This window comes from Heterodontus francisci, chromosome 3 (assembly GCF_036365525.1).
Source record: "Heterodontus francisci isolate sHetFra1 chromosome 3, sHetFra1.hap1, whole genome shotgun sequence".
Taxonomy (NCBI): domain Eukaryota; kingdom Metazoa; phylum Chordata; class Chondrichthyes; order Heterodontiformes; family Heterodontidae; genus Heterodontus; species Heterodontus francisci.
Window position 1 is genome coordinate 51,862,420 of NC_090373.1, and position 576,716 is coordinate 52,439,135.

Below are 576,716 nucleotides of genomic sequence, written 5' to 3' on the forward strand. Positions count from 1 at the left end.
CGACCCGACTCAACCCAAACCCGACACATGTAGTTGGGTCCAGTCAGGTTTGGGTCGGGTAGCCAGGCTTTACACTCCACACTAGCCTGTGTGACTCCTCCAAAAGCCACGCTGCATCTATCTTCGAGTCTCTCTCACATGTGATCTCTTACATCATGATGGTAGGAGGTATTCTTTACACTCTCTCACGCTTAACCCCTTCAGATCCTTATAATACAAAGACTTTATAGATGGGACCTTGAAATCAGGCAACCAGGACTGAGGGGAAAAAAAGTCTGGAGAACTTAGCAATCATCTTACAAGAGATATAGGACTTGATTTTATACTTCGTGATGCAGATAACACTAATCTTCATTTGTGCCTTGTAAAATCTATATTATATTACCTAGTTTTGTTGTGATCTTGCTCGTCCTTTGAATATTACTCAACCTTCAGAGAGAAAGGAATAGCTCAGCAATAAAATGGCAAGATCATAAAAGCTCCTCATGTAAGCTACTCTGATGCTCCAGACTCCCAATGGATGAGTCTTGTGCAGCCGATGGCAATCCCAAACCTAATCTTATTGGTTTTGTTCAGACTGGCAACCAGGAAGATGTGTGCTTGCTTTTAATGGGTTTTCCTGTCCACCTATTCCAATAAATGTACTGCTTTGGCTGCAGTATGAATCACTTGTAGTTTCCAGTGCCATAATGTTATTTCTTTGCATACGAGCACTGGCCAAGCAGTTAAAGCCAGTGTGTATATGCATTACACGTGGAACCTTGTTTGCAGTTAGCTTACCTGGACACCAGCTGTGCTATTCAACCATAAATGCGGGAGAGTGGTGCATTTAGGTCGTTTATTTAGTCAGCAATATGAAACAGCCTGAGTTTTCTGCTTTGTAGCAATCACACAAGCACATAGGAGTCTTCCATGTCTAACTGCATAGAAAACCTTGCTCTGGTGTTTAACTTCTGATTCCTGAGAAAAAAGCAGCAACAGAGAAACAAAGTTAATGAGATGACACAGAAAATGCAAACAAAAAGTAAAATGCTTCAAGAACTCCAGATTAAAGAGATAATTGATCTGTAGATGGGAAAATGTTTTGTAGTTGGACTACATTCAAAGAACGAGAAGGATCACACCAAATTGGAGTAACTGAACATTACATTTTCCTGCATTTGTTCAACCTACAAATACAAAGAACAAAGAACAGAACAGCACAGGAACAGGCCATTCAGCCCTCCAAGCCTGCGCCGATCTTGATGCCTGCCTAAACTAAAACCTTCTGCACATCCGGGAACTGTATCCCTCTATTCCCATCCTATTCATGTATTTGTCAAGATACCTCTTAAACGTCGCTATCATTCTTGCTTCCACCACCTCCCCCGGCAGCAAGTTCCAGGCACTCACCACCCTCTGTGTAAAGAACTTGCCTCGCACATCCCCTCTAAACTTTGCCCCTCGCAGCTTAAACCTATGTCCCCTAGTAACTGACTCTTCGACCCTGGGAAAAAGCTTCTGACTATCCACTCTGTCCATGCCACTCATAACTTTGTAAACCTCTATCATGTCACCCCTCCACCTCCGTCGTTCCAGTGAAAACAATCTGAGTTTATCCAACCTCTCTTCATAGCTCATACCCTCCACACCAGGCAACATCCTGGTAACCCTCTTCTGTACCCTCTCCAAAGCCTCCACATCCTTCTGGTAGTGTGGCGACCAGAATTGCACGCAATATTCTCAGTGTGGCCTAACTAAAGTTCTGTACAGCTGCAGCATGACTTGCCAATTTTTATACTCTCTGCCCCGACCGATGAAGGCAAGCATGCCGTATGCCTTCTTGACTACCTTATCCACCTGCGTTGCCACTTTCAGTGACCTGTGGACCTGGACACCCAGATCTCTCTGCCTGCCAATACTCCTAAGGGTTCTGTCATTTACTGTATACTTCCCACCTGTATTAGATCTTCCAAAATGCATTACCTCACATTAGTCTGGATTAAACTCCATCTGCCATTTCTCCGCCCAAGTCTCCAACCGATCTATATCCTGCTGTATCCTCTGACAATCCTCATCACTATCCACAACTCCAACAACTTTTGTCATCCGCAAACTTACTAATCAGACCAGCTACATTTTCCTCCAAATCATTTATATATACTACAAACAGCAAAGATCCCAGCACTGATCCCTGCGGAACACCACTAGTCACAGCCCTCCATTCAGAAAAGCACCCTTCCACTGCTACCCTCTGTCTTCTATGACCGAGCCAGTTCTCTATCCATCTTGCCTGATCACCACTGATCCCGTGTGACTTCATCTTTTGTACCAGTCTGCCGTGAGAGACCTTGTCAAAGGCTTTACTGAAGTCCATATAGACAACATCCACTGCCCTTCCTTCTTCAATCATCTTTGTCACTTCCTCAAAAAACTCAATCAAGTTAGTGAGACACGACCTCCCCTTCACAAAACCATGCTGCCATTTGCTAATAAGTTCATTTGTTTCCAAATGGGAGTAAATCCTGTCCCGAAGAATCCTCTCTAATAATTTCCCTACCACTGACGTAATGCTCACCGGCCTATAATTTCCTGGATTATCCTTGCTACCCTTCTTAAACAAAGGAACAACATTGGCTATTCTCCAGTCCTCTGGGACCTCATCTGTAGCCTATGAGGATACAAAGATTTCTGTCAAGGCCCCAGCAATTTCTCCCTTGCCTCCCTCAGGATTCTGCGGTAGATCCCATCAGGCCCTGGGGACTTAGCTACTTTAATGCTTTGCAAGATGCCCAACACCTCCTCCCTTTTGATAACAACATGACCCAGACTATCTGCACTCCCTTCCCTAGAGTCATCATCCACCAAGTCCTTCTCTTTGGTGAATACTGATGCAAAGTACTCATTTAGTACCTCGCTCATTTCCTCTGGCTCCATGCATAGATTCCCTCCTCTGTCCTTGAATGGGCCAACCCTTTCCCTAGTTACCCTCTTGCTCTTTATATATGGATAAAAAGACTTGGGATTCTCATTAATCCTGTTTGCCAATGACTTTTCATGACCCCTTTTAGCCCTCCTGACTCCTTGCTTAAGTTCCTTCCTACTTTCTTTATACTCCTCAAGGGCTTCGTCTGTTCCCAGCCTTCCAGCCCTTACAAATGCTTCATTTTCCTTTTTGACTAGGCTCACAATATCTCTCGTTATCCAAGGTTCCCGAAACTTGCCAAACTTATCCTTCTTCCTCACAGGAACATGCTGGTCCTGGATTCTAATCAAGTGACGTTTGACGTACTCCCACATGTCAGATGTTGATTTACCCTCAAACAGCTGCCCCCAATCTAAATTCTTCAGTTCCTGCCTAATATTGTTATAATTAACCTTCCCCCAATTTAGCACCTTCACCCGAGGACTACTCTTATCCTTATCCATAAGTACCTTAAATCTTACGGAATTATGGTCACTGTTCCCAAAATGCTCCCCTACTGATACTTCGACCACCTGGCCAGGCTCATTCCCCAATGCCAGGTCCAGTACAGCCCCTTCCCTAGTTGGACTATCTACATATTGTTTCAACAAGCCCTCCTGGATGCTCCTTACAAATTCTGCCCCATCCAAGCCCCTAGCACTAAGTGAGTCCCAGTCAATCTCGGGGAAGTTAAAATCACCCACCACTACAACCTTGTTGCTTTTACATCTTTCCAAAATCTGTCTACATATCTGCTCCTCTACCTCCTGCTGGCTGTTGGGAGGCCTGTAGTAAACTCCCAACATCGTGACTGCACCCTTCCTATTCCTGAGTTCTACCCATATTGCCTCACTGCATGACCCCTCCGAGGTGTCCTCCCGCAGTATAGCTGTGATATTCTCCTTAATCAGTAATGCAACTCCCCCACCCCTTTTATATCCCCCTCTATCCCGCCTGAAGCTTCTAAATCCCGGAACATTTAGCTGCCAGTCCTGCCCTTCCCTCAACCAAGTCTCTGTAACAGCAACAACATCATAGTTCCAAGTACTAATCCAAGCTCTAAGTTCATCTGCCTTACCTGTTATACTTCTCGCATTGAAACAAGTGCACTTCAGACCACCAGTTCCGCTGTGCTCAGCAGCAGCTCCCTGCCTGCTCTTCCTCTTAGTCTTACTGGCCTTATTTACTAGTTCCTGCTCAGTTATTTCACCTGCTGTCCTACTACTCTGGTTCCCACCCCCCTGCCACATGAGTTTAAATCCTCCCGAGTGACGCTAGCAAACCTTGCAGCCAGGATATTTGTGCCCCTCCCGTTTAGATGCAACCCGTCCTTCTTGTACAGGTCCCATCTGTCCCTGAAGAGATCCCAATGATCCAGATATCTGAAACCCTCCCTCCTACACCAGCTGTTCAGCCACGTGTTTAGCTGCACTATCTTCCTATTTCTAGCCTCACTGACACGTGGCACAGGGAGTAATCCCGAGATTACAACCCAAGAGGTCCTGTCTTTTAAGTTTATACCTAACTCCTTGAACACCCCCTGCAGGACCTCGTCACTCTTCCTGCCTATGTCGTTGGTACCGATATGTACCACAACCTCTGGCTGTTCACCCTCCCCCTTCAGAATGCCCCCTGTCTGTTCAGAGACATCCTTGACCCTGGCACCAGGGAGGCAACATACCATCCTGGAGTCTCTTTCACGTCCACAGAAGCGCCTATCTGTGCCCTTGATTATAGAGTCCCCTACAACTATTGCTCTTCTGCACTTTGCCCCTCCCTGCTGAACAACAGAGCCAGCCGTGGTGCCACTGCTCTGGCTGCTGCTGTTTTTCCCTGATAGGCCATCCCCCCTAACAGTATCCAAAACGGTATACTTGTTAGAGAGGGGGATAGCCACAGGAGATTCCTGCACTGACTACCTGCCCCTACTAGCGGTCGCCCATCTATCTGCCTGCACTTTGGGTGTAACCACGTCCCGAAAACTCCTGTCTATGATGCTTTCTGCCACCTGGATGCTCCTAAGTGCCTCCAATTGCTGCTCCAACCGATCCATGCGGTCTGTGAGGAGCTGCAACTGGGTACACTTCCTGCAGATGTAGTCTTCCGGAACGCTGGAAGCATCACGGACCTCCCACATCTCACAGGTGAAGCACTTTACCCCTCTAACTGACATTTCGAGCATTAATTAATAAATTAATTTAAAATAAATACTTAAATACTTATTAAATCCTTACTAAATTAAGTTACAATTAACTATATGGTCCCTAGCGCTAGATTTCTGCTATAAATATTAAATGCTAAATACAGTAATCTCCTCCCTCCGGTTTAGCTACTCCTCCACTTATTAATTAATTAGTTAATTAGAGTTTTAATCAATTTTAATCAATGTTTTATTTTCAAATTCAGTACAGATTCCCTACCAGCCAATCAGGTCACAGCTTTCCTGTGACGCCACTTTCAGTATTTTTTAAAGTTTTTTTTCCAGTTTTTTTTCACCCTAGGTAACTTACCAGTCCGGAACTCCGCCCTCCGAGTCTTCTCCCTGGATGTAGGCCGCGAATCCCCGAGGTAAGGTTTTTGTACTTACCAGTCTGGAACTCCGCCCTCCGAGTCTTCTCCCTGGATGTAGGCTGCAAATCCCCAAGGTAAGGTTTTTATACTTACCGGTCCGGAACGCCGCCCACAAATATGTTATTTCAAACTCTTGCAGGAAATAAGTAGGAAACTATTAATATAAGATAAGAGCAAAATACTGCAGATGTTGGAACTCTGAAATGAAAACAGAAAGTGGCGGAAATACTCAGGAGGTCTGGCAGCATCTGTGTAGAGAGAAACACGGATAACATTTCATGTCTATGACCCTTCATCAGATATGGCAAAAGTTAGAAATGTAACAGTCTTTGAGCAAGTAAAAGGGGAACTCATTATGTGAAGTCCCCTCCTCTAGCCGACTCTCTTAAGTACTTGTGGGTCTAGTCTCTGAACCGGTGCTTGAATGCAAGTTGCACAAAACTTTCTATTGCCAGAAAGAAGTGTATTAACGACAGACATGTGCAGTACTTGGAGAATTGCCTGCCATGGTCCCAGTATTTCATATATAGTGTTTAAGATGTGAGGTGTGATCAAGCTAAGGCTGAGTGGTGAGTGTGTGAGTTTGAGGAGAAAGAGGTGGAATGAAGTGTAGTGCAGTGAATATAGGAAAAAGAAGGGAAACGGGGAAGGGAAACATTATGAGTGGTGAGGCAGAAGGTGTTATACATGTGATCAGAGAGTAAATTCTTACCTTGACAGCTCTGGTGAGGTCATTGAACTTTTTCTGAATTGCACCCATGTCATGGGAGCTGCGTTCCTAGCAATAACCTCTTCTCACTGGTGTTGCCTGGAGGGCTTTCTGCCTCATTGAGGGAACAGGATCTCACTTCTCCAGTCCACTGCCTGGACTAGAAACGACAATATGGCATCAGAAAACCTGGGCACCCTCTCTGGACCTTGCAGCTATTTCTTCAGTTTCTCTAAAGTTTTCCTGCTTTCTGAAGCCAGAGTGCACCTCCTTTTCAAGTGGTGCTGGCTTTCTTTAAGTGGCATCAGTGAAGCCTGATTTCCCAGATCCCAAAACAGGCATGTAGCCAACGAATAACTGGCTGCACACCTGACACATTATAACGAGGTCAAGTGGCCTCTTTCTGTGCCATAAACTTTCTATGATTCACTGAGCTGTTTGCATCAATTTCACACTTTCCCTGACACCACATGAACAGGCATGGGAAGCACCCCAGCGCACTCCACATTCTGTTGGCATGTTTTTGGGCACAATCAAATTTCTAGACCAGGAAGTCCTCAACAGTTTACCTGAAATGAAAATATATGCACATGGAAATTTCTGTTTGTGGGTTAATGTCATACAAATGTGTTAAGTACCTGTGTGCTAATATCTGACACAGCAATTTCTAGGCCATAGTTAACTGGATTAGGGAAGAAATTAACCAACCAGTTTTAGCAGAAAAGCAGGTAACAACAGCTTCAGACCCACTAACTACAATTTTAAAAATGTGTATTGTTGGAATACCAGCCTAAGACAATGCACAACTCTGAAGATTTAGTTCTTCAACTATTTTTTTTTATGGCTGGAAATTTATAGCCATGCACAGTTCCATGAATGAAGAACATGCGACATTGGAACTTTTAAAACAAATGTCAGACACAAAACAAATGAAAGATTCAATCACTGGTCATGCAGACTCTTTACTCTTCACATTTCACTTAATGGCAAAAAACTGGTTTGTTGAAATCTTAGATTTGATGCTTGGCACTTAAATATAAATGGAAAATGTATACCTTATTTACAAGTTCAGCACTACTCGAGATATTACATTAATTTTAAAGTTGTTATTTTTATTTTTACAACTTAAAATTCTTCTAATTCACAGAAGAAAGAAATAAGTGCCCAGTGACCATTAAAAGACAGAGTAATGAGTAATGCTTCTGTTAAATGTTTTCTATCAATGGGAAAAGATTTACTCATTGTCACAGGTGTGAGAAAATTGTACAACAGTAATAGAAAGAACAAATGTATTCCATTTAATGCAGAGGGAAACTCCTTCCTTAAAGTTTTTAATGATATTGTTGTATCTTTGTTCATTTTACCTAGACATTATTGGCATCTATGTTCAGACTGCTCTCACTGGTGAGTCTCTGTTCCCTACTTTCTTGAGAATGGTTACACTTTCCTTGAGATCTAAGTAAGTTTCATAGCATGTCCAGATTAACAAACTGTAAATCTTTTCTTCAACTGTTTTAACTACTTGTTCTATCCCATACCTCCACAGGATCCTTCTAATCTTTAAGAATCAGAAGAACACCACTGGACCTTGTTTTAGATTTGAACTTCCAAAAAACAAGGCTGAAACATTTGCAACCACCTTCAACCAGAAGTGCCGGGTGGATGATCCAACTCGGCCTCTTCCTAAGGTCCCTAGCAGCACAGATGCCAGTCTTCAGCCAATTCAATTCACTCCATGTGATATCAAGAAATGGCTGAAGGCACTGGATATTGCAAAGGCTATAGGCCCTGACAAAGTATATTGAAGACTTGTAGTCCAGAAGTAGCTGTATCCCTAGGCAAGCTATTCCAGTACAGCTATAACACTGGCATCTACTCGACAATATGGAAATTTGCCAAGGTATGTTCTGTCCACAAAAAGCAGGACAAATAAAATCAGCCAATTACCACCCTATCATCAACAAAGCAATGGAAATTGTCAGTGACACTGCTATGAAGCGGCACTTACTCAGCAATAACCTGCTCACCAATGTTCAGTTTGGGTTCTGTCAGGGCCATTCAGCTCCTGACCTCATTACAGCTTTGGTCCAATCATGCACAAAAGACCTGAATTCCAGTCATGAGGTGAGAGTGATTGCCTTGACATCAAGGCAGCATTTGACCAATTGTGGCATCAAGGAGCCTTAGCAAAATTGAGATCAATGGAAATCAGTGGAAAACTATCCATGGTTGGAGTCATACCTAGCACAAATGAAGATGGTTGTGGTTGTTAAAGGCCAAGCATCTCAGTCCGAGGACATCACTGCAGGAGTACCTCAGGGTAGTTTCCTAGGCCCAACCATCTTCAGCTGCTTCATCAATGATGGTCCCTCCATCATAAGGTCAGAAGTGGGGATGTTCACTGTGGACAGTGTTCATACCATTCTTACCTCCTCAGATACTGAAGTAGTCCCATGTCTATTTGCAGCAAGATCTGGACAACATTCAGGCTCATAGTGCTGAGGTAATATATTAGCATGGATAGAGGATTAGCTTACTAACAGGAAACAGAGTCAGGAAAAATATGTCATTTTCAAGTTGGCAAACTGTAACTAATGGGGTGCGACAGGGATCAGTTCTGGTGTCTCAACTATTTACAATCTATATTAATCATTTGGATGAAGGGACAGCGTTTACTGTAGCCATATTTGCTGACGATACAAAGATAGGTGGGAAAGCAAGTTGTGAGGAGGTCACAACATTTCTGCAAAGGGATATAGATAGGTTAAGTGTGTGGACAAAAATTTGGCAGATGAAGTATAATGTGGGAAAATGTGAGTTTATCCACTTTCGTAGAAATAATAGAAAAGCAGAATATTATTTAAATGGAGAGAGATTACAGAATGCTGCAGTATAGAGGGATCTGGGTGTCCTCGTACATGAATCATGAAAAGTTAGCATACAGGTACAGCAAGTAATTAGGAAAGTAAATGGAATGTTGGCCTTTATTGCAAAGGGGATGGAATATAAAAGTAAGGAAGTCTTGCTACGAATGTACAGGACATTGGTGAGACCTATACCGAGAGCACTGTGTAGAGTTTTGGTCTCCCTATTTAGGGAGGATATATTTGCATTGGAGGCAGTTCAAAGAAGGTTCACTAGATTGATTCCTGGGATGAAGGTGTTGTCTTATGAGGAAAGGTTGAGCAAGTTAGGCCTATACTCATTAGAGTTTAGAAGAATGAGAGGTGATCTTATTGAAAAATATAGGATTTTAAGGGGGCTTGACAGGGTAGATGCTGAGAGGATGTTTCCCCTTCTGGGGGGAATCTAGAACTAGGGGGCACAGTTTCAGAATAAGGGGCCACCCATTAAAGCTTGAGATGTAGAAGGAATTTCTTCTCTCAGAGGGTCATTTATCTTTGGAATTTTCTACCCCAGAGAGCAGTGGAGGATGGGTCATTGATTATATTCAGGGTTAAATTAGACAGATTTTTGATCTAGAAGGGAGTAAAGGGTTATGGGGGACAAGCAGGAAAGTGGAGTTGAGGCGACGATACAATCAGCCATGATCTTACTGAATGGCGGAGCAGTCTCGAGGGGCTGAAGGACCCACTCCTGCTCCTGTTTCTTGTGTTCTTATGCTTGAGTCGATAAATGGCAAGTAAAATGTACGCCACCCAAATGACCATCTCCAACAAGAGAGAATCTAACCATCTCCCCTTGACGTTCAAAGGCATTACTTTTGCTGAATCTCCCACCATCAACATTCTAAGGGTTACCATTGACCAAAAACTTAATTGGACCAGACATATAAATACTATGGCTACAAGAGCAGGTCAGAGACTTGGAATTCTGCAGTGAATAATTCACCTCCTGACTGCCCAAAGTTTGTCCACCATCTACAAGGTACACGTCAGGAGTGTGATGGAATTTTCTCCACTTGCCTGGATGGGTGCAGCTCCAACAACACTCAAGAAGCTCAACACCATCCAGGACAAAGCAGCCCGCTTCATCGGCACCCCATCCACCATCTTTAACATTCAGTCCCTCCACCACCGGCGTACAGTGGCAGCAGTGTGTGTCAACAACAGGATGCACTGCAGCAACTTATCGACAGCACCTTCCAAACCTGTGATCTCTACCACCTAGAAGGACCGGGCAGCAGCTGTTTGGAAACACCACCATCTGCAAGTTCCTCTCCAAGCCACACACCATCCTGACTTGGAACTATATTGCCATTCCTTCACTGTTGCTGGATCAAAATCCTGGAACTTCCTTCCTAACAGGACGGTGGTTGTACCTACACCACATGGACTGCAGCAGTTCAAGAAGGCAGCTCACCACCATCTTCTCAAGGGCAATTAGGGATCGGCAATACTTGCTGGACTCGCTAGGGATGTTCAAATCCTGTGAACTATTAAAAAAAATTAATGAATCATAAAAGAACAAGCAAATTTAGCAGAAACGTAACATATATTTTCTCAAGAGTAGTTCAAGTTTGCTGTTTGTTCTTATGATATCAAATAAATGGTTCACAACTGCATGCTAAACTAATTGTAATCAATTTTTCTCCAAAGTGAAACTTCCTCTCCTTTTCCCATCAACTATCAAACTTAGCTACTTAACTAATAATGTTCAGAAGTTCCACATAGACTGTATTTAAAGACTCCAGATGGAAATCATTGATTGAATAATAAATATGTTTAGAACAGTTACTGGACCTTTGTTGAATTTAAATTGTTGCTTGTTAAATTCAAAAGGCGCTGTCATGGAGAACTGTATCTCAGCAAATCATAGATTGATCTGTGTTGAATTATATGGCTTGGTTGTTTCCTCAAGCAAGCTGCCTGGAGATAACTGGCTAGTTGTCAAAACATATTGAGTTAAGCTGGGACATGATGTCTGTGCCTGAAGCTGGTGTTTAACTCCTTATGCATCATGATTGAATTAAGGAAGCAAATAACCATGTTAAACTGTAGAAAAATGCTTCATTTCTTTTTGGTCTTAATTATATTCCCCACTTCTGAGTGCAGCCATCCTGGTTGTTATCCATGTTTTTCTTCTCTCTGGTTTCCCTTCGTAATTGTTGAAATCAAGATTCAGAAACCACCTCCCACTCTACACTGACTCACTATGACTGCAAAACTGTGGAATTCCTCAGCAACTGCCGTCCTTTTCTCCTTCAATCTAAAGGGTTTAAAAGCTTAAGTCTGTTGTTGTGGTGTTACCTGTGCTTCGGTAGGTAGCACTCTTGCCTTTGACCCACAAAGGTCATGGGTTCCAAGTCCCATTCAACAGATTTGAGCACAAAATCTAGTGTTATACTGAGAAACTGCTGGAGATACTGTATTTTAGATTAGCCGTTAAACTAAGGCTCCATCCGCCCTCTCAGGTGGATGTAAAAGGTTCCATTGCGCTATTTCGAATAAGATCAGGGGTGTTCTCTCTGATTCCCTGGCCAATACTTCACCCTGAACCAACATCGTTAAAATAGATTATCTGGGCATTGTCAAATTGCTCTTTGTGGAACCTTGCTGTGCATAAATTGGCTGCTGTATTTTCTACATTACGACTTCAAAATTAGTTTGTTGGCTGTAAAGCACTTTGGGACATTCTGCGGCTGTGAAAGATGCTCTGTGAATGCAAATCTTTCTTTTGGTAATGTAGTGAGAGCCATTTCTACTGTGAATGCTGTTTCTATTGTGAATACCACTGCAATGAGTTCTTTTATGTTGTCTGATGCAACATAAATGAGATGCGTGGAATCCAGTTGGTTGAAGATCTCAAACTGGTTTATGTACAGTCCAGAGCAAACTATTTACAGAGCCTTCCTTTAGGTGTTACAGTTGCAGAGTGACTCTGGCTCCGAGTCACATGACTGCATCCTGTTACTTGGCTCATTCGATACTAAGATCTTAAAGGGACATCTCTCTTAAAGGCAATCATACAACAGCCACTTCCTGCTGTGAGTGCCACTTCTTGCTGTCAGTGTCATTTCCTGCTGTGAAAATATGCAAGTTTGTTATTCAAAGCTTTAGATGTAAACATAAAAAGTCACTTTGTAATATGCATGTCCAAGGTTTTGGGAGTCAATATACACACATACTTAGAACATCCTGCATTGTCTAAGCTGCCTAGAACTACTAATAACATAATGGTTTTGCATCACTGTTTCTGGACTCTTATTTCCATGGTTTGGTGCTGCACCGTGACAGTTCTCATTTGTGAGAATTCTGTTTTCCTGATTCTTTCCAACTGTTTCAGTTTTATTGGTGTGTGGCTCACAATAGCTGTGCTTTGATCCTGGACATTTAAATTAAATTTTCAGACATGCTCTCAATGATATAATGCTTCCTTTTGCTTTGATATAGGAATATCTTGGTTTGCCTGCCTTCCAGTAATATCTGCAGGCTTGCACAACTTATTCCTCTGGGCTCTTTTCTCCTGTAACATTTTCTCTGTGAGGCCTGATTTTCCTGACACAATGTGCATGACTGTATAATGGGCTAGATGACACTGGCCATGGTTTACTAAATCTGATTATTTCTGTATTTAACTTCATTTAATATTTAATTGGCATGCACAAAAACCATCAGTGACATCATTGAACTCTTTGGAGGGAATTTTATGCTTTTTTCCCCAACGGGTTTGGAAGTGGGGAGAGCATGTAATTGAGTGGGATGGTGACAGGGGGGTACCCCAAAACCTTCCTGCCTCCACCAAAATTAAGTGCGGGGCAATAATGCCTAATTAAGGTCCCCATCCTGCTACTGCGGCCACCATTAGCAAGCGGCAGGCGGACCTGTCACCACACGGGGAGCATGGCAAGCAAAGCCCTGCCCTTGATGCCTCCTTACACCCCCGTCCTTCGCGGCCCACACCCCGCGTGACCCCTCCCTTCCTGACCTACCTGTGGCCTGGGTCCAGCGCCATTTCTGGGCCTCAGGTACATGCTCCACCTGCAGCAGCCACCACCTCCATGGTGGTGCTGCTCAGTCAAAGAGCTGCTAGCCTCTGATTGGCCGGAAGCTCTCAGAGGGCAGGACTTCCGTCCCTGGGGTCCTTGATCCTGTGGAAGGCCTGCCGCTGTCCAGTTAAGTGCTTAATTGACACATGATACGGTGGGCCTCCCACAGAAGAGGCGATGCGAGGTTCTTTTGCCAAAGGTTGAGACCACCATTGCCTGGATAAAATCCTGGTGAGTATGCTTTATAGGAAGCATTCAGACATATCCTTTACTTGAATAGCATAAATATGAAATGTCCATTTTGCCCAGACTTGTGGCCTCTATCCTGTATAGCTAGGCAATACTCCCAACTGTATGGTGGATAATCACTTCTCTATTACACTTGCTTAACTCATGACAGCTCTTGTCCTTGAAATTATATATATTCTTGGCTAAATGCTTGATGACATCTACAGATGCTACTGCTTACTGTGCATCAGGTGAAGTATCTTCTTTAAAAAGATATTTGCTGCTTTCTATTCCTTTTCATAAATCACATTTTTCTTCATGGTGAAAAGTCTTATCAAAATTTCTCAGCAGTGGATTTCTTTTAATTCCACTATTTATCAACTTCCAATTCGGGCATCTTGCACAACCCTGATTTTAATCACTCCAACACTGGCAGCCTTGCCTTCAGCTGCCTAGGCCCAAAGCTCTGGAATTCCCTCCCTAAGCATCTCTACCATGCTGTCCTCCTTTAAGGTATACCTTAAAGCCTGCCTCTTTGTTCAAGCTTTTGGTCAACTGTCTTCATATCTTCTTATGTGCCCCAGTGTCAAATTTTATTTGAATACCCTCCTCAGAAGCATCTTAGGAGGCTTTGCAAGGTTAAAGGCACTATATAAATGCAAAGTGTTGTTGCTATTGAGTGGTGCAAGAGTCTTGTATATGCCATAAATTAGTCTGTTTACTTTCCAAACTAATCCTGATGTGACGCAGTAGCATTTCCAATGCCTTTCCTACTTGGCCATTTCTTTGGCCTGCAAACATTTAATTTCACTAGAGGGGCGATCGCAATAGCCGCTTCTGTGACATTTACTTTTGCTTGGTATTTCACTCACATTTTGGAATGTCCTAACAGTGTTTTGCCCACAGCCAACCCTGCTTTGATTTTCCTGTGTTATGTGCGCATTGGCATCTGTTTTTTCTCCATTTCTCTTTCCTGCTTACTGAGGAGACTTCTTAGATTAACCTTTTCCTATTGTTTTCTGAATTCTGATGCCATGAAGGGGTTTGCAGTGATTACATTGCAACAGGAAAAGCCAAGCTTTATTTACATATGTGACGAATTGATCAAGAGACAGGGAGAATTAATTGAATACAAATAGTACAGATTCATACAGGTAGTTTGATTGCATGGTGCTTCTTGACAGCAAGTATTGATCAGATATTTAGTAACAGCCATGCCCACAATTGTCTTCTCCTAACAAGCACACAAGTGCATTTTCAAGTGGAGATACTAGACATTAACCAGGAGGAGGAACAATGTCTGCTTTTCCTCTATCTAGTTCAGGGCTTCTGAGGCCAATTGTAGGACTTCTGTTGCTACCCTAGCTGAGCTCAGTTAACTCAACACTGCTGGGAGTCAAATCGAGGTAGGTATGCATCAGCTACATACCTTATCAACTGGAAATTCAGGAGAAATTAACACATTATTGTAGACAATTCCAATATTCATGAAGCACAGAATTATAGAATCATAGAGTGTTTACGGCACAGAAAGAGGCCACTTGGCCCATCGTGTCTGTGCCAGCCGCAAAAACGGGTCACTCAGCCTGATTCCACTTTCCAGTATGTTTGGTCCATCGCCCTGCGGGTTACAGCACTTGAGATGCATATCCAGATACCTTTTAAATGAATTGAGGGTTTCTGCCTCTACTATCCTTTTAGGCAGTGAGTTCCAGACTTCTACCACCCTCTGGGTGAAAAAATGTTTCCTCATCTCCCCTCTAATCTTTCTACCAATCACTTTAAATCTATGCCCCCTAGTCACTGACCTCTCTGCTGAGGTAAATAGGCCCTTCACATCCACTCTATCCAGGCCCCTCACAATTTTGTACATCTTGATCAAATCTCCCCTCAGCCTCCACTGTTCCAAGGAGAACAACTGCAGCCTATCCAATCTTTCCTCATAGCTGCATTTTTTCAGGCCAGGCAACATCCTCGTAAATCTCCTCTGTACCCTCTTGACTGCAATTACATCCTTTCTGTAATGAGGTGTCCAGAACTATACACAGTACTCAAGATGTGGCCGAACCATGTTCAGGCGTACAGGTACAGTTCCAGCATAACCTCCCTGCTCTTGTATTCTATACCTTGGTTAATAAGGGAAAAGATTTGTAAGATGTTTTTAAATTCATTCTTGGAATATGGGTCACTGGCTAGCATCCCTAGTATTGTTGGGAAAGTGGTGATGAGCTGCCTTCTTGAACTGCTGCAGTCTGTATGGTGAAGGTGCTCCCACAGTGCTGTTAGGTAGGGAGTTCCAGGATTTTGACCCAAAATATTGAGCCTGTCTTACGCTGCCATCCTTTAACTACATTGACTTTGGTAATCGAATTACACAATTCCAAATGATCAAAAATGATACACCAATTCCAAGGTATAGAACATGCATATATTTGATAGATATCAAAGAGATGATTCCCTGATTGAGTGCTCGAGGTCAGGGACAATCCTCATTGGATACACTGATTGGAAACCATAGACCGGTAGACCTTGATTTCTCATCTACTAATTTCACCAACGGACAGCAAGGGGATGTAGGCTTGTGATTTCCCAACCAGCGCTCCCTGTGAACACTGTTGCTCATGTGGATTGGTCAATCAGGGAATCAGCTCTCAAACATATATGCACGATGCCTAAAATTCAGAAATTAATTTTGAGATTGATCTCACAAATTGCATTTTATGTCCTGATGCACAACTGGAGCAATCATAAGTGATTCCTAGTAACCATTGCTGTGTACTTTAATCAAATAATGGCAAGAGACAGCAGCACTGCGCCTTCATTTGCTATTGTTGCATCTGCAAATCAAAGCAGATGCTATCAATCTATGTGCAGTCGACTGAACTTCAACACCAAATTTTTCAAGCATTGTTCGTTTCCATTTCTCCCATTTTTCAGTCTTTGCCAGCCATGGAACAGCTGCATCTGTAATGGTAGGAGGGCACTGTGGCATCAACACTGCTCTGACAATGCAGCTGTCCCTCAGTACTGCACTGGAGTGTCAGCTTTGATTTTTGTCCTCAACCTTCCAGACTCAGAAGCGAGAATGTTACCAATTGAGTCACAGCTGTGTCTGTGAAAGTGGCGTCCACATCGGATGTCACACAGGCAGCAAAGTCTTCAATTTGAGGAGACTACAAGTCAAAACCAAAGTACATAAAGCTGTGGTATGTGACTTTCTTTTTGCTGATGACGGTGCCCTATATGCCTGTTCAGAACAAGAAAAGCAATGTGGCATGGACCACTTCTCATCTGCATGTGACAACTTCGGTCTCACCAACAGAACCAAAAAGGCTGAATTCATGTGCCAACCTGCCCCACAAAAGCCATAATTGTGAAGCCAACTATTACAGTCAAGGCTTGAAGCAGTCAACAAATTTACCGACCTCGGCAGCACCCTCTCCATAGTAGTTTACATTGATGACAAAGTCAAAGCCAGAATAGTTTAAGGCCAGCGTTGCCTTTGGTAAGCTACGAAAAACTGTCTGGGAGCAAAGAGGACTAAGTCTCTCAACAAAAGTGAAGGTATACAGAGCAATTATCCTTCCCACTATGTATACTTGTGAGATGTGGACAGTTTAATCCAGGCGCACAAACAAGCTACATCATTTATACATGACCTGCTTACAGAGACTACTCACGATCAGATGGCAAGACTGGGTTCCAAATACTGAGATTCTTTTCCTGATTGATATGCCTAGCATCCACACTCTGCTGAAGAGAGTCCATATAAGATGGGCAGGACATATTGCCAGAATGCCTAATGAGCGTTTGCCAAAAAAGCTCTTCTAAAGTGAGCTAATTGAAGGGGAACATTCACAAGGAGGCCAGGAAAAGTGCTTCAAGGACACCGTGAAGGTCTCACTGAAGATTTTCAACATTGCCCCTGACACCTGGGAGAACCCTCCACAGGATGCTCTATATGGTGCAATTTCATCAGGAAAGACACCACCTCCTATAAAAAATACAGAATCGCACTGACCAACAGGAAATGTGAACTTCACAAGTCCAGAGCCACAAGCACCTCTTCTGCACCAACAATACGTGTGTATCCAAAATGCAGCAGATCAATTTGTGATCAAAAAGCACTGATTAGTCATCTTCAAACACATCGCACCTGAACCATAACTCAACGAATTCTACTTGATGTCATGGTCATCTTCGACTACAAAGGATGAACGAGAGTGAGAGACTGCTCTGAATCACTCACATAGGCGCAGCACAAGGGTGATGCTCTGAATGACTATTGCTACCCATTAGTTGTGGAACCACCTGGCCTCTGCTTAACGCAGTGCCTGCAGTTGCTAACTCTGGTTGGGTGTATTCCTGCAGGTTTCATCACATGACCACCCATCACGAGACACTCTGTCTCCACATTCCCGCCATTCGTCCATCCTCAAGTCTGCTACCTTCTCATGCCAATTGGAAAGAGAACAGGCTTGGTGGCCCCGATATTAATCTGTGAGGCGGATATTATTGAAGGCAATTTCCGAGCAGCGGGTTTGGAATTGTGTGGGAGAAACCCGGAAGGTAAGTCAGCAGTTTGGAATCTGCGATAAGAACATACAAAAATATGAATTAGGAGAAGGAGTAGGCCACTCGGCCCCTTGAGTGTGCTCCGCCATTCAATAATATCATGGCTAACCTCAACTCCACATTCCCGCCTACCCCCAATAACCTTTCACCCCCTTGCTTATCAAGAATCTATCTACTCCTGCCATAAAAATATTCAAAGACTCTGCTTCCACCGCCTTTTGAGGAAGAGAGTTCCAAAGACTCATGACACCTCTGAGAGAAAAAATTTCTCCTCATCTCTGTCTTAAATGGACGACAACTTATTTTTAAACAGTGACCCCTAGTTCTAGATTCTCCCACAAGAGGAAACATCCTTTCCACATCCATATCAAGACCCCTCAGGTACTGATATGTTTCAGTGAAGTCGCCTCTTACTCTTCGAAACTCCAATGGATACAAGCCTAACCTGTTCAACCTTCCCTCATTAGACAACCCGCTCATTCTAGGTATTAGTACATTAATCCTTCTCTGAACTGCTTCCAACACATTTCTTAAATAAGGAGACCAATACTGTACACAGTATTCCAGATATGGTCTCACCAATGCCCTGCATAACTGAAGCACAACCTCCTTACTTTTGTATTCAATTCCCCTAACAATAAATGATAACATTCTATTAGCTTTCCTAATTACTTGCTGTACCTGCATACTAAACTTTAGCGACTCATGAACTAAGACACCCAGATCCTTCTGCAACTCAGAGCTCTGCAATCTCTCACCATTTAGATAATATGCTTCTTTTTTATTCTTCCTGCCAAACTAGACAATTTCACATTTTCCCACATTATATGCCATTTGTCAGATCTTTGTCCTACCTTTCTGATAAGCGCCCATTATTTTTTCCTTTATACCACATCCTATTGTGTGGTCACTGTTAGGGGGCCTGTACACCCCTCCCACAAGTGACTTCTTGCCTTTATCATTTCTCATGTCAACCCAAACCACTTCCACATCCTGGCTTCCTGAATTTAGGTCATCCCTCTCCATTGTGCTAATACCGTCATTAAATAACGGAGCTATCCCTCCACCTTTTCCTAGCTTCATGTCCTTCTTAAGTGTCATGTACCCTTCAATCTTCATGTCCCAATCTATGTCATCCTGCAGCCATGTCTCTGTAATGGCTATCAGATCATATTTATTTATTTCTATTTGCGCTATCAGTTCATCTGTTTTGTTTTGAATGCTACGTGCATTCAGATACAGAGCCTTCAGTTTGTCCTTTTATTATTTTTGTAACCTCTAGCCTTGTCTACGAATTTACTCTTAGATTTGTACTCACTGTCCCTTCCTGTTACCGTCTGTTTATCTTTTCCCATGTTAATAACTTTCTCTCTTGCCTTGTCTTTACTCTTTGATTTACCACATCTTCCCAAATTTGATCCCTTGCCCCCAATATATATTTTAAAACCCTCTCTTCTTCCCTAGTTATGCGGCTCACTAGAAAACTGGTCCCAGCAAGGTTCAGATGTAGACTGTCCCAACGGTACAGCCCTCAATTTCCCCAGTACTGGTGCCAGTGCTCCACGAACTGGAACCCACACCTACCCCACCAATCTTTGAGCCACGCACTAATTTCTCTAACCTTACTTGCCCTACTCAAATTTCCAAGTGGCTCAGGTAATTTGAAAGACATTATCACCTTTGAGGTCAGCTTCTTAATTTGGTGCCTAGCTCCTCATACTGACTGTGTAGAACCTCTTTCCTTGTCCTACCTATGTTGTTGGTACCTACATGGACCACGACAATGGGATCCTCCCCCTCCTCCCTTAAGTTCCTCTGCAGCCTTAAGCAGATGTCCTGATCCCTGACATCAGGCAGGCAACACAAAACACAACTCTTGCTCTTTGCTGCAGAGAACAGTGTCAATCCCCCTCACTATATTCTCCTTTACTACTGCCTATTTCTGTGGCGGGACGATAGAATCCAGCCCAATGTGTCAGCTTTGCTCGAGCTCAGAAACCAGTTTAAGCTAGCTACCTAATTAACTAGCTACAGCTACTTTCAGAGAGCTTGTATATGTCTATTTAAAACTGTAAGGAAGTTAACTTGCCTCTTAACTTAAACAGTAATTACAGTTAATTGTAAAATGTAAACAAAACAAAACAAAAACTGGACATGAGAGATAAACTGTTAAAATTCCCTCACTTACCAAACTCCTTTCTTCACACTCTGTGCCCTCCAGCAGCACTCAGTGCAGACCGCAACTGAATTGAAGCCATGAATGGTAACTTCCAGGTCCCACATCTCCAAGCTGCACAGCAGGCATGACTCACATCCGCATGATACAATTACAGCTTTATTTAATGGGACAATGTACAAATGGAAATTGGTGGAGGCAGGAGGTGGATGCACAGAGAGCAAGAGCAAATTTAATGGCACCTCGCTGGAATTACTGCTGGGTGCACTCAGGAACAGGAAGAACTTAATTTTCCCCAGCAAATGAGGACAGTGTGGAGGAAGAAACCTGTGGCTGTCACCAAGTAGGCAAGGTTGGCGGCAGCTGAGGAGGTGAGTAGCAGCAGCAGGAAATAATTTAATGATCTAACCAGGTGAGGAAAAGTGAGTACATCTGTTGATGTGGTTTAAGCCCTCTTTCACTGAGTCTTGTTGATTTTATGCCAGCACATCACTCCGTACAGCACACAATTTTAAGCAGCACCCAGTCTTCACTTGGTGAGTAGTCTCCAGTCCTATCTAGGCTCCTGAAATGTACTTCAACATGCCAACAGCTTGCTTGATGTCATGTGGCTCTCGTACTAGGCTCTTGGCCCTCGTTGGTGGGTTTCTCACAGGTGGCATGAGCCAAGTTTGAAGGGGGTGTCTCGTCTCCTTACAGCCAGTCCTTTGGTCTGCTTCCAGGAATGACCTGCCTCACGACAAAAGCATCATGACAGCTGCCAGGGAATCTGGTGCACACCTGGATGAACCTCTTCTTGTGGTTGCTCACCTGCTGTGCGTTGATGGACAAATATTCCTTGTGGTTCATAAAGACTCCTGGTTGCTGTGGTAGTGCTTGGATTGCCGGGTGTGTGCAATTGAGGGCACCCTGTACATGTGGGAATCAAGCCAGAGAGGCAAATCTGACTGCCTTCTCATTCTGGTTGTCATCGCAGTGAAAGTTTGGGAAACTCCCAGCCCTGACAAATAATCCATCCATCACCTGCCTTATGCATTTATGTGCAACAGACTGCAAGAACCTGAATATATTTCCGGTCACTCCCTGGATCAGCGGCAAAAAATATTGAGGGCGGAGGTCACTTTTACAGCCACAGGTAACGTGTGGCCATGAGGTCCAGCAGACTTCTTCTAGGAGGCTGCAGAGGTCTGCCACCACCTGATTGTGACATCAATCTGGGGAAGCACTGCTCTTCTGAGAGGTCAAAGAAGCTGAGCTTCTGTCCGTCAACCCTTTGCTGTGGATAGTGCCTCCTAGACTTGGCCCCTCTCATCTGCACCTCCTTCCTGTGCTTTCACCTCCTGTACAACTTTCTCCTCTGCATCTCCTTTCCGTGCACCTCTGTCCTCTACCTCTCTCTCTTGTGCACCTCTGTCCAGTCCACGTGCTGATCCCACCACAGCATTTTGTTGCTGCCATAGACGGTGATGGTCTTCCTCCTCAGCTGTGCTATCAAACACATCCAATGCACCTCTCATTCAGATCTTGCCACTTTGAAGGCCACCAAAATTTAGAGAAAAGGCGTATTAACACAAGAACTGTCTGCCAAACGGAAATGAGACACCAGCTGTAATTTTTTTTATTTGTTTAGGGGATGTGCGCATCATTGGTTATGCCAACATTTATTGCCCAAGCCTAATTGCCCTTGAGAAGATGGTGGTGAGCTGCCTTCTTGAACCGCTGCGGTTCTTGGAGTGTAGGTACACCAACAATGCTGCTAGGAAGGGAGTTCCAGGATTTTGACCCAGCAACAGTGAAGGAATGGCGATATAGTTCCAAGTCAGGATGGTGTGTTACTTGGAGGGGAACTTGCAGGTGGTGGTGTCCCCAACCATTTGCTGCCGTTGTCCTTCTAGTTGGTAGAGGTTGCGGGTTTGGAAGGTGCAGTTGAAGGAGCCTTGGTGAGTTGCTGCAGTGCATCTTGTAGATGGTACACACTGCTGCCACTGTGTGTCGGTAGTGCAGGGAGTGAATGTTGAAGGTGGTGGATGGGGTGATCTCTGTTAAACAAAAGGTTATTTACCTGTCGTGTGACAATCTGTCAGATATGAGGTCATCATGGGTGCGATTGCTTTCAGTAAACTTTTCAAATGTTTTAGCTGTATGACAAACTTAATTGGTTTAGGTGATTGATATGGAACTACAATGGATGGAAAATGTCCACCTGCAATCAGATCAAATTCTTTACCGTAACTCTTTATGAGCGCATCTAATCTTACTGGTAAATTATCTTTGAAAAGATCAAATCCTAATCCTCTATTAAGTTGCCAATTTCCTGTAAAACTTCCAGTAAAATATAGGCAGTCTCCTACAACAGAATCACATTAGCCTTAAAATTATTCTGTTTGATAACAGTCTACAAACAACTTACATGTGGGTCTGAAATGCCTCTCACTGCTAATTTAGTGTGAAGCATAATTTTTCCTAAGCAGTTTCACTCTCATTTTTCTTTATGATCCAGCTGAATATATTAAAAAAACATTTGTTAGATATCAAGCCCATAAAAAAAATGTTCATAATCTATATTAAATTCTGTATGTGCGTTGCACACTCCTTATTTGGATATCATCAATTCCATCATGCTTCCAGGTGGCACCTCGATTGGATTTCCCATTCTTAAACCAGCAGCTACTAGGTGCTGCAGTCGCACTTGCAGCTGTGCATTTCTACACTAGATGGCGCTCCAAAAGCTCCAGTTCCTCAGGTTTCTGGAAATGTTCAGACTTTGCTATATATTATTTCTCCAGATAAGTCATCACTTTAACACAAAATTCTTTTAAAAGGAGTTAACTTTTTTTTTCCTCTCTAGGGTTTTGTCGCTTTATTGCCTCCTATCTGCCCTCTAAAATTTTGAACTTGGTCGGGCTCCTATTTGCTCCTGTGGGTCTTCTCGTCACTGATTCCTGGGAGTCAACAAAGTGCTGTCCCTGAAAAAAGATGCATTTTCCAAATGCCTTTTTAACTTGAATAACCAATGCTATTTGTCAAAATGCTGTTTTCCCTTTAACAGCTTCGCTAGGCCCAATATTGGCTTCCTCATTGGCTGCCAGTGCAATCATCATGTCAGGCCACTCTCTCCCTGATGTCCTAGGTCCTGGCAGTATGTCTGCTTGCCTATCCAAAAGCTGCATCGCTCTGGCTGTGCCTAATGTGATGTATTCCATGCAACGCCTCAAGCTCCCCATGCAATTGGTATCTTGACTTCCTTTACTGTTGTGGTGACAGCCCACAGTCCTGTTCTTTGCAAAAAAAGCTATGAAAAATAAATATATCAAACATTCAAAAAAATACTGCAAGCACCTTAGCTTTCCGTTGTGCACTGCTAATAACTTTATACATTCATCAAAATTAAAAACCTTTGCAACCAACTAAAAAAAAATTATTTGTCCCTTTAGGTTCTTGTCAACAGCTTTTTATTTTGATATCCTGTGCTGCTCCACCCACCCCCTCCTTTTTGATCTTTCTCAGAGTTTTTTCCTAATCTATTTTCCTTTTTGCCTTTCTAAGGAGATTGAGTGGTTAAATGGTGCATAAATGGTGTACATGGTTATATTTTGTCTAGATGGGTCAGGTTTGATGGACTTAATGACCTTTATCTTCATTTGTATGTTCATACATCTTACAATCTCAAGTGCAATAATACCCCCAACATTTATGCCTTTGTGTATAATTAACACTGAATAGAACTATAATATCTCATCTACATGGATATTATAGGTGACTTGATGAACACAAATTAAATCTTCACATACATAGCAATGAAACAATTTAAAATAGCGAGGCCTAACTGACAGCATCCATTTAGCATCTGGCTTGATTATCATAGCAACAGGCTTCCAATTGGTCTGGAATTTGCCCATTTTATACTTTCCATCAACGCAGTTGATATATTAAGCCCATCATTTCTTTACCTGAATAATTAAGCACATTATTTTATATATGAGCATATTTTACGTGACAAGCTGGCACAATATGGAAAGTACTTTTTACTTAAAACACTTTTTTTCATTCACTGTGGGTTTGTCCCTCTTTTAGTAAAACGGAAGATTCACAGAGAAATGACAGAATCTCACAGCCAGACTATGATACAAGGCAATCAGAGACATCCAGGGCATTGTAACCACCTGCTGTGCCAGCAGGAGAGTGATTCTCATTTAGAGATTTATTTTAATTTAATTTGACTTCCCACTGAGAAGGCTGCCCTCAGGTCAAGTCTGGTTTTCCATTATCCTGTTTTCATTACAATTTAAAAAAAGCTATGGCCTTTAACTAATTTCAGTGTCCTCATGTCTAACTCCTGGAGCTTTTTTAGAGGTAATATCAAGGACGTAACTCCCTGGAAGGCCAGGGAGCCCCAAGACTACACGATTGCATGCATAAGCGAGGTCCATGCCTGATAAGGCCTGGCATGCAAAAGTATGACAATAAGAGGGCAGAATTCATGGAATACTTATTATATTAGCTGAATATTTATTTGCCACAGCTGCCAGTACATACAATAAAGTTAAAATGTTAACACTGATCAGAGAACCACTGTGCTACAAATGTGGCAACACAATTTTATTTATAGTAAGATGTGTCAACATCCAGCATGACAAAATTGTACAAAGTTCACAATTTAAAAATGAATCATCACAGCAACTTGTGATTTCACACATTTATAGCAAAATTAAAATGTCAACAAATCCATGCTGTGTTGTACAAAAATAAATCAAACTTCAGTTCCACAGAGAGCACAATAAATAGTTTATACAAAATCCTGTCTTAATAAATGAATATCACTTAAATTAACTTAGAAATGAATATGAACAATAAGTTATTATAAATAAACTCTGACGAATCTGCAATAATCCTTATGAAATGTTAGCATTCTAATATGTGACACGTCTGTGTTCACTATGTCGGAGTCACAGGTACGTTTTGATTCGATATTATGTACCAACATTAGATGAGCAGCAGATTTGTGCTTAAAATCCCTTTTCCATTTACATAGGTGAGAACAGTAATAATCCAAAAGTCAAACTAGCTCTTACTCTATTAAAAGCATTACTATATTGGCATAGAAGCTGCAGACACAATGCAGTGGAAAAAAAAGGCATATGCAGTCAATGAAGAACAAAGCCCTAAAAGAGGCGAGGGCAAGTATATATGTATATATATATGGCATAAGGTGAAAGACAAGCACCTTGCTTCAGCTCTCAAAAAGGCAATTCTGAACATGGCAGCTACAACTAATAGCACAACAGAAAGTGGGCACCATGCAGGCTCAATGCCGCACAGACCCAGAGTAATTACAGAATCTTTTCCCAGCTAGTTAAGAATTTGTCCATTGGGAAAACTTTGCAAGTTTTGCACAACGACTATGAATAAAGTGCTGCTGGGATTATGTATTCACATTGAACATTGTATCATATTTCCTGTTATGACAGCATTGTACCCAGTAGTTTCCATTATGGCTAACGCCGCAACGGTGGCCACGCAGGCTTCTGTGTTTCGTTTGTTCAGACTCATGCGACTTGTGTCACGTGACTGATGACATCAGCAATTGCACACCTTATTACACTGGATATAGGACAAGGTAAGTGCAAAGTAGAACTGGCAGGTTTCTGGGGACAGTGACCCTGTAAGTTCCAGTCAGATGAAATTATTAATAAGGTATAAAACCCATACTTCCTTCTACAAAGACCCATAGTACAGATAAACATGTACTGTAAACCTCAAGACAAATTAACTTCACAGAAAGTGTGCTGTGGCATTCAGTGGCTGTCCTATGTTCATTGAAGTGCATTGCTGTAAGCATCTTATGGTCTAGAAGGCTGCTGAAGTCACAACACCAATCAGTGCAGTGTGTAAGTAATCCTTCTGTCAAGTTACCTTGTCTTGAAGTTTAGCCCTGGGCCCTCACTGGGCTACTTTGTTTTTACCACTAACCCCACTGCTCTTTTTTTAACTAGAAGTAATGCAGGATAGTGAGGACATAGGGCTAATTCGCCAAACCTTAACTAAAACAATCTTAAAGCTACTCATTATTTCATTCACTGTTCTAAAATCCCAAAACAATAATTTCATTTGAGTGTCCCCACCTAATTGTAATCCTTTTAAAACTAAAGCGCATAATATTTTTAAAGCGTTGTTCAAAACTAGAGCATTTTCGCTACCAATCCTTGTCTATTAAACAATATGCACATAAATTCTTTTTTTTTAATTCTGTAAAACACAATCTCCCATATGAGACACAAAATCAGAGTATCCAAGTGATAGTGATACATAGTCAGATCATAGCTCACATGCTCCCAAGCTTTCTGTTATCTGTCAAATTCAATTTGTAATATTAAATTCTTCCCTTTTTGTAAAGCATTTGAAAGAACTCATATCCTATTCATTTTTGTTCCGTCAACCATTCAAGGGTATACACTCAAAAAAGTGCATACATTGGCAGCTATAAACATTACATGGCATATTACACTATGTCATCTCATATGAAAACGTACAAAATGTGAATGTTTTTAAAAACTATATATTAAATGCAATTACTATTTTCAAAGCAGGACATAAAATCATTATGAAGTCTCCTATGCATAACACCTTTTGTAACAGAAATAAAGTTTTGATATTCAACACTGTCTGGTAAATTAGAGCAGCAAAAACGTGAGGCATCCTAGCAAGATCTTTCTTAAAACTAGAAAGAGGTCCTTAGACCTGAATTCCTTTTACAGCTTGCTTTATGTTTTCCAGCAGAGCCTTGTTTTCCGGGCTCTGATAGCGATCTTGATTCGTATACATGTCCGTTAAAGTTGTCACATAGGCATCAAAATTCTGTTCATTTATTGGATCCTGCACAATTAAAGAAATAACTGTCAGGCACCCTTCAAAGAAATCCCTTTCATGCAACAATTAAGAATAGTTTATACTAATGTATCACATGCCCTGGTGTGTGCACAACAAAACAACTTGCATTTATATGACACTTTTAATAGATAACATACTCGATAAACAATTTCTAATAAACAATGTAATGTAGACTCTGGGAGGTAAGAATTGTTTTAATCCTTTGCCAATTAGTCAATTTTTCAATTACTCTAATGCTTTCCAACAGTAAAGTATCATACAAAGTTATGCTTCATCCCTATTTGTTCAATTTTTATGCCACAAGTATACCTGTATAGATAATGTGTGTCACCAAACTGCGAGGAATACAAAGTAAGCATTTCATAGTAATAGATAGTGACAACTCTAACACATAATAAAGCAGGAGACAATAAAAGTTGCTGATTACTGATTATTACATCATTACTGATTATTTGGATCTATTATTTTGTATTCATCATGGTGAGTGATACCAGTGCTGGGGAGTAATACCTTTTAATTTCCTTGATTATGTCAAGTTAATTACAGGTTAAAATTATCTCTAACCTACCCTGGAAATGTGCCTTGACTTTGACCTCGGAAGAACACACCATGGCATCAATGTGACATTTACATTTCCACTTCCAAATTCCTTGATGATTGCCAATGTTCGCAAAATAGTGCCAAATGATTGAAAAATTTTGTGCTGTGCACCCAATAGAGTCAAGGTTTACACTGCTCAAACTAATTTCATTTAGCACCCAAACTACCATCAGAGAAATGACTTTTATCATATTAATCTGAGTTAGATTGAAACTCAGGTACCAGAGGTAAGAGGACATTGATCCATTGTAACCACTCCATATGCTGTGGCACATAGATGATATACCATTTGGCAAGGATGAAACAGGCTCCATAGTGGGTAGATAAGCTATTTAGACCTGGAAGGCCCATGTCTATACTGAGTTAACTATGCTTTATCATTTGAAGGTGGAGTAACTATAACTGACCTTACTGAGTTGAGTACACTGAAGCCCATGCAAAATTGACTTTGAAAGATTGAATTCTGCCTAAGATCAAAAACATTTGATAAGCACAACTATTTCCATTTGCACTCTAAATGGGGTAATCTTCCAGCTTTTATCTGTGATTTTAACTTGTTTAAGCTATTTATTTTTAAAGAGCTTAACGTATCCATTAAGATAGTAGACTTGCAATAATGGGAGACAGATTCAGATATTAATAACGCACAGCGTAATTTGTAGGCTTAATGCTTTAACATCAGTATAAAGCTAGTTTTAGAAAACCAGGCTTTTAATGTGCAGCCATCAGCCCCCTATTCAAATAATTTAACTTTTCAAAGTAAATGGGTAAAACTATGGTAGATGTAAGTTCATCCACTTTGGATTGAGAAAGACAAATCAGAATATTTTCTTAATGATGAGAGAAGCTGTGGAGGAGCAGAGGTATTTAGCTTTCAATGTACACACATCACTAAAAGCCAGCACACAGGTATAAAAAGTAATCAAAAAGGCTAATGGAATTTTGTTTTTTATGTCAAAGGGGTTGGAATACAGAAGTGAGGAAGTAATGCTCAGTTGTACAGAACCTTGGTCAGACTCCATCTGGAGTACAAAGAACAAAGAACAGTACAGCACAGGAACAGGCCATTTGGCCCTCCAAGCCTGCGCCGATCTTGATGCCTGCCTAAACTAAAACCTTCTGCACTTCCGGGGTCCGTATCCCTCTATTCCCATCCTATTCATGTATTTGTCAAGATGCCTCTTAAACGTCTCTATGGTATCTGCTTCCACCACCTCCCCCGGCAACAAGTTCCAGGCACTCACCACCCTCTGTGTAAAGAACTTGCCTCTGTTCACGTTTGAGCACCCAACTTCAGGAAGGATATATTGGCCTGGGAAGGGGTACAGCACAAATTCACCAGAATTATACCCGAGATTGAATGGTTAAATTTTGAGGACAGGTTGGATAAGCTTGGCTGATGTAATCAAGATTTTTAAAATCAATAAGGGACTCAATAAGGTAGGTACAGAGGAAATATTCCCTCTGGCAGTGAAATCCAGAAAAATCTGAAGAGAAAGCAATATCTTAAAAGTACAGCTAGGCCATTTTGGAGTGAAATCAAGAAGCACTTTTCCACACAGAGGGTAATGGAGATCTCAAACTCATTGTCCAACAAAGCTGTGGATGCTGGGACAATTGAAATTTTAAACACTGAGATTGATATGCTTTTGTGAGGTGAGGTTATCAAAGGATATGGAACAAAGGCAGGTAAATGGAGTTGAGGTACAAATCTGTCATGTTGTAATTGCATGGCAGGACTAGCTTGAGGGGCTGAATTGCCTACTCTTATTCTTAAGTTCATGGTTGTCACTAATTTGCTGTAATCTTTGTAAACTATATCTAAATATCTTTAGTATACAATTTACTAAATATATTGTGATATAGTTTTTATCAATGCTGGAGGTTCACACCATGAATTGTACAGGAATCAGCACAGGACAAATTTGAGCCTGGGATTTGTGTTCAAACACGCTTCAAAGCAAGCTCAGTTTTGTCCTGTTATTATTAGTGTCATGCCCACGTAATCTGAATTTAGGAACTATAAAATCAACTCATGATGTAAACCCGAAATGGACACTTTTTCTGTAAACAAAATGAAGAGGTCAGGTGACCTTTCCTTTTCTGCCAATACACACAGAACAACAAAAACCCTGAGTTAATTTTCATGTCTGGTCAAGTCTTGGAGAAGTCATTAAAATACAAATCTTTCTGTGGTAATTGCTGCTTCTCTCCAACTGATTGGGTTAACAATACTGTCACAGACTTATGGACTCCAAACTCAAATTCCAAAGAATGGGTGTGAAAAGCCCTACTTTATCAAGGTGAGGTGAGGATGAATGACAGCCAGACTCCATTGTCTAACAATGGCCTCACCATCAGAAACTATTTATGAGGATAATGGAAAGAGAAACTATGGTCACATGACAGAAACTAGGTCTCTGATAAGGAGCTTTAATAAAGGTATATTGATTTTATAGTTCATAAGTTCAGATTGCATGGGCATGACGCTTCCCTGCAAAAAGGGAAAAAAATGAAATTTCTTGATATTTCATTTTTTTTTGTTTTTGATAGAAAGACAAGTAAAGCACACAATAGTAAACATTCACATGCATTCCTTAGTCACTGTCACTAGGCCTTCCACAGTTTCTGCTGGCATATGGTGTGTTTAAATTCTGGACAAAGAGTCCACAATGACATTATTTCCAGCAATGTGCATGATTTTTAAGTTAAATGGCTGTGGGAGTAAACTCTATCTAAACAGCCTGACATTGGTGACTTTGAATTTCTCTAGGAAAGTTAGTGTATTGTGGTCAGTGTGTATTAATATTTCCCTGTGTCCATTCTTGACAGAAACCTCAAAATGTTGAAGGGCTAACAGAAGTCCCTGAGTCTCCTTTTCTATGGTGGAATATTTCTGCTGATATTTGTTTAATTTTTTGGAAAAATAGCCAATTGGTCTCTCAATATCGGACTCATCTTCTTTGTCTGGTCTTGACAATTAAAACCCTCAGGGGTTAAAAAACACCTTAAAAAAAATGCTGTCTTTGGTCAGTCAAGTGGTGGAAAAGGGGAAATCATCCCTATCATCTCTCATCTGTCTGTAATATCAGTTAAATCTAAAATGCATTACAGACTTTGTATGTTAAAATGATTTCAAAATGTAAAAATCTGTGGCACTTTTAAAATACAGAAGAATGTAAGAACAGAAGTCTGGAATGAAATATACCATTTGCCACATCAAGTCTACATCTTTCTACAGACTATGTACAACCTGCTCTATCATGGCCTCTACCTAGCCCATTTAATTTCCTGATGAAAATGATCCTCCTGTTTCTTTTCTACTTTTAAAAGGTAGATCAAGCTAAAGTCCAGAATAGCTATCCAATCTCACATCTGATCTCACATCCTACATTATTTATTCTGGTCATTAAATTCACCAACAGTGCTGTTAGGAAGAGAGTTCCAGGAATTTGACCCAGTGACAGTGAATGAACGGTGATATAGTTCCAAGTCATGCTGGTGTGTGGTTTGGAGGGCAACTTGCAGGTGGTGGTGTTGCATGCATCTGCTAACCTTGTCTTTCTAGGTGGTAGAGGTCATGGGTTTGGAAGGTGCTGTCGAAGGAGCCTTGGTGCGTTTTTGCAGTGCATCTTGTAGATGATACACACTGCTGCCACTGTTTAATAGTCCACCACCATGCACGACTGGATGTGGCTGGACTGCAGAGCTTAGATCTGATCCGTTGGCTGTGGGCTCACTTAGCCCTGTTGCATGCTGCTTTCGCTGTTTGACATGCAAGTAGTCCTGTGTTTTAGCTTCACTAGGCTGACACCTCATTTTTAGGTATGCCTGGTGCTGCTCCTGGCATGCCCTCCTGCACTTTTCATTGAACCAGGGTTGGACCCCCCGCTTGACAGTAATGGTAGAGTGGGGGATATGCTGGGCCATGAGGTTACAGATTGTGGTTGAGTACAATTCTACTGCTGATGGCCCACATGGATGCCCAGATTTGCATTGCTAGATCTGTTCAAAATCTATCCCATTTAACATGATTGAGGATATCCTCAATGTGAAGACAGGACTTAGGCTCCACAAGGACTGTGCATTCACTCTTACCAATACTGTCATGGACAGATGCATCTGCCGCAGGTAGATTGGTGTAGACGAGGTCAAGTGAATTTTTCCCTCTTGTTGGTTCCCTCACCACCTGACGCAGACCCAGTCGAGCAGCTGTGTCCTTTAGGATTCGGCCAACACGGTCAGTAGTGGTGCTACCGAGCCATCATTGGTGAAGGACATTGAAGTCCGCCACCCAGAGTACATTCTGTGCCCTTGCTACCCTCAGTGCTTCTTCCAATTGGTGTTCGACATGGAGAGGCACTGATTCATTAGCCGAGGGGGGTGGAGGGGGAGGGGGGGGAGGGGGCAGGTGGTCGGTGGTAATCAGCAGGAGGTTTCCTTGTCTATATTTGACTTGATGCCATGAGACCTCATGGGGTCTGGAGTCAATGCTGAGGACTCCCAGGGAACTCTGACTGTATAACACTGTGCTGCCACCTCTGGTGCGTCTGTCCTGTTGGTGGGACAGGACACACCCAGAGATGGTGATGGTGGCATCTGGGACATTGTCTTTAAGGTATGGTTCCATGAGTATGACTATGTCAGGCTGTTGCTTGACTAGTCTATGGGACAGCTCTCCCAATTTTGGCACAAGCCCCCAGATGTTAGCAAGGAGGAATTTGTTGGATCGACAGGACTGGGTTTGCTGTTGTCATTTCCAGTGCTAAGGTTGATGCCAGGTGGTCTGTCCAGTTTCATTCCTTTTCTTAGACTTCATAGCAGTTTGATACAACTGAGTGGCTTGCTAAGCCATTTAAGAGGGCATTTAAGGGTCAACCACATTACTGTGGGTCTGGAGTCACCTAGGCCAGACCAGGCAAGGAAAGCAGATTTCCTTCCCTCAAGGACAGTATGGAACTAAATGGGTTTTTAAAACAATCGACAATATGTTCATAGTCACCATTAGACTAGCTTTTTAATTCCAGATTTATTAATTGAATTCAAATTTCACAATTTCCCATGGTGGGATTCCCATGCTCCCAGAGCATTAGCCTGGGCCTCTAGATTACTAGTCCAGTGACATTCCCACTATGCCACCACCTCTCCTGAGTTATACCAAAGAACTTTACTTTTGCTTCTTGCTCCATTTTATCCCCATGCATTCATTGATTTTGTTGTGATCTTTGCTATTTTTGGACTTTGTGTTTTTTTTCCTTTTTCTGCTAATGATTTTCTTCAGTATTCGTGCTTGCTCTGGACATTTACATGGCACTACACAAAGTGGTACTCCTGTGCATGCCTTGCTGGTTTTCAAATGTGCTTAATGCTTCAATTGAGGAAGAGCAGTTCTACTGCAGAACTGCAACATTTTGCTCCAATATATTTCCGTCTGCCCACCCCTGCACGCTTAAAAGTCCAGGGGGGCGGTTTTAGTTTTAAGTACCTGACAGGCAGTTGGCGGGCAGAGCGTATGTGCATGTTGTTACGATGGTGATGCTGAGCTATTTTGGGACTGCAGTCTCATTTGTGTACTGCTGGCACAAAACTGAGGGAGGGTGAGAAATTGGTTGGCTCCTATGCAGAGCTGCCAGCAGTTGTAGCTGGATGAGAGAGGCAGTTCCACGGGAAGCCTCATCTTGGGTGGCAGCAGAGCAGTGACTTTTTTTGAGCTCAGAAGGAGCACTCTACCCAAGATGGCAGCAGCCAAGGTGCCACTGTAAATGGGGCTGTAAGTGAGCCCACACCATGTTCAGGTTTTAATGACCCCGTTTATGTCTCGGCGGAGACACCCATAATCAGTCCGTGAGAATAATCCAGCCGGTCCTCCGTTAGTCTTTAGTCTTACATTTGGTGGCTATTTTGTAAACCCATGCTTTGTCGGGGAACTAGCGCCTGGCAGAAGTGCATATTGACTACTCAGTCGTGCACTGCCCATGAGTTGCTGGGCATTCCAATATGTGCTACCTGTCGGCCAGGTTCTCAGTCAAGACGGCAGGCTCAGAAGATTTTACCATTATGGCCATGATGGTTGGAAAGACGTGTGCAATGCACAACTGAATTTGAATATGTACTCCATGAGTCTGGCTCACTACTGGCACAGACTCATAATATTATCCCTTAAAAACTTGAATACAGAATAAATAAGCTTATCAGAATTCAGTGACAGAAAGTAGATTCTGTACCAACTTTTCCCCTTATTTTAGTTATCTAATACTTTGAACAATAGCATTTAGATGCACTTACAGAAAGTTAAAAATGGAATTTAAGTTTTGAAATATTTTCATACGAATATATGTTCCTACATGTGCAGGGTCTCAAAAACCATTTTTGGTTTGACCAAGTCAGTTCCGAAGAAGGGTCACTGACCCGAAACGTTAACGCTGCTTCTCTCTCCACAGATGCTGCCAGACCTGCTGAGTGGTTCCAGCATTTCTTGTTTTTATTTCAGATTTCCAGCATCCGCAGTATTTTGCTTTTATCTCATAAACCATTGTCTTCTTTGAAGTTTTTTGTGACTTATGTGACCTTTTCTATTTAGGTAGGGCAGGATCACCCCTAGTATGAAAAACATGGAGACAAATGAGGTGCAAGCCTCTGCACCTGAAATAACATAGCAGTAACTGAGAAGGTATCCCTAGCCACAGAAAGAAGGGCATGAATGGTGCATTAGAATAATTACAATCAGTTGTTTTACTACTTACAGAGAAATTTGGGCAGATCAGTTATGAAACCAGGTGTGTGGGCCATTACTCATGAGGAGGTTACTTACCTGTGGATAACTTGACCCTTCTGTGCCATTTTCAATTTTAAGCTGGTGTTTGGTGGGCAAATAAGGCACCACCTAAAGCAGGTGGGGGCCTCATGAATTCATGGAGATCCAGCTCCTATTACATTAAAATAGCCCCGATTGCATTTCAACTGTGGCCTGAGTGCAGAAACCTGGTGACTTTCCCATCAGATGAAGCAGGTCTGCAGACAGAACCTCCAGGGTAAGTGTGAAACTTCCATTTTGGTGCCAGGAGGAGCAGAAGTCCTCCCATGGGCCCCACAAGGAAAGTTGTGGCCTCACCTGCCTGGATACTCCACTCCATCCCTTGAAACCTTCCCAAAACTCCCTGCCTGCTATTTACCTTGTCTGCCAGATATTTCGATTCAGCAGTTGGTCTTGCCCACTTCTTGCCCAAAGGCAGCAAGTGGACTGAAGGTATTTAAAGGAGGCACGAGGGCTAAAATACCCTGACCCAGCATTTCGCATTTGCCTCAACCAAAATCTCTTTGGGGCTAAAATCACGCCCATTATTTTGAGAAAGACTTTTTTCCTGACAAATAAGAATTCATATCACTGTATTTGCTTTGTATATTTTAATAGATTGAACAAGATATTGCTGCAAGACACATTTGTGTAATTTACTAGCTAAATTTGTAAAATTATTGCAGTTCTGTCATGCCATAGTTTTGATAAATGTATAATATAAATATTTTTATTTTAGACCTTACCATGTGTGGCAGTTGGATGTTGGCCAAGCTATGGATCAGAGACTGACTGAGATTGGCCAACTCATGCAGAAGGGACTCGTTCTGTTGTTCAATTGCTTTGTTTTCTTCTTCTATCGTTTTTAGGTTATTCTCCATTGTTGTGATCTGCAAAGCAAAGCATACAACACAAATCTGTAACCTTAAAGTTAAACCATACAAAACAATTACTCATCTTAAAGGTAACGCATACATTATCATTTAGGAATCTTAAAGGTAAAGCATACACAACCAATTACTAATCCTAAATTTAAAAAAGCATATAACACCAATTACTAATCCCCAAAAGTACAATTAATCATTAAAAAACTAAAATGTGCAATGCTAATTAGTAATCTGAAAAGTAACATATACATTACCAATTAAAATACAAGGTTAATTCTGAACAGTCAAAAATTAGGAAAAAGTTCCAAATCAAAATCAGAAGCCAAAGGCCTTGAAATTCTGCTGTGTGAAGATTAGTGTATGAATGCTTAGCATTCTCCTTTACAATTACTTTGTGAACAATTTAACACCTTCATCAGAATTGTGAATACAGGAATTATACGTAAATATATTAAATGTTGGTATGCTAATCTTTGAACAGTGTAATCTCAAGGCCAATATTAATTAAATAGGGTAATCTTGGGCTATTTCATAAATTCTTGACTTTTGCCTGTTTTTTTGTGTTTGGGTGGCCTGTCATTTAAAAACTGCTCCTCCATAGCCTGGAAATAAGTGTTGGCAATATTCGTGGATGAATACTTAACCCTGCTCTATGATATTCCTCCATCCGCTATTCCATCAGCTGCATTAATCCACTTGGAATAAACAGATTAATACCTGTGCCAGGTAATAGATAAAGGAATATCATACCTACATGTTAAATGTTGATCTGCTAATATCACCAACAGTAATTTCAAAGCTTGTGTCTATGCCAGCTTTGTGAAAATCAGGCCATCAGCTTCCCAACATAAGAGTACTTAAAAAGAAAAGTGTGTGCCTGTGCCTGGAGCCTAGAAATTGATTAGTAGTCCAATAGAAGGGATTTAATTTCAGACAGTTTAGTACTGGAATTTAATCAATGGCAATTTGGAAGTCAGAGTGTCCCATTTGTGGTTATCTAATGTGGTGATATATCCACTTTGTCTGGCAATGCTGATGGGCTGATAATGCTGCATCCAGTCCCAGGTTGTACAAAAATAGTTACGCATGTGTTCTATGAATTATAGTAAGGGAGAGGATGATTGGGGGAATTGTGAATGTACATCCTTGTTCATTGGTGGCCTACGAGCTTCATACACTGAAGATTATCCTAACTACTTAGAAGTTCTTTATTTCTTGTAAATTCAAAAAACCCACCTTTCCTTCTTTTTAGCAGATTTTCTAAATATTGATAAGAATATGCATTTGGTACTGGTTTAGTAATTCACTAAACTGCTGAGTGGTAGTAAGTGGGTTCACATCTGGTGATCTCAGCCAGACTAACTGTGGGAATCGCAGAGCAAAGGCCAGCAGATGCTTCCCCACCGGCTCAGACTTAAAACGCCATCATGCAAGTCAACCTGGGACACTCCGGAAGAGCTCTGAGTAGCCTGTTACAAAGTGGCAAAGACAGCAGATCACCTACCCCCCTCTCAGCCAGGGATTGATGCATGGTGTGGGGGACCTAAAGAAGGGAAAATATGAATGAATAAATGCTTTCTATTATATAATATTCAAGTAATTTACTATAGTGAATTTCAGCTGAAGAGCACTTTGAGACTCTTGTTTTGGCTACAACACTTCATACATTACTTCCACAGTATGCAATATGAACAGTACAATGTGATCGTGAGTTTTACAGTGACTGGGGTACCAAATGTGCTTGGAGATCATTTCATGGGAGCAGTAGTATAGTTCACATGTGCTGATCCACTTGGCCACTGGGGGTGCAGTTATGTTGTCTCTTTTATGTCACTGTGAAGCAGCTTCCCCTTTTCAGCAACACTAAAGTGACAATATAAGTCTCAGGTCAGGCCCTGATCTGATTCTGGGTCACAGCAGTGCAATCACTTCAGTGGCACTAACTCTCACTACTTGAATTTGATGTTACGATAGGTTAGCTCCAGTGTGGAGTCGCACTGGGTTTAAAAAGGGCACAGTTGCTCTTTCTGAATCCTTTTGAGCATTTCAAAAAAAAATAAACTTACACACTATTTTAAGAAAGCTAATGATCCTAATCACACTGGCAAAACACTGAAAGGTTTACTGGCCAGGAGCAGAGCTCCGCCCTGGATACCTGGTGTTGTTAATTGCAAATTACATTTTTAAGTGATCATTTCAGACCACTGGCCCGTATAATCACAGCACAAGTCTGATAGATTGTTAAAGCTTTGTGAGCTTCTCCATTTGTGATGGTTGGAGCATGTCACATGCTTTTGGTGTTAGAGTAATACAGACAGTATTGTCGACCAACCAGTGGCAGTAGGCAGCAACAAAGACCAGATTTTTAACCGGATTCTTGGTTCTGCCTTTGGTTTGTGCACAATTTTTTCATCTTGTTTCAATCCACATTGGTGTAGTGGCAGGGGCTGGCTAATGCACTGATGGGCTGTGGTTAGGAGGAAGTCCAAGAATTTGCACACGTTTGGGGAGTGGGGGATTAGTGGGGAGGAATGGGTTCATGATGGAGAGACCCAGGAAGCCGGATCTGATTTGATTCTGTGGTAGAGGATTTTTATATTGTTGATAATACACAGCACCATTTGCCAGAAGGGCTGGACTTTTTGGGCATGCATAGAACATAGACACTTTTAAAGACAAGCTACCTGGGTTCTAAGCTTGATCATGTCTGCTTCCACCTGGGAATTAGATTCATTTAATTCCTTAATTTCTTCATCCAGCTGCTTGATTTCTTCATCGTTCTCTATCCCTAGGGAATAAAATTATAAGTTAAAAATTGTTGAACTGTTCAAACACAGTTCAGAATTTAAATTTTACTCACTGAGATATGAAGTGCAGATATAATCCATCATTATGATGTTTTCTGTTTTATTTTGTTTTAAACAAAATAAAAACACCAACCTTAGATTTCTCCTTGAAGCTTAATACTATATTGTTGCTCATCTATGTTAATGAAAGTACTAATATTGACTGAAACGTTTACAATCTTAAATTGTTAGGGGGAAATCACTGATGGATCCTCTTAAAACCATCACTTGATTTGTGAATTCGTATTCACTGGTGGTGTTAAATTGTGGCAGTCTGATCCAAGTATAATCAAAAATAAATTACAAAACAGAAAGTATGCAAATTAGAACTTGCTGCATATTTATCACTGCTGGTTTTCCTTTATCTTTTTTCAACTTAATTTTCTCTCGGAGCAGCATCCACTGTAACTATGCCTATGTTTTAATCAACACCAACTTGGAGTCTTGTTAATGCCACACAAGCCTAGTTTTTTCAATCTAACTGCCAGAAAGAATTGTAAATACTTTCTAATTGCCTCTTTCCTTACCACCCTGCACGTCTTCCTCAACAATAACAAATGAAGGTTTCAGCAGCAACACATTTTCCTATGTTCCTTTTGATCAGAGTATTACACAATGCATTAACAGGCTGATGTCTGGGGTGGGGGAACAACAGCACAACTTGCATCTAACATGAAGCAGACCCGATGGTCCCAACAATAGTAAGCAACAGACATGGCCCGGATTTGTGTGCAGAATTACAGTGAGGCAAACAACACTCACCATTATAACAGAGTAAATCAGTCTGCACATGCACAGTTATATCCAGAAATCCAGATGTTCCTTTCAGACATACACTGTTCCTGGACTCGACACTGAAATCAATGCAATGGTGTGAAGTTGGGGTACTTGCCCACTAGCTCCCCACTGAACACACCAGAATAAAAGTTAGGGCTGGTGCATTCAGGAGTAAGTGAAATTTAGCAGCGTGATAAGTGACGATGAGTGAAAAACAACCTCTACGGACTTGAAAATTAAATTTTACGATCATGGAGTCTCATTCCTTCAGAAGTTAATTAGTGTTCGAGACTTGAAAAAAATCATTTTTTTCACTTCTTCTGCCTCTCTTCTATCTATCTCTCTCTTATTCCCATCTGTCTTTCCTAATATTTTTTGCTTTCTGTACATTATTTAAACCTAATTTATACTTCCTGCTTTATACTTCCTGGTTTAGACTGTGGGCCAGTTTTAACTCATTCAAAAAACACTCACTTGCACAGAGTTAAAACTGGGGCCTGTGCATCTCAGTGAGGATTCTTCAATCTGATGGGTCTTGTCCAGTTCACAGATGCCCCAGATGCCCTGCAGAGGATGTCGTGCTGGATCAGATGCCAGATTTAGAGCAAGTCCCTGCTCCAAAGCCGACAAAAGCTTTATGCGCAGCTGTCAGCGAGGTGAACGACAAGTGCCGTTCCTTTGCCTCAGACTGCAAAATCCAGGCCATACTTCTAAAAAAAAAATCTGAATTATTTACTGAACTTGGCAACTCAAAGTTGTAATTGTTGTATTAATATGATGAGCAATGGTGATTCACCAGGATAATTCATCTCAGGACTTGGACTTACTCATCTATAAAACTGATAAATTAGAAACATTACCCTAAAAACTGGATAACATTCACACTTGGGTTTGATCCCAGTGCAGCACACGCTACCTGTGCCTAATGGGGCCAGTGGCAGGACCACACAGAATTAGCTTGCCTAAATTATTTACTACTGGTGAGCCATGGGCACTATTCACGGCCTCATAGGCAGCATGTCACAAGAACTTGATCAGATGCCGGCTGATGCGGTAAGCAGGGTTGCGGGAGGCAATCGGGAAGGATGAGTGGTCCAGTTTCTTCTGACTCCACAGTAAGATAACTGAAAAATAAACACTTACCTTTGGGGAGGCAGCTTCCAGTGGTCCCTTTAAGGATGTCTGGTTTGGCTGCTAAGTGCCTGAGCATACTGATCGCATCATGCATAGCTCATGTTGCAGTCAGTCGTTAAAAAAATTCTGGAAAGAGTATCAAACAGGCGACAGACTTCTGTCTGCATACGTAAAGGACCTAACGCCTGTGCGCCTATACATGAGCCATTACCAATATGGTAGTGGTGCATTACCGGTCGAAAAATCACATACTGTTATACCCAATATGGGCATAGTTCTAGTCTCTATATTATAAAAGCATTGGACAAGATACAAAAAGGATTTACAAGGATGTTTCCAGAACTGAGAGGTTACAACTATCAGGAAAGACTGAGCAGGAGTCTTGGAGTCTTTTCTCTAGAAGAGAGAAGACTGAAAGGTGACCTGATAGTGGTGTTTAAAATAATGAAGGGTTTTGATGGCGTAGATGCAGGGAAGTTGTTTCCACATGTGGTGGAATCAAAAACTAGGGGCCATAGATAGTCATCAATAATTCCAATAAGGAATTCAACAACAGCAACAGCTTATATTTTTATAGTGGCTTTAACATGATAAAACATCCCAGGGCACTTCACAGGAACGTTATAAAGCAAAATTTGACACTGAGCCACATAAGTTGATATTAGGGCTGACAGTCAAAAGCTTGGTCAAAGAAGTAGGTTTTAAGGAGCGTCTTAACGAAGAGAGGTAGAGAGGCAGATAAGTGTAGGGAGGGAATTCCAGAGATTAGGGCCTAGGCAGTTGAAGGCACGGCCACCAATGGTGAAGCAATTAAAATTGGGGCTGCTCAAGAGACCAGAATTAGATAAGTACAGATATCTTGGAGGGTTGTGGGGCTGGAGGAGCTCACAGGGATAGGAAGGGGCGAGGCAATAGAGGAAGTTGAAAATAAGGATGAGAATTTTTAAATCGAGGCGTTGCTTGACCAGAAGCCAATGTAGGGCAGTGAGCACTGGGGTAATAGGGGAACAGGACCTGGTGTGAGTAAGACACAGGCAGCAGAATTTTGGGTAACTTCAAGCTTACAGAGGTTAGAGTTTGGGAGACCAGCCAGGAATGCTTTGCAACCGTTAAGTCCAGAGGTAACAAAGGTATGAATGAAGGTGTTTCATCAGCCGATGAGCTGAAACAGGGGCAAAGTCGGACGATGTTAGGGAGGTGGAAATAGATGGTCCTAGTGATGGCGCAGATAAGTGGTCAAATTCTCAGGGTCAAATATGACACCAAGGTTACAAACAATCTGGTTTAGTTTCATACAGTTGCCAGGGATAGAGTTGTAGGGGTAGCTAGAGAGTGGAATTTGGAGCGGGGACTTGAAAGAAATGGCTTCAGTTTTCCCAATATTGGAGGAAATTTCTGCTCATCCAGTCCTGAACATCAGATAAGCAGTCTGGTAACTTAGCAAGAGTGGAGGGGCGAGAGAGAAGGTGGTGAGGTCGAGCTGGGTGTCATCAGTGTACATGTGAAAACTAATACTGTGCTTTCCGATGATGTCACCGAGAGGGCAGCATGTAGATGAGAAATAGGAGGGAGCCAAGGATAGATCCCTGGAGGACACCAGAGGTAACAGTGCAGGAGCAGGAGGAGAGCCATTGCAAGTGATACCTTGGTTACGATTAGATAAATAAGAATGGAGCCAGGTGAGTGCAGTCTGAGCTAGCTGGACAAATGTGGCGAGAAGGACGAGAAGGGACAGTTTCACTAGAAACGTTGTTAGTCAGAGAGGGCTAAGAATGCTTAACTCACTATCACATGGAGTGGTTGAGGCAAATAGCATAGATGCATTTAAGGGGAAGCCAGTTAAACACATGAGGGAGAAAGGAATCGAAGGTTATGTTGATGGGCGAGATTAAATAAGGTGGGACGGAGCTTGTGTGGAACATTAATACTTAGATAGGCTTATTGGGCTGAATGGCCTATTTGTGTGCTGCAAATACTATGAGTACATTTGCAATTTTCTGCTATGCATTCCCAGGGGAGCAAATCCATTCAGACTATCATCCCTATTGACTCAAGGTGGGGAATTCACAGTCTGGGGCATCGGAGTTGGGCCTGAGCTTGTCTTCACCCAATTCATCCGATAGTGATTGGGAGCAGAAACCTTGGTTGATTTTTTTCCTTGCCTAGCCAAGAGTGTAGAGGATAACTGTAGTGCCCCTACGGTACTGAAATATCAGTTTGAGTATGATAATGTAAAGATGTTCACTCAACAGCAGTAAATGCCGTATTGATGTTGCATATCATATAATCATAACAATTTACATGACGGAAGGAAGCCATTCGGCTCATTGTGTCCACCCCAGTCGACAAGTAGGCATCCAGCCTAATCCCACTTTCCAGCTCTTGGTCCGTAGCCTTGTAGGTTACAGCACGTCAAGTGCATATCCAAGTACTTTTTAAACGTTATGAGGGTTTCTGCCTCTACCACCCTTTCAGGCACTAAGTTCCAGCTCGTTCCCACCCTCTGGGTGAAAACAAATTCCCCTTGAATCCTTTCTAAACCTTCCACCTCTTGCCCTAAATCTATGACCCCTGGTTAAGAACCCCTCAAGACTTAACAAAGATTTTGTAAGCTAACAGTGAACTGCTGAATGTGAAATTCTTTAAAATCATTATAGATCAAATTGTTTTTCCTTTATCATTGTTAGATTATTAGGAACTTTAGGAACACCGTAGACTGTCTGTCCATTCAAGGACGACGTCTACTCAAGGTCACGAGTTTCTGCCATAGGTGACTGAGCAGGCTGATTTTTTACCTGCAGATCTTTGGGTACATGGGGCAGGACGTCCCACAAGGTGGTGGGATCTGGGCTGCAGGATTTGCTTCCTTTTCTTTCCTTCTCTGCCATTGCTCTGCCTCATTATTAAGTCGTTTGGACTCAAAACATGATGCAGCTTGGTGGACAAGTGGTCGCCATTCTGAGCAGTTGGTAGAAAATTACATTCGTGCCACACAAGTGTCAGGCAATGACAATCTACAACAAGAGAGATTCTAGCCATCTACCCTTGACATTTGACCGCATTGCCATCGCTGAAATCCCACTAAATACATCCTGGGGTTACCATTGACCAGAAACTGGACAGGAGCAATCACATTAATGCTGTGGCTACAAGAGCAGGTGAGAAACTGGGAATTCTGCAGTGAGTAACCCACCTCCTGACTCCCCAAAGCCTGTCCACCATCTACAAGGCACAAGTCAGGAAGGTGATGGAATATTCTCCACTTGCCTGGATGGGTGCAGCTCCAACAACACTCAAGTAGCTTGACACCATCCAAGATAAAGCAGTCCGCTTGATCGGCACCCCATCCACCACCTTCAACATTCACTCCCTCCACCACTGACCCACATGGCAGCACTGTGTACCATCTACAAGATGCACTGCAGGAACTCATCAAGCCTCCTTCGACAGCTCCTTCCAAATCCGAAATTCTCTCACCTAGAAGGACAAGGGCAGCAGACTCGTAGGAACACCACCATCTGCAAGTTCCCCTCCAAGCCAAGCACCATCCTGACTTGGAACTATATTGCCGTTCCTTCACTGCCACTGGGTCAAAATCCTGGGCTGGCACGGACACAATGGGCTGAATGGCCTCCTTCTGTGCCATAATTTTTCTATGGTCCTATGGTTCCCTTCCTAACAGCACTCTGGGTGTACCCGCACCAGATGGACTGCAGGGGTTCAAGAATGCAGCTCATCACCACCTTCTCAAGGGCAATTCGGGATCGGCAACAATGGTGGCCTTGCCAGTGATGCCCACATCACATGAAACAAATAAAAAACGAATTAAAAAATAATAAAAGAGTGTCCTTGAACCGCTTTCTTCGTCCTCCCGTGGAATGTTGGTCATTTGAGAGTTGTGAGACCAGGACCTGGTGGGGTAGATTTTCAGCCATGCGGACACAGTGGCCAATCCATCGCAGTTGATTTTGCAGGGGTTTTGCCTGAATGGTTGTGCATCTGGCTTCAAGAAGGAAACTAGCATTTGTTCGATGGTTCTGCCTTAGAATCCGGAGGTTGCGACGAATTTGCGAAGGTCTTTGTTGTCAAACACCCATCGGCGTAATATGTAGAAGGCTGAACAGGCACAGCTGATCCCGTGTTGGATCTCCTCGTCAATGAGAATCTTTTGACAGAGGTAATTGCTAACGTATGAGAAGTGCTCAACATATTCCAGAGTCTCTCCTTAACATATATGGGAGGTGGAATATTTGTAAGAACAGCATACTGATACCCTAACTGAGATCAGCTAACTCACAACTGATTCAGTATTTTTTTATGGTTTCATCTATACTGGGGACAATACCAACTGAGCTATAAGGGAAACTAATACGGAGGTCATATTTAGTATAGTTTACAGGTTCATAAGCTTTTGTTGCTGCTGCTTATGATGAGCATCTTGTCAAATATGAACAAATCTTTTCCCATTTTAGTCCTTTTATGAAGTTTCTTTCCATAAACTTTCAAATTTAATATCATTTTATATGTGCTGGCATATTGTGAGAAGTGGCGTAGACATTTAAAATAGGGAAATTTCACTATATTTGTATATATATGGTCAATTTGTTTTGCAGTTTTTCAGAAGATTATGGACTGCAATCTTCCCATTGACTGTGCCAACACAAAGAGCACTATGAGAATACATTTGTTGTTTCTTCCCACCCTTCCAATCATCTCAAACCCTTTCATTTAATTCCCATTTCCAGCATATCTGCTCTCATATAGCTGAATTTCCTGGGTGGATGCTGATCAGGGGCAATGTGCCTGGGGAAGGAATGGAACACTGAGATTTCCTGCTGGCTCTCATTATAATGAAGCGGGCTGACTTCTGGTGCTACTGGAGGCACTCTTATTGACTGCAACCAGTGAAGACAATAAGATTGCAAGCAGCCTGGGCTTTACAGGCAGCAACAGCATTTCAAGGTCCCAGGTGAGACCCAGAAAATCTGTTTTATTTTTACAAAAAAGTAATAGCAGGATTTTTATGGTGCCAGTTTCTGATAACTGTGGTAAGTTTTTAAATTTATGTGTGTCAGGTCTGGGTGTCAGTGGCCCACATATTCATTTAAAGGGTCTATCGTGCACGAATGAGTTTGTGCTGCGGTGGGCTACAACATCAGCAACACCCCCCACACATTTGGGCACTCTGCAGTTTTCCTTAGAAAGAACTGTTGAAAGGGTGATAATGTGGTGTCAAGTGGTCAGCAGCCGGCATGTTCAAGTGCAGACACAAGAATACTTCACGCAGGAACAGGAAGAGGGAGATGGTTTTCTTGTGAGGCTTCTCTTTATATTACAGTTGGCATGGAAAAAGTATATGGTCAGCAGCTGGCGCATTCCTATCTATTCAAAAAGCCAAAAATAAAGAACATTCTTGCCAATATCAACCTGTCCTTTGGAACAGATAGCTCTGAAAAGGCAGCCCTGGAAGCTGTTGTGACAGTTATTTCTGGAAGCTGTATGCCCCTGAACCATAAGAAATAGGAGCAGGAGTAGGCCATTCGGCCCCTCAAGCCTGCTCCACCATTCAATAATTCAATAAGATCAGGGTTGATCTGCCCCAGACCTCAACTCCTCTTTCATGCCAGCTCCTCATAGCCCTCAACTCCTCGATATTTCACACTCAGCTGTAGAGCAGGAAATCTGACAGCAAAGGTCTCTGACATTTATTTGCATGCAAGTTACATTGCTACACCCTCTTCAGCCACAGTGAGCTCAACTACCTGGAAAGCCACACAAGAAATTTTACTGCAGTGCTATTCAGATGCAGAAGAGAGGTAAAGATTCATCTCCAATTTTTCTACAAAACAGGTGCTACATAGATGCTAAACCCAGGATAAATCACCTCTCATGACTTAATTTTCCTTTTCTCTCTGCCTCATTTCCTGTCCCTGAATGACATTTTTATTCACTCATCCATCACCCTATGACAGGCTACTCTTCCCCAGGTGATTTTCCCCGTAACCACAGCAAATATACCACCTATCCATTTGTATTTTTCCACATAACAGCTCCCAAACCTTCAGGATTGTCCTGGAATCTCCCAGAATTAAAGATTAATCTCCAGAATGCAGCTGTGAGCAATATAGAAGAAAAACTATAGGGGCATTTAAAACTTTTTTTTTAATATTCTTGGAACACTTTAATTTATTGGTCATAAAAATATCGGAGACTGGGGAAAAGGCGGTTTGATACAGTTGAGAATCATCCAATCGTATAATGAAGTCTGTTTGCCTTCCAGTTGGTTGGGGAAGGCAGTAAACTGCGAGGATGGACATCTTAGGCAATCAATGATGGAAATGTGAGGACAGGATGGCTGTTTTACTTCCAGAATTCACCAAATAGTAATGGTAAGGTCCAGTCAGTTCTCCACAGGGAGAAAGGCAACGCTGCAAGATGTTGTTCTGTGTAACTCTTATGCATCTCCTAGAGGTTAGATTGAAAATGACTCCGTCAGAAGCCTGGAAAAAATTACCTCATGGTGAGTAGTGGAAATCTGAGAAGGAAGACTAAATGGGAATGAAGTTGTTATCTAACCCTGGATTTTCATAAAGCTGTCATAACTAGAGTAAAAGTGATTCATTTCATTCATTAATAGGGACTTTAATAGTTCTTACAGCCAGAATGTTTACTTGCGTCTACTGTGTAAATCCTGTCTAGCACAGCTGCATAATGTATTTACTTGAATATTTGTACATAGCACTGACAAATGTATATTCGAATATAATACCATTAGCATTCCTTTATAAATTGTCCACTACAATTACTATAAAAAGTAATTGAGCTATTATTGGCATTCTTGCTACATATATTACATGGAATTACAACATGGAAAAATGCCATTCTGCCCAGCCAATGCTGGTGTTTATCCTCCACATGAATATTGACTACAATCCCATGTGCCTGCTTCGTGCACATATTCTTTACTCCCCTCAACCATCAACTTAATCTATTCTTAAAAGGTGGCCTGGACCTCAAAAGATTTGCCCTAACATTATTTTTTTAATGGTTTAAAATTGTATTATTTCCAGGGGGAAGGGGAAAGGCACCCCAGTAGCATACCATACCATGAACCCTGGGAACTCCTCCGACCCCGTGAACTTTGGTGGTGGAGAACAGGGCAGGTGCAACTTGACACTTAAGTCAAGATACTTCGCCCTGCTGATTTTCGGGGTCCTAATGTGTTATTACAAAACTATTTACTTTCTAATTGAGCAAAAGCATTTATAATTTGTTGGGTGAGGTTGTAAAGCTCAACCAAATTGATGCTGCATCAGTTCCATCGGCTGCAGTGAATGCTGACCACATTGTGCAGGAGAAAACACCTTCTGCCTCCAAATGGGGATGAGAGGTAATGGTACCTGGGGGAGTATCTTGTTGTAGTTCACCCAGAATATTTTGGAATGATATAGAGAGATAAAGAATCCCCTGCACAACATCACTCAGGGTACATTGGTCTAAGAAAACCTTTGGAGGTTTGAACCAAATGGATGTGGTTGAGGTTCATTATGGCTGTGTGAGGTCAGGCAATGTGAGCTGACCAGCTCAATCTAGCAGATTCAGGAGTATGTTCAGATATGAGAAAAGTTCATCGGGTCAACAACGGAATATCAATACCATCTCTTGGTAAGAACCTTAAAGCTTTCCAGCACAAAGTGGTACCGGCAGATAAATCCACTGAATTTATCTAGTCAGAAACTACAGGGGAGAGGGAATTTTAACTCTCTCCACTGGGTGGGAACAGAGCAGGTGAGCAGTTAAAATGGAGCTGTTCTAGTTCCCACTCCATTTTGGCTGACTTCTGATTTTGGCACTGCTGAATATGGAAGAGGATGAGACAACTGCCAGGCAGTGTCTGATCTCAGCCTACACTGCTGGATGGAAAACCTTGTTCTGCTCACTGTAAAGTTTTGAGCAGTCTCAAATGAGTTGAAAGGGTCCCTACTTTACAACTATTGATAAATTGACAGCCTCCCTGACAGAAGTTATAGATTGGCTACAAGTGGACATAGATATTACAATGTGACAGACTAAAGGGAGATTTAGGCTCTGTCCAGCTGTCCTAGAACTGAGGCTGAATTTTCGCGTCAGGAGTAGAAAATGCAAGTTGGGATGATTTCTGGGTCACAAACCTGCCCCTGGTGGAAAACAAAATTAATGCATGATATTCACGGGGACGATCCCTTAATTGATAGGGAGATGGATTCACCACTCAATTAGTGGCTACGGGGACAGGAATGGAGGCAGAACTGTTCAAGTGTGGGTCTGATTTAAACAGACCATGGCAGCCATTACTGTGCTGCTGTTTAATTGAATCTGCTTTTGTCTCCAAGATGTCCCAGGAGAGATGGAGGCCTGGAACCCAGGGCAGGCCTGCCTCTTGTTTCTCTGATGCAGACATAGAGGCTAAGTTGGAGGCCGTGAGGGAGAGAAGGGAGGTCCCTTTCCTAGAGGCTGGCAAGAGGAGGCTACCCACACAGACAAATTAGGCCTGGCACAACATAGCTGCCATTGTGAGCAGCAGAAGTAACATCCGAAAATCCTGAATCCAGTACCAGAAATGGTCCAATGACCTCATGTATTCTGGCAAGGTGAGTGCCATGCCCAACCCTCAGGTAAGGGCTCTGGATATTCATCCTCCAGCAGACACACCAGCTGAGGAGTGTCAGGGTGCATGCTGCCCCTGAACATGAAAGGAGTGCATGCCCAGGGTACTTACTGACCCCTCAGAAAGGCACACAGCCATAGTGCTGCTGAGGACCTGTCACCACTGAGACTTGCAGCTGCTAATCAATTGGAGCAGATGGCATTTGCCATATAGGACAGCAATAGCTTATCTTGCTCTCTTTTGTCAATGCAGGAGAAATGGGCACACAATGCCTGGGAGAGGGTTCACATGGGAGGAGGTGTCCCCTACATTCAGGTGACAACTATGGAGGAGGCAGTGATGGAAATAGCCAGGGGTGCAGACCTGAAGTCGGGGGCCCTGGCGAAAATGGGCACTTATGGCGGAGATGGTGATTACAGAGGGCAATGGACTCATTAAGGGGATGCATTGCAATCCGCTGGTTCCAACAGCATGCCGAACATTGAGTTCTATTGGAAAGTCTCAACACTGCAGAGGCTTCTGTTCTCCAAGACTAGCTCTAATGGTCTTTTCTTGTGTCTCCGACAGGTACAAACGTTCATCCAAGGGGACCCTCTCGCTCCCAAGCAGTGGCCCAAGAGCAACAGTAAGAAACAGAAGAAGCACCTCACACCTTATAAGCACATCATCCATCAGCACAGATACTCTCACCTTGGGGCTGGGTCCTTGTGCGTGGTTAGAGAGTGTGTCACTGGGTGAGGAGCACAGCATTCGTGGGCAGGAGGAGGTGCCGAAGGCAAAAGGAGCTGTGGTTCCAGGGCATCACCATCCTCAAGGTTCACACCTCTCTGGAAGGCCATGTTATGGAAGGCACAGCAGACCATCACAATGACTGAGACCCTTGCAGGAGTACATTGGAGGGTGCCACCCCAACGGTCCAGGCACCGGAATCGCATTTTGAAAAGCCCGACGACCTGCTTAATGGCTGTTCTAGTGAGAAGGTGGCATTGGTTGTATAGCCTCTGTGCCTCTGTCTGGGTCTATTATAGAGGGGTGAGTAGCCATCTCTTCAAGGGATATCCTTTGTCCCCAGGATCCATCCAAAGCTTTTGGAGGGGTGAAAGGGGGGGGGGGGCAGGGAGGTGGTGAGATGGGTGGAGTGGAGATCTGCAGCATTCTGCACTGTTGGAGGGTAAAAGAGTCATGGCAGCTGCCAGGAAAGCGAGTGCACACATGGAGCAAGCTATTGTTGCGGTAGCAGACCAACTGAACGTGGAAGAATTAGAAGCCCTTCCAGTTGAAGAATCTCACTGGCCTGTCACTAAGTGCCCTGATGGCCACATGGGTACATTCAGTGACGCCCTGCTCCTGGGGGAATCCAGCGATGGTGGCAAAACCCAATGCCCTCTGTGCCTGCGAGACTTTATCTGTCAAGAAATGAATGTATTGTCCAGTTCTGGCAAAGAGGGTTTCCGTGGCCTATGAAATGCAGTGGTGTGCAGCTGCTTGCAAGATGCCACCAAGGTCCACAGCTGATCCTTGGAAGCAGCCAGAATTGCAGAAGTTCAAGGCCACAGTGACTTTGATGGCTACTGGAAGGGCATGGCGGCCAGTGCTGCAAGGTGCGAGGTCTTCGGTGACGAGGACACAGAAATCTCTGATCATCTGCCTGGAGAGTCACAGTCTCCTGCAGCACTGGATCTTGGTCATCTCCAGGTAGCTCCATTTTTGGTGGTTGATCCTGTGCTGAGGGTATGGCTTCTGTGTCCTTCCTGCCCCTCGTTCCTCTCCTGTGCCCTCCTGATGCCCAGGACTCTGCCCTTCCTGCAGAGCGTGTTGCACCTCATCATCACTAGGCTCAAAATTTGACAGTCATGTCCACATTGCCAGCTGCTGCCTTTCTTGTGCTCAGCTAGTTTCCCAATTCTCCTTGGCAGCCTTGCCCCCTGTGCTTCTGCACCCACGATGCCAGAAGGGTGACAACCCCCTGCCCTGCCTGAGTGCCTGCTGCCCACTCTCCCTGGCAGCTGTGTAGTGCCAAGGGCACCTGTTTGTCAATCGTCTTTTAATCGCCTTTTAACCTTTTAATCCTATCGGGCGGCCGTGACTGGCTCTCCACTTTGTACCCGCCTCCCTGAACTTGGTCTGCCCAGAGTGCGCAGCTCGTGCCACCCCCATGAAAACCTAAACACCCCCCATTAACGAGCTCTTAAAGAGCTCTTCAAGCACCTTAATTGGCCTTAATTAGGGATTAGGAGGGATCGCAATCCGACCTTCGCCCCGCCCTGGTGAACATAGCGGCCCGAGGAATGGTGTTAGGAAACCAGCACACCAGCCGGCGCCAGTATTTGTGGGTCACATCCGTCTCCATTCCCACCCCCACCGGGGCCCGAAAATTCAACCCCTGATGTTGGACTGCTTAGTGCTGACACTGGGTAGTAGTGGACCATTTCGCACCACTGTTGTAGAAAGTTGATGTTCCCAGAAAAAAATCTCAATTCCATGCTAAGAATGTTGTAATTGACAAAATATATTCAAGAAGAGTTAAATCTAAGGTTAAAGACATGTAAGTTAGGGACCAAAAGGGGATTTATGCATGGATGTAGGGGGCATAGCTGAGGTATTAAATGAATACTTTGAAGAAGATGCAATCCAGGCAATGGTGAAAGAGGAGGTAATTCTGACACTAGAAGGGTTTAAAATTGATAAGGAGGATGTATTAGCTGGGCTGTCTGTATTTAAAGTCGATAAAGCATCAAGACCGGATGAAATGCGTACAAGGATACTGAAGGAAGTGGGGGTGGAAATTGCGGAGGTTCTGGCCATAATTTTTCAGTCTTTCTTAGATTCAGGGGTGGTGTCACAGGACTGGAGAATTGCAAACGTTATACCCTTGTTCAAAAAAGTGTGTAAAGATAGGCCCAGCAACTACAGGCCAGACAGTTTAACTTTGGTGGTGGGGAAACTTTCAGAAAGAATAATTTGGGACAAAATTAATCGTCACGTGGACAAATGTGAGTTAATTAAAGAAAGCCAGTATGGATTTCTTAAAAGAAAATCATGTTTAACTATCTTGCTGAAGTTTTTTGAGGAGGTAACAGAGAGGGTTGATGAGGGCAAAGCAGTTGATATGGTGTACATGGACTTTCAAAAGGCATTTGATACTGTGCCACACAACAGACTTGTAAGCAAAGTTATAGCTCATGGAATAAAAGAAACAGTAGCAACATGGGTATGGAATTAGCTAAGTGACAGGAAACAATGAGTAGTGGTTAATGGATGCTTTTCGGGCTGGAGGAAGATTTGTAGTAGAGTTCCCCAGGGGTCAGTGTTGGGACCCTTGCTTTTCCTCATATATATTAATGACCTAGACATTGGTGTACAGGGCACAATTTCAAAGTTTGTGGGTGATACGAAGCTTGAAAGCGTGAACTGTGAAGAGGGTAGTGTAGAATTTCAAAAGGACATTGACAAGTTGGTGGTATGGGCAGACAGGTGGCAGATCAAGTTCAATGCGGAGAAATATGAAGTGATTCATTTTGGTTGGAAGAACATGGAGAGCAGGAGCAGAGGGACCTGGGTGTATATGTGCATAAGTCATTGAAGGACAGGTTGAGGAGAGTGGTTAATAAAGCATACAGTATCCTGGGCTTTATAAATAGGGGCATAGAATACAATAGCAAGGAAGTTATGTTGAACTTATATAAGACACTAGTTTGGCCTCAGCTGGAGTATTGCATCCAGTTCTGGATGGCGCACTTTAGGAAAGACGTGAGGGCATTAGAGGGAGTGCAGAAAAGAATCACAAGAATGGTTCCAAGGATGAGGAACTTCAGTTATGAAGATAGATTGGAGAAGTTGGAGAAGAGAAGACTGAGAGTTGATTTGATAGAGGTATTCAAAATCATGAGGGGTCTGGACAGAGTAGATATTGAAAAACTGTTCCCACTCTTGAAAGGCTCGAGAACGAGAGGGCACAGATTTAAAGTAATTGGTAAGAGAAGCAAAAGTGACATGTGGAAAAACTTTTTTACTCAGCGAGTGGGTAAGGTCTGGAATGCATTACCTGAGAGTGTGATAGAAGCAGGTTCAAATGAAGCATTCAAAAGGGAACTAGACCGTTAGATGAGAAGGAAGAATGTGCAGGGTTACAGGGAGAAGGCGGGGGAATGGCACTAAGTTAATTGCTCTTTCAGAGAGCCAGTGCGGACACAATGGGCTGAATGACCTACTTCTGCGCTGTAACACTTCTGTGATTCTTCTGTGAAGTCAAAATAAGACGGTAAATTTTGAGAAACTTTGCATTGTGAGCAGGACATCAAAGGCAGCCAGCTTTAACAAAAATCATAGAGGTGCTACCCCATGATTTTCCATTCATTGATCTTATTTTCTCTTAATTGTTGGCTGCCAAAAAACTTGACCCAGCAACAAGGGGTCTCAGTAAAGTTTTCGCGAGGTGTTTACAGGCAACAAAATGTTATACTATTTCCCATGTGGGCTGGTATATGCCATCTAACCCACAGTTTACAGAACACTGGTACGAGCCAGCTTTTCTTCCCTACACTAGTTACTGTATGTAATACTGCTCAGTTGTTAGACAGATGGGAAATGATAGGGGTGGTTTTCCTTTTTCACCTCTCAACTGACCGAAGGTAGAGGCCAGAATTTTAAGTTGGGTGGGAGGCTAGCCATAAAGTAGGTGGCAATCCCGCTAGGTGTAGGGAGCCAGGCCAGGGCTTTTGCACTCCGCAGGCACTTAATTGGCCTTGGTCTGGACTTCCACCTCCTTGAAGTAGGAAGTCCCGCCTAATGAAGCTGCCAGCTAATCAGTGGGCCGGCAGCTTAGTACCGGGAGCGGTGGCCACTGCTTGGACTTCACCCAGCCATCGGAGGCAACAGGAGGGATAGCCCCGGAAAAAGGTAGGTTTTTAGAGCCTCGCTGGGGATAATCGGCCAGGCCCCAGCGAGGCAAGGTGGGGTCTGTTGGGAGGGGGGAGAGTGTTGTGCATTGGGGGTGGTTGGGGGTTCAGGGATGGCCCTCCATCGGATGCAAGGTGCCCTAACAGGAGGCCCCCCCCTCAGCCCGCAAGAAGGCCATCTGGTTTTACCAGGCGGAGTTCTTGAGGCCTTTGCTATCCGGCTGCCAAGGGTAAAATACCCATGGTAGCGGGAGGAAGCCCTTAACTGCCAGTTAATTGGCCACTTATGGGCCTTGGTTTGCCTGGTGTGGGCGGGCCGTTTCTTGCCACCGTCGCCCTGCGTAAAATTGCAGCCGGGGCTGGAGGGGGTTGGGAACGCCCCCACTCCCCCACTCAATTTTACGCCCCCCCCACTTCCACCACCAGCCACTCGTTGGGGGGGCCATAAAATTCCTGCCAGTGTTTTTATTAGAAATGTGTTTTCACCCTTGGGGATTTTAATGCTCAATGAACAGACAAATGACAGGTTTTCTCAGAGGTTTAAAGATAAATGTTTATTAAACGGTATCCAAAAATATTCGCAATGTCACACAAGAGAAGACAGAGATTAAAAGACAACATGCATTTAGGTCTGATGGTTTAAAGGAAGTTCATTGTGAAACCTTGCTTGTTTCGCCAGGAGGAAGATTTTAAAACGATGCAGTCCTGTTTTTCCTTCTGATGAAAGGTCACAGACCTGAAACATTAACTCTGCTTTTCTCTCCATAGATGCTGCCAGATCTGCTGAGTATTTCCAGCATTTTCTGTTCTTATTTCTGTTATCTTTCATTTTATAGTTCATAATTTCTCCTTGTGTGAGCATGTCACAGTATTTCAAATATTTTTCAGTGGTAAAAGCAGAAACTGCCAGAAATACAGAGCAGGTTAATCAGCAACTGAAAGACAGATGGGTTTCCATTTCAGCTTTGAGGTCCCTCTTGAAACATTAACCTTTCTTCTTCAGATCCTGATTCAACTCGTGTGCATTTCCAGTTTTTATTTTAGATTTCCAGCATTTGTGGTTTTTATTTCTATGTCTACTATTGGTTTTATTGGTAATTACATATACAATACCATCAATAACTCACTGATTCCTTTCAGACAGAACATGGAATAAATGTCATTTGATGGGTAGTCATTATTTTAACTATTACAGAACATCAGGTGAATATCCATGGACACGTTTTGTAGCACTACACAGTAATTGGTTATGCAATGGTGAAAACAAACACTTCCCATTAAATAACCGATAATAAGGCACAGCAACAGAATCTACAAAATTGTTGACTATTACCTCAAAGTTAATTAAGTTGTTTGGATTTAGCTATAAATGGAGTCAGCAATCTAATGTTCCTTATTCAAATAGTTTGAGGTTCTACTTTTCTCTGATACAGTTTACCTCCAGTCCTAGCTGTGGTCCATTTCGAACATACCCAAAGCCCATCCAACAACAACTGGTTTTTATATAGCGCCTTTAACGTAATAAAACATCCCAAGACACTTCACAGGAGCATTATAAAACCAAGTATGACACTGAGCCACAAAAGGAGATATTAAGTCAGATGACCAAAAGCTTGGTCAAAGAGGTAGGTTTTCTTCTTCTTCTTCTTTGGCCTCCTTGTCTCGGGAGACAATGGGTAAGCGCCTGGAGGTGGTCAGTGGTTTGTGGAGCAGCGCCTGGAGTGGCTATAAAGGCCAATACTAGAGTGACAGACTCTTCCACAGGTGCTGCAGAAAAAATTGTTTGTCAGGGCTGTTACACAGTTGGCTCTCCCCTTGCGCTTCTGTCTTTTTTCCTGCCAACTGCTAAGTCTCTTCGACTCGCCACACTTTAGCCCCGCCTTTATGGCTGCCCGCCAGCTCTGGCAATCGCTGGCAACTGACTCCCACGACTTGTGATCAATGTTACAGGACTTCATGTCACATTTACAGACGTCTTTAAAGCGGAGACATGGATGGCCGGTAGGTCTGATACCAGTGGCAAGCTCGCTGTACAATGTGTCTTTGGGGATCCTGCCATCTTCCATGCGGCTCACATGGCCAAGCCATCTCAAGCGCCGCTGATTCAGTAGTGTGTATAAGCTGGGGATGTTGGCCGCCTCGAGGACTACTGTGTTGGAGATGCGGTCCTGCCACCTGATGCCAAGGATTCTCCGGAGGCAGCGAAAATGGAATGAATTGAGACGTCGCTCTTGGCTGACATACATTGTCCAGGCCTCGCTGCCATAGAGCAAGGTACTGAGGACACAGGCTTGATACACTCGGACTTTTGTGTTGTCAGTGCGCCATTTTCCCACACTCTCTTGGCCAGTCTGGACATAGCAGTGGAAGTCTTTCCCATGCGCTTGTTGATTTCTGCATCGAGAGACAGGTTACTGGTGATAGTTGCGCCTAGGTAGGTGAACTCTTGAACCACTTCCAGAGCGTGGTCGCCGATATTGATGGGTGGAGTTTTCTGACGTCCTGTCCCATGATGTTCGTTTTCTTGAGGCTGATGGTTAGGCCAAATTTGTTGCAGGCAGCCGCAAACCTGTCGATGAGACTCTGCAGACACTCTTCAGTGTGAGATGTTAAAGCAGCATCGTCAGCAAAGAGTAGTTCCCTGATGAGGGTTTTCCGTACTTTGGTCTTCGCTCTTAGGCGGGCGAGGTTGAACAACCTGCCACCTGATCTTGTGTGGAGGAAAATTCCTTCTTCTGAAGACTTGAACGCATGTGAGAGCAGCAGGGAGAAGAAAATCCCAAACAGTGTAGGTGCGAGAACACAGCCCTGTTTCACGCCACCCCGGACAGGAAAGGGGTCTGATGAGGCGTCGCTCTGCTGAGTTGTGCCTTTCATATTGTCATGGAATGAGGTGATGATACTTAGTAGCTTTGGTGGACATCCGATCTTTTCTAATCGTCTGAAGAGACCACGTCTGCTGACGAGGTCAAAGGCTTTGGTGAGATCAATGAAAGCAATGTAGAGGGGCATCTGTTGTTCGCGGCATTTCTCCTGTATCTGACGAAGGGAGAACAGCATGTCAATGGTCGATCTCTCTGCTCGAAAGCCACACTGTGCCTCAGGGTAGATACGCTCAGCCAGCTTCTGGAGCCTGTTTAAAGCGACTCGAGCAAAGACTTTCCCCATTATGCCGAGCAGGGAGATTCCACGTTAGTTGTTGCAGTCACCGCGGTCACCTTTGTTTTTCTAGAGGGTGATGATATTGGCATCGCGCATGTCCTGTGGTACTGCTCCCTCGTCCCAGCACAGGCAAAGCAGTTCGTAGAGTGCTGAGTGTATAGCAGGCTTAGCACTCTTGATTATTTCATGGGGTAATGCCGTCCTTCCCAGGGGCTTTTCCGCTGGCTAGAGAATCAATGGCATCACTGAGTTCCGATTTTGTTGGCTGTACGTCCAGCTCATCCATGACTGGCAGAGACTGGGCTGCATTGAGGGCAGTCTCAATGACAACATTCTCCCTGGAGTACAGTTCTAGGTAGTGCTCAACACAGCGGTCCATTTGCTTGCGTTGGTCAGTGATTGTGTCCCCTGATTTAGATTTGAGGGGGGGCGATCTTCTTGATGGTTGGCCCAAAAGCTCTCTTAATGCCATCATACATTCCTCTGATGTTTCTGGTGTCTGAGGCCAGCTGAATATGACTGCATAGGTGTTGCCAGTAGTCATTTGCGCAGCGCCTGGCTGTTCTTTGTGCAGTGCTTCTGGCTGCTTTAAGTGCTACGGATGTTAACTCGCTGGGGGCTTTTTTGTAGTTCAGCAGTGCAATGCGCTTAGCGGCTATGACAGGTTCCAGCTCTTCAAAATGAAACTGAAATCAGTCTGCATTCCGCTTCACACGTTTGCTATAGGTGGTCATGGCTGACTCATAGATGGCGTCTCTGATGTGGGCCCACTTGGTCTCTGCATCCCTTGTGGGAGTGTTTTGAAGGGGTTTATCGAGTGAATTTAGAAATTTTTGTAACAGCTGTGGATAAGAAATTCTGCTAGTGTTGATGCGCGGGTGGCCCTTCTGCTTGGAGTGATGCAGCTTCTTTGGTCTGAGTCTAACCTTGCTGCACACCAGGGAGTGGACGGTGTCGCAGTCCGCACTGTGGAAGCTGCGTGTGATTTGAACACAGTTTAAGGAGGCTTTAAACAGCAAAAGAGAGGATTTAGGGGAGAGAAAGAGCAACGAATGGCAGCAGATGGCCATGGATAGATGTGCACAGTGAGGCGCTCTCTAGGGAGTCAACTGCTCAGGAGCCACTTGAAGGCATGGCATCCTAAACGACTGGCTGGCATTATCTGACATTAATGTCATCCAGTGCCAATTCACCAATGATATAACCATGACACCCGATGCTATGCATAAATAAAGCCACTAAGTGAGATGAGTTTTGACAAAAAAATCAAATGTACATTTGTCTAAATTCAGTTATTTTTACAAATTGAAATTCGATCTCATGGTAAGATTAAAGTTAAATTATGAACACAAGGGGTTGGAGGCTGGAACAGTATTTATCAAACCAAGTAGTGAATGAATAATAGCCAAAGATGCACCAATATCCTAGCTTCTCGTCCCAACAAATCCTGTCGCAATATTCTTTTCTAGAGGCCATTTAATACAATATTATTCAGCCGGGTGATTTTGCATTAAAAATGTCATTTAGGTTAAAAAAAAAAGAAGCGTCATTAATCAGGAATAGCAACTATTGCCTACTTGGTGATGAGACTCTGCGGCAATCACAGGAGGGTGATATAGAGGGACAGGCAGTGGGTGGAAAGATTTTTGTGGGGCCAGGAGCAGCATTCATTCTCTTCCCTGTCCCACGAACATCTTTTTAAAAAATTTAACTTTGCCATTTTTATAAGTAACTGGCAGAGGTCCCTTTAAGTGCGGTTGGTTTGTCACTCTACACCAAACTACAGAGCATGGGCTGCCCATTGGTATTTCAAAATTGCATTGGGATCCTACGAAAGTCATAGAACCCCGATATACATTTTACAAGTCGGCTCCCACCTGGAACAGGTAAGCACCATGGTCACCTTTCACAAAACATAGACAAAATGGTAGCAAGCAGTCGGGAGAGAGAACAGGGTGATTAAGTTCAGCACTGCAATTTTCAGAGCATGACTGTCATGTTCCCTTCCAGTGGGGTTGGTGAAAATCAACCTCATAGCATTGTGCAGTAAATTATTTGGGTTACTGCTGGTAGATAATGGTAGGTTCGGACATGTTCATCGCTTCCCTCAGCCTGTGTAAAATAAATCTACACATGGGGCTAATCTGATTTTTGTTCCATTGCAAAATCAGAAGAGTCACCCAGATTCTCTTGTGCATTTCCTTATGGCTAGTTATTGGGTAGCACTAACAGAAGTGTGGGAGCAGGTCTCCAAGAAGTCCTCAACACCAGGAAAAATGCACAGGAAAATTATGGGGGAAAATAACAGGAAGAATATATTAAACGGAACAAAAAATTAAATTACACATTTTCCTCACCAACACAAATCATAAAAAGCCTTTAAAATAATTGATATTGCCCCCATGATTAGTTTGTACTCCAAAATGCTCACTTTACTATCATATAAAAAGGGCAAAACATAGAACATTTAAAGATATGATTTTGTCTCTTAACAGATGATGAAAGCTACTAGACAGTTGCTGCACTGCTGCAACTTGGATGCTAAAAAAAATAATTTGCTGAAGCTCAGTTTAAACGGAAGTGTGCAGCATTTTGTTTTAGCGTCATAGAGTTATACAGCACAGAAACAGGACCTTCGGCCCATCATGTCCATGCCGGCCATCAAGCACAAATCTATTCTAATCCCATTTTCCAGCACTTGGCCCGTAGCCTTGTATGCTACGGTGTTCCAAGTGCTCATCTAAATACTTCTTCAATGTTGTGAGGGTTCCTTCCTCTACCACCCCTTCAGGCAGTGTGTTCCAGATTTCAACCACACTCTGGGTGAAACCATTTTTCCTCAAATCCCCTCAAATCACCTGGTCCAGGTGCTTAACAATAATGAAATGGTATCATTGGGAAAAACATGATTTGTGACTTAAATATGGGATAAAGATAAATAGTGCTACGACTGGGTGGGGAAGGGGTCTCAGGCTCCCCTCTGGCCCCTTTCCTGGTTTGGCCATTAACTTTTAACGGTTTAACTTTTAAGGGTTTAAGGGTTTTAAAACACAGTGTTTTTAGCATAACATCTCAGTGAATCCTAGCTCACTGCACTCTAATTGTAATTGTAAATGAAACAACCCGACAGGTTTTCTCAGGTTTAACCAAGAAAGATGTAAGTTTATTAACTTTATCACTCTAACTTGGTTAAAATTGTTAAACTACATGACACAACCACCCCAGCATGCATACGAGATAAACACACACACAAATAGATACAGAGGGGGAGAAAGAATTAAAAGGGGAGGTTTAAGTGGGGTTGGCAATAAATAGAATTCAGTTACTGTCTTTTGGTTTGGATGTAAAGTCTTTCGTTGGAGTTGAGGTCTTGCAGTTCTTGCTGGGGCCCACTGCACACTTTAAACTTCCTTTTCTGTACCAGAAGGCTGAAGAGGGCCTCTGTCTTGAGGCTTAAGCTGCTTCCGTGAGTCCCTGTGACTTTGCTTGAGGGAGAGAGAGACAGGGAGACACCTTCCTTCCCTTCTGTCTTCAAATTGCAGTCTGTTAAAACTTTTCGGTGAGGCACAATTCAAACAGTTCCCAGTCTGGCCAGCAGGTAAGTCATGTGACCAGCTCTTTGTTTGAAACAGCATTGTCTGTAAGGGTTGTTGATTCTCAAAGTTCTCCAGTCACACTCGGTGGGATGTGGAGCTCTGGCTCTTACATAATCAAAGAAGGTTGATTATTATGATTGCCCAGACCAATCTTGTTAATTGAATCAGTGAGCACGCCTATTGTGTCTCTATTCAACTGTCTCTCAGAATACAAATGTGCAGCTGTCCAACTCTGTTGTCTTTTTTTAAACAAGTTCTGTGCAATGTCCAGTAAAAGGGTTCAAGTAGTGTTCCATTTGACTAAATTAATATGTTTCCATTTGTCAGGTGTGGTTTCCGTCACAATAGCTCAAAATGTGCTGAAATCGTCTGCGGGTTCTAACATTATTAAAGTTCAATAAGATCAATGGATTATGCATGCAGAGCTACAGCTGGCTGAAATAGTCTTGGTTTCCATCAAGATTACTCACTAACATTTTGTGAGGGCCAACACCCCTCCCTCTCTGTACTGCTGAGCTGTAATTGGAAGCCTACACAGAATAGCAGACCTCCTGAACATAAGAACATAAGAAATAGGAGCAGGAGTAGGCCATTCAGCCCTTCGAGGCTGCTCTGCCATTCATTGAGATCATGACTGATCTTCGACTTCAACACCATTTTCCTGCACTATCCCTGTATCCCATGATGTTTTTAATATGTAGAAATCTATCGATCTCAGTCTTGAACATACTCAACGACTGAGTCTCCACAGCTCTCTGGGGCAGAGAAATCCAAAGATTCACCACCCTCTGAGGACTACAGATGAGGGAGAGATAGACCACAAGTGGCCTCATGGCAGAAACATGAGTTCCTCTCTTTTATACATTTGGTTTTGTTTCATCTGATCCAACAATGCTCAGCACAATTCATGACTCCTCAGATACTGAAGCAGTCCATGTAGAAATGCAGCAAGACCTGGACAATATCCAGGCTTGGGCTGATAAGTGGCAAGTAACAGCCGCACCACAGAAGTGCCAGGCAATGACTATCTCAAACAAAACAGAATGTAACCATCTTCCCTTGACAATCAATGGCATTGCCATCGCTGAATCCCCCACTATCACCATCCTGGGGGTTACCATTGACCAGAAACTGAACTGGAGTAGCCATATAAACACTGTGGCTACAAGAGCAGGTTAGAGGCTAGGAATCCTGCGGCGAGTCACTCATCTCCTGACTTCCTAAAGCCTGTCCACCATCTACAAGGCACAAGTCAGGAGTGTGATGGAATAATCTCCACTTGCCTGGATGGGTGCAGCTTCAACAACACAACAACACTCAAGAAGCTCAACACCATCCAGGACAAAACAGCCCGCTTCATTGTCACCCCATCTACAAAAATTCACTTGCTCCACCACCGACACACAGTGGCAGCAGTGTGTACCATCTACAAGATGCACTGCAACAATGCACCATGGCTCCTTAGACAGCATCTTCCAAACCCATGACCAGTACCACCTAGAAGGATAAGGGCAGCAGTTGCATGGGAATACCACCACCTGGAAATTCCTCTCCAAGCCACACACCATCCTGACTTGGAATTATATCATCGTTCCTTTAGTGTCGCTGGGTCACAATCCTGGAACTCCCTTCTTAACAGCACTGTGGATATGCCTACCCCACATGGACTGCAGCAGTTCAAGAAGGCGGCTCACCACCACCTTCTCAAGGGAAATTAGGGACGGGCAATAAATGCTGACATGGCCAGCGATGCTCACATCCCATGAATGAATTAAAAAAACAGAAGTCTGCTGAAACTGAGTGTCATGCAGACCCCCACCTGCCAAGAATGAGGCATATTAATTTTGTCATATGGACATTGATTTTAAACTGTTGCTGGAGTGAAGAAAGGACTTGTTAAAAAAATCACCAGACACTCGGCTGGAAAAACATTTGCATACTAACAGACAGTGCTTGGAGAGATAAAGGGCTATTCCCTGGTCCACTTAACCTAAAATGGACTGTGATCACCAGACATTGATGATGAGGAAGCTCACATTCCAGGATGGCTGCTAAGACTGCAGAATCCACAAACAGAACAGGTCAAACCAACTAGTCACATAACTAACCTGGTGGGCAAACTGGGGCTTTTTGAATTGTGCCACAAAGACTCAGAAGGCAGTTTTTTGAACTGGAACCTGGCACAAGGAAGCCTCTCTCTCTCTCTGGCTTTCTCCCCAAGCCACCAGACCCACGGAAGACACGTAAACCTCAAGAGAGAAAAGACTCCGACATCAAAACAAGTTGAAGCGTGAACTGGGCCTCAATGAACAGCAGGACTGACCAGCAACCAAAGACTTCACATTGAACTTAAGGGAACTACCAAATATTGCCTCAAACATTTCCCCTTTTATTCCTTCTACTTTTTCTGTCTCTATCTGCGTGTGTATCGCATATGCATGCTAACGTGGTCGCATCGCATATTCGTAGTCAGTAACTGGATTAGAGTTTAAGATTAATAAACTTCTACCTTTCTTGTTTAAAAATCTAAGAAAACCTGTCTGAATTGATTTCTTTGCCTTACCATTGGAAAGCTGTGAACAAGGATTCACTATGGGGGAATGAAAACACAATGTTTTTAAAAAAATTAAACCCTGTTACGATTATACCTGGCAAAGGCGGAGAGGGAACCCCTAGACCCCTCTCACCTGGTCATGACACTGAGCCAGACTGGACTTATAAAATCTTTCTTTTTCTCCCTTGTCTTTCACCCAAGTTTCTCTATTGTCCTCATTTGAAGTCATCAGCCGAGATTTAACGTGGAGGCGGTGGCCCCACTCACTGGCTGAAAAGCCACGATGCAGTTTTATGTGGCTCAGATAATCAGTTGCCTGAGGTCGTAGCTTCGGCCCCAATGAGGCAGGATGTCCCATCTCCAAGAGCTGCTAATCACTGCCGGGAGCAGTCGCCACTACTGGAACTGCACCCAACCCCAGACCCAGCTAGTGATGGAGGCCCGGAGTTCAGGTAAGGGGGGGTAAGGTTGCCGGGGCCAGTCAGGCAGGTTGGGGGAAGGCAGCGCTTGGGAGGCCAGTGGAGGGGGATCAAGCCGGGGTGGCCCTTTCTGCTAGAGGGTCTTCCGTGGGGCACAGAGTGCACGAGCAGGAGGGACCCCCTCCCCGAGCCAGCAGGTGTAGGCAACTGACATAAAATACCAGTGGTGGTGGCAAAAGGCCCTTAAGTGGCCATTAATTAGCCACTTAAGTGCTTCAATTGGCCCAAGGGCAGACAAGCCACACAAATCCCACCCCGCCGCTGGTAAAATACCAGTGGAGGTGGGTAGATGATAGGCATGGCAATCCCACCTGATTTTATGCCTCCCCTCCGCCTGCCAGCCCACTCCCGGGGTGGGGACAGGTGGGTGAGCGGGGGGGCGGGGTGGTAAAATTACGGTCATTGATTCAAATACAATCCCATTTGTCTGATGAGCTCAGAGGCACTTTATGTAGATGAACAATTGAAAACTGTTAAATAATTTAAGTGTGCTTTAAATCTCAAGGTTTAGATGCTTAATCAAATAAAGAAAGCTAGACTAATTAAGAAATTAATTTTCAATACAAATTACACAAGCAATACACATGATTTTAAACTTGGAAGTCAGTCAAACACATTAAGACCATTCACTTCAGTTCTAATGCCGAGTTTCTATGAGTCAGACTTCCAAAATCAATGAAACAGGCTATGCAGATTTTCTGATCTGTTTAATTTACTACAGTTTCCCACTCTCCATAGCTCCATAACATCCTTGGCCATTACTTAGCTAGTTAAGTGCCTGTAAAGTCACATGACAGGCAGGAAATTAATGTGATCGCAGGTAAGCCTTGGTTGGTTAGTCTTCTGCCAGTAAGGCTAACAGGATCTTGCAGAACAAACTCACCAGCAGAAAACTGAAGTGGTTAGCATTTCTGTTTGCTAATAAAGCACAGTGGTGCTGCATTTGGTCTTTGCCAGTGATGCAAAATAGGTTCATAGCAAATCGACGGCCTCTTTTACACCGTATCCAGTTTTCTTTTCCATGGCCTACGTAACAGTCAATGGACTTCAAAAATAATTATTAGTGTGAAGCACTTTGAGATGTCTCAATGTAACCAGGGACTATATATTTGTTTATTTATTTAGTATAATAGATGGTTAGCAATAAGTTTCAAGACCATAATGAGTTATGGGTTGATATCATGACCCATTAGAGCAAAACTTGAGCTGTTTATCATTGCAATCTGATCTGAGGTGAGATTATAGTCTTAAAACCAATGAGTATATCTATTTATTTTTATATTGTATATTGTGATGTTCACGGGGGTCATTTTGTTCAGAATTGGGATCATTTTCTATGGGCATTATAGCATTGTGCTCCACATCATTGATACACATTGTGACTGTAGAATTGATAATCGTGCTGCATCAGCTGCAAAGGATTACATTACATTGGGAAAACTGATTATTAAGATGATTACCAGAAAGTAATAGCAGCCAAGACCATTCCACCCCAATGTAAGAGGCTTGGTTGCCATACCAGCACATATTTTTGTTATCTTATTAGAATTATTAACTTACCACACTATATAAGCACTAATTTCTTACATAAATGCCATTTAATGATATGTTTTTATTCCACTGTAAGTGAGAACCTCCTCTCTTTTTGATGCACAAAGTACAATTTTGAAGCTATACAGGCAGGCAGACAGGCCTTTGACAAACCATTTGGATTTGTATGAGAGTAGCCTGCAGCAAGTGACTTGGTTTCTGATTTCCCTCCTCCACCACCCTTGCAGAGAAAAAAAATTCTCCTCATCACCCACTTCAGCTGCTCAATTCCAGCTCAGAACTTGGCATAGTGGGGATGGAGGAAACAAGTGAAAATCTATATCTTACTTATAAATCACAGTTCACTGAAATGGCAACAGTTGTAGTAACATTGTTATTTCATTATTTAATACATTAGTTATGCAGATTTTTCAGTTTTCAAAAGTGCATAGGTCATACTTGAGATTTATGAAAGCTGTAAAGTCTGTTTTACCCCTTTTTCCAATATGTAGCTGGTCTTTTTATACCCTGCAATACTTTATTGCTTTATTTATTTATCCTTTTCTCATTTTATTTTCGGTTTTACCATTCAATTCACATTTGATCCAGCGCACCGGATAGCTTTAGAGATCCTTTTACATATTATATTGCTTAATCTATTGTAACTAACTACTCTTACTACCTTCCTGATGTTATACAATCATCCCATTCATTTACCAAATGTGCTACATATGTTCAAAACACCAATAAGGTCTTCCTACAATCTTTTTTTTAAAATAAAATCTTTGGCAGCACACATGGCACAAAATAAATCCTTCTAGCCTATTTTATAGAACATAATATTCAACAAAAGATTTTTGTAATCCCATACATTCCCTTTTTACAATATCCATTATAAGACTTCCCCATAACCCGTTTTAAAACTTCTCACAAAAGTACTTTCTGTTATGTTGTCCAACTGATCAGAAGAGTTAATGTATTCTACTTTCCTTTTCAGGACCACTGTATCTATAAAGAATTGTCCTAGTACTTTATATCATCACTGCTTTATAGCATAAAATCATTTTCCAAGTGTTATTTTGAATGAACTTTTGAGTTTTAATAACCTTTGTGTCTAATTATATAAAATCAACATATTACTTCATGCCTGTTTTTCTTCCACTTTTGAAAAAAAAGTAATGAGTCGCAATTTTATTGATTAATTGAGTTATGTTAGATGGGAAACCATTTAATTCTAATATATTTTATGTGGCCAGCTGCCAAAGGAGCACAAGCCTATCTTTAGTATCTCTACAGGTTGTATGAGCAAATGTGTGGCAAATTTACTTGAGAAAATCTGCTTTACATCATACATTGGGTTATTCTGCAAGATAGGTGAAGTCTGTTTACCATTACTGGCTCGTTGCTTTATCGTCAACATCTCCTCTCCCGACAACCTTGCTTTCTTCATTGCAGAAGTAGCTCTTGGACATCCTGACAGACTGGATCCATGGAAATGCAGGAAAGCGAAACAAATTAAATTAACAAAATCATAAAAATGGGACTGATACAATTACTGAAATGATCATTTTCATTCAGCATCTATTAATTAAGTTGGGATGTTCATGGTTTATCATATCACTGATATATAAATTTTGCCACAAAGCCCAGCAGGAAATTCTTTGTTTTGAAAACTGTATGTGGAATATTTAAAATAATTATGATAGACTGACATCGGAATGGGACCCTTTGGGCGGAATCTTAGCTGCACGGAGACGGCCTTGGAGGCGGGAGGAAATTTTAGAGAATACCAGGTTGAGGATGCTCCCTGATGCATTCCTGCCTCCAAGAAATCTTGCTGGAGTTGGGATGAGACCAGCATCAGCTACCTGCCTGGCATTGGTGGGTAGCTAATTAGGAGCAATTAAGTGCCCACAGGCACAAATTGGTGATGCCGCTGGGATCGTACTGGCAGGAGACGGGCCCCCCACTGAGGGTGAAGCCTGGCAAATGGCTGGTGGTGGTTCCCCGACGGCGGGTCAGTGGGGCCAGTGAGGCCTCCTTTAATTGCCCTCCCAATTCCTGGAGCTGTGGGTACCACAGGGCCACAGCTGTGGCTGCAGACCATTCTGTGGCCGCAGCTTATTTTAAGTTGTTTTTTCACTCTTCAGATGGCGCCTCCATTTTGAGGCACCCTCACAGTCTCCCTCCTACATTGGCAGCGCCCATCTTTCCCTGCTGGGGCTGCCAGACAGAGCCTCAGGCACTCCCATTAGCCCTCCTCCCTGTGCAACCTCTTAACTGGCTGCCTCCAGTAACATCGCTCAGGTGGTTGGACCTCAGACACCATTGGGGTTGGGACCTGGAAATGGTCCCGACTGCTGATGAAAATTAGCTAAGGCGGTAGAATTCTGCCCTTTGTTTTCTAAAATCCAAAATTATCGTTAATTATTTTTGTCTTCTGCTGATCAGATATTTATCACGCTGGAGTTCCAAAAGGTGAAAACATTTTACTGACTGAATCTTAGCATAGTACAATTTGCTTTAAAAATTTACTCTCTTTTAAAACTCATCATATAAATATGTGCAAAGGTAGAAATAATGAAAAATGTACATTTACTGAATGTTTCATACATCTCACCACTTTTTAACCCCTTCATCATCCAGATCTAGATTTGAACAAACAAATTACATTCTGGAGGTTGTTCTAACTTGGCCATACACTTATCTACTTATCTGAATGCTCTTTCTATACAATATCAATGCAAATGGGCTGATGTGCAAAGTAGAAGCAGAAACCTATCAGGCTAGCAAATGGTTTATAGTTATCATTATGGTTAATGATTATCTTACCAATACTAAAGCTACATTGTCACATCCCTGAACATACCTCATTCAAAATAATACTTTAGAAATGCTCAAAGCATCATGTTAAATAAATCTTTTAGCAGATTGGTCAAGTATTTTGTAAAGAAATAACAGTGGGCTGAATTTAATGAGCCTGTTGCTGGTCCCAGTGGCGCGCCTGGAAATGGAAGGTGTTCCCATGCATCACATGTGCATCCGCGTTGCCACAATTATGTGGTGGGCAGCCATTTAGCAGCATGGAGGCGCCAGTCACCCCCTAGCATGCGGCAGGGGTGGGAGGTGAGACGCCGATTACGGTGTCAGCTGACAGTGAATTAGGTGCTGGTGCTATCTTTAAAAACCTGCCAGCCCTGCAATCACTCCTGCTTTGCAGTCAATAGAAGCTCTGTGTACTGTGAGGCATAAAAATTTACAGCACTGTTTCCTACATCAAGCCACCTGCACCACTCCCCCCCGCAACCCCACTCAGGAAGAGTGCACAGGACGGCCGAGGGTAGACAAAAGGTTGCCCCACGCTTCAGTGATGTCTCCTTACAGATTCTTCTCTAGACTGCAAAGGAAAGGCAGGAGTTTCTCTTCCCCAGTGATGGCAAGAAGAGGTTCTCCCGCCTGACCAAGCAAACCTGGATGGAGATCACAGAGGAGGTCAGCAGCTGTAGTGACACTCGACTCAACTGTGTTCAGTGCAGGAAGAGGGTCAACGACCTCTTGCACTCAGCCAAGGTAAGTGCTCTGTTCCAATGCTATTTTTGGGGTTTGCATGTGACTACAGGGTGTGCGGCATGGGGAGGGTGCCACTGCCAGGGCAATGACAGAGAGGTTACAACCTCATTATGACAGATGCATGGCTGCATCTGGGCCACACGCCACCTTCACTCATAGCTCACCCCCAGTAAATCCCATGTGTCATCATAAGATATATTAGATTCCCCAGTTGGGGATGAGGGGTCCATAGTAGCAGAACTGTCATGGTGTTACTTATGCCAATTTATAATCCCTCCATCCTTCCTCTTGCAGGAAAAGCAGGTTGTAATGGCCAGGTGAGAAAGGTGTCTGGGGGTTCCTCTCAGCCTTCACCTGGTCTTACTGTAACAGGGTTTAATTTTAAACACACCATGTTTTGAGCTCCCCCTTGGTGAATCCTTGTTTACTGCTTTCCAATTATAAGGCAAAGAAATGAGCACAAACAGGCTTTCTTAGGTTTAAAGAAGAAAAGTGAAATTTATTAAAACTTAAACTTAAACTCTAATTCGGTTAATGCCTACAGATACATGACGCGCCCATGCTACCATACATATGCGATATAGACATGCAGATAGGGACAGAAAAAGGCAGAAGAAAAATAAAGTGGAGAGGTTTGAGGCAATATCAGAAAAGTTTCTTGTTACTGTGCTTCAACCTCACTGTAGAGTCCGTTTGTAAGTAGTTCTCGCTTGTTGGTAATTCTTGATTTTCGTTGGGGCCCAGTATTCTTCTTAAACCTTGTTCACTGTCGGAGACTTTTCTCTCTTAGGGTTCCTGTGTCTTCAATGGACTCCAAAGCTGGTGAGAAAGTGATGAGAGACAGGAGAGGCTGCGGTGAGCCAACCACGAGAGGTCTTTTCAGTCCAGGAACAAACAGCTTTCTGAGTTCAAATTCTCCATGGCATGTTCAAAAAAAACCTGCAACAGCCAGTTAGTCGTGCGTCTTCTGTGTATTAGGAGCAGGGACTGGTCCCTATGTTCCAAGACTGTCTGCTAGTATGCAAAAATGTCTTTCCGGCTAGGGGTCTGGCAATTCCCTGTAATCGGCCTTCTTTTCTTCCCAGCAATAATTTGAAATTTAATGTCCATGTGGCAAAATTAATGTGCCTCATTCTTGGCAGGTGGGCCCTGCATGACAGGGTCCATAACAGAGGGGGGGCGACCAGGACTGGTGGAGGGGTCCCTGACATTCAGGCTCTAAGTCATGCCAAGGAAGGGGCTTTAGAACTGACGTGGAGCCAAGGCGGATGCGTTATATCTGATGGAGAGACTAAAGTCCCTGTGCAAGACAGTGATTATTACCATTCACTGAAATATTCATGAATGATGAAGAACCACATCAGGCATGTTTGGCATTATGGGATATGTGCAGCCTAACCCACACATGTTTGTGTTCTCTCATGCAGGTCAGTGTTCGCAGGTGACTGCAGACCCAGAGGGACACCTGTCAACCTCTGAGGAGGAGGACCACTTGGAGGATGCACCGTCTCCATGACTCTCTTGGACCTTCCACCAGAGCAGATACTTTCATCTCAGTGGGTTGGGGTAACTAGCTGGTGAGGGCACTGCACAAGCCCCAGAGGAGCTGTCTGAGGTTGAAACAGCCGAGGCCTCTGACAGTCGGAGGACTATGGGTGGCCAGGTCCATGCTGAGCCCCAGGCTAATGATGAGCCTTTGCTGTCACCAGCACAGGCCATGCTGGAGTTGTAGGGAAAGGTAAGGCAACATCTGGCGGAGATGCCAGAGGCCATGCGCAGGCATGAGTGGACGCTGGAGGAATCCAGCCACTCCAGACATACAAGCGCATGGTTTCCTCCATCGAGAGGAAACGATCATGGAGAGCCAGATTCCACAGATGCATCAGGACCTGCACACTATCGCCTTGGCCATGAGCTTAACTCAGCAGTGGCAATGTGAGAGAAGGATCAGGAGCCTGGAGACTTCTCCCGCTCCTCATCCTTCTCTGGTGAGCAGGGAGGCAAGCCTTGAAAGGAGAAGAGGCTGCCCTCCACATCTGGGGCTCCCCTCAGGGCGCTCTGAGTGTGGACAAAGGCTCCTCAGCCCTTCCGCCAGCAAGCCCAGCTCTAGTAGCCGCGATGCCTGAGGAGAGTCCTGCACCAGTGCAGGAAACCCTCAGGCAGCTGGGGCCTTCCAGGCCTCAGGCACCCAGAGGACAGCCGTCAAAATCATCTCAGTCCAAGGGGTCTCCTGATCAGCCGCCTGCCTCCAGCCCAGCTGATAGCACAGGGGTGATACCATGTAGGATCACTTGCAAACGTATTATTAAAGGCACCTAGCCACACTTGGGTATTCACAGATATTGCAAATATGTTCTTTGGAATTTAAATAAATGCTATTTTGTGCCAATCACTAGCCATCATTGTGTGAAACCTATGTTCCATCATGCCTGAATTGTGAGCCTCTGACTTCCACCCTACCCATTAGTGCACTTCTAATGTCACAGCCCTCATTATCATGGCAATGTGACTGCGGATCTCATTAACATCTGCTCTCCCACTGGCGCACATTGCAGCTGATCGGCACTCAGGGAACACAGATGGAAAGGAGGCAGATTACAAGCGTGAAGGTCAGTCTTTATTGGATTCTCAGTGAGTGGACATTATGAGGTTGTCACTTGCCTCCTTTGTGTGTTGCTTAACATGTCTGGCCTCTATCGCCGTATTATCATCATCCATTGCTGCTTGCACCTGTCTCTCCTCTGCATCGTGATTGGAGGATGATTGTCGCTCAGGCATATCTTCCTCATGTAAGGCCTCCACCCACTGTAGTGCTAGATTGTGCAGAGCACAGCAGACCACAATGATCAGCAAGACCCTCGACGGGGCATACTACAGAGCTCCATCAGATCAGCTGAGGCAACGGAACCTCATCTTCAGCAACGCAATGGCCTGCTCGATAGTCGCTCAGGTAGAGCCGTGCCAGGTGTTGTACCTCTCCCCCACTGCATTGCAAGGGTTCCTCACAGGCCTTAGAAGCCAAGTCTTGAATGGGTAGCCCTTATTGCTGAGAATCGACCCCTAAAGACGAGCAGGGGGACCGAAAAGCTGTGGCATCTGGGACTGTTGAAGTATGTAGGCATCATGCCTGCTTCCCAGGAAGTGGGCACACACCTGCAGGAAACGCTTTCAGTGGTCACAAACCAGTTGAACTTTGATTGAACGGAAGCACTTCCTGTTGATGAAGGTGGTTGGTTGGTCTGTGGGAGCCTTGATGGCCAAATGCGTGCAATCCATTACACCTTGCACCTGGGGAAATCCAGCCATAGCCCCGAAACTGCTGGCCCTCTTGGCCTGACTGTCAGGGTCGGTCTGATAGCACACATAGTTGCCGGCCCTCTCGAACAGTGCATTGGTCACCTCCTTGCTGCAGTAGTAGGCTGTGGCCTGAGAGACCCCACACATGTCCCCAGTGGATCCTTGGAATGATCCAGATGCGTAGAAGTTTACTGCCACGGTAATCTTCAGGGCCACTGGCATAAGGTGACCCCCAAATCCCAGAGATTGCAAGTCGTCCTGTAGAAGACCACATAAGAACCTCCCTGGAGAGCTGTAAACTTCGCTGACAGTGTCGCTCGGACATTTGGAGGTCGGTGATGCGAGTCCTGTAGACTCGCTGGCATACATGGGCCCTTCTTGGCCTGGCCAGCTGCTGCTGCTCTCGTCGTGGAGCTTCAGGGTCACCTGTCTCTGTCGGAAATGCTTCAACATGCCAAAGGGATCAAAAATCATAGGATGTTTGAGACCCATGCCAGGTGATCTGGTACCTTCAGATCGCTTCAGATGCAGAGACGACCCTGCCTCGGCAACTATGCTTATCACTCAGAAATCAAACTTACTGATTGCTCACCATCTTTTCCAGCAGTGTGAACCAGCACACACTTTAACACAGCAGTTATGAAACCCTATAACGTCCACCCACACCCACCCTAAACTCTCGCAGAGTCCCCAATAGACACAAACCCCTTGCAGAGCCCCCGATACAAACAACCCCCTTGCAGAGCCCCTGGTACACACAATCCCCTTGCAGAGCCTACATCAACAGAGCGACAATGGCTGCAGAACCCCCCCACCCCACTTCCCCTATGCTGCAATGGTCAGGATACCTCCCTCTCGCCTCGGTGCCGCTTTTAATAATTGCAAACCTGAAGGCATTTGAGTGCTGCACACCATTTGCAAAATCAGGGTCCAGGCATTGCAAATAATTACATTTAAATTCATGTTAAACAGCATATCAGCAGTTTAAAATAGGTTCCCGTCCCATCATGGTGTTAATACCACCATGGTACTTCCCCGCCTCTGACAAAATGGCACAAAATGCACCCTGATGTGTGAGCAATGCATGTCATTATTAATGTGCAAATGACTTTTGGTGAGGAAGAGATACTGCCAGTTTTGCCAATCGAACTCTCTTGCCCGAAAGTGAACAATTAAAAGTGTGAAGTCTCATTCCTCCAGGCAGTGAATTGCTGTTGGGAGATTTTTAAAATATCAAATGTTAAAATATTACATTTTTTTTCTTACTTTTCATTTCTGTCTCGTGGAATAGAAGGAGGCCATTCGGCCCATCATGCCTGCGCTGGTTCTTTTGAAGAGCAATCCAGTTAGTCCCACTCGCCCCTATTTTCCTCATATAATTCACTGGTAGCCTGTTAGCTATATGTGTAACATATAAAATCTTTCATCCCTACTTCTTTTGAATACAATTTCCTTCTCACTTCAGATAGGAGACTTCAATTGCTTTCTTGGACTCATGATGCGCATTATTGTCCTGTACTGATGGCTTAATTTATGTAGTTAGTTCCAGTTAAAAGAAAGCATAATTTGCCAAAGAAATTCTTGCTCTTATCAATAATTTTCCTTTCCAATTATACTTTCATAATGGCCACAGGTTAGATGAGAAACAACAAGATGGTACAAGAGGCCTCTTTGCATGGTGCAATTTCTATGTAATTCTCTGGAGAATGTTGCATTCTCAAGTATTGTTGGCTATTTTCAGAATCCATGCACATGATTGCTCAGCTGAAAAAAGTCTCTTTTCTCTCTCTCTTAATCCAATCTTTCTTTCCCTCACTTTATTTCTCTTTCAACACTTGATTTGACATTGAATTCACCCCCTCCAATTCATCTTTTTCAGTCCTTCCACTGTTTACTTCTCAATTATCTCATTGGTTAATGAGATACACTGTTTGTCCTGTTATTCACTCAGGTCTCAGTTACCCTGTTGCCCTCGCTGCAGCATTATCAGCTCGCAATTCCAGCAACTTTGTGGGCAAAACACTTTTGAGCTGGAGAGTGCTGGAACAAGTCTAACAGGACTTATCGTAAGTTGCCCTGCTCCGGCAAACTAAGGTCCACTATGTTTCCAATTATACTCAGGGTCCTTAGAATTCTGTGGCATCTCAATTACTGTGGCAAACATCACCAAATTCCATGGCACGAGAATGTCGATTCCGTGAAAGCTTTCTCCAATGTTGGACATCTCAATATAATAAATCTTTTCGAAATACCACCTCAATCTATTGCAAATATATATTTTTTTAAAACTTTAATTTGTGGGAAACTCCAATCTACAAAATCTTACTTGCTGTTGTCAAGTTTTTCTGTCATAAATTTCTACGTCTACAGTTAACAATAGAAACTGCCTATGTGAATTTGTCACACTGTAGTCACATTCTCTCGCCAGTCGTGGTGCTAAGCATCCCAGTTTTGTGTCTTTCAGCTCCTCATCCTGTACTGTACTGAATCTCCTCTGCTCAAACCAATTCTACTTCAGCCCTTTCCAAACTACAATCAGTTTTGCTATTTAACAAAAAAAAATCAAAGTATTACATAAAAATAAGGAAATGAAGTATAAAATGGAAACTGAATTAATGCTGTCCACCCAATTCAATTAAACACACACCCTCCAACCCCACTTTATCTGAAGACAATTCACTGGTGTAATAAATATTCACAAAAATATTGTATACCACAATTTTTTTAGCAAAATTAAACATTCAAAATTGTTCAAATGCATTATAAAGTGCTTGCTGCTGCCAATTTGTTTATGGTAAGTGACAGGGGAAACATTTTACAGTAAGAGAGAAATTCCACTGAATTCCTTCACAATTAAATTTGGTAACTCTGGTCAGATGTATTTTTGGAAATTTCTTCACATGATCTACTGCCTCCAGTCATCCTTGCCCAGTCAAACGGCCTTTTCCCCCCCTATTTCCAATGTCTTTATAATGAGTAAACAAAGGCATTCAAAGAAAATGAAAATCTAAAACAATTTTTTTTGATGTCCTTTTGATTTTTCTTCTGGGTTTTCGCTGCAGTGTCCAGAAGATTAAGCTTTCATTTCTGAAGCCTCCAGGACAAACCTGGAGAGTTGGCAACACTACGCCCAATGGACTAGCCATGAGTATTTTATGATTGATTCCAGAAATGTAAAAACTATTGCAGCCTTAACTTTGAGAGAGACAGTGTTAACAGTGTCAGTGTCAGAAATGTCACAGACCTGAAACGTTAACTCTATTTTTCTCTCCAGCGGTGCTGCCAGATCTGCTGAGTATTTCCAGCATTTTCTGAGTTTTTTTCAGATTTCCCGCATCTGCAGTATTTTGCTTTTGTGTTCGAGAAACTGTTACCTGATTTCTCACCTGCGATGGGTAAGAAAGCTGCCGCTTACGTGACCCGATCCATCACATCCTGGAGTTGGACAAGACATGCCTTCTGTTTTCCCGGACTTCCATGAAAATTGTGAACCGTTAAGGTAGCCGTCCTTTTGTCTCTTGGCAGCTAGTGGACAGCCTGATGCACTACGATGAGATGCATACTTCCCAGTTACGTGTCCTTGACCATCACACCCAGGAACAGGGCATCTGCAGAAACAATGTAACAAGCGGCATCCTTGATTCACTGTGCATTTTTTGAACCCAAAGAGCATGAACAAGAGAAAAAATTGTTCCAAATACAATCAAACAATTATAAGATACATTCTAAATATGTGGTTTTATATATATTAGCGACCAGTTGTATTTTCCCTTTATTTGTGTTCCCAGCTGCAAGGGACCGATGTGAACTAACTTAGGCAGTCTTAACTCAGGACCTATTAGGTATAGTTCCACAGACTAAAACTGTCTGCAAATTGGCACAAAGTTGCAATCTCATCAGGTGGCTTGTGTGAGAAATGAAAGAAATCCTACTGAGGGAGTATGAGGGTGGTCTTCTCAGGTGCTGAGGCAGGTAGTTGAGGCAGATTAAATGCCACCTTGTTTGGCATGTGGCCAGGGTATACCTAATCTGGCTGATGCTGGCTCTACCACAGAAGTGGCAAAAAGTGATTAATTCCCCAATACGCATATCTCTCAGCTCAACTTTCTCCCACTGTAGTGAAGATGACAAAAATGTGAAACATCCCAAAATTTCTGAAGATTTGGCCCATACCTCTCCTTTTGTAATTTTTTCTCCAAGTATTGTTTTATAAGTAAACACTAACAGGTATATTTTGCAGATTTACACTCGTGGAAGTAAGCTTCATCCACCAGGAGCACATGCTGGGGATTCCGGTGCGGAAGTTAGACAACCCTGCAGGGGAGTGCAGGTTTGTAAAATTACCCTTTCGGATTGTGATATGAATACACAGTTGAAAGTAGTACAGTATGGCATTCACTGAAGAGTAGTGAACCTGTCTGAAGCATCAATACTGTAAATTAATCAAAACCCTTTTACAGTTGAAAACAAGACATTCAAAGACTGGGTCAGTCACCTCTATATCGGTGCAGATGGAAAGCACCCCAGGGATTGTGCAAATAACTGACCTTTATATGTGTGTATCTAAAGTATTGTTGATATTGCCATGCCTTGCTCTTTCTAAACAAATGATTAAGCATTATTATCAACTGATTAAGCAGAAAGAGATCAGTATTTGTGTCATGTTGATCTGTGTGATATTTCTTGTACTTACTTCATTTTCTCCACTCTGTTGTGTTTGTCAGCCCTTGTCGTGGACAGGAATCCACTGAAAACCAATTCTGACACTTAACTTGGATCTCTGGTACCAATATCTTTACAATTAATAGTGATCGTTGCGGCCATTGCACATCAAATACCAGGTTGAGCTTTTATTGCAGTTGTTATAATTACTGGAAATATTCTTTCCTGCAGTATTTTACTATTCAACATGGCCCTTTATACTCCAGGTTATCTTTTAATTCCTTTCTGCTAGTTCCTTAAAGGCAAATTTGCACTCTCAGTGCCAAATGGTCTGAAATGTTGCTAATATGATAAAAATGAAAAATGAAGGGTGTGCTCAGAGCTTTTAAAAAAATTCTTTACATCAGTTGCAGTTAGATTACAATTGATGTGAAGCCAAAGTGGTGTGAGATTACCCGCTCCAGGTGGCCTTCCATCTGGGTCTAAATTTGATTATGGATGACTTTATATTCTAGTTATACTTTGTGCTTGTGTTGATGTGCACCTGAAATTGTTTTAAATTGACAGAAAAAGTGTAGTTTAATTGGGCCATCACTAATACATTTTTATCCATTGTTTTGATGCTGAGTGGCAAACCATTGCTGTTAAGTAAAGCTGCACTCACTTGATGGGCTCCTGATCTTCTTTGTCATCTTTGCTTTGAGCAATTTTGATTCCACTTTTCTTTGCTCGGGGACAGCCTGAAAGACTACAGAAATATATGTATCATAAACTACTTAATTCAAAATGCAATTGCTCTTTATAGCTCACAGCATATGTCAGTAATATTAAAGTTAATGGTGTAAAAATAGTATTTGTGCAAGTGTGGCAACAATCACAATTTTCTTTTGGCAATTTTATCGTTCTCCACTTCTTTTCCGAAGTTGGCATTTCACTGGAGTATAGTTCCACAAGCTGTCATCACCCTCTGATCCATTGCCCAAGTGTCCATTATTCATGTGTGAGTCTTGACAGTGAGTGCTGGAGGCATCAGTGAACCTGCTCTCACCCGACATCCATACTTGCACTTCTAGCAGCAGTTTGTCTCTCACCCAGAGCACAGTCATGAGCTAGAGCATGCCAACCAGCTGAGATCAGCAAACTTACCAGAGACTGAGGATTCAACCTGGAACCTCTTGCATACTGAGGTTTTAAATTACATTGAGTCAGTTGCCATGATTCTATGTTGCATTATGCAGCATGTAGCATATGCAAAGATGATTGTTACTCTTCAAAAAAAAAAGAAATAAATTATTATGCTTTGATTGTCTGTGTTGACTGGATTAGTTTTGACTAAGGTACTTGGTGAGGATGGTGCAAAGCAGTAAGACCATATGACCTACAGGTGGTGCTCAAGTAAAGTGAAACTGAAAAATGTGCTGCTAAACACAATTTCCTTGGAGGGAAATCAGATTCGATTCTGTCGCAGTGATTCTGTGGAAATGAAACATTCTGAATTCCATCAGCATTCCCAGATATTTTTCTGTCAAAATGTGCACAAGTACTTTGAGCATATCATTTAATTATTTCAATTCTTTCTGAGCATAGAAATAATTTATTGAATTGTTCTGTATAATTGGTAAATCCATTTCATTGGAAAAACTCAAAGCTCCAGCTTTCTTCTTTTTCCATTAAATATTTATCCATTTTCTCCCCTCCAGACTATTTCCCATCTGAGATGGTAGGCTGACAACAAACTCCCAAATGTCTGCAGTGTCATTTGCGATTTGTCTGGGAACTGGTGCAGAAGAGCAGATCAGCTAATTTCACCCTCTGATCTTCTCTCCCTCGAGTGAGTAAATCACTGATTTCTGTTCAACGCCTACCCAGCATCACAAATGTGGTATGCGTTCAACAATAGGTGCAAACTGCTTCCTGCCACTTCAGAACTGAGCATTTTGCAACACTGACATGCTGCACTATCAGAGCTGTTGAGCTGGTCACATTATCAGTTCAGCATCAATAAATCAGTGATCTCTATCTTATTTTTTTTTAATTTAGAGATACAGCACTGAAACAGGCCCTTCGGCCCACCGAGTCTGTGCCGACCAACAACCACCCATTTATACTAACCCTACAGTAATCCCATATTCCCTATCACCTCCCTACACTAGGGGCAATTTACAACGGCCAATTTACCTATCACCTGCAAGTCTTTGGATGTGGGAGGAAACCGGAGCACCTGGCGAAAACCCACGCAGACACAGGGAGAACTTGCAAACTCCACACAGGCAGTACCCAGAATCGAACCCGGGTCCCTGGAGCTGTGAGGCTGCGGTGCTAACCACTGCGCCGCCAGAAATTCCACTGGGTTCAGTCAGTGGCCTGCATAATGCCAGTGGAAGACTGGCACAACCCTCCCCTCCACCACCCCCCACCCATCCCCTGGAAGAGATCCACTTGTCATTTGGCAGAAACACAGTTCACCATGCAAATGTTGTTGGGGTGTGTGTGGTGGGGCTGGGGTTGCCAGAAGGAGAGCCAGGGGCAGGAGTCCATCTGTTGGGAATGCCTGATGAATTGGCTCAGTCCAGACCCAGTGCATTTCTGAGGGGTGGGAAGGCTAAATCAGGGGTCCAAGGGGATATGCCCAGTCTTGGGTATGGATATCATCCCATCTGCTCCCTAATGGCGTGTGGGGCAGCACAGGGAGTTGGGAGGAAACTCTATAGATATGCTCACAGTAGCACTTGCACCCACCCGTCCTTTCAAATGAGGTGCTTTCCCATTGATTCTGCGAACTCTGGTGGAGTCATTATCAAATTTTTTTAAAAAGGCCTGAACAACATGACTTGAAGGCTTGGCAGTGAATGCATTCCAGGTGATCCTATTGGCTGATATCACCATTAAATGTTCTCTTGACTTCTTTCAGGTGCAGATGACTCTGAACTGTACGCAGGAGCCTTTGATTAGAATTTTCTAATCTACATTAGATAAATAATGCAACACATGGAACACATATAGAGGAGGTGCTTTACTTTCAGAGCACTTACCCATAGAACTTTCTCCCATTATAATATAAATGTATTCAAGCTGAGCGGTTGACATATATTCAAAAGAAATTGCTGCATAAATGGCATTTTATTTTCCTATATTAATTTAAAGCCAGAAAAGTCCAATTATAAAAAAAAAGTACTTCAGAATTGCACATATTGGGCTGAATTTTACCAGCCCCCCAACATCGGGGGTCGTGGCAGGGGTGGGGGGGGCCCGGAAAATAGTTCCGGGAGAAGCCTGTCACGGGCCTTGACAGCGGGAAGGCTCCACCCCATTTTACCGGCAGTGGCAAGACCTCGGGGCGGCCCCACCCCCCGCCGCTTGGCGGCGGAGCCTTAATTTAAATATTTAAATAAATGTTAATGCATGCACAAACACTTAACTTGTCCTGACACCCGTCCCACCCCAATATTCCGGCCAGTGGCCGGAACTCCCACGTTTTCAGATCTCCATTTGGAGATCCGAGGCATGACACTGGTGGGGAGGGGGAGGAGTGAATTTTTCAGGGCGGGGGGTGGGGGAGCGAGGAAAAATGTTCCTATTGGTTGCAGTGATTGTGGGAAGGGGTTGAGGGTCAAAGGTAATGAAGTTCGGGGGGAAAGTTTGGGATCGCAAAGTTTTGTTTTGCAGGGTTGGAGAAAGTTAAATTGAATACTCAGTGGAGGGGGGGAGGGGGTGGGAGAGGGGATTCAAAGTGACATTAACATTTCATTTAAATTTTTAGAGTAACAGGACCTTAAAAATTTTTAATTACACTGAAGGGCTTTAAGCCCTTTAAAAATGGCATCTGCACAGTGGCACTGGATGCTGTTGCTGGGGATGGAGCGCCCACCCCCTTTACATCATCGGGGCGTGCACCCCACCCTCTCCATGCTAATGAATCGCTGCATGAAATACTGCAGCAGTTCCACAGTGCATGTCTCGCGAACAGTGGCAAGCTATGAAAATTCAGCCCAATAAGTTCCTGACAAACAAAAAGCACAAAATATTTTATTTTGTATTGAAGGGTGTTCTATTATTCTATAATCACATAGCTTTATTGAGAGTTCAATATTTTTATAAAATCCAAAAACGCAAGCAATGAATTGCTTCAGTTTTAGTTGTTATTATTTCTCCTGTTCCTATCTTTTAGTATCTACATGACATGTTTCTTGTCAAGGTGAATGTACAGTGTGAAAGTCACTGCTAAGCCTTTGCAATGCCAGCTAATAAGAGGTACACAACAGTGGCCTGGCTGGCTATCTGAGTTTTCCTCTTTCTCATCTCCCCTCCTTCTAGAGACACATCTAACCTTTGCTAGGCCTCCTTATAGTAGCATGGTTGAGATCAGAATTCACCCATTCCGTGTGATGAAATATTAAAGAAACCATGTGGAAAAATCCTTGGCCATTATACTGGGCAGTACATGGAGCTCCAGTATGTCGCACTCGCATGCCATCCTGTCTATTTTAGCTTTCAAATTTTGCTTTAAATCATTAATGCACAAATTGCTTTGAACAGATATTATAATTCTGTTTTATTATTCAGTTCTTGTGCAACACAAACACATGTAGAATAACGTTTTTATAGATATCTGCAGTGGTATAAAAACAGCCTGTAGTGATGCACCACAATTGATGGTAAAGTCTATGATTATTTCAAATCCAGGAAAACTATTTTGACTATGGAAGAGGTAAGGATACAACAGATTAGTCTATAAAAGGCAGTAAAATTGAATTCATGCAATTAAGCTACAAAAGAGGTAAGATCAAAGATAGAGCTGCATTACTATGGCATAATTTCCTCAACCTGCCCTCCCTTCAAGCAGTATCTGCTGGGACTGTGGAATTGGTGAATTTAATGTAAAATATATCTTACTGAGTACCTGAGTCTCTGAATACTGTTTGAAGGAATCAAAATGGCAGGGAAATCAATGAGCAAAAGAAAGAGAAACCTAATGTATTATTTAACCTGCCACAGCGAACAAAATGGCATTGAGCATGTTTGCAACACAGAAAAGAAAACCATAATTAAATATATGATTGGGCAATAACACTGTAAAAACTGGATGATATTTCTGCCCCAACACAAAATACAAATCAGCAATTTTACAGTCCATTGATGAGTGAGTGCAACTGATAAAAAAAGAAAACAACCAAACAGAACATTAAGGACCAGGATGCAACTCAAGGGCATCTGATTATAAGTCAAAGCAAGCTATTCTAAATTTGTATAGATCAGTTTTAGGATGTCTGTGGGTCAGACAAGAATCAGGATTATTCTTCACCAAGGGTCTAAGTTAAGGGGGCAGACCTACAGAGCTAAAATTATTTTCAGTGCAGAAAATAATATTAAAAGGGGACGACGCAGATCATCAAAATGCTGATGGACTTGAATAATGTAAATGTAAATAGGTTATTTGAATTGGATGGTAAATCTAAAATGAATAAGTCTTAAGGGAGTCCTGATATGAGAAGAAATTGGAGCTGAAAATTTGCAGCCATTCCAGTGAACTCCCATATTAACTCTGCAGGGCTTTTAAAAACAATGCATTCACAAGACGCGAGCATGACTGGCTAGACCAGCATTTATTGCCCATCCCTAATTTCCCTTGAGAAGGTGGTGGTGTGCTGCCTTCTTGCACCGCTGCAGTCCATGTGCAGCTGGTACAGTTTAGGTAAAACATTCCAGGATTTTGATCCAGCAAAATTGAAGGACTGCTCCACAAGGGCTGAAAATTGGGAAAAATTCGATAACATCCAAGCTCCCAGGAACCTTGCTGGGAACAAAGCCTCCAATGACTTTTAACAAGTGTTTTCCCGTATCCTCAGCTTGTAGTGAGACCCAAAGGTGGTACAACTGGTTAAGACCAGGTGCATCAGGCCAGTTAACAGGAGGATCAAGACTACGATAATGACCTAAGATTGAAGGTCAGACTTTGTCATTAAATGTATGGCAGCCTCTGCACAAAAGGGACCATGGTAACACAACTTTGCATTATCTTGGGTTCAAAGGCATGGCAACCCTCACCCCTAGTGCAGGAGCCCATCAATGTCATGTAAAACAGGAAATGTCCACCGACCTTGAAAAATCTGCCCATGTCAGCTGTGGAGGTTCCTGGCAGATGTATCCAGACACTGAGTATGGAATGTGATCCACCCTGTAAATGTTATTTCATAACCACAGAGTACTGGATAACTGGAACAAGTTCCCAGCAAAACAGTGAATACAATTTTGATTAATTCCCTCAAAAAAGCCAAAAAGCTGGTGAGGAATGGTATTGAAAGATGCTTGAAGGTAATTGTTGCAGACAGAGGTATTAAATGCTGCATAGAATACCACAGCTCCAGCACTGATGATGGAAAACAAATCAGCCAGGATTAAATGGTGGAAATATAGGAAGAGACAAGTTTCAGCTGATTAACTTCAAGGATTAAAGAAAGTTCAAGCAAAGTTTTACCACAAGAGAACAAACTGGAGTAGAGTCCATGATAGGCAAACTTATACACAGAAGGAATGAGCTAAATGGCTTGAAGGGCTTCAATTCCACTTTCTTGCCCACTCTCCATATCCCTTGATTCCCTGTGAGTCCAAAAATCTATCTATCCCAGCCTTAAATGTATTCAATGATGGAGCATCCACCAAACTCTGGAGTAGAGAATTCCAAAGATTCACAACCATTTGAGTGTCGTAATTTCTCCTCATCTCAGCCCTGAATGATCGACCCCTTATCCTGAGACCGTGCCCCAACCAGTGGAAACAATCTCTCAGCCTCTACCCTATCAAACCCCTGCAGAATCTGTATGTCTCAATTAGATCACCTCTCATTCTTCTAAACTCCAGAGAATATAGGCCCAATTTACTCAGCCTCTCATCAGAGGACAATCCCCTCATCCCAGGGACCAATTTAGTAAATCTTGGCTGCACTGCCTCCAGTGCAAGTATATCCTTTCTTAAATGTGGAGACCAACACTGCACACAATATTCCAGTTGCGGTCTCATCAAAGCCCTCTACAATTTCAGTAAGACTTCTTTATTCCTGAAATAAAGGCCAACATGTCATTTGCCTTCTTAATAGCCTGCTGCACCTGCAGGTTAACTTTGTGCGTTCCTTGTACGAGTGCCTCCAAGACTCTCTGAACATCAACACTTACCAGCTTCACATCTTTTAAAAAATGCTGCTTTTCTATTTTTACGACCAAAGTGAACAACTTCACATTTCCCTACATTATATTCCATTTGCCATCTTGTTGCCCACGCACTTAACCTATCTATATTTCTTTGCAGCCTCTCTATGTCCTCCCTGCAGCTTACCTTTCCACTGAGCGTTGTATCATCAGCAAACTTAGATACATTACTCTCTGTCTCTTCATCCAAGTTATTAATATAGAGTGTAAATAGCTGAGGTCCCAGCACAGACCCTTGCGGCACCCCACTATTCACTGCCTGCCAACTTGAAAATGCCGCATTTATGCCCACTCTCTGCTTTCCATCTGTTAACCAATCCTCTATCCATGCTAATATATTACCCCCAACACCATGAGCTCTTGTCTTGTCTATTAATCTTCTATGTGGCACCTTATCGAACGCGTTTTGGAAATTCTAATAAATTTGTCAAACAGGATTTCCCTTTAGTAAAACCATGCTGACTTGTTCTAAACATACTATGCGTTTCCAAGTGAATTGTTAAGACTTCTTTAATAATAGTTTCCAGCATCTTCCCAATGACTGATGTTAAGCTAACTGGCCTGTAGTTCCCTGTTTTCTCTCTACCTCCTTTCTTGAAAAGTGATGTAACATTTGCCAACTTCCAATCTGACAGGACTATTCCTGAACCTAAGGAATTCTGGAAAATCATAGCCAGCGCATTCATTATCTCTGCAGCTATCTCCTTTAGAACCCTAGGATGTAGGCCATCTAGTCCTGGGGACTTGTAAGATTTTAGTCTCTCAAGCTACTCCAATACTTTTTCTCAGCTGACATCAATTTGCATAATTTCCTCGCTCTTCTTAGCTCTTAGGTTACTGTCTACTTCTGGTATGGAACTTGTGTCTTCTATTGTGAAGCCAGACACAAAATATTTGTTCATGCCTCTGCCATTTCCTCATTCCCCAAGATGATTTCTTCTGTCTCTGCCTCTAAGGGACCAACGTTTACTTTAGCTACTCTCTTCCTTTTTATGCACTTATAAAAGTTCTTACAATCTGTTTTTATATTGCTGGCTAGTTTACTCTCATTCTATTTTTTCCCTTTTTATCAACTTTTTGGTGGCCCTTTGCTGGTATCTAAAAACTCCTAATCCTCTGATTTGCTACTATTTTTCTTGCAACGTTGTAAGCCTCTTCTTTTAGTCGAATATTCTTCTTAACTTCCTGAGTGAGCCACGGATGGATCTTTCTTGAGGAGTTTTTGTTTTTGAACGGAATGTACTTTTGTTGAACCCTTTGAATTGTTTCTTTAAATAGGTCCCACTGTTCATCTACCACTATTACTTCCAGTCTATTTACCCAATTAACTCTAGCCAGTTCTCCCCTCATACCTCCGTAATTTTAAGTTTAAGATTCTTGTTTGTGATTGAAATGTGTCACTTTCAAACTTAATGATATTATGATCACTATTTCCCAATGGATCTTTCACTACGACATTGCTTATTAACCCTGTTTCATTACACAATATGAGGTCTAAGATAGCTTTATCCCTAGTCAGTTCTACAACGTATTGCTCCAAGAAAGTGTCACAAAAACATTCTACAAATTCATCTTCTAGACCACTGTTGCCAATTTAATTGTCCAAGTCTATCTGCAGATTAAAGTCCCCCACAGTTAATACATAACCTTTGTTACAAGTTCCAATAATTTCCCATTTAATATTCTGTCCAATAATATAACTGCTGTTCGGGGGCCTGTAAACGACACCCACCAGTGTTTTCCGACTCCTGCAATTACTAATTTCCCCCCAAACTGATTCTATTTCCTGATCTTCTGGGCCCAGGTCCCTTCTAATTAATGTCCTTGTGTCGTCCTTTACTATCAGGGCTACCCCCACCCCTCCCGCCACCCTTTGCCATTCTGTCTGTCTCTTCGAAATATTGTGTACCCTGGGATATTCATTTCCCAACCTTGATCTTCTTGTAACCATGTCTCACTAATGGCAATTAGATCTAGATCATTTACCTCCATTCATGCCACTAGTTCATCTATCTGATTACAGATGCTTCGTGCATTCAGGTCAAGGAACTTTAATTTTTACCTCTACCCCCTGCAATGACCTTATTTGCCGATGTACAATTTTTTGTTAAGCTCTCTGTCCCTTCCTGTCCCATTCTGTTGACATTTACCCACATTACTATCCTGCTCCGATGTCCTGACCTCTCTCTTTGGATTCCTAAATTTCCCTTTACCCAAACCCACCAGTCCCTCTGTTAGTTTAAAACTCTGTCCACAACCCTGGTTATGCGATTGGCCAGGTCACTGGTCCCACCCCGGCTCTAGTGAAGCCCATCCCAATGGAATAGCTCCCTCTTCCCTGAGTACTGATGCCAGTGCCCCAAGAATTGAAACCCTTTCTGCCCACACCACTCTTTGAAAAGATCATAATGTTTTGCAGAGTAAACTTAGGGCAGAAAACACTAAAAAGAGTAAGTAGCCATTGTAAAATACTTCACTCTTCTCCTTTATACAACCTCAGCTTTGAAAAGAAAGCTCCCTATGACATGCTCTTTAGTTGCTGATTTCTTCATTGATTGTCTGTATCAATACAAGAAAATGGAGGATGGTGCCATTTTTATGTCCTGCAAATCTATTTGTAAATACTAAGCAGCTAAGGTTTAATGCTGAGTATGAGAGAATGCAGCAATTCTCAGCCTGTATATATTTACACAAAGTAGCCCAGCTGCTGAAGACCCTAGAGACATGGAAGTGATGCCTATACCATGCTTCCAGACAGGAATGCTACACTATGATCACCATCATTGCCAAAGGGAGATCAATGCTTGACAGATTTCAAGCCAAGTTACATATAATTCAGCAATTTTCCCCTCACATCCATGACTTGTGTTATGCTATTAATTAGTTATTGTTTTAAAGATTTTGTCACTTTTGGTTGCCCAAGATTGATATTTAATGGGAGCTGATAAAGTCTGCTAGCAGTGCTGAAGGATGATTGGTGACACTGGAAGAGTCCTGATCAGCATTTAAAATACCATTTGGAAGGCGTGCTTCAGTTTGTGCGGTGGTTGTCACTTGTCCCTGAAGATCCCAAAATTCTTTTTGAAAGGTGGTTGATAGGCCATAGTGACCTCCCCCAGTAGCTTGGATAAAGGCATGAATTTGCAACCAGTGCAACCACATAATTGGAATGGTCAACACCCCTGTTGCCCAAGTCTTTTATATTTATCTCCAAGAATTGTTCAAATAAAAATTGCAACCCAAGCAGATGACCAACTGTTTGCATTGCATCTTAAAACTGTGCACCCCAAATGAAAAAATGCTCATTTTAAGTGACACTATAACTATTTGCCTGGACTTGTAAACACTTATCCTCCCTACACCTGCCTGCTCGCCTTGATTCTTGGAAGAAAGTCAAGAGGCCCTAATATTGCCTCCTTCACCAAAACCTTCTAATGCACTAGAAACTTGTTCTTCACTGGGGCTTCTGGTCTAATTCTGCATGTTCATTTTAAGGAGGTATCACTCCATAGGTTTTTAGGGTAGGAAATGGACCTGAAGAAGTGTCAGGCCCAGTTGATAGAATCTGTGAACAAGAACAGGAAACCATTATGATATAGTCTAATTAATTGCCATGTTTATTAGGCAGCTGGAGTAAGTGATAAATGAGCTTCAAGGGATAAGCGTCAGGTTCTGGCCAACTAGCTAAAGATTGAAATTGGTTATAATTTTGATAAATAATTTTACTCCTGTGGTTGAAAAGAAAGTACTTTTATTTTATACGCTATAACAAAATATGTCCAGACAAATTAAATTAATTGCAGTTGGATATATTCCTGTAATAGTTTGAATGACTGTAATTTGGCTTCTGAGTTAAATAACTTATGCAAATGCTGCGGAAAAAAAGTACAAAAAGCATGTTTAATAGTGGAGTCGCTTTGCTCAGTGAGAATACTAAGTTACAAAGGAGAACTGCAAAGAGCAGAAGGCAGACTTACCCGCTTAAAGAAAGTCAGCTAGCTTTTGCCTCCCAGGCCAGTTACAACTGCTGGCAAAATGAGCTGGCAGGATATGTTGTGTGACAGAGTTTTCTATCTTATATCTGGTGCACCATTGAATGTTGTTTACACTACTTCTGGTTGCTCCTTTCTCTTCTTGTTGATTTCAAGGGTTATATTGCATTTCTAGGCCATCCCTTGACCTGCCTACTGAGGCTCTTATGGTTTAGGATGAAGTTAATCTCTTGTGCCAAATCGTTTTTTGTTCAAATTACTGCCTTCATGATTAATTCAATGTTGTGATTCAATGTTGTGACTGATGCAAAGCCTCTTCCTCAAGCTACTCCTTTAGCATAGGTGCCTACATAACATTATGTATATTTACTACAACGGAAGCCTCATTTACCTCTTGGAGCTGAGCATAGTTTTGATTCATATATTCACTATTTTTCAGGGCAAACTGCACCCAAAAACACACAGTTTTGCACATACTATGGTATGGACACCATGGTGTAAAATGGAGACAAATGAGTGCTGGAAGCAGACTAGTCAAGCAAGAAGTTCATAGAAAGGCTCAGGCATCGTGTTTTTTTTTATCTCACTCAGTTTTGGTAGGAAACAATGCTCACAAATATGAAGATTTAGATTCACATGTGAGTTGCTTCTGAAGATGTCCAGAGGTCCACACACTTACTATATCTGTAACAGCTTCCAGTAGAGCTTAGCACCATTTTAAGTAACTGTAGAAATAATATAACATTTATCATAGAATTTCAAATGGATCAGCTTTGACATAGCATTTAAAATTATATTAATCACTCTCTAGATATATTAATCTAAGGATCTTAAATTTATATCCATACAGACAATTCCGTATTTTAGCTGATTTGGTAATGCTCACATTTCACTCCGAGGGTGGGTGGATCTTGGAACATTCTGGATCCAACCAAAATGGATCTGCAAATCATCAATTATTGTAGGTATGACAGGCTAGGGCAGTCTGTAATAAAAACAGAAAATGCTGGAAATACTCAGCAAGTCTGGCAGCAACTGTGGAGAGAGAAGCCGAGTTAACGTTTCAGGTTGACGATATTTCATTCTGAAAGGTTACAGACCTGAAACGCTAACTCCATTTCTCTCTGCACAGATGCTGCCTGACCTGCTGAGTATTTCCAGCATTTTCTGTTTTTATTTCAGATATCCAGCATCTGCAGTATTTTGCTTTTGTACCAGGGCAGTCTGTGTTGTTTATACTATTAATTCTAAAACAAACTGCTTCAGAAATTGGAAGTGGTTTTGTCTTGAACTGTCACTTTAAACAAGATGCATTTTTGGTGTCAGTAGTTAAGTAGAACAGTGCTGTCTAAACTGACATGGGCAGGAAATGGGCTCGTGTTTAGATCAGACAATCAGTTACTTAGCAACAAACAGGTCTCTGCTGTGTTGATATTAATAAATCTACATGACTAAAATAGTCAGCAGGTGTTTGAAAGGTTTCTTTAGCAATTTAACATTCATCTTTGATTGCAGAATTAATAGTGTGAAGTTCTGAAGATATTTTTATTTTGTAGAGCATTTGTAGAAAAAAAATTCTAAATGGCAGATCTGGAGGACTATTCATGGTCACAGAACCAACACTTTTAAAGTGCAATAGTATTGCTACTCCCATGGTTAATCATAAAATCGTATAGCACAAAAGGAGGCCATTCAGCCATAGTGTCTGTGTTGGCTCTCTGAAAGAGCTATCCATTTAACCCTACTTCTCTGCTCTTACCCCATAGAACTGCAAATCTCCCTTTTTTGAGTAGTGATCCAATTCCCTTTTCAAAGTTACTATTGAATTTCTTCCACCACCCTTTCAGGTACTAGTTTCCAAATCATAACAATTCGTTGAGTTAATATGTACAGCTGCCCAAGAATAAAACCAATAAAGAAATTCAAAACATGGAGAGGAATTATGGAAAGCAGGTAACTTATAAGCCTGCATTTTTTGCTGGGGAAGATATTAATAAACGTACGTGTTGTTAACAAGTAAAAATGAATGCAACCTTCATTTTTGTTTGCTTATGTTGCCTGGAGGCGGTTTGGACAAGTGTGCTGTGCTGGGAACATGACTTGAACAACTGTAGGATCTAATTTATATAACACAGGTGTGGATGTGATGTGTACTATTGGGTACAGGCCCACAGCACAGAGGAAATCTGAGCACTTTCGGGATCTTACAGGTGTCAACAACATTAACGGGGCTGTTGCAGGAAGAGCCCCAGGACTATTCCTAATCCTAAAATCATGTACAAAGACTTTGGAATATGGAGCAGAAAGGTTACCACGTGCGTATTTTTCTTTGAATGTTATTATTAATGTGCTTTTTCTTTAAAAAGGACGAGTTTATGGTTAAACTCTAAATATTATCTTTCTCAGAAGAACTTCATGGATATGTGACATTCTGATACTATAGTAACCGAAATGCCTAAAAAGCAGCTCAGAAAGATTTTTTACAGCACCAGTCTGCCCTGATCTACACCTTGGGAGTCTGTGTCCAGAGCCATCGGAAGTCAAGGGAAGGATTTTGGCCCTGATATAAGGGCAGGAACTGAGGCGTGCGGGCACGTAATTTCATGTTACCAGCCAGCGTGCCGGTTTGCCGGCACCATCCCACCCCCAAGCCATCTTCGGGAAGGCAGATTGGGGGAGGAATGACTACCTGTTAGCAAGCAGCAGGTAGTTTGTTGGTAATTAGAAGGTCAATTAAGGCCATTGATCAAAGGCTGACAGGAATTTTACAGTTAGCCTGTGGGCCCCCCACCCCACGACATCGGGAGCACTGTAGCTTCCTGGAGGCAGTATCCTGGCAGCAGACTGGTGCTCCAGGATGACTCTGAGGCCCTCTGTCACCTACCAGCACACAACTACAGCCACAGGCTGCCCTATGAAGGGATTTGCCCTCCACAAAGGTGGTCTGGCAGCTGTGGCCATTTTTTCGCACCAATCTTCTAAAAATGCTGAGAGTCTGCCTCAAGATGGAGGTACCCTCTCTCTCCCTTACCTGCAACGGCAACCTGCAGCTCCTTCCCTGCTGGAGGACCTGCTATTGGCCCTCCAGCTTCAAGAGCTGACTCACCATCCTTAATTGGATGGCAAACATGCCTCTGACCACTAATTAGCCAATCCAGGCAAAATCAATGTCGGGTGCCTGCTCCCAACACGGTGCAGGCTTGGGATGCACATTTGATCCTGATGACGGGGTCCTGACCCAAAATGGAAAATCCTGCCCCTATTTTCACATAATTTAAATTCTTGTTTCCTCTTCAAGTGCAGACAATTGCAGATGCCAGGAAAATATTAGATGTTTCAATGCCGTGCTCTTCAGGTGCAGGAAAGACAAAAGAATGCCCATGTTTCCTGCATTGTATCCATTTTTAAGATACCATTTGGGAGTACAGCAGAGGAAAATCTACTGTTATAAGTTCTCCCGTGGTTTATCTGGTAAAGGTAATGTTTAGCTGATTCATAAAGACCAGGAAGGTTACTGGTTTGATCCCCGCTTGAGCTCATTTAACTGATCTCATCCAGTGTAGCAGCAGTGCCTCTATAATTATCACAGCACTCCTGAGTTAGGAGAAGAAAATCAGCCAGGGTTCTTATTCCCGACTGACACCCTGCTGGAAATGTGAGTGTGTGGATGTTTGGCGAAGGACAGGAACTGGATTGGTTAGGTTACCCCTGGTGTAATAGCCGGCCACCACTCACTGTCCAAGTTCACACATGAAGAATGACAAATTAGGAATGGTACTTGTACAGCTATACCCCAGCAAGGAGTTAATTCCTTCATGCAAGGAGGAGGGAAAGGGGGAAAATTGGAGGTATAAAAGGAGGGGAAAAAATAAGTTATTACACAATTGAAAGGTCTATCACCTACCTCCTATGAGAAGCATAGTTTCCAGTGATATGCCCAGATCCATCACATCCAGGGGTTGGACATCTACCAACGAAAATGTAAGAACCGCGTATTAATCAGATGTGCCTTGTCTCAGCTATAAAATTTACAGATGGGGCACAGAGAGGACTAGAACTGCCAGTTTGGTGGCTGAATGATTTATATAGCCTTCCCAAGTTATATTCAAATATATACAACAATAATAAATAAATAAATTGTACAACGTACAATATTAAATTTTGACACTTTAGCTATATCCATGACAAAATACACTGGGTGTTTTCTGTTTTGCATATCTGGGTGGTAAAATTTTTTAGTTTAATTGAAAATGGATTAACATTAAAAGATTTTAACTAAAATAAAAGCTTCATAACTAGCTTATCTGTCCTTTGTGGAGCTTCCAATAGAACATATCGACCTAATTTGCCTAATAATCATCAACAATGGCTGTCAGTTAATTAAGTGTGTGCATGGCTTTAAAAGTTGTAATGAAGCAGCTTTGTAGGATTCTCCGTCCCCCCTGCACAGGATTTCCCTTTCTCTCTTTGCCAGCCACTCCCATGACGCTTTCTCTTTCCAGTCAGTTGTGTGAGTAGGTCAGCTATATACATATTTATGAAACCCAACTCTGCAGGTGACCAGAAGAGAACCTTTGTAAAATTTTCAAATGTCAAGCCATCGCAACAAAAGAGAAAGACATGTGGGTGTTGAAGTTGTTGTGTTGCTGGAGTATGATACATGAAACCAGGTTGGATAATATAAGTGCAACAAATTCACCCCTTGTGGGAAATCCAATGAACCTACCATCCCAGAATTATAGTACTCATATACAGAGACAACTAACACAGTGCAACACACAAATATTTAGTCAGGTTGCTACAAAATCTACTTGAAAGAAAACCAAAGTTACTCGGGTAGAAACGTGTAGAGGTCATCTCCAGAAGAAGCAACCAGGAATGGATCGACACAGAAATGAGCAAAACCAATACAGCATATTTATATGTGTGAGTCTGTACACACGTGCGTGTGAAAACAGTTTCTTTAACTGCAGGTTTCATATAAGCTATGCCACTTATTACTTAAAGTAAAATCCAACTTTAACAAAATAATAATGGTAATGACAAAATGAAGATCTCAATCATGCATTAATGCAACTTAAGTCTTACTTGAGTTCTTGTGAGCTGGTGGCCATCATACTTCGAATACTTTTGTCAGCCAAAGGACAGCCGGATAGACTGTAAAATACGCAAGGCAGCAAAGTCAACTCATGTCAATTCCATCCAAACTTTCATACACATATATCACACAACCTGACAAATGCAGAGAAGCAATGTTTATACTGCTGAACTGCTGATTGATTCATGCCAATTGTTAACCCTCTGAATATTTAAGTAATATTTCATTTATCACAACTCATATAGTTATGGAATTTAATTGTTAAAGCACTGCACTTGCTTCTTTGATTGCACGCATTTTACAATAAATAGCTTTTAAAAATATATTTATAGCCATCAAATTTCTATGATGCAATGGCAGCACATTAAAAACAACTATTCTGTGTAACTTAACATTTCCGTCATATTTCCAAATACAATACAAAGGGAAATGTTTACAATTTATGCATGAAGTACTGATAATAAAGAAATATTATTTCTGCTTATATAGTATTCTTACTCTTCATGGCATTCAGGCCCAAAATCTTACTGATTATTGTACAGATTTCTGTGACAAACATGCTGCAAACTGTCAAGGAAATCCAATTGTCAAAGGGTTAACATAAAAAGTATTTTTTGCAATTCACTTGACAGCATTGTTCAGGTAAGCTGAAAACAATAAATTGAAAAGACAGTATCCACCATGAAAAAGGAAGTCACACCTTCTATGTGAGGCGTAATTACCCGTGACATGACCACTCCCATCACACCCTGGTGTTGGACATCTGTCACCAAACAAGAAAACAGCCAAAAATAGTAATTATGTTTTTAGAAAACTTTTTTTTTTGATATTTCATTGTTTCCAGTTTAGCTTCACTGTCTGCAATGGCTTGCTAAGCATCCTAAAGAAAATGAAGCAATTACATAAATGATGTTTTACTTAATCTTAATACAATGTAATTAAAATAAGAAACTTTATCTGGCAAGAAAGTTTTGGGAAATGAATATTAAAAAGAACATGTTGCATATTGCTTCGCATGCTACCGAAATACAGCGGTAAAGAGTTTATTCAATCGAGAAATTTAGCAAACAAAGTCAAGAAATAGCTGACACTATTCTGCCTGCTTACGTTATGAGATCTTTTTTGCTGATGTCCTTGCATTGTCCATATTTAGGTTTGGGACTTGGTATTGTGACCTCACCGGGATATCTCCGTTCTTCCAGGCTTTCCTGAAATGGATCCATGTCTTCTGGCTATAGGAAAATGAGTTATTTGTTTTTATGATTGTATTGTTGCTTATGAACATACAAAAATGACAAGCAGGAAAAGCTCTGTTCCATCAAGCCTGCCTCATACTCATGACAGCTGGAGCATCATGTCTAGACACTTCGACTGACTCCACCCCTTCCCTCTCCTATGACCGCTGCCATGCAAACTCTAGGGAGAGGGTGTTCTTTAGGAGTAAGTCGAAGTGTCTAGTCATGATGCTCCAGCTGTCATGAGCTGTCAACATATTGGGCACAATCCTGCCGGAAAAATAATGGCGTGTTAATGATGCAAACGGTTAGAAATGTGCGAATCACACAGCGAGATCAAGGATTGAAAGACACACCAGGAGTTGCAATTTTTCAGAATTCGCTAGTCGATTTATGTCGTTCCACTGTATGCTTTGCACAAATGCCATCTCACCCTTAGCCTCCCCATTATTTAAAAAAAATTGCCGGATTTGCACATTAATTGCCATGAAACATGCCACAGAAAGTTAATTTTGGTAATTAAGAGTGTAGTACTTTTTTAATGACATGATAATCATTAATGCCAATCACCCTCTCTGGCCCAGAAAGGGAACAATTTAAAGTGTTGCATTTTAATCCTGCTCGTAATCAATTGTAGATCCAATAATAGGCAAGACTTCTTTATTGGCAGTTTGAAGAAATTTGGCGGGTTCATATTGATGTGGAGGCCGGTAGGGAGACCCGAATTATGGGAGCCTGTAGACAAATGCAATATGAAAGTAGCTCTTATGCACAGTCAGCAGAAAGTACACCTTGGTCTGCTGATGAGCAATTACAGAAACATACAAGATGATTAGTTTTTTGACTTCAATAACAATAAAAGGCACTGGGCAGGATTCTACGTAAAAGTCGGTGGCGAACCCGCTTCCGCGGCCCGGGGATCCGTCCTGCATTTCACGGGTCCCTGGGCTTTAATTGTTCCAAGGCAGGACTTCCACCCGCCTGCCAATCATCGGGGCAGCAGCTCTTAGTCCCAGCAGCGCCACCAGGAGTGGTGGCCAGTGCTGGTACTGCAGCCCAACCGAGGACACGAAGCCAGGAGCCCAGGTAAGTTAGGGTTGCCTCACCGGGCTAATCGGTCGCACCCCAGTGAGGCAAGAATGGTTGTTTGGGGGGAAGGGGGGCCGTCTTGGGTTCTTGGGGGTGGTTGGGGAAGCAGGGGGCGGCCCTCAATCTGGCACCCTGTGCCCGTTTATCTGCCCCCCCCCCCCCCAGTTTCATTGGGCGGACTTTCACGTCCACCGGACGCCCACGCCAGGGGAAAAATCCTCGTGGAGGTGGGCAAAGGCCCTGAAGTGGCCGTTAAGTGGCCACATAAAGTGGGGCAGAGTCGGAAGCGGGTTGAGAAGGCCTCCTGGAGCCGCCCGCTCAATTTTACGCCACCCCCTACACCATTTGGCTTACTGGGGTAAAATTCCAGCCATTGTATTTCCTTGGAATTTGTCCAGTCAATCCGAAAATACTCTGTATGAATTTCATGTATGCAAATACCATTTCCGTGCATAGTTTGTGTGACATCTTCTGCCAGGCTGAGGTAGGTGCAAAAATAACATTACTCAAAGTCATGTGTCCAAGCAAAATACCAAACACTCAAGTGAAGCCTCATACAGAAAACTATCTGTCATATAAAATAACAAGATATCTTTAGAAATCATAGTCCCAATATATTCCTACTTGTGACTCTTGTAAATACAATGGCAGCTTGGAAACCAAATGTCAAGAAATTGCTACAGGATTTTTGTTGTATTATTGGTAATTGTGGAAATCTCACTGAAACTCTGTGAGGCTGGGGGATAGAACTGCATCCCTATGTAAATGTAGGGATACATTTTCCCAGTAATCCTCCATTTGCTCTGCCAAATTCTGTACATTGTGACAGGTCCCTTAACTAAACACACGCCAATGTTGGACATCTGTACCACTCGGATCACATCTGGGTCTTCATCATTGGCAGGGTGGAAGCAGAGTGGGGGGGAGGGGTGCGGGCGGCAGGCCTAATACCTGATGGGTTGTATAGATGAATGCGTCCCGATTTTCCTTAGTGCCATCCTATGCTGCTGCTTCTCCTACTCTGTAATAATGGCACAGAGTTGTATGCCCATAGGGAAACACCTTACCTGCTGCTGTGATGCTTTGACTGTGGTGGGGTGGTGGGGGGGAGGGGAAATACAGACAATAGTCCTTTGAACTGACTCTGTGAGAGGCAGTCAGAGTGAAGTGTTGGCTTTTGTAGAGAAAAAAGGTAAAAAGCCACAGAAATCACTCCATATGTTTCCTAGACTCTTCAAGCTCAGAAATTCCACACATCCACCTTGATCACTTAAAACTGGCAGCTGCTGCACCTCATCAATCTCAGTCTCCCAGAGTGCAACAGCAGTGCAAACCCAGGAAACACACAGCTGCTTTGCTGGTGGTTTTTCCTCTGACCTCTGCAAATGTAGTCGGGACAAACAAGGTGAGTAGATTGTGGGAAGGCTCAAAAATTGCAAGGAAACCCACGGGAAACAGTTTAAAGATACACAAACAACAGAAACAAATACCTGATTAATTTCGTTGTTTCAAAAATTTCCTGTCGCTTTTATACACCGTGGGCTGGATTTTGTGTTGGAGCCAGGGCTCCTGGTTTTTGCCCTCCTCTGCCTTTTTGTGCTCCCCACCCGCCCCATCGGAGCGATCCTTTGGTCTTTTTAAATCAAAGCTTCAGGAGCCGGGATCCCTGTCCCTTTAAAGATCGGGATCTCATCTCCAAGAGCTGCCAGCCAATCAGAGGCAGGAGCGGTGACCACTGCCGGTACTGCAGAGACCTCGGACCCGGGCCCAGCACTGGAACCCCGGTCCCAAGGTGAGTGAGGCAGGGTCGCCGGGGCCATTCCAGAAGGCCCCGGTGAGGGGGAAGGTGGGAGGTGGTTGTGCAGTCCAGGGGGAGGGGATCCCGAGGGGTAAACTGGTTCCCGGTGGGGGTCTTCCATGGGCCACAGATTGCCCATGGAGGGATCCCCCCCACAAGCCCAAAGGGAGGGCACCTCCAGTTACAAGTCATCTTCCCCGCCTGGCAGAGGTAATGTTGCTGCTGGTAAGATCCCAGCGGCGGCGGGAAGAGGCCCTTAATTGGTCATTAATAGGCCACTTAAAGACCTCAAATAGCCTCTGGGTGGGAAGGTCATAGTTAAGAACATAGGAAGATAGGAACAGGAGTAGGCCATTCAGCCCCTTGAGCCTGTCCCGCCATGGCTGATCCGCAGCCTAACTCCACATACCTGCCTTTGGCCCATATCCCTTCATATCTTTGCTTAACAAAAATCTATCTATCTCAGAGTTAAAATTAACAACTGTTCGAGCTTCAACTGCTGTTTGTGGGAGAGAGTTCCAAACCTCTCCCACCCTTTGCGTGAAGAAGTGCTTCCTAACATCTCTCCTGAACGGTCTGGTCCTAATTTTTAGGCTATGCCCCCTAGTTTTAGAATCTCCAACCAGTGGAAATAGTTTATCTTCATCTAGCCTGTCTTTTCCTGTTAATATCTTGAAGACTTCAATCAGATCTAAATTCTAAATTCTAGCAAAAACAGGCCGAATTTGTGTAATCTTTCCTCGTAACTTAACCCCTGTAGTCCAGCTATCATTCTTGTAAACCTACGTTGCACTCCCTCCAAGGCCAAAATATCCTTCCGAAGGTGTGGTGCCCAGAACTGCTCACAGTACTCCAAGTGGGGTCTAACCAGGGTTTTGTACGGCTGCAGCATAACCTCTGTGTCTTTATACTCCAATCCTCTGGATATAAAGGCTAGCATTCCATTAGCCTTTTTCAGTATTTTCTGCACTTGCTCGTGGCATTTTAAAGATCTATGCATCTAAGTTGGGCTATCCAGCCCTGGGAAGAGCACTTGCCGATGGGGAGGTGATGGGCCCTCTGACCCAACCCCTCCCCCGCCCCCCCAGCCACGTTGCAATACTCCATGCCCCCCACCTCCAACCCCACCTCAGGGGGCCACATAAAATCCCGGCCCATGTATGCGCTGAAAATGGTGAGCGAATTCATCAGTCATTTCAATTGAATTTAGAGTCATAGAGTCATTTATGGAACAGAAGGAGACCATTTGGCCCATCAAGTTCATGCCGGCTATCCACGGATCGATGCATTCAGTCCCATTTCCCAGTTCAATCCCTGGAGCCTGCAAGTCTATTTCTCTCAGGTGAACATCCAATCTCCCCCTGAAGTCATTGATTGTCTCTGCTTCCACCACCCTTGTGGGCAGCGAGTTCCAGTTCATTACCACCCACTGCATAAAAAAGTGCTTTTTCATATTCTCCTTGCACCTTTTGCCCAAAACTTTCAATCTGTGTTCCCTAGTCCTTGTACCATTTGTTAATGGGAAAAGTTTTTCCTTGTCTAACTTATCTAAATTTATCATAATCTTGTACACTTATATTAAATCTCCCCTCAATCTCCTTTGTTCTAAGGAGAACAAATCCAGCTTTTCCAACTAACCTTGTAACTAAAATCCCCCAACCCTGGAATCCTTCCTGGTGACTGGAACTGCACGCAATACTCCAGTTGGGGCCGAACCAGAGCTCTATAAAGGTTAACCATAACTTTCCTGCTTTTATCAATGCCTCTATTTATGAAGTCCAAGATCCCATATGCTTTACTAACCACTCTCTCAATATGTCCTGCCACCTTCAAAGATCGATGCACATGCACCCCCAGGTCTCTCTGTTATGCACCACTCTTTAGAACTGTGCCATTAAGTGGATATTACCTCTCCTTATTCCTTCAGACAAAATGCATCATCTCACACTTGTCAGTATTAAATTCCATCTGCCACTTGTCTGTCCATTCTGCTAGCCAATATCCTGTTGCAGGTGGTTCATATCATCCTCACGGTTTGCCACACCTCCAAGTTTGGTGTCATCGGCAAATTTTGAGATTCTACTCTGTATTCTAATATCCAAGTCATTTATATATAGCAAAACAAGCAGTGGTCCCAGCACTGACCCTTGGGGAACACCACTGTCTACCATCCTCCAGTCTGAAAAGCAACCATTTACTGCGACTCACTGTTTTCTGTCATTAAGCCAATTTTATACCCAATTGAACACTGGCCCTCCTATTCCATAAGCCTCAATTTTGTTAACTTGCTTTTATGTGGTACCTAACCAAATGCTTTCTTAAAATCCATATAAACAAAATCCACCACATTCCCTTCATTAATCTTCTCTGTTACCTCATCAAAAAATTCCACTAGCTTAGTCATGCATGATCTGCCTTTTACAATTCCATGCTGGCTATCCTTAATTAACTTGAACCTCTCTAAGTGTCCATTGATATTTTCTCTGATTATTGTTTCTAAAACCTTACCCTCCACTGATGTTAAACTAACTGGCTTGTAGTTGCTCGGACTGTACTTACACCCTTTCTTGAATAAGGGTGTCACATTTGCCACTCTCCAATCCTCTGGCACCTCCCTCATATCAAGGGAAGATTGGAAGATTATGGAAAGCCCTTCCGCTATCTCCATCCCCACTTCCTTCAGCAACCTGGGATGCAAACCATCTGGACCAAGTGACTTATCTACCCTAATCATTGCCAGCCTTTTTAGTACCTCCCCCCTCTCAATTTTTATCCTTTCCATTGCCTCTACTCTTTTTGCTTCTACTGATATTTTGTCAACCTCCATTTCCTTAATGAATACTGTTACAAAGTATTCAATCAGTATTTTAGCCTTTTCCTGTGCCTCTAAACATATATCACCCTCTCTGTTCCTAATCAGCCCCACTCCACCTCTTAATAGCCGCTTATTATTTACATGCTGGTAGAAGATTTTTGGGTTCCCTTTTATGTTGACTGTCGGTCTGTGCCAGTCTTATTTTCCTCTTCAGCTCCCCTCTCACCTTCGGAACATAGGAGCAGGAGTAGGCCATTCAGTCCATCAAGCCTGCCCCACCATTCAATATGATCATGGCTGATCATCCACTTCAATGCCTTTTTCCCACACTATCCTCATATCCATTTATGTCATTTGTATTTAGAAATCTGTCAATCTCTGCTTTAAACATGCTCAATGACTGAGCTTCCACAGCCCTCTGGGGTAGAGAATTCCAAAGATTCACAATTCCCTGAGTAAAGAAATTTCTCCTCATCTCTGTTTGATATAGCTTCCCCCTTATTTTGAAATTCTGTCCCCTGATTCTAGACTCCCCAAGCAGGAGAAGCATCTTACCTCCATCTACCCTGTCTATCCCTTTAAATATTTTGTAGGTTTCTATGAGATCATCTCTCATTCTTCGAAACTCTAGTGAATACAGGCCCAGTTTCCCCAATCTCTCTTCATAGGACAGTCCCGCCATCCCGTGAACAAGTCTGGTGAACCTTCGTTGCACTGCCTCTATGGCAATAATATCCTTCCTAAGGTAAGGGGACCAAAACTGCACACAATACTCCAGGTGTGGTCTAACCAAGATTCTATACAATTGAAGCAGGACTTCACAACTCTTCTACTCAAATCCTCTTGTGATAAAGGTTAACATACCATTAGCCTTCCAAATTGCTTGCTGTACCTGCATGTTAGCTTTCAGTGATTCCTTGCCAAGGATAACCAGGTCAAGATATACAACTTGTTGTATATGGCCTGGTTCTCACTTGATGATTTCACTTGAAATGCATCATACATCCTCTTTTATTGTTTCATCATCATCTCTATTTCCCTCATCAACCAAGGAGCCCTGTTCTTGGTTCCTCTACCTTTTGTCTTTGTTGGAATGTTCCTATCCTGTACCTGAAGCATCTCTTCCTTAAAGATAACCCATTGTTTCGATAAAGCTCTTCCTGTCAGTCGTTGCTTCCATTGTACCTTTGCTAGATCCCTTCTCATCACATTGCAATTAGCCCTCTTCCAATCCAGACATTCCACATTTTTTTGTTCTTGCTTTTCTGTATTACTAGTCTAAACCTTATGATGCAATGATCACTGTTACCCAAGTGCTCCCCCACAGACACTTGGTCCACCTCATTTCCCAGCACTGGATCCAGCAATGCCTCTTTTCTAGTTGAGTTGAGAACGTACTGATCAAGGAAGTTCTCCTGAACATATTTTAGAAATTCCTGCCCCTCCTTACCGTTTACTCTAAAATTATCCCAATCCATATTTGGGTCCCCTAATTAAAGTCCCCTAATATCACTACTCTATAGTTCTTGCACATCTCTGATTTCCCTGCAGATTTACTCCTCTATCTCTCTCACTATTTGGAGGCCTGTAGAATATCCCTAGGAGCGTGATCATACCTTCTTACTCCTCAACTCTAACCAAATGGATTCTGTCCTTGCTCCTTCAAGACATCCTTCCTTTCCAGCACTGTAATGTCTTCCCGAATCAGGGCTGCCACCTCACCTCCCTTTTATCCTTCTCTATTTATTGTGAACACTTTATATCCTTGTATATTAAACACCCAGTCCTCACAATTTTTAAGCCATGTTTCCGTTATTGCCACTACATCATCCTGCCAGAGTGCTATTTGTGCTTGTAGCTCACCAACTTTATTCACCACATTTGGTGCATTTAGACAAATGAATTGTAATCCTGTCTTTGCATTCCTCGTAGTCCTTCTCAGTCCACTCCCATCTAATATGGAACTACTTCCTCATCTTGTACTGTCTAACACTCTCACTCTGACTCCACCTAATACTTTATTATTTCCTACTCCAGTGTTATCTGTCTCCGCCAATTCTCTGTGCACCTCTCGTATTATCTCCTGATTCCCACACCCCTGCCAAGTTAGTTTAAACCCTCGCCAATAGCACTAGCAAATCACCATGCAATGAAATTTGTCGCAGCTCTATTCAGGTGCAACCCGTCCAGCCTGTAGAAGTCCCACCTTCTACAGAACTGGTCCCAGTGCTCCAGGAATCTAAAGCCCTCCCCTCCTGCACCATCTTTCCAGCCACACATTCATCTGAATTATCCTCCTATTTCTATACTCACTTGCACGTGATACTGGTAATAATCCGGAGATTACTACGTTTGAGGTCCTGCTTGCTAATTTCTTACCTAGCTCACTAAACTCTTCCTGTAGGACCACATCCGTCTTTCTACCTATGTCATGGTACCAATGTGGACTGCGACTGTTGGATGTTCACCCTCCCCCCACAGGGTGCCCTGCAGTCATTCAGTGACGTCCTTGATCCTGGCACCAGGGAGGCAACACAGCATCCTGGATTCACATCTGTGGCCACAGAAATGCCTGTCTGTTGCCCTGACTATTAAATCTCCAATCACAATGTCCCAGATAGCACAGGATGTGCACTCCAGAGGTTGCAGCAGCCCTGCCATTCCTCTATCTATTAGATAATAAACCTTGGTACTGCAACTGAATCTTTCTAATAATAAATCCTGCTACCACTAATACAAATAACCCTACAAATCGTCATAAACCATACCTAGTAAAAATAACCTTACTACAGCTAATAATGAACTTTACCAATACTAATCTACCTCACCACTATTAATGCACCCTACCAATGCTAAAACGTTACTAATAGATCATAAGATCATTAGAAGTAGGAGCAGGAGTAGGCCGTCCGGCCCCTCGAGCCTGCTCTGCCATTCAATAAGATCATGGCTGATCTTTTCGTGGACTCAGATCCACTTACCCGTGTTCTCACCGTATCCCTTAATTCCTTTATTATTCAAAAAGATATCTACCTTAGCTTTAAAAACGTTTACTGAAGAAGCGTCAGCTACTTCACTGGGCAAGGAATTCCATAGATTAACAACCCTCTGGGTGAAGAAGTTCCTTCTTAATTCAGTCCTAAATCTGCTCCCTCTAATCTTGAGGCTATGCCCTCTTGTCCTAGCTTCACCTGCCAGTGGAAACATACTCTCCACTTGTATCTTATCTATTCCCTTCATGATTTTATATGTTTCTATAAGATCCCCCCTCATTCTTCTGAATTCCAATGAATATAATCCCAATCTACTCAGTCTCTCCTCATAAGCCAACCCCCTCAACTCCGGAATCAACCTAGTGAACCTCCTCTGCACCCTCTCCAGTGCCAGTACATCCTTTCTCAAGTAAGGAGACCAAAACTGCACACAGTACTCCAGGTGCGGCCTCACCACTACCTTATACAGCTGCAACATAACCTCTCTGCTTTTAAACTCAATCCCTTTAGCAATGAAGTACTAATAGTACTAATAATCTCACCAATAGTAATAAACCTCACCAAAAGTAATAGTAATAAATAGGAAATACTCACCAGCCAATCTAATAATCTTCACTACTTTTAGTTAACCTTACTACTACTAATAAAACCTTACAATTACTAAAATTACTCGTGTTTTGAAAGATAAATGAGAAAACTACTCACCAACCAATCAACGACGTGTTTTCCTGTGACGTCACACTTTGATTTTTCTCAGCATGTGGCTAGCCCACTGGAGCTGCAGACTCTTAAACTCCCCTCTGTTCTCTCTCTCTCTCTGCCACCACTGTGTTAAACCCCCCTCCCCCCGTTCTTTCTCGCTGCCACCGCTCTGTTAAACTCCCCTCTGTTCTCTCTCTCTCTCTGCCACCACTCTGTTAAACCCCCCTCCCCCCGTTCTTTCTCTCTGCCACCGCTCTGTTAAACTCCCCTCTGTTCTCTCTCTCTCTCTCTGCCACCACTCTGTTAAACCCCCCTCCCCCCGTTCTTTCTCTCTCTGCCACCGCTCTGTTAAACTCCCCTCTGTTCTCTCTCTCTCTCTCTGCCACCACTCTGTTAAACCCCCTCCCCCTGTTCTTTCTCTCTCTGCCACCTCTCTGTTAAACTCCCCTCTGTTCTCTCTCTCTCTGCCACCACTCTGTTAAACCCCCCTCCCCCCATTCTTTCTCTCTCTGCCACCGCTCTGTTAAACTCCCCTCTGTTCTCTCTCTCTCTCTGCCACCACTCTGTTAAACTCCCCTCTGTTCTTTCTCTCTTTCTCTGTGCCGCTGCTCTGTTAAACTTCCCGCTGTTCTCTCTCTGTGTGCTGCCGCTCTGTTAAACTCCTCATTTACGTATACAAATTATTTTGCATTAATAACAGGATGTGCCTGGAGATAACTTACATGGGCAAATGTATCAGGAGCTTGATTTTGGTTTTGCTGGACCTTTGTCCATGCTTTTGTTAGGTCAAGGCTTGACTGCTCTGCTGGCAGGCCTTCCATCTTCCACAGTGGTAAACTTGAGTTACTCTGCTGCCTGTATCCTAACTCAGACCAAGACCCTTTTACCCATCAGCCCTGTGTTCATTGATCTACATTGGCTGCAGCAGATTTTAAATTCTCATCCTCATGTTCAAACCCTCCATGGCCTTGTCCCTTGCTATCTCTCTAACCTTCTCCAGCCCTAAAACCTTCTTAAAACACTGCATTCCTCCAACTCTGACCTGGTGCTCATCCCTCACTTCCTTTGCCCCAACAACAGGGCTGTGCCTTCAGCTGTCCAGGCCCCAAGCTCTGGAATTCCCTCTTCTTCTTTAAGACACTTAAAACCAAGCTTTCTGACCAAGCTTTTAGTTACCCGTCCTAATATCTCCTTTTTTGGCTCAAAGTCAACCTTTGTTTGATCATGCTCCTGTGATGTGCCTTGGGATATTTTTTACTATGTTAAAAGGTGCTATGTAAATATGAGTTGTTGTTGGTTTAGGCTTCGGCTGAGTGGTGAACCTGGCTCAGATCAATCATTATCCAGAATGAAGTAGCATGAAGTTTAGCAACACTTGTTACCGTGCAGGCAGCACTGACACCGAGATTAGGATTAAACTTGCTTCACTGTGGCAGAGTGACATTAGCAGTGACTTCTGGGAATATTAGGGGATGTGCACTAGAGTGCAAGGTGACTTAAAAGCAGGAAGTCAGCTGATCGGATAGGAAGTGGAATTGCATTGCAAGGAAGATGATGTAGTGTCGGAGCCAATTCTAAAAGATAAACGTGTTTTTTTTTGTGTTTCCTATGTTCTAAATGTTATTTTTAGGGGTATACCCTGGGGTGTGTGATTATCTGCCATGGTAGCTGTATTTGGAGGAATATACTGGGGTTAAAATGAAATTGGAAAGGATGTTTTAGCATAATATGAATGATAAATAATTGAAAGGAGAAAATGACAGACTGAACCAATGAGGAAGAAAAATATTTAGACAGCTTGACATTCATAAAGCAGACAATAGATTTAATCTACAGGACAGATACAAAAAAAAGTAACAATAGAATTAAAAGTACACTTGAAGTAATATAACATAGAAGAAAATAATGAGGAAAACAGTGACTAAAAGTGTATGAAATTATTATTTCAGCAAGAAAGCCACTCCTGACATTTGCATAGCTTTCTTACTGTAATATTACTGTATTAATGTTTGACTTAATGTCAGTGTATGAAGTGAAAACAAATACTGGCTGGCCCATGGAGTCACACATTCCTAGGATCAGCCTCTGAGCTAAAATTAGTCAGTATTTATAGACTAAATTATAATAGTTTCAGACAGATTATTAAATTACGGTTGATCATCTATATTTCAAATGCATTGATAGCATTTACTTCCCCATGGAAGCTGTAGACATTTTGTAAATTTCTACATGTATTTCGTGAGATTGGTTTACATTGTGTTTACAGCACAGAAACAGACCATTCAGCCCAACTGTTATATTTGGCGTTTATGCTACACATGAGCTTCCGCTCATTCATCTTCGTCTAACTCTATCAGCACATCCTTCATTTATTATTTATTACTTAAGCACTAAAGGACAACCTCTTTCCTGGCATCACATGCTGTACTTCATGCACAAATACAGGTAGGCAGATGGAAGGACAAAATGAGACAATAGTTGTCCTCTCCTTTGCACCTTTTTTCACTCAGTATCCAATTTGTAACTAGAAATTTGCATTTGGTTATTTTACATATTCTGCATGAAATTTAAACTTATATCTCTTTAGTGTAATAAAATATCTTGTAACAGTCTTCAGTTGTGGCAGTGTTTAAAACATGCACGGTGAACTCAGGCTACTTAAACATTGACCCCTGCAACACTTATAATTGTGTCACATTTGAAAATATAGCATACGGATTGACTGGGCTTTGAAACTTGTTTGAGAGCAGTTCAACTTCATGGATTATAAAATGCTCCAATATATGAAGGGCAATTAATTAAGCCTCTTTAGTGTGTCATCGCTAGCAACTGTCAGCAGTTAAACCAGATGATTTAGGTAATAGAGAAGACCCAAGTTATACATTTTTCAGTGCACCTATTATTCTAATGCAGCTCAGCTCTATTTTTGCAGGTCCCATTCAGCCTGGCACATATTAATACATCCACTGACCTGGTCATTGATAGAGCTCACAGACTATTAACATACAGAATGTTCACACATCTGCCTAAGTAAAAGTGACAGAACACCCAACACACTATGTAAAACTAATTGGATAGCTCTTCCATCATGGGTCGAATGTCCCCCTTCTGTGCTGTAAGATTCAATGGCGGGTGTGGGGTTGAAAATACTGGCACCAGCTGGTGTGCTGGTTTCCTGGCACTGTTTCCAGTGCCGGACAGTGCAGAGGGAGGGCCCTGTGATCCTGCCTGATCCATAACAAAGAAAGAATCAAGGGGCTGCCCTGCCCTGGGTTCCAGGCATCTGGCATTCCTAAGGCATTGTGGAATTCAGTTCTTCCATGTTCTCCCAGTCTGCAGTAGCAGCATTCAAATGGCAGTCTCACAGTAATGGCTGCCATAGTGGGTTCTAAATCAGGCCCGCAGTTGCGTAGTACCTCTTCCGTTCCCACCCTTGTGGCTGCAAATTGGCTGCCAAACATGGCTCCATGGCAATTAATTGCGCGCCCCCGTGAAACTTGGGGCCGATGACAGTTTCTTCCCAGGGGCGGGTTCAAGACCCGGAAATTGTCCCGACTTCCATTTCCCGCCCTTGCATCAGAAATCCAGCCCTATGAGCCCATTAGTTTAATGCTATACACCTGTTTGCTCTCTTTTTCAACGAACTATCTTATTCCCTTTTAAAATAGTTTAAGCTTCCATAACGATACATGGCAGAAAATTCCACATTGGAGATAGTGACAAAGAGGGCACAAATTCAAGAGAATCACAGAAAGCATTGAAGGTGAGTTTGGAAACAAAATATTTTTTAGGCAAACCGTATTTCATCTAATGTCTATCATCAAGGGCAGTAAGACTTAGCACTTCCTAATGACTAACTGAAAAAATTCTGTTGCATGAGATAAGCAATAAAATTGTTATGGTTTATATGGTTAGGGACTAAGGTCATAGAGGTTGCATATCAGGACATACCATTTACCAATGACTAAGAATTTCCTTGGAACTGCTCCTGTGTCTGAAATCTCATTTTTTCCGCACCTCTCCCAATGTTACCCTGATGGAGAAACTCCAGGATATAGATCAACTGGGAAAGTGGGCAAGGGAGTGGGAAATAGAATTTAACGCAGACAAGTGTGAAGTGATGCATTTTGGGAAGTTAAACCAGGGCAGGACATATACAGTGAATGGCAGGGCCCTGGGGAGTGTTGTTGAGCAGAGAGACCTTGGGGTGCAAGTACATAGTTTCCTGCAAAGTGGCAACACAGGTAAACAAGGTGGTGAAGAAGGCCTATGGCATGCTTGCCTTCCTCGGCCGAGGTATTGAGTACAAGAGTTGGGACGTCATGTTACAGTTGGACAGAACGTTGGTTAGGCCGCATTTGGAGTACTGGGTGCAGTTCTGGTCGCCGCACTACAGGAAAGATGTGATTAAGCTAGAGAGGGTGCAGAAAAGATTCACAATGATGTTGCCTGGTTTGGAGGGCTTGAGTTATAAAGAGAGATTGGACAGGCTGGGTCTGTTTTCCCTGGAGTGAAGGAGGCTGAGAGGGGACATGACAGAGGTATATAAAATTATGAGAGGCATAGATAGGGTAGATAGCCAGAGTCTGTTTCCCAGGGTAGGGAAGGGTAGGTAGACTAAAACTAGAGGGCATAGATTTAAGGTGAGAGGGAGGAGGTTTAAAGGGGATCAAAGGGGTAAATTTTTCACACAAAGAATAGTGGGTATCTGGAATGAGCTGTCTGAGGAGGTGGTGGAGGCAGGAACAGTACTGACATTTAAGAGGCATCTGGACAAGGACTTGAACGAGCAAGGCATAGAGGAATATGGAATTAATGCAGGCAGGTGGGATTAGTATAGATAGGCATTATGGTCGGCATGGACGCAGTGGGCCGAAGGGCCTGTTTCTATGCTATACGACTCTATGACTCTAAATTCCCAGTGAATATGTGTGGAATATTTCAGTTGTGATTGTTCACAGCAGTAAAGTGAACAGTGGGAAAGTTCCCAAATGGAACAATACACATGGTAGGATGGTTAGACCAGAGATTTTCTTTGGAAGAGATGTCCTGTTCTCCATTTTAATTATTAGTTTTATTTAATACTTTTTTTGGTTGAGCTGCATGTTGTACCTATTCTTATCAGCTAACATACAGAGCTATATACAGAGCTATAAATATCAACTGGATTTTACAGTGGGTTGGCATACTACCCTCTCACCTCCAGGACTGGAGGTTGAATTCAGACAAAACTGATGGGCATAAAGTCACTTCTCTTTCCTAGTCGTTAGGGTCCAAAGTGAAATGAGTCAATTCAGTTCCTAATAGGTTCAGACCCACAGAATGAAAAGGGCACTCAACTGTCAATCTTACTCAAAGAGGCCATAGGGTTAATTTGTTGTTATGAGAATGTTCCTGTGCTGAAAATAATGGCTGCTGTAAAACTGTGGTCTCAGCATTTTGTGTATGTGGGAGAATTTATTGGAGACCGCGTTTATGCAAATTTGTGATAGCTATAATTAAGTTAATGTCCCTCAAACTAATTGAACTAGACAATGAAATGGAAGCATGTACTTACCTCACTGCATTCTTCGAGAGTCCAATATCACTAACATAGAGCATCACAGATTAGTCAGAAACTTAATCAAACACCTCAGTTGCAAAGAGCAAAAGAGTAGTATATACATCACCAAGCACTTACCATTCTTTCTTGTGCTCAAAATGCTAGAAGCATTTTAATAAAGAGCCAGGCACGAGAGAATGCCCCAAAATGGGAGGACATGGTCTTCATGTGGACGTCTTAGGAGGAGATTCTGGGCTGGATTTTGTTGAGCTCATGGCGTCGGGCTCTCTGGCAGTGGGGGGGAGTGCGGGGGGGTGGTGAAAGATCAGAGTGGCAGCAGCCCACCACAGAGCGTGATGCTGGGAATACTGGGCCCAATCTTCCCGATGGCGGGGAAGCTTCATGGTAGCACATCCACCGCTCCGCAGCGGGACTCAGATTTCAATATTAAAATCAGCTATTTAAATACATTTAAATGGAAGCCAGAGCGATCTTACTGGCAGTTCTGAATCTTCCAAGCGACATGCGGCACTCCCTGGCCTTCACTTTCCTGTCCCGGGAAAGCTGGTGCCACCAAGGTGGGGAAAGGGTCAACTCTGCATTATCAGTGTAGTGGGGGGGGGGGGGTGGTGGAGGGGAGGGTTGTACTCTACACTTACGTCAGTTGGGGGGTTAAAAGGGGTCAAATCTGCACTTAGTGCATTTGGGATGGAAAAGGGGTAATCAGGGCTTTTCTGGTGCCGTTGGGGGGAGGTGGATCAAACTTTATTTTTTGTTGCAGTTGCGGGGGGACGGGGTCAACCTTGATCTGTCAATGCAGGTTTGGCAGCCCTTTAAAACTGGCACCAACGCAGAAACAGGCGGCGCCATTGATGCCGACACCAAGGCTGCCCACACCACATGATTAGGGAGGGTGGCTTCCCTGCATATTATAATGAGCCGCTGCGCACTAGATCACGGTGGCATGGTGGCCTGCGGCCCATTTTTTCACCGGCTGCTGCTCCTGGCAGCAGGAAAATAAAATCTATCCCTCTGTTTGTATTTGGATCTCTCCCTCAATTCATCCATCCTTTTTTTCCTCTGCTTGCTTCTCACACCAGACATAAACTTTTTTGAGATAAAAATAGATGAAATAACATGGCCCAGAAATAAAACCACCAAGCAAGACCTGTATTGGGCAACTTCTAGGACATTACATTCTACAAGCTTTGAATAAGCAGTTTTCTCCACCACAAAAGTTATACTCTATCACTTACTCTGAATAAAGCTTAACTTGATAATGTTGAATCCTACAGAATGAGATATATACTGCTTTCTCCATGTCTTATTGAATCTATTTTTATCCAAAACCAGATTACTCCATTCTCAGGGCCCTTGAAGGCTCATTGCCTTCCTCACAGGAGACCACATGTCTTAGCATACATGAGAAACTATTCTACACAAATGGTTGTTGGAGCATGGAATGTTTCGCCACAGGGAGTGGGTGAGGCAGACAACACTGCATCTTTTTTAAAAGTGAAAATTGGATAAATATTTGAAACTTGGAAGATACATAGTTATAGGGAGATTGTGGTTCACTGGGATTAGTTTTGAATTTCTCTATAAAAGAGATGATATACATAATGATAATGGTCTCCTTCGATGCTGTAAACTTTCTCTCATTCCATGATAGATAGCAGTTTTTTACTTCTGGGCAGAGAACAAAATCTACTTAGTGGATGCCTCCTTTCCACTGTTCTGGGAAAATGGGAAGACTGTCTCTTATGCTTTTTAAAAAAAAACACCTACAGTGACAGAAAATGGAACTGAAATTATTATGGGAGTTGAAATTGTTCCTTTTTCCAGCAATGCGGAATGGGTTCGTAGTGAATTGCCAGATGATTTTTCACCGCACCAGTTTTCTACTGACTAGGAAAATATTGCCAAGGTTTTTAATTTCAAACCAAGTAACAGTGAGAGTGAGACTAGGAAACGAGTCTCCAAAAAGAGTCTGAACTATCGTCTGTGAGCTTCAGTGGAAAGAAGATCCGGCATGGTGAAAAGTCGGCTGCTGGGTCGCTACTGCTGGTGTAGACCAGTTTCACCCCAATATCTAAACCTTTAAAATTGCAGGCTATCGTCACCAAACATCTATCGAGAAAGTCAAAAGGTGTCTCACAATGTGCTTGCCCTTTGTTATGAGTCCAAGTACAAGTCTTGATGCTCTAAAACAACAACCGCAAAGCCAACCTGTTGCATTGTCATGAGACAATTCTCTTCTGTTGGAATTAGGCAAATGGTCTATGGATGTTGCTTTATTGTTGGCAAAGAATGTGACTTATGCAAGAAACAAAAATCAAATATAATTTTACAGGTAATTTAAAACTGTCTATATTAGATTAGAGATACAGCACTGAAACAGGCCCTTCGGCCCACCGAGTCTGTGCCGAACATCAACCACCCATTTTATACTAATCCTACACTAATCCCATATTCCTACCAAACATCCCCACCTGTCCCTATATTTCCCTACCACCTACCTATACTAGTGACAATTTATAATGGCCAATTTACCTATCAACCTGCAAGTCTTTTGGCTTGTGGGAGGAAACTGGAGCACCCGGAGAAAACCCACACAGACACAGGGAGAACTTGCAAACTCCACACAGGCAGTACCCGGAATCGAACCCGGGTCCCTGGAGCTGTGAGGCTGCGGTGCTAACCACTGCGCCACTGTGCCGCCCCTGTATATATCTGTAACAAACTAGAATCAGAAGACACAATAATTTCAGAGAGTACAATAAATACTTAAAATCACTCAATAACTCAAAAGCACAAACAATGTCGCCAGGGTAGAATTTTTACCCATTCATCTCATGTTTCTGGGTGTGTCTGGGCAGGTTCCTGACTACTCTGAAATTCCATCAACTATGCTCCCTGTTAGACCCAACAGAACTCTCACCAGTGCTGGTAAATATCCTAAAAATAAGCAAGAGAAAGGTATTCGAGGATCAATTGCCTTTAAAATCATGGCAAATCAGCTCCACTTTAGGAGCTGAAGAAAAAATTTGGAACATTTATCCTCAGTCTTTCCTGGGCCTCTGGATGCCCCATGACAGCTGTTGAATGCCATTCAGACTTCTGTTTGCAGAATGGAGTGGCACATCTAAAGTGCAGGCCTCTATGCATAATTATGTTAATGGCCTTGTCCTTCTGCATCCAAGTACATGGGCGACGAAGAGTCCCACCTTGTCAAATTGCTGCTAGAGGAGTGAGACTCTCTGCATTTCAGTCAAGTGGGAATTATTTTATCATTGAGACTGCATAAAAAAAAATTGGTTTCCATTTACAAAATGTCCTAACTGACGGCCAGTTTCTATTTATTTTATACATTTTGAAATTAAAAGTAGACAGAGAAGCATCCATTGATTAACATTAAACAGTTCTCTTGATGAGTCCCATTGCTTGTTTAGTACTGAACAATCCATGGAACACCCAGGTAAGTAATCTGATCCATGGAACTTCATGAGGTTCCATTTAGAGTCATACAGTCATACAGCACAGAAACAGGCCCTTCAGCCCATCAGTTCTGTGCCGGTCATCAAGCACCTAACTATTCTAATACCATTTTCCAGCGCCTGGCCCGTAGCCTTGTATGCTATGGCGTTTCAAGTGTTCATCTAAATACTTCTTAAATGTTGTGGGGGTTCCTGCCTCTACCACCCCTTCAGGCAGTGCGTTCCAGATTCCAACCACCCTCTGGGTGAAAATTATTTTCCTCAAATCCCCTATAAACCTCCTGCCGCTTACCTTAAATCTATGCCCCCTGGTTATTGACCGCTCCGCTAAGGGAAAAAGTTTCTTCCTATTTAATCTATCAATGCCCCTCATAATTTTGTATACCTCAATCATGTTCCCCGTCAGCCTTCTCTGCTCTAAGGAAAACAACTCTAGCTATTTCAGTCTCTCTCTTCATAGCTGAAACACACCAGCTTAGGCAACATCCTGGTGAATCTCCTCTGCACCCGCTCCAGGGCAATCACATCCTTCCTATAGAGTGGTGCCCAGAACTGTACACAGTACTCCAGTTGTGGCCTAACTCACATTTTATACAGCTCCATCATAACCTCCCTGCTCTTATATTCTATGCCTTGGCTAATAAAGGCAAGTATCCCTTCCTAACCACCTTATCTACCTGTGCTGCTGCCGTCAGAGATCTATGGACAAGTACACCAAGGTTTCTCTGACCTTCTGTACTTCCTAAGGTCCTACCATCCATTGTATATTCCCATGACTTGTTCGTCCTCCCAAAATACATCACCTCACACTTCTCAGGATTAAATTCCATTTGCCACTGCTCCGCCCATCTCACCAGCCCATCTATATCGTCCTGTAACCTAAGGCTTTCTCCTCACTATTTATGACACCACCAAATTTCGTGTCATCTGTGAACTTACTGATCATACCTCCTATATTCATGTCTAAATCACTAAAGAACACTACAAACAGCAAGGGTCCCAGCACCGGTCCCTGCAGTACGCCACTGGTCACAGGCTTCCAATCGCAAAAACCACCCTCGACCATCACCCATTGCCTCCTGCCACTAAGCCAATTTTGGATCCAATTTGCCAAATTGTCCTGATCCCATGGCCTCTTACCTTCTTAACCAACCTTCCATGCGGGACCTTATCAAAAGCCTTACTGAAGTCCATGTAGACTACATCAACTGCTTTACCCTCATCTACACAGCTAGCCACCTCCTCGAAAAATTCAATCAAGTTAGTTTGACATGATCTCCCCCTGACAAAGCCATGCTGGCTATCCCTGATTAATCCCTGCCTCTCCAAGTGGAGATTAATCCCGTCCCTCAGAATTTTTTCCAATAGTTTCCCTATCACTGATGTTAGACTGACCGGCCTGTAATTACCTGGTTTATCTTTGCTAGCCATCTTGAATAATAGTACCACATTCGCTGTCCTCCAGTCCTCTGGTACCTCTCCTGCGGCCAGAGAGGATTTGAAAATTTGCGTCAGAGCCCCTGCTATCTCCTCCCTTGTCTCACATAACAGCCTGGGATACATCTCATCTGGGCTTGGGGATTTATCCACTTTTAAGCCCGCTAAAACAGCTAATACTTCCTCCCTTTCAATGCTAATATGTTCAAGTATATCACAATCCCCCTCCCTGATCTCTACACTTACATCATCCTTCTCCATCGTGAACACCGATGAAAAGTAATCATTTAAAACATCACCTGTATCCTCCGGCTCCACACACATTGCCACTTTGGTCCCTAATGGGCCCTACTCTTTCCCCACTTATCCTCTTGCCCTTAATATACTTATAAAATGCCTTAGGATTTTCCTTTATCTTGCCTGCCAGTGTTTATTCATGTCTCCTTGTCGCTCTCCTAATTACTTTCTTAAGTACCCCCTTACACTTTCTGTACTCCTCTAGGGCCTCTGCTGTTTTAACATAGAACATAGAACAGTACAGCACAGTCCAGGCCCTTCAGCCCATGATGTTGTGCCGAACCTTTAACCTACTCTAAGATCAAACTAACTACCTACCCTTCATTCTACTATCATCCATGTACCTATCCAAGAGTCGCTTAAATGTCCCTAATGTATCTGCTTCTACTACCACCGCTGGCAGCGCATTCCACGCACCCACCACTCTCTGTGTAAAGAACCTACCTCTGACATCTCCCCAAAACCTTCCTCCAATCACCTTAAAATTATGCCCCCTGGTGATAGCCCTTTCCACCCTGGGAAAAAGTCTCTGGCTATCCACTCTATCTATGCCTCTCATCATCTTGTACCCCTCTATCAAGTCACCTCTCATCCTTCTTCGCTCCAATGAGAAAAGCCCTAGCTCCCTCAATCTTTCTTTGTAAGACATGCCCTCCTGTCCAGGCAGCATCCTGGTAAATCTCCTCTGCACCCTCTCTAAAGCTTCCACATCCTTCCTATAATGAGGCAACCAGAACTGAACACAATATTCCAAGTGTGGTCGAACCAGGGCCTTATAGAGCTGCAGCATAACCTCGCGTCTCTTAAACTCAGTCCCCCTGTTAATGAAAGCCAACACACTATACGCCTTCTTAACAACCCTATCAACTTGGATGGCAACTTTGAGCGATCTATGGACATGGACCCCAAGATCTCTCTGTTCCTGCACACTACCAAGAATCATGTCTTTAAGCCTGTATTCTGCATTCAAATTCAACCTTCCAAAATGAATCACTTCACACTTTTCCAGGTTGAACTCCATCTGCCACTTCGCAGCCCAGCTCTGCATCCTATCAATGTCCCGTTGCAACCTACAACAGCCTTCCACACTATCCACAACTCCAGCAACCTTCGTGTCATCGGCAAACTTGCTAACCCAGCCTTCCATTTCCTCATCCAAGTCATTTAAAAAAATCACAAAGAGCAGAGGTCCCAGAACAGATCCCTGTGGAACACCACTGGTCACCGAGCTCCAGGCTGAATACTTTCCATCTACTACCACCCTCTGTCTTCTATGGGCCAGCCAATTCTGTATCCAGACAGCCAACTTTCCCTGTATCCCATGCCTCCTCACTTTCTGAATGAGCCTACCACGGGGAACCTTATCAAACGCCTTGCTAAAATCCATATACACCACATCCACTGCTCTTCTTTCATCAATGCGTTTTGTCACATCTTCAAAGAATTCAATAAGGCTTGTGAGGCATGACCTGCCCCTCACAAAGCCATGCTGACTGTCTCTAATCAAACCATGCTTTTCCAAATAATCATAAATCCTGTCTCTCAGAATCCTCTCCAATAATTTGCCCACTACCGACGTAAGACTGACTGGTCTATAATTCCCAGGGTTATCCCTATTCCCTTTCTTGAACAAGGGAACAACATTTGTCACCCTCCAATCATCCGGTACTACTCCAGTGAACAGTGAGGACGCTTTGAATCTGCCAAAAGCCTCCTTTTCTTCCCTGATCCAATCCTCCATATCCCTGGACTTGTTGGTCCTACCCTTCACCTTAACGGGTACATGTTGGCTCTGAACTTTCACTATTTCCTCTGTGAATGACTCCCACAGGTCTACAAGCTACAAGTAGCTGCTCCCAGTTCACTTTGGCCAGATCCTGTTTTATCATACTGAAATTGGCCTTCCCCCAATTCAGTACCTTTATTTCCGGTCCGTCCTTGTCCTGTTCCATAACTATCTTAAATCTTACAGAGTTATGGTCACTATCCCTGAAATGCTTCACCACTGGCACTTCTACTACTTGTCCAGCTTCATTCCCTAGGATTAGGTCCAGTACTGCCCCTTCTCGTGTAGGACTATCTACGTACTGGCTCAAAAAGCTCTCCTGTATGCATTTTAAGAATTCTGCCCCCTTTAAGCCTTTTGTACTAAAACTATCCCAGTTGATATTAGGGAAGTTGAAATCCCCTACTATTATTCCCCTATTATTTTTACACCTGTCTGAGATTTACCTACATATCTGCTCCTCTATCTCTCCCTGACTGTTTGGAGGCCTGTAGTACACGCCCAGCCAAGTGATTGCCCCCTTTTTGTTTTTAAGTTCTACCCATATGGCATCATTTGAGGAACCTTCTAGGATATCATCCCTCCTTACTGCAGTAATTGACTCCTTGATCAACAGTGCAATACCACCTCCTATTTTATCCCCTCCCCTGTCACGCCTGAAGATTCTATACCCTGGAATTCTGAGCTGCCAGTCCTGCCCCTCCCTCAACCATGTCTCTGTGATAGCAATAATATCATAATCCCATGTGCCAGTCAATGCCTTCAATTCATCTGCCTTACTAGTAAGGCTCCTGGCATTAACATAGATGCAATCCAGCCTTGCATTTTTCATTTGTGCCTTAGCAGGTCGATATTTGCTCTGCCTTCCAGACTGACTCTGTTTCTCTTCTATGTTTGACTGTGCATCACCCCTTACTGTACCTCTACTCTGTATCCCATCCCCCTGCCAAAGTAATTTAAACCACCCCCCACAACAGCAATTTAACTGATGTAAAATCAATATTATTTTATACTTTTTCCACAAGGTTCCAAATGAGTACAACAGCATTTTCATTGGATCCTGTCGCTCTTCATAGATGTTTAGTTGTATTTAATTGGATTGGGAAATTTTAAAGTTACTTTCAAGAGAATAATTCTGCAGTTGGGCCAGCGGCTGCTTCTCTGGAAGGTTCCCACAACTGCATAAATAATTTAAAGACTTCCATATACATCAATGTTGAAGGTGGGTGAAAGACTGTTTAATCCAAACCTGCAAGACAACACCTTTGTGTAAACGCGGCTAAATTCAGAGTATGGATACTAACTTAACATTCAGGGATATAGACTGTTCAGAATGGACAGGAAAAAAAGGTGTTATAGCCAGATATGTCAGGGACAATTAAGAGGGAAATTAAGTTCATTGCCTGAGAGGGAGCAAACTACATGAAGAAGTACACTGGATAGAAATGACTAATGTGTCAAGATCTAAGCTAACGCTAAGGGTGTGCTATAGACCACTAGATCAACAGAAGAAGGAAAACAGTTTTCTCTATAAAAAGACAAAGAAGGGTGTGTAATCACAAGAAAGTTATTTTAATGGGAGACTTCAATCAACTAATATAAATTTGGACAACCTAAGTCATTTAGAGTGAATGTTGCGAAATGTAATGTGTGACTGCTTCATGACTCAGAGGATATGGAAGATAGTGTTCGTCCTGACCTAGTATTTGTAAATACCCAGAAAGCATATAGGAAATGGAAGTCATAGAACACTGCAGAACAGTGACCATAAAATGATCAAATACAAGTAAAAGATGACCTGGGATTCTGATTTACCAAAAACAAATAAATTGGAGGAGTTTGCTTGTCAATATTTCAGCAGATGGTAAATAGAACCCCTTTAAAAGAATAATGCTGAGCATGCAAGGCAAAGACATGTTTAAGATTAGCAAACTAATCAAATGTGACCCTAACAATTTAACAAAATATTCTTTACACTTCTGTGAAGTGCCGTGAAACTTTTTCTTTTGATTTTGAAGATGCTACATAAATGCAAGTTGTTGTTGTAAAGGTGGAATAAATAGGGGAAAATTAATTTACCAGGAAAAAGGGGAAGGGTTTTATTAGAATTATACAAGAACATGTAGAAACATGCCAAAATGTTGATCAGAGGGAAAATGTGAGACCTAGAAAAAAGGATAGCTTTAATGGATAAACATGGCCATATAAAAATCTTTCAGTACTACAATAAGAGGTCTTTCCGAAAGGACTTAAAACAGTAAAAGATAGAAATGTACTGAAACTTCAGATCAGCATGAAATAGTAAGTACTCAGAATGATAACTTCCTTAAAGTATGAACGATACACCCTTCTCGAAGGCATGATTCAGGATCTTGCTCTAAAGCAGATGGAAGCCCCAAATAAGCTGAAAAGATTTAAAACAAACAAATGCTCAGAGTTAGATGGTATTTAACTCAGAGTTCTGAGAAAGACAAGCAAGGAAATACCTGAGACATTAACAATCATTATAAGGGAGTCAATGGATATTAGAGAGGTGTCAGAGGATTGGGAGCAGATTAATGTGGACTTAGTTAAGTTTCACTTGAAAGACAACCACAATTCAGAGCTATGAGGATTCAACTCAATGGTACAGAAATTCAAAGCAAAACCTGGGAATGGACGAAAAAATTGGCTGAAGGGTAGAAAACAATGGGCATTAATTAGATAGGTAATAATGTCAAGGGTGGGGACAGGATTGAATGGGGTGATGCAAGGCTCAGTATTGAAACCATACTGTTTCTAAATTACATCAACAACTTAGAAGTGTAAAGTGATTCATTTTGCTAGAAAGAATGCGAGAGACAATATAAATTAAAGGGTACAATTCTAAAGTGGGTGCAGGAGCAGAGAAATCTTGGTGTATATGTGCATAAATCATTGAAGGTGGCAGGACAAGTTGAGAGAGTGGTTAATAGAGCATACAGCATCCTAGGCTTTAACAGGAGCATTGAGCACAAAAGCAAGGAAGTTATGTTAAACTTGTATAGAACACTTGTTCGACTCAACTGGAGTATGGTGTCCAGTTCTGGGCATTACACTTTAGGAAAGAATGGTTCCAGGGATGAGGAACTTCAGTTACATAGATAGCTCGGAGAAGTTGGGACTGTTTTCCTTGGAGAAGGTCAAGATGAGATTTAATAGAGGTATTTAAAATCATGAGGGGTCTGGACAGAGTAGATAGGGAAAAACTGTTCCCATTGGTGGAACGATCAAGAACAAGAGGGCACAGATTTAAGGTATTTGGCAAAAGAAGCAATGGTGACATGAGAGAAAGCTATTTCTCCCAGCGAGTGGTTAGGATCTGGAATGCATTGCCTGGAAGTGTGGTGGAGGCAGGTTCAAACAAGGAATTCAAGAGGGACTTGGGATATTATCAGTAAAGGAAGAATGCGCAGGGATACAGGTATACAGATCCTTAGGAGATCTGGCACAGACATGACGAGCTGAATGGCCTCTTTCTGTGCTGTAACAATTCTCTGATTCAGCACAGCCACGAAAATTGATCAAATTTGGAGACAATATCAAAAATAAATGGGGCACTGGAATTGGAAAAGTAGTTGTGGCAGAGTATAAAATACACTACCGCCAGTTTTGTACCACTGCCCAAGATTAATTAATTTTACCTCCATTGTCTTCAGTTTTGGTGCCTCACCTTAGGATGGATATATTGGCCGTTGAGACTATTTAGCAGAATAATACCTGGATGAAGGAAATGAATTATGAAGATAGACTAGGTGAGTAGGGGCTCAATTCTCTGGAGATGAAGGAGCTATGAGATAATCTTACCAAAGTGTTTAAAAAATGAAGGGAATTGACTGATAGTGAATAATTTTCCCTCTGCTAGAGGCATCCAGAACTAGTGGGTAGAATCTTAGAATTCAAGCTGAACTAATTAAAAGTTAATCCAGGAAAATCTTCTTCACACAAACGGTCATGAGAATGTGGAAAACATGACCCCTGAAGGCCATAGATGCAAAACTAATCGAGGTGTTTAAAAGCCAGATAGATCATTGGAAAGCACGAGCTTCAGGGAATATGGATGTAGGGAATTGAAATTAAATAACATAAAGTTGCTGAGGCTAAGAAAATCGCAGATGGGCTCAATGGGTCAAATGGCCTACTTCAATCCCTATGTTTCTAATTGCATGCTGCACAACATTACCATATGGCACAGAAAAGCGAGAGGTAGGAAAGTTAGGAGGTGTTATGCAGCTAGCAGCCACTGCAGGATACAGCATGGGCCCACCAAACTCTGACTAGGCATTGCTTTCTGTAAGACCTGCCTTTATGTTTCATTAGAGTTTGGTTTTGAAATAAACAACCATTTTACAGAAACCTTTTATGTGGAAACTATTAATTTCAAAAGTTAAGAATGACTGCAAAATTTAAGATAATATTTTGTGTTTTTATTCGAATAGTGGAGATTAATGCATGTTGAATGTGACATGTTGCTCTTGTCATGCTAGGCCCCCACCTGCCAAGAATGAAGCACATTAATTTTGTCATGAACATTGATTTTAAACTGTTACTGGAGTGAGGGGAGGACTTGTTGAACAGATCAGCCGTGGCTGGAAAAGACATTTGCATATTAACAGACAGTGTTTGGAAGGACAAAGCAGCCATTCCCTGACATTCATCCCACAATGGACTTTTGATTACCAGATGTTGAAGGTGGGGGGAGCACGCATTCCAGGTTGATTGCTAAGATGGCCGAATACACAAACGGACATGGTCAAACCAGCTAGTCACATGACTAATCTGCTGGGCAACTTAAGTTTTTTGAATTTGTACAATCAGTTTGGGCAGAAAGCTGTTTGCTTCTGGAATGAGGAGATCTCTCTCCTGTCTGCTCCCATCTCTTTCTCACAAGCCTCTGAATCCACTGAAGACACATGAACACCAAGAAAGAAACGTCTCCTACAGCGAACAAGGTTTAAGAAGAATACTGGGCCCCAACAAAAAGCAAGATCTACCTATAATCAAGGACTCTACAGTGAGCCTGAAGAACTGTAACAACAGCTCTTCAGATATTGCCTCAAATTTTTCCACTTTATTTCTTCTGCTGTATTCTGTCTCTATCTGCATGTGTGTATCGCATGTGCATGCTAGCGTGAGCGCATCATGTATCCGTAGGCGTCAACCGAATTAGAGTTCAAGTTTAATAAATTTCTACTTTTCTTCTTTAAACCAAAGAAAGCCTGTTTGTGCTGGTTTCTTTGCCTTATAATTGAGAAGCAGTGAACAAGGATTCACCAAGGAGGAGCTAAAAATACAGTGTGTTAAAAATTAAACCCTGTTACAGTAAGACCAGGTGAAAGCTGAAAGGGAAACCTAGACCTCTTTCTCACCTGGTCATAACACTCTGCCAACACCTTGTGAAATACAGATATTTTTATTCTATTACTGCTCACGAGGTATTAGATGAAGAGAATGGTAGGAAGACTTCTCGAGATGTCTGCTGTGGATCCTCTTATCATTTAGTCATCCTTGGTAGGTTCAGACAATCCTGCCTCTGTGCCAGGAACACCCTGTTACTGTTCAGGTGTGAAGGGTTGTTTTAAAGGGCTTCTCCTGTCACTTGTCCAGAGGTAGAGGCAGGCAAGGGACTGGCAGCATTTGACAGCAATGTGACTAGTCCTTGTTGGAGAACAAGTTTTCACATTGGTCATCACTGTGTTTGCTGCTAAGAAGTATCTTCTCAACTCATGTAAACCAGTCATTATTGCATCAGGCAGTGAAGACCTCAATGCCTCTGTGTCATCAGCAGGACCGTTTTGAGGGATGCTTCAACTGTGCTTGGCATCTGCATGGCTGAGGCTTCCTAGATGCTGCCTGATGCTCAATGATAATCTGCAAACCAGTTTCATGACAGTGCACGACTGATTAGTGGAATCTTGCAGTTTGCAAGGGGTCAAGTGAATGGTGAACACAGTCCACTCAAAGCTGCTCATAAAGTTGGCTAAGAAATGACTCAACAGGTTCTGTGTCTTTCCAACGACTCCACTCAACAGCAACCTTCCTCAGCCACCACTTCTGCCCTTTCCACAACCATGAAGAGAAATGACTTATTCCTTTGCTAAAACACTAAAAGCACTCTGAAATCTATGGCTTGGCTGAGTGTTGTGCTGAGCCTTGCTGCTGAGAGGGTCTGATTTGTTGCTGTTTGGGTTGTAGCCTTTCTGTAACAAGTCAATGCAAATAGTTAGATATGTTGCTGTTGTTACACAGATGGTTCTTGACACATTTCACATACTTGACACCATCACAAATTGATGACTGCATTTGTACACATATGTTGACTGTAACTATACAAGCCTGGAGCACAGGTTTGCAAGTCAGCTATGCAGTTTACAATTTCCCAGCCAATGATAGTGTCTTCATAAGGGTGGATAATCTGGCCTGCTGAGTTCCTTGACCCTTCCGCACACTGTCCCTTCTGATGAAAACAGCATTTTCTGTGAAGAGAGGTAAATTTTCAGTGAATATCTTGTGCTGTTTTTGTTAAATAACAGTACTGTTTTATGGCCTCATGCACAGCTTACCTGAATATCAAGTACCTTGCCTACAAAATATGTAAGAGTACGTCTGAGGGTGACTGAGTGCATTTTAATTGACAGCTATTTGTGTCAATAATTATAATCAGCCATCAGTCTTTCTGCAGTTCATCACATGTAGGCTTTACTTCTCTGATCCTGCTGCGCTAGTTCTCAACTATGTTCATTACTTCCCTTTGTGTTGCATTTTCAGCAGGTTACTTGATCAATTTACTTTAAGTATACTATGGTATTGAGGATAGCTTGGCTGACACCTGTAATTTACTTTGATTGGTATCAGTTGTTAACTATGTGAATAGCTGCATCCAGAAATTGCAGGTTACCTTTATTCACACTCCTTCTCATTTCTTACCTTGGTACTTTTCTTCAGGTAGAACAACTTGTTCCAGATATCTTTCTAGACATCTCTGCTACGTGACCTTGTGCTGATTTCCCATTCCTGCCTCATATGCTGGGCATTGGTGATTTGCTTCTTTGCTTCACAGAGACCTAGGCTTTATATCTTCTGCATTCCCCCTCCACTTCTCACAGGCACTGTGAAATCCACTATTGCAATAGCCCATAGTGTGCGACTAATATTATCTAAGTGGTTGTTTAGTTTGTTCGGTGGCAATTCTTGCAGGTGCCATCAGTTGTGTGTGTCTTTTAAATGCGCCCTAAACACTCAAGCATCCAAAATATGTACAAAGTAAAGTTAGGTGTTCCTGTGATTGTGTAAAGAAAGGCATCAATTTTAATTCTCATTTCAGGTACTGGAAAGCAAAGAATAATTAGACTGTGTTTGTTAACAGGTTTACAGGGTTTCACTGTTGGGTTCAACAAACAGAGCAATTAAATTGCAAAAGGTTACATCTTGCTACAGTTAATTGACCAGTTAGATTGCAGAAACAAGTTTCATTCTTAGTTTCCATCATAAGAATAATCAGACTGCAGAAGAGCAAGAAATAGAAGAAAATATATTGCATTTATATAGCACCTTTCATAACTTCAGACACCCCACAGGGCTTTGCAGCCAATCAAGTACTTCTGAAGTGTAGCCACTGCTGTAATGCACAGAACATGGCAGCGAATTTACACACAGCAAGCTCCCACAAACAGAAATATGATACTGACCAGATAATATGCTGTAGTGATGTTAATTGAGAGATAAATATTGACCAGGTGAACTCCCTTACTCTTCTTCACATTGTGCCATGGGGTTATTTACATCTACCTGGGAGGTCAGATGGGACCTCGGCTTAACATTGCATCCGAAAGACGGCACCTTTAACAGTGCAGCACTCTCTCAGTACTGACGTGTAAGACTTGATTATGTGCTCAAGTATCTTGAGTGTGTTGTGAATGCACAGGCTTCTGACTTAGAGGTGAGATTGCTACCAACGAGTCAAGGCTGATGGATTTAATGGCTCTGAAATTTCTGGGGTCAAGGATGGCGGAGAGAGGAAAGATTGCCTGCTGAAGAGAAGGGGACAGTGGAACATGCATACAAGTTGGGGCAGAAGCTGGAATTGTCAGATTTCTGCCCTATCCAGGAATCACACCAGTCAGCAGAGTGGAGGGTCTTCTACCTGTATCATGACAATGGGTGTGTCTGGCAGAATTCACAAGCTACCCTTGGAATTCCACTCATTACGCTCTTGGAAGGCCCAATAAAACTCTTGCCAGCTAAGACCTGGCTTGAATTCTGTTGAGGTCCCAGGAAAGGCCCAACAGGTTTCCTGGATAAAGGTAACTGATGCCAGAGAGCATCAATTACTTTCAATAAAATGTCTTTTGGGTTCCTTTGAAGTTTTTTTTTAGATTTGTAGTTTATTCTTCCTAAATGCCAATTATGGGTCAAAAAAACTTACAAATAAATTTGATCATTATGCCAGATTTTATAGTAAAATACCAGTGACAATATTTGATAACGAATAGATAGATGTCTCTCACATCACAAAATACCATTATTCTTCACTGACACATTACCTCAACCAATCATCCTCCCAATAATGGGCCAGATTTTGTGGAGAGGGGAATCTCACAGCATGCCCCATTATTTAGACTTGTTAGTGAACTTTGCCCACAAAGTTGCTGGGAAATGTGAACTGATAATGATGCATCAGTGCTTCTGGAGCCTTGGTAAACAACGGGACAAACAGTGTTTCTCCTTAATGACTGAGATTAAAGGTTTGAGAAATAAACAGAGGAAGGACTGAGAAGTGGGGAGTGAATTCTATGTTAAATCAGGAACAGTACAAGAAAGAGGGTTAAGGAAGATTGGATTAAGAGAAGAAAAAAGAGACAGAAAGGAAAAGTAAAAAAAAATGAAAACTGAAAATCTGGCATTTAAAAAATCTCCAACAATACACTACCAGAAGGAATGAAACTCCACACTTATAATTATTCAGATTCTGGGCAAGAGAGGTTGTTTGGCAGTCATTCACAATTACAAAGTCATTAAAAGTTTACGTATATTGTTAATTACTAGACTTAACTTTCTGTGGCAAGTTTAATGGACAACTAAATGGGTGGTTGATGGTCGGCGCGGACTCGGTGGGCCGAAGGGCCTATTTCGGTGCTGTATCTCTCTATGACTCTAATGTACAAATACAGCAACTTCATGAAGCACAAAATGTAATTATCACGACGCTCTCGGTAGAGTGGCGCAAATCGGTCAGCAACTTGTAGTAATTTACAATTCACGGGTTATCTTTTTCTCGCTACAAGGTGTTGGCCATCTGGTGCATTTATATTGGTGTGCATCACTCGCACATCATTAATTTTTCTGCAAAGTCTGGCCCCATGTCTTCTGCCACATTTTCCTCTGAGAAATTCTTGATCCTGGTTACAAAAAGCTCAGCTGTTCAAAATGAATTAGCTATAGCTTGAAAGAAAAATAAAAAGTGCTGGAAATACTCAGCCGGTCTGGCAGCATCTGTGGAGCGAGAAGCAAAGTTAACATTTCAGGTCTGTGACCTTTCATCAGAACTGGCAAAGGTTAGAAAAGAATTAGGTTTTAAGCAAGTGAAGGGGAGGGGGGTGGGGGACAAAACAAAGGGGAAGGTGTTTGATAGGGCAGAGGGAGATTAAATAACAAAGCTGTCCTGGGACAAAGGCAAAGCGTGTGTTAATGCTTGTGGTGAAAGACAAAGCATTAGTCCAGAGAAAGTGTTAATAGCGCAATAATGAGCAGCTCTGTCCAGAGGAAAAGCAGGCACATGGTTAAAAAATAAAATATTAAAAAAAGGCCAGTCATGCCCTGAAATTATTGAACTCAATGTTCAGTCTGCAAGGCTGCAGGGTGCCTAATCAAAAGATCAGATGCTGCTCCTCGAGATGCGTTGATGTTCACCGGAACACTGGAGCAGGTTAAAGACAAAAATGTTGGCATGAGAGCAGGGAGGGGGGTGTTGAAATGGCAAGCGACCGGAAGTTCAGGGTCATGTTTTCGGACTGAGCGGAGGTGTTCCGCAAAGCGGTCACCCAATCTGCGTTTGGTCTCCCCAGTGTAGAGGAGAGCACATTGTGAGCAGTGAATACAGCATACTAAATTGAAAGAAGTACAAGTAAATCACTGCTTCACCTAAAAGGAGTGTTTGGGGCCTTGGATAGTGAGGAGAGAGGAGGTAAAAGGGCAGGCATTACACCCTCCTGCGATTGCAAGGGAAGGTGCCATGGGAAGGGGACGAGGTGTCGGGGGTAATGGAGGAGTGGACCAGGGTGTCGCGGAGGGAATGATCCCTTCGGAATGCTGACAGGGGAGGGGAGGGAAGACGCATTTGGTGGTGGCATCACGCCGGAGGTGGCGGAAATGGCAGAGGATAATCCTCTGGATGTGGAGGTTTGTGGGGTGGAAAGTGAGGACAAGGGGAACCCTGCCACAGTTCTGGGAGGGAGGGGAAGGCGTGAGGGCAGAAGTGCGGGAAATGGGCCGGATACGATTGAAGGCCGTGTCAACCACAGTGGGGGGAATCCTCGGACACAGGCTTTGCCTTAGTCACAGGATAGCTTTGTTATTTATTCTCTCCTGCCCTATCAAACACCTTCCCCCTTGTTCTCTCCCCAATACTCACAACCCCCCACCCCACCCCGCCTCCCCTTCACTTGCTTAAAATCTAATTCTTTCCTAACCTTTGCCAGTTCTGATGAAAGGTCACAGACCTGAAACGTTAACTTTGCTTCTCTCTCCACAGATGCTGCCAGACCTGCTGAGTATTTCCAGCACTTTTTGTTTTTCTTTCAGTTTTCCAGCATCTGCAGTATTTTGCTCTAATTATAATAGCTATAGCTTTGTGGTGTACAACGTCTGCACAGCTCACTGGTACACAAATAGTGGAAAAAAAGGAAAGCACAGATATCGGAACTCTGAAATAAACAAACAGAAAATCTAGAACAAAGAACAAAGAAAATTACAGCACAGGAACAGGCCCTTCGGCCCTCCAAGCCTGCGCCGATCCAGATCCTCTATCTAAACATGTCGCCTATTTTCTAACGGTCTGTATCTCTTTGCTTCCTGCCCATTCATGTATCTGTCTAGATACATCTTAAAAGACGCTATCGTGCCCGCGTCTACCACCTCCGCTGGCAACACGTTCCAGGCACCCACCACCCTCTGCGGAAAGAACTTTCCACGCATATCCCCCCTAAACTTTACCCCTCTCACTTTGAACTCGTGACCCCTAGTAATTGAATCCCCCACTCTGGGAAAAAGCTTCTTGCTATCCACCCTGTCTATACCTCTCATGATTTTGTACACCTCAATCAGGTCCCCCCTCAACCTCCGTCTTTCTAATGAAAATAATCCTAATCTGCTCAACCTCTCTTCATAGCTAGCGCCCTCCATACCAGGCAACATCCTGGCGAACCTCCTCTGCACCCTCTCCAAAGCATCTACATCCTTTTGGTAATGTGGTGACCAGAACTGCACGCAGTATTCCAAATGTGGCCGAACCAAAGTCTTATACAACTGTAACATGACCTGCCAACTCTTGTACTCAATACCCCGTCCGATGAAGGAAAGCATGCCGTATGCCTTCTTGACCACTCTATTGACCTGCGTTGCCACCTTCAGGGAACAATGGACCTGAACACCCAAATCTCTCTGGACATCAATTTTCCCCAGGACTTTTCCATTTACTGTATAATTCACTCTTGAATTGGATCTTCCAAAATGCATCACCTCGCATTTGCCCTGATTGAACTCCATCTGCCATTTCTCTGCCCAACTCTCCAATCTATCTATATTCTGCTGTATTCTCTGACAGTCCCCTTCACTATCTGCTACTCCACCAATCTTAGTGTCGTCTGCAAACTTGCTAATCAGACCACCTATACTTCCCTCCAAATCATTTATGTATATCACAAACAACAGTGGTCCCAGCACGGATCCCTGTGGAACACCACTGGTCACACGTCTCCATTTTGAGAAACTCCCTTCCACTGCTACTCTCTGTCTCCTGTTGCCCAGCCAGTTCTTTATCCATCTAGCTAGTACACCCTGGACCCCATGCGACTTCACTTTCTCCATCAGCCTACCATGGGGAACCTTATCAAACGCCTTACTGAAGTCCATGTATATGACATCTACAGCCCTTCCCTCATCAATCAACTTTGTCACTTCCTCAAAGAATTCTATTAAGTTGGTAAGACATGACCTTCCCTGCACAAAACCATGTTGCCTATCACTGATAAGCCCATTTTCTTCCAAATGGGAATATATCCTATCCCTCAGTATTTTCTCCAGCAGCTTCCCTACCACTGACGTCAGGCTCACCGGTCTATAATTACCTGGATTTGCCCTGCTACCCTTCTTAAACAAGGGGACAACATTAGCAATTCTCCAGTCCTCCGGGACCTCACTCGTGCTTAAGGATGCTGCAAAGATATCTGTTAAGGCCCCAGCTATTTCCTCTCTCGCTTCCCTCAGTAACCTGGGATAGATCCCATCCGGACCTGGGGACTTGCCCACCTTAATGCCTTTTAGAATACCCAACACTTCCTCCCTCCTTATGCCGACTTGACCTAGAGTAATCAAACATCTGTCCCTAACCTCAACATCCGTCATGTCCCTCTCCTCGGTGAATACCGATGCAAAGTACTCGTTTAGAATCTCACCCATTTTCTCTGACTCCACGCATAACTTTCCTCCTTTGTCCTTGAGTGGGCCAATCCTTTCTCTAGTTACCCTCTTGCTCCTTATATATGAATAAAAGGCTTTGGGATTTTCCTTAACCCTGTTTGCTAAAGATATTTCATGACCCCTTTTTGCCCTCTTAATTCCTCGTTTCAGATTGGTCCTACATTCCCGATATTCTTTCAAAGCTTCGTCTTTCTTCAGCCTCCTAGACCTTATGTATGCTTCCTTTTTCCTCTTAGCTAGTCTCACAATTTCACCTGTCATCCATGGTTCCCTAATCTTGCCATTTCTATCCCTCATTTTCACAGGAACATGTCTCTCCTGCATGCTAATCAACCTCTCTTTAAAAGCCTCCCACATATCAAATGTGGATTTACCTTCAAACAGCTGCTCCCAATCTACATTCCCCAGCTCCTGCCGAATTTTGGTATAGTTGGCCTTCCCCCAATTTAGCACTCTTCCTTTGGGACCACTCTCGTCTTTGTCCATGAGTATTCTAAAACTACGGAATTGTGATCACTATTCCCAAAGTGGTCCCCTACTGAAACTTCAACCACCTGGCCCGGCTCATTCCCCAACACCAGGTCCAGTATGGCTCCTTCCCGAGTTGGACTATTTACATACTGCTCTAGAAAACCCTCCTGGATGCTCCTTACAAATTCTGCTCCATCTGGACCTCTAACACTAAGTGAATCCCAGTCAATGTTGGGAAAATTAAAGTCTCCTATCACCACCCCCCTGTTGCTCCTACATCTTTCCATAATCTGTTTACATATTTGTACCTCTATCTCACGCTCGCTGTTGGGAGGCCTGTAGTACAGCCCCAACATTGTTGCCGCACCCTTCCTATTTCTGAGTTCTGCCCATATTGCCTCACTGCTCAAGTCCTCTATAGTGCCCTCCTTCAGCACAGCTGTGATATCCTCTTTGACCAGTACTGCAACTCCTCCACCCTTTTACCTCCCTCTCTATCCCGCCGGAAGCATCGATATCCTGGGATATTTAGTTGCCAATCATGCCCTTCCCTCAACCAAGTCTCAGTAAATGTAGTAAATGCATTGCAGTTTAGAATGACAGCTGAGAGAGAAAGGTTAATGTTTTGGGTGCAATCCTGTACCAAATCTGGTAGGATAAGCATGGAAAGCTGGGAAAGACCACTGAGGAATACTGCAAAGAGAGATGAAGTGGGGCTAGGCCTCAGGCTTGGAGGGATCTGGCCAAGGAGGGATTAATGATTGGACTTGGGGATTGAAGGGTGTGAGGAGCGAAGCCCTGGCCTCTGCTGGGGCACAGGGAGAGCAGGGGGGTGGGGGCGGGGCTGAGAAAACAAGGACCTATGCTGTGATGCAACTCTTCCAGCTGAATGGTCTTTCTGCTGCAGCTGGGGCAAACTAGGGTCACAGCCTTGCCCACTTCCAGGACACTAGGAGGAAGCACAGGCAATTGAATTGGTGCCAAAGGGAGTGGCAGACACAGAAACCTCAGGCCAGGAAGAAGTAAGGAAGTCCAGGTTTCAACCATATATGTTGGATTTGGAAAAGGCTAGCAAGCCGAGGTCAACAACAACATGATTTGACATGTCTGAGGACTTCTTGACCCCTGATGTATCTATGGGTGATTGGTAAAATCCCCAAACATTTTAAAGTTGTTAATGCACTTTCTCTGGAGCTTCCACTGATCTCCACTGAGGAACCCACATAGAGATTCCAGGTGCATGTATTTGTACATCACTCTGCTGGAAGTGCCAAGTCTGTAGCTGGAAGCAGTAAACTGAAAGAGCAGGTCGGAGTGAAAAGGCCAAGGCTGCAAGCAAATAAACTAGCTACAAAGGGAGAAGGCTGAAGTCAGAAGCATGGGGATTGGTCCACATGACATTAAAGTTCACTTGGTTATCACAGAAAAATGAAATGTCTGGAAATGGCCAGACATGTACTATTTAATTAGACAGACAGACAGACAGACAGACAGACTCCTTCTCATAATGTGCAGAATGCAGAGGCCACAGTGTGTCACAGTGAAACAAATATTATTCTGCTGTTCTAAAGGTGTTTATATGTTTTTCTGTTATTGAAGGAGCCAAAAGCAATTATTCCAGTTGTATAGTTGTAAGTAACCAATATCAATAATAAGCTGCAATGCAAAATCTGTACACTTTATGTTATCATAATCTGTACTGAACACTGACAATTGAAATTATATTTCATAATTTATATGTTCTTCTGACATGAATTTGGCACTGCCAGCATTTTTGTCCATGTGAAAGAAAGGGTAGCAAGAAAGAATGATAGGACACACACTGGCAGCTATGGTACCAATTTTCAGTACAACTCCACCATTCTTCATGAAGCTGAGGGAAATTCCCAGATTACTAAGTGCTTGTAAATTTCCAGCCTCAGGCTAATCAGCAAACTACTTACTGGCAGGAAGGAACCTTTAAGATACCATAGCATGAAACAACTGGGGTTTCCATTTTTAAAAAACATTTGTTGAGCTGTGGCATGTTGCTGCTTCATAGCAAGTGTGACACGTGCAGTATGAAGGAACCTCTTAAAACTTTTATTCAAACAGATAGATATCTCCACACCCCCTCCAAGGTCATCCTAAGGGCTCTTTCAGAGATAATACAGAATACAGTTGTCACAGCAGCATACGTCACATGATTTGTATTTATCTACTTTCCTCGACCCACACTAGTGATGAATAAAAATCCTGTGCCAGTGATAACATGAAGATGGTGGAGAACAGCACATCTGTTTTCAAATAAAGCATTCAATTTTTTTTTGCCACCTGCTACCCCGCTGATGAACTCTCATTTATACAAATGCGTACTCTATCAGAGGTAACAGGCATATCAGAGCATAAGAATGTTGTTACAGTAAAGTAAGGAGGGGTTTAAGGGCTTTCCTCTTTTCCCTCTCCTTGTTAGACCACAACAGGTGGGAACCAGAGCAGTAGGTCAGCAAGTGAAATAAATGAGGGGGAACTAGTAAATAAGGCCAGTAAGACTAAGAGGAAGAGCAGGCAGGGAGATGTTGCTGAGCACAGCGGGACTAGTGGTCTGAAGTGCATTTGTTTCAATGCGAGAAGTATAACTGGTAAGGTAGATGAACTTAGAGCTTGGATTAGTATTTGGAACTATGATGTTGTTGCTATTGCAGAGACTTGGTTGAGGGAAGGACAGGATTGGCAGCTAAATGTTCCAGGATTTAGAAGCTTCAGGCGGGATAGAGGGGAATGTAAAAGGGGTGGGGGAGTTGCATTACTTGTTAAGGAGAATATCACATACAGAGTAGAATTTCAAAATTTACCAATGTTACCAAACTTGGAGGAGTGGTAAACAGTACGGATGAAAAGAACTGGGGGGCGCAGTGGTTAGCACCGCAGCTTCACAGCTCCAGGGACCTGGGTTCAATTCTGGGTACTGCCTGTGCGGAGTTTGCAAGTTCTCCCTGTGACTGCGTGGGTTTTAGCCGGGTGCTCCGGTTTCCTCCCACAGCCAAAGACTTGCAGGTGATAGGTAAATTGGCCATTATAAATTGCCCCTAGTGTAGGTAGGTGGTAGTGAATATGGGATTACTGTAAGGTTAGTATAAATGGGTGGTTGTTGGTTGGCACAGACTCGGTGGGCCGAAGGGCCTGTTTCAGTGCTGTATGTTTAAATAAAATAAAATAAATCACAGCTGTACTGCGGGAGGACACAGCGGAGGGGTCGTGCAGCGAGGCAATATGGGTGGAGCTCAGGAATAGGAAGGGTGCAGTCACAATGTTGGGGGTTTTCTACAGGCCTCCCAACAGCCAGCGGGAGGTAGAGGAGCAGATATGTAGACAGATTTTGGAAAGATGTAAAGGTAACAGGGTTGTAGCGGTGGGTGATTTTAACTTCCCCTATATTGACTGGGACTCACTTAGTGCTAGGGGCTTAGATGGGGCAGAATTTGGAAGGAGCATCCAGGAGGGCTTCTTAAAACAATATGTAGATAGTCCAACTAGGGATGGGGCCGTACTGGACCTGGTATTGGGGAATGAGCCCGGCCAGGTGGTCGAAGTTTCAGTAGGGGGGCATTTTGGGAACAGTGACCATAATTCCATAAGTTTTAAGGTACTTGTGGATAAGGATAAGAGTCGTCTTCGGGTGAAGGTGCTAAATTGGGGGAAGGCTAATTATAACAATATTAGGCAGGAACTGAAGAATTGAGATTGGGGGTGGCTGTTTGAGGGTAAATCAACATCTGACATGTGGGAGTCTTTCAAATGTCAGTGGATTAGAATCCAGGACCAGCATGTTCCTGTGAGGAAGAAGGATAAGTTTGGAAAGTTTCGGGAACCTTGGATAACGCGAGATATTGTGACCCTAGTCAAAAAGAAAAAGGAAGCATTCGTAAGGGCTGGAAGGCTAGGAACAGATGAATCCCTTGAGGAATATAAAGACAGTAGGAAGGAACTTAAGCAAGGAGTCAGGAGGGCTAAAAGGGGTCATGAAAGGCATTGACAAACAGGATTAAGGATAATCCCAAGGCTTTTTATACATATATAAAGAGCAAGAGGGTTACTAGGGAAAGGGTTGGCCCGCTCAAGGACAGAGAAGGGAATCTATGTGTGGAGCCAGAGGAAATGGGCGAGGTACTAAATGAGTACTTTGCATCAGTATTCACCAAAGAGAAGGACTTGGTGGATGATGAGCCTAGCGAAGGGAGTGTAGATAGTCTCAGTCATCTCATTATCAAAAAGGAGGAGGTGTTGGGTGTCTTGCAAAGCATTAAGGTAGATAAGTCCCCAGGGCCTGATGGGATCTACCCCAGAATACTAAGGGAGGCAAGGGAAGAAATTGCTGGGGTCTTGACATAAATCTTTGCATCCTCATTGGCTACAGGTGAGGTCCCAGAGGACTGGAGAATAGCCAATGTTGTTCCTTTGTTTAAGAAGGGTAGCAAAGGTAATCCAGGAAATTATAGGCCAGTGAGCCTTATGTCAGTGGTAGGGAAATTATTAGAGAGGATTCTTCGGGACAGGATTTACTCCCATTTGGAAACAAACAAATTTATTAGCGAGAGGCAGCATGGTTTTGTGAAGGGGATGTCGTGTCTCACTAATTTGATTGAGTTTTTTGAGGAAGTGACAAAGATGATTGATGAAGGAAGGGCAGTGGATGTTATCTATATGGACTTCAGTAAAGCCTTTGACAAGGTCCCTCATGGCAGACTGGTACAAAAGGTGAAGTCACACGGGATCAGAGGTGAGCTGGCAAGATGGATACAGAACTGGCTCTGTCATAGAAGACAGAGGGTAGCAGTGGAAGGGTGCTTTTCTGAATGGAGGGATGTGACTAGTGGTGTTCTGCAGGGATCAGTGCTGGGACCTTTGCTCTTTGTAGTATATGTAAATGATTTGGAGGAAAATGTAGCTGATCTGATTAGTAAGTTTGCGGACGACACAAAGGTTGGTGGAGTTGCGGATAGTGATGAGGATTGTCAGAGGATACAGCAGGATAGAGATCGGTTGGAGACTTGGGCGGAGAAATGGCAGATGGAGTTTAATCCGGACAAATGTGAGGTAATGCGTTTTGGAAGATCTAATGCAGGTGGGAAGTATACAGTAAATGGCAGAACCCTTAGGAGTATTGACAGGCAGAGAGATCTGGGCGTACAGGTCCACAGGTCACTGAAAGTGGCATCGCAGGTGGATAAGGTAGTCAAGAAGGCATACGGCATGCCTGCCTTCATCGGTCGGGGCATAGAATATAAAAATTGGCAAGTCATGCTGCAGCTGTACAGAACTTTAGTTAGGCCACACTTAGAATATTGCGTGCAATTCTGGTCGCCACACTACCAGAAGGACGTGGAGGCTTTGGAGAGGGTACAGAAGAGGTTTACCAGGATGTTGCCTGGTATGGAGGGCATTAGCTATGAGGAGAGGTTGGATAAACTCAGATTGTTTTCACTGGAACGACGGAGGTGGAGGGGCGACATGATAGAGGTTTACAAAGTTATGAGCAGCATGGACAGAGTGGATAGTCAAAAGCTTTTTCCCAGGGTGGAAGAGTCAGTTACTAGGGGACATAGGTTTAAGGTGAGAGGGTCAAAGTTTAGAGGGGATGTGCGAGGCAAGTTCTTTACACAGAGGGTGGTGAGTGCCTAGAACTTGCTGCCGGGGGAGGTGGTGGAAGCAGGTTCGATAATGACGTTTAAGAGGCATCTTGACAAATACATGAATAGGATGGGAATAGAGGGATACGGTCCCCGGAAGTGCAGAAGGTTTTAGTTTAGGCAGGCATCAAGATCGGCGCAGGCTTGGAGGGCCGAATGGCCTGTTGCTGTGCTGTACTGTTCTTTGTTCTTTGTTTAATTCTTTCTTAAAGTGGATGAACTGGCCAATTTAGTAGATGTTTGGTTACTTACTTGCCATGATCATAACAAAAACCAATTGGACAGGTTTACCTGAGTTAACAAAGAAAGAGGTCAACTTTATTGTACCTAAACCGAACTAATAAAACAATAAACAATGTGCCAACTTTCACTCATCCATACATTAGAGGTTTACACACGCACACAAATAGGTTACAGAGTGGGGAAAGGTAGATTTGTTGAGTTAGCGTCCATAGCAAAAATGGTATACAGTTTGTGGAGTTTGGTGATTCGGTTGGCTTCTAGCTGAATTCAGTGGAACTGAGGTTTTTAGTTTGAAGAGGTAGATGACTGGTTCGGTGAGTCTCTTGGAGATAGTGATGTGGATGATTTCCTGCAACGGGGTTTCGGATTGTAGCCAGAGTATGCAAAGGTGGTCAGCCAACAAGCAGGATTTGAAAGCTTTCAAACTGGAATGGAGAGTGAGAGAGGGTCCCTCCACTTGGGTCTGCACATGCCAGAGTCCAGCTGTCACCTCCCCGTCCGCCACAGAGAAAAACACCAGTCCAAAAATAATAGATGGGGAGGGGTTTGTCACATGACAGTCACTCAGTGATTCAAACATAGCATTTAGCAGTATTTCTTTTTGCTAAAAGAAAGAGAACAAACAGTTTCCTAAAACTTCCCGGGTCTTGGTTCTTGCTGGGGATTTAGCAGCCATTTTGTCTCCCTCCTCACAGTCCTTTGCAATGTAAAATACAGTGTCGCAAACTCGGTGATCATCCTAAGCTGCCAGCAAAATCATCCTTTTAGCTGGTCTTTTGTAAAAGTATTAAAAAAAATATATATAAATTCAGATCTCCAGTCAGTGAATTAAAGAAAATTATCATTTAACAAAACACATTGCATAACAATATGGACAACTGTATATGCTGTTGAATTTACTGTGGTCACTTTAAATAGCACGGTCTGCTTATTGAACACAATGGGGGTTAAATTGGATATCCCCTGAAAATGGGTGATTAACCTGTGCCCGCTAATTCCAATGCAGGCAGCATGCAAAATTCATGCTGCCTGTTCATTTGAATGATCTCTGCATCCAGTCAGGACTAATTGACTGTCCATTGGCTGGATACATCAGCAGGGGACCAAAACCGCGAGTGGCTAGCACCACTTAAACCTAGTCTACATTACTTAAAGGGGAGGTGCAATGTGGTTACAACTGGTGCTGGGAGTCGTCATTGTTGAGAATCTGACCCCGGATGAAATAAGGAATAGTGCAACATAGGAGAGAGGAGGCTCCAAGGTTTTCAAATGTTGCACTGCACTGGAGGTTTTAATGGAGGAGGTGGAAAGGAGGAGATATGTCCTGTATCCACAGGGAGCCAGGAGGCATAACGGACAGGTGGGGCTGGATTTTATGCGCTATTGGAAGGCGGGTTTTCTGGCGGGGGGGCACCTGAAGAATCGGCACAGATTCGTCCACCACGGAAACTGACGCCATAATGTCTGGTTCCGATTTTCTCAGAGGTCCATGCTAGCACCTCCGCCATAAAGCAACGGGATTGTGGTTTAATTATGTTAAATACTGTTTTGCATGCATTAGTATATAATTCACTGAGATCCGATCCAGGCGTTTGTGATCTTCTGCATGATGTGCAGCACTCATGTGCCTTCACTTTCCCACCTTTCGGCTGAATTATACCGGCCTCCTGACTTCAGGGGCCTGGGAAACACCTCAGGGAGAGGCCCGCCGTGGGCCTCGATGCTGGGAAGGCCCCGGCCCATATTACCAGTGGCAGTGAGGCCCCATGGCGCTTCCCCCCCCCACCACTCGGCAATGGGAGACACATTTAAATATGTTAAAACATGTAAATTAAGGAATAATTACTTACCTGGTGCCACCGGCCGTCCCGCTCCGATATTATGGTCCGATATTGTGGCCCGCACTCCCACGCCTTCAGATCTCCAAATGGAGATCTGATGCGGGACACCGGTGTGGAGGGGGGGAGGAGATAAGTATATCAGTGCAGGAGCGGGGAGCAGGGTCAAACCCACCTGATTGGTCTAGGGGGTTATGGGAAGGGGTAATGTTAAAAGTTTCTGACCTTTGCAGGGGAGGCGGGGTAAGATCAAGTACACAAGGTGAATATTTTTGGGGGGAAGACAGGGGAGAGGGCAAGGGATGAAATGTAAAGCTATTTGGGGAGTGGGAGAGGGGCTGGAAAGATGTGTTTAATTATTGTTAATACTTTTAAATTCAATGCCCCTTTAGAAATGGTGCTGGGGCCTGCGCGGTGGCACCTGATGCCGTTGCCAGGGAGAGCTCACATGCCCCCTCCACGTCATCAGAGGGGGGCAGTCCGCCCCAGCCACATAAATGAGCCGCCACGATATTAAATGTGGCGGCTCCACAGAGCTAATCCCGCGCATGCGCTCCGCCATCTTTGAAACTCACTGCAAATTAAGCCCTTTGAAAAGCTGGCGCCACCGAGGCGGGAATCCTCAGTGCCTGCAAAGGTTAGGTTAATTATCCGTTGTTATCTTCACAAATTGTTTTTGGCATCGGACATTGCCACTAAGCTCAATCTGCAGATGTGATGGAAGAGGCAATTCTGCAAGTGGGTACTCTGGTAAGGGTTGAACTCTGCAATCAAACATCAGGAGACACCATAAACGACCTGCCGCGTGATTGGGGGGGGGGGGGTGGTGGAATGACCGCCATCGTTATGCTAAGTGGCCATCAGCTACATAATCGCAGCGGCGCAGCCAAAAACCTTCTCAGGCAGGGCTGCCGTCATTTTGCACACACGCTATCGTGAGTGGCAGTGGGATAACAAAATCCAGCCCATGGTCAAAAGGAAATGGGAGCAGATAGCCGTGGCGATCAATGCCTGGAGTCAGGCCCAGAGGACCTGGATGCAGTGCTGCAAGAAGTTTAATGACCTCACACAAGAGGTCAAGGTCAGTGAATGCATCTTCAAATGCCATATCCTACCTACTGCACCACGAGCCTCAGAAATTGGTCGGCGCAACATCAAGGGCCGAAGGGCCTGTACTGCGCTGTAATGTTCTAATTCTAATTCTAATTCTAAAAACTGGTCAAATCACCACACTTCCATTACACGCCCACAAACAATCTCTATCAATCAGGCCTCTTACCTAACATTCATATGCTTTACCTCACCCTTACACACCTGGCACTGCTGCAAACCTCACACCCACATCTCACAGGTTGCATATACTTTCAGCTATTCAATCATGACAGCCACATCACCCAAACACATTGCACCACACTCACTGACATACTTTGCTCTTTCTTGTAGGATGGGACGGTACACAACCAGAGGCAGCAGGAGCTCACCAGAGGGTGACAGATACGTCTACATCTCCTAACCCCCATTAAGGAGACAGTGCTAGCCATTATTAGGATGGCCATTGCTGAGGCTTTGGCCAGCACTGGGGCTAAAACCATCGAAGATGACAGTATGCTAATAACCTAATCCTCCTTCTCACATCCCACTTACTCTCATCCTACAATCTCTTCTGATTTACCAACTGGAGATGGTGTAAGCATGCACCTCTTACTTCGCCACCACCAGCCACTGCACCCCCCCAACCCCACCCCCAGTTCTGCACCATAATGTTACACTTATACCTTTTTCTTTCCAGTTACTGAAAAGGTCCAACCTGGCCAGCAGTGGAAGGGCACCAAGAAGAGATTGAAGATGAAGAGACAGCACTGTCAATTGGTTTCACACTTGCAGCCACCAGCGCAGATACTGACACTGTGCATATCATAGAAGATAGAAACATAGAAAATAGGAGCAGGAGTAGGCCATTCAGCCCTTCGGGCCTGCTCCGCCATTCAAAAAAGATCGCAGCTGATCGTCTAATTCAATACCCTGTTCCTGCTTTCTCCCCATATCCCTTAACCCCTTTGGCATTAAGAAATATATCGGGTCTCCTTCTAGAATATATTTAATGACTTGGCCTCCACTGCCTTCTGTGGTAGAGAATTCCACAGGTTCACCACCCTCTGAGTGAAGAAATATCTCCTTATCTCGGTTTTAAATGACATACCCCTATCATGAGTCTGTGACCCCTGGTCCTGGACTCCCCACCATCGGGAACATCCTTCCTACATCTAGCCTGTCTAGTCCTGTTAGAATTTTACAGGTTTCTATGAGATCCCCTCTCATTCTTCTAAACTCCAGTGAATATAGGCCTAGTCGACCCAATCTCTCCTCATATGTCAATCCTGCCATCCCAGGAATCAACCTGGTAAATCTTCTTTGCATTCCCTCCATGGCAAGAACATCCTTCCACAGATAAGGAGACCAAAACTGCACACAATACTCCAGATGCGGTCTCACCAAGGCCCTGTATAACTGCAGTAAGACATCCTTGCTCCTGTACTCAAATCTTCTTGTAATGAATTACCATTTGCCTTCCTAACTCCTTGTGCACCTGAATGCTTGCTTTCAGCAACTGGTGTACAAGGACACCCAGGCCTCGTTGCACCTCCCCCTTTCCCAATCTATCACCATTCAGATAATAATCTGCCTTTCTGTTTTTAAAACCAAAGTGGATAACCTCACATTTATCCAGGTTATACTGCATCTGCCCACTCACCCAACTTGTCCAAATCACATTGGAGCCTCTGTGCATCCTCTTCACAGCTCACAGTCCCCCCAAACTTTGTGTTGTCTGCAAACCTGGAAATGTTACATTTAGTTCCCTCGCCCAAGTCATTAATATATATTGTGAATAGCTAGGGCCAAAGCACTGATCACTGCGGCACCCCACTAGTCATTGCCACCCGGAAAAAGACCCATTTATTCCTACTCTCTGTTTCCTGTCTGTCAACCAATTCTCAATCCATGCCAGTATAATTACCCCCAATCCCATGTGCTTTAATTTTACACACTAACCTCTTATGTGGGACCATATCAAAGCCTTCTGAAAATCCAAATACACCACATCCACTGATTCTCCCTTATCTATTCTACTAGTTACATCCTCAAAAAAACTCCAGTAGCTTTGTTAAGCATGATTTCCTTTTTGTAAACCCATGCTGACTTTGTCCAATCCAGGTGCTTTCCAGGTGTTCTGCTATCACATCCTTTATAATAGACTCTAGCATTTCCCCCACTACTGACGTAAGGCTAACTGGTCTGTAATTCCCTGCTCTTTTCCCTCTCCCTCCATTTTTAAATAGTGGGGTTACATTTGCCACCCTCCAATCTGTAGGAACTGTTCCAGAGTCTATAGAATTTTGGAAGATGACCACCAATGCATCCACTATTTCCAGGGCCACTTCCTTTAGTACTCTGGGATGTAGATTATCAGGCCCTGGGGATTTGTCAGCCTTTAACCCCATTAATTTCCCTAGCACAATTTTTTTACTCATACTGATTTCCTTCTCTTCCTCCCTCTCATTAGACCCTTGGTTCCCTAACATTTCTGGGAGGTTATTTGTGTCCTCCTTTGTGAAGACAGAATCAAAGTATGTGTTTAATTGTTCTGCCATTTCTTTGTTCCCCATTATAATTTTCCCCTTTTCTGACTGTAAGGGACCTACATTTGTCTTCACTAATCTTTTTCTCTTCACATATTTATAGAAGCTTTTACAGTCAGTTTTTAGGTTCCCCACATGTTTACTCTCAAACTCTATTTTTCCCTGGTTAATCAACCTCTTTGTCCTCCTTTGCTGAATTCTAAACTGCTCCCAATCCTCATATTTGCTGCTTTTTCTGGCAATTTTATATGCCTCCTCTTTGGATCTCATACTATCCCTAATTTCTTTTGTAAGCCATGGTTGAGCCACCTTTCCGGTTTTATTTTTGCGCCAGATAGGAATGAATAAGTGTTGTAATTCATGCACACGTTCTTTAAATATTATCCATTGCCTATCCGCCATCAACCCTTTTAGTACAGCTCCCCAATCTACCATAGCCAACTCGCACCTCATACCTTTGTGGTTTCCTTTATTTAGATTCAGGACCCTAGTTTCGGATTCAACTACTTTTTTCTCCATCTTAATGAAGAATTCTAGCGTGTTATGGTTGCTCCTCCCCAAAGGACCCCGCACAACAAGATTGTTACTTCATCCTTTCTCATTGCACAATACCCAGTCTAGGACAGCCTGTTCTCTAGTTGGTTCCTCAATATCTTTTTCTTCTTTTGGGCCTCCTTATCTCGAGAGACAATGGATACGCGCCTGGAGGTGGTCAGTGGTTTGTGAAGCAGCCCCTGGAGTGGCTATAAAGGCCAATTCTAGAGTGACAGGCTCTTCCACAGGTGCTGCAGAGAAATTTGTTTGTCGGGGCTGTTGCACAGTTGGCTCTCCCCTTGCGCCTCTGTCTTTTTTCCTGCCAACTACTAAGTCCTCAATGTATTGGTCTAAAAAACTGTCATGAACACACTCCAGGAAATCATCCTTCACAGTATTATTGCTAATTTGGTTTGACCAATCTATATGTAGATTAAACTCACCCATGATGACAGTTGTGCCCTTATTGCATGCGTCTCCAATTTCCTGTTTAATGCCATCCCTTACGTCTCCACTACTGTTTGGGGTCCTATAGACAACCCCCACCAACGTTTTCTGCCCCTTGGTGTTTCTTAGCTCCACCCATACCGATTCCACATCATGATTTTCCGAGTCAATATCCTTCCTCACTATTGCATTGATTTCTTCCTTTACTAACAACTCTACCTCAGCTCCTTTCCCTTTTTGCCTGTCCTTCCTAAATATTGAATACCCCTGGATGTTCAGTTCCCATCCTTGGTCACCCTACAGCCATGTCTCCGTAATCGCAACTATATCATAACAGTTTATATCTATTTATGCTGTTAAATCATCTGCCTTATTGTGAATGTTCTGCACATTAAGACACAATGCCTTTAGACTTGTCTTTTTAACATTGTTCGTCATCTTAGCTTTATTTTGCAATATGGCCCCATTTGTTTCTCGCCCTTATTTTCTCTGCCTTCCACTTTTGCTTCTTACCCTTTCTGTCTTTCATTTCTATCCTTGTTTCCCCCTCCTCTGTCTCCCTGCTCAGATTCCCATCCCCCTGCCATTCTAGTTTAAATCCTCCCCAACAGCACAAGCAAACCCGCCCCCCCCCCCCCCCCCCCCCAAGGAAATTGGTCCTGTCCTGTCCAAATGCAACCCGTCCAGCTTGTATTGGTCCCACCTTCCCCAGAACCGGTCCCAATGTCCCAGGAATCTGAATCCCTCCCCCCTACACCATTTCTCCAGCCACATATTCATCTGATATATCCTGCTATTTCTGCTCTCGCTAGCACGTGGCACAGATAGTAATCCTGAGATTACTACCTTTTGAGGTCCTACTTTTTAATTTACGTCCGAACTCCCTATATTCAGCTTGTATGACCTCATCCCTTTTTTTCTACCGATGTCATTGGTACCGATATGTCCCACTACAACTAGCTGCTCGCCCTCCCCCCTCAGAATGCCCTGCAGCCGCTCAGAGACATGCTTGACCCTCGTACCAGGGAGGCAACATACCATCCTGGAGTCTCTTTTGTGGCCACCAAAACGCCTGTCTGTTCCCCTTACAATTGAATCCCCTATCACTATAGCTCTGCCACTCTTCTTCCTCCGCTCCTGTTAGCTTAGAGGCAGGACTGCACATGGTGAGATATCAGGCACAAGTGCAGGAAAGCAGGAAAGGGCAGGTGCAAGCTCGCCAGAGGGTGAGGTCGCATTTGGGGTCTTCTGCAGAAGACTCAGATGAGAACTTCGATGTAGCAGCCTACAGAAGAATTCTGATGGCTATGCTCAATGCAATGCCTGCTGCACTGGGAGGCTGCCAGAAAGCCTGCAGTCAATGCCATGGAGCATGGAGAAGTCCAGCACCAACTTTGCACAGGGTTTTGTGCAGAGCTTGGAACACATCCTTTCCAGCATAGAAGTGGTGGCCTACTCTGTTCACACATTTGTGGACCCAACCATGATGCAGCATCTGATGGCTGCACAAGCAGAAGCCTTCTCAGTGCTGTGGCAGAAGTTCCGACTGTTGATGTTTTGATTGTGAATTACAGTGTTCAAAGGGGCTTGCAGGGTGTTCAAACAGTCCAGCAAACCTCTAGGATTGATGAAGCGCCATTCTGGCGGGGGTGGGGTGGGGTACGGTGGGATAGGTGGGGGAAAGCGGCAGAGGCACCAGGGAGCACGAACTTCTGTCCTCTCTCAGGAAGACAGCATTCATCCTCCCACTGCTGTCACTCCGCCAGTGCCCTTGCTGTCGCCTGTCAGCCAGTCAGCCAAGATCCCTGCTGCCCATGCCGAAATGGTGTAGTCTGAAGCCGGGCCTTCTAGGTCTTGTGCTGCTTGAGGTTGTCCTCCAAATCTTCTGCATATCCCCCACTGAAAGTCAGCAGCCATTCACCATCCATGCTGCAACCACTGCTTAGGAGCATTAGAACAGGCACTAAAAAATGCACAAGGATAATAAGTTGGGTTTTGTGTGTGATATGGCACAATTTCACTTAAAAATCTGGTTTGGAATATTTATCTTGTGATGTTCACTGATGATTGCACAATGTTTAACACCACTCATGACTCCTCAGATACTGAAGCGGCCTATGCCCACATGCAGCAAGACCTGGACAACATCCAGGCTGGGGTTAATCACTGGCAAGTAACATATGCGTCAAACAAGTGTCAGGCAATGACCATCTCAAACAAGAGGGAATCTAATCATCTCCCCTTGATGTTCAGTGTCATTACCATCGCTGAATCACCTACTGTCAACATCCTGGGGGGTTACCATTGACCAGAAACTGAACTGGACCAACCATATAAATACTGTGGCTACAAGAGCAGGTCAGAGGCTAGGAATTCTGCAGTGAGTAACTCACCTCCTGACTCCCCAAAGCCTGTCCACTGTCTATAAGGCGCAAGTCAGGAGTGTGATGGAATACTCTCTGCTTGCCTGGATGGGTGCAGCTCCAACAACACTCAAAAAGCTCGACACCATCCAGGACAAAGCAGCCTACTTGATTGACACTGCATTCATCACTTTCAACATTCATTCCCTTCACCATCGACGCACAGTGGCAGCAGTGTGTACCATCTACAAGATGCACTGCAGCAACTCATCAAGGCTCCTTCGATAGCACCTTCCAAATCCATGACCTCTAACATCTAGAAGGACAAGAGTAGCAGATGCATGGGTACACCAGCACCTGCAAGTTCCCCTCCAAGCTACACACCATCCTGACTTGGAACTATATCGCCGTTCCTTCACTGTTGCTGGGTCAAAATCCTGGAAATCCCTTCTGTTGGTGTATCTAAGCCCAAAGGACATCAGCGGTTCAAGAAGGCGGCTCACCACCACCTTCTCAAGGGCAATTAGGGGTGGGCAATAAATGCTGGCCTAGCCAGCGACCCCATATCCAATGAACAAGTAAAAAAAATGGCTTCTATTTTTGCCTCATGGCCAAGTCCCATGGAAGCAGGCTTGAAGGCAGGACCGGGAGGAAATTTAGATATGAGAAGGTCAGGTCAGCGGTCTGACACATTCCTGCCTCCAGCCGTTCTTGCTGGAGGTGGGTCCATCAAAGGCAGAGGCTACCTGTTCAGCAGCAGCATGCAGTCAACTTGAGTAATTAAGTTCCGAAGAAGGGTCACTGACCCGAAACGTTAACTCAGCTTCTCTTTCCACAGATGCTGCCAGACCTGCTGAGTATTTCAGCATTTCTTGTTTTTATTCCAAATTTCCAGCATCCGCAGTATTTTACTTTTATTTGAGTAATTAAGTGCCCAACTGGTGGCGGACAGGCCCCCACTGAGGCCAAAGTGTGGCAAGCACCTGGAAGTGGCTTGTCAGCGGCAGGCCTAAGGGCCTGTGAGGCCTCTTTCAGTTCCCCGTTCCGCTACCCCACCACCGGAGGCACAAGGATCAGCGAACCACAGTTGTGGCCATAGATCATCCCGTGGAAACCCCTCCACACGGGTGGTCTGGTAGCTGTGGCCACAGTTTATTTTAAAAAGGTAAATACCTCTTCAGAGACAACTCCCACCTGTTCGTAGGGCTGTTGTCGGGCTGATGGCAGGTGCGGAGGCAGCCAATTAGGAGGCATCCACTTAGAAGACCATGGTCCAACCCCACACATATTTTTAAAGGGCATGCTGCCCATGTGTGTGTATGTTTGCACACCGCGGTCATCTGCCATGTGATCAGTGGATGGCCCTTGTTGCCTAGTCGCCAATCTTTGGTTTGTCATGGTCACTCAAATGCTGATAGCACTGTGGACTGCTGCAGAATGATATCATCATGACTCCTGCCAGGATACCCAGCATTGACCTGCATGATACACTGCATGTGGTCACACACCAGCTGGATATTGAGGGAGTGCAATCCCTTTCAATTCTGGCACATGGATATGCGGCACTCGCTAAGCGATGTAAAAGCAGCCAATAGCACCCGGCACCATGGGGAACTATGCAATCCTAGCATATCTGTGGATCCACTTTTGTGATAGTGTATTTGTTAGTATGTTAAATATAATTATTTAAATATGTTTATGCTAATATATCATTACAGGAAGTGATGCAATAACAAGATTCAGTTCACTTGTGCAGTCAGTTAGCATGTGTAAGCTGAAGCAACAACAAATCTCCATTAAAGCTCCGTGTTCAACCTTTATGCCTGACCTTCAGTTTTGTTTGTATTATTTTGAAAGAGATAATACAACACCCACTCTCCCATGATGTATCTGGCAAGAGAGAATGAAATGTCTTTGAATAGAGAGTCGCAGTGACCTACCTTATGCAAAAGTGTACAGCAAATGGGAAGATCTTGCAAATATCTCCAGTTCCAACCTGGATGGTGCCAGATGCATAAAAGTTCATTGCCACGGTCACATTTACAGCCACTGGCATTACAGTCATTGCCCTGCTCTGAGGTTGCAGTTGTGGTTGCAGCAGGTAGCAGCTTTCAGTGTGATGTCCTTATTGAAGCACAGATGTTTCACACATTGTTCCTCCAAGATGCTGGTAGCAGAATTGCTCCCTGAACACACGGGGCAGTTATGGCCTCCTGCAGAGAGTCCTTCTCCCACTCCTCCCTCTTCCAGCACCTGTTAATTCTCCAAGACATGCTGTATTCCAAGGGGAATGTCCACTAGTGTACTCATGGCTGGGGGCAACTGTTTGTGCAGAAGCCAGGAAGTCAGCAAAAAAGTCACCTGCCATACTACTCCCAGTGAAACAAGTATAGAAAGCACCAAACACTCATAGAATCATAGCAACAGCAGAAGAAATCAAGCAGAAACGTACCTGTACGTATTTGATGATCCATTTAAATAGCACTGATGTGGGGACCCTTCCTGCTGCTGAACAAATGTTTCTGCTTGATTGAACAAATGTTCAGCAGTGTGAGGTTAAGAAACAGTGCTGGTTGGAGAAGTGAACTCAAAAATGGCACCAGTGGTGTCAAATCAGCGTTGCATACTTATTGGTGTTGTGATCTATCCACTCTGCATACTTCCGGCAGACATTCACTGCGCACGTGCTAACACCTGCACGAATATGCTGTCCGGCACAATGCACCCACAATGTGCATGTATACCACAGACACTATTTTGGAGCTCTAAAGGTACTCACAGCATCCAAAAACTGGCTACTAATGAGCCCAATTTCTCACCCAATCCTGCTGATAAGAGATTAAAGTGAAAATCAACAAGTGCTGGAAACCTGAAATAAGTGAATGATGAAAATACACAGGAAGTCAGCAGCAGCTGAGAAATAAAAAAAGTTGGTAAATGACTTGTGTTTACATTCTTTTCCAAAATTGAAGAGTCGCATCCAAAACATTAATGGCTCTTTTTGCTCAGGTGCTGTTTGATCCTTCTCTCTGTGGTGTGAATTAGATTATAGCTGCTGAAAGGCAATTTAAAAATATCTGGGCAGCATGAAAAGCAACAGTAGCTCTACCACTGATGGCAAATATAAATATACAGGCTTAAGCACAAATGCCAATATGGGGCCATCCTTTTCAATTGTACGCCTTTAACTACAAATAAGTTAACATGCAAGGAAAGACTGTCACATTAGGTCAGGGATGTCAGTCAAGCTTCAAGAGAGAACCTCACCATCGGTGTTCCCTTCATAAAAATTACACTATCACAAATGGTTATGATTAACTTGCACATCTGTTTGATTTCTCCCCCCGGTTTTTTTGATTATCATTGCTCAAAACCACTCCTAATGACATTGTCAGAATACAGGATTGGTAAATTTACTGATTCCGACTGTAAAAGGGGTGAATTATCATCAGTTGATATCATGATTAACACAGAGTGCATCACCTTCAGCTATGTGCAAATGTTAATTTGTACAATTGGTTTCCTCTGATGATGTTCTTCAATGATGCTCCCTGATGAATATTTGAAAAAAAAAAATACATCGGAAATACAAAGGGATGTCAAATACATCCTAATTCTTTGGAAGTGATGCAAAAACTCTTAATTCTACTTTTGCATATGCATAATCAGTAAAACTCAGGTGTTTTGTCTTCTGGTGTTTTATTTTACATCCACCTTTCACAAATACCTCTTTGGGATCCTCCTCGTCCATCGTCCTAGGTTTCATTTTGGTGTAGTCTACCGGAAAGTCCCAGCAATCACTCTCGTTCATTGTATAGCACTTGTTGACCATCATGTTCTGTCGCTGTGGGGACATTGGCTCTAATGGAGTCAGCAGGCCAGTGCTGCTGCTGCTGCCACAGCTGCCATCCCTGTGTCTCTGTTTGTTCATGCTCAGATCTAGGGTTCCATTCTCATCCACCTCGATCTCAGGATTCTGTATAATAAAGATCATCCCTTTAAACTGACTTTGCACTGCATACCAGTTACATTGCAATCGCTCTCATTTTAGTTTGCTCTTAGATTAATGAATTTATTCTGAGATTAATGATGGCTTTATGCACTACGTTAAACCCTTCAGCAATTTTGGAGTGTTGTGAATAATGGCATGTACCCTCCATAGTTATAGAAAACTACTCTCAAGAAGAATGAGGGATTTGAAACCTTGAAGAACTGTTGCAGCTTATTAAGAATCATGAAAGGAGTCCGCATTCTGTTTGATTGAGAACCATTTTTTCTTTATTACTTGCTTAAAGTTTCAATATTTCTTTAGCTGGCAAAGAATATGAATTAAAAAAGCAATTAAAAAACCCTGAACAACTTTCCCTTCTCATATTTTAACTTTAAAAAATTTAGCATACTTTCTATATTTGTTTCTCGAAAAAAGTAACCATGTTATTAATAAAGGCAAAATACTGCAGATGCTGGAAATATGAAATAAAAACAAGAAATGCTGGAAATTCTCAGCAGGTCTAGGAGCATCTGTGGAAGGAGAAGCTGAGTTAACGTTTCAGGTCAGTGAACCTTCATCAGAACTGGCAGAGCCAGAAATGTAATAGGTTTGAAGCAAGTAAAGCGGGGGTGGTGCAAGAGATAACAAAAGAGGTGCTGATAGGACAAAGTCACAGAGAATAACTGACCAGAAGGTCATGGAGCAAAGGCAAGTGGTATGTTAATGGTGTGGTGAAAGACAAAGCGTTAGTACAGAGAGGGTGTTAATTGACAGAAAACTGAACAGCCTGGCCCCAAGCACAACATGAAAAAAACTGTGGGTAGGCACAGTAGAAACAAACTAAACAAACTAAAATAAAATGAACACATAAAAAAGAAAAAAGAAAAAGAACTAAAAATAAAAAGGGGGGCCCATCATGCTGTGAAATTATTGAACTCAATGTGCAGCCAGCAGTCAGTAGCGTGCCTTATCGGTAAATGAGATGCTGTTCCTCGAGCTTGCATTGATGTTCACTGGAACACTGCAGCAATCTCAGGACAGAGATGTGAGCATGAGAGCAGGGGGGAGTGTTGAAATGGCCAGCAACCGGAAGCTCGGGGTCTGAGCAGAGCTTTCGGACTGAGCAGAGCTGTTCCGCAAAGCGGTCACCCAACCTGCGTTTGGTCATCCCAATGTAGAGGAGACCACATTGTGAGCAGCAAATACAGTATACTAAATTGAAAGAAGTACAAGTAAATCACTACTTCACATGAAAGGAGTGTTTGGGGCCTTGGATGGTGAGGCGAGAGGAGATAAATGGGCAGGTATTACACCTCCTGCGATTGCAGGGGAAAGTGCCGTGGGAAGGGGACGAGGTGATGGGGGTAATGGAGGAGTGGACGAGGGTGTCGCGGAGGGAACGATCCCTTCGGAATGCTGACAGGGGATGGGAGGGGCAGATGCGTTTGGTAGTGGCATCACGCTGGAGGTGGCAGAAATGGCATGAATGGTTATGAATTATGGCATTTTTATTTTCCTCAGGGCAAAATTCATTTACCAAAAAAAAAAACTCGTAAGAAAATTTTGAAGAAAGAGGAAATGGTGATTAATGAAGAATGCATTTTATTTGGATGTTTAAAATCTAGTCTTTGTGGGTCTACCAAAACTTATAATCCAACATTTAAAATTGTTTGTTGTTACAGAATAGACAATGCATAACAGATAGAGATGCAGTTTTCAATGAACAATGAACCTGTTCCAGCTGTATAGTACCCTCCCTCCAGACTCTCTGAAAGATGTAACTCATTATGTCATCACAGACAAAATGACAAAAGGGGATCAACAAATTAGCTAAGGCCTGCAACTCAGTTTATATAACCTGAAGCAATTTAGGCCCATCAATGTCACAGAGAATTGGACAACTCAACCTTAATTCCTTCCCCATGGTAAAACTGACTCCTGGGATAACACAGGCCCCAGTTGATGCACACCTCTCCCATGACAGATGCATTATGATTGGCCAACAATAATTCTTTGCACAATATATTCTATCGGACTCAGATGTCATTGGTATATTCTCTGAAGAGATGTTGCAGAGGCCAAATACTGACTGCTCTCCCCGATGTATGTTTTTGTCAATGTTAATTGTATCTGCCAATGAAAAATGCTATATATTCTCACTTCTTCCCTGATAGGCACTTGGTTGCTCACTCAATGCTGACTACTTTGCCCAATATATGTGCCCAAGGACCTTATCAGCACTAGTAAATCAATACTTGACGATTAAATACATTGGATAGCTCCTTCCTCATCCTTTCTTGCTTATTCTTTCTCATAGGGACCACAGTTGATGTTCTAGGCACTGTCCCTGGATGAACAATCTGAGGTTGTGTACTTGGCATAACACAAAAAGCTCTATCTGTTCATTAAAAGCCTAATTAGATTTCCCAGAAAAACTGTGAAACCTGGAAAGCACTTCATTAGTTCTCGTAATATGATATGAAGCAACTGCTCCCACGATAACAAAGTTCATTCTGCACCTGGCAATGAACATTTCAAATGCAGAAAGGGAAAACTACTGGTGAGATGTAGGGATTAAATCAGGCAGGGGTTAGGACTGCATATTTTAGACTACATTTTGGTTGAGTTAAGAGATAATTAAGATTTAAAAAAAAGAGGACAAGGTCAAAGCTGGGAAGGTGAAGAAGATTGTAGAAGGGAAATGAAGTGGCGGGGGGGTGTCAGGTTCCAATATTGAAACTGAATAGAACTGAGGAGGAGACATGCAAATACGATGGCAGATTTTAATGGGGAAGCAAAATAAATTAGCCAATTTAGACAGGGCCCTACTAGCAAGAGACATCAGGTCAGGAAAGTATGCATTTCATGACAAGCTTTCAGAAACTGTGGTAGCAGTACACAATGCAATTTACTTGGTTCCTCTTGGTGATGATTCCGATTGTTTTGATTATTTTAATTTCCTTCAATCTCCCCTCTGATTTTCTCCCTCACCTTTCTTTCTTGCAAGTATTAAGTATTGTTGCAATACCTTCATGGAAACCAATAGCTCTCCAATAATTTGACTTCATTATCTTCTTGCATTAAGCATAGACAATATGTGTTGGGAAGCAATTTGATGAATCAGCCATTATAGCCAAATCAAGTTATCCACACATGTGTGACTTCCAAAATTAGCAATGCAAGCTGGGAAACTAGGCCAATTTTTTCTCATCTCTAATTCAGAGTGAGTAATTCAGAGTTAGTGATGCTACAGGGTAAATTTTCAACTTTCTGCCTGGACATAATATTGACATCACAGATCAGCCGCCCACTGAAAAAACCACCCAATTTTCATTTCCATTGATTACTATAATGGCCGTCTGATCCGCAACTCCAGTTTGCTGCCCAGATGAAAAGTTGAAAAGTAGTCCATTTGCATTTGGAACATTGTATCGCATCTATGGATCAAAAAGGAATGGTTCATTTTTCATGTGGGAGCAGCAGAGATAACATACGCCTCACAATCTTTGGTAGCACCATACCATTAAATGCACCCAAAATTAAAAGCATGTGCAAGTTAAGTTATATTATATTCAGCTCAGGTGTGGGTAATCTGCTAAAAATATTTGTTACTTGCAGAATTTCTTTGTCAAAGAAACTATCTTATTGGGCAGATCTCTCCTAACATTGCCAGGAATGCCAATACCAAGAGTTAGTAAGCTGCATCATGCACTTAGTGCACTCAAGTATTCTACCAGTAACTTTAGCTGAAGCAGCCGTAATTGGTCATTACGAAAAATAACACAGCCCCGGTACTAATTTTAAAAAAAACTCCATCTACAACTGCCATAAAAGGAACTGTGGTAAATTTTGAGTTGCCTTGTCTTCTATTTTCACCTTTTTAAAATAAAAATCAATGTTCACTTTTTCATGTACCCCTCTAAATCCATTTCCTCTCTGTCTCTTTCCTAGCATCCATTCTCTTCCTGACCATAGCTTTCACTTTCTCATCCTTTCTTTTCACTGCCCTGTCACTTACATCTTTACCCACCTCTGTGATTTCTGTCTATTTACCCTCAATCCTATCATTGATCTTCTGAACCTGTGCAGTTGACGGTGTTTCAAGCAAATACATTTGTGCCTTTCTGGGTGCAACTCGTTCATACCAAAGCTGCCATCAGGAAACTAAAAACTATCAATTTATCTTAATCATGGTCTTTAGATCGTGACCCATTTCAAAAGGCAACGGATGTAAAGAAGTATGATTAATATCAATATCCTACTGCTTTGTTTTGATAATTTGTGAAATATTTATCTTTAAATATGAAACTGAGGTTATCATCAAGGGTAGTGACTTGAAAAAAATCACTGAGCTGAGCAACGCAAGCGACTTCAAATTAATATCTACAACCTGTACTGATGTACACTTAGGTTGAGATTGGTGATGACAGCAAACAGTAGCAGGACATTATCAAGTCTGATATTTCACTGATGGTGTTAGCCCATTTAAAATAAATACCAGCCCAAAAATACAACATGCAGAAAGAGCACCTGCCTGGCCTATAGTGTGCTAACTCCATACGCATTTCCAAGGTGAGCATCATTTGCATAATCTCAAACAGCCCCCAGCATGGGACCCACCTGTGACTGAGAGATTATCCATTAGTAGGTGGAAAATTGCAATTTGCTGCAGGATTTAAAGCTCTGAAATTCTGATGGAAGAAGAGAGTAGAACTCTCTTTAAGACAGAGCCCACAGGACCTCAGGCAAGCTGCCCCACAAGAATGGCAGGAGGGCGAAATAGCATAACACAAGAAATTTCAGAATGAATTCCATGATCAAGTTGCAGCCTGATTCTTTGATCTGCAAGCATATCTCAGCACTAGAAGCAATGGATTGCAGAATTACCCCTTTAACGGCTTTACTGGATCATCCAAGATAAAAGAATGCACTGCACCATTCTCTTCGTGTAGAAAGCACCACTGTCATACTTAAAATAACCTCCCCCATACAGCCTTAAATTACTGTCAAAGCTTGCAATGAATGACCAGAAAACATTGGGTACAAGTGACAGCAAACTCGGGGACGAGTGAGAAGTGAGTTGAAGCAGCTGCCAGTGGCAGAGGAGGAGTAGGAGCCTGTCGTCTTGAGAGTCAGCTCATTTCATGTCACTTGTTGGCTGTTGAGCTCAGGAAGCTGAAACACATCAAAATAAAGATGGTTTCTGCAAGCAAGGCTGGCGGATGGTTGGGTGGGGGGGAGGGGGAAGCTGGGGGTGAGGGGCTTGTGTCAAGCAACAGCTCCAGATGGCAATTGTATAGAGGAATCCATAAGCTGTATATGTGTAACACTCTATGATAGGTTTACACAGAATTTTACGACACAGAAACAGGCCATTCAGCCCAACAGGTCTATGCTGATGTTTAAGCTGCACATGAGCCTCTTCAAATCTCAATTCATCTCAGTTTATCAGCATATTCCTCTATTCCGTTCTCTGTCATGCATTTACCTAGCTTTCCCTTAAATGCATGTTGCTATTCAGCTCAACAACTCTTTGTGGCAGGATTTTTTTTATTTGTTCATGGGATGTGGGGGTCGCTGGCTAGGACAGCATTTATTGCCCATCCTTAATTGCCCTTGAGAAGCTGGTGGTGAACCGCCTTCTTGAACCACTGCAGTCCATGTGGGGTAGGTAATCCCACAGTGCTATTAGGAAGGGAGTTGCAGGATTTTGACCCAGCGACAGTAAAGGAACGACAATATAGTTCCAAGTCAAGATAGAATGTGGCTTGGAGGGGAACTTGCAGGTGGTGGTGTTCCCATACATCTGCTGCCCTTGTGATTCTAGGTGGTAGAGGTCATGGGTTTGGAAGGAGCTGTCGAAGGAGCCTTAGTGCATTGCTGCAGTGCATTTTGCAGATGGTACACGCTGCTGCCACTGTGGTGGAGGCAGTGAATGTACATGGATGGGGTGCTAATCAAGTGGGCTGCTTTGTCCTGGATGGTGTCGAGTGTTGTTAGAGCTGCACCCATCCAGACAAATGGAGAGTATTTCATCACACTGTATTTCATCAGCACAGTGGCGCAATGGTTAGCACTGCAGCCTCACAGCTCCAGTGACCCGGGTTCAATTCTGGGTACTGCCTGTGTGGAGTTTGCAAGTTCTCCCTGTGTCTGCATGGGTTTCCTCAGGGTGCTCCGGTTTCCTCCCACATGCCAAAGACTTGCAGGGTGATAGGTTAATTGGCCATTATAAATTGCCCCTAGTATAGGTAGGTGATAGGGACAGGTGGGGATGTGGTAGGAATATGGAATTAGTGTAGCATTAATATAAATGGGTCGTTGATGGTCGGCACAGACTCGGTGGGCCAAAGGGCCTGTTTCAGTGCTGTATCTCTAAATTAAACTAAACTCCTGACTTGTGTCTTGGAGATGGTGAACAGGCTTTGGGGAGTCAGGAGGTGAGTTACTCGCCGCAGGTTCCTAGCCTCTGACGTGCTCTGGTAGCCACGGTAATTATATGGCTACTCCAGTTCAGTTTCTTGTCAATGGTAACCCCCAGGATCTTGATCATGGGGGATTCAGCGATCATAATGCCATTGAATGTCAAGGGGAGATGGTTAGATTCTCTCTTGTTGGAGATGGTCATTGCCTGGCACTTGTGTGGCACACTCGGTCAAATGCTGCCTTGATGTCAAGGGCAGTCACTCTCACCTCATCTCTTGAGTTCAGCTCTTTTGTCCATGTTTGAACCAAGGCTGTAATGAGGTCAGGAGCTATGTGGCCCTGGCAGAACCCAAACTGAGTGTCACTGAGCAGGTTATTGCTAAGCAAGTGCCGCTTGATAGCACTGTCGACGACACCTTCCATCACTTTACTGATGATTGAGAGTAGACTGATGGGGTGGTAATTGGCCGGGTTGGATGTGTCCTGCTTTTTATGCCCAGGACATAGCTGGGCAATTTTCCACATTGCCGGGTAGATACCAGTGTTGTTGCTGTACTGGAAGAGCTTGGTTAGGGGTGCAGGAAGTTCTGGAACACAGGTCTTCAGTACTATTGCCGGAATGTTGTCAGGGCCTGTAGCCTTTGCAGTATACAGTACCTTCAGTCGTCTCTTGATATCACGTGGAGTGAATCGAATTGGCTGAAGACTGGCATCTGTGATGCTGGGGACCTCAGGAGGAGGCCGAGATGGATCATCTAGTTGGCACTTCTGGCTAAAGATGGTTGCAAATGCTTCAGCCTTATCTTTTGCACTGATGTGCTGGGCTCCCCCATCATTGAAGATGGGGATATATGTGGAGCCACCTGCTCCAGTTAGTTGTTTAATTGTCCACCACCATTCACGGCTGGATGTGGCAGGACTGTAGGGCTTAGATCTGATCCGTTGGTTATGGGATCGCTAAGCTCTGTCTATTGCATGCTGCTTACACAGTTTGGCACGCAAGTAGTCCTGGCTTGTAACTTCAGCAGGTTGACACCTCATTTTGAGGTATGCCTAGTGCTGCTCCTGGCATGCCCTCCTGCACTCTTCATTGAACCAGGGTTGGTCCTGTAGCTTGATGGTAATGGTAGAGTGGGGGATATGCCGGGCCATGAGGTTACAGATTGTAGTTGAGTGCAATTCTGCTGCTCCTGATGGCCCACAGAGCCTCATGGATGCCCAGTTTTGGATTGCTAGATCTGTTCAAAATCTATCCCATTTAGCACGGTGGTAGTGCCACACAACACGATGGAGGGTATCCTCAATGTGAAGGTGGGACTTCGTCTCCACAAGGACTGTGCGGTGGTTACTCCTACCATACTGTCATGGACAGATGCGTCTGCGGCAGGCAAATTGGTGAGGATGAGGTCAAGTATGCTTTTCCCTCTTGTTGGTTCCCTCACCACCTGCCGCAGACCCGGTCCAGTAGATATGTTCTTTAGGACTCGGCCAGCTCGGTCAGTCATGGTGCTACTGAGCCACTCTTGGTGATGGACATTGAAGTCCCCCACCCAGAGTACATTCTGTGACCTTGCCATCCTCAGTGCTTCCTCCAAGTGGTGATCAACATGGAGGAGTACTGATTCATCATCTGAGGGAGAGTGTTAGGTGGTAATCAGCAGGAGGTTTCTTTGCCCATGTTTGACCTGATGCTATGACACTTCATGGAGTCCGGAGCTGATGTTGAGGACTCCCAGGGCGACTCCCTCCTGACTGAATACCACCGTGCCGCCACCTCTGCTGGGTCTGTCCTGCCGGTGGGACAGGACATACCTGGGGATAGTGATGGCAGTGTCTGGGACATTATCTGTAAGATATGATTCCGTGAGTATGACTATGTCAGGCTGTTGCTTGACTAGTCTGTGGGACAGCTCTCCCAACTTTGGCACAAGACCCCAGATGTTAGTAAGGAGGACTTTGCAGGGTCGACAGGGCTGGGTTTGCTGTTGTTGTTCTGGTGCCTAGGTCGATGCTGGGTGGTCCATCCGGTTTCATTCTTTAATGACTTTGTAGCAGTTAGATACAACTGAGTGGCTTGCTAGGCCATTTCAGAGGGCATTTAAGAGCCAACCACATTGCTATGGGTCTGGTGTTCACATATTGCCCAGACCAGGTAAGGACAGCAGATTTCCTTCCCTAAAGGACATTAGTGAACCAGATGGGTTTTTACATCAATCGACAATGGTATCATGACCATCATTAGATTAGCTTTTAATTCCAGATTTATCTACCTCAAGACTCAGCAGTTCTGTGACAAGGACCACCTCAATCCCAAGAGGTTGTTTTGTACACACCTCAGCCAGCCATGTCACGTGTTCCAGTAACTCAGGTAGCAACTGGATAATGCACTAGAGTAGATATGAGGGCAGGCACATCATGCATTGGCATCAATGGGATGCACAATGGAAGTAAACACTAGACACTCACACACAGCATATTATGACATTAAAAATCTGGTTGCACTGAAGCTGAATATTTATAAAGGGTGTTCTTGAAAGAAATTTCCAATAAACTTCATCAAGCAGTAGGAAGGTAATATTTGAGAGTTGCTTGGAAGGCTTAAGGCATGTTGCGAAATATTTGTGGAAGACTTGGGAAGCTGCAGTTAGGATAGTTAATGCAGTAGCAACATTTCAAAATGTTTACTGCATTAATAGTCATGAATGAAAGAATCCCAGGTGGCTCTTTCAACCAGCATCCGGTTCCCTTTCGCATGTTTTCAAGCTGTTTCTACTCCTCTTGTTCCTCTCTTTGCTGCACTTGAGGTCTTCTTCCTCTGTGACCTCCATGATGATGCCTCGTGGCAGAGCACATTATGCAGCATGCAGTACACTATCACAGTGCTTGAAACTTTAGTCAGGCTGTATTGTTTGAGTGGGTGCATGCATCACATTGCACTTGTATTCAACTGGTGTTCTGGGATACAGTGATGACATCGGCCGGATTTTAGGAACTCGCCCCCGAGCTCAGCAGCGAGCGCAGAAAATGCACGCCAAAGAGCCACCACAATCTCCCGCGCGGCGACTCATTTAAATGGACATGGTGGCCCGCACCCCCCTCTTCCCCAAACACGGGGAGGGGGTGGGCTCTCCGTCGCAGAAATGGCGTCAGCTGCCTGTGTCATTTTTAAAGGACAGCCTGCCCTGCCGGCACATTTAAATTTTGAAAGAAATAACGCCCCAAAATTAAATAAATAAATTTATAAGGCCCCTTTCCCACCCCCAAATAACAATGACAGTAACTATTTGCCCTTCCCCGGCCCAAAACACTTACCTTTACATCTGACCTTCCCCCCACAAACTGCACAAAGTTTAAAGGTCATCCCTTCCCACCATCCCCTGCACTCATTCTGTTTATTTGGCCCCAATTCCACCCCCCCATCCCCCCCCCCCCCCACTCCCACACTGAAAATCTTACCTCCTCCCCCCTCTCCAACAGTGTGGCGCCACCTTTCCCCAGAAAGGGATTTGAAGGCGTGAAAGCGCCAGCCGTCGCACTAAAGATCGCGCAGGCCCTCAAGATCGCAGGTAAGTCTATTTAAATATATTCATTTTATTGATTTGAATATTTTAATTGAGATCCCGTCAGCCAGTTCCGGCGGGTGCTGCCACGGAACCTCGCTGCCGCCAGGAGGCTTAGGCACAGGCCTCACAGCGTCAAAGTCCGTGGCGGGCCTCATCCAGAGCTATCTTCAGGCCCCCCCTGCCATGGAACCCGACGCTGGGAGGAGATCAAAATCCAGCCCCTTGTTTCAGAGGATAGCTTGATAGCTCACCAGCCACCTGGAGATTTAGTTTTGGTGGTTTAAACAACAGTAGGGTCCTGGCTGCCTTACAATGACAGCATCATGCAGCTGTCTAGGAAATATGCAATGAATTGTTGATAGTTACAAACAGGGTGAAATGTATTTATCCTTGCAAGAAGGTAAAGTGGAAACCTTTCTTATTCATGTGCAATGGAACATCTATTACAATATGGGGGCAACCTATAATCCTTTGGAGCCATCTGAGCTCTGTCAGGCTGCTGCAGTTGTTCCTGAGAGAAGGAAACTAAATTACTAGGTTAAGCAAAAACAGCTATCCATTAAGCATTATGTACTGTGGATTGACTAATGTATGTGATGTCATTCGTAGCAATTTAAACAACTTGGGGGTAAAAAAGGGTTATTATGATCTTCACAGCCATTATAGTACTGTTCCTGTGGACACATTTGGTTGAAGATCATTTTGCAGCGCTTCAGAGCCTCTCTTGTGAATCTTGCCTTTGACTGTTGTAGGTATGCACATCTTGTGCTGTAAATGCAGGTTGAGTGGACTAGTGAGATGATGCAGAGCACCTACGGTGCAGCCTTGCATCCATCTATTGATTCCTACCTTCTTCCTCCAACCAACAAAAGTTATGAGGAATTTCTATTATGCTTATATTAATGAGGTTTGGAGAAAAAATGTCACCTGCCCAACGATTACCACAAAGGTATTCAAATTTAAGCAAAAGCAAGAGACACAAACAGAAAATGGGTGTAAATTGTCCTGGCAAACAACTGGAAGTGGTTTGCACATTTTGCTACCTTGGGTTCACAGTGACAGACAATCTGTCCCTTGATCCAGAACTTGATATGCGCATAGGGAATGCAGCTACTGCCTTGCGAAATGCACATGGGATAACACCAAGCTGACCCTTAGGACCAAGCTGAGGGTTTATAAGGCATGTGTTCTCAGCACCTTGCTGTATGTCTGTGAAACATGGAGAACATACAGCTACCAGGAAAAGAAACTCAACAACTTCTATTGTCACTGTCAGCGGTGCATTATGGGTATATCCTGACAGGACAAAATCACAAATGCAGCGGTTCTCTCAAAGGCAGAGCTCCCAAGTGTGTTGGCACTAACCAAACAGAGGCGGCTTCGATGGATCGGACACGTCCGCAGGATGGAAGACAGTCGCATACCCAAGGACCTGCTGTATGATGAAGTAGCTGGGGCGAGACGACAGTGAGGCGCCCAATGTTCTGCATCAAGGATGCTTGCAAGCGCGACATGAAGGCCCTAAATGTCGACTGTCGCACCTGGGAGTCACTAGCTGGTGAAAGGGGGAAATGGCAACACATCCTGTGGACTGGTGTGCACTACCATGATGAACTGTAGCTACAGCAGCTTGATAACAGGCGCCAATGCCGAAAACAACAACTCACAGCATCACTGGGCAGATCAGCATGCAACACTTGTGGAAGAATCTGCCTCTCAAGGATTGACCTTCACAGACGTCAGCAAAGGTGCACCAAGGGAAGACACCCCACCTAAATGGATTGTTTGCTGCGTGTCCATCATCTTTCATAGCTAGAAGGATGCCAACACAAATTGTCCTGGCAGACTCCAGGAAGGGCTCTTTAGCAATAATCCTTCAACAGCCCCTAGCTACATTGACATGAATGTGTTGATTAAATGTTATCCCAGTGGGAATACAAAGAAATTGTATGAAGGATGTCAAAAAAAAATTGAAGCCTTATTAACATATGAAAACCTGCAAACATGTGGGCATCACTGTGCCAGAAGTAAACCAAAATGGAAAACAAAATGAACGGTTAACTGGCAGGATGGTTCTCCAACATGATTTTCAGGTAGCTTTACCCAAATTACACCCATCTTTTGAGGGAAACCAAAATTGAGGATAATAATAATGTCACAAATAAGACAGAGGAAGCAGTTATTGAATCATATTAAAAATCAACTAAGTCAGGATTAGAATATTCATTTGTTCTTCAGGCTTCTGGCACTATGTCCATTAGTTGGCAGTTTACTTCTGTGGGAAACTATAGGGTCCTGATCTGTAACTTGTACAAATCTCCCTTATCTTAATGTCACTCATAAAATAGATGAGGGAGGATCAATGGCTGTTATCTGTATGGACTTTCAGAAGGTACTTGATAAAATTCCACACAAAAGATTATGAACAAAAATTAGAGTGCACGGAATTGGAAGTAGTCTTTTGACTTGGGTTGGAAATTTATTGGGAGATAGGAGGGAAAGAGGCTGGGAAATAAATATTCAAGGGCATTTGACATTTCAGAAGGTTAGGAAGAAAGAAAAAGGAGGTGGGGTAGCTCTGTTAATAAAAGATGAGATCAGTACAATGGGTGAGAAAAGATTTTGGATTTTAAGATCAAGATGTAGAATCAGTTTGGGTGGAGACATGAAATAGCAAAGGAAAGAAGTCACTGGTAGGAGTAGTTTATAGGCCCCCTAACACTAGTTACACTGTAGGACTGAGTATAAATCAAGAACTAATGGGGGCTTTTAGGAAAAGTACTGCAATAATTGTGGGCGATTTTAATCTACATATAAATTGGAGGCACAATGTGGCTTTCGAGCAGAGAGATCCACCATTGACATGCTGTTCTCCCTTCGCCAGCTACAGGAGAAATGCCGCAAACAACAGATGCCCTTCTACGTTGCTTTCATTGATCTCACCAAAGCCTTTGACCTCGTCAGCAGACGTGGTCTCTTCAGACTACTCGCAAAGATCGGATGTCCACCAAAGCTACTAAGTATCATCACCTCATTCCATGACAATATGAAAGGCACAATTCAGCATAGCGGCACCTCATCAGACCCCTTTCCTAACCTGAGTGGCATGAAACAGGGCTGTGTTCTCACACCTACACTGTTTGGGATCTTCTTCTCCCTGCTGCTCTCACATGCGTTCAGGTCTTCAGAAGAAGGAATTTTCCTCCGCACAAGATCAGGTGGCAGGTAGTTCAAACTTGCCCGTCTAAGAGCGAAGACCAAAGTACGGAAAGTCCTCATCAGGGAACTCCTCTTTGCTGACCATGCTGCATTAACATCTCACACTGAAGAGTGTCTGCAGAGACTCATCGACAGGATTGCGGCTGCCTGCAATGAATTTGGCCTAACCATCAGCCTCAAGAAAACGAACATCATGGGACAGGACGTCAGAAATGCTCCATCCATCAATATCGGCGACCACGCTCTGGAAGTGGTTCAAGAGTTCACCTGCCTAGGCTCAACTATCACCAGTAACCTGTCTCTCGATGCAGAAATCAACAAGTGCATGGGAAAGGCTTCCACTGCTATGTCCAGACTGGCCAAGAGAGTGTGGGAAAATGGCGCACTGACACGGAACACAAAAGTCTGAGTGTATCAAGCCTGTGTCCTCAGTACCTTGCCCAACGGCAGCGAGGCCTGGACAACGTATGTCAGCCAAGAACGACATCTCAATTCATTCCATCTTCGCTATCTCCAGAGAATCCTTGGCATCAGGTGGCAGGACCGTATCTCCAACACAGAAGTCCTCGAGGCGGCCAACATCCCCAGCATATACACGCTACTGAACCAGCAGCGCTTGAGATGGCTTGGCCATGTGAGCTGCATGAAAGATGGCAGGATCCCCAAGGACACATTGTACAGCGAGCTCGTCACTGGTATCAGACCCACCGGCTTTCCATGTCTCCATTTTAAAGACGTCTGCAAACGTGACATGATGTCCTGTGACATTGATCACAAGTCGTGGGAATCAGTTGCCAGCGATCACCAGAACTTGTGGGCAGCCATAAAGGCGGGGCTAAAGTGTGGCGAGTCGAAGAGACTTAGCAGTTGGCAGGAAAAAAGACAGAAGTGCAAGGAGAGAGCCAACTGTGTAACAGCCATGCCAACCTATTTTATCTGAAGCACCTGTGGAAGAGTCTGTCACTCTAGAATTGGCCTTTATAGCCACTCCAGGCACTGCTTCACAAACCACTGACACCTCCAGGCACTTACCCATTGTTTCTCGAGACAAGGAGGCCAAAGAAGATAAATTGGACTGATCAAATTGGCAAAGGTAGCCTGGAGGATGAGTTCGTAGAGTGTATTAGAGACAGTTTCTTAGAATAATATGTTACGGAACCAACCCAGGAGCACGTTATTTTCGACCTGGTAATGTGTAATGAGACAGGATTAATAATTGACCTCATAGTAAAGGATCATCTAGGCAAGAGTGATCATAACATGATGAATTTCACATTCAGTTTGAGGGTGAGAAGTTTGGGTCTGAAATTCGTGTCTTAAACTTAAATAAAGGCAATTACAAGGGTATGAAGACAGAGTTGGCTAAAGCGGACTGGGAAAATAAGTTAAAAGGTCAGACAGTAGAGAAGCAGTGGCGGACATTTCTGGATATATTTCATAACCTTCAGCAAACATATATTCCACTGAGAAATAAAGACTCGATGAGAAGGATGCACCATCCATGGCTAACTAAGGAAGTCAAGGATGGTATCAAATGGAAAAGAGGCATAGAATATAAGAGCAGGGAGGTTATGATGGAGCTGTATAAAACGCTAGTTAGTCCACAGCTGGAGTACTGTGTACAGTTCTGGGCACCACACTATAGGAAGGATATGATTGCACTGGAGCGGGTGCAGAGCAGATTCACCAGGATATTGCCTGGGCTGGAGCATTTCAGGTATAAAGAGAGACTGAAAAGGTTGGGGTTGTTTTCCTTAGAGCAGAGAAGGCTAAGGGGAGATATGACTGACGTATACAAAATTATGAGGGGCATTGATAGGTTAGATAGGGCGGCACAGTGGCGCAGTGGTTAGCACCGCAGCCTCACAGCTCCAGCGACCCGGGCTCAATTCTGGGTACTGCCTGTGTGGAGTTTGCAAGTTCTCCCTGTGTCTGCGTGGGTTTTCGCCGGGTACTCCGGTTTCCTCCCACCACCAAAGACTTGCAGTTAATAGGTAAATTGGCCATTATAAATTGCCCCCAAGTAGAGGTAGGTGGCAGGGGAATATAGGGACAGGTGGGGATATTGTAGGAATATGGGATTAATGTAGGATTAGTATAAATGGGTGGTTGATGGTCGACACAGACTCGGTGGGCCGAAAGGCCTGTTTCAGTGCTGTATCTCTAAATAAAAATAAAAAGAATAAAAATAAACTTGCTGGTGCCTCAACTATTTACGATCTACATTAACGACATGGATGAAGGGACCAAGTGAATGGTAGCCAAATTTGCAGATGATACAAAGATAGGTAGGAAAGCAATTCATGAGGAGGACACAAAGGCCGGGATTTTACTTGGGCGACAGGGGTGTCAACCTCCGGAAAAAGTGCTGGCGAGAACACCGTGTCGTCCTTCTGTGGGAAGCCTGCCGAATCAAGTACCAATTAGGCACTTAGCTAGACAGCAGTGGGCCTTCCACGGGATCAAGGACCACGGCGACGTAAGTCCCGGCATCTGAGAGCTGCCTTTTAACAAGGGACCTACCTCCGCCAACAACCCCCACGCACCCTCCCCCCTACCCCCCGGAGCCGACAAACAACCCCTAAGGTTTTTCTTGTTATGCTCCCCGTGCAGCGACAGGCCCGTTTGCTGCTGGGCTAATTGCAACAGCGGTGGGATGAGACCATTCACAGGCTTCTCGCACTGGACTTAATTTCGGCAGAGGCGGGAAAGTGGTGGGTTCCCCCCCACCACCATCCCACCTGATTACATGCTGTCCCCACCTCCAAACCCGCCACAGTGGAGAGCATAAAATTCCCCCCAAAGTGTCTGCAAAAAGATTATTGTTAGGTTAAGTGGGTGGGTAAAGATGTGGCAGACGAAGTATAATGTGGGAAAATGCGAGCTTGTCCATTTTGGCAGGGAGAATAGAAAAGTAGATTATTATTTACATGGAAAAAGGCTGCAAAATGCTGCAGTACAGAGGGATCTGGGTGCCCTTGTACATGAAACACAAAATGTTAGCACACAGGTACAGAGAGCAATTTGGAAGGCAAATGAAATGTTGGCATTTATTGCTAGGGGGTGGAGTATAAATGTGAGGAAATCTTGATACAACTGTACAGGGCATTGGTAAGACTGCACCTAGAGTACTGTATACAGTTTTGGTCTCCTTACTTAAGGAAGGCTATATTTGCATTGGAAGCAGTTCAGAGAAGGTTCACTCGGCTGATTCCTGAGATGAAGGGGTTCTCTTATGAGGAAAGGTTGAGCAGGTAGGTTCTTTATTCATTGGAGTTTAGAAGAATGACAGGTGATCTTATTGAAACTTTTAAGATTCTGAAGGGGCTTGACCGGGTAGATGCTGAGAGGATGTTTCCCCTCTTGGGGGAATCTGGAACTAGGGGACAGTTTCAAAATAAGGAGTCTCCCTTTTAAGACAGAGATGAGGAGAAATTTATTTTCTTAGAGCGTCATTAATCTCTGGAATTCTCTTCCAAAGAAAGCAGTGGAGTCTGGATCATTGGATCATTGAATATCTTCAAGGTTGAGCTGGACAGATTTTTGACCTACAAAGGAATCAAGGGTTATGGGAGGCAGGCAGGAAAGTGGTGTTAAGGATACAATCAGATCAGCCAATGATCTTATTAAATGGTGGAACAGGCTTGAGGGGCCGAATGGCCTACTCCTGCTCTTATTTCTTATGTTCTTAAGAATGTGGATAAATGGCGTATTGCCAGATACAAGGTGTACTAAGAGGTGTTTCCCAGTGATCTATTCTGGGTCTCAACTTTTCACACTATTTATTAATGACATGAAGGAATAAATAGTTGTATTTCCAAGTTGGCAAATGACTCTAAATTAGGAGCGACAGTAAATAATGTAGAGGGGAGCAGGAAATTGCAAAGGGACATCGACAAATTAGGTGAGTGGGCAACACTGCGGCAGATGGAGATTCATGTCAGCAAGTGAAAGAACATCCACCTTGGACATAAGAAAGATTAATCAGAGTATTTCTAAATGGTGAAAAAATAGGAACTGTTGGAGGATCAAAGAGGTTTGGGAGTCTAATGCACAAATCATTTAAAGCTACTGGACAGATACAAAAAGCAATCAAAATGGTGAAAGGAATGTTGGCCTTTCTCTAAAGGTGACTTAATTACAAAGGAGAGATTATGCTGTTGTATAGATCCTTTGTCAGAACGAATCTGGAATACTGTGTTCAGCTTTGGACACCGCACTTCAGAAAAGATGTATTGGCCTTGAAGGTGGTGCAGCACAGATTTGCCAGAATGATAACCTGGGCTTAGAGGGTTAAATTATGAGGCTGGTTTGCGTAAGTTTGGCTTTTATTCCCTTGCATATAAGAGACTGAGGGGGTGATCTGATCTAAGTGTTGACAATGTTTAAATGTTTCAATAAGGTAGATGCAGAGAAACTATTTCCTCTGGTGGGGGAATCAACAATGAGAAAACATGATCTTAAAATTAAAGCCAGGCACTTTAGGAGCGAAATGAGGAAGCACTTTTTCAGTCACAGGGTTGTAGAAATCTGGAATTCCCTGTCCTAAACGGCTGTGGGCACCGGGACAATTGAAGCCTTCATGACCAAGATTGCTGGATTTTTGTAACATAAAGCTATCAAGGGATATAGAGCTAAGACAGGTAAATGGATCAGTTATGATCTAATTGAATGGCAGAGCAGGCTCAAGGGGCTGAATGGCTTACTCCAGTTCTTATATGAGATACGCTTTTTACTTTAGCTTATTTTTTCTTAAAATCAACGACGTGTCAATCTTCAATTTTAATGCTGCTGAAAGAGAAGCGCAAAGCACATTTCTTAGATAATGAAATTCGAAGAAATGAAAAAGAAAAAGCTTATTTGAGGTAATTAAGTGCAGGAATGCTAGTGAAGGATTATTTAAAAATAGGGTTCCAGACAGACTGGATAGCACATTTCAGGCTGCCCAATCTCTCCTGGAACTGATAGAATAAAATAAGTCTCTCGCTGCTGCTTTAATAAGGGCCCAGTGAAAAATTACTTTCTTCAGTTTCAAGCCAGTACCTAATGGGTGTCAGTCCATTGCACAAATTAGCTGTCAGAGAGATCTTAAAAATGGTTTGAGTAAGAAATGGAAAAAAGTCACACTGGTGCAATAGGAGTTCTTCTTGAGGTCAGGGGTTAAGGCATCTCAAAGAGTTTAATGCCAGCTCTGAATACAAAAATGGAAAAGTGTTAGGCTGTGCTTGTAGCTGTAGCTACTGATCACAGGTCAGTAACTGCAATACTGAATCACAGCTGGCACCACATTACTTATAATGCCTGACTGCAAATCTAACTGTTGCATCAAGCGAAGGCTTCTCTGCTTATTGGCACATGTGGAGCTCCATTTCCTGTCACGTAAATTTTACAGGTTTTGAGAGTGCTTAAGTTTATAAATCACCCAGAAGTTCTCAACATTTTTTTAAACTGAACTTGACACCGCATTATAGTTATACTCCATGCAGTGTCAAGCCCATGTGACAAAAGACAGCATGTTGAAGTCAGGCCCCACTCTATATATTTGCAATAGAAAAGTGGCAGTACTGTTGTGCCTTTAGATTCCCACCATTGACATCCCTCACCCAACAAGCAAAAATATAAAAATTAATACCCTAAATTTGAATTATCTGAAAAAGCACAAGTGAAAACGGCTTTTATCTATTCTTATTCAAAAAAAGTTTGTTGAAATCCCTGTTAAAACCGCAGATTCACTGAATACAGGATGCAGTGGCAGACATTTAAGGGGATATTTCAGAGTACACAGGATACATTTCAATGAGAAAGAAAAATTCCAAGGGTGGGACCTGCCATCCGTGGTTAACTAAAATAGTTAAAGATAGTATCAAACTTAAAGTAAAAGCATATATTTGCGCAAAGATGGGAGGCAGGTCAGAAAATTGGACAGAATGTAAAAAACAGAATGATAAAAGATTGATAAGGAAGGTAAAATTAGAGTACGAGAGAAAGCTAGCTAGAAATATAAAGACATATAGTAAGGGTTTCTATAGATATTGTAAAAAGAAAAGAGTTAATAAAGTGAGTGTTGGTCCTATAGAAAGTGAGTCTGGGGAATTCATAATGGATAATAAGGAGATGGCAGATGAATTGAACAGATATTTTGCATCGGTCTTCACTATTGTGGATACAACTAACATCCAAATATTAGCTGTAAGTCAGGAAATGGAAGGGAGGGAGGAACAGAAAAAAATTACAATCACCAGGGAAGTGGTACTGAACAAATTGTTGGAGCTGCGGGCTGACAGGTTCCCGGGTCCTAATGGACTTCATCCTAGGGTTTTAAAAGAAGTGGCTAGTGAGATAGTTGATGCATTAGTTTTAATTTTCTAAAATTCCTTAAGATGCGAGAAAGGTTCCATTAGATTGGAAAATAGCGAATGTAACTCTTTTATTCAAAAAGGGAGGGAGACAGAAAGCAGGAAACTACAGGCCAGTTAGCTCAACATCTGTCTTAGGGAAAATGTTAGAAGCCATTATTAAAGATGTTATAGAAGGGCATTTAGAAAAATTCAAGGTAATCAGGCAGAGTCAACATGGTTTTGTGAAAGGGAAATCATGTTTAATCAATTTATTGGAGTTCTTTGAGGGAGTTACATGTGCTGTGGATAAAAGTGAATCGGTGGATGTATTGTACTTAGATTTTCAGAAGGCATCTAATAAGGTGCCACATCAAAGGTTATTGCAGAAAATAAAAGCTCATGGTGCAGGGGGTAACATATTGGCATGGATAGAAGATTGGCTAGCTGACAGGAAACAGAGAGTAGGCATAAATGGGTCATTTTCTGGTTGGCAAGATGTAACAAGTGGTGTGCCATAGGGATCTGTGCTGGGGCCTCAACTTTTTACAGTTTATATAAATGACTTAGATGAAGGTGTGGTTGCTAAATTTGCTGATGGCACAAATATAGGTAGGAAAGTAACTTGTGAAGAGGACATAAGGGAGCTACAAAGGGATATAGATAGGTTAGATGAGTGGGCAAAGACCTTGCAAATGGAGTTTTTTAAAAATACAAAAGTAGGGAGATTATGCTTCAGCTATACAAGGCATTGGCGGGACCACATCTGGAGTACTGTGTACAGTACTGGCCTCCTTATTAAAGGAAGAATGTAAATACGTTGGAGGCAGTACAGAGAAGGTTTACTAGACTAATACCTGGAATGGGCGGGCTGTCTTACGAGGAAAGAGTGGACAGGCTAGGCTTGTATCCGCTGGAATTTAGAAGAGTAAGCGGTGACTTGATTGAAACATCTAAGATCCTGAGGGGTCTTGAAAGGGTGGATGTGGAAAGGATGTTTCCCCTAGTGGGAGAATCTAGAACTGGGGCTCACTGTTTAAAAATGAAGGTTCGCCCATTTAAGACAGAGATAAGGAGAAATGTTTTCTCTCAGAGGGTCGTGAGTCTTTGGAATTCTATTCTTCAAAAGGCGGTGGAAGCAGAGTCTTTGAATATTTTTAAGGCAGAGGTAGATAGATACTTGACAAGCAAGGCGGTGCAAGGTTATCGGAGGTAGGTGGAAATGTGGAGTAATCAGTTCAGCCATGAACTTACTGAATGGCGGAGCAGGCTCGAAGGGCTGAGTGGCCTACTCCTACTCCTAATTCGTCTGTCCGTATGTACGTATGTTAGATTCAATATTCACACTGAGCTAGACTGTTTGCCCTTTTCTTCAATGAAGCCACTGCATTATATGCTTATTGGTTTTATTTGGTTTTCTTTGTGCTTAGGTCTGTATACAATGTACACACATACTTGCATGGAAGGTGGAGCCACAGACTGCCATTTATGCTGGAAAAGGGCCTTTGAAAGGGATATCACTTACCCTAGCACACAGATCCTGAGGCTTGGTCGAGAGGTTCTGTGGCATTTCTCTGCACCTGGTGGACAAATTCAGAATGGCCGTGGCCGCCATGTGTGCAGCCTCCATGTCGTGCGTGTAGTCAAAGCTGCTCTTGCTCGAGGTACTGCTGGCACTGCTGCCTCCGCCACAGCTGATACTGCTGCTGCTGCTGCTGGGAGCATAGCTGCTCGTCGTGCTGCTGGCTGAACTGGAGTTCTTGCAAAATCGCTTTGCTGTAACAAGAAGCAATAAAGGAAACACATGACCACTAATTACTCCATTAAACAAATGTCAGCAGCAAGATTTTGTGTCATTTCTTTTCAGCATAAAGGCCCTGAAATTGCATTCTGTGATGCTAATGTATGAACACTAAACATGCTAATCCAAAAACAAATCGTCTCCAGTACCTTATTGAGGATTTTAACCCATTTATTTTAAGTAAGTGAAGGACTTCCTATAAACCGATGGAGACAGAGATTTCAGACATACCTACTAAGTGTTCTTTGTTAATATTTCCAGGCATTACATCACGGCGTATTGTGTTAAAGACATAAAATGTTACAACTTTGTGACAAATTCTTTAACAGGTATTGTATTTTAATATTTACATGTGCTTGCCATTATTCCCCTCTGTGCATGAGTTTTAGTAATTTCCTCAACATGCTTGCAAAGTACATGCTTATGAATAAATTTTTAAAAATACACAGAGGGAAATATTGCTGACGGCATCACAGATTCGCTTTCTGTAATTTACTAACGCATGAACACAAAATTATGTATAAAAAAGGGGTGAATGGACTCCTCTATGCCCATTTATTGGGTGCAAAATGGAGGCAAAAAAACATCAATCTCCCCCACCAAAGGGCTCCTGAAATATGTTTGTGCCACAATGGGATGGGCAATATTCTGGCATCCCTGGCAAACACCAAAAACAGGTGCATGTTAAGAGGGGCCGCATGCCTGTTTTAGGACCCTTTCCTGGGTATTTGATAGGACTGAGCAGAGCATGTGCCAGGCATGCTCGAGTCAGGGTTTTGGGTTTTTCAATGGCCTAATCAGTGCTCCTTAACAGGACAGCTGGAAGCCACATCCGAAAAAATCTTTTCTTTTAAACTTAGCTTTATATGGAGCAGAGGAGGAGCAGGAGGGTTCCTCCTGGGTCCACAACACTATTGCTGACATCTGCCAGCCCATACTAGCCCCCGTCCCCACTCCTGCCAGAAGATACCTCAGGGCTGCTGTCAGCCTAAATTGATCCTCTTTGAATCAGTGAGCTGCCTCTGGATTTCCAACTGGCATATGCAGTTTACTGGAATTATCTGATGAGACCTGAGGCCCAATTTCCCTCACGCTTCCAGCCTCTGGTGTGCACATCCTGCCACAGACCACTCGACATCCAAAAAATGGTCCAAAACAAATTTATAGCTCAACAAACCAATTGGTTGCTGTACAGAATAAAAAAAAATAAGTAGCTCGGCACATGGTTTTCTTGAAAAACAAACATAAACGGGAGGTGGTATTTTGAAAGCCTTTTAGGACCAGGGAATCTCAGAAAAGGCTAACTGACTGGGTTTATTTGGACACAAATTTGAAGAAGTGCAGAAGTTAGCAAGGGCACAGAATGTACTCAGGGTGGGGGACTTCAATGTCCATCAACAAAAGTGGATAGGTAGCACCACTACTGACTGAGCTGGCCAGGTCCTAAAGGACATAGCTGCTAAACTGGGGCTGCAGCAGGTGGTGAGGGCACCAACAAGAGGGAAAAACCTAATTGACCTCATCCTCACCAATCTACCTGTGGCCAATGCATCTGTTCATGACAGCACTGGTAGCAGTGACCTCCGCACAGTCCTTGTGGAGACTAAGTCCCATCTTCACAGCGAGGATACCCACCATCATTTTGTGTGGCTCTACCACTGTGCTAAATGGGATAGTTTCAGATTAGATCTAGCAACTCAAAACTGGGCATCCATGAGGTGCTGTGGACCATCAGTAGCAGCAGAACTGTATTCAACCACAATCTATAATCTCATGGCCTGGCATATTCCCCCACTCTACCATTACCATCAAGCAAGGGAACCAACCCTGGTTCTATGAAGAGTGCAGGAGGGCATGCCAGGAGCTGCACCAGGCATACCTAAAAATGAGGTAACAGCCCGGTGAAGCTACAACACATGACTACTTGCATGCCAAACAGCGGAAGCAGCATGAAAGCAGCATGCAATAGACAGGGCTAAGCAATCCCACAACCAATGGATCAGATCTAAGCTCTGCAGTCCTGCCAAATCCAGACGTGAATGGTGATGGACAATTAAACAACGAACAGCAGAAGGAGGCTCCACAAATATCCCCATCCTCAATGATGGGGGAGCCCAGCACACAGGGAAAAAGACAAGGCTGAATTATCGGCATCCATCTTCAGCCAGAAGTGCCAAGTGGATGATCATCTCGGCCCCCACATATGCCAGACTTCAGCAAGTCCGATTCACTCCACATGATATCAAGAAATGGCTGAAGGTACTGGATACTGCAAGGCCCTGACAACATTCCGGCAATAGTACTGAAGACTTGTGCTCCAGAACTAGCCACGCCCCTAGCCAAGCTGTTCCAATAGAGCTATAACACTGGCATCTACCCACGATGTGCAAAAATGCCCAAGTATGTCCTGTACACAAAAAGCAGGACAAAACCAACCCAGTCTATTACTAACCCATCAGTCTATTCTCGATCATCAGCAAAGTGATGGAAAGGGTCGTTGACAGTGCGAGCAAGCGGCACTTGCTCAGCAATAACCTGCTCACCGACGCTCAGTTTGGGTTTCGCCAGGGCTACTCAGCTCCTGCCCTCAGTACAGCCTTGGACCAAACATGGACAAAAAAGCTGAACTCCAGAGGTGAGTTGAGAGTGACTGCCCTGACATCAAGGTAGCATTTAACCGAGTATGGCATCAAGGAGCCCTAGCAAAACTGGAGTAAATGGGAATCAGGGGAAAACTCTCTGCTGCTTGGAGTCATACCTAGCGCAAAGGAAGATGGTTGTGCTTGTTGGAGGTCAATCATCTCAGTGACAGGACATCACTGCAGGAGTTCCTCAGGGTAGTATCCTAGGCCCAAGCATCTTCAACTGCTTCATCAATGACCTTCCCTCCATCATAAAGAGAGAAGTGAGGATGTTGGCTGATGATTACACAACGCTCAGGATCAGTCGCGATTCCTCAGGCCTCCAAACAGTCAGGGAGAGATAGAGGAGTAGATATGTACGCAAATCTCAGAGAGGTGTAAAAATAATAGGGTAATAATAGTAGGGGATTTCAACTTCCCCAATATCAACTGGGATAGTCTTAGTGCAAAAGGCTTAAAGGGGGCGGAATTCTTAAAATGCATACACGAGAGCTTTTTGAGCCAGCACATAGAAAGTCCTACTAAAGAAGGGGCAGCACTGGACCTAATCCTAGGGAATGAAGCCAGACAAGTGCTGGAAGTGTCAGTGGGGGAGCATTTCGGGGATAGTGACCATAACTCTTTAAGATTTAAAGTAGTTATGGAAAAGGACAAAGATGGACCGGAAATAAAGGTACTGAATTGGGGGAAGGCCGATTTCAATATGATAAAACAGCATCTGGCCAAAGTGGACAGGGAACAGCTACTTGTAGGAAAGTCTACATCAGACCAGTGGGAGTCATTCAAAAAGGAAATGGTGAGAGTTCAGTGCCAATATGTTCCCATTAAGGTGAAGGGTAGGACCAACAGGTCCAGGGAACCTTGGATGTCAAGGGATATAGAGGATAGGATAAGGAAAAAAAAGGAGGCTTATGGCAGATTCAGTGTGCTGAAAACAACGGAGGCATTAGAGGAGTACAGAAAGTGTAGGGGGGTACTTAAAAAAGTAATTAGGAGAGTGAAGAGGGGACATGAAAAAACACTGGTGGCAAGATAAAGGAAAATCCCAAGGCATTTTATAAATAGATTAAGGGCAAGAGGATAACCAGGGAAAGAGTAGGGCCCATTAGGGACCAGAATGGCAATGCGTGTATGGAGCCGGAGGACATAGATGAGGTTTTAAATGATTACTTTTCATCTGTGTTCACTATGGAGAAGAACGATGTAGGTGTAGAGATCAGGGAGGAGAATTGTGATATACTTGAACATGTTAGCACTGAAGGGGAGGAAGTATTAGCTGTTTTAGCGGGCTTAAAAGTGGATAAATCCCTAGGCCCAGAAGAGACGTATCCCAGGCTGTTATGTGAGGCAAGGGAGGAGATAGCAGGGGCTCTGACACAAATTTTCAAATCCTCTCTGGCCACAGGAGAGGTACCAGAGGACTGGAGGACAGCGAATGTGGTACCATTATTCAAGAAGGGTAGCAGTGATAAACCAGGTAATTACAGGCCGGTGAGTCTAACATCAGTGGTAGGGAAACTATTGGAAAAAACTCTGAGGGACAAGATTAATCTCCACTTGGAGAGACAGGGATTAATCAAGGATAGTCAACATGGATTTGTCAGGGGGAGATTGTGTCTAACAAACTTGATTGAATATTTCGAGGCTGTGACTAAATGTGTAGATGAGGGTAAAGCAGCAAGATTTTTGATAAGGTCCCACATGAGAGATTGGTTGAGAAGATAAGAGCCCATGGGATCCAGGACAATTTGGCAAATTGGATCCAAAATTGGCTTAGTGGCAGGAGGCAGAGGGTTGTTTTTGTGAGTGGAAGCCTGTGACCAGGGATAGGTGCTGGGACCTTTGCTGTTTGTAGTGTACATTAACGATTTAAACGTGAATATAGGAGGTATGTGCAGTAAGTTTGCAGATGATAAGAAAATTGCTGGTGTCATAAATAGTGAGGAGGAAAGCCTTAGATTACAGGACGATATAGATGGGCTGGTAAGATGGGCAGAGCAGTGGCAAATGGAATTTAATCCTGAGAAGTGTGAGGTGATGTATTTTGGGAGGACTAACAAGGCAAGGGAATATACAATGGATGGTAGGGCCCAAGGAAGTACAGAGGGTCAGATGGACCTTGGTGTACTTGTCCATAGATCACTGAAGGCAGCAGTTTAGGTAGATAAGGTGGTTATGAAGGCATATGGGATACTTGCCTTTATTAGCCTAGGCATAGAATATAAGAGCAGGGAGGTTATGATGGAGCTGTATAAAACACTAGTTAGGCCACAGCTGGAGTACTGTGTACAGTTCTGGGTGCCACACTGTAGGAAGGATGTGATTGCACTGGAGAGGGTGCAGAGGAGATTCACCAGGATGTTGCCTGGGCTGGAGCATTTCAGCTATGAAGAGAGACTGGATAGGCTAGGGTTGTTTTCTTTAGAGTAGAGAAGGCTGAGGGGAGGCCTGATTGAGGTATACAAAATTATGAGGGGCGTTGATAGGTTAGATAGGAAGAAACTTTTTCCCTTCGTGGAGGGGTCAATAACCAGGGGGCATAGATTTAAGGTAAGGGGCAGGAGGGGATTTGAGGAAAAATTTTTCACCCAGAGGGTGGTTGGAATCTGGAATGCACTGCCTGAAGGGGTGGTAGAGGCAGAATCCTCACAACATTCAATAAGTATTTAGATGCGCACTTGAAATGCCATATCATACAAGGCTACAGGCCAAGTGCTGGAAAATGGGATTAGAACAGTTAGGTGCTTGATGGCCAACACACACACGATGGGCCTGTTTCTGTGCTGTATAGCTCTATGGCTCTCTGACTTTATGACTCAGATGCTGAAGCAGCCCATGTCCTGATGGAGCAAGGCCTGGACAACATCCAGGCTTGGGCTAATAATTGGCAAGTAACATTCAGGCCACACAAGTGCCAGGGAATGACCATCTCAAAGACAGAATCTAACCACCTCTCATTGATGTTCAGTGGCATTACCATCGCTGAGTCCTCCACTATCAACATCCTTGGGGTTAACATTAACCAGAAACTGAACTGGACCAGCCACTTAAATGCTGTGACTACAAGAGCAGGTCAGAGGCTGAGAATTCTGAGGCAAGTAACTCACCTCCTGTTTCCCCAACACCTGTCCACCATCGACAAGGCATAAGTCAGGAGTGTGATGGAATATTGTCCACTTGCCTGAATGAGTGCAGCTCCAAAAACACTCAAGAAGCTTGACACCCTCCAGGACAAAGCAGCCCACTTGACTGGCACCCCAATCACCACCTTCAACATTCACTCCCTTCACCACTGACACACAGTGGCAGCAGTGTGTGCCATTTACAAGAGGCACTGCCCCAACTCACAAAGGCTCCTTAGACAGCACCTTCCAAACCAACCTTCTACCAACTAGAAGGATAAGGGCTGCAGATACATGGGAACACCACCACCTGCAAGTTCACCTCCAAGTCACACACCATCCTGACTTGGAACTATATCGCTGTTCCTTCACTGTCGCTGGGCCAAGATCCTGGAACTCCCTTTGTAACAGCACTGTTGGTGTACTTACGCCCCAAGAACTGCAACGGTTCAAGATGGCAGCTCACTGCTATCTTCTCAAGGGCAATTTGGGATGGGTAATAAATGCTGGCCTAGCCAGCGATGCCCACAACCCACAAACAAATAAAAACAATTGCTACTTGAGGAAATGAAGGCTGGCTTCAGTTTAAATAGTTGGTTCAGTCTGATACAAACCACCAAAAGCCCAGCCAGAAGAAAGCTATTAAAATTTTATTTTCTACCTAGAATCCAATGGAAAGCAAACCAAATTGTACTTCTGCTACCTCCCAGCAAGAAGAAAATATCTTTAAATTTTTGCTTGTCCCCCTCCCAAGAATCTCCATCCCAAGAACTCTCCATCCACAGCAAGAGATAATTCCCAAACCTTTCAGTACCAGTTCAGAAGACAGGCCATTCCTCCCCCACCATATCCATTTTTCTCTTTGCTGTCCTCCAAGTGGGAGGCCATTCCTTATTTACAATTTAACTTTTTATATTCCCTCCCAGAATGAGAGGTCATTCCTCTCCCTCAAACTCTTTTTCTGACTCCCCCTCACCTCTCTTATTTTCCTCATGGTAGAAACAGTGACAAAAGTAAGATCAGCTGTATAGATTGTGTAAATTTCTTTAAAATTTCCATTATTACTGCTAAATTCCTTCTGATTGTAAAATGCAGACCTACAACCAGCAAAAAACACAAAATCCGTGAGCGAGAAGAAAAGCACTAAGAGCCAGGGCAACAGGAAGTTGAAAGGGCAGCAAGAGATGGGGCAGGAAGAATAGATGGAGCAGCATTATGAAGAAGACAATGGTAAATAAATTATGACAGAGGACCACACAGCAGCAGGCTAATATTGCGACAGATGGGCAACTCTGTCTCATTTAAAGTTATAAGGAAGCCTATATATTTTTAAATCCAATTCTGAGATGAAGATGGTCATTTTAATGTCCATATACTGAGGAGAAAATCCAAAATTTATTGTGGGGGGTTAGAAGTCACTATTGTGGAAGAACAGGTCAGAGGCATTGTATTTTTTATGCGCAAATGCATTTTGATTACAAAGCAAATAGATACTACTTAATGCAAACTGCTTGCCTCATCAATGATCAGAGTAAAATGCTTGCTAACGTGTAAAAATAGATTTGTGTTTGGCCTCTCTTGCGTGGTTTCAGCCAGGCATCATTTCAGAGTGTAAATTGACAGTCTAGGTGTCTGTAAGAACTATCATAGAGTAGCAGAGCTTTTCACATCAGGGGATGGCCCATAAGCTCTCTCTTTGGGAGGGGCTTTATGGACAGCAGTCAGAGAGAGATATTTCTGCAACTGCTATAGCTCTTAGTTCTTCCAAACCCATGAAGTTAGAGGCTGGTGGCTAGACAGAACTTCATGTTGTTACGGTTAAATGAGGAGGGGTTGAAGGGCTTTCCTCTTTTCCCTCTCCTTGTTAGACCACAATAGGTTTAATACTTTCTTTAAGTAGATGTACTGGCCAATTCAGTTGATGTTTGATTACTTACTTGCTATGATCATAACAAGATCCAATCGGACAGATTTTCTTCAGTTAACAAAGAAAGAGGTTAACTTTCTTGTACCTAAACTGAACTAATAACAATGCACCAATTTTCACTCTCTCGCACACACACACATTAGAGGTTTACACACACGCAAATAGGTTACAGAGTGGGGAAAGGTAGATTGGTTGAGTTAGAGTGTTAGAGTCCATAAAAAAGGTATAAAGTCTGTGGAGTTTGGTGATTCAGCTGGCTGCTAGCTGAATTCAGAGGTCCTGAGGCTTTTAGTTTGAAGATATCGATGACTTGTTTGGTGTGTGTCTTGGAAATAGCAATGTGGATGATTTCCTCCAACAGGGTTTAGGATTGTAGTTGGAGTATGCAAAGGTGGTCAGTCAACAAGCAGGATTTGAAGCTTTCAAGCTGGAATGGAAAGAGAGGGACCCCCACTTAGGGTCTGCTCATGTCGGAGTTCAATTGCTTCTCCTCTGCTGCAGAGAAACCATCAGCTTAAAAACCACAGATAAGGAGGGGCTTGTCACATGACAGTCACTCAGGGATTCAAACATAGCAGTTAGCAGTATTTTTTGCTTGCTGAAAGAACAGGTAGTTCCTTTAAACCTCCTGGTTCTTGGCTGTTCTTGGGGAATTAGCAGACATTTCGTCTCCCTTATCACAAGCATTGCAGTGTAGGATATAGTGTTGCAAGTTAGGTCGCCAAGTTAAGCTGCCAGCAAAATCATCCTTTTACTTGGTCTTTTAAAAATGTATTTCAAAAAATATATATAAATTCAGATCTCCAGTCAGTAGATTAAAGGAAATTATCATTCAACAAAACACATTGGTGTGATAATGTGTATATTTTATGTTATGGCCCATGATCCGGGTCTAATATTACTGAGTTAGGTGTGGCATTTTTATTATTGTTCTTGTGTAAGTCAAGCATCTGGAATAAAACTAAATCTATTAATTTTCTGTCATAATAATATATTTGACTTTGTGGTTTGTAGCTCAAATTGCATAGTCTAATTGAGGGCATATCATTGTGCTATCTGAAGACTGGAAAAACACGAAGGAGGTGTGTCAATTCAATGTGTTAATTACAGTGACAAGGTTTCATTTTGACCACTGGAAAATGCTACAGTAACAGATAGTGCATGTATAAACTCACATATCAGTTTGCAGCGTGTCAGGATTTGTTTACAGGAGTGTGGTCTTTGATGCTGAGAACAAGGGAAGTATTTGGTGAAGTCCTAAAAATGTACTAACTACTTTTATTTATATCGTGCTTTTAATATAATAAACTGTCCCAAGACACTCCCCAGGAGCGTTACGAAGCAAAATTTAACATCAACGCATATAGGGCGATAGCAGGCCAAAGGCTTGGTCAAAGAGGTAGGTTTTAAGGAGCATCTTAATGGAGAAAAAAGAGGTAGGAAAGCAAAGCTGTTTAAGGAAGAAAGTCTAGAACCTAAGTCCTAGGCAGCTGGTGAAACAATTAAATTCCGGGATGCTCAATAGGCCAATATTCGAGGAGTGCAGATATCTCAGAGGTTTGTGGGGCTGCAGGAGATTAAAGAGATAGGGCTTGTCGGGATTTTAAAACAAAGTTGAGAATTTTTAAATCGAGGTGTTGCTTGATCAGGAGTCAACGTAAGTCAGCAAGCACAGGGGTGATTTGAATGGGGCTGATTTGATAAGGACACATGCAGCAAAGGTTTGGATGACCTCAAGTTTACAGAGGGTAGAATATGGGGGGCTGGCCAGGAGTGCATTGCAATAGTCAAGTCTAGGCATTAACAAAAGCATGAATAAGGGTTTTAGCAGCGAATGTGCTAAGATGGGGCAGAATCGAGCAATCTTATAGAGGTGGAAGTTGGCAGTCTTAGTGATGACATGGATATGTTGTCAGAATCTCACCTCGGGTCAAATATGACACCAATGCGAAAGCTCTGGTTCACCCTCAGACAGTTGCCAGGCATCATTTCTCACTTCATTTCAAGAAGGCCTGCCAATGTTTGAAAGAACTTATATTTGCTCATTTGTATTAGACAAGATACCTTTCTTTTTTTGAGTGTCACTTTTTCACCTTTTGAAACATTAAAGCTTGATTCATTTTTCTTTGGAGCAGTACTTCAGAATGCAGTTTAAAATTAAAGGATGCATTTTTATTCATCTTTTTTGTTTATGGTAGTATTCATGTCCATGTTGTCCTGGACTGCATATGTGTCATTTTATCAATGTGTCTTCCCAGTATGCTTACCACTATCTCTGAGTTGCTGACTTCCATGTACTGGTGGGTATGGTGTCACTTGTTTTTCAAAGCCAACTGACATCAGTTGCAAGTGATGAATTTAGGTGCCTCCAAAATGCATGCTGTTCTGTCACCTTACTGTATGCTTGTTGTCAGGTATGGAAGAAGCCATGATGAAATAAACAATGACATGGAAGAATTGTGAATTTAAAAAGTCAACTGCTAAACAAAATCACAAGAACATGGCCAATTATACACAGTCAAAATGGAGTAGCGGCCACGTTTCCCTCCTGTACTGTAAATCCACAAAGATGGGGTGCATTAACCTCATCTGAAATAGCTCTGGGGAGAACCCTTTTGGAATTGAAAGGAGCTATCGACATTAATGAACCAACAGAGGATATTGGAGACAGTCTGACTCATAGCCAAACCAAGATGAATAAAGAGTGAAGCAGCGACATCATAACAGAATGATTCCACTTCAAACATCAAATGATGGCCATGGTTATCATTCTGACCCATTGTATGGTTACAACAGGGGAGAGGGCCATGTGTCTCCGAATACAAACTCCAATATGATAGATTTTAACCTTAAAAAGACAGCTCTCAGGAGAGAGAGTGGAGATTAAGCCAACATCACAAAGAGCCTGCGAGAAGGAGTCAGCAGGCAAGAGAAGAAGCTGCTCACAATGTGGTCTCCTCGACATTGGGGAGACCAAATGCAGATTGGATGACTGCTTTGCGGAACACTTCTGCTCACTTCATAAGCATGACCCCAAGCTTCTGGTTGCTTGCCATTTCAATACTTCCCCCCTGCTCTCATGCTCACATCTCTGTCCTGGGATTGCTGCAGTGTTCCAGCGAACATCAATGCAAGCTCGAGGAACAGCATCTCATTTATCAATTAGGCACACAATAGCGTGCCAGACTGAACACTGAATTCAATAATTTCAGAGCATGACAGGCCCCCCTTTTTAACTTTATTTATTTTTTATTTTTTTATTTTATTATTTTATTTTATGTTTTTTATTGTACTTAGTTTGTTTCTACTGTGCCTACCCACTGTTACTGCTTTAAAAAAATGTTTTTTTAATGTTTGCGCTTGGAGTGCTTTGTGCTTTAAAGTCTATTCACACCCTCTCTGTACTAACGCTTTGTCTTTCAGCACACTATTAACATACCGTTTGCCTTTGTTCCATGACGTTCTGGTTATTTATTCTCTGTGACCTTGTCCTATCAACACCTTCTCTTTTGTTATCTCTTGCCCCACCCCCCACTTTACTTGCTTAAAATTTTTTACATTTCTAATATTTGTCAGTTCTGAAGAAGGGTCACTGACCTGAAACGTTAACTTTGCTTCTCTCGCCACAGATGCTGCCAGACCTGCTGAGTATTTCCAGCATTTCTTGTCTTTATTTCAGATTTCCCGCATCTGCAGTATTTTGCTTTTATATAAGAGAAGAACCCTGCTGACCAAAAACAGCCACCACAGCAGAGATATCACTTTGAGACTAACCATCTCTGAAGGTAACAAACTACACACCACCAGCTTTGGGCTGTATTACAACCACTAGAGCTCTACAATACCTCTGAAAGTTCAAAACTAATAATCAGGTCTGCAACTTAAAAAAAACACTTTTTCCTTCCAAGAAGACTCAATAGTCTTTGTAAACCACAAACACTTACCTCACATGAGACTTTAAATGAAATGTTACCCTTTTCTCTCTATCTATTCTTATGTTTGTGTGTGTGGGTGAATGTGTGTGTGAGTGAGGTTGTGATCATTTCAGGATTTGTTTAAAAATAGTTATCTGTTTCTAAACCTACGGGAAAACCTGTCATATGTCTGGTTATTTGACCTTAAGGACACTTAGCGGCTAATGCATCATTGTGGTCAGTTGGGAGGTGAACAGTGACAACCACCCACACCCCTTACCACCTATCTGTAACACTGTTGATGTGCAGATATCTCCCAGTCACAGCACTTCTTCCTCATGGACGTTCATGTTATTTGCGCTTCTGAGGCAGAGATTATATCTTCAGTAATCTAGCGTACTGCCACAAAAAGTCAGCTTTCATTGCATATAAGCCATTAAGAAGGATCTCAATCAGAAAATCATGGTTTTCAACTGTTGCAAACAGCCACTGCATAGGCACTCTGATTTGTGAACTGTACAGGTCTATTTACAGCCTATTCAGATAAGAATGGTGAAAATGAAGACCAATAGAGGTATATGCTCATTGACATTCCCAACCACACAGGAATACTGAATCTGAGCATCACAATCTAACTGAAAGATGCACCCCTTAATTTGGTGGGGAGGTGGCTTCACAAAAACAATGAACTCAACATTAATCTTAAAGAAAGCAATATACCCAAATCTGTATTTATTTTTAGGCTTCACTTCTGTTATCTTTCATCTTTTTTATTAACTTTCCTTTTCTTCATTCAAATTGGTTTATTTTCTTACCTTTTTTTTATACTTTCAAATAGCTCAGTCAACCATGGATAGACATAACTATGCTGCTTTCTTTTTGAAAAAACGAAAAGTATGTTCCCAAAGAAAATAATACTGTATAACTGTATGAAAATTGCTGGCCTCATGGTTTGCACAAGAATTTTGTTTTCTTCTAGGTGCATATATTTTAAAGAGAATGGCACTATGTCATACATATTGAGATGATAAGTTCAATTTTCAAACATCATGTAAATAGGGCAGGCGATGGACAGAGAATTTCAGATGGTGCCCGGGCAAATTTCTCAGCAGCAATGGAGAGCAAGCCAATGCCATGAGCTTTGTTCCTAGGACATGATAGCAATGCAGAATGAAACTGAAACAACTTGAAAAGAAATGCTCAGGTAAGACTCTCTTTCACATCTTTCTTATTCACTGCACAATCCTAATTTACCTTACTTTAGTGCCAGTATGACCAATCCTTCCCTCCCCCACATCCTATGCATTTCCTCCTATAGAACAGTACACTTCACTAAACCTCCTCTGCTTGTACCTGTACATTCAGGACCTGCTCAAGCTCTCATAATGGCTTCCCTCTCTTGTCTAATCAGCTGCTCCTTCCTCTTGTAATGAGCACTATGTTAAGCTGCCTCACGCATCTCCAAAACACATCAACAGGACAAGTATTAACCCAGTGCCATTCTTCTTCCCTTTTTTTTCCTTTATAGTTATTTCTCTCACACATACTCATCTGTTAGCTGTGGATCAGTGGCAGTACTCTCAGCTCTGAACCAATTATGGGTTCAAGTCCTACTCCAGAGACTTGAGCGCAGAAATATAGGCTGACACAGCAGTGCAATACTGAAGAGATACTGTACTGTCAGAGGTGCTGTCTTTCAGATGAGACATTAAACTCACGCTCTCTCAGGTAGATGTAATTATTTAAGAGCAGGGGAGTAATCCCCAGTATCCTATCTAATATTTATCCCTCAGTAAATATCACTAAAAACAGATTATCTGGTCATTATTACATTGCCGTTAGTGTGAGATTATTGTGTGCAAATTGCCTGCTGCATTTCCTACATTACAACAGTAATTACACTGCAAAAGTACTTCATTGGCTGTAAGACACTTTGGGATGTCCTGAAGTCATGAAAGGTGATATATAAATGCAAGTTTTCCTTTTTTCTTTTCTCAATGTGACAGCCTGGTTAACAATGCTGCCAATGTCTGCTACTGCTTATCCTTGCCATTATGAGCATTGTTCCTCTCACCTTTCTCGGTCCATCAGAAGTCTCAGGCCACAATAAAGAGGAGAGCCTTCCTGAAGCTGCAGCTTCACCCTTTCAAGCACCAGGGCAGAATCTGGGTTAAAGGAATCTGCGGTAGGTGATTCACTGAGCACAACTGAACAGATCCTTTGTCCCCTTCACCGTCAGGTCAGACTACCTGAAGGTGCTGGGGATATTGTTCGGAAGGGCCGGGGCGTGCACCAAAACCTGAAGGGAGTGAGTAGCCAGGGTACACCATAAGCTGAGCATGTGGGAGCAGCAATCTCTCTTCACTGTGGGTAAGAACCTGGTCATCAGGTGCGAGGCGCTCACATTGTTGCTATATGTGGCGCAGGTCTGGACCATACCGCACTCCTGTGCCGTGGCGGTCACCTGAGCCATTTTCCACTTCATCTGGGGATCCAAAATGGATCGGGTCCGGAGGAACATGATGTTCAAACCTCTGGATAAGGGCGGGAAAAACGTACCCAACGTCGCCTCATCGTTCGTGTGTGGCTGCATCAAGCTGTGTGTAGATCCCCAGTACGCAAACTCCAAGTGTCACTATGTGCTGAGGTTCTATCTGTCCCCAGTGTTGCAAAGGATGGGACTGGTCACGTTGCCGCGGAACGCTCCATCCAGTTGGACCGTGCTGTACCACCTATCCTTCATGGAAAAGTTTCTGCGGAAAAACACCTTTGACCACCAATCTATCAGGCAGTGGTCTGCACAGAATGTCTTCAAGGCCCTTCGGGAAAAGGAGATGGTGGATCCTGTCAGATGGTTCCCCGAGCAGACTGCCAAAGTCATTTGGTAGAATGCCTCATCACCAGAACTTTCAAACAAGTACCAAGATGTAGCTTGGCTGGTGTTGAGAAGAGCCCTCCCCGTCAGATCCTTCCTGCATGCCTGGAGTCTCACCCCCTCCGCACAATGCCCTCGAGGTGGCTGTGGTGGGGAAGAGATGGTTGCCCACCTCCTTCTGGAATGTGTCTTTGCAAAGCAGGTGTGGAAAGCGATGCAGTGGTTTTTGTCGAGGTTCATCCCAAGCAGCTCTGTAACACAGGAGTCTGTGCTCTACAGGCTGTTCCCAGGGACGCACACCGAGATAAACATCAACTGCTGCTATAGGACTATCAATTTGGTGAAAGACGCCCTTTGGTCTGCCCGAAACTTGCTGGTCTTCCAGCGCAAAGAGTTGTCCACGACCGAGTGTTCCAGACTCGCACATTCCAAGGTCCAGGACTACGTGCTGAGGGACGCACCAAAGCTTGGGCAGCCACGGCAAAGGCTCAATGGGGAAAGACCACAGTGTAAGGTCCCCCCACCAAGGTGAACTGAGGGGCTGGATCCATGGAAAACTCCTCGAACTGTATCCAGAAAATATTTGTTTGCTGCAAAAAATACATGGCAGGTAAAATGAAATGGAAGGGTTGTGAGGCAACTCACTCCTGTATTGAAGGAAACTGATCTCCTTTGCACTCTTTGTATTGTTGACTTAGTGCTGTTTGGAACTGTTTTGTAATGTATATTTTGCAAATTTAAAAAAAAGAGCACAACTGAACAGAAGCAAATGCAGCTGGAAAAGATGGCCCAGAAAATAGCTCACCTCAGGGCAAGCTCAAATCTGAGCTCTGAATTTTTAGTCCCTTTGTCTGGGTTAGGCACCCAAGAGAAACATGTGCACAAATTCTTCCCTGGGCAAACAGCAGCTGACATTCAGCTTTTGATATTTGATTACAAATTGAAAGTCGATTGGAACAAGGTCATGCTCTCTTTAATCTGAAGGTTAATTGGAATAGAACCTTACTCTCTTCCTCCACCACCCCTCCTAATTCCAGCTAGATCCCCCCTCCTCTTAGGTGTTTACAGCAGACAGAGTAAAGAAAAATACATTTGTTAGTTGACATAATTGTAATACCTTTCGAAAGTTACAACTGTTTTCATGACATAAAATACAATTGGTACTACTGCTTTAATTATGTTTACAATAGTCTTCCTCCATTTTCTACCTCCCTTTGTTCTTTCTGCCTTTGTTGCAGCTGTCATGATTAAAATGTCAAGTACACCAGTTTTGCTGCTTTGTCTTCTCTTCTGTGTATCAGTAAGGAGCTAACAATATAACCTAGAATCATAGAGAAGCTCAAACCAAAAGAGGGCTACTTCTACTAACATTTACAAGCGTCCAGTGTCAGCAAAGCTCCACATAATAAAAGTCATTGTGTCCCTCACAGTGCAATGAACTCAGCAGTGATCAGCATTCAATCCACTGAATCAAGATCCTGAATGATTAGGCTACTGAGAAATGTAAGCTGCTTTATGCACTGGGTTACTTCGTAGAAGACCAGGTAAAACAGAAATACTGATCGGCTTTAAGACTCCTTTCTGACAACAGAACAGTGGGAGGATAGCCAAATCTTTCACTGCCTTTGGAAATAGAGATGCTTTTTGAATTTTAAGCTTCCTGAGGCAGAAAAAATATCGAGGGTATTGAGATTCATCATGTATGTGGTTTGAATAAACTGAGTCGACACAGTACAATCATTAACTGCCGTCATCATTACCATTTTTCTTTTTGTCACTTATAATTGATATTATTCCACTAAGGTCACTCTTGAAGTTGCGATGATGGATGCTCACCTCTGTGGCTGGCATTGTGACTGAATGATTCTACATGAATTAGACTTCCCTCAGCAAATTATTTAAGGGTCTTTGTTTGATAAGCACTGTGCATTATTATAACCACCTTACTTCATATCTCTCATCAGTTCAGTCTGTGACAGCTTCCCACTTTGGCCAGCGCCAAGGATGGAGCCATTCATCCAACAGAAACATCAACTATTAAGGATGTTGTTAGCCATCTGAGCATATTTTAAGATTACTACACAGGACAAAGAGGTGATAAAATGGATCAAATGTTTTAATCAATTTGAGGGTCTCTATCATACAGAAGTGACACTATTGTGCACCCTAACCGTCATTACACACAATAGTTGTGAAATAAGCTGATCGTGAGATTTTTATCATTTACTAATGTTCAGTAGTAACAATTCACACAAATATTTTATGCACACCCAAACTGAAACTTCAAGGTCAGTCAGTTAGCAGTTGAATTCAATCTTCCCCTCCTCCTATAATTTACAGACCTTTCAAACAAAAACTTGGCCTCACCTAATCACTACTTGATTTATTTAGTCTTCTCTCCTACTCTTTCAATCTTGATGATGCCCTGCACTATGTGTCTCGACTCTTCAACTCTGTTTCTGAATAAAATGAAAGCATATATCACGTGAGCAGGTGGGAAACCTGCCAGAGCTGAAATAAATAAATCTTCTCTTCTTCCTTATCACTGAAAACACTTAAATAGCTTGATAAATAGTCTGAATAAATGAGCATAAAATGTAGAAACTGGAATTAATAGTATATCTGGGTTGCATATACTTAATTAATCTCCATGCATTCTCCAATAGACAAGGGTTAGCAGTCAAGAGCTATTATTTCTCTATTAGAATTCACACTTTTGTCAGCAACATGATGGCAAGCAAGAAAAATTGCCTTAGACTCTGGGGTCTGTTCGATGGTTAAATTTCATGTCCTTTTTTTAAGAATTGGCTTGAAGAGAATGCCTCCAAAAACTGTCAGAATGCCTTGCCCTAAGCTCAAAGCCCTAAGCTCAGTGACCAATGACATAGCTGCCAGTTCAGTTTAATTTAAGGCTCTTGTTATTATCTCAAACTATACCACCATCATTAGAAGCATTATTTCTGACAAGGTAACATAGAAATGCTTCACGTATGCTTGATCCTAAATTAGCTTCCTGCCTTTCTCTATTAATAGTAATTTCACAATGTAAACTGGCAGCTTACTGTTTATCACCAGATTGAATAGATTTTATTTTACTTTTCTTTTATTTTGTACTATACATACAATATACTTCACATAAAACATAATGGAATACACGTTAGAACTTTTCCATGAATAATATTGTGATTTTGGTAACATGCGACAACTGGAACTGTTCAACATTAAGTGATGGAAGAACTATCCTTCTGGAGTGTATAAAGTGGATGGGGGAAGTGGGGGCAAGAAGAACAAAAGGGAAGGTCTGTGATAGGGTGAAGGGCAGGAGACGTTAAATGGTAAATGATGGCAGTATAGTAGCCATCCGAACACATAGTAAAGGGATTATGAAAGAAACAAGGTAGGGTGGGGGGAACAACCAGCCAAAAAAAAGAGAAAAGTAAAAACAATGGGGCAGACGTTTTGGTCTAAAATTGTTGAACTCAGTGTTGAGTCCGGAAGGTTGTAAAGTGCCCAGTCGAAAGATGGGATGCTGTTCCTTGAGCTTGTGTTGAGCTTCATTGGAACACTGTAGCAGGCCAAGGACAGAAAGGTCAGAGTGGGAGCAGAGTGGTGAATTAAAATGACAAGCAACAGGAAGCTCGGGGCCACACTTGCAGACTGACGTACGTGTTTCGCAAAGTGGTAACCCAGTCTGCATTAAGTCTCCCCAATGTAGCGGAGACCACATTGTGAGCAGCGAATACAATATATTAAATTGAAAGAAGTGCAAGTAAATCGCTGTTTCACTTGGAAGGAGTGTTTGGGGCCTTGGATGTTTGGAAGGGAGGAGGTAAAAGGGCAGGAGTTGCATGGAAAGGTACCTTAGGAAAGGGGGGAAGTGTTCAGGGTGTCTGAGGAGTGGATCAGGGTGTCGCAGAGCGAATAGTCCCTTTGGAACGCTGAAAGGGGAGGGCGAGATGTGTTTGGGGGTGGCATCATACTGGAGGTAGTGGAAATGATGGAGAACGATCTGTTGAATACCAACGCTGGTGGGGTGAAAGGTAAGGACCAGGGGATCCCTATCATGGTTCTGCAAGGGAAGGGAAGGGGTGAGAGCAGAAGTGCGGGAAATTGATCGGACACAGTAGACGGCCCTGTCAATCACAGTGGGGGGGGGGGGGGTGGGGGGGTGGGGAATCCATGGTTGAGGAAAATGGAATACATATCAGAAGTGCTACGATGGAAGGTTGCATCATCCAAACAGATGCAATGGAGGCAGAGAAACTGGGAGAATGGAACTGAGTCCTTGCATGACGTGTGGTGTGAGGAAGTGCAGTCCAGGTAGCTGTGGGAGTTGGAGGGCTTATAGTGAATATTGGTTGTAGTCTACGCAGAAATGGAGACAGAGAAGTCGAGGAAAGGAAGGGAAGAGTTAGAGATGGACCATGTGGAAGGTGAGAGAAGGGTGGAAATTTGAAATAAAGTCAATGAAACTTTCCAGTTCAGGGCTAGAGCAGGAAGCAGCACCGATACAGTCATCAATGTACAGGAAGAAGAGGTGAGGGAGGGGGCCTGAGTAGGACTGGAACCTGGAATGTTCCAGATATCCCACAAAAAGGAAGACAGAGCCAGGATCCATGCAGGTACCCATAGAAACACCTTTTTAAAAATTCATTCATGGCATGTGGGCGACGCTGGCCAGGCCAGCATTTATTGCCCATCCCTAATTGCCCTTGAGAAGGTGGTGGTGAGCTGCCTTCTTGAACCGCTGCAGTCCATTTGGGGTAGGTACACCCACAGTGCTGTTAGGAAAGGAGTTCCAGGATTTTGACCCAGCGACAGTGAAGGAACGACGATATAGTCAGGATGGTGTGTGACTTGGAGGGGAACTTGCAGGTGGTGGTGTTCCCATGTATCTGCTGCCCTTGTCCTTCTAGTTGGCAGAGGTCGCGGGTTTGGAAGGTGCTGTCTGAGGGGCCTTGGTGCATTGCTGCAGTGCATCTTGTAGATGGTACACACTGCTGCCACTGTGCGTCAGTGGTGGAGGGAGTGAAGGTTTGTAGATGGGGTGCCAATCAAGTGGGCTGCTTTGTCCTGGATGGTGTCGAGCTTCTTGAGTGTTGTTGGAGCTGCACCCATCCAGGCAAGTGGAGAGTATTCCATCACACTCCTGAAATGGCCTTGTAGATGGTGGACAGGCTTTGGGGAGCAAGGAGGTGAGTTACTCGCCTCAGGATTCCTAGCCTCTGACCTGCTCTTGTAGCCACGGTATTTATATGGCTACTCCAGTTCAGTTTCTGGTCAATGGTAACCCCTAGGATGTTGATAGTGGGGGATTCAGTGATGGTAATGCTGTTGAATGTCAAGGGGAGATGGTTAGATTCTCTCTTGTTGGAGATGGTCATTGCCTGGCACTTGTGTGGAGCGAATGTTACTTGCCACTTATCAGCCCAAGCCTGGATATTGTCCAGGTCTTGCTGCATTTCTACATGGACTGCTTCAGTATCTGAGGAGTCATGAATGGTGCTGAACATTGTGCAATCATCAGCGAACATCCCCACTTCTGACCTTATGATTGAAGGAAGGTCGTTGATGAAGCAGCTGAAGATGGTTGGGCCTTAGACACTACCCTGAGGAACTCCTGCAGTGATGTCCTGTAGCTCAGATGATTGACCGCCAACAACCACAACCATCTTCCTTTGCGTTAGGTATGACTCCAGCCAGCGGAGGGTTTTCCCCCTGATTCCCATTGACCTCAGTTTTGCTAGGGCTCCTTGATGCCATACTCGGTCAAATGCTGCCTTGATGTCAAGGGCAGTCACTCTCACCTCACCTCTTGAGTTCAGCTCTTTTGTCCATGTTTGAACCAAGGTTGTAATGAGGTCAGGAGCTGAGTGGTCCTGGCGGAACCCAAACTGAGCGTCACTGAGCAGGTTATTGCTAAGCAAGTGCCGCTTGATGGCACTGTTGATGACACCTTCCATCACTTTACTGATGATTGAGAGTAGGCTGATGGGGCGGTAATTGGCCGGGTTGGATTTGTCCTGCTTTTTGTGTACAGGACATACCTGGGCAATTTTCCACATTGCAGGGTAGATGCCAGTGTTGTAGCTGTACTGGAACAGCTTGGCTAGGGGTGCGGCAGGTCCTGCAGCACAGGTCTTCAGTACTATTGCCAGAATATTGTCAGGGCCCATAGCTTTTGCAGTATCCAGTGCCTTCAGTCGTTTCTTGATATCGCGCGGAGTGAAGCAAATTGGCTGAAGTCTGGCATCTGTGATGCTGGAGACTTCAGGAGGAGGCCGAGATGGATCATCATCTCGGCACTTCTGGCTGAAGATTATTGCAAATGCTTCAGCCTTATCTTTTGCACTGATGAGCTGGGCTCCCCCATCATTGAGGATGGGGATATTTGTCGAGCCACCTCCTACAGTTAGTTGTTTAATTGTCCACCACCATTCACGGCTGGATGTGGCAGGACTGCAGGGCCTCGATCTGATCCGTTGGTTATGGGATCGCTTAGCTCTGTCAATCGCATGCTGCTTACGCAGTTTGGCACGCAGATTGTCCTGTGTTGCAGCCTCACCAGGTTGACACCTCATTTTGAGGTATGCCTGATGCTGCTCCTGGCATGCCCTCCTGCAGTCTTCATTGAGCTAGGGTTGGTCTCCTGGCTTGATGGTAATGGTAGAGTGGGGGATATGCCGGGCTATGAGGTTACAGATTGTGGTTGAGTACAATTCTACTGCTGCTGATGGCCCACAGCGTCTCATCAATGGCCAGTTTTGCATTGCTAGATCTGTTCGAAATCTATCCCATTTATCACGGTGATAGTGCCACACAACACGACGGACGGTATCCTCAATGTGAAGGCGGGACTTCGTCTCCACAAGGACAGTGCAGTGGTCACTCCTACCAATACAGTCATGGACAGAAGCATCTGCAGCAGGTAGATTGGTGAGGACGAGGTCAAGTATGTTTTTCCGTCGTGTTGGTTCCCCCACCACCTGCCGCAGACCGAGTCCAGCAGCTATGTCCTTTAGGACTCGGCCAACTCGGTCAGTAGTGGTGCTACCGAGCAACTCTTGGTGATGGACATTGAAGTCCCACACCCAGAGTACATTTTGTGCCCTTGCCACCCTCAGTGCTTCCTCCAAGTGGTGTTCAACATGGTGGAGTACTGAGTCATCAGCTGAGGGAGGGCGGTAGGTGGTAATCAGTCGGAGGCTACCTTGCCCATGTTTGACCTGATGCCATGAGACTTCATGGTGTCCGGAGTCGATGTTGAGGACTCCCAGGGCAACTCCCTCCCTACTGTATACCACTGTCCCGCCACCTCTGGTGGGTCTGTCCTGCCGGTGGGACAGGACATACCCAGGGATGGTGATGGCAGTGTCTGGGACATTGTCTGTCAGGTATGATTCCGTGAGTATGACTATGTCAGGCTGTTGCTTGACTAGTCTGTGGGACAGCTCTCCCAACGTTGGCACAAGCCCCCAAATGTTAGTCAGGAGGACTTTGCAGTGTTGGCAGGGCTGGGTTTGCCATTGTTGTTTCCAGTGCTGAGGTCGATGCCGGGTGCTCCGTCCGGTTTCATTCCTTTTTATTGACTTCGTAGCGGTTAGGTACAACTGAGTGGCTTGCTAGGCCATTTCAGAGGGCATGTAAGAGTTAACCACATTGCTGTGGGTCTGGAGTCACATGTAGGACAAACCAGGTAAGGACAGCAGATTTGCTTCCCTAAAGGACATTAGTGAACTAGATGGGTTTTTACAACAATCCACAATGGTTTCATGGCCATCATTAGACTAGCTTTTAATTCCAGATTTATTAATTAAATTCAAATTCCACCATCTGCTGTGGTGGGATTCGAACCCATGTCCCCAGAGAAATACTCTGGGCCTCTGGGTTACTAGTCCAGTGATAATACCACTACGCCACAGCCTACCCCCTTGAAGGAAGTGAGTGGAGTTGAAGGAGAAGTTGTTCAATGTGAGAACAAGTTCAGCCAGGCAGAGGAGGGTGGTGGTGGATGGAGACTGGCTGAGCCTGCATTCTAAGAAGAAGCAGAGAGCACTCTGACCCATCCTTGTGACGGATGGAGGTGTAGAGGGAGTGATTGGATGCCCATGGTGAATAGGAGACGGTGAGGGCTCGAAAACTTGGAACTGTTGAAGTGGGAAAAGGCATCGAAGTGTCATGGATGTAGACTTGACAAGGAGAGTAAAAATAGAGTCATGATAGGAAGAAATCAGCTCCATGGGGCAGGAACAGGCTGAAAGAATGGGTCTAACCAGCGCAGTCCTGTTTGTGGATTTTGGGAAGGAGGTAGAAGCAGGCTGTTTGGGGTTGGGGAACTGTTGTATATTGTCGCGAGCATTTCAGATGCTGAGATCTCAGAGTTGCTCTAAATGTAAACAGTTACTCATTTATTATATTTACACGGACTATATACATTTCCATAAACCTGTCTAGCTCTTACTCTGCATGATGTTTCTAGCTTCTCCCCAGCCAATTACACATGCGATCTCTTACATCATCATCACAGTGGGAGGTGTTGCTCTCACTGTCCCAAACATTAACCCTTTCAGACCCTATACTACAGGAACTATGAGGTTAGAGGCTGTGGAGGGAAGATCTCCAGAGGAGATGAGGTCAGTGGCTTCCTGGATACAACCTCTTGATATTTGGTAGTGGTGTCATGGTCCAGGCGGAGGTAGGAGGGAGTGTCAGAGAGTTGGCATTCAGCCTCTGCTGGGTGGAGGTCGGTACGCTAGACAACAACAGCACCACCCTTATCAGCAGGTTTGATGATAATGTTATGATTGAACCTGAGAGAATAGAGTGCTGCAAGCTCAAAGGGAGAGAGGTTAGAGCAAGTGAAGGGATCAGAGAAATTGAGATGGCTGCGCTATTCCGGCAGTTCTCAATGAAACGATTGAGGGAGGGGTGCAGGTGGAGGGAGCATACTGGAGATGAGTGAAAGGGTCTGCTGAGCAGGGGGATGACTCCTGGTCAAAGAAGTGGATGCAAAAGCGAAGGCGACTGAAGAGGAGCTCAGTGTCAGGCCAAGCTCAAAATTCATTGAGGCCAGGTCATAAGGGGATGAAGTTGAGGCCTTTGCTGAGGACAGATCATTCAGAGTCTGAGAGGGGAAGATTTGAGGGTATCATCAATACACAGCATTGAGTGAGATTCAAAGAAGAGTTGGGGTTAGAGGGAGGAGGAGGGGAAGCAAGATCCAAAGGGCTGTTGGTTCCCAATGATTTGTTGAAGCTTGCAATTCTTCACAACTGAAAGGAACATACAAACATACAAAACAGGAGCAGGAGCAGCAGCAGGCCACTCAGCCCCTCAAGCCTGCTCCTCCATTCAACAAGATCATGGCTGATCTGATTGTAACCTCAACTCCACATTATTGGTTGAGGTATAGAATACCAAAGCAGGGATGTAATGCTGGAACTGTATAAAGTGCTGGTTAGGCCACAGCTGGAGTATTGCGTACAGTTCTGGTCACCACATTACAGGAAGGACATAATTGCTCTGGAGAAAGTACACAGGAGATTTACAAGAATGTTGCCAGGGTTTGAAAATTGCAGCTATGAGGAAAGATTGGATAGGCTAGGGTTATTTTCCTCAGAACAGAGAGGCTAAGGGGTGACTTAATTGAGGTGCACAAAATTATGAGGGGCCTAAATAGGGTAGACAGGAAGGACCTGTTTCCCCTAGCAGTGAGGTCAATTACCAGGGGGCAAAGATTTAAGGTGATCGGTAGAAGGATTAGAGGGGACATGAGGAAAAACTTTTTCACCCAGAGGGTGGTGGGTGTCTGGAATTGGCTGCCCAGATTAGTGGTGGAGGCAGAAACCCTCAACTCATTTAAAAGGTAACTGGACATGCACCTGAAGTGCTGTAACCTGCAAGACTATGGACCAGGTGCTGGAAAGTGGATTTGAATGGGTGGCTAGTTTTTCCTGCCAGCACAGACACAATGGGCTGAATGGCCTCTTTCTGTGCTGTAACCTTTCTATGGTTCCCGCCTCCCCTGCTAGCCTTTCACCCCCTTGCTTATCAAGTATTTATTTACCTCTGCCTTAAAAATATTCAAAGACACTGCTTCCACTGCCTTTTAAGGAAGAGAGTTCCAAAGACTCACGACCCTCTGAGAGAAAGAATTTCTCCTCATCTCTGTCTTAAATGGGCAACCCATTATTTTTAAACAGTGACCCCAGTTCTAGATTCTCCCACAAGAGGAAACATCCTTTCCACATCCACCCTGTCAAGACCCCTCAGGATCTTATATGTTTCAGTCAAGTCGCCAGTTATTCTTCCAAACTCCAGCAGATACAAGCCTAGCCTGTTCAACCTTTCCTTGGAAGGCAACCCACCCATTCCAGGTATTAGTCTAGTAAACCTTCACTGAAATGCTTCCAATGTATTTACATACTTCCTTAAATAGGAGTGCAATACTGCACACAGTACTCCAATGCCCTGTGTAACTGAAGCATAACCTCCCTACTTTTGTGAAAGCAAAATACTGCGGATGCTGGAAATCTGAAATAAAAACAAGAAATGCTGGAACCAATCAGCGGGTCTGGCAGCATCTGTGGAAAGAGAAGCAGAGTTGCTCGGGGGTCGCGTAACTATTTGTATTCCCTACGTTTGTATTCAATTCCCCTCGCAATAAACAATAACATTCTATTAGCTTTCCTAATTACTTGCTGTATCTGCATACTAACCTTTTGCAATTCATACACTAGGCCACCTAGATCACTCTGCAACTCAGAGCTCTGCAATCTCTCACCATTTAGATAATATGCTTCTTTTTTATTCTTCCTGCCAAAATGGACAATTTCACATTTTCTCACATTATACTCCATTTGCCAGATCTTTGCCCAATCACTTCACCTATCTATATCCCTTTGTAGCCTCCTTATGTCCTCCTCACAACTTACTTTCATACCTATCTTTGTGTCATCAGCAAATTTAGCAAGCATATCTTTTGTCCTTTCATCCAAGTCCTTTATGTAAATTGTAAAAAGTTAAAGATAAGAAGTTTTCTGTTAAAGCGCCAGATGAGGCGAAGGTTGAATGAAACTGAGAACCAGGACAGCTTTGAGATAGAGTGAGTCAGTGCTGCTTAAGAGAGAGGTCGAGAGTGTGCGTGTGGCAGCGTATCGCAATGAGAGTGAATCTGAGGATGTGGTGAGAACAACGGTTCGAGGAATGCTGAATGTCTAGGAGATATCTGTAATTATAGGTGGATCTGAAACACAAAGACTGGCATTTCAGTTGGAATCAGCGTGGAATAAGTTGGAACTGGAGACAGTTGCTGAGGAAGGATTTCATTTTTGTTATTGTGTGATATTTTCTAATGTAAAATACATCACCATGAACTATGAAATATCAATAATAAGAACAAGGGAAGAATGCACCTGAGCTCCTCTAATTGTCAATGGATAAAGGTGCAACCTGATGCAGTACTAAGCAATACAGAATGTTACGATCAGTTGAAAGGGGTCTCGGAGTTCCCTCTCAGCCTTTGCCTGGTTTAACTGTAACAGGGTTTAATTTTTTTAAAAACACCGTGTTTTAGCTCCCCCTTAGTGAATCCTTGTTCACTGCTTTCCAATTGTAAGGCAAAGAAATCAATTCAGACAGGTTTTCTTAGATTTTAAACAAGAAAGGTGGAAGTTTATTAATCTTAAACTTTAATTCTGTTAACAACTACGAATATGCGATGCGACCATGCTAGCATGCATACGCAATAAACACACACGCAGATAGAGACAGGCAAAGTAGAAGGCATAAAGGGGAAAAGTTTGAGGCAATATTTGGTAGTTACAGTCCTTTAAGTTCAATGTGGAGTCTTTGGTTGCCGTTAAGTCTTGCAATCCGATGGGGCCCAGTTCACGCTTCAACTTGTTCCGATTTCGGAGTCTTTTCTCTCTTGAGCTTTACGTGTCTTCCGTAGGTCCGGTGGCTTTGGAGAAAGTGAGAGAGAGAGAGAGAGAGACAGACAGAGAGGCTTCCTTGTTTCAGCTTCCAGTTCAAACTGCCTTCTGCCTTTCTCTGTGGCACAATTTTAAAAACCCCAGGTTGCCCAGCACGTTAGTCATGTGACTAGTTGCTTTGACCACTTCTGTTTGTGGATTCTGCCATTTTAACAGTCATCCTGGATTGTGAGCTTCCTCACCTTCAATATCTGGTGATCACAGTCCATCTTGGGTTAAATGGACCAGGGAATAATCCTTTGTCTTTCCAAGCACTGTGTTAGTATGCAAATGTTTTTCCAACCAAGTGTCTGGTGATTATTTTAACAAGTCCTTTCTTCGTTGTAGCAACAGTTTAAAATCAATGTTCATATGGCAAAATTAATATGCCTCATTCTTGGCAGGTGGGGGTCTGCATGACAAGACCAGAAGGTTCTCGGTCTGATTCCCAATCAATGTTGAATTTGCTGATCTCAACTAGGGTAACAATTCGTTTCAGCAATGTTGGACTCAGAAGGCTTAAGAAGGCACCAATAGTCCTAACCTGATTACTAAGGTTACTTCTCACCCTCCCCTGCACTTTTTGTTGAAATCCTTTGTCCTGTGCAGGGATGAAAAGTGGACACAATTTTCCAAGAGCAGATATATAACAGCCTTATATAACCTAAGTATAATACCACCTGTTTTTCCTTAACAACGTAAAACAACAAAAAATTAAATACCAAGGAATTTTGTTTTTTTTTCCCTTTTTGCAGGGACGTGTCATGCTTATGGAGGGAACAGTGATGAAATATGAAATGAACTGGGGGAATTATGAAATAAAAGTCAATTGTTGAACTGAACTACAAAAGAATAGACACATTTGTGTCACAGACAAAATGGAGTAGAGGTCAGGTGACCCCTCCTGTACTGTCAATTGAACATGAAGCTCATTATCCACTTTGGGAATTAACTTTGGGAAACAGCCCATTCCATGCTCACAACTCCTATCCGCAGGAATGGAGCTAACAAAGACTTTTGCGGACAGACTGACTGTGAAGCCAAGGCCAAAACAATGGGCTGACTATTCAAAGACTCTGCTTCCACTGCCTTTTGAGGAAGAGAATTCCAAAGACTCACGACCCTCTGAGAGAAAACATTTCTCCTTATCTCTGTCTTAAATGGGCGACCCCTTATTTTTAAACAGTGACCTCAAGTTCTAGATTCTCCCACAAGGGAAAACATCCTTTCCACATCCACCCTGTCAAGACCCCTCAGGATCTTATATGTTTCAATCAAGTCGCCTCTTACTCTTCTAAATTCCAGTGGATACAAGCCTAGCCTGTCCAATCTTTCCTCGTAACACAGCCCGCCCATTCCAGGTATTAGTCTAGTAAACCTTCTCTGTACTGCTTACAATGCATTTACATCCTTCCTTAAATAAGGAGACCAATACTGTACACAGTACTCCAGATGTGGTCTCACCAGTGCCCTGTATAGCTAAAGCATAACTTCCTTACTTTTGTATTCAATTCCCCTCGCGATAAACGATAACATTCTATTAGCTTTCCTAATTATGTGCTGTGCTTGCATACTAACCTTTTGTGATTCATGCACTAGGACACCCAGATCCCTTTGCATCTCAGAGCTCTCAAATTTCTCACCATTTAGATAATATGCTTCTTTTTTATTCTTCCTGCCAAAGTGGACAATTTCCCACTTTCCCACATTATACTCCATTTTCCAGGTCTTTGCCCCCTCATTTCACCTATCTATATCCCTTTGTAGCCGCCTTATGTCCTCTTCACAAGTTACTTTCCTACCTATCTTTGTGTCATCAGCAAATTTAGCAACCATACCTTTGGTCCCTTCATCTAAGTCATTTATATAAACTGTAAAACGTTGAGGCCCCAGCACAGATCCCTGTGGCACACCACTCGTTACATCTTGCCAACCAGAAAATAACCCATTTCCTGTTAGCTAGCTAATCTTCTATCTATGCCAATATGTTACCCCCTACACGTTGAGCTTTTATTTTCTGCAATAACCTTTGATGTGGCACCTTATCAAATGTCTTCTGGAAATCTAAGTACAATACATCACCTGGTTCCCCTTTATTCACAGCACATGTAACTCCCTCAAACACTCCAATAAATTGGTTAAACATGATTTCCCTTTCACAAAATCATGTTAACTCTGCCTTGAATTTTTCTAAATGCCCTGCTATAACGTCTTTAATAATAGTTTCTAACATTTTCCCTAAGACACATGTTGAACTAACTGGCCTATAGTTTCCTGTTTTCTGTTGCCCTCCCTTTTTGAATAAAAGAGTGACATTCACTATTTTCCAATTTAACGGAACCTTCCCCGAATCTAGGGAATTTTGGAAAATTAAAACTAATGCATCAAGTATCTCACTAGCCACTTCTTTTAACACCCTAGGCTGAAGTCCTTCAGGACCCGGGGACTTGTCAGTCCAGGTGTCAGGTGTTTTAAAACAACAATATCTTTTACAACAATTGGACTCTAATTGCATGCTACCACTCTACTCTCTAGCTTTTCTTGTGTGTGTGTGTGTGTGAATGTGTGAGTGGGTGAAGTTGCAAATATATTTTAGTTATTGTGTAAAAATAAATATTTATTGTTCTTTTAAACCTATGAGAAAAGCTATCATTTGCCTGTTGATTTGACTGTTAAAACACTCAAGGAATAACACTATTTTTAAAACACTATCTGCAGTCAGTTGAGAGCTAAAAAGTGGAAGTCACCCACACCACTTCCCATCTGTCGATAACAGTACCCATTATTTTATATTTCCTCTCCTCATTCTTCTTACCAAAATGGATCACTTCACCTTTCCTTGAGTGAAATTTCATCTGTGTTATTTCCACTTTTGCTCTTTTTTTTTTTGCATCTTTTCTCTTTACCCCTCCTAGAACTCTTTCTTCGACTGTCATGCCTCCTGTTCTCTTGCTGCCATCCCAGGCTTGACTCCTTCTTTAGATAAGCCGACAGATTTCCTCTGTGCCTCTTTTGGTATCCTCCGACAGGCTTATCAAGGCACTTGGTGCTGGCTCATTATGAGCAGCAACCCCAATTGCCCCATCCCACTCTCTTGTTGACTTTTTCACCCAATGCGTTCACTGGGGGTTAATTTTGCCAATCTCCATCCCATCCAACTCACCCTCCTACTGCTGACCCTGGTGTCTCTGCCAGAAGATCAGCTCTCACCACCTCGCAATGCATTTCTCTCCAGGATACCTATTTACTTGTCAACAAGGCCCTTGCCATCCATGAACTTATTGTTGATAATTGCATTGACACACTGGCCTCAACATAAACCTGGCTGCGGGGTGATGACACCTTGCCTTTTAGTGAAGTTTTCCCTCCTGGCTACATATTATACCACTTGCCCTGTCAAGACTGTCATGGTGGCAGTGTGGTGTCTATCACCAGATTACAGCTGGGCCTGACCCCTTACTCCTCCTTTGAGCATCTCATCTTGTTCCAGCCCTCGCACCTCTCATTCAAAACTCTCATTCTCTAACACCCTCCCAAGTATGATAAAAGTTTTCTCACCACGATATCTTCACTGCTTTCCTCCCTCAGTGAGTTCACTGCCCTCTTATCCTCCCTAAATGTTTTCCTCCATGTAAACTCCCCAGCCTATATTCATGGTCACCCTTTTGGCCTTGCCATCTCATGTGGTCTTGCTCATCATATCGTATCCCTTCCATGTCTCACTCTTCACCCATATCCCCCTTCCATATCCAACAATTTCGTCCGTATCCGTCCCTAGAAAAATCTATCCCTCAATTAATTTACAACTGCACTTTAAAATCTCAGCTGCCTAGACTTTGGCCCTCCATTTGCCACAACATTTCTGCAGCTACTGATTTGCTCAACTGCACTCTCACCTCCGCTTTGATGTCCTAATCCCCAATAAATCCATTATTCTCTTTCCTCTGGTATGGCCCTCATCACCACTCTCTTAAATCTAAGGGATGTAGACTTGAAAGGATATGGTAGACAATTGGTTTAGCCATCCACCGCCACATCTGACTGGACCACATAAAGCACTATGGGGTTTTGCTCTCTTCAGGTAAATCTGCTCACTATTCCAGGATAATCCTGGAATGCAAAGATAACCCTGGCTTCTTTCCCCTTCTGCAAACTGGCTTTGTAAACTCTTCCTCTCCGTCTCCTCCACCCTCACCTCCAACAATAAGTTTGAGGAGCTCATGGGCTTCTTTGTCACTGGGATCAAGACCATCCGATCAGCTGCTTCTCCTGCATCCATCCTTTCCATTAACCCATCTAGCCAAAACCCCTCTCAGGTTCCCTGCTTCCCTAGCCCTGAACTTGCATCTTTTATTAGTTTCTCTCCTAACTCCCCTCATGCCTTCTCCAAGCTCATCTGAGGCAAAACCTGACAGTTCACAACCTTGGTGTCATCTTTGACCCCAAGATGAACTTCTGACCACATATTCATGCCAATGCTAAAGATCCCCTATTTCCACCTCCATTATATTATCCAACTTGTCCTTGCCTCGGCTCATCTGCTGCTGAAACCCTCATTCATGTGTGACGCTCACGTAAAGTACAGCGATTGAAAATGCAGAACTAACTGAAGAGTTATAAAAATAGACTTTTCTTTTAAAAAGTGGAAAATGTGCTTATAAATGGCCGCTGCAGGCCAAAGGACATAACTTTTGATATTCAAATTGTCTGGCAAAGGCAAAAAAATACATTCAAAGCGAAGCGGTGTCAATTAAGTCCATCCTGAACTGTGAGGAAGATAGTGATAGTCTTCAAGAGGACATAAACAAGCTGGTGGAAAGGGTGGGCATGTGGCAAAAACAACAACAAAGCTTATATTTATATTCCGCCTTTAATGTAATAAAACCTCACAAGGTGCTTCACAGGAGCATTATAAAACAAAGCATGATACCGTGCCTCAAAACGACATATTAGGTCAGATCACCAAATTCTGGGGCAATTCCAGAGCTTCGGGATGTTTTTGAATTGAATGGGCTCTTCTGAAAGACAGAAGGTGTGAAGTAGCCACATCCTGGACCATTGTCCGTCACCCCAGGGAAGATCTATGTTGACCAACAGAAGCAAAGGTGTGAAATCATTTTTGATATCAAAAGGTAGCTCTCTGGAGAGAGAGAGAGAGCCAGGAAGCAGCATTAGAAAAGCTTGTCCAGCTGAGAGCTGGGAGAAAAAATCCAACAAAGCAAGAAGGAAGGCACCCTGCTGTGAATTCTACCTTTTCAACTTTGCAGCAAAGAATTGGAAGTTATCCTCCGTCTTCAAACTGAACTTACAACTGACAGAGAAATCTACAAATACCTCAGGTCAGCAACTAAAGAGAACCTGACCTCTGAGAAAATTCAACAGGGTCACTGTGAACCCCAAAATCCGACTTCATTTAAAAACCACTTTCCTCTTTTCGTGTGTGTGTGTGTGTGTGTGTGTGTGTGTGTGTGTGTGTGTGTGTGTGTGTGTGTGCGCGCGTGCACGCACGTGCATGCGTGAGTGGATGCGTTTTGTAACAATTTTGAGATATGGCGTATTGATCAATAGATAATCAATCTTCTGTTTTAAACCTCCAAGAAAACATGTCACTGTCTGTTTATTTGACAAATAAACCACAAAAGAGGTTAACCCGAGTAGCAAAAAACACTTGCTGCAGTCAGGAGGGAGTTGAACGGTGGGAACCACCCATACCCGTCACCATGTGGCCAAAATATATGCCTTCGTTACCTCTAGAATTGACTATTCCAATGCACTCCTGGCTGCTGTCCCACATTCTAACCTCCATAAGCTTGAAGTCATCCGAAACTCTGCTGCCCGTGTCCTAACTCACACCAAGTCCTGTTCACCTATCACCTCTGTGCTTGCTGACCAACATTGGCTCCAAGTCAAGCAATGTCTTGATTTAAAAATTCTCATGCTTGCTTTCAAATTCCTCCATGGCCTCGCCTCTTGCTAACTCTGTAATCTCCTCCAGTCCCACAACCCTCCAAGATATCTGTGCTCCTCTAATTCTGGACTCTTGAGCATCCCCAATTTTAATTGCTCCACCACTGGTGGCCGCGCCTTCAGTTGCCTTGGCCCGAAGCTCTGGAATTCCCCCAGAATTTGGTGATCGGACCTAATATCTCCTTTTGTGGCACGGTGTTATACGTTGTTTTGTAATTCTCCTGTGAAGCACCTTATGAGGGTTTATTACTGTCATGATCCTGTAGTTTTTTTTCCCGGGAAGTATGCAGTGTGCCTTTAAGGCTGTAACAGGATCAGTGCTGCTTTAAGGCAAAAAGCTCCAGGGACTGAGTCAAAGGATGCATTTTCATTGCCATGGGATACAGCCAGCTTCAAATATGCATTCTCGTTGCTGTAGGATACAGCCACTCAGGACCAAAGACACGAGATACAATGCTGCCGATTGACATTTGAAACTAGTTGAAAAACTGGCTTTTGAGACACAAGTAACAGACTCACAGACTGTCTGCCAGCATATACTGAAGGAAAAGAGTGCTCTCTCTCGAGACTTATTTAAACCTTATTTATTATGGTCTCAGAATTCTGAAAAGTCAAGCCAGATTAATTTCTTAAGAGAAAACAACCAATTCCTTTAACTACTGAACTGTAGTTGCTGAAATTCATTGCTGGAGAGGAAGAGCATCAACTCAACTGCTGAATTAGACTACGGACTGTTCTACTGTTGAAGAACCTATTTTCCCCCCCATCGGACGGCTGTGAAGACTTCAAGCAACCTTAGACTGTTCCACATTGGAAGATTTCACTTCAGCAGGAGCATAAATATGCGAGGACACTAATCGTTCTATTTTAAATGTTGTTTATATCTTAGTAGTGTTTAAGAATTTAGTTTTTCAAATTAAACAATTAATTTGTTGATCTAAAGACACCTGGTTTGGTTAGCCTCATTCAGGGATTAATAGATGGTACAATTTGGCTGGGTCTTTCTTTAATTTGGAAAGTTTTAAATGATATGTTAAGCGAGCTGTGGAGGGATGGGACTGAATCAATAGTGTGTTTCTCCCACCACAATCAGAATTGTATATTTTGATTGGGGGCTTTGATTTGAGTGGTCGGTCATAACATATTAATTGGGGGCTCGCTTGATATTGAATCATATTTAATTTGGTGGCTCATGTCTGGGATCAGAATCAGACTAATTTTGAGGGCCCGTATTTGGAATCATATTAACTACTCATCTTGGGTTCTTGTGTTTGGCATCATATTTAATTGCTCTCGCATCTGGGATCATAGCAATTGGAAACTCGATTGTTGGGATCTAAATCTAACGCCAATTACAAAGAAAAAAAAGAATAAGGTCTCTTGTAGAATAAGATACATTCTATACCATTGTAATGGCATTCGTGGTTGCAGCAGAGTTTTTGGGAAAGCAAAATGTTTCCCTGAGTGACTTGATAACTTCAGCTAAGAACGAATTAAAAGAATAGGCAGCGAAATTGGTGTTGGAATTGAAATTAGGTGCCAAAAAAGCAGAGATAATTGACATAATAGTCAAACATCTTATCTTATTTTATCTTCTTTGGCCTCCTTGTCTCGCGAGACAATTGGTAAGCGCCTGGAGGTGGTCAGTGGCTTGTGAAGCAGTGCCTGGAATGGCTATAAAGGCCAATTCTAGAGTGACAGACTCTTCCACAGGTGCTACAGATAAAATTTGTTGTCGGTGCTGTTACACAGTTGGCTCTCCCCTTGCACTTCTGTCTTTTTTCCTGCCAACTGCTAAGTCTCTTCGACTCGCCACACTTTAGCCCCGCCTTTATGGCTGCCCGCCAGCTCTGGCGAACGCTGGCAACTGACTCCCACGACTTGTGATCAATGTCACAGGACTTCATGTCGCGTTTGCAGATGTCTTTAAAGCGGAGACATGGACGGCTGGTGGGTCTGATACCAGTGGCGAGCTTGCTGTACAATGTGTCTTTGGGGATCCTGCCATCTTCCATGCAGCTCACATGGCCAAGCCATCTCAAGCGCCACTGGCTCAGTAGGGTGTATATGCTGGGGATGTTGGCCGCCTCAAGCACTTCTGTGTTGGAGATACGGTCCTGCCACCTGATGCCAAGGATTCTCCGGAGGCAGCGATGGTGGAATGAATTGAGACGTCGCTCTTGGCTGACATATGTTGACCAGGCCTCGCTGCCGGACAGCAAGGTACTGAGGACATAAGAACTGAGTCAAACATCTGGAATTAGTAGAAGATGATGATGATGAAGCTGAAGGGGAGGAGGAACAAGAAAAGGAATACGAGAGACAAGAAAGTAGGAGGTCCGAGAGTGATGCACTGGTATTGGCTAGGATTCAGTTAGAGGTGAAAAAACTTGAGGCAGAAAAAGAATTAAGAAAACTTGAACAAGAGAAAGAAACAGCAATAGCATTGGAAAGACTTAAGCTTGAATTCCAGAAAGAGGAAAGGGAGAAAGAGAGGGAATTTAAGTTAAAAGAGATGGAACTAAGACAAAGGGATAGTCTTGAATCCAGGGAAAATTTGGGTCAGGAAGAATCTGAATTTAGATCAGGACCTAGCCAAAAGTTGTTTAAATATATACAGGCTCTTCTTACGTTCGAGGAAAGGGACGCAGAGGCATTTTTCATATCTTTTGAAAAAATAGCCAAACAGATGAAATTGCCGAAAGAAAGCTGGACATTGCTTATGCAGGGCAGGCTGGTAGGCAGAGCTCATGAAGCTTATGCCATGCTTCCTGAAGAGGCTTCTGCAGATTATGAGATGGCAAAAAAGGCGATTCTCGCTGCTTATGAGTTTGTCCCTGAAGCTTACCGTCAGAAGTTTCGGAACTTACGGAGATTGGCTGGGCAGACATATTTAGAATTTGAAAGGGTGAAGCAAATTAACTTTGACTGTTGGATATGAGCATTAAAGATAGAAACCACATACGAGAACCTTCGAGAATTGATCCCCTTAGAAGAGTTTAAAAACTCCATTCCTTCAGTAGTGAGAACTCATCTAGATAACCTGAAAGTTTTGAAAGCTAGGCAAGCAGCAGAAATTGCTAATGATTTTGAGCTTGCGAATAAGCCAACTAGAGGCCTGATACCCGACCCGAACCCGACGGGACGCGACAACATGTGTCGGGTTCGGGTCAGGTCGGGCCCATCTTGAGGCTCCAGCTTTCGGGCTCGGGTCAGGCTGAGTCCAAGTCGAGTTGGGTCAGGTCGGGTCGGGCTGGACACGCAGGGTCAGTGCTGTGCTGCTAAGTATTAAAAATAAAAAAACTTATCTGCGCTGGGAGTCCGGGACGAAACTGAGTCTGCGCAGTGAACGAAAGACGTCACCATGACGTCGTCACGCATGTGCGGCAGCTTCGTGGAGCTTCCGAGTCGGGGGGTAAGTAAAGGGATGGCCAGGTCGGGCTCAGGTCTGGTCGAGTCGGGGCGGGCTCAGGTTAGGTCGGGCTTGGGGCAAAAGCAGAGGGACTCGGGCCGGGTCAGGCTCAGGTCCACGGTGGTTCAGTCGGGTTCGGGTCGGGTATGTTTTCCCGACCTAAAGTAGGCCTCTAAAGCCAACCTATTTTGTCCATCACCCCCATAAACCCAAGAAGGATAGAAAGTGGGAGACTGAAAGTAAGGCAAGTAGCCGGGGACAAGAAGGAACAGCTGTGAATGCCCCAGGATCACCTTCGCAGGTCAGAAAGGAAGGTGCAAAGGGTAGAAATGAGGTTCACAAGCCAAAGTGTTATCATTGCAGCAAAACAGGTCATCTTTGGTCGGAGTGCTGGAAATTGCGAGGTAAACCCATTGCGAGGACTTGTTGGGGTACGCAAAGCTAGTGCAGAGGAAAAGACTCTGACTGAGAGTACAGCAGACGAGGCTATAGTTTTAATGAGAGCTATGAAACCAGATACTAAAACTAAAAGGAATGTAGAGGTTAAGAATAAAATACCTGAGAGTTATAATGAATTTTTGTCAAAGGGGAGAGTAACTCCATATTCTGTAAGTGAGGCAGGAAAACCTATCATTATACTCAGGGACTCAAGAGCAACCCAAACACTCTTGCTGGGGAAAGATATAAGGTTTCCACCAGAGAGCACCTTGAACGCTAAAGTTTTAGTTAATAGAATTGCCGGGAGTATATATCCGTACCTTTGTATAAAGTACGCATCGAGAGTGACTTAATATCTGGGAAAGTAACTGTAGGTGTTGTCCACAGTTTACCAGTAAAGGGAATTGATCTGTTCCTAGGAAATGATTTGGTTGGATCAAAAGTATCAGTTTCTGCTATAGTTATAGAGGAACCAAGTGAAATTAAGGAAACGGAGCAATACAGGAACAAGTTCTGGGAATATTTCCTGCGTGTGTAGTCACCCGAGCAATGGCTAAACAGGATCCAAAATCGGAGGTAAAAGGGGCGCCACAAATAGATAGTCAAGTATCTGAAACCTTATTTGTGGATTTAAATAATCCAAATGGGATGTTTAACAGATCATCTATCATTGCAGCACAACAAGCTGATCCAAAGATATAACGAATAGCACAGATGACTCTGTCAGAAGCTGAGGCGAAAAGAGTTCTGGAAGGCTATTGTATGGCAAACGGGGTTTTGAGGAGGAAATGGAGACTGCGTCAAAGACCTGCAGACGAAGACTGGACAGTTGTTGATCAGATGGTGGTACTATCTAAATATCGACAAGTATTATTAAGGTTAGCACACAACATTTCTTTTGCAGGACATAGGGGAATCCGGAAGACCAAATCATGCATAAGCCAACATTATTCCTGGCCAGGTCTTATAAAGGATGCGAGACAATTTTATAGGACATGCCATACCTGTCAAATGGTGGGAAAACCACAACTTACCATAAAATCAGGGGATGAAGTATTAGTGTTGTTACCATTAAAGGGAGAACCATTAAAAGCATGATTCAGTGGCCCATATAGAATGATCAAAAGACTGGGTAAGGTAGATTACTTGATTGACACTCCTGATCACTGGAAGAAGAACCGATTGGGTCATATTAATATGCTCAAGCAATATTACTGTATGGAGGAGGATAAGCCAGTACAGGGATGTCAGATAATGGGGACTGTTGAGAAGGAAAAGGAAAGTGAGGATGAGGCAGAAGCAGGCCTAGGAAATTCTCAGATTGAACCTCCAACTATCCAATTATTGAATACAGAATGGCTAGGAAAATTAAACAATAGGCTTTTACACTTAGAGGTAAAACATCATGAAGTCCTAACCAGATTTTCACAATGTTTCAAAAAGTTTGTAGGGATAAGCCAGGATGTACAACCTTAGCCACACATGATGTGGGTATGGGGGGGGGGGCATTCCTTTAAAACAACATCCTTGCCGCTTAGGTCCAGACAGACAGGCCCCAGTGGAAGCAGAGGTACAATGCATGCTCAAGGGCAGCTTAGTTGAACCTAGTCAGGACAGCTGGAATTTGCAGATGGTCTTGATGTCTAAACCTGGTGGGTCAGCTCAAACTGGCATAGACTCTAGAAAAGTCACTGTAGCAAAGAAGGCAGACTCCTACCCAAATTCTTATTTAAAGGACTGTATGGACAGAGTGGGCAACACCATGTGTCTTAAAGAGACAAATGTGTTGGAGGGATACTGTCAAATTCCTTTGACATCCCAGGGTAAGAAAAAGTCAGCTTCTGTTACACCGGACAGGGTTTTCCAATGGCAAGTAATACCACATAGGTTAAGGGGTACTCAAGAAACTTCTCAGAGAATAGTGAACCCAGTAGTGGCCAGTACTCCTAGCTGTGCAGCTCACCTGGCTGAGGTGTTGAGCAATAGGGACACTTGGAAGGAAAATATGAAATAACTGGAAGACAATGCTTGGAAATTTGAAATGGGCTAATTGGGACAAACGTTTGAAAATTTAAAGCCGAAATGTTCTGGTGGAACTTGTTGCTGCAGTCTTAAAATTTTAGAAAAATGTATGCCTGTAAATGTGAAAAAAATGCTACGGTATTTTTTTCAATTTGTATTTTTGGCACATTGTAATGAAACACATTTCAGGAATGACGTTTCATTCCGCCAGGGGCGGAGGTGTTATGATCCTGTAGTTTTTTTTTCAGAGGTATGTGATGTGCCTTTAAGGCTGTAACCGAATCAGTACTGCTTTAAGGCAACAAGCTCCATGGACTGAGTCAAAGAATGCTTCAAATATGAATTCTCATTGCCATAGGATACAGCCACTCAGGACCAAAGACACGAGATACAATGTTGCTGATTGATGTTTGAAACTAATTGAAAAACTGGATTTTGAGACACAGTTAACAGATGCACAGATTGTCTGCCAGCATATACCGAAGGAAAAGAGAGCTCTCTCTCGGTTTATTTAAACCTTATTTATTATACTCTCAGAATTCTGAAAAGTCAAGCCAGATTAATTTCTTAACAGAAAACAACCAATTTCTTTAACTACTGAACTGTATTTGCTGAAATTCATTGCTGGAGAAGAAGAGCATCAATTCAACTGCTGAATTAGACTACGGACAGTTCTACTGTTGAAGAATCTTTTTTTTCCCCATCGGACGGCTGTGAGGACTTCAAGCAACCTTGGACAGGTCCATATTGGAAGATTTCATTTCGGCAGGAGTATAAATATGCGAGGACACTAATTTTTCTATTTTAAATGTTGTTTATATCTTAGTCATGTTTAAGAATTTAGTTTTTCGAATTACAGTTAATTTGTTGATCTAAAGACACCTGGTTTGTTAAGCTTCATTCAGTGATCAATAGATGGTCCAATTTGAACAAAGAACAAAGAACAGTACAGCACAGGAACAGGCCATTCGGCCCTCCAAGCCTGCGCCGATCTTGATGCTTGCCTAAACTAAACCCTTCTGCATTTCCGGGAACCGTATCCCTCTATTCCCATCCTATTCATGTATTTGTCAAGATGCCTCTTAAACATCATTATCGTACCTGCTTCCACCACCTCCCCTGGCAGCAAGTTCCAGGCACTCACCACCCTCTGTGTAAAGAACTTGCCTCGCACATCCCCTCTAAACTTTGACCCTCTCACCTTAAACCTATCTCCCCTAGTAACTGACTCTTCCACCTTGGGAAAAAGCTTCTGACTATCTACTCTGTCCATGCCGCTCATAACTTTGTAAACCTCTATCATGTCACCCCTCCACCTCCGTCGTTCCAGTGAAAACAATCCGAGTTTATCCAACCTCTCCTCATAGCTAATGCCCTCCATACCAGGCAACATCCTGGTAAACTTCTTTTGTATCCTCTCCAAAGCCTCCACCCCCTTCTGGTAGTGTGGCGACCAGAATTGCACTCAATATTCTAAGTGTGGCCTAACTAAAGTTCTGTACAGCTGCAGCATGACTTGCCAAATTTTATACTCTATGCCCCGACCGATGAAGGCAAGCATGCCGTATGCCTTCTTGACTACCTTATCCACCTGCGTCGCCACTTTCAGTGACCTGTGGACCTGTACGCCCAGATCTCTCTGCCTGTCAATACTCCTAAAGGTTCTGCCATTTACCGTATATTTGGCTGGGTCTTTCTTTAATTTGGAAAGTTTAAAATATGTTAGGTGATCTGTGGAGGAATGGGACTGAATCAACAGCGTGTATTATTTATTTAGAGATACAGTACTGAAACAGGCCCTTTGGCCCACCGAGTCTGTGCCGACCATCAACCACCCATTTATACTAATCCTACATTAATCCCATATTCCTACCACATCCCCACCTTCCCTCAATTCCCCCAGCACCTACCAATACTAGGGGCAATTTATAATGGCTAATTCACTTATCAACCTGCAAGTCTTTGGCTGTGGGAGGAAACCGGAGCACCCGGCGTAAACCCACACGGTCACAGGGAGAACTTGCAAACTCCGCACAGGCAGTACCCAGAATCGAACCCGGGTCGCTGGAGCTGTGAGGCTGCAGTGCTAACCACTGCGCCACTTTCTCCCACCACAATCAGAATCGTATATATTTTGATTGGGGGCTTTGACTTGAGCGGTCGTTCGTAACATTACATTAAAGGCCGAATATAAATATAAGCTTTGTTGTTGTTTTTGCCACAAGTCCACCCTTTCCACCAGCCTGTTTATGTCCTCTTGAAGTCTATCACTATCTTCCTCACAGTTCACAATACTTCCAAGTTTTGTGTCAACTGCAAATTTTGAAATTGTGTCCTGTGCACTGAAGTTTACATGATTAATATATGTCAAGAAAGCAGTGGTCCTAATGCCAACCCCTGAGGAACCCCACTATATATCTTCCTCCAGTTTGAAAAACAACCGTTCACCATAGTTGTCTGTTTCCTGTCACTCAGCCAACTTAGCATTCACACCGCCACTGTCCTTTTTATCCCATAGGCTTCAACTTTGCTGACAAGCCTATTATGTGGCATTTGATCAAATGCCATTAGGAAGTCCATATACACATCAGCCACAGTACCCTCATCAATCGCCTCTGTTACCTCAGTAAAAAACTCAATCAAGTTAGTTCAACATGATTTTCTTTTAAGAAATCCTTAATTAAGCCACATTTGCCCAAGTGACTGTTAATTTTGTTCTGGATTATCATTTCTAAAAGCTTTTCCACAAAAAAGGTTGAACTGACTGGCCTATAGTTGGTGGGTATAATCTTAAACTCTTTTTTTGAACATTTACAATTCTCCAGTACTCTGGCACCACTCCTGTATCCAGGGAGGATTGGAAGATTATGGCCAGTACTTCTGCAATTTCCACCCTTACTTCCCTCAGCAACCTTGGGTGCATCCCATCTGGTCCTGGTGACTAAACTTTAAGTACAGCCAGCCTTTCTAATACCTCCTCTTTGTCAATTTTTAGGCCATCCAGTATCTCAACTACCTCTTCTTTCACACTTGACTTTGGCAGCATTTTATTCTTTGGTAAAGACAGATGCAAAGTACTCATTTAGTACCTCAACTGTGCCTTCTGCCTCCATGCATAAATCCCTTTTTTTGAGTCCTAATTGGTGCCACCCTGCTCTTACTACCCTTTTACTATTTATATGCCCATAGGTCTCTGTATTGTGTAATTTGATCCAGTCATTGTCAGGCAGCCTCCAAAGCTCACACGCTAAGACTACTGCTTTCAGAGTTTAGACAGGGCTCACTCTCCCAGATTAGGACTATGCACAGCACTCACAGTACCTCATTTAGCTCTCACAGTCCAAGCTCAGCAAACAGGCAGCACTCACAACCAGGCACTCAGAGAACACACAGTACATACACTCCAAGGTCAGAGAACACGCAGCACACAAACTCCAAGGTCAGAATACACACTTTCAAAGTTTCAGAGAAAAGGGCTAACACTCACAGGTTAGAATCACACACAGTGCTCACACTCCCAAGATCAGAGAACGCACAGTGCTCACAATGTTAATTTCAGCGAACACAGCATTCACACTACTAATTTCAGACAACGCACAGCACTCATATTGCTAATTTCTGAGAACACACAGCGCTCACACTGTTAGTTTCAGAGAAAACACAGTGATCATGCTGTTAATTTCAGAGAACATACAGCAATCACGCTGTTAATTTCAGAGAACACAAAGCAGTCACACTGTTAATTTCAGAGAACACACAGCATTCACACTGTTAATTTCAGAAAACACACAGCGCTCACACTGATAATTTCAGAGAACACACAGCGATCACGCTGTTAATTTCAAACACACAGCGATCACGCTGTTAATTTCAAACACACAGCGCTCACACTGATAATTTCAGAGAACACACAGTGATCACACTGTTAATTTCAAAAACACAGCATTCACACTTATAATTTCAGAGAACATGCAGCGATCACGCTGTTAATTTCAAAAACACAGCATTCACACTTATAATTTCAGAGAACATGCAGCGATCACGCTGTTAATTTCAGACAACACATAGCGTTCACACTGATAATTTCAGAGAAGGCACAACAATCACACTGTTAATTTCAGAGAACAGACAGCGTTCACACTGTTAATTTCGGAGAACACACAGCCTTCACATTGTTAATTTCAGAGAACACACAGTGTGCACACTGTTAATTTCAGAGAACACACAGCACTCACTGTAATATCTTGTATTAAACTGGCTGATTATTGTAACAGCTATTCTTCTATGCTGCCTCTCTGCTGCCCCATCTGTTGGGAGGTGTAAATAAAGTTCCAACATGGCTTCTCCCATTAAGATCTCATGTTCGTTTTACTCTCTGAATACACAACAGAAACATGATGACGAAAGGATGGCCTTTTTCTTTTACATCTCATTCAAGACACACTTTTTGGAACTCCCAAAGTCAATTTTGAGAAAGTTTGAGCGATTTGAACTATTTCTCTGGGTGTGTCTGCAATTCGTGTTAAGCTACAACTCAGTGAGTCAGCACAGTACATAAGTTTTAAAAAATGGCACCGAAGACATATTTTGGAACCATGGGGGAATTCAACCCTAACAAAGAGTGGAATTACAAACGAAGGTTACACATTTGGCTGCAAACTAATAAAATCCTAAATGAGGATAAGGTGAATGTTTTCCTCACCATGATGGGGCCGGTGCGTTTGAGGTAGTGTTTAACCAATGCTGCCTACGAGACCCCAGTACTTTGGAATATTCTGACATAAATAAGATTCTGGACTCATACTATGGCACAACTAAGAATGTCATTGAACTGGAAGGAAGCAGTTGCCAAATGAGTCTATTGCAGATTGACGTCGTAGTGGTTAAAATACAACTGAGTAGCTTACTAGGCTATTTCAGAGGGCATTTAAGAGTTAATCACATTGCTGTAGATGTGGAGTCACATGTAGGCCAGACCAGGTAAGGACATTAGTGAACCTGATGGGGTTTTACAACATTCAACAATGGTTTCAGGGCCATCATTAGACTCATTTTTAATTCCAGATTTATTAATTGAATTCAAATTCCACCTTCTGCTGTGGTGGGATTCAAACCCATGTCGCCAGAGAAATACCCTGGGTCTCTGAGTTACCAGTCCAATGACAATACCACTACACCATTACCTCCCCTTGACCTCTACCACCTAGAAGGACAAGCAAATGCATGGGAACACCACCACCTGCAAGTTCCCCTCCAAGCCACACACCATCCTGACTTGGAACTATATCGCCGTTCCTTCACTATCGCTGGGTCAAAATCTTGGAACTCCCTTCTTAACAGCACTGTGGGTGTGCCTACCTCACATGGGCTGCAGCAGTTCAAGAAGGCAGCTCACCACCACCTTCTCAAGGGCAATTAGCGATGGGCAATAAATGCTGGCCTGGCCAGCAATGCCCACATCCCATGAATGAATAATAAAAAGATGATATTCTTGAGTTAAAGAAACTTTCCCATCACTGTGGTTATGGTGCAGCTCTAGAGACACGTTTGTTGGAGGTCTTAAGAACAGTAAATCTAGGCAAAGCTTCTGTGTAAAGGCAATAAGCTGATGTGAAAGGAGGCCTGTGATGAGGCCACAGCCATGGAAATGGCAGGAAGAGATAGCTGCTGATTACAAGGAAGTTCTTTTCCTGAGCCAGCAGGGGAGGTCCAGTTCTAATGAAGGGTCACTGACCTGAAAGGTTAACTCTCCTTTGTTCTCCACAGACGCTGCCAGACCTGCAGAGTATTTTCAGAATTTCTTGTTTTCATTTCAGATTTCCAGCATCTGTAGTATTTTGCTTTTATTTGAGGTTTGGAGAAGTTGGTTTGCAATTTATGGGTTGCCAGAGGTGTTGGTGTCAGATAATGGTCCACAGTTTACATCAGAAGTGTTTGAAATATTTATGGGTAAGAATGGAGCCAAACATGCTCTAATACCTCCGTATCACCCAGCAGTAAATACTGCTACAGAAAGAAGTGTATAAATTGTGAAGAGGTCTTTGCAGAAGAATTTGATGCTGGGTAATGGGTAACAGACTCAGCAGTAATTTACAGGTTTCTCTTCGACACAGGCTAGACAATTTTCTATTCTTGTACGGAATAACCCCACAGTCTGCAACAGGTTGTTGACCTTACAAGTTAGTGTTTAAATGTGCTCCAAGGACAAGGTTTAGTTTGCTTAAGCTAGATGTCAATAGCATAGTAAAAGGAAAGCAAGACAATGTGAAGATGAGTAATGAAACTTAGAGCGTTCAGGGTTGGAAAGAAGATCATGGTGAAAGAGGTGATAAGAAGAAGTATGAGTTTAGACTTGTTGTAAAAATACTAGGTGCATTCACATATCTAGTCAAGACTGAAGAGAGACTTGGTCAGTGTCATGTAGATTATTTGCTTGAAAGAGGAATATCTGACAAAGGGAGAGCTTGAGAAACCTCCTATAGACCAAGTTCCTACAGTCCCAAGTGAAAGTCAGGGAGAAAGCGAAAGTCACAAAGAAACTGAAAATTTGCCAGTGTCACAGAATCCACCAGTTGAGCAGAGTGAGTTAGGATATTTGATTAAGACTAATCAATCAATTTCACAGTCCCAACCATGAAATGGAGTTGGTGGTCAAAGTCAATATTCAGGGTCGACACAGTCTGAGATGTTGGGAGAGCAGAGTCAAGCTGATGGAAATGGAAGAAAATACCCAGACAGAAAAAGAAGCCAGATAGGTTAATTGAAAGGAAGAAGAAATAAATTGTTCTTTTCATTACTTCTTGTCAAATTATGATATTTTTGCTAAAGACATACTGGTATTAAGGAAAAACATTTTTAACATGTAAATTACTCTGGAAATATTGGTTATATATGTTTTAGTTGTGATTACAGTAACAAGTGTGCAACTCAACCGTTAAATTTCAGAGTATTGTTATTTTATTCTCGGAAATTATGGACAGATACCATTTTACATTTAAGTGGGAAGGGAGTGCAGTAGACTGCATTAAGCTGGCTGATTGTATTGTAATAGTTATACTGCTATGCTACCTCTCTGCCACACACTCTGATGGGAGGTGTAAATCAGGCGACTGATTTCAGAGAACATACAGCCTTCATGCTACTCTCTGAATACACAACACTCACACTGCTAATTTCAGAGAAACCACAGTGCTCAAACTACTGATTTCAGAGAACCCAAAGTGATCACACTGCTAATTTCAGAGAATCTGCACACAGAGAAACACAGCATTCACACTGCTAATTTCAGAGAATACACAGTGCTCACATGACTGATTTCAGTGATCACACAGCGCTCACACGACTGATTTCAGAGAACACAAAGCGCTCACACTACTGATTTCAGATAACACAAAGCGCTCACACTACTGATTTCAGATAACACTCAGCACTCGCACTGCTAACTTCAGAAAGCCCACAGTGCTCTCACTATTGAGTTCAGAGAAGTCACAGCGCTCACACTAGTGATAGCAGAGAACCCACAGTGCTCACATTAGTCATTTCAGGGAAGCCACGTGCTCACACTAGTGATAATGGAGAACACACAGCGCTCATGCAACTGATTTCAAAGAACACACAGCCATCACACTGCTAATTCCAGAGAACACGGAGCACTCATATTGCTAATTTCAGAGAACACACAGTGCTCATGCTACTGATTTCAGAGAACACACAACGATCACACTGTTAATTTCAGAGAACACAGTACTCACACTGTTAACTTAAGAGAACCAGATAGCGCTCACACCGTTGATTTCAGAGAGCACACAGATTTCAGAAAACCTACAGTGCACACGCTACTTATTTCAGAGAACCCACAGCATTCAGTCTAGTGATAATGGAGAATCCACAGTGCTCACAAAACTAATATCAAAGAACACACAGCGTTCACGCTAGTGATTTCAGAGAACACACAGGGCTCATACTATTAATTTCAGAATGTAGAAGCAGTTTGGACCGGAGACAGACAGAGCGAGAGAGGTGCAGGGAAATCGAAAAATGACACCAGAGTGACGTCACAATCAACAGAGAGAGCAGGGAATTACCTATCTGTTTGGTGAGTAACTGGTCAGTGATTAAGGTCCATTCTAATCCTAATGTTTAAAATAGTAAAGCGGTAAGCTGAATAAAATATATAAATAAAAGGAAAATAAAATAAATAATTGAGTAAAATAATTAAGTAGTTAAAACACATTAAGGATGGCAGGACAGATGATCTGTCACAGCTGCAGCATGTGGGAGATCCTGGATGCCAATGTGATCTAAGGCAAACACATCTGCAGTGAGTGTTTGCGGCTCGAAGAAATTTGGCTCAGAGTCATTGAACTGGAGTCCGAGCTGCAGACACTGCAAGACATCAGGGAGGGGGAAAGTTACCTAGACATTTTGTACCAGGAGGCAGTCACACCCCTTAGGACAGGGGACTGGATTTTACGTCGGACGGACGGGAGCTGGCCACCGACATAAAAGTCGGTGGCGAGCCTGCTTCCGCCTGGCCGGAGTATCTGTCCCACATTTTATGGGTCCCCGGGTTTTAATTGTTCCGAGGCAGGACATCCACCTGCTTGAGGGAGGAGGTCCCGCCTCATTGAGCTGCCAGTCAATCATCGGGCCAGCAGCTCTTAGTCCGAGCAGTGCTACCGGTAGTGGTGGCCACTGTTGGGACTGCAGCCCAGCCAAGGACATGGAGCCAGGAGTCCAGGTAAGTTAGGGTTGCCTTGCTGGGCTAATCGGTCGCACCCCGGTGAGGCAAGGACGGTCGATTGGGGGGAAGGGGTGCATCTCGGGTCCTGGGGGTGGTTGGGGAAGCGGGGACGGCCCTCAATTTTTTTGACTTTTGATTTAGAGATACAGCACTGAAACAGGCCCTTCGGCCCACCGAGTCTGTGCCGACCATTAACCACCCATTTATACTAATCCTACACTAATCCCATATTCCTACCACATCCTCAACTGTCCCTATATTCCCCTACCTATACTAGGGGCAATTTATAATGGCCAATTTACCTATCAACCTGCAAGTCTTTTGGCTGTGGGACTTTATTTATTTGTTTATTTTTTGGGCACCCTGTACCCGTTTAACCACCCCCCCCCCCCCCGGCCCCCCCCCACTGATGCACTGAGAGGCCGCCAGGTTTCACTGGGTGGCCTTTCACGTCTCCTGAACACCCACTTGCCACGGGGTAAAATCCTGTTAAGTGACCACTTAAGTGCCTTGATTGGCCTGGGGGGGGGGGGGCAGCCCCTTTCTCGCGCCCTCCCCGCCCCCCCACCCAGCCCATGTAAAGTGGGGAAGAGGCGACAGCAAATCAGGAAGGTCTTCTGGAGCCTCCCGCTCAATTTTACACCACCCCGCCGCCACCCCCCCGACACCATCTGGCTCACTGCGGTGGCGTAAAATTTCGGCCAGGGTCTTTTGATTTGGTCAGTGGTCAGGGACAGGAGAACAGGAGAGTGTGGCTGCAGCTGAGGCAGGTAAGGGGACCCAGAGGGCAGGAGTCTCTGCCTTTGCAATTGTCCAACAGGTTTGAGGTTCTTTCAGCTTGTTTGGATGAGAGTGGGGGCTGCAGGGTGGATGAGCAACCTGACCATGGCACCATGGTACAAGAAATCATTCACTGGAGAGAGAAAAAAGAAATGTAGTGGTAGTAGGTTATAGTTAGGGGGATTGACACTGTTCTCTGCAGCAAAGAGCGAGAGTCCAGACGGCTATGTTGCCTGCCCGGTGCCAGGGTTCAGGACATCTGCTCAGGGCTGGACGGTAACATACAATGGGAGGGGGAAGATCCAGTCGTCGTGGCCCATGTAGGTATCAATGACATATGCAGGACAAGGAAAGGGGTTCTGCATAGTCAGTATGAAGAACTAGGCGCCAAATTAAGATGCAGAACCTCAAAGGTAATAATCTTTGGATTAGTTCTGAAGAAGGATCACTGACCTGAAACGTTAACTCTGCTTCTCTCTCCACAGATGCTGCCAGACCTGCTGAGTATTTCCAGCATTTCCAGCATTTCTTGTTTTTATTTCAGATTTCCAGCATCCGCAGTATTTTGCTTTTATTTTAGAGAAATTAATGCATGGTTCAAAGACTGGTGTGATAGAAGTGGGTTCCGGTTTGTGGGGCACTGGCACCAGTTCTGGAGAAAGTGGTGGCTGTACTGTTGGGACGGTCTACACCTGAATCGTGTTCTAGTGAGCCGCATAACTAGGGAAGTAGAGAGGGTTTGAAATTGAATAGTGGAGGCAAGAGATCAAATTTGGGAAGATAAGGTATATCAAGAAGTAGAGGCAAGGCAAGAGAGAAAGGTATTAATATGGGAAATGATAAACAGACTGTGGCAGGAAGGGACAGAGCGTACAAATCTAAGAGTAAATTAACAGATAATGCTAGAGGTTACAAAAATAATAAAAGGACACAACATAAAGGCTCTGTATCTGAATGCACGTAGCATTCAAAACAGAACAGATGAACTGATAGCGCAAATAGAAATAAATAAGTACAATCTGATAGCCAGTCCAGAGACATGGCTGCAGATGACATAGATTGGGACCTGAATATTGAAGGGTACATAGCATTTAGGAAGGACAGGAAAGAAGGACAGGAAGCTAGGAAAAGGTGGAGGGGTAGCGCCGTTAATTAATGATGGTATTAGTGCAATAGAGAGGGATGATCTAAATTCAGGAGATCACAACGCAGAAGCAGTTTGGGTAAAGATGAGAAATAAAGGCAAGAAGTCACTCATGGGAGTGGTGTACAGGCCACCTAACATTAACCACACTGTAGGATAGGGTGTAAAGGAAGAACTAATGGCAGATTGTCAGAAAGGTACAGCGATAATCATGGGGGATTTTAACCTACATACAGACTGGAAAAATCAGGTGGTCAGAGGTAGTCTAGATGAGGAGTACAAAGAATGCTTTTGGGATAATTTCTTGGAACAATATGTTCTGGAACCAACCAGAGAGCAGGCTATACTGGATCTGGTATTGTGCAACGAGATAGGATTAATTAATGAACTCATAGTTAAGGCGTCCCGAGGCAGCAGCAATCATAATATGAATGAATTTTATATTCAGTTTGAGGGACAGAATAGTGAATCCAAGACTAGTATTTTAAACTTAATTAAGGGCAATTATGAGGGCATGAAAGCAGAGCTAGCTAAAGTGAACTGGCAAATCAGGTTAAGGGATAGGCCAATAGAGATGCAGTGGCAGACATTTAAGGGGATATTTCAGAATGGGTACATTTCAATGAGAAAGAAAAATTCCAAGTGTGGGACCCACCACCCGTGGTTAACTAAAACAGTTACAGAGAGTATCAAACTTAAAGAAAAAGCCTATAATTGTGCAAAGATGGGTGGCAGGTCAGAAGATTGGACAGAATATAAAAAACAGTAAAGAATGACTAAAAGATTGATAAAGAAGGTAAAATTAGAGTATGAGAGAAAGCTAACTAGAAATATAAAGACAGATAGTAAGAGTTTCTAGAGATGTTTAAAAAAGAAAAGAGTTAACAAAGTGAGTGTTGGTCCCTTAAAAAGTGAGTCTGGGGAAATAATAATGGATAATAAGGCGATGGCAGATGAATTGAACATATATTTTTCATCGGTCTTCACTATTGAGTATCATCCCAGTATTAGCTGTAAGTCAGGAAATGGAAGGGAGGGAGGAACTTAAGAAAATTACAATCACCAGGGAAGTGGCACTGAATAAATTGTTGGAGCTGCGGACTGACAAGTCCCCAGGTCCTCGTGGATTTCATCCTAGGGTGTTAAAATAATTGTCTGGTGAGATAGTTGATGCATTAGTTTTAATTTTCCAAAATTCCCTAGATTCAGGGAATGTTCCGTTAGATTGGAAAATAGCAAATGTAACTCCTTTATTCAAAAAGGGACACAGAAAGCAGGAAACTACAGGCCAGTTAGCTCAACATCTGTCTTAGGGAACATGTTGGAAACAATTATTAAAGATGTTATAGCAGGTCATTTCGAAAAAAATCAAGGTAATCAGGCAGAGACAACATGGTTTTGTGAAAGGGAAATCATGTTTAACCAATTTATTGGAGTTCTTTGAGGGAGTTACAGGTGCGGTAGATAAAGGGGAACCAGTGGATGTATTGTACTTAGATTTCCAGAAAGTATTTGATAAGGTGCAACATCAAAGGATATTGCAGAAAATTAAAGCTCATGGTGTAGCGGGTAACATATTGGCATGGATAGAAGATTGGTTAGCTAACAGGAAATGGAGAGTAGGCATAAATGGGTCATTTTCTGGTTGGCAAGATGTAACTATGTTCTATGTAACGAATGGTGTGCCACAGGGATCTGTGCCGGGTCTCACCTTTTTACAATTTATATAAATGACTTAGATGAAGGGACCAAAGGTATGGTTGCTACATTTGCTGATGATACAAAGATAGGTAGAAAAGTAACTTGTGAGGAGGACATAAGAAGGCTACAAAGGGATATAGATAGGCTAAGTGAGTGGGCAAAGACCTGGCAAATGGAATATAATGTGAAAAAATGTGAAATTGTCCACTTTGGCAGGAAGAATAAAAAAGAAGCATATTGTCCAAATGGTGAGAGATTGCAGAGCTCTGAGATGCAGAGGGATCTGGGTGTCCTCGTTCATGAATCGCAAAAGGTGAGTATGCAGGTACAGCATGTAATTAGGAAAGCTAAAAGAATGTTATCGTTTATCGTGAGGGGAATTGAATACAAAAGTAGGGAGGTTATGGTTCAGCTATACGGAGCATTGGTGACCACATCTAGAGTACTCTGTATAGTACTGGGCTCCTTAGTTAAGGATGTAGATGCATTGGAGGCAGTACAGAGAAGGTTTACTGGACTAATACCTGGATTGGGTGGATTGCTTTATAAGGAAAGGTTGGACAGGCTAGGCTTGTATCTGCTGGAGTTTGGAAGAATAAGCAGCGACTTGATTGAAACATATAAGATCCTGAGGGGTCTTGACAGGGTGGATGTGGAAAGGATGTTTCCCCTTGTGGGAGAATCTAGAACTAGGGGTCACTGTTTAAAAATAAGGGGTCGCTCATCTAAGATAGAGATGAGCAGAAATTTTTTCTCTTAGAGAGCTGTGAGTCTTTGGAATTCTCGTCCTCATAAGGCAATGGAAGCAGCGTCTTTGAATATTTTTAAGGCAGAGGTAGATAAATTCTTGATAAGCAAGGGGGTGGAAGGTTATCGAAAATGTGGAGTAATCAGTTCAGCCACAAACCTATTGAATGGCGGAGCAGGCTCGAAGGGCCGAGTGGCCTACTCCTCCTCCTAATTCATATGTATATATATTCGTATGTTCAGAGAACACACAGTGATCACACTGTTAATTTCAGAGAACACACAGCAATCACACTGTTAATTTTGGAGAACACAGTGATCACACTGTTAATTTCAGAGAACACACAGCAATCACACTGTTAATTTTAGAGAACACACAGCCCTCACACTGTTAATTTCAGAGAACACACAGCACTCACACTGTTACTTTCAGTGAACCCACAACAGTCATACTTTCAGAGAACACACAGCGATCACACTGTTAATTTCAGAGAACACACAGCGATCACACTGTTAATTTTAGAGAACACAGCGATCACACTGTTAATTTCAGAGAACACAGTGATCACACTGTTAATTTCAGTGAAGCCAGAACAGTCACACTGTTAATTTCAGAGAACACACAGCCCTCACACTGTTAATTTCAGAGAACACACAGCACTCACACTGTTAATTTCAGAGAACACACAGCGATCACACTGTTAATTTCAGAGAACCCACAACTGTCACTGTTAATTTCAGAGAACACAGTACTCACGCTACTGATTTCAGAGAACACACTGCTTTCAAACTGTTAATTTCAGAGAACACACAGCCTTCACACTGTTAATTTCAGAAAACTCACAGTGCTCACGCTATTAATTTCAGAGAACACACAGCGGTCACACTATTAATTTCAGAGAACGCACAGTGTTCACAATGTTAATTTCAGAGAACACACAGGGATCACACTATTAATTTCAGAGAACACACAGCATTTACAATGTTAATTTCAGAGAACACACAGGGATGACACTAATAATTTCAGAGAACACAAAGCACTCACACTACATTTCAGAAAAATTACAAGGCCCTCACTATTGATTTCAGAGAATATATAGCACACATGATAGAAATGGGTTTCGATTCATGGGGCACTGGCACCCGTTCTGGGGAAAGTGGAAGCTCTACTATTGGGACGGTCTTCACCTGAACCGTGCTGGGACCAGTATTCTGGTGAGTCATATAACTAGGGCAGTAGAGAGGGCTTTAAACTAAATAGTGGGGTGAAGGATTCATGTGAGAGGAGATGTGGTAAATCAAAGAAAAACAATGAGGTAATAGAGCAGCGTAGCAATTTGAGTCATGATAATCAGAGTGTGGCAGGAAGGGACAGAGTGTACAAACATAAGACTGCACAAGCAGATTAGGCCAAAGATTGCAGAAATGATAAAAAGACAGAGTTAAAGGCTCTGTATCTTAATCTGTGCAGCATTTGTAACAAAATGGATGAATTGTTAGCACAGATAGAAATAAGCACGGATGACTTGATAGCCATTACAGAGACATGGTTGCAAGGTGACCAAGGCTGGGACCTTGAAGGGTATTCGGCATTTTGAAAAGACAGGAAGCTAAGAAAAAGTGGTGGCATAGCTTTGTTAATTAAGGATGTCATTAGTACAGTAGCGAGAGATGACTTCAGCTCAGAAGAACAAGACGTAGCATCAGTTTGGGTAGAGATAAGAAATAGGAAAGGTAACAGGGCACTGTGGGAGTCGTTTATAGGCCCCCTAACAGTTGCTGCACTGTAGACAGAGTATACTGGAAGAAATAAATGGGGCAGGCAAGAAAGGTACCACAATAGCCATGGGTGACCTTAATTTACATGTAGATTGGGCGATAATAAAAGCAAAATACTGCAGATGTTGGAAATCTGAAATAAAACCAAGAAATGCTGGAAATACTCAGCAGGTCTGGCAGCATCTGTGCAGAGAGAAGCAGAGTTAACGTTTCGGGTCTCTGTCCTGAAACGTTAACTCTGCTTCTCTCTGCACAGATGCTGCCAGACCTGCTGAGTATGTCCAGCATTTCTTGGTTTTATATTACATGTAGATTGGGCAAATCAGATTGGCAAAGGTAGCCTGAAAAATGAGTTCATAGAGTGTATGCGGGACAATTTCTTACAGCAGTACGTTCTTGAGCCAACGAGGGAGCAGGCTCTTCTAGACCCGGTAATGTGCGATGAGACAGGATTAATCAATAACCTTATGGTAAAGGAGCCTCTAGGCGACATTATCATAACATATTAGAATTTCACATTCAATTTGAAAGGGAGAAGTGTGGTCTAAGACTAGTGTTTTAAACCTAAATAAATGTAATTACAAGGGTATAGAAACATAGACACATAGAAAATGGGAGCAGGAGTAGGCCATTCGGCCCTTCAAGCCTGCTCCGCCATTCATTATGATCATGGCTGATCATCCAACTCAGTAACCTGTTCCCGCTTTCGCCCCACACCCTTTGATCCCTTTGGACCCAAGAGCTATACCTAACTCCTTCTTGAAAACATACAATGTTTTGGCCTCAACTGCTTTCTGTGGTAGTAGATTCCACAGGCTCACCACTCTCTGGGTGAAGAAATTTCTCCTCATCTCAGTCCTGAAAGGTTTACCCCGTATCCTTAGACTATGACCCCTTGTTCTGGACTCCCCCACCATCGGGAATATCCTTCCTGCATCTACCCTGTCAAGTCCTGTCAGAATTTTATAGGTTTCTATGAGATCCCCCCTCACTCTTCTGAACTTCAGCGAATATAATCCTAACCGACTCAATCTCTCCTCATACGTCAGTCCCACCATCCCAGGAATCAGTCTGGTAAACCTTCACTGCACTCCCTCAATTGCAAGAAAATCCTTCCTCAGATAAGGAGACCAAAACTGCACACAATATTCCATGTGTGGCCTCACCAAGGCCCTGTATAAATGCAGCAAGACATCCCTGCTCCTGAACTCGAATCCTCTCGCTATGAAGGCCAACATACCATTTGCCTTTTTTACCGCCTGTTGGACCTGCATGCTTACCTTCAGGCAGAACTAGCTAAAATGAACTGGGAAACTAGGTAAAAAGCTAGGACAGTAGAGATGCAGTGGCAAACATTTAAGGAGATATTTAATAACTCTCAGAAAAGATTTATCCCAGTGAGAAAGAAAGATTTTCGGCACAGACTGAGTGGGCCGAAGGGTTTGTTTCAGTGCTGTATCTCTCTATGAATTCTATGAATTATTGAGAAGGATGCATCGTCCATGGCTACATAAGGAAGTTAAGGATGGTATCAAATTGAAAGAAATACTGTACAAATCTGCAAAGATTAGTGGTAGGTCAGAAGATTGGACAGATTTTAAGAACCCGCAAAGAATAACAAAAAATAAAATTAAGAGGGAGAAAGTAGTGTATGAGAGAAAACTAGCTAGTAATATAAAAACAGACACTAAGAGTTTTTTCAAGTATTTAAATAGGAAAAGAGTAACTAAAGCTAGAGTCATTCCTTTAGAGAATGAGTTGGGGAACTGATAATGGGAAACAAGGAAATGGCAGAGGTGTTGAACAGGTAATTTGTGTCTGTTTTCACTTGCAGCAAGACATCCCTGCTCCTGTACTCGAATCTTCTCGCTATGAAGGCCAACATACCAGAGAACCTGTCAAAGATACCTGAAAATCAAGAGGTGAAGGGGAGGGAGGAACGTAAAACAATGACGATCACTAGGGAAAAGTGCTGGGAAAACTATTTGACCTGAAGGCTGACAAGTCCCCAGGAGATGGTCTACATCCTAGGGTCTTAAAAGAAGTGGCTGCAGAGATAGTAGAGATTTTGGATTATAATCTTCCAAAATTCCTTAGATTCTGGAAGGGTCCCAGTGGATTGGAAAAGAGCAAATGTACTATCTTTATTCAAGAAAGCAGGGAGACAGAAAGCAGGAAATTATAGGCCAGTTAGCCTCTAGGGAAATTACTAGAATCCATTATTAAGGAGGTTATAGCAGGATACTTAGAAAATAGAACCATAGAATAGTTACAGCACAGAAAGACGCCATTCAGCCCATCGTGTCTGCGCTGACTGTAAGAAACTAGCTGCCCATTCTAATCCCACCTCCCAGAACCTGGTCCGTAGTGTTGCAGGTTACAGCACTTCAGGTGCAGGTCCAGGTACCAGGTCATAATGGGATCAGACAGAGTCAACATGGTTTTGTGAAAGGAAAATTGTGTTTAATTTTTTTAGAGTTCTTCAGGGAACATTAGAACATTACAGCGCAGTACAGGCCCTTCGGCCCTCGATGTTGCGCCGACCATCTGACCTACACTATTCCATTTTCATCCATATGTCTATCCAATGATCACTTAAATGCCCTTAAAGTTGGCGAGTCTACTACTGTTGCAGGCAGGGCGTTCCACGCCCCTACTACTCTCTGCGTAAAGAAACTACCTCTGACATCTGTCCTATATCTTTCACCCCTCAACTTAAAGCTATGTCCCCTCGTGTTTGCCATCATCATCCGAGGAAAAAGACTCTCACTATCCACCCTATCTAACCCTCTGATTATCTTGTATGTCTCTATTAAGTCACCTCTCCTCCTCCTTCTCTCTAACGAAAACAACCCCAAGTCCCTCAGCCTTTCCTCGTAAGACCTTCCTTCCATACCAGGCAACATCCTAGTAAATCTCCTCTGCACCCTTTCCAAAGCTTCCACATCCTTCCTATAATGCGGTGACCAGAACTGCACGCAATACTCAAGGTGCGGTCTCACCAGAGTTTTGTACAGCTGCATCATGACCTCATGGCTCCGAAACTCGATCCCCCTACTAATAAAAGCTAACACACCATATGCCTTCTTAACAGCCCTATTAACCTGGGTAGCAACTTTCAGGGATTTATGTACCTGGACACCAAGATCTCTCTGCTCATCTACACTACCAAGAATCTTCCCATTAGCCCAGTACTCTGCATTGCTGTTACTCCTTCCAAAGGGAAGTAACAAGCAAGGTGGATAAAGGGGATGTGATGTACTTGGATTTCCAAAAGGCATTCGATAAGGTGCCATGTCAAAGGTTACGACACAAGATAAGAGTACATGCTGTACAGGGTAACATATTAGCATAGATAAAGGACTGGTTAGCGAACAGGAAGCAGAGAGTAGGGATAAATGAATCTTTTTCAGGTTGGCAAGCTGTAACTAGTGGAGTGCCACAGGGATCAGAAAGGGGGCCTCAACTATTTACAATCTATATCAATGCCTTGAATGAAGGAATCAAATGTATGGTAACCAAATTTGCCGATGACATCAAGATAAGAAGGAAAGTAAGTTGTCAAGTGCAGGCTAAGGGTCTACAAAAGGACATAGATATCCTAAGTAAGTGGGGAAAAAATTGGCAGATGGAGTATAATGTGGGAAAATTTGAACTTGTCCACTTTGGCAGGAAGAATAGAAAAGCTGTGTACTATTTAAATGGAGAGAGAATGCAGAACTCGGTGATACAGTGGGATCTGGATGAGAAATCAGTCACGTGAGAACTGAAATTAGGAGTGGGAGTGCTAAGGGTTCTCTGAAATTAATGGTGTGACGGTTGTGGGTTCTCTGAAATCAGTAGGAACATAGGACGCAGGGAAGGAGTAGGCCACACTCCTAATTTGAGAAAACACAAACTGCTCACGCTACTGATTCCAGACAATACACAGTGTTCGCACTGCTAATTTCAGAGAACACATAGCATTCATGCTACTGATTTCCAAGAATCCACATTGTTCACACGCCTGAGTTCAGAGATCCCAGAGCACTCAGACTGTTAATTTCAGAGATACCACAGTGCTCAGACTGTTAACGCCAGAGAACACACAGCGATCACACTGTTAATTTCAGCAAACACACAGCACAGACATTGTTAATGTCAGAGAACACACAGCACTCATATTGTTAGTCATAGAACACACAGAGCGATCACACTGTTACTTTCAGAGAATGCACAGCGCTCACACTGTTACTTTCAGAGAATGCGCAGCGCTCACACTGTTACTTTCAGAGAACACACAGCGCTCAGACTGTTACTTTCAGAAAACACACAGCGCTCACACTGTTACTTTCAGAGAACACACAGCACTCAGACTGTTACTTTCAGAAAACACACAGCGCTCACACTGTTACTTTCAGAGAACACACAGCGCTCACACTGTTACTTTCAGAGAATGCACAGCGCTCACACTGTTACTTTCAGAGAATGCGCAGCGCTCACACTGTTACTTTCAGAGAACACACAGCGCTCACACTGTTACTTTCAGAAAACACACAGCGCTCACACTGTTACTTTCAGATAACATACAGCGCTCACACTGTTACTTTCAGAGAACACACAGCGCTCAGACTGTTACTTTCAGAAAACACACAGCGCTCATACTGTTACTTTCAGAGAACACACAGCGATCACACTGTTACTTTCAAATAACATACAGCGCTCACACTGTTACTTTCAGAGAACACACAGCGCTCACACTGTTACTTTCAGAGAACACACAGTGCTCACATTGTTACTTTCAGAGAACACACAGCGATCACACTGTTACTTTCAGAGAACACACAGAGCTCACTGTTACTTTTAGAGAACACACAGCGATCACACTGTTACTTTCAGAGACCATACAGCGCTCACTGTTACTTTTAGAGAACATACAGCGCTCATACTGTTACATTCAGAGAACACACAGCGCTCACTGTTACTTTCAGAGAACACACAGTGATCACACTGTTACTTTCAGAGAACACACAGCGCTCACACTGTTACTTTCAGAGAACACACAGCGCTCACACTGTTACTTTCAGAGAACACACAGCGCTCACTGTTACTTTCAGAGAGCGCACAGCGATCACACTGTTACTTTCAGAGAATGCGCAACGCTCACACTGTTACTTTCAGAGAACAGACAACAATCACACTGTTACTTTCAGAGAACACAGAGCATTCACACTGTTACTTTCAGAGAACACACAGCGCTCAGACTGTTACTTTCAGAAAACACACAGCGCTCACACTGTTACTTTCAGAGAACACACAGCACTCAGACTGTTACTTTCAGAAAACACACAGCGCTCACACTGTTACTTTCAGAGAACACACAGCGCTCACACTGTTACTTTCAGAGAATGCACAGCGCTCACACTGTTACTTTCAGAGAATGCGCAGCGCTCACACTGTTACTTTCAGAGAACACACAGCGCTCACACTGTTACTTTCAGAAAACACACAGCGCTCACACTGTTACTTTCAGAGAACACACAGCGCTCACACTGTTACTTTCAGAGAACACACAGCGATCACACTGTTACTTTCAGATAACATACAGCGCTCACACTGTTACTTTCAGAGAACACACAGCGCTCAGACTGTTACTTTCAGAAAACACACAGCGCTCATACTGTTACTTTCAGAGAACACACAGCGATCACACTGTTACTTTCAAATAACATACAGCGCTCACACTGTTACTTTCAGAGAACACACAGCGCTCACACTGTTACTTTCAGAGAACACACAGTGCTCACATTGTTACTTTCAGAGAACACACAGCGATCACACTGTTACTTTCAGAGAACACACAGAGCTCACTGTTACTTTCAGAGAACACACAGCGATCACACTGTTACTTTCAGAGACCATACAGCGCTCACTGTTACTTTTAGAGAACATACAGCGCTCATACTGTTACATTCAGAAAACACACAGAGCTCACTGTTACTTTCAGAGAACACACAGCGATCACACTGTTACTTTCAGAGACCATACAGCGCTCACTGTTACTTTTAGAGAACACACAGCGCTCACACTGTTACTTTCAGAGAACACACAGCGCTCACACTGTTACTTTCAGAGAACACACAGCGCTCACTGTTACTTTCAGAGAGCGCACAGCGATCACACTGTTACTTTCAGAGAATGCGCAACGCTCACACTGTTACTTTCAGAGAACAGACAACAATCACACTGTTACTTTCAGAGAACACAGAGCATTCACACTGTTACTTTCAGAGAACACAGAGCACTCACACTATTACTCTCAGAGATTGCACAGCGCTCACACTGTTAATGTCAGAGAATACACAGCGATCACACTGTTAATTTCAGCAAACACACACGATTACACTGTTAATTTCAGACAACACACAACGATCACACTGTTACCTTCAGAGAATGCACAGTGCTCTCACTGTTACTTTCAGAGAACGCACAGCGATCACACATACTCCTAAGGGTTCTGCCATTTACTGTATACTTCCCACCTGCATTAGATCTTCCAAAATGCATAACCTCACATTTGTCCAGATTAAACCCCATCTGCCATTTCTCCGCCCAAGTCTCCAACCGATCTATATCCTGCTGTATCCTCTGACAATCCTCATCACTATCCGCAACTCCACCAACCTTTGTGTCATCCGAAAACTTACTAATCAGACCAGCTATATCTTCCTCCAAATCATTTACATATACTACAAAGAGCAAAGATCCCAGCACTGATCCCTGTGGAACACCACTAGTCACATCCCTCTAGTCAGAAAAGCACCCTTCCACTGCTACCTTCTGTCTTCTATGACTGAGCCAGTTCTGTATCCATCTTGCCAGCTCACCTCTGATCCCGTGTGACTTCACCTTTTGTATCAGTCTGCCATGAGGGACCTTGTCAAAGGCTTTACTGAAGTCCATATAGACAACATCCACTGCCCTTCCTTCATCAATCATCTTTGTCACTTCCTCAAAAAACTCAATCAAATTAGTGAGACACGACCTCCCCTTCACAAAACCATGCTGCCTCTCGCTAATAAGTTTGTTTGTTTCCAAATGGGAGTAAATCCTGTCCCGAAGAATCCTCTCTAATAATTTCCCTACCACTGAAGAAGAACACACAGCACTCACACTGTTAATTTCAAAGAACATACACACTCAACTGTTAATTTCAAAGAACACACACGCACACTGTTAATTTCAGCAAACACACAGCGCTCACACTGTTACTTTCAGAGAACACACAGCGCTCACACTGTTACTTTCAGAGAACACACAGCGATCACACTGTTACTTTCAGAGAACACAGAGCACTCTCACTGTTAATGTCAGAGAACACACAGCGCTCACACTGTTACTTTCAGAGAACACAGAGCGATCACACTGTTACTTTCAGAGAAACCACAGCACTCACACTGTTACTTTCAGAGAACACAGAGCACTCACACTGTTACTTTCAGAGAACACACAACGATCACACTGTTAATTTCAGCAACACACAGCGATCACACTGTTCATTTCAGAGAACACACACACTCACTCTGTTAATTTCAGAGAACACACGGCGCTCACTCTGTTAATGTCAGAGAACACACAGCGCTCACACTGTTACTTTCAGAGAACACAGAGCGATCACACTGTTACTTTCAGAGAACACACAGCGCTCACACTGTTACTTTCAGAGAACACAGAGCACTCACACTGTTACTTTCAGAGAACACACAGCGCTCACACTGTTACTTTCAGAGAACACAGAGCACTCACACTGTTACTTTCAGAGAACGCACAGCGCTCACACTGTTAATTTCAGCAAACACACAGCACTAACACTGTTAATTTCAGCAAACACACAGCGATCACACTGTTACTTTTAGAGAACGCATAGCACTCTCACTGTTAATGTCAGAGAACACACAGCGCTCATACTGTTACTATCAGAGAACGCACAGCGCTCACACTGTTAATTTCAGCAAACACACAGCGCTCACACTGTTAATTTCAGCAAACACACAGCGCTCACACTGTTACTTTCAGAGAAAGGCACAGCGCTCACACTATTAATTTCAGCAAACACACAGCGCTCACACTGTTAATTTCAGAGAACACACACGGTCACACTGTTAATTTCAGAGAACACACAGCGATCACACTATTAATTTCAGCAAACACACAGCGCTCACACTGTTAATTTCAGAGAACACACACGGTCACACTGTTAATTTCAGAGAACACACAGCGCTCAAACTGTTACTTTCAGAGAACGCACAACGATCACACTGTTACTTTCAGAGAACGCACAGCGATCACACTGTTCATTCAGAGAACACACACACTCACACTGTTACTTTCAGAGAACACAGAGCACTCACACTATTACTCTCAGAGATTGCACAGCGCTCACACTGTTAATGTCAGAGAATACACAGCGATCACACTGTTAATTTCAGCAAACACACACGATTACACTGTTAATTTCAGAGAACACACAACGCTCTCACTGTTAATTTCAGAGAATGCACAGCGATCACACATACTCCTAAGGGTTCTGCCATTTACTGTATACTTCCCACCTGCATTAGATCTTCCAAAATGCATAACCTCACATTTGTCCGGATTAAACCCCATCTGCCATTACCCCGCCCAAGTCTCCAACCGATCTATATCCTGCTGTATCCTCTGACAATCCTCATCACTATCCGCAACTCCACCAACCTTTGTGTCGTCCGCAAACTTACTAATCAGACCAGCTATATCTTCCTCCAAATCATTTACATATACTACAAAGAGCAAAGGTCCCAGCACTGATCCCTGTGGAACACCACTAGTCACATCCATCTAGTCAGAAAAGCACCCTTCCACTGCTACCTTCTGTCTTCTATGACTGAGCCAGTTCTGTATCCATCTTGCCAGCTCAACTCTGATCCCGTGTGACTTCACCTTTTGTACCAGTCTGCCATGAGGGACCTTGTCAAAGGCTTTACTGAAGTCCATATAGATAACATCCACTGCCCTTCCTTCATCAATCATCTTTGTCACTTCCTCAAAAAACTCAATCAAATTAGTGAGACACGACCTCCCCTTCACAAAACCATGCTGCCTCTCGCTAATAAGTTTGTTTGTTTCCAAATGGGAGTAAATCCTGTCCCGAAGAATCCTCTCTAATAATTTCCCTACCACTGAAGGAGAACACACAGCACTCACACTGTTAATTTCAAAGAACATACACACTCACACTGTTAATTTCAAAGAACACACACACTCACACTGTTAATTTCAGCAAACACACAGCGCTCACACTGTTACTTTAAGAGAACGCACAGCGCTCACACTGTTACTTTCAGAGAACACACAGCGATCACACTGTTACTTTCAGAGAACACAGAGCACTCTCACTGTTAATGTCAGAGAACACACAGCGCTCACACTGTTACTTTCAGAGAACACAGAGCGATCACACTGATAATTTCAGCAAACACACACGATGACACTGTTACTTTCAGCGAACGCATAGCACTCTCACTGTTAATGTCAGAGAATACACAGCAATCACACTGTTACTATCAGAGAAGGCACAGCGCTCACACTGTTAATTTCAGCAAACACACAGCGCTCACAACTGTTACTTTCAGAGAACGCACAGCGCTCACACTGTTACTTTCAGAGAACGCACAGCGCTCACACTGTTAATTTCACAGAACACACAGCGCTCACTCTGTTAATGACAGAGAACACACAGCGCTCACACTGATACTGTAAGAGAACACAGAGCACTCACACTGTTACTTTCAGAGAACACAGAGCACTCTCACTGTTAATGTCAGAGAATAGACAGCGATCACACTGTTACTATCAGAGATCACACAGCAATCACACTGTTAATTTCAGAGAACACACAGCGCTCAAACTGTTACTTTCAGAGAACACACAACTATCACACTGTTAATTTCAGCAAACACACAACGATCACACTGTTCATTTCAGAGAACACACACACTCACACTGTTAATTTCAGAGAACACACAGCGCTCACACTGTTACTTTCAGAGAACACAGAGCGATCACACTGTTACTTTCAGAGAACACACAGCGCTCACACTGTTACTTTCAGAGAACACAGAGCACTCACACTGTTACTTTCAGAGAACGCACAGCGCTCACACTGTTACTTTCAGAGAACACATAGCGCTCACACTGTTACTTTCAGAGAACGCACAACGATCACACTGTTACTTTCAGAGAACGCACAGCGATCACACTGTTCATTCAGAGAACACACACACTCACACTGTTACTTTCAGAGAACACAGAGCACTCACACTATTACTCTCAGAGATTGCACAGCGCTCACACTGTTAATGTCAGAGAATACACAGCGATCACACTGTTAATTTCAGCAAACACACACGATTACACTGTTAATTTCAGAGAACACACAACGCTCTCACTGTTAATTTCAGAGAATGCACAGCGATCACACATACTCCTAAGGGTTCTGCCATTTACTGTATACTTCCCACCTGCATTAGATCTTCCAAAATGCATAACCTCACATTTGTCCGGATTAAACCCCATCTGCCATTACCCCGCCCAAGTCTCCAACCGATCTATATCCTGCTGTATCCTCTGACAATCCTCATCACTATCCGCAACTCCACCAACCTTTGTGTCGTCCGCAAACTTACTAATCAGACCAGCTATATCTTCCTCCAAATCATTTACATATACTACAAAGAGCAAAGGTCCCAGCACTGATCCCTGTGGAACACCACTAGTCACATCCATCTAGTCAGAAAAGCACCCTTCCACTGCTACCTTCTGTCTTCTATGACTGAGCCAGTTCTGTATCCATCTTGCCAGCTCAACTCTGATCCCGTGTGACTTCACCTTTTGTACCAGTCTGCCATGAGGGACCTTGTCAAAGGCTTTACTGAAGTCCATATAGATAACATCCACTGCCCTTCCTTCATCAATCATCTTTGTCACTTCCTCAAAAAACTCAATCAAATTAGTGAGACACGACCTCCCCTTCACAAAACCATGCTGCCTCTCGCTAATAAGTTTGTTTGTTTCCAAATGGGAGTAAATCCTGTCCCGAAGAATCCTCTCTAATAATTTCCCTACCACTGAAGGAGAACACACAGCACTCACACTGTTAATTTCAAAGAACATACACACTCACACTGTTAATTTCAAAGAACACACACACTCACACTGTTAATTTCAGCAAACACACAGCGCTCACACTGTTACTTTAAGAGAACGCACAGCGCTCACACTGTTACTTTCAGAGAACACACAGCGATCACACTGTTACTTTCAGAGAACACAGAGCACTCTCACTGTTAATGTCAGAGAACACACAGCGCTCACACTGTTACTTTCAGAGAACACAGAGCGATCACACTGATAATTTCAGCAAACACACACGATGACACTGTTACTTTCAGCGAACGCATAGCACTCTCACTGTTAATGTCAGAGAATACACAGCAATCACACTGTTACTATCAGAGAAGGCACAGCGCTCACACTGTTAATTTCAGCAAACACACAGCGCTCACAACTGTTACTTTCAGAGAACGCACAGCGCTCACACTGTTACTTTCAGAGAACGCACAGCGCTCACACTGTTAATTTCACAGAACACACAGCGCTCACTCTGTTAATGACAGAGAACACACAGCGCTCACACTGATACTGTAAGAGAACACAGAGCACTCACACTGTTACTTTCAGAGAACACAGAGCACTCTCACTGTTAATGTCAGAGAATAGACAGCGATCACACTGTTACTATCAGAGATCACACAGCAATCACACTGTTAATTTCAGAGAACACACAGCGCTCAAACTGTTACTTTCAGAGAACACACAACTATCACACTGTTAATTTCAGCAAACACACAACGATCACACTGTTCATTTCAGAGAACACACACACTCACACTGTTAATTTCAGAGAACACACAGCGCTCACACTGTTACTTTCAGAGAACACAGAGCGATCACACTGTTACTTTCAGAGAACACACAGCGCTCACACTGTTACTTTCAGAGAACACAGAGCACTCACACTGTTACTTTCAGAGAACGCACAGCGCTCACACTGTTACTTTCAGAGAACACATAGCGCTCACACTGTTACTTTCAGAGAACGCATAGCACTCTCACTGTTAATGTCAAGAACACACAGCGCACGCACTGTTAATTTCAGCAAACACACATCGCTCAAACTGTTACTTTCAGAGAACACACAACGATCGCACTGTTAATTTCAGCAAACACACAGCGATCACACTGTTCATTTCAGAGAACACATACACTCACACTGTTAGTTTCAGAGAACACACAGCGCTCACTCTGTTAATGTCAGAGAACACACAGCGCTCACACTGTTACTTTCAGAGAACACAGAGCGATCACACTGTTACTTTCAGAGTACACACAGCGCTCACACTGTTACTTTCAGAGAACACAGAGCACTCACACTGTTACTTTCAGAGAACGCACAGCGCTCACACTGTTACTTTCGGAGAACACACAGCGATCACACTGTTAATTTCAGCAAAAACACAGCGCTCACACTGTTAATTTCAGAGAACGCATAGCACTCTCACTGTTAATGTCAGAGAATACACAGCAATCACACTGTTACTATCAGAGAACACACAGCGCTCATACTGTTACTTTCAGAGAACACACAACGATCACACTGTTCATTTCAGAGAACACACACACTCACACTGTTAATTTTTATGAGAACACACAGCGCTCACTCTGTTAATGTCACAGAACACACAGTGCTCACACTGTTACTATCAGAACATACAGCGCTCACACTGTTACTTTCAGAGAACACAGAGCACTCACACTGTTACTTTCGGAGAACACACAGCGATCACACTGTTAATTTCAGCAAAAACACAGCGCTCACACTGTTACTTTCAGAGAACGCATAGCACTCTCACTGTTAATGTCAGAGAATACACAGCAATCACACTGTTACTATCAGAGGACACACAGCGCTCACACTGTTACTTTCAGAGAACGCATAGCACTCTCACTGTTAATGTCAGAGAATACACAGCAATCACATTGTTACTATCAGAGAACACACAGCGCTCACACTGTTAATTTCAGAGAACGCATAGCACTCTCACTGTTAATGTCAGAGAATACACAGCAATCACACTGTTACTATCAGAGAACACACAGCGCTCACACTGTTAATTTCAGAGAACGCATAGCACTCTCACTGTTAATGTCAGAGAATACACAGCAATCACACTGTTACTATCAGAGAACACACAGCGCTCAAACTGTTACTTTCAGAGAACACACAACGATCACACTGTTCATTTCAGAGAACACACACACTCACACTGTTAATTTCAGAGAACACACAGCGCTCACTCTGTTAATGTCACAGAACACACAGTGCTCACACTGTTACTATCAGAATGCACAGTGCTCACTCTGTTACTTTCAGAGAATGCACACCGCTCACACTGTTAATTTCAGAGAACACACACGGTCACACTATTAATTTCAGAGAACACATACCGATCACACTGTTAATTATAGCAAACACACAGCGATCACGCTGTTCATTTCAGAGAACAGACACACTCACACTGTTAATTTCAGAGAACACACAGCGCTCAGACTGTTAATTTCAGAGTATGCACAGTGCTCACAATGTTTCTTTCAGAGAACACACAGCGGTTATACTGTTAATGTCAGAGAAACTAAACTGCTCACACTACTGAATTCAGAAAACACAAAGCATTCACACGACTGATTTCAAAGAACACAGAGCACCCACCTGAATGATTGGAAAGCCTTAAATGTAACAAATCTATTCAAGAAATGGGGCACTTGTGGGGGGGGGGGGTGGGTGGGGGGCGCTTGTTCGACAGAAAGCAGGAACCCTAGGCCAGTTATTCTAACATCTGTATTGGGAAAATGCTAGAATCCATTATTAAGAATGTAGTAGCAGGACATTTAGAAAATGATAATGCAATCAGGTAGAATCAAATGGTTTTATGAAAGGCAAATCGTATTTGACATATTTATTAGAGTTCTTTGAGGATGTGACAAGTAGGGTGGTTAAAGAGGAACCAGTAGATGTTGTGCATTTGGATTTCCAAAAGGCATTTGATAAGATAAGGTTAATGCACAAGAGCTCATAGTGTTGGGGGTAATATATTCGAGGTAATATAGTAGAGGTCTGGCTAACTAACAGGAAACAGAGAATCGGGATAAATGGGGCATTTTCAGTTTGGCAAACTGTAACTAGTGGAGTGTCACAGGGATCAGTGCTGGGGCCTCAACGACTTACAATCCATATTAATGACTTGGATAAAAGGACCGAGTGTATTGCGCCAAATTTGCAGACATTACAAAGAGAGGTAGAAAAGCAAGTTGTGAGGAGGACACATAGTGGGCAAGAGTTTGTGGTCCCACCACCGAGATCAACAGCGAACGTAAAAAATGAGGCTGGCCACACACAGGCCGCACACCGCTATGCCGCCATGATCTTGAGCCCAGCAGCTCATTATCATATGCAGGGGGCCAACCCTCCCCAATCATGTGGTGGGGATGGCCTCGGCGACAACTGTTTCTGCGCAGGCGCTGACACCATTTTTGATGGGTTGCCAGATCTGTGCAGACTGCCCCGTCTCCCCGCCACCACTGCATTAAAAATAAATATTTTTCCTGTCCCTCCCTCCCTCCCCAACTACACTAAAAGTGCAGAGTTCACCCTTCCCCACCTCGGTGGTGCCAGCTTTCCCTGGACGGGAAAGTGAAGGCACATGAATGCCACCCGTCGCGCTGAAGATCCGGAACTGCAGGTAAGATTGCTGCGGATTAGATTTTAGTTAATGCAAACTGCTAATTTAAATATGAAAGGGCGGGTTCCATCACAGAGTGGCAGAGGGCCCACCATAGAGCTTCCTCGCCACTGAGAAGATCGGGCCCGGTAATCCTGGTGTCGGTTTTTGTGGCGGACCAATCTGATCTTCCGGCAAACACCCCCACCCCCACCATGGAGTCCGACATCAGGAGGGAAACAAAATCCAGCCCAGTGTCTGCAAAGAGATATCGATAGGTTAAGTGAATGGGCAAAAAAATTGGCATATGGAATATAAGATGGGAAAATATGATGTCCACTTTGGCAGGAAGAATAGAAATGCAGAATATTATTTACATGGACAGAGACTGCAGAATGCTGCAGTACAGAGGGATCTGGTGTCCTCGTACGTGAATCACAAAAAATTGCATGCAGGTACAGCAAGTAATTAGGAAGGCAAATGGAATGTTGGCATTTATTGCAAGGGGGATGGAGTATAAATCTGAGCAAGTCTTGCTACAACTGTTCAGGGCATTGGTGAGAATGCACCTAGAGTTTTGGTCTTACTCAAGGAGGGATAAACTTTCATTGGAAGTAGTTCAGAGGAGGTTGGTTCCTGGGATAAAGGGGCTGTCTTATGAGGAAAGGTTGGGCCTATATTCATTGGAGGTTAGAAGAATGAGAGGTGATCTTATTGAAACATATACGATTCTGAGGGGGCTTGACATGGTAGATTCTGAGAGGATGTTTCCCCTCGTGGAGGAACCTAGAACTAAGGGGCATAGTTCCAAAATAAGGGGTCTCCCTTTCAAGATGGAGATGAGGAAGAATTTCTTCTCTCAGAGGGTCGTTAATATTTGGAATTCTCTACCCCAGAGAGCAGTGGAGTCTGGGTCATTAAATATATTCAAGGCTGAGTTAGACAGATTTTTGATCTGCAAGGGAGTTAAGAGTATGCAGCAGCAGACAGGAAAGTGGAGTTAAGCCCACAATCAGATCAGCCATGATCTTATTGAATGGCGAAGCAGGCTTGAGGGGCCATATGACCTACTCCTGCTTCGATTTCTTAAGTTTTATTGTTCTTATGTTCACAGAACACACAGCGCTCACACTGCTAATTTCAGAGAACCCACAGCACTCAAGCTGCTGATTTCAGAGAATACACAGCGCTCACACTACTGATTTCAAGAACACACAGCGTTTGCACCAAAGTTCAGAGAACACACAGAGCACACACTTCTGAGTTTATTGAGGTGTATTTCGTTAAAAGAGAGGAGGTGAGGGTGAAGTCATTGCAAGTGACATCTCAGGTGGATAAGGTAGTCAAGAAGGCATACGGCATGCTTGCCTTCATCAGTCGGGGCATAGAGTATAAAAATTGGCAAGTCATGCTGCAGCTGTACAGAACTTTAGTTAGGACACACTTAGAATATTGAGTGCAATTCTGGTCGCCACACTACCAGAAGGACATGGAGGCTTTGGATAGGGTACAGAAGAGGTTTACCAGGATGTTGCCTGGTCTGGAGGGCATTAGCTATGAGGAGAGGTTGGATAAACTCGGATTGTTTTCACTGGAACGACGGAGGTGGAGGGGCGACATGATAGAGGTTTACAAAGTTATGAGCAGCATGGACAGAGTAGATAGTCAGAAGTTTTTTCCAGGGTGGAAGAGTCAGTTACTAGGGGACATAGGTTTAAGTTGAGAGGGGCAAAGTTTAGAGGGGATGTGCGAGGCAAGTTCTTTACACAGAGGGTGGTGAGTGCCTGGAACTTGCTGCCAGGGGAGGTGGTGGAAGCAGGTACGATAGTGACGTTTAAGAGGCATCTTGACAAATACATGAATAGCGTGGGAATAGAGGGATACGGTCCCCGGAAGTGCAGAAGGTTTTAGTTTAGGCAGGCATCAAGATCGGCGCAGGCTTGGAGGGCCGAATGGCCTGTTCCTGTGCTGTACTGTTCTTTGTTCTTTGTTCTCTAGCAAAACCATAGATTTTTAGCATGCGAGAAGAATGACATCATCAAGCGTCCCAGCTCATGGGTAGGTGACAAGACGATCAATCTAAAAACAGAATTCCCACACTTAAGCAAATCACTCTGTATAAATCAGTGCTCTGGGTGAGTGTGGTGGTGACTGATGTGGCATTGGTGTGTGGGTCACGCATTATCAGTATGTTCATTGGGTAGAAGGTGTGGGGGTGTGGTGTCACCTTTTCATATTATGAAGTGAGTAGTGACAGTGTCATAACTTACGGACTTTGTCCAGTCCAATGATTTCACTTGCCACACATGTGCTGGGCTTTCCAGGACATCACCTCACTGTTGTTCGTGGTCAAGAGCGAAGGGCGGTGAAGAAGCAGGAGAGTAGGGGAGGGAGAACATGGTGCCGGTGTAAAGCAGGGTGGAAGAACGTGATCTAGGTCTAACTGAGGAGTAGAATGAGATCCATCTTCCAATCTGGATAGCACTCTCCTTGACATTCCCTATATTTTAGACCTGGATCACATTCTTTCCGACCCCCACTGTTCTTTCCTTGCTCGCACCCCTGAATTAGTTACTGCCATCCCCCCGAGTTCCTGACCTTATTCCCCAAATTCCTGACCTTCTCCCCAAATTTCCTGACCTTCCCACCAAATTTCTGACCTTTTCGTCCCAAATTCCTGACCTTCTCCCCTCCCGAGTTTCTGACCTTCTGTTCCAGAGTTCCTGACCTTCTCCTCGCCCCACTCTTCTGCAGGCAAAAAGCAGCTGGGAGGAAACATGGTTCAGGCTGCAGGCTCCAGCTAGGCACATGTGCAGCTGCAATGCTGTGTGCAGGCAAGGCCCTGGTGGAGGGGCAGGATAGTCTTCAGGCTCAGCCCCCATATGGGTGCGCATGTGCAGAAGGACAGTTGATAGACCTTGCAAGTAATCATTCCACCTATCAGTCTCAACATTCCACATTGCCAGTCCACAGTTTTGACATAAGGATTGAAGTAACCATCCTGTCATCACATAAATAGAAGGGATAATTTTGTGAGGCTTCATTTTCAATGGGTAGCCTTGCTGCACAGGTAGTAGCCAGGAATCATGGCCTCAACAAACTTCTCAAGCCTTGCCTGAGAATCAAACATTGAGATCCAGAAATTTTGCCAGCCACACACCATTTGCACCATCAACAAATTAAAGAAAGAATTTGCATTTACAAAGCACTTTTCATGATCTCTCAAAATGCTTCAGAGTCAACAAAAGTACATTTGAATTGTAGGGTTAGATTTTAATTTCCCCCCACCACCCATATTAACAGGGTGGTAGTGGCCTGAAAATGGCTTACTGTCCAGTTCAATGGGCCCTACCTCTTGACAGCTGACGTGCCCTCCTGTTTCATATATAGGACACCAAATGAAATTTAAGGACAGAACTGTGCATGCTCTGTCCATTTTCAGCCAGTAGTTTAGCCAAAAAGGAGCCCAAAGTTGATGTTTTTCTTTATTTTTGTGGGGCCAGGTGGAGTGCTCCTCTGGGTTGCACAAAAAAACCCTGGCTGCTGTTGCATTGGATCCCCTCCATTGCCACAAATGGACCTCTGCTTTACCTACCTATTACTGGGCCAGGCTAGCCTTTGGGCCATTCAATATTGCAACAGCGGGATGTGCCAAAACAATCAGTTAATCACAGGCAGCTCAGCATGGGTATGGTTTTGAGGGCTGGCTCTTAAAATGGACGAGGTTTACTGTGGGCATTATCCACCAGCCAGCTGAGACATACCACACAATGGCCACCCAATGGTCAAGTTCTAATCTGTCGTCACTGTTGTAATGTAGGGAGGCATAACAGCCAATGGGTAGGTTTCAGTGGAGCTGGCGGGGCTCCTGACGCCAGGCCAAAAGGCCATTCAGAGACCTTCCGGCTCTATTTAATGGCGCTAGGCCAATTAGCTGTCTGGTGTTCGGATCCCCATCCCTTTAAAGATGAGGATCCTGCCTCCAAGAACTGCCAGCCAATCAGAGGACCAGCAGCTCAGTAGTATTGGCAGTGCCACTTGGGAGCAGTGGTCACTGCTGGTACTGCAGGAAGCCATGGAACCAGGCCCAGTGCTGGAGACCCAGACCCAAGGTAAGTGAGGCGGGGTCGCCGGGGCCAGTCTGGCAGGCCCCGGTGATGGGGGGGGAAAGGAGGATGAGCATTTGAGTGCAGGGGAAGTGGGGGTATCAGGGAAGTGGGTTGATTTTTGTCAGGAGCCCTCCATGGGCCAAACATTGCCCACAAAGGAGGGACCCCTCCCCCGCAAGCCAGCAAGGAGGTCTTCGCGTTTCAGTGGGCGACCTCCCCATGTGGTGGAGGCTCCCACCCCCGCTAGCTGAATGCCAGCAGCGGTGAGAAGAGGCCTTTAAGTGGTTGCTAATGGGCCTCAATTGGCTGCTGGGCAGGAAGGTTGTCTTCGGCCTATCCCGCCCCTGACTAAATTGCGGTGCGACAGGAAGGCGGCGGGCCTTCGGAGTCACCCCCGTCGCAATTCTATATGCCCCCTGCCTCCTAGCCTGTCTCTGGGGGACACATTAAATCCAGCCGAATTTGTGCAAAGCAAAATCCCATGAACAGCAATGAGGTAAATGACCAGATAATCTATTTTTGGTTTTGTAGGTTCAGGGAAACTGGGAGAACTCTTCTTTAAAAAGTACCTTGGGAACGTGTATATCCTTTTGAGAGAGCAGATAAGGTCTCGGTTTAATGATTCATCTGAAAGACAGTACCTCAGACAGTGCAGCACAACCTCAGTACTGCAGTAAAGTGCTAGCCTAGATTATCTGTTCAAGTTTCTACCATGGGGCTTGAACCTGGGACCTTCCGGCTCAAAGGCAAGAGTGCTATCATTAAGCAATTTTGCATTCATGTAGACCATCGGATTTATGGCAGACACAGGAATGGTATCAGAGGTACAGTGCAAGGTACCTGTGTCACTGGAGCATAAAAAAGGTGCATTCCTCTGCTGCTGTTGGTTTGGTTTGAAACTGAAACAGACAGACTTTTAACTGTGTCAGCTGTGGCTCAGTTGGTGGCACTGTAATCTCTGAGTCAGAAGGCTGTGAGTTCAAGACCCACTCCATCATCTTGAGCCACTTGTATAACAACCCAAAGAAGATTTTTTTTTTCATGTTGTTCGTGGGAGCTTGCTGTGTGAAAACTGGCTGTTGTGTTTCCTACATTACAACAGTGACTACACTTCAAATGTGTTTCATCGGCTGTAAAGCATTTTGGGACATCCTGAGGTTCTGGAAGGCACTATATCAATAAAAGTCTTTCTTTATTGGGGTAAGGTAACAACCCTCACACTGCACCAGACAGGATTGTGAATGATGCATGAAATATCCCATGGGTACCTGAAGCATACGGGTCACGTAAAAAGTAATCACTGTGATCATCTTTACTACCAAAGCATCCTTATCCTCCAGCTACTTCAGGAGCCATTAGCTAGTGATAGCATGGCATAAAAGTCTCAGATACTCTGCAATGTCCCCACCTGGGAATGCTCAGCTGAGGCCACAAGTATCATCTGCAGTGATTACAGTTAGCTGGGCTAAGTTTTTTTAAAAAACGCTCCGCTGTCTCTAGCCATTTGCTTCACAGTAAAACCCAACATTGGTAGTTAGTTGACCATCAAAAAATCATGAATTACTTTGAACCTAATTTTTAAAATTTGGCTGGCACTTCAAATCTCCTTTTCAGAATGCAGCACTTAATTATATTACAGCAAAATCCAGAAGCTGTAGATGAAACCGACTTTGTTAATCTGCTTTTGTGCATGCCTTACTCAGATAGCAAGTCTATCCTTGACAGTAATTGATAAAATAACTCTCACTTACTGCCCTTGTGTGCCTGTGGTTCTCCGTCTGTTCTTGTGCACGTCTATGATTCTCTCTTACTTTGTCCCTATATGGACTTCTTTCCTCTGTCTGCACATGTCAAAGGTTTCCTATATCTTTGATAGTGTGTCTCTAGTTCTCTCTTCTTGTGTGTGTCTGTATTTCAATCTTTCAATCTCTGTGTGGATCTATGATTCTCTGTTTCACTGTGCCAATATTTGTGATTTTCTCTGTTCATGTGTGTCTGTGAACCTCTCACTCTCTGTTTCTCTATCCCTGTGAATGCTAGTGGTTCTCACTATCTCTCTGTACCAGAACTGAGAGGTTACAGCTACCAGGAAAAACTGAACAGGCTGAGGCTCTTTTCTGTGGAAAAGAGAAGGCTGAAAGATGAAGTGATAGAGATCTTTAAAATGATCAAGGAGTTTGACAGGGTAGACATAGAAAAGATGTTTCCACTTATGGGGGGATTCAGAAACTAAAGGCCATAAATATAAGATATTCACTAATAGGAACAGAGGAACGGAAGTAGGCCATTCAGCCCATCGAGCCTGCTCCACCATTCAATATGATCATGGTTGATCCCCCACTTCAATGCCCTTTTCCTCACACTACCCCCATTTCCCTTTATGTCATTGGCATTTAGAAACCTGTAAATCTCTGCTTTAAACATACTCAATGACTGAGCTTCCACAGTCCTCTGGGGTAGAGAATTCCAAACATTCACAACCCTCTGAGGAAAGAAATTCCCCCTCATCTCGGTCCTAAGTGGCTTCCCCCTTATTTTGAAATTGTGTCCCTTGGTTCTAGACTCCCCAACCAGGGGAACCATCTTACCTGCAACTACCCTGTCTATCCCTTTAAATATTTTTTAGGTTTCAATGAGATCACCTCTCATTCTTCGAAGCTCTGGAGAATACAGGCCCAGTTTCCCCAATCTCTCTTCATAGGACAGTCCCATCATCCCGGGAACAAGTCTGGTGAACCTTCGTTGCACTCCCTCTATGGCAATAATATCCTTCCAAAGGTAAGGGGACCAAAACTACGCACAGTACTCCAGGTGCGGTCTAACCAAGGTTCATAGAGTCATAGAGAATCATAGAGTTATACAGCACACAAACAGGTCCTTCAGCCCATCGTGTCTGTGCCAGCCATCAAGCAGCTAACTATTCTAATCCCATTTTCCAGCATTTGGCCCGTAGCCTTGTATGCTATGGTGTTTCAAGTACTCATCTAAATACTTCTTAAATGTTGTGAGGGTTCCTGCCTCTACCACCTCTTCAGGCAGTGTGTTCCAGATTCCGACCACCCTGTGAGTGAAAAAGTTTTTCCTCAAATCCCCTCTAAACCTCCTGCCCCTTACCTTAAATCTATGCCCCCTGGTTATTGTATGTAATTATAGTTCCTAACAAAAGGTAAGCATTAAAATGGTTCTTTTGTTGACCTTTTACTATTCAATTACCACCAAATCACATAGATTGTCTAAAACTTGCCAAGTACATTTGGAGACATTGTACTTTAAAGAAGCACCACTAGATCCATGACTGTTACTATAATCACAGTGTTGTATTATTATGCTACTCTGAATGACATACTGTCAACTCTGGAATCTTTTCTTATAAAATGAGTGTCAAGTAACTCAACATGGTCTATTACATTTCAAGGAAAACCTTCAGGTAATATTGGCCAAGACTCTAGGGAGAACTTCTCTGCTCTTCTTTAAAATAATGCTGTTGGATCCTTTAGGTTCACTTGAGAGGGCAGACGGAGCTTCAGTTTAACATTTCTTCTGAAAGATGGCACCTCCTGCCCTTTTTCAAAAGCCTAGGAAGCTTCCTTGGACTTGACACTCTCCTGATGGGATCCACTTCTGCCAATCTGGGTCCATTTCCAGGGTATTCCAGACTAGTTTCACTCATTTGTAGATTTATAAGGTGGATTCCTCCTAGTGTGCAGAATACTGGATGGAATGAAATCAAGGGCCAAGATGTTCCCTGCATGGCAATGCCAATCCCTTAGTTCCTTTCCCTCTGACATCATGGGATATATTTGGGGCAGGGGAGATGTTTCCCTCCACCCCAGGCCCATCAGAAACTGCCAGTGGCAGCCTCGACTGAAAGCTTCCTTCAATTAATGTTGGTCCAGTTTCTGGTCCTGTTAGCAGTTAGGTGTGAATTGGTTTCCACCCAATTTGCAAGTTTGACAACAGTGGAGCCAAGTGAGCTGCCTGGAGAAAATGCCATATAGCATAGAGGCACGTTTAATTGTCTAGCTGACAACAGTGTGAATAATAAATTTACTGTTTTCACAATGAAAGTAACAATTTTATCTGTGATTTAAGAAGTATTTTTTTTAATTTAGAGATACGGCACTGAAACAGGCCCTTCGGCCCACCGAGTCTGTGCCGACCAACAACCACCCATTTATACTAACCCTACAGTAATCCCATATTCCCTATCACCTACCTACACTATGGGCAATTTACAACGGCCAATTTACCTATCACCTGCAAGTAGTGATCACCAGCACGGCAAGATGATCATTCGGGGTCCAGATAAATATTGATCACTTGGCTGAGATAGAATCATGGAATGGTTACAGCACAGAAGGAGGCTATTTGGCCCTTTGTGTCCATGCTGGCAAATAAATAGTATTTATTTGGGGTTGAGATAAATGGTAATCAATCACGGTCAAGGTAGTTATCACCTGGGGTCAAGATAAATATTGATCACTTGGAGTGAAGATAAATAGTGACAACGCAACTCCTTAAAGTTCCTGGTTAGGAAATTGAAGAAACACTAAATGGTTCAAAGCAAAATTGTATACTTGAAACCACATACTTAACATACAAAAAACTCAGCAGCTTCTCAGTGTATCACTGAGTTAGAGATTGGTAGCACTACCCATAGGGTGCATCCCCAGACATCTCAGGATGCAGCAAGTGAAAGTCAGGCAGGGACGATGGCAAGTCACCTTGTGCCACTCTCCCTCCCAGTTGCTGTCATTGACAGAGCTCTGGAAATAGGCCACCTTTTGGCCTAGGAATAGTGCAAGGTATGGGAAAATCAATGAGTATACAGGGTAGATGTCTGTCTTTAATGCCTAGACATAAAGGATCATCTTGACAGACTGCAAAGAGGGAATGTGGGTGGAGAGGATTTCACATTAGTAATGAAACCCACTCAATATTTTCTTCAATTAATTTAAATGGAAAGAAAATTGGACATGCTCTTTTTCAGCAATAATATCCTTTCTGCTCCATTTTCTTGTCTGTGTACAACCCAGGCAATGTTTTAACCTGAGGTCGGGAAAAAAATCTACCCTGTGTCAATTTCTTCATCCTCATTGGCTGAATCTCAATATTTTCCCCCCAATTGTTTTTTTTTACTTTTGCTATTCACCAATCATCTTCTGCAAAAAAAACTCTCTTCATTTTCAATTTTCTTCCAATCAAACCACTGCAACAAAATAAGATTTTCTGCATGATCTGCCAAAGCCAAGACTGAGAAGAAAGCTTTTGATAGTACTGTTTCTTTAAATGTGAATGTCGAAATGAGATGATTATCATGATTTCTAAGAGATTTCTGGCTCAGAGCTGCAACTGCATTTAGACCATACTGAGGCAAAGACACCTGGATCTCCAAAAGCCTCAGACTTGATCTGAGGAGCCCACACCTCATCTACGCAAGTACCTGCACCAACAATATTCTACCAGCAGGCTTAACTTTCTTACTTAATTTTCTCTATTTTGTAAATCAACATTTATACACTTTGGGGGTAATTTTCACCTGCAGCATTTGGGTGGTAAAGTGATAGGGTGGATCGCCCGTTGTTCAATCCACTCGATTTTCACTTCCATTGATTTCAATGTGATGAGAAGTGAACAGGTTCTAAAATGGGCAAGTGATCAGCTTCCAAATGATGAGAGCGAAGATTACACCAATTACCTCTTACGCCTCTTAAGCGTCTACATGTTGATTTACAAAATAAAGTTAAATAAAAAGAGAGTTAAGCCTGCAAGTAGAGTACGATTGGAGCAGGTGCATGTGTCAATGAGGTGTGGGCTCCTCAAATCAAATCACAGGCTTTTGGAGACCCAGATGTCTTTGCCTCAATATGCTCCAAATATAGGCATACAATGTTGAATATGAAAGACACAAAGTTAACATTTCATATTCATGAGGCTTTTTTCCCCTCTCCATAGCTACTGTATGACCTGCTGTGTCTTTCCAGCACTTCCATTTTGTATATTAAACATTTTCAAAACATCTTATCTACAATAGCACTACAAAGCCAACCATAGTTACTTGGTTGGCATCCTTCCATCTACGAAAGATTATGGGCACGCAGCAAACAATCTATTTAGGTAGGGTGTCTTTTCTTGGTGGACCTTTGCTGATGGCTGTGTACGCCAATACTTGAGAGGCAGGTTCTGCCACAAGTGCTGCATGTGAAGCTAAATCGTGGGGGCAGGGGATCAAATTTGAGAAGATATGGTAAATCAAAGAGTAGAGACAAAGCATGAGAGAAAGGTATTAATATGGGAAATGATAAACAGACCATGACAGGAAGGGATAGAGAATACAAATCTAAGAGTAAGTCAGCAGTCAAGGCTAGATGTCCCAAAAATAATAAAAGGACAAAAATAAAGGCTCTGTATCTGAATGCATGTAGCATTTGAAACAAAACAGATGAACTGAGAGCGCAAATAGAAATAAATAAGTACGATCTGATAGCCATTACAGAGACATGGCTGCAGGATGACATAGATTGGGACCTGAATATTGAAGGATACATGACATTTAGGTAGGACAGGAAGCTAGGAAAAGGTGGAGCGGTAGTTCTGTTAATTAATGATGGTACTCGCACATTAGAGAAGGATGACCTAAATTCAGGAAACCAAGATGTAGAAGGGATTTGAGTAGACATGAGAAATGATAAAGGAAAAAAATCACTCTTGGGAGTGATGTACAGGCCACCTAACAGTAACCATATAGTAGGACGGGGTATAAAGGAAAAAATAATGGGAGCTTGTCAGAAGAGTACGGCAATAATCAAAGGGATTTTAATCTACATATAGACTGGAAAAATCAGATGCACAAAGGCAGCCTAGATGAGGAGTTCATAGAATATTTTCGGGATAGTTTCTTAGAACAGCACGTTCTGGAGCTAACCAGCGAGCAGGCTATACTAGACCTGGTATTGTGCAACGAGAAAGCATTAATTGATCTCATAATGAAGGGACCTCTAGGCAGCAACGATCATAATATGAATGAATTTTATATTCAGGTTTAGGGAAAGAGGAATGGGTCCAAGACTAGTATTTTAACTTAAATAAGGGCAATTATGAGGGCATGAAAGTAGAGCTAGCTAAAGTGAACTGGCAAATTAGGTTAAGAGATAGATCAACAGAGATGCAGTGGCAGACATTTAAGGGGATGTTTCAGAATACACAGGATAGATACATTCCAACAAGGAAGAAAAATTCCAAAGGGAGGACCCAATACACATGGTTAACTAACAAAGTTAAACATAGTATCAAACTTAAAGAAAAAGCATATAATTTCGCAAAGATGGGTGGCAGGTCAGAAGATTGGACAGAATATGAAGAACAGCAAAGAATGACTAAATGATTAATAAGGAGGGAAAAATTAGAGTATGAGAGAAAGCTAGCTAGAAATATAAAAACAGATAGTAAGAGTTTCTATAGCTATTTAAAAAAGGAAAGAATTAACAAAGTGAGCATTGGTTTTATAGAAAGTGAGTCTGGGGAATTAATAAGGGAAAATAAGGAGATGGCAGATGAATTGAACAGGCATTTTGCATCGGGCTTCACTATAGACAATACAAGTAACATCCCAGTATTATCTATCAGGAAATGGAAGGGAGGGAGGAACTGAAGAAAATAACAATCACCAGGGAAGTGGTACTGAGCAAATTGTTGGAGCGGCGGGCTGACAAGACCCCGGGTCCTGATGGACTTCATCCTAGGGTCCTAAAAGAAGTAGCTAGTGAGATAGCTGATGCGTTAGAGTTAATTTTCCAAAATTCCCGAGATTTGGGAAAGGTTCCATTAGATTGGAAAATAGTGAATGTAACTCCTTTCTTCAAAAAGAAACAGAAAGCAGGAAACTACAGGCCAGTTAGCTTAACATCTGTCTTAGGGAAAATGCTCAAAGCTACTATTAAAGACGTTATAGCACAGACTTAAAAAAATTCAAGATAATCAGACACAGTCAACAAGGTTTAGTGAAAGGGAAATCATGGCCAGAATTTTATTGCCCCCCAACGAGCGGGCTGGTGGTGGTGGTGGTGGTGGTGGAGGGCTGTAAAATTGAGTGGGAGGTGGAGACTGCCGTTCACAACCCCCTCCCCCAGCCCCCGCTGCAATTTTACACGGGGCGACTGTGGTAAGAAATGGCCCGCCCGCCCCAGGACAATCGAAACTCTTAAAAGGCCAATTAACTGCCACCTAAGGGCCTCCTCCTGCTGCTGCAGGTATTTTACCCTTGGCGGGTGGACAGCAAAGGCTCCAAGAACACCATCAGGTAAAAGCTGGCAACCATTTTCTGGGCTGTGGGCTGCTCTCCTAATCGGGCACTCTGTACCCCACAGAGTGCCACCCCCAAAACACAACCATCCCCACCACACAACACTCCCCACTCCCCCAACCGACCCCCCTTGCCTCACCAGGGCCCGGCCGATTGTCCCCGACGAGGAGAGGTCCTTCACCTTGCTTGCGATGGCTGAGTGTAGTCCCAGCAGTGGCCACTGCTCCCGGTGGCATTGCTGGGACGAAGAGCTGCCGGCCCGCTGATTGGTCAGCAGCTCCAAAGGGCGGGAATTCCTGCCTCAAAAAGGTGGATGACCTGTCCAAGGCCAATTAAGGGCCTGGGGAGCAAAAAATCCTGGTGTGGTTTTCCAGGCACAGTGGAGGTGGGCTTGCCCCCAACTGTTTGGCTGGTGAGAGGGACCTCCTGCCCAATGTAAAGTTCTAGCCCATGTTTAACCAATTTATTGAACTTCCTTGAAGAAGTAAATTGTGCTGTGACTATAAAGGGGAACTGGCGGATGTACTGTACTTAGATATCCAGAAGGCATTTGATAAGGTGCCACATCAAAGGCTATTGCGGTAAATAAAAGTTCATGGTGTAGGGGGTAACATATTGGTATGGATAGAAGATTGGTTAGTTAACAGGAAACAGAGAGTAGGCATAAATGGGTCATTTTCTAGTTGGCAAGATGTAATGAGTGGTGTGCCGCAGGGATCAGTGCTGATGCCTCAACTTTTTACAATTTATATAAATGACCTGAATGAAGGAACCAAAGGTATGGTTGCTAAATTTGCTGATGACACAAAGATAGGTAGGAAAGTAACTTGTGAAAAGGACATAAGGAGGCTACAAAGGGATATAGATAGGTTAAGTGAGTGGGCAAAGATCTGGAAAATGGATTATAATGTGGGAAAATGTGAAATTGTCCACTTTGGCAGGAAGAATAAAAAAGAAGCATATTATCTAAATGGCGAGAGATTGCAGAGCTCTGAGATGCAGAGGGATTTAGGTGACCTAGTGCATGAATCGCAAAAGGTTAGTATGCGGGTACAGCAAGTAATTAGGAAAGCTAATAAAATATAATTTATTGTGAGGGGAATTGAATACAAAAGTAGCAAGCTTATGCTTCAGTTATACAGGGCATTGGTGAGACCACATCTGGAGTATTGTGTACAGTATTGGTCTCCTTATTTAAGCAAGGATGTAAATATATTGGAAGCAGTTCAGAGAAGGTTTACTAGACTAATAGCTGTAATGGGCAGGTTGTCTTATGAGAAAAGGTTGGACAGGCTAGACCTGTATCCGCTGGAGTTTAGAAGAATAAGAGGCGACTTGATTGAAACTTATAAGTACCTGAAGGGTCTTGAAAGGGTGGATGTGGAAAGGATGTTTCCCCTTGTGGGAGAACCTAGAACTAGGCGTCATTATTTAAAAATAAGTGGCCACCCATTTAAGACAGAGATGAGGAGACATTTTTTCTCTCAGAGGGTCGTGAGTCTTTTGAACTCTCTTCCTCAAAAGGCGGTGGAAGCCAAGTCTTTGAATATGTTTAAGGCAAAGGTAGATAGATTCTTGATAAGCAAGGGGGTGAAAGGATATTGGGGGTAGAAGGGAATGTGGAGTCGAGGTTACAATCAGATCAGCCATGATCTTATTAAGTGTAGGAGCAGACTCGAGGGGCCGAGTGGCCTACTCCTGCTCCTAATTAGTATGTTCGTAAGCTGCCAAGTGATGCTGTGAGCTGTTGTTTTTTTAGGTTGGTGCCTGTTGCCAAGCTGTTGTAGCAACTGGCCGTTATGGTAGTGCACACCAGTCCACAGGATGTGGTGGCATTTCCTTCTTTTGCCAGCTAGTGACTGTCTGGTGCGACATTTGACATTTAGGGTCTTCATGACACACTTACAAACATCCTTGAAGCAGAACTTTGGGTGCACTACTGGTCCTCTGGCCTCGGCTGCCTCACCATACACAAGGTCCTCGAGTGTGCAACTGTCTTTCATTCTGCGGATGTGTCCAAGCCACTGAAGCCGCCTCTGTTTGATTAGTGCCAACACACTTGGGAGCTCTGCCTTTGAGAGGACTGCCACATTTATGATTTTGCCCTGCTAGGATATATCCATAATGCGCTGCAGACAGCGAAGATGGAAATTATTGAACTTCTTTTCCTGGTCGCTGTGAGTCGCCCATGTTTCACAGCCATGCAACAAAGTGCTGAGAACACAGGCCTTATAAATCATTAGTCTGGTGTTATCCCATGCCCGTTTCGCAAGTTGGCCAAAGGGGTGAAATGAAGAGCAAATATTGCAAAATGATCTTTGCCACTTTTTCTTCAAATTCTTCAAACTGGACCTTTCGCTGCGAACCCTACCTCAAAAGTCACAAATTGGAACAGACAAGTGCAGATGTTCCTAGCAGACATATATATTTTAAATGGTCTTATTGCTGTACTGGTTTTAATCACCTAATAAGCACCACTGTTTGCACACCCCCTTTGGCAACTCGAAACACCTAAGTTGAAATAAATGTGAAGGAGAGGCTCTAAGTGCATTGGAAAAAGCAAAGTCCATTATATCTGTATGACAAAAATTACTAAGTTCATTTTAGCACCATCTCAGTTCTTTCTTCTACAGTATTTTTCTCATAAATCACATTGATCAATTCAAACAACTCACCTATTCCCAATTGCTCACTAGCCAAAGAAAAAGAAAATCCAATATTTCCAAGTACCCATCTCAAACTCATGTCTTTCGATTTTTTTTACAGACATATATGTATTCCTTTTTCTTACAGTGCTAAATACCACATTAATCAGACTCAAAATTGCACCTCTTTTCACATGACTGATTTCTGATTCAAACTCCACCACAAATATAGCAGCAAGACTTATTAATTATTAATGAGCACCAGCATTCCCTATGCCGCTTTTCCTTCCACACAGCATTTCTGTACCGCCTTACAAAACTCCTCTTAAATTGACAGATCTGTGTTTTGAAGTTTTCCATTTTATTTTTACCTGGTTCTTCCCTGAAACCACTGATCTGATTCAACCCCAAACATAGCTCATCTCGTAGCTACCTTGCCATTCCTATATTATTAAAAGAATACCATTTGCACCAAAAGCTTCAACTCTTGACCTAAAATAGCAACTGGAGTCTATTCATAAAGCATTCATAGATCCACTAATTGGGATTTTTTTCCACAGAGGCCATTCTGGAAGGAAATTAGTCACTAGCGCATAATTGTGAACATTGTGTTTCAATTGCAGAAGTTTTGATGTGTATGAACATTAAGGATTCAAACTGAAATTCATTTTTATCTGCCATTTACAAAACTTTGCTAATATGCAAGCTGCAATCTGAAGAAAATTTCAGACATAAAAACTTTAAGTACCTATAATTTAGCAGAAATCAGTACCTCATTGTATTGATATTTATTCGCTTTTCCAAAATCTGACCCTTCTTTCCTTAATGCTCATCTAATAGTATTGAGAAATGTCAGCAAGACCCATCTTTCAGATGTGTTGGTGTTTACCACAGTAATATTCCAGGATTGGACAGATGCCCAAGTCATCAGGAGGTATAGGTTTAATAAGCATGCTGTGTAGGGAAACTCAGTCAGTTCGCCATCCATGTCATGCTGCATGTCTTAGGTGACAGATGCTCTCAGGCGAGCACATCTCAATATCTGGATTCCTGGGTCACAGCAGGAGCAACAGCAAGCCAACTATGATTTCAATTAAATGGCAGGCTTTACAACTGTCTAGAGACCTATTGATTGCACGTACGTGACTCCCAGACCACCAAGAATAATGAGGACATGTGTCAGAAAATGGTGTTATGCCAGAAAAATGCAGATGCTATGTGTTGTTGTGTATTAAAATCACTCTTCCAGTCTCACTTGGCATCTGAGAGTACATGACCCTCTTGTTCTTTAACTTGTCCTGGGTAAATCTACTGAACTAAATCTATGGGCGGCACAGTGGCGCAGTGGTTAGCACCGCAGCCTCACAGCTCCAGCGACCCGGGTTCAATTCCGGGTCCTGCCTGTGTGGAGTTTGCAAGTTCTCCCTGTGTCTGCGTGGGTTTCCTCCGGGTGCTCCGGTTTCCTGCCACATGCCAAAGACCTGCAGGTTGATAGGTAAATTGGCCTTTATAAATTGCCCCTAGTATAGGTAGGTGGTAGGGAAATATAGGGACAGGTGGGGATGTGGTAGGAATATTGAAATGGTGTAGGATTAGTATAACATGGGTGGTAGATGGTCGGCACAGACTCGGTGGGCCGAAGGGCCTGTTTCAGTGCTGTATCTCTAAACTAAACAGATGATTCTCCTCCACTGGGCTTGGCTGATTTGGCATGGTTTGTTTATGTGCCAATTCAGGACTTCCAAACTTTGCTTGGCATCTATGTTGGACCTCATTTCCTAGCTGTCCTCCCTACTGATTTAGGCAATTTCCCCAGGCCAATCAAATGGACACAGCCAAAGCATTGGTCCAGGATGCTGACCTCAAAAATTTACATGCATATTTGATAATTGTATGTTTCCACTGTTGTATTAATAAACATAAAGATAAGGCACTTTTTTGGGATCTTTAAAAATTCAGAATAAGAGAATTTCTACTTTTTGACTAAAAATGTAAATGAATGTATAATCTTGAACTGAATGAAAAAAATCAGCGTACTAAAGTTTTGTTTCAGAGGACATTTGATTACTTTGTGAACTGCATCCTCCAGTAAATTTAATGAAGCCTTCTGATTTTATTGTTATTACCCGCTCCCCATCCACAGAAGGATGAATTCCAAAATGACGGTTAAACCTGACAAAAACCTGGAAACGTCAATGTTGGCATACTGTGGTTCTGGTGTGATATATGCGGCAGCTTTCTCCATTTGGCACAGGGTTTGCTTCATCTTCTGTCCGTAGCGACAGGCAGCATCGATGCAGAGCGCACCTTCAGTCGCCTAGATCACACAGAGATGGCTGAATGAAGATGCGTCAGGGAGCAGGCACTGAGAGTGGAGCTAGTGATGTATTTCAGCTGCTTTTAGTACCCAACCTTTTAAAAACAGTAGTGTTTATTATCTCAAGTATTCAATTTGCTTCTTCCAAATTTATTTTGCTGATTCGACCCAAAGTTTTTAACTTTGGAAATTCATTTTTATTTTATTTTATACCAAAACAAGCAGCACAGATTTGCTTACAATTGGTTTCACTTACTGCTTCGACCTGAATGAGGAAACCCGACAATGAGATATTCCTAAACATATTGCTGTTACTGCAATGACAAAAGAAAACATCCCACAACATTCTTATTTGTGGGACCCTGTTCACCCTCACTGTGATGTAATAGGCATAAACAGAGGGGAACTAGGCAACGCTCTAATAGATGCGATGTCACTGAGGCTGTACTATGCCCAGTGCAGCTGAGGAAGTGCACTCTCCATCTTTATCCAATCCCCATTGGGAGAAGAAAAGCATACAATGGCACCTTATTGCACTGAGCTCCAGCCTAACAAAACTCTAGATTTAGCAAAGGTCAGCCCCAGGCAGCTATCTTCTAAATCGATGCTGCTTGTTTCTAATTTACAGTTGTACATGCCCTTCTCCAGCCTATCCAACTTTAATTGCTCCTGTCCTTGGCTCCCTTTGCCAACGTTTTTTGTTTCCATTACAAGAGAGACTATTTACTCAAGAAACAGGACAATTCTAATGAGAATCTCTTATCAGAATGAATCAAACTTGATCCACACGTGTAGCCAGCAGCCACAACGAACACCAACCTGACTGCTTTGACAATTTAATCTTGACCACATGGCAGTAAAGATTCTACACTGTGTTTGACTCAAGCTTCAGAGATACGAATTTCATATTTTGGCACTTTGTACTATGAAGAGGTGTTGTTCCTCCAGGGCTAAACTTAAGCTGTCAACAAATCCATTTCACTGTTCACCATCTTGCATTTTTTTGCTGTCAAATTTCATCAGGTGTCCCTGGGATAATACAATCCTCCGGAAAGAAAACCACAAAATGTCACATTTCAGTGATGTCTCCTTAATTTATAATCTAGTACATAATAATACAATCACAAAGAAGATAAGTTTTCCAAATATGACAAATACACAAGTATTACTTCATATTTTTAATTGTTTTCCTTCTCTACAGGATTTTTGCTTTCCTTCAGTGTTCTAGCTTGCAAAAGGAATATGAAGTTGGATTACACACTGTTCGGGTGCAATACGGGTGCAGTGCTTAAAGAGGCTGCTGGCAGGACCATGACAGATTGTTCCAACTGCCTTATTTGTTTATTAATGGTGAGCTGCAGGTACCAGTCATGTCCCCAGAGGCAGCTCAGTGGTCGCAAGGGTGAGTCTCAGTGAGGGAACAAGCAGTGGCTGGTACTTTATTAAAAATCATATCTTTTTGGCAGCAGGACCTTAAAGGAGTGCAGAGTAGACTGCTGTAGAACTGGTAATCTGATAACAGCTGACCCATCATCTGCTGCATTCAGTGTAAACCAATTTCTGTTTGAGTCCTAAAACAGGGGCTAGGCCCCTTTTTAGCAAATTTAAGGGGCCTAGAGCTTGTTTTTGGCAGCCGTCAGGGTCGTCTCTACAGCACCCAATCCAATATGGCATCGGACGTGTTTCCAACACTATTGGCGTACACGCGTTTGACCTCCAATTTGGACCTCTTTGCACCCCTTTTCCGTCCAGGAGACAGGCACAATGAGGTTCAATTTCATCCCATTAAGTTTTAACAGTATCTACAATTTAATTGCTACTGTGCTTCAAAGGTTCTGGAGGTGTTATATTCATAAGTAGTTATAGCCAGATATAATGTCTGAAAGAACTATCAGTAATGCGCACGAACAGAGTGCAACATAAACTGCAAAAGCAAGGATTGCTTCATTTTAGTTCTGGGAACAATTTTCCTTGTAACACACATTATCGTTGTTCCATAATCTTAAAAAGCATTACTTTTCTTACCGTCATACCCTTTGGGAGATGCATCCCTAGCCTGAACTTTGGGAGCAATAGCTCGTTTTCCAAAAGCTTGGTTGTCGTAGTTGTTATATTCAAATGTAGTCTTAGAATACTTCTCCAACTCTTTTGCCAGGTTAGATCGAGGTGTGGTGGTGGAAACATTGTGTCTGTAGCCATATTGTGGGATCTCGAGCTGCTTAACAAAACACATAGGCCTAAAATGAAAGAGATATGTAAATTACTAGGATCTGTGTTTCTTACATAGTCACTGAAGAATTTACACTTTGTTCACAAGACATTTACAGTGTAAATTATAAGGGAAAATTTTCCATTTCAGTGTCCCCAGTGTGGGCCTGCCCCACACTGGGAGCACATATTGGGAAATTACACAACTGCAGCCTGTGATCTGCTGTTCCTGCTAGGCGGGCTTCTACACTGGGAACCCTGGAGCAGAAAATTTACTCTATAGTTTTCACAATTCACTAGTATCTAAACAATTTATAATCAGTGAAAGAACTAAGCCCGTAATTATGATTTCCTGCACTTTTTAGATGGCACAACATTATTTTAACAGAAATGATTTTAATAATGGGAAAAAATTCAAACCTACATCTTCAAGTCACTGATGAGTTTTTTTATGGTGAAAAATGTAATCAGAAACAGATCTTTTAATGGCTCAGCACATAATAATGGCACTGGTCAGTCTGAAGTATATAGTAAAATGAAAGCAAAATACTGCAGATGCCGGAAAGCTGAAATAAAACAAAAAAGTGCTGGAAATACTCAGCAGGTCTGGTTTGCCCCACCCCCACTTTATTTGTTTAAAACGTATTACATTTCCAACCTTTGCCAGTTCTGATGAAAGATCACAGACCAGAAATGATAAATCTGTTTCTCTCTACACAGATGCTGCCAGACCTGCTGAGCATTTCTGGCAATTTCTGTTCTCATTTCAGGCATTGAGCAGAGACTGATTTAACATAGGACACTAAATGATCATTGCACAGAGAAGACTTTCATTCTGCTGATCCCAAATGCGAAAGATCAATATCCAACCTACTGCAACACCCAGTGCCCCATGCTTTTCTATTCCAGCTGTTATAAATATCATTTCATAATAAAATTCAGTTGGATCGATTTTGACTTATGGGTAGCTATTCTGTCAGCAGGTTTGCAACACTTCTGTGGCCCTGCCCTCACTTGAATTTGCCAGGCAAGCTACAGGCACATAAGGGCCTCCTGATGCAGCTCACCAGTCTTCAACCTCTGGAATGTTGACTGACTGGGATACAGGCAGAGGTATGCAAGTGGGTGGGGGAGGGAGTGGGGAAGGAGAAATAATGTCCCGGTGGGGTGATGCTGGTCTGGCAACAGCTTGCAGCTTTTTTATGGAGCCGGCAAAAGCCCGCCAGCACCACAGAAAACAATCCCTTAATTCTTTCTGCCCGTTTCTTGATTGAAACACCAGTACATGTGGGTGGAGCATGATTGGCACATGTTCCAACCATGGGTCCTATTAAAATTGCAATCGGGGTCCAAACGACGTCATTAGGAGCCTTATTTTCTTGGGAAAGAGGCCTACCACCTGTTCCAAGTGGACCTGCCGGGAACCTGGGTTTTCAAAATAGCAATGGTTGTAGCATCAGTGTCAACGCAGCACAAGTCGACCAACCTCAATTTGAGGCCCCTACCACCATGTTAATGCTGATTTTCTCAAGTGGAGATCAGCAGCTTTGTGTTTCTCTCCATACTGAATGATGAAGGAATGAAACCAAGAAATGGAGAGTTCGAAATTTTCATTGTTGATGTTAATTTTATTAAATCGTCTAATGGATGCAACCAGACTTTAAGGGCTAAATTCAGAAAAATGTCAGAATAAATAAATTCAGAATACATTGTTCTGCGCGTTGCGTCAAAGTCATAGATTTCTAGGCATAGTTGCAGTTAAGGCTCACTGCTCCACAGAACCAGAACAAATCTTCAGAACAGAAATAGCCTGCAAGCCCGTGATAAATCTTATGCTACTCCAATATATTTCTTTTTACTCATCTGTAGACGAAATATTGCACAGTTGTCAGAAAAGTAATAGAGTATCACTTCTGATCAACAAAGTTCAATGCTTAAAACACCCATGCTACTTCTTATTTGCATTATTTTCACACAGACATCAACCTGTTTATTTTAAATGCGTTAAGCACTAAGCAGAGTCCAAGTGCATTAAGATTTTGCACACAAACTTTGGTAATTGCAAGTTCTATCCACACAAATCCTTAATATTTTAATCAATATCAGTTAAGGATCAAACTTTCAGTTATAGACATTTACAGTTGGTTGAAATGTTGGGCTGAATTTTCCCAGCCCTTTGAGGACAGGCTGGGAAGTGGGAGGGCTGGCAATATGGCGGGGGAAAGCATCGGGAAGGGAGCCCGGCATCTTCCTGCCACCATGGCATATTAACAGCAGCGGGAACCTATGTGGCACGGCCGCTTCAGGGCCCAATTAAGGGTCACTTCCTGCCCCTGCTGATGCACCATGACAACCCCCACCACCACTCCCACTGATTGCCTAGGCCTGTCTGCCAGATCCTGGCTTCTTCAGCAACACTCAGTGTGAAGCGCCCTCTCCCTCGAACTGTAGCCTCAGCACTGGCCCCCATTGCAGATCTGTGGGGTGGGCCACTATCCTCAATTGGATGGTGGCCCTGGCAGTGGATTGCTAATTGGACAGCAAACGCCACCCCAGGGTCCCATCGGGGTTGGCACACACTTTCAGCCGTGGTGGCAGGACTTCTTTGGGGTTGACAAAATTCAGCCTGTTATGTTTCTATGATGACAACCAGTGCTTTTACAGACACTGTATTTTTCAATCATAGACCATATTTGCTAACAGTGCAGGGTGCAAAGAACATTCAGGAGGGGGAAATCGCTCTGTGAAATTAAGTCAGTTCTACATTAGCACTAATGAATTGCACATTCATTTTTGTCTCTAGTCTTGAAAGTTCTCCTACACCGAAACAATTACTGTGATGTTAACCAACAAATCTGGCACCATATTGTTTTGCTTGCTCTGTCTTTGTTAAGCAGCAATTAATGTGGTTCATGCAAAGTTACTCAAGCCTGACTTATTAAAAGACACCATTCAAGGGTGCCAGCAGAGGTCGAGCAAGGAGATATGAGGGTGATCTCGACAATCCCACACTCCCAGTCGTGAGTCAGGCTTCAGGAGTGTGCAGGTTGGAGATAGGAGCCTCAAAACCCCTAAGCCATTACGGAACAAAGAACAAGGAACAAAGGACAGTACAGGACAGGAACAGGCCATTCAACCCTCCAAGCCTGCGCCAATCTTGATGCCTGTCTAAACTAAAACCTCCTGCACTTCCGGGATCCGTATCCCTTTATTCCCTTCCTATTCATGTATTTGTCAAGATGCCTCTTAAACGTCGCTATCGTAACTGCTTCCGCCACCTCCCCCGGCAGCAAGTTCCAGGCACTCACCACCCTCTGTGTAAAGAACTTGCCTTGCACATCCCCTCTAAACTTTGCCCCTCGCATCTTAAACCTATGTCCCCTAGTAACTGACTCTTCCACCCTGGGAAAAAGCTTTTGACTATCCAATCTGTCCATGCCACTCATAACTTTGTAAACCTCTATCATGTCGCCCCTCCACCTCCGTCGTTCCAGTGAAAACAATCCGAGTTTATCCAACCTCTGTTCATAGCTAAACAAAGCAGTTATCCGCTGAGGGATGAATTCAGAGCTGACCCGGTTACATTGAGTCTCCATCCCTTTTTTGATCTGCTCAAAACTCCATCTGATGTGGGAGCAGTCTACCTCTTGCATCCAGGTGTCACAGAAACCCATGGAACTGATGTAATACCATCTCCCAGAAACCCCACTAGTTCGTCATTCCTTGCCCCCCACGCTATTTACGCCCGCATGAAGCATGCCAGTACTTGATCCAGGAGGTGTGGTTTTTTATGGCAACTTTTGAATTATAAACTTGAAAGTCTTTTGGAAAGATTTTCATCTTGCACAACCAGCCCAGTTATTGTGCAATATTCCTCCAGTCATTTCTTGAGGCGGGCATCTCAGGCAGGAGTGCCGAAAATGCCACAGCTGCCCAAACCCCAGGCTTCTGAACAGAGCAGCACATCCATGCATGGCTGGAAGTTCTGCCCTGTCCCAGATCTGCATTAAGGAGGCTAGAAGAGGAATTTCTAAGTTCGGGTTACAACAATTTTCTTACTCACACTCCCTTTGATTACAGCACTCCACCTGGAGAACAGCACCAATTTATTTTTTAATACAAAACTAGCAATGTGTTGCAGTACATCCAGCAGCTAGACTCATTTTGGAAATGTTAGAGAAGGAAGAAGAGGAAGAAGGAGGGCTGGGAAGATCAGCAACCATTACAGAAGGACGATCGACTACCATCTCAGCCAGTATATCTAGCCCCAGCATTTGAGCTATCTCAACTTGCATGATGAAGCTACATCTCACCAGGGATGAAATTTATGAATTGTGTCATTTCCTTGAATCTGACTCACGACCATAAAGCAGCATCAGTACTGCGCATTTGCAGAAGCTGCAGAAGTGACAACAGTACTGAACTGTTAAGCTGTATCAGCATGGGACTTCACAAAGGATTTTTCCATGTCATGAATTACCACCACATGACAAAGATAACAAATCATCTATTTTCACATGACTATAGAAATTCAGCACTAAGATGCAGCAACAGCTAATGCATTTTGATCCAAAGGTACATCAATCTCAGTAGCACAAGGTGTCAACAATTGCAGTCATCTGGTCATGCAAGCATCTGTAGAAAATTCGATCCGTTCATTAACAGGAAGGATGATCACTTTCTGAGATTCCAAATGGCGTGTAACCACAGGAAAAGGATTAGGTATTCAAACTATGTTTTCCAGGGACTGGGCAGAATATTACCCGAAGGGAATTATAGGCTTCCCAGCTTTTCCAGACTGAGAATAGGCCATAAGGATGGTCACTCAGAGATAAGGGTTACATGCTCAAAACATGGTTATAACACCACAATACAATTACCTAACACTTGATAAACAGTATACACAAAGATCAATGCCAGATGCAGGAGCATCATAGCTATCATACAATGGGCCAATTGTTTGGATCAGTCTCGGGGTGCCCTACAATATTTCACAGTAAGAGACACCAGCATAAGTTGGATGCGGAATAGCAATAAGCCTGCAACAGCAGGAGCAGAATGATGATTAACTAGCAGCCAGCAGAAGCAGATTAGTCTCTGCAGGAAGCTGCAGATTCTGCTTGAGGAGTTCTTTCCTGGAGGCCTGCTCAAAGCCATGTACTAGACATCAGGCCAAATTTGAGGAATTCAGAAAGCTTTCTGCTAGACTTCAAGAATTTTTTCCTTTATCTGTTTGGTTAATATTCCTTCTGGCTATTGTTTTCTTTTAGAAAGAGTTCTTAAAAATGTATTAACTCAAATCTTTAATGTGATGTGTTGTTTTTATTTATGGAAAATATATTTCATACGTAGGCTGTGGAGTTGTGAGGGGTAGGTCATGTCTGACTAACTGAATTCTCTAAGGAGATCACGAGAATGGTGGGTAGCGTCTATATGAATTTCCAGAAGACATTCGATAAAGGTCCACACAAGAGATTATTGGCAAAAATGAGAGCACATGTAATTTCAGGTAGCCTTGTGACATTGGATCAGTTGAGAGTTAGGAGACAGAGTGTAGGGATAAAGTGAATTTACCCTGATTGGCAAGATTTGACAAGTAGATTTCCCCAGTGTTCTGTACTGAGCCTCAGCTTTTCACCATTTATATCAAAAAATTAGATGAAGGAATATAGGAATATAGAAATTTATGTGCCCTGATTTTTGGGCACAGGTCCACATTTCGCAGCATGCCTGTTCAGATCGAAGTGGATAAAACACAAAATTTGACCACTCACCTCATCTGAATGATTTTGGGACCATTTCCTGTACCTCCAGTGCTGTTCTCTCTTTCTCAACACTGCCAACTTGCTCTGCAGACAGCAGGAGGCCCAGGCAATGTTGCTGAAGATCACGTGGAACAGTCAGTCTGCTCTTCCTTAAAGGCAGGCTGTCTCTCAAAGGGAAACTGCATGGAAAGATTGCTGTAATGGAAATTCTTGTAAGGGCAGACAGAGGGATTCAGACTGATGGATGTGGCACTGGCGGCATTGGTGGTGCAGGTCTGCAGGAGGAGAGACGGCATGGTTCACAGAGAGTGAGAAGACCCTCAAAGACCACCCTCAGAAGGGAATGGGAGCAGGTGGCCAGGAAGATCAACTCCTGGAGTCTGGACCCGAATATCTGTCAGCAGTGTCACAAGACTCATGGGTCGCCAACATCAGCGAATGCATCTTCACATAACATCTCATACCCACCTTTCACACTGCTCAATGCACCACATCCCCATCAATCACCCAACAGCATTCCTTGGTGTTCAGGACTCAAACCTAACATCCAGATATTCACTTCACCCTCACATACCTATCAATGCTTACAGCCTCATATCACCTCTCACTGATTCCAGATATCTCCAGCTATTCAACTATGGCAGGCATATCACCCAAACACAGTGCAACACATTCACTAACATTCTATCCTCTCTCTTGCACGACAAGGTGACACACAATAGAAGGGAGAAGAGAAGAGCCAACAGTGGAAAAGGAGGCCTGCATCTCCAAAGCCCTACGAAGGAGGTGGCTCTCAGCATCTTGGTGCTGGCTACAAAAGGGCCCATAGCATCCAACATCACTGAGAACATTAAGGATGATAGCTTTCTCCTGCCTTATTCCCCTTCTCCCAGGCTACCTGGCATGATGAGCAGGCTGCAGATGATGTGACCATGGACCTCTTGCTTTGCATCCCACCCCACGTCCCTCACGCCAACTTTCCTCTTCTGAGCTTCTGCTCTCAGACTCCCAAGAACTGCTGCCTGCCCAGCATCAGGAGCCCCAGGATGAGGAAAGAGAGCACAGCACTGATGAAGAGGTCCCATCACTTGACCTGACACTTGCAGCCACCAGCTCAGACACTGGCACTGCACTTACCTTGGAGGATAATATAGAATTGGGATCAGCACATGGTGAATCACCAGGTATATGTGGGCTACAACCAGGCCAGGGTGATAAGGAAGGTGCATTTGCCAGCTGAAGTGAGAGTGAGGTCGCAGGTAAGTACTGCTGCAGAGGACTCAGATGAGGACCTTGATGGTGCACCATTCAGGACAGCACTGATGCACAACGAGATGCTGGGTGAATTAGCTGGCCTGCCAGGCAGCTTCCTGTCACTGTCAAGGAGCATGGAGGAGTTCAGCTCCAACTTGGCAGAGGTCCTGGTGTGGAGCTTGTCCTCCCTGCAACCTCTGGCCATCTCCCTGTCATGCTGCAGACCAGAAGCGCTGGCATTACTGACCCAATACCTCCTGCAGCTTTTGTATGGACAGGTCACCTCTGTCATTTCTGTGAGTATGCAGAAACACTCTCCAGCAATTGCACCACAACACTTCCAAAAACAGTCCAGAGTACTTTCAGACACTTTCCATTGGAAAAAGTTCCAATAATTTAACTAAACGGCAATCAGGGTGTGTGGCCCTTTAAATAACACTGCTGAAAGTCCGATCTTGCTGTTTCACACTTCATTTTCAACAGTAGACAACGCAGGCATTGCCAAGACTTGTGTTATCCAAATTTGGAACCTGGCATCACATCAACTGGTCAACCGATGTGACATCAGGATAGTGCCAACTTAATGGGCTGGATTTTATATTACCACCGCCGGGTGTGAAACATGGTGGCTGTCCCACACGTGGCCCATGCGGCCACGCCGTCACGATTACATGGCAGGCAGCCACTTACCACAATGACAGTCGCCACCAAACCCCACCACCGCCCCCCACCCCCCCCCCCCCACAAAAGCATGTGGCAGGAGCAGCATTGGCGACAGCATGAATGGTGTCACCTGATGTAGGAGCAGGTGCTGATGCCATCTTTGAAAGGCTGCCAGCCTGCATTCACTCTCTCCCTGCATTGTACTGAAGTTCAGTGAAGCAACAGTTCTGTAATGTGCCAGAAATTTAAAAGGCACCAGGTGGTCACACTGGGCATCATTCTGATCATGATAGAGGTCCGAGCAAGAGTGGCCCCACGGTTCAGTGATGCCTCCCTGCTGATTCTCCTCCAGGCTGCAAGGGAAAGGAAGGGGGTCCTTTTCCTCAGTGATGGCAAGAAGAGGTCCTCCCGCCTAACCAAGCAAAACTGAACAGAGATCGCAGAGGAGGTTAGCAACCTTGGGGTCTGGATCCAGTGTTGGAAGAGGGTCAACGACCTCCTGCATTCAGCAAAGGTAAGTGCACATTCCAGAATTGCTTGTTGTGATCATGGATGACACTGCCATTGCAGAGACAGGGAGGTCAGGAAGGATTGATGGCAGATGATTGGCTGCATAAGTGCATCAAGTCCCCCTTGTTAGTACCTCAGAGTAAGTCAGACCCATGACAGGGTGAGTCAGTATGCCAGACAAAGCATCCCCCAAGTGTTGATGAAGCGCCCATGTTGGTGTTTGGCGATGTTCAATATCTGCATCCTTGCTCTTTCAGGAGAAAAGGGCCCACAACAGTAGGAAGGCATTCAGAACTGGTGGTGGCATGCCTGATCTGAGGCCTCTGTCACAAGCTGAAGAGGAGGTTCTGGAGTTAGCCAGAAGCCAAGGAGCACGTGCCATATCGAACGTGGAGCTTGGGGTCCCAGTTGAACAGAGTGATTACTGCCAAACACAGAAGGATTTGCAATTACATCTCCTATGCAGACGCAATGCTGTCTTCATTGTGACATGTGTACCATAGCACCTAAATGTCCGTTCTTCACATTGTATCTTGCAGGGCGACTCGTCAGTGCTGTTGGAGACAGACGGAACAATGACCACCTCGGAGGAAGAGATACACTTCGAGAATGCACCGTCCCATGACACTCCTGCACCTTCCACCAGCGCAGATACTCTCACCTCGGTGGGTATCTGATCGGCATTAGATTTGGGGTCACAAACTGGTGAGAACACAACACATGTGCCCAAACAGCTGGCTGAGGCTGAGACAGCCAAGGTGCTGACAGTCTGAGGACTGTGGGTGTCCAGGCCAATGCTAAACCCCAGGCTGATGAGCCTCTGGTGTCAGCAGTATAGGGCATGCTGGAGTTGCAGGGTGAGGTAAAGCAACATCTGGCGGAGATGCCAGAGGCCATGCGTAGCCTTGAGCGGATGATGGAGGAGTCCATCCATGCCATGAGTCCTGCCATGATACAGGCATGTATCATGTATCATCCATCAAGAGGTTGGCGACCATCATGGAGAGCCACATTCCACAGATGCACCATGACCTGCAAACCCTCACCTTGGCCATGACTTCAAATCAGCAGTGGCTGGGCGAGAGAAGGACAGGGAGCCTGGAGAGTCTTCCTGCTCCTGGTCTTTCTCCGGAGAACAGAGGCTCCAACAAGTCTTGAGGGAGAGGAGGAGAGGCTGCACTCCACATCTGCGGTCTCCTCTCGGGGCGACTCAAGTGTGGACACCGGCTCCTTGCCCCTCCGCCAGTGAGTCCAGCTCAAGCAGCCGCGATGCCTGAGGCCAGCCCTGTAGTGGTGCAGGTGGCCTTCAGGCAGCCGGACCCCTCCAGAGGATGACCATCTAACACATCCCATGCCAAGGGGTGTCCTGATCAGCAGCCTGCCTCTAGTCCAGCTGTCAACGCAGAGTTCACACCATGAAAGAGCACCCGCAAATGTATTAAAAAAACACCTTGACACATATAGGTATTCACGGGTGAGACAGATATGTCATGTGTACTTTAATTAAATGTGTTGTCTTGCCAATCATCAGCCTTTATTGTCTGAATAACTCATGCCACCATGGATTGATTATGTGTCTTTCAGCTACATCAAAAGCCTGCCAATGTAATCAATAAAATCATTGCCATGCCAACCTGCATGATGTGACACTGCATGAATGAAGTCACACGGGCAATGGCTCAGTCAGCTGCTGTCAGTCATGCTGGAGAGACAGATGTTACAGACGAGAAGATTTCAGATGACATGCATGATGGTGGGTTGTGTTTTGCGAAATATTTGTTGAACTTCAGGGATTCTGGAAATGTCCAATTATCTGTCTTTGCCTTGCCTCCCTTGCTCGCTGCTCACCATGTCAGCCCTCTATCACGCTCTCTATGCTCCCATGCGTGCTTGTTCTTGTGTGCCCTCAGTGTCCTCGTCTTTGGACGATGTGTCTCCCATACTCTTCATCTTGCAAGAACTCTCCCCTCTGTACTGCACTGTTGTGTAGAGTGCAGCAGACTACAATAATGTGCCCAACCCTGTCTGGAGCATATTGTAGGGCTCAACGCGATCTATCGAGGCTGCGGAAGTGCACTTTCAGCATACCGATGGCCTGCTCGATGGACGCTTAGGTGAAGCCGTGGCTGGCGTTGTAGAACTCTTCAGCATCGTTAGTGAGGTTCCTCTCTGGTGTCAGAAGCCATGTCATCAAGGGATAGCCCTTATCCCCAAGAATCCACCCCTGAAGGTGAGCGGGGTGGGGCGGAGTGGGGGGGGGGTGTGTGGTGGGGGGTGGGTGCAGAGTGAGAGTGAAAAGCAGCAGCACCTGGAACTGGGACAGTATGAATGTGCCAAGGCAGCTGCCTGGGAAGTGGGCACACACTTGCAGGAAGCGCTTTCTGCGGTCGCATAACAGTTGGACATTGATGGAATGAAAGCCCTTCCTGTTTATGAAGGCAGCTGGTTGTTCCGTGGGAGCCTTGATGGCCACATGCGTGCATTCGTTGACACCTTGCACCTGTGGGAATCCTGCAATGGCCCCAAATCCAATGGCCCTCTCGGCCTGACTCTCAGGGTCAGTCCTGTAGTGGACATAGTTGCTGTCCCTCCTGAACAAAGCATCAATACCCTCCTTGATGCAGTAATGCACTGCGGATTGAGAGACCCCACACATGTCGCCAGTGGATCCCTGAAATGATCCAGAGGTGTAGAAGTTTAGGGCCACAGTAATTTTGAGGGCCACAGGCGACCATCAAAGCCCATTGGTTGCAGCTCATCATTCAGCAGTGTGCATTGCTGTGTGACGGCCTCTCTGGTTATCCACAGTCGTCTCTGGCACTGGCACTTTGACATCTGAAGGTATGTCATCTGAGTCCTATAGACTTGCTGGCGTCTCTGGGCTCCTCTGCGCCTTGGTGGCTGTGGCTGCTCATGTCAGGGAGCTTCTCCTGGGCCGCACCTGTCTCTTGGGTCCGCCTCCGGTGGAGATGCCTCATCACAGCAAGAGGATCATGAAGACAGGGTGAATCATAACCATCTCTATGCTCCTGGTAACTTCAGGCTCCTTCAAAACATCAACTTCACCTATCAGGGCAGAGATTTATGCTAATTCCCACTTCAACAGTATTCCAGCATGAGCTCTATGGTATGGCATCACATTGCCTGCAAAACCTTTAAACAATTGTGAGCCAACATGACCATCGGAATACCATTTGAATTGCCAGCACTGAACCACCAACAACAGCAACCTATACAGTTTCCCAGTTGTGCCCCCCACCCCCCGCAAACAATTTATCCACTTGCAAAGTTGCCCCCATCAATGATACACTATCGATAAACAGATGCAGAGTTACCCCCTTCCCTCCATTGATAAATGAATGTAGAGTTGCCCCCCCCCCCCCCGATATCGATACACAGATGCCGAGTTCTAACCTCCCCTCAACTTAGTGGCAGTGTCCGAGTTTGCAACAAATTTGAAAGATAGCAAGGCCAAACTTACCTAACCATTGTAGGCACCGAGGACTCGTATCTCAGTGGCGCCAGCTTTTCAAAGACAGGAAAGTGAAGACACGAGAGTGCTGCACGTTGTGCATGTCGGGAACGGCTGGTCGGGTTGAAGCAAATTGCATTATAATGAATGTAAAAAGGTACTTAGCTTATTTAAAGTATGGTCCTGTCGCAGAGCGGCGGAGGTGGCGCCGTGGAGCTTTGCCACCTCCAGGAGAATTGGAAACTAAAATTCTGGCATTGGGCACTTGCGCTCCGATTCTCCGCCCCACACCACGAAACCCGCCTTCCGGGAGAACACATGTTCAGGGGACATGGCTCTGTGCACCCATATCAATGAAGACTGCCGCATGGGTTGCGGCGCAGGTAGTGACCCAAAGTGCTGCCTGCCCCCAAGGAAGCAAGGTAGGGCTTTGTAGTGTTGCCAGAAGCAGAGCTATGTGATTCAATTTCGTGTGAGTTGAATATCCATCTTTGCAAACGACACTAAGTTAAGAAGCACAGTAAGTGGTGCAGATGAGAGCAGGGAGTAACAATGCGATATTGACAGACTAAGTGAGTGAGCAGTTCAATGTGGGAAATGTGAGGTCATTCACTTTGGATTAAGCTGCCAGTTCTGATGAAAGGTGATTAACCTGAAACGTTAACTCTGTTTCTCTCTCTACAGATGCTGACTGACCTGCTGAGTATTTCCAGCATTTTTGTTTTTTATTTGCTATGTCATGTTTCTTTTGTATATCCTGCTCTCATACTTCAGAATAATTGTCATTAGTTTATCTTGTGGTGCAAGTTATTAAGTAAATTCAAGTTAAATATTAAGCACCCTTTACTTTGAGAAGCTGATCAATCAAATATGTCACCTGCATCTTATTTTGATACCTGTATATCTCAGGCTCAGTTATTCATCATAATTGCTCACCTTTGCAATTTTCCCTAGATAAGACACCTTGTTGTGCATGTACTTTTGATGTGATACAGATAGCAGACCAGTACCGGCCCTTTAAATGACTGCTGATAAAGCAAATTTAAAAGTATGTGGCTACTTAAAAATAAGTAGTCACATAGAGGGCAAAAAAAAATTGCCATCTTTCAAAAAGTGTTGGAATTAATTTGTCACAGATATTTTGCTTTTTCAAAAGCTGCTTGAAGGAAAAAAAAACTGGCTTGGAACTCCCAGTGATTGGTGGCAATAAACTTGGAGGCAGCAAATGGAGGCGTTGCACAAGTAATGGATCCGAACAACACTCAAACTCTGTGTTTGACGGCTGATGAAGTGGTTAGACTGCTGCATGGGTGAGTGTGAGAAGTGTTGTTTTGTTAATATTCTAGGGAACCATTCCCAGAGGACAGGAGAGCAGCATATTTGGCAGGAGGCAGGGGCCAGACTCAATACTGTTCACACTACCTTATATAGAAGAAGTTGCCATGCCAAAGATCCCATTTACCAGCCATATGGCACACATATGGATACCACAAAGTGTTGGCAGGAAATTTATTCTACTTTTGATGATTGCCCTTGCCAAGACCACACAACCTTATAGCTCTTTCATCGGTGAAAATGCAGGTTCAAATGGCATATGTTGCAGCTGTAAATTACAATTGCAAGTCTCAGCATACTCACATCTTCAAAAGGATTCTTACAGAGTGCAAACAGCAGTGCAGTTTAAAAAATGACCACCTACATCAATATCATTTTTGTATATTGAAGCAATAATATAATAGATATAAAACAACTGTGGTTTAAGTATGATTCATATAAATATAGAACAACCTCCAGTCCATCTGCATCATTTTAAACAGTTATTGGATCGAGGTGCTCTTCAAATTGGGGAAAGCACTGTAACAGAACACAGCTACATGACACATTGTTACTTAATAGCAACCAGGAAGGGCTGCAGCTACAGCATGTCTGCCACTGCCCCTTCAACTTACAAGTCAAGACACTCTTTGCTTTCACAAGAAGATTAATGCAAGCGAACAGACCCAAACAGAATGTGGACTTCAAATTACAAACCTTGATTCCCTGTTAGGAAGCCAACTGAACAACCTTATCTATAAGATCATCAAAGAGACAAGAGAAGATGAAGCCACAGGTATCCTCAAAGTAACATCCAGTTCTTATTTCTTGCTCACGTTCTCTTTCACTCCCGCTCATGCATGCATACACGACACAAGCAATATAAATAACATTGTGTAATGTGGATTCTGTTTTCTGTTATTATATACCTGAAACAGCAGACTTTAGCAAGGTTGATGGACCAGGCCAAGATCGGATCTCACAGCATCTTGCATTGTTTCAAAGCACCAGCATAAGCTGCATGATCCTGGACCTTGAGAAGGCAGCTAGCTTGCGTAGATAAGGCCCGAATGAATCACAAGGGAAAGGTGACGAGGAACAAGTGATGGTATTTGGGAAGGAACAAGAACCATTAAAGATCCCTTGTATTTTGGGAAGTACAACAGTTCAGTGATATTGAGCAACTACTGCTAGCCATAGGAAAAGAAGATAAAGTAGTTGATTATGCTGACCAATGCATCGTACAGTTGTTTCACAGATCTGAGGGCAGTAGGTTGGTTGATAGCGTAGACACACATTGGTTAGATTGGAAGAAAGCAAAGACAAAAAAGTTAAGTGTACAGGCAACATTGCTTGCTGCTGGCAGTGGCAACCCTATGGTGCAGGTTGGCTGCAGGTGTCCTTGTAACAGATGGCGCAGCTCACCAACTGGGCTTCCTCCTGTTCTGAAACCCCATGGTCACTGCCATTGTAAGTGGGCTGGAGCCTGCAGATATGACTGATGACATCACGGCGGGTGCAGCTGATCCAGCTGTTCTGTCTTCTCATCTCCCTTTTATGATTCATTTCTTTTTGTGCCCTTAAAGCATGAAATACTTTGATCAGAATGCTTTCCAACCAGCCCTCTGTGGTAAGCTAACAATGAATTACCAAAGGGCACTGCACTTAGTGCAACTTCCAGTTAGCTCCAGTTGTGCACCCTTTGGCAGTACAAGCATTGATATGATAGGAGATACTTTACAGGATGTTCTTGTTCTACAGAACTCTTGAAAAAAATTTCTGTTAAGTCAATTTTCCTGTGATACTGATAACTGTAATGAGAAGCTTTTTATGTTGTCTGATGCAACATAAATGAGACGCGTGGAGATCAGTTTGTTGAAGATCTCAAACAGGTTTATTCAACAGCTAACTAATATATACAGTGCAGAGCTATCTATTTACAGAACTTACCTCTTGCTGTTACAGTAGCAGAGTGAGACTGGCAAGTAGTCACGTGACTTCATCCTGGCACGTAGCTCATTAGCATACTAAGATCTTAAAGGGACATCACTCTTAAAGGCAATCACACAACAGTAACAATGTTTCAGTTGCCTCTCATATAAAAATTTCCTCCGTGTTCTGATTCAGAAAACATAAGGAAATTATTTAAATCATTAGCTGAGAAAAAAGACTGGAAAGATCACATGAAAAAAGAAAATTCCAAAAGGCATGTTAAAAGCATTTTCTCTCTGCTCTTTAATTGGGATTTCAAATAACTTTATTTTCACACATTACTATAAAAGTCAGAAGATCTTGTGGGCGAGACTTCCATCTAATCACTGGAAAGTGAAATGGGCTTGCTAAAGGCCTTCATTAGCAAGCTTCATGCCTGCTTAATAAAGCTCCTGCTCAAAAGATGTGTAATGATTAACACCAATGTAAAGCTCCACTAGGAATATTGGTGTGGGGTGTATTTTCAGCAGGCACTGGATTGGACAGTTGGCCATGCAATTTCCCAGTCCTCACTTACCTGAATCCTGCCAGCACTAGCAATAACACCTAGCGGAAAGTACACCTATGTTCACCACCTAATGATTGCCTCGGATGCAGCCTATCCCCTCAGCTCATTAGTGGCTTGACCTTTCACACTGAAAAGAATATGCCTGCAGGCCCTTGTACCACCTGCAGGGCCACTCAGCCAAGCAGGCTTTGTGCCAGCTGTACTCGTTCATTGCATTGTTCCATTATCACTCAAAGTATTGGCATTTCACAGCTGGATTGTCCTTCTCTGCACTACTTATGTCAATTAATTGGCTATTTTGCTAATTATTGAGTGACTTAACACCATCATTTACATATGAGTTTTGATTGGTGACTTAGTTGAATGTCAGTTATAACACACCACTATCACAGAAATCAGAGTAAAATTGCTCTTTCCAGACTGTGTGCTAAAAAGAACAAAAATTAGCTCTTATTTCACATATTCACAATGTATTAAGAATAATTATTCCTCCTTTTTGATCGATTTTTTGATGAAGGCTTGCTGCTGGTAGTTACTGAACAGCAACCGAGCCAATTGTTGGGGCAGAACAATCAAGTTAGGTTTGTCATTTTCTAATATTTTGAAGCCCTTACGCTGGCAGGTTGCACCAGACTGGTGTATATTAACGACAAATCATGTAAATTGAACACATTTGCTCCACATGATGGAAAGGATTTTCTATATATTAGTTTTTAAAATGCAATAATGGCTTATATATTATATAATTGAATATTAATGATTTTGAAGAACATTGTTGACATATTACTGCTCTTAAGATTATTTGCATTACATTTTATTACTCTGATGGACACTGAGGTCAACACTGCAACAATGTTCCACAACATTTTGAACTTTGCAAGTGCTAAATTTCAAGTTGCTTTCTTCATCAATATATTGACAGGAGGATTCAAGATAAAAATACATGATATGGAAGAATATTTTTTTAAAATGAGATTTGCTCTGTAAAGGTACAGTGTGATGTTAGTTCCTAATTTCCACATTAAATGGGAAATGGCATACTTGTAATTAATAAGGGCCTACATACAGCTATAAAATTAAAAACACTGCACCCATTGTGTGTTCATGTCACTAAATACACAGGTCACACATGTCAAAGGCAACATGTATCTGTTGGGCAAATAATCTTAAACTGCCTGTTTCCTTTTATTCATTCATGGCTTATGAACAACGCTGTCAACACCAGCATTTACTGCCCAACCTTAATTGCCCTTGAGAAGGTGATGGCCTTCTTGAATCGCTGCAGTTCTTGTGGTGTCAGTACTCCCACAGTGCTGTTCGGTAGGACGTTCCAGGTTTTTGACCCAGTGATGATAAAGGCAATATATTTCCAAGTCAGGGTGGTGTGTAACTTGGAGGGGAACTTGCAGGTGTTGGTGTTCCCTTGCATCTTCTGCTCTTGAAAGAAAGAGGTGCATTTATATAATACTTTCATGACCACAGGACGTCCCAAAGCGATTTACAGCCAATGAAGTACTTGTGGAGTGTAGCCACTATTGTGATATTGTAAAAGCGGCAGCCAATTGTGACAAACTCCCACAAACAGCAATATGATAATGACCAGATAATCTATTTTTAAGATGTTGATTGAGGGATAAGTACTGGCCAGGACACTGGGGATAACTCCCCTGTTCTTCTTCAAAATAGAGTCATGGGATCTTTTACATCTGATGGGGCAGATGGGGCCTCAGTTTAACGTCTCATCCAAAAGACAGCACCTCCAACAGTGCAGCACATCCTTAGTACTGCATCTGGAGCATCCAGCTTTGTTTTCTGTGCTGATGTCCTGGAGTGGGATTTGAACCCACAACCTTCTGACTCAAAGCAAGAGTGCTAGCAACTGAGTCACGCTGACACCATTCTTCGAGGCAGTAGCGGATACAGGTTTGGAAGGTGACATTGAAGGAGCCTAAGCAGGTTGCTGCAGTGCATCTTATAGATGGTACACATCTATCACAAATGGTGCACCGGTGGTAGAAGGAGTGAGTGTTTAACATGATACATGAGGTGCCGAACAAGTGGGCTGCTTTGTCCTGGATGGTGTTGAGCTTCTTGAGTGTTGTTGGAGCTGCACACACATTCAGGCAAGTGCAGAGTATTCCATCATACTCCTGACTTGTACTTTGTATATGTTGGAAAGGCTTTGGGGAGTCAAGAGCTAAGCCTCTGACCTGCTCTTGTAGCCACAGTATTTATGTGGCTAATCCAATTATGTTTCTGATCAATGGTGACCCCCAGGATGTTGATGGTGGGGAATTCAGCAATGGTAATGAGATGATTGAATTCTCTCCTGTTAGAGATGATTATTGCCTGGCACTTTTGTGGCTTTTATGTTACTTGCCACTTCTCAGCCCAAGCCTGAATGTTTTCCAGGTCTTGCTGCATGCAGGCATGGACTGCTTCAGTATTTAAGGAGTTGTGAATGGTACGGAACACTGTGCAATTATCAGCAAACATCCCCACTTCTGACCTTATGATGGAGGGAGCTAGGACACTTCCCTGAGGAACTCCTGCAACACTGTCCTGGGACTGAGTTGATTGGCCTCCCTCAGCCACATCATCTTCCTATTATACTATCTGTGCTGATTGACTCAAATGCCCAAAAGTCTACACAAAAACTAATCAGAAACTACTTTTGCTCACTAGACTTGGTGGAAAGTTTGACAATCAACAACCAGCAACCCAGCACAAAACGAACCAATCAAGTCACTCTTTTTTTTCAAACCTACCAGTCATAAACAAGCAAATACCATGCAAGCAACACCAAGCAAATTGCTCAAAATGTTTTGTTCCAACTAATTTTGGTGACCATTTTAATTTTTGAGTCACTGATTGTATGGATCTGAAGAATTAGCATAAGAAATACATTCAAAAAATCTCAAATAAATCAGTAAACTGCCATACCTATTCTATTTTAGCAATCCCTAGATCAACTTTCCTTTCCTGAGGCCTGGGACTGGAGTTCTATGAGGCCCCCGAGACCCCCGCACCCCCCGCCCCACTGCTTAAATTAGTTTTCCTTCTAATGATTCCCCGGTTCTGAGTATACTGCATCTGAGTCTGCAGCCTAAATTTCCAGCTGGTAGAAATTAAGGGGCTGCCATCTTTGTACCTGGTAATTCACACTTCGCTGCAATAAATAAAGTCGAGTTCATATCACTTGATTTTATCCATTTGGTTGTTAATTTCAGCAGCAAAGTTTACAGAAATAAAGTCAGGGGTTTGTGCAGTACTACTTTATTTCTTAAATCGCTGGTGCCAACATAAAGTCAAGCTGCAAAAAAATCATCTGGACCGCAACACCATGTTCTCCCCTAAGTACTGTCGGGCTACAGAATTCCTCCACATTGATACCAAACCACATGATCTTCTCCTCTGCTGGAAATCACTAGACCTCCATGTTACAATCACTTCACAATGCGGCTCGGCCCCAGTATTTTCCAAGTAATGCCATGCACTATCTTGAGTGCTTCCAGTACCCTATACTTGAGTGCCCCACAACTTCAACCACTTGGTCTTTCAGATGAGACATGAAAACAAGGCCTCGCCTGTCCTCTCAGGTGGGCATTATTTGAAGGAGAGAGAGATTTCTCCCTGATGTCCTGGTCAATAGTTATTTATCACTAAAATAGATAACCTGGTCTGTTATCTCATTGTTTTTTGTGTGACCTTGATACACACAATTTGGCTGCCGAACAACAAATGCAATTAAAAAGTATTTCATTGGCTGTGAAGCACTTTCAGACACTCTGTTGTTTAAAGCAGTGTGAAATTACTTTCTTTCCAGCCTTGGAGTTCTCAGTACTCAATCACACTCATGACATGCTGACTGCTACCTTACTGTGCACCCTGGGTTTTAACAATTAACAATAGTGCAACACTGTGTTGTCAAAACCCCCTTCACACCCCCTGCTCCAGATAATCCCAGCTCCCCCATCCCTGGAGTACTGCAAAGACCAAGACTGCCCACTCTGCTCCCAAACTCGAGCATGGGCACCAGCTGTAAGGTTTAGGGTTAATACAGAAAATGACTATGTTAGGGGAACTTAACATGAGCAGAAAGCATCAAGAGTTAACTAGTTTAGAGAGCACAGCATGTGTTGAAGTGAAAGTAGGTACAGCATGTGTCCAAAACATCTCTTTGCAGATGAGCAAGATAAGACAGCTGGTGTAGAAGTAATGAACTGTATTCCTGTAGACAATAGACTCCAACATGATTTTAGGAGAATACAGGTTTAGAATAGTTAAGCAGGGTTACCATGGATACAGAAGTATAGTGGTAAAGAGATAAGAGATGGAGCCTAGTGTCTAGCAGAGTCACGTCAGATTGGCCAAGTGATGTACTGCAAGAGTTGATAAAAATGGTTTCTACCACTTTTCAAAGACAACAGCGCATGATGATGTGGTTATATCATATCCCATGACCACAAGTATTTGTGGTATAGCAAAGGTATAAAAGTTACTGCATACTAGCAGCATACAGCAGCTGGAACTGAAAACACAAACTCAAAGCATCCAAGGTTCCATCTAACATGTTGTCTTCATATAAATAGTGCCGATGCTTATGACTTACGCGTTTACCATGATTTACTGATAAGAAAAGACAGAGGCTAAATCTAAATGAACTATTAAAATTGTTGAAATTAAACTGTCAGACCTATTACATAAAAAAACGGCAGAAGCTAAAATCTTACATAAGCCAGCCAAACCCTCCCAACCATCCTCTGACTCCATTACATGTACTAATCCTGGCCCCAGTTCCCCACTCCTCCTGGCTGAAACAATTTCCAGCTGTACACGTTACAACAGCTACTACACAGCCTGTTCTCACCCAGAGTTGGAGTTCCCAAAACCCAATCTGATTCCGTTACATGCTGGCTGCTATCTTCCTGTATGTCCTGGGTATTTAAAGTAGTCAGATGCATAAATTGAGCAAATTCAGTAAAGCGTGAGAGCCAGATAGAAGTACTGAGAGACAGATAAAAGAGTGAATTACAGAGGCACTGAGAGAAGATAAATGAGTGAATAATAGAGGCACTGAGAGACAGAAAAATGAATGAATAATAGAGGCACTGAGAGACAGATAAAGAAGAGACTTATAGAAAGAGTGATGGATAAATAATAATCAAAGGAGTCAGAAACAAACAATGACAGATAACACAATAAAAAAAATGATCACCAGACACAGAGTTCTTAATGGCAGGACCTCATTAACATATTGCAGGCCCATCTCCTGCCCAGTTGCCAGCCAAATAGACAGCAGATGAGAGGGAACAGTAGCAGCAGGAGGCCGCAGCCGGGAATGGTCCCTGGCAGTTGGGAGAGAGTGAGGCCCGTGACTGGGAAGGCTGGGGAAGGTTGGCATTCGGGACTAGGAAGGAGCCTAGGGGACAACTCCTGCTTCGTCTGGCCCACAAGGAGTACTGAAAGGGGCACATAGCTTGTGGAGCTGGCAGTTCCCACCTCCACTTCTCTGCCGAGTAAATTTCAAATCGGGCTCCCAATAGCAATGTGGGAGCCTAACTTAAATATGTTAATTAAGCGCCCAGCCTCTCCATGGTAGGATACTTGGACACACCACTTTTTATCACCATAGAAAGATGGTGGGTATGGGTGTGGCAGGTCAGCGGAGTGTTCAGCTTGTTGCACGTTTTTAAAAATCCTAAGCATCAAATATGGTAGGCGGTGTGTGCACATATTTTCTACCCCAGAAGTGCGCTGCCCATCATATTGGTAAAAGCTAGAGCATAGGTATCCAAAGCATCTGAAACAGGCATTAGGCCCATAGCAAATGCAAACAAGGGGCTTCACACCTGTTTGAATCCCTCTTCCAGAAATTGGCCTGAACAGAGTTGGCACCGGGCCTGCTGGGTTCAGGTTAATCGTGTCTGCATGCAGCCTTATATGGATTGCTGAAGGCCGCCACCAAAAAGGTATCTTTTACAAAAACATGAATGGGGAGCCAGGAGGAGCAGGAAATCATTGCCAACACCCACTCGACTCCCTGCCAACTGTACTTAATTTTGTTGTATTCCACGTCACTGAAATTTAGTCTTCTGTGTCTGATCTGTGCCATAATTTTCTACCTCTAACTCTGCTCCACTGAAATAATCATTTAATTTGTATTTGAAATGATCTAAATTTGCTGCCTTAACCTGTGATTCATTTGCACAGATTAAGATGGCAATTTCAGATAATGTTGACATAGCCGGGTAGAAATTGGACCTTGATGCACCTGTTTTGCAGTGGGGGCAGGGGTAGTAGTGGTGAACAAAAACTTTCAAAGTTGGCATCCACTTTCTTTTCAAATTTTAATGCTAATAGTGTATTCCTTAGATTATACAAATAGTAGCAGGTGACTGAAGGGGAGCCAGTGTAACACATTTATTCAAGAAGTAAAAAAAGTAATAACCGGGTAACAATGGACCAATTAGGCTGAGGTCAGTCAAAGGCGAACTTTTAGAAATCGCAATTCAAGATCAAATTAATGAACATGTAGAAATATATGGGTTAATCAAGGTCAGCCAGCAAGAATTTGTTATTGGCTACCAGGTTTGACATGCTTAATACAGTTTTTTCACGAAGTGGCTAATTTGATTGATAAAGAGAATGTTGCCGTTGTGATTTTTCGGCAAGCATTTGATAAACTATCTTGTAGGAGGCTTATTATAGAAATTCATTTTCGTAACCCAACTCCCCCTGCCCTCAAAACTGGCAGTATAGTGAGGAATTAACAGTATGATAGCAGGAATGAGAAACTATAGTTATGAGGAGTTATTTGAGATACTGGGAACAGAGAAGACTAATGGAGGCTTTTAATTATGAAGGGTTTTAATAGAACGGCTAGGGAAAGACTGTTTCCTCTGGCTGTACAGTCAGTTATGAGGAGTCATCAATTTAAAACTGTCACAAAGATAGTAAGGCAAGGGTGGCAGAGACCATTGCATCTTTGAAGGGGAGTATAAATAGGCATTTGAAGCATAGCTATGGGGAGAGCACAGGACAGTGGGATTAGTTCTGGATTGCTCTAGCAAAGAGGTGATTTACACATTGCATAGACGCAGTGGGCTGCATGGCTTCTATATGTGTTCTGAATTTCTATGGTTCAATGGAACCCCTGGGATCAGCATCACCACTGGTGTGGATGCCTGATGGGAGCACCTAAACTGGGAAAATTCAATCCTGACATGTTTGAACGTTAGGGAGTACAGCAAAAGGATACAACTAAAGAAAACTTGTGCCAGGACAGATTTCTAATTGAGAATCTGGTTTGGGATTTGCCTAGTGTCACAGATTTGACATAATAAGAAGGCATTTAGAAGACATGAAGATTCCAAGACAAATTATTTTAATATTGAAAGAAAAAAATTGGTTCTAATGTATTTTTCTGAGAAAATTCTCCAACCTTATTGTCTCAATGTAGGGGCAGTACTGCCTGACAGAAGGACATAAACATAGGCAAAATGTGATAAGTTATCGCTCTGCTTGTTAAATCAAATTGTGGAATATGAGGAACGGAGACCAAATACTGCAAAAGCTGTCAGGTTTCTGTTTGAATGTGAAGGCTTGTTTAAAAGCAATTCAGCATTCAATGAGAATTTTTTCAACACAATTTTGAGGCAGGCTGCTTTGCTGACCAGGTCAAGGTCCCTTCAATTGAGAGCTGTAAGTTCCTTAATAAAAACAAAAAGTGCTGGAAATACTCAGCAGGTCTGGCAGCATCTGTGGAGAGAGAAACAGAGTTAACATTTCAAGTCTGTGTCAGTTCTGATGAAAGGTCATAGTCCTGAAAGGTTAACTCTGCTTCTCTCTCCACAGATGCTGCCAGACCTGCTGAGTATTTCCAGCACTTTCTGTTTTTATTTCAAATTTCCAGCCTCCGCTGTATTTTGCTTTTATTTTAGCTGTAAGTTCCTTGTCAGCTATTGTAACAATGCACGTCAACTGTACAGGGGTCCGGAGGGAGCGGTTGGGGATTTCAAGCAAGAAAAATAAAGTTTCCAGGGCTAGCATCCATATATTTAGCTTTTGGATTAGGCAATAATGCACTTTTAAAATAGGTGAAACTTCCATTAAGAAAATATATGTAGGTGCATGCACTTAATACCAAGATAAAAAACTGGGACATTATGTGACAACACTGGTGTATTGTAAAATGTGGCAAATTAATTTAAACTTATTTCCTGAAATCTATCGCATATGATGATTTTCTGGACTGAAATTCGCATACTTTCCTGAATTTCAAGCTTCAATTTTTCAGATTAATGTTCAAGTTCAACTCTCAGATGGAGAGTGAAGAGAGCTATTTGGGTGTTTGCATGTTAAAGAACTTCTGATGAAAGGTCATTGACCTGAAACATTGGGATGGTTTTAACTCACTCAAAACCGATTCACTTACACAGAGTTAAAATCAGGCCTGTTAACTCCGTTTCTCTCTCCATAGACGCTGTCCAGCCTGCTGAGCGTTTCCAACATTTTCTATTTTATTTCTAATTAATACTGTTTTGCTGAAGTCATTTGAGGCTCAACTGTAACTCAGTGCACGTTTGGAGCAGGTATGTTTACCACATAGGGGGCTGGATTTTCGGCTCTTACTGGGGCTAGGTTCAAAGACAGGCGGGAGCTAAAAATAGCCCTGCAGGCAACGGGCCAGTTTAGGTGTCTGGAGGTGGCCTCTCAGTGGCCCTCCTGTCTGCCTGGGTTCAGCAGCTGCCCTTTTGAGGGGCTCCAGCTCCACCGCAACCGCCACCCACCCCCCCAATCCAGTTTGGCTGCAAAACCCTTTTTCAATTAAGGATTTAAAAATGGCGAGAGGACCTCTCTCTCTTCGTGCCCTCTCTCTCTTCGTGCCCTCTCTCTTACTTAACTTCTATTACAGCCTGCTGCGCCTTTCAAGCTGGAAGGCCTCCGATTGGCCCTCCAGCTTCAAGAGCCCACCCTTAATTGGACAGTGAACCTGTCTCTAGGCCAATTAAGGGGGCGCCCCCCCCCCACTCCCCACCCCCCGAACATCCCAATGAGTGACTGGTACCCCCCAGTGGTGGGTTCTGGAACCAGAAACAGTCTCAACCTCTGTTTCCCGCCACCATAGGAAAGTTCCAGCCCAGACTCTTCGGCCTGATTCCCTGGCTATTTAAATGTATCTGCACTATCTCTCACCTGATGCTGGAGGGAATGACATTATAACCAACACTGGAAAGTCAAGGGAACGGCCCAGGCATAAGGTTAGGGTTGTCATTCGTGTAAGAGAAAAGGGATGGGTAGGGCCAAAGATTCCTTGTGGAGTCCAAAAGAGGACACCTGCTCCTTCTGGCCCACAGGAAATCCTCATAATTTTTTGTTTTAATTACCTATCACGGCCTGTTCTGGCCACTCTGTTGCCTCATGCCAAGTTATGCTTGAAGGTTTGGTGTCATACAAGTCTCCCGTGACTTTAAGTTAAAATGGGGTTGTGGTACCAATGACATTACTGAACCATGATTTTTCCACGTAACATAGACCCCCTGCCTTCCTAGGGTGGGCGGCCATCCGGTGCAATCTGAGGTAAGTTAAGATGAAGGGGTTGGTCCCTTCTTGTTCCCACCCAGCCCTTTGTCTTGACTGCAATTTTGAAGCATTTCTGAGATGGTTCCTGGGTTTCTGTGGGAATCCTAACAGGTAAGTCTTGAAAAGGTTTTGTGGTTGAGGGTCATGGCAGGACCAAAGCAGGAGGTGGAAATTGCATCCTGCTGCACTTCCATGAGCCTGACAAATACTTGGAATTTAGATCATCATAACCAATGCCTTTTTTTGAACCCCAGGCTTTTTATGGATGCAGAATGATTGTGGTTAGTCCAAACTGAAAAGAAAGATGTGGGGGATGAAAGAAGTTTCATCTAAACTAGCAGATCTCCATAGCACTACACATGATAGGCCAAAGGGTATTCTCCTTTATAAGGATAGAAACATTACACACATTATAAACATGTTAGACATTGTGGTGCACACGAACATACAAATTAGGAGCAGGAGTAGGCCATTCAGCCCCTTTAGCCTGCTCTGCCATTTGATAAGATCATGGCTGATCTGATTGTGGCCTCAGATCTACTTTCCTGTCTACCTGCGAAAACCTTTGACTCCCTTGTCAATCAGTAATCTGTCTAACTCTGCCTTGAATATATTCAATGACCCTGCCTCAGCTGCTTTCTGAGGAACAGAATTCCACAGACTAACAACACTCTGGGAGAAAAAAAACTCTGCCAACTCCGTCTTAAATGGGAGACTCCTAATTTTAAAACTGTGTCCCCTAGTTCTAGTCTGTCCCATAAGGGGAAACATCCTCTCAGCATCCACCTTGTCAAGTCCCCTCAGGATCTTATGTGTTTCAATAAGATCACCTCTCATTCTTCTAAACTCCAATGGATACAGGCCCAACCTGTCCAATATTTCTTCATAAGACAACCCCTTCATTTCAGGAATCAGTCGCATGAACCTTCTCTGAACTGCTTCTAATGCAATTTTATCCTTCCTTAAGTAAGGAAACCAAAACTGTACACAGTACTCCAGATGTGGTCTCACCAACCCTGTAACTGTAGCAAAAACCTCCCTACTTTTATATTCCATTCCCCTTGCAACAAATGACAACATTCCATTTGCCTTCCTAATCACTTGCTGCACCTGCATACCAACTTTTTGTGTATCATGCAGCACGACACCCAGATCCCTCTGTAACCATAGAGTTCTGCAGTTTCAGTCTATTCAAGTAATATAATGCTTTTCTATTCTTCCTGCCAAAGTGGACAAGTTCACATTTTCCCACATTATACTCCATCTGCCAAATTTTTGCCTACTCACTTAACTTATCTAAATCCCTTTGCAAACTCTTTATGTCCTCTTCACAACTTACTCTCTGACCTATCTTTGTGTCATTAGCAAATTTAGCAACCATACATTTGGTCCTTCCATCCAAAACAATGATAGAGATTGGAAATAGGTAAGGCCCCAACATCGATGCCTCTAGCAATCAACGAGTTACAGCTTGCCTACCTGAAAATGCCCCATTTATCCCTACTCTCTGCTTTAATGGATGGCCTCTCTGGGGGGCAGGCTTTACTCACCACGGAGATGCCCCCAGAGATTGATATCCCAGAGTAATTTACATGCAAGAGGACAGGCTGTTCTGGGGATTGCCACCAGAATCAGCATGTGAAGTAGTCTTCCCAGGTTGATACAATAGTATAGATTTTGTGAACAAAAATATGGGGCTGGATTTTATGGAGACAGCAGGGGTCCCGCTGCCAAGGCTGAAATTGGGGTGCAGCGGGTGAGGGGGGGTGGGGGGAGGGGGGTCGAATTCGTTTTGGCAGTCGGCAGGACCCAGGACTACATCTTGTCCCTATTGAGGACGGTGGCCGTCCCCACCCACCTTGAGCTGCCAACCAATCAGAAGGCCAACAGCTCAGCAGCCTCAGCAGCGACACCACTCACAGTAGCCACTGCTGGGGCTGCACCTGCAGGATAAGGCTGCGTTGATGTCTGTGCGCCCTCACAGTCAGGTAAGTGGGATATGGGGACGCTGGGGCCAGTCTGGCAGGCCCTTGTGAGGGTGCAGGGGCGGGCCAACAGTGCTGTTGCTGCGGGGTGGCCATTGCTGTGGGGGGCTCCTCTATGGGCAAACAGCACCCGAAAAGGAGGGCTCCCCTATCACCCTGGAGCCCATCGGGAGACCACCAAGGCTTACCTCCTGGTGGCCTTCCCACATGGCGGAAGGCCCCCCAAGTGCTGGTAATGCCAGTGGAGGTGGGAAAAAGCCCTTAATTGGTCACTTAAGTGGCTCAATTGGGCTCCAGGTGGGCAGGCAATCAACTACATTTCCCACCGCTGGCAAGATGGCATGGCAGCGGGAAGACGATGGGAAGGCCACCCGACTTCCCACACCTCCCAGCCCATGGTTGATAAGGGATTTACCCTGATGCAGAATAGGTGTGTTTCAGGAATCAGTTGTGTGAACTAGAATGCAAAGTTTCAACCAGAAATATGCACTTTATTGTTACCACTGATGCATATATGACTGTCCTTGAAACGGGATTGTCCAGCAATACAGTCCAAAGTTTGGTTAACACTTTCACCTTCAGTAATGTCCAAGTCATTATTCAATATTGTTCTCTTTTGCTGCTGGCACCACCTTTACTGGAACCTTTATAGTAGAGATACCAGCCTTAATTCAGTGATAACATTCTCATTTTTAAGTCAGAAGATTTTGGGGGCTAAATTGGAAAACCCTGAAAACAGATGCAGGGATTATGATGCAGTATTAACCTGTGCCTGCTGTTATCAATGTAGGCAGCATGCCAGCTTTGTGTGTTCCTATTCATTTGAAGGACCTCTGCATTCAGCTAGTGTTAACTGCACAGATCATTGGCTGGACACATCAGCATGGGACCAATATCATGAGAGGCTAGCACCATTTAAAGCAGGCCTGCACTTCTTAAAACTAGCCTGTACTCTTAAAGAGGATGTCCATTGTGGATAAAGCAGGTGCTGGAAGCTATGGTTGAAGAATATCTGACCTGGGAAAGCGTGAGGAACGTCGCAACGGGAGACCGCAGGCTCCAAGGTTTTCAGACACTGCACTGGAGATCTTGGTCAAGAAAGTGGAAATGAGGAACAATGTCCTGTATCCGCAGTGGGAAAAGTGGCACTCCAAGCACACATTCAGAAGGCAGTGGGAGCAGATAGCCACGGAGGTCCATGCCAGGAGTCAAGCCCTGCAGATCTGGATGCAGTGCCACAAGAAGTTCAATGACCTCACACGAGTGGTGAAGGTCAGTGAATGTATCTTCAAATGCCAACTCCCTACCAACTTCACTAGTAGTTTCAAACATTGCTCAATTCACCATACCTCCATCAGCTAACTACCAAAAGTCTTTATTAATCAGACCTCATACCTAACAATAATATGCTTCACCTCACTGCTGCAAGCCTTACAATCACATCGTGCATGTTGCACACATTGCCAATTATTCAATCATGACATCCACATTAGCAAAGCAGATTGAATGGCATTCACTGATCCAATTCCCGCTCTCTTGCAGAATAAGATGGTGCACAACTGGAGGCAGCATGAGCTAACTGAAAGGGAACAGGCACACCTGCATGTCCTAAACCCACATGGAGGAGAAAGTGGTAGCCATTATTGGCATCGCCATTTTTTAAAAATTCATTCTTGGCATGTGGGCGTCACTGGCTATGCCAGCATTTATTGCCCATCCCTAATTGCCCTTGAGAAGGTGGTGGTGAGCTGCCTTCTTGAACCGCTGCAGTCCATGTGAGGTAGGTACACCCACAGTGCTGTTAGGAAGGGAGTTCCATGAATTTGACCCAGCGACTGTGAAGGAACGGCGATATAGTTCCAAGTCAGGATGGTGTGTTACTTGGATGGGGACTTGCAGGTGGTGATGTTCCCATGTATCTGCTGCTCATGTCCTTCTAGTTGGTAGAGGTCGCGGGTTTGGAAGGTGCTGTCTAAGGAGCCTTGGGGCATTGCTGCAGTGCATCTTGTAGATGGTACACACTGCTACCACTGTGCGTCCGTGGTGGAGGGAGTGAATGTTTGCAGATGGGGTGCCAGTCAAGTTGTCCTGGATGGTGTTGAGCTTCTTGAGTGTTGTTGGAGCTGCACCCATCCAGGCAAGTGGAGAGTATTCCATCACACTCCTGACATGTGCCTTGTAGATGGTAGACAGGCTTTGGGGAGTCAGGAGGTGAGCTACTCGCCGCAGGATTCCTAGCCTCTGACCTGCTCTTGTAGCCACGGTATTTATATGGCTACTCCAGTTCAGTTTCTGGTCAATGGTAGTCCCTAGGATGTTGATAGTGGGGGATTCAGCAATGGTAATCCCATTGAATGTCATGGGGAGATGGTTAGATTCTCTCTTGTTGGAGATGGTCATTGCCTGGCACTTGTGTGGCACAAATGTTACTTGTCACTTATCAGCTCAATCCTGGATATTGTCCAGGTCTTGCTGCATTTCTACACGGACTGCTTCAGTATTTGAGGAGTCACGAATGGTGCTGAACATTGTGCAATCATCAGCGAACATCCCCACTTCTGACCTTATGATTGAAGGAAGGTCATTGATGAAGCAACTGAAGATGGTTGGGCCTAGGACACTGCCCTGAGGAACTCCTACAGTGATGTCCCGGAGCTCAGATGATTGACCTCCAACAACCACAGCCATCTTCCTTTGCGCTAGGTATGACTCTAACCAGCAGAGAGTTTTCCCCCTGATTCCCATTGAAGCTGTAGCCAGCATGGGACTGAAACCATTGAAAATGACAATAACCTCATACCCAAGCCTCCTTCTCACTTCCCACTCAGCTCTCATCCCACAATCTCTTCTAATTCACAAGCTGCAGATGGTATAAGCATGCACTGCTTACTTACCCCAGCTCCCTGCACCACAACCTTACCCTCATGCCTTCCTCCTTTCAGATAGTCAAGAGGTTCAACCTGGTCAGGCAGTGGAGGGACAGAAAAAAAAAGTGAAGATGAAGACAGAGCACCGTTACTTGATTTCACACTCGCAGCCACCAGCTCAGATATTGGCACTGCACATATTTTACAGAATAGAGATGTGCTCCATGCTCTGCACATGGTAAGATACATGTGCTTTGCAGTTAGGCAGAGAGCAAGGATAGCGCAGGTGCCAGATCGCTGAAGTGGCGAGCTCAGATGCAGGTTCCACTGCAGAGGACTCAAAACAAGCACATTGATGGGCCCACAAGTGGCGTTGAGCTAGATGATCAGCCATGATCTAATTGAATGGCGGAACAGGCGTGATGGGCTGAATGGCCTACTCCTGTTCCTATGTTCCTAATTTGGCACAGAGCTTTGCACAGAGCTTGGAGCCATTCTTTCCAGCATGGAAGTGGTAGCCAACTCCATTCAAACACTAAAATAAAAGCAAAATACTGCGGATGCTGGAAATCTGAAACAAAAACAAGAAATGCTGGATTCACTCAGCAGGTCTGGCAGCATCTGTGGAAAGAGAAGTAGAGTTAACGTTTCGGGTCGGTGACCCTTCTTCGGAACTGACAAATATTAGAAAAGTCACAGATTATAAACAAGTGAGGTGGGGGTTGGGCAAGAGATAACCCTTTCAAACACTTGTGGACCCAATCAAGATCTGATGGCTGATGTTGCAGCTTCATTGCAACACAAGCAGTCGGCACTCAACATCTGAATGCTGCAGTGGAAATTTAAGACTGCTGTCATGCATGTGCAGACTGCTCTCATCATGGCTATAGATTACTGTGTGCCAAGGGGCTTGCAGGGTGCAACAGCAGTACAGTAATCTATGCCCCAACGGATTACTAGGATTCATGAGACATTGCCCCTGGGGAGTGGCAGTGTCTTCATGGAGCACAAACTAATGGCCTTTCTCAGAAAGACAGCATGGATTCAAATCCCACCATGGCAGCTCAATTGAATTTAAATTCAATTAATAAGTAAGAATCTGAAATTGAAAGCTAGTCTCAGTAATGGTGACCATGAAAGTATCATTGATTGTCGTAAAAACCCATCTGGTTCACTAATGTCCTTTAGGGAAGGAAATCTGCTGTCCTTACCTGGTCTGGCCTACATGTGACTCCAGACCCAGAACAATATGGTTGACTCTTAACTGCCCTCTGAAATGGCCTAGCAAGCCACTCAGCTCAAGGGCAATTAGGGATGGATAACAAATGCTGGCCTTGTCAGCAAAGCCCACATCCCATGAAAGAATATTTTAAAAAATTGTCCTCCTACCACTGCCACTCTGCCAGTACCCTTGCTGTTTTCTATTAGCCAGCCAGCTCAGACTGCTGCTGCCCATGCCAAGATGATGCAGTTCACAGACAGGCCTTCCAGGCGCTGAGCTGCTCAAGGTCAACCTCCAAGGCTACCTGCATTCTTTTCAGTGAAAGTCAGCAGCCTTCCATCAGCCATGCTGCAACCACTGGAGTAGCACTGTGAAGGAGAACTAGAACAAAGGCATAGGGAAAACAGGCATTCAGGGAATGCACAAGGGTGATCAGTTTATTTTTATATGCAATGTGGCATGATTTCACTGACAAATTTGTTTTGGAATGTTTATTTTACACTGTTTTTATTTTTATGGCCAAGGAAGAGCCCTTCTCCTCCTCCCTCTTTGAGCAGCTTGACCTGCTCTGCAAGGCCTCTATTCATTCTCCAGGTCACACTGTTTCAAGAGGAGTGCCAACTGGTGTATCCATGGCTGGGAGCATCTAACTTGTACTGATGCATTGAAATCAGCTATGGCCGTTTAGCACCTGTTGTAACACCCCCTGTAGACTTTTGCAACTTGAAAACAACTACTGAAAGTACCAAACACTTGTAGAATTGTGGCAAAAGCAGAAGAGATCAACCAGCAACTAATCTGTAAGTAGTAGATGATCCCTTTAAACAGCACTGGTGATGGGGGTCCCTCCTGCTGCTGAATGCATGTTCAGCTGTGCAAGGTTAAAAGAGGACTTGACTGGAGCGTTGAGATCCCAATGGCATTGCTGGTGTCCCACAAGTGTGCGTGCACCCAGAAAATGAGCGGTAATGAGCCACATTTCTCCCCCTATTAATACAATGCACACCCCACAGACTTGAGCACAAAATCTAGGTTTGCACTTCAGAGCAGTACTGAGGGAGTGCTGCACTGATAGAAGTGCTGCCATTTGGATGAAACGCTAAATTGCCCTGTCAACTGGAGGTAAAAGATCCCATTCCACTATTTGAGAATGAGAGGGAAGTTCTCTCTGGTGTCCTAGCCAATTTTTATCCCTCAACCAAAATCATTAACAGATTATCTGATCATTATCACATTGCTGTATTTGGGACCTTGTTTTGGGCAAATTGGCTGCAGCGTTTCCGACATGACAACAGTGACTACACACTTCAAAAGTACTTCACTATAAAGCAGTCTGGGACATCCTGAGGTTGTGAAAAATGCTATATAAATGCAAGTCTTTCTTTCAGACTGATGCAGAGACAATTGGACAGTGATTGATAAATGTGTTGCACTCATCACAGCTAAATATTGAAAAGGAACAAGGGGGATATTGCTCACCTAGCTCCACCCTGTAGGGATAGCAAACTTTTTTTATTTACAAAGATTCAGCTCCTAGGCATATTCATCACATCTGATCTATACTGTGCAAACAAGAATGGGATGTCGTTTGCTGAGCTGCAAGTAAGTAGGCAAACTCTTCCCTCTTCATACAAACAAACAGAAGTTGGTACACTTTGCATCATTACTCAGAACTTGTACAGCCAGGATTTATGAGCCATTTCAATCTGGGCAATTTCAACACACTCCCTAAATGGGAATGAGTCCGCAGCATTGCACTGCTCATAATGTGGTACTAATTGGCAGCTTCAGCAAGGGCATGAGGTGTTGCAAATGTAAATATCACACTGGAGCAGCAATCTAATACATTTCCTGGTTAAATTAATACGTCTTGACATTGAAAATGATGCAAAAAGTGAAAAATGTCTAATTTCCTAGCAATGGCATCCCTCACCTTGATGTAAGCAAAAGAGAGCAAGAAACTGGAGTACTTGAAGTCTCATAATAGATGAAGCTCAGATGGAATGCACCAGAGGGTATGAAACAGAAATCATAGTGAAAACAGCAAGTACAGGACACAGTGGTTATCCCAGTGGATTGCAAGATATTGAACATTATCCCAGCATTTAAATGAGTTAAGAAGCATAGTCCTGGAAATTATAGAGTTATGAGCTTAATACCTTCAGTGTAATCAATGCAGGTGTCGATTACTTAAAGGATACTTGTTATCAAATACTGGTCTTTGCAAAATAAACTATGTTATAATGCCACACAGATAACTCATCAGTACAGTTACAGGAATCATTTATCATGAACCAACAGCTTCCTGTGTGTTTTCTATTTCTATATTAAATTAGGCATTAGATTATTGTTTGAGTTTCATTAATTTTTATTTAGCCTTTCATCAGTTTTAGATAAATGCAAATTTAATGAAAGGTGACACATGCAGCAAGATTATGTGAAGTGGCCTAAAATTAATGAAAGGAGTTTAATGAAACTTTAGTTGCTTGTAAAAATGAACAGGATGCACACAAGGGGCTGATGGTTTACTTAAAATTAAGGCTCATGAGGTCAATTTAAACTTCTATCAGTAGTGAATTGGCCCCCCACTTTACACCCTGTCTGACTTTCTTTTCGATTGAGTTGAAACACAAGTCTCTGAAGCAGGATTTCAACCCACAAACTGCTGACTCAAAGCTACGTGGTATGACCATTGAGCCACTGTTGATACCATGTAGCATCTAAACAAGAGCTACTAGAATGCTAACAGTTTTAAAATCAAATGAGCTACGAAGAGAAGCAAAGAAAGCTGAATTTTCTTGTTTGCAAGAAAGCAGTTTTAATCATGCAGGTGAGGAGGGGTCAAAGATCTTCCCACTGTTCCCTCCCTCTCCTTGTTTGACCACAACAGGTTTAATTCCTTTGAATGTTTGATTATTTACGCGATATGATCATAAAAAGAACCAATCGGACAGGTTTTCTTGAGTTTAACAAAGAAAGAGGTCAGCTTTATTGTACTTAAACTAATCTAAGTAAAATAACAAACTACATTACAACTTTCACACACACACATACACACAAAAAGGTTACAGAGTGAGGAAGGGTAGATTGGTCGAGTTAGAGTCCATAGAAACAAGAGGTATACAGTCTGTGGAGTTTGTTGATTTGGCTGGCTTCTGGCTGAATTCGGTGGTCCTAAGGTTTCCAGTTTGAAGAGATAGATGGCTGATTTGGTGAGTCTCTTGGAGACAGCAGGGCGGATGATTTCCTTCAAGTGGTCTCTGGTTGCAGCTGGAGTATGCAGAGGTGATCAGTCAGCAAGCAGGGTTCAAAGTTTGCAAGCTGGAATGGAGAGAGAGAGAAGGGAGGGCCCCCACTTGGGTCTGCACGTCAGAATCCAGATGCTTGTCAGCCTGCTGCATTGAAACACCAGCTTAAGACAGATTTGCGGGGTGGTGGGGGGGGCAGGGGGGGCTTGTCACATGACAGTCACCCAGTGATTCAAGCATGGTAGTTAGCAGTGTATTTTTCCTTGCAACTAAAATGGTCCATGTCTAGGGATTTTTTTCTCATAACCGGGATCCCATCGTTCAAGTGATAGCCTTGATGCCTTGCTAATGGGAACAGGCAGTTCCTTTAAATTTCTCAGGTCTTGGTTCTGGCTGGGACATGCCAGACTCTTCATCTCCACCTCGCAGGCCTTGCAATATAGGATATAGTGTTGCAAATTAGGATATAATGTTGCAAATTAGGTAGTCGTCTTAAGTTGCTGGTAAAGCCACGGCTTTTATCTGTTCCTTGTTCATTTCTTTAAAAAAAAATTCAGGTCTCCAGTTGGTGGATTGAAAAATTATTATTCAACATAGCACGTTGGCATGACAATGTGAACTCAGCTCATGCAAGAGCAGAGAAAAACAGTGTTGACATCCAAGCAGGAGAGAAATTAAAACAGTCTATGAAGTTCCTGAATAATAGCCTGGAATGACAAAAGTGTTTGGCATGGTGAGAAAATGGAAGACAATCAAATATAATCATCCAGAAAGTGAGGCTGTGGACATGGTCTTACTTCATTAAACATAGCAAATTTAGTGAACTTCATCTATTTAGTCTCACAGTTCCCATAAAGCAGCCATTCTTACAAATGCGGCTTCCATGTAACATCATCTCCAAGCAAATGGTTGTTTTATTCTGGAAAGGGGACAAACTGAAAGTGTACCACAAGCTCTCATGAAGTGGATGGCCCTAGTGAGAACTCTTCACAATTCTACACATGACACTTCCTTGCCACCCTTGATCATTCAGTTATTTTCAGAAGCAATGTTAGCTAGCTAGCTTATTGCTCCCCAGAGCAACAAGCTCCAGTGCTCTTTATCTGCCACAATAATACATTTCCTTGATCTGGAATTATTAAAGCATGGCACGCAATGCATTGTCCCTGTTGATAATTTGATTCAAACCTAAACAAGGTATACGGAAGAATTATTTTCTTTATTAAATACCTGGACAAGGAGTAGCTAGCAGAGCACAATTTGATCACGTTCCCATGATAATAAGCATACTTTCTAAATAAGCCCTACTGGCACAGATGTAATGTATTAAAATATTATGCCTGTGCAGGAGAGAGAGAGAAAAAAAAGAGGGACAGAGGGAGAAAAAGAGACAGTAGAAGTGAGAAGCATTGAAGACAGCAAGATGGGTGGGTGGCGGGGTGAGAGAGTGTTGTTGTTCATGCTAATTAGTTAATTTAGAAGGTAACTAATTATCTCCACCTGCTTTTGTTGGCAGTTCAAAAAGGTCAGTGCTAATGGGTTATACCTGTGAAAAAGAGGTTCCAGTTTTTGGCACATTTAAGACAGAGACAGACAATGAGAGAGACAGACACACACACACTACTATAAAGAAAGGCAGAAGGTTTGGGGGTGAAATTGGACAACTCCTATCTAGGTACAGGAAATGGGTGTTAAATTTAAATTAGACCACAAAGCATTTTGAAATTTTGGGCCGCTACATCGCTGGCAGTGCCCCTCATGTGGGCTCTGAGGGGTATGGTGGCAAGAAGCAATGGTTAGGAAGGGCAGACAGTCAGGAGAGGAGTATTGCAATCGAGATAGGGGAAGTGATTGGTAGGTAGCTGCTGCCAGCCTTTGGGACTGCTGTGGAGCTGGGAGGAACAGACTTGCTCCACCAGCTCCACTTTAGGTTATGCACTTTCATTTTACTTTTACATGTTTGGTGGCGGTCTCCAAGGTCCCTTTATGGACAACTTTTTAGGTCACACGCGGCAGGCCCGACGCTGTCTTTTTTCAGGGCAGTCCAATTTTGGGAAGGGGTTCTGAAACAGATGTTAGGCCATTTGTTTGCATACGCCCAGTGTGGGCTCCATGACAGAAATGTGGGAAGCAATCGATTATCCTGCCTGAAAATGCAAAAAGGCAATTTGCAGAATCCTTTCTTCACAGCATAGCTGGCAAAAGATTTTTCTAATTGCTTCAATCAAAGCTAATGTTTTAAACAAAGTTTGTTGACTTTCAGGCCTGGACTTTACACTTCCTACCCAAACTATCAGCCTCCTTTCCTAGCGTTTCATGGCATCAGTCGAGTTTGCTGGGTCAAGTGTCATTATCTAAGCAAAGCGGGCTCCTGGCAAGTGGAGGCACCAGCAGGCAGACCAGTGTCCCAGAAAAACATTCCAGCAGTCTTGCAGTAGGGCTGCTACTGCAGTTTCCAAAGAAGTACGACAGGTTAAATAGAGCAGAAGAGCCTATAAGGTCAAGAAGAGACCTGTAGTTTTGGCTGGGGCCTAAAATAATAAGGATCTGAGTCCTATGGGGCCTATTTTCATCACCACCAGCCCCTAAAAGGGATATCAGGAGGCCTTCTAACACTGCCTCAGGAATTACCACCACCCCCATACTGGCAGTCTTTTGATGAATGCAGAAGCAGGGAAATGGGACGGCTTGTTAGACCCTGCAGGGAATGGAGAGCTGGCAATTGTCTCAGTGGGGGAGGAGGGATGGAGGGAATGAAGGCCTGAGGGAAAGGTGGCATTAAGCCTCACAGTCCTATTTTCTTGCTCTTTACATTGCTATTTGGGGTAGAACAATGAAGGAAAGCCATTCCTCAAAACCTGTGAATTCAACCACTTCCTGGCTTGATAAGTCATTGGAAGTAACATTTAGCCTCCTTTTCTACAAACTTGAGTCAGGTGCAATTCTGGTGTAAGTGACAACATTTCTGGGAAACAGCTTGGTCTTTATTATCCTTTAATTTGCATATCACTTCGGGAGCCGGCTTACTTTCTGTCATCTTTGACGGGAATTTATACACATTGGGCGGCACAGTGGCGCAGTGGTTAGCACCGCAGCCTCACAGCTCCAGCGACCCGGGTTCAATTCCGGGTACTGCCTGTGTGGAATTTGCAAGTTCTCCCTGTGTCTGCGTGGGTTTCCTCCGGGTGCTCCGGTTTCCTCCCACATGCCAAAGACTTGCAGGTTGATAGGTAAATTGGCCATTAGAAATTGCCCCTAGTACAGGTAGGTGGTAGGGAAAAATATAGGGGCAGGTGGGGATGTGGTAGGAATATGGGATTAGTGTAGGATTAGTATAAATGGGTGGTTGATGGTCGGCACAGACTCGGTGGGCCGAAGGGCCTGTTTCAGTGCTGTATCTCTAAACTAAACTAAACAAAACTAAACATTACAGAATGGGTGAAACGCTGGCGTATCTGACATGCACCCCAAATTCGAGTTCCCTATGCCAGAACTACACCACTTTTGCAGCAAAAAACTTGGAATTTTGGGCACTTTGTTTTTAAAGATGTCTCTCAAGACTAAACAAGTGCTAATTTAATCCAAGATTTAATCACCCTCATTTTGTTTTATGCTGACTGCCTTCCTTGTTATACCTGGGGCAGATATTATGAGCATGGGGATTTTCTGGGGTGTTTTTTGGCTTTGCTCATAGCGAGCAAATTAATAGCAAAAGTATAATGTCATGCCAATGTACTTTGTTGAATAATTTTCTTTAATCCACTTACTGGAGATCTGAATTTATATTTTTTGAAGAAATTTTAAAAACAACAAATAAAAAAAGGTGACTTTGCTGGTAGCTTAGGATGGCCACCTAATTTGCAACACTGCATCCCACATTGCAAGGACAGTGAGGAGGGAGATGAAATGTCTGCTCATCCCCAGCAAGAACCAGGACCCAGGAAGTTTAAGGGAACTGTTTGTTCTCTTTCTTTTAGCAAGAAAAGAAATACTGCTACCATGTTTGAATCACTGGGTGACTGTCATGTGACAAGCCCCTCCCCATCTGTGGTTTTAAGCTTGTGTTTCTCTGCAGCTGAAAGGAGAAGCTTCTGGACTCGGTCACGTGCAGTTCCAAGTGGGGGTCCCTCTCTCTCTCTCTCTCCATTTCAGCTTACAAGCTTCGAACACTGCCTGTTGACTGACCACCTTTGCATACTCCGGCTACAATCAGATACCCTGTTGGAGGAAATCATCTGCATCGCTGTCTCCAAGAGACCCAATGAACCAGTCATCTCCCTCTTCAAGCTAAAAGCCTCAGGACCACTGAATTCAGCTGCAAGACAGCTGAATCACCAAACTCCACAGACTGTATACCCCTTTTCTCTATGGACTCTAACTCAACCAGTCTATCTTTCCCCACTCTGTAACCTGTTTGTGTGTGTAAACCTCTAGTATGTGTGTGAGTGAAAGTTGGTGCATAGTTTATTATTTTATTAGTTCGGTTTAGTTAACCTCTTTCTGTGTTAAACTCAAGGAAATCTGTCCAATTGGTTCTTGTTATGATCATAGCAAGTAAGTATTCAAACACCTATTGAATTGGCCAGTACATCCACTTTAAGAAAGAATTAAACCTGTTGTGGTCAAACAAGGAGGGAAAAGAGGAAAGCCCTTCGACCCCTCCTCATTTAACTGTAACAATACCCAAAATTAGTCTGCTGATGTCTTGGTCTCCTATGTCTGCCATCATTAATCAGAAACTTTTCCCTTTTTAAAGCTTTCCTCCTCAATGAATAAAAGCTTAGAGAAGGAAATCCCTGTTCACTTGAAGGATTTCTCCTTCAGATCAGGGAAATACTAAGAGCCACTTGAGACTCCAATCTCCACTGCACAAATAACCTCACCATTGAAACTCTTAAGTCAAGTATGATCTTGGGCCTAAAAGCTTTCTATCAAAATATAATAAAGACAGTGTCCAAAATAAGCTTAATTTTTCAGGAAGTTATTTTTGGGCCGATGTTGTAATTGAAGGGTTGAATTTTACCATCACAGAGTTTGCTAAAACAGGCGGGGGAGTAAGACAGAAATCCTTGTCGTCCTTTCCCTGCCTGATATACAATGAGTGTCATTTCTACTGAGATCTGAAAAGTGCACTGTGTGTACTGATACCTGAAATGGCAAGAGCTGCATCAGCCGTCTGAAATTTATTAAAACATATTCAAATTACCAGAAGGAGGCATTTCCCAAGTTTCTTGTCAGGAATATGTTGTGTGCTGATCTCGCCAATATAACATGGACAATGCTGGGAATACACATTTCAATCTTTAATAGATTGAGATCTTAAATGTAAGCTGGGATCTTTTGTTTTCCTTTTCCGGATGTCTGAGAAGTGAGCATTCAGTTGCTGCTACCAAAATTTAGAAACTGGGAATTCCTCAGTATGTTCCTCTCTCTCTGATTGCTTTGAAGGAGGAACAGGAGAACGTGAAGAGGGAATGACAGGCATTTCTGTTGACACCAGAGGTGGATGGGTCCCACCCACCTTTCCCCACATGGCCATGTCTAAGATCCAGGCACAGATAACTGCAGATGATCAAGGAGATCTGCTTTCGCTGGCCCTCAGTTGGGAGACAGTGATGGAGTTATGCTGTATCCTCGAGTCAGAGCCTCACACATTACTGACCACAGGGGTAAGTCTTCCTGTAGATGTGAAGATGCTCTTAGCCCTCCAAGCCAACTTGGAGGATATAGGACAAATCAGTCAATCAGCAGTGCACCAATATAGGTGACTGGTGTGTTGGTTCAGAATTTTTTCCATGGCATGCAAACATGAGAGGCCATTGCACTTTTTCTGCAATTCAATATTCCCCAAAGCGCAGGGTATTATTGATGCTGCTCGAATAGTCAGCTGGCTCCCTGCACCAAAGCTAATGATCTGCATGGTCATATGCACAGAATAATGCAAGTAAAATCTCACCTTCATGCTAGTGGAGCACTTGAGTCCAAGGGACCAAGCTGGAGTGTTTGCAAGCATCTTTGAACAAAGCAATTTCCCAAGCTCAGGGATAGCACGAGCTAGTGCTATCGTTCTCCTAATATTTTTTCACCCCTACTCACTCACTGACTGCAGCAGAACATCATGCTGCTCAGGATATTGTCATGTAGACTCTTTTCTGAAGCCAGCATTCTAATGGTGGCTAGCCTTAATGCGACATTTTTCCTGAGGCTAACAAATTACTCCCTCATCAGTTTGTGTTTTTCTGTATAGATGGTCTGTATATCGGAGGCCCCTTTGAGCTGCACAAGATGGCTCACCCCTCCACCTCCAAAAAGAACAATCTTCTTCCTTTTATTTGCTGAAGTATCACCTTCACTGTTTCATTAGTGAATGCTACTGCTCAGCAATGCCATTCCCCAATCAGTCAAAGTTTCTGACTACAGAATTTATTGCCTGCTCAACAAAAAAATACTAGATTAAATAGCAGCTGACTACCTTTAAGAGTTGTCACTGCACAGGAAATTCCACATTAAGGAAACTCCCAGCATCAGGCTTAGTCCAGGATAGGATTTACCAATTAATAAATAATGAGGCTGAACCCTCGGGATAGATCAGCCTTTTCCAAAATGTGCATAGCTTGCAAAGATCTGATGCTAAATGGATAAGCAAAGATCGTAAAACAGGACTCACCGATCTTGCTGGAACACCACTTGTGACATGCACTGCACCATTTTCTGATTTACATACTATGTAAATCCACCCATTGAAAGTAGTCACAAAAAATCAGCAGCATTATCACTTGTGGGCAGCAAGACTCTTAAAAGATACACAGGATTTTTAAAAAAAACATTTTTCTTTTAATTCGAGATTTGCTTTCAAAGCTCCCATAGCACAGGTTTTCATGCTTGAAGACTCAGATCAAACAAGGGATGCCAGGGAGATGAGAGCTAGATTGGCCATATACTGCCTTCCAGCCAATGACCTCCATTATTGGGATGAGGAGTTTGACCTGTTGAAAGCCACTGCCTACCTGTGCTCAGTGCCTTCTGTTGTGTGTTGCCATTTTCTGTAAGAAGGAAAAATGCATTGAATGAGCAGAAATTTTGTATTAAGTATCTTATTCTACAACATTGTTTTAGTGGTATATGCACAGCTTACCTAATTGTTAAGTCACTAAATTGTCTGCAGAATGTTTGTGAGTTGACTGAGTTTGTTATATTTATCAGTTGTACGTGAATAATAATAGCCTGCATTCAATCTTTTTCATCTACTATTTTTATTTGATTCTTTTGGACCTGGTGTACTAGTTCTCAACCATTACTTCCCTTTGTGTTTAAATTGTAAGAGTTTACTAGATCAGTTGGACATAAGCATGCTAAGGTACTGCATACTACACTTGCAACTTAATTTGATTAGTAGAAAATGGCTTCCTACACATATGGTATTGCATATATTAGTTATGGTTGTCCTCATTTCTCACCTTGGAACTTTTCTTGAAGGCTGGCACATTCTTGTGGATATTTCTCCAGCTTACTAAGTACATGACTCTCATTGACATCCAGATCGATGGACTCCCATCATTGCTTTGTGCACCACACTGAGAACTGCTCCATATCCTCACGCCATCTATTATCATTTGGAGATTGTGCTGATTCTGGTTTTCTCCTGCTGTGTTCTTCTTTGTTGCCCATAAGTTGTGTGCTCCACAGCTGGACTGCCCCACAGTACTCTACTTTTACTGGTTAAATGTCTGGTCAGTTAGCACAGCAGTATTATTGTAAGCGTGTTTAGATTTGCAACTCAGTTGAGCATTAGTTTTAACATATTCAAGATTGAAGAATGCATAACGTAAACATGTGTGCCCCTATGAATGCAATAAAAATGGCAAAAAATTTCAACCTCCTATTTCTGTAGTAAGAGGAATCTATCCCCTTTTGTATTTAACAGAGCAGGGATTATTAATCGATATAGGTAAAGATTTTGCAACAACCAAGCAACTACTGCATCACATTTCTGACAGACATCACACCTCAAAGTGCTACACTTTATGCTATCACATATCAAAGTGCCACATTACATCTCAAAGCACTATACATGTGTGGCCAGTAATTAGTGAAATGGGGACTTGTGTGTTGACCATCAAATAACAAACTGACTAAATATCAATGAATTGAATGTTGATACTCATTCCTCATTGGTATTTACCAACTGAATCGGAGTTCACCTCACTCAGGAGCAGTACATATAACAGTGAGATATTACAGCGCATTTTTGAATATGCTTTATTAGCAGGGAACACCACCTCCAAGGCACACACCAGGAATTTGCATGCATGTTTCCCACAACTTTCCATCTATTAAAACTAAATGTCCACAATTTTGCGATATGGGCAGGCAGTGGGAAAAGCTCTTTCCAGGAGCTGCACAAAATCAGCCCTATTGTGTATGTTAGAAAAGGAACTTATGTGAGAGCCATATTGGAGATGTCTGATGAGGGAGAGTATCACAAAATGAGTGAGACAAACAATGAGAAAGGGGGAAATTTTATGCTCTGCCCCGCAGCGGGTTTGGAGGCGAGGAGAGCATTTAACCCCACCACCTTCCCGGCTCCACCCCAATTAAGTCCAGGGTGGGAAGGCTTGTGAACAGCCTTCCTGCCCCAACCCCAGCTGAGTCACTTAAGTAGGCAATTAATGCCCAATTAAGGGCCTCATTCCATCTCTGTTGGTACTAGCCAAGCAGCAGGTGGGCTTGTCGCTGCACAAAAAGACGCCAAGCAAAACCATGCAGGTTGCTTGCTGGCTCCAGGGAGCGGGTGGGGTGGGGTGGGGTGGGTCTCTCGTTAACAGGCACTTAGTGCCTGATCGAGGGACCTGGCATGTGGGGTGGGGGGGGCCTGCTGGGAGCCACCCCCCTGCCCTTGCTGCTGACCCCCCTCCCTACACCACCCTCTGCTGCAACCCATATCCCGTGAAACCCCTCCCGCCCTGACTCACCTGTGACTTAGGTCCCTCGGCAATCCACGGCTACCGGTGAGTCCAGTATCAGCGGCAGCCACCGACTCTGTGATGGCGCTGCTCAGTAAAAGAGCTGCCGGCCTCTAATTGGCCGGCAGCTCTCAGCAGGCGGGACTTCTGTTGCCGGGGTCCTTGATTCCGGGGAAGCCCACCACTTTCCACTTACGTGCCTAATTGGCGCGTAATGTGGTGGGCTTTCCCCAGAGGATGTGACAGGGGGCTTTCACAAGCACTTTTGCCGGTGGCCGAGGCCCCCATTGCCCAGATAAAATCCCAACCAAAAGATGTCAACACAGTGATAGATACTGCAATGCGAAAAGTGCATGACAGCCAAAGAGAGAGAGACAATTTAAGGAACATAATTGGCATAGCTCCATAATGAATATTAGCACACAACTTAAAGAATCATGAATCGAGAATGTAGTACAGGACAGATATCTGGATCAGACCAGGAGATAGAGGGTAGCCATAAAAGAAAACCTTTCACACTGGAAAGAGGTTACTTGAAGAGTACCTCAGGAGTCTGTCTTAGAAATCTTACCTTTCTTTATGATCAGAAAGGAAGACCAGAACAGAGAGTAGGACAGAGTAGTGAGACAGCTACAAAAAGATAGCCATTTTACAATGTCAGTGAACAATCATCACAGGGGATCAACTTTATACATTGGGGCTAAAAATCCATGGTGCCATTCCACCAGCAGAAGAGTTTGTGGTGTCAGTGCTAGTAACCTCCGCTTCTGACCTGGTTAAGAGTATCTGGTATCATGGCATCGTCACCTAACTTGTATTGAAGTGGTGAGTGCCCATGCCACAACAGGTGTATCTTGGGAACCTACCAGAGGGGACATGAATGGAAGAAATGGCACTGGCAAGCCAGTTTTTGGGTCACTTATGCAACATCTTTTTTGCTGCCCAATTGACCTCCTTTATAACATTCAAGCTGCAGATATTCCGAAGGACCAAGGCCCAAACCCACATGAGGGCCCTACTTTCACCCCTCAGACATGTACATGCTTGGTTCAAAATGACCAGCAGGTAGCTGGCCAATAGAAAGGCCAAAAAAATCATTGGCGGGAGAATTTCCTTCTCCGGCCCAGTCCCTAAAATGCAATCGGTTATGATTCGGGCATCCAGATGTTCCACTCCAATCAGGCTGAGCCAGAAATTAGCAACCTGGGCTGAGACTCAGCGTACTTAACACACCCCAGTCTCCCCTGATTTCTCTACGGCTGTGCTGCGCTCCAGGTTGACATACACTGAGATTGTCCTCGTAGCCCTGCAGATATTCAGGGCCATTCTGTTACACAATGAACTATTATAAACTATAAACATGTGTGCAACATCACAGGTGATTTAGTAGTGTAAAGTTAAAAGTCTTGTCTCTACCATGTTTCCCTTGCAGTGCAAGTAACACACTGCATCATGTCTGCAAAGTACACATTACACAAGCAATTATTACATATGGAAATTTCCGGTTGGTCAAAATTCCTGATTGGCCAAAAAGCAATAACGATCAACAAATCAGAGTTAACTGAACAGTGCTACTTTTCTTCCGTATGATCACAAGCAGCAAAACTATCAATTAAGCTGCATAAACAAGCACCAGTCAACAGTAAACAATAAACCCTTCATTGATAAAAAGACCCCCCTACCTTGAAAATGTAATCTCTGACTTAAACACAAGAAAATGAATAATGCAGAAAAAGGAAATCACACACTCACCACAACCTTCCCTTCAATAACTTTCTCCCTCACTTCCACAAACACCACAAAGCACTATGTCTGGCTTCTTAACAACCTCTGGGTGCAACCTTTCCATCCCTAACATCTTTCACCAGCTCCACAACGTCTGTCTAATTTTCATATTTGGAAGCCCCATGTAACAGCAGTGATGTAAGGTTACAAGCTACATGCGCATGGGATTCCTCCCATGTAATAGACTACAGTTCCCAGGAACCATTTCATGAGCAGGGATCCTTTGCAGGTTAACAGGAACACATTTCGTTCCAGCTCACTGAAAAATTAAAGATCTGCCAACAGCAAGAAGAGGTGCAGCAGCACTAACCTGACCAGACATCACAAAAAGTATTAAAATACCTTTATGAACCCAGCAACCATCATTCAACCAACCTTAGAAAAATTCAAAAGACTTCAGGACGTGATGCTGGCTGCCTGTCTATCCGCATGATTGTAGTTGCTGTTTGTACTGTTATGACTGGGGCATTTTACCAGTTCAGTCCGCTTGGCCCATCCAAGAGAGGTGACCATGGAGATTCAATTGTGCTCCAAGGAATAGTAGCACCTCTGCTACCATTCCAGGCAATACCTCTGTATGGCAGCTTTGCCACACTCACTAATGGTCCTTTTAGCACAATCCACTCCCACTGCCTTTGATGTTACTCATGGGTAATGCTTGTACAGTGACCATTCCTGCATGTTGTCAGCTTTCAGCCTATACTCACGGCCCAGATCTGTTTCCATGTCCCCCTCAAGTACTTCAACTCCCTCACACCTCAGCAACTCCCAGTAATAAAAACAAGAAATGCTGGAAATACTCAGCAGGTCTGGCAGCATCTGTGGAAAGAGAAGCAAAGTTAATATTTCGGGTCAGTGACCCGAAACGTTAACTCTGCTTCTCTTTCCACAGATGCTACCAGACCTGCTGAGTATTTCCAGCATTTCTTGTTTTTATTTCAGATTTCCAGTATCCGCAGTATTTTGCTTTTATTTCAGCAACTCCCAGCCCTGCTTTAGTGCATCCAGGCCCCATTCACTACCCCCACTGTTGCAAGACAACATTCCTGTGCAATATGACCAGACTCCTGTTCCCCCCACCCGTGCTCCTACACCCGATTTCCTCCCAGTGCTCCCAATCTCCAGCCACTTTCCATTGCCCAAATCTCATCTCTAAATGCTCCCAGTCTTCAAACTACCCTATATGCCTCAATCCCAGTGGCTCCCATTTCTCCAAACTTTAAATATCCTGAGTACTTCCATCCCAGACAATGCCTGCCTTTATGTGCTTCTGATTCCCAAGCACCAGACTCTGCCTGACCTTACAAGTATTCCAAAGCCTCATATCCCATTTTGTGGCACTCTCCACATACTACCCAATCGGGCTCCCAAATCTTAGCATTCCCAAAACTCCAATCACTCCCGGGCCCAGTCCACATTACAAGCCCTCACCTTCATTAATGCTAACCCCAATCCTTTACCTCCTTTGGTCACAGTCAACCTCCCCCTCTCATCACAGGTTCCACTCCCTTCCAGCCTTAACATCTCCCTCACTCACAAATATTGAAGCACCACTTCCCACTCAATTCTGGTACCTAGCACCACTCCATTTTGCTGTATTCTGGACTCTAAGAAGTTAAGATGTAAAAGTTGAGTACATCAGTCAACACGCGTGAAAGACAAGGTGAAAAGTGAAGAAACAGTTAGAAGAAACATACAGAGTGAGAAAAAGTGAAAACAGAAAGATTCAGACACCACAGAGAGAACCGTACAGAGAAAAACAAGAAAACATCGGACACAAACAGAAAAACAGGGAGAGAAACAGAAGGAATTAGAGACCGGAAAGAGGCATCAACGAAGTTAAATAAAAAGAGAGACAATTTTAAAATTAGCAATAAATGAGACTCAGTTCATTATAGCTTGGCTTCAGTATGCTAATTTCCTTGTCAAGATTTCAGCTAAAACATGATCATCAATTTTATGTAGACATTCTGGTTAAGAGGAGCTTCCTTTTCCTTACCATAACTTCTTGTAATACTGGTTGAACATGATGGATGCATAAAAATTCCATCCTGTAGAGTGGCTGAGTATGTCCAGCAATAATTGAGACAATTGAGATAAAAATGTAATAAAACCTAACTAGAAACCCACTTGGGGCTCCAGAACCTTCCATGTGTATATCTCTTAGGGACTTTGTACTCCATCAGCTAACGTAATGCAAGCATTCACCATTCAGTTCCTGAGGTCTGAAGTAACCTAATAGATTTGGGATAGCAACAGTATTAACACCTGTCTCTGATGTATTTCACATAATTGTAATATATATATTATTTATAGCAGGGCAAGGGAGTCGTATGTGGGGGATAGCTTTTAGTGTCGCCGCTGGGTGGGGGATGGTAGTCTGGTAATGTGTATCTCCTGCATGTTATAGAACCTTAATACAAAAGCAAAATGCTGGAGATATGAAATAAAACAGAAAATGCTGGAAATACTGAGCAGGTCTGGCAGCATCTGTGAAAAGAGAAACAGAGTTAACGTTTCAGGTCGATGTCCCTTCATCAGATCTGATGAAGGGTCAGCGACCTGAAACATTAACATTGTTTCTCCCACCATAGACGCTGCCAAAGCTGCTGAGTGTTTCCAGCATTTTCTGTTGTGATAGAACTTGTCTGGTTTTCTTCCCATTGATTTAAATGGATTAAACTTGGGCAGGTTCTACAATGGGTTAGTGATCCATTCCATCAGATTACAGATCAGGTAGTGAAGCTGAAGTTGGAAATCTAACCCACTGTATCTTGTTTTTTCACTCCAACGAGCTGACACAGTGCAGTATATATTTTATTACTTTTAATTGATAACCAAGAAGGCTGTTGACATGGTCAAACCACTTCTGTGTTGAGTAAGTCACACATAGTTCTACATTTTTGATTTGCCTACCTTCTAGTCTATCCCCCCATACAATTGTTTTTATATGTAGCTTTCTACATTTAAAAAAAATTTCTGATGCAAGATATTGAGAAAGCCCCTGGGCCAAGTCTTTGAAACTCTGACATGACTGAGAAGGAAACATGGGTCTCTTCAATTATTGGGCCACTTAAAATGCTAATTATTTGCCTAGTACAGACTGCAACTAGTGTTTCACGTCCAGGCCCCAATGTGTGGTGGAATGTGGACTTCTGTGTGTAATTCTATATATTGCAGTGAGACATTTCCTGCTTTTTGTTTGCAACAAAGGTAGATGGACATTGAAACTGGAACATAAACTGTAGGTGCCAGGTTTTTTTTCCCATTTTGTGCTATTCATATTTGCTACCTAAAAAGTACTGGGTGATGAAGAGTAATTTTAATTCTTGCTGATAGTGTAACATGGGCGGTATCAGATTGGTCATCCATGATGCACCCCGTCTGGTTTTCCTTTCTGTTGAAGCATTATGTGAGCGTAATCAGGCAGGGTGTGTCATTGGCAGTATATCCAGTATTGTTTGTTTCACATCATCACCAAAAGTTAAAATTTACCCCTGGGGATTGAAATTAGCAACAACTTTTATTGAAAGCTCTTTTATTGCTTTCCTTAGGCCCTTTCAGAGAAAGATGTGGTAATCTTCATGGGGGAAGTGAAAATGAGTAGGTAGGAATTAGCTCAACCATTGAGCTGGAGTTAATTGAACAATGGAGCAACAAAACACTTGGCAGTGCATTATGTTCAACATGAGATTGCTGTAATTGTTACAGTAACTGGTTCAGTATTCCTGCTGGTCAGAGAAAACTGACAGGGAGTGCAGGTCCCACCGGAGACTATGCACCCCCACCTCACCAGCTATCATCAAGGGTTTACACAGCTTACTGTGCTGTGTTCACTATCAATTTATTCAGCTACACAGCACCCAGCTCAAGGGCACTTCAAACAGATGAGCAGTAAATTGCTGAAAAGCCCAGATGCACTGCTCAGCTGTATTTTTCATTCCTTCATGGAAGTCAACAATATCAATTTTTTAGATATTTAAATAAATCATTACAGGTACAAAGAAGGCCAGAAATAACCAATAAATTAGTTTAAATATAATTTTCAATAGAAACTGCATGCACTTGATTTTAAAAACTTGAATTGTAGTTTATTCTTTCTTGGTGATTTCAAACCTCAGAATTTGATTACAGATATAAAGAGCAAATACTTTCAAACCCTGGCAATGGCTACATCAGTGAATCAGGATGTACAAAATCACTTAATTCCTTCAGTGCCTCACTCTCCAGAGGTACATCAGTGCACGAGGCGATTATTTGACTAGTTGAGTGGCTGTTAAGCCACATGTGGCATGATTATTGTGGGTAAGTCCTGACTTGCTAGGTTTCTGTCAAAAAAGCTAATGAAAGCCTATACAATAAACTTACCTGAATGAAAGGTTATGTAACTAACATTTCTACCTGTTGTTGGTAAAATAAACAAAGCATGGCAAGATGAACAACCTGTTTTTTTAAGGTGGAAAACATCCCAAAATGAGCTCTTAATTTCAGCTGCATAACTGTGGGGAGGTGACAAATAAAAGCAGTCGTTGCTGCACTGATTAATTATTTTCAAAAAGTACCTAGATAAATATATGGTTGGCAACGCAATTAGTGGTTTTACTAAAACCAGTTCGTTGAATCTTACGAAAAATTATTTTCTTATTCTTTTTCTAAAGTGGAGGTTGAATTTCTTCCCCCAATTTATTGTATTAATGCTGCTCTTCAAGTGTTGAATGATCCAACATGCACTCAAATGTTGAATTAGGTGGATCAAAGTAAAATAGATTTTAGAGTGACCTGGATGCAAGGGCTCATACTACTGACAGAGATACCTTTGTATCTCTGATCTTTCACTATCATGCTGATCTAATATAAAATGGCAGCTCTAACCATCTTTCCTCTTTACATATTGTAATGTAAAACATACAACCGTATGCCAAAGAACCTTACTGTCTGTCTTCTAAAATCCTATGACATGATCTGCAATCAGTCATCTGAGATAACCACAGACTCTCTACTTACAAGCTAAGCCATTAATTTACGGAAAGTTCATGAGATAGCTGACTATCCCTACTTTGTGAGTTTGTGAGTTTAAACAATCAAAATAGTGCTTTTCAGCCCTATTTCTCCTGATTAGTTGCAACTGCAAACTTCAGCAATACTGCCAATGGCAACATCACCCCGCCCTCATTAACGCTCTGTTGGATGTATTTAACAAGCCATTTTGAAGATTAGCATTCATCAATATCTTTTGAAAATTTAAAATAGTAAAGGGCATGGTGAGCAATAATCTAAAAGCAACTCTCCACCTTAATGATTGAAATAACAGATAATATTCCAAATATGAAGAATTGCTGTAGTCACTAGATACAGCAACATCACAAATATGTTTGTGAAGATTTCCTCTGGTTCTGATGTCTAGAGAAATAAGGAATACTTTTTTCGACAAGTTCTTGATTGTTCTAGAAATACTGATCAGAAGGAATCTTCAATACTATGTTAACAATGTGATCAGAGCAATCCCTCTCTGATGCAGATATTATAGAACCTGAATATGAATCAGTCCAGTAAAAATATTTGTAATGATCTAACTGGTTAGTAACATGAATAAAGGTACTGTATATCAAAATCAAGATAACTTTCTGTAAAAATTGGAAAAGTCCCAAGACAGAAAGAATTAATACAAATTTACTTTGGATTGGTGTTCAGCTTTGTTACATTAACATAGCACTATATTGTTTGAATGAAAGCTCTGATAAAAATTGTCAGAATTTAGCACACAAGCCTCCCCTACCTTAATACACGATCTGAACCCTGGTTAGATTTTGTTGCTTCATTGCCATGATGCTTTTCTTGAGCTTTAGCCAGCTTCTCTGCAGCAGCAATGGGACATCCAGAAAGACTGTGGGAGCAGAGAAACAATTAAACACTCATGCAGCAGTAGGAATGGTAGCATAAGACCAAGCATTAGGAAATGTAACCAGTATCAGGAAAGAAGCGAAAAAAGTAATTAAACTGTGCAGCTTTCGGTCAATACAATATCACGCCATACACTTCAGTCACATAAATACAAACATTGCATGTGAAAGCAACCATGTAGATTTGCTTCTATTCCTTATTTCTTATTAGTTCACCATATTTTTTTCTGGCCAAAGTGCTTTACATTATGACATATCTCGCAATCTTTTCCAGCGCATCTTACAGAGTTTCGCATAATCTTTAGTACATTTCTTAACCTTAGATTTTGTGAAAAATCAGCCTGATAGCATTATTTTGAATGTAAATATATTTTATTCATCACCTATAAATTGAAAATAATATTTCTTTAGAAGACCACTGGCTACGTTAGGAACCAATTGATCTAGAAGAAAGCAGGTGAAAGAGAAAAAGTGAGTAGTAAGATTTGACAAAATGCAAGACCACAGAGTGAGCTAGTGATTTTTAGTTATTGTGTGCTGAATAAATAGATGCTGGCTAAAAGAAAATTCTAATTAGATAATTAGTGCTGATTATGTTGATGGAAAGTAGAATAGTTTCCACTTTCTATTTCATGATCATGTGTTAAATGCTGTGCAGGACACAATGGTTTTCTGCTACAGGGTTCTTGGTGGGGGAGGGTGGATGGGAGCGGGTACTGTGGGAGAGGGGAGAAAGAAAGGAACATTATCTGTTGGGCGTGGTAGACTAGGGTTGATTAATGGAAATGTGAGATTGGATCAGCATTCTGTAATTTTATTTGATTATTTCTGGAATCAGAGAGTGTTCATGAAGAACTGGTCCTCAAGTGTTAAGTTGCTACAGTAGACTCCTTAACAGCATGTAGTGAACTTGATAAGGGTAACTGGTCTTTTCTCATTCCATTCTTACGCTTTTAAAACAGTCCAGGTGAGTGATCGCAAAAGTCAGCAAAAATGTTGGGCTTGTTTTAAAATGCTACAATAATCTACCACTTGGGAGAATGGAACATAGCTCCCTTCTACTTCCTCCCACACAGACTCAGCATCAGGGATAATATGTCTGTGCGCCATACTGTGAACTGCGAGCAACTGACTTATGTACTGATTTCAAAGGTGGGGAGAGGTTATATAGCTCAGTTGAACAATACTTAAATAGACAAAATATTAGGGTGGGATTCCTACAAGTCTCCTATTATTTAATATTAACAAACTAAATTCAGCAAAGTGTTCCGTTCTTTCGATTATTAATTATTAGTGGTGCTTGTAGTGGGAGGGGAAGGGAATGATAAGTAGCCAATTTTTGAATCTATGAATATTGCTCTGCCATGTTTTTTTTCAGCTGTTACTATAGTACAGTAAAATCCTTTCTTACCTTCTATGAGAATTCCTGTTGCTATTTACATGGCCTCGCCCAGTGCAGCCTGGTGTAGGACACTTAAGCACATTTTCATGCATGGCAAGAACTTGACAGAAAAAAGATTGGAAGCTATTAGTAAAGAATGACCACAGAAGAAAAACACAGGCAAGGGATGGAATAAGTTCAGAATTCCAACTCAAATTGATTACATATGCTCTTAATCGAGGGAAGACCACATTTAGATTTCCAATAGATATTTTATTTACCATAAAATAACAGCATCAGGCTGAAACATTCAGAAAGACAGAAGTCATCTGTAGTTATTCATTGTCAAAAATGTTATTCCTAATTAAATTATTTTAGATTGAAGCAATTTTCTTTATGCCATGCTACAGATAATTTAGGATGGTGCCACAATGTACATACACAAAAGGAAAATGCATGACTTTAAAGTACAATTTGTTATTTGAAGTAAGGTGAAATAGTATAATTGGAAACTGTGATCAAAGCGTTAATGAGATGACTACTAAACAGCTTCTCAAGGACACTTAGGGCTGAATTTTAACAGCTCCTCAACATCAGAGGTTGTGGCAGGGGAGCCCGTAACATACTTGCAGGAGTGGCCTGCCATGACTCCCAACGGCGAGAAGGCGACTTAATTTACATATACTTCTCTTGTCCCGGCGGCTGTCCCACACCGATATTACAGCCACCGGCAGCAACTTGCGCGCATTCCGAGGCAAGACACTGATTGGGGGACGGGGGTGGGATCGAAATGAAATTATCAGGACGGGGCGGGGGGAAGCGGGGAAAACTTTTTTTTATTGGTTGTGGCGATGTTGGGAAAGGGTTGAGGGTCAAATATTCTGAAGGTGGGGGGTTTAAAGTCCGTAATTTTACAAATTGATTTTTTGGGGGGGATGGGCTATTTTATTAATTGACAACTCAGTGGGGGTTTGGAAAGGGGATAGAAAGTCTTTCTGACATTTTGTTTGTTATTTGTGGTCGCTGACACCTTTAAAAACTTTATTGAACCTGAAGGGCTTGAAACCCTTTCAAAATGGCACCGGTGCCATTGCCGGGTACGAAGCGGCCACCGCCTCTATGTCATTGGGGCGGCCGCTCAGCCCCCTCCATTTAAATGAGTCCCCGCGCGAAATATCGCTGGGGCTCAGCAGCGGCACCACCCTGTCTGAAGGCCGCCAAGTTCAAAGCGCGCTTCTGCGATGTGCGGCGCACTAATAAAATTCAGCCCTTAATACCTGATAGCTACCTATGACTGCTTTCTTCATTCTTCCAACATCAACCTCTTGAAAACACCCAGGTGATCAACAGGGGAAATAAAAAAAAGCAATATCTTACAGATATTTTAAACATTCTTGATTTAGTTGTGTGACCCTCTCTCACGCTGTTAAAAGTGTGCTTCTATTGGGTACCATTAGTTCTGTGGCAGGAGAGCAGATATGTTACTAAGCAAAATATAGTTGGATACAAAAAATTTCGAATATGAACAACGATAAAGAGATAGATACTAAGTGGTTAGTCAGGTGTATGGTACATGGAGGATGCTTTCTCATCGAATGATAAAGAAGATCTGATTATAAATAAATATACCAGTAATTTCCGCATGGGTTCTCCCACCCTTCCACCATGACTTCAGCAGAAATCCCTGGAGAAATGGTGTAAAAGGCTGTTTCACCGAAGTTACAGCAGGAGACTGGGAACTCACATGGAATTTCTTTTTTGCATAGTTTTCTCCTACAGTTCAGTGAGCATGGATGCTTTATAACAACTAACCCAAGTTGCAATTCCTCATGTATGAATCCAGATAGAGAATGTGATGCCAACTGTTAGCACACCTTGCAATACCCTAGCTGAGATCAGTGAACTCAGTGGAGACCACAGCCCAAAGCTGGGACCTTCCTGGGCTGTGTGGCTCAATTCCATACTTAGTTGTCTGTTAATAGCTGAATCACTGCAAAAACATTATTTTTCTTCATCATTCAAACCTACCAATAGGATTATAATGAATTTGCATCACCCATGAAGAAACTGGACTCACCAGGCGATTTCTAATATCTGTATTAAGTACAGAACCGTGAAACAGTCAAGACAGGTCTAAATCAGACGTCCAAGCTTTTATCTTCATGATCTACATAATTGCACATCTATAAAGTTCCCAGCAATTTGCATTTCTGACAAATGCTGATATTCGCAGATTTTGGTGTGATCAAAAAACCTCTTTTTAATGCTTAGGCTCTTAAATTTCAAAAACGCCAGCAAATAAAAGATATAAGTGCAAATAAGACTGAATTACCTGGGCTGTGAGGGCTGATTTTCCAGGACTCCGGGATTGCATGAAGCCACAGGACCACAGATTGGATACCCCACACTAAATAATTATACTTAGGAAATATATAAGGATTGTTCCCTATGACAGTCTGATAGATACTTTGAATATTAACATCTTTGAGATTAACTGAAAAAATACTGATGGAATGGAGAGAGTGACCCATAATTTATTTCAAAAGGTTTTCTTTTCTCATGCCAATTTCTTAGCCACATTTTACCATTTGTTTAAAGATCCACAAAAGCCCCACAAGAATTGGACCATTCCTTTGATTTACATGAGCCATTAGCTTTCGGAACTTTATTGGTGTATTGAATTGTCTCCATTGCTGTATATCACCTAATGTCAGCAATGTATTTCTTTGGTTGACTGGCCAAGGTTAAACTAATTATTGACAGTGGACTCTAACATTAATGCTGAAGCCAAATCATTATTTGGACCTGTATTTGGGCAACAAAGCTCAACATCATGAACTTTAATTTATTAGTACAGTATTTAATGTACTATGCAGTGAATAATAATTACAGCAAAAATGAAAATAGATGTAAATTAATCAATAATAAATGTTGTTAAACTGATAAGCAACAAGATAAGGCTCAATAAATACTAACCACATTGGGTAAAAACTGAAGTTACTGGTCAAAATGCTTCTTCAGGAGTATATGAGATTTAAGCTAAGCATGGTATTTCATAATACAATTATCTTAATGATTCTATACTTTTTGTAAAGAAAAACACTGTACAGTTAAATAATGTTTTAAACTGCTGTCATCTACATATATTGGGAAGATTTTGCCTGTGCATGAGATGAAGTAAAATCAGAATTTACAAAAAATGTTTTATGATGTTGATGCACCTCGGGCACAAAGGAAATCTTTTCCAGAGACAGCATCATTTCCTGAATTTTATTCAATGCATTTTTCTGCACATACTATAAAGTCACTAAAATATATTACTGCTTTGCATGATATTTTTGAACTAAGAGCAGATTAAACACAGGAGGAATACTTCACTGTTGGAACGCCTTTGAAAAATAAAAACTGTTACAAAGAACTGCAACCTTGCAGTTAACTTAAGCATCCTTGTTCATTTCTGTTGATTTTTGGAACAGATTAGCCCAATATTAACGGGGAGATGGGGATGGGGTGGGCGGGGTGGGGGCAGTTTAGTGGTCATTCCTGAAGAACAGATTTCCCTCAGGTCTGCTGAATTTAACGGCAAGATCCAATTACCATTTTGGACTTTGTTCCTGCCTGAGGCCAGCCAGATCGAGACGCAGACTAGCCATCGGGTGGCCAGGCCACAGCTGGCAAGAGGACAGGAGGGAGGGAGTGATTGGAAATGGGTGAGGGACATTGATGGGGTGGAGGAAGAGATTGGAGAAGATTACCATGGGTCAAAGAGATCGGTGGAGGAAGGGAGAAGATCCCAGGGATCGGAGAGATTGGGAAGGAGCTTATGGAGGGCCAATAGAGGATGGGGTGAACCAGGATGAGATCGCAGGCCATGGAGGGCATTGGAAGGGCATCAGATCGCAGGTGGGGCAGTTCAATCACGGAAAAGGTTAACAGGTTTGCTTGGGGAAAGCTCTCCTGCTCCTCCTGGCTCACAAGTTGTGCTAGAATAGTAGTCCCTTCTTCCATTCAGCAGTCGCCGCCTCACTTTAGCTGCTGGGTTACAGCTGAAATGGAGAAAACATTCTGAGGCACAAAGCCTTATTTAAACAGTTAAATGAGCAACCCAGCTCCAGAAGCAGGTTGGTCATCTGTCTCGAGTTCCACCTCCATTATAACCAGAAGAAGGCTCTAGTTCGAGATTTCTTCCATTTTTACTTCCCACCAAACCCAAACCCACCTATTTCTGGGAGTTAAAATCCCCTCCCCCCTCATTAAGGTTGAACAAATGTCAATACTGAAGACACCATTAGATAATATTCCTCAAAGGAGGGACTGGGGTTAATTCCATCTGTTGATGTAAATACTTAAGAACTGAGGCAAATCTCACCAGAATGGGAGGTAATGTGTTAATAACTGTTCTCCAGGGTTAGCTATTTGCATAATCATTAGCCACTCCAGGTAGTGATTTGGACAGGTGCACTAACAGACACTAATGACAGGAACAGAAAACTGTGTGTAGATGAAATTCAAAGACATACAGACAATTAAAGGGACGAGGCAGAAGAGTGGAGCATAAATTCTTATAGCCACTGGGAAAGCTCAGAAAGGCTTCTCAATCCTTTGCTAAGGCTGAAGGGAGAAAGAGAAAAAAGGTGACAGGCTAGCGTGAGGGGAAAGGAAACCCTGAGGGACAGGCACAAGTCTGCAGGCAAGAGACCAGAGCAGCTCAGTGCTATCCGCATATATCAGTACGGCAACATGCCTGCACGGAGGTGGCGACAGATTTGAGCTTGCAACTGACCAGTACATTCACTGGCTGCGCCATTCTACGGTGCATTGTAGTTGTAGATGACGAGGGAGAGTATTACAGAATGAGTGAGACAACCAATGAGAAAAGGGAGAATTGTATGCTCTCCCCCGTGGTGGCTTTGGAGGCGAGGAGAGCATTTAATCAGGCGGGATAGTGGCGGGTGTGGATCCCACCACCTTCCCATGTCGACCCCAATTAAGTCACCACCAATTGAGGCCCTTGAGTGGGCAATTAATGTCCAATTAAAGGCCTATCCTGTCTCCGTTGCTATTAGCCATGCAGCAGGCATGGCTGCACGGGGAGCACAAACAGAATCAGAGAATGGTGCAGCACAGCAGGAGTCCATTAAGCCCATCATGTCTGTGCCAGCTGTTTGGAAGAGCCGCTTCCCTGCTTTTTCCCCATATCCCTGCAAATGTTTGCACCTCAAGTTTTTAAAAGTATCCAGCTCTCTGTTGACCAGAATCCTGTAAAGAGGGTTGCCTGAGGTGAACATGCCAGGGTCTGCAGATCTGGTTGGTGACACCTTGGCAGTTACGGGCCCACCACTTACACCATCCACACTTATTGTGAGCAGCTGCTTATATTGGACAAACGATTGTCACGCACATCAGAAATGCAACAATGATACAACAGAGTTATGCAAAAATAAACTTTATCTTTAAAAAATTAACCTTTATTTTAAGAAGTAAACAATGGCCCAAAATGGACACCAAAAGAAAAAGAGGATTAGCTTTTTGAGTATCGAAAGAGGAGCTGAGGCCTGGGATAGATCAGCCATGATCTTATTGAATGGTGGGGCAGGCTTGAGGCACTGAATGGCCTACTCCTGCTCCTATTTCTTATGTTCTTATGTTCAAACAGTCTGACAAAGACAAAGGACAAATCTTCAAAGCCAAGAAGTGTCAATGAAACCCATCTTACACCTATGCTGAAAACATTCCAGAATTAAATGTCTTTTTCCAAAACAAAGGAGGTGTGAAGTAGCCATGGCCTGGGTCATTGTGTGATCACCATGAGAAATAAACCAGAGTGTCTCCTAACAGGAGGTGAGAGGTGACACAGTTTTACCTTCAAAGTAAAATAGTCAGACAGTGAGAGAGAGATTAACCCAGAAGGTGAAGCTACTTGTAACAGCTGGCATTCTAGCAAGCCAGGAAGCACATGCCCTGCTGAAAAAAATCCAACATCTACATAATACAGCAGAGAGAGAGCTGGAAGTCACTGACCATCTTCAACAGAACCTTCAATCAAGAAAGAAATCTACAATCATATCAAGGCTGCAACTATCTAGAACTTGAATCTCAAGAGAATTCAACAGGTTTATCGTAACCCTTCTCCCCCATTAAAACCCACCTGCCTCTTTCCCTTCTCTATCTGTTTCTTCTTGTGTATCTGTATGTGCGAGCGAATGCATGAGGTTGCGACAATTTCGGGATAAGGCATATTGTTCAATAAACAATTATCTTTCTATTTTTAAAACCTACAAGAAAACTTGTCGCTGTCTGTTAATTTGAAAAATAAAACCATAAGGGGCTAAACTCTTAATACAAATACACTTGATGTGGTCAGGTGGGGAGTTGAAAAGTAGGGAACCACCCACGTCACAGCACGTGGCCATAACAAATTGTGGGCTCGATGCCAGGATCTGAACTACCAGACAAACGTGAGATTTGGAAAACATGAGGAAAATTGACTTCTAGAATTGTGGAAAAGTAAACAAACAGGTTTCCTCGTATTCTTCTGTTTTTTCTTTACAGTGCTAGAATCATAAGAGATGGCCACATTTAATGCTAAAGAGTTTGTAGAGTAGGGAGAGATATCCCACAATAAGTTAAACAAATTAAGTGTTGAAGATTTAAGAAGCTTAGCTAGAGAGGTGGGAATCGCTTTCAGACAAAAAGCAAAGAAACCTGAACTGGTGAAAAGTCTAGCCAACCATTTTAAACTTCCCCCGAACTAGAAAAAGAAAGCCCAGAATCGGAGCCTGAAATAATAATTCTAGCTGGAATCCAGTTATAGTTGAAAAGGGAAAATCTGCAGCTTCAAAGGAAAAGGAAGAAAGGGAGTTTCAGCTTTGAAAGGAAAAAGAGGAAAGAGAGTTTCAAAAGGAAAAAAAGAAAAGGAAGATGCAAAGAGAGGAAGCAGCAAGAAAATCCAAAATGAAAATGCTGCAAGTCACTCAAATCTTATCGCCAATTCAGAGCAAAACTTTGATATGCTCAGACACTCAAGACTAGTGCCAAATTTAATGAGGAGGAGGTTGACTAATATTTTATCTCATTTGAGAAAATAGCTGCTCGGCTTAAATGGCCGAAAGAATTTTGGGTTCTCCTCTTAGAAGGCGAGTTCATGGGTAGGGCTCGTGAAGCTATTTCCCTGTTATGAGAAGAAGTTCCTCTGATTATGAACAAACTAAAACTGCAATTTGTGAGGACCAAGACGGGAGTAATGCACTGTTAATTCAGTCCCACTACTCCACAGGTCACATCATATTAGTAAAGTTTCCCACCTACTGGAAATTAGCCAAATTAAATACTTTATTTATCCCCAAATGATGCTTCACCTCCCGAAGGACGTGGATGAGCTTTCCGGACGTCGATGGTGGGCACTGAGGAAATGGCTTATTACCTGCACCAGATTCCACCCCCCTCCCCCCCCCCTTTACCCCCCTTCCACCCCCCCCCCCACCCCCGTCCCCTTCCCTGCTCCACCCTCTCAGCTCACCCCCTCACAACCCCGTCCCAGCCCGCCCCCCCCTCGCACCATCTTCACCCCGCACCCCCTTCCCCTGCACCCACCCCCTCCCTCTACCCCTCCCCCTTGCATCCCCTCCTCCCACCGGCACCATCCTACACCTGTGTAGGGGCCCCAACAACCCCACTGCCTTGTGGGCGTCTCGGGAGAGACCAAGGCTAAGGGAGTAAACCCTAACAGAAAATCCGGAGCGGAACCCCGTAGGCGGTCATGTGTCACCTTTGGCATGTTTCCGGCAGTTCCTGCAGCCATACTGGTGCCAAACGTCGTGTCCTGCACTCCTTTGGACCCCACCAGAAAGGCCGAGAGGGGGGTTTTGACGACTGGGCAACTCTCAACCTCCATAAATTTGCCCAGGCATGCGCCATGGAGAGGTCACTCCATAGTTGCCTCACAGCGACTGAAACAACACGGAAGGCAGCAGTTACGGGTTATAAGTCCAGATAAATTGGCGTAGAAACTGGGCGCCACGGGTTGCCTTTGTCGGTGGGAGAGGTCATTGCACCTCACTGGACAGCTACCGCCCGCCTCAAACCGGGCAGCCCCCGGTCAATAAGGTTCTGTCCCGCCACAGTCTGCCTGCTTCAATGGGTGCTTGGAGTTCAGGGTCATTGCCCGAAAGGTGGACTGATACACCGCACCAAACAACATGAAAAATGGAAAGAAGGTACCAGCCCTTCGCTTTGCAAGCTGGAACGTCAGAACTATGTGTCCTGGCCTGTCGGAAGACCTTACACAAATCAACGATTCTCGGAAGACCGCCATCATTAACAACGAGCTCAGTAGACTCAATGTGGACATTGCAGCACTTCAGGAGACTCGCCTCCCCGCGAGTGGCTCTCTAGCAGAGCAAGACTACACCTTCTTCTGGCAGGGCAGGGATCCTGAAGAACCAAGACAGCATGGAGTGGGCTTCGCCATCAGAAACTCCTTGCTCAGCATGATAGAGCCTCCCTCAAATGGCTCGGAACGCATACTGTCCATCCGACTGCTCACCACCTCTGGTCCAGTACACCTACTCAGCATCTATGCTCCAACACTCTGTTCCGCACCTGAAGCTAAAGACCAGTTCTATGAACAACTCCATAACATCATTAGCAGCATCCCCAACACCGAACACCTATTCCTGCTGGGGGACTTTAATGCCAGGGTTGGGGCCGACCATGACTCATGGCCCTCCTGCCTTGGGCGCTATGGCGTTGGAAGGATGAATGAGAACGGGCAGAGACTGCTTGAGTTGTGTACCTATCATAACCTCTGCATCACCAACTCGTTCTTTCACACTAAACCCTGTCACCAGGTTTCATGGAGGCACCCAAGATCACGTCGTTGGCACCAGCTAGACCTCATTGTCACAAGGCGAGCCGCCTTAAACAGTGTTCAAATCACACGCAGCTTCCACAGTGCGGACTGCGACACCGACCACTCCCTGGTGTGCAGCAAGGTTAGACTCAGACCAAAGAAGTTGCATCATTCCAAGCAGAAGGGCCACCCGCGCATCAACACGAGCAGAATTTCTCACCCACAGCTGTTACAAAAATTTCTAAATTCACTTGTAACAGCCCTTCAAAACACTCCCACAGGGGATGCTGAGACCAAGTGGGCCCACATCAGAGACGCCATCTATGAGTCAGCTTTGACCACCTACGGCAAAAGTGCGAAGAGAAATGCAGACTGGTTTCAATCTCATAATGAAGAGCTGGAACCTGTCATAGCCGCTAAGCGCATTGCACTTTTGAACTACAAGAAAGCCCCCAGCGATTTAACATCCGCAGCACTTAAAGCAGCCAGAAGTACTGCACAAAGAACAGCTAGGCGTTGCGCAAACGACTACTGGCAACACCTATGCAGTCATATTCAGCTGGCCTCAGACACCGGAAACATCAGAGGAATGTATGATGGCATGAAGAGAGCTCTTGGGCCAACCATCAAGAAGATCACCCCCCTCAAATCTAAATCGGGGGACATAATCACTGACCAACGCAAACAGATGGACCGCTGGGTTGAGCACTACCTAGAACTGTACTCCAGGGAGAATGCTGTCACTGAGACTGCCCTCAATGCAGCCCAGCCTCTACCAGTCATGGATGAGCTGGACATACAGCCAACCAAATCGGAACTCAGTGATGCCATTGATTCCCTAGCCAGCGGAAAAGCCCCTGGGAAGGACAGCATTACCCCTGAAATAATCAAGAGTGCCAAGCCTGCTATACTCTCAGCACTACATGAACTGCTATGCCTGTGCTGGGACGAGGGAGCAGTACCCCAGGACATGCGCGATGCCAACATCATCACCCTCTATAAAAACAAAGGTGACCGCGGTGACTGCAACAACTACCGTGGAATCTCCCTGCTCAGCATAGTGGGGAAAGTCTTTGCTCGAGTCGCTCTGAACAGGCTCCAGAAGCTGGCCGAGCGCGTCTACCCTGAGGCACAGTGTGGCTTTCGTGCAGAGAGATCGACTATTGACATGCTGTTCTCCCTTCGTCAGATACAGGAGAAATGCCGTGAACAACAGATGCCCCTCTACATTGCTTTCATTGATCTCACCAAAGCCTTTGACCTCGTCAGCAGACGTGGTCTCTTCAGACTACTAGAAAAGATCGGATGTCCACCAAAGCTACTAAGTATCATCACCTCATTCCATGACAATATGAAAGGCACAATTCAACATGGTGGCTCCTCATCAGAGCCCTTTCCTATCCTGAGTGGTGTGAAACAGGGCTGTGTTCTCGCACCCACACTTTTTGGGATTTTCTTCTCCCTGCTGCTTTCACATGCGTTCAAATCCTCTGAAGAAGGAATTTTCCTCCCCACAAGATCAGGGGGCAGGTTGTTCAACCTTGCCCGTCTAAGAGCGAAGTCCAAAGTACGGAAAGTCCTCATCAGAGAACTCCTCTTTGCTGACGATGCTGCTTTAACATCTCACACTGAAGAATGCCTGCAGAGTCTCATCGACAGGTTTGCGTCTGCCTGCAATGAATTTGGCCTAACCATCAGCCTCAAGAAAACGAACATCATGGGGCAGGATGTCAGAAATGCTCCATCCATCAATATTGGCGACCACGCTCTGGAAGTGGTTCAAGAGTTCACCTACCTAGGCTCAACTATCACCAGTAACCTGTCTCTAGATGCTGAAATCAACAAGCGCGTGGGTAAGGCTTCCACTGCTATGTTCAGACTGGCCAAGAGAGTGTGGGAAAATGGCGCACTGACACGGAACACAAAAGTCCGAGTGTATCAGGCCTGTGTCCTCAGTACCTTGCTCTACGGCAGCGAGGCCTGGACAACGTATGCCAGCCAAGAGCGACGTCTCAATTCATTCCATCTTCGCTGCCTTCGGAGAATACATGGCATCAGGTGGCAGGACTATATCTCCAACACAGAAGTCCTTGAAGCGGCCAACATCCCCAGCTTATACACACTATTGAGTCAGCGGCGCTTGAGATGGCTTGGCCATGTGAGCCGCATGGAAGATGGCAGGATCCCCAAAGACACATTGTACAGCGAGCTCGCCACTGGTATCAGACCCACCGGCCGTCCATGTCTCCGTTATAAAGACGTCTGCAAACGCGACATGAAATCGTGTGACATTGATCACAAGTCGTGGGAGTCAGTTGCCAGCATTCGCCAGAGCTGGCGGGCAGCCATAAAGACAGGGCTAAATTGTGGCGAGTCGAAGAGACTTAGTAGTTGGCAGGAAAAAAGACAGAGGCGCAAGGGGAGAGCCAACTGTGCAACAGCCCCAACAAACAAATTTCTCTGCAGCACCTGTGGAAGAGCCTGTCACTCCAGAATTGGCCTTTATAGCCACTCCAGGCGCTGCTTCACAAACCACTGACCACCTCCAGGCGCGTATCCATTGTCTCTCGAGATAAGGAGGCCCAAAAGAATTTATCCCCAGAATAAAGCACACCAAACCAGGTTTCTTTAAACAACAACAAAATTAACTATTTATTAATAAACCAAATTTTAGACGACAATGAGATAAATCTAAATGTATGAAAACATTTTATAACTTCTTACTCTTCCGAACCCTCATGCACACACACATACATTCAAAAATCAGTTTACTGGTTTTAAAAAGATGTTTTAAATTATAACTGTTAGGAATAATAAAATAACTGGGTAACTTCTGGTAGGATATTTCTGGATCAGTGAGGTGTCCCAGAATCGAATATTCGGATGCCATGCAAAGTCTCTCCAGGCGCGTTTGATGAACAATCTGTGATGGGTAGGCATTCAAAGCAATTCGTCTGCGGGAGGTGTCACACAGGTCTTTCAGCAACAGAGTGTAGCAACTGGTCGACTTAAATTTTAAAAGTAGCAGTCTAACAATAGAAATTTTCCTGAGATTTCAGGATCTCCCAAAAACACAAAAGGCAACAGGACCCACTGTTGAGGCAGAGATTCTTGAGACTGGAGGCAATAGCAATCTGCCACACCTGAAACACAAGGCTTCCTTTCTCCAAAGTAGCGTTCCTCCACAAAGTGTAGCAACTCCTCCTTTCTTGGGTCTTTTCTCTCACTTCAGGCAGATCAAAACCACACCTTAAATGGAGGATTCCTTTCTAAGAGATGCAAGGCTTATTTTTCAGAGAGAGTAGGTATTTTCTCTGGTCTATCAGAAAATCACAGCTCCCAGCCAGCTCACTGCTAGCTGCTCCCAACTCCCTGGTCTGTTTCACATTGCAGAACTGAAACTCTCCAACAACCAAGTCACAAGACAGTCATAAATCTTCCTGTTGCTTGAATATAAGTTTTATAGCCTACATACTTCAAACACCAAGTCAGCATTCAATGTTCATAAGAAGTCCTTTTTTCTCAGTCTTAAAACCACACAGACCTCTTAGTTTAAAAAAAACTCTTGTGACAAATTCTAATTGCATATGAGCTGGTACCGGAAGCATATAGACAGACATTCTGACACACCTGGAAAAGACCTACATAGATTTACATTGAATTCAAAAGAATCAAAAATATGGCTTTTGATTGCTGGATATGGTCTCTCAAGCTAGAACCATCATATGAAAATTTGAGAGAAGTGACACTGCTGAAAGAGTTTTAAAATAGCATCCCAAGTAGCATAAGAACCCACATTGAAGAACAAAGAGTCACAAAAGTAAGTGAAGCCGCAAAAATGGCCAATGACTATGAATTAAGACAAAAATCCTGAACTCAGAATAAATTTGCATCTAGTAACGCATGCAAGCAAGGAAGAGATAGCAGGGGTGCAGAAGAAGCAGAAATGGGCTTGAGAGAAAAGGGAAGCAGGGAAGGAAAACCAGACCAGTCTCCAATTTTTAAAAGAAGGAACCCAGGGGATAAACCAGTAGGGTACCACCCAACATGCTTCCAGTGGGGCAAATCGGGCTATGTCCAGGCCAATTGTTGGTATGCAAAAAACCAGCAGGAGGCACTGCAGTCAAGCCTGTGTCTGCAGCTTTGAAAGTTATAAGCCTGTTGTATAGTATAAAGCAAGAGCACAGCACATATTAGAACTTTTTGCACAAAGGAAAAATGACTCTTTTTGTGTCCCAGGCACCAGACAAGGAGATAACCATCCTCAGGGATACTGCTTGTTTTCAAACACTACTGGCTACCAAATTAACAAAAACGCCACTGGAAAGCAGAATAAATACCACGGTATTAGTACAAGGGCTTACTGGCAAATGCTTGAAAGTTCCTTTCATTAAAATTTACCTACAGAGTAAGTTGGTCACTGGGATAGTAGCAGTAGGAATCATTCCAAGCTTACCCATGGAGGGGGTGGACCTAGTGCTAGGCAATGGCTTGGCAGGAAGAACAGGATTGTACCCACACAGTACAGAACTGTCCACGGAGACTGGAGAAACTGAAGGGAGAAAATAAATCTCTCAACAATTGCAGAGGGCGGGGAAGTCCCAAAAATCCCACAAGGGATGATAGATACAGAAGAATTAAAGAGGACCCAGGCAGAGTCAAAAAGATTTAAGGAAGCTACGATAAAAGCCAATAAACCTAGAAGAAAAGCAACTGAGATATGGTTAGCTGAAACCTTTTTTAAAAAGTTTTAAATAGGGACGAGGAAAGCCAAGATGTCTCACCTAGTTGAAGTGCCACAGGGGAGTGCAGTGGAAGCTGGACAACCACCTGCGAGCAGTAGTGTTGCAGAGGACATGGGGCAGATTAGGGAAACAGCTATCTCTGAAGTAAAAGGAAAGGGAAGGTAACAAACTCGAAAGTGAACCACACTTGTGAAAATCATCAGAGAACTAAAAGTGAGGTCAGCATGGATCTACCTACTGAAGAATCACACACTCAGGTTCCAAATCTAAAACTATTCAACCCCAGTTCCGAGGTGAGAATCTGGTGTGGAGGGGGGAGGAAGAACATTTTCAGGGCAGGAGGGATGGAGGAGCGGGGAAATCAATTTTTACTGGTTGTGTGAATGGTGGGAAGGGGTTGAAGGGCAAAGAGTACAAAGTTTGGGGTTTAAAGGTCATGACTGTCAAGAGTTGTTTTTTGGGGGCGGGGAAGAGGATTATAAATTTATTGTGTGATTATTGTGGGGTGGAAGTGGTGATTTATAGTAAATGTAATGTTTTTGTTAAAAGTTGAAGTCCTGGCCCCTTTAAAAACTAAAATCTCTGCTAAGGCCTTAAAGCCCTTTAAACATGGCGCTGGTGTCTGTGCATTGGCGCCAGACGCCATTGCCAGGAGTGTGCTGGCCGCCCCCGGTTTCGTCATTGGGGGCAGCCGCTCCGCCCCTTCTACTGAAATGAGCCCCTGCGCGTAATATCGAAGGGGCTCAGGGACGGCGCATCCGCACAGGATGCACGCTGTCGTCAGTGAACTGCAGTGCACTCGTAAAATTCAGCCCACTGTTTCTTTCTCCCTCTTTCTAAACCCAAAAGACAACATAAAAATGAAATCAAAGGAATTTTGTCCTTTTGGGGGAGGTGTCACATCATCAGAAATGCAATGATACAACATTGTGTGATCATGAGAAAGAAACCAGAGTGTCTCCTCACAGGACGTGAGAGGTGACACAGTTTTACCTTAAAACAAAAATAGTCAGACAGAGAGAAAGAGATTAACCCAGAAGGTGAAGCTACTTGTAACAGCTGGCAGTCTAGCAAGCCAGGAAGCACATGCCCTGCTGAAAAAATCCAACATCTACATAATACAGCAGAGAGAGAGCTGGAAGTCACGGACCATCTTCAACAGAACCGTCAATCAGGAGAGAAATCTACAATCATATCAGGGCTGCAACTATCTAGAAAACTTGAATCTCAAGGGAATTCAACAGGTTTATCTTAACCCTTCTCCCCCACTAAAACCCACCTACCTCTTTCCCTTCTCTATCTGTTTCTTCTTGTGTATCTGTATGTGCAAGCGAATGCATGAGTGAATGAGGTTGCAACAATTTTGGGATAAGGCATATTGTTCAATAAACAATTATCTTCTTGTTTTTAAAACCTACAAGAAAATCTGTCGCTGTCTGTTCATTTGCAAAGTAAAACCCCAAGGGGCTAAACTCTTAATACAAATACGCTTGATGTGGTCAGGTAAGGAGTTGAACAGTGGGGAACCACCCACATCACAGCACGTGGCCGTAACATGATGTTAATTATTCACCATTTCCAATGAAGTCAATTACAAAGGGGCCACTTATAACACATAACGTGTGCCAGCTATTTTCGACAATTCAATAAACTTTTCCCACCTCGTTATCATACTGTATTTGTACTTAAATTCCTCCATGGATCATTTAGTGTCTGCCTCTGTTATTGTTTTTTGGGTCTCAGCCGATTTTACTAAGGTAGATTTTGTGGTTGTCAGGGTTGTGGAGTTTTTGATCAGCTGGTGGATGAAACATAGAAACACAGAAAATTTACAGCACAATGGACGCCATTCAGTCCATTGAGTCTGCATCGGCTAAAAAAAGCTATCCAGCCTAATCCCATTTTCCAGTTCTTCGTCCGTAGCCCTGTAGGTTATGACACTTCAAAGTGCATATCTCAGTATTGTTTAAATGCATTGAGGGTTTCTGCCTCTACCACCCTTTGAGGCAGTGAGTTCCAGAACCCCATCACCCTCAAGGTGGAAAAAATACACCTTAACTCCCCTCAAATCTTTCTACCAGTTACTTTGAATCTATGCCCCCTGGTTATTGACCTCTCTGCTAATGGAAATAGATCCTGCTTATCCACTCTGTCTAGACCCCTCACAATATAATGCACCTCAATTAAATCTCCCCTCAGCCTCCCCTGTTCCAAAGAAATCAACCCCATCCTATCCAATCTTTCTTCAGAGCTAAAATCCTCCATTCCCAACAAGTTCCTCACAAATTTCTCTGTACCCTCTCTAGTGCAATCCCATTTTTCCTGTAATGTGGTGACCAGAACTGTATGCAATATTCTAGCTGCGGTCTAACTCATGTTTATACAGTTTTAGAATAACCGCCCCCTGCTCTTGTACTCTATGCCTTGGCCAATAAAGGAAAGTATCCCATACACCTTGTTAACCACATTATCGACTTGTCCTGCTACCTTCAGGGATCTGTGGACATGCATTCCCAGGTCCCACTGTTTCTCTACATTTCTCAGTATCCAACCATTTATTGCTTTGTTTGTCCTCCGCAGATGCATTACCTCACACTTCTCCGAATTGAATTCCGTTTGCCACTTTTCTGCCCACCTGACCATCTATTGATTTCCTCCTGCAGTGTACAGCTTTCTTCCTTAATATCAACCACACAGCCAATTTTTTCTATCATCTGCAAACTTCTTAATCATACCCCCTACATTGAAGTTTAAATCAATGACATATACCACAAACAGCAAGGGATCCAGTACTGGGCCCTGCAGATCCCCACGAGAAAGAGCCTTCCAGTCAAAAAAAAACCTGCCGACCATAACCCTCTGCTTCATGCCACTTAATCAATTTTTAATCCAACTTTCCACTTGCTCTTGGATCCCAGGAGATTTTAATTTTCAGACCAGTCTGCCACATGGTACCTTGTCAAAAGCCTTGCTAAAATGCAGGTAGAGTACCTCATCAACTTTCATCAACCCTCCTTGATACCTCCTCAAAAAATTCAGTCAACTTAGGCAGACATGAACTTCCCTTAACAAATCCTTGCTGACTGTCCTTGATTAATCCGTGCCTTTCTAAATGACGATTTATACCATCTCAGAATTTTTTCCCAATAATTTATCCACCACTGAGGTTAGGCTGACTGGCTTAACAAAGATCAAAGAACAGTACAGCACAGGAACAGGCCATTCGGCCCTCCAAACTTGCGCCGATCTTGATGCCTGTCTAAACTAAAACCTTCTGCACTTCCGGGGACCGTATCCCTCTATTCTCATCCTGTTCATGTATTTGTCAAGATGCCTCTGAAACGTCGCTATCGAACCTGCTTCCACCACCTCCCCCGGCAGCAAGTTCCAGGCACTCACCACCCTCTGTGTAAAGAACTTGCCTCGCACATCACCTCTAAACTTTGCCCCTCGCACCTTAAACCTATGTCCCTTAGTAACTGACTCCTCCACACTGGGAAAAAGCTTCTGACTATCCACTCTGTCCATGCCACTCATAACTTTGTAAACCTCTATCATGTCGCCCCTCCACCTCCGTCGTTCCAGTGAAAACAATCCGAGTTTATCCAACCTCTCCTCATAGCTAGTGCCCTCCAGACCAGGCAACATCCTGGTAAACCTCTTCTGTACCCTGTCCAAAGCCTCCACGTCCTTCTGGTAGTGTGGCGACCAGAATTGCACGCAATATTCTAAGTGTGTCCTAACTAAAGTTCTGCACAGCTGCAATATGATTTGCCAATTTTTATACTCTATGCCCCGACCGATGAAGGCAAGCATGCCGTATGCCTTCTTTACTACCTTATCCACCTGCGTTGCCACTTTCAGTGACCTGTGGACCTGTACGCCCAAATCTCTCTGCCTGTCAATACTGCTAAGGGTTCTGCCATTTACTGTATACCTCCCACCTGCATTAGACCTTCCAAAATGCATTACCTCACATTTGTCCGGATTAAACTCCATCTGCCATTTCTCCGCCCAAGTCTCCAACCGATTTATATCCTGCTGTATCCTCTGACAATCCTCATCACTATCCGCAACTCCACCAATCTTTGTGTCGTCCGCAAACTTACTAATCAGACCAGCTATATTTTCCTCCAAATCATTTAATATATAGTTTCAGAAGAGGAGTGTGAAATATTGGATGGGATATACATAATGAGGGAGGAAATAGTAAGGTACTTAGCATCCTTGAAAGTGGATAAATCACTGGGCCTGGATGAAACGTATCCCAGGCTGCTAAGAGAAGCAAGGGAAGAAATAGCAGAGACTCTGACCATCATTTTCCAATCCCCTCTGCCTACAGGTGTGGTGCCGGAGTTGGGAAGGACAAACAGCAAAGGTCCCAGCACTGATCCCTGCGGAACACCACTAGTCACAGCCCTCCATTCAGAAAAGCACCCTTCCACTGCTACCCTCTGTCTTCTATGACTGAGCCAGTTCTGTATCCATCTTGCCAGCTCACCTCTGATCTGTGTGACTTCACCTTTTGTACCAGTCTGCCATGAGGGACCTTGTCAAAGGCTTTACTGAAGTCCATATAGACAACATCCACTGCCCTTCCTTCATCAATCATCTTCGTCACTTCCTCAAAAAACTCAATCAAGTTAGTAATTATTCTTGTAATTATTCGAGCTATCCCTTCCTCCCTTTTTAAACAATGGTACATTCTTAGCAGCCCTTCCCAACTCCGGCACCACACCAGTAGGCAGAGGGGATTGGAAAATGATGGTCAGAGTCTCTGCTATTTCTTCCCTTGCTTCTCTTAGCAGCCTGGGATACGTTTCATCCAGGCCCAGTGATTTATCCACTTTCAAGGATGCTAAGTACCTTACTATTTCCTCCCTCATGATGTATATCCCATCCAATATTTCACACTCCTCCTCTGAAACTACAATATCTGCATCATCCCCCTTTTTTATGAAAACCGAAACAAAGTATTCATTAAGAACCATCTTTTCCCTCCAATACAAATTGTCGTTTTGGTATCTAATCACCCTGACTCTTTACCTGGTTATCCGTTAGCTCTTTCTGTTATTATAAAACATTTTTGGCTTTTGCTTGTTTTTACCTGCAAATATTTTTTTATGCCATCTCTTTGCTTTCCTAATTTCCTTTTTTAATTTCACCTCTGCATTTTCTATGCTCCTCCAAGATTTCTGCAGTATAGAGCTTTTGGCATCTGAAATAAGCTTTTTTTTTTGCCTTATCCTATGCTGTATGCTCTTTGACATCCAGAACGATCTAGATTTGGATGTCCTGTACTTTCTCTTAGTGGGAACATATTTGTTTCAAGCTTTCTCTATCTCTTATTTGAATGCCTCCCACTGCTCTGACTTTGATTCACCTTCAAGCAGCTGTTTCCAGTCCATTTTTCCAAATCATATCTCAGCTTAGTAAAACTGGCCTTTCTCCAATTTAGAAGTTTTACTCTTGGTCTGTCTGCAACCTTTCCATAACTATGCAAAATCTAAATGAATTATGATCACAACCACTAAAATGCTCTCCTACTGATACACCTTCCATCTGCCCAGCTTTAGTTCCCAAAACAAAGTCCAGAACTGCCCTTCTCATGTTGAACTTGCTACATACAAGCCAAAAATGTTCTCTTGAATGCATTTTAAGAACTCTGCATCCTCTATACCTTTCGCACTGAATTTATCCCAGTTAATATTTGGGTAGTTGAAATCCCCTACCACTACTACCCTATTGAAAAGGAAGAATATGCAAGGTTACGGGGAGAAGGCAAGGGAATGGCACCAAATGAACTGCTCATTCGGAGAGCTGGTGCAGACATGATGAGATGAATGGTCTCCTTCTGTTTTTTTTCCTGTTCTTTGCAGCAATTTTTCGACATATTTGCTCTTCTATCTCCCTCAGACTGTGTGGGTGTCTATAGTATACTCCCAGCACTATGATTGCTCAATTTTCATTCCTCAGTTCAACCCATATAGACTCATGTGATAATCCTTCGAGCACATTATTCCTCTGCATATCTGTATCTGTGATTGCTTTTTTAATCAATATTGCGACCCCGCCTTTTTTTATCCCACTCTTTATCCTGTCAGAAAATCCTGTAACCAGGAATGTTGAGCAGTGGCGCAGAGGGCGGCGCAGTGGTTAGCACCGCAGCCTCACAGCTCCAGCAACCCGGGTTCAATTCCGGGTACTGCCTGTGTGGAGTTTGCAAGTTCTCCCTGTGTCTGCGTGGGTTTCCTCCGGGTGCTCCAGTTTGCTCCCACATGCCAAAGACTTGCAAGTTGATAGGTAAATTGGCCATTATAAATTGCCCCTAGTATAGGTAGGTGGTAGGGAAATATAGGGACAGGTGGGGATTTGGTAGGAACATGGAATTAGTGTAGGATTAGTATAAATGGGTGGTTGATGGTCGGCACAGACTCGGTGGGCCGAAGGGCCTGTTTCAGTGCTGTATCTCGAAACTAAACTAAACATTTCTGCCCTTCTTTAAGCCACGTTTCAGTAATAACTATAATATCACATTTCCGAGTATCTATCTGTGTCCTCAGCTCATCTGCCTTATTCAATAGACTCCTTGCATTAAAGGAAGGGCGCTGCCCCTGATGTTGGAGAAGAAAAGAGTGGTCAGATGAATGGATAGATGTTGTTAAACAAAGGGCAGTGTGCACTCACTTTAGATAGAATCTCACCTTCCCTGAAGGGAAGAAGCTTAAACAAATGGGTGTGGAGTGGGGACTAGCTATGAAAGCAAAGATGCTATTCACTGCTCTCAGAAGGAAAGTCTTAGTCCCTGTAAAAGACTATACACCATCAAATGTGTATTGCAGGCTAATCATATCAACATCTACACACCTACTAAAAGTGGTGGAGGCTGTACAGCCTATCAGGGTATACTGGTTGTTAATTCTACATCAGTTCTACGAGGTTGTCAGTTCTACGAGGAACTCCATAACATCATTAGCAGCATCCCCAACACCGAACACCTGTTCCTGCTGGGGGGCTTTAATGCCAGGGTTGGGGCTGACCATGACTCATGGCCCTCCTGCCTTGGGCGCTATGGCATTGGAAGGATGAATGAGAACGGGCAGAGACTGCCTGAGTTGTGTACCTATCATAACCTCTGCATCACCAACTCGTTCGTTCACACTAAACCCTGTCACCAGGTTTCATGGAGGCACCCAAGATCGCGTCGTTGGCAACAGCTAGACCTCATCGTCACAAGGCGAGCCTCCTTAAGCAGTGTTCAAATCACATGCAGCTTGCACAGTGTGGACTGCAACACCGACCACTCCCTGGTGTGCAGCAAAGTTAGACTCAGACCAAAGAAGTTGCATCATTCCAAGCAGAAGGGCCAAACGCGCAGCAACACGAGCAGAATTTCTCATCCACAGCTGTTACAAAAATTTCTAAATTCACTTGTAACAGCCCTTCAAAACACTCCCACAGGGGATGCTGAGACCAAGTGGGCCCACATCAGAGACGCCATCTATGAGTCAGCTTTGACCACCTATGGCAAACGTGCGAAGAGAAATGCAGACTGGTTTCAATCTCATAATGAAGAGCTGGAACCTGTCACAGCTGCTAAGTGCATTGCACTGTTGAACTACAAGAAAGCCCCCAGCGAGTTAACATCCATAGCACTTAAAGCAGCCAGAAGCACTGCACAAAGAACAGCCAGGTGCTGCGCAAATGACGACTGGCAACACCTATGCAGTCATATTCAGCTGGCCTCAGACACCGGAAACATCAGAGGAATGTATGATGGCATTAGGAGAGCTCTTGGGCCAATCATCAAGAAGATCGCCCCCCTCAAATCTAATTCAGGGGACATAATCACTGACCAACGCAAACAAATGGACCGCTGGGTTGAGCACTACTTAGAACTGTACTCCAGGGAGAATGTTGTCACTGAGACTGCCCTCAATGCAGCCCAGCCTCTATCAGTCATGGATGAGCTGGACATACAGCCAACAAAATCGGAACTCAGTGATGCCATTAATTCACTAGCCAGCGGAAAAGCCCCTGGGAAGGACAGCATTACCCCTGAAATAATCAAGAGTGCCAAGCCTGCTATACTCTCAGCACTACATGAACTGCTATGCCTGTGCTGGGACGAGGGAGCAGTACCTCAGGACATCCGCGATGCCAATATCATCACCCTCTATAAAAACAAAGGTGACCGCGGTGACTGCAACAACTACCGTGGAGTCTCCCTGCTCAGCATAGTGGGGAAAGTCTTTGCTCGAGTCACTCTAAACAGGCTCCAGAAGCTGGCCGAGCGCGTCTACCCTGAGGCACAGCGTGGCCTTCGTGCAGAGAGATCGACCGTTGACATGCTGTTCTCCCTTCGTCAGATACAGGAGAAATGCCGCGAACAACAGATGCCCCTCGACATTGCTTTCATTGATCTCACCAAAGCCTTTGACCTCGTCAGCAGACGTGGTCTCTTCAGACTACTAGAAAAGATTGGATGTCCACCAAAGTTACTAAGTATCATCATTCCATGACAATATGAAAGGCACAATTCAACATGGCGGCACCTCATCTGACCCCTTTCCTATCCTGAGTGGCGTGAAACAGGGCTGTGTTCTCACACCCACACTTTTTGGGATTTTCTTCTCCCTGCTGCTTTCACATGCGTTCAAGTCTTCTGAAGAAGGAATTTTCCTCCACACAAGATCAGGGGGCAGGGTCAACCTTGCCCGTCTAAGAGCGAAGTCCAAAGTACGGAAAGTCCTCATCAAGGAACTCCTCTTTGCTGACAATGCTGCTTTAACATCTCACACTGAAGAGTGCCTGCAGAGTCTCATCGACAGGTTTGCGGCTGCCTGCAATGAATTTGGCCAAACCATCAGCCTCATGAAAATGAACATCATGGGGCAGGGCGTCAGAAATGCTCCATCCATCAATATTGGCGACCACGCTCTGGAAGTGGTTCAAGAGTTCACCTATTTAGGCTCAACTATCACCAGTAACCTGTCTCTCGATGCGGAAATCAACAAGCGCATGGGAAAGGCTTCCACTGCTATGTCCAGACTGGCCAAGACAGTGTGGGAAAATGGGTTACTGACACGGATCACAAAAGTCCGAGTGTATCAGGCCTGTGTCCTCAGTACCTTGCTCTATGGCAGCGAGGCCTGGACAACGTATCTCAGCCAAGAGCGACGTCTCAATTCATTCCATCTTCGCTGCCTCCGGAGAATACTTGGCATCAGGTGGCAGGACCGTATCTCCAACACAGAAGTCCTCGAGGCGGCCAACATCCCCAGCTTATGCACACTACTGAGTCAGCGGCGCTTGAGATGGCTTGGCCATGTGAGCCGCATGGAAGATGGCAGGATCCCCAAGGACACATTGTACAGCGAGCTCGCTCGCCACTGGTATCAGACCCACCGGCCGTCCATGTCTCCGCTTTAAAGACGCCTGCGAATGCGACATGAAGTCCTGTGATATTGATCACAAGTCGTGGGAGTCAGTTGCCAGCGTTCGCCAGAGCTGGCGGGCAGCCATAAAGGCGGGGGCTAAAGTGTGGCGAGTCGAAGAGACTTGGCAGTTGGCAGGACAAAAAACAAAAGCGCAAGGGGAGAGCCAACTGTGCAACAGCCCCGACAAACAAATTTTATCTGCAGCACCTGTGGAAGAGCCTGTCACTCCAGAATTGGCCTTTATAGCCACTCCAGGCGCTGCTCCACACACCACTGACCACCTCCAGGCGCTTACCCATTGTCTCTCGAGATAAGGAGGCCAAAGAAATTACCTTGGTATGTCTACAGTGACGTTGGAAACATGTCACAATGTGACTAAGTGCATCCAACATCATGGTTGATTCGACATTCGCATATTATAGTGGTGGCATAAAAACAGAAAATGCTGGATATACTTAACAAGTCTGGCAGCATCTGGAGAAAGAAACAGAGTTAATGTTTCTGGTCTGTGATCTTTCTTTAGAACTGGGAAAAGTTGGAAATGTTATAGATTTGAGCAAGTGAAAGGGGGAAGGGTGAGGAGAAGAACAAAAGGGAAGGTCTGTGATAGAGTGGAGACAGGAGAGATTAAATAACAAATGGCTCCACAGTGGAAGGATAAAAGGAGCAGTAATGGGACAAATAAAGAAACAAACAATGTGTCTCATGGAGGTGTGAATGGTAGGATCCTGAATAGCTGCCATCTGAAAGCAAAGGAAATAAGAGAGAAACAAAAGAACGGAAAAAAACAGCAAAGAAAAACAAAATAAAACAGGGACATAAGGTTAAACCAAATGCAGATTGGGTGACTGCTTTGCAGAACACCTCCATTAAATTTGCAAGCATGACCCGAGCTTCTAGTTGCCTGTCATTTTAATTCTCCACCTTGTTCCCACTCTGACTTTTCTGTCCTTGGCCTGCTGCAGTGTTCCAATGATGCTCAACGCAAGCTTGAGAAATAAAATCTCATCTTCCGATTGGGCACTTAACAGCCTTCTGGATTCAACATTGATTGATCATAACCTCTGCCCCATTTTGCTTAATGTTTTTCAATGCTTTTTCTCTCTTGCTTTCTCTTATTTCCCTTACTTTGCTTTTGGAAGGCAGTTATTCAAGATCCTGCCATTCACCTCCCCTAGATACATCCTTTGTTTCTTTACTTGTTCCATTACCACTCCTTTTGGCCTCACACCATGAAACCTTTTGTTATTTATTCCCTTCTGCCCTCCACCCTATCACTGATGTACCCTTTTGTTCTTCTCACCTTACCTTTCACTTGCTCAAAACCTATTATATTTCCAATTTTTCCCCCAGTTTGGATGCCACAGACCTGAAATGTTGACTCTAGTTCTGTTTCCATAGATTCTGCCTGACCTGCTGAGTATTTCCAGTGTTCTGTTTTTATTTCAGATTTCCAGCATCCACAGTATTGTGCTTTTGTTATGGTCGTGGCGTCTGGTCTGGTGTCCCAGATTCCTTTGAGTATAGTAAGGTTTGTTTGCAGATGTGGGTATGTTAGTACGAGCAAGTGATCACAAAGCACCTTTCTTGCAGCCTGATACTTGCCTGGCCTCTTCCATAGGCCCCAACATCACAGATTAGGGTAAAAGCAAAATACCGCTGATGCTGAAAACCTGAAATAAAAACAAGAAATGCTGGAAATACTCAGCAGGTCTGGCAGCATCTGTGGAGAGAGAAGCAGAATTAAAGTTTCAGGTCAGTGACCCTTCTTCTGAACTAGCAGATATTAGAAATGTGAAAGGTTTTAAGCAAGTAAAGTGGGGGTGGGGCAAGAGATACCAAAGGAGGTGTAGATAGGACAAGGTCACAGAGAATAACCGACCAGAAGGTCATGGAGCAAAGGCAAACAATATGTTAATGGTGTGTTGAAAGACAAAGCATTGGTACAGATAGGATGTTAATGGACTGAAAACTGAACAGCCACAAGCACAAACATGAAAAAAGCAGTGGGTAGGCAAACTGAACAAACTAAGATAAATAAAATAAAGTAAACACAAAAAAATTTTGAAAAAAAGAAAAAATAACCAAAAGTAAAATGGGGGGCCCATCATGCTCTGAAATTATTGAACTCAATGTTCAGTCCGACAGGCTGTAGTGTGCCTAATTGGAAATTAAATGCTGTTCCTCGAGCTTGTGTTGATGTTCACTGGAACACTGTAGCAATCCCAGGATAGAGATGTGAGCCTGAGAGCAGGGGGGAGTGTTGAAATGGCAAGCAACCGGAAGCTAGGGGTCATGCTTGCGGACTGAGCGGAGGTGTTCCGCAAAGCGGTCACCCAGTCTGCGTTTGGTCTCCCCAATGTAGTGGAGACCACATTGTGAGCAGCGAAAGAAGTAATTGAAGAAGTACAAGTAAATTGCTGCTTCATCTGAAAAGAGTGTTTGGGGCCTGGGATAGTGAGGAGAGAGGAGGTAAATGGGCGGGTATTACACCTCCTGCGATTGCAGGGGAAGGTGCCGTGGGAAGGGGACGAGGTGGTGGGGGTAATGGAGGTGTGGACCAGGGTGTCGCAGAAGGAACGATCCCTTCAGAAGGCTGACAGGGGAAGGGAGGGGAAGATACCTTTGGTAGTGGCATCACACTGGAGGTGGCAGAAATGGCAGAGGATGATCCTTTGTATATGGAGGCTGATGGGGTGGAACCTTTCACATTTCTAATATCTGCTAGTTCTGAAGAAGGGTCGCTGACTCGAAATGTTAACTCTGCTTCTCTCTCCACAGATGCTGCTAGACCTGCTGAATATTTCCAGCATTTCTTGTTTTTATTACAGATTAGGGTATTTCCATAGTGTCAGCAGTAATACTGACACAACCTTTTTTCAGAACCAGTAGTTACAGACAACTCCCTAATTGGGGTGGGTGGAAATGTTGCGGCTCTTCCACAGAAGCAAACCAGGAGTATTATCAATGGGGAAGTGGGAAGCAATAGTGGTGGAGGGAAGTGGGTGCATTGACAGCCCAGCAGCTGATGCTAGGCTCCACTGGGCCCCACAAAAATCATTTAAAAAAAACAGAAACTTATTAGATTTTGCAGTGGCCTACTGTGGTCTCTTTAAGGGCTGCTGGTTATGCCAGTCAACACAATGCACACTGTTCATTGTATATTAATTGTGTTTAATTGTACGCAGGTGATGGGTATTAACTGGGGATTCACTTGTGCCTCTATAAACAGACATAGCCTGAAACTGTAGTTGTTGGGTGAGGAGGTGCTTGCTTGTAATATATAACTCTACTTATAAAAGTGTGTAAAGCTTGGCTCCAGTTCTATCCTTCACTAACTGGCTTTCTGCAGTAAAGTACACTTCACACCCACTGGTATCTCAAAATTGTATCAGGTCCTATGTATGTCATTTGACCTCCATTAGCACATTAGAATTCAGCTCCCACCCGAAACAAGTGGGTATCTGGACTTCCCATGCAGAGGGCCCTGGGAGAGAACAGGGCAGCAACTACAACCAGTAATTTTTGTAGTACTACAGGCCCATTCTTGCTGGGTGAAGGGAGTTCAAATTGACTTCTTGATATTCTGATTTAGAATTTAACTAACAATGATCTTTAGGCAGCTCTTTCTAAAATTTGAGGTGTATGCAAATAAAACAAAGACAGTATATTTAAGTGCAAACTGAGTTGTTGGGCTTCAAGGGGCAGATTGCCAAGACTTGGGACGTAGGATTGGTGAGTAGGTACCCCTGAGCTAAAAAAAACAGCAACAGTTTAACATCTCAATTAAAAGGCAGCATTTCTGGTGAAGCAGCACACTCTCAATACTGCACTGAAATGTCAGTCTAGAATACAGATTCAGGTATGGGAGTAGGGAGTGCTACCAGCTGAAATTCTTTCATACAGTCAATGCTAAGTAACCCATCCAATTGAGTTCCTCCAATGAGACCATCAGTATTCACATTTTTTTTCTTTGAATTTAAAAATGAACAAGAGTATAAAAGAAAATTCGATTTCATATTTATACCTAAATGGGGTCCCAAGGGCAAACAACACTCTTTAATAAATCACAGTTGAAAAATGTGCACAAAAACCTCATTAATGTTGCGAGGCCATCAAACTCTCTGAAACAAGCGTTTCATTTGGATTTTACATTCGTTATGCTGCTTTCTTAAGAAAATATCAGGGTTAATGTGAGAAGTTGTTTCTTTCACTAATAACAATGACAGCTTTTCACCCTTCCTGTGCACACTTCTTTTACACACCATGTTTTTAGCCTGAGTTGTGTTTAGGATGTGCTATAAAATTTAGTGCAATGATGCATTTCACTTGTCATTTGATTATGCATGAAATTTTGACAATCTTGGATAAATGCCTAAGCTGTGGGCTACGATATTTATAAAGAAGTATACATCTTTGATGCCAAGTACACTTGTGCATAATCAATGCTATAGCTATCACACTATACCTTAATCACCAGGAAAACTGACTAAGGAGCTAATGAAAATGAGGCTGTCTAATTCTGAATACTTCTATAATAAAGACTGAGTTGAGACCTGTCGCTTGCAGGTTTCTTCTCACCTACAGCTGGTTAATTTTACTTGTCTAATCACATCCATACTCTGCCTGCCCAACACACTGTTACTTGCTTTTGTCTACTTTCATAACTAATTTTTTTTTAGCAAAACAAGGTTCTTCAGTTCCTTAATCCACATTCTGAAATCAGTGCCTTCCACGTTATATTTCTCAATTCTATCAGTTTTTCCAGTTGAAAAAACCACAGGCGGAATTTTATGCTCTCCCCTGTGATGGGTTTGGGTGCGGGGAGAGCATAAAGCAGGTGGGTTGATGTGGGGTGCGGGGGGTGGTTGTCGCCACCATCCCGCCTCTGCCGAAATTTATTCTGGGGTGGGAAGGCCTGTGAACAGCCTTCCCGCCACCAATTGGGGCCATTGACTGGGTAATTAACACTCAATTAAGGGCTTCTTCCCACCGCAGCTGCAATTAACCATGCGGCGGGTGGCCCTGTTGCTGTCGGGGAAGCACACCACAGAAAACTGTGCGGGCTGCTTCCTGGCTCTGGGGGTGGGGCGCCCCACATTAAAAGGTACTTAGAATGTGAACGAGGGGCCTGGCATTGGGAAGTAGCGGAGGGCGGCGGGCCCGCTGAGGGCCACCCCCTGCCCTTGCTGCAGAGCCCCCTACACCCACCCCAGCAACCACCACCCCACAAGACCCCACCTGCTCTGACCTACCTGAAGCCTGGCTCCAGCTACACTCCTCGGCCTGCAGGACAGTCACCTCCAGCAGCAACCATCGCCTTTGCGGTGACGCTGCAGTTTCTGGCCTCTCATTGGACGGCAGCTCTCCAAGGACGGAACTTCCGCAATGGGGTCCTAGATCCTATGGAAGGCCCGCCGCTGTCCACTTAAGTGCCTGAGTGGCACTAAATTTGATGGGCCTTCTGGAAAAGAGACGATGCGGTGATCTCAGCATCGGTTTCTTCCAATGTCAAGATCCCCGCTGCTAGGATAAAATTCTCCCCAACATGTGAGTATCTTTTCAAAATTTCAAATATTTTTGGAAATTATCTTATTTTAAAACTCTACTATTTACTTTTTTTCTTATCAAATTTTGCTCCATTGCTCCACTTTTAGCTCGCTTTTTACTTTTAACTGTACTGCTATTTTCCTTTGATCTTTTTTCTTGCTGAGATGATGTTAAGACTCCTTTTCCTCCTTGCACCATACATTTCCACAGCTGAAAGTTTGGACAGCCATTCTGCTCTCATGCCTCCATCAATGCCACTCATATCTACTTTCTGTCTGTTGTGGCTATAAAGGTGAAGTGATATAGTCCAATTTACTACTTAGGGGAAGTAAATTCAATTTCAATGGAGGTGCAAAATGACCACAAGTTATACCCCATCCAATTTTCCTCTCTATGGGTTTCACCTTGAACTGACCAAAGTTGACTTTTACCCCCTCTACTCTCCACCATCTGAAGTTGAAGGAGATACACTAAACACACTTTAAAAACAGAGGACTACCACTACTTTTGAAAGCGTCAGTACAGATACTGTGGCACCTATACCAATACAGTCAATTGCTTCACTACCATATGAGTGCCTGTATGGTAAAGAATGTTGCACACCTGTAGAGGAATGCAAGATGGAGACAGACATTTCGAGCACTGCATAGATTGCAGGCCTGTATACACAGATGGAAGAGCAGTTGGGTACAGACATCATCGAATGTATCTTCAAGCCAATAGAACTGGTGCAGCAAAAGAATATGTATAATTATTATTCAGTTACAGAATTCTAAACTTTTGGAAAATACTGACGGCTGGACTTTAGCTTCAGTCCCGTTCATTACAAAAGGAATATCAACCAACATTGTAATTAGAAGTGAATCCACAGCAATCCATAGATTAAGCAACATGGGCACAACATTGGAAAATTCTTTCATTATAGTTGCTTCTGGCACAGGATCAACTTTCCAAACTTTTCTGAGAACAGGACTTACAAAATGGAGAGAGGGTGCAGTCATCCGTAAGGTTAGAACTATCATTCAGTCTCATTTCAGGCAGGTTGATATTTGCACTGAGCAGCTCCAATACACTACTGGACCATCATAGGCCAGATGTTGCTTTTTAGGTCAGTTTTGGTAGCTAGCCCAAGCAAAATATCCTGGTAATCCATTTTGAAGACACTGCCCACCCTCCATGAAGATGTATTAAGATGGCCCTTACCCCTATGCACAAACATCAGACAATTCGAATGATGCCTCCATCAGCCCAACACCCCATATAGATGTGACTCCTTCCTTTAGTGACATTAGTTCCATGGGAGATTCACAAAATGTCACAACTAGCAAGAAATATGCAGAGAAGTTTAGGGCTACCCTCTCTCTCTTTGTATATAGCATACAAACCTCTGGAGCATTTTATATATAGTTCAATTTGTTTAATTCTCCGTTCCAGAGAATGATTTAATCATAATTCTATGTAGCTGCCAATATGAATACATGCATGCATATTATGTAGCTGCAGTTAATTGTTAATTGGGAATAGCAAAATAAAACTATCAAGAAAATAAGATGAACTGAGGTCGCTGGCAGAAGAGCAATTGTGTGCATTGAAATGACATTTAATGAGGTTATTGCTGACCTCCTGTCTCTTCCCATTACACCCTGATGGGCAAGCACACTTTCAAGCAGATAGAACTACGTAAGAGTGGGAAACCTGGCAGATTATTGCTTTTTTAAACCCAGGGCACTCAGCCAAAAGCCCCTACTTGCTGCTATTTTTGTAGCCATAGGCACAGTGATTGAAGTTACTGAGGAAACTTCCAGATCTGGAGGCAGTATTTGACGTAATGATTATTAACTCTCTTCTTAGCCTCAAGTTCCTTATACTTTGTTCCTCCAATAATGCCGCATCATTCATTCTTGGCTTGTGCAGCCTGCTATGTGAAAATGGGTTTCTCTTTATTCTCCTCCTTCTATGTTCTCACGTCTCCCATTCTTTCTGCCCTTTCTCAAAGGTTAGTATAGATGATTACTCCCATAGGAAGAAAAAGTATTGCCAAATAGTTCCAAAAACTGTCGATTTGCTACTGTAGCAATAATAAAGTGAGTTGTGTCTCAAGTGTTTTTAAATTCTTGTGAATATAAGGAAATCACAGCCAAGCTAATGCGAACCATTCCCAAGAAATACTTCAGTAACATTATCATTATTGCCAGGAACTTCCTCGGAGCTGCTCTCACTCCACCACCAGAATTTCGCCGTAAGTACAGGGGAATCCCTGCTTATGCTCAGAAACAAGATTTCAGATGCCATTCCAGTGAGGTTAAGGCAGCAGAGCAGGAGCAGCTCTGAGGAAATTTTCAGCCTATGTTAAACAAACCTTAGAATTAAACAGCACTGTTGCACAGCTAAAATTGCTCTTAATTGTAGTGCCATTTGGTGATAAAATTACTGACCCTCTAAATGCAGGGTCTTGTATTTTTAATATCTCATCTTTTGTTTTCTTTGTTCCAGTGTTTTTTTGCATCTGTTTTCTTTGCTACTATTACATTCTATAAATTTCTAGGTCTAATCTTTTTTATTTTGTTTTCAACGTTTAATGGTACTGCTACATTGGTGCTGTGGTATGCTGCATCATGCAGTGGTAGAATATCTGTTGTGCCTGCGATTATCAACAAATTGTAGTCAGGAAGAGATGTTGAGTGATAGGATTACTGCTCATCATTCTGATTATCACACATTGCCATCAGAACTGGTCATTGGGACAGATTTAGGCTTTTGGGTAGCCGACCAGGGAAGCACACCAGCTGTCCGCCCATTCCTACCAGTAGGAGGCCCGAGTCATTTTAAAGGTTGGGTCTGATAACCATGCTGCTGGCAAGTTGTGCGCCCTGAACTGGCGACCCATGACAGCTCACCAGCTCCAGGGTGCCAAATTATTGGGTGCTTCGAACACTGCCTTAGCCTGTAGGTCAGAACTGGGTCGTGGGGCTGGGCTCACGTATGTCAGGGTGGTGGGTGGGAGGGCAACTACAGCCCAGCAACAAACCACAGAGAAATGCTCCACCTGGCTCCACAAAAACTTTACCCAGAAATTCTTCTGGGCTCTTTTTGTATTGACCAGTTCTGCCCATGCACCATTAAAATTACAGTCAGGGTCCTAACCAAATCATAAGACCCTAATTTGCAAAGGCATGTGGACTGCCGCCTGAAAAAGGCAGGGGTCCAAGGGAAGAGACCAAACTGTTCCTCTACAGGGACTGATGAAATATTGGAAGTAAGCTTATCCCAGTTTGCAGTGGCACAAGCAAGACTCCTGGGGCATAACATCCAACTTTGGCAGGGTCATTAGAACTGGTGGTACTTGTTATGCAAGCAGCCTGATTCTGCTTTTCACTAACTTTAATGGAATGGAAGATCAGACGGGGTGTACAAGGGGTGGGTGATCCGCAACCACCCTTTTTACGTTCCCACCAAAATTGAAAGTTCTGCCTCTAGAAGCAGCTCACTTATTTGCCTTATTAACAGATGAGGTCACATAGAGAAAGCGAGCAAAATATATATACTTAATCATTCAGGTTATATTTATGAATTTAATGATCACAAGAGATCATTCACTGGGAGTGAAACTGGTCTTTGCTCATAATGAATCAGCCACTTTGTTTTACATTGCACCTTTTAGGTCAATTGGGCACAGTATAAAATTCACTGCTGAGAGCCAGTATCACCCCTACTGGGTTCAAATTTTTGCTGTATATAATTTCCTGTATTTTATTTCCTGTGACTTATTAGGAAAGAAAATAAAACTACATGTTTCATTTTTGTGATTGGTTGGGAGGTTGGTAAAATACCAAAGCTGATAGAAAATGACATTCCGTCAGGAGCTATGGCAGGTTACATATGATGGTTAATTGTAAATATGTTTACCTTGCACTTTGAACTTCTTTTTCACTTACTTTCTGGGGGAACCCTGTCTTTGTGTGGACAGCCTGACAAGCTGCGATGATGGGGGTAAAGGCCTGTAACATGTCCAGTTCCATCACATCCTGGCGTGGGGCACTTGCTTTCTTTCTTTTCAGGCCTCGACGACTCTGTGAAAATGAGACAACTTTTTTTAAAATCAGAAAACAGTTAAAGAGCTTTGCAGAATAAAATAAATTAGCATCATACGGTACAGATAATGGGGCCAATATTCGTTTACTGTGGTAATCAGGGGGCGGGGCCACTGGTGTTGCAGTCGCCCTGCTGGCTCAATCACAGTAGTGAGAGGCCAATTTTCACTTTTGGTGTGGCAGTAAAATGCTGTTTGCCAATTGGCTGCCTGTTAGACACCCACTAAGTCAATGGAAAGGATAATCAGGCAGGGCGTGTAACAGGCCGCAATCCACAATCATCAATTTATCACCCACACTGAAAGTGAATGTGGTTGGGCCTCATTAACTCGCAACCAGTGAGCTAGGAGCTTCGAATGGATGCTCCAAGCTAGCTTCTCTGTCAAGGATGGAGAGAAATTGGAACCAGTGGATGAAGCGATTCCTTCGGGGGCAGGGGGCACACAGGGACTGTCAATCCTGCTCCTCCTCACCTCAAAAAAGTGTAAGCCAAATACTTTTGGTTGTTTTTGGATCAGCCTGTAATGGTCCCTTTAAGGACTGCCGGTTAACCTGCTGCATGCTAAGGACCAATTGTGTAGCTTTTAACATCAGCCCCATTATCTTTCGAAATCATTTTTGCTTCAGGTGTGAAAGTGAAAAAGGAATCAGACCTATACATGTTGTGTAAGGAACATTCTGTAAGAGGACAACCAGATCAGAATCTAAATTCCATTTATAAGGACTCAGATGAACAGGTTGAATTAAAACAAAACTGAAGCAAAAATTTACTTCACAACCGTTAGCATTATACACAAAATAGCATCTTTCTGTGCCACAATTTAAAACATTTTCCAGCAATTGAAAATCTGGTATCATATAATCTGAACGAAGTAAATTTTGAGGCAAACACGTTGCTGAGAGAGGCATAAATGAAAACTAACGGGGGAGACTTTCAACTGCTGACTGCCTGTTTCACACCTGAAAAACAGCCAACCAGCATTCAAAAGGCTGATGAGCACTCTGTGCACCCAGCTGACAGCCTGAATCAACTTTTAGGCAGCCTTCAAATGGGAACCCAGCCTTCTACACAAAACAAGCAAGAAGCTTTTTAGTTATGCAAATTGGGGTCCGAAACCTGTTGTAGGATCCCAGATTACAACTATCAAGTAGAAATGAGTGAAACATGCACAGCGCACATCAGTCTCATTTCATCTCCTCTAGAGTATTACGTTGAGTCTGGGCACTAAATTCTCAGGAACTGTATACGAGCATTGGAGGAGGTCTAAATTATGGGAACAGGTTATTTAAGCATAGCTTGTATTCCTTGAATTTAGAAAGTTGGGAACTGATCTAATTGAGGTGATTAGGATGATAAAGGGATTTGATAAAGTAGGGACAAAGAAACAACAGTAACAACCTGCATTTATATTGTGTCTTTAACTTGTACAATGTCCCACGGCACACCACAGGAGCATTATCAAACAAAATTTGTCACTGAGCCATATATTAGGACAGGTGACCAAAAACGTGGTCAAAAGAAGTAGGTTTTAAAGAAGCATCTTAAAGGAGGACCGATAGAGAAGTGAAGAAGCTTAGGGAGGGGATACCAGAGCTTAGTGCCCAGGTAATTAAAGGTATGGCCATCAGTACAGTACAGTACAGGAACAAGGCCATTCGGCCCTCCAAGCCTGCGCCGATCTTGATGCCTGCCTAAACTAAAACCTTCTGCACTTCCGGGGACCGTATCCCTCTATTCCCATCCTATTCATGTATTTGTCAAGATGCCTCTTAAACGTCGCTATCGTACTTGCTTCCACCACCACCCCCCGCAGCAAGTTCCAGGCACTCACCACCCTCTGTGTATAGAACTTGCCTCGCACATCCCCTCTAAACTTTGCCCCTCGCACCTTAAACCTATGTCCCCTAGTAACTGACTCTTCCACACTGGGAAAAAGCTTCTGACTATCCACTCTGTCCATGCCGCTCATAACTTTGTAAACCTCTATCATGTCGCCCCTCCACCTCCGTCGTTCCAGTGAAAACAATCTGAGTTTATCCAACCTCTCCTCATAGCTAATGCTCTCCAGACCAGGCAACATCCTGGTAAACCTCTTCTGTACCCTCTCCAAAGCCTCCACGTACTTCTGGTAGTGTGGCGACCAGAATTGCACGCAGTATTCCAAGTGTGGCCTAACTAAGGTTCTGTAGAGCTGCAGCATGATTTGCCAATTTTTATACTCTATGCCCCGACTGATGAAGGCAAGCATGCCGTATACCTTCTTGACTACCTTATCCACCTACGTTGCCACTTTCAGTGACCTGTGGACCTGTACGCCCAGATCTCTCTGCCTGTCAATACTCCTAAGGGTTCTGCCATTTACTGTATACTTCCCAGCTGTATTAGATCTTCCAAAATGCATTACCTCACATTTGTCCAGATTAAACTAATGGGGCAATTAAAATCAGGGATGCACACAAAGCCAGAATTGAAGGAGCGCAGATATATCAGAGGGTGGTAGGACTGAAAGAAGTTACAGAAATAGGGAGGGGGTGAGGCAATGGAGCAATTTGAAAACAAGGATAAGAAGTTTAAAATTGAGGCGTTGTCGGACTGGGAGACAATGCAGGTTAGCGAGCACAGGGGCCATGGGCAAGCGGGACTTGGTGTGATTAGGATACTGGCAGTCGAGCTTTGGATGAATTCAATTTTCTCGAGGGTGAAAGATGGGAAGTTAGCCAGGAGAGCATTGGAATAGTCAAGTCTAGATGTAACAAAGTCATGGATGAGTGTTTCAGCAGCAGAAGAGTTGAGGCAGGGGCAGAGTCGGGCAATATTATGAAGGTGAAAGTAGGCAGCCTTGATGAAACTATTTCCTCTGCTGGGGGAATCCAGAACAAGAGGGCATAATCTTAAATTAGAGCTAGGTCATTTAAGAGTAAAATCAGGAAGCATGTTTTCATACAAAGGGCAGTGAAAATCTGGAACTTTCTTTCCCAAAAGGCTCTGATTGCTGAATCAACTGAAATTTTCAAGACTGAGATCAATAGATTATTGACAGTAAGGATATCATGGGATGTTTGCAAAAGCAGGTAGATAGAATTGATTTACAGATCAGCCATGACCTAATTGAATGGAAGAGGCTCAAGGGGTAGAATGTCCGATGTTTCTGACATTGAGAGGCCCAGATTAAAGGAACCACTGGAGCCTCTCCCAATAAGTAACATTTTTGTTGTTTTTTTTGTGAAGATTTTTGTGAGACTTGGAGTAGTGGGAGCCGACTGCTGGTTTGTTTTCCCCCTACCCCTGCACCGTCACATCCTACACTGCCGCTGGAGTAGCCAGAACATTTTGCCACCAACACTGGCGAAGTGCAATAGGGCATCCGTTTGAGGTCCGAACCTGAAAGTTATACAGGCACATTGCCGATATTGTGCCCATTCTGTGCCTACCCCAAAAAGTCTCCTCAATGTATAACTCATTGGTTAGGCCACAACTTGAGTACTGTGTGCAGTTCTGGTCACCTCATTACAGAAATATGTAATTGCACTAGAGAAGGTACAGAGCAGATTTACGAGGATGTTGCCAGGACTGGAAAAATGCAGCTATGAGGAAAGATTGGATAGGCTGGGGTTGTTCTCCTTGGAACAGAGAAGGCTGAGGGGAGATCTGATTGAAACGTACAACATTTTGAGGGGCCTGGATAGAGTGGAGGTGAAGGGCCTATTCACCTTAACAGAGAGGTCAGTGACAAAGGGGCATAGATTTAAAGTGATTGGTAGAAAAAGTAGAGGGGAGATGAGGAAAATCTTTTTCACCCAAAGGGTCGTGATGGTCTGAAACTCACTGCCTTGAAAGGGTAGTTGAGGCAGAGACTCATTCAAAAGGAGTCTGGATATGTACCTCAAGTGCCGTAAACTGCAGGGCTACGGACAAAATACTGGAAGGTGGGATTAGGATAGGTGGATCGTTTTTCGGCACGATGGGCCAAGTGGCCTCTTTCTGTGCCTTAAACATTCTATGATTCTATATCTTATGATAACAAAGAACTGATAATGCCTTATCACATCTGTCACAATATAATATTTCACATATGATGAATTATTTTTGAATTGCAGGATTTTACTTCAAATAGATAGGTCGTAAAGGACCAGCGGGTACTCTTACAAATTACATAAGGATAGAATTAGGTTAGATGTTTCATGGTTGGGTGCTTCTACTTTTCATGTAGAATAGTGGACCTGTGGAACTCGGGTAGTAAATGCTGATTCACTGTATACCTTTAGGATACAGCCAGACCGGTTTCTGTCTGGGGAAAAGAGGTATGTTCGCTGTAATCTAAGTCAAATTTATTGTGGTCTCCTGAACTAGCTTCCATCAATTAAAGATGTCGAAGAGGATTTTTCTGAAATGTTCCCATAATTGGCAAGGTTTTAAATCAAATTTTACACTTTTTTCCATGAGATATCAAGGCTCGGGGGAGAGAGGGGGGAGTAGGGAGTGTTTACATTGTGATGCATAAGACATCTTTGAAATTCTCTACCCCAGAGGGCTGTGGATGCTCAGTTGTTGAGTATATTCAAGGCTGAGATAATAGACATTTGGACTGTACAGGAATCAAGGTTTATGAGGATCAGATAGGAAAGTGGAATTGAGGTCAAAGATCAGCCATGATCTTACTGAATGGCAGAGCAGACTCGAGGGGACGTATGGCCTACTCCTGCTCCTAATTCTTTCTTATCATGACTGTATGGGACAGGCTGGATAAATCAGTTATAGTCTTTTCCTGTCTGACACTTTTGAATGTTTGCATGTTAATTATTGTTATGCAAGGGAACGCAACAACCATTTTACATCCAGTGTAGTCCTACAAACAGCAATGAGATGAATGATCAGTTCATTTATTTTGGCCTTGCTGGTTGAGATACAAATGTTGGCTTACAGAGTGCTCCAAGTATTGCTATCACCTTAAATCCATCTGTTAAATGCCATTGATCCAGCTCCCTTTAAAAGGTGCAAATTAATCCTGAATCAACTACCATACTCCACATGTCCACTATCTTGAAGAATGGTGAGGTGGGAATGAGCAGAAGTTTATCAAGGCTTGTGAATTTTGTACTTGTGTCCTCTGATCCTGGGTTCATTTCCTGCATTCATTGTCCACGTTAAGTAGCTTGCTTACTTAAATTGTCCATTATTTTAAAGACCTATGCCATGATCGTCCTTTGTCTTAACTGCCCTCACACCCAGAGAAAAAATTGCCCAAGTTTCTATACTCTTGGATAGGTACATGGACGATAGTAGAATGAAGGGTATGTAGGTAGTTTGATCTTAGAGTAGGTTAAAGGGTCGGCACAACATCGTGGGCCAAAGGGCCTGTACTGTGCTGTACTGTTCTATGTTCTATGTTCTATACTTACCTACCCTAGAATGGCCAGGGGTCGACAGGTTCAGATTTTCAACTGCTCTCCTGGCGTCACTGGGGCATGACTGCAATTTTAACTGGGGTCCTGAATGGAAAGCAATGATGCGTTTCCTGTTAGGCTAATCAAGTGGTGAAGTGGATTGGGGACAGAAGAAGATCACAAAGGTAAGTTTTCTTTTTTTTTTACTTTTCACATGCAGCCTGAAAGACTGCGACGACTCAGGGCTCCCCTTCCACAAACTCCCCCACCCTTTCTAATTGTTGACCTAATTTCTGGAGCAATAGGTGAGTTCCTAACTCATATTGCCACACACCTGCTGAACTGGCTCAGAGTTAAAATTGAGACCTTAAGCTCCTCAGTCTTTCTTCAGCCACGATCTCATTGAATGCAGAGCAGGTGCGAGGGGCTGAATGGCCTACTCCTGCTCCTATTTCTTATGTTCTTATGTACATAACTCAGTGTGTTAAAGCTTGGAATCATCCTGGTCACTTTTCGCTAAGCCGTTTTTAATGCACCTGAATGCATCTCACCAAAGCAGTGTACCACAGACCAGGAATTGGCTTCACCACCAATTATATTATGTAACTGTAATTTTTTCTAACTTGGTGTCCATATGCACTCCATTGACCTTTGGCCCAAAAAGGTAAGTACCGAATTACTGTTCTGTGGCCAGGAAGAGCAGGTGTGCTCCTTTGACCTCCACGAATACTGTGGACTTTCCATGCTCTGTGATCAATCCCCACCCACCCTCAGACCTACCTGTCTCCCAGCCAACTCAGCATCCAGGCCACCTGAAACTGGCCCAACCCAGAGGTGATACAGCTCGCCCATTCCATGCCTGGCATTAAAATGTATCCCCCGTTCTAGATTATTCACAAATAATGTGAGCAGCAGAATTCCAGAACAGAGCCCAATGGAACCTTTTCCAGTTGGTGATCTCCATTTGTTGGACTTTTTTTTTGATATTTTAAAAAGGACTCTAGTTTTAACTGAAATCCATGTTAGCTAGTAGTTAGGATAACTTTCTATTTAGTATATGTTCTTGCCTTTTAATGTCTTTACCTTTTGCTGAATGTTTGTAGGCATGCGTGGTGAAGTTAAACCCTTCCCGAGTTTAACAGTGCGTCATGCAGGCCCCCACCTGCCAAGAATGAGGCACATTAATTTCGTCACATGGACATTAAACTTCAAATTGTTGCTGGAAAGAATTACAAGTAATTGCCAGGCCCCTAGCCGGAAAGACATTTTTTGCATACTAGCAGACAGTGTTGGAACAAAGGAACCAGTCCCTGCTTCCAATACACAGAAGACGTGGTCAGACCAGTTTAACCACATGACTAAACTGACTGTTGCAGAGTTTTAACTGAGAGTTTTAAATTGGCCACAGAGAATTTGAGCCCCGGAAAGCTCCTGGCTCCTGGATTGAGAACATTTCTAACCTGTCTGCTGTCATCTTGTTCTCACCAACTTTGGAATCCATTGAAGACACAGGAACCCCAAGAGACAAAAGTCTCCTCCAGTGAACAAGGTTTAAGAAGAATATTGGACCCCAATGAAAAGCAAGAATTACCTACAATCAAGGACTCTGCAGTGAGCTTGAAGCATAGTAACAAGAAACTCTTCAGATATCGCCTCAAACCTCTCCACTTTACTTTTCTTCTGCTCTTTTCTGTCTCTATTTGCATGTGCGTATTGCGGATGCATGCTAGCATGGGGCGCAGCATGTATCCGTAGGCGTTAACCGAATTTGAGTTTAAGTTTAAGTTTTAATAAATTTCACTTTTCTTCTTTAAACCTAAGAAAGCCTGTTTGTGCTCTTTTCTTTACATTATAATTGGAAAGCAGTGAATAAGTATTCACCAAGGGGGAGCTCAAAACACAGTGTGTTTAAAAATACAACCCTGTTACAGTAAGACCAAGTGAAGGCTCAAAGGGACCCTAGACACCATTCACACCTGGTCGTAACAGAGTGTGCAAATAAATCCTACTTCTTTGGTTTTAACTTTAACAACCATATTGTTGTTGCAGTCATTTATTATCAGGGTTTAAGGGGAGGAAAGAAATTCAATCACCAATCTATTTACGGACACAAGGTTGGAAAAACAGGGAAATTTTTCATAGAGAAAAAAAGATTAACTACCTGTTCGTAACAAATTAAATGAGTAAAAATTGAGTGAGTTCTATAAAAAGCTGGGTATCTGCTCTGCAAGATTACTGCCTGGGGCAGTGAAAACAAAAATCTACTCCAATGTCTTTTTTTTCTGCGAGTTCCTCTCCATCAGGAGGATAAGCATTGGATGAATGCAAGGTTGGTGAGGTTGCACCAGAGGCACATGCCACTGACCCATTGGTAGCTCCAAAGCACTCAGGCCTGTTTTTGACCAAGGAATAATACCTGCAGAGGCTTCGTTTTTCAAAAGAAGCTATCACTGTGTCATGCCAGATTCTGTATAGAAACTTAATCCCAGCTCTATCACAGGTAGCACTCTTCCAATGGCTAAGGTCACGACCGCCCTTAATTTCTGTGCTACAGGGTCATTCCAGACTGCAAGTGGGGACATCTGTAACATTAGTCAAACAGCTGTGCACAGATGTATTAAGGAAGTCACAAGTTGTTTTCCAGTACTAACAATTTCATCTCATGACTCTCATAACATGACAGAGTACTACAATTTTACAGAGTGGTAGGATTCCCCATGGTCCCAGGATCAGCAGCAAATCACAATGCAAGTGAATTCTCGTTTTCCTAGGAACTCCTATGATTCTTCTAGTTTAAGGAACTCCACTATGCCATACCCTTTGACACAGAAAGACTTTTTTTGTGTCTCTGGGTAGATCCTGGAAACCTATCCTCAACAGTCATGTGAAGCCTATACACTTTCCCAGGACAGCAGTTGGCATCACTGTAAAGAGGTGAATGTATCCACCAGAGTAATCACTGAGCACATCACTGGGATGTTGAAAGTGTGCTTCTGGTGTATGGATTAATCAGAAGCATGCTGCAATACAGCCAAGATTGGATCCCAAAGATTGTGGTGGTGTACTACAATCTGCACAACTTTGCTTTACGAAGAGGGCCCTTTATGGAGCCCCCAAGGGACAAAGGCACTATGGGAAGCAAAGAGATCAAAACAGGAGCAGAAAATAGCATAAAAATAAAAGCAAAATACTGCAGATGCTGGAAATCTGAAATAAAAACAAGAAAGTGCTGGAAATACTCAGCAAGTCTGGCAGCATCTGTGGAGAGAGAAGCAGAGTTAACGTTTCAGGTCAGTGATCTTGCAGCAGGGGCCTCTCCTCAGATGCTGCCAGACCTGCTGAGTATTTCCAGCATTTCTTGCAGAAAAATAGCATTGAACAGGATGTTGAGGACAACCCAAAGACAAATTTCATACCTCACAGACCACAAGATCATCCCTTGAACACCATGACAGGCTACATCTTTAATAATGCTATGCATATCTTTCTCTTTCCCAGAACTAACATGCCATTATCCACACCCTTCAACTCCAATTTGTACTACATAATGAAAGCAATTTCCAAACATTTCCCTGAAAAATATTTTCCTACACAACGACCCTGAAATTCCAGTGGGATTGTTGGGCAGAAGTAGGTTGTGACCTGGATTCTGTGGGTTCCTGCCCAGTGCTATTCCAGGAATTCTGCCCACTGCAACCCTACAGGCCGAATCGAAGCCGTGCCTGTTAAGAGTCCCAAACAGCTGATGCAAGAGTGGCCCCAAATTTAAACTTTGTATGGTAAGGGATTTTAGAAAAATTAATATTGGCCAATTAAGGGCCTCTGGTTTCCCTAATCAGAGCAGCTTCAATTTCCAGTCACTTCTTTGAGGTGCGGACCTCTGGAGAACATCTCCAGCTGTTGTCCACCTGCCCAAACTATTTAAATGACCTTTTAAATAGGCCCCAGGATTTATAACAGAGTTCACAGTCTTTGCTGCAGGCAGCCACAAATCCCATTCCACTGCACCTCTGACAACAAGCAGGATCCCAGAATATGCAGCTCAATAACCTCTTACCTTCTTACCTAAGCTTCTTATCACTATAATCCCATTGATACTAATGTGTGACATGTTAAGTCTCAAGCCCCATCAGTCTACTCTCAAACAGCAGCAAAGTGACAGCAGGTGCCATCGACTGTGCTATCAAGTGGCACTTAATCACCAATAAACTGTTCACTGATACCCAGTTTGGATTCTGCCAGGACCACTCAGTTCCAGACCTTGTTACAGCCTTGGTCCAAACATGGATAAAAGAGCTGAATTCAAGAGGTGAGGTGACAGTGATTGCCCTTAGCATCAAGAAGCCCAAGCAATACTGCAGTCAATGATTTTCGGGAGAAAACTCTCCACTGGTTAGTGTCATACCTAGCACAAAGGAAGATGGTTGTGGTTGTTGGAGGTCAATCATCTTGCTCCTAGGGCATCGATGCAGGAGTTCTACAGGGCAGTATACCAGGCCCAAGCATCTTTAGCTACTTCATCAATGACCTTCCCTCCAACATAAGGTCAGCTATGATTTCTTTGTCAGCACCGACTAAACTCACAACCTCGATCACCAAGAAGAACATTGGCAGTAGATACATGGGAACACCACCACCTGCAAATTCCCCGTCAAGTCACATATCATTCTGACTTGGAAATATATTGCTGTTTGCTGGGCCAAAATCCTGGAACTCCCTAACTAACAGCACTATGGGTGTACTTACACCACAAGAATTGCAGCCTTTCAAGCAGGCAGCTCACCACCACCTTCTCAAGTGCAATTAGGCATGAACAATAAATGCTGGCTTTGCTCACATCCCAGGAATGAATTCAAAAAATTCCTAGTCTTGTGCTTGTCCTTCGTGCTACATGAATGAGCGAACATATGAGGAACAAGTTACCTTTTGAGCCTGAGATGTCCTCAGACAGTCTGTGCCTTATGCTATTGCATTGGGCAGCCTGGTTTTGTGTCCTTTCAGCCATTATGTGCAAGCACTGCAAGGGGCTGACTTAGGGACTCACATGTACTGACATCAGAGAGGCAGTACTACCATGTGCCCATTCCTGCCATGCCAGTGGTACTGGGCACTGTCTCTGCATGGTCATTAATCTGAGGGAAAACAGACTTAATGGTACCACTGAGATCAGTGAAGCCCCATGTGATGCTCAAGAGCAACCGAACCCCAATCTTTTCAGTGCTACACGAGAGCTCTCTCCAATCCGGCATCCAGCCCTCTCTGTGGCAGCATTCTGAACATCAACATCTGAAGCACAGACTGCCTTCATGGCCTTTGCTGCAGATATCCTTGGAGTTGTCACAATCCAGAATAGACTGTAATACTGCAAAGCAATCCAGCATTGTACTGCCTGTGCGATTTAGTGGAATTCACTGCAGTAAACTATTTGACATGGCCACCAGTGCCTGCACCTATGTTTGATGGTCTGCAAGCATACTTCTTTTAAAAGTAGGACCCCAGGTTCTCCAACCGAGAGGTGACATATCGGGAACGTCTAGCCATTAACATGTTCCTCCTCATGTTCTACCACTAGCTACTGATCTGTGTGTCATCCAGTGTACTCCTCTTTGGATCACTCTCTAATTTTCCTGAGGGGCTATGTGTGCAAGGGAGAGAGTGAGTGACAGTATGTTCCAGCAGGCTTGGATCTACAGGAGCCTGGTTCTGCTTCTTCTGGCACATCTAGAGGAGGAAAAGAGGAAGAGATGTCAGAATGGGTGCTGAGCAGCAGAGTTTACAGGTCATTTTTCGTAGAAGGAGCAACATGCGGATTTCATGGTATGATTTCTAATAAGTAATGTAGATGGCAGTAGGGTTAGAAGGAAGAGAAGCAAAATGTCATCATGAACCTGCATCTGGCACTTGCCATTCTACTTCCCCATCTACTGCCTCACTACACAGAATTTGTAGACATGTTTCATCATAAGGGCTGAGTGAGAAGAGGTTTAAGGTTCATCACCTGTTGCAGTTTTCACTCTGGCATTATGGACTGACTTCTCCTTAAAAAGAATGCACAAAATAAGAATTACCTTAGATTACCATGACATCTAGTAAAATCCAAATGATAGCATGCAGCCCATTGTGGTTATAATGACAGAGGCTTGCACCAAATAGTTAGATTCTGTGTGATGATTTGGTATGGTGATTGCATGTAAGGCTGTGAGTGAAAGAGAACTTTCAGTTGAAGGCAGGGATGTAAAAGGCCCCATGCTACCTCATGGACACTGATGGAATGCAATTCAAGCACTTTAACATAGTGTGAGACAAGGCCATTATAAGTGGAATATATGCAATCTTATGAAGTGTGGATCGATCCTCCTACCTTGCTTGGCCTGGTAAGGTTGTTAAACTTTTTCCTGCATTGATTGCCATGTATGGGGTATTGGCATAAGCACTCATTCTCTTCCAACTGCCTCTCAGCCAAATGTAAAGAGGGCCTGTATCACTGTTCCAAATAGTGCCTCCTTCCTCTGCATGACTTCATCCAGCAACATTTCCAGATTTCTCAGTGAATTTAGGGACTTTCTGCTTTCCTGCAGACCTGATTTTGCTATTTACCTTGCTGATGTGCTCGCCAGCTGTTTTTTTTTTGATGACTACCCTCTTAAGCTGCTGCAGCCACCGCCACCAACAGCACCCAACAATCCCGCCCCCATACCACCCCACCCCACCCCAACCAAGTGAGTTACTATTCAATCAATCAATCTTGATGCCCGAAGCTCATTGTCATTATTTTAATAAAGCTGGCCCTGAAACAGTGGTGGGTTAACCCACTTCGTAAATTGCCCAAGTTATACTTTCAATTTTACTCCAGCAGAAAATCTAGGCTCAAATCCCATGGGTTTTTGTCCTTTAATGCTTTGTGGATTCCAGGACATATCCTCGCTTAATTAAGAGTCTTCTGGATATTTTATCCTTACAGTTCATAGAATCATAGAATGGTTACAGCACAGGATGAGGCCATTCGGCCCATCATGTCCATGCCGGCTCTCTGTATGAGCAACTCACAGCCCCACTCTCCAGCCTTTTCCCTGTGGCCCTGCAATTTTTTTTCCCTTTAGATAATTATCTAGTTCTCTTTTGAAGGGCTCAATTGAATCTGCCTGCACTGTACTCTCAGACAGTGCATTCCAGACCCTAACCACTTGCTGCATAAAAAATCTTTCTTTTGCCAATCATCCTAAATCCATATCCTCTGGTTCTGGATCCTTCAGCAAATGGGAACAATTTCTCCCTATCTACTGTGTCCAGACCCCTCATGATTTTGATCACCTCTATCAAATCTCCTCTTGATCTTCTTTTCTCCAAGGAGAACAGACCCAGCTTCTCCAAACTATCCACATAAATGAAGTTCCTCATCCCGGGAGCTATTCTTCTTTTGCATCCTCTCTAATGCCTTCATATCCTTCTGAAAGTGCAGTGCCCAGAACTGGACACAACACTCCAGTTGAGGCCAAACCAATGTTTTATAAAGTTTTATCATAACTTCCTTGTTTTTGTACTCTATGCCCCTATTTATAAAGCCCAGAACCCCATATGCTTTATTAAGCGCTTTCTCAACATACCCTGCAACCTCCAATGATTTGTGCATATATAACACCAGGTGCTCCTGCACTCCCTTTGGAATTGTATCCTTTAATTTATATTGCCTGTCCTCATTCTTCCTACCAAAATGAATCACTTCATACGTTTCTGCATTAAATTTCATCTGCCACTTGTCTGCCATTCCACAACCGGTCTATATACTCTTGGTTCATCACTATCCTCCTCACAGTTCACAGTCCTTCCAAGTTTTGTGTCATCCACACATTTTGAAATTGTGCCCTGTAGACCCAAGTCTAGGTCAGTAATATATAATCAAGAAAAGCAGGGGTCCTAACTCCGACCCTTGGGAGCCCCACTAGATACCTTTCTCCTGTCCGAAAAATAACTGTTCACAACTACTCTCTGTTTCCTGTCACTCAGCCAATTTCATATCCATGTTGCTACTGTCCAGTTTATTCCATGGGTTCTAACTTTGCTAACAAGCTTATTATGTGGCACCTTATCAAATGCCTTTTGAAAGTCCATGTACACTGTATCAACCACATAGCCCTCTCTGTTACCTCATCAAAAAACTCAAGAAAGTTAGTTAAACATGATTTGCTCTTAACAAATCCCTGCTGGCTTTCCTTAATTAATCCACATTTGTCCAAGTGACTATTAATTTTGTCCTAAATTATCGTTTCTAAAAGCTTTCCCATGACCGAGATTTAACTGACAGGCCTGCAGTTGCTAGGCTTGTCCTGACACCCTTTTTGAACAAGGGTGTAACATTTGTAATTCTCCAGTTCTCTGGCGCCACACCTGTATCTGAGAAGGATTGGAAGATTATGTAGTACCTCTGCAATTTCCACCCTTACTTCCCTAAGTATCCTTGGATGGATCTCTTCTGGTCCTCCACTTCATCAATTTTTAGCACATTTAGTGTCTTAACTATCTCCTCTTTCACCATGACTTGGGCATATTTTTCTTTGGTAAAGACAGATGCAAAGTACTCATTTAGTACCTCAGCTATGCCCACTGCCTCCATGCATAAATCCCCTTTTAGGTCCCTCATCAGCCCAACTTCTCCATTCACCAAAGTTTTACTATTTATGTGCCTATAGAAGACTTTTAGATTCCCTTAGCCGTGAGTATCTTCTCTATGTCTGACCCATTTCCTGCACTTCTGCCCTCACCCCTTCCTCGCAGAACCGTGACAGGGTTCCCCTTGACCTCACTTTCCACTCCACCAGCCTCCACATCCAACGGATCATCCTCCATCATTTCTGCCACCTCCAGCGTGATGCCACCACCAAACATATCTTCCTCCCCCCTGTCAGCATTCCAAAGGGATCATTCCCTCCGTGACACCCTGGTCCACTCCTTCATCATCCATGACACCTTGTCCCCTTCCCACGGCACCTTCCCATGCAATCTCAGGATGTATAATACCTGCCCTTTTACCTCTGCACTCCTCACCATCCAAGGCCCCAAACAATCCTTCCAGTGAAGCAGCGGTTTACTTGTACTTCTTTCAATTTACTACACTGTACGCGCTGCTCACAATGCGGTTGGCGCTACATTGGGGAGACCAACTGCAGATAATCTCACCTGCCCTCTGCCCTATCACACCTTCCCTTTTGTTCTTCTTCCCCCCTCCCCCTTTTCACTTGCTCAAAGTCTATTACATTTCTAACTTTTGCCAGTTCTACTGAAAGGTCACAGACCTGAAACGTTAACTCTGTTTCTGTCTTCACAGATGCTGCCTGACCTGCTGAGTATTTCCAGCCCTTTCTGTTTTTATTTCAGATTTCCAGCATCTGCAGTATTTTACTTTAATCTTCTCATGCTCTCTGTTTGCTTCTGTTATTTGTTTTTTTCATTTCCCCTCTGAACCTTCTACATTCAGCCTACTTGTTCTCAATTGTATTACTCATCTGACATCTGTCACATGCACCGTTTTTCTGCTTCATCCTACTGTATCTATTTCGGCATCCAGGGAGCTCTGGATTTGTTTGCCCTTCCTTTCCCCCTCCTGGGACTATACCTTGACTATACCCGAGCTATGTCCTCTTTTAAAAGGAGCTCACTGTTCAGTTACAGTTTTGCCCGCCAGTCTTTGATTCCCATTTTTGAAGAAGGGTCACTGACCTGAAACGTTAACTCTGCTTCTCTATCCACAGATGCTGCCAGACCTGCTGAGTATTTCCAGCATTTCTTGTTTTTATTTTGATTCCCATTTACTTGGGCCAGATCCGTTCTAACTCCATTGAAGTTGGCCCTCCCCCAATTAATTATCTTTACTTTGGATTGCTTCTTGTCCTTTTCCATAACTATGGTAACTGCCCCCTAAATGTTCCCCTACTGTCATTTGATTTATTTAACCCACCTCATTCTCCAGAACCAGATCCAGCAATGCTTCCTTCCTAGTTGGATTGGAAACATACTGTCATGCTAGGCCCCCACCTGCCAAGAATGAGGCACATTAATTTTGTCATGAACATTGATTTTAAACTGTTGCTGGAGTGAGGAAATGACTTGTTAAACAGATCAGCCATGGCTGGAAAAAGACATTTACCTATTAACAGACAGTGCTTGGAAGGACAAAGGACCATTCCCTGACACATTCAACACACTATGGATTTGATCACCAGGTATTGTGTGTAAGAGGAGCATTCCAGAGACTGCTAAGGTGGTACAATCCAAGACTGGTTAGACCAGATGGTCAGATGACTAACTGGCTGTTCCAGAGTCTTCTGAACTAGCCACAGAGACTTTGAACGCAGAAAGACTGTTTGCTCCAGGACTGAGAAGATCCCTCCTGTCTGCTCCCATCTCTTTCTCACAAGCCTCTGAATCCACTGAAAATACATAAACCCCAAGAGAGAAAAGTCTCCTACAGGGAACAAGGTTTAAGAAGAATACTGGGTTCCAACGAAAAGTAAGATCTACCTACAATCAAGGATCTACAGTGAGCTCAAAGAACCACAACAAATACTCTTCAGATATTGTCTTAAACTTTTCCACTTTATTTTTCTTCTGCTCTTTTCTGTCTCTATTTGCATGTGTGTGTCACAAATGCATGCTAGCGTGGGCGTGTCGTGTATCCGTCGGCGTCAACCGAATTAGAGTTTAAGTTTAATAAATTTCAACCTTTCTTTTTTAAACCTAAGTAAACCTGTGTGTGCTGGTTTCTTTGCCTTATAATTGGAAAGCAGTGAACAGGGATTCACCAAGGGGGAGGTAAAAAACAGTGTGTTTAAAATTAAACCCTGTTACGGTAAGACCAGGTGAAGGCTGTGAGGGACCCCTAGACCCCTTTCTCACCTGGTCCTAACAATACTGATGTAGATTACTCTCCTGAATGCACTCTAGAAACTCTTGCCCCTCTCTGTCCTTTCCATTATTACTGTCCCAGTCTATATTAAGATAATTAAAGTCCTAAATTATAACTACTCTATAATTCTTGCACCTCTCTGTAATTTCCTTGCAAATTTGTTCCTCTATATGCTTCCCACTAGTTGGTGGCCTGTAGAAACCTCTATGGTTTCTTAGCTCGAACCAAATAGATTCTGTCATTGACCCTCAGACATCCTCTCTTTATCAATATATCTACCCCTCTTCCTTTCCTTCCTCTCTAATATTCCTGAACACCACAGGCCAGATTTTTGCTTTTGGGTTGGGATCTCAACAACCAGAGCAGTTCCAGTTCCCAACCTGTGACACAGTGCTATTTTCAAATACAAAGTAGGTCATTGGTAATTGGATCAGGTCTTGTGCCCAATTAGAGGTGCCGGAAGGATAATGGAGGCGGGAACAAGGAAATGACAGCGATTTTAAATACATCCGGCAGCTTTCATTGGGCTTGATGTTGCCTATATTAGTGTGTCACTAGGGAGCTCGGAGGGCCTGTATAGGCATAGGAATGCATCCCCGGGCATTTTTTCTGATGCCTTTTTGGAGGTTCTAATAGATGCTGTGTCTAAGAGGAGAGAGGTCTGAAACTGAACCTCAGGGAAGAGGAATCCCCCGAGTGAGACTAGGAGGGTTGGATGGAGGTGGCCACAGGGGTCAACAGCTAGAGGCTGAAGAGAAGGACCAGTAGTGCAGGAAGAAGTTTAATGATCTATTACGGTCTGGTAAGGTAAGTTACCATGAGTAGCTGCTTGAATAGGCACAAACTCTCTAAGCACTAGAATGCATGCGAGATGACCTCACAGCATGTCCATACATCTCCCTCACATTGTCAGTTTAAATACATGCTCGCTGCACAGCGATGCTCATACAGGGACATCATCTAGTGGGACATAAGTCCACTTGAACGTCATGCTGGGAGAGACGAGGTGGGGCAGCATATTTAAGAATCTTTCTCCTCTCATCCTGCAGGAGAAGAGAGCCCGTAATGGAAGGGAGATGGTCAGAATGGGTGGTTGGAGCGGCCCAGCTCCACACTCCACCTTCAGTGGAGGAGGTGGTTCTAGGGTTCGTTGGGGTGTCATCCCAGCACTCGGTGGGAGATGGCGAAACATTGGTCATGAGCAGCAGGGTCATTGGATAGCTTTTTCTTGAGGTGAACGACATGGAGGAGACTCTGGCTTAATGTGCACTCTGAATCTAAGACTGCTGACATATTGTCATATTAGGGGCTGGATGTGCTGGGGCACTTGTTGATTAGATCCACTTCTCATTACCATCAAGCAGAGAGGCTTCCAAGGCAATGCTCCGTTTCAGCGGCAACATCAACAGCTGGGGACAAATCCATGGAAAATGCACCATCACATCATACCTCAGCATCCTCCACCAGCGCAGACACACTCACCTCAGTTGGGTCACAGAGCTGTGTAGAAAGGGGAGAACTGGGTGAACCTCACAGCACACATGAGCAGGAGGAGAAGGATGAGGCAGAGTCTGCTGTGGGCAGTCCCCCCTGGAGGACAGAGGAAAACACAGCGATGTTTCGCTGGGCGAAAATGCTGTGCCTCAGGTGTCACAAACAAGAAGGGCCTTCCTCGAGAACCAGAGGCAGATAAGTTCCTGTTTGTTGCACGCCATGTGGAGCCATGGACAAACAATGGAGGAGTCCATGCAGCATGACTCAGGGCTTTGATCGCATGAGCTCCGCCATAGAGAGATTGGGTAACGCCTCTTGGGCAGTCAAATGCAGCATCACTCTGAGTGGGTGCAGGAGCAGCACACTGATATGCACAGAAAGAGTGAAACTCTCTGCAGTATAGATTGCTCTGTATTGCTGATAGCTTAGAGTGGATGACAGGTCCGTCCCAGCCGGTGGCCGCTTCCAGCATCCATGAATGCCAGGAAAGGGCAGAGACAGTCCTAGCGGAAGACCATGGGGCAATTCCTCAGGGGGCTTCGGTGTCACCCTTCAAACCCTCGCCCCCTCCGACTCGGGAGCTATCTGTGTGCCAGGCCCTGTGACAGAGGCAGCTCCTGACATGACACAGGCATCTCAGCTGGCGGCTCAAAGTAGGGAGCAGGCTGCCTTCACCTCATCCTCTGCCACAGGGGAGCACCCTGTAGAAGTAAGAGAGAGGAATGTGGCATAGTGCTGATTTCACCTCTAGGATCAACTGGGTACTAATGATCAGTTTGTTTTTATTTTCTAATGCCTCAGAATACAAAACTCTTGTCATCACTCAGACAAGAGTGTTGTTGATGCGTCCTCTTGAAAAGGGAATGCCATATTGTGGCACTGGTGGTGGGCACATGGAGATCTGAGCCTACTATTTGACCAAGCTTTTCAATGTTGGACATATGTGGATGGAGGAAGCATGTTCATGGCTGCCATTGGAACCTCGGAGCCTAGGATCCAAGTGGTGTAATAGTTCTGTGCGTTGGAAAGTAAGTAGAGAGTTTCTTAGCTGCAAGGATTAGGAGGAGATCAGGTGAAGTGTGGCTGAATCAGCCGTGCCCTTGCTTCTATTCCAGCCAGCAGTTCCCCCTTCTCTTCCTCCTCCAGGTTTAAGTGGCATTCCTAGTCCTCCTCCTCATCTGTCTCCAGGCCTCTTTGCTTTGCCATGTTATGCAGGGCGCAGCAGATGACCACAAGGCACTCTGGCTGGCTCCTACTGGAGGGCACCACCCAACCAGTCAAAATGACGGAAGTGCCTCTTCAAGAGGTCAATGGTCTGCTGTATGAGGGTGTGTGTTAAGAGATGGCTCGTTGTAGCGCCTCTCTCCATCCATCTCTGGGTCTCGAATGGGCGCCAGGAGGCACGCCCTTAGGGGACAGGCCTTATCCCCCATCAGCCATCCACTGTGCTCCTCTGGCTTCCTGCTCTCTAGGAGGTTGCACCTGTCGCAGTTCATCCTGGCTGCTCTGTCCAATGTCAGAGTACCCTGCTCCCATCTGACTACCGTCAGCTAAACCTTTAACGCTCGCCAGGCCTTCCCGTGCCAACCCCAGGTACCACTGTGATGCCAGTGGGCTCACTTCCCTATCTGGTTTCATGGAATTCTCCAATGTAACATTGAACTCTTCCAGCTGCAACAATATCCACAATGAGACACATCTGAAGTAGCTCAGCTTTATTTGCTGCTTCTGTTTAAACTAAACCGCCCTTAGCACAGCCCTCAGGGCCCTTCACAGTGTTCACGTCTTCACAACCCTGTCATATTCCCCCCCATGGCATTTACCCCATTCTCAGACTTTAACATTTTTTTTTGTATTATTCATTCATGGGATGTGGGCATCGCTGGCTAGGCCAGCATTTACTGCCCATCCCTAATTGCCCTTGAGAAGGTGGTGGGGAGCTGTCTTCTTGAACCGCTGCAGTCCATGTGAGGTAGGTACACCCACAGTGCTGTTAGGAAGGGAGTTCCAGGATTTTGACCCAGTGACAATGAAGGAACGGCGATATAGTTCCAAGTCAGGATGGTGTGTGACTTGGAGGGGAACTTGCAGGTGGTGGTGGTGTTTCCATGCATTTGCTGCCCTTGTCCTTTCCTAGCCTCTGATCTGCTCTGGTAGCCACAGTATTTATATGGCTACTCCAGTTCAGTTTCTGGTCAATAGTAACATCTGGGATGTTGATAGTGGGGGATTTAGCAATCGTAATGCCATTGGATGTCAAGGGGAGATAGTTAAATTCTCTCTTGTTGGAGATGGTCATTGCCTGGCACCTGTGTGGTGCAAAACTAACTTGGCACTTATCCAGCTGGAGTTTACGTCAGGTGGACGGGAGCTGGCCACTGACACAAAAGTCGGTGGCGAACCCACTTCCACCCGGCCCAGGGATCTGCCCCACATTTTACAGGTCCCCGGGCTTTAAGTGTTCTGAGGTGGGACTTCCACCTGCTTAAGGGAGGAAGTCCCACCTCATTGAGCTGCCGGCCAATCATCGGGCCGGCAGCTCTTAGTCTCAGCAGTACCACTGGGAGTGGTGGCCACTGCTGGGACTGAAGCCCAGCCGAAGACATGGAGCCAGGAGTCCAGGTAAGTTGGGGTTTGCCTCACCGGGCTGAACGTTCGCGCACCGGCGAGGCAAGGATGGTCGTTTGGAGGAAAGGGGCGGGGGGGGGGAGCGTCTTGGGTCCTGGGGGTGGTTGGGAAGGTGGGGGCGGCCTACGCCCCCCGCCCCACTGCACTGAGAGGCCACCAGGTTTCACTGGACAGTCTTTCACGTCTCCTGGACGCCAGCTTGCCACAGATAAAATCCTCGCAGAGGTGGGCTTGATTGGCCTGGGGCAGGCGGCCTGGGGCAGGCGGCCAGTTTCCTGCCCCTCGCAGCCCACGTAAAGTGGGGCAGAGGCAGAAGCGGGTCGGGAAGGCCTCCCGGAGCCTCCCGCTCAATTTTACGTCACCCCCCCACCTGCCACCATCCGACTCGCTGGGGTGGTGTAAAGTTCCAGCCATCAGCCCAAGCCTGGATATTGTCCAGGTCTTGCTGCATTTCTACACAGACTGCTTCAGTATCTGAGGAGTTGCGAATGGTGCTGAACATTGTGCAATCATCAACGAACATCCCCACTTCTGACCTTATGATTGAAGGAAGGTCATTGATGAAGCAGCTGAAGATGGTTGGGCCTAGGACACTATCCTGAGGAACTCCTGCAGTGATGTCCTGGAGCTCAGATGATTGACCTCCAACAACCACAACCATCTTCCTTTGCACTAGGTATGACTCCAACCAGTGGAGAGCTTTCCCCCTGATTCCCATTGAATCTAGTTTTGCTGGGGCTCCTTGATGCCATGCTTAGTCAAATGCTGCCTTAGTGTCAAGGGCAGTCACTCTCACCTCATCTCTTGAGTTCAGCTCTTCTGTCCATCTTTGAACCAAGGTTGAGTAGCCCTGGTGGAACCCAAACTGAGCTTCACTGAGCAGGTTATTGCTAAGCAAGTGCCATTCGATAGCACTGTTGACGATACCTTCCATCACTTTACTGATGATTGAGAGTAGACTGATGGGGCGGTAATTGGCCGGGTTGGACTTGTCCTGCTTTATGTGTACAGGACATAGCTGGGCAATTTTCCACATTGCTGGGGAGATGCCAGTGTTGTAGCTGTATTGGAACAGCTTAGCTAGGGGTGTGGCATGTTCTGGAGCACAAGTCTTCAGGACTATTGCCGGAATATTGTCAGGGCCCATAGCCTTTGCAGTATCCAGTGCCTTCAGTCGTTTCTTGATATCACGCGGAGTGAATCAAATTGGCTGAAGTCTGACATCTGTGATGCTGGGAACTTCAGGAGAAGGCCGAGATGGATCATCAACTTGCCACTTCTGCTGAAGATTGTTGCAAATGCTTCAGCCTTATCTTTTGCACTGATGTGCTGGGCTCCCCGCTCATTGAGGATGGGGATATTTGTGGAGCCACCTCCTCCAGTTAGTTGTTTAACTGTCCACCACCATTCACGGCTGGATGTGGCAGGACTGCAGAGCTTAGATCTGATCCATTGGTTATGGGATCGCTTATCTCTGTCTATCGCATGTTGCTTACGCAGTTTCACATGCAAGTAGTCCTGTGTTGTAACTTCACCAGGTTGACACCTCATTTTGAGGTATGCCTGGTGCTGCTCCTGGCATGCCCTCCTGCACTCTTCATTGAAGCAGGTTGGTCTCCTTGGCTTGATGGTAATGGTAGAGTTGGGAATATGCTGGGCCATGAGGTTACAGATTGTGGTTGAATACAATTCTGCTGCTGCTGATGGCCCAAGGTGCCTCATGAATGCCCAGCTTTGCATTGCGAGATCTGTTCAAAATCTATCCCATTTAGCTCGGTAGTAGTTCCACACAACACGATGGAGGGTATCCTCAATGTGAAGGCTGGAATTCGTCTCCACAAGAAGGTCTGTGCGGTGGTCACTCCTATCAATACTGTCATGGACAGATGCATCAGTGGCAGGCAGATTGGTGTTGGTTCCCTCACCACCTGCTGCATACCCAGTCTAGCAGCTATGTCCTTTAGGACTCGGCCAGCTCAGTCACTAGTGATGCTACTGAGCAACTCTTAGTGATAGACATTGAAGTCCCCCACCCAGAGTACATTCTGTGACCTTGCCATCCTCAGTGCTTCCTCCAAGTGGTGATCAACATGGAGGAGTACTGATTCATCATCTGAGGGAGAGTGGTAGGTGGTAATCAGCAGGAGGTTTCTTTGCCCATGTTTGACCTGATGCTATGACACTTCATGGAGTCTGGAGTTGATGTTGAGGACTCCCAGGCCAACTCCCTCCCGACTGTATACCACTGTGCCACCACCTCTGGTGGGTCTGTCCTGCCGGAGGGACAGGACATACCCAGGGATGGTTTATGGGACATTGTCCGTAAGGTATGATTCTGTGAGTATGACTATGTCAGGCTGTTGCTTGACTAGTCTGTGGGACAGCTCTCCCAACTTTGGCACAAGCCCCCAGATGTTAGTAAGGAGGACTTTGCAGGGTCGATGGGGCTAGGTTTGCCGTTGTCATTTCCGGTGCCAAGGTCGATGCCAGGTGGTCCATCCGGTTTCATTCTGTTTTATTGACTTTGTAGCGGTTAGATAGAACTGAGTGGCTTGCTAGGCCAATTCAGAGGGCATGTAAGAGTCAACGATATTGCTGTGGGTCTGGAGTCACATGTTGGCCAGACCAGGTCAGGACAGCAGATTTCCTTCCCAAACGGACATTAGTGAACCAGCTGGATTTTTACAACAATCCACAATGGTTTCATGGCCATCATTATACTAGCTTTGAATTCCAGATTTATTATTTGAATCAAATTGCACCTTCTACTGTGGTGGGATTCAACCCCATGTCCCCAGAGAAATATTCTGGGTTACTTGTCCAATGACAATACCACTACTCCACTGCCTCCCCTGATACTAACAAGCCTGTTAATGAGCTCTTTAGTGAGATCAACAGGCAATTAATTGGATCCGTGCACCCGGCCTGTTCTGTCTCTGCCAGCGGCACCTTGAAAATTGCATCGCATTCTGGAGGTGGCGGGACCCAGTGCCGACCTCTGAGATTGCGACATTCAAATCACACTCACTGCCATTTCCACTCTCAGCGGGGTTTGAAAATCCTGCCCGGCACAGTGGCGCAGTGGTTAGCACCGCAGCCTCACAGTTCCAGGGACCCGGGTTCGATTCCGGGTACTGCCTGTGTGGAGTTTGCAAGTTCTCCCTGTGTCTGCGTGGGTTTTCTCCGGGTGCTCCGGTTTCCTCCCACAAGCCAAAAGACTTGCAGGTTGATAGGTAAATTGGCCATTATAAATTGTCACTAGTATAGGTAGGTGGTAGGGAAATATAGGAACAGGTGGGGATGTTTGGTAGGAATATGGGATTAGTGTAGGATTAGTATAAATGGGTGGTTGATGTTCGGCACAGACTCGGTGGGCCGAAGGGCCTGTTTCAGTGCTGTATCTCTAAAAAAAAAATCCAGGAATATCTGGTACCTAGTCCTGCTCTTTTTTGAGCCAGGTCTCTAATATTGCCACAACTTCATATTTCTACATGGCTATCTGCGCCTGCAGCTCACCAACCTTATTTACCACACTCAGTGTTTTCATATAGAAGCACAGTAAACATAATTTAGACCTTATTACATTCCCTCTTACACTGACCTCTCCTAATGCCTTACTATTTCCTACTCTAGTGCTATCTGTGTCTCCCAGTTCTCTGTGCACCTTGGTTTTCCTCTCTCAATTTTTCTGCAGTTTCTGCATAATACATCTTTCACTACCCTCTGTATAGGTATTAGATCACTTACCCATATTTTATACAATTATAATTTGTCTGCAGTATTCTTTTGACAGCTGCCTTATAATACTGATGGGTAGTTATATATTTTAATAAAAAACTTTTTCTTTGTTTTACAAAAATGCAAATTGCGATTGTAAAAAAGGATCAGAAGATTAGAAATAAATTTGAAAGAAAAACTTAGAAGTTGAACATGGTTTATATTTCACTCCTTTGCCAGTGTTGTTACATACTTTAACTGTTCAATTTTTTTTAGCATTTGTCTCACTTAGCATATCATACGTTGTTGCTTCCATTACATTAACCCCTCCTGCACTTTGGATATGTTATATTATCTAGGAGTAATTCATTGTCTGTAAAGTGCTGGGACTACCCAACATCGTGAAATGCACTATATATGTGCAAATTCTTTCTTTTCAATTGCACTGCACCAGCCCTGGACAAGATGAATTATCCTGGAGGAACAACTGTCCATTTGATGCTCCCGAATGGCTGAGAATTGTCCTCTGTGGCTGATTTTCAACCAATTTAGAGGGAAAACTGTCCAAAGTTGTACGCACCTCCAAAATGGATAATGGGATATTTGGAGGCACAGAAAACAAAGCAAATGTAACAAAAATACATAAGAAAAGTAGAATGGAATTAACAGTGGAAGAGAGGAAAGAGAATTCAAAATGGAGGAAAAGGAATATGGGCTAGCAGAAGTAATTTTAATTCTACAGAGTGATTATAATCATTAAATTATTCCTTATATTTGACTAAATGATTGTAATACAAGGCTTTGTCTTGCATCATCATGAAGACTGAAATGCATTAAAAATTGACCAACATAAGGAAGCAGAAATTTGATCAGACCTGCTGACAGTTTAAGCTTTAAAGCACAAAAACCATATATAAACACACCATTTCAGTTTAAATTCTAAGAATCAATAAACCCACTGATTCATATTCTGACTGACTCTACATAATAAGTACTCATGAAATCAAGTCGAAACAGCATCATACGATTCAATTAAATATTCTATTGCTGGGTACATCGTAGGCAAATTATGTTATATTTGTCACAACTTAAATAAGTTATTGTTTGACTGTGTCAACTGGGTTCATCTCAAGATACCAGTTAATTGGCAAGCAAATACTGGAATAAGAATGTAGATAATTTCATGTGTAAAAACCACAAAACAATATTCATGTAAAATTATTATAAGACCACAGTCATAAAATAGTTACACAGCTGTAAAGAATTTCTGTGTACATCTGTAAATGTTGAAACTAAAGACTGAATTTCTGCTGAGGTTCTCCCTCTCATCTGCCATAACTTTGGCAGAAGTACCACAGAAAAATGGTGTATGCACCGTTTATGCCATTTTTCTGGGGTTTCTGCTGCTCTTCTGCCAAAATTATGGCAGATGAGCAGGAGAACCCCTGTGGAAATTCAACCCCTGAATGTTTTGTTTTCACCTTTTTGTATCATATGTCCTCATTGTATATAATACCTGGCCACAATTTGCAAAAGGGTGATATCGTGAAGTGGAATTTGACTAAAAAATAAATAGCTATTGATCTAGCCATGGACCAGCTTTTACCTTGCGTGGTAAATGTTTTCCATTAACTCACAATGTTAACATAATTAATTTGTAGTCAATGCTCCTTTCTTTTGTTATCGATCTTTCTGATACTGTTCAAATGTTATCTGGCAACTACAGTTTTAAAGATAAGGCAGCTGAATCAATAGCCCTCAACAGAATATTACACTATATTCCAGAAAGAGACAGAAGTTGTACCTTTCAGGTAGTATGGCTTTTTAATATGACCATCAGAAGATCTAGACCTCTTCTCATCTCCAACATGATGCCTTGGAATTTGATCTGATGCATCTCTCTTTGCAGTTTCCATTGCCATTTTTTCTCTCATCGCCTTAGCCCTCTCTGTTTCCAGTGCAATGGCCTTTTCTAACAAAGTCAAGTTTCCCTTGGTCATATCAAACACCTCCTCAGACCGGTCAGATTTGACTGAGCCAGTGTCATCATCTCTGTCATGTGATTCTTCTTCCTTAACACCAGAAGAAAAAGCTCTAGAGCGAGGACTAAGCTGTTCTTCAAGCTTCATTAGGTTAACCATATCTGAATAGTTCCGATCTGACATCCTTCTTGTGATGTCATCATCAGGTCTGTTCTGTTGACAATCACTAAAATGATGTTGCTGGTTTCTTTCCTCATGCTGACTCTCACTTAGCTTCCTAGCCAAGTCAAAACATTGGTTCCTTAGGCACTCAAGACTGCTCAGGCAAACAGCCTCATCACTTTCATCAACAGTCTTTTCCATACCATCATTGGTGGACTTGCATGATCCTAAGTTCACATTTCTAATTTCATTCTGTATTAAACCATCTATGCGACCCCTAACACTTGCATTGTCTGAAAGTACCACACCATGTCCTTGTGCCAGTAGTTTAAGGGAATCCACTGTTTCCCTAACAACATCACTGTCAACATCCAAACTCAGCTGGCAGGAGTCACTTTTATTTGTTTTTCTACCCCTGCTCCCGTTAGTGTCACTATCATCCTCCAGGCCACGTGCCGTGCTGTCACTCATTTCAGACTCTGTCATAGCCCTAAATGCTGCATCTTCAGCTATTTTGCCCAGGTTTAATAATGATTTTGCAACAAGCTCATCATAATTGTCATATTCATCATTGTTGTTATCATCTTTCTCAATGTCCTGGTTTCTCCTGATATTATCAGATTCTTCTTGAAGGTCGTCTAATGGAAAACAAGAAAGCAAAGCTTAATTATTGTTTTTCACCTATAGATGAAATTATTCAATGGCTATGGTTTATTGCCATTAAATCTTTTCCCCCCAATTTTTCCCCTATTCTCCTAAAGGCAGTGACTCAAATAGCAGTATGATTCCTTAGGTACTGGCACAGCTCTGGTATCTTTCTCATGTGATGATTTTCCATGCCTAAATAGCGAGGTCCTGGAATTCCATGGGGTTTCATCCAATCTCCCCCATCACTTTGGCAGGAGATTAGATGAACCCCCAAAGAAACGACATAAATATTGAAAATGGCCATTTACACTATTTTGCCAGGAGAACCTCCACAGAATTTCAGCAAACTATTTTACGATAAGGGGACATCACCCTATTTTGTCCTGCGTAAACCTCCAAACTTTGCACATATTCCAGCAGTATCCATCAAAAATGGAAACTCTGATTTTTTTTTCTGGGTGATTTCTTATTTCTTCTATCATAGCTGAGAAACATTGAGGCCAATTGTTGTGGCCCACGGCTGCCCAGACTGAGATCAACAAAGACCAGGGATAAAACTTGGTAACTTCATAAATGGCTCAGTACCACATCATATGACACAGTTATCTACTGAGTCTTCAGGAATGCCTTGATTTATATTTTAAATGTTGCATCTCTCATCCATGAAAGCAAGCATGGTTATTAACAAATGCATGCTTGGTATAAATCATCTCTTTGAGGTAACTTAATATTAATAATAGAATAATTAATACAGTCGACAATTTAGTATCAGGTCCATTGGCCTGTGATGGCACATTGATAAAAGAGAGGTGCCACAATGATTGACATATAGGAATAACTGGTGTCTTTATGAAATGTGCATGACCAAGTCATGCAAATTCAACATATTTGTTGGAAATAAATTTATTCTGACTCACAATACTGAAACCTAACTCATGGACTAATGTAACTTTGGTCTGAAACTTAAAATTGTATTATGGTTTTACAGCAAGTTATTACAATTTTCTTTAATTGGGAACAATACTTCATTCTCCTTTTTATAAAAGTTAATAATTCCCTAAACAACCATCTGGGTGCAGAAAATCAAAACTAATTCATGTGCATTAATGATACAGCTTTTAATTATTGTATAATTAAAATAAAAACCCCTTTGAGCTCACATGGTTACTGTCAGAATTGTAGTATTAATACATGAATAATTTTGGTTACCAACAATACAGTAATTACTCCTGTTTCCAAGTGAATGTTCACAGGTTTAAAAAAATTCACTTGGGTGACAAAGTTTTGAACAAATTGGCTTATCAGGGAATAAAGATAAAAAAAAGTCCCATCATGATTAGCATGTAGGAATAAGAGGTGGCTTTTATGATCCGTTAACGAAATTGATCATGTGTTAAAATGCTGATTCACAACAACATATTTCATATTAACAGGCTCATTTCATCAATCATACTGAATATGAGCTACAGTGTTGTATCTCTAACACCAAACCCAACTTCTTGTGAATACAGTTCACCACAGGGAACATGAGATCAGAAAATTTATACAAATGTTGAATATAAAGTTCAGCTTCCATATTTAGTCTCTACTACACTTCAAATAATGCCAACTAGAAATGAAGGCAGCTGAATCCAATCTTGGAAAATCTTTGCTTTGACGTTTAAACACTGAGCAGCGTTCAATGGGTTCTTCAATCTGTGTAATATCAATGTAATTCATACCTTGCTCATTACTCTGATCTTCATACTCTTCATCCTCATCTTCCTCTTCTAATTCATCCTCATCTTCCTCTTCTGCTTCCGCATCCTCTTCCTCCTCTTCATCTTCCTCTTGATCATCATTTTCATCAGAATATTCCTCATCTTTCTCATCCAGCTCCTCTGTACCATCAGTTTCATAGCACTCGTCTACAGAAGAGTTGTCTGTTCTCACCAGAAATGGTTTTCTCTTAGGAGCTGGTTCACTTGGTTGCTTGTCCTGTATTTTCCGCTTTTTTGCCAATGGACATCCATAAACACTAGGACAAGGAAGCAGGAACAATCAGTACAGTAAGAAGAATTTCTGACAGTAACACGTATTTAGAAGAGCAAACTTATTTGTTGTAGACAAACAAATGACACATGATAAGACAGTCAACACTACAGGCCAAAGATTTAACAAATCTGTCAGAAGTTCTCTTTGACGGTCCAGTGCAAAAGTTTCAGAAGTTCCTTCGATGATCACTGTGCTGTCTGGGAACATTTTAGACATCCTTTTACCTCTTTAACATTAACAGAGAACCAACTGGCTCATTAACTATGTTAACATTAAAATATAGTGAGCTTTGAGAGTGAGAATCTATGCACGCTGTCACTAAACAAGTATAGCCTCAATCTAGTAGTACCTGTGTATATCAGCAGGTTTAAAAAAAGATGTACTTACTTCCTACTCACATTTTACAAAGTGGTCTTTTGCCATCTTGCCAGGCAAGACAGTTCTACAGTCTTTTCATGTAGGTTTCATTTATACCAGTGTGTTAAATTGTCTGTAAATACAACTCATTTGATGATTAAAAAGCTCCCTTGCTGCATGGTGGCCTATCTTTCAATTCAGGTGTTGGAAAAGTATTGACCTAAATGTTTACCTAAATAAAAAAAGTTTTAGGATTGTTCTATTTTTCATAATTTTTGTTTAGGTTAGTTGCTAACACTTTTTAAAAGGCACTTGTAAGAATATGGGGGAAGCTCACACTCAGCTCCACTTCTTTGTTAACCAAGAGCATCAGCAGTTAACAGATGCAACATTCCAGGAAACTGGAATGAAGTACGATTTTCAATTGTTTTGTAAGATAGTCATTATTCTGAAAAGAAGCTCAGTATTTGAGAAAAGAAAATGCAGAAAACCACTGGTGCTACCACAAACATATCTAAGGGATGATTTTAATTCCACCAATTGGCAGGAATAGAGCAGGGGAGCCACTGAAATGGAGTAGGTTAATTTCTTGCTCAATTCCTGCCGATCTGTGATTTTAATGCCATTGGGTTGGTGGTAGCTGGATAGACAGAGGGAGTCCCATTCGTAAATTGGGGTCCCATGTTAGTCCCAGTAGGAATTTCAACCCACTCCTGAAACAACAAAAAACTTAGCAAGATGGCAGTTAGGAAGTCAGCAAAGCCCTCTAAGTTAGAAACACTGGCCGGAATTTTACGCTGCCCCAGCGGGTCAGATGGTGGCGTTGGGGCAGGGTAAAATTGAGCGGCAGGCTCCGGGAGGCCTACCCGCCCCGATTCAGCCCCCAAACAAGTTTACGGAGGTCCAGCGGGGGGAGCAGGGGGTGGGAAACGGCCCGTCCGCCCGAGGCCTATCAAGACTCTTAAGTGGCCACTTAACGGCCACTTAAGGGCCCTCGCCTGCCTCCACGGGTATTTTACCCATGGCAAGCGGGTGTGCCGGGGATGTGAAAGGCTGCCCAGCGATAGCTGCAGGCCTTTCCGCACCCTGGGGGGAGGTGGGGGAGCACGGCAGTCGGGCACAGGGTGCCCAATTGAGGGCCGCCCCTGCCTCCCAACCCACCCCCGGGATCCAAGACGCCCCCTCCCCCCAAACAACCATCTTAGCCTCACCAGGGCATGACCGATCCCCCTGGTGAGGCAACCCAAACTTACCCACTCTCTCGGCTCCATCAGGTCGGCTGGGCTGCAGTCCCAGCAGTGGCCACCGCACCCGGTGGCGCTGCTGAGACTAAGAGCTGCCAGCCCGTTGATTGGCCAGTAGCTCACTGAGGCGGGACCTCCTCCTTCAAGTGGGTGGGAGTCCCGCCTCGGGCCAATTAAAGCCTGGGGATCAGTAAAATACAGGATGGATCCCCAGGCTGGGCGGAAGCGGGGTCTTCACCGACATTTACGTCGGAGTCCAGCTCCCATCCACCCACTGTAAAATTCCGGCCACTTTCTTAAGTGGGGCTCAGAAGAACAAGAGCTCCTCCAGTCCCCATAAGGAAAGTCTGCACTTCTGCTGCTTTGGTCTTCCCACTCTATTCACTGCACAACCTAACCTGATAAAATTAGAACTGCCTTCTTCATATCTCAGTAACCACAAGTTTGAGTCCCAGTGGTGGCTGACCATGTAACATATGAAATAATAATAGCAGCCATGAGTCTCAATGGGTCTAATTTTGACTTTGTGCAACAGCATGAAATGGAGAATAACAAATGGAGCCTGTTTTACATCTCTCCCAATTTTTATTTCCAAATAAAAATCGCGAGAGATGGAAAACAGTCTGCTGATGTGCTAATGCCCAGTTAAATTACTGCACAAAGTCAAAATGCAGTTTTAATTTGAACTCAGATTTGGGAGGGAGAAAAGGAAACTCTGCCTTAGCTGATGGGCTGACAGTTTTCCTATTAATGGTGCCTATAACAGCCAAGCAGCAAAGCAGGAGTTGTTGAGAATTTACTGGGATAGTAACCTGCTCTAATGGATAGAGATCTAGCGGGATTAGAAGCTGCTAAGAAAGGGAAAAGAATAACAGAGGAAATGTGGAAGCAAAAAAAATAGCCTAAATAATGTAAATAAAATACAATGCATGTTACAAATAGAATAGTCACTGAAGTTTATGTTTCAAATGAGAGACATCAAATATTCTCTTGATTACTGAAACGTTTTATCAAATATTTACATACATTAAACAATTGGTTATCTTGCATAGAACATAGCCTCACGTTAGAATATGGTTGGCCAGGTGGTGAAGAATAGAATACTAAAGCCTAGTCTTTATACACTTACCAGCTATGGAGACATATTACATATCGTACACCTCCAACCAACAATCCCTCTTTCAGTCTGCTCCTATTATGAGCACAGGTGAGTCCTCAATTAATAACCGACTAGCTGAATACAATTAACACCAAATTAATATACAATTAACACGTAATATTGGATGACCCCCAGCTTATTTTTCAAAGCATATTTATAACAGCTAACTAATGAAATATGAGGATAGAAATATATTTATTTTTCTCTTCTCATCATATTAATAGTCTGCTCAAGAATATAATATGATCAACTGATCAAAGTATGTGTAGAATACTGTACTATGTCTAGTGTGGCTGGCTGTTAGTTGGATGATCTTCTGTTAATTAAAACTTTTAACTGTTACCTGCAATGGTGTCTTATGGCCACTGATCTTGAATCTCATTGCTTTAATGAATATATCTTAAACTGTCTTCTTCTATTTACCTGAATATAGATTCATTAGCAATAGTAATAATTTTTGTAAATGTTCTTGTTTGCCTATAATACTGTGCCACTTACAAAATTGTTCATTTCACAATTCAGAGTTAAGATCCTATTCACTAAAACAGTCAAAATAAACAGCTGATATTGAAATCAAACATTGAATAAATTTCTAGGCCAAGAGTTTTGGCTTGGGGCACAATCGGCGCCCCAGGCACAAACTGCACTCAAAAGTGCGCTAGTTTTAAGAAAAAAATGTTTTGCTCAAGTTTCTGCTCAAATTCATTTGTATATTGCCAAATATGAAGTTTTCAATGAACCCATGCAATAAGGCAGTGTGTTAGAATGTATTTTTTTAAATTGCATTAATAAGTCCCTTGTTACAGGTGCAGTACAGCTACAACATTGGCATTTACCTGACAATGTGGAAAATTGCCCAGGGATAGCCTGCCTACAAAGCACAGGACAAATTCAATCCAACCAATTACCAGCCCATCAGTCTACTCTCAATCATCAGCAAAGTGATGGAGGTTGTTGTAGACAGTACTATCAAGTGGCACTTACTCAGTAACAACCTGCTCACTGATGCTCAGATTGGGTTCCACCAGGGCCACTCAGCTCCAGACCTCATTACAGCCTTAGTCCAAACATAGACAAAAGAGCTGCATTTAAGAGGTGAGATGAGAGTGACAGCCACTGACATCAAGGCAGGATGTGACTGAGTGTGGCATCAAGGAGCCCTAGCAAAATTGAAGTCAATGGTTTTCGGGGGAAAACTCTCCTCTGGTTAGAGTCATACCTAGCAGAAATGAAGATGGTTGTGATTGTTGAAGGTCAATCATCTCAGTCCCAGGACATCACTGCAGGAGTTCCTCCATTTTCAGCTGCTTCATCAATGACCTTCCTTCATCATAAGGTCAGAAGTGGGGATGTTCGCTGATGATTACACAATGTTCAGTACCATTTGCGACTCCTCAGATACTGAAGCAGCCCGTGTCCAGATGCAGCAAGACCTGGACAAAATTCAGGCTTTGGCTGATAAGTGGCAAGTAACATTCATGACACACAAGTGCCAGGCAATTACCATCTCCAACAAGAGAGAATCTAACCATCTCCCCTTGACCTTTAATGGAATTACCATTGCTGAACTATCAACATCCTGGGGGATTACCATTGACCAAAAACTGAACTGGACCAGCTATATAAATATTGTGGCTACAAGAGCAGGTCAGAGGCTGGGAATTCTGTGGTGAGTAACTCACCTCCTGGCTTCCCAAAGCCTGTCCATCATCTACAAGGCACAAGTTAGGAGTGAGATGGAATATTCTCCAATTGCCTGGATGAGTGCAGCTCTAACAACACTCAAGAAGCTCGACACCATCCAAGATAAAGCAGCCAGCTTATTCAGCACCCCATCCACCACCAACGCACAGTGGCAGCAGTGTGTACCATCTACAAAATGCACTACAGCAACTCACCAAGACTCCTTCAACAACTGCCACCAAACCTGCGGTCTCTACCACCAAGAATGGCAAGGGAAGGAGACAAATGGAAACACCACAATTTCCCTTCCAAGTCACACACCCTCCTGACTTGGAACAATATAGCCTTTCCTGCCCTGTTGGTGGGTCAAAATCCTGGAGCTCCCTCCCTAACAGCACTGTTGGTGTACCCACGCCAGATGGACTGCAGAGGTTCAAGAAGGCGTCTCACCACAACCTTTTTAAGGGCAATTAGGGAAGGGCAATAAATGTGGGCCTAGCCAGCAATGTTCTCATCCCAAGAATTTTATTTTTTAATTTTAAAGATATATTCAAGAGTGGTACCTGGTGCAGTTTTATTACGACAACTGAAAATGGATTTATCACAAAAAACAAGCACTTTTATTCACATTGTCCAGTCCGCCAACTGTGAGTAACCTGATTTTAAATAACTGAAAATGACTTTATAAAGCCAAATGGAACCATTTCCTAGTTATATTTGGTTTACAGTAGTCAGTTTTTAGTAAATTAAAAACAATTAAAAAGTGCTTTTGAATGTCCTTGCATCAAAATGAGAGCTTAATTTTGAAAGCCTCCTCAAAGGCCGGTATGGCGGAATTCGCCCTGGTGATGGATTCAGTCTGAGGCTGTGGCCAGTTTGATGGGCAGCTTCCATCTTGGAGGAGAGGGTTAGGGGGGTATGGTCCCATCCTGGAAGGGGTGGGGAAGGGAAGAGGGCAATGGTGGCGGGAAGGTCAGAGGCCTCAGGCATGAATTGCAGGCCTCATGGTGGAAGGTAGAGGGAATCAGAGACCTCGGGTAGTGAGGGAGATCGGGGGAGATTTGAAGATTTGGGGGTTGGTGAGGAAAGAGCATTGGATCCAGCAATTAAGTAGAAAGGCACTTCCTCCTGGATCCAACAGTCCTCGCCTCCCTGTAGTTGCTGATCGGAAAACCTGGCCGTCCAGAGTTAAATTTAAAACGATACCGGAGAATGAGGCACGCAGCCTCATTATAATATTTAAATTGTCAATCCACCTCCTAGGGGAAGGTTGGCTGCCCGCCCCATCCCACCTCCATTAAAACTGAAGTTAGGGTCGGCATTCAGATTTTTAAGACTTTAACCTCCCACCTGACCCAAACCCACCTGTTTTTTTGCGATTAAAATACTGCCCAGTAAGTCTGCACAATACTCACTGATTGAACTAACAAAGGCTTCTAATGGCAAAGAGTTGGTAAATTAATTGTGACGACATGTAACTAACAAACCTGTTTGATGTACATGTGAGTAATTTTCTGATAAAAGGTTACAGGCCTGAAACACTGGGGCGAATTTTACAGACCACCCCCCCGCACCCGCCCCCCCCAGTCTGGCATTGGGGGTTATGGCGGGTGGGGCAGGAAATGCCTGCGGCGGAGGCTTGCCACAGGCCTCGACGCTGGGAAGGCCCCTCCCGATATTACCAGCCGCAGCGAGGCCTCAAGGCGGGCCCCGCCGCTCGGCAACGGAAGCCAAATTTAAATACATTAATTAATTTAAATGAATAAATTACCTTCTCACTCCTGCCCTCTGTCCCAGTGCGATACTGGTGCCAGTGACTGGCACTCTCGCGCCTTCGGATCCCCATCCAGGGATCCGAGGTGGAACACTGCTGGGGAGCAGGGAGGAGGTAATTTGCTCAGTGTGGTGGGGGGTGGGCAGGGGGAGCGGGGTCAAACTCATCTCATTGGCATAGGAGATGGTGGGAAGGGTTACAATGCAAAGTTTATGAACTTTGGCAGAGGGAAGGTCAGGTTGGCAAGGGTTTTGGTGGGGGGGGGGGGGAAGAGGGCACATAATGAATTATATGGTTATTGGGGGGGTGGGAGAGGGGCAATTTAAATGGATTTAATTTTTTTCATTAAACTTACCTTTCAATATTTAAATTGAAAGTTAGGGCTTGAAGACCTTTAAAAATGGTGTCCGCGCCTGCACAAAGGCAGCTGACGCCATTGCCAGGTATGGTCCGCCCGCACCCTCCACGTCATTGAGGTGGGAGGTCCACCCTGGCCATTTAAATGAGCCACTACGTTTAATATCGCGGCGGCTCCACGACGTGCGGCCCCCATGCACAGACCGCCATTGTTTACGTCTGCCGCCTCTGTTTCTCTCTCCATAGATCTGCCAGACCTGCTGAGTATTTCCAGTATTTTCTGTTTTTATTTCAGAATTGTGTCGTCCCCTTTTCTCTAAGGTGAAATCTGTCCACGATGGTTGGGAAGGTCTACCCCAATCCATTGTCTTCAATTAAATTTATGTATGACATATAGTTTAATTTATTCAGGTAACCACCTGAGCAGTCTCCTATATTAATCAGAAAATTGTATGAGTCATTATTTGGTTTGGCTGAGAATGTTGAGTTGTTATTTTTATACATAGGGGGTTATAGAGCAGAACTTGAAAACAGAAGGGAAGTTCTTTTGAAAACAGTCCATCTGACCACGTGGTACAGCAATAAACCAAACTTGAGAGGTAAAATTGCTTCGATGTTCAATGACGCAGCACTCATTTTTCTGGCATTAAATGGCAGGAAGTATAAGGTTATTACAAGCCAAAAGTGTACCACTGATCATACCGATATAGGCAGAAAAACAGGCATCCAGTGTCTGTGCCTGAAACAGGTGTTAATCTCTTGGCATATTCAATGAAGGGACCAAACACTTGTTTTAGGCCCCTTCTGCAATATTGCATTGCTGTGAGGCAGCCAGCATCAGGAAAACATGATCTACATCTGGGCCTAACAGGCAATCCTTAAAGGGACCACAGGACTGCTCCTCCTAGCCCTATGCAGGACACTACCAGCCATCCCCTCCCACCCCGTTGCAATCTTAATCCTCCCCCCCCCTGCCCAATATAATATGACTATTTGAATATTAATTGAAGAACAATGATCATTATCATTAGCATTGTTAGTATGTTTGATTAGTTGTGCTTTCTAGAGATATCTACAATCTTTGATTGTAAATAAAATTTATCAGTTGCTTTATTTAGTCTGGCATTTTCTGGTCTAGATACTGTTCTGAAGGTACTTCTGTTTTTTGTTTAAAAATATTTTTTCAAGGAATTCATAGTCAAACTGAATAAATGTTGGACCAGTTTTTTTCAAGAGAGTGTTTAAGAGGACACTGAAAGAACTGGTTTGGCAACAATATTTACTGGTTGTCACATGACTCAAGTTAAAAACAGAACATAAACCCTGATAACAGGGCAAGGGGTGGGCAGAGAAGTGACAGGCACCCTTTGAACAAGCCCAGAAGTAGCAGCACGCACCTGAGAGGGCAGAAAACTCACAAGGTTTTAATTGTAGTGTCAGTGTGTTTTACCTTCTGGAGTGCTGCTGAAGAAGTTTTTTTTTCAATGTGGGTGTCGCTAGCTCAGCCAGCATTTATTGTCCATCCCTAACTGCCCTTGAACTGAGTGGCTTGGTAGGCCATTTCAGAGGGCATTTAAAAGTCAACCACATTGCTGTGGGTCTGGATTTACATGTAGGCCAGACCAGGTAAGGACGGCAGATTTCCTTCCCTAAAGGACGTTCGTGCACCAGATGGGTTTTTACAACAATCGACAATGATTTTACTAGCTTTTTAATTCCAGATTAATTGAATTCAAATTTAACCATCTGCCATGGTGGGATTCGAACCCATGCCCCCAGAGCATTAGCCTGGGCTCTGGATTACTAGTCCAGTGACATTACCACTACACCACTGCCTCCCCTAGATGTCAAGGAAGGAGAGAAGACCACACCCCAGCTCACTTTCCAGTACCTCTCTAAAAGACCCTAAGACGTCCACTGTGTCAATTCATCTCGTCTCCTGACTTTGAAGAAAGCCTGCTAAATTACTTCTCAACGCCACCTAAAAAGAACTGTTCTAAAAGATCCCAATGACCTGTCTACATGTACTCAAAAGTTAGACTGTATGCCAGTTTTGGAACATATCTCATCTGCTGTTTTCTTCAAAAATGAGCAAGTAATCAGCCCAAATGTTTTTTGTCTGTAACAGAGCTCTGAACTTTAAAAAAAATCCCTTTTATTTTTTGCAGTTAACTGGTATATGTGTGTATATGTGAGTGTGTGGGGCTAAGGTAAAAAAATGGGACTTTAAAATTTCAATTTGTGTGTTTATTCTTTACTTCATTACTGGTTAAGGCTTGTTTTTATAATAAACTGATAATTTTGTTGTTCATTAAATAAACCTGATTAATGTGTTTTATTCTGGGAAAAATAGAGTAGACGATACACTGTATCAGTAAGTGGGAATTTAAAAATATGTATATGTTGTGACCTGTGGAGAAGTGGGACTAGAATAAACAGTGCACTCCTCCCGCCTCTGTCAGAACAATACTACTGCAAAGAGAATCTGGTAGCATGGTACAAACTATATTAAATTTAATAAGCAAATTACTGCAATATTAGCCCCTTGGTTACACACCTCAGAGATGGTAGAGTATGGCTTCCAGGTCACAGGGGACAAAGGTAGGCTTTCAGCAACAGCTGATAGGTATTAAAAAGAAAAGAAGATGCTACAAGAATAACCCTGAACTCTAACAGACATCTTTCAATCATAGGGCTGAATTTTTCGGCCCCACCAAGATCGGGAAGGGAGGCAGACAGAGCTCAATAATACTGGCAGAGGCCGGCGTGTTAGTTTCCCGACCTCATTCCTGGTGTCAGCCATTTTTGCCAAGGTGGGTTCTGGGCCGGTAGCCAAAGTTAAGTATGGTTAAAGGAGGCAAACTGGAATTTTCAAAGGGTTAGGGGCAGTTTAACTGCCTGGAGGCTTGCACAAAGCGGTAGGCCAGGGGGCCAATGCTCCAGGGACACCTACAGGCTCTCCCTGCCTGCCTGGGTGCAGGTGCAGCCAAAGGTCCTGCTGTAGAGGGATTTGCCCATCACCACCAACCCGCACCTCCCACAGTGGTGATCTGGCTGTTCTTCAATTTTTTAATTGAAAATTTAGAAAAAGTTGGTGAGCGGGTGCTTCCATGTTCAAGCGCCCTCTCAGCTACATACCCTTTACTGAAGCCTGCTGCTCCTCTCAAGCTGAAAGGCCTCTGATTGGCCCTGCAGGTTCCAGAGCCTGCCCGCCACCCTTAATTGTACAGGGAAGTTGTCTCCATGTAAATTAAGGGTGCACCTCCGTGAAAATCCCAAAGAGTGACTATGTTCCCCACCACTCCACCCCCTCCCCACCCCCAGAGTGGGTTCGGGACCCTGAAAAAGTCCTAATTACTGTTTCCTGCCCCAGTGCAAAAATCCAGCCCACAGAGTTACATACCAGGCAATTTTATCCATCAAAGATGGGTGGGTTTACATCAGGTGGGAGGTTATAAGATATATATTTAGAACAAAAACCCAATCCAGCTCAAATGGAGGTGGGATGAGAAGTGGGTTGCAATCCACTCGGGGTCAGTCATTTTAAGGAGTATGTATGTCTTCATTTTTAACAGTGGGTGGAATTTTATCTTCTTCCCCTCATTAGGGGGGAGAGTGTAAAATCGGGTGGGATGGTGGTGGGGGGACCATGAAAAACCGTGCAGACTGTCTCCAGGCTATGGGGGGGGGGGGTGGGGTGGGGGAGACCCTTGTTCAAAGGCACAGTGCTTGAATGAGGGACCCAGCATCAAGAAGTGGGTGGCCCTTTCTGCTGACGTCCCCCCCACCCCGCGAGACCCCTCCTACCCTACCTCCCTTATGTCTGGTTCCAGCACCGCTCCTCAGTGGCTGGTCGCTGCAGCTACAGCAGCAGCCACCGCCTCCACAGTGGTGCTGCAGCTGCCGGCCTCTGATTGGCCAGCAGATCTGTAATGCCGAGTCTTCTGGTGACAGGGTCTTAAATCCAATGGAAGGCCCGTTGCTATCAAGTTAAGTGCCTGATTGGCACTAAATTCATCAGGCCTTCTGTACAAGAAGACAAAGCCATCTTGGCATCAATTTCCCCTGACGTCAAGAACCCCACCACCAGCATAAAATTCCACCCAGTTTTTTTTTATTTTTAACACACATTGGCCTCGGTAAACCCAGCAGATGAAAGGTGATGAGAAGGGCTGAATCCATGAGGTAAGTACCTTTACAGCACTGCTTGTGGGCCAGGAGGATTTGCAGTGTTTCCTCCAGGCCCAACAAACCTAGTTGTAAACACCCTTCCGACTTCCATGATCTCCCCACAATAACCCCCCTCCATCACTATCCCCACTGCCCTGTGATCAGTGACCTCCACCCCTGCTCAACCTGATCTCAATCTCAGATTCATTTCCTTCCCTATCAATCTTCAACACCCCGCTATCTCTCCCTAACCTCCAAACCCCAACCAAGCTCTATCCACCCACTCTATCCCCCAACAACCACTAAACCTGTCTACTCCTGGGCTGTGCTGTGTCCTTTTCTGCATGGGAAGCCAAGCCTCCCAATCAGGCTGGCTTCTGTAGGGGAAAGATTTAAAAATAAACTCCATGGCTTTTGGGGAAACCCACAACTCTGGATCTCCAGGCTATAACTTCTTCTCATCACTCTGAAACCCTGCACAAGTAACTATTGAGGCCATAGAGTCTACAGAACAGATACAGGCCATTTAGTCCAACTGGTCTATGCTGCCTTTTATGCTCCACAGGTGCCTTCTCCCTATCAATATATCCTTCAATTCTGTTCTCCCTCATGTGCTTATCTATCTTCTCATTAATTGCATCAATGCTCTTCCAATCATAAAACATTCAGTGCTGCACCTGGGAAGCAAACAACAGGGTCAGTGAATTACTGTAACTCCTGGTTACAAACTTTAACCAACACACGTTGAAAATTCACTGTGTAATATTTTCAACATAGATACATCTCATGATCAGTTATGTCATATTTAGTAATTATGGCCTTGATTATTCTTACATGACAGGATGGATATAGATAGGATGTTTCCTCAGGCTGGTGAGTCTAGAACCAGGGGACACAGTCTCAGAATAAGGGGCAGGCCATTTAAGACTGAGATGAGGAGGAATTTCTTTACTCAGAGTGTGGTGAATTTTTGGAATTCTCTACCCCAGAGGGCTGTGGAAACTCAATCATTGATCATGTTCAAGACAGAAATTGACAGATATCTAGATATTAATGGCATCAAGGGATATGGGGATAACGCGGGAAAGTGGTGTTGAGATAAATGATCGGCCATGATCTAAATGAATGACGGAGCAGGCTCGTTGGGCTGAATGGCCTACTCCTGCTCCTATGTTCCCAACTCTCCCCACTTGACAGACACACTACTACAGCACAAGAGACCCCTTTATTCCCACATGACAAGAGACACCCTTACCCCCACACCGTCAGAGAACCCCTTACCTCCACACGGCCAGAGCCCCCTTACCCCCACATGACAAAAGACCCCCTTACGCCCACAGAGCCAGAGATCCCCTTACCTCCACACAAGAGACACCCTTTTTTATTTGTTCATGGGATGTGGGTGTCACTGGCTAGGCCAGCATTTATTGCCCATCTCTAATTGCCCTTGAGAAGGTAGTGCTGAGCTGCCTTCTTGAAACCCTGCAGTCCTTGGCTGTCAGGAAGGAAGTTCCAGGACTTTGACCTTGCGACAGTGAAGGAACGGTAATATAGTTTCAAGTCAGGATGATGTGAGGTTTGGAGGGGAACTTGCAGGTGGTGGTGTTCCCATGCATCTGCTGCCCTTGTCTTTCCAGGTGGTAGAGGTCACAGGTTTGGAAGGTGCTGTCAAAGGAACCTTGGTGAATTGCTGCAGTGCATCTTGTAGATAGTACACGCTGCTGCCACTGTGCGTCGGTGGTGGAGGGAGTGAAAAATAGTGGATGGTATGCCAATCAAGTGGGCTGCTTTGCCCTGGATGGTGTCAAGCTTCTTGAGTGTTGTTGGAGCTGCACCCATCCAAGCAAGTGGAGAGTATTGCATCACACTCCTGACTTGTGCCTTGTAAATGGTGGACAGGCACTGGGGAGACAGGAGGTGAGTTACTCACTGCAGAATTCCCAGCCTCTGATCGGCTCTTGTAGCCACAGTATTTATATGGCTGGTCCAGTTCAGTTTCTGGTCAATGGTAACCCCCCAGGATGTTGAAAGTGGGGGATTCAGCAATCGTAGTGCCATTGAACATGAACAGGAGATGGTTAGTTCTCTCTTGTTTGAGATGGTCATTGCCTGGCACTTGTGTGGCGTGAATGTTACTTGCCACTTATCAGCCCAAGCCTGGATATTGTCCAGGTCTTGTTGCATGTGGGCAAGGGCTGCTTCAGTATCTGAGGAGTCGTGAATGGTGCTGAACATTGTGCAACCATCAGCAAACATCCCCACTTCTGACCTTATGATTGAAGGAAGGTCATTGATGATGCAGCTGAAGATGGTTGGACCTAGGACACTACCCTGAGGAACTCCTGCAGTGATGTCCTGGGACCCCCACAGAGCCAGAGATGCCTTACCCCCACACAAGAGATCCCCTTATAGCCACACAGCCAGAGACTCCCTTATCTCCACACAGCCAGAGACTCCCTTATCTCCACACAGCCAGAGACTCCCTTATCGCCACACAGCCAGGGACCCCCTTACCTCCATATAACAAGTGATCCTTTTGCCTCCACAAAACCAGAGAACTCAGCCCCCTTTCCACCAGAACAGCCAGTGCCCTCCACCTTCCCTGCCAACACAGCCAGTGCCCCCCAATTTGCACTGCAAGCCCACCCCATTTCACTCCAGCGCGGTCAGAGGCCCCCACCATCCCCAATTGATTTAGGGCCTCCTGCCGCCAAATTTCCGCTCCTACCCGCCAACCATTTAGTAAAACTGGACGGGTTCAGGCAGGACTCTGGGAAAGTTTATGCAAATCAGGACCAGCCATTGAGATTAGCCAGGCCTGCACATTCTTGGAGACTCTAAGCGCTCTGCCCGCTTTGGGATTTGTGCACGGCGTACCCAGCCTCCCTTTAAAATCTGGGCCTGTCGGCAGACTTTTAACTGCCAAGGTGGGGCAGTTACAGGTGTGGGCGGTGGGTTAAATGGCTGAAAAATGCCAGCATGTTGGAAACCCAACACAATCCTACCCACTTCCACATTTTATCAGAGCGCATTCTCAGCTGAGCAGGAACCCCCTGTAGAGCTGTTGGGTTAATGTTTCAAATACACAAATAAGAAATTAATTGTGGCTTTTACTCAGGATTCTGGCTGGTTTCCCGAGCTGTGTGGAATTTGCCAGGGTAAATGAGACGGAAGCACAGCGGGCATTCATTTTCAGTGAAATAGACAGGCTGGAAAGCCTTTAAAGTCTGAAATTGCATAGCTGTTGACCAGCCTATGAAAGGTTGTGCTCACAACACTTGTTCTGAGAGCATGATTTCATTGCCTCATAGGTGAATTCCAACAAGTCAGTTCACCTATCTTGGACTTACCTGAAACTGATCTTCCCTTCTGTCAGCCTTCACTGCAACATGGGAGCAACTTATGCACCTATAGTATGGATTTATGATGAAGAACAACAACACAGCAGCACCAGGAGCCACCACCAACAGCACCAGCAGGAGCAGCAACAACACTAACAGCAGCAGCAACTGCCTCCTCCATAGCCAAATGCTGCTCCACAGGACAGAGAGGGCGGATACAGAGCTCAAAGGATGAGATACCCCCAGAACGGGCAGAGGAATCAACTTCCTCAACATGTCAAAGCAATAGAGTCTCAGGAGGCTCAGGCTTTCACAGCAGGTCATTGCTGACATCTGCCTCCTGGAACGTGATCTCCCTCCAAGAGGTGGGTGGGCATGCATTGCCAGTGGCCGTCAAGGTCACCAGAGCCCTGAATTTCTTCACCTCCATCTCCTTTCAGTGATCTGCTGGTGACATCTGCAGGATTTCACAATCAGCTGCCCACAAGTGCCATGTTTGCCAAGGCCCCCACTTATGCCCACTTTGCTAGTGATGAGGCCAGTCAGACACAGAGGGCTCTTGGATTTGTCGCAATGGCTGGATTCCCACGGGTACAGGGAGTCACAGACTGCACACATGCAACAATCAAGGTGCCCCCAGATCATTCTGGAGTATTGATCAAATCAGAAGCGATTCTACTCCCTCAATGAGGCCTACACACTGAAGACCTGGCTGATGACTCCTGTGAGGTACCCTACTATTGATGCAGAGGAAAGGTACAACAAGAGCTACCTGACCACAAGGTCAAGCACTGAGCATGCCATTGGGTTACTGAAGAGGCGATTCAGGTGCCTGGACAAATCTGGAGGTGCCTTTCAGCATGCACCAGCCAGGGTATCCATGCCATTGTTGTGGTCTGCTGTGTCTTGCACAACATCACACTGCAGACTGGAATGGAGCTTGTCACGAACACATGCTATGCCGAATGATGATTTTTTTTATCCACTGGCTGGAAACCTGAATTAAATTTAAATAAAAGGAAAAAAGGTAACATAAAAGGTGACTGTTAGCAGCTAAAATGGCCACCACAATTTGCATCACTATATCCTACATTCCAATGCATCGAGGTGGAGATGAATTGTCTGGCCAGTCCCCTCCAGAACAATGACTTGGGGAATTTTGAGTGAATCACCTGTCCTGCTCCCATTAACAAGACATTAAGGCATCACTTGGGGCAGTAAACTGGTGGAGACAAACCACTCAAACCTAATCACTTGAACAACGGGACCCTGGTTAAGAGAAAGGAATTCCTAGACATGAACTAATTAAGTTGCAAGAGGGAATACACACTGAGCCAACACGTTGAATCACTGGGTGACGGTCATGTGACAGGCCCACCATCTGTGTGTTTACGTTGGTGCTTTCTCTGCAGCAAGAGAGACAAGCAACTAGACACCGGCCAGAGAACAGGGTCAGAGAGAGGGTCCCTCCTCCCTCTCTCTCTCCAGTCTGCCTTATAAGCTTCGAACCCTGCCTGCTGGCCGCAACCACCTAGGTCTATCATTGCTGCAGACAGAGCCCCCATGAAGGAAATCATCTGCATCACTGCCTCCATGAGAACCACCAAACCAGCTGGCCATGTCAGTAAGCCGGAAGCCTCAGGACCACCAAATTCAGCAGGAAACCAGCCGAGTCACCAAATTCCACAGACTATATATCCCTTTTTATTGCTCTGGACTCTAATCTGATCAATCTATCCTTCTCCATTCAGTAACCTATTTGTGTGCATGTGTGTGAACCTCAAGTGTGTGTGTGTGTGTGAGAAAGTTGGAGCGAAGTTTATTATTTTACTTAGATTGGTTTATGTACAATAAAGCTAACCTCTTTCTTTGTTAAACTCAAGAAAACCTGTTCAATTGATTATTTTATGATCATAGCTTGTACATAGTTAAACACTCACTGAATTGACAAGCACAGCCACTTTAATAAGAAATAAACCCTATTGCGGTCAAACAAGGAGAGGGACAAGAGGGGAGCCTTTCGACCCCTCGTCACTTGATCGTAACAAGCTGCAGGGGGTGGAAGGTGCTGACCACTAGACATCCTCCTCCTTCTCCTCCTCCTTGGAGCCGGATGTGGCTAGGATGCATGCAACCGCTCACCTGGCTGCCATAGAAGCCCGCAATGGCCTCATACGGAAATGCTTCAGCTAATCTGAGTGTATGAGCAGTGCAATCATAAACTCTCTGTTACAGATCAGATCAGTTGCAATAAAATTCCATCCCATGTTTCCGTTTAACAGTTACAATTCCATTTTAAACTTTTAGTTTTCTTTAACCATACCATCCCTCTTTCAACAGGCCAATTTAGCAGATGCTTCCAGTTAAAAATTGCTTTAAAAATCTTTGTTTTTTTTAAATTGAGGAACTTTGATGAGGGACCAAGACCACATTAAAGGTGTCAGTTTTGTCTCAGTGGGTAGCATTCTCATCCCTGAGGCAGTAGGTTACAGGTTAAAGTTCCATTTCAGAGTCTTGAGCACATAATCTAGGCTAACAGTTCCATGCAGGACTGAGGGAGCAGTGTCGGAGGAGCGATCTGTCAGATGTCAGACAGTCCACCATCTCAGGTTGATGTGAAAGATTCCATGGCACTATTCATCGAAGAGTAAGGGAGTTTCTCCTGCTGTCCTGGTCAATATTTATCCCGCACGGTCTTCACTAAAATAGATTATCTGGCCATGATCTCATTGTTGTTTGTGAGACCTAGCTGTGTATAAATTGCCTGCCATGTTTCCCTACAATTATCAGTACACTGCAAAAAGCACTTTCTTGGCTGTAAAGTGTTTTGGGCCACCCTGAGGTTGTGGAAGTTGCAATGTAAGTGTAAATTCTTTTTTTCCTTACCTCAAGAGTGAAAAGATCAGGAGAGATATAATAAATGAAGTACTAGTGGCTAAGTGAACAGGGGGTTTCAAAAGCCACTCGGAGGTTTGGAAAACTGCGGGAAGGTAAGGAGTTCCACAGTTTGGATTTTAAGCTACCTTGATAGGCACTCTTGATCCAATTGGATTTACATTCTTAAAGATAATGCCAGGAAGAGGCTTTTTGGTTCCGAACTATCCAGGTTATTCATCAATACAAATGTTTGCTCAGTGACAAACTCAAAATAAAAGTTATTCAATTAATCTGAACACAGATACAAGTAAGTAGGTTGAAGAAGTGGACAATCTTTAACATGAATTTCAAACTTATGGTTAAAATATTAAATAGAAATTGATTAGGAGCCCAGCAGTTCTAACAGTAGAGGACAAGTGGGACTGAAATTTACTTGCGTGCTGCAACTCGCAGCAGCGCACTTTGAAGTCGGCGGTCCGCCCGCCTGCAGTGGCTGCCACTGACCCCCACAATATTTTGCACGGGGGCTCATTAGCATCACAGCAACGTGCCCCCCCCCCCGCCATATTACGTGATGGGAGGCAGGACATCTGGCACTGTGATGGACGTTGGCTCAGCTGTGTAGCAGATACTAGGGCCCTATTTAAAGCGCCCCAGCACCTGCTTCCTGACAGCTGCCAAATAAATAATTATCTCACTATTGAAGAGTGGGAATGCTGGCAATCTGGCAGCAAAGCAGAAAGCGCTGGAGAAACTCAGCAGGTCTGGCAGCATCTGTGTACAGAGAAACAGAGTTAACTTGACCAAGGTCACAGACCTGAAACCAGACCTGCTTCTCTCTCCACAGATGCTGCCAGACCTGCTGAGTTTCTCCAGCACTTTCTGCTTTGCTGCCACATACTTACTCTGCTTTTTCCCAGTGTCCTGTGCAGTTGAGATCCTCTTCTTCTACTCAAGTGTAACATTCCTTCTTAGAGGTGTGCTGCACCTGGGTGAGTAATCTTAATTTTGCACATTCCAGAACATGAGACTGAATTGTATCATAAAAGGGAAATACACTATCAGAAATAAAAGCATAATTTAAGAATAGCTACGTACAATTGTCTTTTAATTACCTGAATGTGAAAAATCACAGACTAAGATGCATTTGGAATCTGTATTCATTTCGCTGCTGTTATGTAAAAAGACATGTAACTGGAATTAAAAATACTTCTTAAAGAACCAGGAATATATGTTTTAGTTCTAGCTGCATGACAAACCGGAAATATTACATCAATAATTATGATCAACTGCTGCAGAAGTAAAGTGTATGTGAACATGTGTTGATCTGTCACAGATGAAAAACCAGGACAACAGCACAGATTTCCTCACTAGTCCTGCATTCGTGTTCAAACATGTGCAAAAAAAACCTTGCAGCCAAAAGTTAGAGCAGTTACACTGTGGAATCAACTTTGCATTTAAAGGACCAGGGCAAAAACCGAAGATGGCAGAGAGGCGCTCCAGGGTGGCCCCACGGTTCAGCGATGCCTCCCTGCTCACTCTCCTCCAGGCTGTGTGGGAGGTCCTTTTCCCCAGCAATGGTAAGAAGAGGCTCTCCCGCCTGACCCAGACAGCCTGGCTGGAGGTGGCAGAGGAAGTAAGTAGCCGTGGGGTCACCCGGCATGAAAGGCTACAATGCCCGAAGAGGATAAACGAACTGCTTCGCACCGCAAAAGTCAGTGGCACTTTGTATCATGGCCCCACTGAACCTGGGTGTCCCCACACAGAGTGGCACATGTGTGCCACTGCCATGCCAAAGACAGGGAGGTTGGGCAGGGAGGAATGACGTGACATGCATGGATGAAAATATGACAGAACTCACCCTTGCTTGCAGCTCACATCATGGCACCTACATGAGTGACTCACTCAGTAGTGCAGACCGAGCCTTCCCCATCCTTGGGCCCAGCACCCTTCTTGTGACATGTTTTGCGTTCTTGCCTTGCCATCCTTAATCTCTGCCTCCTTACTCCTCTGGGCAAAGAGATCCCACAATGCTCGTGAGGCGAGTCAGACTGGTGGAGGAGTGCCAGACATGCGGACGATGACACAGGGCTGAGGAGGACGCCCTCGAACTGGCTGCGACACATGTGGACCGTGCATTCGGTGACATTGAGCTCAGGGTCCTGGGTGAACATGCATCCATTTGATGTACATAATGATCAGTGTGAAGATCATGCTGTTTGACACAATGCTGTCATAATCGTTACATGCTCACCATAAAGACTGACAGTATGCTCTTCTCACTGTGTCTTGCAGGTCAACACTCTGAGTTGGCCCTGGCGGCCCAGGATACCTCCTGCACCTCAGAGGAAGAGACATCCTCAGAGGAAGCAGCTTCCCATGACACTCCCGCACCTTCCACCAATGCAGATACAGTCATCTTGGTGGGAATTCGGTCGGGCTTACAGTCTGGGTAACAATCTGGTGAGAGCACTGTACACAAGCCCGAGCAGCTGACTGAGGCTGAGACACAGGCTGAGGAGGAGGGCTGTGGATGGCCAGGCCCATGCTGAGCCCTAGGCTGCTGATGATGCCCTGTGTGGACAACATAGGGCATGCTGGAGCTGCAGCAGCGGTCGTGACAACATCTGATGGCGATGCCACAGGCCATGACAGCTGCTGTGTCCCAGGCATTTGAGCATATGGCGTCATACATGGAGACGGCGGTGGCCCTCCTGGTGAGCCAGATTCCATTAATACGCACTGACCTGCAATCCCTGGCCGTGGCCATCAGATCGACAAATCAGTAGCATTGTACGAGAGGGACCAGGGGCATGAAGACTGCCCCTGCCCCTGTTCCTTCCCAGGAGAGCAGCGAGATTCAAAGGAGCCTTGAGATGGAGGAGGTGAGCCTGCATGCCATATCTGGGGTCCACCCTCAAGATGCATCCATTGTGGCCACCGGCCCCTCCGCTGGTGAGTCAAGCCCCAGCAGCCACGAGGTCTGAGGAGAGTTGTGCAGTGACACAGGATTCCCCCAGATAGTCAGGGCCTTCAGGTCTCGTGCACACAGAGGACGACTGCCAGAGTCATCCACAGCCAAAAGGCAATGTGATCAGCAGCCTTCCTCCAGACAGGCTGCGAGCGCAGAAGTGGCACCGCAAAGGAGCATCCGCAAGCGTTTCCAAAAAACACCGTGACACAAATGGGTTTGCATAGGTGACACAACAATACAGAAAGGTCGAAATCAAAATCTTCTTCACTAACGTGCGTTGCTTTTACTGTGTGATTGACGTGTGCCAGCACGTATCGATCGTGTCTCCTCCCATTACATCACTGGCCTTTCAGAACTGCCAACTTATGGAATACCATCATTGCCATGTCAGTATTACTCATATGTGTCTCTACAGATGCAGTAACATGGACAATGGTTCTGTCTGCTGCTGCCAATAATGGTGGATGCAAAGATGTTGCAGATGCGGACTGCTGGACAACAGGTGAACAAGGGTGCTGTGGCTTGCAGAGCCCAAGGTGGTTCCTATGGCGCTGCCGTGCATCCCTAGCTCGCTGCTCACTCTGCATGCGGTGCCTGGATGCTCTCTGTCCTCCCATGCATCTTTCCTGCTGTAAGTCCTCATTGTCCGAGGATGACTCCTGCTCACGTCTGTCCTCACCCCTATTGAGTGTGTCGTTGTGCAGAGCACAGCAGAAAGCAACGATATGAGTTACCCTTTCCGACTCGTCCTGCAGGGCACCAGCTGATCTATCCAGGCAGCGGAAGCACATTTTTAGCATGCCAATTGCCTGCGCAATGGTGGCTCTTGTAGCTCTGTGGCTGGAATTGTATCTCTCCTCTGCAGCAGTGTTGGGGTGTCTCACTGGTGTCAGGAGCCATGTCTCCAAGAAGACACCCCTCCATCTGAGCCAGTTCAGTGAACAGCAACAGCAGCTGGAACTGGCGCGGATGAAGGCATCATGGCAGCTGCCTGGAAACTGGGCACAGATTTGCACTAACCGTTTCCAGTGATCACATATGAGCCGCACATTGATTGAGTGGAAGCCCTTATGGTTATGTATACAGCTGGTCACCCGGCGGGAGCCTTGATGGTCACGTGGGTGCAATCTATGACCCCTAGGGGCGGCACAGTGGCGCAGTGGTTATCACTGCAGCCTCACAGCTCCAGTGACCCAGGTTCAATTCTGGGTACTGCCTGTGTGGAGTTTGCAAGTTCTCCCTGTGTCTGCGTGGGTTTCCTCCCACAGCCAAAAGACTTGCAGGTTGATAGGTAAATTGGCCATTATAAATTGCCCCTAGTATAGGTAGGTGGTAGGGGAATATAGGAACAGGTGAGGATGTGGTAGGGATATAGGATTAGTGTAGGATTAGTATAAATGAGTGGTTAATGGTCGGCACAGACTCGGTCGGCCGAAGGGCCTGTTTCAGTGCTGTATCTCTAAATCTAAAAAAATCTTGCACCTGTGGGAATCCTGTGATGGAGCCAAAACCGATGGCCCTCGGGCCTGGCTTTCACGGTCCATCTTGAGGCAGACATAGTCACTGGCCCTCCGGTACAGGGCATCGGTGACCTCCCTAATGCAGCAGTGCACTGCTGACTGTGTGATCCCACAAAGTTCTCCAGTGGGCCCTTCAAATGATGCAGAGGTGTAAAAATTAAGAGCCGCTGTCACTTTGAGGGCCACAGGCATAGGATGTCCCCCAAAGCCCATGGGCTGCATGTCATCGTTGAGCAGGGCACAGAGATGTGTCACTGCCTCTCTGGACATCTGCAGTCGCCTCTGACACTGGCACTCTCATCTGCTGGTATGTCATTTGGGACCTGCAGATGCGTGGAGATCTGTAGTGGCGAGCTGTCCTTGAGTGCTGCTGCTCACGACAGGGGGCCTCCACGTTTGTTGCAACTGTCTGTTCGTTTTGCCTGCGGCGCATATAGATCCTCATGAGAAGTGGGAAAATGCATATAGGGTGAAACATCTCCATCACCAAGTTGCAATTCAGCTCAGTTCCTTCACTTCTTCAAAGGTACATAACAGGGCAGAGATTGATGGTGACTGGTACATCAGGTGCTTTCATGCATCAACTATGTGGCCTGGCATGGCATTGCCCATCTTAGCTCCCACTAAGAGTGGCACAGCATGACCACATTAAGATTGTACAAGCTGCATCGAATGGCCCACCAGCCATATAACCTTTACACGCCTACCGTTTCTGGCACTCTCCCCACATTCAGGGTGACTGCAGTGCCATTGCTCCTTCACTGACAGAGGCAATCAATGGTACAAAGCAGACAATGTTTATGGAGGGCAGAAACATAGTGGCTCCCTACACGTCTGCAGACTTGTAACATACCCCCTCCCACCTCCCTTCCAGTATGCAGACTTGTATCCCTTGTCGTACCATCCCCCCCACCTCCCTTCCAGTATGCAGACTTGTACCCCCTGTAATCCCATCCCCCCTCCCACGTCCCTTCCAGTATGCAAAGTTGAGACCCCTGTATATCCAGACTTGCCTGCAGCAAGGTGAGCGAGTACTCCTACTTCTGATGTCCTGTCAGCTTTTCATATTCGTGAACAGATGGCATGTGACAGCCGCCTGTTCAGTGAAAAATGCAGAACTGTGGAGCGAGAGGCAGCGGGATGCATAATCAGGAAAGGTAAGGAGCGCTTTACATATGGTAATTGGGTGCCACCGCTGAGCGAGAGGCACTGAGGTCCCCCCACCGCCGGTAAAATGTGGTGAGGCCTTCTGGGTGTCAGGGATCGTGGTGGGCCTCTCCCGGAAGAATTTTCCAGGCCCCCCCACCATGACCACCGATGCCTGGGGCTCATAGTTTCTGCGGGAAAACACCTTTGACCACCGATCCATCAGGCAGTGGTCTGCATGGAATGTCCTCAAGGCCCTACGGGAAAAGGAGATGGGGGATCCTGTCGGATGGTTCCCCGAGCAGACCGCCAAAGTCATTTGGCGGAATGCCTCATCACCAGAACTTTCAAACAAGCACCAAGATGTAGCTTGGCTGGTGGTGAGAAGGGCCCTCCCCGTCAGATCCTTCCTGCACGCCCGAAGTCTCGCCCCCTCCGAGCAATGCCCCCGCGATGGCTGTAGTGGGGAAGAGATGGTTGCCCACCTCCTCCTGGAATGTGTCTTCGCAAAGCAGGTGTGGAAAGAGATGCAGTGGTTTTTGTCGAGGTTCATCCAAAGCAGCTCTGTAACACAGGATTCTGTGCTCTACGGGCTGTTCCCAGGGACGCACACCGAGACAAACATCAACTGCTGCTGGAGGACTATCAATTCGGTGAAAGACGCCCTTTGGTCTGCCCGAAACTTGCTGGTCTTCCAGCGCAAAGAGTTGTCCACCACCGAATGTTGCAGACTGGCACATTCCAAGGTCCAGGACTACGTGCTGAGGGACGCACTAAAGCTTGGGCAGCCGCAGCAAAGGCTCAATGGGGAAAGACCACAGTGTAAGGTCCCCCCATCAAGCTGAACTGAGGGGCTGGATCCATGGGAAACCCCTCGAACTGTATCGGAAAAATTTTCATTTGCTGTAAAATGTAAAAATGTAATTGGCATGACAAATGTGAAATGGAAGGGTTGTAAGGCAACTCATGATTGTATTGAAGGAAACTGATATCCCTTGCAATGTTTGTATTTTTTGGTGCTGTTTGAAACTGTTTGGCAATGTATTTTTTACAGATTTTTATGAATAAAGTATATATTGGAAAAAAAAAGCCAGGGGCTCATAGAATTCAGCCCATGGTCTCAGTTTCAATCCGAGCCTCAGCTATTATTTGAACAAGCATTAACTTGTACATAACCTAGCCCAAGAGTGCTTGATCCCTACATTGCACGGGAAAACTTTTCTGTTTCCCATATCCTTTACTTTGATTGGTACAAAATTCACTTAAAAGCAAAGCTTATTTAGCAGTTGAAGGTTTAGTACAAAACTGGGTTCAAATGCTCAAGCAGAAGGAACAAATTCAGGCACTATCGTTCATCTGCTGTGTTCATGAGAGAAATTGGTTGCTTTGAAAGGAAGGGTTTAATTTCATGAAATGTAAACAGATTAAATATCTACTATCCCCAGCTCCTAAGCGTTTGTGGAGATCGTATCTTAATCAAGAGTCCCAAAAGCAGTCCCTACAGCCTTAGATTGTTTGCTGTTGCCCTGTAAAACCATTCTCCGCAGCTGGCAATTCGAGCAAGAACACAAGAACATAGGAAATAGAAGAATGAGTAGATCATTTGCCCTGCTCCACCATTCAACAAGATCATGGCTGATCTTCTCCGTCTTCCCACACTATCCCATAACCTTAATTCCCTTAGTACCCAAAAATCTATTGACCTCTGTCTTGAATATACTCAACGACTGAGCATCCACAGCTCTCTGGCGTACAGAATTCCAAAGATTCACAGCCCTTTGAGTGAAGAAATTTCTCATCTCAGTCCTAAATGGCTAATCCCTTATTCTGAGACTGTGACTCCATGTTCTAGATTCCCCAGCCAGGGAAAACAGTTTCTAAACATCGACTCTGTCAAGCTCCTTAAGAATTCAATACATTTCAATTAGATCACCTCTTATTCTTCTAAACTCCAGGAAATATAGGCCTAAGCAACTCAATCTTTCCTCATAGGACAATCCCCTCATTCCTGGAACCTGTCTAGTGAACCTTCAATGCACTCCCTCTCGGGCAGGTATGTCCTTTCTTAGATAAGGATACCTAAACTTCACACAGTACTCTAGGCGTTGTCTCACCAATGTCCTGTATAGTTAGATTAGATTAGAGATACAGCACTGAAACAGGCCCTTCGGCCCACCGAGTCTGTGCCGAACATCAACCACCCATTTATACTAATCCTACACTAATCCCATATTCCTACCAAACATCCCCACCTGTCCCTATATTTCTCTACCACCTACCTATACTAGTGACAATTTATAATGGCCAATTTACCTATCAACCTGCAAGTCTTTTGGCTTGTGGGAGGAAACCGGAGCACCCGGAGAAAACCCACGCAGACACAGGGAGAACTTGCAAACTCCACACAGGCAGTACCCGGAATCGAACCCAGGTCCCTGGAGCTGTGAGGCTGCGGTGCTAACCACTGCTAACCACTGTAGTAAGACTTATTTACTCTTGTACTCCAATCCCTTTGTAACAAAAGCTACCATATAATTTGCCTTCCAAATTGCCAGCTGTACCTCCATGTTAACTTTCTGTGATTCATGTACAAGGACATCCAGGACCCTCTGAATGCAAGAATTTCCCAGCCTCTCATCATTCAAAAAATATTCTGCTTTTTTACTTTTCTTACCAAAGTGGATAACTTCACACTTCCCCACATTGTATTCCATCTGCCATGTTTTTGCCAATCACCCTGTCAGCATCCCTCTGCAGCCTCTTTGCATCCTCTTCATCAGTTATTTACCCACCCATATTTGCATCGTCAGCAAAAGTGGATATGTTACACTCAGCGCCTTCATCTAAGTCATTAGTATAGATTGTAAATTGCTTAGGCCCAAGTACTGATCCGTGTGGTACAACACCAGTTACAGCCTGACAAGCTGAAAATGTCCTGTTTATTCCTTCTCTGTTTTCTGTCCATTAACCAATACTCAATCCGTGCTAATATATTACCTCCAATCCCATGAGTCCTAATATTGTGTTATGAGAACATAAGAAATAGGAGCAGGAGTAGGCCATTCGGCCCCTCGAGCCTGCTCCGTCATTCAACAAGATCATGGCTGATCTGATTGTGGCCTTAACTCCGCTTTCCTATGTGCCCCACATAACCCTTGACTTTCTTGTCAATAAAAAATCTAACAGCCTTGAATATATTTAATGACCCAACCTCCACTGCTCTCTAGGGAAGAGAATTCCAAAGATTAATGATCCTCTGAGAGGAGAAATTCCTCCTCATCTCCATCTTAAAAGGGAGACCCTTATTTTGAAACTGTGCCCCCTAGTTCTAGATTTCTCCATGAGTGGAAACATCCTCTCGGCATCTACCCTGCCAAGCCCCCTCAGAATCTTATATGTTACAAGAAGATCACTCACATTCTTCTAAACTCACATATTTTTTGAAAATCTAGATACACGACATCCACTGGATCCCCATTATCCACCCTACAAGTTACACCCTCAAAAAACCCTAATAATTTGCGAAACACAATTTCTCTTTGAAAATCCTTTGGCTCTGCTTCTTCATATTATGATTTTCTAAGTGCCCTGTTACCATGTCCCCAATAATAGATTCTAGCATTTTGCCTACAACTGATATTAGGCTAACTGGCCTATAGTTGCCCATTTTCTCTCTTTCGCCTTTCTTAAATAACGGGGTTATGTTTGCTACCTTCCAATCTTTGGGAGTTGTTCTGGAATCCAAGGAATTTTGGAAGATCAAAACCAATGCATCCACTATCTTTGTGGCTATCTCTTTTAAAACTCTAGGATGCAAGTCGTCAGGTCCAGTGGATTTATTGTCACTTAGTCCCATTAATTTCTCCAGTATTATTTCATTACTTATACTGATTTCTTTAAGTTCCTCATTCCAGCTACAACCCTGGTTTTCCCATTATCCCTGGATTTTTTTGTGTCTTCTCCTGTGAAGACAGATACAAAGTATTTGTTTGATGTCTCTGCCATTTCCTTATGTCCCATTATAATTTCACCTGCCTTTGCCTCTAATGGGCTCATGTTTACTTTTAGAGGCAGAGAAAGGGGAAATTATATTGGGGAATAAAGAAATGGCAGTTTTAACGTGTGATACAAAGATTTGTCCAATTTTCAAAGGACGATAGACAGAGTGAAAGACAGAGGTTGATATTGTAGTGTCTGAAATCATTATCTACTCATCAAAAATGTGTGCATTTGGTAGATCTCCCCCTAAAAATGCAATACAATTCTGCTAAGTAAGTTCTTCTCAAACAGTCAGTTCATAATGTGTATTCAAAATTTATGTGGCAGAACAGTTTTTATCCTCTCTTGCATAGACTATGTATGAGTTTCCTTGAGTATAGAAGATTAAGGGGTGATCTAACTGGGGTGTTTATAGGGTAGATCAAGAGAAACTATTGCATTTGGTGGGGGAGTCTAGAACAAGGGAGCTTAACCGTAAATATCGAGCTAGATAGCACTTTATATATTTATATTAGAAAGCACTTTTTCACACAAAGAGTAGTGGAAATTTGGAACTCTCCTGCAAAAAGCTGTTGAGATTAGATCAATTGAAAATTTCAAAACAGATAGATAGATTTTTGATCGTCAAGGCCATTAAGCTATTAAGGATTGCGAAAACAAGGCAGTTAAATGGAGTTATGATGCAGATCAGCCATGATCTATCTACATGAAAGGTGGAACAGGTTCAAGGGGCTGAATGACCGACTCCTGTTCAGACGTTCCCTCCCCATTTGAGAACGCTCACTTATTTAATAAAGGACCTGAGATGAACTGGGTTGTAGACATATTTGCAGTTGCCATTGGTACCAGTGAATTCAGTTTCCAGGCACCATGGAGTATAAGCTAATCAAGATGAGGACAAGATGGTTCATTGCTAAATTTTCCCCCATACCCCAATAAAAGATGACGTTACATTTGCACAAAGCTAGAGGGATAAAGATCTAACGAACATATAACATCTGAAATCAAAATGGTTAAATTCTGCATCTGATCTTGCTTTGAATATACAAATGACCAAGAAATATTGTGATGCAGGAGTTTAACTTATGTGATAGGAAAAGCCAAAACACACATTTAACTTGTTTATCAGATCCTAGGTTCAGAGGCGGTAAAGATCAGCAAAATCAGCTATTGATCAAAATATTTTGATTTTTGAAAGCATTTGCAGCAGCAGGTGAGGAACACACTGCAAGAAAGAGATTTTTGTATTTTCATTGGCTCAGCAAGTTCCTCCCACCCGCAAAAAAAAACAGATTGCAGCGCTACGGGGATATTATTGCACAATCAGTTCGACACTTGTACCCGATTAGAGCGATGAGCTCCATCAATGCCAAGTTATACTGAGGACTATTCATCACTTTCAGGCCAGGAAAACCAGTATCCAAATGCCTGATACATTTTAATGTTAATAAAGAACGGATGAACAGCCAGCTCTCCACTAACATTAAAGGAATTTAAAATTAAGCTTTACAAGTTCTCCAGCTATCCAGTAGCCTTTTGAAACCTTGTTTTGTATCAGTTGTAGTTATGTTGCAGCAGGAGTAAGCTGGAAGCATGACAATCTGATCCCACTTGCTAAAATTCAATTCGTGGAGTATTGCACCAAAACTTTATAATTGACGCAAAGCTAAAACTGTCCCACATTGATTCAATATGACTGGCTTATAAAAATAACAGGCTCTCAGCACACTGGCTCTAAACATTCTTGTTAATTTTACTTCTTTGCTTCCCTTCCAGTGAAGGTGGAATGTTATCCCTGAATTAAACATTTACTAAACATGATCAGCAAGTTGACCTTCAAATGTCCTACTTAACATAATTATTTTATTTCTAATTAAAAATGTGCATGGACGCACATTTGACATCTGCCTCTGAGGTTAACGTAATTGGCTCTGATTGAAAATTTGTGAGGAGTTTTATGTGACATTCTCCCTCCCCTGAGAGGTCAACTCAGTTGTCTCCAATTGAATGTCTACATGGAGGTAGGTGTGCTAGCTTTAAAAATCAGCAATGCAATCTCTTAATTGTCCCACTTAACCTTTTGGTTTTCCTGACTCAAGGTGTTCAAACGCCTAATTTTAAACAATAAAAAACTGAAAGATTAATTACAGAAATATACTGTATTAATATAACACTGGAAAACCAATAGTACATCACAAAATCTTCTTTGAACACAATGATCCAGAATTTCTTGGGAAAATAATGGTGAGTTCACAGCACTCACTGTTGCATAAAGTGCGCAAAAAGACCAACAATTTGAAGAACAGATACGACATGAGTTGGAAATTGCCACAAATTGCTGGACTATTTGTGCTGCTCTGACATTAACCTTGCAAAAATGGGATCTAGTTGTCAATCTTCCGATAAGTTTCAAGAAATTGCTGCATTTACGCTGTAAATATAAATTAAACTCGTCAAAGAAAATTCACAACATAAGGACCCTTTTACTGATGGGATTTATGTTCCTGCAATGAAACTCAATCTCAAAGGCCCAGAAAGGGAACAACTAAAACGACAGAGTCTCATACATGCAGAAAGCAAATTATTCCAAGGTTTTAAAAAATTTTATATTTTAAATTTATTTTCTTACTTTTCCTTCATGACTTTCTTCTCTCTCTTAATCCAATCTTTCTCTCTCTTTATTTCTCTTTCAGCATCTAATCTGACTAATCTAAACTTAAGCAAGGAGTCAGGAGGGCTAAAAGGGGTCATGAAAAGTCATTGGCAAAAAGGATTAAGGAAAATCCCAAGGCTTTTTATACATATATAAAGAGTAAGAGGGTCATGAGGGAAAGGGTTGGCCCACTCAAGGACAGAGAAGGGAATCTAAGTGTGGAGCCAGAGGAAATGGGCGAGGTACTAAATGAGTACTTTGCATCAGTATTCACCAAAGAGAAGGACTTGGTGGATGATGAGCATAGGGAAGGGAGTGTAGATAGTCTCAGTCATCTCATTATTGAAAAGAAGGAGGTGTTGGGTGTCTTGCAAAGCATTAAGGTAGATAAGTCCCCAGGGCCTGATGGGATCTACCCCAGAATACTGAGGGAGGCAAGGGAAGAAATTGCTGGGGCCTTGACATAAATCTTTGCATCCTCATTGGCTACAGGTGAGGTCCCAGAGGACTGGAGGATAGCCAATGTTGTTCCTTTGTTTAAGAAGGGTAGCAAGGATAATCTAGGAAATTATAGGCCAGTGAGCCTTACGTCAGTGGTAGGGAAATTATTAGAGAGGATTCTTCAGGACAGGATTTACTCCCATTTGGAAACAAACGAACTTATTAGCGAGAGGCAGCATGGTTTTGTGAAGGGGAGGTCGTGTCTCACTAATTTGATTGAGTTTTTTGAGGAAGTGACAAAGATGATTGATGAAGGAAGGGCAGTGGATGTTATATATATGGGCTTCAGTAAAGCCTTTGACAAGGTCCCTCACGGCAGACTGATACAAAAGGTGAAGTCACACGGGATCAGCGGTGAGCTGGCAAGATGGATACAGAACTGACTCAGTCATAGAAGACAGAGGGTAGGAGTGGAAGGGTGCTTTTCTGAATGGAGGGATGTAACTAGTGGTGTTCCGCAGGGATCAGTGCTGGGATCTTTGCTGTTTGTAGTATATATAAATGATTTGGAAGTCAATGTAGCTGGTCTGATGAGTAAGTTTGCGGATGACACAAAGGTTGGTGGAGTTGCGGATAGTGATGAGGATTGTCAGACGATACAGCAGGATATAGATCGGTTGGAGACTTGGGCAGAGAAATGGCAGATGGAGTTTAATCTGGACAAATGTGAGGTAATACATTTTGGAAGGTCTAATGCAGGTGGGAGGTATACAGTAAATGGCAGAACCCTTAGGAGTATTGACAGGCAGAGAGATCTGGGCGTACAGGTCCACAGGTCACTGAAAGTGACATTGCAGGTGGATAAGGTAGCCAAGAAGGCATACGACATGCTTGCCTTCATCGGTCGGGGCATAGAGTATAAAAATTGGCAAATCATGCTGCAGCTGTACAGAACTTTAGTTAGGCCACACTTAGAATATTGCGTGCAATTCTGGTCGCCACACTACCAGAAGGACGTGGAGGCTTTGGAGAGGGTACAGAAGAGGTTTACCAGGATGTTGCCTGATCTGGAGGGCATTAGCTATGAGGAGAGGTTGGATAAACTCAGATTGTTTTCACTGGAACGACGGAGATGGAGGGGCGACATGATAGAGGTTTACAAAGTTATGAACGGCATGGACAGAGTGGATAGTCAGAAGCTTTTTCCCAGGTTGGAAGAGTCAGTTACTAGGGGACATAGGTTTAAGGTGAGAGGGTCAAAGTTTAGAGGGGATGTGCGAGGCAAGTTCTTTACACAGAGGGTGGTGAGTGCCAGGAACTTGCTGCCGGGGGAGGTGGTGGAAACAGGTACGATAGCGACGTTTAAGAGGCATCTTGACAAATACATGAATAGGAAGGGAATAGAGGGATATGGTCCCCGGAAGTGCAGAAGGTTTTAGTTCAGGCAGGCATCAAGATCGGCGCAGGCTTGGAGGGCCGAATGGCCTGTTCCTGTACTGTACTGTTCTTTGTTCTTTGACTCTCATCCAGCCTATTCCCTCCTCTGTCATTCCTGTTTCTTGCTATGCCATTAGGTTTCTTCTGTGCCCCGTTGACCTCACTGTGCCATTGTCAACTTGCACATCCAACGACTTGTGGTGCAAAAAAATTTCAAGCTGAATGTTGAGGGGAAAAATTCAACTCATTCAATTCCAGGAGATGCCCTGCTCCCGCAAATTCTGGGCCTTAATATTCATTTTTCCAAAATATAAATTAATCTGTAGAACTCAGACTGGATTTTCTTTTCATAACCAAATCTAAGATTTTGCACCTTTGTTTTCAAATTCAAACATTAAATTATGCTTACATTTTTGGTTAAGACTTATTCAATTGTCAAATATTATAAATTCAATTCCTACAAGATGGTGTCTTCTATAATCATCTTTGCTAAAACAGGTGGATGTACCATTTTTTTCCCCAAATGAAATACATGGGTTAGTCACTTTTATCAATATGACATATTTCCCCAAATAATAGCACAGACCAAAACTACAGTTTATTCTTAAAGACTTGAAGCACTGTAAGAAAAATCTATGGCGTCTGCAAGACATTTTTAACTGACTGAATATATTCTCAGGGTATCACATAAATGTAACCACCGACTATGTTGGTTAATAGACATTTGTAGTTCCAAACAAACCAAGTACACACACCCAGTGTGAATTTTTTTCCCCCTAAATTACATCTGACATCTGTGAAAATGTTTTTCCCAAACTCTCAAGGACAATAAAATACTAAAGAGATTAACCCTTATTTATTCCTTAGGGACTTATTCCCAAATTTTAAGTGAATTAAGAAATGTGCCTCTCAGGTAAGGTCATTTAATGATACTTCACTATAGTGAATTATTTTGTTAATGGCCAGTAAATTGTCATTCACATCCCTATAGAATACTTCAGCATGACATGAATTGTATACATTATTCTCCACTGTTCTGATGAACACCACTGTATTTTTGTATATGTCTTGTGTGTGATATTGTTGTCCTTCAAAGCAATCATCACCAACAGCTGTTAGATCCTTAAATCTACATCACCATCACAATCTTTCCAATCCTAATAAGGAACATTACTGCATACCAAGCTCACACTGAGACAGCCACCAGTGGGAACCCCACTTCATAGCAATAATATAAAACATAATCACAAAGATAAGTTAAAAAGTCATTCCATGAAAAGGGTAAGATGATGCTGAAACTTTGTGGCTCCTGGTACCTTCTGAATCTCACAATATAACATTCCCTCATGACAATGCCATCAATCTGCGGTTTCATCTATTTCTATGCAATTCATGTGGGGATACAGATCATTGAATACAATTTTGTTATTCAATGGTCTTTCATTTACATAACTTAACCAAGCATTGGGACTGGGTTCAATCATTGACTACAATTAATGTTTACAATTGCCTCAGCTAATGGTCCAAAAGTAGCATATTTTAATCATTTCCACAGACTTATTGCAAATTTCCATCCATGACACTTTAGAACCATTAGTCTAAATTCATATTTAAATTGGTGATTTGATGAGGAATCAGACTGAACAGCAATCTCCAATCCTTGTGGTTTTTGCTATGGCTAGATTGTAACCCTACCAACATTTGTTTATATTCTTGGTCCAAATGAAATACTAGTAACAGGAAACTTAAAACTAGCTCAAAGATTAACTTTAATTTTTGCTTAAAGGCTTATCAAGATGGTAGAAAAAATTCTGGGGATAGCTAGATATGTATAGGAGCTGTTACACAGAATTTACAGCACAGAAACAGGCCATTTGGCTCAACTGGTCTATGTCACTGTTTATGTTCCACACGAGCCCCCTTCCATTTTACTTCTTCTAACCTGATTAGCACTTCCTTCTGTTCTTCTCTCATATCCAGCTCCCCGTTAACTGCATCGATGCTTTCCACCTCAGCTATTCCTTTTGGTAGCAAAGTTCCTTTCCATATTCAGGTAAAGAAGTTTCTCCTGAATTCCTTACTTGATTTATTAGTGACTATCTTATATTTATGGCCCTGTTTTGGATTCTCCTACAAGTGGAAACCTCTATTAGATCTATCCTCATCCTTCTCTTTACCAGAGAAAAAAGCCCCAGCCTGTTCAGACTTTTCTGGTAGTTATAAAATCTCAGTTCAGGGTGTACATTTTTTTTGCACCTTCTTCATTGCCTCTATCTCTTTTTTGTACTTCGGAGACCAGAAGTATTAAAGGTTTATAATTAATCTAATCATGAAATAAAATATTCTAACTTCATGTTTTATGCTGCAAATTGTGTAAATAAAACACACAAGTCATAACCCACTGGAGCAGGATTTATTTTAACTTGAAAAACCAAATTGAAAGGTCAAAACCCAGGATTTCACCAAGGTTGAAAAGAGTGAAATGGTTGAGGTTACTCTGAAAGTTGTGATGCTAAGTTTTGGTTTTAAAAACCTGAAGATTGTAACAGGAAAGAAAGACTCAGGGAGTTAAGGAGCTGAACCTTTGTTCTGGGGTCGGGACCCCAACGTCGGGACTATTTCCTGGTCCCGACCCCATTCCTCGTCCGCACATGACCGCCAATATGATTTTCAATGAAATAGCAAATTAATGGCCAGATGGCGCATTCACCGTCCAATTTGGGATGGCGGATGCAATGAGGAGGCAGGATCTGTGCGCGACAGGCCCAATTTAAAGAGCCAACGGCAGCTATCATTACGGGAACAGAGTTATTGAAGGATTGAAGAGAGAGGAGAGCAGTGGGCCAGCATCAGGGCAGGTTCCAGAGCAATGGCAGCCCCTCCCCGGCTTCCTGTCTTCACAAAGATCACTCCCCCCCACATCCGCCAACTGACGAAAGCCCACAAGCATCCATGCTGCACCCCACTTACCACTCCATAATGACATGTTCAATCCACCTACTGCCCACCTTCCATCTCGGCACCCCATATGGAGCAACCTTCCTGAGCAAGATCTACCAGTAGACATCCTTTGGATCAAGGAAAGGGAAACACGAGCAGTCACTAACAGGTTCTTTGTGACAAACCCCATCTGTAAAATGGCAGGCTTTGACCTACCATGGTGAGAGTGGTCCTTGCTGAGCAGGTTCAGGACAAGCCAGGGCCCCTGCACAGCCAACCTCCAGCACTGGGGCCTCAGTACAAATCCCTTATGCATTTGTGGAGAGACACAAACAATGCAGCACATTACCGAGCAGTGTCCCCTCTACAGACTAAGTGGTGAACTAATCACCTTAAACTCAACATATGAGGAGGCTACTGCTTGGCACCGGGGATTTGCATTCACTAAATAATGGCTTTAAGGGAGATGAATAATGAGGTGGGGAGGGAATCAAATGAGTGTGTGAGTTGTAATTGTGTGACAGTTGGAGACTTGTTTTCCAGGCAAAGTGGGGAGCAGTGGAAACTCTATGCTTCGGGTGCATCTTGAATTATCTTCCTCCCTCTGAGAAAGGTGAGTTTCTGAGCTGCTTGTCTTCCAGTATGAGGGGCCCTCAGGAGAAACATGCCTAAATTAGCACAGCCCAAGCACCCCTTCTATCCTGATCAACGCTTCGAGACCTCAACCAGACCTGTGGAGGACCTTGCAAAGGTGGTTCACCCTGCTCCACTGCTTCCTCCTCTTCCTCATTGTGCAAGGAAGTGTGCCACTTCTCCTTTAGGGTCCACACCTCCTTGGAGGGCCATGTTGTGAAGAGTGCAGTGGACTACTACAATCCAGAAAACTCCTGAGAGAGTCTAGTGGTGGGTGCCCCCCTCCCACCCTCCCCTACCCCTAGACTAGTCAAAGCATCAGGGATGTTAGCATAGTGGTAATGTTACTGGACTAGTAATCCAGAGGCCTGAGTTCAGATCCCACCATAGCAGCAGGAGGAATTGAAATTCAATTAATTAATAAATCTGGAATAAAATGCTAGTCTAATTAATAATGATCATGAAACTACTAGATGGTTGTAAAAATCCATTTGGTTCACTAATATTCTTCAGGGGAAGAAATCTGCCATCCTTACCTGATCTGGCCTACATGTGACTCCCGACCCACACCAATGTGGTTGACTCTTAACTGCCCTCTGAAATGGGCCAGCAAGTCCTCAGTTGTATGTTGCTCACTACCACTTTCTCAAGGGCAATTAGGGATGGGCAATAAATGCTGGCCTTGCCAGTGATGCTCACACCCCCCAACAAAGAATTTTAAAAAGCGCATCTTGAAGAGTCCAGTGGCCTGCTCCTCGGAAGAATGTTACTGAACCAGATGGGTTTTTACAACCATCTAATAGTTTCATGATCATTATTAATTAGACTAACATTTTATTTCAGATTTATTAATTAATTGAATTTCAATTCCTGAGATGACAGCGGTTGTCGCATCTCTGTGCCTCCATGGAAGGGTTGAGTATTGGTGCAGTCAACAACTCCTTCATCTGAGGGAGAGAGGACAGGGTATCCGTGATCTTCCATATGCTGTGATGGGCAGCTGACTGCAAGATGCCAATGAGGTCCACTGCCACCGCATGAAAGGACGCAGAGGCAAAGAAGTTCAGCAGCACTGCCACTTTAATGGCTACTGGCAGAGCATACTGATGCTCCCGGCAAGAAGTGAGGTAGCTCTCCACCAGTGTACACAGCTCTGCTACCATCTGCCTTGATAGTCACATCCTTTGGCAACACTGATACTGTTAGATTCAGGAAGCTCATTTTTGTAGTCGGTACACCCTATGTGAAGAGTCTTGCCTTCATTCCCACCCTGCCCCTCCTGCAACACCTCTGTGTGCCTCAGGACCAAAGGCCTGCAATGGCTGTGGGAGCGGATGCTGTTCATCGCTGCTCATTTCCAGCTCTGAGTAGCTCAGCCCTATGTCCACAGGTGTCATTCCTTGCCTCCAGAAATACCATCATGGCTGCCTGGACCCTGTTTTGAAAGTGCTTCTTTTTTTGAGGGCTCGTATTTTAGAATTATGCACATTGGTTTATTTGGGAAAACGAAAAAGATTTTCTGTTACAAGGGTCACTGAGAGATCTTGTTTGAAAACAAACCTTCACTGGATGTCACATGCCTTAAGCTCAATAAACAACAGAAACCTGGTGACTTGGGGAAGATGTTTACAGAGAAGTGACAGGTCAAGATTTAAGGTGGTCAAGAGGTTTCGCTTTTGGGATATTGTTTTGGGTTCAGTTGGGGTGTGGACCTGTTGTTGGAAGCAGTTGGATTGTAGCCTGCTGAAAAAACACCCAGCTCCTCTTTCTCTACCTCTTTGGAAAAACCCTACAAATCCACTGTGTGAGAGCTAAAACCCCTAATGCTGCACTTCTTCTGAGACGCTCATGGAAGGCCTGCCAAATTAATTCACGATGCTGCCTGAAAAGAACCACTCCAGAAAAGATCCCCGTGACAATTTTCCACAAGTAATCGGACACCAAACTGTATGCTATTTTTGGGACACAACATATCTCATCCTTTTTCTTAAAGAATTAACAAGCATTTGGCCAAAGTATTCTTCTTTTTGCCTTTTGCAGAGATTTTTTTTAACCTTTAACCTGTGTGTGTGTGTGTGTGTGTGCACGCATGTGTTGAGTAGTTCAAAAAGGAACTTGTAAATTTCAATCTGTGTGTGAATGCTTTGTTTCATTATTGGATAAGTATTGTTTTATAATAAACTGATAATTTTGTTGTTTATTAAAGAAACCTGGGTGGTGTATGTTATTCCGGGATAAACAGTAGAGTACAAAAGTAGAGTAGAGGTGCGGTGAGAGTGACTGCCCATGACATCAAGGCAGCATCTAACCGAGTATAGCATCAAGGAGCCCTAGCAAAATTGGAGTCAATGGGAATCAGGGGGAAAACTCTCTGCTGGTTGGAGTCATACCTAGCACAAAGGAAGCTGGTCGTGGTTGTTGGAGATCAATCATCTCAGCTCCAGGACATCACTGCAGGAGTTCCTCAGGGTAGTGTCCTAGGCCCAACCAACTTCAGCTGCTTCATCAATGACCTTCCCTCCATCATAAGGTCAGAAGTGGGGCTGTTCGCTGATGATTGCATAATGTTCAGCACCATTCACCACTCCTCAGATACTGAAGCAGTCCATGTAGAAATGCAGCAAGACCTGGACAATATCCAGACTTGGGCTGATAAGTGGCAAGTAACATTCGTGTCACACAAGTGCCAGGCAATGACTATCTCAAACAAGAGAGAATCTAGCCATTTCCCCTTGACATTCAATGGCATTACAATTGCTGAATCCCCCAGTATCAACATCCTAGGGGTTACCATTGACCAGAAACTGAACTGGAGTAGCCATATAAATACCGTGGCTACAAGAGCAGGTCAGAGGCTAGGAATCCTGTGGCGAGTAACTCACCTCCTGACTCCCCAAAGCCTGTCCACCATCTACAAGGCACAAGTCAGGAGTGTGATGGAATACTCTCCACTTGCCTGGATGGGTGCAGCTCCAACAATACACAAGAAACACGACACCTTCCAGGTCAAAGCAGCCTACTTGATTGGCACCCCATCCACAAACATTCACTCCCTCCACCACTGACGCACAGTGGCAGCAGTGTGTATCATCTACAAGATGCACTGCAGCAATGCACCAAGGCTCCTTAGAAAGCACCTTCCAAACCTGCAACCTCTACCACCTAGAAGGACAAGGGCAGCAGATGCATGGGAACACCACCACCTGCAAGTTCTCCTCTAAGCCACACACCATCCTGACTTGGAACTATATCGCTGTTCCTTCACTGGCACTGGGTGAAAATCCTGGAACTCCCTTCCTAACAGCACCATGGGTATACCTACACCACAAGGACTGCAGCAATTCAAGAAGGCAGCTCACCACCATCTTCTCAAGGGCAATTAGGGATGGGCAATAAATGCTGGCCTAGCCAGTGACACCCACATCCTAAGAACAAATAAAAAAATATAATTGACCATATCTGTAACTGGGTAAACATTTAAATATATGTTGTGACCTGTGGAGAAGTCGAACTTGAAAACATAGTGCACTCTTCCCGTCCCGGTTGTAACAATCCCCCTGCTACGCCCCACTGACCCCTGTCAGTCACTTCCCCCCACCCCCCACAATTGGTCAGGTGCTGAGACAACTAAAACGCTGCAACCTGTGCACACTCAGGGCTGGATTTAGTGAGGCTATCGAGGGAGGGATTGCTGGCAGGGGTGTGGTGGGAGTCTCTGTGAAGGGGTCCAGGGTAATGGGGGGAGTCTGGGGTAGTAAGGGCTCTGCGATGGTGTCAAATGTTTGGGGGGTGGTTGTGGGGGCTGAGTATGGGGTCGGCAAACAGCTGTGTGACTGGTCTGTTTGATCACACAACTGGAACAGAGATTATTGGGTCTTCATTTAGGCAGGGATCTCAGGTCAATGAGTGACCATGTTGATATAATTTGCACATCCTCATGTACCAAGGCAGGAGGCCAAATGGGTAGAGAAACGTGTGAAGGAGGCAACAGAGAAACTCACAAAAAATCATTTGCAGCCATCCTGGTGTCCATTCACAGAGAGTGAACTAAAGTCTCACCTTAATGTCTGAGCTCAGTCATGTCCTTTCCATTTCTCGTCCCTGTCTTGTGTGTGGATGGGCAATGTGTGCTAGTGCCCAGGGGACAGCATTTGTTAATGGAGGCTCTCATCATGTTGGCATGTTAATGAGGGCTGTGTTCACATTGGCATCACCGTAAAGGGGGAAGGGTGAGGTCTACATCTCATAATTAAGCAATAATGGTGCATGGCTTTCAAACAATGAAACCTCAAGATTTCAACAAAGCATCTTTTAATTATTTAACACAAAAGGTATAATCTACACCCATGAAACCCGAAGTGTTGCCATTATGGTCTTTTTACTCTTTTTGCTGGTGCTCCTTGGCGGTGTGATCCCGGTGGCAGCAGCTGGACTGGAGGCAGGCTGCTGACCAGGCTGCCCCTTGGTCTGGGATGATTTTGGCGGGTGTCTTCTGGCTGCCTGAGGCCTGGAAGGCCCCAGCTGCCAGGGGGTGTCCTGCACTGATGCTGGACTCTCCTCAGGCACTGTAGCTGCTGGAACTGGGCTGACTGGCGGAAGGGCTGAGGAGCCGTCTGTCACACTCGGAGTGCCCTGAGGGGAGCCCCCAGATGAGGCTGTCAGCCTCTCCTCCCTTTGAAGGGTCTCTTGAGCCTCCCTGCTCACCAGAGAAGGATTAGGAGCAGCAGAATCATCTGGGCTCCTGTTCCTTCTCTCACTTTGCCACTACTGCGTCGAGCTCATGGCCACAGCACTGGTGTACAGATCTGCATGGATCTGTGGGATCTGTCTCTCCATGAGGGTCTTCAACCTCTCAATGGAGGAAGCCATGTGCCCGAACGCCTGAGACATGGCAGCTGCCATGGCATGGTGGACTCTTCCATTTTCCGCTCATGGCAGCGTATGGCCTCTGGCATCTCCATCAGATTTTGCCCTATCCCTCTCTGCAACTCCGTCATGCCCTCTGCTCTCTACAGCAGAGCCTCGTCATCATCCTGGGGCTCAGCACGGGCCTAACCACCTACAGTCCTCTGACTGTCAGCGGCCTCGGCTGTCTCAGCTTCCACCAGCTGCTTTTGTGCGTGTGTGGTGCACTCACCAGCTTGTGACCCTGATTCTAAAGCTGTGTGTGTACCCACTGTGGTGGAAGTATCTGCACTGGTAGAGGGTACAAGAGATTCATGGGCCGGTGTATCCTCAGAGTCTTCTTCCTCCTCAGAGGTAGACGTCTGTGATTGCGGACCCCTGCGAATGACCCCCATGACATCTTACTTGCTTCTGCTTCCTCATTTAGTAACATGCGTCCCTTGCAGTTAGGAGTCTTTGCCACAGTGAACAACATTGTCAATCATCCTCACAATCTTGAAAATCTCAATTAGAACCCTTCAAGGTCACCTGCTTTCCAAAGGAAATAAACCTAATTACCTTAACCTTTTTCGAGAGCTTAAATGTTGATGCATATATGTGTCAGCTTTGTTGCTCATTCCTATACTCTTTCATAAGTAGTTATATTATTCCTTCACTCAGGACGTAAGTTCCATATTCAATGATTTGTGTCCAAGTATCTTCTGAGCACATTGACCAGAATTTTACGTGGTGGTGGAGACCTCGACCACCGGCTTAAAAATTGGGGGCCTTCACCAGGCCTGGAAGGCCCTGGCCCTTAATTGGTCTTGGGTGGAATTTTTGCCTCTCTGAGGCAGGAAATCCCGCCTTCAAGAGCTGCTGGCCAATCAGAGAGCCGGCAGCTCCTCAGGCCCAGCAGCACCACCAGGAGTGATGGCCAATGCTGGGACTGCACCCAACGTGAGAAGCATGAGGGATGCCGGCCCTGATAAAGGTAAGTGGGGTCTTGGGCCTGGCCAGGGACAAAAGGCTGGAGTCCAGCGAGGGGGGGTGGGGGGACAATCAGGAGGGCGTAGGGAGGTGTTCCAACGCGGCCGGCCTGTGCTGCTGGTGGGGCCCTCAGTGGGGCACAGGATACCCAATCAGGAAGCCCCTCCCTTCCCTTGGGCCCACAGTGAGGCCAGCTGGTATTATCAGGTGGGCTCCTGACCTGACAAAGTGTTCAGTCGCTGCTGGGAATATACCAGCGGCAGCAGGGGCCCCTTAAATGGCAATGAATTGGCAACTTAAGGGCCTCAATTGGCTTAGGGCGGGCGGGCCATTTGCCACCTTCTCTGCTGCTGGTAAAATGGCAGCAGGGGCAGGTAGGCGACGGGAATGACACTCCCCTGCCTCCCACTCAATTTTACCTCCCTGCGCCTCCAAACCGCTCTGGGGGCAGGGGTGGGGGGGGGGGGGGGCGTAAAATTCCGGCCATTGTGTTCATGTCCTGAATTATTGAACATGGTGGTGCCTTTTTAAAAAAAAAATGTTTTTGGAAAGCAAATACATTTCTTTCTTCACATCATTTTTAGCTTACCTACAGTATTATAAATGTAATCCACAGGGTACTTCAAAAGCTTTCCATGACATTGTTATTAATCAATCATATCTTTTAGCCTGTAAATGATTTTTTAAATTAAAATCATGATTAAAACTATATCATTTCTGGCACTATATGTCTCCAGAGTTAAGCCATTGTCAATAGTTTGCACGCGGCCAATTTTAGTATCACTTGTTGGGAATTTCTTCTGTGTGTTTTGCATCAGCTTATGTAAGTGTTAAATCATTCTAAGATCAGGCAAATGCTGAACTGCTCTTCAATGAGCAGTTCCTATAAATAGACAATAGCTTTAGGTACATTTTAATATGCAAAAGTGCACCACTGGTAAGAAGCCCAATATCAGTGAATTAAATTTTCAGAAAACACCAGCAGCAATCATTCAAATAACTTAAATGATTCTGGCTTTCTCGCCCCTATACTCTGCCCAGAAGTCCATTTTTAGTGTTGGGTGCTGTTTGCATGAGGATCTTCTGAGCAATGGTGCTGGATGTACCTTTCATTTGCTTGAACCAGTGCTCCCTTGTCCTACCACCATGTAAATTAAACATGCTAAATGAAACCAAATTTTTCTCATTTTAGGTTGTCAAATACTAACACGCTTAAAAGCAGAAGGCATATATAGAGTGGTAGCACAATCCAGAAACAAGGGGCTGGATTTTGTTCTCCCCCAAGCGTTGGATACTCTGGTGGGGTGGAGGGGGGGTGGGGAGCTGAAGATGGCTCCAGAGGAGGCCCACCACAGGCCTTTACGTCGGGTGAGCCCGGCCCGATCCTCCTAGCTGCAGGGGGGCTCCGTGGCAGACCACCAGCCGCTAAGCAACGGGACCACAATTTAAATATTCATATGAATAAAATGAATACATTTAAATAGATTTACCTACGATCTTGAGGGCCCGCTGTGATCTTGGGTGCGACAGCCCGCACCCCCGCACCTTCAGATCCCCGTCCGGGGAAACGAGGCGCCACACTGGTGGGGAGGGGGGAGAAGGTAAGTTTATCAGTGCAGCGAGGGGGGACAGGGTCAAATATGCGTAATGGGTGTAGGGGATGGTGGGAAGGGTTAAACTGTAAACTTTGTGCAGTTTGGGGAGGGGGGAAGGTCAGATGTAAAAGGTAAGTGTTTTTGTTGAGGGTGGGGGAAGGAAGGGCAAATAGACCATGGAGAAATACAGCACTGAAACAGGCCCTTCAGCCCACCGAGTCTGTGCTGACCATCAACCACCCAATAACACTAATCCTACATTAATCCCATTGTCCCTACAACATCCCCACCTTCCCTCAATTCTCCTACCACCTACCTACACTAGGGGCAATTTACAATGGCCAATTTATCTATCAACCTGCAAGTCTTTGGCTGTGGGAGGAAACCGGAGCACCAGGCAGAAACCCACACGGTCACAGGGAGAACTTGCAAACTCCACACAGGCAGTACCCAGAACTGAACCCGGGTCGCTGGAGCTGTGAGGCTGCAGTGCTAACCACTGCGCCACCCAAATAGCTATTGTAAATGTTAATGGGAGGTGGGAAACAGCCGTTAGAAATTTATTTATTTAATTTTGGGGGGATCAGACTTTAAAAATTTAAATTGGGCAGCAGGGCTGGCTGCCCTTTAAAAATGGCACCTGCGCCTGCACACAGGCAGCTGATGCTATTGCCGGGAACGAACAGCCCGCCCCCTCTATGAGATTTGGGGGTGGGGGGGGGAGGGGGGGGGGGGTGGAAAAGGCTGCCCTGGCTATTTACATGAGCCGCAATGCTTAAGATCGCGGTGGCTCTTTGGCGTGCGAGGGTCACCATTTTGTGAGCTCGCCGCCAATATCGGCGGCGGGCTATTAAAATCGAGGCTAACAACTTGCATTTATATCGGGCCTTTAACATAATAAAATACCCTGTGACACTTCATTGGAGCGTAATCAAACAAAATTTGCCACCAAGTTACATATGGAGTTATTAAGATAGGTGACCAACAGCTTGGTCAAAGAGGTAGATTTTGAGGAGCATCTTAAAGGAAGAGAGAGGCAGGAAGGTTAAGAGAGGGAATTCCAGAGCTTAGAGCCTCGGCAGCTAAAAGCATGGTCTCTTATGGCGGAGCAATAAGAATCAGGAAATGTGCAAGAGGCCAAAATTGGAGAAGTGCAGAGAACCTGGAGAGTTGTAGGGCTGGAGGAAATTACAGAGATAGGGAGGGGTGAGGCCATGGAGGGATTTGAACATAAGGATGAGAATTTTAAAATTGAGGCGTTGCTTAACTGGGAACCAATGTAGATCAGCGAGCACAGGGGTGTTCTGTTTCAGATAATCTTCATGCCTGCTTGCAAATATTGCTTTTTTCTTTTGTTCTTTTCTTCTCTTTCTATCCTCCCACCAATGTGCATTATTTCTTAACAGATTGGCTGGTGCATTGGTTCCAAGCCTTTGCCTGTGTTGGTCAATATATATGTGGCCCCTAGGTGGTGCAATAGAGTGGCACATGCCGCACTGACTTTTCCCTCTGTTCAGAAGCTTCTCTCCTCCATTTCAGCACTTCACTCAGACGAACTGGATGACATTGCGAACTTACCACATTGTGGAAAACATCTGTGCAAATCTATATTTTACTACCTTAGGACACTAAAATGCTACTTTGCGATCTGTGACTGTTATTTTTATTTTAAAATATCTTTTGTGACTAAGTGTTTTGTGAATGTTTCCAGTCTAGTTTGTGCGTGTGGGCAAGAAATGACAGAGGGGCCAGATGGGTGCAGAGGGCCTATGTCTAACTTACCATGGCAGGGTACGTGTGTCAGATTCAATGTTGGAACCTTTGAATGAGAAGTCCGAATTTATCTGAATGATCATCTTTTAATCAAGTTGATGGTGAACATTTTAAACCTCATTCAAAAATAACTTTCCTGTGGGACAATGTTCAGTTCAATGAGCTAAAAATGTGTTCATTTACTACAGTTGAATATCTTTCTATCTGTAGGCTACGCAAAGCTAAACATTTCTTCAGTTTCTTTTTATTCGGTGATCTGATCATAATCCTGATTTTTTGTGTTGATTTCTGAAATGCTTCTAGCAAATAGATTACATTAATGATGACATATAAGCATGGAAATTTTTCTGTGCAACATTATTCCATGAGTACTAAAATTTCTATCCATATTTTAACATAAGTTAAAGGCTCTGCTGAAAAAGAGGGCAAAGGAAATTCGCACAAATACATTGAGCATAATATTACAGACTATAGTTTTCAGGCTATGTTTCCTTTTTATTTATTAACTTGTAAAATCCCTATTACTAATCATTTTCCAGTAGCTATCTATAAGTGAAATTACAATAAAGATAAAAGGCAGAGAAATCATTGCAGGCATTTTGTTTAATTCAAATTTACCTACTTTCATTCAATCATGTGTCCCAAACATTGCCACTTCTTAGGTCAGAACTGAAGGACTGTACAAAAATAATAGCAGCAAAATAAATTCATCCCTTTTTTGTTTAATTCCCAGCACCTCATTGTAGCCCCCTCATTGGCAGACATTTCCTCCAGCTGAAAAGGTGGAACAGTCTGGGCTGCAGCTTGTCCAGCAGTGGCTGATGATGCTGCTTGTGATCGGCTAACAAGATTTAAATGATGCAGGGTAGAGCATGTCAGTTTTTGCTCCTCCACTCATTTCCATCACTGAGGTTGAAGGCTTTGCTTCTGTGTAATGCTCCATCTACCACCACCTGTTCACCCCTCCCCCCACCCCCCACAAGCCAACAAGACTCAACCTACTGATGTGCACGATGTTGAGCGACGGAGGACCAGGGACTTGAGCAAATGATCTTCTGGTTGAGAATCAAAGCTCTCAAATGATTACACAGCTATTTATTGCTTCATTTTAGGTAAACTTCTCTAGTCGATACTACTTAATAGGCAAACAGAGTTATAATTATTAAATTACAGTAAAATATTATGAAACGTTCGACTCAAAATGTTAACTTATTTTTCTATGGCGACAGATTTAGATATTTCAACGCTTTGGGGTAGAAATTCCCTTGCATAGCTCCACAACAGAGGCCTTGTTCCGTTTTTGGAGTGTCTTGTGGCACTGGCTACTTCCTGTATGGCCCGCACCCCATTCTCCCAGGATAAGGGCACATGCAGGTGTGTCTTCTGCATTCGCTGGAAGGATCTGATTTGGCACTATCCTGAAGTCACACAGCCGAACCGGCTGATGTAATACTCGGATCCCCCATTTGGCCAACAAATGTCCAGGCAGTGCGTGCATTATTTACTCAACAAAAAACAAGCGTGAAGCGGCAAGATGGGCCCTGCAATTGCATTATTTAAAGGGCCAGGCACCCTGATTGCAGGTAAGTTGAAGTTTTGGAACTTTTTCTCTTGCAAAATGTTGGGATGTACTCTGGATGTTTTTGGAGGTGTTTTGGTGAGTTCCTAGATTTGCCAGAGAATGTTGCTGCATCCTTATGGGAGGGGGTGTGGGGGCAGAGGAGTAGGTGACCTGTCCACACAAAGGCTGCAACAGACAGGGGGTTGCAGCTACCGTGCCCTGGGTCTGCAGCACAACAGGGAGATGGAGCAGAGGCTGCGGAGAGGGCAAGCTTCACGCCCGGCCCTCTGCCAATTTGGAACCGGACTCCTCCGTGCATCTTGACTGTGACAGGATCCATGTCAGGCCAGCCAGTGCACCCAGCATCTTAGTGTGCGTGTCCATCCGTCTTGTCCTGCATGCTGCCCTATCAAAGTCCTCACCTGAGTCCTCTGCGTCAGAACCCATCTGCAAGCTCACCCTCCAGTGAGCTGGCAAATGAACCATCCTTTATCACTGGTGTGACTGCGGTAAAGGCAGAAACAGGTAAAAGGCAATGACTGTGGAAAAACAGAAGGTAAGTTAACTGATGGTCGGGTCGGGTCAGGTGTGGTAAAAAAAAATGGAAGGACTCGGGGTGGGTCAGGCTCAGGTTGGTTGTGGTTCTGTCGGGCTCGGGTCAGGTTTTTTTTTGCAGACCCGAGCAGGCCTTTAGACTGCAGCCCACTTGTAACCAGATGCCTCACCCTGTGCTGATCTCAACTCTAGCCTCCCAGGTACGTGTAGTGTCAGTATCTAAGCTGGTGACTACGAGTGTCAGATCAAGTGGTGGGGCCTCTTCATCAGTGCTGTGCTCTCTTTCCTCTTCCTGGGGCTCCTCTGGCTGTCTGGTGGCAGTACTTGGGTGTCTGAAAGCAGAAGATCAGAAGAGGAAGGTTGGTGTGAGGGAAGTGGTGTGGGGTGCAAAGCAAGAGGTCCATGGTCACACCATCAGCCACCTGATCATCATGCCAGATAGCAGGATGAGGGTGAGCTGGGAGTTGAGAAGGGGCATAAGGCAGGATCATGTGTCATCCTCAATGTTCTCAGCAATGGATGCCACGGGCCCCATTGCAGCTGACACCATGATGCTAAGAGCCACCTTCTTCATATGGCTCAGGAATTGCAGGTGTCCTTGTTTCCCTGCCAGTTCTGCTCTGCTCTCTTCTATTGTGTATTGCCTTGCCCTGCAAGAGAGAGGGCAGAATGGCAGTGATTGTGTTGCACTGTGTTTGGGTGAGGTGCCTGCCATAGGTGAATAGCTGAAGGTATGAGGAGGCAGTGAGAGGTGGGTGTGAGCATTTGTAGGTGTGTGAGGCTGAGGAGAAATATCTGAATGTTAAGCATGAGCTCCGAGTGCCAGAGACTGGTGCTATGTGAGTGATGGGGAGTGATGCATTGAGCAGTGTGAGAGGTTGGTGGTGTGGTGGGTAGGAGATGTCATCTGAAGATGCATTCACTGACCTTGATCACCCGCATAAACAAGGCTCCCTTTTAAGTTTAGTTGCTGTGTGCGGCCTGTTTTTTTTAGTGTGTGGTCCCTTTAAATTTGTTTATGAGGGGCAGGCACATGCATTATTTATCCCAGAAAAAGGCCTGCATTGAACCTTTCAGTCTGTTTTGCAGCTGCGCACCTGGACAAATTAGCGGGAATATTGTACCTAATGACTTCTTGTGGCACTGCTGCAAGGTCCTTGGGTCCAGACTTTGGGAGTTGACCTTCCTGGCCACTTGCTCCCACCCCCTTCTAAGGGTGGTCCTTGATGGTCTGCTGGCTCCCTCATGAACCCATGGTGTCTTTCTTCCTGCCAACTTGCACCACTAATGCCTTTATCATTACTGAACCCGCCGCAATAATTTACATTGCAGCAATATGTTTGTGTGGCTTCATTTTAAGATACAGCCTGCCTTGAAGAGTAGCAGGCTAGCTGCAACATGAAATCTGTAAACAACGCTGCTGGGCCCGCCAGTTGTACACAGAGCTCACAGAGGAGCAACCTTTGTATATTTACGTCTTTCATTTTAAAAATATGCATAGGTTCACAGGTTCACCGGGCAATATTGCAATTATAGTGTATTAATTGAGAAACCAAGACAAAGGACCAAGATCTATCAAGCAGGTGTCAACAAAGTTGAAAAGAGGATAAAAATACAAGATAAATGGGGAACTAGCTGATGCCAAGCTTGGGTTTTAAAAACCTGTGGATTGTAGGAGAAAAAAAATGAGGTAAGGAATCCATACTTCCTTCTTACACAGATAAGGCTTACATTTTATAATAGATATTGTGATTAAAATATACTTAAGTTTTATATCAGATTTTAATTAACACAGTGAACTAGAAATAAAACCTGCTGATACTATGACCGATCAATTGCAGGAACCTCATCAGTACATAAACAGGATCTTGTAACCAGTCAGGTTTCACTTTTTTATGCACCATGTGATCACATAATCCCTAGCTGCAGAGTTCACTATCACAAATTGAGTTCAGTATCATGATAAAATATAGTGCAGTTATACTTTTTTAAAATGTATACCAAAATCCAATGCCTCCTTCTCATAAATGTACTATTACTGCAACAAAACATTCAGATTCCAGAATATAAAAATTTAAGTAAAGCCAGCACCCGGTTATCACTAATCTCACCGAGGGCTGTTTTGAGGCACTACTCATGGCCTCAGTGGTACCAGGCTAAGGATGGAGGAAGAGAAACAGTTAGAGTTCCTGCACCTGATCACCACTCAGTGACCCTGACTGGAAATGTGAGCGGGTAGACAGAAGCTGGAGACTGTGACGCCCTGTTTTGTCTGCCTGTGTTCATTGCCGGAAATCATACATGAAGAATAGCCACTTGGGTGATGACTAGCAAGTTGCAGCCCCGTGGAATCGTGCCCCCAAATAAATCATTGCTTCAGGAAATGAGAGGAGAAACTAGTGAGAAATGGGGGCGGGGAGAGATTTTTTAAAAATGCTAAAGGCTAGGATGAAAGGAAACAGCCGACCTGCAGTAACAGCTACAGGGTTGAACCAGCAAATACAAGTATTTGGTAGCAAGAACAGCTTTAATGAAGTTATACATCATATAATATGGAGAACCTTACTGGATATGCAGTGTGTTCAGAATTCTCTTCATTCCTAATTAAACTGAAAACTTCTGCCTTCATGAAATGAATAAAAAATTGCAATTGTTTTTAAGGATGCTGTTTATAAAAGCTTACAAGCATTAAAAATCTCCAGTATATGCCTAAAATATAAATTTAATATTTAATTCAGATACTCCTTTGTCAAGGATAATGATGGCCGATGCAGAATTACGTTAATGTGGTATAGAAAAATCAGGGGGGGGGGAAAAATACTCAAAACTGGCTCTAGTACAATCATTGCATTTCTAATAAATATCCCACAGTGCATTCTGTTGTACAGCAGCCATACATTAATTAGTGAATTCAGTGTCACTGCATTGTGTTATATGCATTCATGTGAATCTTCATTTTTCACTTGTGGTGACTTACTAATTAAACATAAGCCTTGCAATTAAATGTAGAAAATTGTGTTAAAAATCTTAATCCATGCATGCTGCAGAAAAAAAGCCCACAATTGTGTATTTTATTTGCTGGATGTAAATTGGATTTCTATATTTTTTACCGTGCTAACATAGGTATGGAAATGAAGCAGCTTTCCTTTTGTAGATGATACTCTGAGTAGTAAGGTGCAATGTTCCAGAATCTCCCTGCCAGTACCTGGCCCTAGTCCAATGCTTTTAGTGAGTGCTATCTGTCAAGGCATGAATAATACAGCCCCTAGGCTGTCGGCTGAATCCAAATGAGGCATACATCACGAAGAAAGCACTCGACTTTAGCTCCAGAACATGCTCCTGCTAAGACAGGCAATTATTCACCCACTGCAGCAGCCATGGCAATCAAACTGGTGGGTGAAAAGGTACACAATATGAAAAAAAAATTTGAATAAAATACAGCAAAATAGGCCAGAGAAGATTCAATAATTCGTTATCAAGAGACAGCAAGGGCCAATTTTATATATACTCTGAGTTATTCAGCCTCGTAGCTTTATAGGAACTATTTATAAAATATGATTTTCATGGATTGCCAAAAATACATAGTCAACGTTAGGAAGTAATAAATTATTATTGCATAAGACAGGAAACACTATAGAAGAGCAGAACACAAATTCAGATTGACTTTCTGAAAAGCTTTGGAATCTTAAGATTTTATGTGACTAAGCTACATTTTTGGTCATATTTTAACTGCTCATTGGAAACAGCATTGTGGCATAAACATATTAAGAATTGCCATTGCTAATGCTTATAGAAAGAGAAACAAAAAATTTGAAGCCATATTTTTATTGACATAAATACAGTTCATGAAATCACCGTGAGCTGCAACCCTCATCTATAATGGAGGACTTTGACAAAAACTAGAAAAAGATTTTTTTTTAAATGAACTGTTGGCATTAACAAAGTGCTACAAAGGCCTGTAGAATGATAATTTGAAATAAAATTCTATGATGATAAATTAACTACCCCAACATGTATTCTTTTATAAAGGGTTTCTCAGTATCAGTAAAACTGACATTATTTACAGCAAAGAGAAAACAAGTGGGGGTTGCTGCAAATCTGACATAAAACCAGATAAGGTTGATGTAAGAGCGAAACACTGCAGATGCTGGTCAAGTGTCATCAAGCTGAAACCTTTTTCTCTGTCCACAGATGCTGCCAGACCTGCTGAATATTACCAGCATTTTGCGTTTTTATTTCAGAAAATGTTGAAACTGACTGGTCAGCATCTAGAAGAGAAAGACCGGCTAAGGTTTTAGATACCATCCTTCATCAAAACCTAATGAAAGGTCGGACTCAAAATACTAATTTGAGGATATTACAAGCTCTAGTTACTTCCAATTCAAAACTCCATGAAATGAGAAAAGTACCAATCAATGCACTATACAATCAGTTTGCCAGCACAATGGATACATACTAAAAAGCTTTTCTTTCCAACTAAAAAAAAATCTCCTGGAGAAACCTATGTTTAGAGAAATCTCCAAGTATATAAAGCAAGCTGCTTTAAGTGTAGCAACTGTTATTTATAGTTATCTATTAATTTCTTTACCTCCATATGCCAACAATAACTGATATTCCAGAATATTGAGTAATAAAGTTTATTGTGCTCAGTGACTAAACAGTAAACAAAATAAATAGTGCAGGAACTGCATTTGAATCTATTTTTGCTCACGTTCATTCTTATTTGAACAAACACTACCTTAGTTGCCAAAGATTAGTAATGGTGCAATAACTGTGAGGGTAGAAAGTGCAGTGAATGAAAATTGTTGCCTTTGTCATTACTGCACACTTATGAAGATCTGGCTTTCAGTTCAAAACAAAGTAGAGAGAATGGAAATATTTTCTCTTTTACATGCCTGTTAGAGCCATAGGAAACTAGAGCTCCAACTAAAAGAATAGAGTTAATCACACATGAGCAGTGAAGCAATAGTAGGTGCCACTGGCCTAGTCTACCTGAGTTAAGAATGTTTATTACTGACATCAGGCAACTGATACAAAACTGAAATGGTCTTTACAATAGTCAACTTTTATACAGCAAAAAGGCTGGGGTAACTAGACTTTTATCTCTTCCAGTAAAATTCATATAAAGTGAAAACTCAAATGGTGGCAGAGACTGAACGAAGTGCTTAATTAAAAATAATAGAAAATATGGAATGAGAAAATGCCAACTGGTCCATTAAGCCGGCTACTTCCAAAGACCAGGTACAATCTACTTTAACATTAAAAGTACCCACCCAATTAAGCTCCCAAGGGAAGGTTCTTCCTAAATACTCCCTGATCTCTGTAGGCTATCAAGCAAAGCTCCAGAATATTCATCAATCTGCACACCTCCACTATTCAATACCGTCTGACTGTCCTTTATAGACAACAGCCCTTCTCCACCTCCCAATCTCTGCAGCAACGGAAACAACATGCCATTTAAAGAAAGCAGCGAAGCAACGTGATGTTAAAAATATGGAAAGTCCTGTAACCTAACATAATAAAAATGAAATTTGACTATAGGCATAATTATAAATGGGCAGAATCCCAGAATGTGATCCCAAAACACTGTTAAATATCCCAGAATCCCATGTAATAAAACTAGAATTCAGTCACCATAAAACAGTGAGCCTGAGCATGGTTATACTATCTGAATGCATGGATTAGACGCTAGAGATAAAGAGAGAGAATTAAAGTATGAGGCAAAGGGGGCAAAATTCAACTTAAATTTTATCGGCACAAAATGGACAATAGTGGATCGGCTGCCCATTATGCACTCCACTCAACGGAAAAGAAAGTTAGAGAGTGGTACAGCAAGTGGCCAATCTGCTACCGTTCGTTTTGTACCTCTGCCAAAGTTGCCAAAAGTGTCAGTTGTGGCTTCGTTGGTTGCACTCTTGCCTCTAATTCAGACTGTTGTGGGTTCAAATCCTACTCCAGAGACTTGAGTGCAACAATCTAGGCTGACACTCCAGTGAAGTACTAAGGAAATGGTGCGCTGTCTTTTGGGTGAGATGTTAAACTGAGGCCAATATTCATCCTTCAATAGACATCGTAAAAACAGATTATCTGGTCATTATTACATTTCCGTTTGTGGGACGTTGCTGTATGCAGATTGTCTGCCATGTTTCCCTATAATACAATGCTGACAACAATTCAAAATATCGTATAAAAGTGATTTATTCTTGTTCTTCTTAAATGTCTCCACAAGCTCAAGGTCCCACTGTATTTAGAGTTGCCACCTGTTTAGTTTTTGGCTGGACAGTCTATTTTTTGAATAGTCAGTTGAGTTTTCATTTCTCATGTAAATTGGGCAAGAATATCCAGGGTCTCAGTTTTTGGTGGATTTTTTTTTTGTCCAGTTTTTGAGGTTTGAAGTAAAATGTCAAAATTGAACGGATTCAGATTTGCTGCAGAAGAAAAACTACTAAGACCTTGAAATGATGTTCAGTGCCTGCAGTACTGAGGGATGAAGGTGGTCCAGGCAATCGGAATATAAAATAATATCTGAGCAGAGAGAGCACAAGCCCAACTTTAACTGATCACCATGGGCAAGCATCCAAATATGTATAAAAACTTGTACTTGAACAAGATACAAATTTTACACAAAATATACTACAAATATACTAAGCAACAATAAGGAGCCAGAGGTGCTGAATCTAAATGTGCAGGTTCGAAACAAAGAGCTGGCAAAGAGGCATGAGCTAGGATTTCCTATATAACAGCGCGTAAGAGGAAGATAATCTGTACTGAAATAAAGGTACATCCTGTAGCAAATGAATGTTGATGCTACACAATACTTGAGATAATATTCCTTAAGAGAATTAAACAGATGTATTTCCACGGGCTGTATTACTGATGCTCCTTGCAAACTTTGTCTAGTTCTGTACCCAGCAAAAGATGGCAATCCTAACCCAGAAGGCATGCTTAAAATTCATAAAGGGGATTTTAACTGGGTGCAGGTTTCAGGTGGGTGGTACAAACATTAAGCCCCAACCCTGCCCCCTCTCTGACCCCTACCCCCATCCATGCCATCAATTTGAGGCCCGGGTTATTTTTAACTCCCGGGCTATATTGACATCCCTGCCAGCAACCAGCCAACTGTGTACCCAAAAAGAGCATAAAAAGGAAGCTAGCTGGCTACCAGCAGGCAAAAACCAGGCAGCCCAAAGGCCATTGGCCAGCTTTCAGGTAAGTCATGGAGAGGGTTTTGGCATAGTCTCATGGGTGTGGTGGAGGTGGGGTGGGGGGCTCGGAGAGCACTCGGTTCACTCAGTGGTTAAAATGACATTGGGATTCTAATGATATCATAGAACCCCTCTTTGCATGTATCAGTGAGGCTCCCATTCACAACTCCACCCCCCACCCAGAGTCAGCCAAGTGTCTCAGGCTTCTGAAGAAAAAGGCCCAGTTAAAGAGGTGGTGGGGGCCAATTGAGTAGGAACAGTACTGTAAGTTTTCAGAAGGAATTTTAACTGTGTGGAGGTTGTTTTCCATTGAGTTCAAATCGGCCCAATAGTGCCAGTATCAATATTAAAACATTAGAGTGTGCTGAGTACTATGACTGAATTATGTTCTCCTGCAACAGTCCAGAGGCACACAGCCAAGGTGTACCAGTGTACTGCCCAATGGCATTGGACTCAGATTCATGCCAATGATCTCTCCATACCGAGGAATTGACCTTAATCAAGCAATTGGTTGGCATTGAATTTCTAATTACCAAAGCAAGGTGAAGGTCCAAGTCGGACAGTACTGGACACACCAGGGTTGGAAAGAGTAGGAGAAATGATGAAATAAATCATGTAGTGGTTCGGTGACGCAAAGCTTGAATTTGAAAAGCAATGGAGGCTTGTCATTTTCCTATGATAGAAAGATAATCTCTGCAAGTAATTCAGTCAGAAAAAGGAAGAAAAAGGAAAAATAATGCAAACTACTGGGAATAAAAATAACTAAACAAAATGGGTTCTTAATGTGTGGGCTCCAGCAGAAAATAGTGCTCACCAGTCAATCCCTCCTTTGGATTCTGATCTGGTCATTTTCTTCTTTAAACCAAGAGCGTTTATGATTCATTTTTCCTGCTCTCCCATCATGTCAGACGCCCCCACTGTTCTTTCTCCCCATCAAATATTTTCCAATTGTCTCAGCTAAGGAATTTTCATTCTTTGGTGCAGCACAGATGTACTACAGAAGTTCCAACAACAGCTTGCTGGCCAAGAGAATCACCTGCAATTTTCACCTTACAGACTTCTAAAGCCTGCAGCCACCATGCAGCTTCCGTACCCCATTTTGGAGTGAATAACGATTCCCATGAGGTAGCCCCTCCTGGCACTTGCCTCACCATATTTAAAATAGCTGAACCTGGAAACAGAGCTGGATTTAGCTGAGGCTATGTTGAGCTGGGACGAAAAGCACACCATTCAATTCACTCTTGGGGAGGGTGGGGGAGTGGAGGAAAATAGAGGAGGACAGAGTCTCTGCACCTGTTTTTGTCTGAAATCTTAACAAAATTGAGTCTTATTTTGTGACTACAAAACTAATTTATCAAACATTTTATTCAAAATGTTTGCATTGTGCATGTTTCACTTATTATGTCACAACAGAAAATAATCAAATAGACATGAGGCTAAAAAATTCTCAGAGGGGGCATAGGGTTTTGTTTGAAAAGGCTAATTTTGATAGTCAGTGGAATAGTATTATCTATTTTTTCTGCTGTTTATTTCATAACAAAAAAACAACCTCAGAATTTTCGCCCTGGTGTTGTTTTATCAGTGGTTTACAGCAAAAAGAGGAATCCCTGCCATTATTCACGTATGCACATTTGCCCTTCTCAAAGCCATAACAATGTTTCTTCCTGGCCACTAATTGGGGGAAATTGGGCCAATTCACAGTGCAGGGTTGTGACCCCCATTGACCCTGACATTGGGGTCCCGACCCAAAGGGCATAATGCTGCCCAACAAGTGATCATGGCATAATGTCACAACACATCAATATCTATCACATTTACATTTTCCAAAACAAACATTACTTCCAATTCTGTCAATAAAGCAATTTTGGTAAATTCTGGGTGCACATTTTTGTTAAAATTTTGGTTCAAACCATAGTACAATTGGTGTAAACTGAAGCTGGAGAGAGTTTTAGATAAGATAGGATTACAATGACCTCAGTAGATTTGGTGCCCAGAATATGAACATACGAATATACGAATTAGGAACAGGAGTAAATAGTGTTTTATGTTTGTATTTTCCAAGTAATTATCACTCTAGTTTCATTGCTACTTTGACGCTTACGTTGTTAAAATAAATAATTTGTCTCCATTACAAAATCCTCATGATTTACTTAATGAACAGGTAGAACAGAACTTCACTGCTCTTCCTAGTATTCTGTCTCTCAGTTTATATCAGACATTCAGCTGTGTTCTTTTTGTAGAAGATTGTCTTCAAAGTGTCAGGAACAAGATATTCACACACACTTGAGGGGCGACCCAGCTTTCTAAAAGTAAAATAAACCTTTACAGCATAGTTAGAACATTCACAACCTTGAGCTCAAACATCATACTTTAATTGCTCTTGCCCCACTCCAGCATTCAGAAAGAAAATAATTAAATAGAAGCGCACAAATTACCTTCGATGCCTTGCGTATTTTCCACTAACATGGCCTGTGCCATCACAGCCAGGAGTTGGACAACTAAAAAAAGAGAAAAGCTTGAATGTGGTAATTATCACTGACGCTGGTTTATGAGTGCATACGTGAGCCTATGTGCACATCTGTGAGTGTATGTGTGGGAGGCAAAGAGTAAGAAAGGGATAGAAGAAGCTGAATACAGGGTTTTTTTTGTTAGCAAGTCCCAGGAGAATTAATGTCTTCAGTGCAGCCAGGCATTAGCCGACCACCAATGCAAGTGACAACATGCTTTATCCATTAAGAGGCATGAAATTTCAAAATTGCTAATGTGGTGAAATTTTATTTTAACAATGACCACTCACCTGAAGAGTTCTTGGATTACTGGTTCTATGGGGACTGGGGAGAAATGAAAACAACACAGATTTATCATCTCTTATAATTACCTGGTTCTTCATATATAACAGCCAGTAAGTTGCCATGAAAACTACAGTCAGGATGAGACAAGCAAAGAGGCTCTGGTAGGTGAAGGTCACCCTGAGCAGGAGTTTGACTGATTTACTGAGCCAATAGCCTTACCTCGGATACCTTTAGAGCGTGTGCGGTGACGCTTCTGGTCTGCATCCGCCTCCATCTGAAAACAGATTAGTAGGCATTCAGTGTCCTTATCCAGCACACACAGACCTTCAATACATGGCATGTCAGAGTGTGTCACAGGATTTATTAACAAGCCTCTCCCTGCTTCCACATATATTTTGATACATAAAACTAATAAAATTTATGATTTGAATGCCCCTTTTTATTTATAATAGTAAAGAAAACTTCAGTCTACATTAAAAAAAACAATTGACCACTTTGATGTTGCTAATGCAACATTCTTTCTTCACGTTGCCATATTTTTCAGGGTTAATTTTTCTTATTCAAGATAACCAAGATGTTGATTACAATAAGATTAATTAGGATATGTGTCATCAGTCTCCTAGTTATGGAAGGGTTATAAATTAAAGGGTTACTCAACTCTATTTAAAAGGTGAACCTCTTCAAATGGAAACTCACAAATTCTGCCAAGAGTTTCTGAACCATAAACTACTACATAGAAGAATCCAACAAAAATATTCTACTGATGGGATTCTATCACTTCTCCTTTATTCTGGCTAATATTCCTAGTGTGCAATAATTCAGAATAACTGATGATTTTCTGTCTGCCTATTTATCTCAAAAAGACATTAAAAAAAATTAAAGCAGCAAAATATTATAGCTATAGTTAGTGAGCATTTTTTTGGTAAAAATTGCAAATGCATAACAAATGTCTACATGAAGACCATTAAAGTTTCTTTTTGTTTAACCCTTGCACTTGAATCTCTAAATGTCCACACTTTAGAAACAGTAAAAAAATGTTCTGGTTTCGAGAAACAGCTAAATCCTTCTGCACAATGGGATAATGGGACAGAATTTTGCTACTAATCAGGTAATCTGGCTAATAGATTACAATTAGATACTGGTCTGCAAGTCCAGCCGCCAAGGGAACAGGCTTCCCTTAAAACATTAACCAGTCAATGAGCATCTGCAAGACCAGGAGACAGAAGATCACCAGGGAGCATCTGCTTGCCCAAACTTTGGCATGAGCCCAAGGTTAGTGTGGAACATGAGTGCAAAGTGTTCACTGGATGCACTCCAATGCACCATGCATCATCAATGCCTCTTTTGTGCTTCACATAGGATATTTTTTTAATGTGACTTAGACTTACATCCGCCACCCAAGTATCTCTTTGTGTGGTTCCACCCCCACCCCGTCCCTGCCCCGCCCTGCCCGTGCTCCCCCCACCCCCCCCCCCCCGGAAAGCATTTGAGAAGAGGTCTTGCAAGACTGGGTTGCATCTGGTCCTGCCAATAAAAAGCTTAGATTCTAAAATAATTCTTGTTTATTAGGCAAAAAAGGCATGCAAGTCATAGAAGCATCAGATGACCTGAAATTAGAAAAACAAACACCTAAAAACTGAAGGGAGCATTTAAAGTGAGAAACTGCAACAAAAAAACATGCAAATTTCAGCATGGATTGGCAATTTTAGGCTTTTAAAAAGTTCAGTAATTGTATTTCTCATATTATGTGCTTTTTTATATGAATGTATGTAGCTGCATCTTCGATTACAACACTGCCTTCTGGAATCTGTGTTTAAATCCTGTCCAGGCTTTAATATGATTGAAGTCTCCTCTTTCTGCTGGCTGGAAGGGTCAAATTAATTTGCCCATTCTAAATCTGGTTCCTAATCAGCATCATTCAGCACCACAAAACTATCCAGAATTTGGCACCAATTTAGTAAAAGACTAGCAATTACACAAAAAAACTTCAAGGATAGCTGGTGTGAATAATGAAAATGTAACTGTTGCAGCAGGGGTGCTGCTCTAAAATGTGTTTAAAGGCCACTGCTACAGCAGAGTGCAAAGAACTCTAAATCTAACCAGTGCCATGCCTGAGCTCGACATCAACATTAGCTACAAAAAGTGGGAAAAGTCTTCCAATGTCCTGCACTAAAGTCCCTCACCTTGACAAAGACAAAACAAAAAATAAAGGGTTTAAAAAACTTTAGAGTAGATGGGAGTCATAATCTTACCCAGAATGCTCTAGATAAAGGCGAACGAATGACACCCCAGCTGCAATTATTCTAACCCATTTTTCTTCATAACACAGAAGCATATGGTTCCGACCATGAGGAATAAAAGGAGTTTAACCTCAAAGATTTGCCTCCTTCAAATAAATTTAATTTCCCCTTGAAGAAAATAATGAATGATCCGTTCTATCAATATGCAAAGAAAAGGATATGTGGGGGGGGGGGGGGGGGGATGGAGCCCAAACTAGCATTTTATTCTGAGATGGAGATTTCCTATGTGTAGTTGGATTGAAACAAACAAAATGAGTTACAGGAGATTACAGCATTCACACACAGCAGCACACTGAAATTGCAGCAGGTCACCAGGGAGGAAATTCTCAAATACCAAACTGTAAGAATAATGAGGTCATTTCCTCCCATGGTTGGAGAAGCCACAGCAGTTTAAAAAAAAAACTTGACAGGCACAATACCCATTGAGAACCCTTGACTGATGAATCAGGGATAGGCTGAAGTAGGTAAGTAAGTATACCTTTGGAGCTAGATGCTGCTAACTGTTATAAAGGCTAGCACAGGGGTAATGCTGGAACACACAAGTTAACAACTAAAGGTGCACGTACACATGGTGCTGCATTAAAATCATTCTTTGTTCTTCTCAGTGCTGTAATACAAGCTTTACACACCCATAGAAGAAAAATCTAATGCATTATTTGCATGAAACAAAATTCTGTTTCCAACAACTGTGTAGTTGTCACCACAATTCAATCCTATGTTTGATGTATTTTTTTTAAACAAACCTTTCCTGATTACATACTCCTGCACACAACGTTATTACTTTTTACTAACAGAATAATGTACCGTTTTAAGTGAATTCCAAATGTGAATTTAGAACAAAACATTTACTAAATATGTGCTGTAACTAGCCAAATTGTGATAGGATTTTCATATTATTTTACTGCCTTTTCATCGACTAGATTCCTCTGATGGTTCAGTGAGTAAATGCACCATGTGGTATATCACTAGGAAATATAGACCAGAAAGTTCGACGAGAGTAATTTATCCATATTGAGTTAGCTGATCTCATCCAAACTAATAGTGAAACTGGGCTGAATAGCCCTGAATCAGGGAGGGATAAAGCAGGTGTCAGTGTGCATGTGGGGATGTTGGATGAGGAAAGTACCAGACCTGGCCATGATGTCCTGTGTGGTTGAAAAGCCTGCCAATACTCACCATCTAGATTCACACAAGAAGAACAGCCTTTTATGTGAGATACGGAAGGATGGCTGGAACCACACCGAGCATGTGTGACTGTCATCAGAAGAGAGAATTGGTGGATTGAACTTACACAAGAACGCTTCAGTTCCAAGTTAGGAAGCAAAGTTTCTGGATTAAGTTTCAACTGCCCTTCAGAATATGCAGCCATAAAATCAGGACAAGGAAAGGCCATTTCAGTCTATTGACCTTGAACGATCATTCAGATTAAAGCCGGATCAATTTTCAAACCCTTTCAGCTTCATGCACTTAGAATCAAACCCAGTACATAAACAAATATAGCAACATACTCAAAGTTTATTAGAATGTAAATGTAATATGCTATTTATTCTGCAAGAGTATAAATTTACCTCTGAAGAAACTAAAGGAAATGGTGAATGTTTTTTGTATTAAGTTGACAAATACATTTCAGAATAAGTAGAATGGATATACTGTCCATGTAGAATACTGTAACCTGATTCAACATATTTGATCCTCCTGTAAATTGCACTGTAAGGAAAGCACAGGATTTGGCTATTTGGATCTGATATGCTAATGAAATATATATTCTGCCTCTTTAAGGCATTCAAGCTTAACCTTTCTCACAAATGCCACTATTGCACCAAACCACATAACAGAGATATAGGCATATAATTAAAATGTACTGACAAGGCCCTTCGAATCATCTATTTTAAATAAAAGATTCACAGTTCAAAGAACCAGCGATTTGTTCAACGTCATCAATCGCGTCAATAATATTGCTATGAAAACAGTGACAGACACAAATGAAAGATGAGCGTTCAACAGGAAACATCAGAAACAAAATATGTGCAGGATGAACCTATCTATCTCATGAAAGTAAGTTTCCCAATTTTGGAAAGCGTATTGTACACATAATCTGATCTGCATCTGATGCAGCAAAACTTGGCACTGCTTTTCTGATTTAAATACCACAGATGAACAAGGTCAAGGGTCTGATTTTTACTATTGCCATATTCAGAGATACCCTTGTCACAACTGCCACTCTTTGAAACAAATGCACATAGCAACTACTGATATTACACTCTGAGAAAGGGCCTGCCCAAAAGTGAGCTTTTCTCTTTCAGATGCTGACAGACATGCTGTGTAATTCAAGCATGTAGTTCGGATTTTCAACATTTGCTTTTTTTAAAAAATATATATAGTTGCTGATATTCTCAATTGACAACACACCTGGGGAATGAAAGCCACTATCAGTATACATTTAGCAAGTCAAACAGTAACAAAAAGTATGATCATTGCATTCTTTTGTTTTTCTTTATATTTCTGATTTTAAAAGTCATATTTTGCTTTATAATAACAGTAAATGTAATGTAAAAATACACTAAAGCACCAGATGTAGAAAGTGATGAGGAGATAAGTCGCAATACTGCAAAAGCACAGAGTCACAACGAGATGGGCTGCCGGCAAGTGACACTAGGATTATTATCGGCAGCATCACTAACTACAGTACAGAACAATCAGCTGCATTCGGGAAAACTTGGCATTCGGAGACAAGCCTTGAAAGATTTTGGAAATTCTGGATAGTAGAGCTTTCCAGTTGGCAAAGTGCTGGATAGCAAAGCTGTCACTGTATGAGGAAAAAAAAAGAATGCTGATCCATGTTTTTAAGAATGGTGACCAATGGTCAAAGAGGTAGATTTGAGGTCAGTAAGGAGAATAGGGATTTCGAAAGTTTAGAGAGACAATTCCAAAGCATAGAACCTAGACTGCTGTAGGCACAGCTGCCAATGCTGGGCCAAAGGAAGGAGGGATGCACTAGAAGCCACAATCAGAGGAATGGAGAATTGTGGACTGGAGTGGGGAGGTTTTGGTTAAAGAGGTTGTAGTGCTGGAGGAAGTTATGGAGATAGGGAGAAGCAAGGCCTGGGAGGATTTAAATATATCTATATTAAATGGCAGGATCACCGATCCAGCTCTGGGTTATTAACAATCTGCTGCTGTTAATTCAGATGTTGTGAGTTCACTCAATGTCTTTTTATATTGACAGTATGCCATCGACAGCAGATGCAAAGCACTCCTACTGCCAATAAGAATACAATAGAGGCATACACCATGCCTTCAATCAGGTCTAGGACACACATTTATTGGATCACCATTGAAGACATATTGAGGTCCTTCTTTTGAAGACTCTATTTGGATCGAGTAAGAACTCATAAAATGCTAGTGAATAAAAAATAACCACGGTATGTTTCCAAGGGCACCAGCAACAACAACTGGCACTTATGTAGTGCCTTTAGCATAGAAAAGTGTTGCAAGGCATTTCAGAGGAGCGTAATCAGACAACACTTGACACAAAGTCATATAAACATATATCAGGACAAAGAGGTAGGTTTTAAGAACGAGAGAAAGGCAGAGAAGTTCAGAAGGAAATTCCAGTGCTTAGGGCCTAGGCAGCTGAAGGCATGACCATCAATGGTGCAGCAAAGGAAACCAGGAATTGGAGGAGCGCAGAGATCTCGGAGGAGCTGTAGGACTGGTGGAGATTACAAAATAGGATAGGGCGAGGCCAGGGAAGCATTTGAATATAAGGATGAGAATTTTCAAATCGAGGTGTTGCCAGACCAGGAGCCAATGTAGGTTAGCAAGCACAGGGGTGATGAGTGAATGGGACTTGGTGCAAGTCAGGATACAGGCAGCACATGCCCATTCTCACTCAAGTATCATATGTGAGGCTACACAGTGTAATCAGAATATCTGACCAAGGGAAAGACACCACAGCCAACATGTATACACATTTTCAAGCAGAGTCACTGGGAAGCAACCAAAATTTGGAGAGCTGATTTGAACTCCAGCAGGAAGTTAGTGGGAGCGGACGGTGATCCCGTGGGGAGGTTTTCATTGATGGCCTGGCAGATTTTAATTGGGAACTCTGGTTAATTTTTTGATTCCCTAGCTTTGGGACACTGAGTCCACGGGGATGCCTCTCTTCACCAGCCTGGCAAACCAGCCAATTGAACACAGACCAGGGCCTGGACCTGGTACTTTCCTAAGCTGTATACCTCCCTTCCACACTGTACAATATTTTTACACAGAGTCGCTAAAAGAGTCCCTAAAAGCAGTACTCTTAAAATGAAAATCCCATTTGATCAACTTTAATTCAACACAATATGAGTTTCCAAGTATATTTTATCAGCATGATGTCTAAAAGTGCCTCTCACATTTCAATTTTCTGCACCCAAACTGAACAGGATTTTCATACATTGGAATTACAGGCAGTAGATACTTTGCTGTATTTATGCACATGATCTGGCCTCAGCTCAGGGTTTCTGTGAGACCTCATGAGAAGCACAACCTCCGCCCAACCCTTACAAGACCAGTGACAGAGGGTATGGCCCCAGCGTTATAGAGTCATAGAGTTAGAGCACAGAAACAGGCCCTTTGGCCCAACGCGCCTGCGCTGACCTTCAAGCACCCATCCAATCTAATCCCATTTTCCCGCACTTGGCCCGCAGCCTTGTATGCTGTGGCATTTCAAGTGTTTATCTAAATACTTCTTAAATGTTGTGAAGGTTCCTGCTTCTACCACCCCTTCAGGCCGTGTGTTCCATATTCCAACCACCCTCTGGGTGAAACATTTTTTCCTCAACTCCCCTCTAAACTTCCTGCCCCTTACCTTAAATCTATGCCCCCTGGTTATTAACCCTTCTGCTAAGGGAAAAAGTTTCTTCCTATCTACCCTATCTATGCCTATAATTACCTGGTTTGTCCCTGCTACCCTTCTTGAATAATGGTTCTATATTTGCTGTCCTCCAGTCCTCTGGTACCTCTCCTGTGGCCAGAGAGGATTTGAAAATTTGTGTCAGAGCCCCTGCAATCTCCTCCCTTGCCTCACATAGCAGCCTGGGATACATCTCATCTGCGCCTGGGGATTTATCCACCTTTAAGCGCACTAATACAGCTAATACTTCCTCCTTTTCAATGCTAATTTGTTCAAGTGGATCACAATCCCATTCCCTGATCTCTACACCTACATCGTCCCTCTCCATAGTGAACACAGATGAAAAGCAATCATTCAAAACCTCACCTATGTCCTCCGGCTCCACACACAGATTGCCTCTTTAATCCCTAATGGGCCCCACTCTTTCCCTGGTTATCCTCTTGCCCTTAATATACTTATAAAACGCCTTGGGATTTTCCTTTATCTTGTCTGCCAGTGTCTTTTCATGTCCCCTCTTCGCTCTCCTAATTACTTTTTTAAGTATCCCACTACACTTCCTATACTCCTCTAGGGCCTGCGCTGTTTCAGTGCTCTGAATCTGCCATAAGCCTCCTTTTTTTTCCCTTAACCAATCTTCTATAAGCCAATCCTCTATATCCCTTAACATCCAGGGTTCCCTTGACTTGTTGGTCCTACTCTTCACCTTTACGGGACTATGTTGGACCTGAACCCTCACTATTTCCTGTCTGAATGACTCCCACTGGTCTGATGTAGACTTTCCTACAAGAAGCTGCTCCCAGTCTACTTTGGCCAAATCCTGTTTTATCATATTGAAATCAGCCTTCCCCCAATTCAGTTCTTTTATTTCCAGTCCCTCTATGTCCTTTTCCATAACTACCTTAAATCTTACAGAGTTATGGTCACTAACCCCGAAATGCTCCCCCACTGCCACTTCTACCACTTGTCTGGCTTCATTCCCTAGGATTAAGTCCAGTACCGCTCCTCCTCTTGTAGGACTCTCTACGTGCCGGCTCAAAAAACCCCCCTGAATGCACTTTAAGAATTCCGCCCCCTTTAAGCCTTTTGCACTAATACTATCCCCTCTAATATAGGGGAAGTTGAAATCCCCTACTATTACTATCCAATTATTTTTGCACCTCTTCGAGATTTTCCTACATATCTGCTCTTCTATCTCTCCCTGATTGTTTGGAGGCCTGTAGTACACTCCCAGCCAAGTGATTGCCCCCTTTTTGTTTTTAAGTTCTACCCGTATGGCCTCATTAAAGGAACCTTCTAAGATATCATCCCTCCTTACTGCAGCAATGGACTCCTTAGTCAACAGTGCAATGCCACCTCCTCTTTTACCCCCTCCCCTATCATGTCGGAAGATTCTATACCCTGGGATATTGAGCTGCCCTTCCCTCAACCAAATCTCAGTGATAGCAATAATATCATATTCCCATGTGTTAATCAACACCCTCAATTCATCTGCCTTACTAGTAAGACTCCTTGCATTAAAATAGATACAATCCAGCCTTGTATTATTTACCTGAGCCTTAACAGGTCTACATTTACTTTGCCCTCCAGACTGACTTAGCTTCTCTTCTATACTTAATTGTACGTCATCCCCTACTGTATTCCACTCTGTATCCCACCCCCCTGCCAAATTAGTTTAACACCCCCACCCCACCCAACAGCACTAGCAAACCTCCCAGCAAGGATGTTGGTCCCGTTCCAGTTCAGGTGCAACCCGTCCAACTTGTTCAGATCCTACCTACGCCAGAAACAGACCCAGTGATCCAGGAAACTAAAGCCCTCCTACACCATCTCTTCAGCCATGCATTCATCTGCTCTAACCTCCTATTCCTATACTCACTAGCCTGTGGCACCAGGAGAAACCCAGAGATTACAACCTTTGTCGTACATTTTAATATGCTACCTAGCTCCCTAAATTATTTTTGCAGGACCTCATCCCTCTTTCTACCTATGTCATTGGTACCAATGTGGACAACGACCTCCGGCTGTGCACCCTCACCCTCCAGAATACTCTGTAACCGCTCGGTGATATCCATGACCCTTACACCAGGGAGGCAACATACCATCCTGGAATCATGTCTACGACCACAGAAATGCCCATCAGTTCCTCTAACCATGGAATTCCCTATCATTATTGCTCTCTTGTCCCTTTTTCTCCGTCCCAGCACAGCTGAGTCACCCATGATATTCCGGTTATGACTCTCAGTACATTCTCCAGAGGAACCCACTTTCCCATCGGTACTCAGAAAGTGGGATGTCCTCTGGGAACTCCTACACTATCTGTCCTGACTTCCTTGTCCATCTGGCAGCCATCCAGAACCCCACCCCCCCCCCACCCCACCCCCCGGACTGTGCTTGCCTAGGCACCAGCTTGACTACCTCCTGCAATGTGCCATCCACGTAGTCCTCCACCTTGCGGATGCGCCACAGTGACTCCAGCCGCCGCTCGAGCTCCGAAACCCAAAGCTCAAGCTTCTGCAACCGGAGACACTTTCTGCAGACATGCTCGCCAAGGTCACATGTCCACAACTTCCCACATTGCACAGGAGGCACATTCTGCTTGGCCAAGCTGCCCTGCCATTACTTAACAATGAAAACTTGCTAGTGTAATAACTTACCAGCTATTTACAATCAGCTTTTATCCCCTGTACCTTTGAGGCTGAGAAAGAAAGCGACCAAAGCTCACCTTCCACTGCCCCCAGCCAGCAAAAATACCCACACTTAACTTACAGCCTCACTCCATGCAAACAGCACTAGTATAACTAGTAATTACTAATAATTTACAGGTAGCTACCCTAGGGCTTTAATTTAAAGGGAACCTTATTATTAACACCAATCTAACACAGCTATTCCCAGGCAGTAACAGTTGCCGCCCACCGACCAATCAGCGCACAGAATTACAGTGATGCCACTATTCGTTTTTTGTCACTAAAGCCAAACAGAACACGCGCAGAAACAGTCAGAGAGCCTGGACACTGCCCCGGATGTCAGGTAAGTGAAGGGCCTTGAGCTCCGCTCTTTCTTTTCTAACTCTCCGGCTTTGTTCCTTTGAGGTCCGCCGCTGCCCCGGACGTCAATTCCCTACATTGGGAATCTCTATGACCTCAGCCTAGGAGGTAGTAACCGCACCTTTGGAGGTTGGTACATCCAGTGCAAAGAGCCCTCCCAGTCTTCTCAGTGGTGGCCCTGGAGAGTGTCTTCGGAGTCCAGTCCACCATGTGAGCTGCAACCCCCACAGATTTAAGGAGGAAAATAATCAGTTTGCTACAACCCTATTGTTGGGGGCTGATTCAGAAATTTCCAGGGGTTTCATATTATGTGGCATTCAGATATCCAGCAGGGTCAGCAGCAGAGATCACTAGCAGGTTCAATCCCAGTGTCATTGCCAGGAGCATATCAGCAGGTAATTTCTGGGTCTGTGTTTGATCAGATGAGGGTAGAATTGGGTTTGGCCATGATTCCTCTCATTTTCCAATAGGCCAAACACAATTACAGCCTCGGCTTACATACAAAGAATGATCACTTGAGAAACTATTCCAGGTCCAGGGAACCTCCTGCATTTCACACAAATAACTGTTTTGCATGCGCGAGGATGGGTCGTGAAATTCAGTGGCCTATTTGACCACAAAGACCATTAAAGCAGAGACTAGACCTATTCTCCATGAGCACACTCTCATGCACGGTTACAGAAGAGGTTGTTTGAGAGTGATCAGATTGGGAACTCTGATTTGTTTCCATTCTCTGAGCCAAAATATTGAGGTTAGTCGATTTCTCACCACAGTACCCTCAGTTGAGGTCAACTGATTCACCACAAACCATGGATCTTTCTGGTCTGTACAGCTTAGTACAACACCACATAGCCATTTACGCACTGAGACATTAAAGAAATGGTGTGTACCTAGGAAATATTAAAGTTCCAATATAGAATCATGGAACTGTACAGCACAGATGGAGGTCATTCATCCAATCGCACCTGTGCTATCTCTTAGAAACAGCTATTCAATTAGTCCCACATCCTTGCTCTTTCCCCATCACGAAGAAAATTTTACTCCTTCAAGTACTGATCCAATTCTCTTTTGAAAGTTATTTTTGAATCTGCTTCCACCACCCTTTCAGACAGCGCATTCCAGATCAGAATGACTTGCTACACAATTTTGTTTTCCTCATGTCACCTCTAGTTCTTCTGCCAATCAGCTTACATCTGTGCCCCCTGGAAATAGCTTGTCCATATTTACTCTATCAAAAGCCCTAATGATTTTGAACACTTCACAAATTTCACCAAAACCTTCTCTGCTACAGAGAGCATAGTCGCTCCATGTAACTGAAGTCCTTCAATGCTGGTGCCACTCTAGAAAATCTCCCCTACATGGTGTTAAGGCTTTGACATTCTTCCTGTAGTGTAGTGCCCAGAATTGGACACAGGAGTCCAGCTGGGGTATGGCTTTTTAACAACCTTGTCAACTTGTTCTGCATCCTTCAACGTCTTGTGAACATACACACTCAGGTCTTTTTGTTCCTGCATCCCTTTTAAAATTGTACCAATTTCTTTATATTCCCTCTCCTCATTCATCCCATCAAAATGAATCACTTTGCACTTCTCTGCATTAAATTTCATCTGCCATGTGCCTGCCCATTTCACGAGTCTGTCTATTTCCTCCAGAGATATGTTACTATCCTTCTCACTGTTTATTACATTTCTGAGATCTGTGCTAGCTGCAGATTTTGAAAATATGCCTGGTATACCCAAATCCATGCCATTAATATATATTGTTACAAAAGTGCTCCCTTTTTTTTTTAAATGTTATTTTTGAGGACTTATGTTAAAACTGGAAAGATTGCATGGATGTGTTTTTTTTGAACCAAGTTCACTGAAGGACACTTGAGATGTTGTTTGAAAGCCACCTGTGGTGGAACTCATGTGCTTTGGGCTCAGTAAGCAACAGTAACCTTAGTGACCTGGGGGAAAATGGTTACAGGGAAGCCAAAAGTTATGGTTTATGGAGGTCAGGAGGTTGACTCTGTTTGGGGTTTGGATATTGTTTTCAGTGCAGTTGGGATGTGAACTGTTTGAAGACAGTTGGTGTTTTCCTGACAAGAAAAACAGAAATCATCCAGCTCACCTCTTTTTCTACCGCTTTGAAGAAATCCTGCAAAGATCTAGTGCGGAACCACTAAAATCCCTGGTGCTGCATAGCTCCTGAGAAGGTGACAAAAATCCTGCGATTTAAGTGTGTGCTGGTAGAAAACCCTGATGCCACATTTCTCCTAGAAAGCCTACCAGAATAATTCTCGACATCTCCAGAATAGACTGCTTCTGAAATGGTCCCAGTGACCCATCTCCATGTACCCAGATGCCAGACCAAAAAAGGGACAACTAACTTCCTTCCATATCTTCTCTTTTTTCCGTCAAGAATTAGCAAGTATTTGGCCAAAGTAATTTTTTTTGTCTTTTTATTGTAACAGACCTCTGCAGAGAGAATTTCTGTATTTCTTTTTCCAGTGCGTGTATGGGTGCAATTATGGAATTTAAAAAGGGAACTTTCATATTTCAATCTGTGTGTTAATGCTTTGCTTTGTTACTAGTTAAGTCTTGTTTTATAATAAACTGATAATTTTGTTGTTTATTAAAGAAACCTCGTTGGTGTATTTTGTTCTGGGATTTAAAAAAATAGAGTATATGATTGGTTGTACCGGTAACTGGTTAAACATTTAAATATATGTTGTGACCTGTGGAGAAGTGGAACTAGAGAAAGACAGTGCACTCCTCCTGACTCGGTTGTAACATATAATTGGGGGCACATTGTCCAGGATACCCAAAGCTGACAATTGTAAGTGGGGTAATACTAATTGAAAAGAGGAAAAATAGAAAAAAGGTTTCTTGTGCATTAGAGTAGAGTAAAGGTTGATAGGTAAATTGGCCATTATAAATTGCCCCTAGTATAGGTAGGTGGTAGGGAAATATAGGGACAGGTGGGGATGTGGTAGGAATATGGGATTAGTGTAGGATTAGTATAAAATGGGTGGTTGATGGTCGGCACAGACTCGGTGGGCCGAACGGCCTGTTTCAGTGCTGTATCTCTAAAAAAAAAAGTACGCAACCGAAATGTCTTTTTCAGTTGTTACGACCTTTCTAGGGAAGGAGGATGTATCCCTGAGTAATCTGAGAAACTTAATCAAGGTTAGGCTCAAGGAATTGGTAGAAAAGTTGATGTTAGAGTTAAAGCCAGGAGCTAAGAAAGCAGACATAATTCTGGTAATAGCATACCATTTGAAATTGGAAGAAGAAAAAGGTGAACCAGATGGTAGTGCAGTTGAATTAGCTAGGATTCAGTTGCAATTGGAAAAACTTAAGCTTGAACAAGAAAGAGAATTGACAATGAAAATGTTGAACTAGAATTTCAAAGAGAAAGTGAAAGAGAAGGAAGGCAATTCAAATTTTAAAAGATGGAGCTAAGACAAAGGAGTGGTCTTGACTCCGGAGAAAATACTGGTGAGGAAAGATCTGGCTCCAGCCCAGGACTCAGTGGAGAGCTGTTTAAATTTGTGCAAGCCCTCCCAAGGTTTGAGGAAAGGGACGTAGAGGCATTTTTCATTTCTTTTGAAAAGGTAGCCAGACAGATGATGTGGCCGAAGGAAAGCTGGATACTGCTTATCCAAAGCAGGTTGATGGGCAGAGCCCATGAAGTTTATGGCATGCTTGCTGAGGAGGCTTCTGCAGATTATGAGATGGCAAAAAAGGCTATTCTCAAGGCTTATATGTTAGTCCCTGAAGCACACAGGCAGAGATTTTGGAACCTCTGGAAACAGCCTGGGAACACTAATATGGAATTTGAGAGAGCAAAGCAAATTAACTTTGATCATTGGATGTAGAGAACCTGAAGGTTTTAACTGCCAGACAGGCAGCTGAGATTGCTGATGATTACGAGCTTGTTTGCAAGCCCAAACCCTTTGTCCGTCACCCCCACAAACCTGAGAAGGATAGAAGGTGGGAGGGTGAAAGGAAGGCAAGTAGCCGGGAACAAGAAAGAATAGCTGGGAACGCCCTGAGATCACCTCCTCAGGCCAGAAAGGAAGGTGCTGAGGGTGGAAGTGAGGTCCGAAAGCCTAAGTGTTAACATTGTCACAAGGTGGGACACCTTTGTGCAAAATGCTGGAAGTTGCGGGATAAACCCATTGGACTTATTGGGGTGCACAAGACCAATGCAGAGATAGGGGCCCTGACCGGGAGTACAACAGAACAGGCTGTAGCTCTGACTGCAGCTATAAGGCCAAGTACAAAAACTGCTGTGAGTGTAGGGGACATGAATAAGATACCTGATAGTTATACAGAATCTTGTCAAAAGGAAAAGTAACGCCTTATCCCTCAAGTGAGGCAGGTAAACCTATAGTTAGTTATACTAGGGATACAGGAGCCACCCAAATTCTTTTGCTGGGGAAAGGCATAACTTTTCCACCAGAGAGCACATTGAATGCCAAGGTTTTAGTGAATGGTATTGGCAGGGAGTATATACCCATACCTTTGTATCGGGTGCACCTGGAGTGTGATCAAATGTCTGGAACGGTAACTGTAGGTGTTGTCTATAGTTTGCTTGTAGATGGAGTTGACCTACTCCTGGGGAATTATATGGCCTGAACGAAGATAGTGGCTTCTCCGGTAGTCACGGAAAAGCCAAGTGAAGTTAAAGAGACAGAACAGTTGAAGGAAAAGGTTCCAAGAATTTTTCCTTCATGTGTAGTGACCCGAGCAATGGCTAAACAAGTTCCATTGTCAGAGATAAAATTGACACCACAGACAGCCGAATATCTGAAATAAAAACAAGAAATGCTGGAACCACTCAGCAGGTCTGGCAGCATCTGTGAAAAGAGAAGCAGAGTTAACGTTTCGGGTCAGTTCCGAAGAAGGGTCACTGACCCGAAACGTTAACTCTGCTTCTCTTTTCACAGATGCTGCCAGACCTGCTGAGTGGTTCCAGCATTTCTTGTTTTTATTTCAGATTTCCAGTATCCGCAGTATTTTGCTTTTATTATAGCCGAATATCTGAAACTTTCTTTGGGGATTTGGATAATCCAAAGGAAATGTTCAGTTTGTCTTCTCTAATCAAGGCTCAGTATGCTGATCCAGAGTTAAATAAAGTGGCACAATTGGCTCTAACTGAAGCAAAGGAAGTTCCTTGACACTACTATATTAAAAGTGGAATTCTGATGAGGAAGTGGCGACCTCCTCACAGACCTGCGGAAGAAGAATGGATGGTTGTTCATCAGATAGTAGTACCGCCCAAGTATCGTTGTGAAATGTTAAGGAGAGCCCATGAAATTCCTATCACTGGACATGTGGGGATCCGGAAGACCCAATCACGTATTGGTCGATATTTTTACTGGCTATGTCTTTCCAAGGACGTGGTGCAGTTTTGTAAAATGTGCCATACATGCCAGATTGTGGGAAAACCACAACCAGCCATAAAGCCGGCACCTCTAATTCCCATACCAGTTTTTGAGGAACCATTTAGTAGGGTATTGGTAAACTGTGTAGGACCTTTACTGAAAACAAAAGCAGGACACCAATATATACTCACCATCATGGATATGACAACTCGCTTCCCAGAGACCATTCCCTTGACAACAATTTCTGCTAAGGTAGTGGTAGAGAAATTAACCCAGTTCTTCACTAGATATGGATTACCAGTTAAGATTCAGTCAGATCAAGGTTCCAATTTTATGTCCAAAATTTTCCAGGAAGTTATGAATAATTTGGGTATAACACAGTTAAAGTCTTCAGCATACCACCTACAGGCACAAGGAGCTTTAGAAAGGTACCATCAGACCCACAAAACAATGATCAGGGCATATTGTCATGAATATCCCCATGATTGGGATAAAGGGCTAGAATTTCTTTTCTTTACCACTAGGGATTCACCTAATGAGTCTACAGGTTTTAATCCTTTTGAATTAGTTTATGAACATGAGATAAGAGGTCCTCTAAAACTGATTAAAGCAGGGTTTTGAAAATAGATGGACGAATCTTCTGTGTTAGATTATGTATGCATGTACTGGGAGCGGCTCACGAGAGCAAAGTGGCTCGGGAACACCTGTAAGCTTCCCAAACAACCATGAAGAAATGGGCAGACAAGAATGCCAAGACCCGAACATTTCAATCAGGGGATGAGGTGTTAGTATTCCTGCCTTTCACAGGGTGAACCACTGACAGCACGGTTCAGTGGTCTACCTAAAGTGGTCAAAAGAACTGGTAAAGTAAATTATTTGACTGACACCCCAGATCGCCAGAAAAAGAATCGGCTGTATTATATCAATGTTTTGAAACAATATCATCGCCGGGAGGAGGATAAGCAAGCACAGGTATGTCAGGTTGTAGGGACAGTGAAGGATGAAAGGGATAGTCAGAATGAGGCAGAAGGAAACCTAGACAATCTCAAATTGAACCTCCGACCTTCCGGTTAGCTAATACTGAATTGTAGGGAGATTGGGCACTATGCTTTTGTATTTAAATGCAGAACAACGAGAAGACCTCATAAGGCTACTCACAACATTTAAAGAAGTCTGCAGGGAGAAGCCAGGATGTACACTCTCAGCCACACATGTGGATCTAGAGGAATCCTTTCCTATAAAACAGCATCCTTATTGCTTACGCCCCGAGAAACAGGCCCAGTTGAAAGCAGAAATCCAATACATTTTGGAAAACCACCTAATTGAACCCAGTCAAGGCAGCTGGAGTTCCCCAGTAGTATTAGTGCCTAAACCTGATGTTTCAACTAGATTCTGCGTAGACTACAAAAGGTTACTGAAGCGACAAAGGCAGACTCCTACCCAATTCCTCGCTTGGAAGACTGTATTGACATAGGCAGTGCCACGTTTCTTACAAAAATAGATTTGTTAAAAGGATACTGGCAAGTTCCTTTAACACCCCGAGCTAAAGAAATATTGGCCTTTGTCACACCAGATGGTCTTTTCCAAAGCCAAGTGATGCCATTGAGGCCAAAAATTGCCCCAGCCACTTTTCAGAGACTAATGAACCAAGTGGTAATCAATGTTCCTAAATGTGTGCTTTATCTTGATGATGTGCTGGTATACCGTGACACTTGGAAGGACCATTTTGACCAACTAGAAGCTCTGTTTAGAAAATTACAATCGGCTGATTTAGTGATAAACCTTGCCAAAAGTGAATTTGCAAAAGCGAGAGTAACCTACCTTGGGCATATGGTAGGGCAAGGGCAAGTGTTGCCAAGAACGGCAAATGTATAAGCATTGGTGGAGCCCCTATCCCTAAGACTAAGCGAGAAATCATGAGGTTTTTGGGGATGTGTGGTCTCAACTGCAAGTTTGTACCAAATTCTTGTACTATAGCTGCTCCACTGGCAGATTTGCTACAAAAAATAGTAAACCAAGGTAGTATTGTCAGGGGAGTGCCAAGCATCTTTTGAGAGGCTGAAAGCCATTTTGATTAATGAACCAGTGTTGGCTGCTCCAAATTTCACTAAGCCCTTCAATATGGCAATTGATGCCAGTGACCTGGGAGGTCAGTGCAGTCCTGTTACAAGGAAATCAGTCAAGCATAGGAAAGCCAGGGGGATATTTTTCCAAAAAGCTAAATCGACACCAAAAAAGATATTCAACCATAGATAACAAAACCCTAGGCTTATTACTAGCTCTTCAGCATTTTGAAGTCTGTGTCGACCGCGACTACAGAGAGACACTGGTTATATACTGATCATCATCCCCTCGCCTTTGTGGAAAAATTCAAAAACTGGAATGGAGTTTACTATTACAACCTTATTACTTAAAGATTATCCACATTGCGGGAAAAATAATGTAATTGAGGATGCTTTATCTAGAATCTAACTTTGCTTTAAGTTATCGGAGTGCAAAGATGGTACAAAGCCAAATTGCATTATCTACAGGTAAAGGGTGAATGAGAATGAGTGTGTAAATGTGTTTTCATATTTTTCATCTTCTGGCTGTACCAGCAACTGGATAAACAATTAAATATATGTTGTGACCTGTGGAGAAGTGGAACTAGAAAAGACAGTGCACTCCTCCCGCCTTGGTTGTAACAATATCAAAAAAAACAGCGGTCATAGCTCTGACCCCTGGGGGATGCCACTACACATCACGGCAACAACAACAACAACTAATAGCTGTATAGCACCTTTAACATAATAAAACGTCCCAAGGCGCTTCACAGGAGCATTATACAACAAAATATGACACCAAGCCACTTAAGGAGATATTTGGTCAGATGACCAAAAGCTTGGTCAAAGCTTTAAGGAACGTCTCAAAGAAGGAGAGCAAGGTAAAGAGGCAGTGAGGTACAGGGAGGATATTCCAGAGCTTAGGGTCTAGGCAACTGAAGGCACAGCCACCAATGGTGGAGTGATTAAAATTGGGGATGTCAAGAGGACAGAATTAGAGGAGCTCAGATATTTCGGAGAGTTGTGGGGCTGGAGAAGATTACAGAGAAAGGAGGGGTGAGACCATGGGGGGGGTTAGAAAACAAGGATAAGAATTTTAAAATCAAGATGTTGCTTGACTGGGAGCCAGTGTAGATCAGCAACCACAGGTGTGGAAGTGAATGGGACTTGGTGCGTGTTCAGAAATGGGCAGCAGAATTTTGGATGACCTCACGTTGACGGAGGGTAGACTGTGGGAGACCAGCCAGGAGTGCTTTGGAATAGTCAAGTCTAAAGGTAACAAAGGCATGAATCAGGGTTTCAGCAGCAGATGAGCTGAGACAGAGCGAAGTCAGGTGATGTTACGGAGGTCGAAATAGGTGGTCTTAGTGATGGCACAAATATGAGGTCACTCTGAGAAACAGCCGCTCAACACTACTCACTACTTTTTGTCCCTTAGCCAATTTTGTATCCACTAAGCTACTGCCCTTTAATTCTATGGGCTTCAATTCTGCTAACAAGTCTAATCTGTGGTACTCATTTATGTGGTACAAGATGGACTGCTGTGGTTCAAAAAGGCAGTGCACCACCGCCTTCTCAAAGACAATTAGGGATGGGCAACAATTGCTGGCCTAACCAGCAATACTGACATCCCATGAAAGACTAATAAAAAAACCTTATCAAACATATTGTGAAAGTCCAAGTACCCAACATCAATCCTCTCCATTACTTCATCAAAGAACTCAAGCAAATTAGTCAAACACAATTTGCCTTTAACAAATCAGAGTTAACGATTCAGGTCAGTGATCCTTCATCAGAACTGGCAAAAGTTAGCAATGTAATCGGTTTTAAGCAAATAAAGTGGGGGTGGGGCAAGAGATAACAAAAGTGAAGCTGTTGATAGGACAGGGTCCCACAGAGAATAACTGACCAGAAGGTCATGGAGCAAAGGCAAAAATATGTTAATGGTGTGTTGAAATACAAAGCATTAGTGCAGAGAGGGTATTAAAGGACAGAAAAATGAACAGCCCTGGCCCAAAGCACAAACATGAAAAAAAGCAGTGGGCAGGCACATGGTGAGAAAAATGAATGATGAAACAATCTAAAATAAAATAAAAAGAAAAAAAAACTAAACATAAAATGGGGGGCCCATCATGCTCTGAAATTATTGAACTCAATGTTCAGTCCGGCAGGCTGTAGCATGCCTAATCAGTAAATGAGATGCTGTTCCCCGAGCTTGCGTTGATGTTCACTGGAACACTGCGACAAGCCCAGGACAGATATGTGGGCGTAAGAGCAGGGTGGGGTGCTGAAATGGCAAGCAACCGGAAGCTCGGGGTCATGCTTTCGGACTGAGTGGAGGTGTTCCGTAAAGCGGTCACCCAATCTGCGTTTGGTCTTCCCAATGTAGAGGAGACCACATTGTGAGCAGCGAATACAGTATACTACATTGAAAGAAGTACAAGTATATCACTGCTTCACCTGAAAGGAGTGTTTGGGGCCTTGGATAGTGAAGTGAGAGGAGGTAAAAGGGCAGGTATTAAACCTCCTGCGACTGCATGGGAAGGTGACGTGGGAAGAGGATGAGGTGTTGGGGGTAATGGAGGAGTGGACCACGGTGTTACAGAGGGAACAATCCCTTCGGAATGCTGACAGGGGAGGGGAGGGGAAGATGTGTTTGCTAGTGGCATCACGCTGGATGTGGCAGAAATGGCGGAGGATGATCCTTTGGATATGGAGGCTGATGGGGTGGAAAGTGAGGGCAAGGGGAACTCTGTTGCGGTTCTGGGAGGGAGAGGAAGGGGTGAGGGTAGAGGTGTGGGAAATGGGTCGATCACAGTTGAGGACCTTGTCAACCACAGTGGGGGTGAATCCTCGGTTGAGGAAAAAGGAAGACATATCAGAAACTGTTGTGGAAGGTTGCATCATCAGAGCAGATGCGTCGGAGATGGAGAAACTGGGAGCATGGACTGGAGTCCTTACAGGAGGCAGGATGTGAGGAAGTGTAGTCGATGTAGCTGTGGGAGTCGGTGGGCTTATAATGAATATTCGTAGGCAGCCTATCCCCAGAGATGGAGACAGAGAAGTCAAAGAAGGGAAGGGAACTGTTGGAGATGGACCATGTAACAGAGAGAGAAGGGTGGAAATTGGAAGCAAAGTTGATAAAGTTTTCTAGTTCCAGGCAGGAGCAGGAAACGGCACCGATACAATTGTCAATGTACTGGAGAAACATTTGGGGGAAGGGGCCTGAGTAGGACTGGAACAAGGAATGTTCGATATATCCCACAAAAACACAGGTATAACTAAGACCCATGCAGGTACCCATAGCAACCCCTTTTACTTGAAGGAAGCGAGTGGAGTTGAAGGAGAAGTTGTTCAATGTGAGAACAAGTTCAGCCAAGCGGAGGAAGGTGGTGGTGGATGGGGACTGGTTGGGCCTCTGTTCAAGAAAGAAGCAGAGAGCCCTCAAACCATCCTGGTGGGGGATGGAGGTGTAGAGAGATTAGACGTCCATAGTGAAGAGGAGGCAGTTGGGGCCCGGAAACTGGAAATTGTCAAAATGACATAGGGTGTCAGAAGAATCACGGATATAGGTGGGAAGAGACTGGACCAGGGGAGAAAATATAGAGTCAAGATAGGGAGAAATAAGTTCAGTGGGGCAGGAACAGGCTGAAACAATGGGTCTGCCGGGACAGTCCTGTTTGTGGATTTTGGGAAGGAGGTAGAAGCGGGCTGTCTAGGGTTGCAAGACTCTGAGGTTGGAAACTGTAGAGGGAAGATCTCCAAAGGAGATGAGGTCAGTGACAGTCCTGTGGACAGTCGCTTGATGTTCGATGGTGGGGTAATGGTCCAGGGGGAGGTAGGAAGAAGTGTCTGAGAGTTGGCACTGAGCCTCTACAAGGTAAAAGTCAGTACGCCATATAACAACAGCACCAGCCTTGTCTGCAGGTTTGATGACAATGTCGGCGTGAGATCTGAGAGAACGGAGCGCAGCAAGTTCAGAGGGAGACTGGTTAGAGCGAGTGAGGGGGGCAGAGAAATTGAGACCGCCGATGTTTCGCTGACAGTTTTTAATGAAAAGATCAAGACTGGGTAATCGGCCAGAGGGAGGGGTTCAGGTGGAGGGAAAATGCTGGAGGCGGGTGAATAAACGAACTTAAACTAACTCACTCTTTTCCAGTGTCATAGAACTCAGAGCTCCTTACCTCCCTCAGACTTCCCATTCTCCTGCAATCTAAAAGTTTTAAAAACCCATACTTGCCTTGCCATCAGTTCAGCCTACAGCAGGATCTGGGTAGCACCCTTGCTTGGAAAGATATCTACATTACATGAGGAGCAGGCAATGACCCTGTCGACCAAGGAGCTCAAGCATCTCTCCCTGACATTCAATAGCACTGCTATTGCCCAGTTTTCCACCAGCAACATCTCAGGGTCACCACTGATCAAAAACTTAACTAGACCAACCTTTTCAATGCAATAACTACAAGAGCAAGTCTGAGAATTCTGCAATGAATTGCTCACCTCCTAACTTCTCAAAGCCTCACCTACAAGGCTAAAGTCAGTAGAATATTTCCCTCATGCCTGAGTAGGGTAGCTGCCATACTAAAGAAGCTCACCATGCACAGCATGCAGAACAGAGCAGTCCATTTGATCACGCTTATGCTATTCTACTGAATATCCATTCCTTCCATCATCAGTGCAACCTGGCGAAAGTAGGTACTATCTACAGGCTGTACTGCAGAAACTCGCCAAGCTACCTCCGAGAGCACCTTGCAGCCCCGTGGCCTCTGTGACCAAGAAAGGAAACAGCAGCAATGCTGCAAAAACAGCATCACATCTAAAACCGGTTCTTGACTGGGTCAGAGCTCGCTTCCCATAGAAGGTATGTGCCTTTATAATTAACACTTGGTCCATATGATCTCATGGACTAGTTTCAATCACCTGCAGGGGTCATAGAGGAATTATTTTACTCATTTTAAATGGACCTTATGTGCATTGTTCTACATCAATTCAAAGCACGTATGCCAAGTAAGTGGGGGAAAAAAACACCACATTACATGCAGCCTTACATCCTTCATGTGTCAAAGGTCACCAGCTGAACTACATAACCTCACAATGGTTGTCTGCATACTAATCACTGAAAGGCATATTTTTTGTAACAGTGAAATACAAAACAATGTTTGCTTCATTGCTAAAAGTTACATACTGGAATAAAATAGATAGAATTTATTTTCAAAATTAAGTGACTGTTAATCCACATTTGTACACTACAGCTGTGGCACTGTGCACTGCATGACAATCTTTGATTTTGATTTGTGTGTAAAAGAATGGCTACTTTTCTTTGTTCTTCAAATGCACTAGCATACACACTGAGTAATTTTAGATTATCAGCAGGGATAAACATTGGGCCGAATTTTATTTCGGCACGGGGGTCCCAGTAACGGGCCAGAGCTGGGGGCGGTGGTGAGGATGACTCCGCCTCAACCATTTGTCAGTCCCCCGGCCTAGTTCAACAGTGGGCAGGTCCCAGTCGTGTGAATAGTGGGGGGGGGGGGGGGGGGGGAAGGCAGAGGGGGTCGTTAGTGAGGTTCTTTCAGTGGGGGCGGCCTTTGCTGCCGGGGGGGTTGCCCTCTGCGAGCCAACTGGGCGCCTGATCAGGATTGGCCCGCCCCACCCTGTGCCCACAGGGAGGCCTCCAGCTTCTACTGATTTACTGGCCAGCTTCCATGTGGTGGATGCACCCCACCAAACCCCCAAATACCAGCGATGGCAGGAAAAGGCCCTTAAGTGGCCCTAAATTGGCCACTTAGAATCATAGAAAGTTTAAGGCACAGAAAGAGGCCACTTGGCCCATTGTGTCTGTGCCAGCCGAAAAACGATCCACCTATTCTAATCCCACCTTCCAGCATTTGGTCCGTAGCCCTGCAAATTACGGCACTTGAGGTGCATATCCAGAATCCTTTTAAATGAGTTGAGGGTTTCTGCCTCAACTGCCTTTTCAGGCCCTCACCACTTTCTGGGTGAAAACATTTTTCCTCATCTCCCCTCTAATTTTTCTACCAATCACTTTAAATCTATGCCCCCTCATCACTGATCTCTCTGCTAGGATGAACAGACCCTTCACCTCCATTTACGATCCTCAATTGGCCTCTGGGTGGGAAGGCCGTCCTCGATGTTCCCCACCTCTGGTAAAATTCCATAGCATCGGGAAGACAACAGGCACTGCACCCCCCCCCCCACCTTCCCTTGCTATTTTATGCCTCCCAGCCTGTCCCTAGAGGGCTGGTAAAATCCAGCCCATCATGAATGCAGTCCCTATGGCTATTTGTTAGCCTGGTGATGTTGGGTGGCACACTTGTAGCTCTCTCCTCCCACACTGCAGCAAAGCACTTCCCGAGGATTGATGGTTTACTTCTGATTCCAGAGACAGAAACACAACAATTCAGACTAGAGTATTATACAAGTGCCTTGTATTGGAGGTTCTTTTAGTTTCAAGAATTTCCTGCGCAATGGCCAACTTATTACATGAAAGTAAGAATCCATTAGTTCTATTACAGCCGGCTAGCCCACTACTCATACAAATTACCTTCACCTTTCTGAAAATTTTGTTCAGTGATCACACCCCGAACACCCCTAACTTTTTGGCTTATTGCTATCTTCATTATTGAACCTCAATGGACTGTTTCCAAAAATCTATCCATTTTCTTTTCCACTTTATCTACTTTACTGCCCTGGTGACTCAAACCGATGCCGTCTTCCAGTACTTTGTCCAAATCCTTTGTGTATGAGCCTAAACACTAACTTTTGGCAGGCATTCCGGTCCTCAACTAACAGTCACAAGGATTACTGGACAGCAACCAAGAGTTTGACCCTTGGGTGATTTTTATCCTTTCTAGCCTGGGGTAGCAATATTAATTGCTGTGTCACCGTCCCTGCTTGGCTGTGATCTGCACATTCAGTATGGACCAAGGGCTGAATCTAGGGCCTTCCTGGTCTGTATGGCCCAGTGCCACATGTGCAGTTACCTGCTGAGCCACCAGGGAAGTAACACTTGCAGTAATTTGAGTTTTTGGTATCTTAAAATGAAAATAATAGATCAACGGTAGTTTCTTTTCCCACCAATATATCACTGAAGGAAACATATCATTAATTTGGTACAGCACTGGGGGAATTCTGCATTGCTGAAGATGCCATTGGGTGAACTATTAAACCAAGGTTCTGCTTACCTACCCAGGTGAACATAAAATAGCCCAGGGCATAACTCTGAAGAAGAACATGAGTTCTTTGGATGTCCCGGAAAAGATTCCTTCTTTACCCAGCCCAGCCATATAATCAGGTTATGAATTTCATTGATTTTTGTGGATCTTACTGTGTGAAATTAGCTGCCTCATTTGCCCACATAATAGCAATGACTTAACTTCAAAAGTAATGTATTGGTTGTGAAGTATTTGGAGACATCATGAGGACTTAGTGAGGCAGAATATTAATTCAGATTCATTCTTCCTTACTAGACAAGGACACTACAAGGACATATTTTTCAATATATCCTATTGGCTATCTCTGGCCTATTTGTGCCTGAAACCCTAGTTTGATGCTTTGTGGGCCTGAAAAGTGACCTGAAATGATTGTAATTATGAGTGTTTGATCTCAAGGAGTTATCCCATGGATAGCTTTGATGTTTAATGATGTTTATCGAGCTCCAGCAGATCATCCGCCTGATTACCAAAATGAGCATCTCTAAAATCCTGTTTTTCAGATTTACAGGGAATCTCAAAACCAAAAATGATAGTGATATAGAATGCCCCTGGCAGCAGAGCATAAATTCACCGCAACCTTTAGTATAAAAACCCTTCTCAGTGTGATGGCAATCTCCCTTTGCTGAGTCCCTCAGACAAAGATTCTATCAGACAAAGAGTACAGACTGATAGACTCCTTGTCTGATGGTACAATGTACCTGCTCTCGATAGGTGCTTTTCCAAGTAATAGAAAGGCAGAAACTCAAGTCCACCATGCCACAGATTCTACAGATCCTGTATGCTCCTTCAATTCTGTTTCCAAAGAATACTACTAGCCTTGGTTTTGCCACACTCTCCCTGCAGCAATCCACAAGGCAGGGCCTACCACACAAAGCTGAAGAAAATCACTGGGACAGGATTCTCCAGGCATTCCATTCTAAATATACCACTTTACAGACCCTGCCATCAGACGCCGGGGTCTCCGACTCCACTCCCCGTACCAAATCTCCACCTCCCCAAAGCCCTTGCGATCTCATATTCCTCCCTAATGATCTCAGACTCCCCCAACTTCGATCTCCAATGCACCCCCACAGGAACTCAGAACGCTCACAACTGATCTCCAATTCCCCCCATCCCTCAGGATCACCAAGTGCTCACCCCGCCACAAATTCCAAATGCTCACCTCCTATTTCCAATTTCCCACGCCCACCATCTCCGTGCTCACACCCCCAATCTGATTCCTCACACCCCTCATTAGATTCTTCAAGAGCTCACCACCCCCGACCCCCCCACCTGATCTCTGATTCCTCACTGCCCTCGTTAGATTCTCCGAGTGCTCATCCGCCCGATCTCCAAATAAGGATGTGAAGTAAATCCATACTTCTGGCTTTCCCATCCAAAAATCTTCCTTGCTGATCTCTTTACATTCACAAGTAATTATCAGGGCCTTCTATCAAACCCCCTTATGATTTTGAAGACGTCTATTAAATCTCCTTTGAACCTTCTCTGCTTGAAGGAGAACAACCCCAGCTTATCCAGTCTCTCCACATAACTGAAGTCCCTCATCCCTGTTACCATTCTAGTAAATCTCTTCTGCACCCGTTCCTTGCCTTGACATGGAACCAAATTGGTCAATCAGGCTGGCTTCTGGCTGGGGAACCTGTTAAAAAAAAAGATACATGGTGTAGAGTTAAAGCTCCGTGGCATTTGGGGACCTGAACTCTACCTTCCCACTTGGAAATCGCACCCCAGTAAATCCTGGGACCAATGCTTCTATTTATAAAGCCAAGGATCCCATTTGCCTTTTTACCAGCCTGCTTAACTTGTCCAGACACCTTCAAAAATTTGTACACCCCAGTTCTTTCTGTACCTGCACTTCCTTTAAAATTGTACCATTTAATTTATATTGCCTCGTCTCATTTTTCCTACCAAAATAAATCATTTCATACTTGCCTGGATTAAATTTCATCTGTCATGTGTCCTCCGTTTTACCAGTCTGTCTATTTCCTCCTCACTGTTTACTACATTTTGTGTCATCTGCAAACTTTGAAATTTTACCCAGTATACCGGAGTCCAGGTAATTAATATATATCAAAAAGAGCAGTAGTCCCAATACAGATACCTGGAAGACACCATTGCACAATACCCTCCAGTCTAAAAAACAACAGTTCATCATCAAACTCTGCTGTCTGTCCCTTAGCCAATTTTGTATCCACACAGTCACTGCCCCTTTAATTACATGGGCTTCTGACAAAAGGTCATCAACCTGAACCATTAACTCTGTTTCTCTCTCCACAGATGCTGCCTGACTTGTTGAGTTCTTCCAGCATTTTCAGTCTTTACTACAGGATCCCCCACCTGGATCTCACCCACTCATCTGGTGGGACCTACGTCGACCCTTCAGGAGGTCGGACCGCCTCTTTTCACTTGGCTTACCAGCCTTCAAGGTTGCAATAGATCCCTGTGAGGCTATAGATGTGGAAATTCCTAGCATAGGCACTCCTTCCCCTCAGTCCTATCCTTTTGACAAGGGTGCCCTAATAAAAGGTAGGCCAAGATTTCACCCATTACAAGGTCCTGTGGAAACTGACAACGTAGGGTATCTGCATCCCGAAGCTGCAGTAGAAGTGCCCCACCAGAATATCAGTGGAACCTAAAGGACCAATACTTATTCTGCTTTCATAGTCTCATCCTGGGCAATCAACTTGGCACCTGTTGATATTGAATTTTATTCGTCATTACTGACCCTAACCTTCCAATCTATCCAGACTCTTCTGTACCTGATCAGCCTGCTCTTGATGAACTGCAAAGCCCTCCATCTTGGCATCATCAGCAAATTTTGACAGAATTGATCAACAATATGAACAGCGAACATCCCAGCTTTGATCATTAGGGTAGTCCATAGTCACTCTGGCTCCTTTGATGCAGCCAGTTGCCAATCTGCTTGAATAACTGTCCACCTATTCTATAAGGTTTTTCTACTTTACTGGACAACTTCTTATTTGGTACTGCAGTAAAGTCTGGATAAACAATGTCAACTGAGTTCCTATATCCACAAACTCAAACAGCTCCTTAAAGAATTTGACAAGTAGGATCTTCTCTCTATAAAGGCATCTTAACTTGCATTGATAATTTTATACTTCTCTAGGTAATTCACAACACCATTTTTCAGGACAGCCTCGAACATTTTATCCACAATTAATATCAATTTTGCCAGCCTGTAATTTCAAGGGCAGTCCATTTGTCCTCTTTAAAGAGATAATGCTATATTCCCCTGTCTCCAATACTTTTGTACAACTCTGATTGGAATGATTTCCTAATGACCACACTGGAGGATTCCACTAGCCGTTTCCTTAAGTACCTTGTGTGCTGGCCATCGAGTTTTTTTCCATTTTCAATGCCTTCAACATTTCCATCAGTTCCTTATCATTAATTACTACTGTCCTTAATATTTCTTCCTCATTTACTAGAAAATAAACCTCTACTTCAAGAGAAAGTCAGTGGATTCTTCCATTGAGACCAATACAAAGAAGTTCAGGATAACATCTATTTCCCATCTGCTTGAAATACCCCCTTTATGGCTCCAAAGGCTCTATTCATTTTGGATTGCTCCAGCAAAGAGGCAGAACAGACATGATTGACTTCTTCTGGACTATTGTCTTCTATAGTTCCAATTCTTTAACTTGCTGTTGATCCAAGATGTAATTTTATACTGTTTTTATGTTCCCTGCAAATGAAATTTCATTTTTGCTTGTTGAACCAATATTTTTTAATAATTTTCATCTTGTACCCCTGCCTGTCCAGCATGGAATCATAGAGCGCATACAATGTAGATTCATCAGGATGATATCAGGGACGAGAAACTACAGCCATGAGAACAGACTTGAGATACTGGGACAATTCTCACTGGAGCAGAGAGGCCTAAGAAAAGATTTAATCAAGGCTTTAAAAATGACAAAAGGTTTTGATATGTGATATAAGGAAGGACTATTTCTTTTGGCGGGGCGGTCAGTAATGAATGATAATCAATTTAAAATTATCAGTAAGAGTGAGGACAGAGGTTAAGAGAAATTTATTACAGAGCGTTGTTACAGGATGGGATACTTTCCCACTGGTGGGTCCATTGCATCTTTTAATAGAACAGTGGATAAACATTTGGAGGTGAGGAAGATGCAAAACTATGGGGAGAGAGCATGGCAGTAGAATTAGTATTAGATTGCTCTAGCAAAGAACTTGCACATACAAGGGCTGGATTGCCTCCTTCTAGGTTATAAACCTCTTGTGGTTCTATGAACCTGAAGCATTATACTCGAAGGATGCTAACCTCCATTCCCTACCTACCGACTCCATTCCTCTTCCTGCCAACAGTCTGAGATGAGGCCAGTCTGTTCATAATCTTGGTGTCAAATTTGACCCCGAGATGATGTTCCAACCTCATATTCATGCCGTTAATAAGACCGCCTACAATTCCACCTGTGTAACATCACCCGACTTCGCCCCTGCCTCAGCTCATCTGCAACTGAAACTCTCATTCGTGCCTTCATTACCTCTAGACTTGACTATCCCAATGCACTGCTGGCTGGTCTCCCACATTCTACTCTCCGTAAACTTGAGATCATCCAAAACTCTGCTGCCCATGTCTTAGCTCACACCAAGTCCCATTCTCCTATCACTCCTGTGCTCACTGACCTATACTGGATCCTGGTAAAACAACATCCTGATTTTAAAATTCTCATCCTTGTTTTCAAATTGCTCCATGGCCTCGTCCCTCCCTATCTCCATAATCTCCTCCAGCCCCACCACCCTCCAAGATATCTGCACTCCTCTACTTCTGGCCTTTTGTGCATTACAGATTTTAATTGCTCCATCATTGATGGCCGTGCCTTCAATTGCTTAGGCCCCAAGCACTGCAATACCCTCTCTACACCTCTCCGCCTCACCTTCCTCCTTTAAGACACTCCTTAAAACCTAGCTCTTTGACCAAGATTTTGGTCATCTGACTTAATATCTCCTTTTGTGGCTTGGTGTCATACTTTATTTTATAATGCTCCTGTAAAGTGCCTTGGGTGTTTTATTACATTAAAGGCACTATATAAATATAAGTTGTTCTTTTTTTTATCCTTTATTCAATGCATTACCTCTTTTGTTGCCCAAATGGGGTTCCTCTTATTTCTGTTGGGTTTCCTACCCAATGGCATAAATTGACTTTGCAATTCCTGGTTTGTGCAGTTAAATGTATACCATTTCTCCTCCAAGCTTTGCCTCTCTAGCAATCCATTCCAGTCCAGTTCCATTAGATGCTTCCTCATGTCCACCTTCTTAAAGTTAAGAGTTTTTGTCAGTGAATTTCCTCAATGTGTCTCCTGCTCCGCTGGTGTAACTTCGGTGGAAGTTAAGTGGGAAAACCCGCTTATGCGTGTAAACCTGGTTTCCAGCAAAAGTTCACTAAGGTTACTATGGCGGAGCAGGAGAAGCCCTGAAGAAATTCACACCCTTTATTGTATTTTCTTATCCATTGTGAGTTTTCTGCCAAATACAGTTATGTTATGATCATTGTTTCCAAGATGTTCCCAAAACCTTAAATTGTTCAATCATCTCTGGTTTGTTACAAAAAAAAGGATTCAGAAACTGCTCCATCCTCATGCTTTTCCTATTAACCATCTGGATCAAAAAGCAGTCCATGACTAAGTCCCAAAACAAAATCTATTTTTTCTGCTCCTACTAGAGTCTTTGTAGTTAATTCCCCATAGATTGCACCCAGTTTTCCCCCCTCCCCCTCCTACAACAATCATATTCACATTCAAAACATGCTTTCCTAATTCATTTCAGCATCCATTGGCTCACTCTGACTTGGTAACTTGTAACAGATCCCAACAAGTTGCTTCTTCCCCTTCTTATCCCCCCTTATCTCAATCCATAATGTCTAACTTGTCAATACTAAATCCAGATTTAATTATTCCCTTAGCTTCTTAAGTTATTTTATATTAGAAAAAGCCTCCTGGCTCATCCTCTCGATTGTTACATATCCCTGTTTATTCCTTTGACATGTTCTCTTCCTCCACCCATGACTTTGTAATACTTATCATATTTATAATTCTTGCAGCACAGATGTCCAGATTGCATAATGCATTCTTAATTCTCCTTGCAGTTATGCATAGTATTTTAAGAAACTTACCTCCACTCCTTGATGGCAGTCCTTCCCATTCCTTCCGATTGCTCCTCCCTCCTTAGTTTGATTTCATGAGGTGCTCGAAAGTCAGCTACCTTGAACATGCTGGAGTGGTTCAATTCTGTGTTGTTTGTTGATCTTTGAATGTCCCTACCACCGCCACCACCCATCGCACCACCCCCCCCCCACCACCATACTAGCTTAAATCTATCCCAATTGTTCCACCAGTGCAGTTCAGCTCCTGTTTGTACAGCTTCCCCTGTCCAAAAGCTCATCAATGTTCCAAATATCTAACTCTTTTCCCTCCTGCATCACTTCTCTAGCCACACATTTACCTGTCTAATTCTATGCTGCATTTATTGTTCAGAATGTGTGCCCACCAGTAATCTAGAGATTTGTCCTCTCTTTCATCCAGTACCAGCTCCTGAATATCTGACTGCAGGACACTCAACCTATGCTTGCCTATGTCTTTGCTTCCAATATGAATTACAACTGCTGGTCACCTTCCCTGGCAAAAAGCATGTTGCCATTCTGTGACATTTCTCACTGTAGCACCAGGTAGGTCAATCCATATGGGAGTCACAGATACAGCTTAAAAGCAAGTTATCTGTGCCTCCAATTATAGAATCCTCTACTCTAAATATCTTTGTTTTCTCCTTTACAACTTTCCCTTCCATGCCTTGGGTAGCCACTTTCTGTAGCAACAGTGTTCAGCAAGTCTAATCTCCCCAAAGTCACTGTTGCTCTCTTTTCCATGACCATCGAAAAGCATATAGCTATTAGACAGCTAAAGGAATTTCGTGATTTCCCGAACCTTCAGTCTAATCCTGCACTTCCTGTGGATGATCACCTTCTCCTGTCCTCTCCTTAAACTCTTGTTTCTCTTAACAATTTGTTGACTTTGTAGGTAGCCACCATCTGGAGCTTGCGATCCAGAAGGTTCTCATCCTTACAGATGTAACAGAGTGTAGAGAGCTAGTGCTCAAACTCAGCAATCTTACACTTGAGAGACACCACCCTCTAGCACCCGATATAAATATTCTATGATGGGAAAGAGGGAGGGGTTCCTTAATCTTAGTCATCAGTGGAGATTCTCCAATACTGTTAATAGCAAGAGCAAGGACAGCAATCCAAACTTCCAAATAATATCCTTCATCAAGGTAAAAGCTAGTCATGTACTTATGACCATTGGAACTTGGAGGGATGGCAATAGGATCCATATCTCTTTGTCCTTGTGATGAAAAGTGATCATCTGGAGGTCATCACAACTCCTGGATAGGGAATGATAAGAAGGCTCAAAGCTCAATTGAAAAGCTGAGGTAAGAGAAGAAAAGTATACTATATGGAAAAGTGGTTTTACATCCCCCTTTACTGGCTTCCTATTACATAATGTTCATCCTGCAAGCGATAGTCAGGAACACTTTTTTGTGTGGCCTGGCTGATTCCACAATGGAGCAAAGCAATGGAATTAAGAATGCTTATACTGTTCAAAAGTGTTTCTCTGGCAAAGGAGCAGGCCACACTGGCATTTCAGTAGCATACAACTAAACAGTGCTGATAGGGTTGCCAATTTTCCTGTTGCCTAAGGCTCAGGCCTATGGTGCACATATTCCTTAAAAATCATTTTCACTTCTACAGCTAGTTCCAGGAAATGCAGGTGGAAAAACCGAAGCACAGATGAATCATGCTTTCAGGACAAGTACCACAAATAGTAGTTGTGGATATCAAGCATTTCACACAATGCTTAAAATCTTCAAGGTGATAAGTTTTTTTTTAAAGTAGTTACATCACTGAAATAATTGCTCTAAGTTTGACAAAGAATAAACAGTTGAAATGAACTTTCCGAGTACAGGAAAAACAGAGGAGTGCCTGACTGCTGGAAACAGGGAAAAGAATTGATGCAAAAGCCCAGGAGAGAGGCCTTTATGCAGCACTGGAAGGGTCAAGTGAATACTATCCGAATGTCACAACATGACTAACATCAAAAACATTATGTTGAGACTGCATTTGTAATGATTCTCCCCATTGACAGCCTGGGAGAATACAGAATGAGGAAGAAATATACTCACTTCTCACAGAATAACATTGTCTAGCATAGAAAGCAACCACCAAGTGTAAGTATGCTAATGGCTATTCATTTTAAATTACAATCATTCACAATGAATCTTTTATACTTGAGATGAAATTCAAAGGAGTACTCCATGAAGTAGACTGTGAAAATGACAACTTTTAAGAAGCTTTCTTGCATTCTCTTCCAAATGGCAACAGCTCCAAAAGCAAACTCCTTTTGTCATGCTCTTTCTAAGAATGGTGTACAAGATTAGCTCACCAACAACTAATCAGTTTCAGCCAGTTCCTGATTTCTGCACTCAGTGGCAAATATTATTGAATGCCAGTGACCTTTGACAACAAACTAACCACTTTGCACATAGGTCATAAGTCCTACGTGCCACTCAACATTCAAAAAGTGATAATTTTTCAAATCACCCAACAGCTAGACAATAATTATTTTCTTCATTAAATTATATTTTGTAAATGATAAGCTATGGAACCACTAAAACAGCAGACTTTAGTTTTTATATATATGCTTAATAATTGGCACTGACATTATAATGGTTTAATTATAAGAGAAAGAAACTGCTGTGTGCTTTAAATTTTTGAGAATGAACAAAAACAGAACAGCAAATAAGGATGCAGAGAAGAAATGCATAGTTTCATTAAGAAAGCTATTTTGAAATAATTTTACAATTTTTAAGATGAATAGGGAATCCCCCAAAACTCACACCATTGCAGATTGAAATGTCTCTACTATAAATGAGATGACCTATATCTGCTTGCTTAGACGTAACCAGCAGTTATTGGGGTAGAGTTCCGGTGGGTTTTTCTCTGTTTCTCCAGTTTTTCCACTAATCTTCCACTGAAGTTATGGTGGAAGATCAGGAGAACTCCCAGAGAAATTCTAGGCAAATGCATACTTTCACAACATTCTAGACTGTTCTTCTACCTGTCCTCTTTTCCTCAAACAGACAAATTTTATTTCACGCCTCTCTTCTTCGGTTAACATTTTATTGTAACAATTCTGAATTCTTTGAAAAATCTCTTAGGTGTGGGCTTTATTTGGAAAAACATTGGATTAGATCTTGACTTTGTGTGATAGTATAAAATGGGTGATAGCGAATCAGCAGCCTGTTTCACATCTCTCCTGATTTTTATTTTGATTGAAGTCAGGAAAGATGTAAAACAGGCTGCTGATTCGCTATCACCCATTTTATACCATCGCACAAAGTCCCCATAGAATTACTCAGAAAATCTTAATTCATCGTGCATTATGACATCTGGGAAATAGCCAGTATTTCCCATTCGCAAAGTTAGTTTAACTTTTCTTTGTTTTCATCTACTTAAAGTCCCTTTGTGACAAATACCATTCAAAGCAGCCAAAGTTACGTTTCAACTCGTCACTGAGTGGTGCATTAGAGAATCTTAGGTTCAGTCTCTGTCAGTTTCCCTTCTATTTCAGTGTTGAATTGTCTAGAAAGGACATTTGCAATAGGGAACTCATCTGGGGAAAATTACATTCCTTTACTCTGTGATGCAATGGGTTAGCACGCCAATGAATTGAGCTGCTAACCTTTGAAATGAACCTTTACCATCAGCATTTTCGATTACATTACTTGATTGTGGGTGTTTACTGTCTTTCTCCACCAATAAGAACACATCTCCTTTCAATTCACTACATGTCATTGTTAATTAATGCAAATGAGATAGAAGCACAAAAATGAGAGGTTCTAAAATAAAAACAAAAATTGCTGGAAATACTCAACAGGTCTGGCAGCATCTGTGGAGAGAGAAGCAGAGTTAACGTTTCAGGTCAGTGACCTTTCATCAGTTCTTTATTTTCCTCTCCTTTTATTTTCTGTTCACTTTTAATACTACATTGTATATGAAATATAGTTTGACAGGCAATTCCAGTCCTGCGAAACCTCTTGTTTGTTCACATGTGAATGGAGATCAAGTATTGGGTGACTACTTGATCCAATTGTACATCATGGCTGTGCCCATATTTTGCACCAGCTGACACCAGCACGCACTTCCAGCAGGCATTGTTGGATCGCAGTCAAAAGCAGAAGCCTGCCCAATTTTCCTCTACCAAATGCAGGGCTGCAGCAATGCTCTCATTGCAGTCATGAACTTTGGGCTTTCCTTGACTACATGGCTAAATACCACATCGAGATGGTGCATATACCAAATTTCCCATCAGAGGATCTGTTAACAGTGATTCAAATTAAATGCGACGCAAATACTCAAGAGACTGGGACACATCACCTGAAAAATAGAACAATAAGCCGCCGTTCTTGGTACATCAGGCGTTTCAACATTAATTGCACTTCCTTCCTTTTCTTTGCAGCTTACTTCAAAAGAAGCAGACAGCAGCAGACAGAGAAGAGGGAGAGGCCAGTGAAAAATGTGCAAAATTCACAGCAAAAAACATTTTTGTTGCACTGCATATTAAACAATACTAAACCCATCCTATAAGCAGGGAAGTATGATGAAATTGTTGATGTTCGCAGTTATAATAGCTAATTTATTCATAGCACATGTCCCTTTTTTCTCTACCCTCTTTTCAATGAAATTTGGTAATGTTTTAATATTACAGACATTATTTACATTGCAAGGGGGTCTCTGCAACTGCCCTGCTAAGCAACATTGCTTGGGATTTTCTTGTCTACATGCAGAAATGCTACATTGCTTTCTCATGCATAAGTGTGATTTCTTTTAACCACTTAGTTGCTGATTTCATGTAAACATAATTATTTTTGAATTTTCTTTTGTTGTCACTTTTACATTCTCTTAGTATCTTCATCCATCTAAATAGATGCTGCATTAAATATTTCATTTTTTTGAAAGTACAATGTTCAAATTTCCATAAGACTATAACTGAAATAATAGACTGCAGAACCAAAACTCTGCATATGAAAAATGGTTAAAAATATTAAATAGTTCTTTGAATTCCCACTGCATTTGAAAGCAGCCAGTCCATCACTGTACAATCACTGTTGATTAAAAAAACAGCCTAGATAGATAGGCGCGTGATTTTACCCCTTCCCATCTTGTTCTAGCTTTACAATTTATCTAGCCTCCTTTCTTATCAAGTGCTGCATGATTCTGTAAAGGCTCATTCTACTTAGGATTGTGATTTTTTATTTAGCAACTAGAACAGTATATGCATGATCTAATCAAATGGCAAATGGGGCCTTTTACTCATGAATGATCTAGTGACAGTGAATGCAAAAATAATAGATTATTTTCTGCCTGTGAATACTCATCAAAGAGCAAGCAGATAATACAGCATATTGCAATCACTTTTTTTCTAAAAAGCATGGAAAAGACTGAAGAAGATGAGGAAAACTCAACTGTACAAAGTCTCTATTATAAAGCTTTCATTTGATGGTTCTGTACCTGAAGTCGTTTGGTGGCGTGATTTTTCTTTGGTCCACACTTTGCTCTTCTGAGCCTGTTACAGCAGCTGTGTGTCCACGTCTGCCGATTCACCAGGATTCTTCTGAATTCATTTTCTATGGAAAATGTGAAAAGATAACATCTAAACCAGGAAAATAATGCATAAAGACCAAAAAGAAAGGAATTATAAAAATACAGTATATTAACTTCTTTTGTTTCCAGTAAAAAGGAATGGTAGCAGAAGTAGTCACATCTTTTTCGTAACAAAAAAATATATACTGCATTATTTTCACGTCAAGCTCCAAATTCAATGATACTAATTAAAATTGGTATATTGCAATAACAGACGAAGTGTTAATGGGGCAGCAGTCAAGTGTGTCAGGAAAATGAAGGGACCCTTGGGGGCCTGGCACGGTGTTTATAATCAGCTAAAATCAGCATCCACAGGAGAGCTGCTCTACCGTAAATCTCCTAATAGCTTGAAAAGCATCACTGCAGATTTGAAAGAAACAAATTTGCTTCTAAGAATTATTTAACCCTGCTTGACACACTATAAAATAGGCAACAAAGTAGCCAGTAAACTCAACGGTAAACTTTTAACAACAAGTATTTTAGATGCCACAAATAAATTTAGAAGGCTTATACTTTCAAGGTTTCTACTTTGAACCTCACATCCTGTTACTTACACATTTAGTCAATACTTCCTATAAAATCTTAGCATTACTCTCTTGTTCAAATTGCACAGACTATATACCTATAATCCCATACAAGCATTCTTGGAAAAGGCAACTCCCTAAACTGGTTGCTTATGTCACAATGTTTGCAAATTTTGGAGGTAATATGTTCTCCATTAAGATAAAACTGCACTCAGGTTTTATATCATTTATTTTTACCAGCTGCAGCTGCTATGAACACTGCCCCTTCTACTGTTTCCCCTAGTAGATGCATGCATTTTCTTTTCAGCACCTAGGCCAGCAGCCGTAGCCAGACCGGTACTGCATCTGTTATCTGACAGGCATTGTTTATTTCAGCACCATCTTCCTATAAGTGAGGCTTAACGAAAGTTAGGACAGGGCTATGGGAATGTAGTTTGATTTGTTCCCTCTCTCAAACTCCCTTCCTGAACAGTTACTTTAATATTCCAAATTGTACATTATCCAGGACAAGTCAATGCGTTTTGATGCTATTTTCAATTCTACTCAATGGTGTTTTACAAAATATGGAACATCTTCCCGATAGATACATTTTAGGAATTGTATTTGATCATGTTACAAGCATTATCACTGATGTTCCTTTAGAGAAGAAAATAAAACAACACCATTGGATTAATGTTTTTCAAGTACAGGTTAAGGAGAAAATTTTAGTATTGGTGACTTCCCTCCTATTTTTAAATTGGCATTTTTAAATACATGTTTGATGAGCTTCACAGAGAAATATTCTGCAAATTCCCTTTGGAATAGTGGGGAGTATGCTTTGTGAAAATGTCATCTGCCTGTACTGCAATTACTCACACTTCAGCAATCATGTTCACAATGCAGAATGGGTCGAATTCAGGTGAGTACCAGAACCAGCAATCATTCTCTGGAATGAGAACAAGGCCATTTTCTTTCATTTCCCATCAACACAACTATCAAGGCCTTAATTACAAGGCAAGTGTCAGGCCTGGCTGGTGAAAGGCTTATTATTATACAGCTCAGCGTCAAATCAGTTTTGTATTGATGAGCAGCAGAAATGAGAAAACTAAGCCCAAGCCTCACAAGAAAGAACAAAAACCCTCTGGCCAGAAGAAAAATATAGAAAAGTCTCGCTTTTAATAGGCCATTTCAACTTGCAATGGCCATGATGCTTTTGTGACAGGCACAAGGAAAACAAGGGTAAGGTGCCTCAAATATAGGGAGAAAATGTCAAGTTACTTTTAATGAGTTCGTTATTTTTTATTAATTATAAATAAAGACAGTGAAATATTTTAAACTTGCCTGAAAAACTAGTCCGCTTCAAGAAATTAAACTTTGAACATGTTTTTGTTGATCTATAGATGTTTTGAGAAATTCTATTCTGCTTTATCACGTACTTTGGACTTAAAGACCTTTAAAGGCCTTGTATAATAATTGGTTTATGTTTTAAGTAGCACCCTGGCATAATCAATGTTACTCAGGACAATTATCCATCAGGTGCTGCCTGATGCAGTGTTAAAGACTGCCCACAAGCTATAACAGTTTTAACAGTCACAAAAATATAGCCTTTCTACTGAACATATATGTTACCTTAATGTTAAGAAGAATACATTTTAGCTATCGGTTGTACCATATTAAATGATTCTAACCTTCTGGCATGTCTTCTACAAATATTATTCACAAATTGTATCTATTCTATAGATAGGTATTTTCCTTTGCACCCACCTTTATTTACATTATGCTGCTTCCTGTCACTACACTTAAAGTAACGGAATGAAAGAAAGCCATTCTACCCATTGAGTTCACCCCCTCCAACAAAATGCATACAATTTATTCTCTGATGACTTTGCTGCAGCTATTTAATCTCATGAGAAGAATGAATAACCACAGGCAAAATGCAAGAGAAAATTATGAAATTTCTCTCTGCATCCCATAGTTAAACGTACAAAAATATGTATCAAGGTAACATCACAATTTATGTTAGCTAGCTACAACTAATTGCATTCCACAAATAAATGTCCCAACTAGACTGTCACCATACTGATTAACCTATATCTATACAAGATATTCTATCCAATTAATTTCAGATATTCATCTAGCTCTTTTTTGAATTATTCTTTTTCCTATATTCTGTGTGCTCTTTCTCCTCCTTTCATCTTCACTGAATTGAAATCAAGACTCGTTGCATCATCTCCTACTCTAACTACTTTTTCAGGACCTTAAACTGTTAAACTCCTTACCTCCCCCAGTCTTCACTTCCAGCCAACTACATGCTTATAAAACCCAAGATTGGTATCATCTAACAATTACTCTTGATTTATTGGGTCTTCTTTCCAATTAATTTCAAAAGGAAGGGCTTAGCATTCATATAGTGCTTTTCATGACCTCTGGACATCCCAAAGCAACACTGAAGTACTTTTGAAGTGTATTCACTTATATAATATAGGGAAACAACAGCCAAATTGTGCACAGCAAGGTCCCTCAGACAAGAATGAGATACATGGCCAAATAATTTGTAATGATATTGCCTGGCAGATATATATTGGCCAGGACACTGGGAGAACTCTGTTGCTCTTCTTTGAATAGTGTCATTGAATCTTTAATGTCAGATGGGGCAAACAATAAAAACATCTCTCGACAGCCACATTGGTAGTAAGCAGATAGTTACGCTAATGGTAGGAGTAGGTGTCGGTGTTAGGATAAGGGTAGGCCCAGGGCTGCTAAGAGATCAAAGAGGCAAAATTGCAGCATAAAGAAGAGGAATGGCAGCAATACTAAATAATCACTTTGCTTGATCTTTCACGGAAATGGTGGATGGTAGAACGACCAGAGGTGGCTGTAGACCAGTGGTTATTCAAAGAGGAGAAAATTTGATTATAATTATTCAAAATTCTTTGGAAATGAAAATTGTGCGGAGCACTGGATGGTGATGAGTAATACTCCCCCTTCAAAAAAGTAAACAAGGACAAGCCAGGAAATGATAGACCTGTTAGTTACAAATCTCACAGAATTCTTAATAGAAATAACAGAAAAGGGAAATGAGTAGATGTAGTTTATATGAATTTTCAAATAGCATAAGATGTTACCAAGTAGGAAATGCATCTTAAGGATGATGGCTGTTGGAATTAAGGATAATATGGCCACATGGATAAAGAGATGCTGAGAGAGCAGAATGAAAAAGGCAGGGGGACAAAGATTGGAAAGGTGTGAGCCCCAATATTTCCGGGGAAGTTGGGAGAGAGTGGGAGAACGTGCTTGCAGGTGCAAACTCTAGAAATCCCAGGAATGCAGAATCTTGCTGACCTTAACTTCAGAATCTCATTACAATTTTATTAATTCCATTTCCCACCCAGCAGCCAAACAGATTGACAGGCTGGCTGGCTGTCGAATGAGAAAGCCAGGAGTAATGAGTGCAGACAGGAATGCTTGGAGACAGTTCCTGGTAATCTCAAAGATTGCATGGTTCGCGAGGGTGTCAGCCTGGCATTTGGGAGGCAGGGATAACTGCATGGGATTGCAGGCTTGAGCGGGGATGGATTCATCCAATCACAGTGAAAGATTTGCTTGAGGGATTGGCAGGAGCATTCCTGCTCCCCCGGCCCACAAGCAGTGCTATAGAAAGTAATTATGTGCTGGATCCAGCTGCTTCTGCCTTCTCTCACACCACCTATGTCCCCCACTCCCCCACCGCCAATCCCACCCCTTTAGCTGCCATGTTTCCTGAGCCCTGGGAAACCCATGCAGGAAGTGGTAACTTCAAATCAGTGCCAAGTATCTGGAATGGAGCCTCATTTGCGTTTATCATTATAGGCACGGCTCTCCAGAGCAGGTTACTCAGACACCCCAAAACCTGCCACAGTTAAAACAGGTGCAGGCGAGTTTGCAGCTGAATGGTGTCGGCCTTCGCAAATATTGCAATTTAACCCCTGACTTCCTCCAATATATCTTGGGTGTGAGGTTAAAATTCCCTCCCGTGGTGATTCACAGAGATGTGCACTGGGGCCTGTCCTATTTACTATGTGCAACAATGATCTGGACTTAGGAATGATGGAACAATATTGACATTTGCTGAAGACTCCTAATTGGAAGGATGACAAACTGCGACAAGGGTTATGAAAGACTTAAACAAATGAGCAAACAGATGGTAACTGCAGTTCAATGTGAAAGTATTACATTTTGGAAGTATGAAATGGAAAAGGAAATACAACTTTAAAGGTAAGATTTTAAATGGAGTAGAGGAGCAGAGGGACCTCAGTATACAGATGCACAGTTCAGTAAAGGCTTCTTTTGAATTCATTCCTGGGATGTGGGCATTGCTGGCTAGGCCAGCATTTATTGCCCATCCCTAACTGCCCTTGAGAAGGTGGTGGTGAGCCACCTTCTTGAACCGCTGCAGTCCATGTGGTGTAGGTGCACTCACAATGCTGTTAGATAGGGAGTTCCAGATTTTTGACCCAGCAGCAGTGAAGGAACAGTGATATAGTTCCAAGTCAGGATGGTGTGTGACTTGGAGGTGGTGGTTTTCCCTTGAATCTGCTGCCCTGGCCCTTCTAGATGATAGAGGTCACGGGTTTGGAAGGTGCTGTTGAAGGAGCCTTGGTGAGCTTCTGCAGTGCATCATGTAGATGGTACACACTGCTGCCACTATGCACTGGTACTGGAGGGAGTGAAAGTTTAAGGTGGTAGATGGAGTGCCGATCAAGAAGACTGCTTTGTCTTGGATGGTGTTGAGCTTCTTGAGTGTTGTTGGAGCTGCACTCATGCAGGCAAGTGGACAGTATTCTATCACACTCCTGACTTGTGCCTCGGAGATGTTGAGACTTTGGGGAGTCAGGAGGTGAGATACTTGCCACAGAATTCCCAATCTCTGACCAGGTGACAAAAACAAATATAATCCATGGTTTTATCAGTATAGGCATATAATACAAAATTAAGGAGGTAATGCTGAACTTCCACAAACCTTAATTATACTGCAGTTTGAGTACTGAGTGCAGTTTAAGGCATCACATTATAGGAAGGATATAGAATCATAGAAGCACACAGCACAGAAGGGGGCCATTCAGCCCAACATGCCTATTCCAGGTCTTTGAAAGATCGATCCAATTAGTCCCACACTCCTGCAATTTTTTAATATAAAATCTATGGAATTGTAGATTCATTACATGTTATGAGTGAGTTACGCAGAGGGTGGTTAGGGTGTGGAGTTCCTTTTCACAAATTATTGTTGAAGCAGACAGGAGTGTACATCATTATTTTTTTTATAAGGGAATTAGATAATTGCTTGAAAAAGTGAAGTAGCAAAGAATGGGTGTTCGGGGAGTTCAGGAGAGTGAGGTTAGAGTAAGTGGGTCAAATGGAGAAAAGCCCCTGCATAGATTTGATGAGTCAAATGCTCTGTCTGTGCTGTAATATTCTATGATTATGCAATCTGCACTTTCACAGATTCATTCTTATCAAATGCTCTGCTTCTCAAAAACCAGTGCAAGTTGATTATTAGTCTCTTTCTGGAGCATATCATTTGCTGTCTCCTGACTGTCCAGAAAGTTGAAATGTACCATAAGAAATCATATTCTCCTATCTCCTACCTGCTGACTTCCTTTTGCACACATCTCACTCTCAGCAATACTTTGAAGTGCACTGGCACGCTTAATTCACTAATTGCCACTTGCTGGCTGTGATGTTACAGACTTCTCTTTCTACAAGGCAACAATGAGAAATCCACTTACAAAAATGGTCATAACTATAAAACTGCACCACAAAAAAAATCAACAAATTCTAGCAAGTTTATCTCCATTCCAGTACCTTGCCTCTTTATAAAATGCACTGTCAATCTAACCATCTGTTTCAAGAACTAGTATAAAACTATTTTGTGTGAACTGTCTGTCAGCAAGATCATACATAACATTCTGACAAGCATCCAACACACACTGGCATAATGGCACAGACCTCAGAAGCGTACACAATAGTTGGTACACAATGGAGCATGCAGATGTCACCTATATAAATATGCACATCAGTGTGGGGGCACATAGGACAGCTGGTACATGTAACTGTACCCATACTGTCACACTCTAGCATGCAAATAAAAAAGGAACTGACTGTTCTTTCTGGGTTTTTTTTAAGTATTCCTTCAATGGATTTATTTTGTTAGTTTCTTACAAAATCTATATTTTTAATTATTCCATTTTATCTTTAAATATTTTCTCTTGCATTCTGATCCATATCTTTGAAATTCATTTTATACATTTTACTTTCCCCCTTGCAATATTCCATTTTAAAATTTTCTTTTTCTTGTTTTTCATTTTGTGCATGAATAATTTTACCATTTTCTTTTGGTGCTTCATTTTAATTTATTTAACTTTACTTCTCCCATTTGTATTTTGTTGATGCACTTTTACAAATAGAGGAGCAGGAAGGTGGAGAATAGGATTTGAGTGGAAAGTAATAGGAAAGCAACAGAGAATATTATCAGCTGAGTAACTAAGGAAAGTGAAATACAGAGAAAAATGAAGATTGAACCAAAGTGGAATAATAAAATAATAGCAGTGAAGGCAGGAGGAAAGGCAGGTAAAACTCGATCAGAAGAGGAACAATCAGCAAAGATAGGAAGCAAAGAAAATCAGCATAGAGCTGCACCATTAGATGTGATAAAGAAAGTGAGAGAAGGCAACAAGAGTAAAACAAATTAGGGAAAGGGCAAAAATGGCAGATTAAGAAGCTCATCATCCTACTAGATTTACAAAAAACAAAGCAAATCAAATTAGCTTCAAAAATTAATTGAGGCCAAAGAAAATTGCAGGATTCATAAATGCACACTCACTAACTCATGCTATGTTCCTGTTTATTTTAGATGACAAATTAGGCCATGAAACCAGAATATCTTTAAAAGTACTGATGGATTTGATGGCACCTCGGGTTCATCTACTGTGCTCCCACTGGTCGAACCTGCCTCAGAATCCAGTCAGTCCAGCCTGATGCAATGAAATTCTCCTCTCTCACAAACAATGAATTGAAATGACTTTGGGGCAGTCTTAATCTGGTAAGTAAGAAGTCCACAGCAGAAAACTGTGCAATATAGGATTACCACTAAATTAGCAAGCTGATTCACTGGCAACAGTGATGACGGTTATGGGAAAGGAAGTCACTTGGATGAGAAGTAGTGAATGTCCTTGTGAGGTAGCGTGCAGAGAGCTTCACTTGATGTGTCTGACTGGGGAGTTCTTGATGCTGATGTCGGTTTAAAAAAAAAGCATTTTCTATTTTCCAGCACTGCTATCTTTCAGCTTGATGAGTACTTCCCCTTACCATAAAATACATTGTCTTTTAATTTCAGAAAACTTACTAAGAAAACTTACCACAGAAAGAAAATAACTTAATTAGATTTTCTCTCTCACGACAATATTCTATTTTTCTGCCATTTGTATTGTATTCACACAACTGAATCTATCCACACACTTATACAGTCAACAAATCCATACATTAGTCTCCTTATTAGAAACTTAATAAGTGGAGGCTGTTTTTTGGGGGGTTGTGGTCATGCAACAATTGCCATCACCATTAACATCCACCACTGTGCTGTCTGGTTCTTCAGCCAACATTAAGTACCAAATAAGCAAGGACTTGCTTGAACTCAATATTGGCAAGACCAAATACATCTGTTCAGCTTTCACCAAAAACTCCACACTTTAACCACTAACTCCATTCCACTCACTGGCTACACACACAGGCTGAATTTGGTTATGTGGAACCTCAACGACTTATTTGAACCTGAGCTGATCATCAAACCCCACATCCTCTCTACCTTACCAAAGCTGAAACATCACTGACTCAGCCCTCAACTAACCTGCAGCTGCTGAAATACTCTGCCACCACCAGTTTACTTCAATGCTCTCCTCACTGGCCCTCTTATTTCAACCATTCCTGTGCTGCACTAAATCTGCTCTCTTGAGAGACAATGGGTAAGCGCCTGGAGGTGGTCAGTGGTGTGTGGAGCAGCGCCTGGAGTGGCTATAAAGGCCAATTCTAGAGTGACAGGCTCTTCCACAGATGCTGCAGAAAAATTTGTTTGTCGGGGCTGTTACACAGTTGGCTCTCCCCTTGCGCCTCTGTCTTTTTTCCTGCCAACTGCTAAGTCTCTTCGACTCGCCACATTTTAGCCCCGCCTTTATGGTTGCCTGCCATCTCTGGCGAACACTGGCAACTGACTCCCAAGACCTGTGATCAATGTCACAGGACTTCATGTCGTGTTTGCAGACGTCTTTAAAGCGGAGACATGGACGGCCGGTGGGTCTGATACCAGTGGCAAGCTCGCTGTACAATGTGTCTTTGGGGATCCTGCCATCTTCCATGCGGCTCACATGGCCAAGCCATCTCAAGCGCCGCTGACTGAGTAGTGTGTATAAGCTGGGGATGTTGGCCGCCTCGAGGACTTCTGTGTTGGAGATACGGTCCTGCAACCTGATGCCAAATATTCTCCGGAGGCAGCAAAGAAGGAATGAATTGAGACGTCGCTCTTGGCTGACATACGTTGTCCAGGCCTCGCTGCCAGAGAGCAAGGTACTGAGGACATAGGCCTGATACACTCGGACTTTTGTGTTCCGTGTCAGTGCGCCATTTTCCCACACTCTCTTGGCCAGTCTGGACATAGCAGTGGAAGCCTTTCCCATGCGCTTGTTGATTTCTGCATCTAGAGACAGGTTACTGGTGATAGTTGAGCCTAGGTAGGTGAACTCTTGAACCACTTCCAGAGTGTGGTCGCCAATATTGATGGATGAAGCATTTCTGACGTCTTGCCCCATGATGTTCGTTTTCTTGAGGCTGATGGTTAGGCCAAATTCATTGCAGGCAGCCGCAGTCCTGTTGATGAGTCTCTGCAGACACTCTTCAGTGTGAGATATTAAAGTAGCATCGTCAGCAAAGAGAAGTTCCCTGATGAGGACTTTCCATACTTTGGACTTCACTCTTAGACGGGCAAGGTTGAACAACCTGCCCCCTGATCTTGTGTGGAGGAAAATTCCTTCTTCAGAAGACTTGAACGCATGTGAAAGCAGCAGGGAGAAGAAAATCCCAAAAAGTGTGGGTGCGAGAACACAGCCCTGTTTCACGCCACTCAGGATAGGAAAGGGGTCTGATGAGGAGCCACCATGTTGAATTGTGCCTTTCATATTTTCATGGAATGAGGTGATGATACTTAGTAGGTTTGGTGGACATCCAATCTTTTCTAGTAGTCTGAAGAGACCACGTCTGCTGACGAGGTCAAAGGCTTTGGTGAGATCAATGAAAGCAATGTAGAGGGGCATCTGTTGTTTGCGGCATTTCTCCTGTATCTGACGAAGGGAGAACAGCATGTCAACGGTCGATCTCTCTGCACGAAAGCCACACTGTGCCTCAGGGTAGACGCGCTCGGCCAGCTTCTGGAGCCTGTTTAGAGCGACTCAAGCAAAGACTTTCCCCACTATGCTGAGCAGGGAGATTCCACGGTAGTTGTTAGAATCACCGCGGTCACCCTTGTTTTTATAGAGGGTGATGATATTGGCATCGCGCATGTCCTGAGGTACTGCTCCCTCGTCCCAGCACAGGCTTATTATATGGTCATTGTAGTGTATCCTCCAAGATGGCTCCTGGGCTATAAGCTCCCTGGGAAGCTCCCTTGCTGTGCAACTCTATCCATGACCATCTGCTCCCATTCTTAGTGTTTTCTCCCCCAATCTACCCTCTTAAACTGTTTAAATTCCCCTGGCTCTTTAATCAGTTCATTTTAGCCCTAACTACAAGCTAACAGCTAGTTTATGTTACCTGGGCCCACTGCCCTCCCCCAGCCATACCTGCTCTTTGTTTTCCTCATTGAGCACGAAATGGAATTGAATGTAATCCGGACGAAATTGCAAAGTACAGCTGGTGATACTTTGATCTTTGATCCTGCTGTCTACACCGTCCAGATTGTCCGCAGCCACGGTGTGCGGTAAGTCCATTGTAGAGAAGAAGGAGCAGCGGTCTCTAGGGAAATAAGACTATCACAGAGGGGAAGCCCTGAGAAAAAGGTGCCCCAAACACGTAAAAAGCCATGAACGGCTCCTCGGCCACAACTTAAAAGCGCCCGCGGGAGATGGCTCGGAGAGCATCTGCAGCGCAATGTTGGCGAATTCCTGCTGGTACCAGCGCCCGAGGCTGTTGGGAACTGATGAAATGGTTATTACCTGCACCCCCTTTCCCTTCCCCTTCCCAGTTCCACTCTCCCAGCTCACCCCCCCCGCACCCCCCTCCCCCACCCCCTCTCAACCCCTTCCCAGCTCCCACCTCGCACCATCTTCCCCCTGCACCCCCTTCCCCTGAACCCCCCCAACCCCCTTACAGCCCCCTTCCCAGCTCCCCCTCGCACCCCCTTCCCTCCACCCCTCCCCCTCGCACCCCTTCCTCCCACCGGCATCCTCCTACCCCTGTGTAGGGGCCCTAACAACCTCACTGCCTTGTGGGCATCTCGGGAGAGACCAAGGCTAAGGGAGTAATCCCGAACAGAAAATCCGGAGCGGAACCCCGTAGGCGGTCATGTGTCACCTTTGGCATGTTTCTGGCAGTTCCTGCAGCCATACTGGTGCCAAACGTCGTGTTCTGCACTCCTTTGGACCCCACCAGAAAGGCCGAGAGATGGGTTTTGATGCTTGGGCAACTCTCAACCTCCATACATTCGCCCAGGCATGCGCCATGGAGAGGTCACTGGTAGTGTAGTGGTTATGTTACTGGATTAGAGGCATGGTTTAAATCTCACTATGGCAGTTTGAGATTTTGAATTCAGTTTTGTATATTCAAGGCTCAGATCGATAGATTTTTGGACTCAAAGGGAATCAAGGGATATGGGGATCAGGCAGGAAAGTGGAGTTGAGGTCGAAGATCCTATCGAGCAGAGGAGCAGACTCGAGGGGCTGTATGGATTATCTTGCTCCTATTTCTTATGTTCTTATCACCCTGTCCTTGCCAACGTTCAGTGGCTCTCCATCCCCAACATATCAGTTTAAAAATCACTCCTTTGCCCTAGCCCCACCCTGCTTCTGAAACCTCTTTCAGCCCTACGTTCAATAACAGGCCCTCCACTCTTCCAAACTATGGTCATTTGCACCCACCACCCACTCCACTTTCAGCATGTTGGCTCCACACTATGGAATGCTCGTGCTACAGCTTTCCACTTTGCCAACTTCATCAGCTTCCTTAAAACCTATCTTTTTAAACTTGCCCTAGATCCTCCTCTCTAATCCTTCTCTTTTCAGTGCTCGATGTTAAGTTTTCTGTTTGCCAGTATGAAGCATCTTGAGAGACTTTATGGCACTAGAGACATTATAATAACATAAATTATCATCAAGATAGTGAGTCTTGCACCAGAAACCTTGAACTGCCAATTCCATGGATTCAGTGAGTTAAAAGAAAACCCGCAAATGCTGGAAACCTAAAACGGGAAATGCATATCAGATCAATCAACATTTTGGTGTAATCCTTCACCAGAACTGACAATTCAAAAGATGGGTAGTGCCATCTGAAATATTTTACTTCAGATAAGGTGCTGTGCAGCCAAGAGACAGTTTACTTAAAAAGGACAGTTTTTAAAAAAAACTTCTGGTTTTGAATGGTTTTCTGTTTGAAGCTTTAAAATTGACAATAAAATCAAAATGTGTTAAAGAGAAACTGTTGCAAAATCATTTACAAGGACAGGAATAATTTGGTAAAAGATACAACTGTGTTGTACTTTCAGTTACAAAGGTAAAGAGGATGGCAAGAAACACTAAATTGAAATCCAGCACTTCTATCACATTTACTAATTTCAAATCTGTCATTCTCAAGATACAGTTTGATGAAACAACCAAAAAATATGCCTATGCTGATTGAGAATTCTTACAGCATGTCCAAAGCGTGTAATGTTTACTTGAGAAACAGACTGTGATGTTTTGAAAACCTTTCAGATAGATATTAAGAAGTTAGCACGAGACTACATAACATTAACAAGTCACTTAAAATACATTCCAGACTTCTGAGACAATCATTATTTTTTTTATTGTGGGAGGAATTTCATTAACATCCTAACACTCAGTACCAGTGAGGTTTTAATCTGTCAACTGCCTGACGTATAGAATCATAGGGGGTGAAATTGGACACAGACATGGATGCAGAACAGGCGACTTGAATAGAACAGAATATCGGGCATGTCCTACAATGGCTGGCGAATGTGATTATGCCGGTTATCCGTCCCCACCATATCCAATTTCACTCCAATGGAACCTGATGGTTCAGAAGGAGGTCTTCCAGTCTATCATGCTTGTGTCAGCTCTTTTAAAGAGCTATTCAATTAGTCCCACTTCCCTACTCTTTCCCATAGCCCTGTAATTTTTTTCCTTTCCAAGTATGCATCCAATTACCTTTTGAAAGTTACTATGCAGTCTTCTTCCACCACCCTTTCAGGCAATGTATTCCAAAACATAACTCACTGCATAAAAAATTTCTCCTTATCTCCCTTCTCGTTCTTTTGCCAATTTTCTCCTGCAGTGGAAACAGTTTTTCAGAGTTATTCTATCGAAATTCCTCATAGCTTTGAACACCTCTGTTGAATCTTCCCTAATATTCTCTACGCTCAGGGGAGGCAGCGGTGTAGTGGTAATGTCACTGGCTAGTAACCCAGAGGCCCAGGCTACTGCTCTGGGGACATGGGTTGAATCCCATCATGGCAGCTGGTGAAATTTGAATTCAATTAATCTGGGAATTAAAAAGCTAGTCTAATGGTGACCATGAATCCATTGTCAATTGTTATGAAAACCCATCTGGTTCACTACTGTCCTTTAAGGAAGGAAATCTGCCATCCTTATCTGGTCTGGCCTACATGTGACTCCAGACGCACAGCAATGTGGTTGACTCTTAAAATACCCTCTGAAATGGCCTAAAAAGGCCATTCAGTTCATTGGCCTAGCCAGTGAAGCCCACATCTCACTCACAAATAAAAACAATCCCAGTTTCTCTAGACTCTCCACATAACAGAGGTCCTTCCCCTCATCCCGGTATCATTCTAAGTCTCCTCAGCACCTTCTTGAAGGCCTTGACATCCTTCCTAAAGTATGGGGCCTAGAATTGGATACAAGACTCCAGATAGGACCTAACCAGTGATTTGTAATGATTTAGCATAACTTCCTTGCTTTTGTGAGGGGGTGGTGCAAGAGATAACAAAAGTTAAGGTGTTGATAGGACAGGGTCACAGAGAATAACTGACTAGAAGGTCATGGAGCAAAGGCAAACAGTATGTTAATGCAGTGTTGAAAGACAGAGCATTAGTGCAGAGAGGGTGTTAATGCCCCACCCCCACTTTATTTGCTTAAAACCTATTACATCTCTAACCTTTGCCAGTTCTGATGAAGAGTCACTGACCTGAAACGTTAACTCTGCTTCTCTCTCCACAGATGTTACCAGACCTGCTGAGTATTTCCAGCATTTCTTGTTTTTATTTTACAACTAAACTAATTAACAGTCCACCTCTGCGTTCCCAACCAATCAGCAAGGTGGGTGGGATGATGTGCCCGTTCTGTCAAAGGAAGGATTTCTAATTAAAGGGACCACAGCATGAGTTACAAGGGCTCAGCAGTAGTTGAATTTTTGAGGCTGCAGCAACCACAGGTATGGAGAGGAGATCTGGGAAAGCTGCAAACCCATCACCCCACAACTCCCCCCACCCCTCACCGTCCCTGATTTCTCATTCTTACCTGGAGGTCCTGCTGCAAGATATGTGGGGCTGCAGTGAGGTGAGCCCTCCCAGGGACAGGAGGAAGAAGAAAACCTCTCCTACCAAGCAGACATGGCTGAGGAAGTCAGCAGCAGACGTGCGCTCCCTCCACTGGAGACAATGTACCAAGAGAACAGGAGGGCATGACAGGTGAGTGGCAGAATACTTTCAGGTGCCAAAGACAAACTCTGATTTTCCCAGCTTTCTCCTGCACAGCATTTCTCACATCAACACATCTTGCAGCTCCACTCATTCCTCTCTCTCCAGGAACCTCACACCCCCATCTGAGTAGCTAACACTCACACTCACTCTCGGCGCCCCCCCCCCCCCCCCCCCCACCCCAACTAGCCCACAGGGAGACCACCTGGTTTTAATGGCCAGCGGCAGCAGGGTGAAACCCTTAAGTGAGCATTAATTTAGCCACTCGAGGGCCTCAATTTTTATCTGGACAGCAAGGCCATCTTCAGCCTTCCCGCCCCGGACTTAATCGGGGCAGTCAGAAGACGACAGGCACTCTGCTTCCTGCCTTCCCTCCCAATTCTGCGGCAACACTGCCCACCTCCCAGCCCACTCCTGAGGGGGGAATTAAATTCCGCCCATAGTTTCCGTATTCTTTAACATTTTGTTTAATTTTTTAAACATTTATGGGGAGGCAGTGGACTAGTAATTCAGAGCCCAGGCTAATGCTCTGGGGACATGGGTTCGAATCCCACCACATCAGATGATGAAATGTGAACTCAATAACAAGTCTGGAATTAAAAGCTAGTCTAATGGTGACCATGAAACCATTGTCGATTGTTGTAAAAACCCATCTGGTTCACTCATGTCCTTTAAGGAAAGAAATCTGCTGTCCTTACCTGGTCTGGCTGATGTGTGACTCCAGACCCACAGCAATGTGGTTGACTCTTAAAATGCCCTCTGAAATGGCCTAGCAAGTCACTCAGTTCAAGGGCAATTAGGGATGGGCAATAAATGCTGGTCTAGCCAACGATGCTCACATCCCACAAACGAATAAAAAAAATCAATAAACTTGTCCTGCCAACATTAAGGACTTGTGCAGGTGAACCCCAGGTTTTTGTGTTCCCTGCACCCTCTTTAAAATGTTACCAGTTAACTTATATTGCCTCTCCTATTCTTCCTTCCAAATTCACTACTTCACACTTCACTGCATTAAATTTCATTGACAATGTATCTGCCCATTGCATCAGTCTGCCTATGTGCTCCTGAAATCTGCTACTATCCTCCTTATTGTTTACTACATTTCCAAGTTTCATGTCATCTGCAATCCTAAATTACGCTCTGAATACATAGCCAAGTCCAGATCATTAAAGTTATCAAGTAGAACAGTGGTCCTCATCTTGACCCTGGGGGAAACCACAGTTCATTTCCCTTCAGTCTGATAAACAACCATTTACCACTACTCTCTGCTTTCTTAGCCAATTTTGTATCTATGCAGCCGCTGCCCCTTTAATCCTCCGGGCTTCAATTTTACTAGCAGGTGTATTATATAGCACTTTTATCAAATACCTTTTAAAAGTCCATACAAACAAGATCAACTGCACTACCATCCCTCTATTATTTCATCTTAGAACCTAATCAAGTTTGCCAGATATGATTTGCCTTTAACAAACCTGTGCTGGCTGTCATTTACAGAATATAGAATGGATACAGCACAGAAGGAGGTCATTCAGCTCATTGAGTCCATGCTGGCACTTTGCAAGAGAAACTTGCAGGGGAGTGCCACTCCCCTGCCTTTTCCCCACAGCCCTGAAACATTTTCTCTTCAGATAATTATCCAATTCCCTTTTGAAAGCTATGATTAAATCTGCCTCCACCACACACTCAGGCAGTGCTCATTATTCTGTCATTAACACACTCTCTTTGCCTTTGTCCCATGACCTCCTTGTCAATTAATCTCTCCGGTCCTATGTCATATCACACACCTTTCCTTTTGTTCTCTTCCCACCTCCCCGCCCCCCCCCCCCCCCCCCCCCACCTTTACCTGCTTAAAACCTATTACATTTCTCACCTTTGCCAGTTCTGGCGAAAAACCACTGACCTGAAATGTTAACTCTGCTTCTCTCTCCACAAATGCTGCCAGACCTGTTGAGTATTTCCAGCACTTTCTGTTTTTATTACAGTTTCTCTCTATTTGCTCTGTCCAGACCCTTCATGATTTTGAACAACTCTATCAAATCTCCTCTCAATTTTCTCTTCTCTTAGGAGAACAACCTCAGCTTCTCCAATCTATCCATGTAACTGAAGTCCCTCATTGCTGGAAACATTCTCATAAATCTTTTCTGCACCCTCTTGAATGCCTTCACATCCTTCCTCAAGTGCGACGCCCAGACTTGGACACAATGCTCCAATTGAGGCCAAACAAGTGTTTTATAAAGGTTCATCATAATTTCCTTGCTTTTGTACTTTATGCCCCTATTTTATAAAGCCCGGAATCCCTTATTTCTTAATTAACCACTTTCTCAACCTGCCCTACCACCTTCAATGACATATGCGCATACACCCCCAGGTCCCTCTGCACCTACACCCATTTTAGAATTGTATCTTTTATTTTGTATTGTCTCTCTTCGTTCTTCCTACCAAAATGCTGGAATCTATTAGTAAGGAAGTTATAGCGGGCCACTTAGAAAATCTCAGTGTAATCAGGCAGAGTCAACACGGTTTTATGAAAGGGAAATCATGTTTGACTAATTTATTGCAGTTGTTTGAGGAAGTAACAAGCAGCATGGATAAAGGCGAACCTATGTATGGGCTATATTTAGATTTCCAGAAGGCATTTGACAAGGTGCCACACCAAAGGTTACTAGGCAAAATAAGAGCTCATGGCGTTGGGGGCAACATATTAGCATGGATAGAGGATTGGTTAGCTAACAGGAAATAGAGAGTAGGCATAAAATGGGTCATTTTTGGGTTGTCAAGATTTGACAAGTGGAGCGCCACAGGGATCAGTGCTGGGACCTCAAATATTTACAATTGATATCAATGACTTAGATGAGGGGAGCGATGGCATGGTAGCTAAGTTTGCAGATGACACAAAGATAGGTAGGAAAGTAAGTTGTGAAGAGGACATAAGGAGTCTGCAAAGGGATACAGATAGGTTAAGTGAGTGGGCAAAAATTTGGCAAATGGAGTATAATGTGGAAAATGTGAACTTATCTACTTTGGCAGGAAGAATAGGAAAGCAGCATATTATTTAAATAGAGAGAGATTGCAGAACTCTGAAGTACAGAGGGATCTGAGTGTCCTGGTACATGAATCACAAAAGGTTGTTTGCAGATACAGCAAGTGATTAGGAAAGCAAATGGAATGTCGTAGTTTATTGCAAGGGAAATAAAATATAAAAGTAGGGATGTTTTGCTACAGTTGTGTAGGGTACTGATGAGACCACATTTGGAGTACTGTGTACAGTTTTGGTCTCTTAATTTAAGAAAGAATATAAGTGCGTGAGAGGCAGTTCAGAGAAGGTTCACTCGACTGATACCTGGGATGAGGCGGGGGCTCGTTATCTTATGAGGAAAGGTTGGACAGTTTGGGTCTGTATCCATTGGAGTTTCGAAGACTGAGAGGTGATCGTATTGAACCTGTAAGATCCTCAGGCGACTTGACAGGTTGGATGCTGAAAAGGATGTTTCTCCTTGTGGGAAAGACTAGAACTAGGACACAGTTTAAAAATAAGAGGTTGTCCATTTGAGATGGAGACGAGGAGAAATTTTTTCTCTCAGAGGGTTGAGTGTCTTTGGAACTCTCTTCCCCAGAAAGCAGTGAAGACAGGGTCAGTGAATATTTTAAGGCAGAGGTAGAGAAATTCTTGATTACCAAGGGTGTCAAAATGTATCGGGGGTAGGCGGGAAAGAGGAGTTGAGATCACAATCAGATCAGCCATGATCTTATTAAATGGCAAAGCAGGCTCGAAGGGGCCGAATGGCCTACTGTTGCTCCTAATTCATATGTTCGTATGTTCGCACTTCTCTGCGTTAAATTTCATCTACCACTTGTCCGCTCAATTCACCAGCCTCTGTCCTCTTGAAGTCTATTAATATCCTCCGCATAGTTCACAATATCTGCAAATTTTGAAACTGAGCACTGCACACCCAAGTCTAGGTCATTAATTTAGATCAAGAAAAGCAGTGGTCCTTACACTGATCCCTGGGGAGCCCCGCTTTATACGTTTCTCCAATCTGAGAAACAACCATTCACCACCATTATTTTTCCTGTCACTCATCCAACTTTGTAACGATGCTGCCACTGTCTCTTTTATTCCATGGGCTTCAACTTTGCTGACAAGCCTGCTATGTGGCACTTTTTCATAAGCGTTTTGGAAGTCCATGTATACCAAATCAATTTTATTACCATCATCAACCCCATTACCCCATCAAAAAATTCCATCAAATTAATTAGACATGATTTGCCCTGAACAAATCTGTGCTGGCTTTCCTCAATTAATCCACACTTGCCCAAGTAACTGTTAATTTTGTTCTGGATTATCGTTTCTAAAAGCTTTCCCACCACCGAGGTTAGACTGGCCTGTAGTTGCTGGGCTTGTCCTTGCACTTTTTTTCGAACAAGGGTGCAATATTTGCAATTCTCCAGACCGCTGACACCACCCCTGCTGGAACGTGAGAGTAGAATAGATAGGCTTGATTGCCAGTGTGGACACGGTGGGCCGAAGGGCCTGTTTCTGTATAACTCTATGACTCTATGACCCCAGCTCTAAGCAGGATTGGAAGACTATTATCAGTGCCTTCCCAATTTCCGCCCTTAATTCCCTCAGTATCCTCAGAGGCATCTGATCCGGTCCTGGTAACTTAGCAACTTTAAGTATAACCAGCCTTTCTAATATCTCCTCTTTATCAATTTTTAGCCCATCCAGTGCCTTAACTACCTTCTCTTTCACTACAACTTTGGCAGAATCTTCTTCCTTGGTAAAGACAGAAGCAAAGTATTCATTTAACACCTCAACCATTCCCCCTGTCTCCATGTATAAATCTCCTTTTGGTCCCAAATCAGCTCCACTTCTCCTTTTACAACCTTTACTATTTATAAGCCTATAGAAGACTTTAGGATTCTCTTTTATATGTTAGTGGTCTGTCTCTTCTCCTACTCTATCTTTGCTTCTCATTTTTTTTTTCACGTGCCCTCTGAACTTTGTATAGTCAGCCTGGTTCTTACTTATATTATCAAACTGGCATCTGTCATACGCACCATTTTTCTGCTTCATCTTATTCTCTATCTCTTTTGTCATTCAGGGAGCTCTGGCTTTGTTTGTCCTACCTTTTCCCCTTATGCAAATGTGTCTCAACTATACCCGAAGCATTTTCTCTTTAAAGGCAGCCCATTGTTCCATTACAGTTTTGTCGACCAATCTTTGATTCCAATTTACTCACCCCACTGAAATTGGCCCTCTGCCTATTAATTATTTTTACTCTGGATTGCTCCTTGTCCTTTTCCATAGCTAACCTAAGCCTTATGATACTATGATCACTGTTCCCTAAATGTTCCCCTCCTGACGCTTGATCCACTTGACCCACCTCATTCCTCAGAATCAGATCCAGCAGTGCCTCCTTCCTCATTAGACTGGAAACATATGGATCTAGAAAATTCTCCTGAACACACTCTCTCTGCCCTTTACAGTATTACTATCCCAGTCTATATTAGGGTAATTAAAGTACCCCATTATAACTACCCTATAGTTTTTGCACCTCTCTGTAATTTCCACGCAGAATTTGTTCCTCTGTATCTTTCCAACTAGTTTATGGCCGATAGAATACACCCAGTAATGTAATGGTGCTTCTAATGTTTCATAGCTCTAACCAAATAGATTCCGTCCTTGACCCCTCTAGAACATCCTCTCTCTCAAAACCGTATATTCTCTTTAATCAATGCTGTCATCCCTCCTCCTTTCTTTCCTTCCCTATCTTTCCTGAACACTTTGTATCCAGGAATATTTAGTATCCAGTCCTGCCCCTTTTTTCCGAGCCAGGTCTTCGTAATCATCACAACATCATTCCCACATGGCTCTCTCCGCCTGCAGTACAACTTTATTTACCACATTCTCTGCATTCACATACGTGCACAGTAAATCTAATTTAGGCCTTATTGCATTCCCTCTTACTCTGAACTCACCTAATACCTTACTATTTCTTACTTTAGTGCTATCTGTCTCTCCTAATTCTTTGTGCACCTTGTTTTTCCTCTCTAATGTTACCTCCTGGTTCCCATTCCCATGACAAGTTAGTTTAAACCCTCCCCAGTAGCACCAGCAAACTGCCCCATGACAGCCTTGGTCCCGGTTCTGTTCAGGTGCAACCCGTCCAGCTTGTACAAGTCCAATCTCCCTCAGAACCACTCCCAATGTCCTAGGTATCTAAAGTACCCCACCCTCGCCCCCACCCAATATAAACCATCTGCTCTAGCCTCCTATTTCTATACTCACTCGCACAATGTACTGGAAGTAATCATGGTCCTGCTAGCTAGTCTCTTTCCTAGCTCCCTAAAATCTGCCTGCAGGACCTCATCCTTTTCCTAACTATGTCGTTGATACCGATATGGACCACGGCCGCTGGCTGTTCATTCTCCCCCGCTCAGAGTAGCCGCTCAGTGACATCCTTGACCCTGGCACCAGGGATGTAACATACTATCCTGGAATCACATTTATTAACCCATTTTTTTACCAAGTGCCAAATAATCTTGTCCTGGATTATTGTCTCAACATTTCCTCACCGTGACTGCCCTATAGCTACCAGATCTATCCCTCTTGATTTTTTTGAACAGGGGTGTATTATTTACAATCCTCTAGTCCTCTGACAGCACTACCTTAACCAAGAAGGAGTGAAAGATTGCGGCCAGAACCATCGCTTCTGAGAGCAACCTAGGATGCATCACATCTGGACGGGACGATTTTCTACTTTACATTACCTCTATTTTTATCCTATCTAATTTCTGTATCCCCTCCTCCTTTGCTGTAACATTGGCAGGATCTTCTTCTTTTGTGTAGATGCAAAGTACTGATTCAGCACTTCAGTCATGCCCTCTGCCTTCAAAAGAAGATTTCCTTCCTGGTCTTGAATCAGATCCATCCTCTCTTTTACGATTCTTTTTCTCTTTCTATATGTGTACAAACAACCTAAGTATTCTCTTTGATATTTCACACTGTTTTTTTGTCTCATACACTCTCGTTGCGACCTTATTTCCTTTTTCAGTCCTCCTTTGCATTTTCTCTATTCTTCTTAATTCTCCACAGCATTATGAACCTGTCATTTATCAGGACTCCTTTCTGTGATTCATTTTATTCTTAATTTCTTTAGTCATGTGAGAGCTTCAGTTTTGAATATCCTCCCTTTTCCCTCTCTCAGAAAATGTGTTTAGTCTGCCCGATCTATTTCCTTCTTGAATGCCTCCCACTGTTCATTTACGGTTTTACGAGCCATTCTTAGTTTCCAATCCACTTGGTCAAAATATCATTTCAAATGATTGAACATAGTCCTCCTCCAGTGAGTATCTTCACCTTTGACTGATACTTGTTCCTTTCCATAACTACTCTAAACCTGTTGGTATTGTGATCACTGTTTCCCAGATGGTCTCCCACTGAAACATGCTACACTTGCCCCCTTACATTCCCCAGAACTCGATACAGCATTGCTTACTTTCTTGTTGGGGTGGAATCATACTGATCAAGAAAGTTCTCTTCTACACATTTCAAGATTTCCTCCCCCTCTTTGTCTCTTACACTGTTTTTTCCCCAGTCTATATGAGGCTAATTGGAGGCCTCCAGTACTCCCATTGTCACTATTTTGCCACCTTTACATCTTTCTGAAATGTGTTTGCACATTTGCTCTTCCATCTCCTTCCTCACTATTTGGTGGTCTCTTATTTTATAGAATGCTCTAAATGAAGAGCCCCAGCTTCCCCTACATCGAATGTCACAATTTATACTTATGTATGCTGGTAACGACTATTGAAGTACTTGGAACTGACAGTATCACCAGCACTCAATGCATAAGTACTCCACAAAACCAAAACTACAGCTTGAGAAATTCCAGCCTACAGGTGATAAGATGTAATTTACACTGATGTCTAGACTGGAATCCTACAATTAGTCATGGTGAACTTATATATTTATTTCGTAATAATCATTTAAGCACTCAATTATGGGTACTTCTATAGCTAAAGCAATATTTCAATTACAATAAAGTGAAAATTTGTAAATTTTTTGAGAACTCACAGCATTTCTTTGTACTTGGCCTTACAGCTGCAGTCAGAGCTACAGCTTGATCTGTCGTACTCTTGGCCAGGGCCCCTTTCTCTACATTGGCTTTATGTACCTCAATAAATTCCATGAGTTTACCCCGCAACTTCCAGCATTCTGCACAAAGGTTTCCCACCTTGTGACAATGTTAACACTTAGGTTTGCGGACCTCACTTCCACCCTCAACCTTTCTGGCCTGATGAGGAGATCCCAGGGCATTCCCAGTTGTCCCTTCTTGTCCCTGGCTACTTGCCTTCCTTTCACCTTCCCACCTTCTATCCTTCTCGGGTCTGTGGGGGTGAAAAAGGGTTTGGGCTTATAAACAAGCTCATAATCATCAGTGATTTCTGCTGCCTGTCCAGCTGTTGAAACTTTCTGGTTCTCTACATGGGCTTTTATGAACGGAGGTTGTGAATTTTTAAATTCTTCCAGGTGAATTAGTTCCCTAAGGTTCTGATATGTAGCTTCTACCTTTAGTGCCCGCATCCAATGATCAAAATTAGTTTGTTTTACCCTCTCAAATTATATTTAAGTCTGTCCAGGCTGTCTCCAGAGGTTCTGAAATTTTTGCCTGCACGCTTCAGGAACCAACTTATAAGCAGTGAGAATAGACTTTTTTGCTGTCTCATAATCTGCAGAAGCCTCCTCAGAAAGCATGGCATAAACTTCATGAGCTCTGCCCATCAATCTGCTTTGCATAAGCAGTATACAGCTTTCCTCCGGCCACTTCATCTGTCTGGTTATCTTTTCAAAAGAAATGAAAAATGCCTCTACGTCCCTTTCCTCAAACTTTGGGAGGGCTTGTACAAATTTAAACAGCTCTCCACTGGGACCTGGGCTGGAGTCAGATCTTTCCTCTGCAAAACGTTCACGAGAGTCAACCACCCCTTTGTCTTAGTTCCATCTTTTTAAATTCAAATTCCCTTCCTTCTCTTTCACTTTCTCTTTGAAACTATAGTTCAAGTTTTTTTACCTCTTTGTCCTGTTAAGCTCAAACTGCTTCTTCTGTAACTGAATTTTAGCTAATTCAACTGCACTACCATCTAGTTCGCCTTTTACTTCTTCCAATTTCAAATGGTATGCTACTACTGAAATTATGTCTGCTTTCCTAGCTTCTGGTTTTAACTCTAACACCAACAATTCAGCCAATTCCTTTAGCCTAGCCTTGGTTAAGTTTCTCAAATCACTCAGGGGTACATCCTCCTTCCCCAGAAAGGTCATAGGAACTGACAAAGACATTCCAGTAGTGTAGACTTTACTCTAATGCACAAGAAACCTGTTCTTTTTTACTTTTCCTCTTTTCAATTATTATTGCCCCACTTACAAATATCACGTCATTGGCATTTGGTTAAACCGCACAGAACCCCCAATTATATGTTAAAACTGAGGCAGGAGGACTGCACTGTCTTTTCTAGTTCCACTTCTTCACAGATCACAATATTTACTTTTTAAAATGTTTACCCAGATACCGATGCGGTCAATCATATACTCTACTCTTTATTCCAGAATAAAATACACCAACCAGGTTTCTTTAATAAACAACAAAATTATCAGTTTATTATTAAACAGGAATTAACCAGTAAAGAAGCAAAGCATCAACACACAGATTGAAAATGAAAGTTCCCCTTTTTAAGTTCCCCACTCAGAAACTCACATACACACTGAAAAAAATACAGAAATTCTCTCCGCAGCAGTCTGTTACAAAAAGACAAAAAATAGTACTTTAGCCAAATACTTGCTAATACTTGAAGAAAGAAGAGAAGATATGGAAAGATGTCAGCTGGCCCTTTTTGGTCTGGCGTCCCAAATACGTGTAGACAACTGTCACTGGGATCTTTCTAGAGCAGTTCTTTTCAGGCAACATTGAGGATCAATTTGGCAGGCTTTCCAGGAGAAATGAGGCATCAGGAGTTTCTGATAGGCTTTTCAGGAGAAATGCAGCATTAGTTTCTCTATTTCTTACACTTGATTCTCAGGAAGTACTCAAAGAGATGGAAGAGGGTGAGCTGATGATGGCTGCACTCCTGGCTGGTTTTCTCCAACTGTGTTCAAAACAGTTCACACCCCAAAAGACTATCCAAAGTGAAACCAAAAATAATATCTCAAGAGTCAAGCTCCTGAGCCCTATAAATCTTGATCTGTCACTTCTCTGTAACCATTTTTCCCCAGGTCACCAAGGTCTCTGTCATTTATTGCTTAAAGCACATGACTTCCAACAAGGCTGTTTTGAAACAACATTTCAGTGCCCTTTCAATGAACTGTCAACAACAAAGTCCAGCTTCTATGAAATCTTTGGCCTTCCAATGAATCCATCTCACAATTTAAATATAATTCCTCAAAAACATATACTTAACAAAAAATATAGAAGCACTTTCGTAACATTTGTCCTGGACGGTGTCAAGCTTCTTGAGTGTTGTTGGAGCTGCACCCATCCAGGCAAGTGGTGAGTATTCCATCACACTCCTGACTTGTGCCTTGAAGATGGTGGACAGGCACTAGGGAGACAGGAGGTGAGTTACTTGCAGCAGAATTCCTAGCCTCTGACCTGCTCTTGTAGCCACAGTATTTATGTGGCTGGTCCAGTTCAGTTTCTGCTCAATGGTAACCCCAGAATGTTGATAGTGGGAGATTCAGCGATTGTAATGCCATTGAATATCAAGGGGAGATGGTTATATTCCCTCTTGTTTGAGATGGTCATTGCCTGGTACTTCTGTGGCACAAATGTTACTTGCCACTTATCAGCCCAAGTCTGGATATTGTCCAGGTTTTGCTGCATCTGGACATGGGCTGCTTCAGTATCTGAAGAGTCAAGAATGGTGCTGAACATTGTGCAATCATCAGCGAACATCCCCACTTACCTTATGACTGAAGGAAGGTCATTGATGAAACAGCTGAAGATGGTTGAGCCTAGGACACTACTCTGAGGAACTCCTGCAGTCATGTCCTGGGACTGAGATGATTGACCTCCAATAACCACAACCATCTTCCTTTGTGCTAGTTATGACTCCAACCAGTGGAGAGTTTTCCCCAATTCCCATTGACTCCAGTTTTGCTAGGGCTCCTTGATGCCATACTCGGTCAAATGCTGCCTTGATGTCAAGAGCAGTCACTCTCACCTCACCTTGGAGTTCAGCTCTTTTGTCCCTGTTTGGTCCAAGGCTGTAATGAGGTCAGGAGCTGAGTGGCCCTGGCGGAACCCAAACTGTGCATCAGCTGAACAAGTGCCGCTTGATAGCACTGTTGACAACCCTTTCCATCACTTTGCTGATGATCAAGAGTAGACTGATATGGCGGTAATTGGCCTGGTTGGATTTGTCCTGCTTTTTGTGGACAGGACATACCTGGGCAATTTTCCATAATGCCGGGTAGATGCCAGTGTTGTAGCTGTACTGGAACAGCTTGACTAAGCGCGCAGCTAGTTCTGGAGCACGTCTTCAGTACTACTGCCAGAATGTTGTCAGGGACCATAGCCTTTGAGGTATTCAGTGCCTTCAGCCGTTTCTTGATATCATGTGGAGTGAATCGGATAGGCTGAATTGGCATCTGTGTTTCTGGGGACCTCAGGAGGAGGCCAAGATGGACCATCCTCATGGCACGCCTGGCTGAAGATGGATACAAATGCTTCAGCTTTGTCTTTTGCACTGATGTGCTGGGATCCCCCATCGTTGAGGATGGGGATATTTGTGGAACCTCCTCCTCCTGTCAGTTGTTTAGTTGTCCACCAGCACTCATGACTGGATGTGGCAGGACTGCAGAGCTTAGATCTGATCTGTGGGTTCGCTTAGCCCGATCACATGCTGCTTCTGCTGTTTGGCATGCATGTAGTCCTGTGTTGTAGCTTCGCCAGGCTGACACCTCATTTTTTGGTATGCCTGGTGCTGCTTCTGGCTTGCCCTCCTGCACTCTTTTTTGAACAAGGGTTGGTCCCTTGGCTTGATGGTAATGGTAGAGTGAGGGATATGCCGGGCCATGAGGTTGCAGATTGTGGTTGAATACAATTCTGCTGCTGCTGATGGCCCTCAGCGCCTCATGGATGCCCAGTTTTGAGTTGCTAGATCTGTTTGAAATCTATCCCATTTAGCATGGTGGTAGTGCCACACAACATGATGTGGGTATCCTCAATGTGAGGACGGGATTTGGGCTCCAGAAGGACTGTGTGGTGGTCACTCCTACCAATAGGTAAATTGGCCATTATAAATTGCCCGTAGTATAGGTAGGTGGTAGGGGAATTGAGGGAAGGTAGGGATATGGGATTAATGTAGGATTAGTATAAATGAGTGGTTGATGGTCAGCACAGACTCGGTGCGCCGAAGGGCCTGTTTCAGTGTTGTATCTGTAAATAATAAATAATAATAAATAATAATAATAAATACTGTCATGGACAGATGCATTGGCCACTGATAGATTGGTGAGGATGAGGTCAAGTAGGTTTTTCCCTCTTGTTGGTTCCCTCACCACCTGCCACAGACCCAGTCTAGCAGCTATGTCCTTTAGGACTTGGCCAGCTCAGTCAGTAGTGCTGCTACCGAGCCACTCTGGTGATGGGCATTGAAGTCCCCCACCCAGAGTACATTCTGTGCCCTTGCTACCTTCAGTGCTTCTTCCAATTGGTGTTCAACATGGAGAAGCACATATTTATCAGCTGAGGAGGTGCGGGGTGCAGGGACAGTTGGTCAGTGTAATCAGCATGAGGTTTCTTGCCCTTGTTTGACCTAATGCCATGAGACATTATGGGGTCTGAAGTCAATGTTGAGGACCCCCCAGGGCAACACCCTCCTGACTGTGTACCAATGTGCCGGAACCACTGGTGGGTCTGTCCTGTCGGTAGGACAGGACATACCAAGGGCTGGTGTCTGGTGCATTGTCTGTAAGGTGAGTCTGTGAGTATGACTATGTCAGGCTGTTCCTTGACTAGAATAAAAACAGAAAATGCTAGAAATACTCAGCAGAAATTCTGATCGAAGTCCACAGAGCTGAAACATTAACTCTGCTTCTCTCTCCAAAGATGCTGTCAGATCTGCTGACTATTTCCAGCATTTGCTGCTTTTATTTCAGATTTCCAGCATTTGCAGTATTTTGTTTTTGTGTCCGAACCCATGTCCCCAGAGAATTAGCTGGGCTTCTGGATTACTAGTCCAGTGGCATTACCACTATATCACCACCCCCCGCCACCACCCACCCCCCCAACCCCCATTTCCACTATTTGGGGAATCTAGGACTCGGGAGCATGGTCTAAAAATTAGAGTCAGACCTTTCAGGAGTGTAATTAGGAAACACTTCATCATGGAAAGGGTAGTACAAGTTTGGAACTCTCTTCCACAAATGGCAATTGATCAACTGCTAATTTTAAATCTGAGATTAATAGATTTTTGTCAGCCAAAGGTATCAAGGGATATAGTGCAAAGGTGGGTATATGGAGTTAGGATGCAGATCTCACTGAATGGTGGAACATGCTTGAGGACTAAATGGCCTACTCCTGTTCCTATGTTCCCATGAAGAATAGTTATATATATTTTTTTAACAGTGATAACTTCAAGTTTCAGAATTTTGTTGATAAAATATTAGAAAGAAACTCAAATTAGATTGCATAATTAATTGAAAGGAAAATACAAGAAAATTAGAGGTTAAGAAAGAGATAAGGAAAGAAAACATGTTAAAACAGTAAAGCATTCTACAAGTATATCAGTAAAACAGAATTGTTAAATGTCAGGAGAGGGCTCTGAGAGAACAGGGTGGTGAGTTAGTCGAGGATAAGAAGAAATTGACAGGGATAATTGAGAAGTACTTTGATTCAGTGTTTACAAAATGAAAGGATATTGGGGAGCAGGTAACTTATGAATTGGGTAAAAACTAGACAAGAGACATTTTAATAAATAAAAAGTATTAGGAGAAGTTAGTTACAATAAAGGAGGACAAATGATCATGGACCAAATAGGATACATCCACATGTCCTAAGGGGAATGAGGTAAGAAAAACATAAAACATAAGAAATAGGAGCAAGAGTAGGCCATTTGGCCCTTCAAGCCTGCTCTTGTTAAATAAAGAATGAAGGCCCTATACTTCAGCGTCCTAATGAGCCTGAATGTGTGCCAGACAATACCCATTTTCAAAAAGAAAGACAGTTAGTTTAATATTTGTGGTAGCAAAAATTTTGGAATCTTTAATTCAAAATGGAAATAAATACTAAACGAAGAGAAAATAATTAGATGCAACCAACATGGATTTCATAAAGGAAGCCTGTGCTTGACAAATTTAATCGAGTTCTTTGAGTAGCTGATAGATATGATGGATGGAGAAAATGGATTTGGTATACAAGGGCTTTCAGAAAGCCTTTTAAAAACAACACACATGAGATTATTAGAAATAACTAAGGGGCATGCAATTAGGGGAAGGGTAGCAAATTGGATTACAAGTTAGTTAGAATGGAGGAAACAAAAAGCAGAAGTTAAGGGCAGTTGCTCGGTGTGGTTGGAAGTGGGTACCAATATCCCAAAAGATCCCATCTGGGATTGCTTCTGTTCACTGTGTGCATCAAGAGTCTGGATAAAGGGTAAGAGAATGTAGTAAAATAGAAGGCTTAGTGTATTATTCTGAGGGACAAAGAAAGCTGCAAGGGGACATTGATAAGATAGAAGAAGCAAGTAAATGGCAAATGGAATTCAATATCAGTAAAAGTAAGGTGGCACTTTGAATGGGGGGAAAGCTCGGTTATGTGGAAGAGCAGCGGAACTTGTAGATTTAAATCCACAAGAAATTAAAAGCAGCACCTCAAGTGGATAAGCCATTAAAAAGCTAATGGAATAAGGACTTTTATAGCATAAGAAATAGAATATGAAAGTTGAGATGTATTAGTGAATCTGTATAAAGCCATACATATTGAGACCACAAATAAAAACAGAAAATGCTCGAAATACTCAGCAGGTCTGGCAACGTCTGTGGCAAGAGAAAAAGAGTTAACGTTTCAGGTCAATGATCCTTTGTTAGCTCCGATGAAGGATGTTGCCAGACCTGCTGAGTGCTTCCAGCATTTAATTTTGTCAGATTCCCAGCATTCATAGTACTTTGCTCTAAAAGTAAGACCAGAATTGGAATACTATGAGAGTTTTGGGCTCCACACTGTCGGAAGCATGTTGAGGCAATAGAGAGGGCACAGAGCAGATTTACAATGGTGTTGCCTGGAATGAGGACATAGAAAAATAAAGAAATATTGGGAAGGTTTTCATTACTGTAGAGGATGCTACAGTGTGATTGATAGAGGTATTTAAAAATGTGAAAGGATGGGATAAAACAGAAACAAAATATTTTGAATGATTGAATGTAGAACAAAGAGAATTATTAAATTATGTAGATAGAGCAGGAGAAACTTTTTACACAAAGGCTTGTGCGGCTGGGGAATGCCCTGTCAGAGTTAACAACTGAAGCAGAAACCATGACGTTAAATTGGACAACCTGTGAAAATGTGCGCAGGGATTGCGGTACACAATTAACATACTCCCATTCATAGTGAGGCAGACAGCCTGTTAAAATCGTGCTGCCTGCTGATTTTAATGATTGCTGCATGCAGCCAGTAGCCAACACTGTTGATAGGTTGGACACATGAGGAGAGGACCCAACATGAGGAGCCTACTGTGCTATATAAAGACAACCGGCACCTCTTAAAGGGGAGGTGCATTGTGGCTGCAAGTGAAGCTGAAGAGAGGAATTTCATTGAAAGTTGGAACAATGGAAAAATGTGGTGGGGAGAGTGCACCAAGTTTCCCCAACACCTTGATGCAGGAGGTCATAAGGAAGAGGGACATCCACTATCCAACAAGGGGTGGGAGGGTGCAGAAAGGCATCATGCCACATGATGAGGAGGCAGTGGGAGGAGAACACAGAAGAGGTGAATGCCAGGAGTGTGGCTCCAAGCACCTGAATGCAGTACCAGAAAATGTTCAATGATCTGACCATAGTTATCAATGTGGGATCAATCTTCAAGTGGCTTTTCCAAAGAGCTGCAGCACGAGCTTCATCAACTGCTGAATTCACACCACCTCATCCTCCATCAACCTACAATCTTTATCAATTACTACTCAGGATTTCAATTCATATGTTAACCTCATCCTCACACTCTCAGTGCTTTAGAAGATTTAACAACCACAACTCACATCTCACACACACACTGCCAGCTATTTGGCCATGACCACCACATCACCAAGACATATCACAGACCACTCATTACAAATTTTCCTCTTTCTTGCAGGAGAAGGTGGCACATAACAGGAGGTAACAACAACAACGACTTGTATCTATATAGCACCTTTAACACAGTAAAACATACCAATGCACTTCACAAGAACATTATCAAACAATGCTTGGCACTGAGCGATTTAAGAAATTTTAGGATAGGTGACCAAAAGTTTGGTCAAAGAGATGGATTTTAAGGACATCTTAACGGAGGAAAGAGAGGTATAGCAGTAGAGAGTTTTAGGATTGGAATTCCAGAGCTTAGAGCTTAGACAGCTCAAGGCGTGACAAATGAAAGGCAATGGAGGGCTCAAAAGAGGTGGTGGTGAACTAGAGCTGGGGGTCGTCAACACACACATGGATCCCATTGTTGTGTTTTTGGATGATGTCACTGAGAGACAGCATGCAGAAAGAAATAAGAAGGGAGCCAAGGATAGATCATTGGGTACTCCAGAGGTAACAGTGCAGAAGTGGGAAGAGAAGCCATTGCAGGTGATTCTCTGGCTACAACTGGGTAGATAGGAATGGAACCAGGCAAGATCAGTTCAATTTGGTGGAAAATAGAAGACAGGCTTTGGAAGAGGATGCTGTGCTCAACCATGTCAAAGGCTGCAGACAGGTTGAGAAGAATGAGGAAGGTTAGTTTACCAATGTCACAGTGACATAGGAGGTAATTACAGCAGCATGCATCTACATACGCATGCCCTTGGATGGAGGCAATTCTTGGTATAATGGATGGGGACATTGTGGAGGCCATGGCCAGCAGTGGCATTTCAGGGGTTGATGGTGAGGGTTTTGGCATACTTTATCCTCCTTCTCTATTCTCACTTTTACCTCATCCCAACAAAATCTGACTGAGCAGAACAGAGAGTATACATAAATGGGTCCTTTTCTGATTGGCAGGATGTGACAAATGGAGTCCCGCAGATGTCTGTGTTGGGGCCTCAACTTTTTATAATTTATATCAATGACTTAGATGAGGGGAGCGATAGCATAGTAGCTAAATTTGCAGATGATACAAAGATAGGTAGAAAAGTATGTTGTGAAGAGGACATAAGGATATATATTGCAGACCGATATAGATAGGTTGAGTGAGTGGGCAAAAATCTGGCAGATGGAGTATAATGTTGGAAAATGTGAAATTGTTCACTTTGGCAAGAAAAATAAAAATGCAGAGTATTACTTAACTGGAAAATGACTGCAGAATTCCAAGTTGCAGAGGGATCTAGGTGTTCTAATGCAAAAGCACAAAAGTTAGTATGCAGGTACAGCAAGTCATAAAGAAGGCTAATGGAATGCTATCCTTTATTATGAGAGGAATTGAAAATTAAAAGTAAGGATGTTATGCTTCAGTGATACAGGACATTGGTGAGACCACATCTCAAATACAGTGTGCAGTTTTGGTCTCCTTATTTAAGGAAGGATGTAATTGTGTTGGAGGCGGTTCAGAAGAGGTTCACTAGATTGATGCCTGGAATGAGTCGGTTGACATGACTTATGAGGAAAGGCTGGACAGACTGAGCTTGTTTTCACTGGAGTTTAGAAGAGTGAGGGGAGACTTGAATGAGGTATATAAGATCTGAACGGTCTTGACAAGGTGGATGTGGAAAGGATGTTTCCTCTTGTGGGTGAGTCCAGACCTAGGGGGCACTGTTTTAAAATTAGGGATTGCCCTTTCAGGACAGAGATGAGGAGAAATTTTTTCTCTCAGATGGTTGTGTGACATTGGAACTCTGCCTCAGAAGATGATGGAGGTGGGGCCATTGAATATTTTTAAGGCGGAGGAGATAGATTCTTGTTAGGCAAGAGAATCAAAGGTTATCGGGGGTAGATGGGAGTGTGGAATTCGAGACATAAACAGATCAGCCATGATCTTATTGAATGGCGGAGCAGGCTAGAGTGGCCAAATGGCCTACTTCTGCTCCTAATTCGTATGTTCATCTGTATAATGGCAGCACACTTTTCTTCCTCTTTCCTCTCCCTACAATCATTGTCTCTTTTTCATTTCAGAACCCTAAGAAGTGGATGGTCAGCAGCCATTGGAGGAAGAAAAAAATGAAGAAAATGCACCATCACTTAATTTCACATGCGCAGCCATCAGCTCAGAGACTGACACTGCGTGGCCTTTAGAAGTATGGCTAGAAGAGGGATCTGCATGTGGTGAGACACTGAACACGTGGGCAGCAGTCTGGCTGCAGGGTGGGGAGGCGGTGGGAGGAAGGTCAGCCCTGGAGGGCAAGGTCACACACTAGTGTGGAGAAGGCAAGTAATGACTATGAAGGGCAAGGCTACAGAAGAAGGTTGATGGGTGTACCCTGGTAAATGCTTGGTGCACTGGAAAGCATGCAAAATGTCAAGGAGCAAGGAGGAATACAGCTCCAGCTTGTCATAGTGCTTTGCAGAAAGCTTGCAGCCTATCCTTTCCAATGTCGAATGAGTGATCACCTAGATCAGCACCGCCACGGAAACCACCATGATAGGGTGACTCAAGACAAATCTGACAGCTTCCACCGCTTACAAACTGCTGCACTGGAAGCTCAAATTGCTGCCATCATAACTCTAATTGCCACAGTTGAAAGGGGCTTCTATGGCATCACAGCAGCCCAGCAATCGGTTATCCCACAGATCAGTAGGATTGTTGAGGCGCCGCCCGTTACAGTGGCATGTGAGGAAGTGTGAAGTTACTCACTTTGAGATCACAGTAAGTTAACATCCAGATACTGAAAGCAATTAGGAAGGCAAATGGTATGTTGGAGTACAAGAGTAAGGAAGGCTTTGGCGATACCACACCACACAGAGTACGATGTATAGTTTTGTTCTCCATACCTAAGGAAGGATATACTTGCCTTGGAGGGGCGGGGGGGGGGGGGAGGTGCAATGAAGGTTCACTATATTGATTTTTGGGATGAGAAGGTGGCCCTATGAGAAAAGAAAAGGCCTATATCTCTGGAGTTTAGACAAATGAGAGGTGATATTCAAAAATACAGGATTCTAAGAGAGCTTTTCAGAGTAGATGCTGAAAGGCTAGTTCCCTTGGCTATTCTAGGGTGAGTCTAGAACTAGGGGGCATTCTCAATGTAAGGCGCCAGCCATTTAGGACTGAGATCAGGAGAAATTTTTTCACTCAGAGGGTTGTGAATCTTTGGAAGTTGCGACCCCAGAGGCTCTGGATGCTCAGTCATTGCCTATATTCAAGGCTGCGATCGATAGATTTTGGACTGTAAGGGAATCAAGGGTTATAGGGATCAGGTAGGAAAGTGGAGTTGAGTCGAAGATCAGCCACGATCTTACTGCACAGTGGAGTCCACTCAAGGGGCCGTATGGCCAAATCCTGCTCCTATTTCTTATGTTCTAAAATGCAATACTGACACCAAGGGAATGCACAGGGCAATTAGCTTTGTTTTGTTAGCATGCTGCAATGGTTATTTTGATAAATTATGATTTGAATGTGCATTTGGTGGTGATTTTTATGTTTTCAGTCAAGTGAGGGAGATATCAGTAAGTGGTAACAAAAAGAGGGCTCACTGAAATAGCAAAAGTAAGAAAAGTAGCAATGCTGTTGAATGGTAGGTGGAGATGAGCTTTACAAAGCATTCTTCAATGGGTTGTTCTCTTAAAATCCTGGCAGCTAGTTGCTATCATCTCTGTTCCTCCTCCTCCTCCTTCTTCTGGCAGCTTATCTTGCTCTGTGGTGTCTTCCTTTATGCTCCCAGTCATGTTCTATTCTGAGATGTATGACTACCAGGCCACCCATGTCTTTGGAAAATAATTTGTGGAGGAGATAACAGTAGCAGCACTGCAAGAGAAACTAGTCCTCTCTCTGTACTTCAACTTCAAACAGCCTAGAACTCAGCCATAAATACTTAGCAATAAACCAGCAACTAACTCCTGTAGCTCCTGCATGATCCTTTTAAACACCACTGGTAGGGGTTCCTTCATGCTATTTAGCATCATGTTCTGCTAAGCGAGGTAAGGACAGGGTACTTAGGCCACATGGGTACTTCGAAAATGGCAGTGGTGGCTTCAAATTAGTATTGTATGCTAATCTATGTCACTATCTCTCTGCTCTACATCCAGCCGGTAGTCAGCAGGTAGGCACGTGATAACTGCTTTACCAAGATGACGCAGTGTACACTTCTATCCTAGGTGTGTGTGCAGACCTTGGACGCTATTGCCAACATTTAAGAATAAGTTAGATAAATCGTTGAAGGAAAGAGGAATATGGAAACAGAATGGCCACATGGGATTAGGAATTCTGCTTACTTGAGGGTAAATGGCAATGTGGACTAGTTAGACTGAACAGTTTGTTTTGAAGCATCAAAAGTCCTTTTTAGGGAGGGTTGTCAAATTCCATATTTCAACAAAACTTGGGCACGCTTCTTTTCAGCTCTGTTGAGTTGCAAAATAAAATTTTTTAGAACCAATTGTTTGCTGTTTCCTTGCCTACTGGCTGCCATCTGATCCTCTCTTGTACCAACTACAAAACTTCTACACTCATTGATTAGGCATTGATCTGAACAATAGGTCTAATTGATTCCTTTCTCAAATTAATTCACTGGGATTAAAGTTTAAATGACAGTTGTTGATCGGGAAAAAGTTGTCACCTAAAGGTAGGACACTTGTAAAACATTGTCCCATATACTTATAGGACTGGTATTCAATTTCAACAGGGGAGCAACATTGGCACTAGCAGATCGATTGGCCATTATATACCATCCCTTCAATAGAAAGGAAAATTAGGTGGTCATTTAATGTCTCTTTTACCTCTGCCAAAATTCAATTTTATCCCGTAACATTTAAACTTTCTTTTGAATTTCCCTGGGCAGGCCCTCCATCTTGTTTGATCCAAAGAGAACTCACATTTTGAATGTAGTGTTCCAACTTGAAGGATTAAGTTACAACGACTTGCATTTATATGGTGCCTTTAATGTGGTAAAACATTCCAAGGTGCTACACAGGAGTGTGATCAAACAAACCTAGACATCAAGCTACATAAGGAAATAATAGGACTGGTGACAAAAAGCTTGGTCAAACACACAGTTTTAATCAGCATCTTGAAGGAGAAGAGAAGTAGATGGGTGGCATGTTTTAGGGAGGGAATTCCTGAGCTAATTACTATCATAATCAGAGGCAAATGCTCTATGTCAACATCTTGTTAATATTTTTCATGTAAATTTGCTGTCAATTTGCAGTTCTTTTTAATATTTTGATTCATGGGATGTGGGCATCACTGGCAAGGCCAGCATTTATTTTCCATCCCTAAATGATCATGAGAAGGTGTGATGAGCCATGTTTTGTGACTGTTGAAATCCATGTGGTGAAAATACTTCCATGGTGCTGATGGATAGGGATTTCCAGGATTTTAGCCAAGCAACGATGGAGGAATGCTGGCATAGTTCCAAGCCTGGATGGTGTATGACTTGGAGGGGAACTTGGACGTGGTGGTTACACACGTACCTGCTGTACTTGTCCTTCCAGGTGGTAGAGGTCATGGGTTCGGGAAGATCTGTTGAAGAAGTCTTGGTGAGCTGGTCTAGTGCATCTCGTAGATAGTCCCCAGTGCAGCTACTTTGTGTCAGTGGTGGAAGGAGTGAATGTTTAAGGTGGTGGATGAGGTGCCAATCAAGTGGGCTGAATTATCCTGGATGGTGACGAGCTTCTTGAGTGCTGTTGGAGCTGTACTCATCCGGGCAAGTGGACAGTATTCCATCACACTCCTGACTTATGCCTTGTAGGTGGTGGAAAGGCTTTGGAAAATTAGGAGGGGCTTTGAGAATGGTAATGGCCAATGAATTAGCTGATTAGAATCCAGGACCAGTATGTTCCTGTGAGGAAGAAAGACAAGTTTGGCAAGTTTCGGGAAGCTTGGATAACATGGGATATTGTGAGCCTAGTCAAAAAGAAAGAGGAAGCATTTGTAAGGGCTGGAAGGCTAGGAACAGATGAAGCACTTGAGGAATATAAAGACAGTAGGAAGGAACATAAGCAAGGAGTCAGGAGGGCTAAAAGGGGTCATGAAAAGTCATTGGCAAACAGGATTAAAGAAAATCCCAAGGCTTTTTATACATATATAAAGAGCAAGAGGGTAACCAGGGAAAGAGTTGGCCCACTCAAGGACAGAGATAGGAATCTATGCGTGGAGCCAGAGGAAATGGGCGAGGTGCTAAATGAGTACTTTGCATCAGTATTCACCAAGGAGAAGGACTTGGTGGATGATGAGCCAAGGGAAGGGAGTGCAGATAGTCTCAGTCATCTCATAATCAAAAAGGGAGATGATGTTGGGTGCCTTGCAAAGCATTAAGGTAGATAAGTCCCCAGGGCCTGATGGGATCTACCCTAGAATACTGAGGGAGGCAAGGGAAGAAATTGCTGGGGCCTTGACAGAAATCTTTGCATCTTCATTGGCTACAGGTGAGGTCCCAGAGGACTGGAGACTAGCCAATGTTGTTCCTTTGTTTAAGAAGGGTGGCAAGGATAATCCAGGAAATTATAGGCCGGTGAGCCTTACGTCAGTGGTAGGGAAACTATTAGAGAGGATTCTTCGGGACAGCATTTACTCCCACTTGGAAACAAACGAACTTATTAGCAAGAGACAGCATGGCTTTGTGAAGGGGAGGTCGTGTCTTACTAATTTGATTGAGTTTTTTGAGGAAGTGACGAAGATGATTGATGAGGGAAGGGCGGTGGATGTTGTCTATATGGACTTTAGTAAAGCCTTTGACAAGGTCCCGCATGGCAGGCTGGTGAAAAAGGTGAAGTCACATGGGATCAGAGGTGAGCTGGCAAGATGGATACAGAACTGGCTCGGTCACAGAAGACAGAGGGTAACAGTGGATGGGTGTTTTTCTGAATGGAGGGATGTGAATAGTGGTGTTTCGCAGGGATCAGTGCTGGGACCTTTGCTGTTTGTCGTATATATAAATGATTTGGAGGAAAATGTAGCTGGTCTGATTAGTAAGTTTGCGGACGACACAAAGGTTGGTGGAGCTGCGGATAATGATGAGGACTGTCAGAGGATACAGCAGGATATAGATCGGTTGGAGACTTGGGCGGAGAAATGGCAGATGGAGTTTAATCCGGACAAATGTGAGGTAATGCATTTTGGAAGGTCTAATGCAGGTGGGATGTATACAGTAAATGACAGAACCCTTAGGAGTATTGACAGGCAGAGAGATCTGGGCGTACAGGTCCACAGGTCACTGAAAGTGGCAACGCAGGTGGATAAGGTAGTCAAGAAGGCATTCGGCATGCTTGCCTTCATCGGTCGGGGCATAGAGTATAAAAATTGGCAAGTCATGTTGCAGCTGTACAGAACCTTAGTTAGGCCACACTTAGAATATTGCGTGCAATTCTGGTCGCCACACTACCAGAAGGACGTGGAGGCTTTGGAGAGGGTACAGAGGAGGTTTACCAGGATGTTGCCTGGTCTGGAGGGCATTAGCTATGAGGAGAGGTTGGAAAAACTCCGATTGTTTTCACTGGAACGACGGAGGTGGAGGGGCGACATGATAGAGGTTTACAAAGTTATGAGCGGCATGGACAGAGTGGATAGTCAGAAGCTTTTTCCCAGGGTGGAAGAGTCAGTTACTAGGGGACATAGGTTTAAGGTGCGAGGGGCAAAGTTTAGAGGTGATGTGCAAGGCAAGTTTTTACATAGAGGGTGGTGAGTGCCTGGAACTTGCTGCCAGGGGAGGTGGTGGAAGCAGCTACGATAGCGACATTTAAGAGACATCTTGACAAATATATGAATAGGATGGGAATAGAGGGATATGGGCCCCGGAAGTGCAGAAGGTGTTAGTTTCGGCAGGCATCAAGATCAGCGCAGGCTTGGAGGGCCGAATGGCCTGTTCCTGTGCTGTACTGTTCTTTGTTCTTTGAATATCAAGGGGAGGTGGTTGGTGACCTCTCTTGCTGGCTGACACTGACAACTCAGCAGCTCAAGACTGTATGTTGTCCAGTTCCTGCGGCATGCAGACATGGACTGCTTCATTATCTGAGCAATTGTGAACGGAATAGAACTGCTGTGCAATCATTAGTAAACATCCCCATTTCAGACCTTATGATGGAGAGAAGGTAAATGATGAAGCAGTTGAAGATGGATGAGTCTAGGACAGGGCCTGAGGGACTCCTGCAGTGACGTCCTGTCGGGAATTCAGAAGAAACTACATTACCCAGAGAGTGGTGGGAATGTCGAACTCGCTACCACAGGGAGTAGTTGAGGTGAATAATATTGATGCATTTAAGGGGAAACTAGATACGCATATGAGGGAGAAGGGTAGAGAGGGTTATGTTGATAGAGTTTGATGAGGAAGGATTGAAGAAGCTCAAGTGGAGCACAAATGCCAGCATGAACTGGTCAGGTCGAATGCCCTTTGTCTGTGCTGTACAATCTATATAATTCTATATCCTGCAACTCAGATTAGTGGCTTCCAACAATCACGACCATCTTCCATTGTGCTTGATATGACTTCAGCCACTGGAGAATATTCCTCCTGATCCCCATTGACTTCAATTTTACTTGGGCTCCATGATGCCACACTCAGTCAAATGCTGCCTTGATGTCGTCACTTTTACCTCACCTCTGGAATTCAGCTCTTCTGTCCATTTCTTGATATCATGTGGAGTGAATTAAATTGGCTGAAGATTGACATCTGCAGTAGCACCATCCTCTGGAGGAGGCCGAGATCTGACTGAAGAATATTGTGAACGCTTCAGCCTTGTCTTTTGCACTCACATGCTGGGCTTCACCATCATGGATTACGGGGTAGTTCATGAAGCTTCTTCCTCCCATTAACTATTTAATTGTCCACCTCCATTCATGATTGGATGTGGCAGGACTGTAGAGCTTTGATCTGATCCCTTGGTTGTGTGATCTCTTAGCTCTGTTTCCACTGTTTAGCATGCATGAGGTCCTGCGCTATTACTTCACCAGGTTGGCACCTCATTTTCAGCCTGGTGCTGCTTCTGGCATGCTTTTCTACACTTCTCTGGCTTGATGGTAATAGCCAAGGAATGAGGAATATGGTTACAGATTGTAGAGGAATACAATTCTACTGCTGCTGATGGCCCACAGCATCTCATGGATGCCCAATTTTGAGCTGCTAGATTTGTACTGAATCTATTTCGTTTAGCACGGTGGTAGTGCCTCACAACATGAGGGAGGGTGTCCTCAGTGTGAAGGTGGGACTTCATCTCCTTAAGGACTATGCAGTGGTCACTCCTACCATATTGTAATGGACAGTTTCATCTGCGAGAGGTAGACTGATGAGGATGAGGCCAAATAGGTTTTTTCCCCTCCAGTTGATTCTCTCACCACCTACCACAAGCAGCTGGCAGATACTCCTTCAGGGCTCAGTCAGCTCGGTCAGTAGTGGCGATACCAAGCCACTCTTAGTGATATTGAAGTCCCCCACCAAGATTACATTCTATTCCCTTGGAGGATGTCCTCAGTACTTGTTGCAAGTGGTGTTCAACATGGAGCAGTACTGATTCATCACCTAAGGGATGGCTGTAGGTGGTAATTAGCAGGACGTTTCCTTGCCCATGGGTTCCAGAGTCACTGTTGAGGGCTCTCAGGGCCTTCTTTTCTGACTCTATACCAATCTGACAGCACCTCTGGTAGGTCTTTCCTGCCAGAGGGTAGTGATGGAGGAGTCTGGGACATTGGCTGATAGGTCTGATTCCGTCAGCAAGTGAGGCTGTTGCTTGACGAGTCTGCGGAATGGCTCTCCCAGTTTTAGCACAAGTTCCCAAGTGTTAATGAGGAGGATTTTGCAGGATAGACTGGGCAGGGCGTGCTTTTCTCATGTCTGAGTTTGGTGTCTAAGTCGATGCTGGTTGGTACATCCAGTTTTATTGTCATTGTAATTTTTCGTAGTGGTTTGATACAACTTTGTGGTTGGCTAGGCCACTTCAGAAGGCAGTTAAGAGTCAACCACATTGCTGTGAGCATGAAGTCACATTTAGATCAGATTTAAGCTAAGGATGGCAGGTTTCCTTTCCTAAGGGACCTTACAGTAAACCTTTTGGGTTTTTGTGATGACCCAATAGCTTCATTACTGAAACTAGCTTTTTATTCCAGATTTTTAAAATTTAATTAACTGAATTCAAAGTCACAAACTGCCAGGGTGGGATTTAAACTCATATCTTTAGATTATTAGTACTGGTCTGTGGATTACTGGGCCAATAGCCTAGTAGGCTACTGTATCTACAATTAGTTATCTTCCTAGTTATCAACAATCAAATTACCCAAAAAGAAAAGAAAGCATTGTTTTAACAAGAGTTTACAGAATAAGATTAAATCATAATTCATGACTGCCTGTAATAATAATCATGAATTGCAGTAAAAAAAACTGAATGTATATAAACAATACTTAAGACTAAGCACTACAGAGGAGTAAACAGAGCACTCCAGATTCCAAAGTTCACTTCCTTTTATATAACTTATATATATTTTTCCCAGACGTCAAGCTCCAGAGATCACGCTTTGAAATTTGTTACAAAATAAATGCAAATCTGTTACAAAATAAATGCAAAATAAAAGCTAAACAACTTGGGAACAGAAGTCATTCATTGTGCTTTGGGTTGTTCGAACCTGAAGCTAGAAATATACAAGCAGCTTCAGGTCCTTTGATCTCACAAACAACTACAATTACCTGGATTTGCCTATTTAGGCCACCTCTCCACAGACAGCACTTAAGCAGTGACCATTGAGATACAGGCCAGGTCGAACAATGAGCTGTTTTATCAACTGAACACCATGGGGAAAATTTTCAGCACCAGTTTCTGGGTGGTAATCTGATGATGTGCAAATGCCTACCCCTTGTAGAACATGTCTGATTTTAATTCTAGTTAAAATCAAAGGAATGAAAATTGGGTGGGTTCAACATTGGGCATGCAACACATTCCACCAGATTTCTGCCCAGGTGATGCAAATGAAAATCTAGAAGATGGGTAATTCGGGGGACAGTAGCATAGTCATGATGTTACTTGACAAGTAATCCAGAGGCCTGGATTAATGCTCCGGAAACATGAGTTCAAATCCTACCACAGCTACTGGAAGAATTTAAATTCAATGAATTAATAAATTTGGAATAAAATGCGAGTCTCATTAATAATGATTATGAACCTAATAAATTGTCATAAAAACCCATCTGTTTCACGAATCTCCTTTAGGGAAGGAAATCTGCCTTCCTTACCTGATCCGGCCTACAAGTGATCTCAGACCCACAGCAATGTGGTTGACTCATAACTGCCCTCTAAAATGGCCTAGCAAGCCACTCAGTTGTATCAAACCACCACAGAAAAAAGCTCTGTGAGTGTACCTGCACCACATGGACTGCAGCGGTTCAAGGGCAAATAAGGATGGACAATAAATGTTGGCCTTGCCAGCGAAGGTCACATCCCAAGAGAGAATTTTTAAAAAAATGCTGCGAGTGTAAAATGGGTGGTAGCAAATCATCACCCTGTTTTGCAGCTCTCTCAGTTTTTATTTCTATTGAAGTCAATGGAAATAAAAATCAGGAGAGATGTAAAACTGATTTATTCTCACCCTTTTACGTTATTGCTCAAAGTCAAAATTACCCCCTCTATGATCACTGAACAGGAGATACCCTAGTTATTCAATAAAGTTACAGTCCTTTAATTCCCAAATAATAAAACGCTCGGAGCTGTGTATGTGCATAAACGTGTTTCACGGTTTTATACTGTAGTGTACTGTATTGAAATGGCTGATTGTGTTGTGATAGCTAAGCATTTGTTTACTGCTATACTGCCTCTCTGCTGCCCTCTTTTGTGGGAGGTGTAAATAAAGTTTCAAGATGGCTGCTCCCAATAAAGACAGGTAGATTTACTCTGTGAATACACAACAGATACTTAAGACTAAATGATAAAGTCTCAGAAGTGCCACAACTGAAAAATTCTCACAAACAAGTGCATATTTAATTTACTCAGGTACCAATAGTGATGCCTAAACCAAATTTCAAAGTTATTTAATTCAGCAGTGAATATTGTTAAAACTATAGCATTCAAAATCATTTTCTTTATTTAAAAGAACAAAGCAGAAGCATAAATCCAGAAGACACTTTTTACATTTGATGATTCCCAGTGATATTTAATGTCACGCATAACAACAGCTGCATCTTACTGAATCCCACAAATGTCTTCCTTTTTTACATAGCACCTAGACTTTGAGTTTAATTATGTCATGTTATTGCTCATAATCTCTGTTTGAACTACAAGCTATAAATTTGTTGTTTTTATTAAATAATGCACACACGAACTATTCTTTGGATGAATGCAGCACTATTGTTGTCTTGTTTTATTTTCACATTCCTGAACAGCCTGGAGAGATAACTTGCACTCTGATGTTTATTACCAACTAGCCACTACAAAAGACAGTGAGCAATTCTATTCCCAAAAAGTCTACTCTTTCCTCCCATCATATAAACAGTGGACTTTATAGATTTTTCTGTTGCTCAGCTTATTCTTGCTTCCTACCCAGACATTGCAAATATTTGCCAATAAGGATTTACCGTTATTCCTACAAATTTTCTCTGAAAGGTGCTGAATTAAGCAGGAAATGGTTCCATCAGAGTCAGTAATCCTCTGATACCTTATCAAGATAGCCATTGTGTGCGTGAATTAGACAGCGTTAGCAGGTTATTTGCCTCTAGAGTACACCATAGCCAAACCAGATACCACGCACACCCATTGTTCATTCTCCGGAATGGATCACAGAATAGAATCAGAAGTAGGAACAATGGCAGTTTCTTCCCCTTCCAGAGATGCTGAGCCAATGAGCGCACCACTGTCATCCCAAAACACTCAGCACAAACCACGGATCCAATCCCACCAGCCTATGCATTTCACCTGATGCGGTGCTGCATGAATTCTTTTCCTGCAGATTGCTTGCTATAGTGACCTCTGGATTTCATGCAATTCAACAGTTATCACACTCACTAGCATTGTCAGTATACTTCCTGTTTTCCAGAATCAGTCATTTTCAACTTCACCACCTGCACAGTAACCTGGTGGAGTGGGCCACCAGCCTTTTGTAAACTCACCTGATTTCTGTTCCATAAATTTCAATGAAATGAAAATCAAGCAAATTCTACAGCAGTTAGACATTCTGCAAAATTGAAAATTATCTTCACTGTCATAATCACTTGGTGGCATCAACAAACTATTTGCAAAAAGATCCAATGCTAAAACGTGAAAAAATACACTGGTTAATTTTTGAAAGCCCGAACAAGAGTGAATGCAATAAATAGAATGCCTTGTTTCTCATTGTTAAGCACAATTTTTATTTCCACAAGTGCAGCTGAAGGAACAACTGATAAGTGACAAAGTTGTGAGTTAAGTGCAGCCAGTCTTTGGCACAGAATCAGTAACAGAGGTTCAAACGAATACTTTGAGTATCCACTGTTACTTTCACAAATACAAAGGAGAGAGCTCCACTCATCCTCCATTGGTAAATACACCACCTCTGTGGTACAGTCCTACAGACAAGGCAAATCGCAGATTCAGATTACAGATCTGTGCTGAGCTAGTTGAGCACCATCAGGGGTGATAGAGACATTCACCTCAATGCTCTTGAGCTAGCAATAAACACAATTGCTCGGGTTCCTGCTCAAATATTTGCTATCCATAATTTATCAAATATGTGGACATTGGCTGAGGGCAGGATCAGGTTGACTGTGATTCTCACCCCAGCCCATATTCAGTTAACTTGCCTACACTCACTACTTAGGCTTTCACACAATGATCACTTGGATGTGGTATCAGAGAGCAGCCATCACCCACAGCATAACCCAATATTAGTCAAGGCCTTTAAGAGGGAAAATGGGGAACAAAACTGGGCAAAGATGAAAGGACTATGCTGTATAAATTCCTTCCTGACAGCACAAACTAGTTACAGGGAATGATCCCAGCACATGAATGGGTAGGCTGCAGGTAGGGAAGAGGTTTGGAATTTCATGTTGCTGGTAGCAGCCTCAGATAAATGTATAAAGGGGAAAGGAAGGGCATTGGGTGGGAGGGGGCAATTGGGGTGAGTGGGGGGCCAGGAGGAACAACCAAGAGAGGGAATGATTGTGAGGGGGGGGGGAGCGGGGGCGGGCGGTGATTGTAAATGGTGGCAACTAGGACGATCAGGAGAGGAGGCAGAAGACTGGGGTAATCACAAGGGTGGTTGAGACTGCAATATGACAGGGGATATCAGGCAATGGCTGACAGCAATCCATGATTTTAATGTGGAGCTGGGAGGTGCACTCCCGATAAACGAATGAATTTCCTGAATGAATTCAGGGCAACCCAATTTTGCACAGGTTGCCTCCAACAGGTGCTGAGCCCCTTCCTGCCTGCCATAGTGTTGTCGTAAGCACCCATTTACCACCTGAAAAATTGCCATGCAAGGGGAGTTAACGTTGGGTTCACAGATTTTTTTTTAAACAAGAGAACCTAAGAATGCAATTCCATCAGCAGTTTCAAAAATAACAACAGCCAATCGTTATTCACTTTCTAAAGCAGTTTGTTTGCTTGCATGACACTTCAATTTTACAGTGGCTTCTACACTATAGTTTGAAAAAATAATTAATTGTGTGAGTCTTTGAGGTGTTTCTGTGTGATAAGGCATTAGATAAATGCAAGTATTACTTATTTATTTATCAAGCCACTTAACCTTTATAAAAGTCAGGAAATTCATGAATCCATTTGTGTGCATGCAACTGAAATAGAAAATGGATGGGCAGTATCAGAAACAAAAATACATTTACTGACCAGGCCCTACAATGAAGTGGTGTTATCAAATTTTGGTGAGAGATGAAGCTCCGAAATATGCAAAGGATGAACCAAGCCTGGAAATAAATGATAAAAATGGCAATCTCTGTAATAAGCACTCGACTGACTGAGCAAAGGTAAGGTATGAATATTACTATACGGTAGGAGTATGGAACATATGTGAACACAAAGAGCACTCGCAACTGTAAAAGGTGTATGCTAAAAAAGCTGTGCTTGCACAGAAATGCTAACAAGTATATAGAAAGTAAAGTGTTATAAGTGCCTATTACAAGGTAATACATACTGTAATGACCAAGGTGGGAGGAGTGCACTGTTAATTCAGTCCCACTTCTCCACAGGTCACAGCATATCAATAAATTTTCCCACTCACCGAAACAGCCAATTAGATACTCTATTTGTCTCCAGAATAAAGCACACCAAATCAGGTTTATTTAATCAACAACAAAATTATCCTTTTATTATAAAACTAAGTCTTAACCAATACTGAAATAAATATATATATATATACATATATGAATTGAGATATTAAAGCTCCTTATTTTTTCCTTAGCCCTCATGCATACACACATACATCCAAAAACTGGTTAACTGGGGAAAAAAGGATTTTTGTTACAGCTGTTTCTTAGGAATGAAAGGAATAAAAAAAAACTTAGACTGCCATTATCTGGAAGGAAGTTCTTTGGTTTGGTGAGGTGGCCCAAAGTCAAATAGTTGGATGCCACTCAAAGACTTTCCAGGTGTGGTTGATGAACAGACTGTGATGTTCAAAGAAATTCAACTGTAAAAGACTTCACATATGTCTTCCATCAGGGGTGGAGCAACAAGCGTCAGTTCTCACTTTTGATGCAAAAATCCTTTTTTTAAAGATGCAAGATTTCTGCAAATTCAGGGTTTCTTCAAAAATGCAGGAAGTAACAATACCTCTTCATACAAACTTTTGCTTTTCAAGAGCAAGGATTCGTTACAGAGAGGTAATACTTTTCTGGTTCTTATTCTGATCTCCAGACAGGTCAAAATCAAATTCCAATTGCCTGTTTTTGTCCAAACTCACTGGCTTTTAAAGTTCAAAAATGAAACCAAAACCTTCCAGAAACAAGTCACATGCCAAGTCATAAATTTTCTCTTGTCACAACAGAGGGTAGCTCTGAGGGCAAACCCCCTGCCTGTTTCCTTGAAATTACCTGGTTTCCAATATTTGTTTACTTGTTCAACTTTCGTTGAACTTCCTTTCAAAAACATCCATAAAGTTCAGCTATCTTTAGATGTCTCAATGTCCACTGAAATCCTTTTCAGTTTTTAAAAACATAGAATCCCAAGTTTTAATACAAAAAAAGGAAATCCTCATAACAATACGACATTACATAAATCACAATGCAAAAGAGAGTCTAACTCAGCCAAATAAGCGTCTCAATATGTTTAAATGCAAAATTTGTACATTATCAGAAGGTGTAGCCTAGCAGGTAGGCGGATCTCCTTATTCAGATATTCTATAATTTAAACCATCTCACATCAATATGTCCAAACAATTCAAATGCATTAATTGTACACAATCACTATATAATAAAGTATATCAGGGTAAATTGGCCAAACCTACAATCCCAGCACGGGGCCATGCTCAAAGGCAGCAAGGATCAGAGACAGAGCAACAATAATTCAACCCTCACTCTCTTTGAGCATACCATCCTCCCCCCATTGGAAGTGCGAGCTAAGTGGAAATAGATAAGAGATTTAATTAACTCATAATGTACCATCTGCTGTCTTCACAAAGCAAGGAGAGTCCTGTTACCCTTCAGCCAAATCTGAATATATACTCATTCTGCTTCTCACCAAATGCATCCTATGTGATTGTGACCATGATAAACTATCCCTCCTTATCCTTCTTGACCTGCCTGCAGCCTTTGGCATGGTTGACCACACCATCCTCCTCTAACATTCTCCTCCATCATCCAGTTGGGTGAGACTGCACTGGCCTGGTTCCAATTTTATCTATCCAGTCATAGCCAGAGAAACATATGCAACGGCTTCCCTTCCTGTTCCCACACTATTACCTCTGAAGTCCCCCAAGGATTTATTCTTGGCCCCCTCCCATTTCTCATCTACATGCTGCACTTCGGCGACATTATTCAAAAACAAGTCAGGTTCCACAAATACATTGACGAAACCCAGTGCTACCTCACCACCATTTCTCTCGACCCCTCCACTGTCTCTAATTTGTCACACTGCTTCTCCGGCATCCAGCACTGGATAAGCAAAAGTTTCCTTCAACTAATTATTGGGAAGACCAAAGTCATTGTCTTCTGTCGCTGCCACAACCCCTGTTCATACAAACACAAGAATTAGGAGCAGGAGTAGGCCACTCGGCCCCTTGAGCATCCTCAGCCATTCAGCAAGATCATGGCTGATCTGATTGTAACCTCAACTCCATGTTCCTGCCTACCCCCAATAATCTTTCACTCCCTTGCTTGTCAAGAATCAATTTAAATCTGCCTTAAAAATATTCAAAGACACTGCTTCCATTGCCTTTTGAGGAACAGAGTTCCAAAGACTCACAACCCTCTGAGAGAAACAATTTCTCCTCATCTGTTTTGAATGGGTGATCACTTATTTTTAAACAATGACCCTAGTTCTAGTTTCTCCCACAACAGGAAACATCCTTTCCACATCCACCCTGTCAAGACCCCTCAGGATCCTATATGTTTCAATCAAGTTGCCTCTTACTCTTCTAAACTCTAGCGGATACAAGCCTAGCTTTTACAACCTTTCCTCATAAGACAAAACGCCCATTTCAGATATCAGTCCAGTAAACCTTCTCTGAACAGCTTCCAACACATTTACATCCTTCCTTAAATAAGGAGACCAATACTGTACACAGTACTCCAGATGTGGTCTGACCAATGCCTTGTATAACTGAAGGATAACCTCCCTACTTTTGTTATCAGTTCCCCTCGCAATAAATGATAACATTCTATTAGCTTTCCTAATTACTTGTTGGACCTGGGTACTAATCTTTTGCAATTCATGCACTGTGACACCCAGATCCCTCTGCATCTCAGAGCTCTGCAATCCCTCATCATTTAGATAATATAGTTTTTATTCTCCCTGCCAAAATGGACCATTTCACATTTTCCCACATTATACTTCATTTGCCAGATCTTTGCCCACTCACATAACCTATCTATATCCTTTGTAGCCTCTTTATGTCCTCTTCACAACTTACTTTCCTACCTATCTTTGTGCCATCAGCAAATTTAGCAACCACACCTTCGGTGCCTTCATCCAAGTCATTTATATAAATTGGAAAAAGTTGAGGCCCCCAGAGAGATCCCTGTGGCACACCACTCATTACATCTTGCCAACCAGAAAATGACCCATTTATGCCTATTCTCTGTTTCCTGTTAGCTAACCAATCTTCTATCCATGCTGTCATAAAGGTGCTTCTGTTATAAATATTTTTTGAGGACTCTTGTTTAAAAGACTGTGGAAAATACCTGAGAAAATGCCTGAACTTGTTTTTTTTTTGAAAGGTTCACAAGAAATACACTGGAGACCTTGTTTAAAAACTTACTGGAAGTCACATGTCTTAAGCTGAGTAAATAGCCAGAGCCTTATGGACTATGGAACTGTTTGGACTTAGAGAAGTCACATGTCTAGATATATAGCTGTCAGGAGTTTTGGTTTCATTTTTGGATTGTTTGGAGTTCAGTTGGTGTGTATCCTGCTAAGAGAGAAGCTAACCAACTCATCCTTTTCCACCTGCTTTGAAAAATCTTCTGAGAATCCAGTGTGAGAGCTAGAGAAACTGATGCAGCATCTCTCCCAAAAAGCCTGCAAGACTACTCCTCGACACATCCTGAAGAACAGCTTCTGAAAAGATCTCAATGACAACCGCTTGTGCCTGGTGACACCCGTCTAAGTGTACCTGGACACCAGACTAAAATCCATCTGGAACATTCCACATCATATCCCTTTTCTTCAAGAATTGACAATAACTTGGCCAAAGTATTTTTTTTTTAAAAGTTGATCTCTGCAGAGCCAGTTTCTTTAACTTTTTTTGCTTTTTTCTTTAACCGGTGTGTGTGTGTGGGGCGGGGGTATGTTAGGATATTTTAGCAGGGTAGATATTTATACTTCCATATTTCAAACTCTGTGTTAATAAGCTTTGCATCTTTATTGAATAAGTCTTGTTTTATAATAAATCAACAATTTTGTTGCTTATTAAAGAAACCTGATTGGCGAATTTTTATTCTGAAACTAATATAGATAATTTATATAATTGGCTGTATCGATAACTGGGTAAAACAGTTAAATATATATTGTGACCAGTGGAATAGTGAGACTAGAGAAAGACAATGCATTCCTCCAACCACAGTTGTAACAGTGCCAATATGTTACCCCCTACACCATGAGCTTTTATTTTCCTCAATAAACTTTGATGAGGCACCTTACCAAATGCCTTCTGGAAATCTAAGTACAGTACATCCACCAGTTCCCCTTTATCCACAGCACATTACATCTTCAAAGAACTCCAATAAATTGGTCAAACATGATTTCCATTTCATAAAACCATGTTGACTCTGCCCAATTACCTTGAATTTTTTGAAATGTTAAGCTAACTGGCCCATAGTTTCCTTCTTTCTGTCTCTCTCCCTTTTTGAAGAAAGGAGTTACATTCACTATTTTCCAATCTAACGGAACCTTCCCCAAATCTAGGGAATTTTGGAAATTTAAAGCCATCGCATCAACTATCACACTAGTCACTTCTTTTAAGATCGTAGGATGAAGTCCATCAGGACTTCCTTAGCCATGACTCCATTTCTCTCCTTGGCAACTCTCTGAAGCTGAACCAGACAGTTTACAACCCCCAGATGAGCTTCTGACCACATATCCGCTCCATCACCAAGACACTTCCACCTCCATAGCATCGCCCAGCTCTGTCCCTGCCCTCAGCTCATCTGCTGCTGGAATCCTCCTCTATGTCTTTGTTACCTCTAGATTTGACTATTCCACTGCTGTCCTGGGGGGCCTCCCTTCCATTCGCTACAAACTTGACCTCATCCAAACTCTGCTGCCCATATCCTATCGCTTATCACGTTACGTTCATCCATCACCACTGGACTCACTGACCCGCATTGGCTCCCAGTTAAGCTGTGCACAATTTAAAAATTCTCATCCTTGTTTTCAAATCATTCCACAGTCTCACCCCTCCCCATCTCTGTAGCCTTCTCCAGCTCCACAACCCTCTGAGATCACTGTGCAACTCCAATTCTGGCCTCTTACGCATCCCCAATATTAATTGCTCCACCATTGGTGGCAGCGCATTCAGCTGTCTAGACCTTAAGTTCTGGAATTCCCTCCCTAAACTTTTCTGCCTCTCTACCTTTCTTTCCTCCTTGAAGACACCCCTGATAACCTAGCTCTCTGAGCAAGTTTTTGGTCATCTGCCCTAATGGCCCTGATTTTGCAGTTACAGTGACTGCAAGCATTCACTGTCATTACAGTGTGAAACTGACAGCAAGTTCTGGTGGCACGTATGCACAGTTCAATGCAGAAATCCAGAAGCCTCTATATCAGTGATTCCCTGCTTCTTCATAAGGTGCACTATGGAAGTCCTTGCAGATGGCAATATTTAGAAATTACTCAACACAAGCTCGAGGAACAGCACCTCATCTTTTGATTAGGCATTTTACAGCCTCTGGACTCAACACTGAGTTCACCAATTTCAGACTGTAATCTCTGCCCCCATTTTGATTCCTTCTCTTTGCATGTTTTGGCCTTAACTTTGTTTTTCTCTTGCTTTCAGATGGCAGCTGTTCACACCTCCTCTGCACACATCAGAAAAACAGAAAATAATAGTCCCTCATTGCTGGATAAAGCTGATAATGAAACCCTCACACACCCATCTCTATAATTCCAGTGGATTATCTTCTGTTGGTAGCTGGGGCACACCATCATCCTATGCTCTTTTGTTTGTTTATTTGAGCCATTACCATTCCCTTGGCTCTGCCCCACCAACATTTTTGTCATCTTACCTGCTTAAAACCTATTACCTTGCCAACTTTTCCCAGTTCTAATGAAAGGTCATCGACCTGAAACATTAACTCTGTTTCTCTCTCCACAGATGCTGCCAGACCTGTTGAGTATTCCCAGCAGTTTCCGTTTTTTATTTTAGAAATTCCTGAACTGACGGGAACTTACCCTTCAGAGTGCATCTGCATGATCTTCATGCCTCTATATATTCAAATATTTTGACCCCACAATTTATGACAGGGTTAGGACCAAGTTTTCATAGCAGATGCCTCATTTCTGGGAATGGTCCAATGAGAGTTTCCAGGGAAAAATATTTCAAACCTCCCCAAAAAGTTACGCCTTGATACTGAGGTGTAACTGGGTTTTCAATGGTGCACTAAGCCATAACTACTGCTGAACAACCTCTTTGGTCCTGGAAAACTAACTTATTATAGCAAAATGTCAAAGTTTTCCAGTGATAAAAATTCCATAATTTATCATAAAAATATTTTTTAAGTTTATTATATTTCCACTTCAAATGTGCATGCCCAATCTTTATTTCACTCTGTAAAATTATAAAAGATAAGGATAATCAGTGCAATTCTTCACTGGCTTCTTATCCTGCTTGATGGCATCACTGATGCTTGATAGCTGGAGATCCCTTTGACTTGGCACTAGATTCAATTTAAGGTGGGGAAATGAAATCCACATCATAGATTCTGCTAGATTTTTATGGGCAACTTTCTCCAAGGTCAGCAGCAAGCACCATCACTTAGTCAATGACCACAAAATCTGGGCCATTATTTTCCTTGTGCAGCTCAATATCAAACTTTACACTCTCGTGATGTGCCTTGGGACATTTTACTCTGCTAAAGGCACCATAGAATTGCAAGAGGTTGTTGTTTCTTCTGTGCTGTCATTTCCCTTTTAAGCTGCAGCAGATTTTACTTCCTACTGCTTGACGCCAGGTTTTTGTCTCACCCAATTCTATTTTCCACCTCAATCCCTGTGCCAGCCATCCAGGGCATTTATGGAGCCTATGGGCTGAATTTTACCAGCCCCTTGACACTGTGGGTCGCGGCGAGGGTGGGGGGAGGCAGTAAATTCTGTGGGGAGAGGCCCACCTCGACCCCCGACTTCAAGAAGGGCCCGCTGAATATTACCGGCACGGTGGGGGGGGGGGACCTCGGTACAGCCCCCCCACCGCCCACTGGCGGATATTCATCCAAATATGTAAATTAACATAAATCAGATGCAAATGATTTACCTGCTGGCGACAGTTGTCCCACACCGATTTTACAGCAGCCGATCGTAACTTGCGCACCCCGAGGCGAGACATCGGTGGGGAGCAGCGAGGAATACAATTTTCAGGGCAGGAGGGATGGGGGAGCTGGGAAAACACTTTTTATTGGCTGTGGGGATGGTGGGAAGGGGTTGAAGGGCAAATGTTAGAAGTTTGGGGGGGGAAGTTCGGATCGGGAATAAAGTAAGTTTTGTTAATAAAAAGACCATGGGGGGGGGGGGGGGCGTGGTGTTTGGGGAAGGACCTCCATCTCCTAATTATTTATTTTTTTTAAATCATGTCTACTGTACCTTTAATAATTTAAATCTTTGCTAAGGGCTTAAAGCCCTTTAAAAATGATGCCAGTGCTTGTGCAGTGGTGCCGGATGCCATTGCCAGGGTGGCTGCTCCACCCCTTCTATTTAAATCAGCCCCTGCGTGTAATATCGTGGGGGCTATGCAGCGGCACTTACATATCGGATGGCTGCCTCACTCAGCGCGGTGCGCTGATAAAATTCAGCCCTATATTACTGCTCATTCAGAGGTTTTGTCATTTTCCCCTCCACCCCTATAACCTCCCTCCATGTATCTGAGGGATCTCAGGGTGCATCTGCACAACTTTCACGCCTCTATATATTCACATTGTTTGGCCCCACAAGTTATGACTGGATTAGGACCAGGTTTTCATGGCAGGTGCCTCATTTCTGGGAATAGTCCAACCAAAGTTTCCAAAGAAAACTACTCAAAAAATTTTTTAACAGCATATATGCAGCCCTTTGTAAACCTAAATAGGTACAGCAAAGTGCAGCAGTGCTTTTCTAAACAGAAAATAATAGTCCCTCATTGCTGGATAAAGCTGATAATGAAACCCTCACACACCCATCTCTACAATTCCAGTGGATTATCTTCTGTTGGTAGCTGGGGCACACCATCATCCTATGCTCTTCCATGGCTTGCTGCTGCTGCTTACCAAAGTCCATAGTGAAACCTTTGTCCATAGGTTTGCATACTTTCTCTATGGCCAATCCAACCATCCCCAAATTTCTACTCAATGAAGACATGGTTTACCCTCTACCTGCTAGTATATGATCTCTGCTGGGGTATGGCAGTTGTGTAAAGGTCCCATCCTCCATGACTGCATGGTGTAAATGTATCGCTAAGCAACCAGTCATCCACCTTTGCTTATCCTTCAAAGAGTGTCACATTTGTTTGCCTCAGAATCAAAGCATCATGCAAACCCCCCAATGACCATCTCTTGAGGTGGAGTTTCCTCTGAAATATTTGCAGAATTGGCAAAATAATAGTCCTTGTGGTTTAGATATGCCACGCAGCCGCTGTTGGGAACATGAACAGGGCGTGCAGACAGTCAGTGACACTCTGTACCTTGGTGAAGGCAGCAATTCAGAAAAACAATTTCTGCCGTTGCTGCAGGTTGCACCAGGATGGATGGTGATTTAAAAAATTTCAGTTATCTTTTTAATTAAATATTGTGTGACAAAATGGCTGACTGCTGTAGTCCCTGTGAGTGCCTGAAAAATCCTTGGGGCATAAATGATAAGAGCTGTGCTGAGCTACTCTGCCACTAGTACTGCAGTACAGATGGTTGGCTGTCCCTGCATGTTTTCTTGGACCAGATGACACAGATCACCATAGCCTTCCTGCTGAGCCTTAGCCTCTTCCATTCATTGCTCCTCCATCATGTCCAGGTAGATGACACTGCCGCAGTACACGGAGTAGCTGGAGTAGTTTCCATTGCAAGATATATATCAGCTATTCACTTTCAACATTGCTGCTGGGAAGCTTGAAAATGTTAATCTTTGTTAACTACACCAATGCCAGGTCTGAACTGGAGTAAACTTTGCTGCAATTATCCATCACTGCATCAGTCTGCATAAGTTTCCTATAACTGACCTCTAACAAGACATCAAATGAGATAAATTGACCTTTTTTAAAAAAATGTCACTAATGTTCATGAGGATGACCATGGATGAACATCATGTTACCACTTTTTACCAGCATTACAGCAATTTTTATTGACATCCATTCTTTTAGTTGACACAATCAGTAATACCAGTCCCTAGATTCTTAAAATAGGTTTCTAAAATATAAATGTTTCATTTTCCTTGTACTTACATCTTCAGCTTAATCAGCACAAAACTTACACATTTCTATAACCAGAATAAGGGTTTAAACATGCTAAAAAAAAATCCAAAAATGTCATATTTCACAATAACAACATTGTATTTATCCACTGAACTGACAGCAGTGTTTTTGTCAAAGTTTTTACTTGAAGGCCTCACTCTCTCCTTAAAGCCTAGATTTGGTTTGGATATATTTTCCCAGAGCTGTGACATTGTGAATTGCAGTCTGAGCAAATGTAGTGTGCCTAATTTTACAGGATGCATCTGTACCAGTCAGCCATACTCATCAAATATAATTTTTTTTCACTTCAATCAGTTTCCATTCAAAGGTTTGTCTTTTATATTTATTATAAAATTATAAGAAAAGCTACAGGCCAAATTTCAAAATATCTGTTCAGGTAATATTTATATTCAGTGTTTCTTTCAACAGATTGGCTCAGTGCATATGCAGAATAACTAATTACAAACGTGTTGTAACTTTTGTTTTATATTTCATAAACTTCAGAAATTCCTTTAACTACAGAGAAAGGAGCAATATTCATTTTCTGCATGCATCAGGCACAGTGATAAAGATGCCCACTTGATATCACCAGCGAGAGACCATTTTGGGGGTTCAGCTGCCTTCAGATTTCCAGCACTGTTTGGGATACCCAGTTGCTCTGATCCATATTTGAAGCCACCGAGCACCTCTTAAAGCAGAGTTGTCTATTGATCATTACAACTTAGAGGCCTGATTTTTGGAACAGCCATCTACTGTCAAGGCATCACAGTTTTTGTGATGCAATTATGCAGGGTATTAGTGGAGCAGGTGATGGCATGGAAGGAGGCCTTCGCTCCTTCAGATGGTAGACATGTGCCCAAGCATACCAGCCATCGGACTCAGAAAGTGGCAGCAGAGAATATATGTAGCATAAAACGGCAATGGCAAAAAACTTGCAATAACCTTAACTGGACAGTAAGCATGAGAATGATTTCTTCATTTTTCAAAATGATGCTTTGCAACATTCCTGTATTCCCAGCCCTTCCATCCCCCATTGGATATTATTATTCTCCAATCACAGCACAGTACCGCCCTTCCTTCTGCTTATAATTACATGCTCACCACCTGCTGCTGTCCTCACAACTGGCACTAACAGCATTCAGCTCTGACTTGTTAATAAATGGAATGCATTTTACTATTTGGCTAACTAATTTCAGACTTCATACTGGATGAACTTCTTTACAGATAAGCACATAACTGTTGCGCACAACTTGCTGCTTCTCCCTCTCATGCGTCCTGAAGCTGTTTTTTAAAAATTTGTTTTATGGGACGTGCATGTCGCTGGCAAGGGCAGCATTTGTTGCCCATTCCCAATTGCCCTTAAGAAGGTGGTGGTGAGCTACCTTCTTGAACTGCTGTCATCCATCTGGTGCAGGTACAGCCACAGTGCTGTTAGAGAGGGAGTTCCAGGATTTTGGTCCAGCAACAGTGAAGGAACGGCAATATAGTTCCAAGTCAGGATGGTGCGTGGCTTGAAGGAGCACTTGTAGCTGGTGGTGTTCCCATGCGTCTGCTGTCCTTGTCTTTCTAGGTGGAAGAGGTCATGAGTTTAGAAGGTGCTGTCGAAGGAGGCATGGTGAGTTGCTGCAGTGCATCTTGTAGATGGTACACACTGCTGCCACTGTGCATCGGTGGTGGAGGCAGTGAATGGTTAAGGTGGTGGTTGTTGTGCCAATCAAGTGGGCTGCTTTGTCCAGGATGGTGTCAAGCTTCCTGAGTGGTGTTGGAGCTGCACTCATCCAAGCAATTGGCGAATATTCCATCACACTCCTGACATGTGCCTTGTAGATGGTAGACAGGCTTTGAGGAGTCAGGAGGTGGGTTACTTGCAGCAGAATTGCCAGCGTCTACCTGCTCTTGTAGCCACAGTATTTCTATGGCTGCTCCAGTTCAGTTTCTGGTCAATAGTAACCTCTCAGGATGTTGATAGTGGGGGATTCAGCGATGGTAATGTCATTGAATGTCAAGGGGAATTGGTTAGAGTCTCTTGTTGGAGATGGTCATTGCCTGGCACTTGTGTGGCACAAATGTTACTTGCCACTTATCAGCCCAAGCCTGAATGTTGTCCTGCTGCATATGGACACAGACTGCTTCAGTATCTGATGAGTTGTGAATGGTACTAAACACTGTGCAATCATGAACGAACATCTCTACTTCTGAATTTATGATGGAGGGAAGGTCATTGACGAAGATGGTTGGCCTAGGACACTACCCTGAGGAACACCTGTAGCAAGGTCCTGGGGCTGAGATGATTGTCCTCCAACACATTTGCAAAACCACACAATCATTTACTCTCATGCTTCTTGCGGGACAAGCTAGTGAGCAACAATTGGGAGAGGACCAGCATTAAGGGAGATCCAGCCAACATAGAAGCCCTCGTTGCAATGGAGGAAGCTGCAATGGACATCACTGGCAACAAGCGGAAGGGAAAAAACAAACAGAAGAAAAGAGAGAGCATGAGAAGAGACTAACAGCTGACATAAAAGGGAATATAAAGTCTTCAATAAGCATAAAAAAAGAGTGGTAAATTGAGAGGGGGGCTGATTAGGGACCTCATCGGGGATTTACACATAGAGGCGGGGGCATGGTACTAAATGAATACTTTGCATCTGTCTTTACCAAGGAAGAAGCTTCTGCCAAAGTCATGGTGAAACAGGAGATAGTTGAGACACTGGATGGGCTAAAAATTGATAAAGATGAGGTATTAGAAAGGCTGTTTATACTTAAAGTTGATAAGTTAACAGGACCAGATGAGATGCATCCAAGGATATGAAGAAAGTAAGGGTGGAAATTGCAAAGATACTGGCATAATCTTCTAATTGGCTTTAGATACAGGGGTGGTGACAGAGAACTGCAAATGTTACACAATTGATCAAAAAAGGGTGTAAGGATAAGTCAGCAACTACAGGCCAGTCAGTTTAATCTCGGTGGTGGGAAAACTTTTAGAAATGAAAACCCTGGACAACGTTACCAGTCACTTGGACAAATGTGGACTAGTTAAGGAAAGCCAGCACCGATTTGTTAAGGGAAAATCACATTTAACTAACTTGCTTGAGTTTTTTTGATGAGGTAACGGAGAGGGTTGTTAAGGGTACTGCAGTTGATGTGGTGTATATGGACTTCCAAAAGGCATAACATAACAGGCTTATCAGCAAAGTTAAAGCCCTTGGAATAAAAGGAACAGTAGTCACATGTATGTGAAGTTGGCTGAATGACAGGAAACAGAGAATAGTTGTGAACAGTTGTTTTTCAAATTGGAGGAAGGTATATAGTGCGGTTCCCCAGGGGTCAATATTAGGATCCCTGCTTTTCTTGATATATCTATATGACCTAGACTTGGGTGTATATGGAACAATTTCAAAATCTGTAGATGCCACAAAACTTGGAAATATTGTGAACTGTGAGGATTATAGTGAAAAATTTTAAAAGGACATAGACAGGATGGTGGAATGGGCAGACAAGTGGCAGATGAAATTTAATGCAGAGAAGTATGAAGTGATTCATTTCGGTAGAAAGAATGAGGAGAGACAATATTAATTAAAAGGTACAATTTTGAAGGAGGTGCAGGAGCACAGGGACCTGACAGTATATGTGCACAAATCATTAAAGGTAACAAGGCAGGTTGAGAAAATGTTTAATAAAGCATAAGGGATCTGGGGCTTTGTAAATAGGGGCATACAGTACAAAAACAAGGAAGTTATGATAAACCTGTACAAAACACACTCGGCTTCAACTGGAGTATTGTGTCCAGTTCTAGCACCACACTTTTGGAAGGATGTTAAGGCATTAGAGAGGATGCAGAAAAGATTCAAAACAATGGTTCCAAGGATGAGGAACATCAGTTACATGGATTGGTTGGAGAAGGTAGGGCTGTTCTCCTTGGAGAACAGAGGATTAATCATAGAACATTTACAGCACGGAAAGAGGCCACTTGGTCCATCGTGTCTGTGCCAGCTAAAAAAACGTTCCACCTATTCTAATCCCACTTTCCAGCATTTGGTCCATAGACCTGCAGATTACAGCACTTGAGGTATCCAGACTTCTTTTGAATGAGTTGAGGGTTTCTGCCTCAATTACCCTTTCAAGCAGTGAGTTCCAGACCCCCACCACCCTCTGGGTGAAAAAACATTTCCTCATCTCCCCTCTAATCTTTCTACCAAGCACTTTAAATCTATACCCCCTCATCACTGACCTCTTTGCTAAGGTGAATAGGCCCTTCACCTCCACTCCATCCAGGCCCCTCACAATTTTGTACATTTCAATCAGATCTCCCCTCAGCCTTCTCTGTTCCAAGGAGAACAACCCCAGCCTATCCAATCTTTCCTCATAGCTGCATTTTTCAAGTCCTGGCAACATCCTTGTAAATCTCAGCTATCCCTCTCTAGTGCAATTACATCCTTTCTACAGTGAGGTGACCAGAACTGCACACAGTACTCAAGTTGTGGCCTAACCAATGATTTATACACTTCCAGCATAACCTCCCTGCTCTTATATTCTATACCTTGGCTAATAAAGGAAAGGATTCCATATGCCTTCTTACCCACCTTATCGACCTATCCTACTACCTTCAGGGATCTGTGGACATTTACTCCAAGGTCCCTCACTTCCTCAACGCCTCTCAGTATTTTCCCATTAATCATGTATTCCTTTGCCTTGTTTGACCCTCCCAAATGCATCATCTCACACTTCTCTGGGTTGAATTCTATTTGCCACTTTTCTGCCCATCTGACCAGACCATTAATATCTTCCTGCAGCCTACAGTTATCCTCCTCACTATCTACCACACGGCCAATCTTCGTGTCACCTGCAAACTTCTTGATCATGCCCCCCACATTTACGTCCAAATCGCTAATATATACCACAAAAAGCAAGGGACCCAGTACTGAGCCCTGCAGAATGCCACTGGAAACAGCCCTCCAGTCGCAAAAACACCAGTCAACAGTTACCCTTTGTTTCCTACCACTGAGCCAATTTTGTATTCACCTTGCTGCATTCTCCTGGATCCCAAAGGATTTTATTTTTTTAACCAGTCTGCCAGATGGGACCTTGTCAAAAGCCTTGCTAAAATCCATTTAGACCACATCAACTGCACTACCTTCATCTAACTTCCTTGTTACTTCTTCAAAAAATTTGATCAATTTGGTCAGACAAGATCTTCCCTTAACAAATCCATGCTGACTATCCTTGATTAACTTGTGCCTTTCTAAGTGACAGATTATCCTGTGTCTCAGAATAGATTCCAATAATTTGCCCACTACTGAGGTTAGACTGACTAGCCTGTAATTATTCAGTCTATCCCTCGCTCACTTTTGAAACAGAGGTGCATCATTAGCAGTCCAATCCTCCGGCACCATACCTGTATCCAGTAAGGACTAGAAAATGATGGTCAGACCTTCGGCTATTTCCTTTATTTCTGCTATGAAGAGTGATTTGATTGAGGCGTTCAAAATCATGAGGGGTCTGGGCAGAGTAGGTAGGGAGAAAGCGTTCCTATTGGCAGAAGGATCCAGAACCAGAGGACACCGATTTAAGGTGATTGGCAAAAGAAGCAAAGGAGACATGAGGAAAACCTTTCAAACGCAGCAAGTAGTTAGGATCTGGAATGCACTGCCTAAGAGTGTGGTGGAGGCAAATTCAATCAAGGCCTTCAAAAGAGAACTGGATAATTATCTGAAGAGAAAAAAATTGCAAGGCTACGAGGAAAAGGCAGGGGACTGGCACGAGGTGAGTTGCTCTTGCAGAGAGCCAACATGGACACTATGGGCTGAATGGCCTCCTTCTGTGCTATAACCATTCTATGATTCTATGACCAACAACAAAAACATATTTATATAGTGCCTGTGAAGTAACAAAACGTCCCAAGGCACTTTACAGAAGCATTATAAAACAAAATATGGCCACATAAGGAGATATTAGGTCAGATGATCAAAAGCTTGGTCAAAGAGCTAGGTTTTAAGGAGTGTCTTAAAGGTGTTATGACCAAGGCAGGAGTAATGCACTGTTAATTCAGTCCCACTACTCCACAGTTCATAGCATATTAGTAAAGTTTCCCACCTATTAGAAAATAGACAAATTAAACACTATTTGTCCCAGAATAAAGCACACCAAACCAGGTTTCTTTAAACAACAAAATTAACTATTTATTAATAAACTAAGTCTGAAACAATAATGAGATAACTCTATATGTGAAAGGATTCTTTTCAAACTTCTTATTCTTCCTAACCCTCATGCACACACACATACATTCAAAAAACTATTAGCCGGTTTTAAAAGGATGTTTTGATTTACAACCGTTTCTTGGAAGTAATAAAATAATTAGGCTGTCACGTTCTGGTAGCATATTTCCGGGTCGGTGAGGCTTCCCAGAGTCGAATCGTCGGATGCCACTCGGAGTCTCTCCAGGCGAGGTTGATGAACAGTCTGTGATGTGTAAGCATTCATGGCACTACATCTGCAGCAGGTGTCACACAGATCTTTCAGCAAAGGGTGTAGCAACAGATCTGCATGGGTTTTGAAATAGCAGTCTAGCAATAGAAGCTTTCTTCAGCTTTCAGGATCTCCCAAAACATAAGAGGCAACAGGAATCACTCCTGAGGCAGAGAGTTTTCAGAGACTGGAGGCAATGGGGATTTGCTACCTTTTAAATTGCAGGGCTTCCTCTCAGCAAAGGAACCTTTCTCGAAAGACAGCAGCAACTCCTCTTTTCCTGTGTGTTTTCCTCTCCAGGGGTCTTTTTCTCTCTCCGGGCAGATCACAGCCACCACCTCAAATATAGAATTTCTTTTTTACAAGAGAGGCAAGCCTTCTTTTTCAGGGAGAGGTCTTTTTCTCTGGTCTGCAAAAAACAGGTCCCAGCCAGCTTGTTCTGACTCCTGCCTGTTCAGTTCACTGGTCTTTTACAAGGCAGAAGTGAAACTGAAACGCTAACACTCAAGTCATGTGACCTGTCATTTCCCTTGCTGTTGTTTGGAACAGGTGTCTTGCAGTCTGTACCACTCAGTTCAAACACCAAGTTTCAGCACTCAATGTTCACAGAAAATCCTTTTTCTCAGTTTTCAAAACATGCAGAACTCCAAGCTTTCAAATACAAAAAAAACCTCTTGTGACAAAGGAACAAAGCGAGGTGGAGAGATGGAGAGGTGTAGGGAAGTTATTCAAGAGCTTAGGGCCTAGGCAACTGAAGGTCACAAATGCTGGAGCGATTAAAATCGGGGATGCTCAAGGTTCCAGAATTAGAGGAGCACAGATATTTCTGATAGTTGTGGGGCTGGAGGAGATCACAGAAATAGAGAGGGCCGTGGCCATGGATGGATTTGAAAACAAGGCTGAGAATTTTAAAATTAAGATGTTGCTTGATCAGGAGCCAATGTTGGTCAGCGAGCACAGGGGCAATAGGTGAACAAGATTAAGACACGGGCAGCAGGGTTTTGGTCGACCTCAAATTTACGGAGGGTAGAATGTGGGAGAGCAGCCAGAATGCATTGGAATCGTCAAGTCTAAAGGTAACAAAGGCATGAATGAGGGTTTCAGCAGCAGATGAGCTGAGACAGGGGCCAAGTCGTGTAATAGTTCGGAGGTGGAAACAGGCAGTCTTAGTGATGGCACAAATATGAGGTCAGAAGCACATCTCAGGGTCAAATGTAACACCAACGTTGCTAACAAACTGGTTCATCTCAGTCTGTTGCCAGGGAGAGGGATGGAGTCAGTAGCTAGGGAATGGAGTTTGGAGCAGGGACCGAAAACAATGGCTTCAGTATTTACAGTATTTAATTGGAGAAAATTTCTGTTCATCCAGTACTGAGTGTTGGATAAGCAGTGATAAATTAGCAATAGTATAGGAGCCAAGGTGGTTGAGGTCAAGCAGGGTGTCGTCAGCGTATGTGTGAAAACTAATGCAGTGCTTTTGGATGATGTCACAAGGGACAGCATGTAGACGAAAAATAGGAGGGGGCCAAGAATAGACCCTAGGGTGACACCAGAGGTAATGGAACAGGAGCAGGAAAGAGAAACCATTGCAGGTGATTCTCTGGCTATGATTAGATAGATAAGAATGGAACTAGGTGTGAGGAGTCCCGCCCAGCTGGACAACAGTGGAGAGGCGCTACAAGAGGATGATGTGGTCAACTGTGTCGAAGGTCGAGAAGCACTTGCAGCAAAGATGACAATGCTGAAGGTCAAGTGCAGCAGGTTGTTGGCTAATGTGTGTGCAGTGGCGGCAGGGGGAGGGGGTAGAATGCTGGTGGGAAGGTGTGCAATTGAAGCATTGATTGATTCACTGTTGCCAAAGAGCTCTGGATTCAGCCTGGTGCTCTTTCACTTTTGCTTCATGTTTGCTGTCATTGGAGTCTCCCTTATCAGGAGGCAGAAGGCCTTTCTGCTGTGCCGGCTCCATTTGCTGTCCCCTTTGCACTGTAACATTGTGCAGATGACTGACCAGGCTGTACTTCAGAAAGCCCCCAGACCCAGAGCTGTCCAGACATTGTTTGAGCATTCCTGTCATCTGCTCTATGATGGCTTTTGTAAACACGTAACTGTGGTTAAATCTAAATTCAGCAAGCATGCATGGGTTTTGCAGACGTAGCATAAACCACATATAAAGGACAGCCTTTGTTGACAGGCATCTAGCCTGTAACATGCTGTGCTGTGTCATGGGTGCGGGGTGGGGGAAGGGATGCGGGAGGGTGAATAGTGGACTCAGTATTAAGGCATCTTAATAGCAGCCAGAGAAGCAGGGACATAACTGCATGAATTGCTAGCACTGCTCATCGAGCAACACAGTACAAAGGGAATGAAAACCCTTATATTTCATTACCTCTTTGACAGGATTCCTGGTGACTACACAGATGCAGTCAATCATATCCTGAACTTAGCAAAAGCTTGTAATGTTTGCAAACCCACAGACCTTTCCTGCTCATTCCTGATGTACATGAAGAAGATGATCCGCTGCGTGGCCTTTGCAAAGAACATCAATTACCTGCTTGATGCAAGCATCGAGTGCAGATTGACTAATATACTTTATCATCAAGTGCAGCCAGTACAGAACCTGAAGTGAAAAAGTTGAGGGCTTTAGCAGCTTTCACTGTCACAGGCAATGCATGGTCAACTGCCTTGCTGTAAAGGTCTACATAGGTTGGTGACTGACTCTCTGGAGAAGCACAGCCTCCTTACGCTGGAGCCTATAGATTCTATGACCTGCAAGCACCATCCTCCCTTCTGAACTCCTTGCAGCCCTAAATACAGTGAATTGAAGACCCCCACCTTTTGCTGCTCCTCTTTCTGCTCTTCTTTCAGCTAGAATGGATTGGCCAAGATGACTCCCATCTTCTGCAGTAACCAGTACCTCCCTGAACTTCCTGAAGGTTTTGAAACAAATTAAAGCAAAAATGCAGGGATTTGCAAATCAAAAAAAATCTGTGATAAATCAAGTCAGATGTCTCCCAACAGATTTCAATAACTTGAGTACTTGCTGGTGAGTGTCCTGCAAACTGTACCACCCAGGACTACTGGTTGGGTTCAGCACTTGGAGGGAGCCTTGCTAATTCAAATGAAAATGGCATTGAGATCCTATTAAAATTTGCATGTAATAATGAGGCTTTCAAGAGCACTGGTCAACTAATTTGAGGCTCCCTCTGGAATAGAGGTAAGCAGGAAGTCTTTTGTTGCGATATTTGTCTTGCTATTATACTGTTATGAGAAAAACCGAGCAGTGGTGAGATGAAAATCAGCCCCACAGTGTCTTTCTCATCAAAATTGAGTCTAAATTTCACAAAAATAGTTCAAAAGTAAACAGACCCTAATGATTTTACCTGATTATTATTATGTTATATTGAGAGTTAGAAAAAGGAAATATTGTATTGCTGAAAATAGACATGTTGTCAAAGCTTTTCATCTTGCACTCATCAGGACAATCTGAAAGAATAACCAATGTAAGGCAAAACAACAACTTACACTGTATAAGAAGAAAGTGCTGATTAGTTGGCAAGTGGACTCTGATTGGTAGTGGCATTGCCATGAAGAATGCACCAGTTTATGGTGACTGACAGTTAACTGCCAAGCTTTGTTTGAAATTCAAAGCAGGCAACTGGACTCTGTTTGGTCAAGGCACTACCATGAGGAATGAAACAGTGAATGGCTGTCACCTATTTCAGCAAAATACACAGGGCCCTGTCCTTTGCAGATAGAAAGAATATGTACAAACATTGTGCCTATTTCAGCTAAACAAATAAGTGACAGACATTGGTTATTCTTGTGGATTGTCCTAATGAGTGCCAGACAAAAAGCTTTGATAACATGTCTCTATTTTCAGCAATACCCGAGTTCTGTACTACCAACCGAAATATTGTAATTGAAACAGCTGCCAGCAAGAGAGAGAGACATACCCACACAAGGGATTTTGGCAGTCTCCTACCATAACAGCAGTGGGAACCCACCTGAAAATGGCATGGAACAGTTGTGCTGTCTCTCTACCCATTCCTTGGATTTTCCCACATGCCTTGTAAGGGAAACATCATTGGGAGAGGTGGAGCCAGAGCTGGGATTCCACATGCAGGGATTCCTGCTTACCTGGCCCAGTCAAGACTTGGCATATAAGATGAAACGTACCATCCTCCAAAAAGGTGAAGGTGAGATCCATCAGCAAGCAAGCAGTGTCACAGAAGCAACCTTGATCAGTTCAAATTCGCCAGGACCAATCAAAAAAAACATTTACTTCACAGTCTTTCAGCGCATCTTCTACATTCCTCACAGGCTACTTTCCAAATCCTTTCAATGATCAGGTGGACACCTACTCCACTCCCACCTACCATTTATAACAATGGAACTAACCACTGATTTACTGTGAGCAACAGCAGCACTATAAAAGTACATAAATAATCAGAAATAAATGTTGAGCAGTGTCATGGGGTTTGCATAATGTATAATTCTGTCCAAGCCTTCATTGTCCATGTAAATCACTCAAAAGCAGCAATTGAGGATGATTGGGTGCACAGCGGTTTAGAATGATGTCTGCTTGTCTCATTAGTTGAATCCAAACTCATAGGCTGAACACCTACATTTACTGCCTCTATCAGGGTCCTACAAAATATGAGTTTGAAATGAGTTTGACAAATATTAACTCTAATTTCGAATGAATGAGGTCCACAAAGTGCCCACAGCTTTGAATTAAATTTACAATCTCTATCTGACAGCTGCATAGGTGGTTAGTGTAGTTGATGGAAACATACAGATATTATTTTGAGATTGGAGTTTAGAAACATTGCTTTGGCAGATAAGAGTTTTTAACCTGAGGATCTTTAATGCTGAGACTGGCTGGCAAAAGTGACAATGTTCCACTTCCCAGCACTGACATCCTTTACCTTAATTAGAAGTTTCAACAAGGAAAATGTTTCAAAGCAACGTTGCTGTCAGTGATTCTATGCTTTTCCAGAAGGAATATTGAGATCCCTCCAGACTGAAATCAATTGAAAAATCATTGAACTGGTGAGAAATTCCACTCTTCAGCTCTTAGTCTCAATGTAAAAACCTTTGAAAGAGTTGCACCTTGTTGAATGAGGTGTAACTGGGTTTTAAAGGATGTACTAAGTTCAACCAAATCGGAACTCAGTGATGCCATTGATTCCCTAGCCAGCGGAAAAGCCCCTGGGAAGGACAGCATTACCCCTGAAATAATCAAGAGTGCCAAGCCTGCTATACTCTCAGCACTACATGAACTGCTATGCCTGTGCTGGGACGAGGGAGCAGTACCCCAGGACATGCGCGATGCCAACATCATCACCCTCTATAAAAACAAAGGTGACCGCGGTGACTGCAACAACTACCGTGGAATCTCCCTGCTCAGCATAGTGGGGAAAGTCTTTGCTCGAGTCGCTCTGAACAGGCTCCAGAAGCTGGCCGAGCGCGTCTACCCTGAGGCACAGTGTGGCTTTCGTGCAGAGAGATCGACTATTGACATGCTGTTCTCCCTTCGTCAGATACAGGAGAAATGCCGTGAACAACAGATGCCCCTCTACATTGCTTTCATTGATCTCACCAAAGCCTTTGACCTCGTCAGCAGACGTGGTCTCTTCAGACTACTAGAAAAGATCGGATGTCCACCAAAGCTACTAAGTATCATCACCTCATTCCATGACAATATGAAAGGCACAATTCAACATGGTGGCTCCTCATCAGAGCCCTTTCCTATCCTGAGTGGTGTGAAACAGGGCTGTGTTCTCGCACCCACACTTTTTGGGATTTTCTTCTCCCTGCTGCTTTCACATGCGTTCAAATCCTCTGAAGAAGGAATTTTCCTCCACACAAGATCAGGGGGCAGGTTGTTCAACCTTGCCCGTCTAAGAGCGAAGTCCAAAGTACGGAAAGTCCTCATCAGAGAACTCCTCTTTGCTGACGATGCTGCTTTAACATCTCACACTGAAGAATGCCTGCAGAGTCTCATCGACAGGTTTGCGTCTGCCTGCAATGAATTTGGCCTAACCATCAGCCTCAAGAAAACGAACATCATGGGGCAGGATGTCAGAAATGCTCCATCCATCAATATTGGCGACCACGCTCTGGAAGTGGTTCAAGAGTTCACCTACCTAGGCTCAACTATCACCAGTAACCTGTCTCTAGATGCAGAAATCAACAAGCGCATGGGTAAGGCTTCCACTGCTATGTCCAGACTGGCCAAGAGAGTGTGGGAAAATGGCGCACTGACACGGAACACAAAAGTCCGAGTGTATCAGGCCTGTGTCCTCAGTACCTTGCTCTACGGCAGCGAGGCCTGGACAACGTATGCCAGCCAAGAGCGACGTCTCAATTCATTCCATCTTCGCTGCCTTCGGAGAATACTTGGCATCAGGTGGCAGGACTATATCTCCAACACAGAAGTCCTTGAAGCGGCCAACACCCCCAGCTTATACACACTACTGAGTCAGCGGCGCTTGAGATGGCTTGGCCATGTGAGCCGCATGGAAGATGGCAGGATCCCCAAAGACACATTGTACAGCGAGCTCGCCACTGGTATCAGACCCACCGGCCGTCCATGTCTCCGTTATAAAGACGTCTGCAAACGCGACATGAAATCGTGTGACATTGATCACAAGTCGTGGGAGTCAGTTGCCAGCATTCGCCAGAGCTGGCGGGCAGCCATAAAGACAGGGCTAAATTGTGGCGAGTCGAAGAGACTTAGTAGTTGGCAGGAAAAAAGACAGAGGCGCAAGGGGAGAGCCAACTGTGCAACAGCCCCAACAAACAAATTTCTCTGCAGCACCTGTGGAAGAGCCTGTCACTCCAGAATTGGCCTTTATAGCCACTCCAGGCGCTGCTTCACAAACCACTGACCACCTCCAGGCGCGTATCCATTGTCTCTCGAGATAAGGAGGCCCAAAAGAAAAAAGAAAAGAAAGAAACTAAGTTCATAGTTACTCTTAAACAGGCCCACCGGCCCTGAAAGTCTAATTTTAGATTTGTTGAATGTCAAATTTTTCCATTGTGATTAAACATTTCCACATATTCTTAAAATAATTTTGTTTTTAAAAGTTTGATATTTTTGCTTCTTCTTCAATCACATGTGTATGCCCCAATCATTAATTTCACTATCTGTAAAAATTAAAAAAGTGAAGGGATTCATGGTGCCTGGTTCGCTGGCTGTGAAAATACTCTAATGTGATTGGCTGCTTATCCTGCTTGAAGACATCACTGTTGCTGGATACCTGGCAATCCCCTTGACTTGGCACCAGAAACAAAATGACATTGGGAAGGTGCAATTCTGTGCCACAGAGATTGCTAGATCTTTGTGGGCAGCTTTCTTTGAGGTCTGAGGCAAGTGCCATTGCTTCACCGCAGACCACAAAATCCAGCCAATATTGTTATTAGTTTCAGAGGAGTAATGATGGAAAATGCTAACAGTTTTGCCATCATTACTACTGCAAAATCCAGGATATTATTGTTCTTAGCTCTAAATGTAGAATGTAGTGCCCATGTTCCTTGGCAGGGGTGAAATTATACTATGAAGCTGTCAGTATGATACCACTGCTTGAGGGGTGCTGGCTATCCTTGTACCTGAGTGTGCTGGTCCTGCCCATAACATAAAGTCAGGTCATTTACATGTTTCTAAGTCACTCCAGAGTATTGTGCATGATGCACTGGGAGTTTGCCAAGTTCAGGGGATAGAGTTTCCTGTTCCAGCTGCTCGTAAGGGGCCATTGGCTATGCTTAACAACGAACTGTGTTTTTGTTTTGCTAAAAGTAGCTAGGGACAGAAAAACCCCAGTCAGAGAGCAGGTGCCTGAAATCCTGGTACAGGAATTCATGGAATGAAGGGTGGCTGTATTGGTGGAAAGGGCAACCCTGAACTTAAAAATACAGCAGAGCAACATGAATGGAGGTGACATAGCATGTAAATGCAGACAGGAAGGGGGTGTCCAAGCCTGACCCTTAACCCCTTATGAGGAAAGCATATCAAGACTATGAGAATGGAGGCAATCAAGGGAGTGAGAAAGGGTGAAATTAGAACCCTCCACCAATTTCATAGGAGAGGGTCCAGCTTCACTTTTCATTTATTATTTCCTCATTTATTCAATCCTTCATGCATTCACCTAAAATACAGCATTTCAGTGTAACACAGTGCAATCTTTCACCATGTTTCAAGCGGTGCCTTACCGCAAGAATTGTAAGCTTGTTTTAATCTGATCCTCCAAGTACAGGAGGAGGAGGAGGTTGCTGAGCTACATTTACAGCTTCAACCAAGCATCTGTTATCCGTTAGCTGGTTGCGGGGTGGGGGGCACTTGGTGAAGCACAAAGAATGAATGAGGAGAGAAAAAACAGATGGAATTGCAGGAAAGGAGCAGCTCCAGGCCTCTAGTAACTGTTGAGCCTGGAGATTTAGACCTCACCGAACCTACCTATAAACATTCTTTAGTGGCTGCACATTAAAGCATTATGGAGTCTTTGGGAGTCTGTCAAACAGACTGTCCAGTTTGGAGGTGTCCCTGGGCAAGTCCACAATCCACATCTCTACAGTGCTATATGGAAAATGTGGCTACTTCTGGGCCCTCTGTAATGAACACTGCCCACATCCCCCACCCCCAACACGCACACGAACTGATAGCCTAAGCTTAGGCTTGGCTTCCCTCAGGAACACGTTGACTGATACAATGGAGACCACCAGCTTCAATATACAGCAGGTTGACTCCCCTAGCCTTACTATGTTGAAGTATTAGATAGGCATTGCCACAACTTCAACAGCCTTATAGTTGCCCAGAAGTCTTCGCCCACACAGATCACCAAGGGAGAATCCAACAGCCATGGAATAGCAAAAGTTGGCATTTGTGATGGAAATGCCTTTCAGACCAAAGCTATAGTCCAAGTTTTATGCCACTCCACTCAAATTACTACAGTAGAGCCACTGATCACCAATTCTTCAGTAGCTGTGGAGTTGTCACTTACAAAGCCAACATGTAACCCAGTAAAAAGAGGTACTGAGCTACCTCTACTTATTGAGCCAAACACTTAAATCCAGCAGCCACTTACCTCACTCGCTACTCCCATTGGCTGAGCACTGAGAAGGAGCATAAGGTAGAAGACAAAACGTGCACCCCATACACTTTGGCTAATGGAAAGCATGGGGAAAATCAAATGAGAAAATATCTGCACTATACATTTTAAGGGTTAATTAAGCTGTATCGATTGAAACGCAAATGTGTGTGATGGATCCAGATTGTGCAGGAGAAATGAAGTATCATCTGTAGGTGCTGACAACGTCTGGTACCCATCAGTATCATGGGCATGGGCCATCATCTAATTGCCACTGAGTTCTGTAGACTAGTTCTCTTGCAGTAAAGAATCCAATAAAGAGCAATGCAAGTATAAATAGCAATACTTGTTACCACGAAACACATGGGTTGGTGAATCTATTTATGTGTCTCATAATGTAGCTTCTCCTGTATTAATGAGCATGATTATCAACAGATGAAGAGACAAACAATAAAGGAATGAAAAACTGGGAAAGGATCAGGACAATGATTAGATGAATAGACTCTGTGTATATATAGGAAAGAATGATGAGGGAAATAAATAAGGATCACAAGGAAGGAAGAAAAATTAAGCTCTGGCAGCAATATTGGCACGACAAAGGATCTCAGTGCCTCAGGGAAGAGGGAATTTCCATCCTGGTAGCTACCCAGTGACTTCTGCTAGGAAGCGTCCATGTGAGGTCTTTGGATGAGAAAAGAATTGGGTATAATTTTTATGCAATCCATAGCCAAATGTCAACATTCACTGTCTTGGCTCACTCATAGCAAATGGCCACTCCTGTATGGTATTAGTGGATGATTTGATGCCTATGAAACCGTTCCGTAAGGGCAGAGGGAAAGCGGGAAAAGAAGAAATTGATTTAGGAAATAAAAGAGAGAAAAGGTTTCTGTGTGAGGGGGATTTACTTTAGAGGTCAAATGACACATTCTATTGCCAAAGCAGCCTTCACTCTGACAAGTACGAACAGGTCATCATGTTGTCTGTTCACCGTTAACTCTGAAATAAGGGGAACACCGACAGGATAAGACAACAGCCAGCGATCAATAGGAGAATGACAAGTGCAAAGTAGGATACTATACTATATTCTGCTGCAAGTAGGATCAGTTTTTAGAAAATGAAATTCTACCTATTTTGTCAAGTTTTCTTCCTGCTATGATCAATCTCCTCTGCGATAAAGGATTTGATCATATTTTACTATGTATGGTAAGTAAGGTATAGTTAATCGCATTACAGTACATATCAATTGGATGATTATTCAGAAAGCAACTGTTAAAAATATTATGCTGTGAATCGTGTGATAATGTTATTCTGATTTTGGGCTGTTAGGAGCAGTTCTGATACTCTTAGCTATGTAGCAACACTTCCAACTGCCATTGTCTCACCCCCACATACACACACTACCATAACTACTTGATCTATTCATCAGTGCAAAGAGAAGGGACTCCCGAATTACAGCAAATTGTAGCTGCTGATAAGGGGGCAAAAGATTCAATCTCAGGATCCATCTAACATCCATATATTGTTTGATTGGTGCTTCCATGATTTATGGTGTCGCCAGAACCCCTGATTGAGTTCCAATGTTGTAATTCCTACCCCACCCTCACCCCTCCACTAGTAGCTAGTAGTTGATAGTGTCTTTTGCTAGGAATTGATGTTTATGATTAACACCTTTAAAAAGGGATAGATGAACATCTGGTTTGGGACAAGACTAAGGGTTTTAAGAATATATAAAAATAGAGATGACCAAAGGTCATATGGAACATGATAGCTCTTCAGCAGCAGGAACTATGGAAATTACACACCAAGAAAGGTATCTGGTGAAGGATGACTAATATACAATGTATGGTTAGATGAAAATTCTGGTGTTTTGCTTGGTTTACCTTCTGGGGTAGGAAGAAACTTTGAAAAATATCGCTGAGGAAATGAAATGGCTTGGACAGAATCCATGATTGGAAGGATTGTACATGGTTGGTGAAAGCAGTAGGCTTGATCACCCAAATGCTTTATTCTCATTTCAAGTTTTGAAGCATTCTTGTGTTCTTAGTATTATCCCAAATATATAAAACCATCACAGCAGGGTTACAGATAAATACATTTTAGACCAGTGTAAATCACTTTTTCACAGGATTGCTTTCAGCTATAACGGGTCGCATGCCCTGTGATGCACCATGCAATCAGGCATCATACTGCTGCTATCACATTCCATTACAGTTAAATGCTGCTTTAAAAAAGATAGGCAAAAAATCAATTAAACTACAAAACACCACCATCCCAACACAGGAGCATTTTGACCATGTTAAACTTGTGGAAAGGTTATGCATAAATACCTAAGAAATAATGTGAATTACAACAACTTATTTAAATTTAAGAGAATGGCACAGGTGCATGTGGCAACAACAACTTGAATTTAGTGCTGTTGTGCAAACCATAGTCCCAAAGGATCATAGGCATCTCTCTCCAATTAGAAAGAGATAAGTTGGTGATGTACAGCTTGAGGGTCACCACTCTGCAAGCATGGGGCAAGGCGAGGAGGCAGGCCTCCATGAACTACCACAGCCAGTATTGGGACTGAAACCACACTGTTGACCGTCGTTCTGCACCACACTATAGCCATCTAACCAACTGAGCTAACCTGTCCCCAACTTGCATTTATATAGCACTCTTAACGTAGTAAAACTTCTCAAGGTGCTTCACACAAAAAACAAAATGTGACAAAAAGCCACGTAAGAAGATATTATAGATGACCGCAGGCTGGGTCAAAGAGGTAGGTTTGAAGGAGTTTCCGAAAGGAGGAAAGGGAAGTAGAAAGTTTCTAAATTGTACACATAGCACAATGAACCTTACTGCAATTACATCAATTGAGTCACTGCATGCAAACATAGCATAATGTTCCTCTCTGATTCTGGATGTAAATATTTGACAGGACTCTCATTTATTTCATTTGTAATAACGTTCTCCAATTGGTATCAACCAGCATTAACGAATCAATATATAAGCACAACTGCACATGTGCTTTGGTGTGATGCGACAACCCAACAAGCACTTGCATTGGGAAAGTGGGTTTGCAGGAGTCATTTGTTAGGCCCTTCAAAGGGACAACTGTTCACAAATGTTGCACAATATGACAGACTGTGGTCAGCAGCAAAGAGTTTAAACTACCTAATGATAATTGCAATGTGGTATTTAATTAGCAGGAAATGGGCCTTTTGCTCCCTATAACAGACAATATGCCTGATAATTCAGATGTACTGTTTAAAAACTAGCAAAATAAAACTCAGAAAACAAGAGAGGTGTGTTCTATAGATGAGGAAGTGTCCCTCATTGTCAGAAAGTGGTGAGCTTCAGATCAGCAGCACATCATATCATTCCAACTATCAGGAAGCATTGCTAAGAGCTTATAACAAGCTGGCGAATACAGTCTCTGGACAGAACCTGGGAGATAAGGAACCAGTTCCAAAAAGTGAACAAAAGTACCAAGCAAAAAGATCCCTCAGTCACTGAGCTGTGAAAAACACCACTGGGGACTGTTATAATCCTGTAGTCTTTTTTCGGGAAAGAATGCAGTGTGCCTTTAAGGCCGGAAAAAGAGCTGTACTGCTTTAAGAACCAGCAAGCCTCAGGAGTTAGAGAAAGTGCATTTTCATTGCCGTTGGATATAACCATATAGAGAGGGAACCAACTAGCTTCAAAAAATGCACCCTGATTATCCATCAACAGTTATTCAGAGACCAAGGACCAGATATACAATGTTGCAACTATCTTTTGAACTAGCTTTTTAGTTGAGACAGACTGTTCTAACAGGAGAAACAGAGAAACAGCTGTGTGGTAGCACCTGAAAGGAGGGCTCTCAGACCAGTTAAACTGAAGGGAGAGAATTTAGTCTGTTTATTTATTATTCGCTCTCAAAATTCTGAAAGGTCAAGGTAAAACAGAGATCTCTGATAATTTAAACTGAAGGAAGGGAAGTCAGACCATGACTATCTTTTATCCCTCAAAAATTCTAAAGCCAAATTGATTCATTAAAAAGTGTTTGCAAGTTGTTAATTGTTGAAATTCATCACTGGAGAAGGAACAACTATTTCAACTTCTAACTTAGAATACGGACTGTTCTACTGTTGAAGAACCTTTGTTTTTCCCATCAGACAGCTGTGAGGATTTCAAGCAACCTTGATCTGTTCCACATCCGGCAGGAGCGTAAATCTGCAAGGACTCTAATTTTTTTCTATTTTAAATGTTGTTTATATCTTAGTATTTAAGAATTTAATTTTTCTAATTAAACAGTTAATTTGTTGATTTAAAGACACCTGGTTTGGATAGCCTCATTTGGGGGTTAATAGATGGTACAATTTGTCTGGGTCTTTTTTTTAATTTGGAAAGTTTTAAATGATGTGTTAGGCGATCTGTGGAGGGACAAGATTGAATTAACAGTGTGTTTCTCCCACCACAATCAGAATTGTATATTTTGATTGGGGAGTTTTGACTGGAGCGATTGGTCGTAACAGTAGCCATACAGTTCTAACAAACTCCGAGAAAACTGTGGCAGACCTTTTTGGTCTCAAGAGTCTTTAAAAAAGGGACTGAGCTCCAATTGGCTTACCAGCCAGTAAATCCAGCAGATTTCTTCCCTTCTCTGCTTTACATATAGTTACTACACTAAAACTGGTTTGAAACTTAGATGACAATAATGGTTGAAAAACTCTATATTACCTGTTATCGTGTGAGTGCCACAATAATGTCTTCCAGAATGAATGCAATAACAATATTTCTGAGTGTCATACTACCTCTGCGGTCTCCTAACAACATCTACCTTTTCTCTCTTCCCTCAAGACTACAAACACTATTGCACCATGCACCTCATCAGAAGCCACCTTCACTGGTCGAGGATGTGGAGACAGCAAATTGAGGTTGCAGTCTCCCTAGAGCTGAGGCTTAAGCAGAAGCACAGACACGTACAGCGGTAAGTGAAGCTCTCTTGAAATTGAAAACCAAGATACTGAAAAATGTTGTGGCCACTGTGCGCACTATGATAGACGAGAGGCTGGGAAGGATGGAAAGATCTATATCAGTGATGAATACTTCCGTCTCTGACGTGCATAATGTACTGCAGCAGTGATTGGCTGCAGTGGAGACAACATGTAAGAGATGTCAACCAGCACAATTCAGCAATGAAAACATCTTTGACCAGCCACTAAGCAACATGAGGGCAACATTTCAAAATTCATAGACTCAAATGGGAAGCTCCGTCCACAGCGAACAACTTTTCCAGATACTAGTAAGCCATCAGCAGAATTACCAATATTCAGAAACTTGTCTGTTATATGTCATGCAGCGGTTTGTGAGGAGCTGCGGCTACATCAGAAAACTTTCTGGGGTTTGATTTGGATGGTTTTAAATAGCTTTGCGTCAATACAAAATATATTGTGCAAATGGCCCTTGAAGTAGAGGTAGTACATTCAAAATCCTGTGCATGGTGAACTGACAAATAAATAACAAATTTTGCAGCCAAGCATAAACAAGGGTTAAGATTGTGCTAGCACAGGCACAGATGGTGCTCACTGAACTCAAGTGGAGATCAATGCTTTTGGCTGCTACATTATCAGTAGCCTCTGCAGTTTATGCAACAACAATCTTTACCAGAAATACAGAAGTTTCTACAGTGTACCACTGATTATAATCATTTAAGTTCTTTGATTACTGTGCAAGGTAGTACACAAAGGATTGTTTTCTCAAACTTATGGGCCTAGAAATTGCAGCATGGCCAAACTGGGCATGATCCCTGTGCAGCAGACATCGCACATGCATAATGACACTGACAGGAGGATCAAGTTACAATTGGTCCACTAGCCTCGTTAGGATAGTATTGGCGAGCTTTGGGTGCCAGATGCAGTCCCAGAGGCAGCTCGCCAGGGGTTGAGGGGAGGCAGTAGATGGGCTGGTTCAGATGCCATCAGAGGCCCTTAGGCTCTTAGGACCATACAGGAGGGGAGGCATCAGGAGGGCCATGCCTTTAATGTGGAGCCATAATGAGATAAAAATTAAAACTTGAAACTTACCTTTTAGGTGGGAGATTCCAATGACCCCTTTCAGGGCCACTGTTTTGGTTGTTGTGTGCCTGAAGAAACTGATTGCAGCAGGCAGTCACAAACTTAGCCTTCGCAAGATGGGGGCTAAAACTGGTGCTGGATCCCTGATTTGCATATTCCATGGTCTTAACGCCAGTTCTAGGCATACGCCTGAATGCCTACTGAGCAGTTTGATCCAATATGGTGAATGCCAGACTTCTGGTGCGGATTGAGCACGCTTATACGGCCTGCTGTATTGGACCCTTTAGGCACACTTTCATGCCTGTAAATTGCAATTGAGATTCTAGGTCATGGAATCTTATTGTAAAATTATTCTAAGTTTCACTGTAATTGGCTATCAGAATTGAAGATGAGTGAACTTTATTACAAAGCTATGAATTTTGATATACTGAATAGCCTTTCTGATCCCTGACTTCACTTATATTCCACTCATTTGTTTATCACACCAAGACCCATTTGGTAAAAATAATTTTACTTAAGTTACATACATAAGTTATATCCAACAGAAATGTGTCATGCAAATTCCTTCACCCATGAGCGACCTGTAAATCGTGAGTGCTGCAGGAGTGAGTTACGATGGGTTTACACGCATGGCAGAATGTCCATAACGTGCTGCTAGTGATGTGATGTTTTATTTATCACACAGATTTACTTTTAAATACCTTTTGGAATGAGTTTTACAGGAAGAAGCATTAAGTGATAATTAATTCCAATAAGCTTGAATTTTTATATTCACCGCAGTTAATTAGCACATTCCTGAATTATGGTATTGTCACTCATACCCACAAAATGTTTTTTTCAAAATACACACTAACCCACCAATCCATAGCATTCAAAAATATTCTGTCCAGATTTTTAGTAATTTTACTATTTCTATGCAAAATAAGAATCCACAATAAGACACTTGCAGTTTATGCATAAAATAAATTTCCACCATTCTATTAAATCATGGATGATCTGCACCTCAGTTCCATTTATATGCCTTTGATACCCTTATCTAACAAAAATCTATTGATATCAGTCTTCAAATTTCAATTTGATCTCACTCCAAATGAATCAGTTCAGATTTTAAGATTATGCCTCCTTGACCTGAATTCTCGCACCAGAAGAAATTGCTCCTACATCTACCCTACAAAATCCCTTCATCATTTTAAACACCTCCATTAGATCATACAATAAGCTTCCTTAAACTTAAAGGAGTACAAACCACATTTATGCAATAGTTTTCATAATTTAACCCTTTAAACCCTAGTATCATTCTGCTGAATTTGTGCTGGATCCTCTCCAAGGGGATCCTAAGGTTTGGTTCCCCACAAATATTCCTCTAGCCTTTTGATTACTTTTTGTATCCATGCACTAACTTTGTGTTTTCTGTACATGGACAACTAAATCTTTTTGCCCCAATACAGTTCCTAGTCTCTCACCAGCAAAAATATTTATTGTGTGTTTAGAACCATAGAAAAATTACGGCACAAAAGGAGGTCATTCAGCCCCTCGTGCCTGCGCCAGCCGAAATAGCTAGCCACAAAATCTAATCCCACTGTCCAGCACCTGGTCCATAGCCTTGCCAGCTACAGCACCTCAGGTGCATGTCCAGATACCTTTTAAAAGAATTCCAGAAACCCACCACTCTCTGGGTGAAAAAGTTTTTCCTCATGTCCCCTTTAATCCTTCTACCAATCACCTTAAATCTGTGCCCCCTAGTAACTGACCTCTTCACTAGGGGAAAACAGGTCCTTCCTATCTACTCGATCTATGCCCCTCATAGTTTTGTACACCTCTGAGTCACCCCTCAGCCTCCTCTGTTCTAAGAAAAAAAACAACCCTAGCCTATCCAATCTTTCCTCATAGCTGCAACTTTCGAGCCCTGGCAACATTCTTGTAAATCTCCTCTGTACTCTCTCCAGAACATTTATGTCCTTCCTGTAATGTGGTGACCAGAACTGTACGCAATACTCCAACTGTGGCCTAACCAGTGTTTTATACAGTTCCAGCATTATATCCCTGCTTTTGAATTCAATACCTCAGCCAATAAAGGAAAGCATTCCATATGCCTTCTTCACCACTCTCTCTACCTGTCATGCCACCTTCAGGGACCTGTGGACATGCACTTCAAGGTGATTCGGGACAGTCAGCACGGTTTTGTGAGGGGTAGGTCTTGCCTCACAAGCCTGATTGAATTCTTTGAGCAGGTGACCAAGCAAGTGGATGAGGGTAAACCAGTGGATGTGGTGTACATGGATTTTAGTAAGGCATTTGATAAGGTCCCCCATGGTAGACTTATGGAGAAAGTCAGGAGGCATGGGATAGTGGGGAATGTGGCCAGTTGGATTAAGAATTGGCTAACTGATAGAAGGCAGAGAGTGGTCTTAGATGGTAAATACTCAGCCTGGAGCCCAGTTACCAGTGGCGTGCCGCAGGGATCAGTTCTGGGTCCTCTCCTGTTTGTGATTTTTATTAACGACTTGGATGAGGAAGTCGAAGGGTGGGTCAGTAAATTTGCAGATGATACAAAGGTTGGTGGAGTTGTGGATACCGAGGAGGGCTATTGTCGTCTGCAAAGGGACTTGGATAGGTTGCAGTGCTGGGCTGAAAAGTGGCAGATGGAGTTTAACCCTGAAAAGTGTGAGGTCGTCCATTTTGGAAGGACAAACACGAATGCAAAATACTGGGTTAACGGTAGGGTTCTTGGGCATGTGGAGGAGCAGAGAGACCTTGGGGTCTATGTGCATAGATCGTTGAAAGTTGCAACTCAAGTGGATAGGGCTGTGAAGAAGGCATATGGGGTGTTAGCGTTCATTAGCAGAGGGATTGAATTTAAGAGCCGTGAGGTGATGATGCAGCTGTACAGGACCTTGGTAAGGCCTCATTTGGAGTACTGTGTGCAGTTCTGGTCGCCTCATTTTAGGAAGGATGTGGAAGCCTTGGAGAGGGTGCAGAGGAGATTTACCAGGATGTTGCCTGGAATGGAGAATAAGTCTTACGAGGAAAGGCTGAACATTCTAGGCCTCTTCTCATTAGAACGGAGAAGGATGAGGGGTGACATGATAGAGGTTTATAAGATGATCAGGGGAATAGATAGGGTAGACAGTCAGAAACTTTTTCCCCGGGTGGAGCAAAGCGTTACAAGGGGTCATAAATTTAAGGTGAAGGGTGGGAGATATAAGGGGGATGTCAGGGGAAGGTTCTTTACCCAGAGAGTGGTCGGGGCATGGAATGCCTTGCCTGGGGAAGTTGTTGAGTCAGAAACTTTAGGGACTTTCAAACGGCTTTTAGATAGGTATATGGATAAAGGAGAATGATGGGGTATAGATTAAATTGTCCTTGACAGAGGACAAAGGATCGGCACAACATCGTGGGCCGAAGGGCCTGTTCTGTGCTGTATTTTTCTATGTTCTATGTTCTATGTTCTTCTACCCCTCTCAATATCCCCCTGTTTATTGTGTATTCCCTCGCTTTATTTGCCCTTCTCAAATGCATTACCTGACACTTATCTGGATTGAATTCCATTTGTCACTTTTCCACCCACTCAACCAAACCATTGATATCATTCTGGAGTCCACAGCTTTCCTCCTCACTATCAACTACATGGCCAATTTTTGTATCAGCAAATTTCCCAATCATGCCTCCCACATTTAAGTCCAAATCATTAATATATAACACGAACAGCAAAGGACTCAACACTGAGCCCTGTGGAACACCATTGGAAACTGCTTTCCATTCACAAAAACATCCGTCAACTACTACCCTTTGTTTCCCGGCCCTGAGTCAATTCTGGATCCAACCTGTCACATTCCCCTGTATCCCATGGGCTTTCATTTTACTGACCAGTCTGCCATGTTGGACATTGTCAAATGCCTTACTAAAATCCATGTAGACCACATCCACGGCACTTCCCTCATCAATCCTTCTTGTTACTTCCTCAAAAAGCTCCATTAAGTTAGTAAGACATGACCTTCCCTCAACAAATCCATGCTGACTATCCCTGATTAATCCGTGCCTTTCTAAGTGGCAGTTTATCCTGTCCCTCAGAACAGATTCTAACAATTTACCCACCATCGAGGTCAGACTGACCGGCCTATAATTATTTGGCCTAGCCCTCACACCCTTTTTAAACAATGGTACAACGTTCGCAGACCTCCAATTGTCCGGTACCTCTCATGTATCTAGTGAGGATTTTAAGATGATTCTCAGCGCATCCGCTATTTCCTCTCTGGCTTCCTTTAATAACCTGGGATGCAATCTGTCCCACCCTGGAAATTTATCCACTTTCAAGGATGTCAGACCCTCTAGTACTTCCTCTCTCATTATGCTTATCGTATCTAATATTTCAGACTCCTCTTTGACTACAACGTCTGCATCAACCCTCTCCTTTGTGAAGACAGAGACAAAATACTATAAGAACCCTGCCCACATCTTCTGCATCCACGCATAAGTTCCGCTGTACATCTCTGATGGACCCTACCCTTTCCTTAGTTATCCTCTTGCTCTTAATGTACTGATGAAACATCTTTGGATTTTCCTTGATTTTACCTGCCAATAATTTTTCATGTCCTCTCTTTGCTTTTCTAATTTCCTTTTTTACATCACCCCTGCACTTTCTATACTCCTCTCAGCTTTCTAAAGTATTAAAATTTTTGTGATCGTCATAAGCTTTCTTTTTCTGCTTTAACTTACTCTGTTTGCTTCTAGATAACCAGGGGGCTCTAGATTTGGCCGTACCACCCTTTATCTTTGTGGGGACATGCCTACACTATGCCTGTAGTATCTCGCTTTTGAATGCCTCCCACTGGTTTGCCACTGATTTTCCTTCAAGTAGCTGTATCCAGTCCACTTTCGCCAGGTCACCTCTCAGCTTCTTAAAATTCGCCTTCCCCCAATTTAGAACTCTTACTTTTATCTTTGTCATTTTTCATGATTATGCTAAATCTTACTGTACTATGGTCACTATCTCCAAAATGGTCATCCACTGTTATTTCCTCCACTTGCCCGGCTTCATTACTGAAGACTAAATCTAGAATTGTGCCCCCTCTCGTTGGGCTGGTTACGTGCTGGCTAAAAAAGTTCACAAGCACTGTTCAAGAATTTTGTCCTCTCTGTGCCCTTCACACTGTTTGTATCCCAGTTGATATTGGGGTAGTTGAAATCCCCAACTATTACTGCCCTATAGTTTTTGCACTCAGAAATTTGCCTACATATTTATTCTTCTACCTCCCTCTCACTATTTGGGGATCTATAGTACACTCCTAGCAGTGCGGCCGCCCCTTTTTTATTTCTGAGCTCCACCCATATGGCCTCATTTGATGTTTCATTTAGCATATCGTCTCTCCTCAAAGCTGTTATTAATTCCTTAACTAATAATGCTACACCCCCTCCTTTTTTATCTCCCTCTCTATCCCGCCTGAAACCTCTATATCCAGGGATGTTGAGCTGCCGTTCTTGCCCCTCCTTAAGCCAAGTTTCCGTTATAGCAACAATATCATGTTGCCATGTGTCAACTGTGCCCTCAGCTCATCGGCTTTATTTACTATACTCCTTGCATTTAAATAAATACCCTTTAACACTGCCAAATTCCTGTGTTGCCCACTTTTTAACCTTTGCTTCTTCTGTTTTTCAGAGTCACTCGCTAATATTCTGCCTCCTGTTCCCTGCCCTGAAATGGTCCTATCTAAGACTGCGCTCAGGTTCCCACCCCCCTGCCAATCTAGTTTAAACCATCCCCAATAGCACTAGCAAACCTTCCTGCAAGGATATTTGTACCAGTCCTGTTCAGGTGCAGACCGTCTGGCTTGTACAGGTCCCACATTCCCAGAACCGGTCCCAATGTCTCAGAAACCTGAAGCTCTCCCTCCTGCACTATCTCTCCATCTACGCATTCATCTGGTGTATTTTCCATACTCACTAACCTTGGGAGTAATCCACAGATTATTACCTTTGAGGTCCTGCTTGCTAATCTCGTTCCTAACTCCCTAAATTCAGCCTACAGGACCTCATCCCTCTTTCTTCCTATATCGTTGGTACCAATGTGGACCATGACCTCTGGCTGTGCACCCTCGCCCTCCAAAATGCCCTGTAGCCCCTTGGTGATATCCATGACCCTTGCACCAGGGAGGCAACATACCATCCTGGAATCAAATCTGCAACCACAGAAACGCCTATCTGTTCCCCTATCACTATTGCTCTCTTGTCCTTTCTCCTCCCTCCCTGCACAGCTGAGCCACCCATGGTGCTCTGGTCATGACTCTCGCTGCACTCTTCAGAGGAACCCTTTCTCCCATCGGTACTCAGAACGGAATACCGGTTAGAAAGTGGGATGCCCTCTGGGAACTCCTGCAATACCTGCCTTGACCTTCTTGTCTGTCTGGCAACCCAGTCCCTCTCTGCCTGTATTCTCTTAAGCTCCAGGGTGACTATCTCCTGAAACGTGCTATCCACGTAGTTCTCTGCCTCGCGGATATGCCACAGTGACCTCTTGAGTTCTGAAACCTGGAGCTCAAGCTTCTGCAGCCAGTGACACTTGCTGCAGATGTGTTTGTCAAGGACACATGGTGCGTCCATGATTTCCAACATGCCACAGGAGCCACATTCTACTTGACCGAGCTGCCCTGCCATTACTTAGCTTCACAACTAACTACTGCTAGTGTAATAAGTGGAATAATTTACCAGTTACTTGCCAATCAGCTTCTTCCCCTGTACCATGGAGGCTGAAAAGGCAGAAAAGAAAAGAAAGATACCAAAGAGCACCTCTTTCCACTAGTCAGTAAAATCCCTCACAGCCTCACACTCTGTTCAAACAGCACTATTCGAAGTAGTAATTATTAATAAATTACTCTAATTAAAACAAAACCTTAGTAGTACTAACCTGATCACTTACAAGATAGCTATTTGAGGGTTTAAATAAAGAACTTTCCTCCCTGATTTTTTAAGCAATTTACAGGTAATAACAGCTGTTACTTACCAACCAATCAGCTTACAGATTTCCCGTGATGTCGCTAAGTTTTTTTTCCTCTTCTGAAACCCAACGCGTGCCGACACTGCTCGAGAGCCTGTCGACTGCCGCCGCTCCGGATCCACCTCCTCCCAGGTCCGCCTGCTGACTGCTGCCACTCCGGTCTTCAGGTAGGTAAGAGCTCGAGCCCCATTCTTTCTTTATATAGGTCCCGCTCCGGATCCACCTCCTCCCGGGTCCGTCTGCCGACTGCCGCTGCTCCGGTCTTCAGGTAGGTAATTTCTCTGTTTTTGATCTGTGTAACTTGTTTTGCCAAGGTAAAAGAAAAGCTTTTTTAAAGAAGCCCTAAAGATACAATGGATCAATACACTATCTAATTGATAATAAATCTCTCTCGAATAACCTTTAATGTTTAAGATAATGGTACAGACACAGGTGCAAGTGGCAACAACAATTTGCATTTATATAGCACCCTTAATGTAATATAATGTCCCAAGGTGCTTCACAAGAATGTTATCAGACAAAGTGTGACACCGAGCCACATAAAGAGATATTAGGACAGATGACCAAAAGCTTGATCAAAGAAGTAGATTTTCAGGACTGGCTTAGAGAGGAGAGAGAGGTAGAGAGGTTTAGGGAGGAAATTCCAGAGTTTAAGGCCTCGGTAGTTGAAGGCATGGCTGCCAACGGTCGAGCAAAGGAAATCGGTATTGTGAAAAAGATCAAAATTGAAGCACTGCAGAGATCTCAGAGATTATAGGGCTGAAGGAGGTTACAGAGATAGGAAAGGTGTGACCGCAGAGGGATTTGAAATCAACAATAAGAATTTTAAAATCGAGACATTGCCAGACCGGGGCCAGCGAGCACAGGTGTGATGGGTGAATGGGACTTAGGAGTTAGGAAACAGGCAGCAAAGACTTGAAGCAGCTTAAGTTTATAGACGGTGTGAGGTGGGGGGCTGGCCAGGACAGGATTGTAGTGCAGAACAGCTCAGGGAACAGCTATGGGGAATTTACAAATAGGAGTCCTCCTCCTATCTTGAATAGGCTACTGGAACATGTAAAGATTGGCCTGTAGCTGAGGATCACAATAACTTGCAAAGCAACAGCTCTTAAAGGGCTGCAGTTCAGTTTTGAAGGAGAAGTTATGGTAGTGACGCAAACAATATGGGTGCAACACTGTGCCTGTTACATTTCAATGATGGAGGTGGTACTGCATGAGGTGAATTAAAGGATGTTGGCCCTATTTGCACTGATGGCTCCCCTCAATAAAAGCACAAAGGCCAGAGGAATGGAGGGAGGTTGTTGCTCAGTCAATCACCCAGCTCCCTCATATTCGGCTACAAATGAGGAAAACATTGCTGTTATCAGGAACAAAGTGAAGATTAGTATATTTGACACTTCTGCACACATTCATTTCAGGTCTATCAACCATATTACAAACTTATTTGGGATCAGCTGCAACCTTGCGAAGGTGCCATTTCAAGCATTTCACACAACTATTTGTACATAATGGGCTAAATTTAGTCCGCGCAGCATGGGTCTCAGCAGTGGCCCTGGAAGTGGGTGCCGTTGCTGCATGGGAGAAATGTGGCGGCTGACCAACTGCGATCACGCAGCAGCCAACCAATTCCTGGAGGCACGGGGCTCATCCCATGCTGGTGCGGGGGCGGACCACAAGGCGACGATCTTGGTGTCACCTGATGAGAATGCAGATGCTGGCACCATCTTGAAAGGTCTGCCGGTCCAGCCTTGCACATTGCATTCGCCGGAGCAGCACTGCAGAGAAGCCCTTGCCTCTGGAATGTACCCCTCCATCCTCGAGCCTGAAGGTTGTGGACCTTCCATCCAAAAGCCTGAGCAGCTTCCACTGTTGCTGAGAGCCCACCACCGCAAGCAGCTCCTGTTGTGTTACTTCCTTCTTCAGCAATAGGCACCAAACAATCGAGTTGAAAGGTAACCAAAGACTAACAGGTTTACAAGAGAGTTCTGTCATATATGTGTGATTAAATGATGAACAAAACTCCAACTGAGCCATTACGTGTTGGTTGATGTCACTTCCTGTGATGTGTGAAGTATCACAACAGTTCCCACCCTTACAGCCTGCTCCCTGTTCGTTCCCTGGAAGGCACCCAACAATCAACCAATAAATTCAATGGCTGGAATTTTACGCACCCCCCCTCTACAAAGAGCGGGAAGGTGGCGGGTGGGGGGGCCATCATCTTAGCGATGCTGGGTGCAGTCCCAGCAATGGCCACTGCTCCCAGTGGCGCTGCTGGGACTAAGAGTTGCTGGCCCGCTGACTGGCCGGCAGCTCTATTAAGCAGGACTTCCTGTCTCAAGCGGGTGGAAGTCCCGCCTCAGACCAATTAAAGTCCGGGGACCCGCAACATACTTGTCGGATCCCCAGGCCAGGTGGAATTGGGTTTGTCACTGACTTTTCAGTCGGTGGACAGCTCCCGTCTGCCTAGTGTAAAATCCCAGCCAACGTGCCTGACCTCCAGAGGTGACACTGAGGCCTCGCCTCGATGCCGCCAGCTTGAGCCGGTCGGGGATCTGAAGGCCTGTTTACCACCCAAGAGTCAGCTACCTACAAATGACAGAGAACCTGTGCCATTGGAGGTTGCGCCTATCCAGACAGTTGGTCTCGGTCCTATGTGCTCTTATCCACAATGACCTGAGGCCTCATGGCCCCCATGGTAGTCCCTTACCTGCAGCCATCAATGTCTCCATGGCCCTGAATTTCTATGCAACCAGGTCGCGCCAGGGACCAGCTGCAGACATAGGTGCCATCTCACAGTCAGCAGCTCATCACGACATTAGGCGGGTCACAGATGCGATATTCATAAGGGCAGGGGACTACATCCACTTTGACACACATGGGCCTGTGCAGGCACAGAGGGCTTTGGGTTTTACCCCCATCTCTGGATTCCCTCAGGTGCAGGGCATCATCAATTGCACGCAAGTGACCATCAAGGCACCTAGCAACTGACCGGTGAGATCCATTAACAGGAAGGGCTTCCGCTCAATCAACGTCCAACAGGTCTGTGAGTACAAGAGCTTCCTAGCAGCTGCCATGACTCCTTCATCCTCCACCAATCCAGGCTGCCTCGGATGTTCAATCCATCCCCCAAAGTGCGTAAATAGATCCTAAAGGGCAATGGATATCCCTTGAAGAAATGGCTATCTCTGAAGAGACCCCTCTACAGGGGCTCTAGATAGAGGCTATACAACCAATGCCAGCTGCTCAACAGGCCATTGGGCTTCTGAAGCTGCAATTCCGATGCCTGGACCGGTTGGGTGGTGACCTCCAATACCCTCCTGCAGGGGTCTGTCATTTTGGTGGTCTGCTTCACTCTCCATAACATGGCCCTCTTGAGAGGTGTGGACCTGGAGGACAGTGAGGCCCTGGAAGGAGACATCAGGGGAGGAGCAAGAGGTAAGAGAGGAGGAAGAAGAGGCGGAGGGGGACAATACTGAACAGAGAGGTGCCCCTGCTGCATGACGAGGTGGCCTCCCCCTGCCACCTTCTGGGAAGAGGACCTTCTTCCTCTCTCTCACAGCCTCCAGCAATAGATCCAGGTCGGCAATGACGAAGTGAGGGTCTGATCTGCCTTTAGTGCCAGGCCTCCAGCTCTCCTGTGACATCTCATTTCCCTCTGGTGCAGTGGAAGGTTTTGGCACAAAACACAGATCTCTCCCTCAGGATAACCAGCAGTCTCAGTGATGGCTGCTGCAGGGTATCTACATTAGTGCAACACTTCATCTGACCCACCTGCAATCCCGGCACCACTGGCTCTAATTGGACAGGAAACCTGTCTCCATACCAATTAACAGCTTACTCAATTGAAAATCTGAACTTGATTCAGCTTCCCAACAGAGGCGAGTTTCTGCCCCAAAACCAGTCCCAGCTCCCGTTTCCTGCCTCCGTAACGAAAATCCAGCCTAAAGTTTCTGGGCCAGCAAACCATCTAACCCAATATTTTCCACTGTTCTTTAATTTTAATGAATCCATAAATATGTTGATAAAAAACGTACTTAGAGATTAACTGAGTCCAAAACACAGAGGAAAATATCAGATAGGTCTGCTAGTGAAATGGGCAGGTACATGGCAGAAGAAGTTTAACACAGATAAGTGTGAAGTGAGTCATTTTGGAAGAATGACGGAGACAATATAAACCAAACAGTATGATTTTAAAGGGGGTGCAGGAAATGAAAGGGATATACAGACGCAAGGACTGCAGCGGTTCAAGAAGGCAGCTCACCACCACCTTCTCAAGGGCAATTAGGGATGTGCAATAAATGCTGGCATAGCCAATGACAACCACATCCCCCAAATGAATAAAAAAAGTCGTTGAAGGTAGCGGGACAAGTTGAAAATGCTGTTTAAATGGCTTACGGGATCCTTGCTGTATAAATAGAGGTCGAAGAACATAAGAAATCGAAGCAGGAGTAGGCCATTTGGCCCCTCGAGCCTGCTCCACCATTTAATAAGATCATGGCTGATCTGATTGTGAACTTAACTCCACTTTCCTGCCTGCCCCCCATAACCCTTTACTCCCTTGTAGATCAAAAATGTGTCTAACTCAGCCTTGAATATATTTAATGACCTGCTCTCTGGGGTAGAGAATTCCAAAGATTAGCGACTCTCAGAGAAGGAATTCCTCCTCAATTCCTTCTTAAATGGGAGACCCCTAATTCTGATACTGTGCCTTCAGTTCTAGATTCCCCCACAAGGGGAAACATCCTCTCAGCATCTACCCGATCAAGCCCTCTCAGAATCTTATGTTTCAACAAGATAACCTCTCATTCTTCTAAACTCCAACAAGTACAGGCCCATCCTGCTCACCCTTTCCTCATAAGACAACCACTTCATCCCAGAAAGCAACCTTGTGAACCTTCTCTGAACTGCTTCCATTGCAAGTGTATCCCTCCTTAAATTCAGAGACCAAAACTATATGCAGTACTACAGATGTGGCTTCATTAATGCTCTGCACAGAACAACTTCCTTACTTTTATACTCAATCCCCCTTGCAATAAAGGCCACCATTCCATCTGCCTTCTTAATTACTTGCTGTACCTGCATACTAATGTCTTGTAATTCATGTACAAAGACACCCATATCCCTCTGCACTGCAGAATTCTGTTGTCTCTCCTTTTAAATAATATTCTGCTGTTCTATTCTTCCTACCAAAGTGGATAAACTCACATTTTCCCACATTGTACTCCATCTGCCAGATTTTTGCCCACTCACTTAACCTATCTATATCCCTTTACAGACTCCTTTTGTCCTCTTCACAATTTGCTTTCCCACCTATCTTTGTATCATCAGCAAATTTGACTACAATACACTCTATCCCTTCATCCAAGTCAATAATATAGATTGTAAATAGTTGAGGCCCCATCACTGATCCTGTAGCACCCCACTAGTTACAGTTTGCCAACCTGAAAATGACCCATTTATCCCAACTCTCTGTTTCCTGTTAGTTAGCCAATCCTTTATCCATGCTAATATATTACCCCAACACCATGAGCTCTTATCTTGTACAGTAACCTTTTATATGGCACCTTATCAAATGCCTTTTGGCAATCCAAATACACTACAGCTACTCGTTCCCCTTTAACCACCCTGTTCGTTACATCCTCAAAGAACTCGAATAAATTAATCGATTTGCCTTTCATAAAACCATGTTGACTCTGCTTGATTAAATTATGATTTGCTAAATGTCCTGCTACTACTTCCTTAATGACAGATTTCAACATTTTTCCAATGACAGATGTTAGGCTAAATCACCTATAGTTTCCTGCTTTCTGTCTTCCTCCTTTCTTGAATAGGGGCGTTACATTTACGGTTTTCTAATGCGCTAACACATTTCCAGAATCTAGGGAATTATGGAAGATTACAACCAATGCATCCACTATCTCTGCAGCTACTTATTTTTAGACGCTAGGATGCAAGCCATCAGGTCCAGGAGACTTGTCAGCCTTTAGTCCGATTAGTTTTCCGAATACTTTTTCTCTAGCGATAGTTACTGTTTTAAGTTCTTCCCTTTCTTTTGCCCCATGATTTTCTACTATTCTTGGGATGCTTTTTGTGTCTTCTACGGATACTAAGTACTTGTTCAACACCTCTGCCATTTCCTTGTTTCCCATTATGAATTTCCCAGTCTCATCCACTGAGGGACCAACGTTTACTTTACCTACTCGCTTCCTGTTGATATATTTGTAGAAGCTCTTACTGTCCATTTTTATATTTCTTGCTAATTTACTCTCATATTCTAATTTCTCACTTTTTTTTTTAGTCGTTCTTTGCAGGGTAGGTTTCTAATATTTTCCCAATCTTCTGGCCCACCATTAATCTTCAAGATTTGTAGATGTTTGCATTCAATTTGATACCATCCTTAACTTTCTTAATTAGCTACAATGGATCATTCTCGTAGTCTTGATTTCGTAACAAAATATTTCTTTGTTAAGAATTATTAAATATCTCCTTAAATATCTGCCACTGCTTATACAGTCATAGAGTCATTTACAACTTAGAATGAGGCCATTCAACCCATCAAGTCCATGCCAGCTCTCCGCAGAGCAATCCAATCAGTCCCACTCCCCCGTTCGATCCCTGTAGCCCTGCATGTTTATTTCCTTCAAGTGCCCATCCAATTTCCTTTTGAAATCATTGTCTTCATTTCCACCACCCTTGTGGGTAGCCAGTTCCAGGTCATTACCACTTGCTGCGCAAAAATGGTCTTCCTCACATCTCCCCAGCATCTCTTGCCCAAAAAATTCAATCTGTGTCCCCTAGTCCTTGTACCATCAGCTAATGGGACCAGTTTTTGCTTGTCTAACTTATCTAAGCCTGTCATAATTTTGTACACCTCTATCATATCTCCCCTCAATCTCCCTTGCTCCAGGGAGAACAACCCCAGCTTTTCCAAACTAACCTTGTAACTAAAATCCCCCATCCCTGGAACCATTCTGGTAAATCACCTCTGTACCCTCTCAAGAACCCTCATACATCCTTCCTAAAGTGTGGTGACCAGAACTGGAGACAATACCATAGTTAGGGCCTAAGCAGAGCTTTATAAAGGTTGAGCAGAACTTGCCTGCTTTTGTACTCTATGCCTCTATTTATGAAGCCCAAGATCCTATATGCTTTGCTAACCACTCTCTCAATATGTCCTGCCACCTTTAAACATCGATGCACATGCACCTCCAGGCCCCTCTGTTCCTGCACACTCTTTACAACTGCACCATTAAGTCTATATTGCCTCAATCCCTTCTGCCAAAATGCATCACCTCTTGTCTGTATTAAATTCTATCTGCCACTCGTCTGCCCATTCTGCTAGCCTATCTAGTCCTGTTGCAGGCGGTTCGTATTATCCTCAATGTTTGACACTCCTCCAAACTTTGAAATTCTACTCTGTATTCTAAGATCCAAGTCATTTATATTTAGCAAAAGAAGCAGTGGTCCCATCACTGACCCTTTGGGAACACCACTGTCTACCATCCTCCAGTCTGAAAAACAACCATTTACCATGGCTCGCTGTTTTCTGTCTTTAAGCCAATTTTTTTTTTTATCCAATTGGACACTGAACTTCCTATTCCATGGGCCTCAATTTTGTTAACCTGCCTTTTATGTGGTACTTTATCAAACTCTTTCTTAAAATCCATACAGACAACATCCACCGTATCCCTTCATCAACCTTAAAATTAAAGCAAAATACTGCAGATGCTGGAAATCTGGAATAAAAAAAGAAATGCTGGAAATGATCAGCAGGTCTGGCAGAATCTGTGGAGAGAGAAGCACAGTTAACGTTTCAGGTCAGTGACCCTTCATCAGAACTGGCAAAGGCTAGAAATGTAATAGGTTTTAAGCAAATAAAGCAGGGGTGGGGCAAGAGATAATCAAAGAGGTGTTGATAGGACAGGGCCACAGAGAATAACTGACCAGTCAGTTATTCTCTATAACCCTGTCCTATCAACACCTTCTCTTTGGTTATCTCTTGCCCCACCCCTGCTTTATTTGCTTAAAACCTATTACATTTCTAGCCTTTGCCAGTTCTGATGAAGGGTCACTGACCTGAAACGTTAACTGTGCTTCTCTCTCCACAGATTCTGCCAGACCTGCTGATCATTTCCAGCATTTCTTGTTTTAATTCTATCATCAACCTTCTTTGTTACTTCATGAAAAATTCAATTACGTTAGGCAAGCATGATCTGCCTTTTACAAATATAGGTATAGGGGAAGCAGTGGCATAGTGATAATGTCACTGGATTAGTAATCCAGAACCCAGACTAATGCTCTGGGGACATGGGTTCGAATCCCACCACAGCAGATGGTGAAATTTGAATTCAATTAATAAATCTGGAATTAAAAGTTAGTCTAATGATGATCATGAAATCATTGTTGATTATTGTAAAAACACATCTATTTCACTAATGTCATTTGCCATCCTTATCCTTACCTGGTCTGGCCTACATGTGATTCCAGACTCACAGCAATGTGGTTGACTCTTAAAATGCTCTCTATAATGGCCTAGCAAGTCACTCAGTCCAAGGGCAATTAGGGATGGACAACAAAGGCTGGCTTAGCTAGCAAGGCCCACATCCCACGAAGGAATAAAAAAAAAATCCATGCTGACTATCCTTAATTAACTCAAACCTCTCCAGTTGTCTGTTGATTTTTTTCCCTGATTGTAAAAACTTACCATTGATTTGTAACTAACTGTCCTGTAATTGCTAGGACTGTCCTTGCACCCTTTCTTGACATTTGCCATTCTTTAATTCTCTGGCACCTCCCCCATATCTGGGGAAGATTAAGGCAAGTCTTTCCGTTATCTCCAACCCCATTTCCTTTAGCAAACTGGGATGCAAGCCATCTGGACGAGGTGACTTATCTACCCTAAGCATAGCCAGCCTTTCCAGTATCACCTTCCTCTCAATTTTTACACTATCCATTGCCTCTACTCTCTCCGCTTCTACCAATATTTTGCCAGATTCTTCTTTCTTAGTAAACACCAATACAAAGTACTCATTAACTAGTCTAACCCTGCCCTGTGCTTCTAAATATGCATCAGCCTCTTTGTCCCTAATCAGCCCCACTCCACCTTTCACTATCTGCTTACTATTTACATGCCGGTAGAAGATTTTTGAGTTCCCTTTTATGTTGACTGCCATGCTATTCTCATATTCTCTTTGCCGGTCTTATTTTCCTCTTTGCTTCCCTCTCAACTTATTGTATTTGACCTTGTATTATCCACCAACTTACCTTTTAACCTATTTTCCAGTCCACTTTCGCCAAGTCTGTCTTCATACCTCTGTAATTGCTTTAATTTAAGTTTCAGACTCTCGTTTCTCACCTTAAAACTGAATGTAAAATTCTTTGATTTTATGATCACTCTTCCTGAGAGGATCCCTTACTATGAGATCATTAATTAATCCTGTCTCATTACAGATTACCAAGTCTAAAATAACCTGGTCCCTAGTTGGTTCCACAATGTGTTGTTCTAAGAAACTATCCCAAATACACTCTTTGAACTCATCCTCAAGGTTACCTTTGCCAATTTGATTTGTCCAATTTATATAAAGATTAAAATCACCCACAATTCTTACAGTATCTTTCTTACAAGCCCCCATTATTTCTAGATTTATACTTTGTCTTACAGTGTAGCTACTGTTAGGGGGGCATATAAACTACTCCCACCAGTGTCTGCATTCCTTTGCTATTTCTTATCTCCACCAAAACTGATTCTACATCTTGATCTTTCAAGCCAAGATCATTTCTCACCACTGTACTGACCTCATCTACCCCACTACCTTTTCCTTCCTTCCAATCCTTTTGAAATGTCCAATACCATTGAAAATTCAGTTCCCAGCCTTGGTCACCTTGTAACCAAGTCTCTATAATGGCTGTCATATTATACCTCTTTATTTCTAATTGTGTCATGAATTCACCTATCTTGTTATGAATGTTGTGTGCATTTGATAAAGAGCCTTTAATTCTATCTTTTTATCATTTTTCCCCACTGTGATATTTGTTGGTGCACTCTTATGTTTGTATGCTCTGTCCCTTCCTGTCAGGTTATCCTTACCCCTATCACTACCCTGCGCTATTGCCTTGTCTTTTCTCTTAAAATTTCTAGATTTCCCCTCACCTGAACCCTCCCGCTGACTATTTAGTTTAAAGCTCTCTCGAAAGCCCTAGTGATATGATTTGCCAGGACACTGGTCCCAGTTCAGTTCAAGTGAAACCTGTCCCAATGGAACAGCTCCTTCTTTCCCCAGTACTAGTGCCAGTGCCCAAAGAATTGAAACCCATTTCTCCCACACCAATCTTTGAGCAACGGCATTCAACTCTCAACTTATTTACCCTATGTCAATTTGTTTGTGCCTTTTTAATTGGTTCATGGGATGTGGGCATCACTGGGTGGACCAGTATTTATTGCCCATCCCTAATTGCCCTTGAACTGAGTGGCTTGCTCGTCCATTTCACAGGGCATTTAAGAGTCAACCACATTGCTATGGGTCTGGAATCACATGTAGGCCAGACAAAGTAAGGATGGTAAATTTCCTTTACCAAAGGACATTAGTAAACCAGATGCGTTTTTATGACAATCGACAATGGTTTCATGGTCACCATTAGACTACCATTTTTTTTAAATTCCAGATTTATTAATTGAATTCAAATTTCACCATCTGCTCTGGTGAGATTCGAACACATGTCCAAAGAGCATTCTGGATTTCTAGCCCAGTGACATTACTCCTACACCACCGCCTCACCTTTGTGGTTCTGCCTTTTAATTTAGCCCCAAGTTGCTCATACTCCCTTAGCAGAACCTCTCTGTTAGTCTTACCTGTTGTTGGTACATACATGGACAACAACAAATGGATCCTTCCCCTCCCACTCCAAATTCCTCTCCAACCCCGAGATGTCCTTAATGTTGGCACAGGTAGGCAACACAGCCTTCAGGACTCATACGCTCGGCCACAGAGAACAGTATCTATCCCCCTAACTATACTATCCCCTGCTACCACTTTTCTTTTTACTCCCCCAACTTGAATGGCCCCCTGCACCATGGTGCTCTGGTCAGTTTGCTCATCCTCCCTGCAGTTCCTGCTCTCATCCACAAAGGCTGCAAGAACCTCATACCTGTTGGATAATTGTAAGGCCTGAGGCTCCTCGAGTGCTACCTTCTGGATCCCCATACCTGCCTCACTCAGAATCACACCCTCCTGTCCATGGATCAAATCTGAAGTACTTAACTTAAGAGGTGTGACTGCCTCCTGGAATAAAGTGTCCAGGTAACTTTCTCCCTCTCTGATGCATCGCAGAGTCTCAAGCTCGGACTCCAGCTCATCTACACTGAGCCAAAGTTCCTCGAGCTGCAGACACTTACTGCAGACGTGGTTGCTGTGGATCACATAGATGTCCACCAGCTCCCACATGCTACAGCTGCAACACATCACCTGCCCTGCTATCTCTATTGTATTTTATTTTACTAATTATGGTTTCAAGTTTTGAAATGTCAGTCGACAATTATTTGTAGCTACATTAAGTAGTTTAACTAGTTAAGCTATAAATGTAATACAGTACTTATATCTCCCTGGTCCTAGTTTAAACTACTGCCCTAGTTTAGAGGAAAAATCTATAAACTTACCAACCAATCACCTACCTACTCAACTAAATAATGACTCTCGACCTCAGGTCTCACTCCCGCTCATGGACTGCCCCTTGTTTTTTTAAAAGACCATAACAGCACCTCATCCCTCCACTGTGCCGAATTCCCTCACTCACCAAATTCCCTAGTTAAATATAGAGCACAAAAGCAAAGTTATGCTCGACCTTTATAAAACATTGATTCGGCACCAGTTGGAATATTGTGGCCAATTCTGGGCTTCACACTTTTGGAAGGATTTCAAGGCCTTCGAGAGGGTGCAGAGGAGATCTACGTGGGTGATACCAATTGTGTGGAGAGACAGGAGAAGGCGCTCTTGCTCTCCTTAGAGCGGGGAAGATTAAGGGGAGATTTGACAGAAGTATTCAAAATCATGAAGGGTTTTGATAGAGTAAATAACAATAATTTGTTTCCAGCAACAGAAGGGTTGGTAACCAGAGGACACAGATTTAAAGTAATTGGCAAGAGAACCAGATGCAATGCAAGGAAAAACATTTAAACAGCAAGTTGTTATGGTCCAGAATGTACTGCCTGAAAGGGTGGAGAAAACAGATTTGATAACTTTCAAAAGTGAACTGGATAAATATCCAAGTGCAAATGCTTTCTGAGCTATGGGAAAAGAGCAGGGGTGTGGGACTAATTGGATAGCTCTTTCAAAGAACTGGCACAGGCATGATGGGCTGAATGGCCTCCATCTGTGATGTATCATTCTATGGTTCGAGATGCACTTATTTGCAGCATAAATGAGAAATTATAACATCAAACTCCAAAGCTGGCTTAAACCTATCTGTATATGTTAAACTATTGTAAGTAACTGGCATCTATTGTACAATCAGTTTCTCACAAATGACTTTGTAAGCCATATGCAAAACAATATCTTATAAGTCAGTTTCATCATACATTTTGCATGGTTACAGAGCAGCTTTGCATCACCATAAACCGTACAGGCTGTGCTGTCACACCGCTATAACTTCACACCACTTTAACTGCAGCTGTTGTGAAGAGAAGTTTTAAAGCCAACCATTCCAGTGGCTCTTTGTTAATATTAGCATTTAACATATATTTGAGTGCTGTCTTATCAGGGCTCTGCGCTGTATGTTTCTGTACACATGCAGACCTTGGCTTTCCCTGACCACAATATGATGTGGAGGTGACAGTGTAATTCAAGTCATGACATTATTTTGCACAGGCACTTTTAACAGATGCCTGGAAGTGTGCTATATAGAGGATACTGAGTGGGTGGCAAACAGATTACAAGGCAGTAATCCTGTTGCGTAATTCAGAATAACCACTAAAGAAATTTGTTTGTCACCTGAACCCTGAGACTGAATTACTGCCTGTAATCCTTTGCCATCCATCAATATTTTTCATATCGTGTTTTTTTTAAATCTCTGTAAGCATCATCACGTCTTAACTGCAGCTTCCTCTAGGTGAAGCCCCAAACAGACACAGCAAGCTGATAATGCAAAATGATGCAATCTTTCATAGACCATCAGGCTGCAAATTGGCACTGGATCTCACAGACGATCACATTTTTTAAATGAAGAATTGCAAAGGAATTCACCATCTTTCATGTAATTTGAGGCAGTAACACACTCGCAGGGATCAAATGTTTCCATAAACAGTGTGGGAAGCTTGAGTTGTTTCTGAGCATCGTCCTCAAGAGTGCCTTGATCAGAGGAAAAAATGGTGCTGGAAATGTGAAATTAAAACAGAAGAGCTGGGAACACAAAGCGGGTTAGTCAGCCTCTGATAGAGAAAGGGAAGCTAATGTTTCATGTGATGACCCATCAGTGCTGATGGAGGGTATGGGGCAAATACCTTCTTTACACTAGCCAGAACAAAGAGGAAAGGGAAGGCAAGAATTAATAGTCGAAAATGAAGTACAGATAAATTTATATAATGAAAGCAAAATACTGCAGATGCTGGAAATCTGAAATAAAAACGAGAAATGCTGGAAATACTCAGTAGGTCTGGCAGCATCTGTGGAGAGAGAAGCAGAGTTAACGTTTCAGGTCAGTGACGCTTCATCAGAACTGGCAGAGCCAGAAATGTAATAGGTTTTAAGCAAGAAAAGCGGGGGGTAGGGCAAGAGATAACAAAAGAGGTGTTGATAGGACAAGGTCACAGAGAATAACTGACCAGAAGGTCATGGAGCAAAGGCAAATGGTATGTTAATGGTGTGGTGAAAGACAAAGCATTAGTACAGAGAGGGTGTGAATTGACAGAAAACTGAACAGACTGGCCCCAAGCACAAACATGAAAAAAACAGTGGGTAGGCACAGCAGAAACAAACTAAACAAGCTAAAATAAAATAAATGCATAAAAAATATACAGATATATTTGCTACTTTCACAAAAAAAGACAGAAAATGGATTTCATAGCCTGCAGATGGAGTGTTTTGTAACCTTTATGACAAGACTGTCCAAACTTTTTGTTTTCATGGCCCATATAGGTTTTTAGTGTGAAGACTTGGGGCCACATATAAAGTTTAAATTCATGTTCCTATCAATTTGCATCTACCTCAAGTTGGGATACTAACAGATCTATGTGTTTTGATTTAGGGTTTATCCACCAATGAGACAACTGTGCTAAAAGCAGCCTCTTCCAATCCTCTAAGCTGACAAAACTACAAAACTCAGACACGATAAACAAAAAAATAAGAAAAATAAGCACAAATAGGAAGGAGAGGGTTGCCAGATTGCTCGGTTCCAGGGAATACAGGTATCCCACAGGCTGCAGTTTGGATACCTCTTTTTTACCTGATAAGAAAAAGTATTCCACTCACAAAGATTATTATTTTCATTCTATTATTTCTGTAAATAAATGAAAATTCAGTGAGTTGAGGCTTCCAATGTGAAGCCTTACTAAACAATTGGGCCTTGGTATTATAGCCCTATGTCTCACCTGCAACGTTACCCAACGAGGATTTTCACTGGGAGTTGAATTTACCTGATAGAACAAAGAACAAAGAACAGTACAGCACAGGAACAGGCCATTCGGCCCTCCAAGCCTGCGCCGATCTTGATGCCTACCTAAACTAAAACCTTCTGCACTTCCGGGGCCCATATCCCTCTATTCCCTTCCTATTCATGTATTTGTCAAGATGCCTCTTAAACGTCATTATCACACCTGCTTCCACCACCTCCCCCGACAGCAAGTTCCAGGCACTCACCACCCTCTGTGTAAAGAACTTGCCTCGCACATCCCCTCTAAACTTTGCCCCTCTCACCTTAAACCTATGTCCCCTAGTAACTGACTCTTCCACCCTGGGAAAAAGTTTCTGACTATCCACTCTGTCCATGCCGCTCATAACTTTGTAAACCTCTATCATGTCACCCCTCCACCTCCGTCGTTCCAGTGAAAACAATCAGAGTTTATCCAACCTCTCCTCATAGCTAATGCCCTCCAGACCAGGCAACATCCTGGTAAACCTCTTCTGTACCCTCTCCAAAGCCTCCACGTCCTTCTGGTAGTGTGGCGACCAGAATTGCACGCAATATTCTAAGTGTGACCTAACTAAGGTTCTGTACAGCTGCAGCACGACTTGCCAATTTTTATACTCTATGCCCCGACCGATGAAGGCAAGCATGCCGTATGCCTTCTTGACTACCTTATCCACCTGCGTTGCTACTTTCAGTGACCTGTGGACCTGTATGCCCAGATCTCTCTGCCTGTCAATATTCCTAAGGGTTCTGCCATTTACTGTATACTTCCCACCTGCATTAGATCTTCCAAAATGCATTACCTCACATTTGTCCGGATTAAACTCCATCTGCCATTTCTCTGCCCAAGTCTCCAACCGATCTATATCCTGCTGTATCCTCTGACAATCCTCATCACTATCCGCAACTCCGCCAACCTTTGTGTCATCCACAAACTTAATCGGACCAGCTACATTTTCCTCCAAATCATTTATATATACTACAAACAGCAAAGGTCCCAGCACTGATCCCTGCGGAACACCACTAGTCACAGCCCTCCATTCAGAAAAGCACCCTTCCACTGCTACCCTCTGTCTTCTATGACAGAGCCAGTTCTGTATCCATCTTGCCAGCTCACCTCTGATCCCGTGTGACTTCACCTTTTGTACCAGTCTGCCATGAGGGACCTTGTCAAAGGCTTTACTGAAGTCCATATAGATAACATCCACTGCCCTTCCTTCATGAATCATCTTTGTCACTTCCTCAGAAAACGCAATCAAATTAGTGAGACACGACCTCCCCTTCACAAAACCATGCTGCCTCTCACTAATAAGTTCATTTGTTTCCAAATGGGAGTAAATGCTGTCCCGAAGAATCCTCTCTAATAATTTTCCGACCACTGATGTAAGGCTCACCGGCCTCTAATTTCCTGGACTATCCTTGCCACCCTTCTTAAACAAAGGAACAACATTGGCTATTCTCCAGTCCTCTGGGACCTCACCTGTAGCCAATGAGGATGCAAAGATTTCTGTCAAGGCCCCAGCAATTTCTTCCCTTGCCTCCCTTAGTATTCTGGGGTAGATCCCATCAGGCTCTGGGGACTTATCTACTTTAATGCTTTGCAAGAGCCCCAACATCTCCTCCTTTTTGATAATGAGATGACTGAGACTATCTCCACTCCCTTCCCTTGGCTCATCATCCACCAAGTCCTTCTCTTTGGTGAATACTGATGCAAAGTACTCATTTAGTACCTCGCCCATTTCCTCTGGCTCCACACATAGATTCCCTTCTCTGTCCTTGAGCAGGCCAACCCTTTCCCTCATTACCCTCTTGCTCTTTATATATGTATAAAAAGCCTTGGGATTATCCTTAATCCTGTTTGCCAATGACTTTTCATGACCCCTTTTAGCCCTCCTGACTCCTTGCTTAAGTTCCTTTCTACTGTCTTTATATTCCTCAAGGGATTCGTCTGTTCCTAGCCTTCCAGCCCTTACGAATGCTTCCTTTTCCTTTTTGACTCGGCTCACAATATCCCGCGTTATCCAAGGTTCTCGAAACTTGCCAAACTTCCCGAAACTTGCCAAACATGTTCCTCACAGGAACATGCTGGTCCTGGATTCTAATCAACTGACATTTGAAAGACTCCCACATGTCAGATGTTGATTTACCCTCAAACAGCCGCCCCCAATCTAAATTCTTCAGTTCCTGCCTAATATTGTTATAATTAGCCTTCCCCCAATTTAGCACCTTCACCCGAGGACTACTCTTATCCTTATCCATAAGTACCTTAAAACTTATGGAATTATGGTCACTGTTCCCAAAATGCTCTCCTACTGAAACTTCGACCACCTGGCCAGGCTCATTCCCCAATACCAGGTCCAGTCCAGCCCCATCCCTAGTTGGACTATCTACATATTGTTTCAAGAAGCCCTCCTGGAAGCTCCTTACAAATTCTGCCCCATCTAAGCCCCTAGCACTAAGTGAGTCCCAGTCAATATAGGGGAAGTTAAAATCACCCATCACTACAACCCTGTTACCTTTACATCTTTCCAAAATCTGTCTACATGTCTGCTCCTCTACCTCCCGCTGGTTGTTGGAAGGCCTGTAGAAAACTCCCAACATTAGCGATACCAGTGTCGTTAACTTTAAAACTGTTTGAATTTTCTTTTTGAATATTTAGCATGGACTGAAAAGTTTATTTATTTATATTTTTCCAGTTTAATTTCCTAGTTTTTAAAAAAAAATAACAACATGCTGTACTGCTTGCAAACAACTCATTTTACCTGCAATTCTCCCCGGGTAATCTAAAATGACCTTGTCATCATTTGTCCTTTACACTATCCTACTAAGGGATTAGGGGTCCAAGGAGACACTCTGGAATCTGGGATGGTTATACCAGAGATTATAAAAAATTAAAACTTAATAAAATTGCATAAAATGAAGTTTAAATAAGTATTTATGAGTCCAAGGAGCTTGACATATCCAACAAATCTGTAAACAGGGTCAAGGACTTCAGGTCAGCAAAGGAGGGTGAACAGACAATTTAAATTCTACTTCTTCACTGGGCTGAATTTAATTATCCCACCGCTGCTCCCAGCAGCGGGTGCACAGAATGGTGGCCGTCCCACTTCTGATGGCAGCCATGCCACAGCGATTATGTGGCAGCCGACCACTCCAGTCACTTGGCGGAGGCAGCAATGGAGATGCCGTTCGTGGCATCACCTGATGTTGGAGCAGGTGCTGGTGCCATCTTTAAAAGTCTGCCATCCTTGCACTTACTCCTTCCATGCATTCAATATAAGCTCACTGAAGCACACTTCTGTGCTGTTAAAAATAATTTGTAACTCAGCAAGCAGCCCCCCCCGGGCATACTTCTGACCATGTCAGATGTCCTAGCAAAGGTGGCCGCACGCTTCAGTGATGCCTCCCTGCTGATTCTCCTCCAGGCTGCAAGGGAAAGGCAGGAGGTCCTTTTCCCCAACAATGGCAAGAAAAGGTCCTCCCGCCTGACCAAGCAAGACTGGACGGAGGCTGCAGAGGTGGTCAGCAGCTGTGGGATCACCTGAAAAATCTGGGTCGAGTGCAGGAAGAGGGTCAATGACCTCCTGCATTCAGCAAAGGTAAGTGGCACGTTCCAAAATTGGTCGTTGTGATCTGGTTGTCACCAAATAGAATGCCACATGGGTGCCAATGCCATTCCAAAGACAGGGAGGTCATAGCAAATTGATGGCAGATTACTGGCTGCAAATGTGAAACATGTCTCCTTCATTTATACTCAGTCCAAGTAAAACCCATGACTGGTTGAGTGAGTTTGAGAGACAAAGCATCACAGGTGTTGATGAGGGCCCCACGTCAGTAGTAGCATGATGTTGAGATATTTGGCAATGTTCAATATCTGCATTCTTGCACTTTCCAGAGAAGAGGCTCCTTAACAGGAGGGAGGCGGCCAGGTCCGGTGGCAGAATGCCCGACCAGCAGCCCTTATGTCAGGCCGAAGAGGAGGTGATGGAATTAGCCGGGAGCCAAAGAGAATGTGCAATCTCAGACGTGGAGCTCAGGGTCCCTGTACAAGAGAGTGATTATTGCCAATCAGATAAAAATGCAATGATCATGTTGAATTAGTTCTGGCATTCTGTCCTTAAAGGGAAACGTGTTGCCTAACCCACACGTTTTAATTTTCAAAGCTGGGTCCGGAACCTGGCACCCGGATGAATTCCAGGTCCCGAGCATGCGCCTGAGCTGCTTCGCTCGTGCGATGCTATTTTTACGTGTAAATGCCCTAATTGGGCAGGAGGCAAGCTCAGCCCCCAATTAGAGATGCCAAGCACCTCCAGGAGCCAGGAGCTGCCCGCCTGGTGCCAGTGGAAAAGGCAGGCAGCTGCCATGATGGAGGCTGCCGCTGCCTAACCGAAGAGAGTAGGCAGCTCCTTGGAGGACCAGCAGCGTTCCCAGGTATGGAAGTGGCTATGCAGGCTAGATGACAGTCGATTAGTCAAACCATCGTAAGTAGGCCCAGGAAATAGCAGCTTAAATTAAATAGAGAGGAAGTTTTTGATGTCCCCACAGCGAACCTGACAGCTGTGCACTAACATGCACCAGACTGTTCCAGTTCGCCAAATTAAAGATTGAAAATTCCAATCGCAGCGCACAGACCCCTTAACAAGCACGTTAACAACCATGTCAAAGGCTGCAGACAGGTCGAAAAGGACGAGAAGGGTTAATTTACTTTGTTGCAGTCACAAAGGATGTCATTTGTGGCTTTGATAAGAGCTATTTGGGTACTGTGGCAGCGGCAGAAATCTGATTGGAGAGATTCAAACATGGTGTTCCAGGAAAGATGGGCACAAATTTGGAAGGCAACAACATATTCAAGGACTTTGAAGAGGAAAGGGAGATTGGAGATGGGGCTGTAGTTTGCAAGGACAGTGGAGTCATGGGCTGCATTTGTCAGGAGAGGGATGATGACAGCAGATTTAAAGGAGAGAGGGACAACACCTGAAGAGAGAATACTATTGACAATATCAGTTAACATGGGGACCAGGAGCAGATGTTGGGTGGTCAACAGTTTACTGGGAATAGGGTGGAGGGAACAGGAGGTGGGTCTCATGGACAAGTTGAGCTCAGAGAGGGCATCAGGGGAGATAGGAGAGAAACTGGAGAAGGATGTGAGTTCAGGACTAGGAAAGGGGGGAACGTCAGAGGAAATTTCGTGGAAGGGAGGGATACGGCAAGGGCAGCTGATTGGATGGTCTCAATCTTAGTGACAAAGGGGTACATTGGCTCTTTGCACTTTTTGTTGGAGGTGAGAGTGGAGGAGACGGGGACAGGGGTTTAAGAAGACAGTTTGCAGTACAGCAAAGAAGCCGGGGGTTATCTTGGCATTTCAGGATGATCCTGGAATAGTGATCAGTTTTAACATACAAGAACAGGGGCTGATAATGCTTTATGTGGTCCATCCAGATGTGGCGGTGAATGGCGAAACCAATTGTCCACCATATCCTTTCAAGTCTGCGTCCTTTAGACTTAAGAGAGTGGAGATGAGGGCCATACTGGGGGAATGCCCAGGGGAGAGAGAATAATGGATTTATTGGGGACTAGGGCATTCAAGGTAAAGGTGAAGGTGGGACTGAACAAATCAATAGCTGCAGAAATATTGTGTTAAAAAGAAGGCCAAGGGCTGGAGAGCAGGAATTTTAAAAGTGCAGTGTGAGTGAATTGAGGGATAGTTTTTTCAGGGGCGGATATAGGAGGAGGCATGTTTGGGGCGTGGAAGGGGGATGTGGGTGGAAAGTTATACAAGAAAGTGGTCAGAAAAGGCTTTATGACCTGAAAGCAGATAGTGAGAGAGAGAGAGAGATAGTCAGTTCAAGAGGGAGCTCGATACATTTTGACAAAAAAAACTTGAGCAGAATAAGGGATGAAGCATAGTATGATATTTTTGAATTTTGAACTATACTCTTCTGTGTTCCAAAGTAATGGGTGAATCACCCATTAAGAAACATAGTTAGGTAATGAGCATCTCAGACCGGGTTAATGGCCTCTTCTTACAAATTATATATTAGCTAACGTCAATAACAGTTAAATCTCTCCAGTAAACTGGTTTTGCTGCATATTTCTGGAGGCAAAACATAAATGGCTATCCCTGGTAGCATAAACCTCCATGTGCTGACATTTTTTCAGGCCATGAGTGAGCCGTATACTGATGTGCATTGTTGCCCTGTACGCACTTATCCCTGGCATTGTGCAGGCAAAATAAGGTCTGGAAGCCTCTTTTCAATTGTTGGCACTGCTCTGTAATCAAGGTGAGTTCAGAGGACTGGGAGTCAACATGCATTACACAATTACCTCAAGAAGAAGCAGTTTGCAATTTGATGAGAGAATAGCTAAAGCTATAAGGCGTTCCTAATGCTGTATCAGCTGCCTGATCTTTTTTCTTCAATACTACTTTACTCCTCCCCTATTATTGTCATCTTCTGCCTCCCTCCTGCCTCCAGACTACCTTTGAGCCAGAAGAGTATGATAGTCTGGGTCACAGACTTATCAATGAATGCTTCTCCATATGAGACAGGAGAGGCATGCAGTGAGATGGAATCAGCTGTTGCCAATTTTTCCTTCTCCTGTAAATGAACATTCTGTAGCTTAGTCAAAAACTGAACTCACTCATGTAGTCCAAAGGTTTGCTGTGTTCAAAAGTCAGTCAAGATTAGGGTTTCAACTTTGGACAGTTTGAGTCTCAGTTCAGTAATCTATTGCTAAAGATACTAAGGAGCAAAAAAGTTGAATGCTTAGTTTTTGCTGAAGTAACTGGACCCTATTGATTGAGTGATCAAACACCCTGCTTGGGAGTTCCATGTTACAATTGTAGACCAGGGCCCTCTGCCTGAAAGCTAGTAGCTCAAAGGACCCTATCATATAAATTCATATATAATCATAGAATTCATAATAAAAATTCATGCGTATTCATGACAATTTAATTTTGAAGTGTTAGCTGAAACAGATTATTTTCAGTGTTGATAGAAAATCAGAACATGACTGCCCACCCCCCGCCGCCACCCCCCCCAACCTGCCAAAACTTTTTTTATTGTGCTTTTGAAGATTTTGATTCATGCTTGGACTCAGTTGAATGCAAATTGGCAGCCCTGCAGTACCTTGCTCAAGTAACCATGCTTCACACGTGAGCACGGATAGTGAGTAGCAGGAGGCAATTGAACCATGGGGTTTGTCACAGCCGGGCCTGATCCTGTCTTTATCTTGGATACACACAGATAAACATTTCAGAAATTGGCAGCAATTTGGCTGTGCTTTCTCCATCCCTGCAGCAGGGGTACTGAGACTAATTGTTGAACCCATGACTACTTTATCAGCCCACTCTGCACAGGGTAGGGATCAAATCTGAAACCTTTCCTGGTCTATGTGGCTCAATGCCACACAATGCAATATAATTTCTCACTAAGTCATCGGTACTCCAGTGCAATATTGAGAGAGTGCTGCAGAGTTGGAAGAGCCGTCTTTCCAGTGCGATGTTAAATCACGGGTCTGTTTGCCCTCTCCGGCAGACATAAAAGATCCTACAGCATTAGTTTGAAGAAGAGCAGAGGAGGTCTCCCAGGAGTCCTGGCCAATATCTACCCCTCAATCAACATCACAGAAACAGTTTATCTGATCATTATTACATTGTCGTTTGTGGGACCTTGTTCTGCGCAATTTGGTTGCTGCGTTTCTCACATTAGAGCAGTAACTACTCTTCAAAAGTACTTAATTGCTTGTAAAGTGCTTTGGGACATTCCCAGGTTATGAAAGGCGCTATACGAAGGCAAATCATTCATTCTTTCTATCGTTCTACAGTAACAGACATAATGCTATGGGGAGAGTGCCGAGCAGTGAGATTAATTTTGGATGTCTCCAGCAAAAAGCTACAGCAGACCTGATGGCCCTATCTGTGCTGTGATGCTCTATCTTTGTATGGAAGATAATTATAAAACTTAATAATGACTTTGTGAACTTTAACGCATCAGTTTCCTGTTAGAGTAAGAGGATATCCCTAATTTGGTATGCTGCATTTTACAGCTAAAAAGCATGCAAAAACATCACACATGCAATGAGAAAGTGAAACAATGGATTACTCATGTACAAGTCAGTGTTGCATACTAACTTTAATAGAAAGAAAATTATACAAAAATTGTACAAGCACATCGCAGTACCAAAGAACGAAAAATTATCTTCTGAGACATTGGGCTGAATCTTAAATCCAAAAAACAGATGGGTGGTGTCTTGTCAGATGTTAAAATGCAAATAATCTGGAACAGGAATCCAGCCCCCATTGCCGCAGTAAGCATGTGGCTCATTTAAATTTTATAATAAGGTTGCATGCTTTCATTTAAACAGTCATTCTATTTTTAACCACAAGCCTCAGGAAACTCGACAGCTTAAAGGATGTGAGAAGGGCTGAATTCATGAGATGAGTGCCTTTATAGCACTGCTTGTGGGTCCAGAGAAGCAGCAGCACTTCCTCCAGGGTCCAAACCCATCTGCTCCCCCAGATCACCATCAGAATCCCTCACCTCCAACCCATCCCCCCAACAATCGGGACCTAACCCCCATGATTAGGATCTTCCCAGATCACCAATGGACCCCCCCCACCCCGCAATCAGGATCTCATGGACCCCACCATATCCCCATGACCTCTCTCTCATTCCCCCAAAACACCTACCTGCTCTGTTAGGTTTTGGCCTTATGCAGCAGGCTTCGGACTGGATTTTAAAGCCCCTCCGCTGTCAGGAATAGTGGCAGGGGGACACTGAAGATTGGTACGGCGGAGGCCCGCCACCGACCCCAACGGCGGCAGGCCCTGTACCGATCTCAGCGGCGCCGGTGAGGCCTCGTGACAGCCGCCCCGCCACTCAGCGATGGGACCTGCATTAAAATATGTTAATTTTTATAAATAGGCTGCAACAATTTAGCCACCGCGTTCCAATCTTTATTCGGACGGCTGACAATGCCTCGCCTTCGAGGAAACGAGGCACGACACTTGTGGGGAGGGGGGAAGCAGGTGATTTTCTCTCTGCGATAAGGGGGAGGAGAGTGGGGTTACAACGCTGCAGATTTGTCGGGTGGGGGGGTGATGGGAAGGGGTAAAGGCCAAACATTGTTGGGGGGGGTGCAGGGGCCGGTCGTCAAATTTTCAATATCTGTATTCCGGGGGGCAAAAGGGCAGGAATGTTGTGATATGCCATTTTGGGGGGGGGGGGGGCGGTGGGGTGGGGAATGGGAGAATGCATGGGAAGACGTGTATACTGATTTTTTAAACTTTAAATTTACTGGTCCTTTAAAACTTTAAAGGCACTTTTTGGGCTGCAAGCTCTTTAAGAATGGCACCGGCACCTATGCACTGGCGCCGGACGCTGTTGCCGCAACGGCTCGCCCGCTCCCTTCACGTCATCGCGGACGGTGGACACCAGGGCCATGCAATTGAAATTGCGGCGGCTCTCTGACGTGGTTCCCATGCACACGGGCTGCATTTTTTTTTACATCCGCCGCCTACTTCAGTGGCGGAGTTTTAAAATGCAGCCCTTCATGGCCAAAGGACTTCCAGCCTGTCAATCAGACTGCCTCTGGAAAGGAACCCCACAGAAAAAATTATAAAGTAGCCCCGCAGTTAAGTTCTCCAGGACATTGGGGAAATCCGTTCTTCTGGGTTTTCCAACCTCATAACAGCATCACCGCACAGAACCTGCCTCCAGACTGAAATCTAGGCCATTAGTTCTAAAGCTACATATGGCAAATGATGCACAATAGATGCCAAACATACAGTCAATTTCATACAGTTTGATTAAGGATAAAAGTAGGGAATCCTTCATTTATTTCCTTTTGCATTAAGTTATTACTGATTTTAAATTTCAGTATTTTAATTACTGAGCTGCCCTCATCACAAATTGGCAGTTTTGAAGAACAGTCACATGTCATGTTCTTTCCTTTGTATCTCATTTTCTGTATGAATTTGAAATAATCTTTTGCCCTCTTTCTACCACCATTCAACACGTGACCAAAGTGGACAGCCAACCTACTTCCAGCAAAAGGCAAATTCTAAACTAGACACAAGAAGATTTGTGATACTGACCCCCTTAGTGAGGCACAAATTGATTTTCTCTCATTGGATGGTAATGACAAATTTTGTGAAACAACACCGTTGCTCCCCACCACAACAATCTCCCAACACTCACTGTTTAGGGTCAGTTCTGAATAATGGTTACTCAGGTAAGTTAATGGAGATCTGACTGCAGATCTGGAACTGTGGCCCAGTATTAGTCAATGCTTCAATGGAGAAAGTTGGAAAACAAATTGAAGAATTTGCACCACAATAATTCTTCTTGTAGTAAACAATAGCGAGGAAATTCCTCATACTACCAATCTACTTTGCTGGAAATTCAGCAGGAATCCTATTTATATGCGTTAATGAGGTTCCACTGCACTTCTGGCAGAATAACTCCGGCAATGTGGGAGAAGCTCTGAGGAATTCCCCAGCCGGTGTCTCTTGTACAGTGCAAACATTTCTAATAGACAACAAACTGGCCAAGAAACTGAGTCTTTAGAGGAGGCTAATCATGACTATTCCAGAAATTAAGCTTGCCCAAAAAACTGCCTGGGCACCATGACTTTGCTCTTCAAATGCAGTAAAGACTCTCGATAATAGCCACCTTTGGGATTGACAACAGGTGGACTTTTTAGGCAGTCAGCCTCTTAATGAAAATCTTGAATCTGAATCATTACAATGAGCACTAATGGGAATGTCATTACATGATCACTTTAGACAGGTGCTTTTATGTTGTTTGTGATGCTGTAGTACATTGTTCAAGATCAACAATATGTGATTTTTTTGCTTCTCTCCTCCCTGTAAGTGTTAACTCCACATTGGAGTACAGTGCCATGGGTATTGACCACCATTTGATACCCTTCACAAGTGGCCATTGTTCAGATATAAGCATCAGGATGACTCAACTACCAGGGAGGTCACACTCAAGCCCAATCTTGTCCTCATCTGACATAGAAAGGGTCATCAGATAACAATCAGGAGTGTCACTCTTAATCAAATTTTCTCTCCTTAAGCAAGGGATGCTAAGGGTAATTGTATAGTACCTGTTGTCATCCTGTCTGAGAACAGTTGCTCTGCACAGAGCAAGGGTTGAATTTGGGATTTTCCCAGTTTATAGAGTCACCTATTCACAAGGTAATCTAACTGAGCCACAGGGGGAAACTATAATACATGATTTTTTTTTTTAAAGCAGTTATGTAAGTTGCCATAAAGCACACTGCCTGTTGGTATCCTGATATTAATCTGTGTAATTTTCAGAAGTCCTTGCACATAACATGTGACAATATCAAAATCAAGTTCCAACCATGATTGTCAAAAACATAGAGCTAACAAAAGTCTTGGAGAGATGACACTGTCAAAGTTTAATTATTTGCAATATATCCAGGCAAACAAAAAATTGCACATCGCCAAACTTGCTTATGGCAGGGGCTAAGGAATCCCACAGTTGAGGTCTTGGGAACTATGAGTTAAACAGAATGGGTCTTGATTTCAGCAATGCAGAGAAGAATGGTGGCATAGCATATGTCATATCATACTGTACTTCCTGTAAGCATCACACAGCGTCTGCCATGCTACAGTAGTCACACTTTCTTGATTAGCTCACAGTAAAACAGCAATAAACCAACTTTGAGGAGGTAGACCATGAACAAATCAAAGTGAGGAAAGTCGGCTGAAAAGTCTGGCACTAAAAAAAAGCCCTAACAGTACATTTTGCCTTATATGGTATTATTATTATTATAAAACAGCACCGCCTCCAACTCACCATGAACAATTCTAGAGGAGAGCTGCTGGTTATTTCTATTGATAGCACACTATTGATAAAATAGAGATGAGAAAAGGTGCAATGGAAAGAGAGCTGGTGACTAGAGCTGAGAGAGGGATTGCCTATCAGACAAGATTTTTCATATATTGTCTCCTCGATCCTTCTCCAGTTCTCCATCATCTTCACCCAATTCTTCCCCAATGACAATGCCTCTTGTTCCTCTGCCTCCTCCAACTTCAATCCTCATTACACAGCCATATTATGCAGAATACAGCAATTTACAATGATGTTCTGTACACAAGCGAAGCCAGCTGCAGCTACAAATCCTAAAGCTCATTCATTTTGGCTGTTCACGTCAATGTATTGATTGGCTCCGGTTAAGAGGGTATTGGTAACCTGCTGTGCACTGCAGACTGAGAGATATTGGTGATGTTTCCTGCGCCAGTCTGGAAGGAGCATGTGGTGAGAAAGTTGAGGGCGGTGGCGACCTTCACAGCCACTGGCAAAGAATGGCCGCCTGGTCCAGCGAGCAGTAAGTCATGCGGCAGCATGCTGCACAGATCTGTGACAGCTTCTCTAATAAAGCACAGCCTCCTGACACACTGTTTCCCTGAGATGTTCAGGAAAATGACTCAACCTATAGGCTCTGTGGGCTGGGTATGGACCTCTACGAGCAACCTCCCTCACCTACTGTGCGCTAACAGGCCCAGATGCTACTTTCCCTGGTTGCTGAGGTTGCTGCTGTTGTTAGTCGGTCCAGAATAAAGAAACAAAAATGGCACCCATGATCAGCTGAAATTGCTTATAGTCTGGGGGAGTGAGGCAACCAAACTAAATACAATCTCCAAACACAGAAATGCATTTGGAATATACTAATCACAAAAGCATATAAATCCTATTGATCTATATTAATGGAAGTGAGAGCCCCTTTAAATTCTCCTGCAGGTCACGTCAGTCAAGTCAAAGTCATGAGGTATTACAGAGAGGATCGTCCACTTGTCATGCCTTGCGTCCAACCAATTAAAATTGCATCAAAGTTACATCATGAAACTCCCATTTAAACACATTCTTTAGGCACCCACTAGTTTCCAAACTGAGTTATCTGCTCCATTAAAATCAGGATTAGTGACTTTAAAATGGGAATTGGACAGTAAGTAGATTTCCCCAATTTTAACAGCTTTATTCCTGCCAGGCAGTGAGGGTTAAAATTAAGGTCACGAATTGTCAGGACTCAGCTTCAGGTCCCCACATCTCCTTCTGCTCATTGAAATCAATGCAGCCTTTCCTCAACTTTAACGCTGTTTTACTAATTTAAAAATAAGTCCTATGTTTAGAAAGCTCTAATTTGGGGATTCCTACTGTCGCTGTTTATATAGTTCAGCCATCCTCCATGGTCCATCAGCTCAAGAATGAATAAGGTAAAGTAGAATGCATTTTGATCTGACCATTTCCTGCTAAAGCTGATCATTTGTGGAAGTCATTCATACTTTGAAAACAGTAATAGAATGTGGATTATTTGGCACTCAGGACTCTAACACAGATAACAGCATCATATAGAACACTTTCAGAATGGAAAACAGGGCCAAGAAAAGTACTGATTAACTTATAAAAATTGTTGAAATTGAAATTGCGATGGTCTCTCGCTCAATTTCTGCTAAATTTCACAAATGGAAAGTAAGGAAGTAAAATTAATATATTGTCATCCATCTAGAATTTATTACTATAAAATAAGGTTATGTTCTTCAGCACTCAAAAAACAGAAAGTTGGTATTTCATACTCTTTATATGTAAATACATCAATGTAATCAAGACCAGATCTGTAGGGCAATATACAATATAACATATGCACCTGGAAGTAGATTATGTATTTTCATTCAATACAGTACATTTTTGGCTATAGAAGGATTTTAGTTATTTGGAAATATTCCAATTGAATAAAATTGGAAATGTTCAGGGCACACAGAAATAATACTACATACTTCATCATGTTATGGAACTAAAATGAGAGCAAACTTCACTTAAAGAAAAAGACCAGCACTTATTAACAGCCTAGAAATGCGCATGAAATATTTCAGTCACCAGTGAATATACCTAACCATTTAAATATCTACAAAATGCAATAATTTCAAAGTGCAACTTCTCCTCTGCAAAGAAAACAAAAGATTTAAAGTGCTACCTTGAACAACTCATTTCTAAGCCCAGAGGTACAGATAAGATAGAAAAGTACTGTCAAAATTATTATTCTTTTTAATTTCCCCAATTTAAAGCTGATTCACAAGGTTACTGAAAAGAAATTACAATCATAAGGCACAAGTGAGCTATCTATTTTAAAAACTAAAAAAAATGACTTTGTATCACTGAAACACAATGGAACACATTCACGGAAACCACTGCACTGGGAACTTGCTCAGCTGCAATTAAAATTGAGGATAAATTTTGAATGAATTACATTGTGCAGTTTTGATCTTTTTTCCTTATAGTTTAAATAAAGGCCACAGTCACTGTAACAAAAGAAAATGTGGTCTCTGTCGAAATGTGCAGAGGCCGTTTGATTCATTTCACAGTACAGAAAATCCAACACATTGTTGTGGTATATAAAAATGCAATTCAGTTTTTATACATTGTATCTGCAAGTTCAAATACAAGCACAAAAGCTGTACAATATATTTTTCCATCATGCATTGGTTTCACACATAATGTTGACTTGTTAATTACAGTCCTTAGGTTTTCCTTATCATATTTCTTTAAAACTGTTGCTAGGTAACATTATATGGAAGCAATGGTCATGATAAGAAAATGTTTTAACTAAGTATGCATATGTTTTGATATTCCAGCTTTTTCCTTTGCTTCATGTTCTTGATCTATTTATAGCCGACGAGGAAACTGTACTAAATACTAGGATGTGTAATTCCATGAATATTTAATTTGACATATGGTAGAATTCTTCTATTTGCAATAAGTTAAGATAGTGAGGGGAAAATTCTGCATAAGACGTGAATATAACAGGGCCAGTTATATTATTACTATATAAAGGAAAAGGAAAACTATGATTCAGTAACCATTTCTATTCATCAGGACATTGGAAATAATTTTTATCAATAAGTGGACTCCA

General features: G+C 43.3%; 1 protein-coding gene across 2 annotated transcripts; it reads right to left on the reverse strand.

The window, feature by feature from the left end:
• Positions 1-26,884: 26,884 nt before the first annotated feature.
• On the reverse strand, positions 26,885-427,203 carry LOC137352227 (myelin transcription factor 1-like protein). Of its 2 annotated transcripts, none has more exons than XM_068017478.1 (21): positions 427,149-427,203; positions 426,935-426,968; positions 426,573-426,635; positions 370,557-370,852; positions 367,848-368,825; positions 341,764-341,898; positions 309,273-309,363; positions 307,738-307,845; positions 256,646-256,857; positions 255,610-255,612; positions 168,932-169,182; positions 147,594-147,848; positions 93,872-93,996; positions 92,755-92,823; positions 91,571-91,633; positions 77,137-77,220; positions 75,197-75,418; positions 66,333-66,424; positions 38,005-38,108; positions 35,180-35,323; positions 26,885-27,025 (listed from the first exon to the last, which is right to left on the reverse strand). In XM_068017478.1, exons 1-21 carry the CDS (start codon positions 427,201-427,203, stop codon positions 26,885-26,887), a joined length of 3,525 nt encoding a protein of 1,174 aa, XP_067873579.1. The 2 variants fall into 2 exon arrangements, with proteins under 2 accessions (XP_067873579.1, XP_067873571.1); XM_068017470.1 differs by having other exon boundaries at positions 38,002-38,108.
• Between the last annotated feature and the right edge of the window lie 149,513 nt (positions 427,204-576,716).

Coding starts and splice junctions, on each gene's coding strand:
- LOC137352227 (XM_068017470.1), bottom strand. CDS start 427,203: ATGGAGGCGGATGCAGACCAGAAGCGTCACCGCACACGCTCTAAAGGT. Junction 66,425..75,196: donor AGCTTTCTTACCCATCGCAG/GTGAGAAATCAG, acceptor CCATGGATCCAG/TCTGTCAGGATGTCCAAGAG. Junction 27,026..35,179: donor ACATCCAACTGCCACACATG/GTAAGGTCTAAA, acceptor TTAATTGTGCAG/GATCCAATAAATGAACAGAA.